The 449,261-nt window shown below is 29.4% G+C and overlaps 6 protein-coding genes and 1 long non-coding RNA gene across 41 annotated transcripts; 3 read left to right on the top strand and 4 right to left on the bottom strand.

The window, feature by feature from the left end:
• Nucleotides 1-6,453: 6,453 nt before the first annotated feature.
• On the bottom strand, nucleotides 6,454-19,806 carry LOC107436254 (uncharacterized). 2 transcript variants are annotated; one of them, XM_016047890.4, is made up of 7 exons: nucleotides 19,480-19,806; nucleotides 16,982-17,075; nucleotides 14,611-14,750; nucleotides 12,637-12,724; nucleotides 9,569-9,718; nucleotides 9,151-9,217; nucleotides 6,454-6,710 (listed from the first exon to the last, which is right to left on the bottom strand). In XM_016047890.4, exons 1-6 carry the CDS (start codon nucleotides 19,617-19,619, stop codon nucleotides 9,155-9,157), a joined length of 675 nt encoding a protein of 224 aa, XP_015903376.1. In that variant the 5' UTR covers nucleotides 19,620-19,806; the 3' UTR covers nucleotides 6,454-6,710; nucleotides 9,151-9,154. The 2 variants fall into 2 exon arrangements, with proteins under 2 accessions (XP_015903376.1, XP_071040175.1); XM_071184074.2 differs by having other exon boundaries at nucleotides 6,454-6,634; nucleotides 19,480-19,769.
• Nucleotides 19,807-28,953: 9,147 nt separating this feature from the next.
• On the bottom strand, nucleotides 28,954-46,856 carry LOC107436253 (cation-dependent mannose-6-phosphate receptor). Its single transcript, XM_043046777.3, has 7 exons — nucleotides 46,607-46,856; nucleotides 45,859-45,955; nucleotides 38,757-38,890; nucleotides 37,185-37,275; nucleotides 36,095-36,177; nucleotides 33,729-33,855; nucleotides 28,954-33,146 (listed from the first exon to the last, which is right to left on the bottom strand). Exons 1-7 carry the CDS (start codon nucleotides 46,804-46,806, stop codon nucleotides 33,087-33,089), a joined length of 792 nt encoding a protein of 263 aa, XP_042902711.2. The 5' UTR covers nucleotides 46,807-46,856; the 3' UTR covers nucleotides 28,954-33,086.
• A 212-nt stretch (nucleotides 46,857-47,068) lies between these two features.
• Nucleotides 47,069-70,934, top strand: LOC107436245 (polypeptide N-acetylgalactosaminyltransferase 1). Its single transcript, XM_087152664.1, has 10 exons — nucleotides 47,069-47,808; nucleotides 50,059-50,225; nucleotides 51,886-52,063; nucleotides 53,363-53,572; nucleotides 55,584-55,701; nucleotides 57,184-57,369; nucleotides 59,133-59,267; nucleotides 67,491-67,619; nucleotides 68,732-68,881; nucleotides 70,511-70,934. Exons 1-10 carry the CDS (start codon nucleotides 47,255-47,257, stop codon nucleotides 70,703-70,705), a joined length of 2,022 nt encoding a protein of 673 aa, XP_087008790.1. The 5' UTR covers nucleotides 47,069-47,254; the 3' UTR covers nucleotides 70,706-70,934.
• A 6,818-nt stretch (nucleotides 70,935-77,752) lies between these two features.
• On the bottom strand, nucleotides 77,753-84,838 carry LOC107436250 (uncharacterized). The gene is made up of 5 exons (XM_087152665.1): nucleotides 84,248-84,838; nucleotides 82,610-82,719; nucleotides 81,275-81,402; nucleotides 81,014-81,197; nucleotides 77,753-78,020 (listed from the first exon to the last, which is right to left on the bottom strand). The coding sequence occupies exons 1-5, from the start codon at nucleotides 84,552-84,554 to the stop codon at nucleotides 77,823-77,825; spliced, it is 927 nt and encodes a 308-aa protein (XP_087008791.1). The 5' UTR covers nucleotides 84,555-84,838; the 3' UTR covers nucleotides 77,753-77,822.
• Nucleotides 84,839-84,870: 32 nt separating this feature from the next.
• Nucleotides 84,871-109,749, top strand: LOC107436244 (nucleolar MIF4G domain-containing protein 1). Its single transcript, XM_087152663.1, has 15 exons — nucleotides 84,871-85,052; nucleotides 87,310-87,406; nucleotides 89,823-89,952; nucleotides 90,900-91,428; nucleotides 92,488-92,558; nucleotides 93,854-93,982; nucleotides 95,710-95,834; nucleotides 97,309-97,402; nucleotides 97,488-97,587; nucleotides 98,748-98,875; nucleotides 99,172-99,288; nucleotides 100,184-100,317; nucleotides 106,281-106,445; nucleotides 106,526-106,657; nucleotides 109,430-109,749. The coding sequence occupies exons 2-15, from the start codon at nucleotides 87,335-87,337 to the stop codon at nucleotides 109,709-109,711; spliced, it is 2,208 nt and encodes a 735-aa protein (XP_087008789.1). The 5' UTR covers nucleotides 84,871-85,052; nucleotides 87,310-87,334; the 3' UTR covers nucleotides 109,712-109,749.
• Nucleotides 109,750-110,216: 467 nt separating this feature from the next.
• Nucleotides 110,217-446,872, bottom strand: LOC107436243 (uncharacterized). 34 transcript variants are annotated; one of them, XM_087152632.1, is made up of 10 exons: nucleotides 416,389-416,680; nucleotides 221,373-221,597; nucleotides 137,193-137,415; nucleotides 133,823-134,051; nucleotides 128,926-129,032; nucleotides 125,856-126,786; nucleotides 123,743-124,045; nucleotides 120,473-120,598; nucleotides 114,751-117,479; nucleotides 110,217-111,354 (listed from the first exon to the last, which is right to left on the bottom strand). In XM_087152632.1, the coding sequence occupies exons 1-10, from the start codon at nucleotides 416,505-416,507 to the stop codon at nucleotides 111,292-111,294; spliced, it is 5,055 nt and encodes a 1,684-aa protein (XP_087008758.1). In that variant the 5' UTR covers nucleotides 416,508-416,680; the 3' UTR covers nucleotides 110,217-111,291. The 34 variants fall into 34 exon arrangements, with proteins under 34 accessions (XP_087008758.1, XP_087008760.1, XP_087008773.1 ...); XM_087152634.1 differs by lacking the exons at nucleotides 110,217-111,354; nucleotides 416,389-416,680 and adding exons at nucleotides 112,809-112,926; nucleotides 446,595-446,872; XM_087152647.1 differs by lacking the exons at nucleotides 110,217-111,354; nucleotides 416,389-416,680 and adding exons at nucleotides 112,809-112,926; nucleotides 446,595-446,872 and having other exon boundaries at nucleotides 120,485-120,598; nucleotides 123,905-124,045.
• On the top strand, nucleotides 294,102-298,692 carry LOC147803017 (uncharacterized). The gene is made up of 2 exons (XR_015429545.1): nucleotides 294,102-294,471; nucleotides 296,886-298,692. It is a non-coding gene; the product is annotated as an uncharacterized LOC147803017 (long non-coding RNA).
• Nucleotides 446,873-449,261: the final 2,389 nt, after the last annotated feature.

The raw sequence follows: 449,261 nt of genomic DNA, 5'->3' as shown, positions 1-449,261 counted from the left end.
TACTAATCGATTATGATAAGATAAATTAATTGAAGTTAAGATTATAGTGTTTTGAAGAAATAAAAACTTCTTCCGACAATAATTATTATGTTTAAATCAGTTTATTCCTTTAATATTTATAACATTTATATTCTAATTGACCCACATATTTTTATTTAATTTAGTATTTTAAAAATCAAATTTTCAATTTTCGTTTTAATTTCAAATTTTGTTATTTGCCTCTAAAATTTAAATTAAGATTTCATTTTGAATTTAACAAATTGTGCTTAAAGTTTTAGCAATTGTTCATTTTAAAATACCAAATAGCAGTTGATATTGATTAAGAAGAAAAGATTTGAGCTTCTGGGGGAAAAAAAGAACTTTTTCTTTGAGCACTCTTATAATATTCCAGAATGATTTGGATCACAAATCATATCACCCCTTAAATCTCATCAAAGAGAAAAAAAAACTTAATGTGAAAGATTTTAAATAGTAAAAAAAAAAAAAAAAAAAAAAAAAAAAAAAAAAAAATTGTAGCCGATTATAAAAGACGAAATAAGAAAGTGTTAACTTATAAGGTATTATTTTATCTAAATAGAATAAAAAGAAAGTCTATAATTTCATCGGAAGAAAAAGAACTGAAAGAATAGATAGTAAATATTTAAGTTATCCTTAAGAATATAAAAATATTAATCAATAAAAACTGATGTTTACGAATAGAAACTCCATATTCCTACGTTGTAAATTCAGGAAGAGAGTTGCGGTTTTCACCAAAATGGCATCGTGTTGCTACTTAAGCTACTCGCTCTATGGAAGTATTTGTTTTCATATTGACATAAGAATAACGAAGAATTATTTTTAATTTTCTTCATTATTATTACACGTATTTATGCCATTGTCCACCTGAATTTTTTGTTCTTTTTATAATCATATGAAATTTATTATAACTAATAAGCCTATAAATCATCGTTTTTTGTATGCTTTCTTTATTTCTTTACCAATTTAAATGTACAAGTAACTGCGCGCTTTTAAATATATACAAATGTAAAAGCATAAATAAATGCCATTACGTTTCTTATTTGCTTGTATAAATATTCTTTTTAAAACTGCAAGTTAATAGCGTACAAACAGATAGATGGTAAAGTTGATTTTCATTGATTATCATTTATCATCTTACTGATAAAATGTTTAATGATTTATAAACTTAACCATTTTAGTTGTTGAACTTGTGATTTTAATTAACCGAAAATGAAAACAATTGCTTTTGTCCTTCATACTTTTGAATCTGACAGATTAAGTATTTAACTACGTATATAATTACTTTACTTGCTGTTTTGTCAATTGATGTTACCTGATACGAAGTGCGTTATGTTTTTGTTTGATGTCTATTCGCGATCGGAACGCTCGAGTACGCCGTCTAGCGGGAGCCTGTAAATATCGGACATTAATTTATCACGTTTTCATTTAGTTCCATCAAAGTCATTGACTGAATCAGACGCCATTTTTTAGCAGCAAATAAGAAACAAAATTTCCCTAAGGAAAAGGCCGAAGAACTTGAAAAAAATCTCCAGAATATTAGTAAATCTTTCAGGAACAGAACACGCCAAACATTTGAAGAAACATTCCTCAATAATTTTTAATTTCTATTATCAAACTTGCAACTGATGACTTCCGATTTCGGATACTGTTACAGATGTGTGTATTAAGGTAAAATGCATTTCTTCTGTCTTCAATTCATTACGAGTTAAAGTGAAGTCAACATTGCTTTCGTCATTCCAGTGAATAAATATGAATTCAGAACATACAGAATTGTAATAGTTATAGCATATTCTTCTTCGTTATAGAATAATATATATTTCTGTATCCATATAATTCGGAAAACAACAATAAAAAATTATCCAAGTTACTTGAAATAGTGCCATTTGTGCTGATTCTTAATTAATTTAAATCGTTTTCTTGGTAAGTTTTTTTTAATTTTGAAAGAATAAGTTCAACTAGAATTCAGCTATTCTGTTTTTAGCTACATAATCAAATTCATATCAATTATAAAATTTTGCTGTGTAGTATGTTATCTAAAAGTAATGAAGGTATAAACTATGTATCTATTATTTGAGAATAAAGTTTTCAAACAAGGAACTTATCATTTTGGAATTCTCCGGGAATCATAAATCAGGTAAGTGCAATGATTTTTACAATAAAAAATTTGCTTGTAAATATTTTTTTTTCATTTGATGATGGTTCTCTACAGAATGGTTTTTTACGTCTGATTAAGAACTATAAGAATAATAAAAAAAGAAACAATATGAAAGTTTTTATTTCAATGTTAATAATTCTTAAAATCGTTTTTTTTATCCTAAGAATTCTTTATTTTCCGTTTTTTAGTTTATAATTTTTTGATAAAAATTGTTCTCAAAATACTTTTGAAAAATTAAATGGTATAACATTATGTGTTTATGCATACTTCTTGTATATTCCAATGTTTGAAATAATATGATTCAGAAAAGTATGAAATAAAAATTCGGTACTTACGACGTATTAACGCCACCGCCGCTACAGATTTGGCGGTTTTTAAGTGCCGCCAATCTACACTTAAAATTTTTGCGACAGTTCATAAAATAAAACACTTTATTTAAAATCAAAATAGTTAATTGGATTTCGGTGGAAAATGAGCCGATATAGAGTTTAGCATAGATTCAAAACAATCATATCGCCATATGAACTCTGATGAATAAGATTCCAAATGAAATAACATTTCCAAAACGTACGTTTGCCAAGATAAAGTTTTATGTTGTGGGAATTGGTACATTTTCGTTTTTTCGGTAAAATATTTCCCTCCTGAAAAAATAAAATTGCATCTTGTTTTGTTTTTGGCAAATCCCAAAGACGAATATTCGTAGCACTAAAAATGGCGACAAAAAAGAATTGTTTTTTTTTTTGTTTTTGTTTCGTCAGCATTCTTTATTTTACGTTTCTTAGTTTCTAAATAATGATTTTTATTGAAACTTGAAATTTTTTGATAAAAATTGTTGTCAAAAAACGTTGTTTACAAAATTAAATTTCATAAAATTATGAGGCTTATGTATACTTTTTGTTCATTTTAATTTTTGAACTAATATGATTCTTAAAACTATAGAATGTAAAGTTTAAATGGGCCTTTCGTGTTATATCATTACATTTAGTAATACTATTTCTCGGGCATTAGGTTTTAACTCTTATAAGAATATACATATTTTTTTCTGTTAATGTACAAATATTTTTCCGATGTGTTTTGGATATTCCTTCTCTAATAAAAAGAGATACCATTTTGTTTTCGGTTGTACAAGAAAGAAGATCAAGCATTTGTCTTTTTTAAATTTAATAAGCCACATTAAAGAAGGAACGTTGCAATGCTACACGCTACATTAACGACGTCTCCAGAGTAACTGAATGACGGTTCATATGGAAATCGCAGGTAAGCGTCTCATACAACAACGCCCCCTATAGTTCGTTGCGATCGCGAATATTCTATCATATTGCATTTACATAAAAAAAAACATTTAGATTGAAAACAAATTTTGTCAACAAGTTTCACTTCACATAAATAAAACATATTTGGCTATAAAAAGTGTCAAACTTTCCCTTTTTAAGAAGCAAAAATTAAAAAAAAATAGAAAAGCATTTACAGCCAGACATTATCTAAAAAAAATTCTTTAAAATAACATTGTTTATAAAATTGTCAATGCAGGTATACTTATCAATTTAAACTGGTTAACTAATTTATTTGTAATATAGATAATGCATTTAAATAAAACTTCATATTTTTTAAATATAGTTTGCTTGAAGAAATATATACTTGCAAGAGAAAGTCCTATAATTGGGTATCAGAAATCGGTAATTATACTCATAACTTTATTTTATCATTCCAAATATACTAAAACTAAATTTAATAATCACATGATCTTTTTTTGTGTGTGTTGTTTTATCTACCAATGTTATTTTATCGTTTGCTATAATCGCTATTTTAACTTAAAGAAAAATGCAAACGATTATCCAACTCAAAATTTTTTAATTGTTTTCACAAAATTTTAAAGAATGTTTTAAGCACATTTTTGTAACTTAGTAGCTGAATTCATCCATTCATATATATTTTAAAGTTGAAATAAATTTTGTTTGGTTATGTAAAGTGCTAAAAAATTCGTTTGTGAAAAATTGGAAAAAAGTCTTCAGTATATGGTGGAAACCTGTGATTGCAATTTTCAATCTTCTAGATCTTCCAATAATTATTCTATATATTTCTCAGGTAAGAAAATTTTTCATGTAGCATATAATGCATTTTATGCAAAATATTCTTTGATGTTATATTTACTTAAATATTTGTAGATCTCTTAATTATTTCTATAGTTTAATTATACAATTGAATAAAAAATTTTATTTCTTTAGAATAATTTGAGTTTATATATAAATGAACTCAGAAAGTAAGTTTTTAGTGTTTAAATATTATATTTGTCATGATAATGCCTACGGGAGAAACAGATTTCGAATGTCATATTTCCTAAAAATTATTTTAATATGATTAAAATAAGAATTTTCTGAGGTTTTAACATTTAAAAAACAAAGAGCTTTTTTTGTTGTAAGTGTGAATTCCTTAAAAAATTTTTAACAATTCATTTTAAAGCATTTTTTACTCTCTGAGAATTTATTTTTTCTATTCAAATTTATAATATTATTGTCTCGCATATATATTTTGAAAGATAGAAGGAAATTTAAAACAATTTAGTAATTTGTTAGAAATTCCACCCTTGTAAATTTATTTCTTATTGGATACTACGTTAATTTCTAGTGTCGATCCTTATAGAAACTTTTTAATATGGCTACTTAAATATTTTTGGAAAAATACCTAATAAAATGTTTGAAAGACATTATTTCATTTGTTTGCTAAATATTTGAAATTTTTAATAAAATTTCATGCTTTCGTTACACAATATATAACTTCTTACCTAAAAGTGTAACTAAATTCTGATAAACATTTATTACTTGTGGACAAAAATTGTTTTAAAAATTATTTGTCACAGTTTAATAAATCACAAAATTTACAAGAAAACCTCGACATTTATCCGAAATTTATGTATTCTCATTTCATTTCTTATCTTGTTGTGTTTTTATGTTATATATTTTATAACTGTGACAAAAAGTTTTCAATTTGCTCAAGTTCTCAATGCGTGTTAAGAGATGAAAACTTTGAATTGCTTTCCTGGCCAAGATATGGGAACCACATTTTCCAAATTGCGGTTAACCCTTATATTTTTAGGAAGAGATCCAAATCCGATTACGTGGAGGAAAAAAGTACGTTTTATTCAGAAAAAGTACGTTTTTGTGAGTGATTTCGTAACTTTAAATATCATCTATACTAATTAATTAGCACATTTGCAGTAATTCCTATGAACTAATAAGATCGAGTCTTAGAAAGTGAAGATCTAATAATTAGATCAAAATTTATTCAGATTAGTTTGTTTTACCCACAACCAGTACATCAGTATACATAATACTTAAAGGCTAAAGAAAAATTAGAAAAGGACTAAACTAAACTATGCAGCTAAACTATATATCGAATTGAAAAGATTTGCAGTAATATTTATCAATCCAAAAAGTAGACATATTTTTCCAAAATTTGATTAAAAACAACGGACATCCAACAAATGTAATTTATTTCCATACGTAACTATTGAGTTAATTGTGTATTAAAATTAATAAAATAATATATTTGCATAAAAATCTTTTAGATATCTATTCTGATACTTTTGCTGTATGCAAATCAAATTCGGACAAATCTGTAGCTAAAAGTTAGCAATTGACTTACATCCTCCTCCAATATTCAAATAATTAATATTATTCAATAAATGTTAATGATTTCTATAATCTACATTTAAATTTGACCTTCTATTAATTGTAAACTTTTAATTATCCAATATAATATATCATTATCTTGCACGAATTTAGTTTTCGTGCCAATAAAAGTTAACAGCCAAATCAAATGCTGTTCTTAACTTCAGCAGAATGAACTCGCATTGAAAATATATCTCCTTACACCCTTTATTTACGCTTTAATTTCATATTTTGTAATCTGGCAACTAAGTTATGGAAATATTTAAAAAAAATTCCTAAGTGCGTGTCATCTTTATGTTCTTCTCGATATATATATTTTCGTATTTGTTTCTTATTTTGAATTTTTGTGATATTTAGATAGTTTTACTTGATAAAATTTCGTTAATAAATCTGTCCTTGTTTTTTTTGCTCACACTATTGCATTGATATATTTTGCTTTGGCTACATTAATACGATATTGGAAAGCATTATTTTTGCGAATACAATCGTGCGAACTGATGAACACTCACTCATACTATAGTACACAAACATAAACATACAATATTCTTAAAAATAAATTCTGATATAAATTAAAATAAAATTTTTTTCAATAAACAACAAACATACATGGCGAAAGCTTAATTTCTAATTCTTTATTTGTAAACAAGTATAACATTATGAACATTATTTTATTATTTATTTCTCAAGAAGTATAATTTTCAGTTAAGAAGTTATAAAAATAGTTTGTATAATAGCATACTCAAATATAAATCTCCAAATAAGAAAATGTTTTTAAAATCCAGCTTTAACATATCTGAAAGAAAAAGTTTTTGCACTTCATATGCAATTTCTGCTTTGCGATCACTCAATCCAAGTATTCCATGACCATCCTGAAAAATATACTCAATTTATATCTAAAGATAGCAAAAATTATGAAACATTTGAAATTGCTTTGAAACAGGGTTCGAAATAAACGGCTGTTAGTCATCATTTGTGCCTAGAACACTTCCTCTGAGTATCGACAGGAGCGATTAAATATCAAAGTGGCCGGATCACGCTATTGGTCGAAAATTGATCTCATCACTACGTGCGGAAAGAGTGAAGGTATGTAATGGCTGGCGTTTAACAATAACAAGCTTCCTAAAACTGGAAGACATATAGAAGACTTCCGGTGCATCCTTCCGCATATGTTATGCTTATGAGGTGATGTGTGAACAGGTTTAATATTCTAGAGAAGTTTTATTATAGTGATTTGTGTTTAAATTGAAGCGTAATTTTAACATCCATAAAAGCTTTCTGTAATTTATAAATTCTAACTGGTTGAGGGCCTGAAACAAATTCTGATATACGATTCAAGTATTCCACAGCCATTTGAAATTGCTTAGAAGCAGGGTTTGAAGTAAACGGCCGTTAGTCGTAATTTGTGCCTGGAACATATCGTGACATCCTCTGTGTATCGGCAGGAGCGATTAAATATCAAAGTGGCCGGATCACGCTATTGGACGAAAATGTCATCACTACGTGTGGGAAAAGAGATGGTATGCATTGGCTGGCGTTTACTTAACTTCGGTTACAGATTTCATTTACACTTGTGCTCTGAACTTATCTTATTTATTTTCATGACTTTGATTCTAATAGAAATTATCACAAAATTGTGCGAATTGTATTTTCAGTTTGCTCAATTTCAATAATTAAAAAAAACGAAGATATATTTAGTCGTATATACGCTACAAACAAAGCAAATTGCTGTCTACAGTCACAATATTTATACATAAATTACCTATCAGGGGTAATAAAATCTTAACCCCAGTAGTACTGTTACTATTTTTCTTGCCATCTGTACCTTCTTAAAATTCAGTAAATTGCATTTTTGTTTTCTATTTAACGGCCATTTATTTTATAAATTTTTTTTCTGTTGCTTGAAATATTAGGCTAAAATATATATTCGAAAATCAATGTAGTTATGTATCTTGAGACTGCAATAAAATCAAACATAAGTTTATCAAATACGAGCAGAAATAAAAAAAATCATAAGCAATCTTTTTTAGAAGCAAAATGTTCGGCAATTCTCTAAAATCGCATCATCGCCAGTCAATACATACCATTTCTCATACAAGTAGTCATTTTCAACCATATTTATATATATATTTTTTTGGCCCTTATCAGATGGGTTTTCAAATTTTGATGTTTTTAATACAATATTACAACACGCAAATTTCGAATTAATTAACACTTTTTGAATCGCTCGATTCGTGAGGATTCCATCGTAGTTTCACGTCGTTTGATATTAGTTTTTTCAGAAGTTATATATCATTTTTTTCTGGTCTCTTTCACATGCCCAGATAGCAAAATAAAGTTTATTTTCACTCAGCCTTTTAATGTAAACCTACAAAGGTTTTTTATGCGGTTTAAGTTATAAACCTTTTATCCTTAAAACGAGATCCGTGCTCTATTCTGCGCACATTACCCTAATCCTAAACCTTGGAAAACAACCTTCTATAAAAACCCTAAATCGAGGTTGTCTTAGGGTTTTCAAGCTTGAAAAAATCCTTCAATAAAACTAGTCTTAAAGTGAAAATAATCTTAAATCTAGGTAATTATAAGGTTTCCTTTCGCAACGTCTTGTATGCTCAGCTACCTAAGTAACAATACTTTTCAAAAAGCCATAAAAATAATTTTTAACTCTCTTAAGACAAAAGGTTTGAAACTGCAATATTTTTGCTTTATTTAAATCTGGTTTTTAATTCGAACATTTTCGTGACAATAATAAAAAAATTCCGACCCAAGGTTACCGTAAGGTTACATGCTTTCTGGGATGTATTTTCAAATTTTGATATATATGTCATTATACCATAGCAACCTTGTAAAAACAACTGTATATTTAAAAGTCTCTTGAAAAAAGACTAATTTTATTAAATGTACAAAGTGATTTATGCAAATTGACGATATCAAATCGCAAATTTATTTGGATTCATTAGTTTATTCAATAAAAAAAAAAGATAAAATACTCATGCAAGAAATTTAAAAAACAGAATCAAATGTTATAGTTCATTTTTATAAACACATATTTTGAGCTATGTCTAATTTCCTAAACACGCAGTTTGAGCGATGTCTATTTTCGTAAACGCACATTTTGAGCTATGTCCAATTTTGTAAACACACATTTTGAACTGTGTCCATTTTCTTAAACACTCATTCCAATCTAAGTCCAGATTTAAAATCTCACCGACTATTTGTTTAACAAAAAACATAAAAAATTTCAATAGAAAATCGAAGAAAAAAAGTCCAGAAACATTTTAAACTGATACGAAAAAGTTAAAAATTACTTACAGGACTAGTTGTGAAAAATCAGTTCTAATATCATTGTAAGAGACATAATGACACAAATATGTAGAACCTGTGAAGAAAATAGCAGACATTAAAGAAAAATATGCAATAATTAAGATTATATAATTCAAGCATTGTCTAAATATTTTCAAAACGAATAGATCGAAAAAAAAAAACATTATTAAACACTTTAACCACGCAAAATCATTTAATTTACTTAAATACAAATATGAATTACCGGATATCAAAATAAATTGGGATATATAAATGGGAATGTTGGACAATAATAGTATTTAGTGAGATTAAAAGCATTTTGTACTATTCATACATGAGCAGAAGCACATAACCTTTAATTTACGAATTAAAAATAGTTCATAAACACCATCATCTAGAAAAACTTTCCATTGTTTTAAAAACTTACAAATTGATAAGGCAAAACAGGACTAGCGGAAACAGGACTAACGGAAACAGGACTAGTAGAAACAGGGCTAGCAGATTTAGGAGCAACATAGCAAAGATCACTAACTTGGCAAAGATCAGGACATGCACATCTGCTTGTTAAAGTCATTTCCTGGTATAAAAAGAATGAAAATCATTAATATTTCAAAATATTATACTTCTGTATGATGGAAGAGTTCAATTGTAACTTGAATAATAAGTGATCAGATTTTCACGTACTACAACTTACGCACAATTTTAACGTGCTATTTCTTCACGTACTAGTTTATGATACAATCATATTGTGAAATATCGTCTGCACTACAAAAGTTAGAGGCAAGAACCTTTTTCTCATGAGGGAAAATATATTTGTGTATACCTTCTTTCTCCAACTGATTCGGATTCTGAACTTATGTGCTTTGTCATATATAAAATTAAAAAGTTCTTGTAAAACCTAAGAGATTCTTAAGCATAAAGGACTCATGATTTTTCAATTAAAGAATTCGATGAATTCAGATAAAAAATAAATGCAAAATAAATAAAACATTTCTTTTGTAGTTTCTTAAAATTTACCATAGTTAAAAGTCTTCATAGCAATTACCAACATATGCAATATAATTATATGAAAGATATAATAAGTATATTTATTTATTTGAAAGAATTCTTTAATGACAAAAAAATAAAAAAAAATTTCTATCATCATTAGTTGAATGAATTCGACTCACTGATCTGAATCACTTGATTCAAAAAGTGATCCAAATCACTTGATTTGAATCAGTGATTTAAATCACTTGCTTCGTGTCAGCTATCCGAATCACATGATTTGAATCAGTAATCCGAATCACACGATTCGAATTATAGATTTGAATCATTTGATTCCAATATTTATCCAAATCATGTTTCGAAAAGTTATTCAAATTACTGATTTGACTCAAGTGATTCAGATCAGTAACTCAAATTAAGTGATTTAAATCGCTGATCCGAATCATGTTATTCAGATCAATGATTCGACTCAAGAGATTCAGATCACTGATTGCAATCATGCGATTCGGATCTCTCTTCCAATTATATGATTCGGATCAATATTCGAATCAAGTGATTCAGATCAGCGACTCAAATCAGTGATTTGAATCACTTGATTCAGAACACTGATTCGAATCATGTGATTCGGATTACTGATTCGAATCATGAGATTTGGATCAATATTCAAATCAAGTGGTTCAGATCAACGATTCAAATCATGTGATTTGCATCAATAATTTGAATCGTGTGTTTTGGATCAATATTCAAATTAAATGATTAATATCAGTGAATTAAATCCCGCGATTTAGGTCATCGTTCGAATCAAATGTATCAAATCAGGTGATTCAGATCTCATTTCAAATCTAGTGATTTGGATAACTGATTCGAATATCATGACTTAAACGACTTAGCTGCGAATCACATGATTCAAATCAAAGGCTTCAAAAAAATTCGAAATTGCAAAAAATTTGAAAGAAGTTTACTTACCTATCACTATTTTTCATTTAACTAATGTCGATAGAAAAAAAAATGTATTATTCTCTCTCATTAAGGAATTCTTTTAAGTAAATAAATATACCTATTATATCTTTCGTGTAATTATATTGTAAATTGTACATATATTTCCTAGTGGCGACGGTCTGAAAAACATCCCTTAGTATGATCCGAAGACATGCTATCACAATTCTGATCCTCTGCAGAGGGGATGGTTTCCCTGCTTTGGTAGCTGGATGACCTGTGCACAGAGTTGACAATCGAACAGTTTAACGAGGACCAATGCCGCGCAACCTCGCCGGATGATCAAAGTGGCCTACTGGGAATCCAGTCCACTGAGGGACAGCGATTTTTTAAGTTTCTCCTAAAAGAATTAGTACTATTTCTCCCCCGATTTTGCTTTTCAGTACACAATTTTTACTGTGTACTGTGTTTTATTGTTTGGTGTTTAAAAGAAGAATCGTTATCAGTATCGTCATTTGAAGATCTATTATTTCAAGGCGCAAGAATTATCATTTGAAAAAAAAAAGAATGGTTATAAAATACTTCTTATCTTCTTAACAATAGACCAACCTCGAAATCTAAACCTAAATTATAGTTTGTTAAATGATTAAAATGAACCTAATCCCGCTGCTCAAACAATATATTAACATTAACGTAGGATGGTGCACGGCTTTCCCCAAGAACAGATATTAATAAACAAGAAAAAAAGGCCAAATCAAAACTGCCAAAAGAGCAAGTTATTTCTAAATCTAGCAACCCTGTCATTTTTTTAACAATATATCTCTAACTAACTAAAACAAATTTTCACTTCAAACTCACTAGAATGACTTAATATTCAGATTTGATAGCTCTGAAACAATATAATTATTTATTTTATTAAAAACAAAATTATCTGTTTGAAAACATATCGCATATCAAAATTGTTTCGACTACTATTGATTAGTAAATATTTAGTTTTTACTGTAATGAAAAATAATAAATATTTACTCAAAATATTTTTTTTGCATGAAATCTTTAAATAAACGAATTTAATAATTATGTGCAAAAATGTTTCGATTCGCCTAAAAATTTCTCGAGATATGGTGAAATACGCAAAAAGTAAAATTAACATTAAAAGGTGCAAACTGTGGACTGATCTCCTGACCAAAGTATTGGGACCATAATTTGTCTATCCCCTACATTTTTGGGATCAGTAATCCAAATCCGTTTTAAAAATAAATAAATAATAGAGAAGGTACGTTTTTGTTCCAAATTTCGCAACTTAAAATATCGTCTGTGTGAATTAATTAGCATATTTGAAACCATCTCTAAACATTAAGATTAAGTCTTAGAACATAAAGATTTTGCTCACCGTACAAGATAAAATGAATTTCGCTTTTCCTTTTAAATAATAATAATAAAATTTTAAGAAATAAAAATGCACGAAAGGAGGGAACTGAGTATATTTAAATATAAAAACATGTAACTGAAAATGTAATATTTTCATCAATAACATTTTGATAAAGTAAAAATAATTAACGACAAAATACTTACATAAACCATGGTCTCAGGGAGCTCTTTTTCAAACTCTAAAATTGGTGTTATTGCTTCTTCGTCACATTTAAGGTTGACAATTGTTTTTCTGTAAAAAAAGAAAATAATTATAAGCATAAAATGAGGTAAAAAAAAATACGAGAACAGTAACATACAAGCTGTTTGAGTATCGGAGAATCCCGCAGTGGACTGATCGTCAAGACACGGTTCCCAGCAGATCACCGAAGTCAAGCATCACTGGCTGCGGTCAGTGTGCAGGTGGGTGACCACTTGGATCAGTCTGCGTAGGTACCGAGGGTATGCGGTATTGGTCCTCGTTAAACTGTTCTACCGTAAAGTGCTCGACTTTGCGTGCGGGTCGTCGGGCTACCGAAGCGGGGGTGCCATCCTCTCCGCAGAGGATCAAAATCGTGATGGCATGTATTCGGATTATCCTCAGGGATGTTTCCCAGATCGTCACCAATAGCCCATTGTGCAGCCCTAGTGCGACGCAAATGAACAACAACAACAACATTATCGGAGAAAACAAAGGAAGTGAATTGATCTTTTTTGAAAGACCAAGTCTCATCGGGCAATCAAACTGATTTTGATGTTTTCTGTCTTGACTTTCTCAATATTCATCATTATTATGATCTTAATAATTACTATTAATGATTATTGAGATCACTATTAGTCACAATTTTAGAACATTTTCTATGTGAAGCATATATGACCGAAATCCGGTCAATTTTCTAAATAATTTTTTTTCTTTATACATACGGATAATCTACACAGCCCTCTAAAAGTGATTCTCCGTAACCATCAAGATTATGGTACGAAGAAATAGAGGGCATTTTGAAGCCATGAAGAATTCCGTGACCATGACCATGCCTCATCGTCACTGACCCCAGAAATATTGCTCCTAAAAATAAAGGAATAACAATATATTGTGTATTTTTGAACGAAAAAGGGGAGATTCTGTGCAAGACTTGGAAATTTAAATTTTTTGTTATTAGCTAGTATACCTCATGTGGACAATAAATACACAGCCATCTTTACTATAGCAAGTTACTTAGAATTATTTTCACTTTCTTTTCAGTTAAACAAGCAAGGTGCTTGCTTTACAATATCAGTCACCCCAGAGACTCTATACAAACTGCTTATATTTTTTAATTTTACTGTAATTTCACGATGAATGGGATATGGGTCTTCTGCGCGGCCCAGGTACCCAGCTTTTGTTAAATAAAGTAAGTAAGCTATTAGCTAGTGGCCGATAAATTCTAATAACTTTAGAGACCACTTTTTACTCAAATCTATTGAATCATTGACCGATATCGATAGGCCATTTTTATTTAATTGCCTCCTTTTGCAAACGTTCTTTCTGGAATTGGATTAAATTATATTTAAAAAAAATCCTATTAGAAATAATTTACGGTCAACAAAAGTTAGTTCAGCAATAAAAATAATATAAATAAGTGTCAGAGTTGCTAAGTTAAACATACTGAATTGAAAGAACTTTGTTTAAAAGCATTTGGGGTGGCAAATAACGTTAAATGTATAAATTAGGTACAACTTTGAAATGCGTGAATTGTTAAAGAACTCACCTTTCACATGAATCTTTCCATCACAAATTGATGGAATCCATCATAAAAATGTTGAATTCCAGGATAAAAATTTTGAATGGATAAAAATTTAATGTAAGTTTTTTTTTTCACTCGACTTTCTGTACCTTGACTTTCAAGGTAAAAATCGATGGGAAAAGGTGACCAGTTGCTTCTTTAATTTAAGTCGCCTATTTTATTATTTGACTCGCCAAGTAGAAAGTGTTTTTTTCTTTCTTTTTTTTTGTCATCCCTTTTTTTAAATTTTTTTTTAGTCAAGCCTTTTGAATTAGCTAAATAAATGCTTTGGGAGGATTTAAAAAAAAAAAAAATTTGTGAGTAGAGAAAATTTTTTTTCTCCTTGCACAGAGGGGTGTTTGAATCTTTCCCTCACCTACGTGGGTGCTGACTGTGTGCTGTATACACTAAAGTAAACGTTTTGTGTGTTGTATTCCAAATAAATTCATTATTGCTGTTGCCGCAATCCCAGTTTTCAGCTTCATTGTTGGAGGAGGAGGGCCCAACTTGACAAACCTAGTTAAAATAAAAGAAACAGTTAAATTCCATCATGAGACTAAAACAAGAGTTACAAAACTTATTTTAATCTTAAGGTCACCGGCATTGCAACCCAAAGATACATTTACAAAAAAGTTAAATGGCACAAAATTGCGAAAAACCAAGTCAGAATCCCCCGTTATGTATAATCCATTCTGAAGTTCAGTATAGTTCATTCTGATTCATTCATTTTAACTTAAAACTACAAAAAATAGCACAGTATTTTTTATCACGAAAAAGCAGATTGCCTTCAAATTTATGAATGTGAGAAATTACGAAAACAAATATTTATTAGAATCGCAGAAAGAAGGGGAAAAAAACACTTCAGAACTATAATAAATAGTAAAACATTCCCGCAACAGCATGTTGTGGGCCAGGGGCGTCATGGAGGGTAAAATTCCATACGTTCATGACCAACGGCATGATTTTGGAAATGTGAGCAGCGCTGCGCGCGGGCCACCTTTACTTCACAGACATGGTGAAACTTATTAATCTGAAGCTGAGTGGGCTGCAAGTAGCCATTGGGGATCGAACCTTAGTTCTTCACAATGAATGACTAAAAAAAACCACTGAGCCCTCGCTGCTATATTAACTATAATACCGTTTAAAATTAATGTTCCCTTTGATACAAACCATTCAACCCAAATTTTATATAAGGATAACTATTGGAACATAACTAGGTATTTTTTTTTAAAAATTTAGTTAAGTTTAATTTGAAAATGACTGAAAGGGGAATATTATTTTATCTTTTTATAATTCTAAATACACTTATATAACATAACAGTATCGTTATAAATTCACAATAATGATTATAAATTTACAATAATAATTCAGAGGGTTAATGTTTTCATAAGATAAAAATCTTAACAAAATTGATTAAGTATTTAAATTTAATAAAAATGTATATATATATATATATATAATTGAAAAAATATTATTATGCACTGTGCCGCAAACGTTACGTCATACACATAAATTTTTTCTATAAATGTTAAAATATTGCGTACTTTTTTTTCAATAATATAACTATATGTGTTAATTGATATAAAAAGATAATCGTGAAAATAAAATAAATGCCTGAAAAATTAAAGTTGCAAATTACGATTATTCGCGTTTTATAAATTGTCACAAAAGGTTAAGCACTAAATCCATATCCGGATTTCGTATCGACCAGCCATCGCTGGGATTCGCACCCGGTTCACCTCATTGTAAGGCTCTATCTCCTGAGCCACCACTGCTCAGGTTATGCCAATTATAACTATTATCGTTAAGAGCACCTAAATTATACTTAAAAAAAATTGTCGAACAGCACATTAATTCAATCACAGCCGTATGACACGTCACGATTAAAGCTACAGTGCACTAGCGATTATCCGGGTTAATCACCGGGACAGGTCACACGGACAATCGAAAAACACGGATAATCCGAAAACTCCTTTTGTTAAAGAAAAATTAGATATCAGTACAAAAAATAAAAAAATTACTGACATTTGCATGCATAACATCAAACTAGGAATTTTCCTTTTTAAAAAATGCGTAATGCGTCTTCGCCATATATCGATACACATATTTTACCAACCGCAGTAATGTTACCGTAATCAAATCCTCCCATATAATCTAATAAAGCTTCCACAGAGCAGTAGAATGAGAAATAGTATTTCATTCATTTACTACATCTTCTGCATCAGTTACTATCATCACTATTTGATTTAACAACATAACGATGTCTTCATCAGTCAAATACTGGAAGCCAGGCTAACATGCATCATTTTGAAACCAATCTTCTCAATTTTCTTCATCAAGAATTTCGAAACCTTAGATTTCTTTTGCTTGTTCGAGAATACTGCTATCGTATTTTTCTTGAACATCTGAAGAGGATTGTTCATCAAGCGGTATGATCTTTCTCTAAGATCGTGATAACGTAGACGATTTTACCTTTGACCATGTTGCTGATATTCCATATACTGCAATCCAATAACGAATATTGCTTCCAAAAATTTGGTAGTGTTATAACTTCATGAATCAAATTTTTTAAATCTTGAAGATGTTTCTCTTTATATTTTTTGTGTGACTCCGGAATGAGCACGGTTAATCCGCAAACCGGATAATCCGCACACGGATAATCGAGAGTGCATATTCAAATTAGAAACTTTTTTAACGATGCATTTATTTGTAAAATAAAAGAATAAAACATACATTCATTTACTTACTGATACATCAATACATGCTCCGCCAAGAGTAAAAGGAAAGCAAGGATTGTAGTAGAATTTAAAATACGAATTTTTTCGTCCTATACGTTTAAACCTTAATAGAGAAAAAAAAGTTAGTAAACTATAACTAATATATTAAAGACAACAACAAAAACACTAACTCCGTTTATATGAAAAAGAGTGATATTAATTTGTTTCATCTTTACTAGAATTGATCTAAGTTTAGGATTACATTACAATTTTTTGGGTTTCTCCGAATACATAAAGTTTTTCTTAATTCAGAAATCTAAAAACTGGCAATTGTGTATTGTTTACTTACCTATCAGAAAGCGTTGATGGCAGAATTGTAATGGCATAATTTTGTAGCAAAAAATTAATAGCGAATTTAAATTACCGCGGTATTGTATTTTACATGTATCGAAAGATACTGTCAGATGGAGTAAACATACATCATCAGTTTGTTTGTGAACATTAAATGAAAACTATTAAAATAATATTTAGAGTTTTCCCTCCCCGTCTCCACCCTTTCGACAGTTGAGCTCTGTCGGAAGAGGAAATGCCTCTTAAGAATAAAATAATAAAGAAGTTTGTTAAATGAATTTGCTAAATTTAAGTACGCTACTTGTAAAATAATTTAAAATGTGATATGATGTGTAAATGATTTAAAGTGATAAATTCTACTTAGTCTTAAATTATAATAAATCCTACTTCAGCGTTAAATTATTGTTACTTATACCTTAAAGGGCTCTGTGCAGAACTACATTGAAAATTTTAGTACTCTAGCTAATCGAAAATTTGTCAAAATTTCAATTGCGAGATACATCCCTCACACGTTATAAAGCGAGTGGCAAAACGTGGTACATGAGTAATAGAGTTTTCTTATAGTGTAATAAAGAAAATGCCAAAATAAAAGAAATTTATGTTTGAAAACTACGTATCGCTATAAAAAGAGCGTAGTAGAACCCCGTAGAAATTAGTAATAATAATAACCAATTAAAGCAAATATTATTTTTAATGCATACCTGATTAATTTTAAGTTTAATTATTTCAAGTTTAATGCAGTACACATGAAAAAAATGATACTATTTCATAACGATCCTTAGGGGGGGGGAGTAAATTTCCAATAATTGGGTACTGGCAACTTTAACTGAAAACTATCTCTGAAATCATTATAACGTCCTAATCCTTTAGGTTATAGCTTTTAGGCTTGGAGTATAATCACGCTGAATTAATTTTCGGATCAGATTTAATTGGATATCCGCAAGTGACGTCACGTGTGTGTATCGAACCTGATTGGCTACTGAATCTCGACATAAACAAATGTCACGATTTACTCGCTTCCAGATATTCAATTTTCTTGAGATAGCTTTACTCTCGAGGAGGTCATTTGCAATAGAAATGAATCACTCTTACATATGGTGTGCTCTATAAGTACTACCCTTTAATGTTATTTTCATATGTATAATAATAAAAGGAATAATTTGTGTCTCCCTCATAACTCCACTATCGCCTGTGCTTACACACTGACATTTGGGCAGCGGATGCAAAGAGCAATTTTAGTCCAAAAAATTGTTCAAAAATTTCAATTAATTAAGAGAAAATTTCAAATTGACTGCAAATATATAAATCTTTTCACAATATCTTAAATCTAGCAATCTAAATTTTTTAAATATATAGATCTCTTCACTATATTATCGTAGGTGGAAGATTTATTATTGTTTAATATCATTTCATCTTTCGATACCATAGTGTGTCATGGAATTGTCATTTCTGAGAAAAATCTTAATAAAATATATTGAAATAAAATATATTGAATAAAATAAAATATATTTAAAGAAATTACTCTTTATTGCGTTTAATGGTGTTTAATACTTTATAGTTTTTGATATTTAATTACATTTGACTTGTCGTATATTTTTAAGATTCTTACAAAAAAAAAAGTTAAAACGTATTTACAGAATAGGTCCAAATTAATATTTAATTTAGGCAAAAAAAAAAAAAAGCGTTAATGAAATCTAATGAATTTCTGTTAATTATGGCGGGACTAAAAACATCAAACCCTGATCATGATTTCTCGTAGAAACAAAAATTGTATTCTTTATAAATACCTATCCAATGTTATTTGGGAAATCAAAAAACTTTTTTTTTTCCCGTTTATCCCATATTTCGCACTATATGAAATGATTTCACCCTATATGATGTGATTCAACAGATTTCGATACTGCATCTAGCACTGAAATATTAGTTTGCGACCCCCATTGTATTATACTTTTTGTATTCATATTCATCAAGGATTTTAAAGATATGCATACATTAAGGGCAGTGATTATGGAACACCCAGAGCATGTATTTGTCTTGTAAAGTAATATAAAATCGCTCTCTATTTATAATATTAAAATGCTTTCAAAAACTGTATAGAGTGTCTTATTTATTTTTTAAAAAAACTCAAAATGAGCTTAAAACAGTGTAATATGAAATTAATGAGTTTTAAATGTTACCTGGCTTCATTCTGATATCCCAAGCTGGTCAGATCTATGACACTACCATTCGTAAATTTACATATGCAATTACTAAGCTGAGTGCACTGTTCACCAATGACTACATTGATTGTAGATAATATAAAAACAATTAAATACATGATGCTTTTAATTTTGAGAAGGTTAGAAGTAGCGAGTGAGTATTAAATTTTTTTTAAATCACCTAACTTATTTCCGGGGAGGCTATTTCAAAAACGTTGCTCGGATTTTTCACTTTCACGAATGCGCAGAAGTGAATAGGCTGAACTTAAGTAATGTTTTAAACCACTGATCGTCGACTGTCAAATCAAAGAATAGTAACTTTACTTAAGGTAACGTAATTCTAGGAAGCTAGATACGGATTGCGTTAGTGCAATCGACAAAACGGAGGTCATGCTTACTATTTCCGCTTTTTTCTTTCCTTTCTTAAAGTCTGAAAATTATTCCATAGTTATATGTTAGGACATTATATAATTCTTGATATAATTTTTTTATATATATAAAGGGCAAATTTTCTTGTCCTGTCAAAAAGCAAATAAAAATAATGTGACTTAAAAGCGATAAAATTCATTTTGCACTAAAATTTAAGTCATCGTTTTATGACTTTGATCTATAACGTTTTGACACACTAGCAACACCGGTGTTCCTTTAATATATTTTTTTCTGAAACTTTAATTACAAGCAAAAATATGTTTCGGTTTTTTTTTTTAAATTTTAAAAAGCACTCTAATAGTCACTAAAAAAATCTGTTAGATAATCAGTGTCACATGCATTTTGATAATCACTTAGATTATCGCAATTTTTGTACTATTATAAAAATCAAAAGAAGTAGTTTGAAAGAAAATTTCATTCATTCATATTTATCAATAATTGATTATATTTATCGCTTATTTTTATCTAAACTAATACAAAATAATGAAAAAAGCATAAAAAATATGTTTAATAAAAAAAATCTGCATCAAAGAGTAAGAAACATTTATCTCATTAGGCTGACCTAGATCAATTGACTTTAAGTAATCCACCAGATGCATGTTTGCGTCATTGCAAATACATTGTTTAGAGGCATTTAATATAGGGAACAGAATCATTTTTACCATACATTTGATATGGAGATGCATGAATAACCATATAAGGCATGATTAAAGTTTAGGGATTAAGTACAATTACATCTCGTTGACTTGGATATCTCTACTCTAAAGTCCTCTTTTTACCCCTAAAACTGTAAAAAAGTTTTTTTTTGAATAAGCTAGCAAATAACACGCCTTTCTTATAAAGTTTACAATATACGCTGCGCTAAAAAAAAACAAAAAAAACAAGAGAACTTTTTAAGCGAATTGAAAATTTTTTGCACACAATCATAAAATTCGTTTATACAAAGATAATTCCACGCAAAAAAAAAAATTAGTAAATATTTGTTATTTTTATAAAATAATAGTAAGAAAATATTTGAGGTATATAATTTTTACATTATTTAAAATTAGGTATTTCAGAAGGGTGATGATAAAGGAAGACAAATTCAGAGGGGGGGATAATGGCATTGAGAGGATAAAATCTCACCATAGAACATAGGATCTTAAACAATGTTGAGGGGACAAAAATGGCGAAAAACTTATGCAGGGTTCGATTTTACGCTGTGAGATAGTAACAAAAAAAGCTGCGGTTTAACTACAAAAAAGATTTATTTAATTAATTATTGTAAGAGTTTTTTGAAGTGGCACTACTAACAGCGACGTAAAAATGATTCCTGGACACGCTCTAAAATGCCCGATGTGCATTTGATATTTTCAAAGAACAGCAAAACAACAAATGAGATTCTCCGATGTGGCTCCATTTGTAGCATAAACTGGTGGTTTTAAATAGACCTCATAGCAAAAAGTCACTTCGAAGCAAAATGTAAAAATTTCTCACCTCCACTTATCTTTTCCTCTTGATTCAGAATCTGTATGCGTTTTTTGAGATTTTCACTCTCTCAACGTGATTTGCAAGCCCATGGAAGGGTCGCAAGGGCTTCGGGGATTAAAACTTTTTTAAAACCAGCAATGAGTTTTTAAGCTCGAAATTACATTTTTAGGTAATCAATAAATCAGTATTTCTTTAATATTTTGGTTATTTTTATGAAATGAATCTAAAATTCCAGATAAAAAGAAATAACAATAATAAAAAATGAGTATGTTGAATAAACTATGTCAGAGACAGGCGTATATAGAACTCTGCATTACTATCCCACATGGAACTTTTCAATTCAAAGTAAAACAACTCATATAACTATTCTCCAGCATTTATAACAGTATTTTTTTGCGTTTTAACAACTTAATTTTAAAAATTTAATTTAAGGATGATAAAGCGATGAAAAAATTAAATTTAGTGAAATATTCTCAAAATAGTTGTTTTCATTTAAATAATTTATTCCGAAATGCGAATGAACATCAGAGTTCCACGAAAAGAAGATCAACTATTTAGTGTTCCATAACCGAAAAAAGAAAAAAAAATTGGGAACCGCTGTTCAAAGGCGAGTTTAAATACTTTTGTCACCTCCCCCCTAGATGGAATTTTGAAACACCCCGTAATGCAACGAATCAAAATGGCAACCAGCCAAATGTCAAATCCTTAGAGGAGAATTTTTTGCTTTAAATTTGAATAATTTACAATGTATGTCATGGTAGTAGTTACAATTGAATAATTAAATAAACAAATAATAAATTGAGTTTTTTACCACACCTTACATTTTTAATCGCCTGTGGCATCCATATGTACTGCAAAAATTTTCAAATCATTTTAGTTAATAATTTCAATTATATCAATGGTTACATATTTTTCAACTCAAGTCCAGAATGTAATATAAAACCAGCACAAAATAACTAATGAAACTAACCCTCCTATTAGTTCATCTTTGGTCAAGTTTTCGGAGTCTGAACAAAGAACTAGCAATCTCTACCTCCTTTAAGGTCAAAAGTCCATCGTTCTTTCATTCAAGTTAAAATTACGATCTGTGGATGAATGAATGGGGCCCGCCCTATAAACGGGCATGACGTATTGTGTGGCAGAAGTCGAATTCTTGGCCATAGATGGCGCCACAATGAAGTATTCGAAGCAATGATGCCAAGTTAGCTACGCCAGTGTATATCTTTCGAAGTGATGAGCTTGCGAAGGCGAACAATCTATTCCGATGGCGGATAGTTAATTATTAAAGAAATTAAAAATTAAATGATCTTCCTTTTTTTAGTACAGTATAACTTATCTTTGTTTAAACAAGAATCAAACATTCAAATTAAATATCCGTGTTGTTACATCCGTGTGCAAAGGATGCATAATTAGTTTTGGGCAATTAGTTTATTTCAAGGTCAACGATAAATAATTTCAACTAAAATTTCCTTCCCACTGATAAGAAATTCTAATTATGTTCACTCTTAGTCCAAACAGAAAATAAAACATTTATAACGCGAGAAACTAAATCAGTTATATTTTTCCCTATATTAATGTAACAAAAGATGAGAGTATACGAATAATAATAACAGAAACGATTTAAACATTTTTTATTTTGTTCTCTTAAACTGGATTTTATGTTTTTAATATTAATATAAACCGTAGATGGAATTTAATTTGGAGTGTATCGTACCATACACACAAGGGCATAATTTGAAATTTTTCGGAGGGAGTTCGCATCCGGGGAAAATATTCATAAATGTATCCATATATATTTTCAATAATTTAATTGAAAATGCTAAACTAACAATTTGTGACAAAAATTTGTATTTTTAACAAATAAAAAAAAATTGCGTTTTATTAAAATATTACGATATAATCTTATTGTTGTTGTTTCTTATGATACTTGGACTGGCTAAGCACGCCAGCCATTGCCTTTGCGAATTAAGACAGAAAGGAGGGCCGTTCGTTTGGCAAAAGAGCATTGCAAGGGTGAAAGCGTGTCTCAGCTCAGAACTCCCGGATAGACGGCATCACCACCTATTCGCGTGGTCACTTCCACAATTTTGACATAGATCTAATGAGGAAGGAAATTTTCTCCAGATTCCTGTTCTTATGGTACTGCTCAGTGACTGACTACAGGACTTTCGATTCCACAGATCTTACGAGCACTTTTATCGCTTGAATTTGATGGGTCTTAGCGGAGTCGTGGATTGAACCCCGGTCCCTCCGAACCGGAGTTCGATTCTTTAACCACTACAATGCTACTACGGTTTATAATAATATAAATATCACGCTTTAATCAAGTTAAGATCTTAGCACACAAAAGAGTGAGATCTGAAGTTCTAAATTTTTTTAATTTCCTATTCATTATTTTTGCCATGCTTTCTAATCAGTAAATAAAAAATAAATAAATAAAGCTTATTATAGCATCACTCTTAAAAAGGCAACATTACAGCTCAATTTTTTAATTTCCAGTTGGGGGGGGGATTGCACACTTGACCTCCGTTTTGCGGAAGCCCTTGCTTAGACACAAAAATGCAATTCTTTACGCTATTTTTTTTCTTCAAATTAAACATTTGTTTAATTTGGCATTGATATTTAAAATCTACAAGGTTAGTAACCGTTATATATTCTTCATATTCAGACGTTTTCGTTTAAAAGAGTGCGTAGCCAAATTTTTCAAAAAAAAAAAAAAAAAAAAAAAAAAAAAAAAAAAAAACACATTTTAAGAACTCAGAAAATATTTTAAACTTTTTTAAAAAATATAATTAGGATATGGGTACTAAAAATTCTTTTTTCTCAAAACAATTTTCAAAGAACCTTTTTCTTGATTAAATTAATCACCATAAAAACAATTTATACACAATTTTGAATATATTCAATATTGAGTGACTTATTCAATTTTTTAAATTAATAATTACTATATTTAACTATGTAAAAAAATTTAGTTTAAAATAATTTAACTATTATGTAAAAAGGTTATCGAGTGTAATTTTTAAATTTAAATAAAAGTTATTTATGAAAGCATATTCAACAAAACATTAACAAGATTATTATTGACCATATCGAATTTATAAAGATATGTAAAGAATTAAGCAAATTAAGGAAACTTTCTTCTTCTCATTGGCACGACAGCCCAGGATGGGCCTTGGCCTTCTCAACAAGCCTATGCCAAGACATTCTTCCCTTAGCCAAGGGTCTCCAGTTTATTATCTTTAAAACTTGTAGGTCCTTTTCAAGGCAGTCTAAAAATCTTAGGTTTGGCCGTCCTCTTTTTCTTGTACCTGTTGGCCTGGCACTGAAAACTTTTTTGGTTGTCCTGCTATCCCCCATTCTTATAATGTGGCCTGCCCATTTAATCCTTTGAATTTTGATAAATTTAATGACATCAGGTTCTTTATATGCTTTGTAAAGTTCCGTGTTTGATCTTCTAAACCAGGAACTGTTTTTACTTATTCCACGAAAAATGCTTCGCAGTATTTTCCTCTCCACAGGTCATTGTCCAGGTCTCACATACGTATGTAAGTGCTGATCGTATAAGACATTTATGGAGTAACACTTTTGTTTTTCTTTTTATTAGGCTTGACTTAAGATATTTTCTTAGACCATAAAAACACTTATTGGCCATCGTGATTCTCGTGTGTATTTCTTGTGTAGTGTCGTTTTTGTTGTTAATCTTAGACCCCAAATAGGTAAAGCTATCAACGACTTCGAATTTGTATGCCCCAATTTCAAACTGTATTTTTTCATAGCCAGCTTTTGTGCAGAGAGGCAAGAAAGGAGAAGAGAATTCATAAAACAAAAAAGAAGGCATTTCTCGAGGATCTTTTAAAAAATGTTGAACATTTAAGGGGATCTAATGGATCTTTCTTTCGGGAAATAAACCTAGGACGAAAGGAATTCAAACACAGAGCTACCTCATGTCGTGACAAGAATGGAGCAATCTTGACTAACAATTTGCAAGTATTGGAGAGATTGAATGAGCATTTTTATGAACTACTGAATGGAGTTGGAGATGAACATGAACCACCTACAGAAGACATTGGAATTTATAACCAACATATTGGGGAACCACCAATATTAGAAGAAGTTGATGACGGAATAAAAAAGTTAAAGGACAATAAAGCACCGGGGCCCGATGAAATCCCATCAGAATTCCTAAAAAATGGGGGAACAAGTGTCACGAAGAAAATATATGATCTGGTACGAGCTATAATGGGAGCAAGAATTAATCCCTGAAGAGTGGAAAACCAGCATGACCTGTGCGATACACAAGAAAGGAGATATACTGGATTGCTCAAACCAAACTACAGAAGAATTAGCTTGCTCTGTACAAGTTATGAAGTATTTTCTAACATCCTTTTCAAAAAAATCTCTCCCCACTTGTTGAGAATATAATTGGAGATTATCAGACCGGATTCAGGAAGGGGAGATCCACCTCAGCGCAAATTTTTAACATCCGGCAAATTTTGGAGAAGACAATAGAATTTGGTATTGACACGCCCCATCTGTTTATTAATTTCAAAACAGCCTACGATAGTGTTAGCCGAAAAACTCTAATATCAGCCTTAAGAGAATTTAATATACCGGAGAAACTAGTGAAGCTGATTAGCCTGACACTAAGTGAAACCAAAATCATGGTCAAGATACAGAATAGTCTTTCCCATCCAATAGAAATTAAAAATGGTGTACGACAGGGAGATGCCTTGGCATGTCTCCTCTTTAATCTAGCATTAGAAAAAATAGTAAGGGACTCAAACATCAACAGCCGAGGAAATATCTTCAACAAATCAATCCAAATATTGGCTTTTGTTGATGATTTAGATGTTATCGCTAGAACGCAGACAGCACTAACACAATCCTTTTTATGTCAGGAGAAGGAAGCCATTAAGATGGGATTAAGAATCAATGAAGGAAACTTTAATAAATTCATATTTCAAATGTAAATTAGAGAATGGTTCTTAATAAATTTTTATTAAAATTTGTTACTTGGTTCAGCATCTCTTTAATGAAATAATTAAAAAAAATTAAATAGTTTTAAAATGTAAACAAATGAGTATAGGAGCTAAACATTTTTGTTAGAAGTAAATTATTATATTACCTCTTGTTGTTGTTGCCAATTCCCATCTGGTCTGACGGGGTCAGACCAGATCAATGAATCCGTTGATATTAAGAAAATCCGAAACCAGAATGGGAGAGGAATGAATGTCGTTCCAGTCCAGCCCTAAACAGTTCAAGATGTGCTCAGGTGATGCCTGGTTTTGTTGGCATTTAGGGCAAAGAGGAAAGATCTTTTGATTTGCAGAAAATGTGAGACTTTTCAGGTGTCCACTGGCCAGTCGGGATAAGCAGGTGTTGGTTTGCCTGTCACCAGGAAGAGATAGAGAGAGTCCTGATCTTTTTGCTTTATACCAGTAGTGAATAGCAGCCACTTTTGTTTGTTCTGGGCCTTTTGCCTTGCAAAAAGTTCAAGGTATGTAAGCTCTGAGGTGGAGGGGACTGGATGGTCTAGTCCCTTCTTTGCAAGAGTGTCAGCCAACTCGTTGCCGTGGATATCGACGTGGAACGGGATCCATTGAAAGTGGACCTCATGCTGTTGGGAAATGAGCTTTACTTTTTGTAAGATCGAAAAACTGGTTTTATCTCCAATGAGGGCCCAATTTTTGAGGTGTTGAAATGAACTACGGCTGTCAGATAGTATCCAAGGTGCCCTTCACTCAAGATTTTCTCTAGTCCCCTGTCGATTGCAATTAGTTCGCTTCGAAAGACGGAGCAAAAATCGGGGTTTCGTATATTACCTCCTTATAATATTAAACGAAATCTGCGATAATTGAATTTTTTATTTCAATTGTTTTTAATAAATCATATCACTAAGATATGAATAGAAATTTATTGGAATGACAAATCTGAATAACATAAGATTTTTTGGCTGCATTTTAAATATTGAAAGTCCCGCACTTCATGCTTTTTTAAAAATCTTACCTCTAAATATTATTAAGTTATTTCATAAAATAAATTAAGAGCATTGAGAATTTTATAAGTAATATTACAATAATAAAAAGTAATAAGTTTAAAAAAAGTAATAAAGGTTTGAAAGTACTGAATCCAGCTCAGTATACGCACATGCGGACCCGCAAGTATATCACCCAGCATATAAAATAATTGGCTCTTTCATACGCAGCGGACTGACGGTATGCCGAAATGGATTGTGGTCGACAGATTGAACGTAAAAAGTAGAACAATTTGAAAACCCGGCTTTTTGCATAATTCGTGGTGAGAATCATCATGGTAAAGAAAGAAAAAATTCTCATTAGAAAAATAAAATTGAAGCACTTTTTAAAAACATCCAAAAGGCTTTTAAAAAACTGAAATATACACCTTTAAGCACTTTTTAAAAACGCGACACTCTCTGTTTTAAGAATTATTAATTTGAAGTGAGTGCCTCCTTGCTGCCTTGAGTTGATAACTAGTTTCAGTGCCGTAAAGAACATAAAAGAGACTTACAAACATAAGATTTTAAGTTGCTTAAATCAATCGAGAAATGCTTCGAGTCAACATTTTATAATTTAAGAACATTTAATAAATTGTGTAATGTTTTTTTCTTCAAATTTTAATAATTTGCAAGTTATTGTTTTGTATCTATTGAATCTTTATTTTGTTTTCCTTTTTGTTCGAGTTATTTTATTTAATTATTCCAAAAAGAATATCTGTTGTATTAGTAAATAGGAGAGAGTGGGGTAAGAACACGTAACCAAGATTCAAGTTTTTGTGGGTCCAGTATGGACACTCATCAAGGAAAGACCTGGTAGTATCCAGTCTTACCCTGAGAGCAGAGGTTATCAAAACGAAACAGAACTCTGCTACTATTGGACTAAATCTTTGGTAAACACATGATAAGTCCTGCTAAAAATAATTGTTATGACCAATAAATAAGGATCGTTTAAAAACAAAAGATTAGAGAGCTGACATAGTAAAATAAATTTATCCACACAGACGCTGTGTATTGATCAACAACACCAACATGGTACATCAATCTTCTCGACAAGTGAGTAACTCAGCCTGTCCGCTAGAAAACAGAACCAATTTCTAAACAATGGAGGTAACCCGTCTTATCCCACTACCTAGTCTAATCCTATTCTCCCCAACGTTATTATCTCCGGCCATTAAGGCAGATGGGGTGCGATTGTTGTTGTATTCCAGTGATGCCATCTATGGCCAAGAATGTGACTTCTACCACACTATATGTCATGCCGTTTATAGGGCGGACACAATAATTCATCCACAGATCATAATTTTGACCTGAACGAGAGAACAATAAATTTCCAATTCAGTACCCCAGAGGTATCGATTTGTTATGGGAACTTGGAGAACTTTGTGACCCAACAGATTTAACATGCACTAGCCACCATTTACTAAGTAGGGAGTCTTCAGGCGGCAGGGATGGAACTCACGACCTTTCGGGCACGGACTCAAACGTCCTACCAACCAGGCATTCTCCCCAATAATACTCATAAACAAACAGAACTTCACTTGTTCTTCTTCATGTTTTATTAATATCACAATGTTAGCATTTTTCAATAAAATACAAAAAGCAAAAACATTCATACATTGAAATATAACCTAAAAACTGATATTCACATTTATACAAATATACAGCTTTCAAAGTTAAATATTTCTTAAAATTTCGTAGTTAAGAATTCAGACTTAATGAAATATTATATATTTAATTGATTTGTAAAGCGTATGCACATCCTAATTTTTTAACAATCAAAAAGTAGAACAATAAAAATACAAAGTAACATATGCATGGATATCATTTGTTTGGGGAAGAACAGTGGTATATATATCCCTTAATAATTAGAAATCCCTAAAAATTCCCCTCAATCAAATAAAGAAATCTTTTATGAATCATCATTAATTTAAATTCAGCAGTTGCAAAAAAATAAGAAATAAAAACAATTAATTCTTTATCAGACATTTCACAGAGAAATTTTTTTTTCGTAGTGAAATTTAAAGAACTTTGTGACTGTTTATTTTAATATTGTCCCACTTTAAACAGGACTCCTTCGACGCCCTTGAAAATTTTGTAACATGAATTTGAAAAAATAATAATTGCGGTCTTAAACTCTGTAAACAAAAACTGGACAACAAAGAAACACACACCAACAAAAAATAAAGGCATTAAAGCAGTTTATACTTTGCTAAATTGGCGTTTGACAAATCCTAAGCAGTAATGAGACATAACTTAAAAACTCACGTAAGTTTAAAAAACAAATATCTTCTCCGAATTAAAAAAGAAGTTCATTTTTTAGTACAATGGCAAATTAAATGTTTATGCAACATATAAGACAAAATTTAGCAGCATAAATTTACTGTAATAAGTAAATATTTAGTTTAGTTAAAATATACAGTATGATTATGGCACTAACATTTAAAGACAAATATTTAATTCAATTAATTCAGGACAATTAACTTTAAAAAGCCTAATTTAGACCCTGGACTATTTATTCAAAGAGCTGTCCATGAATGTTGTCAATTTATTTATGAGGCAGATTCTTCTCATTTCTTTTCTCCCCTTTTTTCTTCTTCAAAGTAACCTTTGTTTAAACCAAATTAATAAAAGAACTTTTCTTATATTTTTAATTTTACTACTAAATTTTGAAATAAATATCAGTTCTGATAAAATTCAACGGTACCAATACTTAAATTTATAATACATTTTACATAGCTTTGAGAGCTTAGAGTTTGCACATATTGTTGTTACCGATTTCAGAAATGCCAAAATAACAAACTGTTAATAAGAAAGATAAACTAAGACTTATAACACAATATCAGGAGCATGATACAGTAAAGATGGTGGAAATAATTTTACCGATATCGAAAAAGCAATAAAAAAATATAACAAACAGAATGCAAATATCATTTTGACAAAACATACTATTCCATGAAGAAAAAAAAAAAACTAATGCCAAGAAAGTATTCACAAACTTTTAAGCCTTAATGTTCTACACTTGTTTTAAGCAATATGTAAAAATACAACAGCTAACATAACAGAGAAAAAACAAAAACAATTTCATACATAAATTATTTTTGCATTAAATTTTATTTATTTAATTACAACAACAATATCTGGAACAACAGAAAATTTAAAATTTAGAAAAATTTTCAAATGTTAGATATTTATTGTAACGTTTTTTAAAATTTTTTTTAAAGAAAATAAGTTTTTATATAAATATTGTAAGGATATAGGGAAAGTTACAGGATATAGGAAGTATGGATATAGGAAGGTCATTTGGTATTATTACTAACAATTGAAGAAATTTAACACACAATTTATTAAATGTAGTGGATTTTAACCTTAGCTGCCTTTAAATAGTAACTATTTTAGTGAAAAAAATTGAATGAGCTTATTAAATATTAAATTCTACAATATAACACAGTTTTTAATATTATACCTAGCACATAGCTTTTTTTTAAAATCATTTTTGTGCAATATTTTTCAAATTATCAACATTAAGATAAAATTAGACAAAAAGCTGTATTTTCTGGAAACTTGGAGAAAAAAGAAAAAAAAAACTATATATGAATTTTATTCTCTCTCCTCCCCCCCCCCCCAAAAAAAAGACAAAGAGAGAAAGAACTGTATTTTCTGGAGAAAAGATATCAAATCTGTTTAATATTAGCTTCCAAGTAAACAAGAGATCTTTATTTATTTATTTATGTTTTTACTTTAATCACTTAGTTTGTGTAATATGAATTATAAACATTTGCAAACGACATTAAACAAGTAACAAACTTAAAAAAAAGGGTACAAATTAAAAATAAGACTTAAATCTTTTTAAATCTGCATTCAAAGTTTTTATTTTAAAAAATATTTTCTATAATACAAAATACTATTACTCAATTAGGCATTTTTTGTAAATTCAGTCATAACCATACATAATTAGATATAATACATACATGAAGATTAAATTTTCAGATCTAAATGAAACTCACATAATCAATAAAGCACAGTAAAATGTACCATATATTTGAACACAGGCAGTATTAAAAAATAATAAAATTGAAAAACTAAATTTAATAAATTTTTGAGGAATACTGGCACTAAATATGAGTATAGTGCCTATTTTAGTATAATAAACAATGTGTAGGAAATCAAGTGCTTTAATTATTTAAAAATTATATGTTTAATTATTATAGAACTAAAAGTGCAACATAAACTTTTGTACTTTGTTCTGTGAGAGTGTTTATTGCAAATTTTTACTTGCACATTTGCAGCATAAAATTCAAAATAAGGAAGTTTTTTTCTGTAAAGTTTTTTTTCCTGGAAAACTGAAAAACAATAAGGTTTAATGAACACAGAGTATATGTGCTTCAGCCACATTATGAAACTATACAAAGGTTAAATGAAAAACTAAAGCGAGATCAAGGAAAAAAAAAACATGATATTCTCAGGTTTTCACAAAAGATTTATACACAAGTTAGAGAAGAACATTTATCGGGAGGAGAATGGATATACCAAGAGAAAAATAAATCAACAAATGTCAAAATTAAAATAAAATGAAAACAAGTGACTATTAAGTTAAATTAAAACAAATTATTAGATTTTATATGGCTTTACTAAACATATTTGTTTAAATTTGAAAAACAATAATAATTAAAATAGAATAATCTAATTTACAAATTTAAAAAAAAAATTTAACTCATAAATTCTGCGATATCGCTTTAAAAATTTTCAAAATCATAATTCATTCAAAATGTTTACTTATTAAATTAAATTTTTCCAATAGAAAGAATTGAAATAAAATTAAACTAATAGTTAGACATTTAAAATTATTAATCCTTAAATAGTTTATAATAAATAGCTTACATTATTATTTTTATTTTTAAATGAATTAGTGTTTTTAATTAAATAAAATAAGTAGAGAAAAGTATCAAACAATTATTGTAGGCAGTTATACAATATCAACTTGAGCATACATAAAAAAACAGATAATGCATATCTTATTTTATTTATCCTCTATCGTGTGAATTTATGGTTTTAAACAAGTATGAGAAGAAATTTAAGAAATTAATAGCTATTGAATGAAATATTAAAATATGTAACAATAAAAATGAGTGAAAAAGCTTTTGACAGAAAACTAGAAGGCAGAACTAATATCTGTGCCTTAGATAAGTCTTTTTAAACACCCTGCACTGGATAGGTTAAACATAAAAACTTACCTTACAACTATAAAGAATATAAAAATTAAACTAAATTAAAAGAATAAAGAAATTTTTTTTAACACAAACATTCAAATGCATGGCAATATAGTTTACATTAAGAAACACTACTACAATTACACAGAAAAAAATTAAAACCACAAACTTCCAGAGCCATCATAACTAATGCTAAAAAACATATTTTTAAAGAGCATTGAATACATTGCTTAAAATTAAATACTTTTTTGCAATGAGCACCAAACATAGCTGGAGATAAATCATATAAATATTGCCTTTAAAATGGTAATTATTTCTGAATGAGCGCAACTTTCTGTTCTTGAAAAGTTTAAAAAATACTTTGTGTAACAGAAGGTTTAAGTATAAACCTTAAAATCTCAAAATAGAAAATATTTATAAAAATCACTTTTCACATGCTTTTTATCTCTAAGATATAGTTGCTTTCATATTCTTTCATATGCCGTTTCTGCCTTGCAACCACTCATTACAAAGACACAGCCATCCTGAAAAATAAAAGTTATTAACCAAACTTAATTTAATTTATATTCATATTAATGAACAGTGCAAAAAAAAAAACACCCTGAATAACTTTACATTGAAAGATTAAACTTTCACATACTCAGAATCTAACTTACTGGTTCAGGTGCCTAACATTAAATATGCTAATAAATTACAGTACATGATAGTTAAAGTTACAAAATCGGTAAATGCAAGCAAAAATTTCTGAATTAAAAATGCAAAAAGTGAAATTTATGTGAAGGGGTCCAAACTTACGATGGCTCCCTTAACCAATTATTGGGACCATATTTTCCAGATGGTGACTACCCCCTATATTTTGAGGGGCAGGAATCGGAATTCATGGGGAAAAATAAAAAGCATGTTTGTTAAGAGCTTAACTTGAAATATCTTCTGCTCTGATTAATTAGTGTAGATAAAAATTATTAAGATTGGCACTTAGTATGGGAAAATCTGATCATTAGAGAAAAGTTATCCAAGGGTTGTTAATTTTTTTTTGTACACTATATAGTTTGAATTCCTCAATAATAATAAGCGATATGTATTTGATAATTTCAAAAATTGCTTACTCGGACTAAAAGTGGAAAATCCGCCCAAAATTCATAATGAGGGATCAACTCCCATCCGTGAGCACCACGTGTTAGACTTGAATGGATAATTCCCAGTACAAGATACAATAAAACAAATATTAAAAACCTGAAAAAGAAGACAGCATAAATTAGGAAGAAAAAAAAAATTAAATTTTCAAATTGCATACACTAAGCTTGAAAATTACAAGGTGAGATTAGTAATTCTCAGGATGGGTCTAATAATTTCTGAAATTAATAACTAAACTAGATAAAAATTAAATTTGTTTTAAGGTAGCCTCCACCTGCCATAACGAACTTCTGTATTCTGAAGGAAAAATTTCAGATACAATTCAGACTTTGTTGTAGCTGAATGCTGCTAAAAAAATTCAGCAATTGATGAATGCTGTTAAATTCTGACGTTGTTTTTTTTTTTAATAACTTTAACAACCTTAAACATTTTTTTTTTCTTTTTAACTTCTTGTTTTTAAAGTAGTGGAGATGAATCAGTTAAAATCTTTAGACAAATCTCTTGCAGATGCAAAACAAAGGAACTAGCTATAAGGATGCAACAATCATGAGTCATAAATTATAAGTATTCTTAAAGATTTGAAAATTTTACACTCAAGAGAGCAGCAGTGCATTACATCAAATCGAGGTTACTTTGATGCATATAAAATCGGCAAGTAATTTTACATAATATACCATGGAGTTATCATATAAGTCTTGGAAGTTAATAGTAACCCTAGTATTTAAAAAAGTAAAGCATATCTACAACAGCCCACTGTGGGCCAGAGGAATCATGGTGGTTACGGCTCCAGAATTTCATGACCAACAGCATGATGGTGACAATATGGTTAGCATTGAAACAACTTTATTTCAAGCTGGCATCTATTTATCTGAAGCTGGGTTGGTTTCAAGCCACCACAAGCAAAACCATCAGGTGTTTCAATGTTCAAAGAGTTTTTGTATACTAGCATATGACAGCTGACGGTTGCATATCACCCAAAGGTTTGTCCAAGTTACCAAACCAAATTTACTCACCAGTCAACTATTCGGCTGCCGACAGTAATCTGGCATTTGAAGAATTTATGCCCTGAGTTACTACTAGCAGGGTTCATACAGATATCAGAAGAAGAAATCCAAGGAGTCTAAAAGTTTTAAGGACTTATCAAAAATTTAAAAACTTTGCGTAAAAGATAACTAGAGTTTTTTTTTTAAAAAATTAAAAAGCAGTTATTATAAGGAACTATGTATTGCAAAGATGTATATTTTGCATATTTTTTCTCTAACCCTTTTGAAATAAATTTTGACTTTGTCAAACTTCATCAAGAAAAATAAATAAAGTTATCACTTTTACACATAAATACATTTTCAATTTCAAATATTGTGAGAAATCTTGTTAAAGAACATAGTACAGATGTTAAAGATTAACATAACAACCCAACAATCTTATATTTTTAAATTTGAATACACAAAAAAATCCAAGGCATTTTATACAAAAAAATAAGAATAAAAATCACAGTAAATTATTAAGTTTGCTTGTAACATGTAAAATTAAAATTATTTGCTGTTATTTTTTTCTTCTTGCAATTAAATTTTTTTTTCTTTTAAAGTTTTTTTCTTAAACTATTAGATTTTGACGGCTAAGTCACATCATTTCATTCCCCTGCTTGGACAGCAAATTCATCAGCGGACTTAGTAAGTTCATCTACGCAATACAATAATCTAAGGAGTTTCTAAGGACTAATTTGGAAATCTAAGTAGTTCCAAGTACTCCTTGGAAACATTTTTATTTCCAAGGAGTTTCTAAGGAGTCTGTACGACTCTGGTTACTACTGCACTGAATTTATAAAAAAAGCTTAGATCAACTTAGGATTCTACGCTTTTTTTAACAGACAATTGTTTTTCAATTTAGAGAATGAAATTGTTGAAAGTTTTGTTCTCTTCAAACAAAGAAGTTTTATGACTCATTGGCTATCACGACACTCCTTCCATAAAAATGTTTGAACACAATGACAGTTTTCTACTCCTGAATCACTTTTAATGCAGAAGTTCTTTCTGTAATGCAGCCAAAATTGATAGATCACATTGATAAAAAACAGATAGAAAAACTTTGTATAATCTACAGATTTCTTGATATTAAATATAGTGAAATACTAATAATGGATTAAATATGTAATCAACATATTTGGCACGGCATCTGAGTATTACTTAAATAAACATACAGAATATAAGTTAATTAATATCTAAGAATATTAACACAAAAAATTGGCAATTTCTTTTTAAAAGAATATTGGGAGATAAAATTTAAAAAGCAAGTTTATGACTGATGCAATAAATATGCAATAATGCAAAACATGACTCACAATATCACAAGAACAGAACCAGCAGAAAGATGATCTTCATGGCAGAGGTTAGGACATGCACATTTACTTGTTAAAGTCATTTCCTAAAACAAACAAGTTAAGATCATTCAACATATTGAGCTCATATTTTTTCATAACGAATTTAAATTCTTCGCTTTCTCACACCATGTCTATTCTAAAAGGTTAAAATTAAAAAATATTTTCATGTAGGTAAATATAAATGTTTTCAAAAATGAAAACAGCTATATTCAAGCTGAAATAAAACTTAGAATTAATAAGCAACTTTACATCAATTTTAATTAACTGGCATAATGAAAACTAAGATTTGCTTTCATTATTTATTGCTTATGTAAGATAATTATTACTTAATTGAAAGAATATTGCTTTTTAAAATATTGCTTTCACCGCCACACAGTTTTATTCTGAAGAGCCAATATTTCCGTTAAAACCCAGAGAAGTCTGCTTTATTAAATCTATTTAGAATATATTTTAGTAGTCACTATTGAAACTAAATTCAGAGCTTCTAGAACATTTATTTTTGCTTAGAAGAATAGAGTAGGTTAGGAATCAAGAAAAAAAAAAAAAAATCACCAAACCAGTAGTTTAGTGTAATATTTTTAAATGTGTAGACTAGGGATGTAACAAATAGTGATTGCGCTCAATGGCCAAATACTAAATATTCAGCCCAAAAAAAAAATTAAAAAAATGACTGAATAGCAACTTTTTTGTTTTAAAATTTTTTTTTTAATAAATATTGTTTTTTTTAATGAATAAGTTTAGTTATTATTGAAAAATTATCTTAAAAAAATCAAAACTTAGCTGTATGATTGGTTTGGGAGTAAATGAAATAAAAATTATAATGGTTATCCATTTGAAATATTTAAGATAAAGATAAATAAAAAACTGACTAACAGCTATTAAAAAAGAAAAGAAATAGAAAAAAATTCTCATAATTCCTTAAGTAAAACTTTAAAGCTAGTGGGAAAAATAATACTAGTCACTTTTCTGAGGCATGTTTTGCTCTTTTCTTGGCATATTCCGCCTTGAAACAAAGTAGCATACAAATAAATAAAAACAACCTAAAACTTACATAAATCATACTTCCAGATTTACTCTCGCCCGTAACTATTAATGTTGGTACTGTTGCTTCTTTGTTACAAACAAGAAAAACATTTGTTTTTCTGAAATGAATAAAGGAAAAATATTAATATATATGTATGTATATATACATATTTTAACATATATGTATAAACACATGCAAAAATAAAGAAATTAATATACCATAAACAAAAATAACATAAGACAAAATAAAATTAATAAAACAAATTTTTTTATTTTTATTATTCTAATTAATAGCAGAGAAAAGAAAAACTATATGTGTACTTGTTCTTCAAGTACAAAGTATACTTGTTCTTCATGATCAACAATATACTAACCAGAATTAATAATTAAACAACAATATATTCAAAATGCTATAAAAATGTGTAAATTTAGTTTGAGCCAGTTTGTTATTCTTTAATATTTTCTTAAAAAATTTGTTCAATTAACCTACAACTTTTTATACCTTTCTCGACAGCGAATATTTAAATTAAGAAATGCTAGGAAATTATCAAATGTTTGCAATTTTTTTAAGTGTTTAATTCTCTTTAATTTCTTATAAGAAATTAAGTACTATTTAAAATATGTTCCCCTTTTTTTAAATAACATCAATGTTTCATGAGTGTACTCTCATATATGAAAATGTGATCAAAGTGATAAATTATCTATCAGTCATTTTAGATATTAGTTAAACATGATTCTACACACACTACTCGCTCCACTACCATTGTAGTGACACTATTATAGTCTTCCAATATATAGTTAAACTATTATAGCCACTTCCTACTACTGCATTTAATAACAACAGAAGAATATTGTGACGTAATTTTTCAATCAATCAACAATATACAATCAAATTAGGTTTAATTTAACAAACTAGGTTTAACGAAGAGGGAAAATTATTTTTAATATAATAGATAATAGACACCCTGACGCCGGGTGGCCGAGCAGTAGCGCTTCGCGCTGTCGTGCCACAGGTCCCGGGTTCGATCCTCGAGCCGAGCAAGGTTGACTCAGCCTTTCATCCCTTCAGTGGGTCGATAAATGAGTACCAAGCATGCTTAGGGACTAAACACTGCGGGTTCCGCTAACCACCTGACCGGAACATCTGCTCCTGCACCCCAGAACCCAAGGTCAAGAAAACTGAGATGGGCACAGTAGGCCTTGGCCCTCTATGGGCTGTCGCACCGCTGAATTTAGTTTTAATAGACGCCCTAAAGTATTTCTTTCTTACATTGTGCCCTTTTTACATAAAAATATTACTTTTACAAAAATTTGACATTATTTAAACAAATCACTATAATTTTCTAAAAATTCCAAACTTTTTCCACAAATTTCTAAAAACAGGATCTTAATAGGAAGTCCTGAATAGGCTTCTGATGATATGCCAATCAGTCTGGTTGCTTTTCCGCAAATCAAACAAATTTTTCATTGTTATTCCATAAAGAAGCAGTGGATACCAGACATTTTTTTACAAGTTTTCTCTCGCAAATTTAAACTCATGTCAGCGAAAATTAAGTTTATAAACTGAGCAAAATTTTTTCAAATAAAGTAAAAATTTCACCTTGGATTATGATCATCACCTCCAACACTATACTGCAAATTTAATGAGTTGCGATCTGCACTCCAAACAAAGCCATTGCTTGTATTTCCACAATTCTGATATTCGTTTTTCTTGAATTTTGCAACTTGACAAACCTATTTGATAAAAAAATAAAAATACAATTATGTATCAAATGTAGATAAGAACTTACACATATATTCATGGCTGACACCGGCCCAACACTAAAATCACAGTTACAAAGAAAAAATTGATCACAAGAGGAGAATCAAAATAAGCTAAATTAATAAAATCAAAATAAGCTCATCATTCATGAATTAACTATTTGTGTTGCTCATGTTTTTTGGGTTTTTCATACATGAGTAAATTTCTTAAATTTTTGAAGATGGAGAAATCTTGAACTATATTTTTCAAGAGCAAGATATTTCTCTGATTGATATTTTGTTATATAATAACTTCCAACAAAGAATTGAATTTGTAATGAACAATGATATAATATTGAAAATAAATATAGGTCTAACTACTGCCAGTGTTTTCACTACAGCGCGAGAAAGCGAGAATCTCGCATATTTTTTCTTTTCTCGCATTAAAAAATGATTACCGCGAGAAATTCGCGCATTCTATAAATCAATTTCAAAATTTGCGAATTTCTCGCATTTTGGAAAAAGCTTTGAATTACGCCAATTAGAATAAAATCCACTTCACTTTTCTTCCTGGATCTTTCATTATTTTCAACATTTGCCCCGTTATCTAGCTTCCCTATTTACCAGTATTGTTCAGATCCGAACCACGGAACCCCTTTCAGAACACATTTCTCTGCAACCACGTGTTTACCGCAGGTCAGGTTTTTTCATGTAAGACGTTCAAATTTTTTATGCACTAATGTAAGATGGACAAATACCTAGTAAAGGCAAAATCTTCTATGATGATGCAGCAAGAATATTCAATGCTTTAAAAAATAGAAGACGTTAAAAATGTATTATAATGAAAGAAATTTTTTTTTTCAAGTCTATTTGTATTTTTTCAGTTTTTAGAAATCTTACTTAACTTTCTGAAATCTCACCCTGTTTTTGAGAAAGGGTGAGAAATTCTCACCCATTTTTTTTCTATGATGAAAACACTGACTGCAAATAATGTCTTTTATAGCCTGATGAAACTTTTTAAATTTCAAGCAGAGTAAAGAAAGACAAAAATTCTTTTATACAAATCCTTCATCAGTGATACGTTAGCATATGTTGTGGAAACATGAACTGTAGTCAAAAAAGTGGAAAATATGTTTTGTAAGATCTTGAGGGCTATATTTAAAGGAGTAAAGATTAGGGATGAGCCACACATCTTTATAAGGAGTCTGTCTAGGTTTTTCTCAGAGGCACCTATTTTGTGAAAATTTAGACATAATTTGTGAAATTTAAAAATTACATTAAGAAATCAACACAAAAAAATGGTTAAAATATGGATTTATCGTTTCTTACGAGACATGAAAATAAAGTTTTAAGAAAAAGTATTTTGTGAAACTACCGTTTTCCCTAAAGTTGAATTTGTGAAGGTACCGCTAAACTTTAGTAAATTTGGCTTGTACAGACCCCTGTTTATGTTCAATATGTGTGATTAAGTTATGCCAATTTAGAATCATATAAAATCTATTGAGATCAAGTTTATAAAAATAAGTGAACTTAAGTGGAATGCACATCATTTAGATGAAAGACAACTGCACTAAAATTGAACAATAGATTTGTATAGCTAGACCATTTGTGACAAAGAGGGAGACCTTGACGTGTTGATTAGGGCTGGACGATATAGAGATTTCTTAAATCGATATAATCAACCCTTTTATATCGCGATATTAGGTTATATCGATTTAACAATCTAAACGACAAAACTAAGAAATAAATCCACAGCACCCCTTCCTCTATTCAAATGTATTGTTTTTTTTTTTTAAATCACTTACAGTCAACTCCTAGTCCACAGAAATTTTGACAAAGTTGTTCTGATTATGAATAATTTTTTGCAGATATTCAAAAGCTTACTTAAATACTACAATTTACTAATTTTACTCTGTAACTTTTCACTAAAGGTATTGGAGAATATTGTTTACCTTTTTCTTTTGCATTTATTTTATTAGTAAAAAAAATTAAACTTTCACTTTCTCTGTACATATATAAATAACTATACATTAATATTTTTATTGAAAATATGCTTAAATGAACTAAGACTAGTTTAAAATTCATCATCATGCCTGCGCCCTAGTTTTTAGATTGCACCTGGAAATTTCCCATTCCTAACATAATTTTTTTACTTTAATAAAAAATATACTTTGTAAAAATTCACTTTTGAAGTATATCAGTAATAAGATGCAATTTCCTTTTATTCCAAATTTAATTTTTTAGTTGTTATTGTTGTTGTTAATTTACGTCGCACTAGAGCTGCATAATGGGCTATTGGCGACGGTCTGGGAAACATCCCGGAGGATGATCCGAAGACATGCCATCACAATTTTGACCCTCTGCGGAGGGGATGGCACCCCCGCTTCGGTAGCCCGACGACCTGCGCGCAAAGTCGAGCACTTTACGGTAGCACAGTTTAACGAGGACCAATACCGCACCCCCTCGGTCCCTATGCAGACTGATCCAATTGGTCACCCACCCGCACACTGACCGTAGACAGTGATGCTTGACTTTGGTGATCTGCTGGGAACCTTGTCTTAACGATCAGTCCTCTGCGGGACTTAATTTTTTAGTAAAATACGTTTAAGGTAAGATTTTCCATATCAGCACCAAAGTATTCGCTAAGCATCGGTGACTTCCGGCAGCAGCACGCAAGAAACTAAATAAAAACACCACCACAAAAAAAGGCTAATTTGAAAGTTAAAAATCGTTAACTTCCCCTTTCAATATTTTTTTACAATTTATTCCAAGTAAAACAAAACTGCAACTTCAGTTGACGCAAGAAAACAGGTACCGAACAATACGAAAATAGACCCGTAATGCACATGCCTTAAAAAGATAAATCTCTAAACTTAACATTATGCACGCGAGAAACTACAAAAAAAAATAATAATAAATTTAAAAAAAAAAAACATCACGATACACGTCTTATTCGAAAGGTGAAATCTTTTAACTGCGCATGCATTACGGGGCTATTTCCGAACGATACGGAAATATCCCCGTAATGCGCCATAAAAAGATAAATCTCCCAACATTTATAATAAACAAGCGAGAAATTAACGAAAAAGAATAATAATAAATAAAAAGATCACAAAAAAAGGCAGTTACAAAAGATAAAATTAGTAAATTTCCTAAACATTTTTTTACAATTTATTCCAATTAAAACAAAACACCAATTTTATTTAGCGACTTCAGTTAGCGCGAGCAAATAGAAACCGAACGGTACGGAAAGAATTAATGTAACATACACGCTGAAAGAAAACCCGGTAAGATATTTAAAGATATTACGGAAAGAAACTCCGCAATGCATGTGCCTTAAAAAAGACAAATCTCTAAATTTTATAATACACACGCGAGACACGGCAAAATGATAATAAATAAAAACATCACAAGAAGAGTTTAATTCGAAAGGTGAAACTCGTTAACTCCTTCCGGACAAGTTACTAAATATTTTTTAACAATTTATTTTAAGTAAATCAAAACACCAATTTTATTTTGCGTTTTCAGTTAGTGCGAGCCATAAAAGATAATGATTTCATGTGCCATAAAAGATAAATATCTCAATTAGATAATAAATATTTTTAATAAGGATTTTATATATAATATTTGAGAAATATTAATTTTTTAACGCTATATTTGAAAGAAATTTCTTTAAATAGTTTGAAATGATTAGTTTAAAAACAAAATTCTCAATACAAAAGAGGAGAAAAAATATAACAGTTACCTATTTCAGAAATCAGGATATGTAAAATTGAAGATGGGAATTTTCCCTCCTGCACGAGCAAGATATCCTAAAATCGGAATTCTAAAGAGAAGACAATCACATACACTTGGTGGTAAAAAATCCTCCGCAAATATCGATATAAACTTGAAATCTGAATGAGGAGATTCAACTGCACCGATCCCTGCTATATCGATCTGAATGAGGAGATTTAATTGCACCGATCCCTGCTATATCGGAGTTTTTTTTTCAACCGCCAAATATCGATATAACCTAGTGAATTAGTTTTGAATGAAGAGATTCAATGGCCCATTCCGATTTAACTATACCAACCCCTGCACCAGATGTGATTTTGGCAAATAGCCAAAGAAGTTGAGCGCACGTGTTACCAAGAGAATGAGTTGATAGTTGACCTTGAATCTTTCCCTTACGCTACGGCAGATCGGACTCTGTTCTGTACATTCCCGCAATGATTAAACCGGTGTTTCACTACATCGGAGAGAGCAACATCGATTTAGCGTTTGCTGTCATGAATAAATCGATTTAGTAGAGTCGAAATGCTCACTCCGGAATTTTGTTGAAGATGAAATGGATAAATCGGTATTACGATGTTGGAGTTAAATCGATATATTGTCTTACATCGGTATAAATCCCAGTCCTAGTGTTGATGATATTGCAAATAACTTCCTTATTCTACGTATTTAAAATTAGTGGACAGTTGCATCAAGAAGATATGGGTGTCACAGGGGTCAATTTTAAGGATTTAAATTAAAATACACAATCACAATAATTCTCTATCATTAAAAATTTTCTTATGCTAAATATTCAAAAGAAATTATATATTTTTATATTTTTCTTGTTTTTAACTTTGAAAATTTTTCTTGCTTGTTAGAAATATTTGGGGGGGGGGGGGGTTTAAAAATTTATATTTATTGAGGGGAAAACATGGCTATTTGCCCTGCCAAACAAGGCCATGCCTAAAGAGTTCTAATTAAGAAACACTTGGCCTAACCTAGGCTGTTGAGCCAGGGATAATGATTGCTAACTAATATTTATATTTCATGCCCCATGCCCATTCTGTTCTGTAGATTCCATTTTTTGTGAATTTTTCCCATATTTATGTAAACATAAACTTTAATTTCAAAATGATATCTGCTTGTTTTCTTTCCCCCCCCCCTCTCTGTTATTATCCTATAAAAAAATTCTTGAATATAAAGCAGGGTTCGTTGATTTAAATCAGCTTGATTTAAATCATGATTTAAATCAAATGATTTTTTTTAAAAAAATCATTGATTTAAATCAATTAATTTTTTTTATCGATATATATATTGATTTTAAAAGTTAAAAAACAGTGTTTTAAATTTTTGATACTTTTATTATTTTCTTTTCTTAGTATTAAAATTTAATTTAAATAAATTGCTGCATTAATTAATTTTAGTTAACGAAATTACTTTCTTTCTTGGTGTGTATTAAATTCCAACACATTTGAAATTACATTTTTAAAAATCTTTTGATTCTTGAGATTGAAAGCACAGATTAAAGTAAACATTTAATGCTGTCTTAATATAGACTTGCATAGCTGTAGAAAGTAATTAATAAACATGAATTTTTTTCAAAAAATAATCCAAATAATGTTAATAAAATTCTACCTTTTGAATGAAAAAGTGTGAATTAAAATCTACATCATATTTTATTGGTGGAAAATGTATATTTCTGAAGCTTGAGGTTATATTAAAAAGAAATTACCCTAATATGCCAAAAACAGAAAAAAAAAAAAAAAAAGGGCTGATGAATTCAGATGTTTTTTTCGTAATATAGTGTCATTCTTCCCTTTCAAACTCTTTCAAAGTCTAATTGATGCAGTAGGGTTATTAACTGGTATTTTCTCATAATATGTTTACAGTATCTTTGACATTATCTGATTTTCTATAAAGAAATTTTGTGAAAAAAAATTCCAATGAGTACATAGATTTTCTAATTTTTTTTTTTTAAGCTTAACTTATCTATTTTGATATAGAATTAAAAATGAATATTTTAATGTAAAAATATATAGATTAAATATTTATTTATTTTTTGATAAATGACTACATTTATGAACACAATCTGCTTCATTTATTTTGCCATTTTAAAAATCAAGAGAAAAAAAAAAGAAATCACAATTTTAAATTAAAGTTACGGTTTGCTAACTGAAACTTTGTTTTAATAGTTAAAGTAAAGGGGTCTGTCCAAGCCAAATTTACTACCGTTTAATGGTACCTTTACGAATTCACCTTTAGGAAAAATGATAGAATAATCACACAAAATACTTTTTCTTAAAATTTTATTTTTTTGTCTTGTAAGAAACGATAAATCCATATTTTTACTATATTTGTGTTGATTCTATAATATAATTTTTAATTTTCACAAAATAGGTACCTCTCAGAAAAACTCAGACAGACCCCTGAAGTATTCTTTAAATTCTTTATTTCATCTAGTCTTTAAATTTTAATCATGCATTTGTTTCAAAATGGTTGCTATGCATTCAAAGCCATGTATTATAATGAAAAATTATTTTAGTTAGAGCTTCTAAAATATTGTTACAATATAGTTTTAGTATTAAGTTAATTTGATTAAACATTAAAATTTTTTTTAATCATAAATTGAAGTTCTTACAGTGAATTTATTAAAAATCAAAAAAATCTGATTTAAATCAAAAAAATCCGATTTAAATCAAAAAAATCTGATTCTTTTGATTTTTTTTAAAAAAATCACGAGCCCTGATATAAAGTAGGTATTTAATTCTTATATTTAAATGTCCCCCCCCCTTCTTCTTTGGTCTGTAACTCTAATGCCCAAATTCACAATGTAAACTTACCCTAGGTCACAAATTAAAACATGTTTTACAAGAGCAACACAAGGCTAGATTCCAAAATTTCAACTCACTATGTAGGTAACTGCAAGTCATTTGGACCCAGAGTTCACTAACTTTAACCAGAAGATGTCCCCGGTTAGAGTAACCGCAGATGGGCAGTATGCAAGTTTTTATTTATTTACATTTTCAAAAATAACACTTTTCATGCTCGTCTGCTTTTGTTTTGGGTCCAATGGGGTCAATTCATCGATAGATATAACTATGATTAATTTATATCAAATAAGTGCCCATGAATCAAACTTCATTACAAAATTTTAAAATAAGTTCTGGGTAATAAAAGAAAGATAATAGCAAACTGGTTATACTTACAGCTACATTAGTACACGCACCGCCAAGAGTGAAAGGAAAACAGGGATTATAGTAATATGTATAATTTTTATCATTTACAGGCGTCATATTTTTAAACCTAAAACAGGAAACTATAGGTTAATAATCATATGCACTTGTTAGAAATTGGATATTTTGAACACACAAAAATCAGGACAAAAAGTTAAAAACCAAGAAAAATAAAAACACAACGTTTATCAGGAATATCAAGGCAACTATGAATTTCATTGGGATAAACCTTTTTAATAAGTTGCAGTAAGTCTGTAGTTGTGTTAAAGTTATTTCTTTCAATTTAGTTCTGATTGGTTAGTATATTCATCTTATCACTTGCGTGCATTAGTTAATAAAAGATTTGTAAAATGTTTAACTTTAAAGATAGTACTTTAGTAAACATTTTAATACAAAATTGCTTAAAATAACAAAAAAATAGACATGAATTTCCTTTTTATTTTACTTCTTAATCTTATTGTATTTTTAAAATTAAAAGTCAGTATTATTTCATATAGAACAGTTTGCGATAGTGAAAACTTTTTCTGCGAATATGTGTTTTTGTTAAGATGGGATTAGCAAAAAAAAAAAAAAAAAAAAAAAATTCGACTACTAAATATTTATCATTGAAACAACATTATTTTAAAATCCATTTAAAAAGGTATTATTTAGCTCACAAGCAAAAAATATAAGTTTATTTAAAAAAGTGTAATTAATTAGGTTAATTAGTTTCAAATATTACCGAGCTTCATGATGATAGCCTAAACTAGTCAGATCTATGACACTTCCGTTTGTAAATTTACATTTGCAATTACTCATTTGAGAACATTCTTGGCCAGCAACCACATTGAATAAAACAAAAATAATAATAACTGAATACATGATAATTGCTTTTGATGCGGTAATGAAATAGTAAGAATTAAATTTATTAAAAGTACTCATTCTGTTCACATTCTATTTGTTTACATTCAAAAGCGCAACTTTCGAAACAGGTGCGGTTAAACAGGTTTGGTAATAAACACGTGATTATTATTAATTTTTTCCTTTAATTTTTTAACGGCAATTTTTAAAACTCAAATATTTTTTATTCGACTTACTAATATTCACTATGAATTAAGTAATCTATATAAAACTAATATTTATGCAAAAAATAATTTTGATGATTCATTTCATTACGACTTTTTGATTGTAACCATGCTTGCTTACACAAACAACAACAAAACGAATTGTTGACGTTAGCAACGGCAGGTGAATAAATTGACATATGCAACACGTGTTGTGATTTAATAATTAGTGAACTAATTGATCAGAAACCTGTCATCACCTTATTAATTTATTGCATATAAAATGATATACGTTCTAAAAAATAATTCACGAATAATTTATTTAAATGGCTTTCACTAGACTAATGCGAAGACGACGAACCGCTATTTTAAAACTAATTGCACTTTTAGCGGCTATAAGTTGTGCATGTTATTGGCTTTATAAACTAAAAATTGAAAATATTACACAATCTCCAACGAATCATGAACATTCTAGTTATTATTCCACTTCTGTGAAATTCGTGCCAACATTTGGCAGACCTGTAAGACATACGCACAAAAATATCTCAACTTCTTCAGTAGTTTTACCGAAACTTACAACATCCAGTTTCCGAAATCCAGCTTTGCTTCATAAATTACAAGCCAAGGCGCCTATCCAAAATCGAAATAAAAAGAATAAATCGGCTAATTTTCAAGACCAAAATCAAAATGACGGGCATTTACGTTATAGTATACCTGAAATGAAAGTGACTCCTGGACTTGGGGAGAGGGGTGAACCCATTCACCTGTCCCCTGAAGAGGAAAAACTGGCTGATGCCCGTTTCTCAGAAGCTGCTTTTAACGTTTATTTAAGTGAAAGAATTGCATTAAATAGAAGTGTTCCTGATCCAAGGAATCCAAAGTAAAATTCATGCTCATAATAAATTGTAATATAAATGAGAAAGTTTCTGCGTTTGCCAAAAAAAGGTGACAACTGGGCAATGACAGAAAAGAAATTGAACAAAAATCGTAGAAAGGGACAAATCACTGTGTTTAACTCATATTTATACTAAACAGAGTATTGCTTATTATTAAATTTTTATTTTGTAAATGCAAAAATCTTTTGAAAAGGGTAGTTAGAGCAAACAGATACAGGTATGAAAGGACTCCAGAATATTAATATCACGTAGTTAAAAGCAGAGTTTAGGAAATTTCAATATCAAAACCTAAAGCCGATTGAAATTGTGGGGTTGCTTAGCTTGTAATAAATTAAATTAATGTTTCTCCCCTTTTTTTAGTTTCTTGTATGCCACTGCTTAGTTGGGGTGAAATCGTGGGGGCTCATTAGACACACAATTTGATTGAAATGTTGAATGTTTTTTTTTAAAGTTTCCCACACAATTATGTGGATCTTAGTAATATCTTGATGAAAGAGTTTCTTTCTTTTACGATTTTTTGTTATTAAGATGCGAAGTTGAACTCAGTGGCATGACAGTCTGTTGAGGGGAGGTCCAAGGTCTACCGTATCCATCCCAGTTTTCTCGACCTTGTGCTTGGGTACAGGCGCAGATGTTCTAGTTGGGTTGGGTGAAAAGAATGCGGAGCCCTTAGTGTTTAGTCTCCAAGCATACTTGGTACTCATTTTATCAACTCTCTGAGTCAATTTTGCATGCTCCAAGAATAGAACCCAGTACCTTTGATATGGGAACACGAAGCATTACCTATGTCACATGCTACAATTACTATCTGAATCTTTAAGTATAAAGCAGTCATGTCCAAGTAAAATTATAGTCTTACTGTAACTGTTGCAAGATATGCAGAAAATTTTACGAAAATTACTCAACGTACTTGAAACAGGCATTTTTTTTTTTTTTACGGAAGTTCATTAAGAACCCCTTAACGATCAGTTAATTTTCAAGAAAACAGTCATAAAAGTGCCTATTTTTCTTTATACACGTATTTGATTAGTGCTGACATCTATTTTAAAACGAACTTTTGTAAAAAAATATACAATTACCTTAAAAATATCTTGGTACTGCCATCTGGTGTGTAAAATGAGAAATAAAATGTTTTCGGGCAAAAGAAACAAATTAGTTTTTTTCTTATTGTCGCGCGCTAAACACTATCCCGGGAATGTCACGTGAGCGAGAAATAGAGGGCGAAACCTCACCCCATCATTTTCACGGGAGTGAGAAGAAAGGGGTTAAGTTATTCCATAAATAAATTATTTTCTGAAAAGTAGACATTTATAATTTTTATTATGTTTGCATCTTTCATAAATTATTTTTGCTGTGAATGCAATTTCATGTAGCCCTAATAGGCCTAATTTAAAATCTAATGTTGGTATCTCGAATTTTTTCTCCTCTCCCTTCAAGTTCGAGATATCGAGGTTTGACTGTATAAACATTAAAATTAAATCAACTGTATTATAAAGAGCCTTTAAAGCATTGCATGCAATTTTGCATTATATAAGTACAAACAGCATTTAAGGTATTTATATAACATACGTAAACAGAATCCAATTTAATATACAAAATATCTGAACAACATTAAAGTTTTAAAATATTAATATTGTTTATTTAACTTTGCATCTATCCAGCTTATTATTTGCCACAGAAAATTAATTTTTGCTGTTGAATTTTTTTTTAAATGATAATTAGTAAACGAAAAAGCTTATTATTTTAATCCAAAAGGAAGTTTCTTAAATAAAAAACAACTGATTTAATACACTTTTCTTTGAAAAATATACAAATAATTTCAATGAAAACTTTTAACATTTTACATCAGTGTTCTCTATATTTTTAGAGGGGTGACCCACTCTGCCTGCACTTTTATTTCTATAAATGTGTCCTTTTTGTAAAAATAAGCTGCCATCCCTTTAAAAATTATGGCCTTTTTTATTCATGTTCCATTAAAAAAAGTAATTCTGGGTTTAAATATAATAATTCTTCTTATTATTATTACAAATGTTTACTTTGTTTAGGTTATTCTGAACTGGTCAAATTTTTAGAAGTTTCTCTTTTCTCAGGAAAGGGGCACATTAAGGAATTTTCTACTTATTTTTAAAGTAAATTGTTAAAGTGCTTTATGAAATAGTTTCAGTTAAATTATTGTATTGCTGCAAAAATTCTGTGTTTTTAGGCTATTATATATTTATTTTTATCCTGCTTAGGTGCCAATATGAGACTTATGACAAAGTACTTCCTACTGCAAGTGTTGTAATAATTTTTACCAATGAGGTGTGGTCTGCTCTACTCAGAACAATTCACAGCGTCATTAATCGTTCTCCGCCCCATCTTTTACATGAAATTATTTTAGTTGATGACTTTAGTGATAAAGGTAATTCATGTTACATCATTTTTAATTTTTTTAAAATTTTTCCATATTAAAATAATACAAAAGCCATATATCAAGGATCAGGGCATAAAAAACTAGATGATAACATAAGGTCTAACAATCGCATAAAACTATTACTGTAAAAATATAGATTCTATTAGAAATTAATATGAGAGCCTTATTACATTTGAAACTAATTTTCTTTACTTGGGTACATATGATAAAAATGGAAATAAATAAAATTATTTAATGTAAATAAATACTTTTTATTTATTTCTGTTCCGGCCAGGTGATAGAGCGGTCAGTGTGCCTGACTGCAAAGCTAATGATTGCAGGTTTGAATTCCGCTCAGGGTTCACCCAATTCATGTGCGAATGGAGCCTGTGGCAATATGGATGTGTATCTGTGGCAGTATGGTGTGGGTAATGTTGATCTCCTCCGTGACTTAGGTTCACAGGTTGCCTACTAGGTAATGTTGAAAGAGCAACACTTACGGAATCTTCCCAGGGGAAGATGGGAAGTTCAGTGCTTGCTGTAAAAAAATTTATTTGTATGTAGTTACAGGGTATAGTTAGAAGAAGCGTGTAGTTACTAGATTAGTAAACGTTGTTACTTGTTATGTAAATTATAACAGCAAATTTATACAGAAGAAGAAAAGGTAGAAAATTAATTTTTTTTATTTACTACTAATTATTATTCAGACAGTTTTTTATTAATACTGTACTCGGCAAAAGTGGTGATGTGATTGGAATTTCTTTTAATCTAAAACTGAAGGCTGGGCTAGTTTTATTAATTACTGTTCAAAGGACTGTTCGGGGCAAATTTACTGCCGTTTAGCAATACTTTCACAAATTCAATTTTAGGAAAAATGGTAGTTTCGCAAAATATTTTTAATATATTTTCGAAAATATTTTCTTATTTTACCATATTTTTGTGTTGACTTTTTAATATAATTTTTAAATTTCACAAATAATGTCTAAATTTTCAACAAAAAAAAACCTTTCAAAAAAAACCTTGACAGACCCCTGCTGTTACAAGGTTGAAAAAAAAATTTTTAGCTTGTTTTTCTTTCACTTATATTTTTATCATTATTTAAGATAGTTTGTAGTCCACTCTTTGCTCGCAGGCTACCTGCATGCACACCTTCTCTTCCACTTGTGGATGATTCTAACCAAGTGTGATAATTTACTGTAACTGCCACAGAAATCTAATATCATACAGTAAAATTATAAATTTTGTTTAAAACTAAATTATTGCCCTTTTGTTAGTTTTTTATTGTTAGATTTTTATGCCAGGAGAAATCCTGGAATCAGAGAACTTAGCTTTGCAACCCAGTGCTCTGGTGTTATTTTTTGAAAAGTTAATTTGTTTATCCTTCACCTGTCTTGATGGTGATTTGTCATAATTTATTCAGTCATCATTTGATGGTGATTTGTTACTTCATTAAAATTGTTATAATGTTAAATTGTCTGCAATCAAGATGATAAATGTGAATTTACTAAAAAAATTAATTGTAGTTTTTATGTTTGTAAATAAACTTAAATATGAATTTATTGGTGAATAAGTTACTTATTTTTGTTAATTGTTTTCTAAATCAAAATAAGTATTTTATTTGAGTTCTTTCTAATCATTTATTACATGGCATTCTTTTTTACTCTTTCAGATGAATTGAAATATTCTTTACAAAAATACATTAGTAAAGAATTCAAGCCCAATTTAATAAAATTAATCCGCTTTAATGAACGAAAAGGCCTGATTCGTGCTAGACTGGCTGGTGCTAAGCTTGCAACTGGAGATGTGCTGATTTTTTTGGATTCTCACTGTGAAGCAAATGTACAATGGTAAGTTTGTATTCAAAAGCAAGTCATTTAAACTAAATTGAAGTCCGGTAAGAAATGTTTCTCCATTTTTCACAAAAATGAAGATTTGATAGTCATCTGTTACATTTTGAGGATCACAGCATTTTGCAAATAAATAGTGTAAAAAATTGGTTCTTCCTGAGAGTTATTACACATGAAAGATGGGCTGTGGTAGGAAAAAACCTTTCCATTACTTCTGCGAAATTGTTTTTCTCTAAATCAGCTTTTATCGACATAAAATATTTCTTTCCCCATGGTCTTCAATTAAGATAATAAAGTATATATAAATAAAAAAAGAATAAATTAAAATATAGTTAATTGAAAAGTTAACTTTAAAATTCTAAGGTATATGTGTATTCACTGTGAGAAGTTTGTTTTGCAAAAGTATTAGCTGTCTTCTGTATTCACTCATTTGATGGTTTCTCATGAATTTATGCAATTTTTTTATTATCAGTTAATGCAATATTTTTTATTATAAATATTTTGTCAAAGTGTTATTTAAAATAATGTTTTCACAAAATAAAAATATTTAATTTTTCAGAACAAGCTATCATTAATTTTTCTAATTTTTTTAGTTTTTCATAATGTTACTTAATTTTTCACAGCCAGGAATGCTTAAAACAAAACTGTATTCTGTTTTATTAACATTTTCAAACCATTTGTTTCCTAACTCTCGTAACGATTTTGAAATACTATATTTTGTTTTAATATTATTTTCTAACTATTTGTTTCTAAACTTTTGTAATGATTATAAAAACACAATCACTTTATGACCAGAATTGTTTGCCCTTTCAAAACGCTTCACTTCTGCTTAAAAAAAAGGTTTTATTAAGTTATGTGATCTGAATGAAGTGTGATTTAAAAATGACATACTTACTAGAAACACAGGTTTAAGAACCAATCATTTTAAGAGGTCCAATCTAATTACAATAAGAAGAGTAATGGATGTAAGTTGGCCACTTGTATGATAACAATTTGATGGTCCACTTAGTCTAGTGATCAACGTGTAAGAGGAAATGTAATTGATTTTACCTGTATTCTACTTTATTAATAAGGTCAACTTGGACAAATTATCAAAATACAGAAGTGGTCAACTCAACAGGTTACACTGTATTACTACTATGCTCCATATACGGGTTTTTCTTTTATAACATATTCAAAACTATAAAGATCTGGTTGATTTTGAAATAAAAATAATTATTGTTTTTAAGAAATATGTTTTCATCATTAAATATTGTTTCAACTTTCAAACATAAGTGGATTTGCTTTTAAAATGTGCAGGTTGGAGCCTCTCCTTCAAAGAATAAAAGATAAAAGAGATGCTGTTTTGTGTCCAATCATTGATGTGATTGATGATAAGACTTTTGAGTATTATGCAACAAATTTGGAGTATTTTCAAATAGGAGGTTTTACTTGGAATGGTCACTTCACATGGATTGAAATACCTGATAGAGAAGAGAGGCGTAAAAAGTCTGATGTTGAACCAACTAGGTCTGACACTTTTCTTTAGCTCTAGTTTTATATTTTAACTCCTTGCTGACTGATCGGGGAATCATCCCATTTTGTAAACTATCAGTATACAACCAAAGGGGAGATTGCTTTATTTGGCAAAAGTTAGTTGTTATGGTTGAAAAATGTGTGGTGTCTAGCTTATACCTACCTACCTATCCTCTTTGTGTCAACTGGCACATAAGGCCACAAGTCTCTTTTTCCCGGCACCCTTGCCTTGAGCCAGCTCTCATTCCTCCTCCCATTTAGTTTTGCACTGCTCATGGTGCATGTATCTTTGACAAGTAAATCTTGGCCTTCCTATATTGTGTTTTCCATCAAGTGCCTAAGTAAGTGCTATCCCATTTTGGACAGAGAGCATGTCTAGCTAAATTTTGGGTGCAATTCGGTTGGTCAGCAAAGTGTTATCATAAACCTATTTTATTATCCACCTGAGGGTTAACTTCGTTTTAATTTAAGGCATAAATTGAAAAGTATTGAAGGCATAAATTGAATTATAACTATAAGAAAATTTGAGATAATTTAATTTTAAGTCATTCATTCTTATTTGAAATCTTAATTTGAAAAGGGAGCCTAGGCCACCACTTTTCTTCATTTTTAGATACAGAGCCTCAAATTGTAATGAATGTTTTTCCTATTATTTTGCCTTATTTATGGGACTCCCAATTTATTTGTAAAATATAAGCATGAGTTGTACTAATTTGATAATAAGATAGAATTAATTCTTGTAAATGTGATAGTAATACTATACTCTGTTGCAAGTTGAGAAAAAAAACCATTATCCATATGGAGAGAGCCTGTTTGCATTCAAGTGCATGCCAAGCTCTCAGCACGAATGCATATCAACATCACCAACTCCTGAAAGGATGTTGCTCAGCTATCTATTTGCTTTCTTTCTTAAATCATCTAAAATAAGGAAAACAAAACTCGTTATTAAAAATTGTTTTGTTTCCCATAAAATTTGAGAGTTGTATTAAATAATACTTTCTGTTCGCATTTAGAGAAACTGATGAAAGAATAATAAATATTGTTTCTTACGGACAATTTTCTTCTGCAGCAAAACAAAAGTAAAAATTCTTTATCTCACATCTGATTTGCAGCATGAGATGCTCAACTTTTAGTTGTCCAATCAAATCCAATGCTCTTGCAATGTCATGTAGTTGTTTCTTTTTCAAGAACAAATGTTCTCCTTATTTATCAAAATATGTTGCCAAGTCTAGGATTCTAGACTAGCATTACAAAACTAGAACTGTTTTTTTAATAATTCTATGATATATATTATAAAAGATAGCAGGAATTAAATTTCTGACAGTGTGTTTAACTTTTAAAAGCATTTCTATTGCATATTTGTATTATTTATATATGATTGTGCTCCGAAAAAAGTCCGGAATTCCGGATTCTTTACTTACCGCAATCCAGAAGTTTCCGGAAATACAGACGGTTCAAGAAATCATCAATCTCATTAATATATAAAAATTCTTGTATATTTTATTTACAAATATTAGAACTAAAATTTATGCTTGGCATCTCTCATCATTTGTAAATATTTTTTCTGGTGGAATAATAAATGTGATTAGAGATAAAAGTAAACTTATGCATAATTATTCATTCAAATTATGCTGCATATAATTTATTTAGAATTTCATGTTTTGATATGTCAATGATTTAAACTTATAAAGACATTGATTTTTTGAAATGCATCATTAATGATTTTACCCTAGAAATTTTCAGGATTTTTGAGTTGGGCTCACAATCACACTTGATTATTTGATTACAGAATAAAACAGAATTGTGTATGCATTTGCGGAGGATTACTTAAATCCTATACTGCAATGATCTTTTCTGAACTTGCTGCAGAGTATAACTGTTTTTTCAATAAGAGGATTGATAAGTTTTTTTTTTTAAATTTAAAGTATGGTTTGGCAATCAGACCTATTTTTTTTAATAAATAAACAATAAAGCTCTAAAATATTGCCTTTATTAATTTATCTAGAACACCTACAATGGCTGGAGGTCTATTTGCAGTTGAACGCAATTATTTTTGGGAAATAGGAAGTTATGATCCAGGAATGGAAATTTGGGGAGGAGAAAATCTTGAAATGTCTTTTAGAGTAAGTATTTTCTCTTCCTTTCTTTTTTGTTTTGAGAGTTGTTTTTTTTCTTAAAATTTGTTTAGAGTCATTTCTTATTTTAAGAGTAAGATAGCTGTATCATTTGGCTTTGTATTGTAAAACATTTGAACCTCGATTCAGCATTCCTGCATCTTTCGTTTTCCTGTATATATTGTCTTGTTTTGACCGTCCTGTTACCAGTGCTATTCTTATGATGCTAATAATACCCATTTAGGTTGTTTTTTAAACTAGCAGATGCCTGTGTTTATTATCCAGAAATTCTACCTACACTTGAAAAAAAAAATTTGTTATTTCGTTTGGAGAAGAAAAAATATAACTCTTTATGCTAATGATCAAGAAGAAAATAAGAATTTGTAACAGTTTGGAGGAAACATGTCAATTTTCCACATTTGATGTGTATACATTAATTGATAAAAATGTTGAAACTTGTGGTGTTGTCAGTTTAAGAAATAATTGCAGAAGCTGAGGAAATTCAAAGTGATAAAGATGGAGGCAAGCACTTGTAAGGACAAGGAACTTCCTGTATTCACAAAAACTTTCAGAAAATAAACAGCAATCTGTTACAAATGTTGCAAATTGATAGTTTGCTCACAGAAGAAAAAGTGTGAACCAAAATTTCCAAATATATTAAATAAATAAATGTGTTTATTCACCTTCTTTTACATCTTGAATGTTTTACCACATGTATATAGTTTTTTCAAATTAAAATGTTTTATACTTTTTGCAAATTTACAAATTTTCAAGTCCATTACTTCTTTATTGTTTTCCATGCATTTAAAATTTATAGTTTGGTATTTTATGCTGATCAGCATTGAGGATTTACTGTATTTCCTGTATTTTCCTCCATCAATGGTTTGACTTGCAACCATTCATATTGAATGGTTGCAAGTCAAACCATTGATGGAGGTTCTACCATAACAGGATTATTTAAAGCAGTTGTTCAAATTAATGATTTAGTAGCTACAGCATCTTGATTATGTGTCATAGCATTTGAGAATTGTGTAACAATGTATAAAAAAAGGAAGAAGATGTAGTAACTGGATATGTTATAGTAATATTATATACTAACATGATAAAATGACACAGTCTAAAAAAAAAAAAATCCTTCTTCGATGATCCTATCTTTATAATGTATAATAGCTGTTTTTAATAAAATTCACAAATTTCACTGTAAAAATAATTTTGTTAGTCTTTCTATTGTTGAAATATATTAGTAAAGAAAAAGCAACACATTACATAACTAATAACTAACACTATTGACACCTTAATATGCCACAGTTTGTTTTTATTATTTTAATAATATTTGAAATTTAGCATTTTTTTATTCACCATTTTGAAATCAAACATATTAGTTAGAATTAGTCATATGTAACTGTTTTTAATTACAGACTTGACACTCTTCTTCTATTTCTTTTTTTGAAGTGGTTTAAAATAAATTTTTTCACAATTGTTGTTTTCTAGGTTTGGATGTGTGGGGGGACTCTTGAAATCGTGCCTTGTTCTCATGTTGGTCATATCTTTAGAGGTTTTCATCCTTACAAATTCCCAGGAAATAAAGATACTCATGGAATAAATACAGTTCGAACAGTTGAGGTTTGGATGGATGATTACAAGAAATATTTTTACTTCCATCGTCCAGATCTAAGAGTAAATATTCAATTCTTTGTATTTTTAGTTTTTCATTAAATTTTATTTTGTTCTTAATGTATTAATCTAAAATATTTTTATCTTTAATTTAAAATTTTTTATTGTTAAAACAATGATTTTACGAAGCTTATTGCCATATTTTTTTCAGCTAAGTTATTTATTGTTTATTAGTTTCCACTTTGATGTTTTTTTTTATTATTTCTGCTGCAAGAACGATGAATTGCTTCTCAGAATATAATGATAAGCATTCTCCATCTCATTTTACTTGCAATTTAAAAGGCTTATTAAAAGTTTCTAACTATGTTTGTTTTGCAAACAGAAATCAGCAACAGAACTCTTGCAACAGAAGCAGTTTGAAACAGAAATCAGCAGATAATCTTCTTTATTATATATTCTAATATAATTTTGTTATTGTTTTTCTAAAGTTTTAACTTAAAAAAATCTATCAGTAAATGTATTATAACAATTTTCTATTACTAAAGAGGCTCTATTACACTTTTATATTATCATTTTTGCTATGCTATATTAACTTATGTTATATCTAACATTCGTCCCACAGTAGACTACTCGTAAGACACGGTTCTCAGTAGATCACTGCAGTCAAGCATCACTGGCAGTGGTCAGTGAACAGGTGGGTGAGAACTTTGATGAGTCTACAAAGAGACTGAGTGTGCGTTTTATTGGTCCTCATGAAATTGTTCTATCGTAAAATGTTCAACTTTACACACTGATTGTCTGGCTACCAAAAACAGAGAGCCATCCTCTTGTCTTTGCAGAGAATCTAAATTGCAATGGCATCACAATTTTGATGCACAAAATTGTGATAGCAATTTAGGGATGTTTCCCAGACCATCACTAAGAACACATAGTGCAGCTGCATTCCTGCCAAGTCTGAAGACTCCTTTATTTTTCGACAATCTCCTGTTTACCTGTATTATCTCAAATTTCTCTGTGTATTTGTTAACGAAATTAATTTTTTTTTTTTTGTCAATAAAGTATCTGCTGATGGAAAAATATTTCTCGTATTCCTCTGCAAATAGTGCTATTGTCAGTATTGGAGTATTTTGAAGACTCTCAGTGTAATAAATGGTGACTGATGAACGTTAAATTTGTTGAGTCACAAAGTCCTCCATGTTCTCAATACAAATCGATTCCTCTGGGGGTACTGATCCAGGAGTTTCCTTGTCTTCTGGATTGGATCAAAATTACAAGGGTACAGAGTTGAACATTAGTAGTTGTAAACTCAAAATTAGGTCGGTTGTTTAACATCTATTATAAAATAAAATAGTTTAAGTATTATAAATAATTATTTAAAAAAATCTTCTTTAGATTAAGTTTTATATACATATTTCTTACTTCCCTAACTGTAAGTGCTTATATTATTTTCAGTTTTGAATTTCTCTTTTTGACTTACGTGATGTATCAAAACTTTACTCGTAGCCTAAAAAATTTCGCTATTAAAATCTCGTTATTTTATTTCTTCAATGTTAGCAGGTATGCAGCTGTAGTACAACATAAATAAAGTACTATTATATCACATATTTAAATATATCACCCTTTGTTTGTCCCTAATAAGCATACTTTATTGTGAGACTACTGTATTTTTTTGTTTAGGATAAAATAATTCTTACATTTCTATGGATATGTCTGCATTGTGTGATTTGTATTTATAATTTTCTCTACAAATAATTATTGTAATGAAAGACTAAAACTGTTTTAACTTATTTCTATTAATCTAAATTAAGTAATGTGTATTATCATAGGAGATTGACTATGGTGACATATCTCATAGAATGGAATTGAAAAAAAGGTTGCAGTGTAAGTCGTTTGATTGGTATTTAACAGAAATATATCCTGAAAAATTTATATTTGACAAGAATGTGTTAGCGTATGGATCTGTAAGTATAATTTTATGTAGAATCTTGATATAAATTACTTTTTTTATTACATATTTATAATGAATGCATATACTATATTATTTAAATAATTTTTTTTTACATATTACTTTTTAAGGTACTAAATCTCTTTTGGACAATGTGTACAGTCCGCAAAAAAAAAAGATATCACCCTGAATAACTTTCGTTCTAATCATCGGATTTTCACAAACTAAGTATCAATCTTAATGGTTTCTGGAGGTGATTTCAAATATGCTAATTAATTAGTGCTAACTATTAATTAAGTTATGAAATCAGACACAAAAACGTACTTTCTCTGAATAAACATATATTTCTTTTTACATATTTGTAATCTAGACACTTGAATTAGGGGGGGGGGGGGTAGACAAAATTTTAAAAAAATTGGGTAGCAATAAAGGTTTATATATTTGGCGATAGTTCAGAAAACCGCCAAAAAAAGTCGCCTGCGCAAATCAATATTTTAAGATAACCCTTTGACTAATTCAAAGGAGGAATGCTTAATTTTACTAGGTTGCTAGGCAACCAAAATCTGACCTTAAAAAAATTGAAATAAAGTTCTGTGATTGCTTTAAGAGGTTTTATTAATTATTAATAGAGAATATCTCGATAGACAATTGTTAAGCTGATTTCTGTCCAAAAAGCAAAAAAAAAAAAAACAATTTTTTTTAAATCCCCTTTGAAAAGAAAATTTGAATCGATTTATAAATTATTTATTACGTTCTGAGTTTTTAGTATTTAAACACATGAACTTTTCATCTGATATTATTTAGATTATGTTGTTTTTGCTATATTTATTCGAGGATTTCATACTAAAATCAAATTAACATAACTTATTATAGCTATATACAAAATTTTAGGGATTATCATTTTTGAAGGGAAAAAAAGTGCTTGAAAAATAAAATGTAGATTGTATAGTAATTCTAATGCACATTCACAGAGGTTTCTATAATTTTCGATATTTCTTTTTTCTATAACTCAAGGAATTGCTGAATGTTTAGTGGCATTTTAAAAACATTGAAATATGTTATGTTTAAGAATAAGATATTGAAATAATATGTTGCATATTGTATGATTAATTGTTTAAAAAATCACTTCATTCTGCTAGATATTTTGGTTGCATGGATTTCTTTGGATAAAGATGATTAGAAAACAGCATCCTCATGTTTCGATACATTCTGAAACTTACGTTCTCAAATTCACCATTAAGTGTTGCACAGCATATTCTTCAATTACGATAAGCTACATTTCCCACCAAATACTGCTCCTATGATTATTTTTGTTTCCCTTATGTATATCTGATACTCTCTTTCTAAACAGAGCTTGTAAGATATTTAAGATACTGAAATAGGGACACAAAAGCTTAAAAGATAAAATATTTAATTTCATTAACTGAAAATATCTGGTCACAAAATTTTAATCTTTAAGTTAAATATAACTTTTACAATATTGATGCTCTTACGTTTTTAAAGACCACATGAATCCTGTTAAAATATTAAAATGCATATGTTTACTTTAACAAGTGTAAAATCCTTATCAAAATAATGATCAAGACTCAACTGTAAAACAGTATAATTGACAATAAAAAGTCAACTGGCTTCAAAACATATGAAGAGGGTACTAAAAGTCGACAAGTTTCGAGCGTTCAAATATAATCGCCCATTCTCAAGACTTGTCAGGCTTGAATAACTTGTGAATTTATTATTCTACGCTCAAAACATGTCTATTTTTACTATTATCTATTATTTTTTTAAATCAATGAAGTTTTTATATTTTCGATTCAGTTTCTTGGGATTATCCATTAACAACAGTAGTTAATGGATAATCCCAAGTTATTATTATTACCAAGTTTATTAGTTAAACAACATATTAAATTATTTCACTCGATATTAAAATAAGTTTTACATAAGTTAGAGGCACAGGTTCTTAGATTGAACAAATTAATAATTCACTGCTATGTGAAAAAATCAATGCAGTACAATTTTTTTTGCTGCAAACCTTAACATTTTAATTCAAGGACATAAAAAAATTCCGTTTACAATTGAAATTTCAAAAGTCGAATGTGAAAATGGAATGTCCCCTAGCACTAGGAATCGAAATTAAATAGTTACAAGGACAACTATTTAAAACAAGTTAGCGTTCCTGTCCTACTCGAAGTTGTTTGAAAAGGTATTTTTTATATATCGATTTCAAAGTTTATTCTACAAATATTTTAGGGTATACATTCAGAATATTTCTATCGAGTTTATTTTTACACCTCTATTTGCTTAAAATTATTAAATAATTTGCTTGAAATAAATTATTCAAGCTACATGATTTAATGCATTTATAGTATAATAGTAAACGGGGCTTCCATCGCATATTCTTAACCTTAATACCGTTATAAATGGAATAAGCTTAGATAAATAATAAAAGTTAATTTTCAAGGAATAATATGTTTCGATCAAACAGATTTCATTCTGGAAATAGCGAAATTATTGAGTAGATCCCTTGGAGCAATATATGTCTTTAAAAAAAAACTTGACTATAATTTTGAAAGGAACTTTACTTTAAAGAAAACCTAAATTAAAGTACTAAAAAAATTGATTAGTATATTAATGAGGAAATAATAAACTTAAAAGGGTAAAGAATAAGATTTTTAAAAATGTTAAACTTTAATTAAATAGTTGGTAAAATAGTTCTGCGAAACACTTCCGGAAATTTCTTTTAAGATTAAGACGATATAGGGTAAACCAACAAGTGAAGGAACACATCCCAGTGAAGGAACATTTCATAGATATTTTTTAAAAATACGATTTTAATCGTTTTGATTTCGATTGATTGGTAACAGTAGCTTACTACCTAACAATAGGAAGTCATCTAACAATGCACTGAGTTACCTGGTCTTAGAGTCTTCTCTGGAAAAAGTTTTGAATCGGTTAGTATCTGTTCAATGCCTTGTTTCTTTGACAAATTATAAGGTCAGGGTTTGTAGTTATCCGTTTAAAGTACAATTAATTGCATATAATAATGTTTTTTTTTTCTCATTGTGAAAAAGAGAATTCAAAATATGGTTATTGAAGTTACGTTTTATTTATTTTAAGCATCATAACATAAGCAAGTACTTAGATTAGGGGGTGTTTATTAACTGGATTACAAAACGATGAAAAACCAATGAATAAACAAGTGTTCCTTAACTGGGATTTTTTCAAGTTAATGAAAATAAAAGAAAAATTTCAACTTTCTTGTACCTTTAGTCATATTATACATCAAAATTATGTTAAAAATACAAAAATCAACTTCTAACCAGTGAAGGAACACACATGTTTCTTCACTGGGAATAGATTTCCCAGTGAATGAACAGGATGTGTGAAATACGATTTTACATGGATAATAAGTAGTTTTGAGGTATAGAGGACATCCAAAATTCAGTTAAATGTTGTATGAATAGTTCCTATAACAATTTCATTTCAAAATGCAAATTTAATTACTAAATTTATTTAAAGAATTATAATAATAATTTATTTATTATTTATCTTTATAAATGTAGTGATTAGTTATTACATCATACCTTAGACACCTTGATAAACTATGTTTACTGACTAAATATAACAAATAAATATAATAATAAAAGCTTGAATCGAAAATTTCTTTGCAGGTTTTTGTGCCAATAATTAGCTAAATTATTATCTCATTGCGGTCCTTAATGTCCAGACGGGAACTGGCAGGAAAAATCCATTGAAAGACAATCATCCAGATGAAAAATGGGTGAAGTTTTTTTTAAGGCGACATCCACCGATAACTCAGTGCAATGCGAAGATAATTTCAAAAGGCAAAACTTCCCTTAGAGAATAGTATTCGAAATACTGGTTTTAAGAATTTTAGAAGAATCTTTAGGAGGGAAGTAGCCCTGGCACCCTTTTAGAAAGTGATTGCATTTACAATGCAAACGAAACAAGAGTTGAATACTGCCCTTAAACAGGAAAAATCTTTGGCCCAAAAAATTATAAGGATTTATATTCTAAAGTACCTAGGAAAGAAAAAAGTACCTCCATTGGTAGTTTTTCCTTACTGAAGAATTCTTTGAGATATTACAGAATCGGTAACTACTATATATTTCATTGGAAAAAGCGATTCATGAAATGAAACGATGACAGCAGCAACATTTTACAAATATATTGCGGATGTTTCTACTCATGGCTAATTAAAAATGTTATCAAATTCCCTATTTTGCTTCTTCTGGATTGATATAAATCTCATATCAATTTGAAACTGAGCAAGTTTTGTTCATCAAAACAAATTTTCTGGTTTAGTATCTAATTCATGGAACTCTCTCGTTAGATCTTGAAAACAAAAGAATTGTAAAACATATGCCGGGAAAATTTAACATCCATTTTTAAATAAGATTTTAAGGCATCAACTGATGAAGTTAAAATGCTTTTATGAAATGCGATATTTTTCCATTCGATGTAGAAAACGTTTACTTTAACAAATGCATGTGAGACAGACACCAAGAGTCAATGAGCAAGACAGCTTATTAACAAAACGCATGCTTCGAGAGTAACGATGTTCTATTTCTTCAGAAGCTTGAGAAGGAAATCTCACAAGTTATGTTGCAAATTCTTAAAGGACCATTGACAGAAAAATTTAATCTCCCAAATATCCAATAGCCTGTGCTTTTCTCAATATTGAAGAATTTATTTCAAAAAGAAAATTTGGTTAATCAAATTTTGGCACTGAAGCTGATGCAACTAACATTGATAATGAAAGTATCTTGAAAACTGATTTTGAGATAAGCCCTCTTGAGGCAATGTTAGTTGCAAAAAAAATTGGTTCCATAAGTAGATGGTAAGTACTGCTGAAGATCCAAATAAGTCAATGGGAGATGGATTTTACTCAAACTTCGAAACTCCTTTTTCTCATTTATTATCCAGTGAGGAATTCTAGAAATGGTACTGGAAAAATCAAAAGAAATTTCGAAGATACATTTACATTGGCCAAAAATTTGGAAAAAAGAGGAAGGTTAAATCACAAGAAAAAGAAATAAATTATTTTTTTGCATTAACTTCAGAAAAAGAACGAAAATTTAAAGAGGTTGAAAGAGCTGGAAAAAAAAGTTAAAGCAGAAAGTATGACGAAGAGAAGAAAAATACTTAAAAAGATTTTAAAAAAAGCTTAAAAAATATAGGGAAAAGAGTAAACAAAAAAGTGATCTAATTATAATAATAATAAAAACATCACCGGATTACACAATGATAAACGCTCAAAATTTAGAACGGACTACTAAACTGTAAGAAAAAAAAAAGAAAAACATTTTTTTAAATTATGTATTCAAACATATTTTACTTTCCATTCCATGCCTGAAAAAAGTAACATTTTCCACGTTAACTGTGGTTATATGTTGTAATTCCAAGAAAAATCTTGTTTTTAGGCATTTGTGTGGCCTATGGATTCCTAACGAGCATCAAACATTCTCAAAATTAAGTGTTCATTCACTGGAAAATTTAGTGTTTATTCACTGGTAGGAACTGTTCCTTCACTTGGTTATCTTACTACTTATTATTTAAGCCAACAAAAGCTTAAAACAATATTATGTAAGTTATCTAAATTTTTTTTACATAATTTGCATTTAATAACAAATACGTCGACACTATCATTTAGCTAAAATTACAAATTTTGAGATTTTTATGATTTTTTTTTAAAGGCAAGCTAAGCTTAAGTGTTCATTCACTGGTTAGTTTACCCTATAAGATGTTGAGAAATTTGCGATGCTGTGAGACATGCTTAAAAATGTTGACTATGCTTTTTTATTGATATTTATAAAATATATATTCAAGAAATTGATAAATATTTTATTCCAAATTTATTCATACGTATGTATATTATTGCAATTGTATCAGTTATTGAGTAAAAAAAAAACTGAAAAATAAAAAGTAATCACATTAAAGAAGCACAATCTGTTGTATAATCATATTCTATCAGAAGCATGCTTTTATAAAACTCGACATTCGTTGAATAAAATGTTTTTTATTCAATAAAATGTTTTATTCAAATTTCTTTACTAAATTGCAAATCGATTTTTAGAAGACTAAAAAGGAAACATTGTATTTTATAGTTTAAAAAAAATAAAAATAAAAAGATTAGCAAATGATTATTAGCGAAAAAAATATGAATGAAATTTTACGCGACGCGCACGAAGTCAAGTTCTCGCAAGTTTATCACATTTTAATATTAATCGCCCCATTTAATCATTTCTTTATTGTCGCCAAATTTATTTTTTTTAAATAATTAATTTTAATTTTTCTCAGCTTCTAATAAATAAAAACAGTTGAAACTTTAGATTTTTCAATTGAAAAATATGTAGATTAATATGGTATAAAAAAATTCATACCTTATAATTCAAAATTTTTTCATTTTCAATTTAATTAAATAATAAAAAATAATTAATTATTATTAAAAATTATTTTTTTCATGAAATTATCTTTGGGTAAGTGATTTTTATGACTGGTTGAAATTTTCTTTGAATTGCTTTATTAGTTTTAAAAATATGACTAAAAACGTAAAAAGTGAAATTAACATTAAGGGGTACGAACTTTGGATCGCTCTCCTGACCAAACTATGGGGACCATATTTCCCAGATTGTGGCTACCCCCTATATTTTGAAGGTTAAAAATCCAAATATGTAAAAAAAATTATATGTTTATTCAGAGAAAGTACGTTTTTGTGTCTGATTTCGTAACTTAATCAATAATTAGCATATTTGAGGTCACCCCCGGGAACCATTAAGATTGACTTTTAGTTCGTGAAAATCCGATCATTAGAACGAAAGTTATTCAGGGTGATATCTTTTTTTTTTTGCGGACTGTACATATCAATTAGTTTGTTTTTAGTTCCAATTTTATCTTTTATTATTATTTTTTTAAAACTATATTTCATACAGACATTATTTCAAACCTGTAGAATATGTTGTGTAACAGAAAATTGTTTTTCATTTGCAATTTAATTATCTCATCTAAAAAGAATATGTTAATATCTTTATTTGTGTAAACATATAATTTGTATATGTCTAGTAAAGATTAAATTGATAAATTAGATAAATTTTATTTAACTTCTGTGTATTTTAACGCAAGTAAAATATTTGCTTTTGAAGATGTCAACAAGGCAACTGTTTCAAAATAGTTCAAAAAATTATTGACTTACAAATGGTAATTAAAAGAATGTCAAACTAAATGGAATAATATAAAGTTAAAGTGATTATTGATTCACTTAATTTTATACTAATTAACAGTAGAATGTAGAAATCCTTAATTTCAAAAGAGTAGAGGGAGAAACAGATAAAGTTACTCCCTGCTATCTTTTTAATAACATTTGATTTGTTGATTTTAAAAATTGAAAGGAAAATGCATCAATAATAATTATACATGACTGGTTATAGTATTAAGAACTTTTAAGTTCTAAATGTTGAACCATACTATAAGTTGCAAACTAAAAATGAAAAGCTTTTATTGATTTCTTTTCATTATTTTATTAAGTAAAGAATTCAAAATTTTAAAGCAATTAGTAATAATACTTCCAATGGAAAAACACGCTTAGCAGCAGTGAATCCAAAAGGAAATGAGACAATAAAAAAATGAAAAAAATTGGATAAATATGACAACCAAAGCTGAGATCTTCAGGAGGTACCAACTCTGGAAGTCATAAAAGAAAAACCTTTTCTATCGAGAGAGCAAGACAAAAGTCTAAAATTGCCGTCTCTGTACCCCAAAGGTTTTGCCAAAGTCCAGAAAAAGAATAGTATTTTATATTGTATTCTTCTGTATTTTATATACAATATAAAATACAGAAGAATACAATATAAAATACAGAAGCAAATACAGAAGAATAAAAACTAGACAAATACATAAGAATGGTACAAACAAAAGCTTACTTGAATTAAAAATCCAATAACTAGATAACACAACTGACTGCAAGACGCAACTAAAATAAAATAAACATAAAAACAATGCCCCCTAGCCTGCACAGTTTAAAGAAAAAAGGACAGAAGTTATCTAAATGTTGTACCATACTATAAGTTACAAACTTAAAATGAAAAGCTTTTATTAATTTCTTTTCATTATCTTTCTTATAATTAAAACTTTATTTATTTGCTTAGTATATTTTTTTAAAGTGAAAATGTTAGATTAATTCGTACTCAGTTATTTAGATGATTTTTTTAAACTTGTTTTATAGGTAAAAAATCCTCTGTCTAAACTATGCCTTGATACTTTAAATCGTGATGAAGATAAGTCTGAGGCTCTTGGTTATTATGAGTGTTTAGGTAGTCAGCTACCAGAGCAAATGAATTTAATCACAAATCAAGTAAGATAATCATCTTTTTTTCATTTCTTTATTATTATTATTATTAAGTAAACATTTTTAATTAAATTGTCTTAAAATTTTATTCAACTAGAGTTGTTTCAGTTTAATATTTTTTCTGTGCATGATTACTTCTCATCAGATTTGTCTTGAATGTAAATACAAGTATAATAACGAAATGCAAATTTAATAATTTCACAATTATCTATAACCCTCTTTTAACGGAAAACAAATTGTGCCTTTTTATTTTGTTTCTCTTATATTCTTTCTCCTGTACTAATCTGATATATAATTTAATTTATAAAGTATCGTCTGACGAATAAAAATTTGAAAATGGAAAGAAAAAAAAATACCGTTGCATCAATTGCCATTAAAAGAATTCCTTTACCACAAATTTCCATAACAAAAGCCTTTTTCTGCTGATAATTGTCATAAAATAGTTCTGTTGCCATCAATTGCCATAAAAAAGAATATCGTTGCTAGAAGTTGAAAAAAAAGAAAGAAATTCCTTTACCACCAATTGGTATAAAAATGATTTTTCTGCCACCAATTTCAAAGATAGCTCTACCCAGATAATAACAAATGAATGAAATTCTCTCTCTTTTTTGTGTGTGATTAGTTAGTGATTAAGAGTCTTTCTTTATAACCTAATTAATAATTCCTCTAATGGTAAAATATTTGGTAATGATACTTTTTTTTTGATGGTTGATCACTGATGATGGCTCATCAAGGTACTTTTATGACTGATCAGTGTATATTGATCCCTTTTGATTCCAAAATTGTGAATAATCTATGGTTTAACTCTGATAGTGAATTTTAAGATTAAATAGTTTGGCAATAAATAATATGAGGTTATTTTATTAGACTATTGTTTCGAATAGAAATAAATTTCATTTTTATTTAATTTTATTAGACTTGTTTTGAATTGAAATAAATTTCATTTTATTTCATAGAAATATTATAAAGACATAACAGACATAAAGTATTTTAAAAATGAGTTTTATTTTTTCTGATCTTAATTCATTTTATCTTTAAATTTTGATATATCTAGTATAGTTTGGGCATAATATATTGTTTTTGTAAAATTGGCTTTATATATGTTTTCATTTTTGTAGTTATTATCTTTAACAAAGGATGGGGAACTACGGATTGAAGAAAATTGTGCTGAGTTAAATGATGATATAGATGAAGATAGTGAAGAACTTCCTGTGATTATGACAAAATGCCATGGAAAGGCAGGAAATCAAAAATGGGCCCATAAAATAGTAAGTAAAATAATAATTTCATGGATATATTTATTAATGACATAATGTAAGGGTGCAAATGAATTTATCGAATTTTTTTTGCCGATTCAATTTATGTATACAAACTATCAGAGAGTTTTAGCATTAAAAAAAGTATGATATTATTATAACTTTTCTGGTAATTCGATTCCTAAAATCTACCACAGTACTTTGTTATGAATAAAGCTAATACAGGAGCTCAATGTAACAATTGTGGACCAAACAAAAATGGGCATTGTAACATGAGGTCACTGTAGCATGAGTACACAAAACAATAGTGAACATTTACTCAAAACTAATAAATTCTGGGCTTTTGACAAAAACACTGTTATTCCTTCAGATTTTTTCATTTTTGTAAGTAAATGGTCCAAAGAAGGGCTGAACAAAATAAGTATGGCATATGAACGAAGAAAGGCTAAACAAAAATAAGATCATGAAAAATGTGATAACTTCCATCCTTCAAAATAAACTGCTTATTACAGAATATAAAAAGAGTGAGTAGTCTTCCAACAAGAAAATTATGAGAAATTTATTGAACCTTTTGTAAAAAAAATTTGCTAATGTATACAGGAGACTAAGATTTCCACCGAGGATGCAATATACACTGCAAATACTCTGTAATGAAAAGTAATCTATATTTTACTATCTTTTTATATCATAGAACGTGCCTAGGACCACCAAGGATAAGAATTAGTGGTCATATTTATCGATCTCCATCCATTAACAAAGAATTTAAGATATTTCATTTTTATTGAGTGGTAACGTCAAAAGAAATTGTGGTTTTAATTTGCAAAATGTTTAACACCTGTTTTTGGAGGGATTTGTTTTTCTTGATTAAAAAAAATGAAAAACATTTTTGGCGCCATAATTGAATGAACGGTTTAATTTGGACATTCTATTCTGATAGATTTTAAAATGACATTATGACTATGGAATAGCAAACGGGAGTATATATATTGTTCATTATAACAGAAGAGTCGCAGTGAGGATCTTGTACTAAAACAAATAATCTGTACTAATGCCATGCTTTGATTTTCAGCAAAATCACTTTTTTTTCTGATTTTATTATACATTGATCAAAATTAGTTTGTCTTTGTGGATAAACAACTTCATTGCAATCTTTTTTCCTCTCTCATTAAATTTGAATTACTTAAAATGTATCATGATATAAAAAAATATATTATTGATAATAGATATAGTGTTTTTTTTATTATTATAAATTAAACCTTTTTATTAACCAAAATACAAGAAAAATCTGGTATGGTCTTAAGTTGAATAGTGTAAGATTAATCAAGATAGAATCACTGTAACTTTCATTAAAAAATAAAGTCAGCAATTTTTTTTTCCATTTATATTTTTTGAGTTTTGTTATGAAGAATGGTATTAAAACTTAGTTTGTTCTTCAAAAGACTAACTAGATTGTGTTGTTGAGATCTCATTTAACTTAGTGTTATAATATTTTAACTAGTTTCTTCATTTGCTGTAGCGAGTTTATACTAATAATTATTTTTTTAAATAATTTTGAAAATGATTAAGAATATTTATTTTTTAAATATGAAAAATTTCATTCATTCAGTTTTTTTATAATCTATTATTTATTTTATTTCACAGGGTGGTCCTATCGTTCATGTAAAAACTGGGAGATGCATTGATGTTAGCCGCAAGAAGTCCAGTGAAGATGTGGTAGCTCGAATGTGCAATGGTGGACATTACCAAATTTGGTGGTTTGAGAATTATCTTAAAGAGCCACATATTCAAATAGAGTATAGTCCAATACATAAAGTATCAGTTGTACCATATTTGTGATGAATGTTATAGTTGATTTTATAAAATATTTATTTTTTGGGTCAGGATATAAAAACTACAAATATATGACATGGAAGCGTAATGCTTGTGCCTTTTTTTAATGTGATGTCAAAAAAAAAGTTTCTGAGCATGCAATTTTATTTTATTTATGTCCTTTTTTGTGGTGGTATTAAAATTATTTTTTAAAATATTTTATATGTTGCTTCAGTTTTTTTAAATGTCTTTTGTAATCAGTGAGATGATGAATTTTTTTGTTTGTTCTGTGAATTAATTGATAGATTTTCACGGATGATGCCACGAATTAATTTTTAATCTATCCAGTGTTTTATTTATTTATTTTATCTGTTTCTTAAAACGATAACTTTCATTTTTCTATTGTAAATAAAATTTCAGGGATACCACAAATGTAATTCATATCTTATCTTCTATTTAAAGCAGTTGTAAAACTCAGTGAATAAGCTGAATTAATTTTTAAGTCTTAAAAAATTCGATTTCTCAGATTTCTTTTGTTTATGGAGATTATTTTGAGTTTTGAAAGAATAATAGTCTGTGTAAATTCACAAAATAATCTACTTTTATCTCCATCTGTTTAGAGATAATATAAATTATCTGTTAAGCAATGTTTTGTAATTTGTTATAGTGTTTAAAAATTCTCGTGTCATTTTTGTTTTTCTGTCTTTATTATCTGTTATTACAGTAAAGAAAACATTTGCAACACATACATAAAATTTACAATTGCAATTTATCATTATGATGTACTTTTATTTGAAAACTTATTTATTAATAGTATTATGTTGCATTCATTAATATTTTGAATAAGCTAATATTTATTGTTGCATCAATTTGTTATTAATTTGAAGATTGGAATTAATAAGTACAATAGAGTATTATAATTATATAATAATGCAATCTCAAGCTTGAAAGATAAAATTTGCATGTTATTATGGTATTTTTTATTATTTCCCCCCCCAGCATTTAACTGTATTTAGTCTGTTAACTCTAAATATTAAAAAGGTATGTGGAAGTGTTTATTTAGTTGAGTTTTTGGATTGGATTTTAGCTATTGGATTTTAAAAACATTTGGAAGTTGTTTACAAAATAACTTTTAGGAAGTTGTTTACTAATGAATCTGTAAATTTGATTGTTTTTAAATCTGTAGTCATGTAGTTTTTTTTTACTAAAAAAGAGGAGGGTACGACTTATGAATGAAACTTGGTGTATTAAAAATATACCTTAAGAGTGTTAACCCCTAGAATAATGTGGCACACTGGCGAACTGATTCTGACTAAACAGCCTTCAAAAATTTCATATTGAAATTCACTATAATTTCATAAAGTTGTTTGTCATTGGCGCAGCAACCTAGATGGTAATGTACTTGCTTACCTTAGGTTTCTTACTGACAATCACATTTTTTAAAAATAAGTTTATCATTTTTTTATATAATTTTACAAACATTATTAATTTAAATTATTTTATTTAATAAAGTTTTTTTAGATGTTACTTGATGTTAAAATTACAGTGGAGGTAATTTTTTTCTAACAAAAAATAATGGGCATAATAATAAAAAATACAAAATTCCCAATGACTCTTATCATTAACAAATAGAAGTTTTAAAATATTCCACTTAATCTCTTATATTCCATTCCCTTATTATTAGCACTATATGTGTTTTTATTATACATTTAATTATTATATAGTTCTCTAGCATCTATTTTAAAGTTGGAATTAATATTCTAATTGCTTAGCTATTATCTGATAATTAAAAAAACAATAAATCAAGATAAATTGTTTAAATTGAAATCATTATTGATTATTAATTGGAGATTTAATTAAAAAAAATGAAATAAGGTGGTGACCTGCAGTAGTTAAGAGGGTTGCAATCTCGGCCATTGGCCCAGAATAAACATTAATTGGTTATGTTTTTTATTATAAGAAGTTGAACACCCTGCAGTGAATTTCTTAAGTTGTGCCGTTCCCATGTTATCTTTTTTTCTCATTTTTTTTGTTTGAATAGAATAAAGTGGCATTTCTGAAGTTTAAATTGCTTGGGTTTCTTGAAGGTTTTATTGAATTTAAGTAACCTGTAACAGTGGTTCTCAATTTTCTTTTATCATGCAGTTCCTTTGATATAGGAAATTCAATACAGAGCACTAAACTGTTATCTTGATAATTTTATCCATTACATTTAATGACATTATACCATTTATGATACAAGATAGTTTAATCATTTAATCTTGCATGAAATTAAATTAAATTTTTCTTCTACTCTTTTTTTTTAAATTTGAGTCATAAAATATACAGAAATGTATTCAAGACGTATATTGCAGTTTGATAATGTGTTATTTTAAAATTTCATTTTATTAAATGTATGTCAAATTTTTACTTAGTTTCATAAAACAGAGAATTAATGGAAAGTGTTTTTATTCGGCTGAATTTTAGAGAGTTGCAACTGATTATCTTGCTCTTCTATCTATTGAGTAGAAATCTGTATTTTGTTTTAGCATTGAGGTATGCTGACAGTTTTGTTTCTCACTAATAAGTGTTTAGGAAATGAAAAAGAATCACTTTTGCTTTATCTGATAAGATTTTAAATTTTCCTTTAGCTTACACAGGATATTTTAAATTGATTTCTCATTGGTTTAAAATTTTGATCTTAGTGTTGTATCTTTTTCAATGACTGGTAAACTTGAATGAGAAACTAGCACGTTGAATGCAGACTATCTTTTTATAAATTGCATCTTTCACTTGAGCTGTAAAAAAAAGTATATGTATTTTAATTTTTAACATCTTTTACTTTTTTTTTGGAGAATTCAAGTGCTACTCAGAGGACAGTTTGAGAACCTGTAATCTTGTTCAAAAACGCTGTTCCCCCGGAAAATAGTGATAAAAGAATCTTATTTTGATAATGTTTTCTGTATATTTATTAGTTTTCTTTTTGTTTTTAATTTTCTTGTGTAATGGTTATATTGTTTGAGATGCAATGTTTGTTTTAAGCATAAGCAGTATTTATACTTTCCTCAATTTTAACTTTTTGCATTTTTGTTGTTGTTATAGTTTAGCACTTATTCTTTATTTATAGCAGAATTCAGGAGTAAAGAATTTATTCAGTTAAATTTCTTTTATAATTTGTTTTGAATTCGTTTATACTTTTGTTATAAATACATTTTGTGTCAAGCAAATTATTTCCGAATTTAAAGAAAACATTGACAAATGTTAGAATGAAAATATGTTTATTATTATAAATTGCAAGTATATTTACATCTGAAAAATCTATTTCAAATCTAAGTTTACATTAATATTATACTAACTAGTAACTCATTTCATATCAAACTATGAACCTCTGGTGCAAAACTTAAAAAAATGCCAGTGTTTCTAAATTCAATTATTAAAAAAGTAATATCGTAATGGTGTTATTTATGTATTTGTCAGTAGACATTTTCCTTCGATGTATGAAATAAAGTGTCCTTAATATATTAACATATTTTAACTTAAATGTTTGTGAAACATATTTTTTTAATATTATTTTATTTTATATGAAAGCCTATTACTTGTATCAAATAACAGATGTGAGATATGGTCATTTTATGCCCAAATTAATAAAAATACCTGAATTTAAATTTAATAAGTTTTATGCAGAACTAGTTGCCATCAGAAGCAACAAGCAATTATTTACACTCTTTAGTATTGTTTTTGTATAATTCTGTGTTTAAAATTGTGATAGTTATTGAGAAACTTAAGTAAAATTTACATAAGAACATTCAGTAATGTTTTGACATTTCTTCTGAGATAAGTCATGGTTGCTTAGCAACCATGAAGAAAGTCAAAGAAAATTTAAATGTGAAAAATTAGGACGAAATTTCATCATAAGTGAGTCAGATTATGAACTCATCAACAGACTTAGATAAAATGAAAATCTTTCTGCAAGCACAAAATCTCCATTAAAAAAACTTTCTGCAAGCAATTATATATAATTCTTAAATATCACAATATTAATCTTGAATTTAATTTTAACCCTTTTGTCACCACTGGTTTTGGCTACATTTGTTTCAAACTCACCAAATTTTGTAACAAATGTTTATTTATAAAACTCTATATTAACTGTTATATATACCAGTCTGCCTGAAAGTCAAATTCAATGATGCAATTTCGAAAAAAGTGCTATTCTACAAAGCAAAGCAGAAAGAGACATTCTCATATCAATCTCTGTACGATTCACCTGTGGGTTAGAATTTAGAAATTATAACCCTTTTTACGCCTGGGAAATATTTCTCATGAGATAAGTTTATTGCTTAGCAACCATGGGAAAAAATCAAGTTAGACTAGGATTAGAAAAATGAAGATAAATTTTACTGCAAATGAAATTTTATCCCAATTTTTCTAATCCTAATGCAAATTATATTTACTCGTTATTTCTACATTCCAACAAAATTATAAATAGTTTTGTATTGGTAATCTTGTATTTATAGTTAGAAGTAGTGTATCAGGGTTAAGGGGACATTTTTTTCCCCAAGTACATTCCTTAGAAAGTAAGGGGAAAATGTTAGAAAAATTAGGACAAAATTTCCGTTTAGCACTGTTTAATATGTCATTGTAAGTCTAATTATGGTTTTTCTTTGTTGCAACAAAATTATGAGGAAATTTTTTATTGATGATCTTGTGTTTATATGCGAAAAATAGAGAACATTTAAACTAAACATTTTATTATTATATATTGACTGTGAGTTGGCAATCATGTCCTATCAAAATATACTTTATAAGAATTAAAAGAAATGTTTATTATTTATATATGTGTTTTCTGTGATTTTGCACAATATTTCTAGTTGGTGAGCAGGTCTCACTTAAATTGTCAATAATAATTTTTTTTTAAAAACTATTAGTGCTTAGCTTAGATTAGTTATTGTACGCAATGTAAACTCGTTTTTATCGGAAATGAAAAATGCATTTAAAATGAAACATTTTCAGAAATATTTCACTATCACTGTTGGAAACAACTTTTTGTCACTCTAACTTAAATGCATTGTAATGTAAAAATATTGATTTATAACACATCATACGTCTATTCAATTTTACCCAAATCCTTAGGAAAACTAACTATCGAAAATATTTTAATTTGTTTTTCCACTTTGCTCTTTTTTCAGAAATTTCACATATCAATTATTATTTAGTCAAAATACATATATTTGCTTAGAACTGATTTTTTTTATAAAAAAAAATAAATAATTGATTCAGTGATATTAAAGAAAATTAGATCCAGACATCAATTGGTTAGTAATTCTTGAAAACTTGTGATTCAAGAAAAATAAATAATTGATTCAGTGATATTAAAGAAAATTAGATCCAGACATCAATTGATTAATAATTCTTGAAAACTTGTGATTCAAGATCACAATGTAAGGTCACAACTCTGAATCATCCAAATATTGAACTAGTATAAATATGCATTGATTAGAAAACAGATATTATAGCACTGAACTGTATTTAACTAAAATAGTTTAAAAAGAAATAAACTTAAATTTGCCGTATTTTAAGGAGGATTAACAAGTTGGATAGCAAGCATAATAAATTAGAAACTCTTAAACATAGTATACACGTGGTACCTTATTCGCACACTATTTGGAATAATTTTAATTATTGCGTGGTATTGCTTTTGTAAATGGCTTAATTTTACCTATTTATAAAATTTTATTAGTTAAAATTAATTGGATAGTAAGGAAACTATAAAAATTTGTTTCTCCAGGATCAGACTTCTAAGTAACCAAAATTGTGGGTAAATTTCTGAGTGAGAGATCAAATTTTAACAATGGGATGAGTTGGAATTAATTCTAATGAAATTCCTACTAGAATAGTCAGGGTTCATTTTAGGTGAAATTTGGGTCCGTGGACCCTTCACAAATTTCCCCCTTTTAAAAACGGTGTCATTAATTTACAATTTCAACATTGCAATTGCTTGAAAGACATGCTTCTTGTATTTTTTATACTAAAGCATGATATTTTCCAATATTCAAATATACAAGAACTCGATTTCATAATTATATATTCAGAAGATTATAAGTAGATTTTTCGCAAAAACAGTACTTTATTATTAGGAATTCGTAAAATTGAGTAAAAATTTTCACAACTTTACAAAAACGTTATTTTTCATAAAAAGTCTGGAATAACTTCTGATAGTTCTAGAAAATTTTAATGGAATTAATGTTGCTGAATTAAAAAAAAAACAGTCCGTTGCATTGTTTGATTTAATGAAAACAAGCAGAATGATTCTTTTTAATACTGGTTTGATTAGTAACAAAAATTGATTCTGAATTTTATTGAGACGATAAGTTAGAAGAATAAGTTCAACTGTAAATCACTTTGTTTTGGTATTATGAAAATAATTTATTTAAATTGTAAGAATATAGATAAAAAATTACTACAAATAATGAATTTTATGAATGAATCACTCAAATTTTACTAAAATAAATTCTTCAGAAATTTTTTTTTTTATTTACAAGTAACTTTTATTAGTACAATTTTTAAAACTAAATATAGATGAAATTTTTTTTATTAACCACGAGAAAAAAATTTAACGAGTCCTAATTTGTTTTTCCTTTATATTATGGGTTGAAACTGTAAACAAAAAATAAACTAGTATATTTAGAATATTTCTTTAAATGTATTGTTAATAATTCCTAAATGTGTTTTTAAATTTTGTATTAGTAAAATGTATTCTGTTTATAAAAATTTATATGATTGAATTTGTCTATTATTGTTTCTGATCAAGTATAAGAATAAATTGCTATTTTTATTTTGTAATTTTGTTTCCTTTTACTAAATTATTTTAAAAGTTTTGAAAGAGAGAGAAAAAAAAAGGGAGAATGCAATAAAAATAATTTACTACAATCAATAAGAATATTTTTCAAAACTTATATAAATTTTGTTATTAACAGACATAATTCATCGAGAGTTGGTTAAGCAAATTTTCTTAAATTAATTGATTTTTGAAGTCTTTTAGCAGTGGTATAGTTTTGAATCTAACCTATGATGATAAACATAGCAAACAAAAAGAAATCAACAAAACAATGTTTATTGATACAAATCAATATTTTTCAAACCAATAAAAACCTTATTTAATGTAATTTTACTGTACATTTTCATATATTCTAATAACATCTGATAAATTTCCCATTTCTTCTAGAAACCCATCTACTAAGTTCATATCTTCATCATTTATCTGTACACTAGTAATGGGAATATAGGCTATATAGTTTTCTTGAACTTCATATAGCTTTTCCAATTCCTTTTTTACTTGATTAATATCATCAGGAGAGCATACAAACTAATTAAAAAAAATTTAAATCAAAAACTATACAGTTAATAATCTGCAGAAAATAGTTTAAATAATAATAAGTATCTTAAAAGCACTAATATACCATCCATTTTATATGTTTATGATAATAAAAATTTGTTACAAAACAAATGGTATTAAGTGATATTTAAAAATATAGGTTTGTTAAAATTTATACTTATATCACAATATAATTATTTAATAGAGCATATTAAATTCAGGAGCAACTACGAATGAATTAGATGAACAGAGGTGTCTGCACTATATCAAATGCATATAACCTTAAGTCAAAGTAAGTTGATGAAACTGCATTATTAACTATGCTTGACTTATAATAAGGAAAAATAACTAGATTATCACAAATTTGTAGGACTAGAGTTTTACTAAGCGAAGGCAAACCCCATAAGGAGAGAAATGTTTATGACTAATAGTAGAGGAATGAAATTTTGTCAATGTGACAAGTGGTAAAATGTAAAATAATATTCTTCTAGAGTGCTACAATCTGTTGAAGGGTAAGGCCGTCTCTCCAAGTATTTTTCACTTGATCCTCTTACTATAATTCTGTTTACTGAAGATCTCTTTCAACCAAGGTTGGCAAGTTTCTGCAGAGGTGGTTAAAACCACTGGTAGAAACCCTTTTTTGCCACATTTGCGGCAGAAACTGGCAGAAATTCAGAAAATGACATAAAAGTTAAGTACTGAGACATACAATGGATAATTCAAAGAAAAAACATTTAAATGTTAAACAAAGTGACAAGTGAACTTGCTATTTACATTTATGAATCAGTGAATCTAACCAATTATATTACCTCTTACATACAGCAAAGATTAAAACTGTTACTGTTATAATAATTGGATTATTGCCATACAAATTATGTCTTGAAAAGAAAAAAAACTATTTGAAAGTAGCTCTATTCAGTAATATTAAGAGCTAAAAGATAATAATTACTGAATTTCAGAGTTTAATGTAATAAACTAAAATCTAGTATTTATATTTATTATTACATTACTGTATTCTTTATTTAATATAAATATTTGATATACTGCACTGCACTCTTTATATTTAATCCAAACAAAATAATATATACAGTCGAACCTCGCTAACTCGAACCTCGATTTCACAAATTTTTCGATATCTCGAAAAAAAAATTCCCTTCGAATTTCCTATACACTCAATGTTAGAAAAACCTTGATTTCTCAATTTTTTTTTCTAATCCCTCGATAACTTGAATTTTTTTTCCATAAATAGTTTAGATTTTTTCTGAAAATAAAAAAATATTCCAAAACAATTTTTAAAAATAGAAAACTAATTCTCATAATCATAACAAGCACTTTCTGCAGTAGACACTGTAAGGAGATTTATTGAGAGACAGCCGAATATATTAGGAGACATTTAAAGCTATAGTCCACTTAGAAAGTGTTATAGACAAACTTTCTTACACATCTCTATAGCAAACAATTGAATCTTTTTAAGTGTAAAAAGTATTTTAGAATAAATATGGAATAGTAAATAAGGTATGTAAAGAGCATTTTACTTTATTCTAACATCGATAACATACGATTTTCGATACGTCGAATTTTTTCTCCTCTCCCTTCAAGTTCGAGATATCGAGGTTTGACTATATTTACAAACAATGAATTAAAAAGTTGTTACAGTTACATTTTTCAGTTAACTTGAACTAAATGTCATTAAGCAATTACCAGAATTAATATAGACATTTTTTTAGTTTCTGCCAGTTTTTGCCGGTTATAACCAGTTTCTGCCACTGGCATGGCAAAAACCAGTTTCTGCCGGAAAAAAGCCAACCCTGCTTTCAACATCATCCAGCTATCTAGTACAGTGGGTCACAAACAGGGAAGAATTTCATAATGTCAAGGGGGAACGAGGTCAGTCTGATATAGCTGCCAACTTATCTGTAATTTGAAGAGACTTTTTGAATTTACAAGCCTCAAATCTTCTATATTTTGGAAATACACATTAAAATTTTGTACCTTCTTTGAACTACTCATGTATACACTAGTTCTGGGAGATGTATCGTCACTCTTCACGTCGCGATGTTTCATTACGCTAATATTTTACATTTGGTATTGTATAATTTTGAATTCTTTCACTTTTTGATTGATTAGTTTAGACAGTTATCTTCTTGTAATAAACTCAATCCTCAGTTACCTTACAAAAATGTAATAACTTGTCCAGTTATCAACAATAAATTTTTTTTAAGAAAAAATCAATAAATCACAACAGTGACATGATACATTGAAAATAATAATAAAAAAACAGAATAACTTGTGCAGGAGGGGGAAGCTTGGGCAAAAATTAGTCCGCCCCTGCTTATGTCATTAAATAAATAATTATGAATATAAAAATCGAAATTAAAATGCACATTGAAATCAATTATAAAAATCTTCAAAAATAAAAATTTTGCTGATGAATTGAGAAAGATTGAAAACGTAGGAACAGCTGACGCTAAAATGTGCGCAACTTCTCAGTCACCCCGTCCCCCATCTTAAATTCTGTAACTTCCCAGTCACCCCTCATCTTAAATTTAGTTCATTACTATCAATAATAAAAAAGCTGTTTGCACTAGCTTGCAGTAATTGCATGGTCGGGAAAGGGGTCCATAGCGCGTATTGACATCAATGTCAACAATGCATTGGGAAACATTGCACATATCTTGGTAAATTGCAAGTTTTGCATTGTTCTTTCTTTTATTTTTTTAAAAAATTAACAGCAGGTCTTTTTCAATTTTACTGAATTCGATGAAAAATGCTAAGAAATTTTTTTTTTTCTTTTAAATTTAGTTATTAAAGTAAAATCCAAATATAAATTAGTATCAAGTATAATTGTGACATATAAATTAAAATTAAACCTAGAGATATGAATGAATAATTTAAATAAAATTGAACATTTTGTCAAACTTTAGGAAGAGAATCCAGACAGCATTTTAAGAACTAAATTAAAGAGTTTTATATCCTGATTATACCTCAAGAAAATTTTGTCCTTCCTCATTTTCTTTCATTTGCACTTCTTCTGCACCAGCTTCAATGGCTGAATCCAGGGCTTTACCTTCATTTAAAACTTCTCCATTTAGTTCTTTGACAGCAGTTATAATTCCCTTCTTTTCATAAACAGCCCGCCAACGACCTCCACCACTCAAAATATTCGCACTAGATGTAAAATTAATATGAGTCATAAATAAAAAATTTCTAAAAGCTTTAAAGAAATTTACTTCAGTTTTACATACCTATATTTTTTGCATATATATTTCATTTCATGCCTGGCAAGTGATTCATTAGCAGCTTCATATTCAACAATAATCATGCATCCACCTGGTCCCAAAATTTCTAGAGTTCCAAATTTCAAATTTTTACTCTGGAAAGAAAATTATCAGAAATTCAATGTTATTAAAATAATCTTATAGTTGAATATCATATTAACATAGGTCCATTGTTTATAATTGAATTTAAAAAAACTATTAAATTTTTTAATTGAATAAATTATTAGTTTGGAATTCCAAAATTTTTGAATGAGAGCTGTCTCTTTTGGTTCATAGTATGCCATTAAACTGTACAATGAAGACCAATTGTACAAATTTTTAAGTTTTCACAATAATTTTTTGGAAATTGCAGGTCTTCTGGATAAAAACTAGAAAATATCATGAAAAAGTTCTATACCTAGAAAATATTTGAAAATTAGAATACTTGAAAAATTCAAATATTTGAAAAGAAATTTATTATGGATTAGCTGACTTTGACTTTCAATTGAACAATTATTCAAGTAACACTTAATGCAAACATGAAAAAATGAATAAATAAAAGCCAAAATGCATAAAAATCACTTTAAAAAAAAGGTGGAAAATTAAAAAGAAACCAAACCATAGATACAAAGTGTGAGGGTAATATTCTAAAAGTAAGCATGAGGGTAATATTCTAGGAATTAAACAAAAATTTTGTTTAAGTCTTGGAACAATATTATTTAACATAAATAGTAAGTAGTATGCCTATTTCTTCATAGATTCTGTAATGCTTTTTCTTAAAAAATATCTATTTCTTCATCGTGTTAATTATTAGGTATCACTGAAACTAAAATATAACTTAATCATGCAAATGCATTGTAAATTAATTAGCATTAATTAAACAAAAATATAGCTATTTATTTGATGAATAGCTTGCTTTCGACTTCTTATTTCTGCATAACTTATAACTCAGTTTCTTGCTGCTCATGCGAGAAAAATAATATCCTTGGTTTCACGATAGCAAACATAATATGTCCTAATTATTAAAAGGGTTAAATATGTAGAAAAAAAGGTTATTTTATAAAAGTTAAATGCTTTTGCACTTACATAACTGTCTACCCAATCAACACTTATTTAATTTTCAACAATAAATTGAATATTTCCCAAAAATTCATTAATTTTTATAATATTGTAACTACTGCAAATAAAAAGTTGATTAATAAGTTTTTACCAACTATTGAAGAAATTTCGAAAACTTATGCTAGTAGATTAGAAAATTTATCTCTTATAGTTACAAAATATGTAAGTCATACAGCTAAAATAAATATTTATATGTTTACTTACACTTCCTTTTTTCATAGCATTTTCCAAAGTTTCTTTAGCAATATTCTTTTTCCTTGCTTCTTCTAGCAATGATGCCAGCTTGCTATTAGTTTTAGGGTCCGAACCACTTTCTGTAATTTGAAAGATATGCTAAATAAATGATTTATTAAGGGATTACATAGGTTTTGAAAAGGGGGAAAAAACACATTTGTTGCTTGCTAAATAGAATTCTTTTCTTCTCAAAGCATATAAAAGAATAAAATTTGATCAATATTCAAGAAAATTTTCAGTACAAAATTTTGAAAATTTAACCATTGAAAACTCATATTTTGAGACAGACCCTATTGTAGAGGTACTTTTTTGTTATACACAGTTTTTCAAAAACTAAAGGATCATTCTTGAAGAAGTTTTTCTTACTTTTTCTGCAGAAGAGCTGCATGAGAAAAAATATGATTTTCAGAAAATTGCCCTCAAAAAAATTCATTTTTGCACAGCTCTTCCAGATGAAACTGCCAAGATATTTAACAAAAGATTTTTTTTTTATTTTATGCTTTACTTATTTGGCGAGGTATATATTTTCTAGAAAACTACATTTGATCTAGGAGGAGAGAATGGAATTTCAAAAATATTGATGGATATGACTACAAAAAAGTTACAAAAAACTGCATTTTTCTTTTTTCAGTCCCAGTTAGTTGAGTCTTATGTAAAGAATTTTCAACTCTTGAAATATTCTCTTTCCTTAAGTTTCCCTCCATTTTAATTAAAATATTACAAAAATATTCATATTATATTTTAGTACTAATAAAAAAAAATTTTCTTCTTATGACAAATAGGTTACTTAAGATTTTAAATCCCATGTTATCTAAACTATCTCCATAGATTCATTCCAACATGCATATGTTTGTTATTAAATGTTACATACAACATTTGAGTTCAAATCATAATTAAGATTTGAAAAGCTAGCCTACATTAAACCCTATTGATGTTCAAATTCAATGTAATCAGGGATTCAAAAATCAACATCAAGGTAGATTTAGAAAATCACAGAATGAGACCAAGTAGAAAGGTATAAGTTGTAGCTACCCCTCGGCAAATCAGTACTACCGGTTTTAATTTTCAAAATCTGCGAATTTAAAATCTATTTGGCGTTTGGTATTTGCCGCAAACAGAAATATCCCATGCAAAACTTATTCAATATTTCAAAGATAAAATGTTGGAAATGGGGAATATGTGATAACAAACCTTATTACAAACTATGGGGATATTTCTGATCTGCATGAGTACTTGTTTGTGCCAATCACATAAGCCATGGATTTTTTAATTTGAAAAAAATTTAAAAAATAACAAGCCAGGTAGGTTGCGAGTTATACCCTTTCAGACAGTGGCCTTCAGTCATGTTTTTTTTTAGCTCGGGAAGCCACTGTTGTCAAATCTTCAATAACATAATTACAGGATTATGAAAATCATTCCTAAATTATATTAAATAGATTTTTTCATTAAAAAAAATTAAAACAGCAAGTTATGTGTTTATATTGAGGCTGCGAAAAAACTTGTTACAATGATATACATAATTTTTTATTTTCTATACAACGAGTCAATATTAATGACTAAGACAACTGCCTGATTCGAAAAAAATGGAGATTTCGGAATTTAACTCACCTCGAACAGCAAACTGTATAAGGCGAACATATTTACTACAAGTAATACTTTTTTCGCGATCTTTCGCTGCTTTGATGTGTTTAATGTTTTGCCACTTGGAATGGCCAGCCATATACCTTGTGCATGCTACACTAAATGGTAAAGATTCTCTTATAAGGAAGATGCAAGGAGGATGTTTAATGTCTTTATTGTGAAAAATTTGACGGCTAAAATTATATAATGTTTTACTATAATTTCTATGCGGAAAGAAATTTACTGATTTTAAGCAGAAAATATATTTTGGGCGAAAAATATTAATCAAAGTCATTGTGTCAAGTAAAATAGCATACAATTTAAAGATATAGATAACGCATTGTAATTTTTAATAGTTTGAAACAATCATACAAGAAATGAGGGATTTACGCTATTTACTAATAAAATAAAGCAACCGACAGACGATATGATTGATTCCCTCGGAAACGTGGTATTTTTCTAGTTCGCATTAGAATGTAAGAGAATAAACTTTTTCAGTATCTCTTCAAGAGAAAATAAACTCAAAAAACAATAAAAGATCATTATGAATTTAAAGTTTCTTTAAACGAACTAGACTTCTTTTTGGATTTCAATCAACACTTTAAACCTTTAGTGCTAAGATAAAATTCTTCTAGTAGTAGAGCCTTACCATTCATTTATGAAAATGACCTTTCTTAATATTTCTATTTCAAATTTGGCAATGTGTTATAAATCAAGTGTAAATAACATGGGTAAATAAACAATTACACGAGTTTTTATTGACGAAAACTACTTTTGAATAAGTTTTTTTCAGGTTATTCCCTATTTTTATTAAATAAAGAATATCTACAACATGTTTTTGTATCGATACCTTATGTTTATTTTTTTATTTGGCTATTTCTTATTTAGGTTGATTAGTTTTTGAAACGAAAATATCTTTCCTGCACTATTAGAAATTTCCGAGTTTTTCGAACTGCTGTGCATTTTAAGTGTTTAAATATGCGGTTCACTAACAGCGTATAACATTCAATTCTACATACTCATAAGTGTAAATTTATCATCAGTTTGCCTAAAGCATAAACTTAATTTCTTTTCTTCTATAAGCATGTTGTGTTTGTAGAACATTAATCAGATAAAGAAAAGCATTTTTATTATATATCATTTAACTCTATTTACTTATGTATTTTAAATGCATTTAAATAAGCATATAAAATAAATAAAATACAAAAGTGAGAAAATACACGCAGTTTTGTTGTCTATAATTTTCAGTCTTTCTTTGGTACTTACGTATTAACGCAACCAGGCCAAAATTCGCATAAATCGCCAAATTTGGCGACCCCACTTACGGCAACCCTACGTGTTATACGTGGTTTTTAACAAAATAATACGTGGTTTAAACAAAATAATATAAAAAACTGTATTTGTTATGAGAAATAATGCACTATGTGATGTCGAAATAATATGTAATCTAAAAGGTTATTAAAATATTTGCTTATAATTTTGTTTACAAAATACTTTGTTATATAAAAAAAAATTGATTAAAATTTTTTCTACTTACACCAAATTTGGCGATTTATGCGAATTTTGGCCTGGTTGCGTTAATACGTAAGTACCCTTTCTTTTCTTGTTAGCTATTATATTATGGGTGAAATTATCATAAGAGATATAAGGGTATATGGAAAGTTATCGATTAGCAGGCAAGATTCCATTAGAAATATATTTTTGTACTTTATTCTTTGCTTCTCTTATTTTATTATTGTTACTGCTTTTAATTAAAAATATATTAGTTTTTTTTTTGTTGGTAAATTTGACAAAGCGGGGATATTTCCGTATCGTGATCTGTCACACCAACTACAATTGCCAAGGTGCGAAATAGCTGTTAAACTTGCAAATTTAAAAAAACAAACAAGAAAACATGTAGATGTTTGCCTGGGTGTAGCTGCGAGTTATGCCTTTCGAGTTGGTCCCTTTCTGTGTTATTATTTTTAGTTTCTTGCTGGTCGCTGCCCGGAAGTTGCCAAGACTTGGCGATTATTCTTCCACAGATCACGCTAGGGAAATCTCCCCTATTGCAAAGCTGTTTTTAGCACAACTATTTATTATTAATTAATTTAACATTAAATAAACATTAGTCAATTAATATGACTTATTGTTAACATTTAATCATTAATTACTTATTATAATTAATTTTTTATTATTTCATTTTTTTTTCTTTTAATGAAATTTTTTTGATTTAAAATTTCAATATTGTACAGTGTATTCGTATAATTTTTAGCTTCGTTACTAAAATTCTAATTTCTGCATCTCATCTATCTTTATTTTATTATTATGTATGCGTTGTAGGCTAATTGAAAAATCTTGCTCTTTGAAAGCTACCAATATCACTTTGCAATCAGTCTGCAAGGTTCACTGTAATAAGCATTTTCAAATGATGCCAGCAGTTTGCAAAGAGTCACATTTTCCTATTAGCCTACTATATATATTGAGATAGACATAATATTTTAGACTTATCTGTAATTAAAATGTATTTTATCTTTTGAATGTATGGTTCAGTATAAGATAAATTTCCCCCCTAAGTCTGGATTTGTAATATGACAGTATTCTGAATTTTCACTGTTTTCCGTGTAAATTTTGTTTAAGAAGCCTAGGAAACTCTCATTTTATGTATTTATATTATTTGAAATTATAAAATTCTCTAATGTTCTTATATCAATATTTTATCTGTTATTAATCAAAAGTGTTGTTATTTTCAATAATGCTTATAATTTTAAAATTTTTTATGTATAAAAATATTGAACAAGTATAACAAATCAAAAAATTTAAAGAAATTATTTTAAATAGCTGTTAAAACTATATTACTTAATACTGTATGATTATTATCTTATCAATTCAAATAAATTGAACTTACATTTAAAATAAATATTGCAAACATGTTTTAAATTGTATTTAATTATGAAATTTTTTTTTGTCTTTTCAACATTAAATATTTACTTTTAGAATTTTTTTTTTTGGAAAACGATATTGTTGTAATAGTTAGAAATAAACTTATGGTTATTTCTTTTAAATTTTAGAGAATAAACCTGTTTTGTTGCTGAAATGGGTGGCAAAAGTCAAAAAAGAAAAGCTGAGACACAATTGAAAAATAAAAAGAAGAGGAACCAAAATACAGTAAGCTCTTTCATTATTTATTTTATTCCATTGTTTGTGAATAGTTACAAAATAAAGTAAAAAAGAATTATATTGCATGCTATTCTAAAGAAAAACACAAAGTTCACAGATTTTTTCCTTTATTATATGTGAGAATAATAAAAAAAAATTTTAGTTCATTTTTGTTAACTGAAACTTTTATTTTTGGCAGTTGTGGTTTATTGAGATTGACTCCTCTTCTTTTTTTTTACTCATTTTAAGCTAGTTCAGTTGTGCTGTAACTTTTCAGTAAAGGTCCTCTCATTTTGTGTCTTTCTTGTTTACAATAAAATTTGCAGCAGTTTGGTATAATCTAGATTTGGGTAATGGAAAAATATTTGTAATTCTATAATAAGCAATAAAGCTTTGAAAAAATGTGAAACCTAGTTAAATTTTATTTACACTTAACAGGGGTCATTTAAGAATAAATTTGGGTCGGTTAACGGACTCTTTACAAAATATCTTTTCTTAAAAGCGGACCCTTCACAAATTTATCTTCATTATTGTTTTGTTATTTGAATAAACCCTTCCTGGGGGTGAAAAAAAGAAGAAAGATGATTCGAAACAAACTAAGTTTTCCAAGTGTCCCTAAGTTTAAATTCCAAATGTAGTATTCTAAGAAAATATTTCTACTTTAACAAACATCGTGTGCACATTCTTATTGATATTAAATGATAATTTTTTTTGTAAATAAATAATTAATCAATTTATGATTCATAATCAATTAATTATTCATAAAATTAATAGATTATTATGTAATAAAAATTAATTTCTGGCAATTTTAAAAATAAAATATTATAAATTTACGAATTGTTTAAGTTTACTTAATGTGTAACACATTAAAAGTGATACATAACTAAGTTGTGTTATTTAAAATATGTCAATTGAAATTATTAAAAATATGAGTGATTTTGTTTCCATTATTCGTCCGAAATGAATATTCTGTGTTGAGCAGTATAGGCTAAATACCAAATATTTGAATGTGGCATCTCTAATTTAGTACCAGCTATTGTTGAGCAGAATCTTATATCTATTTGCAATTTAAAACTTCTTGAAAAGGTTTTCAGCAATTTTTGTAATAACAGGACCCTATTTACACAAATTCACAAAAGCAGGACCTTGGTTGAAAGAATACTTTAACGCTTATTTTATATTCACAAATTATGAGTAGTTTTTTCATTGTAGGACCTTTCACAAAATGTCTGGACAGACCCCTGCTTAATTTATTTATATTACACAGAAAGTTTAAATAATGTATATACATTTACACTGCAGAAATCTCTATAAAAATTTAAAAGAGCAGGGCAATTTTTCAAAAACTTGGACACCTTCAGTTTTGAAGCACACTCATCTTGCTGTTTATATCAATTATATCTAGCTAGATTCGTGCACTTTAAAACAGAATTAAAAATATATTGTGGCTGATGAATACATAGACTCTTCTCCCAGGCTTATTTGTTCATGAAAGTTAATCATTAAAGATCAATAAAAAGATCATTTGTTCATTAAAGATCAATAAAAAAAATATTTTTGTTGCTCTTTTTAGAATTGATTTTATTTTGAATATTATCATATAAGATAATTGATTTTCAATATTTTGTTAGTTTTTGCATTCTCTGTTTTCCTCATTTAGTTATTTATGTGGTCTCTGCATTTTAATCTCTATGTTAAATGTATTTACTAATATTATTTTAGCTTTTTTATCTTAATTTTAATGAATACTTATCTTCAATCTTTTTGGGATAGTGAACGTATTTTGTTTTAGTGTGTTAAAGATGACATTTAATAATTTTTTATGAGTACCATAAACATGAATTATGTAATTGTAAAGTTCTCGAGTTTGTCATATTAATTTTTTTCACCATTAAATGAATACCTAGGTGGTCCTATTGAACCTCTAAATTTTCATTGCTGATGTGAATCCTAATTGTTAATAAAAAGTTAGATGAAAATAACTAAATTCTGAAGAAAAATTCTACTTAAAAGGGCTCAACTTACCAATATTTAGAAAAAACAATCAAAAGCATTTTTTAAATGGAATATTTATTTTAAAATAATTGATATTTAAATTTATGGAGCAAACAAAAATTAATATTTGAAAATCCTGTGTTGCATTTAATTTCAGGAGGTTTAAATGTGTAATTAAAAATTATCCTATTTTTATGAACTATTAGCATTGTTTTTTAGACACAATCTTTACTTAACAAAGCATGTTAACTAAGATTGTGTTTCAAAAAATTAAATTATATTGCCTGAATAGTAAAATAAATTGAAACTTGAGTATATTATTGGAGCAGAAATGAAAAAATGAAATCTAAGTAAATGTATTTAGATTATTTTCATTTGATATTTAATATTATGTTATAAAAAATTACATATAAAGAACTGCATTTTCCAGTTTGAAAGTGTGAGAAAACTGCAACTATTAGAAGCTAATCAAGAAGAAGATGTAACTATAAAGAGATTAGGAAAACTGTTAAAATTAAATAAGAAAAAGACAGTTGTGTTACAAGATGATGGCTTGGACTGTATCCTTTATTTAACATATTTTTATTGATCTTATTATTTTACTGTTCAGAATTTTTCTTACGTTAAAAAGTATGACCTATAAGATTTTTTTTAATGTATGTTACCCTAGCCTACAAAGTTTATTGAAATAAAATTATCTTGATGCATGTGAAAAATGATTTTAAAATGTTGATATAGCTTTTAAAAAAACAAAAGATAGGCCAAATATTAATAAGAAATGTCTTCAGTAAACAAGCAAAATTGTTTTTCGAGTCTAAATCAGGAAGGAAATTATCCCATTAAGTTTCCCATTAAGTCATCCCATTAAGTTTTATGGTTATTTAAATATTTTAAGTGCTTTTAAAATGAAATTAAATATGTTGTTAGTGTTTACCAATATTGAAGAACGATTTGTTTTGCCCAAATATTTTTACTTACAATATTTTTTCTCTTTAATTTATTCTGATCTAAACTAATTTACTCCAAATTAGGTATCTAACTAACAAATTTCCTCCCTGTATTTAAAATTTTAAGATGTTTAGCTTGAACGAAAATAACAGTGATTTTATTGGTAATCATAAAAATATCTAATAAATCAGATTTAAATCAAATATCAATTTTTGTAAAAAAAAAAATCATGAATTTTGCATACAAGTACTAATAAGATTCAGATCATTTGGCTCAATTGAATGCTAATCATAGAAATCAAAATATGTAAGAAAAAGCACTTAAAAAATAGTTTTCGTTTTTAATTTTTTAAAAAATTTTATTATTATAATTGTTTTTACTAAAATTACTTTTTTGCCCATTTTTGGAAAAATTATGCATAAAATTAAATTAAAAATAACGCTCTTCAATGTCAACAAGTATATTATTAACATTTAAATAAAGCAAACTAACACAAAATAAAAATTTATGTTTGTATGCTTTAATTTTTTATTGTCATACTTCTTTAATTACTTGAAAGATATTCTTGGTGCTATTGATAGAAAAGACAAAGGAACAGTTTTGTCAGATGATTCAGATTGTTTAGAAGAAGATTTAGCTGCTGTTAAAGGTTCTTCGGTGCTTCAGAAAAAGCCAACCGAGAATACTTCTAAGCGACCTGAACGTAAAAACAGAACACTGACGGAGCTCATGAAAGAGAAGGGAATAAAAACAAAGGATGATAGTGCTTCTGAATCTCAAACTGACTCTGAAGAAGATGACCAGGAGTTTGAATCAGATGCTATGGATTCTGAAAATGATGCTAATGAAGATGAGGAAAGTGAAATGGAGATCGAAAAAGTAGACTCGAAAAACAAAAATATCCAAAAGCCAAAGGTCTGGGAAGATATATATGGACGTCTAAGAGATGAATCTGGCAATGTTATTCAAAAGACAAGTGATAGTTCTCAGTCATATGTTCCACCAAGTAGAAGAAAAGATGCCACAAGTGAAAAAAAGCAGGAAGACTGTCTTAGAATTAAAAAACAACTAAAAGGCCTTTTAAATAGGTATCATTAAAAAATTTTTGCTATTAAATTTTTATTTATTATTTTTTTATTTCTTTTTTTTAAATTATAAAATTATTAATTAAATTGCACTTTTGTTCAAACTGTACAACTTGAATAATACACACTATATTTATAGAATACTTTAATTATTTATTTTTCTTAAATATTGTTTTTATTTCATGATTTTGCATTAAGAATTAATTATAAATCTTCACTTTACCTTAAGTTGTACTAATGAAGCTGTTATTTAAATATTTTGTACTCTATTTTCTTGAAAAAAAAACAAAAAAAACACCAGCACTAATTGTTATTTATATTATGCTTTTTGTCTTTATATTTTAAAAGTAATTATAAATTTGGACTTCAGTTTAAATAACAATAATGAAACTGTTATTTGAATATTCTTCACTGTATTAAAAAATACTATATTAATTTTTTTAAAAACTATTATTAATTGGGATCGATCTTTACTTTACCCTTTTTCATTTTTGCATTACACAAGTATTTGTAAATTTGCACTTTTGTTTAAATAGCAATGATATAACAGTTATTTGTATATTTTGCACTAAATTTTAAAAAAAAAAAAAAAAATCAGAACAAACAGAAAGTTAATATATTTTATTAATTTCATGTTGAAAATATATTTGAGATATTTTATTCAAGATAAAAATTAGTGTTTTAATTTTAAGCACAATAAGTAAAAATTATTCTTCATTAAGTGCTAAATGATACACATCTTTGGATAGGCTGAACCATCAAGATAATGATGTGGTGCCAGTTGTTTGGTTCCTTTAAATCTGAAAAAGAATTTCACATTTGTCTTATTTTAACATCAACATAAAAGTTTATGTGTAATGTATAATAATATAAATTTAATTTTAACTACATGAGTTAAAAAAAAGTTTAGCGAATTAACTAAATAAATATAGATATTTTTTTTATATTCAAATGTAGAACATTGTAGCAGTGTCTGATCAGTGTTTATGCATTCAATGTCTGTGCATACTTATAAATGTTGTATAAAATATTTTTAATTAAAAATTAGGTTTCTTGTTTTAGATTAAGTGAAAGCAATTTACAGAATATATGCCACCAAATTGAAGAATTGTATATGAAATACAGCCGAAATGGTATTATAGTTTTAAAAATTGCAAATTGTCTTCTTTACTCTAACCAAAACTATATTTTTCTTATAAAAAAGTTCAAATATATGTTTAACAGAAATTTTATTATTTTTTTTAACTGGTATTGTACTTAAAATTTTTCACTCTAATAAATCTATCGCAAGTTTTTTTTCTGATTTTTTTTTTTTTTATGATTACTGTAAAAATATTTTTTCATTTGCAACCTTTGTCTTTTCATTGTTAACTTTTAATATTAATTGAAACATCTTCTAGTGTTTTATTCATCATTTTATAAATATTACATAAATTAAAAGTTTAAAATATTTTGATGCAATTTGGCTTGAAAGTATTGAAATATTTAATATATGTGTGCGTTGATTCTTTACTTGTATTGGAATAAGAATGTATACTCTTATATGGGCTTTAAATTTAGCAAAACAAACCTTGCTCTAAATGCATAAACAATTCAAGTTTTTTCTAAGACTCCTTAGTGTTTTATAAGTGAATTCTTGGTCATACTGCATTCATCACACACCACTCTACCATTATAAAGGATATAGCCCCTCCCTTTTTCAGAGCTCTATCTTTTAATAGCCAAGGCTGAATGGCACATAATTTTGGTCCTGGTCATATGACAAAGGCAGTGCCTAAGCTAGTACCTCTGTCTCTAAACTTCCTCATTTTTTCATGGTTTTTCCTCTCCATGTTACTGAAATGCAGGTTAGTTCCATCAAAAAGTCTTCCACGAAGTCAAATTTCTCACAATACTTGATCCAGGAATTCCCTTGTCTTCTGGATTGGATTCAAAATTACAAGGATACGGAGTTGATTATCAGTAATCGTAAACTCAAAATTGGGTTGGTTAGTAATATCTCCGTTATTTTATTTCTCCAATGTTGGCAGGTGTGTGTATGCAAGTAATCAAATACAAGATTTCATTTGCTAAAATACTCGACAAAGCAAAATGTAATTTAATGGATTGGTACATGAAATCGATCATTGTTTTATAATAAAGTGTATAGATCATTATTTAATAGAATAAACATTTAGAAATTTTTGTCAAAATAATCATTTTAATGTAAAAATAATTAAATAAGCTAACAGCTGATATTATTCAGTTATATTTAGATTCATCCTATTAAGAATATATACCACAGTTTCTGGCTTCTAGGAATCATCCTTAGAAATAAAATTATGCTATTGTTTTCTATAAGCTTTAATCACGTAAATGTAACATTTTAATATTTTCAATAATAAAGTTATAGTTCATTATGTTTACAATTTTTATTACTCTCTTTTAGATATGAATGAAGCTATTTTCAGCTTGATATCGGAAATGCTCTTTGCACCTGTACAGACCCCAGCTCGTATCATCATGGACCAGGCAATGCTAATTGCATTGTTGCATGCAAATGTGGGCTCAGAAATTGGTAAAGCAATTTTAGATATATAATACTTTGTTATGCTGTCTTACATGAATATTATGAATATGCCCATATTATGAATTTTGTTAGGCCATCTTATGAAATAACAAGTTATAAGTATGTTAGCAAATATGAGAGTTGTATTGTAAGTAAGGGCTGTTTTGTTGTGTACTCTTAAGAGGTGACGTGTGCATTCCAACGAATGTCTGCATCGCATCCCGGCATTCCTTTAGAACAACTGTGCTCAGTTGCAGTTGTGTAGGTAATCTGTACGGTCAGTTCGGTATATTTGAAATGTTCAAATTTAACAAATTGCCCGCCATGCACGAGATATGGTCAGTGGTGCGTTTTTACAGTGAGATAACAAAAAATTTTCAAGGTTATCCTGAACTTTTTTTATTCATTTATTCTTTTTATTTTAATGTCTTATAAATTTTTATTATAATTTTCTTTAATATCATGAAAATAATACATACAAAGTAATGAACTAATTTAGATGTAAGAAGAAAAGAATTTTATTGGTAAAAAATTTTCTTGCATTTTTAAATTTTTATTAGGTGTAATAATGTATGTAAATTTAAATGATTTTATGATTAGAATTCTTCTAATCTACTTTTTAAATTTTACCTTGGAAATTACTGGGAATTTCTTTTTTTGGAAAGTGACCTTCCTGTATTTAAAAAGATATGAAATGTCATTTTAAAATTCTGGAATTTTTAAGTTTTAGCTCATTTTGTAGTCAGCCATGAGTATAAAATACTCACTTTGCCAAGTTTTTAAATAAGGAAGTTTTCTAAGAAAAAATATTTGTTTTAATTTTTTTTTTGTTAATACAGGATAAAAGCATATTTTCTCAACATTACTGTGTTATTTAACTGACTGATCAGTTGTGAGGCCTGTACACATACTTTCACCTGATGTTTTTCCTGCTTAATCAGTTCACCTGTAGTGTATCTACCACTACAAAAATACAATTCCAGTTTCCTTGTATATAAGACATGTTAAGTCGATTTTATGTTGGGGTACCTTTACATAGAAGAAGGTTGACATTGTCAATAACAACTCACCCCACATTGGTGACCCGGACGTAATGTTAACACGCCTAACTTTGTAGAAACGCCCACTACGATTTGCACACGCCTACTTCGATGGATGGTCCACATTGATCAGTTGTTTTGCTACTTGTGACTGCAACATTATCCACCTCCTCGTGCTGTTGCTACTCAGTTTCGATCACACATAACGTACAATGTATTCACTCGACTGCTAATGGCAACACAGGAGCGACCACGACCATTAACTTAATACAGCTCTCACGATCAGCATTAAAATAGTATGGTGATCTTAATACAGCTTTCCTGGCTTCTCACAAAAACAGCAATGAATCAACTTGTGGTATCCGTTCATCGAATTCTATCACAGATATAATTCTGGTGGGGGACCACTGTAGTGTATCTACCACTACAAAAATACAATTCTAATTTCCTATTACATAAGACATGTTAACTCGATTCTATGGCGGGGTACCTTTTCATGGATGAAGGTTGACATAGTCGATAACTCCTCACTCCCACACACCCTATGTTAGTTAGAAAATAAAGTTATGTACTTGGGTGAAAGTTTTTTTATAAACTTGCCAAAATGCAAAATTATTTGTTAGTTTGCAATGAATTCAACTAGGTTGTTGCTATTTTTTATTTCATTCTAATAAACTTTTTTCCAAAATTTTTTAGGTGCCTTCTTTTTACAGAAGATTGTAGAGAGATTAGATGTTTTACTTAAATCTTCTGAGAATTATGGCGAAGGCAAAGAATGCAACAACCTCATAGTTTTTCTTTCCCATCTCTATAACTTCAAGGTTTGTTTTTTGTTTCTTTTCAAATAAAACAATGGTTTTAATTCTTATTTTGGAGAATATTTTTAATATATCCCTTCTTTGTAACTGTCTTTTATTTTTTTATGTACATTTAATTTAATTGTATTGTTTGTTCTTTTGCTTTTGAAATATAATAATGGTTTTAATTTTTATATAGGAGAATGTTTTTAATATTTTACTTTTTGTAACCGTCTTTAATTTTTTACGTAGATTTAATTTAATTGTATTGGTTTTTAAACCTCACAGCAAAGTTTTTCTCCTTAAAATGGAAAAAAAGAATTTTATAATATACTGCATTTGTTTTTATTAAAGTATTATATATAGTAGTATTTTTACTCTTGATAGTGATAAAAATGTTATTATAAATCGATGCTTGATTCAAAAAATTAAATGAAGACATTTTTCACTTAAAGTAAATATTAATTTACATTATCAATATCATGCAAGGTTCATAGTTGTCATGATATTAATAATTTTTCTGATAAAAAATATCTTGTCCTGATATTTCTGATTTTTCAGATTTCAGGACATCCCATTTTTTAAGAAAAGAATTAAAAGAAAATTCATTCACATTTTTATTTTTAATAACATTTGTAAAATTCCAATTAGGTATTGTCTGCTAATTATATACATGGTTCAGGCATACTGCCTTCGAATACTCGCAGGATTAATTGTTTAAACCTTTTTCGAACTTCAGCCATTCTATGAAGAAGGATCTTGATTAACAATTTAGGAAGAAACATTATAACATTAAGCAATTTTCATTTGTGTTCTGTTAAGAAAAAAGTAACAAAACTTATTATATCATTTTGTTGCATATAAGGTTTCACCTATAATCGACGTCTGTGAAATTAATATCTTACTCTTCATTTTAGAATAAAATTTAAATATAATATATGTCTGTTATGTCTAAAATATGAAATGATTTTACATTATGAGATTAATGTTTAGCTAATGTTAATATTTTAGGCATAAAATTTAATAATTAAGTTATACTCCAATTCTAGAAACCCACTGTAATGTTTTATTCAAGAAATATTGCATTATTGAAAAATATAGTTTAGAAATTAATGAAAACATCACAAAACTTTCAAAGTTTTTTGTAGTTTGCAAAATAAATTATATAAATTCTTTTTGTTCCCAGAGTTTTAATCTTGATTTATATTTTTATAAATTTAATTATTTCTGTGTAACCTTTGTTTTTTTTCTTAGTTTTTATAAATTTATTTTACTTCAAACTTCATTTAATTGTGATACTCAACTATCTGTATTGGTTACCACTTATACATAGTAATACTTCTTCATGTACAATTATCTATTTTGTGAATTTTTTTACTCTCTATATTTGTAAACTTTTAATTGTTCTTGTAAAAAACAGTGATATTATTTAAATTATATTCTTCAGATTTCAATTATTCTTTTTAAAAATAATAATGTATTATTATTACAATTTCAGGTTACTCATTCAACTTTAATTTTTGACATATTTGAGCTCTTTATTAAGTCATTTCAAAGTAAAGATATTGAACTGATACAGCTCTTTTTAAAAAGTAAGTATATTTTTTGAAAAAATACAGAGTGTTTCTTTTGATTAAAAAATAGTTTTAACCTTACTGAACATTAACCATTTTTCAGGCATAGGATTTGTTTTGCGAAAAGATGATCCATTGAAATTAAAAGAATTGATTTTATCAATCCAAGCCAAAGCAGCAACATTTATTGTTAAGGAAACTGAGTAATATAAGCTAAGCCTTTATTTATTTCTTTTCTTTTAAATTAAAATTTCAATAAATTGTGTATTTGTTATGTCAGGTTAAGTATTTAAATACATAGTTTTTGAAATTTTTTTTGGAGGGAATATGTTTGTTTAAACTTATAAAAACTGTTCAAAAATTTTGTACAATTTTTCTATTACTTACCGGAAAAATAAAAATAAGAGTAACTAATAAATACTTAATTTTATGTGTGAATTCTGGGCAGTGATGCTTCAAGATTTTCCCAGTCCAAGAATTGGTCTTCTTTGCATTTTTTTTTGAAAAGGAAAAATAAACTAGCTTGTCTCATAAAAATTTAAAAAGAAATTTGAAGATCTTTTTTTTATTTTTATTAAAGTTAAAAATTGAAGGGAAGGGATAGCCTACGAGACAAAAAGACTTCCTCTGCTGGCACCATTTTTGATTCATAAAATTAATTGTTGACTTTCAAGCCTAAACTCCAATAAAAATCATAAATTTTTAAAAACAGTTAAAAGATTTTATTGAGATCAGTTTAACAGGAGCTTTCCGTTATAAAATAGTTTTTGAAAAGTAACAAAAAGTATCACAGTTTGTTAAATTAAAATAGACTCAGCTGATTGCCAGAGAACAGAGAGGAGTTAAAAGGCGAATATTAGAAACTTCTCCAAGTTTTACACGGCAATTAAACTGCTTTTTATGTTTTTCATTCTATTTTCTCCACTAGTGATTTGATAGATTTCAATTTTTTTTCTTGTTTAAATATTAATCTTAATGGTTAAATATTAATGTTACAACCTAAAATGCGACACACTTTTTTTAACTTTCTTTTTGATAAGTTTTTGTATTATATGTATTTAAGGGGCCATTACAGAAATACCCTCTATATGTTATAATCATTTATACATTTATTAAAGTTAGGATTTTCAAATTTTTTTTCTAATACAAGTTAAAAATAAGTTTGGAAAAGAGTTCTGATTTATTATCTATATGTAGTATTCCGATTTACATTTAAACCTTCCATTTTAGCATATTGATCGTGATTTTACACAAAAGAAAATCTTTTTAAATTTGTCAAGTATTTTTTAGTATTGTATATCAATGTATAATTTTTGTATGATCTGTCCTTTTGTTTTTGTCTAAAAAGAAATATATTTTCCAGTTCTAGAGTTCAATTTATGTTGGATACTCTAACTGCCATAAAGAATAATAACATTTACAAAATTCCTGACTATGATCCATCTATAATTGAGCATAGTAAAAAACTTCTGAAGGGATATGTTCGTAAAGGTACACATTATAAATTTGTTTGCATGAAACTTTTCTTCTTCTTTTATTATCCATGAGTGCTGTTTTTGTGTGATTTACAATCTATCTTAAAACTTTTTACTTAAAGCCTTTAAAATTTTTACTACTATTTATAGCTCTGAAAGTTTTAAAGGTAATAAATTTTGAATAAAGTGACTTGTTACCGTTTTTTATGATTTGTGTTATATATATTTTTTGATCTTTTAGCAATAACAATTTTTAGTTATTAATCTGTTTATGAATAAGTAGCGTTTAAATTTATGTTTCATTGTCTTTAGGTAGTTCTATCCAGGAGCTAGTAATATCCTATGAAGATTTGCTAAAAGCTGATGAAAGAGGACGTTGGTGGATTGTTGGATCTGCTTGGGTAGATGGAAATAATAAAGAATCTAAAGGTGGACATAATGCGAAGTTCCATTTCATTCTATCACCCCCATTTAATTATTAATATTACATTTAATTATAACACATCTTAGCACGTGTAGCTGGTGTACGCTATTAATTCAGAAAAATGATTGTTTCAAAAATACTTATAGTGTTCATTAGTTAATACATTTCTCAAATCTAAAAAGTTATTACTAGAAAGACTGAAACTATTCAATTTTTGCAGGTTTTATGTACGTTTCGTAAATAGGAGGAGTGAGGCAGAAGATTACTGTTTCAAACTGCCGACTGTTACGCTTTTTGAAAATTATTTTATGAAATGGTAGACATTTAATTACCAAATCTTTCAGAATTTTTGGTAATTTTACCAGCATTTAAAAAACTTCACCATCAGAGAGCTGGAACAAAGTGGCATTGCATATGAACTTTTAAATCATTTATATTTTGTGGTGTGAAAAATAAGTTTAAATGAATAAAAAAAATAGTGCATTAAAACATAAACATAGCTACCACTAGAATAAAGTTTTACAAAAATCATAGAAAGTTGGCAGCCCTGCTGTTTTTGCATCCCTAATTTTTTCTCTTCTCCACTCCACTACAAATTTTAAAAACAACTGGTTCCAATATTAATTTTTTGCCAAACGAGATAGCATAGAGGAGGTATAGTCACAAGCCCGATACTTGGGACTATTTTAATGGAGCAGCTATGGAAGACAGTTTTTCAAGATAATTGATTGAATCATTGATTTTGATCATAAGAAAGATTTTTTGGCAGTGAACAATATTTTCAAATTTTAGGACTTTTTTTTAAATTTATTTTAAGAATAAAAAAAGTTGCATTTCATCTCATAACTTTTTTAAAAATTAGGGTTCAGCAGTTTTCTAACAGTATTGTTTTACTTATAGGTGAGAAAAGTGAGCAGCAAAGCTTCAACTTACCAAAAGCAGCAGTTAGTGAAAAGATACTAGAACTAGCACGAAAACAACATATGAATACTGAAATTAGAAAATCAGTATTTTGTATTATAATGACAGCAGAGGTATTCAACAATTGTTACATTTTTAATCTCAAATTGTGATATTCTCAATTTAATCTCAAGTTGTGATAATTTCACTTTCTTGAAATCCAATATCGTGATTCATATATATTCATGTGATTTATAGCAATTCTTGTGATAACTAAGTTTTTACATAAATTATTTAATAAGGTGTAATATTTTTCATTGGAAGGTCATTTAATTATAAATCTTAGTTTAAAAATATTATTTATACTATGTATAAAAACATGTATACTATGTGTCTTGATATTGAGTTTTCGCACATAAAATTTTCAGGGTTTTTCCCTCAGTGTTACAATTATCTCTGATAGACTTTTATACAGAAAATTTCCTCTTATAAACTTACAAATACTTCATTCCTATAACATTTTTCCCTTTATCAGTTTGATTGATTGAATAAAAGCTTCAGCACTGGGTAAAAGGAATATCCATATCACAACAGAGTATCATAAAACAATATTTTATTAATTGCACTCAAGCAGTGTTTAAAGTTTATTCATTTGTGTACTCACTAATAATTAGGGCTGCAAGTTTGTCGCGGGAAAAAGGACCCCAAATTCACGGGAAATTTTGAAAATTACACAAATTCTAAACATAAAGAAATTTCTTATATAAATGATGCAAAAGACAGAAATTGCGCAAATAATACAAAAAGATTAAAAATGCACAACAAACGTGTTTCTTTGAATTTCACGCAATATTAATATTTTTATTTAAATGAGCAGAATTTTGGTACAAAGTATTGTACATTGTCAGATTATTCTCATTTATCCTTCGTCTTTCATCACTTAATAAATTTTTATACTTAGAAAACGATCTTTCGACGACTTTTGCCAATTTTGGAGCGCTCGATCTTTAATTTCCAAATCTCGATCAATTTTCCTTCACCAACGCGCAATTCCTTGACCGTTGCTTTGTAAGAAGTAATTGCTGTGAAAACTCAAACATTCTACATTCAAACTACTAGTTACAAGTCCCTACTAACTACTAACCCCCCCTGCGTCTAAGAAACTGATCCATATTTAAGAAATCACAAGAAGCCGTCTAGGAAAAATTAACTGGATATGTAGAAAGGCAGTAGAAATTTCATTGCCCAGTGCAATAGCATGTATAACAATTTTTCTGTCAAAGATTTGATTTATAACATTTTCCTTTTTTTGTGATTCCAATTTCTTTTGTACTCTTACTGACTTCAGGAAGGTAATTACCCTCCCTAAGTGTAGAAAGACCACCTTAGTTGACAAGATTGTGATTATCTCTGAACTATTTTCATGTCATTTAGCTATTGATTCACTCCCCTAAATATCTAATCAATTTTACATGTTCAATTTAAGGTTCAGGAAAATAAAAAATTCTGCTTAATAGAAATAATAAATAAAAAATGAAAAAAAAAATCACATTTTAAGCAATTTTCGCAAAAGTCAAGACATATTGACAAATTTGCGGATTTTAGGGGAAAAAAATGACAATTTCGCGGAAATTCACGCCGCAACAAACCTGCAGCCCTACTAATAATTAAACAAATCTTAGGTTTTACGATTGAAAAAAATCAATTTGTTGAAACTCCTAAGCAAAAGTCTGAAGCAGTATTTTCAAATCAAGTACTTAAAAATTTAAGGAAAAATCTTTAACTAAACAGTTGTTTGTATGTGTTGTTTTTCAATGCTTTTTCCAATTCTGAAGCATTTGTATATACAGTGATCTCTCATTTATGCGCGGGGGCGAGGTGCCACAGGAAAAGCGCGTATAAGTGAGACACGCGTATAAGTGAAAAGCCATAATAAAGATCTTAAAAAGAGAACATTAATACATTTAACTATAAATAAATAAGTTAAAGAAAATTTAAATGCTTACATACCCAAATTTAATTTTTTATTCCAATTATGAATTTTTCACCAAATAATTTACAATCAAGGTTTGTTTTTGTTTTCGGGAGTTTTCAAAAAGAGTCTTTTCAAGTCCATCAAGACTTGAAAAAGTTCCTTCACTTCCAGAATGAAATTGAAAATAATCTCGTAGAGTTTCTAGTGCCTGTAAAGCGGCTGTGTGGGTTGGGGGAACTTTTGCGGTATCTTCTTCATCAATGTCGTCTATCTCTTCATCATTGTCGCCACCATTTATTTCAGCTGCAATTTCTCCAATATCTCGTATTTGAGCCGTAATTAAATGCTCATCGACGTCAACGAATTCGTTGAAAGTACCATTACCCATTCCACCAGACACAGTATTCCAATCCTCTTCACTAATGTCGTTTTCATTTTCGGGCTCTGGCTCTTCACAGCCAGATTCTTCTGGAAGCAGAAATCCCGCTTTTTTAAAGCAGTTTTGAATACACTTGTCTGTGATGCTTCTCCATGATGAGCACATCATGTGCATTGCATCAAGGACAGTGATTTGCTTTTGATCGTCTTTTGCCTGAAGTTTTGTTTCCATGGCAGACAAAAGACGACAAGTTAAAGTTTTTCTATAGTGAACTTTTACACAACGGATGATGCCTAGATCCAAGGGTTGAATTTTGCTAGTGCAATTTGCAGGAAAGAAAACAACTTTCGTGTTATTGAAATTCGGTAAGTCTTGTGGATGAGCAGGGCATTGATCCATGAATAAAAGAACTTTTCGTTTTTCTTTTTCCATTTTTCTATCAAACTTATGAAGGAAATCCAAAAAAATGTTCGATGTCATCCACGCCGTTTTATTGCTACTATAGTCGCAGGGGAGCTTTTTCACGTTCTTAAAACATCGCGGTTTGCTTGATCTTCCAATGACTAATGGTGTGAATTTTTCTGAGCCATCAGCGTTGCAACATAACAAGACAGTTAACCTTTCTTTACTTTTCTTCCCACCATGACATGATTCTCCTTTAAATGATAAAGTTTTGTCGGGCATCATTTTAAAAAAAAGTCCTGTTTCGTCACAATTGTAAATGTTTTTTAGTTCGTATCCTTTTATTAAAGTGGCCAATTGCTCTGTCCACTGTTGAACAGTTTCTTCATTTACACTTCCACTTTCTCCAGAAAGGACACGAGTTGCTAAGCCATGTCTGTTTTTGAATTTTTCAGTCCATCCGTGAGATGCTGAAAAGTTTTGCATATCAAAACTCTTGGACAACTCTACAGCTTTCTCTCTCAAGAGTTCAACATTAACGGGAATGTTTGAAGCACGAGCTTCTTTGAACCAGGTCAATAAAACTTTTTCAAATTCCTCGTTTCCCACCTTGAATCCTGCTTCTTTTCTTCGATTGCACACCACATTCTCGATTAGCTATTAAAATCGCTTCTCGATTTTTTAAAATCCCTCTTAACGTTGATTCGGAAATATTAAAAGACTCCGCCAAAGCTTTTTTCGAGGTGAAAGAATTTTCTTCGAATTTTTTTATAACATCCATTTTAAATGAAAGCGACAATTTTGTTCTCTTCGCCATGCTGAAAAGTAAGCATCTAACTAAACACCGACGATTCAGTTAGTCGACGATGTCACGTGGTTTTTGCACTAACATCTTTAATTGGCTGTCAGTTTTACCTACCTCGATCACAAGAGCGACTCCTCCTTGTACCCCTCTAAGGGAAATGTGTTCCTGGAATTTGAACAATAGGGGCAAGAGATAAAAGAGGAAAGCAGTAGGGGGGGTCATCTAAGACCTTAAAATGAGGGTTGTGACCACACAAAGATAAGAAAAACGAGAGCATTCCAAGAAAAACATGTCAAAAGGATGAAAATTCTTAAGATAAGCAATATGCTACAATTTTGAGACCTCTTATTTTCAAAGTGAGAAAATTTTTGCGCCGCGCATAAGTGAGAGGTGGTTCTTCAGAGCAGCGCATAAATGAAAAAGAGTTATCATTGTTTTTCTATATTCCCAGCCAGGACTGCTGGAAAAGCGCGCATAAGTGAGAAACGCGTATAAAAGAGAGCGCGCATAAGTGAGAGATCACTGTATTTAAAATCCTTGTTACATTCAATTTAAAAAAGAGGCTATCTTTCCAAATCAAGTATTTAAAAATTTAAAGAAAAATCTTCAACTGAACAGTTGTTTCTATGCATTGTTTTTCAATGCTTTTTCCTATTCTGCTGAAGCATTTGTATGCTTTTAGAATCCTTGTTACATTAAATTTAAATGGAAAACAATGCAAATCAAATATAAAAAATCTTTACTATTTAAGTTTGAAAAAAATTGAGACTCATTAAACTCATAAAAAATAATGTTAGTTTATTTTAAACCTGTGGAGTAGAAAGGTTTAATATTTGGTAAAAGCCACCTTTCTACTTTATTTGATCAATAAACTAGTTTTTAAAAAGTTTAAAACTTTCTTTGCCTTTGATAATGTTTTGTCAGAGTTTTATGAATTTTCTTTTCTTAATTGGTAGATTTTTATAACTTGATATATACTTTTAATTTCATACTTAGAAATAAAGAAGAGTGTGATTATTTATCATCCTGTATATTTTTGTAAAATTATCATCCTGCATATTTTGTTCACATCTAACAATGAGTCAGCAGTTAGCTATGCTAAAGGCAGAAAAGTGCAATAGCGAAAAAGTAAAAAAAAAAAGAAAGAAATGTGAAATTTTTTTTTTTTTTTTTTTTGATACTTCAATTTAGGAATTGAAGACAAATGCTACTTTTAGTTCCAAGTTTTATCTCCTTTAAAATTGTTTACGATTACAATCTGCATTGTTTTTTAAGTGCTGAAAATTTTTTTTCAGTTTCTGATATTTTAGCTGATTATAACATGCTGTTCCTTTTTCTTAACTTCGTACACAATATCAATTGTTGAATTGTTATTTTAGGAATCTTATGATATCTCACATTTATTTGCTCCCAATTGTTTTGATAGTTTCATTTATCAAGATTGAATTAGATGGAGAATAAAATCAAAACAGGAAAGTGTTTTAGGTTAATAAGACAATTGATAAGACAAAATATGAATAATACAGACAAATAATAAATTGATAAGACAGAAAAAAAAACTGATTGAAGCTGTTTATTTGTGTTATACTACTTGCAAAAATATATAAATGAAATATAAAATCATGAAGATAAAAATTTTGATTTATTGTTATATTTCATTGTTATATCAATTATGCGATTATATCAATTGCATTTATTAACTTAAAACACATTATTGATTATTGAATTGTAATTTTATGAAATCTTACATTTATTTACTTTAAATTTTGATGACATTTTTATTTATACAATTTGATTTATTATTTATACAATTTGGTTTAAAAACATAAATGCATTTAACTAGTAACTGAGTTTTAATAAAAATAAGACAAATTGAAAAATTTAAACCACATTAGTGTATATTTAAATAAAAAAGCAAATCTCTTTATCCTTTGACACAGTTAAGTCACCAGTGTCCTTTTTATATATTTTTTTCTGATGCTCTAATTACAAGAAAAAATATATTTTGGAGTTTTTTTATCATAAAAAATTGTCTAGTTACTAAAAACAATTGGTTAGGTTATCTGAATTACCTTTGTGCTAAAATTTAAAATCCAAAAAAGTAGTTCAAAAAATGTCATTCAAATTATAAAATTTATGAATAATTGATTTTTTAAATTAAAGAAATTTCAATGATGAATAACTGTTTCTCTTAGATCTAAATAACTGCTAGTAAATGCAAATTTTAAAAATTATTATTTGAAAGTGAGCCGTTTTTGGAAGATTTTATCTTGAACACAGAAAAAGACACAAAGGTGTTTAATGTTATCTTTCATAAGTCTAATTATTAAAATGCTAAATATAATATTTTCCCTTTATTTTGACCTAAATTAATACAAAATAGAGAAAAAAGTAATAAAATATATGTTATAAAAATTTTGCATCGAAGGGTTGAACAATTTTGATTGAACTTTCAGATTTGAACAATTGAATAAGTTTTTTTAAAAAAATTATTTGTTTTTTCTCCCGTGTTATAATTTCTGTATTTTTTTTATAGGACTATATGGATGCATTTGAAAAATTATTGAAACTTAATCTAAGAAATCAACAAAAACGAGAAATTATTCATGTCACTCTTCACTGTGTTTTAAAAGAAAAGAAGTTTAATCCATACTATGCATATCTAGCTGGGAAGTTTTGTAAATTTGCCAGAGACTATCGAGTAAGTTTGAGCCTAATTTATACATATAATTTAATTTTTTAAAGAAACTTAATTCAAACTTTTATTTGCTTGTTTGATAGATGTGTCTTCAGTTCTCACTATGGGATAAATTCAAAGATTTATCCTCAATGAAATCTTATCAGGTTAGCAACTTGGCTCATTTTCTAAGCCATATGTTTATTTCTGGAGATTTGCCGATATCAGTTTTAAAAGTAAGTTCAATGTGTTTTTTATTGTTAAGAGTAGTGCATATTAAATATATGATATGTGACATGACTTGTGAAATTTGATTATAATATACTCCTGAAACTTATATATTGGATATTATATTTGTTATTGGATCCAATATATTTGTTATTGACCCTTTGGTATAATTTTATTACTTAAAAAAATATTTTAAGATATTTTTTTCTGTTTTTATGACTTATCAAAGTGATTGTCTACTTAATATAATTAGTTCTACTCTTGTTGGTCAGAATTTTTAATAAGTAACAGTTACGAAAAAGGTAAAAAAAAAAAATTGATTCAAGTAACCTTTTGTACCGTTTAATGGTATATAAATACACCGGTCTGGGGAGTGTGCAGGCCATTGCATACGAACAACACCTTCTCTTTCTATTGTGTTCGATTCCTCAGCGTACTTGTATGACTGTGCATTGTTGTTTATGAACAGAAATTGTGCACCTACAGCACCCCTAAAAGACCAACATGATACAAAATAATCTCTCTGCGATACCTCTGGGATGTAGCGCTGTCTCTCTCAAATATTTGTAGCAGCCACTGTGCATGATGCCTGAACATATCAGAACGCGTGGACCACACCAATCATGTTTATGAACTTACTGTTATGTATGACGTGTTCCCCCTCTCTCCACGCTGTTGGTTAGAATAACTTGTCGCAGTAAAACGGTATTTGTCGTGGAACATCACTTTGGCCCATTACTGGTGACTCCGACCAATACTTTCCTTACACCAGCATAATCTTTCTTGACGATGGTGTGGTTGAAGAGAGATGCATACAAACCAACTTGATTGAATGGCCGTGAGTTTGTTCTGACAGAAACCTGCATACCAGTAGTGTTTGCTAGGTTTGCAGCTATTTTACTAGGAGTGACATTTCTGTTCCTTTTTGCCTCTAGGGATACATATAGATCCTCTTGAGGTATGGTGTTCCTACCAGGACCCTCTTGGCTTGCTTTAGCATAACATTTTCAACTTCAGCGACCTTTTTTAATCGCAAGATGGCACTTTTTGACACTCCCTGTGGCCACATTAGTGACCCTTTAACCTGCTTCCTGTTGACCAACTACTCATCCACGAACTTAAACACACAAATAATGTCTTACTGATATCTTGAATTTCACGGAAATAAGTTCAACAACCTATGGCACTATATTGTTTAAACGCCTAACAATATGAATTTTCGAATGAGTTAAGAGCTTATATACACTGCCCTTTTATACAGATAACAGGTTCTGTTCTACCATGCCCTTTGCTCTTGATATTAAATAATATTGACAGTAAAATGTTTTTTGATGGAGGTTGGTTGTTCTTGAGGTTACTTCCATTGACTTCAAAATCGTTATTAGTTACATAATTTTTATTTTTACACGTGCTAAACTTTAATTTTAGTCAATGTCATTTTTTTGGTGCAGAAATGCCACTTCTGTTGGCATCATGAAAATACGGATCGATGAATAAAATTTAGCATGTGTAAAAATAATCCCAACTGATATAATTTTGTGCAAAAACAAATTTACCAATTATGAATGATAAAGCTATTTTAAATAAATGAACAATTATGTTTTTTATTTAAATTTGCAATTAATTTTATATCATAAAAATTAGTTAGTAAGCTTTAAAAGATAAGAGGTTTGTTGATTTGAGATGCTTGTTTTTTCTAAAATAAATTTTTCTTCTAATTTAACTTTCAACTCTAAAAGTAAATCATTGATAGCATCGCCTTTAATGCTCTCTTACTGCTACATAAGGTTGGAGATCTCTTTCAGAGATCATAAAAAAGAGCTTTCTAAATGAGAGCCTCACACAAATATTTTAAATACATTTTAATCTACTTATTTTTTTGTTAAATTTATTGTAGCAATATGTCTTTGTGTTTCCTTATTTGACCTTTTCCGCGTTTGGTGCGAATGTTTTCCAAGTCACTAGGAGAGGTTTTAATTGTCTCTTCTAAACGTGTTCTGCAACACAAAGTCTATGAAAAAGTTCAGTGACTCCTAAAAGTAGTCATAAATAGAGATGGTCCTTCCTGGAGGTTTCACTGTACTTAGCCATATCTCTAGACCTTATCTTACTGTGTTGTTAGGTTACCGACAATGTCAGTCTTCATCTATCTAAAGGTACCTTCAGATACAATCTTGTTAACTTGTCTTATATACTAATGAATCGGAATTGAATAATTGTAGTGGTATATTACTTCTCCACCAGAATTTTATCTGTGATGGAATTCAATGAATGGATACCACTAGTTAACTCATTGCTGCTTTGCGGAAGAACAGTATTAAGATCACCAAACTTTTGAGAGCTGAATTAAGATCTCGGTTGTTGGCGTGGTCGCTCCTGTGTTGCTGTTAGCAGTCGAGTGTATGCAGACTCCGTTGTGTGTGATCGAGATTGAATAGCGACAATGTGGTAGTCACAAATAGTTCAACTGTTTCACCCATCAAACTAGGCATGTTCACATCAAGGTGGGAGTTTCTGCATTGTCATCAATGTGAGGCTAGACCTCAGACAATGTCATCAATCTAACCATCATCAATCAAACCGTCATCAATCTAAAGGTACCTCCAGATAGAATCTTGTTAACATGTCTTATATACTAGTGAACTGGAATTGAATAATTGTAGTGGTAGTGGTATTATTAGTAATTGCAGGATGTGCATTTGAATTTGTCTGTTAATCTCTAATTCAATTACATTCTATCAATCATATTTAGAGTAAAAGTGTTTTATTTCTCTTTTCAGACTATCCAATTTTCTGAAATGAATAAAACTCTGATTCGTTTCTTTCGTCAAATACTATTGGCAATATTATTACACGAATCAGAAGAAATCTGCCTCCAAGCATTTCAAAGAATATCGCTATCGCAAAACTTGAAGATGTTGAGAGAAAGTTTAAGACTTTTTATGCACCATTTTTTGCTCAGGAACCAAACAAAATTTACAGAAGATGTTGCAACCAAATTAGAAGAAAGAGTGAAATTAGTAGAAACTGTTCTAAAATCAAAAAATACTTTTAAATTATAGCAGATTGTAGGTAAATAAATTTTGTACATTTTTTTTAACAGTGTTTTTATTTGTTTCTCTCCATTAAAGCTGAATGAATGTTTATAAATTTCCTCTGAATGTTAAAAAGCTGTTCAGTCCATTCTAGAAGCAAGTGCATAATAAATTTGGTAAATCGAAAGAAAGCCCCTGAATTCATTACCATAAACATTGAATTCTTAGAAGGAGGTTATATGTACTTGAAACATGTATATTATTAGTTAGTGTTTCTTAAGTTTGCACTGTCAAGTTTTGTGAATTTTGATAGCATTATTTAAAAGTAAGATATTGAATCGGAAATCCAATTCCTTAGGTTCTTCTAATCGATTATTTTAATTTGAAGAAGTTCGGGATGTTAGAACACTCACAAATAGCTTAAAACGAGATCTGAAGAATTAGATCGGAAAGTTAGGATAATAAAACATTAATAAATCCCTTTCAGGAAAATAGACATTAATTAATGTAATGTAATAAGAAAAATTTCAACTTCAAAATAATAAATCTTTATTAAAAGATTCAAAACACAAATTTTAAAATAAAAGCAATATTTTTCAATAAAAATTTCAATAGAACTAATCAATGAAAAAAAAAAGAAATCAAACTTTAAATTAAAAAAAAAAATGCCTTTTTAAAACAGGAATAGTGATTCATAAATTATACTTCATATAACCGTAGCACATCATAGCACACAAATTGAAAACATTTATTTACTTTTCAAAAATACATTTTACATCTAAAACTTCAACATAGGTCGATAGATAGTATTTCTCATTTAGTAAACTCCATATTTTTATACACATTAGAACCGCCTCAAGGCAAACGTTTAACATGCGTTCATAATATCAACTGTTCCCATTGTAAAGAGGCACTCTTGTGGCTAAAAATTCCTGCTTCTCTTTTTAATGACTGAAAAAAGTGGTTGCTAAAAAACTCCCATTTTATTACAGAAAATTGATGATTCAATGGCAAAAATTAAAAAATATCAGGAATAGCAGATATGTATATATCGATTCCAATTCAATCTGCTATACACACACATACTTCCTTAAAAAAGAAATCAGTTTTTTTTTCACCACATAATTAAGTAGGGTTTACAATCAGATGAGAGAAAAATAAAGCTTTATATAATATATATATATATTTATATAATAATATAACTTTTTATAATTTGTCACACCAATTCACCCTCGTACAACTGTTTCAGAGAAATTAAAAGAGTCTTTGGTGTTTTGATATTGAGCTTTACTTGTGGCACTTAAAAACAGGCACTAACAGAAGTATTGCAACTCCAACTCGGCATAGAAAAAACAATTTCTCTTCAAGAATCAGTTTTTTAGCAACAGCAACTGCGTTAATTCTCTGTACTGGCACAATAGAAGCTCTATCACTGAGAGGGATGATATAAACTCTCTCTATTATTTAATTATAGACAATTACATATTTACATTTTGCGAATCACTCGGAAATTCAAGAGGTTCAGTCAATGACTATTTAGTTGATTATTTTTAGGCACCTTGACCAGATTTCTTCAGCAGTAGCGGGACTGAAGAGGAGAAAAAGTTTTAAGTATTCACAGTGGAAGCCGTACCAAACACTTTGAGGTTATAACTGGTCTTCCCTGGGACCTAAAAAGGAAAAGAAGAGGTTAAAAAATAAAATGTATTATAGAAGAATCACAACGAAATGTAAATAGATTTAAACTTCAATCATTTTGTAACGGCGTGTTGATTTTGGAATTTGGACGGCCAGGTAGCCGATCGGTTAGTGTGCCTGACTGCGAAGCCAATGGGTTTGAATCCCGTTCAGGGCATGGATGTTTCTCTGTTTGTTATCTTCTGTTGTGTATGAATTTGGCCCACACTATCTATGAACGGGTATTGGTGGCGTGTGTAATGTTACTCGCTTTCGTGACTTTGGTCACAAGGTGTTCACCAGGCAACGCAAAATGAGCGACACTTCCACGGCGAAGAACGATAAGTTCAGTGCCTGCCCTTAACAAAAAAACTTTGGAAATCGTGTTAAGAGATTTTTACAACAAAGGATTAGTTATATAAAAAAATATCAAATTATTCAAAAATATGCTGGTTTATATGATTATTAAAGTAACAACCAAAACCAATAAGCACGCATTTCAATACAAATTAAAGAACTGAATGTAATTTCAGTATTTTTGAGAAAATATACTAAAAAATTGCAAATCCATTTGTATATCCATCAGTATTCTTTCGTTTTGACCTACATTTAAAAGCTTTGAAGAATAAATGATAACCCCAGATCAAAACGATAATGAAAATCTTAATAAAATATCATTTGTCACATTCATCTATTTGGCTCTTCAAGAGGTAATTGAAAGAAAATATGCGACTTTTTGAAAGAACTAAAAAAAAAAAAAAAAGACATTTTAGACATTTTAAATCTGACTTTTTAAAGGAAACGAAGAGCTGAAAGCTTTTAGTTTTATGAGCAATCAAACTGGTTTTAATGTTGCCAGGTTCTCTCTTTCCTCAGTAGTGTTTTATTAGATTGTGTTAACGTTTTTGCTTGTTTCTAGCTAAACTATTAACTTGCGATCCCTATGCAATGTGTATACTTTTTTTTATTTTGGCAAGAATTTAAAAAAATTAAGGTCTAGGGCCATGATTATGATACACAGATACTCTAAAAAATAAAAAGTTGTAAAATAGGATTTTTATTTTTTTTAAAAAAATTACTTCATGCTTTGACACCATTTTTATGAGCGAATAATTTTTGGAAACAAGATTTCTAGTAATATTCTAATCTAATAAGAGTGGAAAAAATAAAATGAAGTATTACTTTTTTACTGATGAAACCAGGAGGAAAAAGCCAAATGCATGCAATAAAATTTAAATCAAATTGCACTATCATGCAAAACTAAAAAAGCGCCATCTTGTAATAAACAAAAAATTGCAGGCTTAGCAACTAAAGGGCAAAAGCTACATACTTAAAAAAATAGTAAACTTAAAAAATTTACAATTAAAGAAGCTTTTCTTGCTTATTATTTATTTTTCATGCTGTCATGGTTGTTTTATACTTGCGTTAATTTCCAAATAAATTTAGATTCGATTCCTAAAAAATAGAACTTTTTATCACTGCTGGTGAGAGGAGGTACCAGACTCTTGCTTCGTTTTCTTCTTTGGCGACTTTTTGAGGAATGTTAAACAGGATTTTTCATACAGCTAATAGGTTCAAAGAGACATTGTTATGATACCAAACTACAAAATACATTGCAAAACTATACAATTCAAATATATTTTTAAATATAGTTTTCTTATGTGTGGAAAAAGTGTTTTTGTACATTATTTAATGTGTGATTTTAACTTATGTTAAATTTATCTTTAGTATTGCTAAGTTAAAAAAAAAAATACCAATTAGAACTTATTTCTATGAAATGCATTGGTTAACATCAAAATAACTGGTTTACCGGTTTTTACTCTTTAACATAGAATTTTTATTAAACATATTTTTCATACTTTTTTTATTTATTAATTTAGGGCAAAATAAGCGAAAAATATATTTCACAGTTTAATAATTTATGGTTATGAAATACAGCATGAAACACTAGTGTTTTTTTTTTCAGCGTTAAAGAAAAAATCTTCCAAACACGGCTCACATCCGAACAATAATATTTCAAATTTGCACTTATTTAGATCTAAGATAAATAATTATTCATGATTAAAATTGCTTTAATTTACAATATCAATTATTGATAAATTTTCGAATATAAGTGAAAAAGAAACACAAACTACTTTTTTTTTGGATTTTATATTTTTTAGTACATTTATAAATCTGATAATCTTGAAGATTCTTTTTAGTTAGTAACTACTAGAGTGTTTTTTATAATTAAAAAATTTGCAAAATATATTGTTGCTTCTAATTAGAGCGTCAGGGAATATAATATATATAAAAGATACCGTCCCATCTGCATCAAAGGGTTAAAATGTAATACATAAGAATTCTCAATAACATTCTGTTTAAGTTTGTAATTAATAAGTCAAAACTTTGTAAAGAGAATTGTTGAAAATCATCTTAAAATCTGTTACTGTAATATGTTATTGAAATAATATTTTGGAATTAAATTTGATTATTATACTTAAAATATTAAATTTCTTATCTATTAATCAGAATAATAACTTTTAATAGTAGAGAAATTAATAACAATATTTATAACTATAAAAAATATAACTAAGTAATCTCAAAGTAACATTTGTATACACAGCAAATGATCGATTTGAAAATGTTAGAAATTGTAAAATTGATTGACAGTAAAATTGAAAATGTTGGAAATTGTAAAAGAAAGTGAGTTCTTAAAACTTTGTGTCATAGGAAATCCTACTAAATCTTAATCCTCATCTTATCTTAAAAGTGTTCGCAAAAGTAAAGTGTTACTTTTCAAAACTGGCATAAGTTTGCAGATCATTTGAGGAATTCCAAACTATCTTGAGGTTTATTAAAAAACAATTACATAAAAAATCTGTATGTAAATAATTTTATAATAATAGATAGTAAGTTTTTAATATCAAATTTTGCAATATTTCGTACCAAAAATATATGTGCAATTTTCCTTATGCAAAGGGGCCAACTATTACGTTTTGTAATTATTACGATTTCGTAGTACAGTGTTATGGTGAAGTAATAAAAATTAGTGTGTTTGGGAATTTTTTTAATAATCTGTTAAAAAATTTTTCTTCTTAACTACCTTTGAGTTATGATATTTGGTTGTTTGCTGCGAATATTCGAAAGAAAAAAGTGTTAATTTTATGTAATTTAACAGTAAATTCATCCATAATATTATTAACATTAGGTGTAAAATTATTATAGAATTACACTGTAAAACTATCTTAAAATTGCGCTAATTTGAATTTTGTTAACGTTACATGTATTATTGTAGTTCTGATTACTGATATCTAGTTAGAAAAGGTGACATTTTTGCTTTTAGTTGCAAGTCAACAATAAAAAAAAAAGTACAATAATTGACAGAATAAGGAGAATTGCATATTTACCGTGCGCAATGCCTGTTTTCCTCCAAAACCTCTAATTTCCAACATAAGCTCTTCTCTGGGATCAGAACTTTTCGTATTACGCTTAGTTGGACTCTTCTTAGAATCTTTTCTTCTAGCAGGTAATGTTTTTGAACTACCAGCCATAACAAGCTGACTGGATATGGGTATTTGTTCAGCTGGAGGTATTGTGGGCATGGTGGAATTTACAGTTTGTGGTAAGGATGGTGGAGGGGGTGGTGGTGGTGGAGGGGGAGAAGACTGCACTCCTCCGTTTACAGTCACGGCATTTGTTGTCACACCATTCAATTTGGCTTCCCGTAATGGTTGCACACCCGAGTCCTTAGAAGTCTTTCTAGAAAATACAGACATCAGTTCTGAATTTAGTGACTGCGATTTTGGAATAGTGTTTCTATTTTTATTATTTACAATATCACTAGTTGTTCTAATTTCTTTTACAGCAGTTACGTTAGAATCGGGAACAGTATTAGAATTTTTGATACTAATTTTACTGATATGTAATTTTGATGCGTCACCAACAGTTTCTTTTGGGGTGGTTAATGGCTCAGTCTTTGATGATTTGAGCTGAACGTTTGAAGCTGGAAGTTCTGATTTCACTGGTTTTGGCTTGCGCAAGTCTACTTCTGCTCTACGGATTTTTTCTTGAACAAAACCACCAGGTTTTTTGGAACTAGATTTCAAATCTTCCAATATGGATTGCTTGCCATCACCAGAGACTGGACTCTCGCTGATATTGGATAAAGGCCACTTTCTCAAGCCAACTATGGAAGTTTGATGAGGCTCATCCTTCATGCTCGATAACTTTACAAAAGGTTTGGCCTGTTTGAAAGTAGCAGTTGGCTCCCTCGATGACAGTTTTACTTCCATTTTTTGTTTCTGTGGAACTTTTTCAACTGTTTTTGGAGCAGTTTTTGTAACTTCACTAACATTGCCAATTGTAGCTGATTTCTCATACTCGTTTGTCTCTCTTTGTACAGAAGTCTTGGTTTTAGGCACTGTTTTTGGAACTGTAATAACATCTATATTGGGCTCTAAAGGATTAACAATAGATTTTGGCAATGTACTTACGTTTTCAGTAGGAACTGGTGGTAATTTTCTTTTTTCTATCGAAGATGGAATTGACTTACTAGTGTTTGGAGGAATGGTTTCTAAACTCTTAAATTTTGATCTCGAAGAGGCAATATTAGAAGTCTCTATTTCAGTAACTGCTGCTTGTCTCTGCTGCCATGAGCCAATAGTAACAGACACAGCTTGTAACTTTGACCTTGTATTTCTGTTTAAGGTCATAGTCTGTGAGGGTTGTTGTAAGGCACTTACAGGTTTTGATTTAGGTCTAGGAAGAGTTTGAGATTTGCTGTTATCACTGTCTGGAGAAGGTGCAGAATCAGAGATGCTGCTAACCTCTGGTGATGATACTTGAATTGTATCACTAGTCTGTGCAGAAGTTTCTTTACTAATTACATTTTCTGGAGAAGGTGCTTGTGTACCAGATGTTACTTTATCTTGCGGGGATGGCACCTGGACCACTTTGTCATCATGATCTATAGTTGCCTGTGTATCAACCGAACAGCCTTCTAATGTATCTGGTCTTTTTGGAGTCTCTTGTGGATTTATGTCAATTTCCACAACAGATGCTTTAATCACGGGTTGGGTCAGTGGTGATTGTTTTTGTTGACTTGATTCTTTCAGAGACAATGACTTTGTCTTTGGTCTCGGCAAAGACCTTGTTTTATATTCGCTAAAATTTACATTGTCATCGGGTTTATGGTTCACTACAATTTCACTAGGTGTCTTTTTAGTTAAAGTTTCTAAATTAGTTATACTTTCTAAAGAAGGAAAAGGCATCTGTGGCATCTGAGATACTATTTCTTCATTTTGCAGCAAGTTCTGATTACTGAGCAACTGCTTTTGCCAAGACATAAATTTCTCTTGCAACCTCAGATATTCCTCTTGCAAACGCTTTTGCTCTTGAATAAAACTAGCTTTAAGCTCATGAGGCTCTAATTCCTTAGCAATATTTTGATCTGATTGAGTCCGTTTCAGACCATCATCAGCAACTTCTGGCAAACTTTCAGTTTCTATAGTCCTAATTTGAACTTTCTGTTGCGGCATGAGATTAAATAGTGAGGATGATCTTCCTGTTAAAGGCAACGTACTCATACTACTCAGCTGCGAACATTTTTCCAAAACATTTCCTTTCGAAGTTTCTGAAACACCAGCCTGGTTTCGCTCTTTAAAAGAAGTTATTCGAACATCAGGTTGGAGCTTGCTTTTCCGCACAGGTTTAACAATTTCACGCGCAATCGAAGAGATTTCCGATTGGGTTTTATCCATTGTAACTTTTTGCTCTGCACCATGAGCACTATAGATATCGATGTCTGGTTGTTTTTTGTAACAACCCAAAGCGAAATTATCCAGCTTTCTCTGAACAGGAGGCGTATTAGAAACACTACCGTGAGCACTATCAGTGGAAATGGAACTGACGACGCTAATCTTATCACTGCAAATATTATCACACTTCGATTCTTTGGAATCTTCAAGGTCGGAGATAAGTTTTTGATCAGCTGTTGTTACCTCTGTAGTGAAAATTTTTTCGTCGCAGTTTGATAATTGATCATCGGAAACAAGAACTGTCCTTTCAGTTGCATTGTTTGCTTCTGAATTAGTGCTGTCGTCACTAGTGGCGGTGACTGTTCCAGGAGAATTTTCATCTGGAATTCGAAAATAATGAAATAAATTATCACATTATATTTAGGACGCATTAAGGTTTGACATACATGATAGAGAAATATTTGTTTGAAATTCAGGTGACAGGGATTTGAATGTATTTTGAAAAGTAACATTTTGAACATTGAATGCTTGTCTAAAATTTAAAAAATTACCATAACAGAAGAATTCCATTTAAAATGTAATGAGTAATCTAGAATTATTAGTTTTGAGAGAAATCACAATTGATTGCATTAAATGTAAAAACTTAAGTATATCATGAACATTTTGTGTGTTTTTTCTTTTTTCGTAGAATCTCGATTTTTGGATACTTACAGGTTAAGATGACAAATAGAAATTGTCATAACAGGGGACTTAGCTGAGTTAACTTCATAAATGTACATTAAACTATAACATAATAGGTAATCTGTAGCAGGTAACTAACATATAGGGTGCAGTTAACAATATTTAATGTAACTTTATTGAAAATAAATAAACAAAAAAATAATAATAATAAGAGTAGACTTTTGCAAAAATATAAATATAATTGGGATAAAAAAAAAAGGCCGCCTTTTGCAGCGATGCAAAGGCGCAAACTATCATTAAAATTTTCTGCAATGGGCCGCAAAACCTTTAATCCATCCCATTCCAGCCTAAATCATTGCTTTAAAGTCGAAAATTTAGTGCAAAAAGCAAACGAGCAATTTTACACTGTCGTTTTCTACTAAAATAGGAGATCTTTTGCTTGGCATTCTAAAAAAGCCGTAACTGCGCAAATGTTACGAATAAGTAAACAAAAAGATATTTGATAAGATATGACATAAAATATTTTACAGTTAAGGTAATAGACAAAATGTAATGAGCTGACAAATTAGAAAGAAATTAGTTAACTTCTATGACGCAATAACTTTGTGAGAGTTCGTCCAAAATTGATAAAACGATATTTTCTTAAATTCCGATCCAACATCGTATTACGAATCTGCGTGAATAGTGCGATTATATTTTTTAGCATTCATTCGAATCATTAATTTTACCCAAAGCAATTCATATAAATGTTAAGAATCAAATCATCGCGATTTGTATTCATATGATTTACATAGATCACGTATCAAGATTCGTTTTCAAGCTATTTGCATATCGTATAGGGATGGTATTATGGGAGATCTCAACTTATGGGTGGCAGGTTCTGCATCAATTCGTCCAAAATTGCAAAAACGATATTTTGTTAAATTTCAATGCAACATCGTATTACGAATGTGCGTGAATAGTGCGATTATATTTACTTAGAATTCATCCGAATTATTAATTTTACCCAAAGCAATTCATATAAATGTTAAGAATCAAATCATCGCGATTTGTATTCATATGATTTACATATATCACGTATCAAGATTCGTTTTCAAGCTATTTGCATATCGTATAGGGATGGTATTGTGGGAGATCTCAACTTATGGGTTGCAGGTTCTGCATCAATTCGTCCAAAATTGCAAAAACGATATTTTGTTAAATTTCAATGCAACATCGTATTACGAATGTGCATGAATAGTGCGATTATATTTACTTAGAATTCATCCGAATTATTAATTTTACCCAAAGCAATTCATATAAATGTTAAGAATCAAATCATCGCGATTTGTATTCATATGATTTACATATATCACGTATCAAGATTCGTTTTCAAGCTATTTGCATATCGTATAAGGATGGTATTATGGGAGAACTCAACTCATGGGTCGCAGGTTCTGCGTCAAATCGTCGCTCACAGTTTGTTGCGGGTCGATTCATCGCTCACAGTTTGACGTGGGAAATTGTCCCACGATGAATTGACGAAAGACCGTTTCGCAAATTGATGAATGATCAGCAGTGCGGATAAATTATAATATAGAGAGACTAATTTATGCTTCACTCAGTAAGTAATTAAGTTTTGAATTATGTACAGGTTAAATAAAAAAAATTATGCACAGTTCGTAAAATAAGAAAGATATCACTATAAATAACTTCTTTCTTTGTATAAGTATGCCTTTTCTTCGATTTATTTGGGGTTTTGGCTATCGAAATGCGGGGCTAACCACAATCTAGAAAATATGGTCCAGTCCGGTGGGAGGTCAAAAATTTGAGCTCTATACTGTTAATTTCACTTTTTGTGTATTTCGTTATACCCAAAAAGTCTTTAAACGAATCGGAAATTTTTTGCACCCCAATTATAAAATTCACTTATCTGAATATAATAACCATGCAAAAAATTAGATTTTATTTATTTATTATTATTAATAAGGTTCGAAAATTGTAAGGCATAAAAATTTTTGCTGCGTTTTGATCTGTAATTTTAAATGACTAAATTCAAAATTTGTACGAAATCGGTAGAATATTGAGTAATAAAAGTCGAAAAATATAGCTTTTTTTTCCCTTCTAATTTCCTAACTTGGAAACTATTTAACCGATTTCATTTTTTATTTTGCACGCTTCACTTGCTGACTAAAGGGAGTAAGTTAAGCACTGTATTGGATTTTTACAGTGCGAAAAATTTTAGTATGTCTCAGGTGATACAGAGTCCCTCTCAGGGTCAATTAGGTGACCCGTATACGAATTCCGCAACCGGCTCGCACCGAGCACAGTGTTGACATAAAATATCCTCATTGATAAACGAATCGTAAGTTAGAGTCCCCTTGCCGTCAGGCTTACCGTAGGAGGTTTTCCTCTCCATGTAGCGCAAATACGGATTAGTTCAAATTTCTCTCCCTACTTCATCCAGGAGTTTCCTTGTCTTCTGGATTGGGTTCAAAATTACAATTATACGGAGTTAAAACATTGGTAGCCGTAAACTCAATATTGAGTCGGTTGTTCAACGGCGGTTATAAAATCTATAATAGCAAATTTTAGTAGCCACCTTTTCAAATATGTTAACCCGATCATCAGATAACAGAGGTTACTGCTACCAAGTTCTGTTACATTATTATTAAGAATTGATATCTTTGTGAGAAATATGAATTTGGCTCACTTGAATATTCACCTTCAAAAATGTCAACATCCTGTTTCTTCATTGAAGTTTCCTCTTCTTTACTTATAATGCAATCCTGTACAGGAAATTCATCGCTAGAAGGCACTGATTTTGCATCTAAGGAATCTGCAACAAAAATGTTCATCAAATAAATTATAAATTAAATAAAACGTAGTTGTAATCTTTAATTCGATAATCCAAAGTTTAAATAAACTGACTTAAACAATTCCTATTCCATGCATTCAGGGTAATTTTTGGGGATAGTCTTGTCTAGGTGCCAGTTTTTATCTTCTAAATTTATGTAATATTTTTGTTTCGTAAAAATTCTCTCTTTTTGAAATCTCTAATGCCAGTGAACTGACGACTTCTTTTTTAAACTTCAAAAAAAAAAAAAAAAAGGTTAAATGGGGTACCTGCAAGTGACGTTGGGTGTGTATCTCGATCCTGATTGGTTGTTGAAACGTGGCATTTGTTTACGATTCTGTTTTATCCAGTCTATTTCGAGTAAGCCAAGACCGTCAAGTATCAATTCTCTTAAGTGACTCATTCTATATTCTTTCACAAAGATTTCAATTCTTTCACTATATTTATCTTACCTAACACAAACACAGGCACGAAGCCATTCAGGACATAATCTAATTATGTATCGATGTTGCCATGAACACAAAGCAAAAATATATTACTGTTACAATAAGCAAACAAAAAATCTAAGTTAAGTAAGAGAGTAGGCGAGAAACAATAAAATTTCAGCAAATTCGATGTGTGATACGGCGTTGTATTTAACTTCACGTTAATTAATATTCTAACGATTAACTGGTGCTGACGTCATAGGTTATGTGTGGGTATTTGTGATCTTCTTGAAGTGCAAGTACCAAATTGCATTAAATTCTTTGGACCTTGAACCATTTTAAAATTTTTACCATTTGAACCATTTTAAAAATAATAACAAATAATAAAAAAAAATGTACTCTTTCACTACCAATACCTTAAAGGTTTGTTTATTCTATTCTTTTTAGTACATTTTTATTATTGTTGAATTGTAAAAATTGCTTTGAATTCTATACAAATGTAATACTCATTGAAACAAAATCCTTGATATATACTTCTTCTCAATTAAAAAAAATTTAATGTTATTTCAATTCCAATAGTAGCTTTATTTGACTTCCAGAAAAGCTTTTTAAATGTATTAAGATTGCAGGACTGGTTCATTGCTTTGATTAATTTATTCATTCTATGAATCTCTTTTAGTAATGGGTGGAAGTTTTTGTCAAATAACTCAAGCATGTGAGGAAATGTTACATCCATCAAAATACGTTTCTGGGGATTTGAAATCTGTTTAAGTTACAGTTAACAGTTACAAAAATAAGTGGTTCTGTTTAAATAAGTTATTTGACTTTATATGATGTAAAAGCAGTCTAAAAATATATTTATCATGATGTGTTGGCTATTTTAATGCTATTATCAAGGCCCTACAAAAGGGTGGGGGATGATTGTTCCAAGGCTAGGCCTGGCAAAAAATCAATGCTTTTAATTTTTTTAAAAAAAAAAGTTTTTTTTTTTTTGAGAAATCATTTTTATATTTAATGCATTTATATTTTTACAATGTACAGAGCGCAAATAACGAAACGTTAAAAAATTTGAACTAAATCGTTCAAATTGTTTCTGAGCTATAAAATTTAAAAAAAATGTGAAGTCTATTTAATATCTCGAGAACTATTGGACCGATTTCATTCCAATTTTATAATTACATTTTTTAATGTGATATATATATATATACCTTACAATTCAAAGTGTTTTCAATTACTATTAAATAAAGCAATAAATACTTAGAAATTAATTTTTGATTAAATTTTCTTTTGAAAAACGAATCTTATTAATTTCGTTCAAAAGTTTTTAATTCGCTTAAAAAGTTCTCAAGGTATGGCGAAATACGCATAATGTAAAATTAACGTTAAGGGGCCGTTGTCCTAAACAAACTGTGACAACCATATTTCCCAGCTATGCAATTCTCTACATTAGGGGGGGTCAGTAATTTTAATCCGTCGAAAGAAAGGTATGTTTATTCAGAGAAAGTACATAAAATATCGTCTGTACTAATTAACTAACATATTTGAGGTCACCGCTGTGAACAATTAAGATTGAGTATTTGTATATGAAAACCCGACCATAAATATGAAAAAATTAGTCAAAATGTTTCTTTTTTTGCGCATTTGACCAAAATTTCAGTAAACACATTTTTCATGTTTAGTGCATATTAATAGAAATATAGGCTCAAAACATTTAGTTTTCAGTTGAGATAAGTACTTAACATCTTAATATAAAAATTAAACTTTTTTGCGTTTTGGGGAAGGAGCCCGTAAAAGCGGTGTTCAACCTTGGTTATTATAGGAGCGTCCTGTTAGTACCTATAATAAATCTTAGAAGTTTTAAAAAATGTGTAACAAAGGACAAAAAGAGTGGTACAAAAATAAACATTGTTGTTGTTGGCGTATGCCATTAAGGCAGAGGGGATGCGATTGTTCTTGTTTTCCAGTGGCGCCATCTATGGGCCAAGAATTCGACTTCTGCCACACCCATACGTCACACCCGTTTATATGGTGGACCCATTCATACATCCATTCATTCCTCCACAGATCGTAATTTTGACCTGAATCAGAGAACAATCAATCTCTAATTCAGTATCCCCAGAGGTATTGATTTGTTATGGGAACATGGTGGGCTTTGAGACTCGACAGATTTAACGTGCATCAGTCACCATTTACTACACGGCGAGTCTTCGGCCGACAGGGATCGAACCCACGACCACTTGGACATGGGCCCAGTGCCCTACCAACTAGGCTATCCCGGCCATAAACATAATTAATAATAAATTTGCACAAAAAAGTGACAATTATAATCTTGAGGATTAACCTTTAGTGGATCAATGCCGCCATAAATGCGGCTTCGCGCTCCGATCGAGTCCGATGCCGCTTATATAGTGGTATTGCCGTCAGATTTACAATTAATTTAATTATGTGTAAAATTCATAATATTAATTATTTTAATTATATCATTTGGGAAGTAAATCAGAAATTCTTCAGGTCCGTTAAGGGTAAAATAAAATTTTTCACACATTTCAAAAATGTAAAAAAAAAAAAAAAATCTATTGGCGATCTAGACAAGACCATTTCCCGTATAAGGAGTGAATCATGCTACATGAGGTTGTTTGGAGTGAAAAAAGAAACGAAAGCATGCTTCAGGCAGTAACCAATAAAGTGCGAACCAACCAACCAGAAGACGGATAAATGCTGGAATTTAGGGACTCCATAGATGTTAGAGCTTTTCGTTTAAGAGACATTCTAGGCAGAGGTATTGGTGCATTCGATTTAGATTCGACTCCAGGTCTTGGAGAAGAAATTACAGGAGTAGATAAAGAAGCAGAAATCACCCCACCTGTTACATTGCAATATATCTCTTCGTGGCATCCGGAATCGGACAGAGTCTTCAGGTCAGAATTGAGAGAAGGGACAGATGATTCGGCATCACTGTTCAGAGAGTGTGATATTCCACTGTCGTCGGCAGATGTATCTACAGCTAAAATAAATTGAGCTCTCTAAATGATTTATGCTCTAATAATGTCATATATATATATATACAATGGATTAGTTGAGGTTATGGTAAGCAAAAGCTGCAAGAAGATCATTCTACATTGCAAAAAAAGCTGTGGTTAGATGTTTGGCCTCACTAATTCTTAGCAGTGCAAAAGCCATTCTTTTTTTTTTTTAACTGTAACTGAGCTTGGTATCCTAAATGAATAGGAATGGCATTTAATTACCTAATAGTTCAGAAGAAATTAACGATCATCAAGATACTACATGACATGGAATTGTTATAAATACCTTTTCTATTGTCAAAGGAGTCAAAACTAGACGCACATTTTGCTTCCTATGAAATAAATTTTTAAATGTTGCAATGGTGATTATTAGTAACAAACACTCTCACAATTCTACCTCTATGGGGAATCTTTGTTCGGAAAATATTTGTTAAATGAAATGTGGACACAACTTAGATAGCTTTATGGAATTTTTCAAGTAACATTTAGCATGTATGCAATTAGACTCGGGGATCGGTAACAACAAAATGTTATGTGCGAAATAATTAGCTTACAAATAACGTATACAAGTTTAATTTTTTAAACTTTAAATTTTCAGTTTATGATAAGCTGATAATTGAAATTCTATGAAATGTTTCTTTTACACGATGTGTACTACAAACCAAACAAGAATATGCTTACTCTGAAAGCAGTGTTCTTTTTTCCTATTGCAACTCTATTTAAAATTCTCATTTTTTTTAAAATTATGTCATTTGGCATCATAATTTGATTAGTTTTTGTAGATAAAACTTTTTTTTTCAATAAATTTACGGTATAATAAGTTTTATTTTATTTTACAACTGGCGTTGAAAAGCCAACTCAATTAAGTTAAGGATCAATTCAATCTATCGATCAATCCTATCAATTCGATCTATCAATGCTCAATTCCGTAGCTTTGTAATTTTGAATCCAATCCTAAAGACAAGAGAATTCTTGGATCAAACAGTGAGACGAAGTTACCTTCGCGGAGGACTTTTTGATGGAACTAACCCGCATTTGTGTTACGTGGAGAAGTGACCACAAAAACGTGTCACGGTTAACCTGACGGCAAGGGGACTCAAACCCATGATCCGTCTAGCACTGAACCGAGAGCAGAATTCGTATAGCTGGGATTCGAACCTGTGTTCATTGGGAGGAGAGCGTTCTATCCCGGGCTAAGGATACATTAAGTTTGACATTAATTATTATCATAAATTTTTTAAAAAATTTCATATTGAGTGATATGTGAGACCAAATGTATACAAACGATCTAAATAATGTGTATTAATAAAGATACGGCCCAAGAATGTTGTGGTCATGAGAAAGATAATACTATATCTATAAGAACCATATTTTCTATTCATTTTATTTTTAACAATCGCGAAAAAAACAACTTAAGCACGTACGTAAAAGTGAGTAGTTAAGTAACAACGAAGAACACAACACATTATTATGAGCCAAACAGGTAGGAACTTTAAAATGTTAATCTTCTTTTATAATTTCAGTAACTTTATTTTCCTTCAAAAATTTACTAATGAGATATGAATTTAAATTCTACTGAGACAAATGGCTGTTGTTGAATATATTATTTGTGGGCTACGTATGAATTCGTGTTTATAATTATCAGTATGAAGTTAATATATAAAAGATCATAAAAAAAAGTAGACTTCAAAACGAAATCATGTCTTCGATAGAACATTTATATTCTCACAGCAATTCTCGATTTCAGGAGATTTTCCAATTTAATCAAGAACTGCTGTCGTGTTATCTCACCTTCGCATCCATCAGGTTGGGGATTAGGAGTTGGTTGAGAAGCTAGGCTAGGCAAAGCAGGGTCGGGGATGACTATAGTTTGAGGTTCAACTACGCTGTCCGAAGAATCCTGATCGTTCGCGTGCACTTCAGCCTGACACACAGAGATCACTTCCGTCTCGTCTCTCTGAGAATCAGTATCGCTGTCATCCAGCATGGTTTGCACGGCAAAGTTTTTGACGCCACTCTCCGATTCCTGAAGCACATCCTCCAAATACTTTATCGCTTCCGACTCCTGTTCCACAGAAGATATCTCACTACCATTTGGCGCTTTGGCATCCACTGTATCCACGCCAGAAGCAGCGTCGGCGAGTTCGATAGCGATAGAGTCGATTGGAGGCGCTTCAGGAGTAGACGGGGACTCAATAGCGGGCAAAGTTGAAACTGGAGGCTGAGGAGCTTTTCGTTTTCGAGAAGCACTCATAATGGAAGTACTGGAGCCTGACGGCACACTTTTTAAGTTAGTTTCTTTAGCAGTCATCGATGATCTCTTTATCTGAACGTTGTTGTCGATGTAGTCTTTCTGAGAGGGACTGCCTTGGCGTAGACCATCGTTCATGGACACTATAGAAGCTTCGGGTGATTTGTTTTCTGAGCAGTCACTAAAAACAGAAGGTTCATGGTAGCCACTAGAATCAGAACTATGTCTCGAATGGGAAACCGAGCTTTCGATTTCATCGACTGTTTTGACCGATATTTCAGACTCGGGGCGTGAGTTAATTGAGTTCGAACTTTGAGTTATGAGAGGAGGAGATGAGTTCCTGGGAGGTGGTGCTGGAGCTGGTTTTCTTTTGATGCTCTGCTTGGGTTGGTAGTTGTTTCGGTTCAGAGTGGAATGTTCACTCTGTGAAGATGTAAGACCATTTGTTCCTATTGGAGTTTCAACAGTAAACTGAAAAAACAAAATTAATATTAGATGTTAAAACTGGTAAAATAAATTGAAAGTAACAGGTTGGATCTAACACAAAATAAGGAGAACTTACTCTTAGCCATAAAGTTTAAGCAGGTGCAAAATCGGTTTTGAACAAAGGAAGGATGCAATTTAAAAATTGGTAAACTATCAATGCTCATTAAACCATAATAAAGTCCCTATTTATAGGTTGATAAAAGGAAATAAAGGATACGTTTGTTTCTTGTTCATTAACTTCCCATTGGCGAAGCTTATTAATCCATATGATTCATTTACACACTGTTCGCGTCTTACCGTTTGCATTCTATAAGATATAATTTGCTACCAAAACAGATGTTTTCTAAGATCTCTTCGACTGTTAGTTTTCAAAATAGCTTGCTGATTTCTTCCGTCTTCGAAAACACTGAAAAATTGTCGCTTTGTACTGTCATCCGCTGAAACCTGCGAACTTGGCGAGGCAAACAAATGTTTACAGTTAAATGAGACTGACAAAATTCTTTACCCAAGAAACAACAATTTTTCTTAAAAATGTCAATTAGGACTAAAATCTTCAATTTAAAATTCATTTTTTTATTACGTAGGGTGCCAAGCCTGCTGTTCACTGCCACTTGCCAACGATAATAATTTCTTCTCAATAATTACTGTTTTCAATAATTATGTTTTTTTTTCTACTAAAGTTGAAATATATTCAACGAAAAGAATTTTGCTTGCTTACGCTTTTTCCACGTCCATACATTTCCTTTATGATTCAACTGTAATTTAATGTTTTTCTTACTAAACAAGCGGATATATTAAATACAATTTGTGTATGCATCACATCGTGCATGAAGCTAATCTTCAAGTTCTTATTTATTTTACGAATCTCTCTAACTGTAATTCATAATAGGCTACCTGCCAGTGACGTAGTGTGGGTACCTCGATCTTGATTGGTTGTTGAAACGTGGCATTTGCTTACGTAAGCAAGTGTTCTTTCTATTCTATTTCGAATAAGCCAAGACCATCAAGTAACAATTCTCTTAAGTGATACATTCTATATTCTCTCACAAAGATTACAATTCTTTTACTATATATTTCTTACTTAGCATAATGTACCATGTAAAACAGAAACAAATTAATTATGCCAATAAGTACGCAAAGGAAAAATATGTTACGGTTACATTAAAATACATAAACAAATAAAAAATCTAAGTTAAGTAAAAGAAGTAGACTAGAAAGAATTACATTTCAATGAATTCGATGTGCGATACGGCGCTGTATTTAATTAATTTCACGTTAATTAACATTCTAACTTATGTGGAGAAACTTAGCTCAACTTTAACACGCCATTTTGCTTATAAACAATCAGCTGCAGCTGACGTCATATGTCACATGTGTGGGTATGATCTTATTCTTCTTGAAGTGCAAGTAACCAATTGTATAATAATGTAATTTGAACAAAAAAAAAATCTAAAACAGTAAATAAATTTAGACACCGATAGAAATAAATTTATTTTAAAATGTAGTAATCCAAGATATCATAGAATTACGTGAAAAATCATTCTCTTTTAGTTTTAAACTCTTAATTTAGAAAAACAAGTAAAGCAGTGTAAAATAAGAAATATAAATAATACAGGAAGATACTTTTAATTTAGAAATTCAAAAATATTTTATAGGAAAACTGACTATGACTTTTATATATGACTATATTTATGACTTTTATTTACTTTATGCTGATGACAACCAAAAAAAGCATGGAAATTAATGTGAGAAAACTGGACCCTATCATGTGATTTTTAGGCCTATAAAAACGTACCGACAGCAATGGAAGGCTGTTTTAGCCATTATGTTTTTATGTAATATAGTGATAAAAATAAATTATTAATAATGCTAATTTTAATGAAATAGCAGAAAGCATTTTGAAGTATAGTTAGGATAAACTTTACTAATGTAATTTTTATTACGTATCCTATTTAATCAACTACATCATCTTCTAGTTACCGATTTGTAAATTTTTCAGAAACTAGTAATTGTATTACTTATCGGGATATATGAGGCATTTAAAGTATCATTTATATTGCGGAGTAATAAAATCATTGAAGAAAGAATAAAATAAAATTAAAAAAAGAACAACATGTAACTTACGTCTTTTTTCTTTCTTGAAAACAATCGGAGAATGCCTTTCTTTTTCTTTTCTTCTTCTACTTTAGGATATGCAAATAGATTAGTATTTCGAATGCTATCTCTTAAACCTAAAATGAAGATAATATTTTTTTTTAAAAATAACTCTATCAGTGACAGTCAGAACTTAAAAGAACAAATGAATAAAACATTATTACATACGATTATAACTATGAGCGTCAGTCGGAAATTAAAGAAACAGTTGAATAAAATATTACATTCGATTAGTACTTTTTTAAATAACTATCTGTGTCAGTCAGAAATTAAAGAAACATTTGAATAGAACATTACATTCGGTTTGTACTTTTTTAAATAACTATTTGTGTCAGTCTATTTGTACTTTTTTAAATAACTATTTGTGTCAGTTGAATAAAGCATTACATTCGATTAGTACTTTTTAAAATAGTGATTGATTACTGGAACCTGTTTGATTACACTTAATATTCGAATCAGACAAGTTTTGTGGTGTTTTAACTCAACTTATTCTGATTTTGACGGCACTTTATTTTTACTGCAGCCCCTAACTTTCTGTCGTAATTATTTGCGACCCTTAATTTTATTTAATCTCTTAATTTTTTCGCAGTTTGAAATTACGTTCCATGATTTGTACACGATTCATGTGTGTACGATTTCATTTTCGATAGGGGTTTTGAAACATGAGTATTAATGGCTGCGATTACGGAACAAGTTGAATAAATTATATGACCTAAAATTTTGTTCACGAAGTTTCAAATTTAGATTTAGAAATAATGCAGATTTATATTTTGTAGCAGCTGAAGTTTTTTTTTTGGTGCAATACCCGATTAAAAACCGAGGGAACAAAATAAAGTAATGGTTAGAAAATAAAGTATGGATAAAAAAAGCTTTTTGCGCTCGCTTTTCCTTGAAGTAATGCTCCATATCCTGGAGGTTTTGTCCACATAGTATTGCATCCCCTCATGATAATGAGGCCTCAAAATTTTGTTTCCGGGGTTGCGTTGCTAACGCGTGCCATCACTGCAAAATTATGTCTTAATTGTGTCCCCACATTATTATGTCTCAATGGAAAAGTCCTACTTGATTATGTTTCAACGAAAAATGGCACAGCCTGATAATGTCTCTGCTACATTTTGTCCCAGCATGATTATCTCACTGCTACATTTTGTTCCAGCATTATTATCTCGCTGCTACATTTTGTTCCAGCATGATTATCTCGCTGCTACATTTTGTCCCAGCATGATTATCTCGCTGCTACATTTTGTCCCAGCATGATTATCTCTGCTACAGTCTGTCTCAAAATGATTATCTCGATTATCTCTCTGCTACAGTCTGTCTCAACATGATTATCTCTCCGCTACATCGCGTCCCAGCATGATTATCTCTCTGCGAGATTGCATCACTGTATGATTGTTTTTGCGACATTGAGTTCTTGCATGATTACCTCTCAGCGACATTGTGTCCAATATGATTATGACTTTGCGACATTGTGTCCCCGAAATTATGCCTCAAAGATTTATTGTCTAGAACATTTTAAAGTAAGTTTATTACTAGTTTCTGTGCTTTCATACACAAACTGCAATTTTTAACAATCTAGATATCAAAATTAATAAAAAAAATTAAATTAGAAATGTTGTAATCAATTCTCCTAATTAGCAGAATTACATTCTTTGCACTAAAGAAGCAATAAAAGTGTTTTTCAGTGATCTTTAATTAAAATCAATAAACACTGACATAAAAATATATATTTTAAACATCGCAAATGAGCAGGAAACCTTTTAATATTCACGTTTTCTTTCAGCTAAAATTAAAAAGCAGTTATAACCATTTTGTAATTGCTCATCGTTAATTGCATTAAAGAGTAGTTATATGAAGTTAATTGAAAAGATCCCGATCTCATTAAAGTCATTTTGCTATTCAGTCGAAAATAAATTGCATTTAATTAGTTAGAAGTCATCCTTTTCGCGCAATGAATCGGAGGAAATCGTTGATAATTGGAAATAAATATTCAAAAGAAAAGAGAAATATGCAAAAGAGCACGAAAACAATTACATTTTGAGCAAGGCAAGAATGCGTAAAACGACTATAAAGTATGCAATATTATGAAACTACGCATTTTATTCTATTCTTGGATACAATGAATTTTAAATAGATTTATAAAGACTTTATTTAGTTATTACTTTTTAAGGAGGTGTTATGGAATTGATAATTAAAAATGAAAAGCGATAAAATATTAAAGCTTTTCAAATTTGGAAAAAGTCCAAATGAAAAGTTCCTAGGGTTTTTACTCAAGAAATTATTTGTCAAGAAAAAATGAAAAATGCACCAGGAAATTCTTTAAAAAACAATCAACAAGTAGCAATTTTATTTAAATTAAAAAATAACTTTCATTTCGCAAAACAATTCGGCCGATTTCGTTCAAATTTTGTATTAAGCCATTTAAAATTTCAGATTAAAGCGCAGCAAAAATTTAAAAACATAGAAGGAATTTGAAGCATTATACGAAAAGACATATTTAGAAACACAATCTTCATTAAATAACATATAAGTGCCAATTTAAGGTTAGGCCGGTATAAGTGCAATTTCATTGCAGTAGTATGGAAATTAGGTTCAGGTATTGACCTCGTCATTTGACCGGTATTAGGGTTGCATTCTTACCAGAACCTACAAGTTTAGTTTGTTAACGTCACACTAGACAATGAACTAAAGGTGATAGTATGGGACTCTTTCTTAATGATAATCCGAAGACAGTACAGGTGTATGTGTACACTGCACTACCGTAATTTATCAACCAGCCTCCGCAACATTCTCACCAATCACACTTAGACTTCTCCGGCTCTAAAACCACCAAGTACATTAGAATGGATTTAGAACCACTTCAACACGATTGGTGAAAGAGCGATCAGACACCCAGTCTTTTACATAGGAAATCAAACCAAAGCCCAAGCCATGGTATTGTCTGTTTGTGGAAAGAACTCCCTCCGCCATTCGTCTACAACAAAAGTGGGGACTATGGTTATGAGTTTTAACTATTTCAAATAAGGGTGGTAGGTCAATATTTAATGTATATTTTTGCTTTTGTCGGCGAGAGAAAAGCAATCGGACAATAGAGAAGCTCCCCTCTTTGGAAGGCTCTGTTTCTTGTTTCCATAGCAACAGATGGCATTCGACTTCGTGGCGAGGGGAGTTCTCTCTATAGACCTATAGGCGAAAACTTTACAAACTACATCCATTGGGCCTCACAAGTATTTTAAGAGGACAATATACCTCGGAAGAAATTTTTCATGGCAAATTTTGTTTCAAATACATTGGAATTTTGAAGTTTATAGAAAAATCAGTTTACGTAAACCATGAAGTTTCGAGCGCTGAAAAGATGTTTTCAAAATGCAAACAAATTATTGGAACTTGAAACTGCGTAATCCTAAATAATCTTGCCATAACTTGTTTGTATTTTGATATTTTTCAGCATTTGAAACTTCAGGGTTTTACTCTACGGTTACCTAAATTCATATTTTGCATACTTTAAATTTTAAATCATTTATGCAGGTGAAAGATAATTTGCCATGAAGAATATCTCCCACGATATAGCATCTTCTTAAGAGATCCAAAAAAAGGGAGTAGTCGCTTAATTATGGATTCTCATATTGTTGTTGGTCTATTGTTCTTAAACTGGATTAACTGAACTTTTACGAAAGAAATGGTTTAAAAAAAATAACGGAATCTTGAATCATCAGGTAAAAACTTGAATCAAGTAAGTATTAATGACACAGAGCTTGCTATAAATTTTTGAATCAGGGTACAATTTTCATACTGAATGTTCCAAAAATTTGGAATAGTGCGAACACAACAATGTTTATTTGCAGCGCTTTTTTTTCTTTATAAAAAGGTTTATCTAATCACTGTGTTACAGTTCAACGAAGTTATACGAATAATTTACAGATCTGAAAAAAAGAAATGGTGTCTGAAAATATTTTGATTAAATTAATAGTCATTATTATCTATAGTTAATTTTTGAAAGTAAGTGCATTTGTTGATCTTCGAAAGAAGGCGCGGCACACTGTTGACTCACTTAACTTACCACAACTGGACTTAAAAATTCGATATTTCTTTTAGTTCTATGAAATAAAATGCTTAGAACTAAAGAAATATCGAATGCTGCTAAAATGCTTAAATTGCACAGATTCGATTTTCTGAATGACGCATACAAAGTTATTACTTAAATACCAAAATATATTACTACTAGGAGGCTTCGCCCCCTGCTCGCGAGCCCCTGGAACTGCTTTCGCAGTTCATTTCGGATTGCTCCGCAATCTGATGCTCGCGCATTGGATACGTTCTTAACGTCTAGCTTTTGTATACTTTTTTGAACACTGAAGTTCCGAAAACTTTAACTGTAGAAAATTCTAAACCTGTGCATTTCAATATTAATTTGAAATTGAAAACAGTTCACATATTTTTCTTAATCACACTATTCTAAATTTCAGTTGTTGAGAAAAGTAACTTTTGAAAGCTTTGTTTTAAAGTCTTTCCCACCAGAGGGCTAAAACCATGTGTTGTAAAACAATATGAAATAGTACTGAAAGCCGGATGTAAAGCATCAGCTTCGATGAAGATAATTTTGTGAGAATTTTTTTGATAATTCGGTGAGAATTCACCCGATTAGACATATGATATGCTCACTACGTGCTCTTGCTCGCCGAAGCCTATCAAATAAAAATGAAAACTGTTGCCAACGCGAGAAAAGAAATATCATCGTTTTTATTGATGCATACGTATTAGCGTTTTATATAATATAGATTCATCACTGCTTTTGTTGCATACAAAATGCGCAGCTAAGAGTCGACAATGGTAAAGTAACAGATCGATTTTAGATATGAGAACTCACCCGAATTGGACATCAAACTAATTTCGGCACAGCCATAGACTTCTAAAGTAGCGTTCAAATCCAAGACAGTGTCCGGCTGGGCAGGGTGGACGAGGTGATGCGATGAGTGATCGAGATCTTTCTCTGAACAAATCTGCTGTTTCAATTCGGCAAGTGTGATACGAGGACTGACCCTAAGAACCATTCGCTGATTGAGAGGTAAGTTCACCTGCAACCTAAACGTCTGCTGCTGAAAGAAACCACCACCTTGTTTTTATATACTACAGCTATAGTAAAATTTTGCTTAACATTAAACATATCAATAGTTAATCTATATCTATTTTTGCCATAGCCGGGTCAAATGAACGGACTTTATGTTTCTTGATTGAATGTATTAAATATGGATGTTAGGAAGGAAATAAACTAAAAAAAACTTTATTATAATTAAATAAAATTGTATATTGCCAATTTTTATGTATTACAAACACAAAGAATAAGAACTTTTAATTCCTTGCTCAACGCATTTTTTGAGTATACAGGGTATTTCCATTCTACATTTTCCGCAAACATATTTCTTCTAATTTTTATTATTTCTACAATTATTCTTATAAGAATATATAAGAACTATTCTTATAAGAATACATAGGAATTATTCTTATAAGAATATATAGGAATTATTCTTATAAGAATACATAGGAATTATTCTTATAAGAATACATAGGAATTATTCTTATAAGAATATATAGGAATTATTCTTATAAGAATACATAGGAATTATTCTTATAAGAATATATAGGAATTATTCTTATAAGAATGCATAAGAATTATTCTTATAAGAATATATAAGAATTATTCTTATAAGAATATATAAGAATTATTCTTATAAGAATATATAAGAATTATCATTATTCTTATAATTAATGTTATTTCTTCGAAGAATTTGTGCTGCCTTGATTGTTTCGACATTTTTCTGGGTAGAAACTAACAGTTTGTTAGAAATGAAGGAAAGCTATTAAAAAAAATATAAGCTACTCAGCAAAACATTTAGTTTTTGTCACTTTCTTTTTAATACAAAATGCCAATCAAAAATTTTAGGTATTTTCTTGAAATTTGAATTAACAGTTATTCTGATTGAACTAACTACGCAACAGTGTTTGCAGAAATGTGCAACTATAAGCGAATGCAATACGTTGAACACGCATTACATCGTAATTTCTGATCCGATAACCTTATAAAGTAATAAATTGTTATTACGGTCAAATGACCGGTTGTGGTAGAAATAGGTATACGACAAATATTATTCGAAACAAACGAAATGCAAAAAAAAAAAAAAAAAATAATAATAATAATAAGAATAACAATAATAGAATATTAACTGTATACAATTGTTAGAAAAAGTCATGAAGTCAAATGTGCAAAAACGATAAGATAAGTGCAATTTTGATGCAAAAGTTCTTAAACGGTCATTTGATCGGTTATGGTATGTTTAGCGTTTAAAAAAAATGTCCGATGAGAACACAACAGAAAAATTGATTATACATTGAACCACATTGAATTATACAGAAAAATCGGTTCAACCTTAATATCGATATTTTGAACCATAATATGGAGCAAATTTTCTGAGACCTTAGGATCCATATTTCTGACGTGCAATTGAAAAATCAACGTAAGCGACAAAAAATTCAAAACTGAGATTTTTATATACAGGGTGTTTATAAAGTCCCGGACCCATTTTGATGTTTAATAACTCATAAAATAATAAAGATAGATTAAAATTAATAACATAAATGGTTAGATAGAATCATCAAGTCGATAGTCAATTAATTACAAGCCAGGTAGCGGCAAGCATGTCGGCATCCACCATAAAATCTGTGCTGTGGTATATGAATTCTCCTTAATATCCGCTCGAATAAAACATTACATAGAAAAGTACTACATAGAACATCAAAAGTAAACATAACATTGCAATAGTTGCCAAAAACAAAAGAGAGAAAAATGCAATTAATAAGCAGACGATATTTAGAAAAGTACAGATATTTAGACTGGAAAATCAAATTATCTGAAATTAACCACACGCGCAGACGATATTTACAAAAGTAAAGATATTCAAACTTGAAAAGGAAAATATGAGTTATTCCATCAGTAAATGCCATAAGTTTGTTTATATCTTCATTATTTTATGAGTTATTAAACATCAAAATGGGTTATAAACACCCTGTATTTGGCATCTTTGTATGGTAAGCTACACATTGCAAAAAAAAAAAAAAAAAAATTTCTTTTCAAAAATAAATGAAAAAAATTATATTTTGTTTCATCAGTTTTTTTTACATTCTATTTTAGAATTTATAGCATTAGCATTGGAAGGAAAATAATTATCAAGACACTTATCTCGGAATCAATTGTGAAGCACTTACGTTGTTTTTTTAAATTACACGGTATATTTCCAGTTAAGTTGAACCATGGTTTCGTGTAATTAAGTTTAAGAAGTATAATATTATAAAAAAAAAACTTAAAACCATAGTAATATTGCAGATATTGTGAAAGAAATTGTTTATTATGGTTCAATATACTCAAAAATTTCAAATGGTGTAATATAGAATGATACCAGTTATAGAATGATTCAATTTCAACTTAAAATTCGGAAAATTGGCTTTTATCCTCGTTGATTCAATGATTTGGTTGAAATTTCCAATTCATACTCATTGTTTCAATTATCCGTCGAAACTCTCAATTTTCCTTTATCCTCGAAGATTAAAAAATAAATCGATATTTCGAATGAAATTTCTTAGAAAACGATTACACAGTATTCGTAAAATATTTAACAAAATACGAAATCTGTCATACAAAAGAAAAGCCAATGTAAGCGACAACACATTAAAAATTGAGATTTTTATATATTTGTCATTTCCGTATTATAAGCTACTTCTTCAACAAAAAAAATTTTTTTTTTCAATTTAATATAGTTTTATCAGTTTTTAGAAATTCTATTTATTGAGAAGGGAGATATTAGAAGAGAGTGTGGGAAGTAGAAGAGAGGTAGAGAGATAGTTGAACAGGAAGGAATGAAAAATATTAGAAATTAATAAAGTTAAAAGAATGTAAAAGAAGCATTAATAACGCAACACAAACAGGCATACGATGGTTTTGGTACTTAGAGAATCACACTTTTAAATGTCAAAATGGAAAAGAGAAACACACAGATGCAGGGGAAATTTCAAACAAGTTACAACAAAAAAAATAACTTTCCTCGTTGCATCGCGCGCATTCTCCTGCATTTGTGATTCTTTCATTTTGTGCTTTTGAAGGAGGTGCTTCACAAACCAAAATCATCGTATCGTGACAATATTTGCGTTCGTTTCTCGTTGTTTAGGAATTAAGAATGTATAGTAACCTCAAAAGGCTGGTTAGCAAGTTTTGGCATTCTTTTGACGGGTGCTTCTAGTGTAGATTTGGGGACTATGTACACTGTATTGGCATCTAGGGATCCGATGGGGGTATTCGGTTTATAGTTGACATTGCGCTCTTCTTCCCTCGAAATGACTTTAATCACGTGGCCACTCGGAGATATCTTGTTGGATGTGGCAGCCTGAACCAACAGGTCCATCATAGGAGTCCTGTTAAAAAATAAAGATATTTAGTACTACATACTAAAATATTTGATCAATCATATATTAAAATAAAATTCTCTCTATTCAATGTAGTTTCTCTAATCTCTGAGCATAATTTTTTGGAATTAATAGGGATACCTTGAAATAGGGATACCACCTTGAAATTAATAGGGATAGTCCCTAAAAAGATCAAAAATGAGTCAGCTATATTAAAATCTGATTCGTTGAAAGAATCACACGCTGCAGGTAATTCAGATATTGTGTAAGCAGGGGTCTGTTTAGAAGAAATTTGGGTCGTTAACGGACCCTTCACAAAATATCTTTTCATAAAAACGGACCCTTCACAAAATATTTTAACTTAAAAACGGACGCATCACAAAATGATTTTTCTTTTAATCGGACCCTTCACAAATTTGTTTATCTTCATTATTGTTTTGTTAATTGAATAAACTCTTCCCAGGGAAAAAAACAGGAAAGATGGATGTAAACGTCTTTGTCTTAGGCAGGCGCTTCTTCCTTTATTTGTCCGAAATGAGTATTCTGCGTTCAGCAGTATAGGCTAAATACCAAATATTTGTATGTTGCATCTCTAATTTAGAAGCAACAATTGCTGTTTATTTTTGAAAATTTAATTTTTATTATAATTTTACAGTGCTGAGTGCTACATAATCTTGTATCTATTTACAATTTAAAAACTCCTTGAAAATTTTTTTTTGTAATTACAGGACCCTATTTGCACAAATTTATAATAGCAGGACCCTGGTTGAAAGAATGTGAGTAATTTCCCCCCCCAATTTCACAAAAACCGGACCTTTCTCAAAATGTCTGGACAGACTCCTGGTAAGCATCCAAAGAGCAGAAGACTTGCGTTAATTCTAAATTCTAATCATTGGGAGAAACTCTTCAAAATGCGAAAATGAAACCAAAAAAAATTAAATTTGAAACCGCGATTTTGTGATCTACTTATTTTCGTTAACCAGGGGGAAGGAAACTCAAAACTCCTAAATCAGGTCAACCTATTACTTTATAATATTGTGCATATGTAATATTTAATATAACATATAGTATTTACGTCGTATTTGATACGCAATGCTTACGCAATACATGATATTCTGATAGGTAGTTCTTAAGGAATACATCGCTACGCAATGCTTACGTAAAATGTCGATGCGCAATATATTAGCAAATAACGCTTATGCAATATTTTAACAAATAATGCTTATGCAATATTTTAACAAATAATGCTTATGCAATATTTTAACAAATAATGCTTATGCAATATTTTAACAAATAATGCTTATGCAATATTTTAACAAATAATGCTTACGCAATATTTTAACAAATAATGACTACGAAATATTTTAACAAATAGTGCTTACGCAATATTTTAACATATAATGCTTACGCAATATTTAGATATATAATGCTTACTTTATATTTATAAATGTTTTCGTGATATTTGAACACCCCTTATAAGAAATAAAAAAATAATGAAAGCTACTTAATCTTTCGAATCAAATCAAAAGGCAATCCCATATATTTTTACTAGTTAGAATTAACAATTAATATCGTAAGAAGCTTATAATTTGTTCACATTAAATAAGAATTCTAAAACTCATATGTCAAAGGTAGTATTTAGAGAAAATCTTGTAATAATATCAATTTGTTAACAGATATAGTGACACAAGAAAAGCATAAATCAAAATAGATCCATATGTCACTTTAGGTACAAAAGAAATTCTTAATGTTAAAAACATAAAATTTTCGAATTTGGCCAATAGAAATTAAATGTCTGAAAGCTAAATATTAGATAAAAATAAAATCCTTAATATCATATCCGAGTTAAAACAGTTCTGAATTTCAGGGAGGATGAAGCTTGTCAATAAAATTCAAATATTTGTGTCTTCCTAATCATTAAAAAAATAAAATAAATAATCAATCTCAAAACAGGGTCAAAATCATTCTTAGTTTGACACTGGAGTAGTATAACATCCAAATATCAGTGCGTAAACTATGAGATCTAAAAGAAATCCTCAATCTCAAAATAGTTGAGAGTTAAAACATTTTTTTTATTTTGACACTATAGAGTCTTTAAATACCTGCTCCTGCCTAGGTATTAGTTAAGAAAGAAATCCTCATTCTCAAAATAATTTTTAAATTTTACGGCAGTTGTGAATCCTGCCAATAGACTTCAAATATTTGTATTTCTAAGCATTTTTATTTCTTCATTTGTTTTTCTAAAGTTTTATGTATTTATGAATAGGGCTCAAGTTTTAATGACATTTGCATGTTTTTGTATTGTTGAACATTTTTTCTCTTTAAGAGGATTTTAGACCTTCGGGGTACTTTTTTTAAAATAATAAAAAATTGGGGCATTTCTTTGCATTTTATAAGTTTCTGGTGTTTCTCAATTTTTTATTATTTCTTGACATCTTTAATATCATTAAGTATGCACCAATCACATCAGTAAATGTTGGAAAAAGCTTCTCCAGGCAACATGGAATTATGAGCGTCTCGCTCATTTAGCTGTCAAAATAACAAACACCAATTAACAATAATTTTTATATCTAATAACACTGGAAGTTTGAATGTTTATTAAAATAATTTGAATAAAAAATGAAAATTTTCAGGAGAAAATATCTTTTTTTATTATTTTAGCGTCTTTTTTTCTCTTTAGGGATATTTTTAAGACCTTTAGGTTATTTTTTTCATTTCAGAGTTTTTGTTAAATAATTGGTGTATTCTTCCTATTTTTTTGGTATTTCTTTGGTTTTTTTTTATAATCCTCAAGTATGCACGAATCCCATCAGGAATCGTTGAAAGAAGCTTCCCCCAGGTAAGAGACGATCATTTGCATTTAAAAATATCAAAAATTATTTCACAATCCAATGCAATTCTTATATTTAGTAACATTGGAAGTTTTAATATTTATTAAACTAATTTATATATAAAATAAAAACGTTCAGAAATCAATATATTTTCCTTTTTCTTTCATTTCCTGTTATTTTAGCATATACAGTACAGCACCCGTTATCCGGAAATCAGAAAACCGGAAAACCAAAAAACCGGAACGAAATTCAATGAATTTTCCCGCCATTTTTAAAAATAAAAAAAAAATTTTCCCTCATAAGATTTTAGGATTTTTCTTTCTTTTTTGAAAGATTTTTACCTTACCATCATTTTGGAAATAATCATTAATGTCATCGTTTTTTTTCCTTTAAGATTTCAAAAAAAATTTCTTTTAGTTGGGCTTAACAATAAAAAAAACGGCTTTTTGTAGCGATTCAGAAAACCGGAAAAATCAGTTATCCGGAATAGCATTCCGGATAACCGGTTCCCTTCTGTATTATGATATATTTCAAACTTCAATGAACCATACAACATGCATTACGTCGCTTCATACATTTTGACACGAATGAAAATATTTTAAAGGGAAAACATTGTTTTAGTTTAATAGTTTTTACTCAGATAATGGGGCAATTTTGAATTTTAAAGGCGAGTTTTTGTACTTTTTTATGGATATTTATAGGAATTTTTTAGGTCATCAAAATCCAGGCTCTACATATCACTCTATAAATATACAATTACAGACAAACCTAAACAAAACAGGTGAGATATTACCACTGCATTGTTTTATTATCGTAGGAATCCACAATTTCCGTTCTTTATCAGGGATATTCGAAAATAAATAGGTCTTAAAAATGCTTGAAAGTTTTTTTACGTTTATCAATAGAGTAGAGGTGGAGCACTTATCTTTCAAGGCAAAATATAAACACCTACACATTAAAAAAAAATCGGCACAATAAAATGCCAAAATAAAAGACAATTCTATAATTTTAAGCATATCATGCAGATTAATTATCGGAAAAAGGACAACAAAATACGGATGCATAACCTATCCCGCTGGTATGTATGACTATTGTTTAGAAGTACAAAAGGAGGATATATGCGTTTCAGTTTTGATCTTTCAACATTTTAAGAAGATGATTGGCTTACTTTTTTTCTCTCCCTTCTCAAGGTTAAGAGATAGAAAGAAAAAAAATCGTCAAAGAAATATAGCGCTAAGACATTTTTGGGAAGAAAATGACGAAATTTTTTATATCACGCTAGATAAGTTAGAATAATATGACAGAACAATATGCCAGTTTAAGAGAGACTGAACGCAAGTTTACGTGTCGCAAAATATAAATTTAAGATTTATTTTGTTATGAAAATGGCATACATGCATTTATACATTTATAAGATTAACGTCTAAGCAAAATTTTTCCCGATTTTTATTACTTGAACGAAGAAAAAATATCTAAAGTGAGCAGAACAGGGATATTTATCGATCTAAAAAAAATAAAGGAAAAGTCAGAGAATTTAATTAAAATATCTAAAAAGACAGAGAAAATGAATTGAATTTGAAGTACCGAAAAAGCCAATGTTTTTTTTTCCAAACAAAATTTTTTTTGCAATAATTTTTTTAAACAAAAATTATTTATTTTAAAATTTAATAACATGTATTAGTGTTTTGCAAGATATTATATCTTGCAAAACACCAATGGACATATTTATCTGGACATTCGGACATATTTTGAGTGTTTGTAACTGCTTTGACCTAGGGAAATATACTTTTAAACTAAAACTAAATTAAATTAAAGAATTGATGGACAATTGACCGGAAAATTGTACCAAAGTGCAAAAAAATGACAATATAATATGTAACTATATTTAACTTAAATGGATACTTTTTCAGTTAGTTATTTAAAACAGAAAAGAAAAACAAAAACCATTTACAAAATTTCATATTAAAATATACGGTTTAATATTTGCAATATATCAGACAGTATAGACACACTACATATTAAAGATAATGTCTGTCAAACTAGATTCCTTATAATATATATGTTACCGGAAATATATAAAACTTCAGCATTCTATAGAATACCAATTTATTTCATAGAATACCTGGAGTTTTTAAACGAAGAATAAAACATGACAATCGTTACATATAAAGAAAAATGCTCTTAAATGCATATAAAATTTTTTTTCAAAAAAGATATTTAAAAAATACTCATTCTTTCAAAAATACCAATGATTAAAGATAGCCATTAAGTAGGCATATTACGTATGTTAACGCAATGTACGAAACGCCGGCTTTTCATAGATATTTAGGCATTTGACAGAATGCATGATGTATTTCATACTTCGCAGTCATGTCATTTGACATTCTAGAGAAAGAATGAGCAATGTATGAAGTGTTTAATTGCTTCATATTTTATCGGTTAGTTTTCGTTATTCTAAAGATAAACATTTCATACATTGATCAGGCTATCTTTAGAATAACGAAAACTAACCGATAAAATATGAAGCAATTAAACAATTCATAGATTGCTCATGCTTTCTCTAGAATGTCAAAAACTGACCGGTGAAGTAGGAAACAATTAAACATTTCATACATTGATCAGGCTAATTGTTTCACCCGGTCAGTTTTTGACATTCTAGAGAAAGCATGAGCAATCTATGAATTGTTTAATTGGTTCATATTTTATCGGTTAGTTTTCGTTATTCTAAAGATAGCCTGATCAATGTATGAAATGTTTCATTGTTTCCTACTTCACCGATAAGTTTTCGGCACTCTAAAAATAGTCTGAGCTATAGATGAATTTTTTAATTGTTTCATACTTTTCGGCATTCAATAAAATGCCCAGATAGTTTCCGAATAAAGCCGGTTTTTTACTTCGCTGATAACATATATACTACATTATTTCTACCCATGAAGCCTTTTACATATCCATAAAAAAGTCATATTAAGAATGCGGAATTTCAATTATCAGCAAAATGTACAAGCAAAACACTTGAAGCACGTGTCATTTTTACACTTAAATTCAGCACTAGTAAGTATTCTATTTTAATTCATAAATATTAAGATCATAAATTTGGTTGTATATGAGATTTTAAAGCAAGCAGCTCAAACGCTACGGGACTGCGTTCGTGCAATTCTAATTAAAACAAGCTTTGCAGCGACAAAAGGTAATATCTCGCACTCAATGATTAATGTGCAGTAATAATAGAACTGGTATGACCACTTACAGTGAAAGCTGTAGAACAATAAGTCAGGGAAATTACAAATATATTATTAGCATTCGAAAATATTGTAAACTAATAAAATTTTATTTTATGCTTTTAACTTCTGCAAGTGAAATGAAGACATCAATCAAGACATGGATCAAGTATTGGGAGAAATTTGCCTTCGGGGAGGACTTTTTGATGGAACAAACCCACATTTTCGTTGCATGGAGAGGAAAACCACGAAAACCTCCCACGGTTAGCCTGACGTCAAGGGGAATCTAATCTATGATCCATCTACCACTGAGGCTATTTTACGACAGCACTGTGGTCGGTGCGAGCCGGGTGAGGAATTCGTATCGACCAGCCATCTCCTTGGATTCGAACCCGGTTCACCTCATTTGAAGGCGAATGCTCTATTCTCTGAGCCACCACGACTCAATCAATCCCATTGTAATTTAGCTTGCCTCATTTAGTTTATCAATCCAATTCTTACTAATCATATTTAGTTTCACAATCCTAGAGTGTAATTCAGCCTAAAAATCTTTTTCAGTTTGTCAATCCTATTGTAGCTTTAGAATGAAATACTATTAAATTAGAATAAAGCTTCTAATTTTATTTTAGCTTTTTTAACCTATTATAAACTAAGCTGATCTGTTTTACAGTTAAGCCTCTTACTTGATTATTTTTATTCGCATTGATTTTTTTTCATTAAATTTTATTTTATTGTACTTAATAATGAATGTATTTTATAATGAATGCATTTTATAATGAATGCATTTTATAATGAATGCATTTTATAATGAATGCATTTTATAATGAATGTATTTTATAATGAATGCATTTTGTAATGGATGCATTTTGTAATGAATGTATTTTATAATGAATGTATTTTGTAATGAATGTATTTTGTAATGAACGTATTTTGTAATGAATGTAATTTATAATAAATGCATTTTGTAATGAATGCATTTTGTAATGAATGTATTTTGTAATGAATGTATTTTGTAATGAATGTATTTTGTAATGAATGTATTTTGTAATGAATGTAATTAATAATGAATGCAAATTTTATAATGAATGTATTTTATAATGAATGTATTTTATAATGAATGTATTTTATAATGAATGCATTTTATAATGAATGTATTTTATATGTTATAATGAATACGTAATAAATAATGTTGCGAAGTTGATCTGACCGTTGACTTCGTTGAAAGTTGTGAACTCCTAATTTCTCATTATTACATTTGTTCGTAAGACACAATTTCATTCAAGAAGTACAAAAAAATATGCATTGCGTTTTTGTTTTTGCTAAATACGCAGATAAAACGCAAAAAAATACGGTAAAAAGGCGGGGGCGGAAAATGAAAGCCCCGGAGCGTGAATGAAAAGTGAGAAAAATTCCTAAAACATTAATAATATCTCGTGAAAACAATACGCCTTAACACCAATAAATAAATGAGAACAAAATAAAGAAAGTTTTCCCTATTTACGGAGAAATCAGGAGAAGAAAAAAAAACAAGGGGGGGGGGGTGACTAAAATATCGCCAAATCGTCGCCAAAAGCTTAAAAAATGCGATGATAGATAATATGGAAAAAAGTATTACGTATAACATAAGAGAGAGCGCGAATTCAGTTGCAATTCTACAAACACCACTTGGCTTTTTGCCCGCCAAAAATGGATCACAGGGAAAAGGGGGATGTACTTGAAAATAAGGAAAAAAAGGGGGTTAGGGGTGAAAGAGTTTCATTCGAAAAAAAAAAATCAGTAGGGGGCTTCCCATTTTTCATTTATCCTCTCTCGTTACCATTTTAGATGTACAATTGAAAAGGAAAAAAAAAAATTGCAAAAGAGAAAGAGATGAAAGCTAGATAAGGGAAATTTAAGAAGAAATTTTATGTCAACAATTTTCTATGAGATTGGCTAATTATGAAATTATCCTTTATAAAACAATAATGCTCTTTTTACTAGTATTTAGCGTAAAATGTTTTGAAAATGAAATGATTTTAAAAACATTGTTTTTTTCCCCCCGATTCAATTTGAATGATAAATTGCCACTTGGATTCTTAAATAATAATATTTCCCTACTTAAAAGAAAACATACGAAAAAACAGGCAGTATTTATTTTCTTCCATATTTTAAATTATATATAAGATAAATTTCTAAACATGACTTCTATATTATAGATTTAGCATTATGTGGTATAGTATTTCATGTAATAAAACTGAAAAATTACTTTTTTGCATTATTTAAAAAAAAAAAAAACTTTTTTTAAATTGCACGATTATGAATTTTTTTTCTAAATTAAAATTAGAATTACTCTTATTTGTTTAAATCGATCATAAAAGGAAATATATTTATTGTAACTATGAAATTTATTTCAGGCTACAAAGTACTTACGCTACAAAGTATAAAACGGAATAAAATAAAAACAGTACTATTTATTTGAATTTATAAATTCAGAGAGTAGCTACGAAATTCGAAAATCCTATTTTAATCTTATTTTTTTAAATAGTGTTCCACGTATATGAAAAGTAAGCAAGTGGTTAAAGATATTTTTTTCTTGAAAGTTTGAAAAATTTTTTTTTTTAATAAATTATTCAAAAATTTACATTTAAGTTTCGATAAAAATTAAACATATTATAAAATAGTTTAACAACACATCTCTATACATTTTGCGCACACAGTAAAAAAGATAAGTCTAAGATGAAGTAATATTGAAGCAGTTTTCCATTTTGTTGTGATTATTCATTTTTCATTGCTTCAGGGGATTGTGATTCTTTCAAAGGTTTCATATGTGATTCTCAGTTTTTCAAATTAATTTAAACCCTTATATCGACTTAAATTAACTTATTTTTTTTTTTTTTTTGCATTTTTGCGTTTGACGGGATAAAATAGGGGTTACATTAAGATGTGAAGATTTTATGATTAATTTAAACCTATGCCCTATCTGGTTAGGAATTAATGTATTTGCACTAAAGGAAAAAACAAAATACAGTAAAACCTTTTTTTGTGCGGTGGATAGGGACCGCATAAAAGAAATCGCACAAAAAAAAATTCGAAAATTTTATAAATTCTGACATGTAATAAACAAGTTTGTACCATATACCACCAAAAACTTTTTTTATGCGGTTGATAGGGACCGCATAAAAAAAGTCGGACTCAGAAAATACATCAATGATTTATGAAATAGATAAGAGAATGCTTTCAATAAAATTAAATAATTAAATTAGACCTAAAGAAATTTTAAAAATATTTAATTCTCCATTGTACATATACATGTAGAAGTTTTCAAATTATACATTAAATAGTTTGCTGCTACTCGTCCCTCATCTTCTTGGAATGAATTGGTTGAAAATCGCTTGAAGATAGGATTTCGATGATTTGTTTTTTGGTACCATAAAGTCAGTGATCAGATAAAATAAAATAAAAATCATAAAAACTACATATAAATAGAAACAAAAGTAATTAATTTTTTTACCTTTAATCTCACTATAAAATGAATCCTTAATCTAATGAATCGTGTATAAAACTCTGAATACGAAGCGTATAGTATTTGAGATACACGCAGACGAGAATTTACAAAATAAAAATAACGGTTTAATTTTAAAATACTAAGTATTTTAACACAGCAAACGATTTTTTACTGATTTACTTCAACTTGTTTAGGGCAGAATAAATTTTAAACAGAAGAGAAAATGGAGTTGACGATAATAAATGAACTAATGAAAGTAAATAAACAGAGCATCGCGAAGTTCAGATACATCGTTGTCAAGGAGACCACGTAATCAGAGTTCGTCCACAACATGCATATGCACATTGATAGGAAACATTAAACTGGTGCTAACGCCGTTAAGATTCATATACCGCATAAAAATAATTCGCACAAAAAAAATCGCACAAAAATAAAATCGCATAAAACCAATCGCACAAAAACAGAATCGCATAAAAAAGGACCGCACAAAAACAGGTCTCACTGTATATCCACAACTGCTTTCAAGAAACATTAATATCAAACTTTTTAAATTTATTTAAAATATTACTCGAATAGTTCTTGAGAAATTGAATTTTAAATCTATGATTTATCTTTAAGAATTGAATTCCACTAATTTCGCTCAAACTTTGTATTTTTTTTATGTAAATTTACATTCTTTAAAATGAATTAAAAAATGATATACTTCACAATTCTAAATGCTTTAGACCTTTATTAAATAAATAAAAAAATATTTACATAAAATTATAATTTTTATGGAATTATCTTTGGATAAACGAATTCTATAATACTATGCCAACTTAAAAAGATCTAGAGCTGGTGGTCAAAAGCTGGTGGTCTGGGAAAAAGCTGGTGGTCGAGCTGGTGGTCTGGGAAGGTACGTTTTTTGTGCCTGATTTCGTAACTTATATCGTCTGAACTAATTAATTAGTATATTTCAGGTCACCCCCTCGAATCATTAATTTTGAGTCCTAGAACGTGAAGATTCGATCATTAAGATCAAAAGAGATTCGGGATGATCCGTTTTTTAGTTTTATTTTGCGCACTATACATAATAAAAAGCTCACAGACTATATGCAAGTTTCAAAATTGATTGCAATAAATAATTATTACATAAATGAGAATTAAAACAGAACAAACATAAAAAAAAACATACCAAACTATGAACATAGATCTTTAAAAACATTGCAAACAATGATCCCTTAACGAAATAACAGCGAATTTTTTGAAATATTAATTTTAAAATTTGCATTTTAAAAATTTAAAAAAAAATTTGCTTTTGTAGTTATTATAAAAACACACACCTTAAACATATTTGAAAGTTGAAATTATTAATTTCTACTTCACTCTCAAATAAGAAGTATTTTCAATAAACTACTTTCACGGTTGGAAAAAAAAAGATTAATAAAATTTCTATTAAACTATGCACGGTAACAGCAGTAATATTGAAAGCTCATAAACAAAACACGCACAATTTAAAACAAAAACAACAAAAACAAATTCAAATAAGCATTTGCAGCAGCCATTTTACATGGGTTGGCAGGAAAGATTGTTTGCCAGGTTTTTCGAGAAAGAAAAAGAACAAAATAAAAATTGGTTTGTTAATGACCAAACATAGATTCCCTGCGGGCGGTTGCTATTTTTAGGAGAGAGCAATGAAAATAGCGGAAAAGATTTTTCGGTTATTAACGATTACCAAATCAGTTGTGCACAGAAACTAGCAGACTCCACGAAAAGCCCGTAATTACCATTAAAAAACACTGCCGAAAAAGTGTTAAACTGAGAATAAATGTTTATTTTTTTAAGCATAATTGTCTTTTATGAAAATAAATTTCCTGCGTGGTAAATAATCTTAAAACAGAATGATTTGAATTAGTTTTGAAGTATTTTAAGATCGTTTTAAATATTTTGCGCAATCATTGATTAGGGTTTCATTAATATTTGCCACTTTATGCATAAAGAATCTTTACATTTTTTTTATGAACGGTTTGTTAAATTTAATTCTAAATTAGTAAGTCCTTCATCTAAATTTTTCATTAAAATAATCTAATAGAAGGAAACTTTAAAAAGAGTGTCGGATAATATCTTAAATCAGGACGGATACATAAATTATGTTAAAAAAACAAACAAACTCGAGGCTATTGGATTAAAAAGCAAATTAATAATGCATTTAAAGCAACTATTGCGCTATATTTTACGAATAAAAACGATCAAACACTAACAATGTCTAATAACAAATAATCACAAACGATAGCGACTAGTGTCACTGGCTTCAATTGAAAATAGAAACATTCAATCTCAAACGAAAGCAACAAGTGAGACTATACATATATTTAAAAAAATCCCAAACATTTCCCAAACAAATCCCAAATAATCACAAACAAACATTTGCTTGGGAAACACTTATCTACTAAAATTTCAACAAAAATTTATAAACAAAACAAAATAATTTCATCCTATAAATTTTGTACAGCTAATAATATTTGCAGCTCTGTTTATTAAGATGTCTAATATTTCATATTGCTCAAGATTTTTCTATTTTTATGATTCAGTCTAAGACAGATTATGTATTTTGTGTTTCTTTAGAAAAGTAAAAAGTAAAATAAAAAATATATATATATCAAGGCCAATCCTAATGTATTTAAATGACGCATATGTCTAGAAAACAGTTACTAAATGAAAGAGTGAATCAAGAAACGTATTTATTAACTTATAATTAGAACAAATTTATTTAAACTAACACTATTTTGTTTCTGTTTATATTTCTTCTTCTTCTTCTTCTTAAGATATCTAGTTCAAGGTATGTTTATGATGCAGTCAAGATACTAAGAATATATTTAAGAAGGAATATAATACATAAAATGAGTATATATATTTGTTTACTTACCAAATATTTTTTTAAACAGATACTAAATAAGACCTTGTTATCTGTGTACATTTTTATAAAACAAAAAACGAAACATTTGATTTCAACACATAAATTTCGTCACCCGTACCCCAAACAAAACATACTATTTATACTTTTAAATACTTTATCGCGTGCTTTAATATATTATATGCCAATAAGATACACTATAGATCAGGGGTTTCCAACTTACATGAGGCCGGGGGTCACAATTAAAAACACAAATCAAATGGTGGGCCGCAACTTTATCAAAAATTTATGTAGGACTCTTTTATGTTTGAAGGAACATTAAATACTGTAAGATTTTTACCAAGTAGTACAAAACAAAAGTATTGAATTTCAAATTAAAATAAGTAGATTCTTAAAAATATTTAATTGCATATTAAAAAATTCGGGCTACAATAACTTTAATGTGCACCTATGTATTAAACGATTAATGTGCAACAGATATCTAGTTGTTAAGATATAAAACATTTAAAAAGGTTGGTATTAAAACTTACAAAGTAGCACACAAAACGTTCAATGCGAAAATTGAGGTTTGTCTGCTGCAACCACCAGAGAATAGATATTTAGATTTTAAATTTAAAATTTACAAATGTGTGTATAAATATTTTCGTCCAAAATGAGTGGTTTCAAAAAGTTGAATCGGAAAATTGCTTCGAGAAAATTTCTGATACACACATGCTAAATTATATTTACAAAATACAAAAAAATGAAATAAAAAAGAGCAACATATACGATTATTTCTGTATTTGAAAAAATAATTTCTTGGATGCAAAACCTGAGAAATAAATTCTTTTGCATCGCTGGTATGTTAAATTTCACATAAATGAAGAAATTAGGTTTTTATTAACGAGAAAAGTATTTTAAACCTACACAGAGTTTCTACGAAAATTGTCCGCAAAAAAATGACAACTAATATATTTCAGTTCGTGGGCCACAAAAAAAGCTTCGAGGGCCGGATGCGACCCCCGGGCCGCCAGTTGGAAACCATTGCTATAGATTGACCATAACTCACTTTTAAATACAATGATTTAAAATTAAAAATATATAAAAAAAAATTTATATCAAAAAGTACATCTAGCTAATTTACGTAAATTTTTTTAAATACACAATAAAATATATTTAGTTACTGAATATAGACAAATTAATTGCGTGTAGCAAAACAGGTAGAGCTTTATGTGAATATTCTTTATTGTTTAGCTTTAAACCATCAACACTAAAGGAAGGTCAGGTATAGGAAGGCCAAGGTTTCGCATTAGCATACCAGCCTTGATTTAACAACAATTACAATACAAAACAGGTGTGTCATTTGTATATACTATATACAGCAGTCACACTTCTACTCTAATCAATTAGAAAATGCTATATCATTGCACTACAATCCCACTTAACAGTTGATTGTTGGATGAAGTTAAAAGTTACCGCTGAAATTTTAAGTCCATCAGGACATTACTTAACAAATCTACTGATTAACTGATTACTCCGTTAAAGGAATCGAAATTTAAAAAAAAGTTAATTTAAGAGCACAGAAACATTGCTGTTTCAGCAAAGATCTTATTTTTACTTTAATGCATGCCTAGTAGGTGATGTACAGAATACCTAGTCAGGGTGCGTAGTCAAATCTTTCAACAAAAAATAAGCACTTTTTAAGCACTCAAAAAATATTTTTGAGCACTATATACATTAACAAAATGCAAAATAATTTTCAAAGACTCTACATGATGATGTTAAAATAACTAGTTTCTGACAAAGAACTTTTTTCTTGATTACATTAGCCACCGTATGAAGATCGAGAGATTTTACGGTTCGATTTCAGAGGATGGAAAATGAAGCCTGAAATTGAGAATATATTGCAAAATGCAGCAGAGTTGCACACGCGAGTGCAAGAATCTCCTCAAATCCAGCTTACAAGGGAAACTAGGGAAGTGTGACTCGCCAATTTTGAAATAAACTAGTGGGATGTATGCCTTATGAAGAATAATTTTAGGGGGCAACATTCGTTTCGGCCCATAGAGGGTCCTACGAGAGATAAAAAATAATTAAGTATGTAAAAAAATCGGTATTTCATTACTTCAATGCAGACTATTAGTTATTGTAATTATCTCATACTCCAATTAATTTTATGGTACTTTCACGTACTATATAATGCATATTTATTGTCAAAATTGATTTCGAAAATTTTATATATCTGTAGTTTTTCAGAAAAAAATTAAAAAAAATTGGCATTTTTAAAAAAAAAAAAATTGGCATCAAATTTTTTAAATTTTTTTTTCAAAAAATTTTCCAATATTAAAACAGTAATAAATTTCATTTGAATGAGAGTTGAAATATAATACGCATTTTCCCAAACTGATGGAATTTTTTCATATTTAATGTGTATCCAAAAATGTGATTTATAAAAAAAAAATTTTTTTTCATATTGTTAGATCTTGCAAAAAAATCTGAAATAATTTATGTGATTGCATAAAATTAAATTGCATTTATAAAAATGTTTTCAGATTTGTTTGGCGGGAAATTTGAACTTAAAAAAATATTTCAGTTTTCAATGATTTTCTTTTTTTCTTGAAGGTCAACCGTAGCATATAAAAAAAATTTGTAAGTATTTGTCGCTTTAATAGACACATTTTTTTTCTTAATTTTTTTTATTGCACAACTGGTAAAAAAATGAAAAAAAAGTTTCAAAAAAATTTTAATTTTTTGCCAAAAAATTAAAATATTATTAAAAAAATTGTCTTGTGAATTGTTCAATATTTTGTCAAAACATTGCTATTTTTGAAATACTATTTATACAATTATCTTTATACCTGATATCCTAGCTAATGCCAACTTTTAAAGTTAAATATTTCAAAAATTAGCTAGGATATCAGATATAAAAATAATATTATAAAGATAGCAATGTCTTGACAAAATATTGAACAATTCACAGGACATAGATATCAACGGATTTTCCACTTAAAGTGACATATCACTTCAAATTTAGTGTATACAGTACAGTTGATCTTTTATAAACAAAATCGAATTCAAATATTAAACATTTTTTAAGTTCAAATTTCCCGCCAAACAAATTTGAAAATATTTTTATAAATGCAATTTAATTTTATGCAATCACATAAATTATTTCAGATATTTTGCAAGATCTAACAATATAAAAAAAAAAGTTTTTTTATAAATCACATTTTTGGATACACATTAAATATGAAAAAATTCCATCAGTTTCGGAAAATGCGTATTATATTTCGACTCTCATATAAATGAAATTTATTACTGTTTACTAGTTTTAATATTAGAAAATTTTTTGAAAAAAAAAAATTTAAAAAATTTGATGCCAAATTTTTTTTTTAAAAAATGCCAATTTTTTTATTATTTTTTTTTCTGAAAAACTACAGATATATAAAATTTTCGAAATCAATTTTGACAATAAATATGCATTATATAGCACGTGAAAGTAGCACAAAATTAATTGGAGTATGAGATAATTACAATAACTAATAGTCTGCATTGAAGTAATGAAATACCGATTTTTTTACATACTTAATTATTTTTTATCTCTCGTAGGACCCTCTATGGGCCGAAACGAATGTTGCCCCCTAAAATTATTCTTCATAAGGCATACATCCTACTAGTTTATTTCAAAATTGACGAGTCACACTTCCCTAGTTTCCCTTCTTAGTGAACGGACACGCAAGTATTTCATTAAACTTGTAAAATGATTGGAGATTTCATATGTTATGGCCCGTTAGTATGCCGAAATAGACAGTGGTTGAATAAATTGTGAAAAAGTTGAATAGAACAATGTGGAAAGCACGGTTTTGTATAATACGGGGCGAAAATTGACATGGTAAAGAAAAAAAGTATCACTTTCAAAAAGGGAAAATTAAGCACTTTTTAAAAACTCCTCGGGGAAAAAAGCACTTTTACTTTCAAAAAATCGAAAATAAGCACTTTTAAGAGCTTTTTAAAATCCCAATGCACCCTGCTAGTTAATGAAAAATGAAACAAATTTCATGCACTTTGAACGGATAGTTAATCTGCCTATTAACTAGATAATATGCAGAATAATTAATTTCTGCACTTTAGGGGTAACATAATATATAAATAGAACTTTGTATATCAATACTATTTCATTTATATAGCACCAAGTGTTAATAGTTATAACTTAATAAATAAGTTAAATAGCGATGAGTGGGAGTTTTCTATTATTAGCTACCACTTTCGTTGAAAAAAAGAAAACCAAAAACAAATGCTAACAGTCAAATAATTATGCTACCAGATTTTTATTTTTTAAAAAGAATGTCTAATATTAATAAGAGTTAATCTACACAAATCGCAATCGATGTAACTTTAATGCAACTTGTTTAAAGAAGTTTCAAATGGAAAATACTTAATAGGATTAATAAAAAAGTAATGTATGCTAATTATAAAATTGATGACATGGAAACGTAAAGATATACAAAGAATATGCAACTACAGGAAAGATTTTAAATTTGCAAGTAATGTATAGTGCAGGGGTGATTATGAGCCCAACTAAAAAATCCTGAGTAAAATCATTAATGACGCATTTCAAAAAAATTATGTCTTTATAAGTTAAAATCATTGATATTACCAAAACATGAAATTCTAAATAAATTATGCATAAAAATGCAGCATAATTTAAATGAATAGTTATGTATAAGTTTACTTACATCTCTAATCACATTTATTATTCTATCAGAAAAAATATTTACAAATGAAAGAGATGCCAAGTATAAATTCTAGTTCTAATATTTTTAAATGAAATATACAAGAATTTGTATACAGAAATGTGATCGATGATTTCTTGAAACTTCTGGACCTCGGCTTTCCGAAAACTTCGGGATCGCGGTTAGCGAAAAATCCGGACATTTTCCGGGGAACTATCTATGATAGTGATTATAAAATTGGTGACAAGTAAACGAAAGAGTAACCTTATGTAAATTATACGTAACTATAAAGTTTTAAATTTGGAAGTAATTAGTGATTATAAAATTGGTGACAAAGAGTAAACATATGACTCGTAACTGTTAAAAAAGGTTTTAAATTTAGAAGTAATGTATAGTGATTATAAAACTGGCGATATGAAAAAGCAAATCTATCATTCGTAACTGTAAGAAAAGGTTTTAAATTTGGAAGTAATATATAGTAATTATAAAATTGGCGTCATGAAATCGTTAAGATAAGTAAATGCTACGTAACAAAAAAGAAAGGTTTTTAAATTTGTGAGTAATGTATAGTGATTAGAAAATCGGCGACAAAGAGTAAACATATGACTCGTAACTGTTAGATAAGGTTTTAAATTTAAAAGTAATGTATAGTGATTATAAAATTGGCGATATGAAAAATCAAACATATCACTCGTAACTGTAAGAAAAGGTTTTAAATTTGGAAGCAATGTATAAAAGTTATAAAATTGGTGACATGAAAACGTAAAGATAAACAAATGATACGTAACTAAATGAAACAATTTAAATTTGCAAGCAATGTCTAGTGATTAGAAAATTGGTGATTTGAAAGAGTAAACACATGACTCCATAACTCTAAGGAAACGTTTTAAATTTAGAAGTAATGTATAATGTTCATAAAATTGGTGACATGAAAGCGTAATTATATACAGATAAGAAACTACATAATTGGTTTTAAATTTGGCAATAATATACAGCGATTATAAACTGGGTATAAGTTGATGAAACAGTAATGATTTGCGTTTTTAACAATTGTATATCTATTTACCTTAGAGTGTATTATCCAATTCATTTTTTCTTTTTCCAATAGTGCAAAAGCGGATTTGTTATCCAATAACGCGGAAGATTAATTCCTCACTTTCGTGACACCGATTCGTCAAAACCACATAAACACAGCATCACTTTATTTCCCACACGTTTTCTTTTTCCAACTAATTTTTCACTTGTCATTCTTTAAAAATGTGAACAGGCAGACGCATTTTTAAAAAAGCAGGTGTTGCCCACACAGTCTGTTAGACAAAGATGAAACACTGTGACATCCTCCAAAAAGATCCGGTTCGCAAATATTATCGGAATATAACTTTTCGATAGCCGATGCCGCAAGGTAATCACGTGTCAGCAAAATATGCAACGCATGGAGTTGCGAGGGGAAAAAAATATCGAGACATGATAGTTGAGTTAGAAATCAGTGTTTTTTAGAGTACAAAGTCCTGAGCAGACCACAGGCGAGATGCTATTTTTCAACGATGATGAGTCGACGAAAGGAAGAAAAAAAAAATGTTTATTATTGATACAGATTTTGAGTGAGATAAATCTGGATGTGAAGATGGATTTTAGTTATCTTAAGAAATAAAATGATAAGAGTTTTGTAAATATTAACCCATTAATTTTAAAGTCTTAATTTTCTTTAAAATTTTTTATATATTATATAAAATGAAAAATTAACTTGAAAATTACAAAATAATGTTATACCTAGTATTCAAATTTATAGATTAAAAATATATTACTAATCAAACATCTATAAACAAAAATGTGCCTTAGTGAACCAAAGCTTATAAATTAAAAAGTGAATTCATACACCAACATTTATGAACTAAAAAGATTTAAAAAAAACTAATTTATAAAAGAAAACATATGTTTAATGAACTAATATTTATTAGTTAAACAGTGCAAAAATAACTGTAAATTAAAAAATACAATAAATTGAGATCTTTATTACTAAAACGTACATTTGAAATATAATACTCAAACTAAAAGGTAAATTAATAAATTAATATTTTTAAAGAAAATATATATATTTTTAAAGAATATTAACCCATTAATGCTAAAATCTTATTTTTTTAAAATTTTTTTTATATACTATATAAATAGAAATTGACTTGAAAATTACAAAATAATGTTAGATCTAGTTGTAAGATTTATAAACTAAAAATATATTATTAATCAAACATTTATCAACAAAAATATGCATTAGTAAACCAAAGTTTGTTAACTAAAAAGAAAATTCACGCTCTAACATTTATGGACTTATAAAGTTTTTAAAAAAAATTCGTTTATAAACTGAAACACACTTTAAATGAACTGATATTTATTAACTAAACAGTGCAAAAATAATTGCAAATTAAAAAATACAATAAACTGAGATTTCTATTACTAAAACGTACATTTGAAAGATAACACTCAAAGTAAAAAGTACATTGATAAACAAATATTTTTTAAGAAAAGAATTGCATTAAGAATCTGTATCATAATCTAGAAAGTATAAAAAAAACTACCATATAAAATGATTAGTATATTGATGAACTAATATTAAGTTAAACGATTCATTAGAAAACTAATATTCATAAACTATAAAAAAGGCTTTAACTATAACGTACATTTAAAAGTTAACATTAAAAACTAAAAAGGCAAATGAATAATATAAACTAAAAATTGCATTAAAAAACGTAATTATATTGTATAGAAAAAAACATACCTTTAAAATTATGAGGACATTAATAAATACTTTTAAGCTAATCAATTTATTAGATTAGTAACATTAAAAGCTAAAAAATAAATAATTAACTAATATTTAGAAACTAAAACTTACATTTAAAAATATTTAAACGAAAAAAAAACGCACATTAATAAACAGATATTTATAAAATAACATTTGTAAACTAAGGTACGGTTGTTTAAACTTGCATTTATGAATTAAAAATACATTAATAAGCATGGAGTATATCTACCATGGGAGAATTTATCTTAAAATCTATATAACACAAAAGTAATGAATCTGTTCACACAAAAAGTAATTGAGCGGAAAAACCAGAAATTTTTAATTAAAAATTGCGGTAATTTTTGTTTCACAAAATATACATAGGGTTATTTAAGGAACATATCTGGTAAACAGCGACTATACGCACTTCATTGTAGAATTTTCAACGAACATTTTGCATGAATTAGCTTAATTTCCCTGATAAAACGTTAAATTTTCTTCACTCAAAGGGTGGGTATAGTTATGGGCTTGTTAGCATAAACCTTAGATTTGAAAAAGGTCCCTCTGAGTTTAGTTGAATGATCCTGGATCACCAAGATGAATAGCACGGTTAGGGAATAACTCAACAAATGAAAACGTCTAGTTCTTTCACGTAGTGCTACAATTTTTAGAAACCCTGTACCTCTCAGTTTTTATATAATCTCAAGACCCAAACTTCAAATAATGGCAAAAAACACTATTTTTTCTTACTATCCAGCTTTGAAGAAAGTAAAATCCTATATGCGTTAAAAAATACTATAAAAAATATTTTAATTACATGATTTCATAATTATTGCATTAAAATCATAACTCCAAATATTTAGCACGTTTAGATACGGTAGGATATTTTTTCATAGACTATTTCATGATATTTGAGTCATGTAACAAAATACACAAGACTGAAATAGTAAGATACTTTTATGTGTCATAAAACTACCTAAAAAGTTACTTAAATCAAATTTCTAATTTTTCATTGTAATTAAAAGTTTCGATAAACGACTGTAAAATCAATTATACTTTAACACAGACAATCGGTGTTAAAAAAAAATCTTAATATGTTTTTTAAGTGACAAATTCATACCGAATATTGCCCAATATTTTGAACAGTATCTCAGACAGAAATACGACAGCAAGTATAATATGCGAGTACTAAGGTAGTACAAAGCACGTTTTAAACAAGCATTTGTTTTATACAAGTCAAAATAAGCATGGCTGTTATGAAAAAACAAAACACTAACAACAGAACAAGCAATCAAAAGTTCCCATCTCGCAAATACCGATGAGAGAGTAGATAATTCTTTTAACTTGTAAAGTGCTTATTTTAGAAAAAAAGTTATGAAACAGTTTAGGTAGGTGCTTATTTGATAAGGCACTGGATAAGTCAATTATTTAGCCAAGCACTTAGAAGGAAAAATAGTAAACTGATTAAAGACAAGCACTAAATAACTACCAACCTTTTTACACCATGGAGAAATTTGCTCGCTATTTTTACTTAAATATTTTGTTCTTTACTTCTTAGTTACAATAACGTTTTAATGAAAATGTGTGGAAAAAATTATTACAGTATTATATCAGAAGGAATAAGCCACGAAAGCTTATTAACATTGTGTTTTTTAAACCTATGCTTTTCAATTTACTTAAAGTGAAAGCTTCATGAAGGAATTATAGAGCAGAAATTTTATCTCTATTCTAAAAAAAAGTTTTTGCAGTTAATTTTGTCCCCTGAAAAACTTTTTAACTACGTGATGAAAATCTAAGATTAAGGAATCAATTCATTCAGAATCTTTCAGGGAAGACATTTAGGGCATTCAAATCTTTTACATAATTTTAAATTTTTATTTATTTTAGTTTTAAAGCACGATTTTGCAGTTAATAATGAAGAATAACCGCCGTTCACAACAGCCAATCACATGTCTGAAAACGGCAAGCTTAAAAAAGCGATTTACAAGTCTGAATTTTCTTTTTCAGAGATGCAACCAATCACAGTTAGAATTTCATTCTTCAGTTTTACAACATCTCAACTTATTTCGTATTGATATATTGATTAATCTGATTATTTGTTTTCTAAAACGTTAATTCGTAAGTTTAATCTGGTTTTAAATCTTAATTCGATTTGTTTATTTACAAGTAATGCCTAAAAAGAAAAGACCTAACATTACTAAAATGTCGCAACTCAATGCGAAAGCTAATCGAAAGCGGGAAAAACGTAAACTTCATAGTATAGAAGAAAATAATGCTCTTTTGCTTATACAACCTAATGATGATTCAACTAACAAAAAAAAAGTTAAACTAACAAAGGTTGAGCTAAAAGAGAATGTGTGTAATTGCTACACAGTCGCAACAACATCGACTTTCATTTGCCCACATCAAACCAGACCTGTAAATACAGAAAATGTGGTTGGAATGCACACTGTACCAATTCGCTTTCGCAATGTTGACAATGATATGGACCAAAATCCTAATCCACCTATTTTAAAATCAAAACAACATGAGTTTGCTGGTGATTTATCGAAATTGTTACCTATCAAAGTGGCAAAACATAGTCTTGGCAAAATGTTTTCAAAATGCAGTTATTGTGGAGCTTTGAGATTTGCTTCTGCAAAAGGGCGCTCTGTTAATTCTTGCTGCCATAATGATAACATACATATACCTCCGCTGCATGAATATCCTTTATTTTTGAAAAACTTACTTCTTTCTGATGAGCAAGAAGCAAAATTATTTAGGCAAAATATCCGTGTATACAATTCATCATTTGCGTTTGCCACTTATAGTGCATATTAAGATTATATCTGCACATTGATGTTAATTTCTGACAATTTTGGCTCATTTAGAGAACAAATAGGACATAGAAGGAACTGTAGTCAACGAAAAAAAGTGACATTGATATTGACACACTGCTTATTTTGCATTTAAGAAAATTAATTCTTTTCGATGATAACAGTTAATATTCAGTTTAATATTGAAATATATGAAATCAAAGCATTCTTGGTTTTGCGAAGCAATTCTCCGGGGGTTGGCGAGCGTCAGCGAGCAGGGGGCGGAGCCCTCTAGTAGATAAAAAAGTTATTTATTTTAACTCCAGATACTGTATGACTGTATATTAATTTTATTTATTTACATGATAAACTATCATTACATGATTGTTGTTGTATGGTAATTTTTTACGTTAAAGGAAGGTTCCATTAACATGATTGAGAGGCTAATGATATTTTTTTGTGACAATATTAGTTATGTAAGAGAATATTAGTTTTGGGGTAGTATTCATAAATATTAGGTAATTTTGTTTTTGTCTGCTATGTATGGGTATATAATATTCGTTAATATGAGATAATTGTATTATACAGTGGAACCCCAGTTTTATGTTGTCGGTTTCGTATGTCATCCCACTAAAACGATGAAGATGAACAAAAAATACAAGAGTATAACATCTAATATCTGCAATATCTGACATCTACAATATCTGCTAATATCTACAGCTGATCGAAAGTTTGAAAGCATAAGAACTCCGAAACATTTGCGAATGTAAACCATAAAGCAAATTTGCAAACAATAGTAAATATTGAGAGATATGGTTAAGATTGGATTATTACATTGTATGGTTATGAGATATTTATATATTATGAGTGATATTGTATCTAAAAACAAAAACCATGTAAAGATTGCACGTTTTTTTAGAAAATAATCTGCTAATTTTCAAAATATATAGTTATATTTCTTTTACCCCGATTTTACATTTTCAACTTTCGTGTGTTTTTCAACGCTAGTCTGACGGAAAACGTATCTATTAAAGAAAAAAAAGTTATAAAAATTCAATTTCTCAACGAAAAGAAAAATCAAATATTTCGAGTAAACGTCATTTCTCTAACAAAGTTAGTACAGGTACAAAAAAGTGCTTACGTAAACACGAAAAAATAACCTATCGTATGCTTTATTTTATTCACAAACGGTAATATATCGAATATAAAACGGATATTTAGCGCTTTTAAGAGTCGGGCAATAACAGCACCTCCGAACAAAAGGCGAGAACTATTTTGAAGCAATGGGTCGGGGGTAGCGATAAACACAATGAAAGAAAAAGTAAATAAAATTCTAGAAGGATCGAACAATGAACCTGGTTAGGTTATATTTGAATATTTAAAGTGCATAATATTATTTCGTCATTTTTGACAATGCAAGGTCGCATTACGAGAGAAAATATTTGCTAAGAACGTAATATTTTCTCTCCCGGGACTAGAAAGTGAGATCAAAGCGACAGACGAAACGAATTTTGTTCTTAAAGCTTTTAAGTGACAGTGAAAGAGAGAAATGCGTATTAATAAAACGGAATTTATTCACGTGTTTAAAAAACTTATTGAATAACAATTGAAGGAGTGGTAATTTGAAAAAAAAATCAATTTTGCAGTTAAAACAACTATTTTAGATTTTGTTTTATTGATATTCCACACAGAAATTTGCTAACATAAAAAATGATTTTCAAATTTGGTTATGAAATATATTTGATTCAGAATCACTAGGACAGATGATGTCGATACGCTTGATATTGTTGATATGTTTGACAAAGATAGATGGTGTTGATGTATAAAGTAACATGTTGATACGTTTGATTCAAAGTTACAAGCACAAATGATGTTGACATGGTTGAGTCAGAGTTACAAGAATGGTTGGTATTGACTTGTCAAACAATATGTTGATGTGTGAGTTATGCGTTAGTGAAGAGTTAATATGCTTGGCCGATTCAAATGGTGTTTTGGGGTTAAAAAATATGATGAAATGCTTGGATTCAGAGTTAGTAGGACAGACAGTGTTGATGATTCAAACAGTATAATGAAATGTTTGATCGAGTGTTAGTAGAATAGACAGTGTTGATGATTCAAACAATATAATGAAATGTTTGATAGAGTGTTAGTAGAATAGACAGTGTTGATGATTCAAACAATATAATGAAATGTTTGATCGAGTGTTAGTAGAATAGACAGTGTTGATGATTCAAACAATATAATGAAATGTTTGATCGAGTGTTAGTAGAATAGACAGTGTTGATGATACAAACAATATAATGAAATGTTTGATCGAGAGTTAGTAGAACAGACAGTGTTGATGATTCAAACAGTATAATGAAATGTGTGATCGAGTGTTAGTAGAATAGACAGTGCTGATGATACAAACAATATAATGAAATGTTTGATCGAGTGTTAGTAGAATAGACAGTGTTGATGATTCAAACAATATAATGAAATGTTTGATAGAGTGTTAGTAGAATAGACAGTGTTGATGATTCAAACAGTATAATGAAATGTTTGATCGAGTGTTAGTAGAATAGACAGTGTTGATGATTCAAACAATATAATGAAATGTTTGATCGAGTGTTAGTAGAATAGACAGTGTTGATGATTCAAACAATATAATGAAATGTTTGATCCAGAGTTAGCAGAATAGACAAAGTTGATGATACAAACAATATAATGAAATGTTTGATCGAGTGTTAGTAGAATAGACAGCGTTGATGAATCAAACAATATAATGAAATGTTTGATTCAGAGTTACTAGAATATATGGTGTTTATGGTTTGAAACATACGTTAATTTAAGACTTATTAGAACATTAAGAGTTACTAAAACAGATGGTTAAGAGTTATTAGAGCAGTGGGGTATTCAAATTTATGTTGATATATTTGATAAAGACAGGCGTGGTTGAAGATTAAAACAATGTGCAGATATCGTTGATGAAGGTTTAATCGAACAGATGTTTATAGATTTATGCTGATATATTTGATCGAAACAAATTATGTTTATAAAATTATGTTGATACATTTGATTGACATAGATGATGTTGATATTGAAAACAATATGCTCTTTGACTAAGAGTTACTACAATAGGGGATGGCAATACGTCCGATTATGTTTATATGCTTTTTCAAAACAATTTGTTTGTTAGTTAAAGAAATATTACGCTAAATTTCATACAGAGTTAATAGAGCAAATGATTGGTCAGAAAAAATTCAACCTAACAACATTACAAAATAAAATAGCTATTTGATAAAAAAGTTAAAATATTTTTCATTAATCATCAAATTTCTTGTTTTCAAATTATGCATGTATACTTATGCTAAGTTTGGAAGCTAATTTTGGCATAACTATGGTTAAAAAAATTACAAAAAGCTTTCTTCTAATTAAAATTCAGATTGCAACATCTTGAAATTAAACAATTTATCTATTTAATTGAAAAAATGTTAGGTAGTTACAAAAATGATAAAAAAGAAAAAAACACAAATAGAATACATTTGTGCGCTGTAAATCTGAGCGACGAAAAAGCTTTGAATTGAAATACGTATTTATCGCCTAACAGCACGGCAAGCATGGATTTTGTGCAAGTTATTCAACCAAAGACAAAAATACGAAATTGAATACACAAGAATGAGTTTGGCGGAAAAATACTACACATGTGTGGATTTTCTTCTGTAAAATGCAAAGTAGTTTTCATCCGGCTGCGTGCCGGTGCAAAATTAAAAGCTGCATACTTGACTGAATTCGAAAAAGTTAAAATTCCGAATGAGTAATCTTTTACATTTGGTATTAGAATGTACTAAAAATATATTTATCTCTTACGTAATAGTATGAAGTCGCTTAAAAGATTTATGATCAAATTTTAAATAGGCTGAACTTTAAAAAAATCGAACTAAATGTGAAAATACTTAAACTATTTTGAATTCAGAATGAAAATAAAAAGATTTTATACTAATCATTTTTCTATACATATAACATGAAAACTTTATGGTATAACACAGCTTTCTATTGTGGTCGGTGCATTTTTATTGGCCGGAAAATAATATCGTAGGATCAGTTTTTTCACATTAATTTCCATATATTTTTTAGTTATCAGCATAAAATTATAATAAAAGACATACAAGTACTGTTTTATTATAAAATATTTTTAAATCCCGGATTTAAAGGTATACATGTAATACTTTTCTTATTCTAGTTTGCTTTTTTTTAAGATTTTGATTGTTTTCTAAATTAAGAGTTAAAAATTAAAAAGACCCGTTTCCTTATTGTAACGTAATTCTATGATATCACCTTATTACGCTAGATTAAGATTAACTTATTTAAATCTGAGTCTAAACGTATTAATCTTCTTACAATTATTTTTCTATGCAAATTGCATTAATAACACCAATAAAGAGATTCGTAAAATGATTAAAAATTTACCGATCAGTCTCATGTACAATGTAATGCATACACTAATTGTATTTAATATATCAACCTGTTTGGTAAACGAAAATATTAAATGAAGGCTGTGAACTCAAATTTGTTAAAGCAATGTACCTTTATTTTTAAAAAAATGATTACTAAGCGAAACTATTTATATTTACTAATAGATCTTATTAAAATCACAAGAGAAATATTAGGGCTCTGGAGGTGGAGGCCCAAGCGTAAGCAAATAGAATTCTTTTTTGTATATATACCATTTTACGTAAATTTCAATTTGCTTAGAAAAAAAATCTATTTTATGCCAGGAAATAACAATTACTGCAAAGCAATTCATGAGGGTGGGCGAGCGGTAGCGAACAGGGTGCTTAGTCCCAAGTAAATAAAATAATTATTAAACGTTAGTAAATAACGGTTGATTATTAAGAGACCGTAACTCCAATATAAATACTAACAATTTTGAAAAAAAAAAATATAAATAAGTTTGAGAAGAGAAAATTAATAAAAAGTTATCGTTGGAAAATGAAATAGACATTTGCTTCATGCGGCAAAAACTGTTATACACAAAAGGAATTGCATAAAATTTAAGGAGGAGCTATTTAATAATAATTTTGCCAATGTTTAAGATTTCAATAAAATCAACATAGTTAAGCATTTCACTATTTGATTTCATTTTTATTTCATCACAGGCTTTGAGCAGCCGATCCAATTTCGAGTTTACGACTATCAACTTACAACTCCGTAGCCCTGTAATTTTGATCCTCAACCCAGAAGACAAGGGAACTCCTGGATCAAGCATTGTAATAAACTAGCTTTCGCGGAGGACTGATGGAACTAATCCGTATTTGCGCTACATGGAGAAGTAAACCACTAAAACCTCCTACGGTTATCCCGACGGCAAAGGAATTCTAACCCATGATCCATCTACGACAGAGGGCATTTTAAGTCAGTTCTGAAATCGGTGCGAGCCAGGAGTAGATTCGAGCCTGGGTCGCCTCATTGGGAAACGAACGATCTATCTCCCCTGAGCCACTGTTGCTCTAACTATGTAATTGTAACTATACAAATTTTTTCCCCGTATGTATCGCATTAATACTGACCGTCGACTCAGCCGCGGTGGTTCAGGGGATAGAGCGTAGAATCCCAGTCGATACGAATTCCGCATCTGGCTTGCACCGACCACAGTGCTCACGTGAAATATCCTCAGTGGCAGGCGGATCATGGGTTAGAGTCCCTTTGCAGTCAGGTTAATCGTGGGAGCTTTTCGTGGTCTTCCTCTCCATGTAACGCAAATGCGAGTTAGCTCCATCCAAAAGTCCTCCACGAAGGCAAATTTCTCCCAATACTCGATCCAGGAGTTCCCTTGTCTTCTGAATTGGGTTCAAAATTTCAAGGCTACAGAGTTGAACATTAGTAGTCGTAAACCCATAAAATAAGGTCGGCTGTACAACGACGGTTATAAAATACCGACCATCATTTTATTAAAAAACATTTTTAATCAAGTGTGAATATCTCTGCAGACCAAAACAATGATCCAAAGGCAATAAGAATAAAAAGTACTTATCATCTTATCATGAAATTTCTCCACATGTGTCAAATGTTGTTTTTAAATGTAATTAAAACTATCGCATTCATCCTGGACACTGCTCAAGTTTCGCTTTATCCAAAAGAATGATGAACATTTTTAACAATGTTTGCATATCTTTGTACTCTAAAACAACGATGAGGGTAAACAAGGAGAAAAGTACTCATTATCATCGTATCATGCAAATTCTTCACAGAGACCGGAAATCGCAGGAAGACAAATGGTCAGTGCTCCTTGTTCCTTATCGGCATCCGTAATTCCCCGTGCAACAGAGGACGATCTAAGATAATAATGGAATACTATTCATTTCAATACGAAATCTAAGATCTTTCCTGAATTTATTGGAAATGATCGAATAAACGTTACTTTGAGCTTTATTAGAGGACAAGACATTAAGGATATTACAAGCAAGCGAGTTTGGAGGAAAATTAATTATATCGTCATCAATGTTTAACAACTTGCAACTTATGGAGATATTATCAATAAACAATGAATTTAAATATTTTGTAACAGGTTTTAGAAATATTGATAACAAATTGTAATTCAAAGCATTATTAATCCTTTGAATATTTTTATTAAACAAATTTCTAATATTTTGTTTTATTATTTTGCATTAATTTAAGTCAAAATAGGTGAAAAATATTTCATTTAGCATTTTACTAATTTATGGTTATGATATACAGCATGAAATACCGGTATCTTTTTCCAAGTTAAAGGTAAAATATTCTAAACACTGTCTAAAATCTTCCAGAAATTTTTATTGATAAACAAGAAAACATACTAAGATGTTTCTCAAAAGTAATAATTTATCAGCAATAAAGTAAAAAAATTTAACAGATTTTAATAAATCTTTTTAGTGCTTTTTTCTTCCCTTTAATAAGCTTAATAGTTGTATTCATATAAAAACGTTGAAAATTTCGGTTAAAGAAAACTTGCCAGTTATTCCTGTATCCTAATGAAGTGAAGTAACAAATTTTATTTAAAATAGAATATTATTCCAATGAAATGAATATTCCTAAGGAAATAGGATTTTAATACAATTGAAAAATAGACTAAAAAAGCAGAATATATTTATTATGCTGAAACGAAATTCTGAACACAGAATATTTAATAAATATATTCTTTCACGTGAGAATATTCAAAAATCACGTAAATATATTCAGAATTACATCGAAAATTCTAATTTCTTAGAAATAAAAATTATCGTCTGCATGCATGATGAAAAAGAAAGAAACTGATGGAAAATCTAACAGAAAAATGGTTAGAGCTAGATGAACCGTTAAGTTATTCGTTTGTCAAAACTAGTTTCCTAGAATTCTGGCAAATAAACATTAAAATTTTATCTTACATACTATGTTTCGCAATAACATAAATGAAGAAGTATATTTTTCTAGACAGTTTATTCAAATTAAATACAAAGAAAACTCATATTCGGAACGAGGCAAAGCTTTTTTACGTAGCTAGTAAAAATTCATAAGCTTGAGTTTATGAAATGCCAAAAACATTTCTTTTTGATTAATTACGATTGCAACAACTCAACACAGTCATACGACTTGAGGTCAGTTGCTTAGCAACAGTAGATCTGAAAAAAAAGCATAAAACTAATCGTTTGCAGACTTCTTTGGAAAAAGAATTTTACCAAGTTCCTGAAGTAAATTTGATTAATTTAATTTTATCACACCTTGCTCTTTGGTAAGGCGATGATTCTTAAAAATTTCCACCAGATTTAAAAAGGTAATAATTGTAGGTAATTTTTAATTATTATTAGTTTCCGAGACACTACATTATTTGTATCACTTTATAATTATCTTTAACAAACTAAGGTCTCGATGCATTTTGAGTAACATATTAAGATAAAAGAATAGTTTGTAACGTGTACAATATTTGCAAAATAACTTAAACAAAATTATTGTAAAACAGTAAATTAAGTGTTCCTCCATAATTTATAATTACCGAAAACCAAATCTTAAAATTCATAATTATATAATCACAATTCTTTTATGCTTTGTTTTTCACATCTCAAATTTTTGAAGATTTCAAATATTTCAAAAATTTGAACTAAGAAAATTCCTTACAAACTTGAAATTTACTACTAGGTAACTACTAAATAGTATCTTTATCGAACACATCTCAATAAATAAAATGAAACAGTTTCTTCACCAAAATATTAGTTGCTTAATAACAAAGGAATTACCGAAAACGCGTTTATATAACATTCCGTATGTTAAAACGGAGAAAGTATATTTCTTTTTCTCTTTAATGAAAAATCCTTAAATCCATGAAATACATTTAAATTACGAATAATCTATATGGATGTTCTATTACTGTGCAAATATATCTTAATATAATTAACCCTTTAACGCAGATAGGACTTCGGTGGCCCTTTTATATATTTTTGTTTCTGACTCTCTAATGGGATACCTGCAAGTGACGTAATGTAGGCATCTCGATGCTGATTGGAGAAATTTAGTTCAACTGTAACACGCCATTTTGCTAATAAATGATCAGCTGCCACTGACATCATGGGTCGCATGTGTGGGTATTTGTGATCTTCTTGAAGTGAAAGTTTCAAATTCCAAGTAAAATTATTAACAATAAAAACAGTTTAATAGTTACCAAAAAAATCTGTTAGATTATCGGAATTATAATACTTGTACTAAAATATAAAATAGTTTAAAAACATTTATTTTTATTCGTATTCAAAACTATATCAATAATTTTGAATTGAAGAAATTTCAATGACGAATATTTGTTTTTCTTAGATCTAAAAAAGCGCAAGTTTAATAAATTACTGTTTGGAAGTGAGCTGTTTTTGGGAGATTTTACTTTAAACGCAGAGAAAAAAAACCACGGGTGTTTCATACTATATTTCATAACATAAATTATTAAAATACTAAATATAATATTTTTTACTTATTTGGAGCTAAATTAACACGAAATAGTGAAGAAAGTGTGGAAAATATTTTTAACAAAAATTCTGCGCCAAAAGGATAAAGAGAGGCAATATGCTTTTTAATAAAGAATTGTATATCATCGAAATCTTTCTAATAAATATTATTTGATACATTACAAATTAGGAATAAAAGTGGCAGAAAAACATAGAAAAATATTAAATTTGAATAAAATGATTGAAATAAAATGAATTGGACTTGGAAATTTTTTTTTTAACTTTGTATAATAAAGCTTGCCCCCAGAGATCCAATCCTTCGATAAAAAAATAAGCCTGATAATTACTTAGCTGTTAAAAATATGGGACACATTAAAAAGCGCATCCTTTTAATCGGGAATACTCTTACAATTTTTTGCTAAACCTTATAAGAGTCGCGATTAAGATTATCATTATAGGAAAAAGAACAATTGAAAAATTAATTATTTTAAACACACATTAAAACTACTTAATTGTTCCTAAGTTCATAATTACAAAAATTCATAAAAATTAATAATGTAAATTTTTTTTCCATCAACGCATGATTGTTAATCTACTTTTAATTCATATTGAAGTCTAAACTTGAATGACAAAACTAAAATTTATTTTGTCAGTATGATTTATAATATCAGTAAATGCATTATTTTTATTTTCTGTTTAATAATTAAAAATGATTGTGTTTTTCATCTACTATAATTACTACTACTAATCTTTACTATAAATTTGAAATTTATTTTATAAATATCACTTTTAATTAAAAACTGCTTAAGTTATTGTTTAAAACTTTTGAAAAAAATGTAATTTTCTTACGATTTTATAGTTTTACTAGGATTACAAAAAAAACAGCATTCCTTTTCTCCACACTTTCAAAGGTATCCTTTTTTTTTCTTCATATTTTCAAAAACAAATACAAAATTTCAATTCTAAAGTCTTAAAATATATTTTATGCATTTTTGAAATTTTCAAAGTACAGTAGAGTCCCGATTATCCGAACCCCGGTTATCCGAGTTTCCGCTTTAACCGAGCTATCAAATATTTCAAGGAGTTTTTTTTGTTCTAGTTTATTTTTTTAAAAAAAACCGCTGAAAAATAAATCTGAATTTTATCTTCCAAACACTCAGAAAAACAAAATCCAACAACTTGGTCTGATGAAATTATCGTTAATATCGTCAATAATGATAATGAATCTAGCGAAGATGATGAAGACAGTGACTATTAAAATTAACATATAAAAATCTCTCATACAGATGGACTAAAAGCCATCGAATGTACTATTGAATATATAGAACAACAAAAAGAGGCGACACCAGCCTTCCTGTTATCCCTAAAAAAGGCGAAACATTACTACAGAAAAGCGCCAAAGTTACGTAGAACGAAAAACGATGAAGGACTTTTTTTAAGTAAAAACATTTTAATTCTCGTAAAGTATGCTTTTTAAATGTTTTTAAGTAAGCTTTTCAATTATAATATGAATTGTATGTGGTATACTCGTATACATTTTGTATTTCTATATTAATATATTATATATTAATTTATTCTATATTAATATATTATATATTAATTTATTCTATATTAATATATTACATTTATACCTTCTCTTTTTCTTTCGGTTTTTATACTCTTCGCTTTAACCGAGTTTTTCAGTTATCCGAGTTTGCTGCGGTCCCCATTAACTCGGATAATCGGGACTCTACTGTCTGTATTAAAATAAACTTTAACAAATTTTTGTTGCAAAATAGTGGGCATAATTTACTTGCTAAGGATTGGGTTAAATATTCATAGTAACAAGAAAAAATAGTACTAAGTAGAGTAGATTAAAGTATTGTTTTACAGATACATTTTGTGATAAGATGTGTATCAGAAATTCATATGTAAACCTTCAATTAAGAATCCTAAAATAAGTACACCAATTTTGATTAGTTTTCTTTTAGATTTGCATTTTTTATTAATTCAAGGGATTTAATTTGAACGAAAAATATTACCTTTCCATTTTTCAAAATAATTCTGATGAATAAAAAATAAATTCCATTTTCTAAATAACTGTCAAAACAAATCAAACTAAAAATGAATAGGAAAAAAAAAATTACCACTGCATAAATCAAAATTGCATAGAAAAAAAAGTAGCACTAAGTGATTGAAAACAAGATTAATATAACTTCAAATGATAAATCATAGGACTGTATAATGCAAAGGAACAAAGGGTAAAAAATAATTTTCAGCCATTTCTTTTATTGGAAATACTTAACCAATCACGATTCTCAGAAAATGATAGTTTTTCTAAATTGGCTATTTAATTTAAGCAGATCGCCAGTAAAAATAAGCAACGTGACTTTGAAAATTACTTGAAGTTTCTAAGGAATGTCGTTCCTTCCCAAACTGGTTCTTTCGAACATTTCTTCCTAAGATTTGCAAGATTGGGTACGATAAACTCACCATCGCATCCCTAGGCTGTTGACAAGAAGGCATTAACTTGCCCAGAACACTCGCCAAAAATTTAGACGATTAGAGAATTCGTGCATAAAACGAACTTTTTAACAACAGTCCGTCAACCAAACGTAACCATTAGAATTTTATTTTTATTCATGACATCTTTCGAATTTATTTTCGCACAATTGGAAATTGTATCGATTTTTGATTTGATAATTGCGAAACAAAGATTAATGTTCGATACATGAGTCAATAAGAATGTTTAAATTCCTCGTGAGAACATGAACAGATTTTCAAGTAAAAGTATAATCTGTTTTTTGACTAAGAATAAGATTAACTTCTTATCGATTTTTTTCGCGTATTATATTTTTCGCCGATAATTTCCGAGACTGATAACGCAAAGAAGCTTCAGTTAATTAGTTTTAAAGAAAAAAAACAAAGGTTTTATGATATAAAAGTGGACAAATAATATTTGCAAGAAATTATTAAATTAAATTTGAAAAAAAGAAAACTAAGAGACGAAACGACATTTGAAAACTTTATAGCAGATTTAATTAAAATTTTAGTAATGTTACCTTATGAATACGAGTTTTCGTTTCTCAAATTATGTTTTCTATATAAACAACGTGAAATGAAATAGAAATTTTCTTTAAAAAAATTGCTTAAATTTAAAAAGAAAACTTTATTAAAAAATTGCTTGTTTATTAAAAAATTGCTTTATTCAAACACCCTTCAAATTATAAAAATATTTAAATATCAAAACGCTTAAAATATGTTAAACTTTTTCCTTCTTAAAAAAAAAAAAATAAAAATAAAAAAAACAGCAGCTCGATTCTTAAAACAATTTCTTATGAAGAAAACCTTTACACCCACACTTTAATAAAATTAATTCGTAAGACGCACTTTAATAAAATTAATTTGTAAGACACACTTTAATAAAATAAATTCGTAAATCACATAACTCAAATAATTTAGATTTCACAAAGCAAACTGATATCGTAACATTTACTCATATTACAAATCATAATTTACACAGTCCCAAATCAATATGTATTGCATTAAATTTTTAGCGATAATAGCATTATATTTGAACAAAATATCGTATTAGCATAAATAAAAATAGTTGAAAGTACAAAAAAAGTATAGAATTTATTTCAGAGATGAAATAGCGACGATGCTTGTTAATTACTTTAACATAATTTAGAATATTTCTTCATTGCTTCAAAATATTTAAATGACTGTTTCAAAGTAACAACGTTGTTTCATTGGGCTGTTTCAAAAAGAAATAAGTATCTAGAAATGAGCTATAAAAAAAGCCAGTCAAAAATATAGGAATGTGAGAATAGGAAAATAAGAAAAGTGTAGGAAGTTTAGAAAATAAAAGTTAATAGTTTTATAAGAATAGGTTAATAATTGCGTGGGAATAAGTTGATAGTTATATAAGAAAAAACACAAAATGACAAAAGAACAACGCCAAAGGAAATAAAGTTACTTCATAGAAGAATAAGTTATCTAAGAATGAGCTTTTAAGAATAATAAATTATAAAAATATAAGAATAGGACATGTAAGGAACACTAGAATATGAATATATGATTAATTATATAAGAATAAATTAATAACTATTTAGAGATAAGTAAATAACTACATAGGAATAAGTAAATAACTTCATAGGAATAAGTAAATAACTTCATAGGAATAAGTAAATAACTTCATAGGAATAAGTAAATAACTTCATAGGAATAAGTAAATAACTACATAGGAATAAATTAATAACTATTTAGAGATAAGTAAATAACTACATAGGAATAAGTTAATAACTACATAGGAATAAGTAAATAACTACATAGGAATAAGTTAATAACTACAAAGGAATAAGTAAATAATTCAATAATAATAAGTTAATTAGAATTTTAAGATTAAATTTTTTAAATGTATTTTCTACAATGTAAAATTTTTCAAGTCTTGGAATCTGATGTTCCCAATCTACAGTTAATTTAATTTAATCAAATATTTTTCAAGTTTAAAGACATTTATGCCTGATATTTGATAGATATGAGCGTTAAGTACTTCTAAAATTTTAAAATTGCGGTCAGGATTAAATGAGGAAAACACATTGTAAAATATTTGAGTTTTTTTAAACTGTGGTGTTCATACAAACTATTATTTTTAATTTCAATATTGAATTTACTATTTTCTTGCAAAAATAACTTTACACTTTTTTAAAAATATTATAAAAATCAGATTTTATATGTTTTATAAAATTGAGATAAAATATTTATGTGTTTTAGAGATTTAACATTATTTAAAAAAGGTTGAAATTTCGTGACAGAGGGGGGGGGGGGGGAGTCGGGCCAAGACTCATACATTTCGTTCTTAGGTGTAAATTAGGGTGTAGTAGTGTCTTATGTTTTGTAATTAGAAATTTGATGCATTTCTATATGTTTACCACGGTGAAATAATAAAAGTAGGTCAAACTGCACCAGTTTAAGCAAAGTAACCATAAATAAGCAATTAAAGCTAATTTTAGACCGAAGAAGGAATGAAAAAAAAACTTAATTTCGCTTTTAGTCCTGTAATCATTAAACAAATTTTCTGTTTTTAAATTTTTTTTAGACTTAGAAAAAAAAAGAATATAGTTTTAAAATAAAGAATCATAATACATAAAAAAGGACACTATTTAGTAAATTATAGTAATCCACTAAACATTTATTGGAAAATATGAAAATTGTAAATGTAAAAATATATTTCGAATTAATTTTACATATCTCTACCCTAAATAATAATTTTCTTCGGCTATATTATCCTCTTTTTGGTTACGCTCCATCCAACACATTCTAACACAGTTTATGTAACATAAAATAAATTTTTGACTTAGAAAGACTGAAAGTAATAACTAATTAAATGTACGTTTTCGTTACCCCCTAATAATCACATTACCAGTCTATACCCGCTATTAAGCAACGTTCCATTAAAATTTTCTGATACTATTATGTTTACGCATTGAAAGTGATTTAACTAAAAATAAAAAAATATTCTATAACTTACTATGTAATAAAATAGTATTCATTTATAAATTTATAATATTTATTTACGATTTATCTAGTACTATAACAACAGAGCTCTCATTTTTTTTTATTTGTGTAGCTTTACTGTGAGTTTAACAAAACTAATCCCACTTTTTTTTAAATCAAAATATCAAGTTTTTTTAATACTTTTAAGAGACTTACAAAATTTTTATGCCAGCATAGACCAAATTCTTTTATTCATAACGCTCTAAAACAATAATTGATATTCAATCATTGATATGAAAATCATTGATATTAAACACGAAGTATTTGGAATCAGCTACAACTACATGAATCATTCTTTTCTTGATGAAAGCAACTTTTTCTTATAAGTTTTTTTCTCTCCAAAAAGGAAAGAACATGCTTATTTTTGCAAACAATAATTTCATAATGAAACTAAAGGCTCCAAATTCCATAAATAATGTCAATTACTGTAAATTTTGTCATCTATAAAACAAATTAGCCATTGCAATTATTTTCTGTAAAATTATATATTTGAATCAAGTCATTTGGTGCTTAATATTTGGGTTCTTTTAACTTTTTATTTAAAATATAAGAATTAGGAGTATTTAAAATCCGTAACTGTGATAAATTCTTCCTTAAAATGGATATAAAAATAAATCAAGTGAACGTTATCATTTTGCTTTACGAATCTTTTCTAACTATTTAAAAAAAACTTAATAGAAATATATATTGTGAAAGTATCTTTTTTATGCTAGAGAAATCCAATGAAGAGAATATGTTAAATCGACTTTATCAGAGCCAACTATATATATATATATAAAAAAAAGAAACGAAATATTTAGTTTGAAAATTCTAAAAAGCTATTCTTGGAAAAAGAAATGGAATATATAATTCATTCATCAACAAAGCATATATTTTCAGCCTCTTATGAACTGTTTCTTCATAAATTAGGGCGGATGTTCATCTATAAATGTAGTTTACTTTATCTATGAATGTCGTCACTTTAAAATTTAGGAAACTTAATAAGGAGTAGCTTCACCGGTTTGTAGTTAGGAAAATACGGCTTAATTTAGAGAATACAATAGCACTATAAAAAATCTTGGAAATATCCGATTGAATTGCTTAAATCATGTGCATGATTCGCTTTCAACTTTTTTCCCTTCATTTTCCCCAGAAAATAAAACTAATGAAAGCTACTCAAAGAGTGATAGTTGTAAATGAGTGCCTTTGGATTATTCAAGAAAAATAAATATATCTAAACATTATATCTTTCAAATTGTTAAATATTAGGAAGTTTATTATTTCAAAAGCCATTTATAAAATATACATAGTGTGTTATGTATTTTTATGAGATAAATATTACGTATCTTATACATAAACATATCTGCCTTATAAATAACGAATAGTTTGTTCGAAATTAATTCGAATCTTAATATAATCACAGCAATAACTCATGGTAAGTTTTTTTCTTGAATTACTAAACGAAAAAAAAATAGTAATGGATAAAAGCCGCAGCTCAAATTATTTATAAATGTTTATAAACTAATCATTTATAAAACGAACTATATTATAGTTAAATTAAAACGCAAAATAATTTACTTGAAATTAAAGTTCTAGTTTAAATTCAAAATAAATTATAAGATACTGATGAAATAAACAACGATACATAATTTACAGGGAAAAAAAGAACTAAAATCTGAAGAACAGAAATACTAAATCGGAAATATTTGTATTGTTGTTTATCGAGATTGTATATTGTTGCAAATATTTGTAATGCTTATGGAGCTAATCATCATTCATTTATTTAAAATGTAATTTCAGCTGAAATTTAAACGTGGATTTATAAGTTAAATTTAAATTATAACGCGCAACTTTGATGAAATAAGCGACGACCTAGCATTTTCAAAAATTTTAAAAAAAAAAAATATCAACACCTGATAAATACACTAAATTGAAAATATTTGCAATACAAATATTTATAAAGATAGCCACATAACATTTAAATAATATGCAATGGCTTAATATTTAAATGTAAATTTGCAGTTTAAAGTTTAAAGTATGAAGTCGACCGACAAAATAAACAACGCCACTCCAGAATTAAAATTTTGTAATTAAACCCCTCCAGGAAGCAAATCGAATAATTCTGACACACGCTGCACATGTCACGCTTCCAACAACAGTGGCTAAAGGCATGATGAAAACCCATGCACAACCCCTATACTCTTACAACTACACTCCAACACAAGAACAACGTGCGATTTATCCCATCGATTGGTCAAGTAAAAATGGAAAAACCGGCATGGATGTAGAATGGTAGAGTGGGCCGCACCATCTGATAGAGGATGTGCATAAACACCCCTTACCTGAAAACCCAAGAGGCCACAGGACTCCGAGGCCATCGTACAAGTGCTGCTGGTGTTGAGAGATGGAACACACGGAGCGGGAATCCATGGTAACTCCTCGGGAAGAAGGTAGGAGAAACAACTGATGGGAAGAAAGGGATGTAGTGGGACAGAGGCGATCGCAGCGACTCCTGCTTTAATTATTTTTCTCCACCAACTTCTTCTTCGGCAGTGAAACCCTACTCGTAGGGGTTGGGTTTTCCGGAGAAAAATGGATTGTCTCTTTCCTTTGAACAAAGGAGTGGGTTTGAATGACTGTTTTCGGGTTGTTGAAGTATTAAGTGGGTGTTTTCTTCTACAGGGATGAGTTTAAATTTTTTATTTCGAGGAATGTTTCTCATTTCATTCGTTTCTTGCGTATGGTCAGAATTTTTTTTGTTTTGTTTTAACAGTGATTTCTAAACTATGTAAAAAAAAAAATAAGAGTTAAAACGCATTAGCATATTTTTAATTAACAGAACATATTATAAAACGGGTGATTGTGAGCCCAAGTCAAAATTCCGGAAAATTTCATGAGTTAAAAAAGAAAGAAAAAAACAGTTTAATATGAAAAATTAGGAAAAAAAATTTAAACAAGGTTTTTTTTCCTTTTTCTCAATATTTCTTAGTTTACTTAAAATATATTTAAAATTTTATACATACCTATACCAGTTACACATACCTATGATGACCTGGAGAAGTAATTAAAATTTACAAATATGTCTTTCCTTCTTGAGTCTATGATTATAACAATTTACTGATAAAAATGAATATTAATCATGAATATAAGCCTATAAAGTATCTCTCTGGCTCTCCCTTACAAACAAATAAAATAAACTGTACTTTTAAGTTCCACCTTTGAAAATTTGATCTCCGGAAACTTCTGGATCACTGTTAGTGAAAATTCCAGAAATCCGGATTTTTTCCGGAGCACAATCAGCCCTGGACTATACAAATAATTGATATTTGTTTGCGTAATATTAATTTAAAAAGGTTCGGAATCGGCTATACTGAGCCAAACGTAAAGCACATTACATAATTACATATTCTAGGAAAGCTATACAAATAATACTCGGAAAAATAAGAAAATAAGACAGCGATACCTCTGGGTCATAGGGCCCGTATTTAACTTAAAAAAATAAACACATCGAGGGGAAAGAGTTAGAAATAAAACATATTATAAGGAACATTTCTATGGTTTTGAGAAATTGCCTCACTTAAATATTTAATAAAATAAGTTAATATTTCGAGAAACAGTAGCTAACATAGCAAATAACATGCTCAGAAACTCGAATTAATCAAAATACATTCCGAGATTAGGAAATTTCAGAGATTTTAAAATGGCGTCCACATGTTCGCCTATTTAGCTTTTAAGTTATTTATAGCATGAACTATTATTAAAGATAAGTAATTAACAGAGCCAAAAACATAACAGAGAAAGACGAGGAAATGCTCCCTTTTATTATTTGAATGAGAAATTAAAAAACTGTTTGTGGAAAAAAATTGATTGAAAGCACTTTGGAAAGAACTCAGAAATTTATATATAAACAATTTAAAATACACCGGACATTATCTAATTTATATAAATTATATAAAAGTCTCAACTAGTCTAATTTTTTTAAATGGAACAGTTTTTAACTAAATCAAGGATTTTAACTAAGTTACTTTTTACTTTTCACAAAAAGCAAGGAGTTTTCAACAAAACTATTGTTTAACCACATAAAAGAGGAGGCCAAATATTAGACAGTGTGACTACCTGAAATCTGAAAACATATCAAATGTGTGACATTAGGTCACAGCCTAATTTATAAATATCCTTTTTTAATCAATAATACTAATTCTTTTAATTTTGTAATACATTCTTTTATTTCATCATCTTTCTTTAGCCCCTTAAGCGGTAGCGCATTTTGGACATTCTCCCCCTAAAATTCCTTACAGCTCCTTAAAAGAGCCCCTTTTATTTCGAGAAATTTCCACCCTTTTTTTTCTGAGAATTCCACTGGTCGTCGGCATTCTTTCATCTCCGCGTGTTTGTTGTGTTTCTCAACCGTAACTTTTAACGCATAATCAATTTTTCGTCTCAACTCGTGATTTTTAGGTAATTTAACTTTAACTTTTACAACATGCACTACAACTTCAATTTTAAGTTTTTGTATCTTATAAAAAGGATGAGCGCGAAAGACGATTAGCTTTCGATAATTTGATGTCATACAATTTGCTGCCCTCCGCTTAACGGAGTTTTTAACATTTTTGCTCCCACCCCCCTAAGGTGGAGAAGCGTTTTTTTTCGAAGGATGGCCTCTCTGCGCCATCTTCTTTTGTGGGGCTTTGTTCACTGAAAATAACTCCCCGATCGCCATGATGTCCTTTTTCATTACCTCTGATGAATTGCTTACTAAAGAATTTTCCTTTTCCTGACAAATTGGATTAATGTTTCATAAAGAATTTTCCTGACAAATTGGATTAATGTTTCATAAAGAATTTTCCTGACAAATTGGATTAATGTTTTCATAAAGAATTTTCCTGACAAATTGGATTAATGCTTCATAAAGAATTTTCCTGATAAATCGGTTTTAAATGCTTACTAAAGAACTCTCCAGATAAAATCTCCAGTTTTGTTTTGAAGGATGATCCGCTGACCAACTACCGTCCGGGATGGAAATCCCCCACAGTCCGTTTGAACTCCTGTTTTCCAGTCATCACTAATTCCACATCCTTGGCATGAGCCATTCCTAAAATGATGTAGTGCCTCAACCTAATGATTTGTCTAGTTTGTTTTTTTCTCCAATAAAACAATAGTGCTTTTTTCCAAAAAAGAACTGGACTGAGTCCTTTTTCACTAGCCAAAAACTTTTTTGTTTGTCTCACCCTAAACTCATCTCCGATCCAGGACTGGATATCTTTTTATGGATAAAAAAAGGTACGTGCTTTAAATATACTTGGTATCTTCTAGAACTGTTTTTGAAGAAGAAGAATTGCTATTCTTCTGGGTTAGCCAAACTTCGTAAAATGTACAACTAACTATGTTTCACCCGGCCATTATTTTTTAGTTTTTTTTTCTCTTTTCTAAATTGTTATTTTTTGCAACTTTTTCATTCTTTCTATACCCAACCTTAATAGGGCATCTGGTGCCGTTCCGCTTTTCGGTTGGTGTATATAGTTTTTAATTATATTTATTTTGACCAGGGAATGTGTATTATTTCAAATTAAATTTTTTTTACTATGAGTAATGTAAGATATTATTATTCAATGTTTAATACATTTAATTTCAATAAATTTCTTTAAGTTTGGAGTAGGAAATGAATTGTTTATTTCAATAGCTTTTGATAATAGCCAAATAAACAATAATAAATTATGCAATGTAATCAAATTTTTTTAATAGACTTTATGTTTTGATTAGTTCATTAATATCTTGTTTTGGTTATTTACTAATTTGTTTCATACAATAACCAAATAGATAATTTTTAAGTTGAGTTGATAATAATTATTTGTCATAATTTCTGTAATTGAATATTACAATTGTTTTATAATAGTGATTAAAAATAACGATTTTGATTAGGATGATTAATATAAATATTTTTGATTAAATAGTAAGTAGTAATTGGATAAGATTTGGTAAATAATTTTTCATATAACAATTTAAAAATAAGAATCCTTTTAATTTATAAAATTGATGTTTACATAAATTATTGAAAATTTTTTTTTCACAGCAATTGGTTAATATAATAATTATTATTTAATATTTGGTAAATTTTCTGTGAACTAAATAGTTTGCTTATTATGCTTTTGAAATAGGTCAGGTTTAAAAAAATTTAATTGATTATTTTGTTGAAAGGTTATTGAATTGATTTTAATGGGTATTGCCAATGTCTTACTCTCCTATATTGCTAAATTATTAGTGTTCTAATATATTATACTACAATTGATTGGTTTTTGAAAATGTTTGGGTATTTATTTGCACTTTGAAATAATTAATGACAATATTGTTTTTGTTCTAATGGTTGATATTTCTTGTTTATGCAAGCATATCGTTTTTGATTAACTGTAATTTGAAGGGTTACCTAATTTTTTAATTGTGTTTTTCTTGATATTTAAATTTATTATATTTTAATGTGTACTTTATTTTCATGAGGTTACCAAATGGTTACAATTAGTAATAATACTTGTTTAATTGATACTATCATTACTTAATATTTTTCATTAGATGACCCCAATTCAAACCCGTAATAGAACTTATTCTAATCCAATAATTATGCCTGACAACGTAAATAACATAGAGGCCAATAGGCAAACCCCTAAATTCAATTTCAATAGTCCAGAATTTTCTGGAAACTCTCAGAATGTAGAGTGGTTCCTGAACCAAATTAAAGATCTAGTAAAATTAAATCAATTTGATAATTCGGCTGCTTTATACTTATTAAAATCAAAATTGTCTGGGGCTGCTCTCACTTTTTTTCAGAATTCACCGGAATGTAGGGTGGTCACAAAGTTCGAGGATGCATGTCAGCTGCTTCAAAATTTTTTCAAACAAGAAGATTCTTCCTCGGCTGATTTGGCAAAATTTCAGGCAATCAGCCTTTTGCCCTCTGAAACTATCAAAAATTTAGAATATAGGATAGATTCTCTTGCCCATAAGGCATATAACTTTATAAATGACCAAACTGCTTTGTCTCGGATAAAAGCCATGCAGTTCTTATCTGCAATCCCTTTGCACCTTAAGGAGACTATTCTCATTGAGGGAATACAAGATTACCGCGAGATGGTCAAAAGGGCCAATCATATTGTGACAATTCAACAATCATTAGCTGGATCGGCTACTCCTTTAGTCGCAGCTCACGCGGTGACTCAGTGTGCTTCTGCTGCACCTGATCAGCTCACCTTAATTTCAAAACAACTTGAAATGTTGACAACAAAAATTGAGACTATGCAGTCTAATTGTAATATATGTTCGAAACCCCACAGCACTAAATTATGTCCCCTTTTACTTCACCCTGTACAGAACCAGGATCGGGTTGGACATGAACAACCTCGACCAACTCCAAACCTTCACTGTGTTTTCTGTAATAGGTCTGGGCATATCATGAGTGTGTGTCGAACGTATCTCAGACATTTAAGACAAAATTCATTCGGGCCATTGGCGATGCATTCTTTTCCGCCACAGTTCCCCATGGTTTCTCCCAGGTTCACTGCACCGCAGTATCCACCACCACCGATTCCTAGTCAAAATGAACAATTTAGACCGAGGGTTAATAATAATACTAATTATAGAGGTAACAATCCTTTAAAACTCTCGCAGGAGGCAGTAGGGGATGGCCCTGTCTTCTCATCCACCAAACCATCCAAAATCTTTGATATAAATGAGTTTATGTCAGAATCTATGTATAATTCAAATGTTACTATTAGGGAGTTTTTGACTAACTGTAAATATAAAGAAAATATTGAACACATAAATATTGTTTCACATGAAATTAATCTTCCTACAATTGCTTCTAGCTTTAAAAATGTTAATGTAAATTTTCTACTCGATAGTGGGTCGTCAGTCTCATTATTGACATTAGATACTTTCAATGCAATTAGGGCTCATAATAAAGTAAAATTCTTATCAAGAAAAGTCCAAATAAGAACAGTTAATTCTCAGCTTCAATTTTCGGCGTGTGCTGAAATTTCCTTTAAAATCCATAATAATTTTTTTCGACATCAATTTTTTATTGCAGATATTAAGAGTGATACTTTTCAGGGAATTCCAGGTTTTGATTTTCTAAGAACACATAATGTTCTTATTAAATTCCAAGACGAGTTGGTGCAATTTAGTAATTTTTGTATTCCTTTAAATAATTTTGATAAGTTAGCTTCTAATCATACCAATAATGAACAGATTGATGTAGTTTTAAAAAATAAACTCACAATTGAGCCAGGCGAGACTGCCATTGCCCATTTAAGGATTAATTCTTTTGCTAATCAAACAAATAAAGAAGTGTATTTCACACCTACTTATAATTCAAAAATTAATATTCATCCTTCTCTTAATGTTGTTGACAATAATGTGTTTAATACAATAATCCAAAATAATTCTGATAACACTGTTCATTTAAATAAAGGCTTGAATATAGGTTATATTATTGGTAATTTTGTTGTCCAAAATAGTAATGATGGTAATAATGTAGATGTAAATGATTGTACTAATCTAGAACAGTGTAATTTAATTACTGCTTCTCAGGATATTTTAAATTTAAGAAAAGATGAACTAAAATCTACTGATTTTGATTTAGCACATTTAGACACTGATCAAAAATTAATTCTTCAAAACATTTTATTGGAAAATTTTGCTGCATTTTCTAAAACCATAAAAACTTTAGGATGTACTGATCGTGTGGTTCCCTCTTTAACATTGAAAAATGACAATGCTATAAAAACCTTACCATTTGAAATTCCATATGCTTTAAGGGATGACATTAAACAAGAATTAGATGAATTAGTGGAAGCCGGGATTATTCATAGGCATGTTAGCCATTGGGCTGCTCCACTAGTCCTTGTCAAAAAGAAAAACTCAGAGAATAGTCAGGGAAAACCTAAGTATCGTTTAGCTTTGGACTTAAGATTACTTAATGCAGTGGTAGAAAGCTCCACTTACCCTTTGCCTAAAATAAGCACGATAATTAATGAAATTTCTGCTTATAAATTTTTCACTAAGTGTGATATTCGAGAAGCCTATAGGCAGGTTATGCTTCCTGAACACCTACAGGACATACTAACATTTACTACTCCTTTTGGATCCTTCGCTAATAGACGACTTGTTTTTGGCCTCAAAACGGCAGCGAGTACTTTCCAGGCTTTAGTAGACCTAATTATTGAGGAATTAAATACTGAGGGTATTAAAGGTATACATGCTTATCAAGACGATTTCCTAATCGGAGCAAATTCCTTTGAAGAAATGACTAATAGAATATCAGCGTTACTTAAAATTTTAACTAAATATAATTTAACTTTAGCTCCTAATAAATGTTCTTTCTTTAAAGATTCTGTTGAATATCTCGGTTTTGTAATTTCCCATAAGTGTATAACCCCTACTTCATCCAATATAGCCAAAATTACTTCATTTGCTACCCCTCGTAATGCCAAACAGGTTAAAAAGTTTATAGGTGTGTGTGGCTTTTATCGCCATTTAATTCCAAATTTCGCCCAATTAATTGCTGTGTTGACTAAAGTTGCTACAAAGCAATCTAAATTTAAATGGAGTGACGAACAACAGCGGGCATTTGATGCATTACAGAATGCATTTTTTTCGAAACCTTCTGTTCAGTTACCCGATTTCAGTAAACCGTTTTTCCTAAATACTGATGCGAGCAAATTAGGCATTTCAGCAGTTTTGATGCAGGAGCATGAAGGATCTCTTCGCCCTGTCTCTTTTTTTAGTAAGGCTTTGTCCAAGTCTGAGAAAAACTATCCCGCCATCAAATTGGAGCTTTATGCAATTTTTAAGGGTGTTACAGCATTTAAATCTTACCTCTATAATAGAAATTTTACAATTCTGAGTGATAGTAAACCCCTAAAACATTATCGCAAGGTTACATCACCTGCTGATATTATCACACGTTGGTTGCTTGCTTTAAGTGAATATACTTTTGAGTTTATACATATACCTGGTCATGAGAATGTGTTAGCCGACTGGTTTAGTCGTTCTCCTGATCCTAATTTTTGTCAACCTGCTTTAAATAGCAATGATTCTGAACTAATTTTACCTTTCACTGATATAAATGAAGACCATGTAATTCATGCTTTAACTAATAATGACTCCCCTCTTGAAATTTCTTTAGACACATTTAAATCTGAACAATGTAAAGATCAAAATATTCAGGAAATTATTTCTCTTTTAAACAATCCCACGTTAATTAATCAATCTAAGACTGAGCATTTCTTTTTAAATGATGGTATATTAATGTATGCCACTGAGGTTTTTCCTCATAAACACAGAATTGTAGTCCCAAATTCATTAAAATCTAAAGTGTTAAATATTTGTCATGTTTCCCATTCTGGTATTCAAAAGACGTATGAGCTTGTGTCTAAAAGATATTATTGGAAAAATTGTTACAGTGATACCTGTAATTATGTTAAGTCTTGTGAATTATGTATTAAACATAAACAGTCTGCGAGCAAGCCTGCTCCTTTAAAATCAATGTGGCTACCTCAGAGGCCTGGACAATTTGTCTCAATGGACATTGTAGGACCCATTAAGAATTGTGGATATATTTTAACTTTCATAGATCATTTCTCTAGACATTTAATTTTAAACCAACTAGTCAATTTAACCACTGAGACTGTTTCTAAACATTTAATGAATTATATTACTCAGTATGGTAGAATGTTATACCTATTAACAGATCTAGGCACTCAGTTTAAAGCTGAGGTTTTTGAATTAATCAATAAAAAGTTAGGCATAAAATTAGCCCATAGCAGTGCTGCTCATCCTCAAAGTAATGGAATGAGTGAACGCATTAATCAAGCTATTAAGTCTTCTGTTTTAACCTTACATGAGAAAGGTGTGTCATTTGCAACCAGCTTATTAATTCACCAAAATATATACAATGGTTCAATTCACTCTTCAACTAAATTCACCCCTAACTTACTTCATTTTGGTCGTAATTTGGCCTTAATTTTTGATTGTTTTGAAACTAGTGTTGAACCAATACATTTGGATAAATCTCACTATTTATTGGAGACCTTAAATGAGCTCAATATTGCATATGAAAATGCTTACCATAATTCTGAACGAGCTCAAGTCAAACAAAATTCGAGACAAGGTGCGAAAGCAAAATTAAGATCACTAAATATTGGTGATATTGTCTATTTAAAACATACTAATGTGTTTAAACCTAAATTTGATGGTCCGTTTACTATTTTGTCAAAATTTAATGATGTGGATTATGTAATCCAACTTTTGGACAATACGAAGGCACCTAAATTAACTGTTCATATAGACCGTTTACGTCTATGTCCTCATAGGAGGCAAAATTTGCTTTTTCATCCCTCTTTGGATACCTCCCCTAGTGTAATAGATAGTGATATGACTCTCCCTAAGGCTTGTCCTTACAATTTAAGAAGTAAATAATTTTTTTCTCATAAATTTTGGTTAAATGTAACATTGATATGTGTGATGGGTGTTATTTGGGCATCGGTGTATATGATGCTGGCCGTCATATCCGCGGAACATCGGGATCGTGTAGTACTTGTCAGGCAATACCAGTGATTTTTTTGGTTAAATTTTTTTGATATACAGTTCCTGTAACTAATTTTGTCAATAATTCTAACATTTTTTTAATTGAATGAGGTATTCAAATTGTGATATGGTTTCTTATGGTGGATGATGGGCAGTGTCCTCCTTTTTGCGACTCTACAAACTTTTAAGTATGGGTTCGTGTTTGTGGTTGTTCATGTCTAACTGATTGCAATTTTTTTAACAAATATTTCATGGTAATATTTGTATTTTTTTAAATTACTTAAACACATAATTGTAATTAATTAATGACGTCTGATTATCGAATGCCAATTTTTTTGTTTTTCGACCCTGTAGTTCTGTACAGTATATTTTTTTCCTTTTCTAGTATGTCATAAGTCACTATTATTACATACAAATTTTTTTTGGATTTTTGCAGAGTGTGAATTCTCTTTGCATTAGTAATGTATACAAGTACACCTCATTGTACATCTCAAGGTGTCACAACGGTTGTTATGATTTTTTTATTGTTTTGTGTTATGTTGTTTTATACAAAATTGTTGATGCTGAGTTTGTTCATTGTATATTGTTCAGCAATTTTTGTTAGGTAATGCTTTTTGTAAGCAATGTGTCAAGGCCTTGTTTTGTGTTTGTTTTGTTTTTAGCAGTTTTTTTTGGTCAAAGTTCTGTGAGTCAATTTGTTGTTTTTAAGTGTTAAAATTCCTTGCAGTTTTTGTTAAGTTTAATGTTTTGCCTAGGCTTTTCCTGTTACAACTAGTAAATTTAATTGCAATTTTTTTTAAAATTTTTTTTCAAGTCTAAAATGAATAATTTTTAATGCACTTATTGCTCTCACTAATGACTTTGATTTGTTTCAGGTATACATTTTGATGTGTACTAATTTTTTGTCGTTTTAACTCGGATTACTACTTATCAATCTTGTTTGATTGGTTTCAATTTTTTTCTCAAAATTCACTTAATGGATTGATGTACAAAATGTTGTACAAAGTTTTTTTTTTCGTTTAAGCTCGGAGTATTGTCAGTCTACAATGGTAGCCTGATTTTTTTCGTTTGTTTGCAATTTCTCAATTTTTTTGTTCATACTAATTTCCAGCAAACAAATCAATTTCTTTTCAATTCCTTCTTACAAGGAATAATTTGAGTTAATGTCCTTTACCTCAAAACATTTGCTTTTCCACTATTACTAAGTGAGATTTTTTTTTTGAATAATCAATTATTCATTTTACCTCCTTAATGTTATTTTATTTGAGGAAGATTTTCTCAGTCTACTTAATGTAGCCTGAATTTTTTTATACGGGTGTTATTGCACGTATAGGCATTCACATGCATCAAGGCATATGTTGTTTAAGTTTAATTTATAGTACATGTGTTGACGATTCTGTGTCAAAATGTTTGTTTTCATTTAGCAAACAATTAAGATTGTTTGCCTTTTCACTAATCAAGATGCAGCCATGTAAAGCTGCTTATATGTATGTGTTGTTATGTGTTACTAATTTTTGTATGTCTTATGTTTGAGGCACAGCTTTTCTCATTTCAGGCTCTTACTATCAAAAGTTTTGATATAGATTGTTATGTAAACATCTGACTATTTGTAAGTGGAGTAGTGGTGAACTGGAGTTGCAGGCTGTTAGAACTTAATTTCATTTATAAATTTGTTTGGATTAATATTTTTTGGCAAAAACAAAAAAAAAATTTCTTCAAAATTTTTTTCTGCAGTGGGGGGTATAATGTGACATTAGGTCACAGCCTAATTTATAAATATCCTTTTTTAATCAATAATACTAATTCTTTTAATTTTGTAATACATTCTTTTATTTCATCATCTTTCTTTAGCCCCTTAAGCGGTAGCGCATTTTGGACATTCTCCCCCTAAAATTCCTTACAGCTCCTTAAAAGAGCCCCTTTTATTTCGAGAAATTTCCACCCTTTTTTTTCTGAGAATTCCACTGGTCGTCGGCATTCTTTCATCTCCGCGTGTTTGTTGTGTTTCTCAACCGTAACTTTTAACGCATAATCAATTTTTCGTCTCAACTCGTGATTTTTAGGTAATTTAACTTTAACTTTTACAACATGCACTACAACTTCAATTTTAAGTTTTTGTATCTTATAAAAAGGATGAGCGCGAAAGACGATTAGCTTTCGATAATTTGATGTCATACAATTTGCTGCCCTCCGCTTAACGGAGTTTTTAACATTTTTGCTCCCACCCCCCTAAGGTGGAGAAGCGTTTTTTTTCGAAGGATGGCCTCTCTGCGCCATCTTCTTTTGTGGGGCTTTGTTCACTGAAAATAACTCCCCGATCGCCATGATGTCCTTTTTCATTACCTCTGATGAATTGCTTACTAAAGAATTTTCCTTTTCCTGACAAATTGGATTAATGTTTCATAAAGAATTTTCCTGACAAATTGGATTAATGTTTCATAAAGAATTTTCCTGACAAATTGGATTAATGTTTTCATAAAGAATTTTCCTGACAAATTGGATTAATGCTTCATAAAGAATTTTCCTGATAAATCGGTTTTAAATGCTTACTAAAGAACTCTCCAGATAAAATCTCCAGTTTTGTTTTGAAGGATGATCCGCTGACCAACTACCGTCCGGGATGGAAATCCCCCACAGTCCGTTTGAACTCCTGTTTTCCAGTCATCACTAATTCCACATCCTTGGCATGAGCCATTCCTAAAATGATGTAGTGCCTCAACCTAATGATTTGTCTAGTTTGTTTTTTTCTCCAATAAAACAATAGTGCTTTTTTCCAAAAAAGAACTGGACTGAGTCCTTTTTCACTAGCCAAAAACTTTTTTGTTTGTCTCACCCTAAACTCATCTCCGATCCAGGACTGGATATCTTTTTATGGATAAAAAAAGGTACGTGCTTTAAATATACTTGGTATCTTCTAGAACTGTTTTTGAAGAAGAAGAATTGCTATTCTTCTGGGTTAGCCAAACTTCGTAAAATGTACAACTAACTATGTTTCACCCGGCCATTATTTTTTAGTTTTTTTTTCTCTTTTCTAAATTGTTATTTTTTGCAACTTTTTCATTCTTTCTATACCCAACCTTAATAGGGCAAAATGCTAGAATGATAGTTGTAAATACTTGTCCAAAATAAGTACAAGAAAAATTCAAAAAGAAGAGGAAAGAGACAATACAAAACTATGCAAGTAAGGGAGAAATACACGATAAATGTCACAGAATCTCTCTTTATATTAAAAAAAAAAATCTCGAGAATCTCCTTTGTTTCGAGTGTTCAGCTTAGAGTTACAATTCCTTTAGTTGAGCAGAAAATATAAAACTTAGAAACTTGAAATTATGAAAGTGTATAGAAAAATACTCAGGGATTATAATGGATAAAAGAAATTAACCATTCGATATTTAGTTTAAGAATTATTAACTGTCAAACTTGTTGAAAAAAATACCATACGGGTCACTCAACAGCCCGCTTTAACACTAGATTGCCCAAGGAAGTCATTTTTACTGCTTTTTAATTTCAGTTAGAAAAACGATGTATACAATGACACAATTTCTTAGAATTTTGTGACTTTCATAATTATTTTTCTTGTTGATATTTACTAATAACTTGTTATCTAACTGAAAATAATATCAACAATATTAAAAATTTTAAACTTTCTTTATACATTAATTATTCTCTCACAATGCAGTCATTTTGACTGCTTTTGAGCAATGCAGGTATTTCAGTCTTTCTAGTGTTAATTCTACTTCATAGTTGACTTTGGTTAGCTGAAAGGGTTATTTGTGAATGAATTTAACAGTTTCTTTTTTATTTAAAATTTCGATTTGTTTGAAAGTTATTGCAACTTTAAGTATTTATTTTGCGAGTTTTTTCATCCTGCTTTAAGTTAGATTTTGCTCCACTTCAAAAAATCTATAACACTTAAAAATCTTAAACCACGAATGCATACAAAACAAAGCACTAGGAGTTTGATGTAATAAAACAATTTAAGATTCGACAAATAGTTTGAGAATTATTAACCGTTAAACATGAAGGGAAAACATTTTATGTTTGGACGATCTATCTATAGCCCTTACAAACGCAACTAATGAGTTAAAATTTGACGTGCTGAAATACACATTTTTATGTGTGAACTCAAAGTAAATTTTATTTTGAAATTCTAATTTCTTAGAAAGCAATTGCAAATTTAAGAGATTTTTCATGATTTTACTCAGCTTTTTTGCTTTATTATCTAAAGAAAAACGAGAGATTATATATTACCAGATATAAAACTTAGCATTTATAATGGGAGTACAAATTAGTTCGGTCCGTTTTTTTTTGTGGTTCAAAAATGCATTTATTTCAGAACAAAATGAATGAACAGATTAATCAAAGTATTGTCCATCGCTGGCCACTGCTTTTTCCCACCTCTTAGGCAATTCTCGAATTCCATTTCGAAAAAATGGAGCGCCTCAAAAGACGAGACAAGTTAGGAGAAATTTAAAATTATTAAAAAATATAGTGTCAATATGGTGTAATTCCTTTTATCTTATATAAATTTAATAAGATATTTTCAAGAAAATTCAATAGCAAATACAGTCGAACCCCGCCTTAGTGAACACGGTTTATAGTGAACTCCCGGATATAGTGAACGAAATGTTCGGTCCCGTGCCTTTCTATACACGTATAATGTTATTTTTTGTGGATATAGTGAACCAAAAAAGTGAAGAAGTTGAACATAATGAACTTTTTTCTGTCTTCGACTGATTTTTTTTGTAATAATTTTGAAATTTCTACTTCAAAATAAATACATACATTTTTAAAACCATCTATAGAGGGGAATGCAGCGATAAGCATTTTTTCTTGCTGGCTTCTTCTATCTCACCTTCCCATCCCTAAACAAACCAAGCAAATGTTTCCAACCCAGGCAGATGATGTAGTACCTGTAAGGAGTCAGTGGGATCAATACGCATTTTCTGTCAGAGGGAATGAGTAATTATTCATTATTGGTCAAAGGGTTGGACACCATGTGTTGATAAGGCCCTCATTTCAATTCCTTTTTGCTCTTAGTTCAGTTAAAAAAATCCTGCAAACAACTGAGATTTGGGAAGTGTTTCCATATCTGATGTTGAGAAATGCTCATCAGCTAAAGATTAATAACTTTTTTTGTACGCAAGACGAAGAGTAACACATTTTTTGAAATAACATAAAATAACACATTTTTTGCTACAGCATAATATTTTTCAGTCATTTATTTGAATAATGTGCAATAAAAGGGAGGAGTTTGGGAATCATTAGTTAAATTGCCTACGCAGCGGATATAGTGAACTCCCGGTTATAGTGAACCGTAATTTCGGTCCCTTGAAGGTTCACTATAGCAAGGTTTCACTGTATTATAAATGCAACGGTTAATATGATTAACCTATTATTAATGAAAACCAAGTATGCCAGATAAAGTGGTTTAGTTATGCCAACTTCACCCCACTGACCGGCTAGTTATATCGGTAATTGCCAACAAACTGTGATAAATCTAACAAATTTCAAAGTGCTTATGTGATCTATGTTAATTTTTTTTTTATGGAATTTAACAAAAGACGTAGTGGTTATAAATTATTATCGAATTTATAAATTTGTCCTTAACTTATATATTCATTTAATTTAAAAACCAATACAAATTTTGTACTTGGAATTTTCACCAAATAGATAATTTTTTTCTAAATTTAATATCTAATACACAGTTAAACGAGCTAAAACTTCTAACAAAAACACAGCTGACCTTTCGAAACACACAAGTATACATCAACAGAGTTTTAATAAACGAGTCATTTTGAAAGGTAGTTAATATCTCCAAAGATGAAAGTAAACAGTGTTTTCAGAACTTTTTGATATTCTCCGTGTCAATATCTCAAGTTGACTTTTTTCCAAAAGGAACAATGTATTTAATGTCCATAAAACTTTTTAATTGCTTTCTTATAAGACATTGTCAAGTATATCTAACAATTTATATATTCAATTAATTAAATTGGCGCTTGAAATTTCCTCCAACTTGCAAGAACAAAACAATAGCTAAAACGGAAATACAGCTGACCTCTAGAAACCTATAAGAATATATTACAAATAGAGCTTTAATAAACGAGGCCTTTGGGGAGGTAAGCTAATATCCCCAAAAGATACAAGAACAGTGTTTCAGAACTTTTCGATATTCTCCATGTCAACATCTTAAGTTTACTCTTTCCAAAGGGAACAATAGAGCATACATTTTAGCAAAGGAGCACCATTACAAAGACAGTTTTAGCACGCGCCCTCCCTCAAATAAAGAGTACTTCAGAACTCAAATAACCATTCTAGAGTAGAACATTTAAGATTCCAAGAGAATATTTTCTCGAGAGAGGAAAATCTTTTCAACGTCCTCCATAAGGTCACACAGGCACACATTCGATTGTGGAATCCTTACATACACAAGTCTTGCCGCGGGCAAAGCCAGGCTGGTAAAAAGAAGACCTACGAATGAAAACAGGGAGGGTAGGCAGCTAAAATGAGAATTAAAAATGTGAGGCGAGACTTTCCCCTTTAAGCTTATTAAAGTATAGTGAATAAATGAGCGAGATTCCATAAAACCGTGCGTCCAACAATTACTGGCATTCTTTTCCTTTGAGGTTGCAACTCCTAAATGGGATTACATTCTCAAGTTGTTGTGGAGGCTGAGCTGTAAATGTAATGAAGTGTAAGGTAATTAATCGTGGCACACTTTGACGAAATAAAAGTTCTACTCATAATTTAGAGTTCCAGTTCGTGTAAATACTGGTTTCATTTAAATTTGAGCGACTACTAGTTTTTTCAAAGGATTTCGTTGAAGTTTGTTTTGAAAGGTATATGAAATCACTTCTACTAATTGGATTTCGAAACCCTAACGTCTATTTCGTGAATTTGTGAATAAAATACTGGAAGGCAGATAAAAATCAATTCCGCGTCTTATTTAATCTTCTGTATGGTGTTTTGTGGGTTGTATATTTTAATTATCATATTTACAATTATTTTCAAACTTATTTTGAATGCGCATTATAGCTAGTTTGTAGTTCTAAATAATACACCTGAACGAAAATTGAAAATTTTCAATCATAAGTTGGTTAAACATTTAACAACTACGTCACTGTTACTGCCACCTACAAACGTTGGATAAATTAATATTTACGTTAAAGAGCCCAGTGAGATAAAATATTAAGTGATATTTTGAAAGTTTAACACGTTAAAAGAACATGTCAACGATCAACATATTACCAGAATTTTAAAATATATATTTTAAGATGTTTTAGAATATGTTTTATACAAAAAAAAAATCAATCATTATTCGCGTCAACCAAGAAAACTATTTTTAAAATATTAATTAATTTAGAATATAGATCATTATTCAGTTTCCTCAATCTAAAATTTTAAGAACTACGTTATTTTTTTTCACTTCTCAGCTCGTGTTATTCCTTGAGATCTTCAGAGCTTGATACACTAATTAACAAGATATTTTCGACATAAATTCTTTGATAGATTTTACTCTCCTCAATCTAAAATTTTAGGAATTATGATTTGTTGCTCACTATTTGGCTGGTGTTATTCTTTGGGATCATCAAAACTTGATACACTAATTAACTAAATAAGTTAATTAGTGTGGCGTTAATTTTCGAAATCTTCCAGAGGGTGCTTAATTAAAACCTAGCAATAGAAAATAGTCATATTACAAATTGTACCAAAACGTGCCACTAATATTTTTTTACCAATAATAATATATATAGGACTGCTTTTTTTACCGCAAGTTAAAGAAAATAGTCATGATTAGTTAATAATTAAAAAGAACTAGTCTCTTGTTGCGAATGCCCATCTCTTCGAAAGATAAAATATTTATCAGTTTTGTTAGAAATATAAAGGAAACATGTCACCAAATAATATTCGCATTGTATTTTATTGGAATTTCGAGTTTTGAAAGCCAACGAAAGTTTTTTTATTTTATACCACGCGTATACACATCATACGCACTTAACTGGTTAACAACATACTCTTGATAAAAAAAATTTGACAGATTGAGCTTCAACTCCTCAATCTAAAATTTTATGATCTACGTTACATCGCTTACTGTTTGGCTCGTGTTATTCTTCGCGATTATCAAAGTTTGCTACACTAATTAACAAGATATTAATATAAATTCTTTAATAAATTGCAAAATCCCTCTCTGCAAAGTTTTGAGAATTATAACACCCAGAGTGCCAAGCTCAATTCTTAAAATTTCATATTGAAATGTTAAAAATCAATTAGCGTATCAAGCTTAATAATTTGCACTAGCATTTAGCATGCTAAATAATGAAATAATTTTAGACTCCACAGCTACAATTCTATTAAGAAAATTTATTCTGAAACTATTACGTTAATCAGTATATCAAGTTTAGCACCAGCTGAATAATAACCACGAGCAAAATAGAATGCAATGTAAGTCTTAAAACTTGTAATTAAAAAGTTAAAAATCATTAATTTATATGAAAAATATTATTTCAACTAATGTATTAAGTTTAACATGACGTGGAATAACATTCAGCCAAATAGTGCTCAGCATAACGTAATTCAAAACATTTTATATAAAGGAGTTAATACTCAAAAATATTGACGAGGAATATCACGAAAAATATCACGTTAATTATTGTATCAAGCTTAGTAGGAAAAAAGAAAAACACGAAGAATAACTAGAGCCAATTACCTTTAGTTCCATGGCCCGGTAAAGTTTCAAATTAAGGAGTAAAACTCAATAATTTATATCTAAAATATCACGCTAATTAGTGTATAGTTATGGTGTGTAACAACAGTCTTCAGTGTAACAAATAACTCAACTTTCACGCTGAGAATTTATATTTATAATAATTTTAATAATTTTTTAATAATTAATAAGTTTTATTTATAATTTTTATTTATAATATTTTTCATCAAAAATATAGCATTAATTAGTGTGTGAAACGAGCATTTGATGTGCCGAAAAAGTTGAAACTCAAAAAAATTTTACACAAAGAAAATAAAAACTCATTTCTTTAAATTTTAAAACAGTAATTATATGAATAAATCTTGAAAGTTTGATAATGAGATCTCATTTAATTTTCAAAACGGTATTCCATAGCAGATATTAAAATAGCATTTAGCATCGTAAAAAATCAAAGACAGGATTATGAAAAAAAAAAAAGCAAAGGGCGCATAGAATGGAATTTTACATCTCAATAAATACTAGAAAAAACAATAACCAGCGTGAGTCAGCTTTCGGATTATTGGAGAGCATTACCTGTACGCATTCTTTTATTTCTTCTTTTTTTATATTTTTATTTCTGATATCAAAATGAAGGGAAAAAGACAAGCAAGGACACATCTGTTTAAATGTGAGTCAGATTTTCCTCTCCCGCTGAAGCTTTAAAAATGCACCAAAGGAAAATATCATCAATAAACTAAAGTTGTTCTATACTGTCATGAAAATAAATTTTGATTTTTATCTTATTCAAAATAATAATAAATAAAAAGATAAAAATTAAAAATGCTTTTTTTCGCCTAAAATAATGAATATTTTCGAAGGATAAGAATCAGACTTTAATATAATTTTAAAAATGCTGCAATTAAATTCTGTTATTAATATTTTAACTTCCCTATCTAAAAATTTTGTGTTTAAATTCCTCTTAAAATTTTAAGAGCCACGTTACTTAGCACAGTAAATGCTTTTGTAACGTCTTAAGCATTAAGTAACTTAATATTTTTGATAGAAATTATTATTAAATTTTTGATCAAAAGCTTCAGAACACTAACATATGAATGTTTGCTGAAAGGTTGCCAGATGCATTCAAAATACGAGACTTGCTAACTGAAGTAAAAAGTAATTCGATGATTATCGTCTGATTCGATAAATCAATTTCAAATCGATTGTAAAAACTGTGCGAAACGATTAATTAATTTGATGCAGACAATAAATAAAACTAATACTATTGTTTTTCCAGTGTGAAAAGGTTTTTTTTTCTAGGAAAAAGTTGTTACAGATGGATAAAAATGTAAATATGTAATAGTTTTTTTTTATTGACAGTAATATATTTTTAAATAGAATTTTTTATTGCATTTAAAAATTGAGAAATTTTACTGCATTTTTTTTTACTAATTATTTTCCGTATTATTTATGAAAAACTGGAAAATATTTGGTGGTAAATTTTAATGGTGTTATTTTTTTATTTTTCTTCAGGGTTTTTTAAAATTACCTGTAATAAAAAATTTCTTGAATATGTTTGTAATATTGTTGCTAATATAAGGTACAAAGAAAAAGTCAAATTACATTATATTTGAAACATGTGAACACATTTGTAAAAGAAAATTTAATAAGCGCTTTCTTCTAAAAAAAAAGAGAGAATTTTTTTCAGAGAGAAAGCAAATTCACTGTTATTTGAACCTTACGTCGATTAAAAAGGGAAAAAAATCCAGATGCCGAACCGTCCACAAAAAAAAAAAAAAAAAAAAAAAAAAAACCCGCTTAAAATGACAAGTACTCTAAAAATGTATAGTTATGAGATAAGTAAATACTGAAAATAATTGGACTTATTTTCATCGAATAATATGCCTTACCCAGTTGTTAAAATTATGCAAATTAAGTTCTCCTTCATATTTGTTCAAACTAGTTTATTTAAATTATTTATAGGAATTTTATTCAGCGGACTATTTGGCGGTACACACCAAGACAGCTTTCAGAATTATTTAATTGTATACCAATATTAATCTCGCCTAAAACATTCGAATATTTTTAGTTATTTTTGAGTGAAATCTATCTAAAAATGAGTTCTCTATGCTTAAAATGCTGTTCGTAAATTAATAATAATCCGTTCTCACCGTACTTAATAAAAATTAGTAAGAACACCAGGATTGAAAAGTCGCAACTTCGATCACTAAAATCTTTAACATGGGTTTCAAAGACATGGCATGGGTTTAGCATGGGTTTCAAAGACATGGCATGGGTTTAACATGGGTTTCAAAGACATTTTAAAACATGGGTTGCTGAATACGGATTGAAGAATAGTCTAAGCATGTGCTTATACACTAATTAACGTGATTTTTGGATATATTTACTATATTCTATTTACTCATAGCTTGATACACTAATTAACGTGATTTTTGGATCTATTTACTACATTCTATTTACTATCTATTATTATATTATTATTTGCATGTATACAACTGTAGAAAAAAATGTAAAAAAGAAAAAAACTTCGAGCATGTTTAAATATTTTGAAAAACAAAACATAAAATAAGGAATTTAATCTTTAATATTTTATTTCTGATATCAAGCTATATAAAAAATAGAAACAAGGACACATCTGTTCAAATGTCTGTTTTCTCCTTCCCGACGCAGCTTTAAAATGCGTCCAAGGAAAATTCCATCAATAAACAGAAGTTGTTCTATATAGTCATAAAAATAAAATTTGATTTTCTCCTACACGAAAAATAAATAAATAAAAATGTTTCTTTTTTTCAGCCCAAACTATTGAATTTTCTAGAAGAAAAAGAATCACACTTTGCTATAAAATTCGGAAATTCTACGGGCTGATTACATAAAATGTTGAAAGAGCTTGGATGATTCAGATGTGAATTGAAATAAGTTTTATAAGTGGCTTTTTGAATAGTTTCACATAAGATGTATTCAAACAGAATGAGCTATTTTTTGTTTAAAATGCATTTTCTTTTGCTTCGTATTTATAATGCTTTTAAACAAATTTAACAAATGAGTTTTAATAAATACAGCAAACAAAGATGTAACAAAATATCCCAGGAATAGAATTATGTATATCGAATATTCTTAAAAAGAAAAAGACTTAAATACAAATAATCCGCGGATATTTTTAAAAATAGATTACTTTCACTAATTGAAGCGGTTCCATTTTTTAAAATGACGAATTATTCCCATGAAAAAAGAACTCAGCATCATATCATAGAATCAGAATCACCAACATAATGTATGTTTTTAATGCAAGTTGTTCCGAGAAGTGCGTTGCGGTTTTGAATACTTTCTGATTTCGAGAAAATTACCTGAAACTTTTCTTGGTTTCCTTTTTGATTTTAACGTACAATAACTACCTAAAATGATTTACTAAAAATAGTATGGTCTAGGTTTATTTGTCTTAAAACTTCAATAGTTAAGCAAAAACAGCTAATTCTCTAATACCAAAATTTCATATCTGAAGTACAGAGATGTCTAAGCTGGAAATCCATCAATACCACTGGAAATCCATGAATAATCAATCAGATAGGAATACGAATTGGCCAATTGGAATAATGCAAATGGAAATTGATTGAATGATAGTGAAACACTGATCTAGTTCTGCCTCTGACTTAGAAATCTCTATTGTCTAATTATAACCATTTCCCCAAACTGGACTTCACTAAACTATACTCTAGCATAGCATCCATCATTTAAGGTTTATAGAAAATATGATTTCTAGTGGTATCCCTAAGAAGTAGACCATAAGTAGACCATATTTTGAAAATATATGGTCTATCCTAAATCATATATTTTCAAAACAAATTGATGCTTTATTAAACTTTTATCGGGGTTAAAGAACATGATTATTTGTATATCTGACCTTTTATATATCTGTTCTAATTATATATCGCGGTAAAGATGATTATATTTTATTCTTAAATTATTAAAATATTAGTACATTACTTTTGTAACAACATAGAAAAATAGTTTTTGAAACTACAAAAATTGTGTAGTAGTTGGGGATTACGCTCCAGTTGTCATAGTAACCGTAAAACAATAGAAGAAATGCATCAAATATATTTCTAGATGGTAGTAAAAGGAATAGTAAAGAGATGGTAGTAAAGGGAAGTTTTCTAGATGGTAAGGGGAAATGATATATTATTATAATAAGCTTCTTCTTCGTCAGCACTACAGCCTAGTGCAGGCCAAGGCTTTCTCAATTAGTTGCCTCCAGGCTAGATTGACTTTGAGCTAGATTTTTCCACCTGTTTATTCCCAACAATTTTAAGTCCTTCTCAGCACTGTCTAACCATCTTGTAGCTGGTCTTCCTCTTCTTCTAGTTCCTTCAATTTTCGAAAAAGTAAGTTTTTTTTAACTAGGTCCAAATCTTCACGCCGAAAAACGTACCCCAGCCATCTGATCCTGTAGGTCTTAATAACCCTTAAAATATTAGGTAATCTATATCTATTGTATATCTCATGATTATATAAACTTCCCCAAATATTATTTTCATTAACTGCTCCGAAAATTGATCGAAGGATCTTTCTTTCAAAAATGAGTAGTCTATTTTTCTCTGTTTTATTAATTGCCCAGGTTTCGCTATCATATAGAATAATTGGTCTCTTTAAGGTTTTGAATAGATTTACTTTTGTACCAATGGAGAGGAATTTCGATTTTAATTGGTTCCTCAGACCAAAGTAGCACTTATTGGCCATCAAAAGTCTGTTCCTAACTTCAACATTATAATAAGCTATATATTATAAATAAGCTATAAGCCATTATAATAAGCTTTAATTTAGATGAGATCTTATGAATTTATATAACTTCACAAAATAATTAACAAACCATTTATATCAAAAATAGCTTTTAAAATTCCAAGTACTCAAATAGGTGATAAAATAGTAAAAAAATAAAATCCTTTTCCATCCACACGTTTCTATGTATTAAATAAATTTATTCTTTGTAGAAACCATGTTAAACTACAAGTTCTATAGTTATTAAACTGACAGGCAGCACAACTAATCTTCGATGACAATGAAACTATTAATAAAATTCGAAACATTTCATGACTTCCACTAAAACATTGTAATACAATTTAGGCCTAATAATATTCACGGCCATTCATAATTATTTTCCAATTGAAAATCACTTTTTAAGTAAGAAGAAAACATACTTTATGATATTTTCATATGAAAGAAATTAGTTAATGATACATTTTATTAAAAGCAACGAGATTCGAAGAAAAACCAATATTTTCCAGATCATCAGTCAAATGCAAAATATTTGAGGAATAAATGCAATTCTACTTCGCTTTGTGCTCTTTATACCAAGCTTATAGAAAAAAAACATTAATATAAAAAAAGAAAGTTTGAAAAATAATTTAAATTCAATTATTTAGCTTTGACAGATACTCTATGACATACTCTAATGTGCTTTTTATTTCTTATCAAAGTTTTTCCAAAATGGTGCTGCTTAAACAATTTATGGTTTTATAATGGGCCGGGATAACCTGGTCAGTAGGGCACTTGACTCTCGTTCCTGAGAACGGGAGTTCGAATCTAGACGGCCGTAATAGCTCGTGTAATAAATAGTAACTGGTGCACGTCAAATCTGTCGGGTCTCAGAGTCCTCCATGTTCCCATAATAAATCAATACCTCTGGGGCTACTAAATTGGAGATTGATCATTCCCTGGTTAAAGTCAAAATTAAAATTTGTGGATGAATGGGTTCGCCTTACAAACGGGTTGTGGCGTGTGTGTGACTGAAGTCTTATTCTTAGTCCTAGGTGGCGCCACTGAAAAGCAAGAAACGCACCCTCTGCCTTAAATACGGTTAGTTTCACCAAGCAGGCTATCTGGATTGGAAAGTGACATTAGAAACGACAACAACAACGTGAGTAGCATCATGGAATAAAACTTTTTTCTTCAGAAAACGAGTAAGTATGATTGGGTCAATTTAAAGTTCATGCTAAACTCTGAATTGCGTTAAAGAAAATAAATTATTTTTGTGTGTGTCAGTAGGATTACTGAAGAATGTGAACTGCGAATAAATGTGAAAAGTATTAAATTGTAACTGGTGCACGTTAAATCTGTCGGGTCACAGAGTCCTCCATGTTTCCATTACAAATTATACCTCTGTGGGTACTGGAAAGGAGATTTATAGTTCTCTGGTTCAGTTCAAAATTACGATCTGTGGATGAAAGAATGGATGTATGAATGAGTCGGTAATGTATGCGTGTGGCAGAAGTCGAATTCTTGGCCATGGATGGCGGCCACTAGAAAACAAGAGTAATCACACCCCCAGTGACTTAATGGCAGGCGACATCAACAATATCTAGGTTTTATAATGCAATAAAGTTGGAATTGTGGTGACAAATTGATTTAAAATCAAAACATATTAGTTTAACTTTTAAAACACCATTAATAAATAAATAAAATATCTTATTTATATTCACATTTTCTGAGATAGTAATGTAAGATTTTTGTTTGCTTTCTTCTGTAAACATATAAGCGATTGGTTAGTGTTATAAACTAAATTGAAGAAAAAAGCATTACAGGGTAAAAGAGAAAAGCTAAATCACTTTGATGTCGTGGAACTAACATACTAACTCAATGGTAAAAACAGAATATTTTTGAAGAATCACGAATTAAAATTATTTAAAAATGAGTGGTCATTCATTACAATAATAAATACATAATAATTTTTACTTAACTCCAGAGGATTAGGTACCAGTTTGTCTAGCAAGTACATGCGGCCGGGACGCAATGCAGACGAAATTTACATACTCATACCGTTGGTCTCATAAATTGTGAATTCCTTAGCATCATAAACTCCTTGATTGAAAATTTGCTGCTGCAGGAGTTCTTTATTTTGAGTTATATTAAATTAAAAACAATAGCTAAAGGCTATCACCAGTTTGTATTCAACTCTCAATTTACATTATTAGATTAAGCAATTATTTTTTTACACGAAACATTTCCGTAAATTTACTTCTCATTGTGTTTATTATTCAATTCTGAATGCCACTTTCCTCCGTAATCTCCTCTCTTGAAAAGCTAACAATTCGCCTTTTTTCATTCCTCGCATTTTTTATTCCATGCAAAGAGAAAAATAACACTCAAGAGTGTAATACGCAACGTGCATACTCATTTATAACATGGGAGACATATGCAAATGTGCACATACACATTACGCTGCATTCACCATCTGCATTTCAAAGTTCTTTGTTTATTCCGACGCAATATTTATTCCTAAGATTTTCGCAATATTTTTTTTTTCTTTCTTAGTCATGGGAAATTTCTTATCGAAGAACAGTAGAGCTTTTACTTTTTGAGCTACTACAATATATTAACATAAATAAATCTCCTCGCGTGAAAGTTGAGGTTAGCTATAAAAAGGTAAAGAAAAAAGAATTTAAGATCCAGACGTCATGTAAGAAAACGTATAATGGCTGACATTACTGTAAAAAACTGCTCGCCGTGAGTTTTAAATGGGTGTTTTAAAACTAAAGGGCGTAAAATCTCAAAACTGATTAAAAAAGGAAGAAAAAAAGCATTTTTTTAAGACTTTCCTTTTTCTGCTTAAAAAAACCACCCTATAATCTAATTTTCTGTATTTTTAAATGCTTTTGGTGTCTTTTAATTTAGCTTTAAATCTTAGCGAAACCTTTTAAATGAAAATTTGAGTAAAAGTTTTTGCTGATTTTTTTTCCAACTCTGATTGGGCCAGTAATTTTTAGATAAATGAGGGGTAAGTTGCTAAAATAATTATAAGTATTCAAAAAGAAGGTGAAGTTGCCAATACAAGTTTATCAGATAAAAGGAATTTTGATGAAAAATTATTATAATTAGAATCTAATAAGAATTTTAAATTACACGATAAATCAGCCTCTTTGCACCATTTATAAAGCCCTATATATAATATTTGTTTCTTAAAAGTAATTGGATTGGATCAGACTAGTTTCAACAACTTTTTTTTAAATACTAATATAAAATTTTTAAAAAAAATTGTTGTTTTATTATATGTACAAACTTATAAAACTAGCAAAGAAAAACTTTTTTTTAAATGCCCATTTTTTGATTTAAAAAAAAAAGGCATTTTTTAGCATATACGCTAAACACTGAAGAAAAATTTCTATCGCCTAAAACAAAAAATCATTTGAGGATTTTATTTAGAAGGCTATCAACTATGTTTTGAAGTATTATTTTAAAAGCAAGTGCATACTATGGGAGAAATTTGCCTTCGTGGAGGACTTTTTGATGGAGCTTACCCGCATTTGCGTAACATAGAGAGGAAGACCACGAAAACCTCCCACGGTTAGCCTGACGGCAAGGGGACTCTAATCCATGATCCGTCTACCACTGAGGATATTTCACGTCAGCACTGTGATCGGTGCAAGCCGTATGCGGAATTCGTATCGACTGGGATTCTAACTCGGTTTGCCGCATTGGAAGGCGAACGTTCTATCCCCTGAGCCATCATGACTCAGGGATCATTATAGTTAAAAATTTACGTTTTCAAAAATTTCGGCACTTGTCTTTGCGAAAAAACATACATAAAAATGAATTTCTACTTTTCTCTCTTCGCCTGCAGTTCAAAACATGTGTGCTATAATCATAGACACTCATGAAAAATTGTAGACTATTATTTAAAAAACAACTTGAGATATCCTGTTTAAGATGGCGTTCAATGTGAAAAAAATCAAATTTAGAGATAAACGCATTTAAATCATTAGTCTATCCACTTTTATCACCTTGCATAAAAACTACTATAACTTTTTAAATAATTGGAGTACAAACAAAAGATTTTTTTTTTTTTTTTTTTTTTTTTTTTTTTTGGAAAGCTAAGACTACAGTGGATTCTAAATTTATAATAAACGCAATTTCGAAAATTTTGACCAAAACAATGTTTTTTCGATTCAAGACCCACGATCAAAATTAAACGATATTAAGTTCTCATTACTTAGATTGCTTAAAGTCACGAATCACTGCGTTAAAAACCAAATATAACTTTAAAAAATAAATAGAATCAAAGAAACATAAAATACAAACGAAGATGGATTACTACCGTGCTGTGCTATGGTTGGATCCGTTTTTACCTGACACAGAACGGCACAAAATCTCAGTTCAGGACGCAAAATGTTCCTAATTATATTTCAAAAATATTTTTTTTATCATATTTATCATCATAAAAAATCTTCAAACACGTTTTTATTTAATTTCTATAAAGTCGAAATAACTGGTTGCAATCTTTGCAATTGTTTCTAAAAAATAAAAACTTAAGATTGCGCAAACGATTAAAAAAAAACATTTAAAAAATTTAGATGTTCGTAATGTCAAATTTAGTTAGAATAATATAGGTTAGTATAGTTTAATTTGTGCAAAAGTTAAATTTTTATGAACTTAGGACACGCTATGACGTCAAGAATTTTTTTTTTATTGTTTCAGAAATGTAAATGCAAGGATAAAATAATGATAGCACAAAGCAAAAACTATAGTTATTACTGTCCTTTTACAACGATTTTTGAAACCTGATACTCCTTTCTGAGAATTTCGACATAAAAGCACTTAAGATCTTGCTTGGAGTTTTTTACGTATAAGTTATAAAAATTTTAAAAAATTAGTTTAATTTCCTGAAAAATGGTAGGCTATCTGTCAGCAAAACAACGTTCAAAATTTAAAACTGGATTTTAATCATTTACTCTTTTATTTAAAATACATCTAAAAATAATGTTTCAGAGGTAGTTTTTCCACTCCACCAGTATGTAAAAACTAATAAGTGTAGTAAAGAAATTAAATTTAAAAAAAAAACAAATCAAACAATTAACATAATGATGTCAAAAATTAAGAAAAAATTAGAAAAAAAATTTAAAGATTTATTAATTTAAAAAATGAACTAAAATAAAAAATTACCTTCATATTTTTGCTTTTTTCTAAAGATTTGACAAAATTACGAGATACAAAATACAATATTTTTGTGAAATTTTCTCGATTTTATAGGATATAATAATTTTATACTTCGTGCTAAAACGATAAAAAAGGAAATGAAAACTAAAATTATTCATAGCACGTAAAATTCAAATTTGAGCATCGTTATATTATGAATTATGCAACGTGATGAAAGTCAAGAAAATAGAATTTTTTGGCCGAGGCAAAGTCCCTTGTAGCTGCAGTATTTGAAATATACAAAACTTCAACAAACAATACATAATAAAAAAACAGATAATTAGTTTAGAAAAACAAAAATTACATTTATGAATAAAAAATTTTGATTTTAGGATTCGCAGAATTTGAGATTTATAATTCACCACAGCGAATATAAAAAAGAGCCGAGCTTTAAATTTAAAGAAAAATATTTCAGCTTTTTTAAATATCAACTTTTTAAGATACCTAGTTTCCCAAACATTTTTTTGAACTTTTAGAAACATAATTCGTACTTGTAATTGTGAACAAAACCAGATATCGAAATGGACAATTAGAAACAAATTAATGTTGGTAATTAAATTAACGTAAAATCAATAATTTCTTAGATTTTCGACAAAATCATTTCTAACGATTTCAAGTGATATGAAGCTGGAAATTTCGTGCTGCTATCTATTCTCAATCTTACTATCTCTCAAACTAATCTATTAGAAAGCAAAAGCTTAAAGAAAAAATGCACAAGAAAATAGCCAAAATTAAACATTGTTTAGCTAAGTTCAACTCATAATTTGTTATCAAAATATCTCACTTCTTACTTGACTTCACATATCATGTCGAGATTTGGGCCTAGATTTCTCAAAACCTGGAATTGTCAGGGAATTTTATTTTAACTCTAAAAATCAGGGAATAATCAGGCAAAATTGCATGTTTTTTTTACAAAAATCTAGAAAATAACCAGTATTAGAATTGTGAGTAACAGTAATCAGTTATTGAGATTAGAGTGAAATAATTCTAACACATCTATTACAATTATTTTATAAAATTCCACTTTTTAGTGAAACTTTTCCATGTTTCTACTTTAATTCTAATAAATGGTTTTTCTAATTCAAATTCTAATATTTGAAATTACAAATAAAATAAAAATTAAGTTTCCTGATGAAAAATTGCATGGTATATATAAAATATGGTATAGATTTTAATTGAAATTTACCTGATATATCTGAAGAAATCATGGAAATTTTTTTTTTCTGAAATTGAGTGGGAACCCAGCCTATAACGACTCGCACTATTTTTCGAACGTTTTTCTCTTGGCTGTAATTGGCTACAATTACAATGTAAACTTATTTCTTTTAAAATTTGTTACATGAACTAAAAAAAGTAAAGAATCAAGTTTTTTTTTTTTAATTTAAGAAAATGCCTCACAGAAGAGTGGGTCGTTAAAAGCCACTGGATTGGAAAATCTCGTTTTGGTAAGGCTAGTGTTTACTTAAATTCCCTGAAAAAAAAACACGAAAACAAGGTTGCGTATTCTGCACGAAAATTTTGTATTTTTGACAGTTCATTATCTGTACTTATAACAAAAAAAACTTACATTATTCTTATTATCTGTATCATAAGGAGAATGTAAGTTTAAATCAGAAGTTTCCTCAATTGTCCATTTTTTTTAATAAGAAAACTCTGCCTTAAGTGCTTAAAATTTTTACGATAAATGTAATTTAACATTTATAAATTGTATTTTTCTTGGAATTATTTTCTATAATTTTAAACAAATAAATTATTCAACCAAACCGAACTGACAAAAAGTTATATTCAATCTCTCCATCTCAGAAAAGTTTATGTTTTACATCTTATGAAAACAGAAAAGAACAACTAAGTCAACGATATTTATGGCAAGTTTATATTTCAATATTCAATCGAAAAAAGAGGATTCCGAGAAAAACAGATACAGGATAAAATATACTTATACGACTGTGTCGTAAGACCACTTGATATTATTAAAAAATTGTTTACGGATATAAAACTTCGAGATAGACATAAATATGGAGAGAGAGACTCATATTTTTTTAGAGCATGCTGTTTTATTCGTAAAATGAATTAAATTAAATTTTGATCCAGTGCTTTGAGATTTAACGCATGTGAAAATTATTCCTGTTGATGAATACTTATAAATTGAAGGAAATGCTACAATAAGGGAAAAATAAATTTAAAATATTGCTTGCTTATCTTTATTTTTACATAATTAATAAATGACGAAGTATTAGTAATAAATCAATCATTCTTTTAAAACAAAAACTTGTACAGTTCGCAAAAGAAAAAAAAATCGGAAACACTGAATTTATTTAATAATCTTATATTCAGGTACTAGGACTCATTCTTAATGATTCACGGGGGTGACCTCAAATATGCTTATTAATTAGTGCAGACGACATTTTAAGTTACGAAATTAGCAAGAAAAAGATGCATATTTTTCTTCAACGGATTTGGATTTCTGTCCCTCAAAATATGGGGACGGGGGAAGCTAATCTCGATATATGGCCTCAATAGTTTGGTCAGAAAAGTGGTTCGAAGTTCAGACCCCTTAGAGTAATTTTTTTTTTTTTGGGGGGGGGGGCTGTTAATTGCTATGTCTCGAAAATTTTTATGGAATTACAATTAAATAATTAATGTTTACCCTTTAACTACTGTCCGCAATTATAAAAGTCGTGTGTCCAAAAATAATTCTACGTAAGAAACAATTTTTAATAATTATTTTATTTAATAACACTCAACAAATTTTGAACTGGAGTTATGCACCATTTTTAAGGATTAATTTTATATGGTAAAAAACATAATTCCGGCGAATCGAATCGTCCCAGAGATATCAAACTTTAAGAAAGTTGTACGCTTCGTTTGATTTCTCACAAACCTCGATCGATTTTGGCCGTTACGTTATGTTCATTTGTGTTACACTTTTTTTCCGCACTGTACACACAAAAACAAATTAAAATAAAAAGTTACACATGCTAGAATATATAACCTAAAGTGTGGTTATTAATATCCAGAATTAATTTATTAATATACAGAATTAAATTATCTTGGATATTAAAAGGTACAGAAACAACTTTTAAAGTCCTTAGTCGGAATGTTCTTTAATTCTGACGTTGGGACTTTAATTTTTCGATATTGATAAACTTTGTTCTTTTAGCAATAATGAGCCAATATTTTGGTGTTGAATTATTCAGCATACTCGTTGAATAAATATTTTGCAAACATTAGACTATCTACAATAATACTGCAGTGAAATTTATTCTGTAAATCTATTGCTATATTTTTATAATTACTCTGTTAAACTTTATGATTAATAAAAAAGTTTAAGAAAACACATTTCTTTAAACTTTTAAAATATATTTTTCTTTAAATAACATTATTTTAAAATTATACAAATATTTAAAAAAAAACAAGAATAACTTGATGTTTCTTCATGACTATCTTAATGGTACGAGAGGGTGAACTATATACTAATTAATAAGTGCATACGATATTTTTTAAGTTGCGAAATAGGACACAAAAACGTACTTTTTTTGCATAAACATACCTTTTTCCAATGGATTCGTATGGATTCTGGTCTTCAAAATATAGAGGGTATAGTTGCAATCTGGGAAATATGGTCCCCATAGTTTTAGTCTGGAAACCGATTCAAAGTTTGGACCCCTTAATGTTAATTTTATTTTTTGCGTATTTTGTAATGTCCCGAGCACTTCTTCAGCGAATTAAAACAATTAGCACGCAATTATAAAATTTGTTGGTACTAAGAAAATTCAGCGCAAAAAATAAATTTAATAATTATTATTTTTTATTATTTTATTTAACAATAGTCGAAAAAAAAGTCGATAGTCGTTTTTTTGTCTGATTTCGTAACTTAACATATCGTCTGCACTAACTTTAGCCTAGTTGAAATCACCCCTTCGAACCATTAGGATTGATGTATAGAACGTTAAAATCCAAATTAAATCAAAAGTTATTCAGGATAGTCAGTTTCTTTTTTCTTTTCCTTTTATGCGCATTGTACAACATTTTTATATTAGACAATCGAAAACATGTCTCGATAGAACGTACAATGACGATATTTTTGACTCGTTAATTTTTAAGATAATGAAAAATAAAAATATTTTAGAATGTTAAATAGGGCAAAAAATAACATCGTTTAAAGATTGGACAATTTTTTTAGCATTGAACTATCAAAATATATAAATATTTCGATAAGTCAAACATATATAGATTTTCTGAAAATATATCGAGATATTGATTTGAACCACATTAACAAATGGCAATACTTAGTAAACATCACACATATAAGTATAAAGTTTTACTCTGGCTGAATAAGAAAAAAAGTTAAAAAACTATTAACATTTAATGTTAAGCACATAAAATAAGAAATCTAATTTCCACAAAGAAACCAAAGGAGCATTTATTTTGACTAAAATGAATTTACATGCACAGAATACGTAAAAAATCAAAACTAAACAAGTTTTCCAAGGTCGCATATCTATTCAACATAATCTACCATTTGTAAGCAAAACATTTGCTTCCCTTAAACAAATGTTTCCAACCCGACAACAGTAAAATTCTCTTCATATTATGCACTGAAATGCGTACGTTGGCAATTTCGAATATAGAATTTACGGAGCAAGCAAAACCGAATATTACGCCTGTGCGACAGTCTCCCTCTAGATTTGGAATGAGGATTGGAAAGAATAAATATCCCGCAGGCGTTAGCATTTGCAAAATTTTTCTCATCTTTGGAAAAAGTAAAACGATCAAAATAAAGAGTCATAAAATTCCACGTAGAACTTTTTATCGCCCTTATAAAAGAAGACCAATTTTGTGTTTAGAGTTTTCTTCCTCGGTCAATCGGAGATAAAAATCACCGATATATTTATTTATACTCATATCGATTCCAACTTACTTCAAATGTAAATATCTCCCAGGTACTTGAGAAGGAAAAAAAACGAACTAAAAATAGAGATTTTACGGGGGAGTTTCAAATGTCGAAAGATCAAAAATTTCTCCAGGGAGTCGGAAACAGTCAAAGTATTCTATTTCGCAAATGGTAAATTTTTGTAAAATCAAAGAAAGTATTTCTAACGAAAGTTATAAATTATAATCAATAAAGAGAATGCAGGAATATAAATGTATCGGAGGCTTTTAACCATATATTCTAATAAAAATACAAACAAAATACCATTAAATGAAAAATGCCTCACTTAAAGCAAAATTTTGTGCACAATCTTGGTAACGTAGAGATTAAAAGGTGACATTACGAATTAAAAAGAAACAAACGACAAAAAATATTGAAAGAAGTTTGCAAAACAGTAAAAGTGTGTTTTAAATATCTTTAGATCAAACGATTTTACAAGTTCAATGTAGTCAACATTATAAAACTAGCAATTAAATTCAAGTGAAAATAATTATCCATGGCGGTATTATTCTTCCTCGACATTTTGTTCATAATTTTGAAGTAATTACAAATTACAAATTTTACACAAATTATAAATTTTAAACAGTCCATTCTGATAAATAGTTTTATCAGATGATACTTTATTCCAAAGCAAGAGTTTCAAATTAAAAATCAGAAAACGATTTTAAAAATGCTTTACTTTATTTTTAAGAGAGTTTTTTTTTTTTTTTTTTTTTTTTTTTAAAGTTTCTCTCCCATTTTTGAATATTTTTTTGTTCTTTAAGGATAAATCAAGGTTTCAAAAAGTAGCAATATAGATAAAAATAAAGGTACCAAATAATTTTAAAAATCGCTAGTTTTCAAGTTTCTTAACACCATTAATAAATAATGTTACTCCAGAATAAAGTGAAATTAAGGCATTCAGATATTTTTTCGACTAAGGGGGAAGTTTAAAAAATAAACACTATTGAACCTGTAACACACTTAGAAATGCTTGTGAAAGATTATTATCACAATTTTTAATGCAAAAGAATTTTCAGAAAATACTAAATTGGGATTAAAAAAATAAAGTAAGCCATTTGTTTGTTTTTCTCCTCTAATGTTATGGTACACATTTATTTATTTGAATTTATTAGTTTGAGGTTTAAAAACAGAAGAGCTGAAATCGACTATGCTTAGCAAAAATCATCGTTTGAATTTGTGGGAAGTGTTATTTAGCACTACTGTCTGTTCGGCTAATTACCCCCTAAAAAGCCCCCAACAAATACAAAATATTGAAAGAAAAAACTTTAGTTTTTCTGTTTATCGCATCAAAAATGCCTGTCCAAGTTTATGATTACTATTTTTGTAAAAACGGGTTACTTTGCTTTACCGTCAATTTAAATAATTATACTAATTTCAAAATAATTTAGTGGTTACAAAATAAATCGTTAATAAAACACTTATTAGCTTCTTACGAAACACTTTTTATTTAGCTTTATTCTAATTTTACGAGAAGTGAAATATTATTAATAGCTGAGTCTGTGAATGAGTTAATAAGGACTTTCTCTTTTATGTGCATAGATGAAACACAAGTTTGAAGCGGCTGTACTGCGCCAAGCAGAAGGGGAAAAAATCTTTAGAAATAACGTTGACAAGATCACAAATTTAATCAATACTGGAAGCCGCCTGATAATACTGGAAACTATGTCTGCCTCAAAATTCAAGAAAATGACATGAACGAAAAAATAAAAGCACACTTGAATAGTAATTATTTATGGGAAGATAAGACTCATAAAAGGTAAAATTTTCAGAAGATTTTCAACATTCACTCAAAAAATATCTTTCTGATATTTGTTGAACTATACATTTCCGATAATTGTTAACATAAATGCAATTTCCAGGAAGATAAAACAATTAACTACAATACCAATAAGTAAACTCTTTCCTACAATGAACCAGTAAAGAAGTAATGAAAATCGCCAAAAGAATTCTTGAATGGCTACTTATGTGCCCTAACTAGCCAAGAATAATAAATAGAGCGGCAATAAAATACATCCCAAACATGATCGGGTAATGGATTCCAAAGAAAAGATCTTCTGGAAGAGATGAAATTAAGCGCAAAACTGGACTGCCTTGGCGAATAAGAGAAGTCCTTTCCCTTCTCATTTCTGAGAATATAGCCTTTGTGAGAAGTAGCCCCCTTCAGAACTTTTATTTCCTGCTATGTAAGCTGCCTGATAAGAAATAATCCTGATAATACAGTAGTCAATAAATTCAAGTAAAGAGACGAGAGAGTTAGAAAAAGACAATTTTTGGGAGCAAACGATTCTATAATTGGAGCTGAGTGTTCTCATAATCATAAATATTCATGTTTATGAATGATACTTTTAACACATTTTTTAAAAGGAATACATTGAAAATATTGAGCATTAACGGGAAAACTAGAGATACACAGTAAAAGATTCCGAATAAAAAGTATGGTAAAAAGTACCCGCAGCATCCGTAAAATCCATTTTTACCGTGTCGTTATTTTTACAGTACCGTTTATTTAATTAGCGACTTTGCAATAAATAATACTGTGTGATACTATGCTGTAGTATTACTGTTCCAGTTAAAATTACTGTAAAAAGTATTGGTACTCAGGGTGCCAGTACTTTTTACCATCATTTTTTTCCGGAATTTTTTCAGTGTAGCAATATTTTATATAAAATCTGTATTTTGTCACTTGGTTTGAATTTTCCGATTTTAATTTATTTGTATACTATATTAAAATATCAGCTTTATGCTATAAAACTATCTGTTAAGCTTCAGTACCTTAAACTATCTAGATAAACGAATCATTTTAATTACCTAAATGCATTTTTATCAGAGAACGTATCATGCTTATTATTAACGACTTATGATATATTTACACAGCCATAATACAGATTAATCTTACAGATTCGACAATATGGAATACATTTTATTACTATATTAATTATAAACTAACAAAATTTATTATATTATTGACTAAATCTATATATTAATTAAAGCCGAGAATCAATTTTCTCATACAATTTCAATTATAATCACTATATTTGTCTCAAAATTATGAGCATTAAGTAATATAATTTTAATGTTAGTGCATTTTAATAAATATTCATTAATTATTAGAATTTGTTTACAATTAAATATCAGTGAATCCCACAGTGAAGACATCTGAAATAAGATGCTTGTGTATAAATAAGACAGCTTATTAGCGTTACAGCTATTGAGCTCTGTTTACAACCATAAAGCATCAATTTTCAGATCAGATTTAATTGGATACCAGTAAGTGACATCATACGTGGGTGCCGAGCCGGATTGACTGTTGAATGGTGGCATAAAAAATTTCACGATTCAGCAGCCAATCAGGTTCGAAACCCACACGTGACGTCGCTTACGGGTACCTAATTATATTTATAGTTGAATCGGCGAAGTGAATATGAGTAGTGGACACAGGGCCGGATTACCCATAGGCCAGACTAGGCCATGGCCTGGGGGCCCCAATGATTAGGGGGCCCCTTAAAAACAATTTTTTAAATAAATTAAAAAAATTAAGAGCAACGATTTAAAAAAAATCAATTTCAAATATATATTAATAAAATACGATAATTTTTTTAGTTCTAATTTAACAAAATAGAGTAAAATTTAATTTATTTTTATTTTAAGTATGCTTTCTTAAATGAAAAGATATATACTTTTATATTGGAATTAAAAAAATAGGCGAGAAAAAAAAATTTAATCTAAGGGCTCCAAAAAAGTGAATGGCCTAGGGCCCCCGAGTTCGCTTAATCCGGCCCTGAGTGGACGAACTAATCATGTTAGCAAAGCCACGACGATGAGTTTTAGACATTTTCTTTTAAATTAATAAAAAAATTTAAAAAAATACTTTTAATTAAAAAAATTTTTTATGTTCTACTAGTAATTTGGAATAATGCTCATTATAAAAATGCCTCGTTACGATCCTGCATCAATATAAATAGAATCTTATTTCGAATGAAAATACAACACACCTACAAAAACCTATTTGATAAAATAAAAAAAAATACTTCTACCTAATTACCTATTTGATAAAATAAATAAAGCAACGCATCCTGTACAAGAACACATACATTGCTTCATTCGTAAATTTAAACTAAATCTAAATTTTTCATTGCAAAAATTTTCCTGTCTGGAAAGCTGTTATTATATTCAGAAAAAGCAATCACTTTCCTTTTCAGAAATGTGAAAAATACATACCCATGACAGAGAGATTTTTAGAGGAAACCACCTGCTCAGACAACAAACAACAAAATTGCGAAACTCAAGGCAGAAATACTGACGTATATTTATTGCTGCTACATTAGTCAACTGAAGCAGCAGTCTACATTCAAGCTATATTCACACTTTCTCATCAATTTCTTTATCAATAGAAATGCATGTCAGAAGGGGGGGAAAAAATCTCTTTTTAACGGTATTTTTCCCCATTGGGAGATAAAAAGGGGAATTTAATTCTTATCGAAAGCACAGGAGAAATTTTCAAGTGGGAATTTTTTTTACATTTGTAGTGGCACTTAAAAGAATTAAAATATAATGGAGACAGTAAATTTTAAGTAGCCCATAAAAAAATAGAATTTTTTGGATAGCTTTTAACATTTTTTTTTCGTTATACACTTTTAAAAAAATATCATTATAAGATTAGGGAAATTGACAGCTCCTTATTAAGAGTGTAATTCAAACTTTCAATATTTTAAATTGGCAAAAACTGATAAACTATTTGCGAACAAATAAATATTATCTTATGAATAAAAGTTTTCTTTTTTTAGGGGGCAGGGGGGGAGGGAGTTCTTTTTCATCATGGGCAACTAAATGTTAATATTTATGCTATAAAAAAAGCAGAAAAAAGTCAAAAATATCAATACTTGAATTAAAAAAGCAGAAAAAAATTGGTATGAAAAAATTTAAGGTCGAGAAGTATGCATTTTTCTTATTCATATAAATATTTTATCATTAATTAATTATTTAATCATTAATTTATTATTTTATCATTAATTTATTATTTTATCATTAATTTATTATTTTATCATTAATTTATTATTTTATCATTAATTTATTAATTTATTATTTATTTATTATACTATCACATATATTATATTATTTTATAATAAAAAAAACACAGCTTTTAATTTTAAGTCTAATTTTGAATAAAAACCAAAATCAAAAGCGTAATGATAGTAGAGAATATTAAGAAAGAGTGATAAATATTACAACTAAATACCTTTAAATTAGGTATGAAGAAATGTTTTACAGACAGACGATATCTCTGTATTAATGCAATGCTAATGATAATTTTTTAAAAATCTGGATCTTCACGTAAGAAAACCATGTGATTTTTTCAACCTATTAGGATAAGATAATATTCAATGCAAATTTTCATGCAACGATAACTAGATGCGGCTAAGATGCGCCAAATATGAGATAAATATAAACGTGCGTTAATACATGTATTCAAGATAATGAAATCAAACTGTTTTAGAGACTATGGCACCAAAACACAAGCGAAGAAAATTCCACTAAGGAATTTCGAAGTCTTGGATCCCCTATACTATTTTATTTTCACATTGTACAGCAATTAAGGCTATTCAATACGAAAATTAAAAAAAATATCTTATCATTTTGAAACTTAATCTGATTCAGAATCCTACTGAAAATCGATATTATTCAAATTAACGTAAAATCTGAATAATATTTATTTAATGCAGACATTTAATATTGATAAATACAATTTCTTATTGTAAGTTGTTTATCCATTCAAAAAACAAAATTCAAAGGAACATAAAAGTTGATCATTAGTTTCTTTCCAGCTAATGGCTGATATTATTGGAGCAAACGAGAATAAAGAAGAGTACTCATCAAGCCTACACAGACCGGTAATTGAATAGCAGATCTGATAAAACGCTTGTAGTCTCTAACTCTTTGGATAAATCATGTGATAAAATGAAGGTCATTAAGGTCTTGATTACTACTAAGTATTCAAGAAGAAAATGAGATAAATGCTTCAATATTGTTTATTTTTATCTTTTCAAATCGTTACAGATGAGTTACTGGAATTAAATAACAGATCGAATTTGTTTATCGAATTTCACAGAAGAATTCTAAAAAACGAAAATAGCATTGCCATTTTCAATCAAGAACACTTAATTACGAACTATTTTGAAGTGATGAATATAACGAAATTAATTTCTCCGAATTAAAGTTATGTTTTTATTTATAAGAATTCAGAATTCATTAACAGAGCTTTTTTAACATTTACTATTCGGAATTACATTTCAGACAACTAGTTAAGAATTATTCAGACAATTGGTTATTACTTCATAATTGAATGCGTGCATTTATGCAATAATTTATTTATGGAAGTTATAATGAAATTATTATTTTCAAATTGAAGTTATGTTCTTATTTCTGTGAATTCAGAACATTATAATCTCAAAACTTAGTGAACATTTCCTATTTGGAATTCCTCTTTCAGCGAAGTGTATTTATTAGAAACCAGGTATATAACTGTCTGTATTAGTATTTTGTAAACTCCGATTATATAATAAAGTTCTGTATCATTAACTGTTCACTTATCTTTACTTTTTTTTTACATTTTACAATTAAATAATATAATAGACAACTAAACTTGTAATTTAGCAATTGATCATAATTATTCTATGATTCAGCTTGGATTTAGAAAAGGTTGGTTCTGGGGTAACCAGAACTTCCAAATTTCTAGGTTTTTTAAAAAAAACCAAAAGCGGGTCTTTAATAAAAATAAGTTAAACCTCGGTAAAGCGGACGCTTTTTGGACCAAAAATCGTTCGCTTACGTGAGTTATCCGTTTACGGGTAGCGTATTGACAAAACATACCGTAGACTGTAAACGTGGCGATTGCAGGTGGAGTTGGCGATGGATTACGCGTAAATGTGGTGGGAGAACGAAATTACATTAACCTAAGCAGTGTAATTCGATATTTTCTTCTTCTCCTCGACTAGCCATTATGAATAAAAATAACTCATTAATTCCTTTTAGCAGAGAAAATAAAAAATAAAATAACACCTTTTTATTGTCAGGATCACTTTACAAATACACTGTCTTCATATTTTATTAAGCGCTATAATTTATATTTTATAAAACGATCTAGTTTTTTGATAAAACAGATTCAATTTTTTAATTTTTTTTACAAGAATTGTGTTTGTGAAGAAATAAAAATAATTTATTAATGAACCAATCACAAAAAATAACGTAACATTTTAATACTATGTTTTATTGAAACGCTATTTTGAAGAATTAATTCTATTTAACTTTTATTGTAAGAAAACATAACCTGTTTTATTTTAGTGATATTTTCTATGAAATCAATATTCTCTATAAAAGAATAATGTAAGCTTTTTTATAAAGATTATTTTTTTAGAAATTAACAAAGACATATTATTTACTAGAAAAAAAATAGAGTATTCAAAAATGTTATCACTCTTTAAAGTAATAGTTTCTTGTAAACGAAATAATCAATATTTTTAAAATAAAGTTTGAAAGTGTTTGTTTCATTACTAGAAGCATTCATTATAAAAAAAATATATATTAAATTACTTTTTTGCATAATTTTATGAAATAACTTTTTTTTGGAATGAGATGAGATTTTAAACTTTGTGAAAAATTGATTCAATTCCTTAATATATATAAAAGTCGGTAAATACTTCATTCATTATGGAGGTCATAGATAACTTGATACCTTTTCAATATAAGAATAATAAATGCAATTAATAGAAAATTCACAATTTTAAAAATATATTTTATTTACACGCATTGCATACAGGTTATAATGCAACTATCATACGTAACATAAATTTATAGATTCCTAAATACTGTTATATGAGTTTGGTAATTAAAAATATAATTAAAAAATAACATAATTAAAAAATAACTTAATTAAAAAAAATTTCAACCTTCAATTAAAAACTTCCTGTTGTCATATATTAATAATAATCATAATTTTTAGCAACTTTTTTGGGCACAAATTTTTAATTCTCGAACTTAATACTATCCTTTATATGAAAATATCAGAAAATTTATAAAAGAAAAACTATATTTTAAAATTGAGACATTGGCGACCACAGAGGTTAGATGTATGTGCTGAGTTTAAATAAATTATATGTTATAAAACTCACATTTAAGATTTAGATCAATTTATTATCAGGTCATAAGAGTGTTTTTTAATAAATAAATGTAGTGATTGTTTGATTTACAATTGTAATTTCCTGGGTGTTTAATGTTAAGTTATACATTTCTTTAGAGATAATATTTGAAATATGCAAAGCAGGGCGGCATTCATTTCAACTTAAAAATCATCAACTTAACTTTCAATAACTATAGATAAATAAAAAACAAAAGTTTGATAAAAACTTTAAAAGAAATACTTTTAGAAAAATTCTTTCTAAATAATATTTAAATAAAACACAATCACTTCGTCTGAGTGATTTTGTAAGAAATTCTAAACTTTACAATTTTACAAGTTAGGTGAAAAGTAAATATCTACAATAGTGGTAGGGAATTAGGGAAATTCTAAATCTAAAGTTTGAGTCCTAGAACGTAAAGATCTGATCATTAGATCAAAAGTTAGTTTTAGATTTTTCGTTTATTGCTCACTGTACACTAAAAGGTGATTTTTTTTTCTTTTGAAATTTTGATTTTAATGCCCTTACTTCAACCTTCTTCGAGTTATGCTTACTTTATAAATTTAATCTCAACTTTATTTTTCTTTTCACTTTTAAACTGTAAAAGACTTTTTCTCCATTTGTAAATTATGAAAAAAGTTATTAATCTGATTGCGTAAACAGTTAATTTATTAAAATTGAACATTCTCAATTAATTCCTTTTAATAGTCATTTATATTATTAATAATAATTATTTGCACAAAATTATAATAGAGGAAAGTTTGATTAGAAATTTAAAAGTTCTTGCTACAATAATTAAGGAATTTCTATTGACAAATTCAAGTAATTTTTTTTTCCGGAGCAAAATGCATTTTTATTTAAAATGGAACAGTACTGACTTAACATTTATACGATAAAACACTCTCTAATCGCTAACACCGATGACAGGAAAAAAATTTCGTTTTTTTTTTTCTTTTCCACAAAAAGTTTAGAACTTAAAATGTTGTTCTTTCATTATAAAGCAATAGCATAATATTCTCGTATCATGTAAAACTTGATAACGAAGTTACTTATCTACCGCTTTACAGTTATAAAATGAAATGATTATTGAATTCTACTTGCATTTTAAAATGTCAATGTCTCCATCGTTCAATAAATTTTACGATTATTTTTATAAAACTGTGTATAATGAACATTTCAACTAAAATAATTAGTACAAAATAGCTTCTAATAATTCTCTTAACATTTATAAATATTATACATTTATAAATTTCAGCTTTTCGCATTATTGCTAAATAACCTCTACGTCGAAAAATATTTAAGGAATTCCATAATAACTGAAAATTAAATAAAACTTTAAAAAAATTGTAAATGGTTATCGAGCAGAACCATTAAGTTTAATTAATGAATATAGAATTAGTAGTAAAGTCACTGCTGAACAATAATTTTTTTTTTAATCTTTTAAGTAAACAAATTTTTTTGTAATAATCGTTTCATTATTAAGGATTAGAGGTTATTGTGAAATTATTAATTTTAATAAGTGGATGAGTAGGTAAAGAAGTTCACTACTCGAAATACGCGTATACATTTAATGAAAGTTATGAAAATACAGAAGGGGGCTATGGAGGTAATAATATATAATTTTTTTTATCTTAGTTTTATTACGATCTTCTAAAAAACGCTAATAAACACAATTATGTTAACAAATACAAACGATTATGTCGGAGCTATAACAAAAAAATACGCTTTATATTTCATTTAATGCAGAAGAATCTAATGAAGATCAGCTTATTTGAAACTCTGAAATGTGACACCCATATATAACTTGGTGAATGATAGATACATGATACCGAAAACAAAAGAAAAACATAAGCACACAGCTGTTTGGCGGTTTGCAAGACGCTCCTTCAACGCCGATTGATATTTTCGCCAACCCCTTTACAATCTACGGTATGTTTTGTCAATACGCTTACGGGTAGGGTACACTAATAACAAAGTGCAACACTATATATTGTTTTTAGAATACTTGCCATGATACAGAAATGATTAAATAATCTATAATAACTATTTACATTGATATTTATTTAAAGTTTAAAAACTATTTTTTTTCGACGTGACCATTTTATAAGAGTGTCCGTAACGTGAGGTTTCACTGTAATATAAATCTGTTTTTTACAGATATTCATGAAAAGTAAATTATTTGTGTGCAAAATATTGGTATAATTTTGCTTACAAAGACCAAGATTAATCTGTGGTGATTGCCTCAAATTTTTCTTTATTACTTATTACTTTAATTATTTTTTATATTTATTATTTTTATCCCAATGAAGAGTTACGCGTTTCAGGAAAGTCTTAATAACTGTTTATACGCGTCAGTGATGTCTTTCATTTTCTCTAGAAGACAGCAGACTTTTAGACTTGGAAGTAATGTGCTACTATATTTGCCTTCTCAGAAAAGAGAGACCAACGTTGAATTATAATATCGGTACCTTTACAATACGGAGCAAATTCACAGCAATTTTAAGGTGATATATGAACCACGATTCCCATCAAGTTAAACCATCTAAGCAAGTTTTAGAAGTATGGTAGGATTAAACTTTGAACCATATTAAGGTTGCAGCAAATTTGAACGATGACACGTCGCTATAAACTTTCCGGCGATCAATCCATAATTTCATGATCTTAAGTTTGAAAAGCAGAGTATTTTCAAAATGGCTACATAACATGCTTTTCCGCTTCATTTATTGGTTCGGTATTGATCATAAGGGAATCAAATTCATATTTATTTAATTAATATTACTACAATCAGTTCACTTTTGTTTTAAAAAGTAGTATAACATTAGTCACGTGACTCGATAGACGACCCATGTCTGTCCAAGTTAGCATGCAAACGAAACTTAACATGTGCACTTAGGCTTGCTACAAAAAATTTAAAATTGCAATATAAAACAAGATGGTGAAGAGATATTCGGGAATTTATAATCGTTACTTTTATTTTGATTTTCGATTACGAAAATCGCAATTGTGATGAAAAAAACTTACCGCATTGAAAAGGAAAATTACTCACTATCTTGCAGTAATTATACCCAAAGTTATTACTATTTAGAAAATTGAAAAAAATGTCCTATGAATAAAAAAAAAGCATTTTTATTTTACCTTATAGTGTTCTTTTTTCTAGAGCTCCGGCCCCCCACCCGCCAATGAGATTGCTGGTGTGCTTTACGCCAGTGCCTGTATACAAGGACATAAGTTTTTTTTTGCTTTCGTAAATTAGGGAAAAATTACATAAATTTACAGGATGCATTTTCAAGATCTCTGTTCCTGTCCCTCAACTGCAAGCTGCCTGCCTGCTACTTTGCTGGATAGATAAACGAACTTTAAAAAACCACCTTGTTCTCATACATGTTAGTACACCAATACAAAGCTTAACGTATTCAGTTCATTCACAATATTTGAACATTTTCTAATCTATGAGAATAATTAATAGGAACTGACCTGCGATCAACAGTCATCTTTACCACCTTGAGGTCTGGAAGGACGACTTGCAAATCCATGCGTCCTTCCAGAAGTTCATCAATGGCGCAATCTTCACCAGGAGTGGTGGTCATAGGTGGAGGAGCACTACTACTCCGAATGTTGCCATTGGAAAGGGGTGGTTGTTTAGCCACCACTGGTGGAGGAGGAGGTGGTGGTGGAGGAGCCACTTTTTTCATTCGGGTACTGTAATTGAAAAAAAAAATTACTAATTAACCGCTACCCTTATAAAATTTTTGAAAAAAATGCAAAATATTTTTTATTTCATTAAATAGCAAAACATAATACACAAGTTTTAAGATTAATTTACATTTTTTTATGCTTAAAAAACATTTAATTTACCATCAATTTACTATCCCGAGTTATTTCGGGCAAATGAAAAAAGTTAAATATTGGTCTTTGTATGATAGTTTATGAAACATGGAACACCACCAAGCGATATTCTTTTTTTAAATTTTTCTACGTAAATTCAGCAACCATCGTATATACAATGGCACAAAACGCGTGTGCAGTCCCACAATGCAACAGGAAAACTCACAAACAGAACTTTGCAAACTTCCAATCACAGCAGATGCAGGGTTGCCACATTAAAAAATAAACAAAATGGTGCTTTTAGTAGCCTAAAACATGAAAATAGTAGTCAAAAACAGGAAAATAGTTGCCTAAATAAGAAGAAAAATTCATCAAAAATATGACTCAAATTTTGTTAATGACTTAATTGTCATATAACATCCATTCAGTCACGTTGGTGGCAAATATGATAATTTTTATTAAAACGTAAATGTTTATATTTATATATATATTTATGAAAAGTGATTTATCAAATTCGAAATTCACGCATCGTAATATCGTATTAGTTTTTTTTTTCTTTTTTTTTTTTTTAAAAAAAATCATTTGGAATTTCGTAGCAATAATCATTGAACAGGCGATCGGGAAATGAAATAGACTTACAATGAAGTCTGTGCAGATTGAACGAATTGACTCAAATTTGCAATTCAAAATTTTCAAAATTTCTTATTTTTTAAGAAAAAAAAAAGTTCAGTGTGTTCAGAAACCATCTTATGCTTACCACAAAAAAAAAAAAAAAGAACATCGCTATGAGTTTAGAAAAGTCTCCCAATAGTCTCCTTTTCCTGAAAATAATTGTTTTTTTAGTCTTTTCAGGCAAAAAAAAGTTGCCGTAGTCGCCTCATGTCAAAAATAGTTGCGAATAGTTGCATTTTAGTCGCCTGTAACAACCCTGCAGATTATTATTATTTTGCTTTCGGTTGAGTAAATAAGAGATAAAACAAAACGTACTGACAAATTCTGCTAAGCCCGAGTTTTCTCGGGGTGATAAATATTTGCAATTTATACATATCCGAGTTAACTCGGGATAATCAGGGAAGCGATTAAAATTGAAAATAAAAAAGGAATTTAACATTTGAAAATAGTTCATTAGATAATTCCCCAGTTAAAAGAAAGACAACTATTTAAGACTTTGAAGACATGGTGACACCGAACTCAACTTTCATTCATTGTACCGGTGCGTAATTTAATTATTAGTCATTAAGATTGGACTCTTAGCAGTCATAGTGATACCAAATGCAGTTTCATTCAAGGTTTGAGTGTACTGGTGCAGAATATCCTAGATCAATAAGCCATGAAAACTAAAGCCACAGCAGTCATGGCTACGCCATTAATTTCCATTCATATTACTAGCGTATCAGATCTTATTCTAAAACTTAGTATGTTGTTAAGAAGACTTAATTTATATGTTCTGAGGTGCACTTCTTTTGAGCGGTCTCATAATAATTCCACTTCTTAAAATAAAATAAAAAATTATAAATAACGTGGGAAAAGGTAAATCAATAGAAAATGCACTAATAATTTTTTTATGCTTTTATTTTTGATGATTTTTCGTAAAGTTGCTGTAATAATATTCTTCGGGTTATTATAAATCCCATTCACAAATCGTACTTTCCATTATACTGATTGTTTTTTTCCCCAACCTATTCATTAGTATTTTTTCATTTTCTTGACAAAATCATTGCTTGATAAATATAATTCTCATTAAAATAAACCTCTCTATTAAATTGTTATGTATCCACAAAATAAATGCTTAGTTGACAGTACCTCTTCAATAATTGTTCATCAACCAATCCTATTATTTATCGACTAATTTAATTTTAATCAATAAATAATTTTAATCATAATAATTCATTTTCTTAACTTTTTTGTAAATTTATTGCCCATAACCATCATATTTGCTATATATTTCCTAATATAATAATAATTTAATATGGCACAAAAATGCACGATGTATTGTAACGTATTAAGAAAAAATGCTTTTAAAGGTTTATTTAGCGGATTGATTAAGAAAAAACTAACTCTAGAAGGTCTTAAGTTACTTTTTTGAAGGGGAAAAAATCGAAATTTCTTGTTTAACGATCTTTTTTTTAAAATTTAACTTCACAACATTAATTTTTTTTTGTTACTAATCTTCGAGTATCATAAAAAATAAAGGTACTAATTACAATATCAAAGTGCTTTTTAAGTGGAAACGTGTATTTGGCAACAAACAGTCTTCCTTGTGTATTTGGCAACAAACAATCTTCCTCGTGTATTTGGCAACAAACAGTCTTCCTTGTGTATTTGGCAACAAACAGTCTTCCTTGTGTATTTGGCAACAAACAGTCTTCCTTGTGTATTTGGCAACAAACAGTCTTCCTTGTGTATTTGGCAACAAACAGTCTTCCTTGTGTATTTGGCAACAAACAGTCTTCCTTGTGTATTTGGCAACAAACAGTCTTCCTTGTGTATTTGGCAACAAACAGTCTTCCTTGTGTATTTGGCAACAAACAGTCTTCCTTGTGTATTTGGTAACAAGCAGTTTTCCTGATGTATTTGGCAACAAACAGCCTTCCAGGTGTATATGGAAAAAATCGTCCAAATGTATTGGACAATAACAGTAAAAAGCCTCTATTTTAGCAGTTCTTTAATAAGCCGATATAGCGATCTCCATGACACAAACTGTTAAAATGACTGAGAGATTTATAGATTATACGAAATGAAAGCTTGCGGACAATCTGTTTTTTCACACCCAAAAACAGCAAAGCATTAATTTTGAAACTATTTTATTGAAACTCACAGCTATGTCACTTAGTCTCAAACCACACTGCGCTTCAGTTATAAAAATGTAACTTAATGCAAATTATAAAACATGTTTGTAAACTATTACAAAAAATTCTTTTTTTAAATCTTGTAGAAATAATTTTTAAGGAAACAATGTTTACAAACAAGATTGTAATGAAATAAAATAAAAATTTCAAAGCTTTTTTTTAAAAATTTCGAAAATCTTAAAACATATGACATACTTTCTATTTTTTGAGAAAAATTACGTTAGCGACTGAGCGTCTTTAAACTCAATAACTCGATTTAAAAAAAAAAGATAAAACCTGAGTCACGCAAAAAGAAAATTTTATTGATTGAATGATAGAGACACTTTCAATTCAATGCCATTACATCTATTTTCCTGAATTGTGGTAAAATAAGTTTGGGGTATTGTTTCCAAATCCCAACTGTCGAATTCATCTTCATCTAACGCTGCTCACTTCTATTTACTGAGCGTCATAGTAGTTGACGAGATTTGACACCTGGAATTGTCTAGATATCTAAGTCGCAGTACAGTACAACAATACAGGACACTTTTTTTTCATTATTTTTTTAGTTTCATTCCTTATTTCTTCCTTTCGTAATAAGAATATGTCAAAGTTAAGGAAAAAGAAATTATAATTATCTTTATAATATAGAAGCAAATATACACCGAAGAGCCATTACATTATGACCACCCTCCATCTGTAACAATGGGCTCGCCCAGGCTTTCATGGTTTCTCGCCCAGGAACAATGTTTTCATGGGGCGCATTAGGACCCATAATCCTCATAGAACAATCCCTGACGTCTTGAAACATAGTTGCAGACCAGGTTCACCCATTCATGACAACAGTTTCTCTTGCGGGGGATGGTGTTTACCAACAGGATAATACACCATGTCATAAGGGTCGAATCGTCATGGATTGGTTCGAGGAACATTCCAGTGACTTTCAAGTCATGTCTTGGCTCCCAAATCCACCTGACCTTAATCCAATAGAGCATTTGTGGTCCTACTTGGAAAACCAAATTCGTGCTGCCACGCTACCCCCTCGCAATGTGAGGGAATTGCAGGACCAGTTGGTGAGCACTTGGTACCAGATACCTCAGACTACCTATCAGCACCTTGTGGAATCAATGCCACGGCGGGGGCTAGCAGTTTTTAGGGCTAAAGGTGGTCCTACATGTTATTAGCAGGGTGGTTATAATGTAATGGCTCTTCGGTGTATACCTCACACATAAAAACAATCTCGCAATACCGAGAGGGGTCATAGATTAAGATTCCCCAATTTCGGGACTAACGGTATGATTGTGACAATGTAGTCAGCACTGCGCATAGGCCGCCTTTACTTCTCAGACAAGCTGGTACCCATCGATCTGAAGCTGTGTGACCTTATGGCTGTCAATGAATATCGAACCCCAGTTCAAAAAAACAGTTCAGTGCTTTAACCATTGAACCATCGTAAACATAAATTATATTAAAATGTTTTTCGAATTACAAAAGGTTAAGGGTAAAAAATAAACTTAAATGAGAAACTATGAACTCAAATATGATTATAATATTCATAAAATTTCTACCAGCAAAGAATATTCCGGAAGTATAACTAGCCAGTCGGTCTGATTTTTTTTAATAGACAATTTTTTAGATACTGAAATCATATGTAACATTTATTTTGTCTTTCGAAGTAAGGTTTAAGCTACAAATTATCAGAAATTTAAATTTTTAACTTTATTACATTCGATAAGTTAAATTTATTTCTCAGATGAAAAGCGTTCTTGGCTATACAAGGTTACTTTTATCTAAGACTATTTCCTTAATCAAAAACTTTACTTAACCTATAAAACGAAAACAATTATGCTTATACATTTTCTCATCATCATATCTGGCTAGACAGCCCAGGGTGGGCCAGTGCCTTCCTTTGAATTCGAATCCACTTCTCTCTACTTTTGCACTTGTTCGCCAGTTTTTCTCCTTTAGAGTAAGGAAATCAGTCTCAACTAAATCCAACCATCTCAGCCAGGGTCTACCTCTTTTCCTGTTCGTTAGGGGTTTGTGTAACAGGATTTTTTTTAAATTTGAGTCATCATTCCTTCTGAAAATGTGAGCTGCCCAGTTCATTCGATGTATTTTAATGAATGTCACAATATCTGGCTCTCTGTAGATTTTATACAGTTCAGTATTATATCGTCTTCTCCAGGAATTATTTATTTTAATCCCACCAAGGATGGCCCTCAAAACTTTTCTCTCAAAAATGGCAATTTTATTTTCACCAGCTTGAGTTAGGTTCCAGGTCTCAGATTCATAGGTAAGTATTGGCCTAATTAATGTTTTATAGAGTAAAAGTTTTGTATTTTTTGATAAAAGAGAGGATTTGATAAAACGTTTTAAACCATAAAAAGCTTTATTTGAACAAATTAGACGACTCCGAATCTCATTGTCTATGTTATTGTCGGCAGTAACTATTGAACCAAGGTAAGTAAAATTCTGAACAGTCTGAAACCTGTGGGAACCAATCTCCAGATAGGATTCAGTAAAATTTAATTTAGCAATTATACATTTTCTACAAATAGATTAAATACGATTTATGTAACTTTTTATTTACTTTTATAATAGTAAATAGAATATACAGTACTACTCATCATAATATTATCAATAACACAAACCAATTGCTCAATAAGCTTAATTGTTAGTTACTTAAAAGAAACAACATTGCTTGGCACTTAGATAAAAAGTTATTGCTTTAAATTAGGAAAAACATATTGAAAATTGGAAATAAAACAAATTAAAAAACGCACTTACTATAAACCATTTTTTTAAATAAAATTAGTATTTACCATCTGGGAATAAAAATTTAATTCTAAACATAAATCTAAGATTTGTAACAGCTATTTAAATAATTCTGCCAAGAGAGAAGATTTATTTTTTTATAATTTAAAAGAATTGAAAAACGTTAATACTTAAATTTGCTATAAAGCTGCTCCAGGATTTAACTGAATGTGTGAATAAAACTTTTTATCAACGAAATAAATGCAAATCCCCAATTTAAGAACGATAACTCAAAATAAGCAGAAAATAAATGCTACACAATAAAAGATTTTCAAATTCTCATAAATATTTATTTCTTATTTTGAATGGAAAATGATTCAAAAGCCCAAATCTCCGCTGTGCGCGTTCGTAAATGATAATTGAATAACTGAAAGAGGCGAAATCCTTTTCATTACTTTTGTTTAAAAGGAAATGCAATTTTACTTGCGATAGAGGAAGTTTTTCAAGATGAATTTTGTTTACGGACGGATTTCAAATAAACTTGGTCTTCCAAATAAATTTACAATTCAAACACAAACGGAAAATAACAGAGAAATGAATATAAATTGGGATGAAGATTATGACAAAGGAGGTTATTATTTATTGTTTAAGTAATTATTCAAGTTTTTTTCCGGAATAAAAAGAATGTGATTATAATAGTATAAGAAGAGCAAAAAACAATCAAATTCTGAGAGTTATTTCTGTTGTTGATGAAAAACATTAATTACGATTAAAGCATAGGAAAAAAATCCTGTTTTTTAGAAGATATAAAATTGAAGAGAATATGTGGAATTTTTTTCATACAAGAGTGAGAAAAATCTAATGCAACTGAAATAGTTTATAATGATAGAGCGAAACATATAATTTAGGTTAAATAAAAAATATCCTAATAAAACTTTCAACGAAAATTAAAACTTAAAACTGTAACTTGGGAAATTCCCTTTCACATTTGGTGTATTAGTTGCATATGCAAACTGGAGTTTCTGAGTTTGAGTTTATTTTATAACTGGAGTTAAACAGCCGACCCAATTCTGAGTTAACGACTATCATCGCTCAATCCAGAAGATAATTCCTGGAACAAGTATTGGGAGCATACATTTATAAGAGTCGAGAACAAGTATTTTGAAGAAAAAAAAACTTCAGTTTAATGACTATGTAGGGCTATAATCAAGCAAGTAAATTATTTTCTTAGCTACTTCATTATAAAATATAGAGCATTAGATACTTACTAAAGTTAACCCAAAAGTAAAATAATATACCTATCATACAACACTTAACTAAGTCTAACTATGTACCCACTTTAACCCACCTCAGAAAACAATTCATAATAAATAAAATTTTGAAGTTACTTCTCAAATTTCTTCGTAGATCTGTTCTTTAGATACCGATTTAACTAAAATTAATAGTTTTTGCCAGTCGTTAGTGATATTAGATGAAAGTTCGTCAACAGATTAAACTAACATATTGTATAAGTTGATCATTAGCAGATAGTTTGTAAGCATTACATTTTTTATAAGTTCCTAGAACTGAAACAAAAATGCTTGCCGCAATCCCAGTGAATGTTTCAAAAAATATTAAACAAATTATCTCAGTTTAAAAGGAGAAAATAGATAGATCCACTTTACCCTACGTGACCCTCGAAATACATGCGATTATTTAATCAGGGTCACTTTAAAGGCCCTGCTACTGATATATATCAGTGATATAATTTTAAAAAAATGATCCAAAATTAGAAAAGGAAATTAGATAAAAATAATAAATAAAAATAAATAGAAAATAAATGATAAATATAAATAATAGAATATAAATAATAAAAATCATAAATAAAAAGAATATATATAATAAATATATTATAAATAATAAATATAATCTAAATAAAAATCATAAACATAAAGAATATAAATAATAAATATAATATAAATAATAAAAATCATAAATATAAAAAACATAAATAATAAATATAATATAAATAATAAAAATCATAAATATAAAAAACATAATAAATATAACAGTATAAATAATAAAAATCATAAATATAAAAAACATAATAAATATAAATAATATAATATAAATAATAAAAATCATAAATATAAAAAACATAATAAATATAAATAATAGAATATAAATAATAAAAATCATAAATATAAAAAACGTAATAAATATAAATAATAGAATATAAATAATAAAAATCATAAATATAAAGAAAATAAATAATAAATATAAATACAATAAAAATGTAATATAAATAATAGAAAAATAATTCTTTAATTAAACTGTCCTAATTTATGACTAAAATTCGAAAAAAAAATTATTGATTTTAAAAAAATTACGCGAAAATTTAATGGAATTCTGAATTATCCATTTTTATAACCTTCGCAAAAAGAGAAGAATTTAAAAGGACCCCCACAAGCCTAAGATCGTCTATTAAACTGATAAAACCCAATTCTTAGATAAATATCATTCCTTGGTGTGAGAGACATTTTTGAATCAAATCTGATTAAGACATTACAGCCATGGTGGAGAAACCAAATAACATACTAATTAAACCACCCAATATACAATAAAGTTCTTTCTCCGAATCGCATGCCGCATAATTTGCACAATGCCACCCGCCTATATACCTCATTAACGAAATTTCATAAGAACCATATGTAGTGGCAATAAAACTAACATGAAGAAATCCATTCATTTCCAGAGAAATCAAACCAAGTATCAATTTATTAAAAAAAAAAAAAAAACTTCATGTAGAAGAATGCAAATCTACACGGTGAGGTGGGCATTCCAAACAAGCCGGTTTCCCCCGCCCAACTTCTTACGTTTTTTCGTAGTTTTTCAAGTTTACTACGAAAGATAGCGCGTGAACTTTAAGAAAAGGTGAAGGTTGCACTTTCACTGTCTATAAACTTTTGACTCAATTCACGACCCCCTCCCCTCAATTTTCCACCGAACATTCTTGGCCAACCCTTTTACCTGGAAGCTAGGAGTGCAAATAGGCGGATGTTATGATAAAAGCCATCTAAGAATAATAGAATTTTAAGGATTTCATGCGTAATGAATAAAAATATCTCGTAGAATTTAATGATTTTAAATATTTTTTCGAAATTTTGTATTTTTTTTTTCTTTCTAGTTTTGAAATGCAAGATATTTTAAGGTATAATTTGATTTAATAAAGCACGCCTTTAAAACTGTTTGATAAAAAATAATTGACAGTTTTTTGGAACGCAGTTTAGAATAGAAAATATAATTAAATTCTGTTTTTTTATAGATTAAATATTCATAGTTTGAGATTAAAAATAATATTTTAAAAATTCCAATTTGCAGGTGAAATTTTAATTTGAAATTTAATTTTTATTTCCAAATTTTTATGATATCTGTATCGTATATTTATCGTAGGATACTAAAAATTCTGAATATAATCTGCTAACATTTATATTATATTATTATTAATTAATTTATTTTTAATTAATTAATTTATTTTTAATTAATTAATTTATTTATTTTTAATTAATTTATTTGCTTAATAATGAAATAACCATTATTCTGAAATGCTAAAATAATAAGATTTCATGATTTTTACATTGTCATATCTATATTAAGATGAAATTCACTTCTTTCACCAAAATTTACAGTAAAAATATTTCAGAGCAAAGTAGTATATTGTAGGTTTAAATAATAAACTTACATACAAAAAATATGTGCGCAAACTTCAATCATGAGCATAAAAAATATAGTTTTGAAAAAAATCAATTAAAATTTAAATATTTCTAAAAAGTTAACTTATTTGAAATTTATATATTTCGCTCCCAAGATAAAGCTGTGTTTTTTTTTATTTGTAAAATGTCAAAAGTATAAAATATTTTATATTCTAAATTATGTGTGGAAAAATAGTCCATTTTTCTTTTAAAAACAACTGTTTTAAAGATACGCGGCCTCCATTTCATTTACATAAAAAAAACAGATCTTTAAGATTGAGAATTACATGAATATAATTAACCCACTATGGTTTACATGATCTAGGAGTTCCTTTGTCTTCTGGATTGGATTCAAAATTACAAGGACATGAAGTTGAACATTGGTAGTCGCAAACTGAAATTTCGGATGGCTGTTCAACGAAGGATATAAAATAAAATTGTAATTCCATATTGGGTAAAAGGGAAAAATAAACATAGGGCTCACAGAAGACAGCTGCATATAAATCTATATAGTTCAATAATAAACTATCGAACATAAAATTTATCGCTAGTTTTTTTTTTTTTTTTTTTTTAAATTAAAAGACACTTGTTTATGACGGTCCAAGCAGGAAAGGTAAATAAAATTATTATGTTTACCTATGTTGGGCATTAAAAGAAATTCCATTTATAGGTGACACCAGGAATGGACATTCATCCTTTACAATTATAAATTAGTACTTTTGCTAACCATAAAATAAAAGTTCGGAGACTAAATTTGAAGTAATAACTAAAATCTTTTTGATGTAATGAATGAAATCTTTAAACTGAAAGTAGCTTCTTGATCTATAAATACCCACGATTTACCTACAATAATGTCACTTGTAACTTGTAAGAATCCAATTATCGCATGAAAATACAAATGTTTGAACTAAAAGCAGTTTTGACTTTTCTGCATCAAATTATCTGCATATTTTTTAATGAAATAACCATTGATTTTTAAGAAACTAATATTTTCGTTAAAATTACAATGATGTGCAATTCAGAGGCTGAACTATATGACTTGATTATTATCATTCAATTGCCGTAATAGTGCTGCTGTTAACCAGTTGTTTATATAAACCAGTTGTTTACACTATTTTGCTGTAAAATGAAATGTATTCCAATAGGTTGTAACGAATTAATCATTGATGCCTTTCCAGTAGTGAAAACTTCAGATAAGTGAAGTGATGTCAGCTTAGACATCTCTATTAACCCTTTTGAAGGCCGTGGTAAGTATACTTACCGCCACGTTTTACCACTTTTAATTTAGGTTACCATTTTACAATAACTTCAGCTTTCTTACAGTAAGTTTGAATAAAATTGCTAACCATTTGTCACTTTTAAAAAAACGTATAAAAGTTATAAAATACATAATTCCTTTTGAAGTTTGTAGCATTTAAGGAATTTATAAAGAAAAATAATAAGGAATAAATAAAGAAAAATAAAAGTCAGTAAGTTCCTAATAGGTTATGTTAAATATATTTACCACCAAAAAAATGGCATTTTTATAAACTAAATCAGTTTTTTTATATATATATCAATTACTGTTCTTAAAACAATTTCAATTCCAAAAATACTTTAATTTACCTTTACTAGAAATAAAGGGCCCGTTAAAGGGTGAAGTGCTTGAATGTATATAATATTCGTCGATGATCGATAATAAGTTATTGACACTTTTTTGAGTGACAATATTAAACAGAAACTATGGCAAGTCACCGGTTATTATTAAATGAATATGGATGGAAACATCCCGGAAGATGATCCGAAGACATGCCATCATAATTTTGATCCGGTTTGATTACGGTAGCACAGTTTAACGAGGACCAATACCGCACACCCTCGATCCCTACGCAGACTGATCCAAATGGTCACCCACCCGCACACTGACGGCAACCAGTGATGCTTGACTTCTGTGATCTGCTGGGAACCGTGTCTTAATGATCAGTCCACTGCAGGACAATAGTTTATTGCACACACTTAAATATTTAATTATTTTATATTCGCTGTGTCAGATAAATTCAATGAAGAACATTACGTGGTAGCACGTGTGGTTCACGTCATCAAATTTATACTTTTATAGTTGTTTGATGCCACGCTCCTTTTTCTCCCGAATTCCAACTATTAAATTAATTAAATTTATATTAATTAATTTTAGTTTTATACGGGAGAAATTTTTTTAAATTATTTAATAAAAAGTAACTAAAATAAAAATTTTCTTCATTGTAAATTCTCTTCAAGTAGTAATTGACTTTAAATAAGTAATATAAAAAAAAATTCTTTAATGACTCAGTTGAAAATGACACTCAAACACACTTTAAAAAAGGTTGACAAATGTTGAAGAGATAATTGTTTGATTTTGTACACACAGGAGATAAAGCTTATTAAGTCTTTTGAAATACAGACAAAACGCGTTTGTTAATCATAAGTTTTGAATTGTTATTGTAAGAAAAGAAAATAATCATTATGACAGAGACATAATTACGCTCAAACGAAAAACAGATTTTGATATAACGCAGAGATTGACGAAATAATAACATACCAGCAGCTTATTATTCTGATACTACAACACTTGATTGTATCAGTAATCAAAACTAAATAAATAGGTTTTCAACTCGGAATGATGCGAAAGAACCGTCGAATATTATGAAACTTTGCTTAATTAAATAAGACTAATTTTCCAGTATTTGTTGGTTATTTGTTGTAAAATGTGCAAAAAATCATTTTCAAAATTCGATTTTTCAGAAACTATTCGACTGCTTTCGCTCAAATTTTTGTATTGCTATGTTCTTTCTACGTTCTATCATATCATATATCATATTATTTTTAACATAGAGAGCGTTGGCTACAGGTAGTACATTATGAAGTAGTAAACAATGCATAAAATAATATATAGCGCATAAAATAGTATGAAGTGTATGAAATAGTATATATAGTATATAAAATATCAGGCTAATGACTTCAAATTATTAGGCAGTAAATTAAAAGTATTAGCCAAATTTCGAAATTTTTAGTCAAATTTTCATGACTGATTTTTCGCCGTAGTCAAAATCAATCATATCAATCAATCTTCAAATCAAAATGCAAATTTACTGAAAATTGGTTCAAATCACTGAAAGACGAACGCGTTATCCCTTTTACCACCATGGCTCTCGTGAAAATATCGATAAAGTTTCAATATGATCTATTATCGATAAGCAAAGTCATGAAAAATACAAATTTCAGTAAACAGAAAAGCACTCAGAAAGCATGCTTTATAGTGTAGACATTTATACTAAAATTTTTCAGAACAAATGAAAAAAAATTCCTTCAATTTTTACTTTATTGTAGCAAAAAGAAATAGAATTAGAGAAGATCTTAATACGATTCAGAGAAAATTCGCATAGAAAAAAGCTGAAGTTTAGTTCCATTATACAAGACAGACATGCCATTGCGTTCCATTTCACAGACATTATATATTCCACAATACACAAACACTTAATAAGCAAAAAAAAAAAGTTATTTTGTATAAATTCATAAGAAATTATTCCTTCCGTATTTATTTCTCCTGTAGTTAGGTACTTAATATTCTAAGAAAAGAATCAAGCTTGAACGGAATAGATAATTTTATTGATCTTAAGGTGGAAAATCATTTTTCAAATGTCCAAGCTGCTGCTCGATTTGGCTATCAAAAAACGATATACAAAATGTACTAACGCAAGAAAACATTAGATTTTTCTTAGCGATAATCGTGTTTATATTTTTCCTCCAACCTACCGGCTTTTAAGAAGAATATATTAACGTTCGACGAAGCGGAACGAAAGCAAACGATTTCTGCTGAAATTGTAGTCGGGCGTGAAATATGATCATTCCTTAAGGTAAGCATTAACTGGAGAAAGTTTTATAGAGAAAAATTTTATTATAATAAATATTATGTATATTAAATGTAATTGGAATTATGGGAAATTAGTTACTAGGAATTTAACTTAGCAAAGTAAAAATGTGTTCAAGAAATTTTCTGCTATACTTATTTGAAATTGCTTCATGGAACTAAAATTGTTAAATGGAATTTAAACTGTTATATTGAAATGAAACCTATGATAGGGAATAATTCCTATAATCATTTTTATTATTATCATCATAAGGATACTGAAATTAATGTATGAAATTGATAAGTAATAATTTCTGTTATATAGAATTGAAGTTATTGGAATGAAACTGGAATAAATGGAATTAAAACTGTTACACTGAAACGAAACTATTGTTATAGGAAATAATTCCCATAATCCTTCGTATTATTATGATTATTATTATTATTATAAGGTTATATTATTAATATTATTATTGTGAAATTAATGTATGAAATTTATAATATTAAATTACCATTACATAGAATTGAAGTTATTGAATTATTGCTGTGCGAGGCGAAAATTTCTGTTATATTGATTTAAAATTATCTTATAGAACTAAAATTTTTAAATGGAATGAATTGTTATATTAAAATGAAACCTACTATTGTGGGGAATAATTCCTATAACCATTATTATTATTATAGTGATTGTGAAATTACTGTATGAAATTGATAATAGTAATAATTTCTGTTACATAGAAATGAAGTTATAGAATCATTGTAGCATAAAATTGAAATTTTCGTTATACCGATTTATAATTATTTTATGGAAATAAAATTGTCAAATAGAATTGAAACTGTTACGTTGAAAAGAAAGTACTATTATAAGGAAAAAAATTATTATAATCCTTATTATTATTACCCGGATTGTAAAATTGATGTGTGGAAATGAGAATATTAAATTACCATTTCATGGAATTGAAGTTATTGAATTATTGTTGTACGAGATGAAAATTTCTGCTATATTGATTTAAAATTGTTTTATAGATTTAAAATTTTTTAATGGAATTGAAGCTGTCATATTGAAATGAAACCTACTATTGTAGGGAATAATTCCTAAAACAATTATTATTATAGGTATTGGGAAATTAATGTATGAAATTGATAATAGTAATAATTTCTGTTGCATAGAAAGAATTGAAGCTATCGAATCATTGTAGTATAAAATTTAAATTTCTGTTATATTGATTTATAATTTTCTCATCGAAATAAAATTGTTAAATGGAATTGAAACTGTTACGTTTAAACGAAATTATTATTATAGGAAATAGTTTTTACAGCCATGCCTATTATTATTATTATAGGGATTGTGAAATTAATGTATGGAATTGAGAATATTGACTTAGCATTAAATTATTATTGTATTATTATTGAATTATAGTATGAGATGAAAATTTCTATTATACTGATTTAAAATTGTTTTATAGAACTAATATTTAATGGAATCAAAACATATTGAAAAGAAAATTATAGGGAATAATTCTTATAAACCTTATTAATATTATAGGAATAGTAAAATTAACGTACGGAATTGAGATTATCAAGTTACTGTTACATAGAGTTGAAGTTCTTGAATTATTGTTGAACGGTGTCGAGATTGTTAAACTATTCTTATATGGCACTGCTAAGCGAAACTGAAAGTGATACATAGAAAGGAAATTATTGATGCAAGGAATGTAGTAAAATTCGAGAACTTAGTTTTGCGTATCCTGCACGCCCTCGTACTTAGGTTTTGAAGTAACTGCACAGACTGTTAACTATTTTTTTTTAGCGTTAATTGTGCACACTTCACTTACACTAGCACATGCGCAGTTACTTCTAAACTTATGTACGGGAGCCGGTGGGGTGATAAAGTTGAACTGCAAAATCTCTCAATTTATTAAATTATTATATGGAATAATTAGATGGAACTGAAATTTCTACAAGGAAATAAAATGAGCTCTACAATAGTATATTTTTTTAATATTAAAAAAAAAAAACACAGCTCAAAATATTACAAAGCATTTTTTCTGAGAAATCTTGAGTGTTTGATGAAAATTTGATATTCAAACCAACACTAAAACTTTAAATATTAATCTAATATTTCTTACAAAGCTTTAAAAAAGAGCCACAATTTAATGCAGCGCATTAGAGTTCAATAAATAAAACATAGAAATACTATGCTCAGAAGAACCTATTCCAAAATAGGTAACTTTAAAAAAAAAAAAAAAAAAATAACTAAAATTGCTTTGTTTAAGAAAGAAAACCTTTGAACATGGTTTTCTCCTTATTATTCGTTGAATTAATGCTAACCGAACACTAACATCGATGAATGAGCCAAAATTTCAAATTGTTAGAATTTCAATAAAGTCTTAAAAGCGCCACTTGGCAAGAAATGTGAATATAAATATTGAAAATGAATGAAATTGCATATTGCATTACAAGATTCAAGGAAGAAGAAGACAGTATTTAATGCATAAACATTCAGTAGAACTATCTCTGTATAAGTTTAACAAAAGCTTTGAATTTTGAGCATAGCATGATAGTGTTGAATCAAATGTGAAATTTCAATATTTCATGCACAATTTATCTAATTTTACATTCCGTATTTCAGAGGCATGACGAATTTTTATGTCTGACGGTGCTGGCCTTGTTAGATTGGTCATATAATTTTGCCCCTCTCCCTTTCTTTTCTTTAAAAAAAGTTACGTTGAGGAGCTATGTAATTTTCAGTTTCTTTGTTTCTGGTTTCTCAAGACTGGTTACTTAATTTCAAATTTTCTTAAGATAACTTCCAAGACAAGTCACTTAAATTTGCATTATCATTTTGCATTACATTAAGTAAATTAGTCATTTTATGGAAGTTGCTTTTTCTCTTTTTTTATCGTAATATTACACATGTTAGAAACACTAATTATTTAAATAAACAAATTTGTTTATTTTTAAAACCCAAAATAGATAATAGAATAAGGTTTATTTAGTGTCTTTAAGGCCAGGTTTTTAAACAATTAAATAAAATAAAAAAACTTCGTTTTACCAGAAAAAATTAAAGCTAATATAAAAGTTTAAAAAAATACCATTTTCAAAATGCTTAGTATTTGAAAAAGAACTGGTATTATTTCACACATTTTTACAATGAAATCAAAATTTTAATGGGAAGCACACAGAATTTTAATAAGATTTCTAACGTTTTTTTTCCGTCTACGTTGGCGATAAATTCTTCTCTGAAAATGATTGAAACTTAAATTGCCAACAAACATAAAGCCTTAGTAGAGATTTAACAGGGGGATATTTTGATTCTAATATCCCCCCCCCCCTTCATTGATACGAAATCGAGTTAATATAAATGTAGTAAAATAGAACTATATTTACAAATAAGCAAAAAAAATAAATAAAATATATATCTATACTCTGTTGCAAGTAAAGAAAAAACCACTAGCCCTAAGGAGAGAGCCTGTTTGCATTTAAGTGCACACTAAATGGATGGCAAGCTCTAAGCGCGAACGAATATCAACATCGCCAACTCTTGAAACGACGTAACACGGCCTTCTTTTTGCTTATAAGGAACAAGAATTAAATTTCAATTGAAAGCATAATTATGTAATTTGATAGATAAATAAAACGGAACTATATGCAGTGGTGGATGATTACTTAAATCTTCAACTGCAATGGTCTTTTCTTAATTTGCAACGAAGTATAGCGCACAGATACTATCAGCGCATGTTTACGAAACTAGCCAATATGAAAGAAAATCCGCCAACATAACGCAAATAAACAAGCGTTAAATTTCAATAACTATTAAGCACAACTTCACGCTAAAGGAGGTTATTGCCAACCTAAGTGGTTATGTGAGGGACGCAGCGATGGAAGGTAAAAGAAAAAACCTTAACCATTTCAGTTCATTGCCGGTTGCGCGCGCGTGTTAGTTGGCGACCGCCCATCCCCTATCCAGCCGGCATTGAAACCTACTTTTGCAACTATTTTCATAGAAATATTAAAAGGTAATTCTGTGAGAGGTTAAACAATCCAATCTCACGTCTGCCTGGAAGGAGAATCTTCCTGACCTTGATCTGTCATTCAATCTGTTCCATCATTCAACCACCAAAAAACGTTCTACATTTGAATTCATGATCACGAGCCTTTTTCATTCAAACTATTAAAAGATAAAATTAAAAAGAAAATTCTAATTATCAATTGGGATGCCTTTTCCTGTAGTTGAAAGCTAAAAGCTTAGCTCTGCTCTCGATATATCCTACAATAAAATAGAACTTTGGGCATATTCAATATTTTGGGTATAAAGTCAAATATTGGGTATATTTGACACTATGTCACCGTATACCTAATGTGTTGTGTACTACACTGCATGTCAACAGTTGGAACACTGCATACCTAAAGTGTTATTTACTGTATGTCTACAGTTAGAACAACACTGCATACCTAAAGTGTTATTTACTGCATGTCTACAGTTAGAACAACACTGTATACCTAAAGTGTTGTATACTACACTGCATGTCTACAGTTAGAACAACACTGTATACCTAAAGTGTTATTTACTGCATGTCTACAGTTAGAACAACACTGTAACTACAGTGTTGCTTACTACACTGCATGTCTACAGTTAGAACACTGTATACCTAAAGTGTTGTATACTACACTGTATGTCTACAGTTAGAACAACACTGTATACCTAAAGTGTTGCTTACTACACTGCATGTCTACAGTTAGAACAACACTGTGTAACTAAAGTGTTGCTTACTACACTGCATGCCTACAGTTAGAACACTGTATGCCTAAAGTGTTGCTTACTACACTACATGTCTACAGTTAGAACAACACTGAATACTTAAAGTGTTTACCACACTATATGTCTACATTTAGAACAGCACTGTATATCTAAAGTGTTGTTTACGACACTACATGCCTACAGTTAGAACAACACAGCATATCTACAGTGCTAAGATCAGATGCCAAACACACGCAAGAGGGTTAAAAGAAAAGTTACTTAAAATCATTTGAATAATTATTTCTAATATAACTTTAAGACCATTTAGTTAATAAAGTTTTGGTTTTCCATTGCTCAGGCTTGTTTTAAAACTAAAATTAGAAATTTTGAATCAATTTGAACCATCTATTGCTCCAATTATTTTAACTTATTAACCAATTATTAACTTATTAACCAATTATTTTATTTTAATATCAAATTTAACGATATATCGTAAGAAAAATCTTACTAAAATGAAGGAATGACATTAAAAAGTTAATTATAAATGACTAAATAAAACAAAGTAGGCAAAAACCTTTCCAGAAAAAATAAAACAAAAAGGCAGTGTTTTGAAAGGATGGTGGTTTATATTTACAAAAAGGGCAAGGTCATTTATAGGGATCGAAGGCCGGCAGGGCGGGCCGCCCTTCTAAAAATTCTTAGAACTATGTTATAACTAAAAAAATATCAAAAGGAATTTTAAACATATTTGAAACAATAAAATTGTTATGATCTTACTCAAAACTAAAAATCTACTATTCATTAAAAAGCTAAAATTTAAAAAAAAATATTAAACTAACTTCTCAAAATATCAAATTACTCCAAAATATTTCTCGCATTTTCAATTATGGAAAGCGCTATAATTACACAACGTTCAAATAACATATTTAAAAATAACAAAAGAAGCTTATTTATAAATAAAACGTGACATACTTTGAAAGTTAAATGAATGGCACCTTCGGCGAACGAATTAATCTCTAGAACAAATTTCAGAAGACGCCCCTATCTCGTAACATTGACCCTACTCCCAAAGAATATTTTTCTTAAACGAAAAAAAAATTGATTTCGATAGGGAAACTGCATTAAAAGTTTCCCACCTCCTCAACTACTAACCTCATTTTTTACACACATTTCCCAGTTAACAACAAGGGTTTTTGTTGATTTTTCGAACGCCCGTGAATTGTTATCATCACTTATCCTTTCTCTCACTCTCGCTTCTTATCTTCCAATTCTGTCCCATTTCTCTTTTGCATCACTTTTAAGTAGGACATTTAGAGATAAAAAGGATGGACCGACATTCGACTAAGGTTGGGGAACTGATTATGGGTAATTAATACATCTTTTCTCTCGTTTCTTTTCTTCGGAGATGAAAAGTAGGAAAATTGGTGATGCTTTTGTTCGATGGAGACGAGAATTATCTGTATATCTGCTCAGAAGTGCTATAAATTTTATTATTATTTTTATTAGATAATGAGAAATACTCTTGACTGAGATTAGTAGCCTTCCCGGCATCTTATGTAATGATAATTACGCAGAAAATTTATCGATTGGCTTGAATGTTGAGTTCAATAACACACGTGATTATACTACTTCAAACGCAAGACATTACGCATTGAAGTAAGGAGATCAAACGTTAAAAACTAAGTGCGCTATTAAAATAATAACAAACGCATAGTAAAAGGCATCACATGGAATTGTTGACCTCGTATCTATCTTAAAAAGGTACACCCCTGAGGAGGACATGGAAGTTATGATTTTTTTGAAGTTATATGAAGAAATAAAAGTTCTTTCAGGAAATAAGTTTTAAGTAACTGGTGAGCAACGTTTTCCAGTGACTGTTAAGGAAAACGCTCCAGTGACTGTTAAGGAAAACGTTCCAGTGACTGTTAAGGAAAACGTTCCAGTGACTGTTAAGGAAAACGTTCCAGTGACTTAAGGAAAACGTTCCAGTGACTTAAGGAAAACGTTCCAGTGACTTAAGGAAAACGTTCCAGTGACTTAAGGAAAACGTTCCAGTGACTTAAGGAAAACGTTCCAGTGACTGTTAAGGAAAACGTTCCAGTGACTGTTAAGGAAAACGTTCCAGTGACTGTTAAGGAAAACGTTCCAGTGACTGTTAAGGAAAACGTTCCAGTGACTGTTAAGGAAAACGTTCCAGTGACTGTTATGGAAAACGTTCCCGTGACTGTTATGGAAAACGTTCCAGTGACTGTTAAGGAAAACGTTCCAGTGACTGTTAAAGAAAACGTGTTCTTGTAACGGTCTAGTAACTTGTAACGGTCTAGGAACGTGTTTCAGTAACTGTAGAGGAGCATTTTCCAGTAAATGTAAAGGAACATTTTCCAGAAAATGTTAAGGAACATGTTCCAGTAACTATAAAGGAACGTTTTTCAGTAAATGTTAAAGAACATGTTTCAGTAATTGTTAAAAGTACATGTTGCAACTGTTGAAGGAGATTCCCATGTAGCTGCTAAGGTTCATGTTCCACCAACTGTTAAAGTATATATTTCAATAACTGTTAAGAAACATGTTCCAAAAAATGTTAAGGAACATGTTCCAGCAACTGATTAGATTAATATTTCAACAACTATTGAGAGACCTAGAAACTGTTAAAGGACGCCTCACACAAGTGGTATATGTTCCAGAGACTGTTTCAAATCATCTACTCTAGCATATTTTGTGACAGAATAATAATTTAGGAATGAGATAGTTGACAATTGGTAAAAAAGAGCGCAACAGAAAAGATTCGGAATACAGCCTGCTATTGATCGTTCTATAATGGTTCTAAATTGGGTTTTGCAAAATGGCAACACTTTTTCCAATGATATCATATTTGATCAACAAAACGATAAATGTAAATTCGAAACTATAAAAATAACTTACTTTTACCATAAACAGAATTATTTTATTTATATAAGTTTAGATTTTAATTTTATTGGAGACAAAGAGTAATAAAATAAAACCCCTCACTTCTGCGCATTTTCGTTTAAAAGTAAAATCTCTACAGATGCGTAGAGTGAAACATTAAATGCAACACTTCAATAAAGGAATTAAATTAAATCTACTGAGAGGTGAATTTAATTTGACTTTTCCAATAAACGTTTCGACATCGCGGTCTTTTATAACTATGCAACTCAGATGCATTTAATTACGTCTACCCCCGATCTTTTACTACCATGCTTCGCTTTTTCATTAGCTATTAGGGAGCTTTTTTCTTGACTTTCTATGGCAGTAATAACTTTTTTGTAAGCACGGTGATATTAAAAAAGGAAATGAATCCGTTTGGGGACAACAGCTTGTAAAGTTCAACTACGCAATCTTTTTTTTTTATATTATTAAATTTATAAATAATGTTTATTCAAATGTTTGTAAAATTAAAGTTCCCAAAGGAAGTTCTGTAGTTCAGCTATTTCGGGAATGTGGGAAGATTGCTCTTTATTTATTCACAAGTTCTTTATTGGAACATCGTTCATGAATATTCTGTAGACATATTTTAATTTCACGCGATAATATATATCGCTATGTTGCAAAAATAAAGAATGTTCCATAATGCATACCCTTTCACAAACTCCGGAATTTTGGTAGTTTCAGAAAACATTTTCCCCTGTGGTATATAAAAACATATAAATATTTTAAACTGATATATACAGTGTTGACAACTTTCTACGCCTTTTTGTAAAATTTTATTCAACTAAGTTTGTGTTTAACCAATAATACTATTCGACACAAAATCATCGACATTTCGCCATGCAGCTAAACTCTGTATATGTTTGTTATAACTATTATATTCTGTTGCAAGTTCAATACAGGCCATTGTGGTATAGGATTTAAGTAATCTTCTGCGACTGCATATATTTCCGTTTTATTTAGTTGACAAATTTTGAAAATATGCTTTCAAAACAATGAAAAAGATTTTAAAAGTTAAACACGTCAGATGAAAATTTAATTTTTGCTATCGCTTACAATATATATTATTGAATCATTAAAAAGGGGTTATAGTTTCGTAGTCTTACTGGAATCCTAGACTTGACGACATATCTCGATAAATGAGAACATTTGCTCTTGAAAAACAAAACTAGATGGCGTTGGAAGAGCATTAAATTTGATTGGACCACTAAAAATGGCGCGTCTTATGCTGACATGCCCTTAACAAATCAAATGCGAGATAAGGAGTTTTTACTTTTGTTTCGCTGTTAAAAAAAAAAAAATCGTCAGCAAGAAACATTTTTTCATCAGTTTCTTTAAATGTGAACAGAAAGACGTATATTTGTTATGATTTTTAGAAATCATTTTTATTATTTTTACTAACAAAACAATAGTCCTTATTCAATAATATTTATTTTTCTTATTTCTCATTATTTCAGAAAGAAAGTAAAAAGGCTGAGCAACGTCGTTTCAAGAGTTGGCGATGTTATTATACGTTCTTGTTGGAAGCTTGTCATCCAATTTGGCGTGCTCTTAGATGCAAACAAGCTCTCTCCATAAGGGTAATGGTTTTTTTTTAACTTGAAAGAGAGTATGATAAAAATCTATCAATCCAGTCAATTTTAATAATGGCAAATTGAAATTATGTTGTGTGTTTCAATTGGATTCGGGGGAAAAGTTGCATTGTATACCAATGATTGCTACTAGACATTATATACACAAAACAATCTATATGTGGTCATGCTGCTTAGCTTAGTATATATCTGCAACAAAATATTAATAAAAATCTATACAATAAATTTTATTTTTGGAGAAAATATTTTGGGTTTTAGCCAGGGTTTGAAAAAACCCGGGGTAAATTGAGTTTTACTTGAAAAAACCCGGAGAAAATTAGGGTTTTTCACTTAGTGCTCAAAAACTTTAAGTTTTTCTGTGTAAATATTTTTATTAAAAAGTGTTATATAAGCTTAAAAATAGAAATAAATTCAAAAAGTAATTTTAAGTTTGTTATATATATTTTATATTAAGTTTAAATAACGCATTATCACTAATACATATTTGAATCTTCTTTATTGTTAAGTACATAACGTTTCACAATTTATAACTCAAGCATTATAAAATATAAATGCAGTAATAAAAAAGGAACAAGTTTATTAATCTTTTTGTTTTCACACACGTTTACTATATTTATTAAACATATATAAATACATATTACCTATTATAAAATTATAATCAGTAAAAACTAAAATTTCATCTGATTTTTGACTTTAATAAAAAACTGAAATATTTAATGGTCTTCCATGTTTTTATTATAAGATTAAGAGAAAGTGAAATTAAAGTTATGTATAATTATAAAGAGTATCAGTTACTTGTCTCATTTTTTTTCAAATAATTAACCCTAGGAAAATGATTTTATTTTTAGATAAATAATTTTAAAAAGTTCTCTTATAAAAAGTTAACTTATTTTTTTAAGGCCAGAAAAATAAAACTGTTTAAGTTTGTTAATGTATCACTCAGTAAAAAATAAAAATTTAAATTTTCCTTTCAATTTTTTTAAACATAGGAATTAATAATAATAACCTGTTTATTAATATATAAAGCAATGAACTATATTTAAAAAATTGATATTTTCAGACTATGTTGTTTAAATTTCTATTTGATTTAATTTCATTAAAATATTGCCTTTTGAAAAAACCCACTTAAAGTTTTCAATAGTACTATAAAATTATAGATTCGAGTTTCCTTTACTTTACAAATATTAAAAACTTAATTGCAACTCTATTTGACAAATTTTTGCTGCACAATAAATTATATAAAATTAAATGTGCATCAATAAATTTTAATAAAAACTTTTTTTTTTTTAAAACCCACTTATCGTTCGAAGTGGGTTTTTTCAAAGTGGGCCCACCCAATAAAACCTGGGCGGGTTTTTTCAAAGTGGGCCCATTTGGCAGTTGGATTAGAAAGAAAAGTTAACCAATAATGCTAGTCGACACAAAACCATCGATATTTGGTCACGCTGCTTAACTTAGTATATATGTGTAACAACTATTAATAAAAATCTATCCAATCAATTTTATTTGTGGAGAAAATCATGTTTTGTGTTTCAGCAGGATTAGAGTGAAAAGACCTGGTCATCCTCCAATGTCACCCACCTTCCCAGAAGCAATATCTGATCGCCCTTGACCCTTCGATTCCCAATACATCTCATACGACCACAAAAACATACTTCTATTGCCTCTCACTAATGGTGAATTTATTGGTGAATCGTGACGGAACAAAAACGTGACGCTTTCTTTCTCTTTATCCCGGAAAGGAAAAAAAAGTTTTTCCACTTCTCTGGAAGGGTAGTTATTCCCTATCCTGTCTCCTGATAATCACGATTTAGATTCTATTCGAGTAAACAATAGATGAAAGTGTTCTTACAAGCAATTCCTAGATTGGCAAGTAGTCCTGAAGAAGCACAATTAAAGAAATAACAGATAAGTGTTTAGGATATAAGTTTTGGAAGATAGTAAATACTCATCAACAGTTGCTATTTTGAGAGAGAATTGCTGGAAGTTTGAGAATTCGGAATGGAATTTTTCACGGGAACGCTAGAGTCTCAGGGCAAAGTGGCAACAAATATTCAATGAAGTTTAGAACTCCTGTTTTGAGGCATCGGAAAGGAAACTTTTAGGAGTAATAAATTTGAAATTCAAGAGAGAATATCGCTAGGGATTCTTTTCTTTTAAAAGATAGTTTGAAATAAGAGGAATGAAACAACATTATGTAGTTTAAATTCGAAACATTTCTAAAGATTAGTTTAAGAAGGCTCGATTGGATTCAAGATTTTTCCAAAAATTCCAAAAACCAGGTAACATCTACGAAAGTCATAATTTTGAGGAAATAGGGATCTGATTTTTTAAAAAAAAAAATTAAGAACCAGTGGTCTGTTCAGACTGAATTCGTGTAAATATGTGAAAACAGGCTTTTGAATTTGATAAAAGTTATAAAAATTAAAGTTCTATTCAGACATTTTGTGAAATTAAAAAAAAAAAAATCTCGAGAATTTGAAAATAGGGATCAGATTTTGAGAAAGATTATAAAACCTAGCAGTCTGATCAAGCTTAAAACATTGTGATGGACCTATTTTAAATGTTTTGAATATGTGAAGATGAGATCCAGTTTTTCTGCGAAAAAATAAAATACCAAAACCTTGCAACAAATTTAGGGCAAATTGGCAACAAATATTCAATGAAATTTAAAACTCCTTCTGTAGAGCCTCGAAAAGGAAAAGTAACTTTAAAGAATAGTAACACATTTGAAATTCAAGAGAGAATATCTCTAGGGATTTTTTCTTTTATAAGATAGTTTGAAATAAGATAAGTGTAACAGCATTACCAATTTTAAATTCGAAACATTTAAAATGATTAGTTTAAGAGGGTTCGACTGGATTCTAGATCTTTCCTAATAATTGCGTAAATGAAAAAACTTGGATAACTACTGAAATTTTTTGTGGGAGTTTTTTTTCCCCTCTTTTTTTCTTTTTTTGAAAAATTGTAAAAGTGATAATTTTGAAGAAATAGGGATCTGATTTTGAGAAAAATTACAAAACTAGTGGTCCGTTCGGTTTTTATGTTGAGAAAAACTGCAAAAACCAACGGTCTCTTTAGAATTTGTGAGAAATTTAAAGCGATCTGCTTATAATATTGTAAACATGTGACAACTGGTTTCTGATTTTGAAAAATATTACAAAAATCTGTGGTCTGTTCAAATTTTTTACGATGTTGATACGAATATACTTTAATTTTTTGATTATATGAAAATAAGATAAAATGTTTGTGCGGAAACAAAATACAAAAACCATGACTTAAGGGCTTTTAGTTTCAAAGTTACGAATCTAAGACATCGTAGACTCCTTTTTTGAAAAGAAAAATGTTTTGTGAAGGGCTGAAGGGTCCGTTTTAATTATAAACACTTTTGTAAGAAGCTAGACTATGAGGCGGGAGATTAAAATATTTCCGTGATAAAATGCATCTGTCCCCGAAATATGAAAGACATTTTCATAAATGTGTTATTTTAAGTACTAAAATCCTGCTATTAATGAAACATAACTAAATAGAAGCATTCGGAATGTTAGAAAAATATAAGAAAGCTAAATTCCTCACACCTCAGTAACTTTGAACGAATTGTAATAATGGGGAAAATCGAAGAAAAAAAAATACTTTAAAGAGTATCATCCTTAATTAATAAAATAAGCAATGGTAGGTAAAACAACAGGTAATAAATAACAGCAGGTAAATAAATATGAACATTTACCTTCAGTGGAAAACAATAGGAAATAAAAGAGTATTAAAAAAAAGAAAGTTTTAAGTCACCAATTACATAATTAAAAAACTACAAGGAAGATTTAATTGTTTTAATTTATTCTTATTTAGTTTGTAAATTTATTAAATGATTGACACAATGAAAGCAAAATAAAGAAGTAAAAAAACTAAAATTGTGGTAGTTGTAACTTAAAATGGCGTTAAGATTCTTTACTTCGCATTCAATATCCAGAGATCTTTTAAATTTTCAAGTTAGCTTAAGTTCGGAAAAATAAAAGCTGCAATAAAACAACACACAAAGAACATATTTTTAATTTCAAATTTACAACTTATCCCTTTTTCGAACCTTTAACTGGAAGAAGGAAGAAAAAAAAACGATAACGACCAAATTTTCCAAGCTATTAAAGCCCAGAAGCTTCCAGCCAGCAATAAACTCAAGACAGTAAATTTAAATTACCCGGTGGCATCATCGAATCCATTCCCAGCTTTTTATCTCCAAAATCTCTTTCACTTAAAACAGACTTTCGCTAAATTAAACTTTTTCTTTCAATTCCAGAAGGAAAAATAAAACGCCAGAATCGCGCCAAAACCCTTTGTAATAATCATAATTCAAAAAAATAAAATTCATTCCACTTAAATCGATATCCTTAATTGCCATTTAGGCACTTTCATTCCCACGGAATAAATCAGCCACACATTCCCTACTTTATTACTTCCCAAGGAGATTAACTCATTTATTTGTATCTGGATACGGATAAAAGGAAATTCGAAATCTCAGATCTCGGCTTGTCTAAATAAATCTGACCCTAACTGGAGTCTTAGACCCAGTTTAGGGCTGAATGGCTACTGACATACCATTTGGCCAATGGAATGTATTCCAGATTTGGTCGATCGTTCAAATATAATGTCCTCCTTTGACAAGAGGATTTCTTGGAGGGGGGTTTGGAGTCTTTCAAGGGCTATTGCGCCTTGGAACGTTTCCCGAAAACGTGTCTCCTGGCACTTCGAATTGCGTAAAGGATTTGGTTGCGAACAAAATGCATTCGAACAATTTCTCTCATAGCTTGGGAAAAAAAGAGGGGTATAAAGCTAAGCTGGCACAGTTGTTGTTAAAAAAAATGACAATTTTTGTAAAAAGATTTTTACTAAGTTAGTTTTTTCGGTGTTTGCTATTTAAATTTGAGGCATTCTAAGACAGGGTCCCCACTCAATTTCAGAAGGAAAAAGAATTCCCTGACTTTTTCCAGGTATATCAGGTAAATTTCAATGTAAATCCATACCATATTTTATACCTATCATGAAATTTTTCATCAAAAAACTGACTTTTTATTTTATTTGTAATGTCAAACATTAGATTTTGTGAGCAAAAACATAGATTAGAATGAGGGTGGAAACACGGAAAATTTTATAAAATAATTGTAATAGATGTAAAGAATAATTTAACTCAAATCCCAATAACTGATTACTGTTACAGTTCTCAGACTGGCTATTTTACAGGTAAAATATAGGAATTTTCCAGGTTTTTCGGTAAAAAATTACAACTTTCCATGTCTTTTAGAGATAAAATAAAATTTCCTGACACTTCCAGATTTTCATAATTAAGTACCTAATTTATCCCAGAGGACTGCTTGAATCAGTAGAGAACTTCTGGATTGAGTACTGGAACAAACTGGAACAAACAGTAAAGGATTGTTTTGAATGAAACTAAGCCGCATTTACGTTACAAGTAGTGGAAAACCACAAAAACTATTTATAGATAGTCCGACAATTAAAGGCATTCAGACTATGATCTGTTTACTATTAGTGTTATTTTTCTTCAGCATTGAAGTCTCTAAGAGTCGGAAACTATGTATGAACTGACAGGCTATTGCCCGTATCATATTGGCACCTTACAGATAAGCGAGAGCTTAAGCCATACCTACTTTAATAATTTAGTTATTAAAGACTATACTATTAAATGCTAAAATGGATTAGGAACTAAAAATACAGCCAGTGTATATTAAAGTGGTTGGTAATAGCTAAAGCTAAAGCGATACATACAGGGCACTGTGGGCCAGAAGACCGTGATCTTTGGCCAAAAGTCAAAAATTAAATTTTCAACTAAAATATGTGTGGGCAGTTTTAATTTAGCCCAATTCAAGTATTCATAATCATTCCAAACATTATAATTTACTTTTTTGACCGACAAGAGTACAATGTAAGGAAAAATATGTTAAAAATTTTTTTTTTAATTGTTACTTTTAAAGTTTTATTTCAGAAATATATAATAGGAATTTCACCTAACTGTTACATTTTTATCAGTGTAATTAGTCTGAAATTATAGTACAATTTTTCAATTTGTTGGATTAGTTTGACAAACTTCTAGTTTGTATCTTATCATTTGACATTTTACAACGCTTGAATGACTTTCGAAACTTAGTTCCAAAATATTCCACGAGGTAATTAGCTAAACTTTTTGTTGTTGTTGTCTTCTTTGATGTTTCTTCTTCTGAAAAAAACCTGCCCCATTCTGCCCGTATTGCAAAGGTGGACTAAATGTAACGAAATCCAAAAATTATGTTTTTTTTTTCATGTTTTCGCGTTATTTTGTAATTAATTCGCGTTATTTTGTAATATTGCTTCGGAAATATAATTTGCTTTTCATTTTTCATATAAAATTACGAAAATTATTATACTTTCATTGCTATATTTAATTATTTAAACGTACTATATTATTTTTTTTATTTTTGCTCGACATATTTCAGCCGCGATTTTTTTTTTAGGGAGGAGGGGTATTTTTAGTGTATTTCAAAATTTCAACTATGAATTCAATTTACCTGTACATAAAAACCCCAAAATAAAAAACCCCAAATTTTGAAGCAAATTTTATCGAAATACTAATTTTGGCCACGAAACCTTGGATGCTGGCCCACTGTGCAGAGTGATGAGATGTGAGTGGATTTCCTTTTCTTATGCATGGTTTCGTTATTAAGAAAAATATAAATAACATTAAGACAGGGCACAAAATTTCTACTCGCCGGTTCGCCATTGGCTAGTTTAGTATTGGCCACTAGTAATTCACCAAGTATAAAGTAAAAAAGATTAAAAGTACTTAAATTTAGTAAATCAAGATGAAAATCCTTTTCCCCAGTAACGTCCACATAGTGTTTCACTTTTAGGAGGAGAAATGCTAACGATTTCATTCCATGACGATCCCTTTGGGGAACAATTCTCCGAATTCCAGAGTTTCTTCGAATTGCAATCAAGCCGACAGAATAAAGATATCGATTCATAGGTTATCGCAATAAATAAAAACACCGAAAGATTTATCTGGTTTTTTTAGACAGTGTAAATGTTTGCCTTTTCTCTGTCATCGAAAAGCAATAATTCATAAAAAAGATAAAAACTGAGATGGCGACTTCCTATTGTGTAGGATAAAATGAGGTATGCTAAATATTTTAAGTGGTTCTTTTATCACTTCATTTTTCAGGTAGCACTTCCTTAGCAATATTTTTTTTTGATAAGAAAGGTTAACAAATAGTACTCAACTAAATCAGAAGCAGAAATATATGCTGCTTTCTTCTTCGTAAAATGACATTCGAATTTCGATAGAAAACTAATAAGAAAATTCAAAGCGCTGACGTAATTTCGTTTAATTATTGAATTTAGAATTGTATACTTATTGAACACTGAAAATAGGCAATGCGTGTAATAAACAGTAGGTCATTTTTCATGTGAAGGCATTCTTAGAAAGAATGTATTCCATGACACAGAGTTGCCAACTTAATACAAAGTTGCCAACTGTTGAAATTACAGAATTCCAAGGTTTTTAGTAGTTTAAAAAAGGTTTCTTTCAAAAAATTGCTTTAAACGTAATTTTACAGCTCTCACGGTTACAGTCAGAGAGATTTTTAAAATTTTTAAATGGCAACACCTGCTTTCTTTCAATGAAACGGAAAAAGCACAATAAATATACTTAAAATGAAGTTTGGACTAGTAAACTGTTTGCTTCTTTACTTTGAAAATCACAATTCAATGAGAAAAATTAGACATTATCGTTTGAAAATTTTGAAATTCTGTCAAATTAACTGTAAAATGGATACTAATATAAAATAGAAACTCAAATTTCACGAAACTTTCTCAGTTTTTGGCGAAACAGTGTACATACTCCGAGCAAACATTTCCTCAAAGTGACGAAATAGCAATCGTCAACTTCTTCGAGGAAACGAATTACGTCTAAAGAATAGAAACATTTCGTAATTCTTGTTTCGATCGTCTAATCTTCATTCTAGTTAACAATTACCCACAATGCAAGGGGGTATGAAGTTCCGAGTGGAGGAAACATTTTCGTCATATATTTGAGAGTTCGCGCTTTGTCACAAATCGCGTGATTAAGTGACGAAATGATTCACAAAATTAACGAAATACAGCTCAAGGATCGCTGAATTATCAAAAGTGAGCGTTTTATTTCTCAGAGTGGAGCATTCGTATTTAAAGTAAATCTGCGATGGAACTGCAAAGCATTTAAAAACATGCCTAAGCTTTTTTTAAGATCGAAAACTTAATTTTGCTATAAAAACAACACCGGTGTTGATACAATCTATTTTTTTTTTTTTTTTTGCAGGAGAAAAAAAGAAAGAAAATTTATGTGATAAAATATGTCGAAAGATAAAATATTACTAAAAATGAGAAGAAAACGCACAAAAAATATTATTCGAAAATTTTTGAAATCTATAGCACAGAAAATATACCCCATAAATGTGAAGACACGATTCATAGGGGAGAGTTTAACACAAAATGAAAAAGCCACGAAATTATATGTTTACCTCTTTGAGTTATGGAACCATACATTAACGGCTTGTTTCAAAACTATTCGAAATTGAGTCATTACAACGAACATTCCTGGTAACCTACGATGACTATGGAATAATAAATTAGAAGAGAAGATAGTATTTATTTCCAACCCCATACATTTTCATACCTCGATTATAGAATATATGCCAGCAGCAGAAAATAAATTTAAAGGAATTGATACAAAACGGTGCCATACATAACCACCAATGCGTGATACGCTTGCCAACTCTCCAAGGGTCTTTTTTCAGAAAATTTTAGACTTTATTTTTGTTCGAAGTTCGATACTAGAGTATGAATTATTGTTTTCGTTTTTTTCTCTTTGCGGTCAATTTCATGTGGGAGCAGGTGGAAATAAATTCGAGGGTTTTTCAATTTATGGATAAATAAAATAGAAACCGTTCCAGAGATAAAGTTCTAGACTTTTTTTTGACGTATGATCTTTGTTATATATAAGACTATACTTTTCTTTTCACTTTGCTTTTATGGAAGATTGAAGTGTTTTTTATATCCCCTTATCTTGCGGTGTTTTCGATTACGTTATCTCCCTCTGCACAATAACCATTTTTGGAACGTTTTAGAAAATTGCGTTGGGCAGTTTCTATTCAATGGAATTACGAACTACGATAAACAGCTAACATTATTTTTTAAGCCGAATAAAAAATAACCACTACAAATCGGGTCCTTCTTTATCGGGTAAGTTTCAAAGTTTAAAAGGAAAAGTCTTGCAATAATACAAGGGTCAGTTATACTGAAAATACATAGAAATACACATAAAAATTGCATTTTATTTGAGATTTTGATGATTATTGAGATTTTGATTGAGATCAACATTTTGGTAAACTTCAAAATGCTTTATCAATTTACTTAGAATATAAGAAAAACTTAACTGAATTAAGGTATTCCTATTAAAGCGAAAATAAATTTGCAAAAATAACTAATTTTTCAAAATAATAAATTATAACCACAGTAAATTGGCTCTCGTATGCCGAATAAGTTTCCAGAAAGTATAAAAAATCAAAATTTTGTAAAAGTATACAAACTCCAATTATACTGAAATGTACAGTTTTAATTATTAAATGGCTTTTAAATTTACTTGATTTAGAAAATTCAAAAGCAATAATTACTTCTATTTACGTAGAAAGCAAAAAAAATATTTAATTTGAGTTTGATCGATAAAATTCATTAGAAATACGAATTATAAACAACAGTGAGAAATTTTCAAACAACTGAATAAAAAAAAAATAACCGCTTCGAATCGGGTTTTTTTTATTTTAAGTTTGAGTTTCATAAATAAAGAAGTTTGTGAAGTTCATAATAATAACCATACTTTATACTGAAACGAAGAGTTTTTATTTTTGATAAGAATTAAAAATTTACATTTTTAATGAAATTTAAAAAATAAAATATCAAAAATTAAGGAATTTTTTTAAAAACTGGAAAGTTTAAAACGAAGAGTTTGCATTTATGCAAGAGTTACTTATACTAAAATATACATTTTTACTTTTTTTTAAAAAACATTAAAATTTAAATTTCTATTCATTTTTATACATAACTGACATTGAGAAAAATTTGCAAGTAATAATTGTGGCTAATTGTTTCACCAATTTAAACAAAGATAAAAAGTTACCTATGCTAATCTGACCCGTTCCTAAACCTCAGAAATATAAACTACAAAAAATAGTGAGATATTTAAACTAAATAAAAAATAAATGCCTAAAATCGTTCCTTCTTTGCTTTTGCATAAATAGTAGAACTTGTATTTTATTGAATTTTTAGATATATTGGACATTTGGAAATTTGAGAATAATTTGTTTCCCAAATTTACGTATAATGTCAAATAATATTTTAATTAAACTTGACAATTAATATTCGACATAATTGCAAAAAAAAATAGTGAGATGAATTTATATAGCACTATAATTAATAAGCATATTAATATTGTGTTCTGCGAAACGTAATAAATCTTACAGCCTAGAAAGTACTATCAATAAAAAGTTATTTTAAGAGACGATTCGTTGTCTTTTCCTTTTTCGCATTTCCATATAATTTATGCATGAAAACCAGGATACACTTTCTAATCAGTCTAACAATGAGTTAAAAAATAGAGCTGAAGTTCGGGATCGAAAAATTGCACACAACAAAAATAGAATGACACTTTGGGATTAAAAAATTGCAGTCTACATCTGGGATATAAAATAAAATTTAGAATTAAAAATCGAACCAATTATGGGATTACAACAAACGGAGTTAACATATGGTCATAAAAATGGAACTGAAGTGAGAGATTCAAAATATGCTGTCTACATTTAGGATAAAAAAAGTAGAAACGACATTTTGAACTAAGATATATGTAGTCTATATTTAGGATTAAAAAAAATTGAAATTTGAAAAATATCTGGTCAATTTGAATTAAAAAATGGTCTCCTCGCCGAATGTCAAAAAGAATTTTCATTTCAAAATTCTTAAAAGTGCCTTCTATTTTATTATTTTAAAAATCTCCAAGCACACAAAGTATGGAAAATATATTAACGCTGTTTTTTGAAGCTCTGTTGCCAAGCAAAATGAGAAAAAAAAGCCCTAGTTTAAGTGCCTTACACTTGACACAATGCGATGATTTTAAACCATATATATAATATCTCCGCACAGAATTATCTGGGCTTTAGAACAGACAAATAGCATAACCATTTTAAAAGTTTTTAAACCTTTCAAAAAAAATCGCCGATTTGGCGACATTTTTCCACCTAGATGAAAAATAACAAAATCGCTGCTTTATCCTCGGTTTTTGCAAATTTTTATCAGCCTAAGTAATGCAGGATTGGAGTAAGTTTTTAAGTATTAAAAAATTAGACCACAAACGCTTTTCATTTTCACATAACTGTGGCCTTTCTCCATATTGAAGTTTTGCGCCATTTTCAAAATAAACGTAAGACTGCGCTGGCTTTAGTTTAGGGTAAACTTGACCTAATTGCCATGAGCAACAGTTGCAAACTCACAGCAATAGCATATTATTCGCAAAAAAGCATCATTTTTCATTACGACGGAGTCTTTGAATAAACAGCCTTAAAAATATTAATGTTCAAGCAAAAACAATGAATAAAATAACTGTCAAAATTCACCTTGAAATGCAGCCCGCAAACGATCTGCTTGTGTCGAACTAGATCTTGAAGCACCTGCCGATTTCTTCACGGCAAATCTTCATTTCCATTTCTAGATTCTCAATGGATTTTAAATGTCGCAGTCGCTTTTTCTGTGTGTCACGAACAAATTGTTATTTCAAGGGCCGACACCTGTTCCATCAGTAACAGTAGAAAAACATCCGGAGAAATTGGTTAAATACCGAAATACGTTCGAAAATGCGTAAGCACGCGTGGAAAAAAAATTATGAGTTTTTTTATGGTTGCAATTAGATCCATCATTCATAATATATTCTTGTAGTGTTCTAATGGAATGTTTGCAAGATTTCGTCTCCCACGCCAAACCTATTCCCGTTTGCAGTTAATACAAGTTTAGGTATTATTACAAAATTGGGCAAGTAAAAAAATCGTATTTAAACATAGCGAACAAAAGCGGTTTTAAAAAAATAAAAACTTAGTTACGAAGTAATTACTCATTTTTTATCCTCTCTAAAATGATGGCTGTAGAAATTTTAAGCATAAACGGTGAGAGCCGTGTTGGCTCATAGGATAGAGCGCTCGCCTTCCAATGAGGTGAACCGGTTTCGAATCCCAGCCATGGCAGCTCGGTACGAATTCCACACCTGGCTCACACCGACCACAGTTCTGACGTAAAATATCCTCAGCAGTAGACGGATCGTGAATAAGAGACCCCTTGTCATCAGGCTAACGATGGGAGGATTTGATGGTTTTCCAATCCATGTAACGGTTTCGTTCCCTCAAAAAAGCCTCCACGAAAGCTAATTTCTCCCAATACTTGATCCGGGGGTTCTCTTGTCTTCTGGATTTGGTTCAAAATAACAAGGCTACTGAGTTGAATATTAGTAGTCGTAAATTCCCCGGATGCTCCCTGACGGGGAGGGACAATCCTCTTGCCTTCTTGACAGGGGCAGGTTAGAGTCCTCTTGCAGTCAGGCTAACCATGAGAGGTTTTCCTCTCTATGTAACGCAAATACGGGTTATCTCCATCAAAAAGTCCACTACAAAGGCAAATTTCTCCCAATACTCGATCCAGGAGTTCTCTTGTCTTCTGGATTGGGTTCAAAATTACATGGCTACGGAGTTTAACATTAGTAGTCATAAACCTAATTAATTTCGTCGGTTCTTCAACGACGTTTATAAGATTAAATATAGTAAATAAAATAATCATACACCGAATTTAGTCTTCAAATGGGACTCAGCATGCGTAAAGCTTGCAAAAATGCGAACTAAAATATGGTTTACAAATTAACAAGGACAAACAGCGCAGTCTATCGTAAGGTTAAAAAGACCAGACGGCCATTATCGCTTATAAAAAAAATGCCAGGATTTTTATGGTGCACTTCTTTTAAAAATTTTCATTTGATAACTTTACTAAAGTTTAAAATTGAAGTGATCATACATCTTGAAATAAAGTATTTAATGTAGAAAATACTAGATAAAAAGTAGTGTGGTAAATGAAAAAAAAACTATTTTTATATCAGATAAAAAACTAGCTGTAACTTTTGATAGAATTCATTCACAACTTTCTTTTAATGCACAGTAATCTACAGAATATTCAACGGAAAAGTAAAAAAAAATCGAGAGAATTTTGAGTTGGATCATAAAAAGAATTTAAAACGGAAACTCGAGAAATAATTTAAATTGGTATTCAGTGGAATAATACTATTTTAAGTTGAGTTTTTTTTCCTAAAGTCTACTTGAGAGTTCCCCCCCCCCCAACATTTTTTCATTAACTTTATCATCTTATTTTATGAAACTAATCTTTCAAATTTAAATGCTGTTTTTAATAAGAGCACTTTTCCATCTTTTTACGTTGGCAGATGAAAAACATTTTAGATCTTCATTTTTTATTGTAGGAGCCATTGAGCCAGTTTTTAAATATCTTGGGCTACATTTTATTTAATAAGCTACATTTTATTTTATTTCAATCTTTCAACAAGAAGATGGAATTTTTATGGAATGAAAATTTGCGAATTGTCTTATGTTGAATCTCAATGTTATAGACGTTAAATTTGTTTTCTCCTGATATTAAATCACGTCAAACATTACATAAACATCTTCTAAAAGAAATGATTTAAAATAATTTCTTAAATTTTATAAAATTTGAAAAATAATGGTCATAAAGCGCATTGATGCGTCTTATTTTGTGAAAATAATTGAAAGGATTGAAAATAACTATTTTGTGCTTTTTGAAACGATAACTATTTTGAACTTTTTGAAACGATAACTATTTTGTGCTTTTTGAAACGATAACTATTTTGAGCTTTTTGAAACGATAACTATTTTGTGCTTTTTGAAACAATAACTATTTTGTGCTTTTTGAAACAATAACTATTTTGTGCCTTTTGAAACGATAACTATTTTGAGCTTTTTGAAACAATAACTATTTTGTGCCTTTTGAAACGATAACTATTTTGAGCTTTTTGAAACAATAACTATTTTGTGCTTTTTGAAACAATAACTATTTTGTGCTTTTTGAAACAATAACTATTTTGTGCTTTTTGAAACAATAACTATTTTGTGCTTTTTGAAACAATAACTATTTTGTTTTTTGAAACGATAACTATTTTATATTTTTTGAAACGATAACTATTTTATATTTTTTGAAACGATAACTATTTTATATTTTTTGAAACGATAACTATTTTATATTTTTTGAAACGATAACTATTTTATATTTTTTGAAACGATAACTATTTTGTGTTTTTTGAAACGATAACTATTTTATATTTTTTGAAACGATAACTATTTTATATTTTTTGAAACGATAACTATTTTATATTTTTTGAAACGATAACTATTTTATATTTTTTGAAACGATAACTATTTTATATTTTTTGAAACGATAACTATTTTATATTTTTTGAAACTATAACTATTTTATATTTTTTGAAACGATAACTATTTTGTGTTTTTTGAAACGATAATTTTGTGCTTTTTGAACCGATAACTATTTCGTGTACAGTTCTTAGAATGAATGTATTGGGTTGTTTGGAAAGTATTTACGTTTTTTCCAAACAAAGAACTTAATTCATATTTAGCCCATATAATCATTATATATATTAATAGCTGTATAGGGAGGCTTGTTTGTGAAAAGTCTGATTGCTTCTACGTAGTAGTTTTTGGAAAGTACCCTTTAAAATATAGAAAGTGAAAAACAGAATTTTTGACATATTTTAATTTTTCATGATAGGAAAAATTAAAATGCAGTTCAAGCACGAAAATAATTATCCCATGCTTATGGAGAAAATGTATAGGCAGTATTCCTGTACCGAAACTGGTTAGCAAAGTTTCGATCCGGCAAAATTTAGATTAAGTTGCTCCACGTTAATTTAACCCTAGAGACACAATAAGGGCATTAATTGATGAAAACCGATAATTCGCGAGAACGCTGGGAGAATAAAGTTATCGAATTCAACCGCTCATCAATTTTATTTAATTTCATAAAAATTTTTAAGCAGCCGACACAATTTTGAGTTTACGTCTAACAATATTCAACGCCGTAGCCTCGCAATTTTGAACCCAATCCAGAAGACAAGGGAACTCTAGGATCAAGAATTGAGAAAAATATTGCCTTCGTGGAGGACTTTTAGATGGAACTAACTCGCATTTCCGTTACACGGAGAAAAACCACGGAAACCTCCCACGGTTAGTCTGACGGCAAAGGAACTTGAACCCCTTGATCCATCTACCACTGAGGATATTTTACGTCATCACTGTGGGCGGTGCAAATCGAATGCGGAATTTGTATCGACCAGCCATCGCTGGGATTCGAACCCAGTTCACCTCATTGGAAGGCGAGCACCCTATCCTCTGGGCCACCACGGCATATGGTTTCCATATGTTCTTACAGAAGGAAATTTGCGTCGTTGCGTAGACGTCAGTGATTTGCTTCTCAAGCGTCAAGAAAATTATTCTTTTTTGAAGAACATCATCACTGGGAAAGAAAAATGGGTTGTCTACAGCAATGTTCTGGTTTCTAGAAGATTTTTTAGACGATAAAACCTTTACTTCAAATGAGGAGGTCAAAAATTACTGGGCTCAGTATTTTTGCTAGCAGAGAATAAAAATTTTATGCGGGTGCGATCATGCTACAGCTAAAAAAAAATGGCAAAAAATATCGGACTAGAATACGCTCTATTTTTTTCTCAAAGGCACCATAGTAGGTGGGCCTGCTCCCGCCGTAAGGACAGATGGAACAGAGAAAGAACATCCATGCCTTGTCCGGGATCCGAACCCAGAACCCTTCGGATGCAGGGCCAGTTCCTTGACCCCCATCACAGTCCGGTCAGCTGAATGGACAATAAAATATTAGAAAATTGACATTAAAATGTTAAAAAATATTAGAAATTATTTAAAATATTAGAAAATTAACATTCATTTCCACACGGGAAAAAAAACGAAATGAACTAAATACTTTCGAATTTCTCAATAAATACCTATCAACTAAAATAAAAAAAATAGAAATAAATTAAGACTTATACATACATTTATATATTTTCAAACCAAATTATTAAACTTCAATGAACACAACTCAATTAGCATCCAGTTTCAAAAACTTCTCAAACCAAAATAATTACTGGAGAAAACATATTTCACACTTAATAAACACCGGATCCCTTTTTAAACTAATTATTCCAATTATTTTTTGAACCAAGTCCCATTTTTAAAACGATTATTTGACAGCAATTTACGCAGAGAAGAGGAAGAAGAACTTTCGAACATAATTTTCCATAAATATGTCCGGTTTCGGGGAACATCTCAGAGAAAGAAATGCCTCATTTTCTGTCTTAATACTATCATTACTGGAAACAATTAACGGGGTTTTACAGCTCCCGTTTAGTTTTTCCTTCCATGCGTTATTCTAAAAGGTGGTCATTAAACGGAGCCACCAACTAATAGCTCCAAACCAACCTTAATTTTAACATTTAATAACGGGGAATCGATCAAGTTAAAGGGTTTAATGGGCGGTAGCTTTTGTTGCTAAAGAGACCCCATTAACTTATTATACTCAGTAAAGTTCAATTTTTCTCATTATTATGTAAGTTTTCAGTACAGATAGAGAAGAAATTTTTCGCTTCCTTGAATAAATGACCATTGCCATTCATCGAAATTTGAGCTTGAACTTGAACAAGGTTTTTTTAAAATTCTATCAAATGGAACAGAGGAAAGTGCCATTTTATTCAATACCCTTTACAATGATTTTTTAAAACATTTTCTTTTGTTTAGTAGATATTAAAGAAAAATATTCATTTATTTGAGAGTGAACTAAAAACTATGACTATATGACGAATTCGTTGCAGTATGAGGAGATTTCAATTACTGTGAGTTTAACCAACACCTCCTAGAAGAGAGAAGGCCTCTGCACGGATCAATTTAGTTGTCGGACGGAGACTGCGCAGTGGAGGAAAATAAGATGTCACTTTGTTTGTGCCGGAGTGGTATATTACTCCCGGAGTGGCATATTGAATTAACAGAATTAAGGTGACAACAGGAATATTTTCGCTTAAAGATAACGTAAGTGACGTCATTCTGTGTGCATGTCATTGCTGAATTTGTATAAAAGGCATGTAATGCTAGAAGTAGTTGTCACCTCACTGTGTCACCTAACTAATTGGCGCTTTCTTGTCGTTGTGACTGGGTGATGTTACCCTTAAATGTTTCTGCTTTATCTGCTTTACTTGCTTATGTTTCTGCTGTATAAGTGATAATTTTTTCAGTTGTTTGCTATATCAAAACCGCAATTAATAAAAATATTTAAACCTAGAAGTTTCAGGATATGAATTACCACATTCACAAACTATCCACTGTGAGTGCTTTGAGAACAGTTCGGGCTGGTAAACTGCGCAGTGGCGGAAATACGAAAGATGTCACCACGTTCGGACTACTAAAGGATTGGATTTCTCATTTATGGTAACCCGTGCGGAGGTCTTCTCTCCTCTAGGAAGAGTTGGTTTAACCCTTTCAGGACTGCAATCATACGTGATAGTGCTATTCTCCCTTCACTGCCCACAGTTCTGATCCTAGCGACCCAATATCATAAAGACTTGATTTTAATTCGGAACTCTCGTATTACATCTCGCTTTAGTACGCATACGAACTGTTTAGCACGTATAATCTCGGAAAATGTGGGTTTAGGGATAGTTTCTTCCTCCGTCCCCAGGTCCAGAAGGAGTTTAAATAATAATTTTTTTTTTCACAAAGAGTTAAAAAAAAAATTATTCTTTAAACTCCTAGTAAAAACACCCAATAAAAAAAAACATTACCTGTAAAGAGATTACAGGTAATGTTTTTCTCTGATGTAGTATTTCAGTTGTTTTGCGTATATCTTACGTAGTATTACTGTTAAGCTTCACAACTTTGATCGAATCCTCTATCTCCTTTTTCAGTTATACTGTTTTTCCGTTAGCTACCTTTTTATTTATTGTGAATTTTGTGCTTACTTGTCAATAAACAATCCCATTTTCGTTAAAATTGCAGTTAAGACCCCATGGGGGAATTATTCCGATGGGAAATGAAATTTGTCTATGAAGAAAAATCAATCAGAATAAAGATTTAATAAATAAATAACTTTAAATAATTGTTTTCTTAGTTAGTTTCGGTCTAAACTTATTTTTGGCCCTAAAAAAGGGTAAAACTGGAGGGATCTTTTTTAAGAAAACGAAAAGAAAAAATTCATTCCAATAGAAAATGAGACTTGAATGAAAAAAGGAAGGAAAGCTAAAATATATAAAATTAGTTAAACATAATGTTTTTTTATATTTTGGTCTAAACATTTTTGTGTAAAAAAAAGGCTTGATCCTCCTTTCTGTCAAAACAAAAGGAAAAATTGCTCCAATGTAAAATTCGGATATTTATGAATAAATAGAATTGAATGGAAATTCAAATTTTAAATAAAAAATTTTTCTGATGCTATTTTTAGTTCAAACAAAATAAGAAATTAAAGTTCCTTTTTTAACAAATTTACAAAGCAATTCTCTGTCCTAGTAAAAGAGAGAAAAGAGCAGGGAAATTAGAAAATAGAGAAACTGAAAGCTAGAATTCTTAAGTGAGGTTATAACAAAAGAAGAAAATTGTTAGGATCAGAGAAATTACATTCAAGGCAAGTTAGGAAGATTATTGGTAGTGCTTCCAGTGAATTATTTCAGTTTTACAGATTTTTAAAATGCCCCCCCCCCTGCTAGAGTATACCTAATTTTCAAATTAAAAAAAAACTTTAAAATTATTTTTTTTTATTCGGCGCACTTTTTACAAAGTAGGGCATTTGGTGATACAGAAGTTTAATTTAGCTGCAAAAAACCCAGCAAGAAATAAATGAATTACAAATAGATCATGACTAAGGAAATATTTTTTCTAAGAAAATATTTAGGTAATATTTAGGGTATCCTCTTATCAAAGCCTCAGAATCTCGCTCAAAATTTGCAAGACATGGCTTAATTGCCTCATTAAACGCTCATTACTCTAATTCTTAACGAGGAGGACGACTTTTCATCAAGGAACAAAACATTCACAGTTTTTAGACGTCGATATAAAAAACACCTCGCACATGGAATCAACATGTGATTCATCCAAGAAGTATTTAATTCGTGACTCAGTAAAAAAACACTTATTTCGAATAAATCTGCAATAAAAAAATATAAGTATGAATCCGCTAGAGAGCCGCATGAATGATGTAACCAACTAAAAAAACGATGAACGAAAAGGAACAAAAACAAGCGTTGCAACACACTCATGTTTAGGTAATTATATTCGAAAATAAATAATCGGGGTGTTTACGAAGTGGAATGTTTAACGCCATTTAGTCGTGTACTCGTGGATAGGATTAAATAATTAAGGATAGAGGAAATTTTATTCTTTGGTGAACTTAAAGGAAACCTTTTTGTTGCCCTATTCGAATTATTGAAGGCCGCCATCGCGTGATTTTGAAGATGTCTAATTTATACGCACGTGAACGAGAATATGGTTTCTGATGTCACGGTTATGTATTTCAGAAAAAGTGTTTTGTCTAAAATGCCGAATCAGAAGTTTTATAATATCCGTCTACAATTGTGTGTCACGAATTATTCGTATGTACAGCTCAAGCAAAAATATATTCACTACAAAACTGAATTAATAATTTGCTCAGTGTTTTACACTTGAACATTTAGGTTAAGGCATTGATGGTTATAATATACATTATCACCAATGATCGATTATCATTATTAGCTTAGTGTTTATTTTTGTACCTTGAAGTTAAGGCCTTGTTGGATATTATACACGTAATAATCAATGATCATATCCGATTGTTATTGGCTTAGTGCTTATTTTTGTACCTTGAAGTTAAGTCCTTGTTAGTTATTATACACGTAATAATCAATGATCATATCCGATTATCATTATTCGCTTAGGGTTTATTTTTGTACCTTAAAGTTAAGTCCTTGTTAGATATTATACACGTATTAATCAATGATCACATCCGATTATCATTATTCGCTTAGTGTTTATTTTTGTACATTGATAGTTATAAATACTAAGCAAATAAGGATGATTGATTAATTATTGATGATATGTGAATATCAATGATTAATCAATTATCCTTATTTACTTAGTATTTATTCTTATACATAGAAAAGCGATGAAGGTTATGATATACATGATCGTCAATGGTCATTATAATCGATTATCCTTATTTCTTCGGTGTTTATTCTTAAACATTGATGGTTATAACATACATGATAATCAATAACCATAATAATCGATTATCATTATTTATAAATCTTAAACTAATCATCGATATAAGAATGAAAAGAAAGTCATTTTAGAATTTTATTGTCTGATTTTGTTTAGAGATTCAAAAGAAATACCGCCATTCAAAGGAGATTTAAAGATATATTATAAAACAAATCTTCAACAAAAACAAAATTTGAGGTTTGTAACAAATAGAAATAGTTAAGGTGAAGGAAATATAATGGCTATAGAATTTGAGAAATTATTCATGACTAAAAAATACATCTTTAAAACAGACCAGTGATAATGTCAATTATGGTCACATTTATCACTAACCTATCATAAAACAAACTTTTTGCCTTTTTTTAAAAATCTTTTTTACCTGTCATTGAACGATTGACTCTACATACCAAGCATTTAGAAGATTTAAATTATTTATGTGGATCTAGTTTCTTAATAGCTTTATTTCGTTAAAATAATTAAATGAAATAAATTTTTTTATACAATTCATTTTTAAAAAAGTTACTTTTATAATTTATACTTTGAAGCACTGTAGTTTTCAACTTAACTGTAATTTTACTTTATTACAAATGTTAAACGTTTTAAGTAAGAAAGATTGTACCTAAAGAAGGCGGGACATTTAATATTTTTTTATAAAAAAAAGTGCACATTTAAAATATCGTCAAAGTGACCACAAACTTCGTCCCGAAAGCACGTTTAATAATTCTTTTTATAAAATAATTACGTTTCATATATTTTCAACGTGGCAGGTATTTCTACGACGTCCCTAAAGCATATTTAATATTCTTTTAAAAATATACGTTTAAAATATCTTTAACGTGAAAACAATCTTCGTGACGTCCCTGACATTTAATATATTTGTTTTTAAATATATACGTCTAAATATTTCAATGTGACAGCAATCTTTGTGACATCACTAAAGCACATTTAATATTTTTTTTAAAAAAATGCATGCATTTAATATATTTGCAAGTTGACAACAATCTTCGTTACGTCTCTAAAGCGCATTTAATATATATATATTCTTAAAATATATACGTTTAAAATATCCGCAACGGGACAACATATTTCGTGACGTCCCTAAAACACATTTAATATATTTGTTTTTAAATATATACGTTTAAATATTTCAATGTGACAACAATCTTCGTGGCATCCCTAAAGCACATTTAATATATATATTCTTAAAATATATACGTTTAAAATATCCGCAACGGGACAACATATTTCGTGACGTCCCTAAAACACATTTAATATATTTGTTTTTAAATAAATACGTTTAAATATTTCAATGTGACAACAATCTTCGTGACATCCCTAAAACACATTTAATATATTTGTTTTTAAATAAATACGTTTAAATATTTCAATGTGACAACAATCTTCGTGACATCTCTAAAACACATTTAATATATATATTCTTAAAATATATACGTTTAAAATATCTTCAACGTGACAACATATTTCGTGACGTCCCTAAAACACATTTAATATATTTGTTTTTAAATAAATACGTTTAAATATTTCAATGTGACAACAATCTTCGTGACATCCCTAAAGCACATTTAATATATATATTCTTAAAATATATATACGTTTAAAATATCTTCAACGTGACAACATATTTCGTGACGTCCCTAAAACACATTTAATATATTTGTTTTTAAATAAATACGTTTAAATATTTCAATGTGACAACAATCTTCGTGACATCCCTAAAACACATTTAATATATATATTCTTAAAATATATACGTTTAAAATATCTTCAACGTGACAACATATTTCGTGACGTCCCTAAAACACATTTAATATATTTGTTTTTAAATAAATACGTTTAAATATTTCAATGTGACAACAATCTTCGTGACATCCCTAAAGCACAATTAATATATATATTCTTAAAATATATACGCTTAAAATATCTTTAACTGGACAGCATGTTTCATGACGTCACTAAAGCTCATTTAATAATTTTTAAGAAAATATAGATACGTTTAAAAAATATTAAAAATATATATATACGTATAAAAAAATATTTTTAAAAAAAATATATACGTTTAAAATATTTTCAACAAATCAGCAACAAAAAGTTTATTTTTATTCACTAGTTTCTTTGTTTTTACTCCACAATACGTACGATACATTATTTGCATATCTTAAACCACCACAACAAAGTAAGAATATAAATAAAAAGCATAGTTTCCAATTTTACAGTCTAATTTCGCTTTAAAATTCAAAAAGAATACCACCATTCAATGGAGATTGGAAGATACATCATAAAACAAATCTTCAACAAAAATCTACGACTTGTAACGAAAAAAATATATATATCTATAAATATGAAGAAAATCTTTGGAATTTGAGGGAAATTCTGCTAGAGCTGCAGTTTACTTGAGATGGGATGAGAAATTATCCATGAATAAAAAATGCGTTTTTAAAACATCCCAGGGATTATGTCGAGCATGGTTACATTTATCACTAATCTACCATAAAACGAAATATGCATTTTTTTAAAAAGAAACTTCTTTTATTTATCATCAAATAAAAAAAAACATTTAAAGACTACTAAACATTAGGAAGATTTCGAATGATTTCTGAGGCACTTATCTTTTAGTCTAATTGCTGTTATTTTTTGTTAAAAGTATCTAAGAGCACATTAAATTAGTTTTTTTAAAGTATAGTATTTTTTTTATTTCTGCATTCTGAAAACATTGTCAATTTACTTTTCAAAACATATTTCTTACGTTGAATGAACATTTTAAAGTAAAATTAAATTTTTTTAAATATTTAGTTTTAATCAATCGTTTTATTATAAATATTTAAAAATTATTTAGAATTTTCATAACATTATCATTTTAAACATTATAATTTAAAGTAAACAAATTATTTATATTTTTTAAGAAATTCATTTAAAAATGCTAAAAATGCATTTTTGAAATGTTCCTTGAAATACATTTTTAATACATTGCATTTTTCTACAATAGTTTGTATAGAAAATTTAAATGTGTATTTAATAAAAACTGCAATAGAATTTTTGACAAAAATTACTAGAAGTTTTCGTTATAATTCAAGAACGTTTTCCTTCATAGAAATGCATTTGAGTTATATCAAATTCTTGAATAAAAAAAAAAGCAATTTAGTCTGTTTTCCTAAAGGCACTCAATAGTTATGCTATTTAAATGCACATTCTTAATGAGTTTTTACAGCATTGTTTTTGCTACTGTTTTCAAAATGTAAATTTAAAATATATTAATATATATATTTTGTATTCGGCAAAAAGTTTCGTAAATATAAATTTAAAAACACTTTCTCACTTAGAATATTAAATAATTGTTGACTCGCTTAGTCATTTTTCATAGCAAAATTCAACAAAGAAAATAAAGTTTTTAAGATTTTTCTACATTTTTTTTGGTTGATTACAATAATTTTTAGAATTAACACACAGAATAAAAAGATTAAAATCATAAATATGCATCTATAATTTAATAGCAGAAGGCATTAAACCAGTATACATTTATCAATTTTATAATCTCTAGTCCATATCTAAAAAATTTTAAACTGCTCAGCTTAACGATAACAGGGAAACTTATTCAGTAAGATTTGCTACAAATTGAATGAAAAAAGATAGGGCAGATAATACAGCCTATTTTCGATACAATGGCCAAGATAAGCTCATTGTCTGAGCCTATTTCTAAGTTTAAACAATCTAAAAAATAATCACTTATCACAATTTTTCTTACACGCGCTTACATTTTTTAGAAGAAAATTACAACTTCTCATTAATTGGTATATTATCAAAAGGAAATAAAAATGCTCTAATTTGTACTATTGAGTTGTCACTGAAATATTTTTGGTTTAATATCAGTTTTAAAATGCGTACCAAATCAACATTTACATTTTTAGAAAGTTAATTGTTCATTCAGAAATTTACTTTTTATTTTAATTAAGTTTGAAATACCTCCTTTTGCTTCGATCTATTCTTTTACTCGAATCAATTTGTTTAATCAAATACGCAGTACCCTACAATAAAAAAGAGACGCTTAAGATTTTGAAATTTTTTTCAAATTTCAGAAAAAATACTTATTTTATAACTTTAGAGGCGTTTAGGTCATGCAATTTTCTCATATTTATTAAAATTTTTTAAAACTTTCAGAGGTCTTAGAGACTTGAAATAAATAACGAACGAAAAAAAAAATTTTTTTTTTGTAACATCCTATACCAGAAAACTTAGCAATTTGTTACTTTTATCTATTACTTTGAGTCCCGCAGTGGACTGATAGTAAAGACACGGTTCCCAGAAGAACACCGAAGTCAAGCATCACTGGATGCGGTCAGTAAGTGGGTGGGTGACTACTTTGATCAGCCTGCGTAAGGACCAAGGGTGTGCAGTATCGGTCCTCGTTAAAATGTTCTACCGCGAAGTGCTCGACTTCGCGCGCAGGTTGTCGGGCTATCAAAGCAGGGGAGCCACCCCTTCTGAAGAGGATCAAAATTGCGATGCCATGTTTTTGGATCTTCCTCGGGGATGTTTCCCAGAAAGTCACCAATAAAGCCCATTTTGCAACTCTAGTGCGACGTAAATTAAGTACTTAACTACTTATTACTTTAATTATTATAAGCAATAAAGCCATAAAATTTCGTAAATCCTGTTTAAATATACATGCAGGGGTCTGTCCAGACATTTTGAGAAAGGTCCGTTTTTCGTGAAATTGTGAAAAAATTACTCACATTCTTTCAACCAGGGTCCGCTTTTATGAATTTGTGCAAATAGGGTCCGTTATTGCAAAAAAAAAAAAAAATTTTTTTTCAAGGAGTTTTTAAATTGTAAAGACATACAAGATTATGCTCAACACTGAAAAATTATAATTAAAAAAATTAAAGTTTCAAAGATAAACAACAATTGCTGCTTCTAAATTAGAAATGCAACATACAAATATTTGGTATTTAGCCTATACTGCTGAACGCAGACAGAATATTCATTTTGGACGAATAATGGAAGAATCGTCTGCCGAAGCCAAAACTTAATTCGTTTACATCCATCTTTCTTGTTTTCTGCCCTGGAAAGGGTTTATTCGATTAACAAAATAATAATGAAGATAAACAAACTTGTGAAAGGTCCGATTAAAAGAAAAATCATTTTGTGAAGGGTCCGTTTTTATAAAAAGATATTTTGTGAAGGGTCCGTTAACGGACCCAAATTTCTTCCAAACAGACCCCTGACATGGGAATTTAAAATACAACAAATTTAAATTAGTTTAACATGTTAATTGACAGTGTATATTTTTACCATTTTGCGGTAACTAATATCACATTTTGGCTACATAACATGATCCTTGTAGCTTAAAATTATTTTCTATGAAACACTCATGCTTTCATAATTAAAATTTTTAATAAATTTTAAAATTTAATTTTGCATTTTTAGAATTTTTTCATTAAAATAATAATTAAGTTTTATGTAAGAATCCTGGAATCAAAATTATAAAATCCATCGTGCTCATGTTTGTTAAATGAGTTTTAATTTAACAAAAACTGTTTAAATTAAAAAGATAGGCATTTTAAGCAAAAAGTTAAAGATTATACAACATTAATATCCAGTTTTTTGTTTTTAAAAGAAATTTCTTTTTTTTTTGTTTGTAATTTTCATGGATGAAGCATAAAGGTTATTATAAGGAAATAAATAAATTTGAAGAAATTAAACTATCATACCTTTAATTCTTCACAAAAAGTTGAATTAAAACAAAATTCACTTACCTAGAATGAGAAAAAGAAAATTAATATTCAAATACTGTATTTAAAAAACAAAGAAACATTGCTTAGGTATAAAAAAAGGAGTAATTTTAAAATTATAATGCAGTTAATGAAGAAAAAATAGCAAACCTGGAGTTGACTAAATTATGTTGTTTATTAAATTATACTTGTTTCAAATTAGTCAAGCAAAATTTTGTCAGGTATTATAGTTTTCACAATACAATATGATCGAAATAAAACTCAGTTGTTTTGTTACCACCACATGTATGTTTTTAGAAAATAAACATTTTAGGATTAAATAAATAAATATTAAGATTAAATATAAATATTAAAAAAAATTTCTAATATTTAGGAAAAAATTAAAACATTATAGAAATATGACAATTGAGGAAGACGGGATTAAAACTATGAAAAACAGTTTGAAAACCCAATGAAAATTAGAGGCAAGTCTAATAATTGCCTTTTATTTCCTCCAGATATCCCCAGACAATCAATCAGATTTTGGATCCTTCAAATTTCTTTTTACTCGTTAATGATTCGTCAGGTTTCGATAACGTTTCCTTTTTCTCTCGCGACACTAAATATGCACAGCCATTTTCTTTTTAACAGATTTCTAAAAATATATATCAAGAGGGCGATTACTAAACACCTTGAATATTCCCTCATTTTAGAAATACAAGCGTGAATACTATTTCAAATGTACCTAAATGAAATATTTACGGTATAACTGCAGGTAAAAAAATTTACAGGCTATTCGGAAAATTTACATATTAGCGCCAAATGAATAGCTCTAATTTGGGAGCGTTCAGAAAAAACTCACTTTACGATTCAGGGGTCTGTCCAGACATTTTGTGAAAGGTCCGTTTTTGTAAAATTGTGAAAAAATTGCTCGTAGTTTGTGAATATAAAATAAACGTTAAGTCACATTCTTTCAACCAGGGTCCGCTTTTGTAAATTTGTGCAAATAGGGTCTGTTATTGCAAAAAAACTTTTTCAAGGAGTTGTAAAATTGTAAAGACATACAAGATTATGCTCAACACTGTAAAATTATAATTAAAAAAATTAAATTTTAAAAAATAAACAGCAATTGCAAGTACTAAATTAGGGATGCAACATATAAATATTTGGTATTTGGCCTATACTGCTGAACATTCATTTCGGACGAATAAAGGAAGAAGCGCCTGCCGAAGACAAAATTTAGTTCGTTTACATCTGTCCTTCTTCCCCCCCCCCTTCCTGAGAAGGATTTATTCGATTAACAAAACAATAATGAAGAAATTTGTGAAGGGTCCGATTAAAAGAAAAATCATTTTGTGAAGGGTCCGTTTCTAAGTTAAAATATTTTGTGAAGGGTCCGTTAACGGACCCAAATTTCTTCTAAACAGACCCCTGTGCTTGATATAGTTTTTTTTTGTTGTTGCTTTTTTATGAACCATTTTTTTCTCAGTTATGAACCCTTTTGTGTTTAAGCCAGTCCAAAAGCATAATTGAATATGAAAATGATTTGATAATTAGAAATTGTTTTAAAAGTTGCGGCCTAAAATGTATGTCTAATGATTGTCCTCCCTCCCTAAAGCCACCATCTTGAATTCACAGATAGAAAAGAGAAAAAATGGCAAGAAATATCTACATATGTTAGATATTTTTCCTATGAAATTTCTTACAACCAAATAAAACTAAAACAAATCAGATAGTTTAGAAATTATAAGTATTTCAATGTATATAAGGTATAAAAAGTAAAATTTTTTACTTATACCTAATTGCGTGCCAGCCATTTTTACCAAGATAAATAAGGTATTGTTTCTTACGAATTTTTTGAAGCTAAATTAAAGAAACTCTATTAAACTTTAAAGGAAACTAAAATTTAAATATTAAAATTGAACGATGTAAAAAAAATTAAAAAATAAGATAGTGAAACTTACTATATTAATGCTACAACAAATTCAAAAGGTATTATAGTTCAACATTCTCTACGATTTCTATGAATATCGAATATGGAACAGTCGGATTTTGTGACGAGAATTTAAAAATTCGAGTGCATATGTTGGGATTAAAATACATAGATATTCATGATTGCCCCGTAGCAAAATTAACCAATATCAATTAGCAATATTACTCAAACAACCCAGTCCTTTTATAACAATTCCATTTCATATTTAGCATATAATAGGTTATCTAATCACTCTTTTAATTTCAAATACCTAGCATTATTTTTATTTAGACCGTCGCATAGTTAGCGTGATCAGGCAACAAGTGTTCCTGCAGATAGGCAGGGACAATACATCGGGATCATTTCAAACAAATGAGTTTCGATGTTTTCTAAATGGCGAGGAATGAATAATTACAATGGAAAAGTTCTTTTTGAACAAAGAGAAGCCGAAAGGCACTTACAAAAGAGAGAGAAAGTAGTGTACGTCAATTAAGTGAATGAAATGAAGCAGAAAAACTAAACCGTTTCACGAATCAAGTTTTTATCTTTGAGTTAGAAATGGTACTAAGCTGTTATGAGAATTTAAATAAAATTTTGATAGAAGATTGTTTGCTTAACTAAACATTATATTGATTAATTCATTTAAAAAAAAAATTTAAATAAACCGTAAAAGCATACTTTATTTTAGAAAACTAAAACAAATCTGTCATATTATGAAGAAAAAAAAAGAGCCCCCAATTTTCAAATAAATAAAATAACTTGGGTATTTTTGACAAGAATATGGGTTAAGAATGTTAAGTTCAAAGACACATAACAGTCAACAGTACAGAATGTCCGCAGAAATGTGAATAACAGATGTCGACAGAAATGTGAATAACAGAATGTCCGCAGAAATGTGAACAGAATGTCCGCAGAAATGTGAACAGAATGTCCGCAGAAATGTGAACAGAATGTCCGCAGAAATGTGAACAGAATGTCCGCAGAAATGTGAACAGAATGTCCGCAGAAATGTGAACAGAATGTCCGCAGAAATGTGAACAGAATGTCCGCAGAAATGTGAACAGAATGTCCGCAGAAATGTGCATAACAGATGTCGACAGAAATGTGCATAACAGATGTCGACAGAAATGTGAATAACAGATGTCGACAGAAATGTGAATAACAGATGTCGACAGAAATGTGAATAACAGATGTCGACAGAAATGTGAATAACAGATGTCGACAGAAATGTGAATAACAGATGTCGACAGAAATAATAAGTAACAGGCGTAAGCAGAAATTTGAATAACAGGCATCAACCGATATTACTCCTGTTTTTTAAATGAACTGAGGCTAATGCTTCATTGCTTGAATTAGACTTTCTACGATAATAAATCTAGGACAAAGATTTTGCTTATCATTAAATACCATTTTTAACATCTTTGTAAATTCATCTTTGTTTTCAATTAACATACAATAAATGTTTTCAATTAACATATATATACACTGCTCAAAAGAATTAGGGAAGCACATGGCTCCCCTAATTTTTTTGAGCAGTGTATATCAAATAATATAAAAAAAGCATCGAAGCATTACAAATGTGCGATTTGCGATTAAATGCATTTAAAAAATCGGAACATTTTATTCCAGATCAACATAGAAAGTTTTACATTTTGCACGATATTATAAAGCAGTGGTTTCCAACTGGCTCTGTTTGTTTTAGCTTTTCGTTGTCTATGCGAAAAAAGAATTTTCAATCAGAAATTTGTGAACACGAACATTTACGCTTTCATGCTCGTGACAGCGCACACGCTTGATATTTAAATTTTTTTGTTCTCCATACGAAAGAGAAATGGAGAGTGTTTGTCGCCGTGTAAGAGAAATACATATATACATAGATTTCAATTAAGCAAACACCTCTGAGGCTTTATCAGTTTCCCAACTTCCCCAAAATTGAGACGCAAACTATAACACAAAAGATCAGACATACTCACCAAAATTTCCAGCTGCTGTCTACAGAATTCTCCATCTTTTCGAAATCACTTTACTAGATTTTTCCACAATTTAACTAAGTGCTCTAATCAAAACACTTGTACAATATATGATGTGTAATTTCCTTTATTTAGCGTTGGCAATAAAAAATTACGCCATAATAAACAGCAATTCTTGAACACCTCTAAAATACGATTACTGACAGTTTAATAAGAATTTTTCATATCTCACTTTCCAGCAATTCCAAAAGTCAATAGTTGAAGTAACTCAGTAAACTAACTACAATAACAGTACCAATAAACTATAGTAACAGCACCCATAATTCGGTCAACAGAAGAAGCAAAACCAATAAATTAACTATGGTTACAGCATCAATAATTTTGATAATCAGTAAACTGTAGCAGCAATACCAATAGTGCAAACGATTATTTATTAATTATTCCAACTGATCTTTTCTTCCAAACTTCTTCAAAACTATAGTAACAGCACCCATAATTCGGTCAAAAGAAAAAACAAAACCAATAATTCAATAAATTAACTATGGTTACAGCATCAATAATTTTGATAATCAGTAAACGGTAACAACAATACCAACAGTGCAAAACTACTATTTATTAATTATTCCAACTGATCTTTTCTCCAAACTTTTTCAAAACTATAGTAACAGCACCCATAATTCGGTCAACAAAAGCAAAATCAATAAATTAACTATGGTTACAGCATCAATAATTTCGATAATTAGTAAACTGTAGCAACAATACCAACAGTGCAAAACTACTATTTATTAATTATTCCAACTGATCTTTTCTCCAAACTTCTTCAAAACTATAGTAACAGCACCCATAATTCGGTCAACAGAAGAAACAAAACCAATAATCCAATAAATTAACTATGGCTACAGTATCAATAATTTCGATAATCAGTAAACTGTAGCAACAATACCGATAGTACAAAAACGATTATTTATTAATTATTCCAACTGATCTTTTCTCCAAACTTCTTCAAAACTATAGTAACACCACCCATAATTCTGTCAACAGAAGAAACAATACCAATAATTCAATAAATTAACTATGGTTACAGCATCAATAATTTTGATAATCAGTAAACTGTAGCAACAAATACCAATAGTGCAAACGATTATTTAATTATTATTCCAACTGATCTTTTCTTCCAAACTTCTTCAAAACTATAGTAACAGATCCATAATTCGGTCAACAGAAGAAGCAAAACCAATAAATTAACTATGTTTACAGTATCAATAATTTTGATAATCAGTAAACAGTAGCAACAATACCGATAGTACAAAAACGATTGATTAATTATTCCAACTGATCTTTTCTTCCAAACTTCTTCAAAACTATAGTAACAGCACCCATAATTCGGTCAACAGAAAAAACAAAACCAATAATTCAATAAATTAACTATGGTAACAGCATCAATAATTTTGATAATCAGTAAACTGTAGCAACAAATACCAATAGTGCAAACGATTATTTAATTATTATTCCAACCGATCTATTCTCCCAACTTCTTCGAAACTGAGATACATAATGACATACTCACCAAGAATTCCAGCTGCTGGCGACAGAATTATTCTCCATCTTTCCGAAATCGTTTTACTGGATCTTCCCACAATTTAACCAGGTGTTCTAATCAAAACACCTGTATCATCTCTGTATGATGAGTGAAGTTCTTTTCTTCACATTAAGGTTTGACATTCAAAAACTACGCAATAAAAATCGACAAATCGTGAGCGCAACCAAGAAACGAATATCTGCCTACTGACAATTTCATCACAGATCTTTCCCTATTTCACTTTCCTTTAATTTTTTTTCTTTTTACACCTTTGCTATCAATTTTTCTTCTCCCCCCTGCATTGATTCTTTTTACAGAATGAAGATAACACGCGAGGCAGGTATCAGCGTGTGTGACCTTTGCTCTGCGTGAACGAGGTATTGCCAGATTAGGTAATTTTTTTTCTATAAATGAAATCGATATTTGAATGCGGTATGTTGCACAGGGTGGGGCAGACGAATAGTGTACATTGAATAAGTGCACCTTACAACAGTTAAAACAACGTGTTGTATCGGTGATGGCATAGCTACGCACAATATGAGTAAGCATCATCGATTTCTTTATCTTAAACATCCAGTTTTAACGAAAAGAATTTACCTATGACGACAATGATTAGCTGATTTTGAATAATCACACTATCAGATTTTTTTTTTTAAAAAAAAGAAATAATCATGAAATGTATTCAGTTTCAGTTTGAATATTTTTATTATTTTAACATATGTTGTCATTTCCATTTTTGAATAACTAATATACTGTTTTTTTTTTATTTTGAGAAAATTTACGTTCATAAAATAAAGAACGGCTCACGCTGAATAACTTTTGATCTAATGATCTTCACATTCTAGTACTCAGCCTTAAAGGTTCCAATGAGTAACCTCAACTATGCTAATTACTTAGTACCTGTGGTGGCTGTTTGCCTTCCAAAGAGGTGAACCGGGTTCGAATCCCAGCGATAGCTAGTCAATACGAATTCCGCACCCGGCTTGCACAGACCACAGAGGTGACTTAAAATATCCTCATAGGTAGACGGATCATGTGCTATATAGTCCCCTTGCCGTAAGGCTAACTGTGGGAGGCTTTCGTTGTTTTCTTTTCCGTGTAACGCAAATGCAGGTTAGTTCCATCGAAAAGTTCTCCACGAAGGCCGATTTCTTCCAATGCTTGATCCAGGTGTTCCCTTGTCTTCTGGATTGGGTTCAAAATTACAAGGCTACCGAGTTGAATACTAGTTGTCATAAACCCAAAATTGGGTCGGCTGTTCAACGACGGTTATAAAATAAAATTCATTAGTGCAGACGATGTTTTAAGTTACAAAATCAGACTCATAAACGTACCCCTTTTTTGATAGATTCGAACTTCTGACCCCCAAAATATAGGGGATCATTAGTTTGGTCAGGAGAACGGTTTAAAGATTGCACTCCTTAGTGCTAATTTTACTTTTTACGTATTTCACCATATCTCGATAATTTTTTAAAAGAATTGAAAACATTTTTGCACTCAATTATTAAAATCGTTTATCAAAAGATGCAAAAAGTAATTTTTAGTAAATAGTTATTTTTTTTTATTATTTTGAATTATTTTTTAAATTATTACATTTTTGGATTTTGAATTTTATTTTATTATTATTTTTATTCTGAAATCCGAATCTGTAAAAAAAAGTGCCTTAAATAATTAGCGTATTTGACGTCATCCCTTTGAACCATTAAGATTCAGTCCTGGAACATGAAGATCCTATCATTAGATCAAAAATTATTCAGGGTGGTCCGTTTTTTTTTTTTTTTTTTTTTTTTTTTTTGCGCAGTATTCGTTAGAATTACCGATAACAGTAAAAGATAAATCGTTATTGTCACATATACACTTAATGTAATGTGACAATTTTAATTTCTAATTTTACTTAACCTTCAATTTTTTCTTTAAACATTATTCCTCTTTTTTTTATTTTAGCAATCTTTTTAACTTTCTTGGTGACCTTTCTCATGGTCGTTGCGGTCATCGCACTTCCTGTGGGGAAAGTCAACCAACCCCTCTACTCACGCCTTTCTTTTTCTTCCTTTAATTTTAGGGGGGCTAACTAGCCAATCTCTTTCTTTTAAACTTCAAACTCTCCGCCTCTTTAAATTTAATTGGCCGTAATTTTTCTGGTCTACCCCAGTTAAGGAATTTTTAATTTTTTTTTGAGGGTCATTCTCTTTCTCTCGAGCCTTCTGGCTGGTTCCTTTTTCTCCGAGATGTGGACTTCGGTCCGTATCGAGGAATTTCTTTTACATTTTTTTTCTTATTCTTTATTTTAAATTAAAACCTTATTCGTAATCAATTTCTGTAAAATTTAAAATCAACATTTTATACCTTTAATTTTTCTTTAACATTAAAAGTCCTCTCAAATTTAAGTTTTCTTTTCATATTTATTTTAACGATTAAATTACTCGTTCTTTTATATTTTACTTTTATGTATGACGCCTTCATTGGTTTAATTCTCTTATCACCCATTTCTAATAATCGCCATTCATGTGTAGTTAATGAAACGATCGATATTTGTTACTAAATAAAAATAATTTGTTAATAATTGATTGTAGTGCTGATGTGCTTATTTCCCCGTCTTCTTTTGATGTCTGTTTGTTTAATATGTCCTCATGTATGGTGAGTACCCTTTTATTATTGTTTTGGGCATTGTATTCTTGATAATATTGGAAACATCAATTTACCCCATTTATCTTAAATACTTATATCTGGATATAGCATGATCTTGTTTCTTTATCTTTTTACCTTTAATATTTTTTAGTTCCACCCTTATTCTAAATTCGGTGATACCAATTTATCCAATTTGTTCAAACCTCACACTTTGTGACCCTTTGGACCTATTGGGTTATTGTTATCCCACATTAACATTGTACTACCACTTTCCTTAACGATCACACCCCCCCCCCCTTTTAATTCAATTTAATTACCTATACATATTTTCGGCCTTAATTATATTTATAACGACGTTTCAATCATTTAACTGTTTTTTAATCATGACTATATCCAAATACAAGTACTATACCAAATATTTATTTCAATCTATTAATTATAATACATAAACAAATTTACCTTATCTTATACGCACCAAAATAATTCTTATTTAACTCTTACAAATGGTGCCGTATATTTTTTGTTGTGAGGTCCTAGGTTTTATTATGGTGTAATGAATTAAATGTAACAATACATTTGTTCTTATTTGAATTTTTCTCTACGTGTTTTGCTATTTGATTTGGTAGTGATAAAATTGATATATATATTTATAATAATGTCATAAAATATACTCTAATTGTTTATTGAACTATATCTAACTGTGTATCTAACTATTTAAATAGGCATATTAATATAATTTTACAATGGTGAATTATTTTGTATTTATGTTTAACCTTAAAAAAAAAAAAATTGGCTACTATCAACTATAATGTATATTTATTAATATTGCTAATCTTATTAAAAGAGGCACTTTGGTTTTAATTTATTTACGCAATTTAATAAATTTTGTGTTTTGTTCCATTATTCTACTTGAAAAATATTTAATTTTGAACTAAATTAATCAATGTTTCTATATTGATGGACTGAGTCCCAATTTTTTATAAATTTTATTGTATGCTGGCCATACAAAACTGAAAAGTCGACTTCAGTAAGTTTTCAAAATTGCTACTTTACCCATCATTTGGATCTTTTTTTTAAAATAATTCAAAGTTTTTTTTTTCAAACTATTCTAATTGCTTTCCTATCTCAACGTTAATTTGTTTTTTTTTTAGAAAAAAAAAAAAAAAAAAGAAATAATTATAAATAAATATACTTACCATAATTGTATTTATACGTGATCTTATGTATATTAAGAATTAAATAATTTCCTGATTAGGTTATTTTGGTTCTACTATCTACGGGCTAAACTATTCTCTTGGTCAATTTTCTTTCTTACAATCAAACAAAAAAAAAAAAAAAAAAAAAAAAAATTTTTTTTTCGTCTTTCCCAATTTTTATTATTTAATGTTATCAATTTTTGTGAATTTATGTTTTGATATAAGATTTGGAGGCTTATTTGATTGGTTTTGTTACCATTTCCCTAATGGTGTATCTGATAATTTAGTGTTTATTTGAATTATTACAAAAAAAAAAAAAATATTTGGGATAGTGAATTTCCTGAATCGTGTCTGGTAATACAGATGCCTCAAAAATTTATTTGGGATTACTTTATTAATATAATTGGGATAAAATATGTCCTGATTGCTCTGGGTAATACCTGAGCTCAACGATTTTTCGGGAATGATATTTTTTTTTAAGAGGTTCTTCCTGATGTTTAACGTTGGTTAATACGATAGTATAAATGAAGTACATTGCGTCATTGCAAAAGTCCAGGTTCAAACCCTGGTCCACTGTTAATTAAGGTTTTATTCATTACGGAATTTTCTTCTTACTTTTTACTTTTTTTTGCTGGTTAATTAAGCCAGAAATTTTTTTTTTTGAATTCTCCCTGGTCAAAATAGAACCAGAAGTTAATTTTTATTTTTATTTTCCTGATCAAAAATGAATCAGAAGGTTATTCCTGGTCAAAGAAACCAGATGATAAATTATGATTTCCTGGTTAAAGAAACCAGATGATATATATATATAAAAAAAAAAAAAATAATGATTCAAGTGAATTATTAAATAAATTGAATTGTGTTGATGCTCTATGGGAAAAATCATCTGCGTAACCTGTTGAATAATTTAAATATACTTACTAATGTAAATGATTTTAATAATTTACCTTCATTATTTTAGAATAATAATAATTAAGTACCTTTTGAGGTAAAACTACTATTTTTTTTGCTTTGTTTTAGAACATTATTTCATTTGTTAAGTGTATTTAAAAAAAAAAAAATTTTTTTTTAATTATATGAATATTTTCTTTCGTAAAACAATTTTGTTTGTTACCATCATTTTTTTAAAAATTGTTGTTATAATAGTACGTTATTTACAAAATCTTTTATAATTAACGATGCTTTAATTATTTAATGACAATTTGTATAAACGAATAAATATACAAAAGATCATTTGTTTAACCATAAAAAAAGAAAATAATTATACAAGATTCTTTGTATACATTTTCCTAACCAATTAATATACAAATTGTGTAAACTAAATATTTAATATTAATTTAAATAAATGTCACTACCAATCATTTTTTTTAACTGTGTTTATCATGAATCTTGCGAACTCTTTGTAAATGTGATCACTATGAATAATATTTAATGTACGTAACCATACACGCTGTCTTTATTTTTAATTTTTTTAGTATACTTTCAAATCAATTTCTAATTTTTTTTAATCTTATGTTGTATTGAATTTAAGTGACTGGACATTTTATATTTTTCTTCATTCGTTCGATTATGCTCAATAATATAGTTTTAACATAAATTGCAATAATTTTGTGTTTATAGTGTATATCTTAAGTGCTATTTATCAAATAGATATTTCTTCAAATATCTCAAATTTGTAATTGTACTGATATTTTATTGTATCGCAATTCCTGATCATGATACAAAGTTTTTTCTTATTAAGCACATTTGTGTGAAAATAGACATTTTCCTATTTTTATTCCTCATCATTCCATGCTCTGAGAATTTCAAGAAGAAGAATCTCCCCTCTAATGAATAACTTTTGAACCCTCATTTTCAACTACCGTTTTTGTCTCATGGATGTATGTTCTAGGACGTGGTCTCTTATCTTTAAAGCCCGGAATTTCAGGCAATAAAAAATGCAAAAATAGGCAGGCAAAAAGGCATTTAAAAAGCTTGAAATAGGCACTTAAAAAAGGCACTTAAAATTGGAGCAAAATGGTAGTTGGTAATGCCTAAAAGCCTATATAGGTATCCAAGGTATAAAAAAAGTTGCTAGAAGTATCCGGTATACCTACATATTCATTTCACTCGACTGCCGTAGCAATAGTACAAAAGAAGTGGACATAATTGCACAAAAAAAAAAACCTCAACTGCGTAGGTGCGAAATAAAAATTTAAAACTCGTACTTACAATAATATTGTATGCAAATTTATTCTGATGATTGGTTGTTGTTGCACATCACAACTAGATGCTTTTTCAAATTTTCGAAAGAGAAATTTTGTCTCCTGTCAGTCAATATAGTTTTAAACAAAGAGAAGGATCTTTCTACTTCGACAGAAGTTATGGGCGCGTACCTAAAACAACTTGCCATGGTAGGAGATATGGTTAATTCAACTGTAGTATCACCAGAAAGTACTTTTGCAATGTCCTTGATGCATTCAAAGTCTGTATTTGCAGAGATGACGCTTTCACATTTCTTCCTTATTATGTCACCAAATGGTCCAGGCACAGACATTAGTTCTTCAATAATATTATCGAAAATCTTTAGTGACTCGGACAAAGACATATTTCTTTTTTCCATGTGCTCAATAGCTCCAGGGAGCTTCCCAAAATAAGTTGAAATAAAAGTCAGTTCATTTTTAATTTTAGAACTGCTAAGCAGATTTTTACTTTTTCTTATGGATATTGCCTCTTCATCCGAAAAGCTGGTAAGGACTCGAGTAACTTCCTCAAAATTTGTGCAGTAGTATGAGACTGCTGAAATCCATGTTCCCCATCTCGTAAGGATCGGTTTAGGAGGTAATTGAATGTCTGGTGCAATTTCTTTGAACACTTGAACTCTTGAAGGGGCTTTCACAAATACTTTTTTCACACTAGAAACAAGCGAGTCTACCTCAGGATAGAGACCTCTTATTTCCTCTGCTATCCTGTGCAATGCATGAGCAAGGCACGTTAGATGGATCATATTAGGAAATAAAACTTTTAAGGCATTTCCAGCTTTTTTCATGTAGGAGGCTGCATCTGTAAGAAATAATAGCACTCTTTCATGCTCAGTACCATTTGGCCAAAGTAAAGCCAGTGCATTAGTGAACAACTGTGCAATTGTAGTACTGTTAGTCTTTTGCAACTGTTCAGATGTCAACAAAAAGATTTTATGTTTTTCAAATGGGTCCATAACACCAACAATAACATTCGCAACATATCGTCCAGTTACATCTGTCGTTTCATCTATAGATAGCCATATGCTTTTCGTTCCGATTTCATTTTGAATAGTTTTAAGAACTTCGGTATAACAGTCATCTAAATAAGTTTTCCTTAAAGTTGATTCACAGGGCACACTTTGATTCGTATATTTTTGCAAAAAAGCTCGTATACTTTTATTTTCAAGTTTCCACAGCGGAATGCCGGCATCTACAAATGATCTGCATAAATCCATTGCAAATTCCGATTTGCGAGAAGATGATTGAAAACAAGTGGGAATCAGAGTTGGTGTTTTCCCATCTTTTTTATCTTTTGCTGTTTTATGCTTAGATGTCTCCAAGTGCTGAGATATAAAATACTTCTTCTCAAAATTTACTGACTTCTCGCATGCCTTACAAAACAGAATGCTCCCATCAGTAGAAAACACATCCGACCCAAATTCTTTCACAAAACTGTCCAGTTTTTTGCTTGTGTAGGCTTTTACTTTAGGCATTTTAGAAATAACTAGTAGTACTAGAAAACTTTTTCGCGCTCCTGCTACAATGTGCTCAACCAGCTTGGTGAATTCGTTTTGCAGATAAGAGAGCATACGAGTTATTCAATGGTGTAGGCTATATGGGCCGTAAGTAAGAATAAATTCTATTGACTGTAAGTAAAAATAACTCCAATCTTTTCACTCCCTTTCTCTCTCTCCTTGCAAAGCGCATCGGGCGAAGGTGACGCCACGTTTTCTGACGCCACGACGAAGGTGACGCCATCACGAAGAGACGGAGAGAAAATATTAATAAGACAAAAGGAATAAAGTCCTAATCTCTATAAATGCATTACAATACGTCGGATGACAGTCAATCATTTCTATACTTCAAAATTTCTTCATTTTGCGTTTAAGCTCGGTCAAAAGCACAAAAAGCTTTGCAGAAAAATTTTAAATTAGACTGAAATAGGCATTTATGAACAAAAGGAACAAAAAAGGCATTTTCAGAAGAAAACGTTTAAAAAAGGCAGAAAAGGGCATTTATGGCATTTTGCCTGAACTTCCGGGCTCTACTTATCTTATATAGCAAGGATGGTCATGGGGTGAAGGAGAAAGCGCTGTCCAGTTGAAATCCCACACAGCATGAATTTTACTACTTACTTTCTCTGGAGTGCTTAGACAGATTTTTATGGCCTCTTCCACGACAGGATGTTGTAAAACCCCTGGTCGATTCCTGTTTCATCAATTTCGTTAATTGGGGAAAACACCTGCAGAAGGGAACCCTTCCCCACAATGTCCAAGGTTGAAGGGAGAGTCCTGTGGAGAAAAGGATCAAATGACCAGATAAGATTGTCCTTCTGTGGGGCAACCTCAAGGAATGACCATCAGAACCCTGCTTGTTGACTTCAATAAAACTGTGTCAAGTAAAACCCACCCCCCACTTCCTCAAAAAAGTGAAAGATATTTCTCTCATCTTCCATTTTCAAGCTGAGTCATTTTTTTTGGAAAAAATAGACTTATCAATCACACAATAAACTTTGAGTCTTTAATGTACAATACTTGTCATTCTCAACTTGCAATTTAATTAATTGCGATCAATTTTTTTATCAGTAAATGAGATGTTTCTTAGATAAGATGTTCTTTATATTATTATTTGTTAAACCTTATATTCATGAATATGAGAATAACTCTTAATTTATTTTATTCATTTTAAGTACTTAGTTTTGTGTCAGCAATTTGAAAGTTACATTGCTTGTTTATGAACAATTTTTCTCTTCAATCCTTTTATCACAATGTCTTATAAATTTTTTTTTATTAGAGTGTATGGTTAACATTAATTCTGTTTAGCGTATTTTTGGTTCACATATTTTATGTTCAATGAATTCAATGTATGATTATCTCAAACAAAGTGCGTTCTAAACGACGTTTCCAATCGAAATTTCATAATTATGTTGATATTACTAATTGACAAATTGTTTATTTATTGCAAAATGCAATCGAATTTACTTTTGATTCCAATTTAATGTTATTATTCCTTTTATGTCATTTTAATTGACATTTATTAGTAATTGTATTTACATATTTTTTTGTTTTATTTGGCCTTATTCGTTTTTCTTCCTCGCTTTAGTTGCGTCACAATATGTTTGAGATCCATGTATTAAAATTTTTTTTAAACTTTTACTGATGTTTCCAAGTTGTTGCCCTTAACAATATTTGCTCACCATATAATCATTTGTTATTAGTGTTGATTTAAATTGTTTATTTTTTGTGCTTATACGAACTATTACTGCTGTTTCTGTGTTTTTCTTTCCAGTGTTCATGAAAGAGTTATGCGAACATGGATTTTCCGCCTGTAACAATTGTTGTTAGCTATGTACAGAAATTCAGAGCTGTGTACAGAAATGGGTGACTCTTTTTTTTTTCTTTCCAATTTTATCTTTTTCTACTTTTACCTTTTATGCTAAGTTTTGAATTTTATTTTATGGTATCTATTTTTATTAAAAATTTTTTATTTTTTTCGTTTTTTTTGAATTTTAGGCAAATTTTTTGTTTCAAACTTTTTGGAACATTTTTTGTATTGGGGAAAATTCTTATATTTTGATTTTTACTTATTTTTGTTTGAATTAAAATTTTCTTACGGCTTCGAAAATTTTATAAAAATTTCCGATCTGTCCGGGTATTGTCACATATACACTTAATGTAATGTGACAATTTTAATTTCTAATTTTACTTAACCTTCAATTTTTTCTTTAAACATTATTCCTCTTTTTTTTATTTTAGCAATCTTTTTAACTTTCTTGGTGACCTTTCTCATGGTCGTTGCGGTCATCGCACTTCCTGTGGGGAAAGTCAACCAACCCCTCTACTCACGCCTTTCTTTTTCTTCCTTTAATTTTAGGGGGGCTAACTAGCCAATCTCTTTCTTTTAAACTTCAAACTCTCCGCCTCTTTAAATTTAATTGGCCGTAATTTTTCTGGTCTACCCCAGTTAAGGAATTTTTAATTTTTTTTTGAGGGTCATTCTCTTTCTCTCGAGCCTTCTGGCTGGTTCCTTTTTCTCCGAGATGTGGACTTCGGTCCGTATCGAGGAATTTCTTTTACATTTTTTTTCTTATTCTTTATTTTAAATTAAAACCTTATTCGTAATCAATTTCTGTAAAATTTAAAATCAACATTTTATACCTTTAATTTTTCTTTAACATTAAAAGTCCTCTCAAATTTAAGTTTTCTTTTCATATTTATTTTAACGATTAAATTACTCGTTCTTTTATATTTTACTTTTATGTATGACGCCTTCATTGGTTTAATTCTCTTATCACCCATTTCTAATAATCGCCATTCATGTGTAGTTAATGAAACGATCGATATTTGTTACTAAATAAAAATAATTTGTTAATAATTGATTGTAGTGCTGATGTGCTTATTTCCCCGTCTTCTTTTGATGTCTGTTTGTTTAATATGTCCTCATGTATGGTGAGTACCCTTTTATTATTGTTTTGGGCATTGTATTCTTGATAATATTGGAAACATCAATTTACCCCATTTATCTTAAATACTTATATCTGGATATAGCATGATCTTGTTTCTTTATCTTTTTACCTTTAATATTTTTTAGTTCCACCCTTATTCTAAATTCGGTGATACCAATTTATCCAATTTGTTCAAACCTCACACTTTGTGACCCTTTGGACCTATTGGGTTATTGTTATCCCACATTAACATTGTACTACCACTTTCCTTAACGATCACACCCCCCCCCCTTTTAATTCAATTTAATTACCTATACATATTTTCGGCCTTAATTATATTTATAACGACGTTTCAATCATTTAACTGTTTTTTAATCATGACTATATCCAAATACAAGTACTATACCAAATATTTATTTCAATCTATTAATTATAATACATAAACAAATTTACCTTATCTTATACGCACCAAACTAATTCTTATTTAACTCTTACAGTTATTAACTGAGATTCTTAATAGAAATAATACACGAACTATCAATTAAATTATTCAGTAACAATTTAAAATATTTGGAAGGATAGCGTGTAGTTTGTAAGACAATGTACCAGCTCTCCAAAAACAAACCTCTCATCTCTTTTGTAACTAGTCTCCACGCAGTCTCAGATGGGCGCCAAATTTTTGATTGGCGAGATTTTTGAATATTTTTTAAAAGAATGAATTTTTTAATCAATTGTAAGAGATACTGCATAACAGTTTTATGAATTGAAAAATAAACCTATAACAGATATTGGATTATAATCATAAGGTATAAAACTATAACAGAAATTTGAAAAAGGCGTTTTGAGGCTTGATAGGGGCAATCACTTAACACCGTAAAAATTTAACGAAATGTCTAATATTATGTAATAACTTAGTTTAATCCTCAACTGTTTTTAAATTGCTTACTTACAGTATTTTAAGTGCGCATTTCAAAAAGTAATTCTCGCTCTTTATCAAAATAAGAAAAAATTAGTAATTTAAAAAAAAATTAAAGGAATTCCAAAAGATAATCTCAGTGCATAATTTTTTTAAAAAAAGTAAACTGACAAAAAAGCATTAATTGATAAACAATTTGAAAGATTTTTCTCTATAATTTAAAGTAAAAGTTATAAGAAAATTAACCATTTAAAGGTGCATTTTTTTTCTAAAAAAGTTATTTAATTAAAAAAAATAGTTTTAAAATGCACAATTATTTAAAAAATTAATTATTACCTCGCTTTCCCCGAAAAAAGATACTTATAAAAATTTAACCAGTTTAGAATAATCCTAACAAAGTAAATATTTGTAATAGAAATCAGAATTAAACCTATAAACACAGATAATTATAACAGTATGTAATTATTATTTAAACATTGAATTAATTTCTTTTAAAATGGAATATAAATAAAAATTCAGTATTTTAAAGGAATGGTGGCATATTTTTACAAAAAAGGCAAAGAAGGCGTATTTATTGGGATCAAAGCGCAAGCAGGGCGGGAGGCCCTTCTAAAAACGCTTAGAGAAAATACTGTGTTTATGTTGTAATGTTTCATTTAAATTCGCTATATTAACATTTATTTTTGAAAAAAAACTAAATAAAAGCATACGAAGACTAGGGACTCAATTGATAATTATACCCCTGTATATAATAGAAATTTGATAATAATACAACTATAATAGTAATTTCTTAGGAATATAATAATTAGATTATGACAATATAACCATTAAAGAAATTTGATAGGCATGAAAACGGAATATAATTGTTAAATCTATAATAAAAACTTATGTAAAACCACATTCTAGTTTTACATATTTCGCTTATTTATATTAACACACTCCAAATACACTTCAATTGCATACTATTTCAAGACATATTTTTCAGTTAACGTCTATATTTTTTCTCAAAATAGCCTATGGGGGGGAAAAGAACATATTTCCCCCTTTAGATTTATGGAAAGTATATCATAACTAATGGCATTTCTTTGTTTAAACTTCAACGCGGCTAAAAAACAAAGTTCGAATATATCATAAAAAATAAAGCAGTTTCCATACCAACGGCACGGACTCAATTTCGACTAATTTATTCACTTGAGAAATATTATTATTATTTTTTTTAAGTTCACCAATTTATACTTTCCTTTGACAAATCAGAAAATGTCGTTTAACATTAAAAACATCATCATATATAACACTAAACATTATCACATTAGTAATTTTTATTGCAATAAAATATTACATGCTTTTAATTCATTTTACTAAAATACTGTTACTAATTATAAAAAAAATTTTAAGAAGTACTGAAGAAAACTGTAAAAAAATCTTTACTTAAAATACTTTCTTCAATTAACAATTTTAAGTAGAAACTGGTTTTGCAGATTTGCTGTGTATTAGTAAAATAACATGATGAACAGCAGGCTTGCATTTGCATATGTATAAGTAATGAATAAGCTATACATGAATTGCATACTATATAATACATTTTGAACATTCTAGGCTCAAGAATTGGGACAAACTAGCCTTCGTGAAAGACTTTTTTGATGGAATTAACCCTCATTTGTGTTATGGAAAGGAAAACCACGAAAACGTCTCACAATTAGCCCGACATCAAAGGGATCCCATCCCATGAGCCATCTACCACTGAGAATATTTTACGTAAGCACTGAGGTTGGTGCGAGCCGGGATCAGAATGCGTACCACCCGGATTTGAACCGGGGTTACTTCATTGAGGGACGAATGCTCCATCCCTTTAACTCCCATGGCCCTGAAAAGTATTGCCATATTAAGAGTAAAAGCAAAATTTGCCATATCATGGGAAAAGTGTAGAGAATGGGGAAATCCTGCAAAAATGCTACGCATATTATATTTACGAATAGCATAGAAGCGCTGATTAAAGTTAGACAAAACTTAACCTAATAGACATGATAGACTGTTGTAAACTCTCAAATGGTTATATATTTGCTAATTATATACTCACAATACTGTATACTAATGGTTATATACTCGCAATAGCACATTATTCGCTAATTAGCGCGTTATTTTATACAACGGTAGTACTTTTAAAAAGTAACCTTAATAAAGATTTAAAATATTTAGATTTGTGTTTCAAACAAATGTGTTGCAATGATGCAAACCAATGTATTAACTACTTCGAAAAAGTTTTAAAAAATATATCGGCAATTTAATTAAAAGTTTGTAAAAAAACATTTTGGGAGGATTTGCGTTAAATTTAGAGAAAAAAAATAAAATGAAAAATTAGATTCGTTTATTAATGTCAACCAATTCCGGGAACATTTTTCCTCTTATTTGTTTTAAGTTCGACCTTCGTAATCAATCAAAATATTATGAAAAGCACAAAACAAATAGATGGATAATATTTACTTTAGAAATATTTCTTTGTTTTGAAAGCATATTGATAAGAAATTCCATTTCTTTACTTCGCAAAAAAGGAAAATTGATTGTTTTCTTTTATGATAGGTAGTTTTGAAATATTAAGAGCAATGCTAAATATTTTATTCTCAACACAGAGAAAAGAAAGTATGGCCAAAACTACAAGAATATGGTAAAATTTACCATGTTTTTGGCTCTATGAATACGCCATAAACTTGGCAATTTTTACCCAAGCACTTTAGAAATGAATTTAGTAAAATTGACGTCTTAGAAACAGATTGTTCAAAAATTATTTTATTGTAAAAATTGACTCTTCACTAGATATTTTATTCTAGAAATAGGTCCTTCACAAGTAATTTTATTGTAAGAACGAACTCTTAACTAGACATACTTTCCTCAAAATATTTATCATTCACAACAAATTTTATTGTGAAAACAAATTATTTACTAGTTTATTGTAAAAATTGATTATCCAGTTATTTTGTCTTAGAAAAAGATCCTTCAAAAATTATTTCATTGTAAAAACGGACTCTTCGCTAGTTAATTTATCTTAGAAACAGACCCTTCACAGAATATTTTATCTTAAAAACATACCTTTAACAATATGCTTCATTTCAAAATAGACATTTTACATAATTCGTGAAAAATTTAGTTTATAACTCATAAATTTGCGCCTTTGAAAACATGGGTTTTGGTACATTTTTTTTCTCTGACAAAAATTTATATTTATAGATTTTATATTCAGAAAATTAAGAGTACAATTTTTTTTCACAAAAAAAAAGGATTTTAAATTAAAAGTCTGGCTCGACCACTCATGAAATCTTTGAAGCAGAACTTTCAAACATATTTTTCATAATTTCATATGAATTTACGTCAAAATAAATGAAAAATATTATATATAGCATTTTAATAATATTTGGTTATGAAATATAGCATCGGGCACCGTTGTCCCTAAGAGTGAAATTAAGAGTAAAATTTTCCAAACGTGGTTTTCTTCCAAATAATAATTTTTCAAATTTGCTCTTATTTAGATCTAATAGAAACAGTTATTCCTCATTGAGATTGACAAATTTTTGAATCTGAATGGAGAAAAAAAAAGGAAAACTTTTTTTGGATTTTATATTTTAGCGCAAATATAATTAATAGATTTTTTAGTAACTATCAAACTGCATTTTATAATTAAAAAGCACCAAAAAAATATTTTTACATGTAATTAGAGCATCAAAAAAATATATATATGTATAAAAGTGACACCGCCCCCTGCGCCAAAAGATTAAAAAGCAATAATCATATAGTTTTCTTGCTGCAAATAAGTTTATTGTATTAAAATTTGCCTTAATATTTATTTGCACAAACTATCGATACACTAGAAAATTACATTTTGCTTCTTCAGTAAGAACTTTTCAAAAATTTGTTCAGAACTTCGAAGAAACCCTTTGAGACAATTGAAAAACGGCACTTATTTAGTTATGTCCCAAGAAAAACTGAAAGATCAGATGGGACCCCACTAAACAAGTTAAGGGAAGAAGAAAAAAACCATGGGTTTCTTCCAAAATATATATATTCTTTGGGAGTTCCACGGCGGTCATGGATCAATAACTGTTATTGCACATCGCACAATATCCCGCAATAAAACTAAACAAGGCTTAGTCCAAGAGATAGAAGGGGAAGAAAAAAAAGTTCCAGGAAAAAAAAATTACTAGGTTGCCATGGCAATCGCTAAGCCCAGCGGCTTAGTCTAAGATACGACGCCTGACGTTGGGCGATGTTATTTAACCAATACCTGAATAAAATGGAAAGGGTAGAAAATAGAAAAGTTTCTGCAGAAAATAAAAGTAAAAAAATACTGAAAATGAAAAAAAAAATGGCGCAAAGTAAGGAACGAATGTGAGTGAGAAGATAAATTTTTATATTGATTCGTTTAGATAAAATGAATCGAGTTGCAGTATTGAGAAATTCCATTGAATTCCAATGCTACATTAAAAAGAATGCTGTTAAAAAGTTATTTAGAGACGGTCAATTTTTGTTATTTGAGTTTGATTTATGACTAGTGATTTTTCATTCTTTTTTTAATGTCTAATAATGGAAGATTCAGCGTTTGGGGAAGTTTGATTTGTTTTAATAGGGTGCTCATTTCAGTTTAAATTCTCGCGAGTTGTTAACTTTTTTAACTTACTTTTTACTGCTAAGCTTAGTTCTGTATTTCACGAAGAAAAACTAAAAAAATTACACTAAACTAAATAGATATTTTAAAAGATTTAAAAACTAACTAAATAATTAAAATGGCTAATTTAATTTCGGAAACATTACCGTAATTTCGATGTCGCAATTCGAACATAATTTCAACATACTTCTGTTATTTATTTGAATGCCTACAAACGACGTCATTGTGGGTAAATCATGGTATTCGTTTATGTCACGATTTAGAAGCCGATCAGATTCGGCACCCACGCGTGACGTCGCTTACAAGTATCCAGTTAAGTCTGAACCCAAAATTTATTCTTAATGATAAACGAAGATTAATTGGGTACTAACAATTCAGAAAGAAGAAAGATACTTATTTTATAGACATGTGACGTCTCGGATGCTTTGCGCATGTTCAGACGAAATTATAAACAATTCTATTTATACTTTCATCCGAGAGCATGCGCAAAACATCAGATATACACACTACGTCACTTGAAGGTATCCAATTGCTGTAACGTTATAACCCGCCAAGCACAGCCACGTAATTAGGCCCAACCCTGTGATTTAACTGACACGTATTATTCTTCGTATTCTTTGCAAATTTACGGAATTTTTACAAGAACATTCCATTGCTTACATGAAAATTGTGTTTGTTTTTTCTTTATTAAATTTCCGGACACTAACTTATCATTGCATCCCATTTTATACAATTTAAATGAATGTATCTCAAATTTAAAGGTATCCCCTTATTTTCCTTTTACGACATAACTAATCAAAATGTAAGGCATGGAGATTCAAGAGAAACAAATACATTACTGTAAAAAGAGAAGTTTAAAAAATGCCGCTCTATAAATTATGGACATTCAATGTTCATTATGTTTTGTGAAATTGTGTTTTTTTATTACAACGCTTTAGAACAATGCAAGTCAACACTGTATTCCAATTTATACAAATTAACTTCAAAAACCTGAGAGTATTTTTTAAAAAATTTAAATTGATCCCGTATTGTCCTATTATGACATAACTAATCAAAATTTAAAGCGTGAAAATCAAACAGAAACAGATAAAGAGTATCAAACAAATTTTTTTTACTTCTTTTTAGAGAGATATAAAAAAATAAAACGGTGATTCCAGGAAATTGAGTTTGACTTGGTGTTGATAACACATCCAAAAAAGATTGCGTTCATTTTCCAAAATACGAACGTGATCAGAAATACCTCTTAAAGGTTAAGAGAGGAAGAAAGAAAAAAAAAAGCCGTTCTATAAATCATTATGGACATTCAATGTCTAGTTGTACGTGAAAACATAGCTTTTCGAATTTTCTTTTCCTCCGGTAGTCCAGCTATCATTGAGACATAAAAGGAGCTTGCGCAGAAAAAGAATGCAATACGTGTCGCTGTCAAACATCGCCGATCACTAAAAAGAAAAGTATATACTATAAATCCTGACTTACGATCACGACGAACGTGCAGGATTTATTACGCCGTTTTTATTACTCCAGAAGACAGAATAATCCGTCATACACGTTTATTTTGGTAGAATCTAAATGTAAAGTATGACGCTACGAAAATCCCATCTACACATTGAGATTATAAAAAAAAAAGATCATTGATAACAAGATTACTTGATTTCTAGTTTCTTTTTGATGAATAGGAATATGGAATACAGTAAACAACTAGAGGAATCTTAAAACAATTTACATGTTTTTAAAATAAAGTTTAAATAGGGCGCATATTTCAAAGATATATTGTATTATCTACAGTATTTTGCGATATAATTTTCTTCAACTGCACTGCTACCTACTATAATAGACCAGCCAGGTCGGTAGGGTGCTGGGCCTTTGTCCGAGAGTTCGTGGGTTCGAACCCCGTGACCGAAGACGATTAAATGGTGACTGATGCATGTTAAATCTGCCGAGTCGCAAAGTCCTCCATGTTCCCACAACAAATCAATACTTCTGGTGGTACTGGATTGGAGATCGATCGTTCTCTGATTCAGGTCAAAATTGCGATCTGTGGATGAATGAATGGATGTGGGAATGGGTCCACCTTGTAAATCGGGCTGTGACGTGGTGGCTGAAGACGAATTCTTGACCACAAAATGGCGCCAATGAAAAACAAGAAACGCACACTCTGCCTTAAATTTCCTCGGTTTCACCAAGCAGGCTTGCCCGTGTGGCAAGTACACTCTAAAAACTGTACCTCTGATTTCAGAGGCACAAGCTAAATGTACCGTGTATTTTCTCGCGTAAGAGGCACATAACTAATGTGCCTTTAAAAATGAGAGGCACCACGAGAAATTGAAGGCACCAAAGCAAACGCCAGTCAATGCGCGGTACGAAAAGACTTTTGTGCCTTTCATTTCTTTTTCTTCGGTACGATCATGTAACGGAGAACAAGCGCATGCGCACATCAGTGAAAAATTTTATGACGAAATACGTTTTCTGTCCCTTCCCATCCACGCTACCGATGGAAGAAGTTTGTCTACAAATGTGTTCTATCGATGTTATAAAAATGCTTGAATTTGGTAAGTTTAATACTTATATCTTATTTTTATATTTATTCCTAAGTAACGACGGCATCTTTTTTATTAATACATTTAAATTTTTATTACTGAATTATTAATGCTACAAATCTTATAAAAATGTTTAAGCGAGAGAGCTAACCCTAGTTATGTTTACATTTCTGTTGTAGTTGTATTATTTATGTTTTATCATTATAATATTAAGAGGAATGTTTTTAAAGTGCCCTATATTTGTTCTGTAGTGTTTGATTATAATTTTGTATGAGGTTTTCAATGTGGCGATAGCTATGAATAAGAAATCATTTTTATTTGAAATACCAATTTGCTTTTTTGTTTATCTTAGTTTACATTCGAGAGCTATCACAGAAATTCTCTCACAGAATGATTGAATAATTTAAAAAACAACGAAGAATGTTTTCGAATTTTTATTATAATTATGAAAAGTATACTTTCAATTATTAGCTATTTTAGAAAACAATTGACATTGATATCTAATTATAATTATTTCAAACTGTTACTAAACTTACAGTTGATATAAACCTGAAGAAAAAAATAAGATTATGCTTTATTTATATTTTAAATATGGTGTAAGCATGGGAGAAAAAGGCAATCTTCTAATGATTTATAAATTTTTAATTAGTTATTATTTTTTTTGAAAAAGTAATGTTTAAAAATGTTTTATTCTAACATCACAGCTTTCAGTGTATAATTTCAAATTTTAGTTTTGAATTTATGACTCAAAATAGATAACATGGGATATATAATTATTTACGACTGTGAAACTCCTTTTAAAAATTGTAACATTTCAAATTGAAATTTAATTTATTTGATTTTTAAAAAGGATTAATAGCTTGCTCCAGGGTGCTCTTGTGGCACAGCTGGTTAAATTATCTTTCACACTGCTTATTAGAGAACTAGGGTAATGAGTTAGATCCTGGCAATGTATAAAACAACTGGAGTGTATACTTTGCATATAAATTCCACCACAACTGAAAGTTCTCTCATTGGTTATCGTGCAGAAGATTCAAACGAGCTAGCTCAAGCGGAGTCCACTTTATCTGACCAGTATCAAAATTACATGGCATTTTAACCATGGCCGTTAAAAAGTAAAGCCCTAGAAATAGGATTTTTGGTCATGGTTGAGTGATGGGCGGTGATGAGTACCTTGCTCTTTGTTTAAAATAATATAATGCCAAGTACTTAACAGCTTGAACTTTTTGAAAAATATTAAAGTATTGCTAACTAGAGCAGTTTAATTTACATAATTTTGATATCAATAACTATATATAAAAAATAAAAAAATTATTTGCATAACATTCATTGGATCACAAATGGATTAGATATGCAGAATCGCTGTTGTGTCACTGGCACTTTCCAAGATAAATTCTTAATGCTTTATCGATATATACTGAATACTTTATTTAAAAAATATTTGGTACTTCATATTCAATGCTCAACACTTTATACTCCATGTTTTCTTGCTACGAAAAGCTACCTAGTAAAACTTTCTAATTCAGCATCAGTGATAATAATTTTTAAGAAACTTTTATTTTTTTTTATTGTTATTGCTACCTTACCTGTGTTACTTAGAATAACATTATCAAAAAACTTTTATTAATCTATAACTAATGCTTTTCCTGAACTGTAGTAAAAAAAATATGAAGCGAAGCAATTTTGATAACAATATTTAGAAAGAAAATATATTGATTGTAAGGATTGATATGTGTATAAACTTGATACAGTGAAATTTTTTTTTTTTTTTTTGCTCTCTGAAAGACAATTTAATGTTTGTGTAATCTAAATTTATATTATTAGTATAACTAAATGATTAATAGTTTTTTTTGCTGTTACTTTTTGTCTCGACTGTGTTCCAGTAAATGCAAAAAAAAATGTTTTTAATTATTAAATATTTTTATAAATAATAAATAATTACTTTTCGATTTACATTTGAATTTTCTTTGTTGACTCCAATTTTGTTTTGTGTTAAGAACAATCCTTGCACTTTCTTATGTATTTAAGCTTAGATAGATTTACACTTTTTTTTTCTTTAACATGTTGAATGCCACACTAATTTTACATGGCTTGTCCGTCTGGCCAAAATGATTTTTTCAGTATATATTACAATTATTTCTTCAAACCATTTTAGTAATAATAATATTAAAAAAAATTAGAGCATTAAAAATTTATTCGAGTTATGTGTTTCGAATAATCTAGGCACCAGTCACCGGTGACCCCTATGGCATTCAACGTGTTAAATTAGTTCAATAATATTATATATAAAAATTATTTTAGCTAAACCTATTCTTAATGTAATAAAATCTTCATGAATGTATTTGTGTACATTGTGATAGAAACTTTTAACAACTTATTCAAATAAAATACTCTTACATTGATAAGTCCTGTTTTAAATGTTCTAGCCGAGATGAATGCATGACAAAACACTGACATGGAGAGGAAAACCACTAAGTCTGCTACAGTTAGTCTGGCGTCCAGGGGACTCAAACCCATGATCCAACTACCTTGGAGGGTATTTTACATCAGCACTGTGGTCAATGCTAAACTATAAATAATGTGGATGCTGTGGGAAGGATTTGATCAGGCCTCCTCTGCAAATGCTTTGCCCATGTACCTCCCCCGGCAAAGTGTTGAGCATTTTTTCTTCCGGATACAACCTTTAAATGTCCGTTGCTATTTCTCTGAATTATTGTGATTCTGTATTAATAACAAGTGAAAACTAAAAAAAAGAAAAATGTGTGTCATTTGATTTTTTTCAAAATTTGGAAAATGTTTTAATAAAAGTTCTCTGCGAAACATGTGGACTTTTTTTATAAGGGTCTGCATTAAACGAATCTTACCATTTCCAAGTAAAATTGACTTACAGTTGTTCCACTCTGTAAAGCAAATTTATCTATATGTTATCACCTTTTACTATGATATTTTATTTTCTCATTATAGTGCTAATTTTTTTAATTTTGTTTTATTTTAAATTATTATAATTTTTGTAAATTTGGTTTTGGCTATTCTCACTGGTTAAATTACTCATTGTATTAAGTGTGTTTACCATTATAATTTTGCTTCCGGTGTTGTGTTTTCTTTTTTTACCTGCACTTTTTCTTTATTGACCTTTAATTATGATATTACTATATATATATACATAGCCTATACTAAGTATTTCAAATTATTTGCCAGATTTTAAAATTCTTAGCCAAAGGAAAATGTTAGAAATTTTTTATGATAGATTTTTTCTGTAGGAAACTTTTAAACATAATACAAATTTATTATAAATTAATTATTTTATAAAAATGCAAATAGAAATTTAGAGTCATTTTGCTGTTGGGGAGGAGTAAATGTGCAATGAATGGGGGAGAGATTGAAAAATGCAGATGTTTTATCGTGTTTGAGGGGAGGAAATAAACATAGATTGAGGTTTATTTTTGGCAACGTATTAGATTAGTGTAGTAATATAAAGATAAACCTGAATCGACGCTATGTTCTGCGTTATTAAATTAGTGCATATATTATTGTCATGAAAAAATATTTTTTTCTGCTAAAATAATCTGCATCTTGTTTTTCGTTTGAAAACAGCTTTCGCCAATACTTTCCCTCAAAAGGGAACAAGGTCTTTTTTCTTCAATTGTAAACTAGCCATTGTACATTTTCTCTATGGGCTAATTTTATTTAGTACATTAGATTGTTGTAATCAAGTTTAAGTTAAAATAATTTTTATTTTAATAATATTTATAAAACAAATGCATGTTTAATGATTGGGGATAAAAATGCGGAATTTCACGATTTTTAAAATACTATAAAAAATAAAAATTCTGAAACAAGCTTTCAAAAAAAATTGCAAAATTCTTTTCATATATTCAGAGCTCAAATAAAATTGTCAATTAAGTAATATTAAGTACAGTTAGTTCTAAAAAAATTGAAAGCTAATGTTCCCAAAATGGGAATGATGGCGCCTAATGGGTTAATATGCTTCGCCAAAATCAGGCTTTTAAAAAAAAATTCATTTCAATAGAAAGAAATCTTTGATTTTACACTTGTAAAGTCATTTGATTAAACATATTTGATGTTATAAAACATACAAATTGTTCAAAATCTACATCTATAATTTTAAAATATTGTGAAAGTTCTATATTTTTCCATATTTGTGTGCAACTGTTACTAAATTATGTAATATTGTTCTTTATGTGTGAAAATAAAAGATATTAGATTTCATGATATTTAGTGTTTAATTTTGATTCTTATAAAGCTATTTTATTGAATCTCTAAATATTTAAAAAATATCTAAATTTATAAGAAATTTCCATTTTGAGGATACTTTTTGGAAAAAAAATCCATGAATTATATTGACTTGGTTTAACAGAAATAAATATTTTTTATACCTATATCTGATTAGAAAAACATCATTGTAATTGTTGAAGTATCATTAAACGCTACATAATTAAAGAAATTGTATAAATTTACATATTTTATAATTGCCTATGAAAAAGCATTAGATGGAATCCCTTGAGATGATCACCTCAAGTGGCCAATATTCAAAGAATTGGGAAATATTTTTCATTAAGAATTATTATAATTAATATCTTGGTAATAGTGTAAACCCCTTTTTATATGAAGTGCAAGCAAATTACGAATGGGTAAAAAAAAAAGTGTGTTCAAATCTGGTAAATAACAGGTTTTGGTTCCACTAAATGCTTATTTCAATGAGTGGTTCATAAAAGCAAAATCTAAGGTACAATGTACCTTTCAAGCTAAGAGGTACATCTGATTTTGCCTCTGAAATCAGAGGTACATTGTGCCTTTCATTTTTAAAGGTACGTTGTGCCCTTAAAATTCAGAGGCACAAACGATCCAAATGTGCCTCTGAAATCAGAGGTACATTGTGCCTTTCATTTTTAAAGGCACGTTGTGCCCTTAAAATTCAGAGGCACAAGCGATCCAAATGTGCCTCTGAAATCAGAGGTACATTGTGCCTTTCATTTTTAAAGGCACGTTGTGCCCTTAAAATTCAGAGGCACAAACGATCCAAATGTGCCTCTGAAATCAGCGGTACAGTTTTTAGAGTGTAGCATTAGGAACAACAACAACCAATTGACTAATGATGAACCGTGGGTAACTGAAAGGACGTTCGCTTCCCGATGAGGAGACCCAAGTTAGAATCCCATCAGTCACTAGTTTATACGAATTCTGCTCCCGGCTCGCACCGACCACAATGCTGATGTAAAATATTCTCCGTGGTGAAATCTCCTTAACGTAGGGTTAACCGTGGAAGGTCAGTAAAATTATAAGCAAGATCTAACTTTTCAGTAAATATTTATTATTTTTTATTATTTTATTTAAAAACAGTCAAAAAATTTTTTGAATTGTAAGCTATGCATTTCTTACACGATTTTAAAAATTGCTAAATGGCGAAATACAAAATTTGAGAGAAATCGGTTGAATAGTTCGTAAGAAATCGAATTTTAAAAAAAAGCGTATTTTTTAAATTCGATATCTCAGGAACTATTCGGCCGATTTAACATAAAGGGAATAGAACTTTGAACCGCTCTCCTAACCAAACTATTAGGATCAAATTTCCCTGATTGCAGCTACCCCTATAATTTGAGGGTCAGAAAGTCAAAAATTCAGAATCTGTTATTCAGAGAACGTACGTTTTTGATTCTGATTTCGTAGCCTAAAATATCGTCTGCACTAATTATTTAGCATATTTGAGGTCACCTCTTCGAACTATCAAGAAGGAGTCCTAGAACGTGAAAATCCGATCATTAGATCAAAAGCTATTCAGGGTGGTCCATTTTTTTTATTTTGCGCACTGTACAGTAAATGCAGACTTACGATCACAATGAATTTACTGGATTTTTATTGATTTTTGAAGACAGAATAATCCGTCATTTATTTTTAAAGAACCTAAATGTAAATGATATAACGCTTCGAAATCTAATCTACGCGTATAAAAAAAAAAGGTCATAAATAAGATGATAGTTTGATTTCTAGTTTATATGATTAGTAATGCAGTAAAAAAATTTATAAAGCTTAAAATAAATTAAAGTTGTTGTTTTTTTTAATCAATTTAGTCATAGAACAGTTCAACGAGTTCAAAGAGACCGACGATGTAAGATGTTATTTGTCATACGAGATTAATTAAAGAACTAAATGAAGTGAAAGATTTGTTTTGCGCGAAGCAACTGGATTTTGTATAGAATTATTATTTTAGAGTCATCTTACGCCTTCAAATCAATTAAAGAGGCGTGATTTTAAAATTACATTTCCACTATCATTTATTACGGGCAAAGGAAAATAGTAATTATCAATTGATTTACTAAGAGTTTACCACTTGTATTAAATTTATTACAAGTGAGTCATTTTTCTTTAAGCTCAATAACACTGAAATTTTAATCATTTAAAAAAAATATTGTAATCTAAAGAATTATGTTTATGTACTTGCTACTGAACTAGGGAAATAATAATGTGTAGGCTCTTTTCTTATAATGAATGGGTTTTGCACAATTTCAAGCAAGATTTCCGTACCATGATTTGAGGCAGAACAATCGCCTAGTTTTACCAACTTCTCGGAAGCTGCCCGCAAAGATTTATAAAAAATATCAAAAAATGTAACCAACTCGAAGGGTACTCTGATTTTTTTTTTTTTTTTTTAATTTTTTAATTGCAAGTTAAAAATCCATTTGGCGTCTTGGCGATTGTAGTTGGCGCAGCAGATAAGGATACGTATATATGCCCGAATTTCAATATATTGTACTAATCTATAAGTCGAAAGTTTCTTCTTCTAGGACATGTCTTGAATTCAGGGATATTGATCGTCAATTTTGAAAACTTGCTTAAATGGATATTATTGGTATTTATTAAGCAGCACATCATTTACACCACATCAGAGCCGTACAATGGGCTATTGGCGACGGTTTGAGAAACATCCCTGAGGATGATCCGAAGACATGCCATCCCAATTTTGATCCTCTGCAGAAGGGAAACGTGTTTTGGTAATCACGCGACCTGCGCCTGAAGTCAATACCGCACACAATCGGTTCCTTCGCAGTTTGATCAAAGTGGTCACTCACCCGCTCACTAACAGTTACATGACTTGGCTGATCTACTCGAAGCCGTATCTTACGATCAGTCTCTGCCGTGGAACTGGTTATTTATTAAATTTAAATAGGTCGAATTTAATGTTTTGAGTAAGAAATATTAAATTTAAATAGGTCGAATTTAATGTTTTGAGTAAGAAATATTAAATTTAAATAGGTCGAATTTAATGTTTTGAGTAAGAAATATTAAATTTAAATAGGTCGAATTTAATGTTTTGAGTAAGAAATATTAAATTTAAATAGGTCAAATTTAATGTTTTGAGTAAGAAATATTAAATTTAAATAGGTCGAATTTAATGTTTTGAGTAAGAAATATTAAATTTAAATAGGTCGAATTTAATGTTTTGAGTAAGAAATATTAAATTTAAATAGGTCGAATTTAATGTTTTGAGTAAGAAATATTAAATTTAAATAGGTCGAATTTAATGTTTTGAGTAAGAAATAGTAAATTTAAATAGGTCAAATTTAATGTTTTGAGTAAGAAATATTAAATTTAAATGGGTCAAGTTTAATGTTTGAGTAAGGAATATAATTTTTTTTTTTGTAATATTAACACGTCAGTTTAACGATAGCTGCTGTTAGCAAGTTAGTAAACTGAATTTTTGAGCAATTATTTTTATTATCTTTATTATTGTTTTTATTAAAGAAAATCAGCAAAAAGTTCTGAAGATAACATTTCAGCTAAGTAAAAAGTTCTGAATAAAAACAATGGAACACTCAGAAACATACGATTGCATATTATGTAACTTTCTGTGCCCCGTGTCAAAGATTTTTTTTTCTTTCTTTTTTTAAAAAAAATTGCATTTCTTTTATGTTATATAAAAAACAATAAATTCTAATCGCAAAAAAATTAACTTGAAATCAAGGTCTACTCAATACCAGTTTGTATGTACTGATTGTAATGTACCAATACTTCGATTCGGTGAAGCAACTAATAGAGTACGAGTCTAACTTAGAGTCAAACATTTCAATTACAGACTCAACATCTTTGAAACTACAGTTTCATAAATTTAAGAACACTAAAACTAAATGTTAGGATTAGTTTATCCCAGTAACATTTTCGTAAAAACGTATTTTGAAATACTTCTGTCTTCTTTAATGCGTATTTCGAAATGTGTCCATTTTCGCAAAAGAATATTTTGAGCTGTGTCCATTTCCTTTAACACGCTATTTGAGCTGTGTTCACTTTCTAAAACACGCTATTTGAGCTGTGTTCATTTTCTAAAACACGCTATTTGAGCTGTGTTCATTTTCTAAAACACGCTATTTGGATTGCTTCCATTTCCGAAAACATGCTATTTGAGCTGTGTGCATTTTCTAAAACACGCTATTTGAGCTGTGTTCATTTTCTAAAACACGCTATTTGGGTTGCTTCCATTTCCGAAAACATGCTATTTGAGCTGTGTGCATTTTCTAAAACACGCTATTTGAGCTGTGTGTATTTTCTAAAACACGCTATTTGAGCTGTGTGTATTTTCTAAAACACGCTATTTGAGCTGTGTGTATTTTCTAAAACACGCTATTTGAGCTGTGTGCATTTTATGAAACACACTATTTGAGCTGTGTGCATTTCCTAAAACATGATATTTGAGTTGCTTCCATTTCCGAAAACATGCTATTTGAGCTGTGTCCATTTCCGAAAACATGCTATTTGAGCTGTGTCCATTTTCTTTAACACGCTTTTTGAGCGGTGTCCAGAATAAAAATCTCAACGATGGAAAAAAAAATTTACGTTAGAACTACAGGATTCCGAAAAGATTTTTGTAACTGAAGCAATCATGATTAATGGCAGAAATAATTTCCTACTAAAAAACAATTAATGACAATATTCAAGGCTAAAATTGAGTGGGTGGCTATAGCATAAACAGCAAGGAATGAGGAAAAACATCCATAGGAGGTTTTAAAAACAAGCACGTTTCATTACAAGGCCGTTTTTATTAGTTTTTTTTTTCTTTATTATCAAAGAATTTTAGTTATATTTCAGAAGTTTCAGACAAACTTAAAGTTTGAACATTTTCCAAGGAAACTTAAAAGCTGGAAAAAAATCAAAACGGCATAAAACATTCTCTCTGATTCATAAAATTAACATAATGGTAAATAAGCTTTTAAAAATTATAGAAATTATAGCTAGTATATCAAAAAATTAAAAAAAATTTCAGCTACAAACATACGAAAAGTTTTTTTTAAATATACACTGTTTGAAATCTCTTTGAAAAAATAATTAATTTATTTAATTGTCAGTCCTATTCTTATAGTCTAATTTTTAGTCCTAAGTTGAGTTTTTATGATTAAGCTAAAGTACTGAAAAAAGAATTTTAACAAAGTTATGACATTTTGAAAAGTGTCTACATTTGGTCTTTTTTTTAAATCTATTTTCAACTTTTATGTATATTTATATATTTTTTTCAATCTATTTTCTTATTTATTTTTTTTTTACTAATTTCATATTTTTTAAATGCATAACGTTTTTTAGTGTATAATACATAAATTCAGATAAAAAATATTGCGAAATGAAAAAATTCAAAATGTTTGTCTTTAAAGGTTATCTTAAAATGCTTTGCTGAACAAAACATAAAAAGGTGGGGTTAGGTATAAAAATTTATTTTTGTCATACAAAATAATCCCTTGAAATTCCCCCCACTCCTTTTCGGAATTGATTCAATTATTAATTATTCAGCTACACTGAACAAAATGTAGGAAGGTGTGTTAATTTATAAAAATTAGCTATCTTAATGTAAAATGATCCCATGAACTTTTTCCCTTATTTTGGAATTGAATCGATTATTAATTATTCCGTTAAGATACTTTACTGAACACAGGAAGGTTAGGATAATCATTTAAAAATTAGTCCACTTACTTTATCCTATAATAATTATTTTTTCAGATTTAAAACACGACCCATTATTAAACAGCTATTCAGCTGAAACTGCTTAATGAATAAAACATGGCAATATAGTAAAAATTCATTCTCTTTAACAGATGAAGGATGAAATATAATAAAAACTTTATTTTATCAGCTAGTTAATGCATTGACTAGCTCTTCAAATCAGACGTCATCATTTCTTTACTTCATTCCTGAAAATTGAAAAGCCGACGTCATGGGGTCGTAAAAAATAATTTTCTCTTGTCAAAGATCAGAAGTGTGACAAAAATAAAATGGCGCTCCATTCAGGACTTTTTCCAATTTTTTTTCTTCCTCTTCTAACATCAAATTCACACTCTCCAATGGCCTGTAGTGGACGAAGAAAGTATAAAAAATCATCTCTTATTATTAATTTTTCTTTCTTTTTTTTGGAGTAAGGCCAAGAGACATTTTTTTTTCATTTTTGTTCTGACATTGTCTGATAGTCGCGAATAAAATTCTTGACAGTGTTTGTCACCTGAGGCGTTACGTCGAAAATATTTTTTTAGCTTTGTTTTCATGTTACGTCAGCTGGAAAAAAAATGTGTTACAAATGTAATAATGCTGTACATTTTCAACTGGAAAGAAAACTTTAAATGGTCGATTTTTTTTAAAAAAAAATTTTAATAACTTGTGCGTTAAAAAAGATAATCCCATCAAACGAAAGCGGTAAGATATTACCTGATTAGAAACTTCTTCCGCTTCAAAAATGTAGCAAATAACAGTCGACATGCTTCAAGCGCTCAGAAACAGGCGCCCATTTCAAAGACTTGCCAGACGTGAATGAGAAAAAACAAAAGTGATTTGAAATATAAAATGTAAAGTTGCCAACTAAAATAGAAAAGAAAAGGTACTCGAAAAACTGCAGTAGCCGAGAGAGAAAAAATATTAAAAACAGAACAAGAAAACCCACAGTGACGGAGAGGGGAAAATCAGAGCAAAATGCATTTCCGCGCGCTTCAGAGAGGTGGTGAGGAACTAATGTTGTTAACAAGGGAATCAGTATTGATATGAATTAAACACTATTCCAGGGCATCAAATGAGCTGATGCGGCATGGGTAAAAAAAATTTAGTATTCCCAGCATTTACCTATATTATCACCTGCATTAGTACACACATAATATTTCAGCCATATTTTCGTCGAAAGTACAATGGACAATTTAACTTTTTTTTTCTCCATGTAAGCACATTAGTTTCATGTAAAACGTTTTCAACTAAGATTCAACTAAGATGTGTTTCGCAAATGAGTTCCATTGTCTTCTGAGTTGGACTCGAATCTAGAAGGCAACGGAGTTCAACATGAAAAAGCTAAGTGGATCATCAGTTCAACCTCAAATCAGTGGTGGATCCTAAGTGGATCATCATCAGTCAGTTTACAAAAGAAAGTTATTTTTAACTTGTTTATAAGTCTCTGAAAGCAATATTTTTGGCCCAATGTTAGGTCGCCAAAAAGGAATAGTCCAGCTATCATATAAAGTGGAATGTGCGAAGTTACAAGACTTATACAACATTACATATCCGTTTTCTCTAAACAGTGAAACGCTATTTAGTTGCATTATAACAAGCTCAACTATTATATTATTCTATATATAAGATATCTTGTATAACCTTGCTGGTATAAAGAATATGGAGCTTTGTACTAAGATTATTAAAAATATATTCTTAACAGTTTTTTTAAATGAAAAATTAAATGCCTTAAACGGTCTTAAAATTAATTTAACAGTGAAATAACCGTCATATAAGTAAAAAAAATCAACAGACAACATCAACATTTTCATAATTAATTCTGACGATTTTATTGTTTTATTTGGTGTTAAGAACAACGCAAAAACCCCGGAATATTACGAATTAGTTGACAAACGGTCATAAAAAATCCTACTGAGAGTAAGACTTTTATGCATATTTTATTAAAACCGTGAGTTGAAAAACAAAATAGAAAATTCTACATTTTTCTAATAAAAAATAAATAATAAAAAACCTCGCAATCAAAATGAAATCACAACAACTTCCTTTGTTTTATTACCCTTTGACTGCTTTGGTACTATTTTGAAATAAAGATATAAAATATACACAACAGCTTTTGTTTCCCGAAGAAAATAAAAAGAACACGAAGAGAATTGTTTTTTATTTCATTCGTCATCCTAAGTTTTTCACGGTAATTTTAACCTCATCGTTTTCGTAGAAGTTAACGTGTATGTGGTAAATATGAAACAAATAAAATTAAGAACACTTGCCAAGGGTTTTTTAGAGTTTTTTTTATATAAAAAAAGCTACTAAATTTTAGAAAAATTCAAGTTCAGAAAACTATTGAAAGTACAATAAATAAGCATAAAAATTATGCATCTTCCGATTACTTTTAATTTATTAATTTAATGTTTTAATTTCCGATAAGTTTTAATTTCATTATTAAATTTTAATTAAAGAAATTTACAAAAATTGTACGCTTAAGTTAACGTAATTTATTTTTCGATATTTAAAGAATCAAGTTTAGGCAATCAAAGAATAAAATAGTTGACAGAATCAATCATCAATTCAAACTTAAATACAAACATATCTAATACACATTTTTCATACTTTTTTCATTATTTTACATTAATTTGCGTCAAAATAAGCGAAAAATATTATTTAGTATTTTAGTAATTTATAATTATGAAATATCACATGGAACACCGGTGTCTTTTTCTGCGTTAAAGATAAAATCTTCCAAGCACAGTTTACTTCGAAATAATAATTTTTCAAATTTGCCCTTATTTGCAGAGATCTAAGAGAAACATCTATTCATCTTTGAAATTTCTTACAAAACCAATAGTTACAAAACCAATTAATGATACCTTTTTGAGTATTAATAAAAAATATTTTTTTCACACAATTTTTTTGGATTTTATATTTTAGTACTAATATACTAGCACTTCAAGAAGAGGACCTGATATACCCACACGTGACCTATAACAGGGGTGTCCAACTCCGGCCCGAGGAGCCTTTCTTTGTGGCCCGCGAACTAAAATATATTAGTTGTAATTTTTTGCGGACAATTTTCGTAAAAAATCTGTATGGGTTTAAAATACTTTTCTCGTTAATAAAAACCTAATTTCTTCGTTTCTGTGAAATTTAACATACCAACGGTGCAAAAAATTTGTTAATCTGCAAATTAGTTAGGTAATGCGCAAACTAACCGTTTTTGAGCTGTTAATCTTCAGATCAGCTAGGTAATGTGCAAACTAACGGTTTTTGAGCTGTTAATCTGCAGATCAGCTAGGTAATGTGCAAACTAACGGTTTTTGAGTTTTAGCGATATCATATCGATAAAAAAACTTGTCATATTGTTTACCAACATCAGTTGTAACGGGTACGGCATATAAACAATAAACTTTTAATGGATTTTTATTTGATCGAACATTGTTCATTAATCTCTTATTTTTACGACACTAAAAAAAATGTTTCTTCGTCCGAAAGCTTTATAATTGATTATACCGCCATTCGAGTGGAGTAATAATATTTGCTTAGATGTTTTCGAGTTCATTCACACCAAATTCTAAAAAAAGTAGTTTAGGAACCAGCACTTCGACTTCGTTATCTATAACGAATTGAACGAAACTAGAAAAAAATATATCAGAAAACGTAAAAAGAAAAAAAAAAACTAGTGAGTCGTGTGAGTTACTATGGGCGAGGCTAAGACAAACATTAAAAGTGAGAGAAAAAAATGGCGAAATCAAGTATACCTTAGTTCATGTGAAGAAAAAGATAAAGTTACAAAGCTGCGAAAAAGGATTATAGAAAGCGATCAACGTTTTAAAAAAATAGACCTTCTTGCGATCTCTAATATATACATTTGTATTTACTTTTCCATCTGAAATAAGCCTAAGGAAAAGAAGTTCAAAAAAACCATTAACATATTTGGAAAAAGTTCGAAGCACGGTTCGCGATTCGGCGTGAAAAAGTTCTTTAGAAGTCTTCGAAAACTGATCTTATTTGAAAATTGCTATCTTCTGCAAAAATGAAAGTTGTCGAAGAACTTTGACATTATTTTTAAAGTGAAATACTGATTTATGAGTTTTGAAGTTTCAAAGGATATTATAGGGTAGTTTCAATAAAATATACGGAAAACTAAAAGTTTCAGCAAATAGGGGAACATGAACTTTTGTCAAGATGTTAAATAAATCTTGCGAAATCCGTTCCCATTTTATTTCTCTGTCTTGTGCTCTTAGAATTAAAGTTCCTTTAGACCATTTTCAAAGGTCATTTCACTGCATTTACGTAAGGAGAAAATTGTTGGAAAGCATTGGTAAATGGAAAGAAAACTAAGCAATTAATGGAATATTGAGAAAGCCTTGTTTTACACTGGTCTGTTCTGCTGCTTAAAAAGAATATATTTTATATTATTTTTAATTTTATAACCGCCGTTGAACAACCTACCTAATTCTGGGTTTACAACTACCAATGTTCAACTCGGTATCCTTGTAATTTTGATCCCAAACCAGAAGACAAGGGAGCTCCTGGATCAGTACCCCAGAGGTATTGATTTGTTATGGTAACATGGAAGACTTTGTGTCTAGACAGATTTAACGTGCATCAGCCCCCATTTATTACACAGGGGGTCTTCGGCCAGTGGGGATCGAACCCACGATCTCTTCGACATGGGCCCAGTGCCCTACCAACCGGCTCATAAAAAGAATATATTGCAAAAGTTCAGAAGAATATGTATCATAACACTTTAAAATTTAAAAAACACACGAGTTAAGAGATTTGAGAAAATTTTATTGTTTGCTGTAATTACAGAACCAATACTAAACCTAAAGTCGTTTAAGTACCATAGCATTTTAATATTATAACACAATTTTGAGTTTTTCATACTTCACACGATGTTTATAATAATTCTGCCCATTTGTTAAATAAAGTCTTACTTAAAACTTGAAAGTTCTGTAATCACTCAATCGTTGATTCTTTTTGAATTCATAAAATGATTCCTTGAATTCATAAAATGATTCCTTGAATTCATAAAATGATTCCTTGAATTCATAAAATGATTCCTTGAATTCATAAAATGATTCCTTGAATTCATAAAATGAATCTTTTCAATTCATTCAATGAATCTTTTCAATTCATTCAATGAATCTTTTCAATTCATTCAATGAATCTTTTCAATTCATTCGATGAATCTTTTCTATTCATTCAATGAATCTTTTCAATTCATTCAATGAATCTTTTCAATTCATTCAATGAATCTTTTCAATTCATTCAATGAATCTTTTCAATTCATTCAATGAATCTTTTCAATTCATTCAATGAATCTTTTCAATTCATTCAATGAATCCTTTTAATTCATTCGATGAATCTTTTCAATTCATTCAATGAATCCTTTCAATTCATTCGATGAATATTTTAAATTCACTCAATGAATATTTTAAATTCATTCAATGAATCTTTTAATTGAATGGATGAATAATTTTAATTGCTAACATTTTCTATTCAATCGCTAAATCTTTTCAATTCATCAATAATTAAATCTCTCAATTACTTAGTAAATAATAGCGAAATAAATGGAAATTTTTTTTCGATATAATTGCCATAATCCACAATCTCTTAAAAAAACAATAAATCATTTCCAAAAATTGAATTCAATCTTTCTTAAAAGAAGTTACTTTAAAATCAAAACGCTGTACCAAATTCAAACAAAAAGCATTCTCCATGCATTCCGCTTTGTTTTTAATCTACCCCATCCTCTTCAGACGATAAATATTTAAAAACATTTTCGAAATTTGTATTCACTTTACAGAAAAAGTTTCTCGTCTGCTTGAATTCTAAAATCAAAAATAAAAGCCCCTCGATCTTTTGCTTTCTATCTCTCTTAACCGTCAGGGAAAGGGAATTGAAGTGATGCCATTTCAAATTGGTATTCCAAGGAATTCCTCCGGAGAAGAAAAAAAAAAAGTTCTTTTTTTTCTAGCCATTTCTTTTCCTATGACCATCTGAGTCCCCCACACAAGTTCTGGAGTTCTAAATGAGCCCGCTCCAGCTTGAAAGCCATTCCCAAATAGGCATAAGAAATACCATAGTTGGTATTATTCTGTTCTAGGGAAAAAGTGTTCCTTCATTCTAATGCTAATCGAAACGAGATATATACCCTTTTCTGAATATGAGAAAAACGCTTTTGTATGTGCCGCACTACTTGATTTATCCTCCGGCATTTATCATCACAAGCTATTATATTTTAGATCTTGGCTATTTCTTGAGGTATATTTCGAAATCTTTTTACAGATGACGCCAATATTTTAGATTTTCTTGAAAACATCGAAAGTGCTGTCATGGTTTTGATATTGAGGCAATTTATATGATTTCGAATTTTTTTTTTCCTTTTAAAGTTGGAACCGAAGATGTTTCTTTTCCGAATTTATTATAAGAAAGAATTTGGAATTCTTGCGTGGAAAACGTATTCCACTATTTGTAAGTGCTACAATACCTTAGAACATAATAAACTTCAAATAGTTGAATGTAAACTTTAAAAAAAACTCATACAGAAATATTTATAATGCACCACACTCAATCATTGCGTACTCAAAATAGCGATGGATTGATTTAAATAGTTTTATGACAATTGAGCAGTTTGCGGTTTCACTACGCCAAATCGAGATTAAAGCTCATCAATATTGCATACTGGTAGCATTAGTTGTAAAACAGAAAAAAAAAATGAGCTATGGAAAGCTAGATAAGCTATACATTGATATGGAAACAAGTAACATATTTAAGGCTGTTTTTCGAAGCAAATATGCTACTTTTATAACTGCTGTGAGTTTGCAATAGTTACTCATGGCTGTTTGGTCAAGTTTCGCCTATCTTTAGCCAGCACTTTCTGTGTTTATTCTGAAAATGGCGCAAAACGTCAATATGGAGAACAGCCCACAGTTTTGAGAAATGAAAAGCATTTGTGGTAACTTACTCCAATGCTGCATTTTCTGGGCTCGAAAAAAATTTCAAAAAATAAGGCATTGATTTTGATAAATTTCATCTCTTTGGGAAAATGTCGCCAAATTGGCGATTTTTAAAGAAAGTTCAATAACTTTTGAAGTACTTAAGTTATTTGTCTTTTCTAAAACCTAGACAATTCTTTACGGCAAGATTGTACATGTAATTTAAAATTATAGCTTTGGTTCGAGTGTAAAGCACTTCCATGGCTTTTTTATTTCCTTTGGAGACAGAGAAAACGGCGTAAACGCATTTAAAAGAGGGGAGCTTCTTTCTCAGATTCATTTTTTCTCGCCAACCTGAGTCCAAATATGTCTTAAATACTGACCCAACACCCCTGTTTGAAATAGTTGAATATTTTTATAGCTAATAAGTAATATTAAATACAATAATAAAGTGTTTGAGCCGCGATGGCTCAGGGGATAGAGCGTTCGCCTTCCAATGAGGTGTACCGGGTTTGAATCCCGGCGATGTCTGGGATACGAATTCCGCATCCGGCTTGCACCGACCGCAGTGCTGACGTGAAATGTTCTCAGTGGTAGACGGATCATGGATTAGAGGACCCTTGCCGTCAGGGTAACCGTGAGAGGTTTTCGTGGTCTTCCTTTGCATGTAACGCAAATGAGGGTTAGCTCCATTAAAAAGTCCTCCACGAAGGCAGATTTCTCCCAATACTCGATCCAGGAGTTCCCTTGTCTTCTGGATTGGGTTCAAAATTACAAGGTTACGAGTTGAACATCAGCAGTGGTAAACCTATAAAATTGGGTCGGCTGCTTAACGACGGTTATAAAATGAAGTGTTTATGAGTAAGCTAATATAAAAATGATTGGGTTTTTTTTCAGGGTCAATTTAAAGTCTTAGGGATAAAAAAAAAACAAAATGAATATTATAAGGTTGAAATACAACTGACATTTGTTTGATAAATGACTATTTAACGCCCACATTGAGAATAATACATAAATCATGCGTGTATTTAAAAAGAAAAGTGAAACTATTAATGGAGACAAACAAAAATGCAAATTTATCGCATCCTTAACTCCTTGACATAGATGGGACAGCGGTGTACCCGTTATATATTTTTTTATAACGCTCTAGTTACAAGCAAAAATATATTTTGCTTTTCTTTAATTATAAAAGAGTCTAATAATTAGTAAAAAAAATATGTTAGATTATCGGAATTATATTTGTACTGAAACATAAAATCTAAAAACTGTTTGAATATTTTTTTCTTCCTCATTCAAAAATTCATCAATAATTTACTTTTTTAATTAAAAAAAAAATTCAGTGATGAAGAACTGATTCTATTAGATATAAATAACTGCCAAATAAGTGCGAAATTGAAATATTGTTCGGAAATGAGTTGTTTTTTTTAGAGATTTTACCTTTAAGGCAAAAAAAGAAAAGTTTCACACTGTATTTCATATCCATAAATTTTTTAAATGCTAAATATATTTCTCAATTATCTAGGCTGAAATTATTACAAAAACGTCAAGAAAAGGTTTGAAAAATTATGTTTAATAAAAATTCTGCGTCAAAGGGTGAAATTAAATTTTAAACTCAGTGTCGTCATATTTTATGAGAACCAATGTCTAAAATAAACTATAATTAACAAGATGTCCGTTATAAACATATTCTTATAGCTTAATGTAAATCGAAATCAAAATAACAAATGCACAAGTTGAATAAAGAATTAAGCCATAAAAACAGACTTAGCAAATCTATCAATGATCATAATTTTCCCGCCCTTTTTAATTATTTCAACAAATTAAAGTATTGGGATTAGCTATTAAGTTTGATTCGTTTAAAAAAAAATATTTTAATTCACTATTCTGCTTCTAAACTCAATACATTTGTGAATACAAAAAAAAAAGTGATTTTGTGTTTAAATAATATTATCCGTAATAATAGTTCTTTGTATAGATATTAGATTCCTTGTCTAATGAGCAATCAAATATGCATACACATAGGGATATTTGCAAAGAGACACCTTTTTGCGCCAACTACAATCGCCAAAGCACCAAATAAATTTGTATTTGCAATAATTAAAAAAAATAATAAATACGCCCGAATCAGGGTACAGTAAAATTCTTCAACTTTGTCCTCTTATAATTTTTTATTTTTATTTTCTTCCGTCTACTGCTCATTTGTTGCCTAAATTTGGCGAAAAGTTTGGCGCAGATATTTATAAAATTTGGAAAAATTTTGAGGAAGAAAGGATTGAAAACATAAAGTCCTATTTGAATAGAGGATATTTGAAGGCGTTCCTAATATTCGCCTTTAGACTAATATGTCTTTCCGTTGGCAATCAAACAGGTTTTGATGTTTTTAATCTCAACTTACTTCAATTGCAATTTGTCAGGTTTCAATATCCATTTTTTTCTTTCTACCTTTATTATATGTTATTCTACGACTATTGACGTGTTTGCGTTTTTATTTTTCCTTTGACAAGGATTCTAAAAACGTACATTGAAAGCAGTCTTTACAGAACATCTTATATATGAATTAACAGCTGGTTGTTGCTGTTGTTAATTTACGTCGCATTAGAGCTGCACAATGGGCTATTGGCGACGGTCTGGGAAACATCCCTGAGGATGATCCGAAGACATGCCATCACAATTTTGATCCTCTGCGGAGGGGATGGTACCCCCGCTTTGGTAGCCCGACGACCTGCGCGCGAAGTCGAGCACTTTACGGTAGCGCAGTTTAACGAGGACCAATACCGCACACCCTCGGTCCCTAAGCAGACTGATCCAAGTGGTCACCCACCCGCACACTGACCGCAGCCAGCGATGCTTGACTTCGGTGATCTGCTGGGAACCGTGTCTTAACGATCAGTCCACTGCGGGACGAATTAACAGCTGGAATGTTGTTAATTTTATAATTTAATTAACAATCGGACTTGAAGTTTGATATATTTTTTTACTATAAAAATTCCAATTAGTTCACATCACATATAACGAGTGATACAACGTGTGTTTTGCCCTACTCCATTCTTTTTTTCTTTTTTTTTCTGCAATAAATTATTCAAAACCTTACATTTTTAAATTCATTTCGATTTTTTTTCTCAAAAAAAGAATCCAATTAGCGATAAAGATTTTAAATTGCAAGACAAAAAAAAATTTCCTTTTAGAAAATGGATAGATATTGAGACACAGATAGGACGAACATTTTAATGAGGCTACAGTGTTCCATTACCTCAAATTTATTACAGTTGAATCAAGAATACTGGAAGTTATCGTTGCTTTTCTTATTATGTTTTATTTATTCTAACGTTTTTATTCAACTCTCTAAGATTTTATGTTTCTTTAAGAACGTTTCTCTCTAATGTGTTACAATTATTTTTCTGAGTTTAATGAGGGGGAAAAAATTGTCTAGAGTTCTTTAAATAAGAATAAATAAGATAAGACGTGATTTATTTTTTTCTTAATTGTCATTCCAAAAGTTTAGAAAAGATGCTAATTTAGAAGTCTGGGCCCCTTAATGTAAGTTACTAAATTTTTATGTAATTTGATACAAAAGCGGTGTTCCGTAATTGCATCCCTTAATACATAATTTCAATATACGTACATGTTAAAAATAAAGACAAAGTACAGGCATTAGGAATCACGAATCGATATTTAAGCGGATAAAAAACGTTTATTGAAGTCTGTCGAATAACAATTAATGAAAATATTATTTAAAACAAACCAGTTTGATTGCCTAGGAGAAATAGTTTTTTTTTTATCCTTTTACTCATCTCTGTATGCTCTGGTACTCAAATAGGTTTAGAGATTTTTCAGTCTCACCTTCCACAGTAATAATTCTTTGGAATTTAATAAAAAATTGTTTTGCTTAAATACTAATTTGTAAATCGTAATAGGCATTTATTTTGACAATTTTCTTTCAAAAAAATAGAAATTAGGGCCAGACTTTACGGTGCATCTTGTATATATTAATTTAATTGAGTAAAATTCTCTGCATCTATTTATAAAATTCCATTCACGCAATGATAATTTCAAATAAAAAATTGATTTTAAAAATTTATTGTACGCAATTACCATAGACATAAACTCACTAATATGGCTCTGTTCCTGATAATGATCAATCGATTCCAGACTCCAACAAGCAGAATTTATCGCTTAATAACAAATTTACTGAGAATCAAAATTCCGAATAGTTAGGCGCTACAGCTTTCGGATTTTAACAGGAGCTCTGTTTCTGATGACCCTTACAAAAAATTTTAGAGATAAAGTATTTTTGAAGTTTATTTGAGGTTGTTTCGAGTTCAGGTAGATTTGAGGTTTATTCGAAGTTGACTTTAAAAATTCAACCTCCCGAGATTTATAATCAAGGGCATATATGGCAACGTTACTTTTAAAAAGTAACGAGTAAAAGTACAAGTATTTTTAAAAAAAGTAACGAGTAAAAAGTAAAAAGTTCTCATTTTAAAAAGTAGCGAGTAAAAAGTACAAGTAAAAGTACAAGTACTAAACAAAAAAAGTAACGATTTAAAAGTACATTTCTAGAAAATCGAAAATTCAAAGTAACCTAAAATTTTATTGAATAATATTCTTATGTTCTTTAATGTTTTTTCAAAATTGTTGTTATTTATTTAATTATTTTTAATTTTGAAAGTTATGGATATCAATTTATTTTTAAATTCGGAAGAATATTATATAATTTTATAATATAATCGTATAATATAATTTTAAAATTAAATATAATTTTAATATCAAACTTTTTATGGATTTGCACGAAAAAGAAATTTTATCTACTGATTTTAATTTTTAGTTTATTATTTTCATTTATTTAAATTACCATTGATTTAAAATTGTTTTACTCTTTAGAAACGCGTTTTAAAAGCACAAACATAAACAAAGCAAACACGGGGTTTCAGATAGCTTTGAGCTAGTGATCTTTGAGCTAGTAAGAAATAATTGAATGTGCAGTATAAGTTGAAACAGAAGGTATTTAAACACGAAGTTAGCTATGAATGCATATATATTGCTCATTAATTTTATAAATTAAAAAAACATAAGGAGATTTTTAATTTAAGTTTTTTTTTAGAAAGCTTACCGAGTTTTAGAAAAAAGTAACGATTTCATTCGATATTTCCGTTACAAATACTTGTACTTTTTCTCTAAAAAAGTAACGAAAGTACAAGTAAAAGTACTAAATTTAAAAAGTAACGAAGTACAAGTAAAAGTACGTACTTTCTACTTGTACCGGCGGTACAAGTAATGAAAGTAAAAGTACTGCCATATATGATCAAGGGGTATGAAATTGTTTTGTTCACACTTGAAGTTTTTCAGAAGTTGAAAGAAATCTACCCTAGAGCAGCCAACTTAGTGAGGTTGTTTTTGAGGTGTGCATTCTTTTTTCCCCTACACTTCAAGCAAATAAATGTATTTCAAATGTTAATAATTTCACCCGATTCCAACTAAAATTAATGCTGAGCTATATAGGTGTAATTAATGTGAAGTTAGGTGTAAATTAGGTTGAAATTGAGGTTAAAAGATTAGATTAATTTTGGTGAAAAACATTTTTCTCCTTAGGGGATATTTTTTTACAACTGTTAACCTCAAAGCAATCTCAAAAACACCTTATTTTTCGTAAGGAGATGATCAATCGATTCCAGACTCCCACAAGCAGAATTTCTATCGCATTTTTTATCGGACTGGAATTATTTAAGATGACTTAAGTTTTAATTGTTTCCTGAGCATTTCAACCAGAATTTATAGTAGAATCCATGGTCAATCGAAATTTTAAGAAATGTGACTGCTAGAGTGGTCAACTGGAGCTCTGTGCTTGATGACAAATAAAGTAATAATTACTACCTAAATGTTCACAGCGAAATACATCTCTTTTTTTTTTCATCTCCTATGTAATTTTTAAATATTTTTCCAAATAAATTAACAGACACAGAACTTAAAAAAGAAAATATAATGTTAATGTTTTTTAAAAAAATTTTTCATGCCGTCAGAAAGAGGATCAAATAATTCTATATTTGTCCCAAAAACCGTGCATCAATTTCGTAATATACTTTTATAATTGCTAAAATCTCCTTTCGCTTCTTCCAAACGTAACGGGTCTTAAGTTTTCCATTATTAGGCTTAACAGTAATAGAACGTTCCGTTTTAGTGCAAACCTAAAACTCAGTTTCTACATTTTTTTTTTTGTTTAATAAATTAGAGTATAATTAGGTTATTTAGAACTTTAAAAAATCACGATGCTCTTTGTAAAAAATAAATTTCCATTAAAAATATTTCTTATATAAAAACTCGACAAAAAATGAATGCTTTTGTTTAAGACCAAGCAGAAATCTAAAAAAGAAGAGAATTCTCAAAAAGCTATTTTAATGCTGTGTGTCTGCCCAGAGAATAAACTCATAATACCTAATTTGAAAATTCAGCTCACATCTATAAAACACATTACGAGACAAAATCACACGAACTTTAAAAAACAAAACAGCATTCTAATTGCCGGACTTATATTTAGAACAAATTAAGTGACAACAGCCCGGCTATTTTAAATCCCATAAATGACAATGACAAGGCGATCAGTCATTTAAGCACTTACTGAAAATAGCGCCCGGCATTATTGAGTCAACACTTTGCAGAAGTCCAATTCCAGGAGGTCAGGGGAGATGACTTCTGAAACCTGTCAAGCGGTTAATCTTTTGACGAATAGAATGGAGACGTGGAATAAATTGAGAATCGAGAGTCTTTGGAGGGATTCTCAGTTCCGAGTCGATGACTGCTTCAGCTCTCTATTATGGAACATTCTATATTCCAAAAGATCTTTTTTTAAAAACGATTTTGTTCTATATAAAAGAAAGCGACAATAGTTTCCCTTTGAGATTTGTAATTGTGTGCAAATAACCAGATAGAAATTGTCGTTCGGTAAAAATTGATTTAATATTAGACTGTGGGGTGGTTTAAATATTTGCGTAAGAAAATTCTAAAAATTATCTGTAAGCAAATACTTGAAAGCAAAATTTTATTTTACAAAAAGAAAACGGCACCAGTTTCCTTTTGAGAAGTGTAATTGTGAGCAAATAACCCGATAAAATGTTATTTAGTAAAAAATTGAATTCCTGCTACACTATGGGACTGTTTAAGCATTTATGTAAGCATAAATTTTTGGAAATTTTGAAATCCAACCCCACTAGTCAGCAAAAATGAGATAATCGTGGACTCGCCTTCTGTGCTTACGTAAGAAAGTGAGAACACTTGTTTTTTTTATTTACAACACTTGTTCTTACTATAGCAATTTAGTTTTTGGATAAAATTTAAGTAAAAGATCTAACTTCGCACAAAACAAAATTTACATTTTAATTTATTTTATAAAATTTTGAATAAAACAATGCTTTAGAAATCTGTGTTTTCCTTCTGGAGTCAAAACCCCTGACCTCTGAAACTTTCAGAGGAAATTTTGTTTCCAACTTTTTCTTTCCCCGAATTCAATTTTTTATTCAAATGTAAATTTCTTTCCAAATTTTAATTTAATTTTTATTCATTTATCTATTAATTTATTTTTTAAAACAAGGAAATTATTTTAAATCCTTACTATAATTCAAAGTAAGAAGATATTACGGTCTTACGTAAGCACTGCTCAAGACACTGACAACAAAAATTAGCCCGCGTTAGGTGCCTACGTAGCATTTGAAGAGCTCTGTAAGAAATTTCAGGGCTAGTTAAACCATAATATTTTAATATTCAGCCACCTTAATATAATGTTAAATTAAAGGACATCGTCTAAAACTTAACTACGTAATACTTATCTGGTCGAAGGGGAGCATATGATTCAATTTAACACAGACATTACGGTTAAACATTTAACTGATTTTTCTCAGTGAGTGATTTAATTGCATTGAATATATCGTAAAGTTAGAGATTGGCGCAGTAAATCTACATCAGCCATTGAATTTCAAACAGCAAATTTGTCCCCTATTATAATTCAACTTTGAACCAATTTTTAAGAGTATCACAGATGGAATGGTGCAAATTCTTAAGAAATATTATTTGTGTTCAGATTAAGGTTACACTCGTATAATTGTAATTAAAAAATTTTTATCTTTTAATGTCTCAAATATTGTCATAGATTTTAGGAATTTACAATCTCTAAAGAAAGTCTTTGGAAAAGAAAAAAAAAGGTAAATTTTCCAGAAAACAGGATTCTAGAATACCAAGTCCGAAATGAAACTATTACAATCTAGAGGATTACATAAAAATAAAAAAAACGAGTAAATAAAAAGCTATCCATTATTATACAAACAAAAGGTGCGTGCTTACAACTTCCTCCGCAGTAACTAATAAAAAGATACAAAACATAAGCTTTTAGCTAAGAAAAATATGGCAACGCGTCGTCCATGCACAAAAGATCCCCATAAATTCTTAATGGTATGAAGTTAAATTGAAATTGTCTAGTACGGACACCAGCTTTTAAAGGTCATCAACGAAAAGTTTATGATCCTTCCGCACTTAACATAGTTTTGGTACAGAAGATTAAAAAAGAAAAATATGTGTATTAAAAGAATAATGTTACCTGCCATATGTTGACACGACTTGAGAAATATTTAGTTTTATTCTATCTTAATGTTTTAAAACTTCTCGATTAAAATACACACAGAAAGGAATAAAATTTGTTCAAGTATGTTCGAAGATGGAACAGTATAACTTCTGCTGCTGTCTCTGTCATACTAAATTTGGTTAAACATCTGCGATGTTTCAAAAATCTTAAGCCTAACTCAAAAATGCCATGGTTTTCATCTCATTAACATATTTATGTCTTTTAATGAGGAACTCGTCTGGGCCTGATGTTTAAAAGCCATTACAGAAATGAATTTATTATTTATATTAAAATATTAATGTTGAAGATATTGTTAGGATAGCAAAACTGTTTCTTTATTGAACGCTTCCTTTTTAAAAGGTGGAAGAGGTCATAGAAGGAATCCATTTACAATAAAAATGGGCTGGTGTTTCTTTTTCAAGATTATGGTAGATCAAATGGTAGATTAAATTTAATATGGAGAGCGACTCCATATTAAATTTAATCTACCATTTGCAATAAATTCCCATTAACTCTAAACTTGTTGAAGTTACATTAACATAAAATTTCATGAGCCACTTTGCTCAGGGGTCTGTCCAGACATTTTGTGAAAGGTCCGTTTTTCGTGAAATTGTGAAAAAATTACTCACATTCTTTCAACCAGGGTCCGCTTTTATGAATTTGTGCAAATAGGGTCCGTTATTGCAAAAAAAAAAAAACTTTTTCAAGGAGTTTTTAAATTGTAAAGACATACAAGATTATGCTCAACACTGTAAAGTTATAATTAAAAAAATTAAATTTTGAAAAATAAACAACAATTGCTGCTTCTAAATTAGAGATGCAACATACAAATATTTGGTATTTAGCCTATACTGCTGAACGCAGAATATTAATTTCGGACGAATAATGGAAGAATCGTCTGCCGAAGACAAAACTTGTTCGTTTACATCCATCTTTCTTGTTTTCGCCCTGGAAAGGGTTTATTCGATTAACAAAATAATAATGAAGATAAACAAATTTGTGAAGGGTCCGATTAAAAGAAAAATCATTTTGTGAAGGGTCCGTTTTTAAGTTAAAATATTTTGTGAAGGGTCCGTTTTTAAGTTAAAATATTTTGTGAAGGGTCCGTTTTCATGAAAAGATATTTTGTGAAGGGTCCGTTAACGGACCCAAATTTCTTCTAAACAGACCCCTGTTGCTTCATTATGAAATTTGAAATTGAAGCTGGTAAGAAATGTCTTCTTACAAACACATATTAAGCGCATTCTGAACACAATTTTATTAGTATTAATCTAATATGGGTCAATGGAATATTAACTATAATCTGTTGCAAGTTAAGAAAAAACCATTATCTCTATGGAAAGAGCCTGTTTGCATCTAGGTGCACGACAAATGGATTGCTCAACTCCCAGTGCGAACGTATATCAATATCGCCAACTCTTGAAACGTCGTTGAACCGCCACCTTTTTGCTTGCTTTCTTAGTAATAAAAGTTATTTACAATAATAATCAATTAACAAGAAATAAGAATGAAAATAATATCTAAAAATCGTAAAAAAATATACGTCTTTCTGTTCGCATTTCAAGAAACTGATGAAAGAATAATAAAAAATGTTTCTTGCAGTCGATTTTCTTCTGCAACGATACAAAAGCAAAAATTCTTTATCGCGCATTTGATTCGTTAAGAGCATGTCAGCATAAGACGCGCCATTTTAAGTGGTTCAATATAACCCCATGCTCTTGGAACTTGTTTCTTTTGTTATATTTGCTTCTTTTTCAAGAACGAATGATATTATTTTTTGAAATATTTTGCCAAGTCTAGAATTTCATGTCGTAAAAGACAGCGCGAATTAAAGTTCTGACTGACGTGTTTAACTTTTTCAGCTTTTATATTGTTTTGAAAGCATATTTGTATAATTTGATAATGAAATAAAACGGAACTACATGCGGTCGCGCATGATTACTTAAATCCTATACCGCAATGGTCTTTTCTTAACTTGCGACGGAGAATAGAGGCAGTAATAAGCAGACTTCACCGATTATCAAACGGTATTCCTTCGACACCGGCAAAATACGTCACTGGTATATGGTATATCCCTCGTATATTTATGGCATCGCGTGGATGCCGGTCAAATACGGCGCTCGTAACGAAAGGGTTAGCATTATCGTATTGTATACCGCAATCTTTGAAAATAGATTTGATGACGATGTTCATTAAAAAAAAATTGAGAACTTACCATTCCATGCGAGTTCGATAACAAATTGCAACACGAACATGATGGATACAAAACTTCAACACATCAAGAAAGATTTGCCACCTTACCGAAACACGTCTACCAACGCGAAACCTTTCGAAAAATTAAATCAGAAAGCACAACTTCATGGCCTGAACAAATTCATCCAAGACAGAACAAATATTCCATTTTTTTACTCTAATCCAAGTCTCATAATTCAGAAACACTTTTACATCAAGTCACAATTAACTCATTCTAAATCCACTTCCAGAAAATAAAACTGGATTTGTTTAACATCGTCTGCGAGGAAATGCTCTAAAAGATATTTTCTCTCTTTCGGAAAAGGAATTAAAGAATGTTTTTGTGGAAGCGGAAAGGGATCCCACCTGATTAATGGGATGGAGGACGTAGTTTTGAATTTGGGGGATACAGTAGCAGGGGTCTGACGGTGGCAGTTGGCCAAGAAGCCACTGACACTGTCGTCGTGCTCTTGTAAAAAGGGACAAGGTCATCTTCGACTGCCACGAAATTTAGAATTTTTGTTACCAAGAATACATTCGAAATTATTATTTTTTAAGAAAACAGTAGAAAATTGTAATTTTTACGTGAAAATAAGGTAGTCATAGAAATTTTTGAAATGATCCACTGCTGTTGAAATTATTTAAAAGCGTTTTTGAAAGGCTCGCAAACTACAGATTTTTTTTAACAGAATATATTTAAAAAAATTTCTTATAAAAAAAAACAACAAAAGCATTTTTTTTTAAAAATTATAACGAGAAAATGAGGTGGATTATAAAATTAAACTTTTTAGCGATATCGAATGAAATTTTGAGAAAAATATCTTTAAAACAACTTTGATGAACGTACCAAACCCAGTATATTTTTTTTTAATTTTTATATGAAAAGGTGTTGTTGTAGTTCATTTACGTCGCACTAGAGCTGCACAATGAGCTATTGGCGACTGTCTGGGAAACATCCCTGAAGACATGCCATCACAATTTTGATCCTCTGCAGAGGGGATGGCACCCCGCTTCGGTAGCCTGGCGACCTGCACGCGAAGTCGAACACTTGACGGTAGAACAGTTTAACGAGGACCACTACCGCACACCCTTGGTCCCTACGCAGACTGATCCAAATGGTCATCCACCAGCACACTGACCGCAGCCAGTGATGCTTGACTTCGGTGATCTGCTGGGAACCGTGTCTTAACGATCAGTCCACTGCGGGACATATGAAAATGTGATAGCATTAGAAATTTCTACATAAGATTAAACTTTTCAGTAAAAGATAATAAAATTTAAAAAAAAAAAAGATGCCGAAATTTTTATTTTAAGATGAGATAGCCCAAAACTTTCTACTTACAAAATTAAACTGTTTATATAAGGAAAAAATATAACGCTCAATAAAATGCATTTTTTTTTCTGCTAAACAAATGTCATTTAATCTACTCTACTACGTCTGTCGATAATGTATCATTCATTCAAACAATTCTGCAGGTGCATGAACAATCCACAACCTCAATATCCTTCAATTGTTTTGAGCAGTGTAGGTATCAGAATGTTTATTAAAACCACGTAAACATGGAAATGCGTAGCTATAACTGCCGAAAAAGTAACATGGGTTTACGGTGAAATCGGCAATAATAAAGAGCGGCAAAATGTGGTAATTAAAATGCGATATTTAAAGCTTCGTCTCCTAATGGTATCGGAATTTTCGAAAAAACGTGTAAACTAAGAAATACGTATCAATAAAAAAGTAACTTGACAAGTCCTTTTTAGCAGTAACTGAACTAGACAAGTCAGTTAAAGTACATAAAATTATAACTGAAATAACTAGACAAGTCAGTTAAAGTGCGTAAAATTATAACTGAAATAACTAGACTAGTCATTTAAAGTACATAAAATCATTGAATCATTTGATTAAACTAGGCATTCTATAGAACATGGGTTTCCAACTTACATGAGGCCGGGTGCCGCAATTAAAAGCACAAATCAAATGGCGAGCCGCAACTTTATAAAAAATTTATATAGGACTCTTTTATGTTTGAAGGAACATTTAATATTACTGTCAGATTTTTATTAAGTTGTACAAAAGTATTAAACTACAGATTAAAATAAGTAGATTTTTACCTAAAAAAAAATTTTTTTTTGCACCGTTGGTATGTTAAATTTCACAGAAACGAAGAAATTAGTTTTTTTTTTTCCTTTCTTTAACAAACGAAAAGTAATTTTAAATCCATATTCGCGATCGCAACGCTCGAGTACGCCGTCTAGCGGGAGCCTGTAAATATCGGACATTAATTTATCACGTTTTCATTTAGTTCTATCAAAGTCATTGACTGAATCAGACGCCATTTTTTAGCAGCAAATAAGAAACAAAATTTCCCTAAGGAAAAGGCCGAAGAACTTGAAAAAAATCTCCAGAATATTAGTAAATCTTTCAGGAACAGAACACGCCAAACATTTGAAGAAAAATTCCTCAATAATATTTAATTTCTATTATCAACAAACTTGCAACTGATGACTTCCGATTTCGGATACTGTTACAGATGTGTGTATTAAGGTAAAATGCATTTCTTCTGTCTTCAATTCATTACGAATTAAAGTGAAGTCAACATTGCTTTCGTCATTCCAGTGAATAAATATGTATTCAGAACATACAGAATTGTAATAGTTATAGCATATTCTTCTTCGTTATAGAATAGTATATATTTCTGTATCCATATAATTCGGAAAACAAAAATAAAAAATTATCCAAGTTACTTGAAATAGTGCCATTTGTGCTGATTCTTAATTAATTTAAATCGTTTTCTTGGTAAGTTTTTTTTAATTTTGTAAGAATAAGTTCAACTAGAATTCAGCTATTCTGTTTTTAGCTACATATTCAAATTCATATCAATTATAAAATTTTGCTGTGTAGTATGTTATCTAAAAGTAATGAAGGTATAAACTATGTATCTATTATTTGAGAATAAAGTTTTCAAACAAGGAACTTATCATTTTGGAATTCTCCGGGAATCATAAATCAGGTAAGTGCAATGATTTTTACAATAAAAAATTTGCTTGTAAATATTTTTTTTTCATTTGATGATGGTTCTCTACAGAATGGTTTTTTACGTCTGATTAAGAACTATAAGAATAATAAAAAAAGAAACAATATGAAAGTTTTTATTTCAATGTTAATAATTCTTAAAATCGTTTTTTTTTATCCTAAGAATTCTTTATTTTCCGTTTTTTAGTTTATAATTTTTTGATAAAAATTGTTCTCAAAATACTTTTGAAAAATTAAATGGTATAGCATTATGTGTTTATGTATACTTCTTGTATATTCCAATGTTTGAAATAATATGATTCAGAAAAGTATGGAATAAAAATTCGGTACTTACGACGTATTAACGCCACCGCCGCTACAGATTTGGCGGTTTTTAAGTGCCGCCAATCTACACTTAAAATTTTTGCGACAGTTCATAAAATAAAACACTTTATTTAAAATCAAAATAGTTAGTTGGATTTCGGTGGAAAATGAGCCGATATAGAGTTTAGCATAGATTCAAAACAATCATATCGCCATATGAACTCTGATGAATAAGATTCCAAATGAAATAACATTTCCAAAACGTACGTTTGTCAAGATAAAGTTTTATGTTGTGGGAATTGGTACATTTTCGTTTTTTCGGTAAAATATTTCCCTCCTGAAAAAATAAAATTGCATCTTGTTTTGTTTTTGGCAAATCCCAAAGACGAATATTCGTAGCACTAAAAATGGCGACAAAAAAGAATTGTTTTTTGTTTTTGTTTCGTCAGCATTATTTATTTTACGTTTCTTAGTTTCTAAATAATGATTTTTATTGAAACTTGAAATTTTTTGATAAAAATTGTTGTCAAAAAACGTTGTTTACAAAATTAAATTTCATAAAATTATGAGGCTTATGTATACTTTTTGTTCATTTTAATTTTTGAACTAATATGATTCTTAAAACTATAGAATGTAAAGTTTAAATGGGCCTTTCATGTTATATCATTAAATTTAGTAATACTATTTCTCGGGCATTAGGTTTTAACTCTTATAAGAATATACATATTTTTTTCTGTTAATGTACAAATATTTTTCCGGTGTGTTTTGGATATTCCTTCTCTAATAAAAAGAGATACCATTTTGTTTTCGTTTGCATAAGAAAGAATGTCAAGCATTTTTCTTTTTTAAATTTAATTAGCCACAATAAAGAAGGAACGTTGCAATGCTACGTGCTGCATTAACGACGTCTCTAGAGTAACTGAATGACTATTCATATAGAAATCGCAGGTATTAGTCTCAAACAACAACGCCCCCTATAGTTCGTTGCGATCGCGAATAATATTTATAGGATTGCAATACCTTTATAACTTACGTCAGTTTTATGCTGATGACAACCAAACCAATAAGAAAATTAATGAGGGAAAACTGGATCCTACCACGTGATTTTCAACCAGTAAAAATGCACCGACAACAATGGAAAACTGCGATCAATTAAGCCTAACGGCTATTTTTAAACTTGAATAAATGTTTCATTACCACACTAATTTATAATGTTTAAGAAGGGGATGAGAGCATTAGAAATTGCAATTCATTTTAGCGTATTTGGATTCCATAAATTCAAAATGACTGTTTTTATGAGAATGACCTGTAGGCAGCAAATGGTACAAATATTTTTCCGATGTGTTTTGGATATTCCTTCTCTAATAAAAAGAGATACCATTTTGTTTTCGGTTGTACAAGAAAGAAGATCAAGCATTTTTCTTTTTTAAATTTAATAAGCCACATTAAAGAAGGAACGTTGCAATGCTACACGCTACATTAACGACGTCTCCAGAGTAACTGAATGACGGTTCATATGGAAATCGCAGGTAAGCGTCTCATACAACAACGCCCCCTATAGTTCGTTGCGATCGCGAATAGATTTTTTACGAAAATTGCCCGCAAAAAAAATGACAACTAATATATTTTAGTTCACGGGCCAAAAGGAAGGCTTAGCGGGCCGGATGTGGTGCACGGGCCGCCAGTTGGTAACCACTGCCATAGAATAACGATAATTTGATCGTTTAAGCATGTACAGTTTACTCTGTAGCTTTTAGACGTAGAATTTGCGTATTCTTTTTTTATCTTTCTGTTTAACAAATGTTAGCAATATAAGCAATAATAAATTATATCATCCGCTTTTCCTTATTATTTATCAATTAATCATCCGCAATAGAGATAAAATGCATTTTGCGAGGGATTTTAGCTATTTATGATCTATTAACTAATAAATTAACTTTTAAATTGTTTATTTTTCACTTTAACGATCTATCATTAGTTATTTCATAGAATAACTAGTTATTTCGGGAATAACTAGTTATTTCATAGAACTAGTTATTCTACGAAATAACTGAATTATATACTTTAAAGGTAACATATACATAATTTATACTAAAAATGCAATGTATTTACACATAAACTGAGACATTAAAAACATTTCAAGCTGCAAAATAAAATTATTCGTCATTTTAAAAAATGGTAGTGATTTAACGTGTGAAAGCTGTTTTTTTTTTTTTTTTTTTTTGTCTTTCAATACCTGAGAACGTTAGTAATTTTCAAAATATGCAATTTACTTACTGCAGAACATTCTAATCACATAATTAAACACGCAATGACTCAATATTGCACTTATTTTTCAAAGTATTTAGCAATGTCTAAAAACGCAACCACCGCTAAGATTCCTAATTAAAATGCAACTTAACAAATCAAGTTGTAGTAGCATGTAGATTAATTACTAACAGGAAAAGTTTTAAACTAAAACAGAATCGTACATTTATGAAACTGATTAGCCTAAATTCGTGGTTTTCTTAGAACATTTCGTAGCGGCGTAACGTTGAAGAAACGATTCATTATTCATAGATCGTTAAATTATTAATGATTTGTTACTACATACAAACAAAAACATTTTCTCTATGCGGTCAAGCCAGTCACGAAAATTTTTCTTCTAGTTAAATTTATTACCCAAGTTGGATAAGTTCGTTGGGCTAAATAGGGGCCAATTAAGTTGTTGTAAAGAGTAATTGATACTATTTTATACATTTTTCGAGTAAATGTCGTGTAGAGCGATTAATTTTAAGTGTGTTTTTACTTTTTGATTTTGGTGCGAGTATTTTCAATTCATAAATCTCGAGCAAATCGAATGGTAGGCCTCTGTATTATAGATAATTTAAGCACAAGATACTGAAACTAGTATCAGCCGCCACGCCAAATTGGCGACCTTATCAGTTTAGAGATCCTAAGATAAGATTTCTGAAAATGAAAATGGGGTTTAATTATTTAATTTGTAAATTTGAACAAAACAAGTGAGTATTTTAAATTTATTTTTTAAAAAAAAAAACTTGTGTCAAAAAATCCACTTTGTTTTTCGATCATTCGTTTTCGACTAATTCTCACTCTTCAATTTTCACTTCATATCTACAGACTCTAATGATTCTAAACATTTTAGTTTTAATTTTTATTGGAGATACATCAAAAAAATTTCATTTTTATTTTTTAATATCTCTATCGCTGTTTTATAAAAAAAATTGCCTGTCAATCTATGAAAATTAAACCAATAAAAATTACCTATTTTATATATTGCTACCTGTTACTTTTACCGGTTATCTTTCAAAACTGAAAAAAATTCTCGAAAAAAAAAAGAATAATTTAATTTTGTTTCAAAAGAACCAAATTTTTTTTATAAATATGTACATCCTTTTTATCATTTAGATAAAGATAACTCTCGAGAAGGCATTTAAAGAAAAGAAAGTAATAAAATTTCTTTCAAATAATTTTTAAAAAATTGTGACGTCCTTATTCTTAAATTTAAAAAAAAAAATTCTTTTCAGAAATGCACAAAGCTCAAACTAAAGTGATCGCGTCTACAACTTTTGATCTAATGACTGTCATGTCTCATCTAGAATATGCTAATTAATTTGTGTATATGACATTAGACCAAAAACGGCGAATTTAGACACAAAAACATACTTTTACTGAATAAATATCTTTTTTTTCTTTCTTTTTTTTTTGGCAGATTTGGATTTTTGGCCCTCGAAATATGGGGTAGCCACAATCTAGAAAAATATGATCTCAACAGTTTGGGCAAAGCTGTGGTTTAAAATTTGGATTCCTTAATGTTATTTGAACTTGTTGTGTATTTCGCCATAGCTCATGAGCTAAAAGCGAATTCGAAGATTTTAACACATAATTGTTCAACTTCGCGAAAGTCAAAGATAAATCCGTGAAATTGATTATTTTTTATACTTCATCATTTAATTTATTGATAGTGTTAAACATTTCGAATTGTAAGATCTACACATTTCCTACCATTTTAATCTACGTAGATTTAAATTGAATTGAAAATTAGAAAAATAATCGGTCCACTAGTACTTGAGAAATTATATAATTTAAAAATATGATCTCTTTGAGAAAACGAAATACACAAAAAGTGAAATTAGCATTAGGGGTCAAAACTTGCAACCACTTTTCTAAACAAACGATTAGGAAGACTAAACTTAGCGGATTGCGGCTACTCCCCCCAAACCATAGATATTGAGTTTAACAGGACGCCATAACACGGGAGAAACTTTTCATTGCAAATTCTCTTCCATCTTCATAACTAATTTTAAATTAACTAATTTATTTTCCAAGTTCTTATTTCTTTAAAAATATGAAATTATACTAAATAAATACTTAATGTATAACTATACAAAATTTCTTAAACTATTACTGACAACGTAACAAAATGAATAATATCTATAGTGTTGTCAATATATATAGAAATATCCGAACTTATAGTCGTGCCACATAAGAGAAATATATATGATATATATAATATCTTCCATTTACTATACTGCTATACACGAATACACTAAATAAAAAATCATCAAACCGCAAATATCTTCAGATTTTTTTTACTCTCTGTAATTAAAAATTTATTCAATTGTTTTTCATTTACAGCCCTTTTAACACAATATAAAAATTCAAATTTAGTATATCGCAATGCAATATTAAAACTAAAATTTGCTTTATTTTGCTCATTTGTGTAAAAAGTAACTTGACGGCATTAAATAAACATTTTCCATAATACCGTAATGAAATCTATTCTTAAGAGCCTAAAGAACTTATTCCAGAAAATAAAAGTATAAATATTTGACATTATTGCCCGTAAAATCAAAACTTAGTAAATTTTGCCACTAAAATAATTATTAAAATATTCCGTAAGACTGAGAATTGCAAAGAGAGGAAGACACCTGCTGCCATCTATACGCGAGATGGGAAGTATTGGCTACTTCCTAATCTGAAGGCCATCCAAACGTCTTTTTCTACCGGTCCTTTTTCTGTAAATAGGTCTTTATTAGCACGTGGCCTTGCTTGCGGCCTACCGCTCGACCGTTGATAATTTTAAGCTACTAGAACTCGAGCAGATTAAGAACTTTTACAAGTGTATTTCCTAGAAGATTGAATATTGTTTGAAAAATAAAATCATTTCTTCAAAATGTTTGTTTACTTAATGTTTAGAAGTAGTGGCTTATATTTAAGTATAAGGTACAATGGACTATTCGCAGAGGTAGGTATTCAAGCATGCGGAAAATCACATATTTTAGGGCAATATTAAAATAAGCATAAACCGATTATAGTATATTTTTATAAAAGAAAAAAAAGAGTTTTAAACTTAAAAAAAAAAAAAAAAAAAAAGGTGCAAGGTTATTTTTACGTTGTTCAAGGCCAGGCGTGTTATAGTCTCCTAGAGAAAACAAAACTTTAAAAAAAAAAATAGATAAATAAAAATTAAAATTTGTAAGCTTTAGCCTTTCTCAACAAAAGTTTTGAAATTTTGGCTTTCAAAATTTCAATTTTCATAAATATACTAAAATATTAATTTCTAACTGATCTATCAGAACTTTAATTCCAACGAATAGGGGCAATTGTCTCCTCAATTCCTGCCTCCTTGAACACGACCTTGCATTGTTAAAATAAAACATGATTCTAAACGAAATATGGCTCAAAAACTCAAAAATTCGTTACCATAAAAACAAAACCTGGATCCAGATAGCATGAAGAATTTCAAATTTTTTTCTTCAAATTTCTACATTCATGAGTTAATTAAAGATAATAGGCATAATAAATACATTTCTAATTTTACAACAGAAAAGTATTAAATGGAAGCTCTTCCTCTTTTTTAACAAAAGTTAAATTAAATTTTGATAAAATTACTCCTAGAGGGCATAGAAACTGGAAACTGTTCGCCAAAGCTTATTAAAAATCATCTTTTGAAATAAACTTGGTAGAATAAATTCACATTCTTTACAAATCAACCATAAGAGCCGTGGAGGCTCAGGGGATAGTGTTCGCCTTCTAATGAGATGAACTGGGTTCAAATCCCGGCGATGGTTGGTCGATTTCGAATTCCGCAACCGGCTAGCACCGACCACAGTGCTGACGTAAAATATCCTCAGTGGTAAACGGATCATGGGTTAGAATCTCCTGCCGGCAGGCTAACCGTGGGAGGTTTTCTTCTCCGTATAACGCAAACGCATGTTAGTTCCATCAAAAACGACCTCAACGAAAGCAAAATTTATCTTGATTCAGGAGTTCCCTTGTCTTCTGGATTGAGTTCAAAATTACAAGGATACTGAGTAGAACTTTTGTAGTCGTAAACCCGAAAACGGATCGGCAGTTCGACGTTTATAAAATATTTAAAAAAAAAAAACAATTAACCATAAACTTGAAAATTTAAACGTTTTCAAAATTTTATTAAACCTGTTATAGTACGCTCTTACAACAGAGCACATTCATTTTAGATAATTTTTTTTAAATTCATGTCCTTAAATTTAAAAAAAATAATAATAAAATTGCTTTTTTAGCTTCGCTTAAATGTGAGTTTCCCAATTCGGAAGAAAGGGTTTCACCGTGAATTTTAGAAAAGTAGGTTGTGTATTTAGAATCACATGAAAAAAGCACCGAAAAAAAAAACTCATTAACTATTATATAAATTTAATGTCCAATTCGACTTGAGCCACTAAACCGGCCAGAGTCGAATTGAACCAGATTGAACCCAATTTAATAATTATTCGAACTTGATTTGATACATTTTTTAAAAAAACTTAATATACAATATTTAAGTTGAATGGAAAGGAACTTTTAATAATAATATTTATAATGCATTTATCTTATATATATAATAGCATTATTATAAACAATGTATCAGTTAAATCAATCAACAATAGTATCTGGGGTGTTTAACCTTTTGAAAAGTTGCAACAAATATATTTTAGATAACCGATTTTTTTTTTAAAATAAATAGTTAAAAAAGTATTGTTTGTATATTATTCTATCACAATACATAAGTGTGATTATTGAAATTTAAAGAAATTTCGAAACTGCTGGAGAGAATCATTTTGTTAAATAGTTTGAAGAAATTAAGTTCCTTACGTAAACTTTAAATTAGTGCTAAACATAATTTTTTTTTAAATAAAATATCAAATTTCATTCGCATAAATGCTTAACGACATTAAATTCGAGCTAAAAAGCCTAAATTGAATCGGTTGTTTAACTCATACAATTACTAACGAAGTGTTCGTTTCTTTTTTACGATTATTAGTACTGCATTTTGTTCTTACCTACCTTTTTACCGGTGCTGTTTTTTCTGAACATCAATTGTTTATAATCTGTTAAAAGTTTTTTTATTTTTTATTTTTTAAGAGGACCCATTTGTTTTGCACTAACAGTTCGTAATGCAAACTTTAAATTTAATGTTCGTAATGTTCCAAGTTGAACCATAATATTGTGTAATCCAGTTTAAGAAAATACGATATGGTAAACTTTGATTCATATTAAGTTTGCGGAAAATTCGAACTATATTTTGGTTCGAATTTTTTTTAAACAGATTCCGGTCATGATAAATGTAACTTATTTTAAAGGATAGAAAAGGGACATTAAAATTTTATTTATTATCTTGTGTTTACGCCTAACATTATGAAATAAATGTATATGTATAAACAATAACGTAATAAATGATAACGAAGTTAAACAAATGATATAAAATCCCAGATTTTGTGAAATTTTATAATTCTTAAAACTTGTTCTTATTATGAAAAATGCAAAATAAGTAATTACTAGTTCAAAAATATTAATAGCAGTTAAACATTAAAAGAATCAGAAATCATTAAAGCTTTTTTAAATTTTTAAACATTTCGCCCTATATCTAACATTAAAAGAAATACTCTCATTATATGAGCAAAATGTGAAACGAATATGCTGACTACGCATGTTCAAATATAGAAAAACTGCATTGATATTTTTTATCAGCAATACAGCAGAAATTTGTAAGTCTTGTAGTCTATGGATAAAGAATAATGTGTAATTTAAAAATTAGCTAGACAAATGTGTCTTTTACTTCTATTCAAAAATAATAAAAAGAAAGAAAAAAAACCAAATGATTCAATAAATGTAAAATTTTTATAATAGTTTTCTATTTTTAATCTTAAACTTTGTTTCAGAATGAAAAACTCATTCAGCAATAATTTCAATTTCATGAAAATAAATAATCATAAAGTAAAAAACGTCATTGATATTTTCTATAAGTGAACACATTAAAATTTGCAAACTTTTTTTTAATTATTATTTCTATAGAATAACTTGCAATTCAAAAAAATATCCTAATAGACATGCCCCTTTTTTAATCATTAGAGTTAAAAGCTAAAAGACCTACTTTTTCTTTTTTAACCACGGGATTCAATAAATGCAAACTTTTCATAACAGTTTTTTTAATTTTCTGTCTTTTCTTTTCTTTTTTCTTTGTAAAAAAAAAGGCACCTCAACGTATTTATGAGTAATTTTTTTTTTTTTGCAGTGGAATGGATAAATAAATTGGTAGCGAAAATATTTTTAATAGAAAACAAATACGGAGCTAAGCCAAAATATTAGAATAAACAGTGCCCTTAGTAAGGGTGAGTTAATTAGGCTAATTTGACTAATCAACTAGCCTACCGGACACGTGAATTGGGCTATAAATTGGCTAGTATGGTAAACAAAATATTATGAACATGTCAGTTAAAAATTTATAGTTTGAGTCTCAATAGCTCAACGAATAAATAAATTCAATATGCAGCTTGCAGTTACTCATAATTTTTCATACAAATTTTCTCATAACTTGTTTTACATACAGAAACACAAGCTTTAAGTACTATAATTGCACCATTTTAAAAAAAAAATTTTAAGAATCTTTATAATGCATTAATACTGACTTTTTGGATATGGTTAAATAGTTGTGTTTATTACCTCAAAGAACACTATAATAATTTTACACTTATGTGCCAAGAAATGTTTTTAAACAAATGTTTTGAGAAAAATATGATTCTCACTGTGAAAGAAATATATCTACAATTGGCGAGGAAATTTAATTTTCAATCCCAATATTATAAACGAAATTTATAAATTTTAAAACTTAAAAATAAATAAAGAAATTTCGGAGAAACTGCAAAATGCAATTATTGTGTAAAGAAACAGTTTTCTTTACACAATTATAATTGCATTGTGCAGTGTATTCTTTAAAAACAAAAAAAATTGGTTATTTTATTCGCCTAATAATGCAAACACAACAGCTAAAACTTGTTTAATTCATTTTTTGCATTAATAAACATTTTCTTTCTTCGCTTACATAATAGAAACAAAATGAATACATTAGTTACAATTCGTAATTTAATTAATGACCCCCAGATTCTAGTAGAAACTATTACTTGGTAAACTGGGCATTTCGCAGAAAAATTGCATAAATATTGTTATTGAAATTGATATGTTAATATATAAGACAAATATTTTAATAACAATAAACTACAGGCACAATATTTTATGCTTTAGTCTATAACTAATTGCTAGTTTTAAATATAAATGGAACACAACGCTTCAATTTATGTGACATTTTTAAGTTCTGCATATTACAGCATTTACTTAAAAATTGGTACTTATATGTAAACAAAAAACTGAATTAATCATTGAAAATATAAAATTAAAATATATATATGTATATAAAATAATAAACTCACTGATATTTCGTCATGTCACACGCTGTAGGGGTTTCAACACTTTTCAATTTCATGATAGACAGCGACATGGGTTTTAGTTAAACATTCGATTATTGACACAGCACAAAACACATGTTCTAAAACTCGAAATAAAATAACAACAACAAGCGAACACCTGCCAATGTCATAAAAGACTGGAAAACATTGAAAAACTCACGTCGTATCCTGTAAATTGTTACGGAATTTTAAATATAAATCCTTTAAATAAGTGCTGTAAATTAATAATCCAAGCCGAAGTTAAATATCCAAGGCAAGACAATCAAAACACTCCACTATAAAGTTTACAACCGACTTCGTTTTTTTGATTTGCAAAACTCGACCAGCATTCAACAGTCTGCGCTAACAACTCTAGACCAATCAACAACGTCTTGCCCTCGACCAATAAGAGGGCAGGGAACTATACGACACGCGAACAGCGTCTGCTCTAAAAGAAGTTTTCTTTTCTTTTTTTGAATGGAAAGTTTTTTGTTATATGTTTTGCCAGGTGATTTAGGCTTCCCTTTAACTTTGTAGGAAAGAAGTGTTGGACGATTAAAAAAAGGAGCTGATAAAAAATAATTCTATATTCCTGATTATAATCTCATCCTAGATCTCCAAACTCGCTTTATAAATTTTTCCCCCCGGTATAAAAAAACTTGAAAATAAAAGGGAAAAAGAATGCAATTGTTTAATGTGATGGTTAACTAAAATAACAGTTAATCGAAAGCTATAATTTATTTCATCGCTTAAATTAATAGTTAAACAAGTATTAAACTGGAGAAACTGGATTTGAACAGGGTGAATGCATCACAAAATATTTTTAAATAACGATGCCATAAAATTAATTTTTTAAACGTGATTTACCGACAGTTTAAAAAGAATTTATACGTAAACATAAGTAGGGAAATTTAACCAACAATAATTTGAAAAAGAATATCAGGTTATTTCGAGAAAAAAGGAGAGAGGAAAAAAGAAATGTAATTCCACAAATAATAGTGCTAAAAATGTAAACTGCAATCGTTTGCATTGTTGTAGTTTGCAAACGATATTTGGAAAATGCAATTGTTTAATGTGTTAAAATTATCAAAGATAATTTTTGATCAACAAATTTAAAAATCATCTAAAGTTATCACAGTTCCTTTTTTTTTTTTTTTTTTCTCTCTTATCTTATTTTTACAACAGCGCCCACATTTTTTCTCTCAACGATTTTTCTGAACAACGATTTTAAATATTTTTATTCAGATATTCAGTCTCACTTAATCTTTTTTAAAAATGAATTTTTTATATCGATAGAAACCTACAGATTAATTAATTTTTTTTGTTAAGACTTTAAACTGCTTTTATTAAAAAAAAATTTAGTACTGAGTTATCATTTTCCGTTTAATTAACCATTAATGCTAGAAACAGCTATAAGGGAATGAAATATCTAAATGTCTTAATTTAGTAAAATCGCCTTTAAACTTTGCTCATTATCGTAAAGTTAGTCTTCAAGTAGTTACGATTATGAGCAGATTTTATTTTATATTTTATAATATTGTTGAACAGTCGACCCAATTATGAGTTCACAACTATCCGTGTTCGACTACGTGACCTTGTAATTTTATACCCAATACAGAAGACAAGGGAACTCCAACTCCTTAATCAAGCATTGGGACAAACTAGCCTGTCATAGAGGAATTTTTGATGTCACTAACCTGCATTTGAGTTACATAGAGAGGAAAATCTCCCATGGTTAGCCTGACCGCAAGGGGTCTCTAATCCATGATCAGTCTACCACTGGGGATATTTTATATCAGCACTGTGGTTGGTGCGCGCCGGAAACAGAGTTCGTATCAACCAGCCACAGCTGGGATACGAACCAAGGACATCTCATAGTGAGGCGAACTCTCTATACCCCGAGCCACAAACAAACAAAAATAAAATAAAATAATAACAATAAAATCATTAAATTAAGAGTAGTAATTTGCTCATTTAAGTTCCAGACTCAAGTTCTGCCTACTAAAAAGTACAGGAGCGTCGTACAGGTCTGTTCCAACCCTACTGCACCCCAGCAAATAACTTTTAATTTAATGGATTAACCTTCTGACTTCGAAACTCTCTAATAGAGGCTCCACAAGCATATTCCAAATTTAAATTGCTTAAAATACTCATCATATTTTACTGACATAAAATCATATTTGAATGATTTTAACTGCATATATTACTTAATTTTCTGCGCAGTAAAGCATGTAAAGTCAAATAAAAAAGTTTAGAAAAAGAAAAAAGGTTTTCTGTGCAATTATTTCGTTAAATACTTGAAATATGATCATTTTATTTCATTTTATTACCGTCGTTGAACAGCCGACCCAATTTTGGGTTTACGACTACTAAAGTTCAACTCCGTAGCCTTGTAATTTTGAACCCAATCCAAAAAACAAGGAAACTCCTGGATCAAGTATTGGGAGAAATTCGTTTTCGTGAAGGACTTTTTGATAGAACTAATCCGCATTTGTGTTACACAGAGAGGAAAACCACGAAAAAAAACCCACTGTTAGCCTGACGACCAGCAGTCTCTAACCCATGATCCGTATACCACTGAGGATAATTTACGTCAGCATTGTAGTCGGTGCGAAACAGGTGCGGATCGACCAGTCCTCGCTGGGATTCGAACCCAGTTCACCCCAATGGAAGGTGAACGCTTTATCCCCTGAGCCACCACGACTCTGGAATATTATGATTTGATGAATATAAACAGTATGATTTACGCATTTGTTAAAACAAAAACAAGCACAAAATCCAATTTAAGAATTCGGAATGTCATCATTAGGCCTATTACTTCGAGTGTCTCACATTAGCCATATTATTTAGCGTGACATCAGCCCCATTAATTTAAGTGTCTCACACGAGCCCAGTTGTATTTGATCTCCTAATTTGAAGTAAAAGTTTTACTATCTAAACAATTTACTATTTACTACAGATGGAAAGAAATATTGTGATAAACCAATTTCTAAATCCCCATTGATGATGTGCTTCAAAAATTAATAATTTTATTGACGTTTGAGAAGTAGATCTACGCAAAAGCGCAAATTTTATTCCTTAAGAGCAAGCGAGGAAACAATATGTCGAGGTTTGATATTAAATCTAGGCGAATATAACGAGGTTTTATATTAAATCTAGGCATGTCGAGGTTTGATATTAAATCTAGGCGAATGTAACGAGGTTTGATGTTAAATATAGGCATGTAGAGGTTTGATATTAAATCTAGGCGAATGTAACGAGGTTTGATGTTAAATATAGGCGAATATGTAGAGGTTTGATATTAAATCTAGGCGAATATAACGAGATTTGATATTAAATCTAGGCATGTCGAGGTTTGATATTTAATCTAGGCGAATGTAACGAGGTTTGATGTTAAATATAGGCATGTAGAGGTTTGATATTAAATCTAGGCGAATGTAACGAGGTTTGATGTTAAATATAGGCGAATATGTAGAGGTTTGATATTAAATCAAGGCGAAATATGTCGAGATCCGATATTAAATCTAGGCGAATCGAATTCGATAAATTTAATTTCTCAGTGATCTCACTAGTTATTTGCTGATTTGCAACAATTATCGCCATTATCGTGTCTTCATCAGCTTCAACTAGCCTGGATTAATTTAAATCAAAATGAGCGGAAATTATAATATTTGAATAATTTATGGTTATGAAATACATCTTGAAACACCGGTGTTTTTTACCGCGTTAAAACAATAATTTTTCCGATTTCCAATTATTTGCAGTTATTTAGATCTAAGAAAAACAGTTATCCATCGTTGAAATTTCATTAATTTACAAAAATCAAATTATAAAAAAAATGTCTGACTACTTTTTTTTTTTTTGGATTTTATACTTTGGTACAAGTATAATTCCGCTAATCTAAGAAATTTTTTTAATCACTATTAGACTCTTGATTATAATTAAGAAATACAAAAATATGTATAATTAGAGTGTCAGGAAAAAAATATATAAAAAGGACACAGCTGTCCCATCTGCGTCAAAGAGTTAAGCATGGGATAAATTTAAATTTTTGTTTGTCTCCATTAGTAGTCTCATTTTTTTTAAAAAAATATGAATGATTTATGTATTATTCTTAGCATGTGCATTAAATAGCTATTTATCAAACAAACGTCAGTTTCTTTCAACCTAATGATATTCATTTGCTGCTTTTTTTTATGCCTAAGACTTTAAATTCCCCCTGAATAAAAAAAACAATCGATTTTATAATAGCATACTCATTAACAATTTATTATTGTGTTAGCGGATAATTGTTAGGCAGCACTCCATGTATTTCTAAATTAACTCGGTACACTATTTTCAAATTTTTTAATAAATCCTATACTCTAATTTTCTAGAATAGTTCCTTACAAAAAAGAATCTTACTACGCTTTATTTTTATTTATTTATTTCTACTTTACTCATTTTCTTTTACTTTACTTTAAAAAGTTTGTTTAAATATTTTAATCTAATACGGCTATATATATATATAGCATAAGAAATAGACCGATATAGACTGATGGATAGGACGTTAAACGCATGTTTGTGAGATCCCGAGTTCGAATCCCCTAGGCCGAAGAATACCATGTATTAAATGGTGACGGGCGGACGTTAAATCTGTCGGGGTTACTAAGTTCCCATAATAAATCGATACCTCTGGGGGTTCTGAATTAGAGATTGACCGTTCAGGTCAAAATTACGAACTGTGGATGAATGGGTCCTCCCTGTTAAACGGGCTGCGACGTGTGTGTGTGACGTATTCTTGGCTATAGATGGTGCTACTGAAATAAAACAAGCAATGCGCCCTTTGCCTCAAAATCGTTTGGATTCCCATAGTAGACTTGCTGAGCAAGTGGAATTAGGAACAAAAACATTAAAAAAACACTTTTTAGTTAGTTTTTTTTTTCAAATAAAAAATTTTTTTTTTTGGTTATTTACAGTATTTTAGAGAATTATACAACTATAAGACATAAAGCTTTCTCGCAACAGCCCATTGTGAGCCAGGGGGGTAAAAGCTCAAAGGTTGGACCTTAAATAGAGTAATTAATTAGTGTAGACGATATTTTAAGTTTCGAAATCAGACACAAGAATTTGTTTTCAGTGGAAAAAAGTGACAGTTTCAAAAAGATTTGAATTCTTGTGGCTCTCAAAATATTGAGGATATCAACAATCTGGAGAAAGATGGTTCCAATAGTTTAGACAGAAAAGTAGATTAAAGTTGCGTACTTCGCCATATCAAAAAAAAAAAAAAAGCGTAGTTTTAAATTTGGCAAACATGACAGAATACAAAATTTAAGCGAAATTAGTCGAGTAATTTCTGAGAAATAGAATTTCAAAAAAGTCATATACATAAAATTCGATTTCTTAGGAACTGTTCCGCTAATTTAGCTCAAATTTTGTATTTTGCATATAAAACTACGGGATTTAAAATAATTCAAACAACTTTGTACACCTTATTTATCTTATAGAACTAGTATACCTTATTATCAATTCAAAATGTTTTCGACCATTCTTAAAAATATAATAAAAAATAGTAAATATTTAATAAAAGTTATACTTTGCATAAAATTATCTTTGGATAAACGAATTTTATAATTGTGTGTAAAAATTTTTCAATTCACTTAAAAAGTTCTCGAGATATAGCGAAATACTTAAATTTAATTTGCAGTGCACCAAAAAAAAAAAAAAAAAAAGACCACTCTGAACAACTCTTGATCGAATCTTCACTTTCCAGCACTCAATCTTAATGGTTCGAGAGGGTGACCTTAAATATGCTAATTAATGAGTGCAAACGATTTTAATTTACGAAATTAGACCCCAAAACCAGGGCTAGAGAGGATAGAAGGGCTGGTTCACTCCTTTGAAGTAGCTCTCGCCGAGCCAATTCTCCGATTTTCTCTAGTGACGTCAGTTTGGCGCAAAGCTCGCACTTTTACTTCAAGAACGGAGCGTTCGGCCTTACTAGCTCTAACTAATATTGAAGCATTTCCTTTTGCGAGATATTCTAAGACATTTGTTATTTTCTATAATGACTTTCCTCAGTTTTTGCTGTGAATTTACAAGATTTTAAAACTATTGTCGAAATGCCAGTTTGCGCGATTGCTACTTGAAAAAATTTTGATAGAAAAACAAAAGGAAAAAATATAATTTTCCGCGTGTTCCCTAAAGTAAATGAACAACTATGTAAAAAATGGATTCCGAAATGACACAGCTAATATAAAACAGCAATACGTTCGTTCTGTCGTTAAGAACTTTTATAAAAATTCATTATCTAAATAGAAACCGCCTCATTACTTCAAAAAGAAAGGCAGGTGAAAAAAATTAAAAAATGGATTAAGTCAAAGAAAATTAAAATGTAAATAAAAAGTATAAATAAAATATATAGTAAATAGTTGGAATTCTCCTAATTTCATAACATATTTTTTAATGTAGTTATTCTAAATATTTATGATTTTTTTTTAAAAATTATATTCTCTTCAATTTAAATCTCTATAAATTATATCATCGTAAATTTAAATGTCTATAAACAATTGTAAAATTTCTAATGTCATTATGAACCTAAATTATTATTTTGTTTCAGTAATTAGCGTTTAAGGTTGATGTTTCCTAATGATTAATTGTTATTAACGGCATGAACAAATTGCTATTAAAGGCATATTTTAATATCAGGGATTCTAAATTTAACTCAACTTATTGTTATAAAAGAATATGTAGATAAAAAAAAGTGTCGATATATGCTTTCATTTTTTTAATAATTAAAGTTAAAACTGAACTTTTTAAAATAAAGTATTTATAGTGTCATTTTTGCCAACTAGTAAAACATTTTTATAAGTTTAAAATGGTATTTTTTTTAAATATAATGGCCACGAAAGTTTTTTTTGAACTATGTTTATGAACGGAAATAATGTGTTAATTACGTAAAGTTTGAAAGCTAATAACCAGAAAAAGTCTAACTTATTTTAACAAAGAGAAAGATGCGAAGTTAGAATAATATCTTTGCTTGCGATCTCCGAGAACTGTGGACACAGTGACGTCATGAGGAGGGAAATCGTAGCTTCAGCTCTAAGAGCGGAGTGAACTAGCCCTTCTATTCTCTTTAGCCCTGCCCCAAAACGCACTTTCTCTGAATAAACAAATCTTTTTAACGTATTCGGATCTCTGATCTCAAAAATTGACGGGTAGTCGAAATTTGGGAAATAGGATCCCCATAGTTAGGATCAGGAGATTCGATCCAGAATTTGGATCCCTTGATGCTAATTTTACTTTTTGCGTATTTCGCCATATCTCGAGAACTTTTTAAACGAATTGAAAATTTCTTGCATAGAATCATAAAATTTGCTTATCTTTACCATATTTCCGAGATTGCGGCTACCCCCGTATGTTTTGGCGGCAAGGAATCCGCATCCGTCGAAGAATAAAAAAGGTATGTTTATTTAGAGAAAGTAAGTTTTTTCTGTCTGATTTTGTAACTTAAAATATCGTCTTCACTTATTAGTATCGCAAAATATCGTATTCATTTTCAGCTCACCCCACCGAGTCAATGGGATTGAGTTCTAGAACATGAAGATCCGACCAAAAGTTATTCAGGGTAGTCCGTTTTTTTCTTTTTTCTTTTCTTTTTTTACTGCGCTGTACATGTGTCGCTTTGGTTGCTAACGTCACACTAGAGCTACTCTAATGGCTATTCTAATAAACTAAAGGCTATTCCAATAGCCCAAGGCTAAATTAATAGTTATTAATAGGCATGGAGCTACACTAATGGCTATATTCTAATAGACTGGTGCTACACTAATGACTATTATATTAGCCTTACAGCTACACGAATGGTTATTCTAATAAACAAACGGCTATTCTAATAACCTATGGCTGCACTAATGGCTATTTTAATAGCCTTAGAGCTACACTAATAGCTATTCTAATAAACTAATGACTATTCTAATAGCCTAGGGCTACACTAATAGCTATTATAATGGCCTTAGACACTCTGGCCTCATACACTAATGGCTATTATAATAAATTAATGACTCGGATGTGGTTATCCTAAATGTTTTTACGAAGACAACACGCCCACTAAATTTTAACAATTTAACTGGTATTCATCCGGCCTTCGTACCGAGCTCCCGAACCCCCAATTTGTGTGCGGACTTTTCCAGTAGTGAAATCACCGAGAGTTTTATATTGTAGTAATTTTCAAGCCACTGAGACAGGTATGGGAGAAAGTGTAAACCTATTAGACAACCAGTCGATGAATCAGATTCGCGCAGATTCTTCACCACCCTACACTGATTTTAACCGTGTACAGATATTCTGTTTTTAGATACTTTAACATAAACCAAATACTGTACACTAAGAACTTATTCACGCGCATTTGCAATTTGTTAATTTCAACTCTCGTATATAAACCATTTAAAACACAAATGGGAACAAAAAAAAAATTATATTCATAAGAAGAAGAAAAAACTAAATAATGTGTTTGGATAATGACACACTTCCGCCAGAATGATGAATGCAGATCAACTTACCGTGAATTAACAATAATTATAACGTATAATGAAGCAGTTTCACACCTTGATGATTTTTTGTTGTTTTCTACACAGAGGCGAAATACTTACGGTTTAAAAAAACAAATACGTAATTTAACGATCATTTTTTGCATCTCTATCACCACGCATGGTTGTTCCCGCACGCAAAATTAAAAGCTTAGAAAATAACTTAACTTATGCGTTGTGGAGATCGGCGCTCACGCACATTTTTAATAAACTTTACGAACAATTTAAAAACAATATCTAGTGTATAAATGTAACCTTAATAATTAGTGAACAATTTATTCAACGAATCTTTAATTTCACATCATTTAAAACTAGAGGTCCTGATATCTAATTTAATTTGAGAGTTACGACAATTGCTTCAAAATTGGGAGAGTTTTAGAAATCGTTACCACCACACTTGGGGACACTTCTTTCCTATCTCACATTCTTTCCGCACTGAGAGCTTTCAGCTTGCATTGATTTTTATTGTACCTTTGATTTTTTTTCAAAATTTTATTTATTTATTTTTAAGTATGATGCTATGTTTGAGTTAAGGATATGTTAAGAGTGATACTTAAATGAGTATCATTTTAATTAAGAGAGTAAATAATTGATAACTTTAAAAAAATTACATTGGTAAATTTCTTTTTTAAATTTAATAATTCTGTCCTTCTTTTACGGATTTCTTAAAATTTATTTTTACTAATTTATTTAACAAATGAAATTGCCTACCTTGAATTTGTGGGGAAAAAATACATTTAGAAAAAGAACTGAATTTATAAGAGTATTTGAAATTTTTCTTGCTGATAGCTGAATTTTTATTAAAACAATGATGCAAACCTGAATGATTGTTTACAAATCGGTAATAAAATAACAGTTATACTAGGTAGAATTTTCTAATATCTCCTCAGTATTCCTTTACGTAAAAGCGTAGCTGCCTCAGCAATATATCTTTTATGTATGCGTTTTAATTATTAATTTGGAGCGGTTGGAAAAAGCTTTTTTTTTTGTTAAAATTTTAAAAATCAAGATTGATACATTAGCCATATTCTTAAGCTATAGGCACTCCACTGATGCCTATAGCGATTGACATCAATGAAAAATCCAAAGGCACCACTTTGAAATTTTTATATTTCGTTACCACATTATTTAATGATTATTATTTGCTATATAGTAAAATAGCATCATATATTTTAAATAAATTAGTATTTACATTACAGAATTCAAAATGTTCCATAACCATTTAGTATAGTCCATAGGCATTTTATATGTCCTCTAACCAGTTAATATACAATATAAAATTTCTTTCCATTGAAATTGAAAACTTTGACCATCGAAGGATCTTTTATTTACTTACCAATTATTTATGATCACGCTCTACCGGATTTAAATCGGTTCAATGGTCGAAGCTGATTTTTTTCAATAAATCCAGAACAAGTGTTATGATAGCGGAGTTTTAAAAATAAAGCTGCATCAAAGCTACTAACTATATAATAGCTTTAGGCTAAAATATAGTTAATACAACTCAATATAAATGAATAAATAAATACGTGCAAGTCATAACAATAATTGAGAATGCAAAGGAAAAAACTAATAGTTTAATGATTGTAAAAAAGTGTTGCCACTAATTTCTTTTTGAAGTCGGGGGAAAAATCGTTTGCTTTTTTTTCTTCACGTCATTGGAATAACTTCTATTTAATGATCCATCGTTATCGTCTGCGTTATCGAAGAAGAGAAACAAACAAAATGAATATTAGACGATAGGAAAGGGGAGAAAAAACCTGTAAAATTCTTTCTGAATGTATAGCTGTTTAAAACAATCGTCACAGTCTATTTGTAAGGCTTGTAAAAAAAACTAATAATTGTTTGTTGTTGATGAAAGGATACCATATTAAAGTATTCTTTTAAGAAGAATAACTAGGGCGCTATTGTTAACCCCAGATCAAAATCGAACTTAGATGACTTTTTTATGCTCTGCTCGATTTCTTTTCTTAAAAACGTTTGGTTGTTTGTATGAAGGGGAACATCACTCTTTCTTTAATAATAAGAAGAAAAAAAGCTTTTTTTTTTAAAGTTTGATCATATAAAAGATAAAAAAATATATATTTATATTTACATTATGCATTGGCTTACATTTAAATGAGTCATTTTAACGAATTTTGTGAAACTAAAGCAAAACGTTGCAATGATGTAAGAACTTTTTGGAGACATTTACTTACGTTTGTTTCGATAACTTCTTCACTTTTTATCAGCTTTACTTAAAATTTTTGTTTTATGTATTATTTATGTAGTTATAATTAACCATGGGATTTTTTTCCAATATTTTTCAATCAAAATGTTGTAGAGCAAACGGAAAAAGCTTTAAGGATAAGAATGAAGTTTGCCATTAGTATAATGGCCCGAATGCCGAGGCCGTCTCACCTCTAACGATCTTGCGTTCATGCTCAAGAATTAATTTTAAGAATTATATGGTTTATGTTGGCTGCGGCATATTTCAACGGGAACCAAAATTTCGGTACTGCGCACAAACGTGCGCACTACCGCATTCAGTCAAAAATAATTTTTTTCTAAAACTTCTAAACTTTGATAAAGAATGGATATTATTTTCATTTCTGATGGCTTTAAGCAACGTTATTTTTCTATGGCAGTTTTTTTTAATCTATGAGAGTGTTTTGGTAGTTTCATAAGAAATGCAAATTAATCAGGCGTTTCAATGTTTAAAAATACTCGATGAAGAAGTATGGCGATAAATGAAATTTTTCCTGCATTTTGTCTAAAACCCTCCTTCAGTATTTTCCTTAATCTTGTATATATAGCTTAATAATATGTAGTTAAGGCGATGGGAAAGTTTGTATACTATAATAAGATGAAAATAGCATTTTATCGTTTTAAGTTCTTAATTGTTAATATTAGAATGATTATTTGTTCTAAAAAGATAATCTTTTCTGTGTCTTATTTCCTGTTTCATTAATTTAATTTTTGATACAAAAGAAAATATTTTTTTTCTAAGGTATGGTAGACAATAAAAAATTCAGGAAAATTTTGGGATAAGTTCATTTTTGAGTTTCGTTATAATCGTTCATTTTTGCTGAAACCTTAATATGGTGCTAAGATCGAACTTATTTACGTTCTTCTTAAATTTGATTATCCGATGGTAGTGCAAATTTGAAAAAAAAGGACAAAACAAAACAAAAACATTTTTTTATTGAATACTTTATTAAGGTTTCATCTCATTATGGTTCAAAATATTAAACTGATTTTTCTGAAAGTGTAGAATAAAAAAATACAAATATATTTGTTTCTGTTTATAATTCTTCACTTGCAACTCGAAAAGAAGTGAAGTGATTATGCCTAACCGTGTGGTATGAATCAGATTTAATTGGATATCTGTAAGTGACGTCGCACATGTGTGTCGGATGTGATTGGCTGCTAAATCGACTAATCCCATGATTTACCTACAATGACGTCACTTCCAGGCATTCGGTTGTTTTATTATTTCTGCAGAGAGTAGAAACTTTGTCGAATAACGTAGAAATAAATATGGTTGTTTTTATTTACCATTTTTATGTGTATAGGTGTGATTAATAAATATACCAAAATGAAACCTCACCTTTTTTAGGCAATAACGAAGAATTATAGAATAAATTAATTTTTTTAAATAAAAAAAAACATGCAATTTTTGATGTTTTTTTTTCCAATATGGATTTATAAGGATATTTAAGAACAACTGATTTAATTTATATTATTCACTTTATTGCAATATTCTTAATATCGCATTTTTGATTCTAGCATCTAAATTGTTTAGATTATAATAATATACTTAATAGAAACATAGATTATTTTGTATACAGATTATTTTAGGCATTCTGATATATCTACAAAGTAAAATATGTTTGTTTAACCCCTTCAAATATATATAAATTGTTATGAGTATGTAAATAATTTAAAAGAGTATGTTAATTTATATATATATATAGTTTATTGTGTGAAGAAAGAATATTTAATGGAATATAAAGATTATTATATGTATGTAGATTCTTAAATACAATATGTAGTTAAATTTGTAAAGGCATATTATTTTATAAAATAAGTAAATAGAATTTATAGAAATAATAAATATGTGTTTCAAGATTTACATTTAAATAGGTTAATAATTTTTGTAAGGATTCTAAAAAAGCGAGATTTACATTTCAAAGCAGCAATTCCACATTTTTGTAACATTTTTCTTAAAGTTCTGTTTGAACCTCCTTTTCTTCCCCTTACAAAAATCATTAGAAAATCGCGTTTTAATTTTACAACTTTTTTATGGCTTTACAAATTTTAAAGATGAAAAGAAAGCAAACGCGTATTTAAGAATTATTTTCTCTTTCTTTTTAATTTTCCTCAAATGCAAACGATTTTAGAAACCTTACCAGGAAAAGAAGTAAGGTGAAAATCATTAAAAAAAAAAAAAAATCGAATGAGTAGCCATCAAAGCGAAACGTATTAGCGGCAGATTTTGGAAAATAGTATGAGAAGTAGATTGATTGTAATTATAAAGAAGTAAAACTTTTCCAGATAAGATGGAAAAAATGTTTTCAAGTAAAGAAGTCTTTTAAAGCACCTTGAACTGAAAGAAATCTTGTTTTTGGCCGACCTTCTGACGGTCGGTCTTTTTCTTTTTTACAATTCGAAGCTCGTTATGCATATTTCACTTGATTAATATTGTTCGAAAGTCGTGATTTAAATTTAGGATGAGCCGTTCTACGTGATTTAAGTTATTAATAACAGTTTTCAGGAAGTTAAATAATGTAATATATTAAACTACAGAAGATATGAGATTAAAAATAGGAAAAAAGGAAGTTGCGTGGAAATATAGTAGTATTTTTTCACTTAAAAAACAAGCTTTCATTTTAATTTTGAGCGAAACTTTCAACGAGAACATGAATAAGAACGACCATTTTTAAATAGGCATGAACAAGATCGAATTAAAATAAAATGAGCAAACTAAAAAGAATGAATGCTTTAATCTCAAATGCTTATTTAATTATTTTATGTATTTTCAATTAAAAACATTTCAAAACGATTTTGAAAAATCGTAGATTAAAATTTTTCTAAATTAGAATAAATTCTTTTATAGGAACAAAATTGCGATTTTCACGAAGCTTATAATATAATATTCTTGACTCAGCGGAAAATACGAAGCTACAAAAAGGGAAATAATCCTAATGAGGAGAAAAAGTACATTTTATGCTATGCATAAATTAACCAAAATAGCATGAATTAAGCACAAATACAAGCACAAAAATAAACGTAATATAGTTTCGGCTCTAATACACGAATTTTCTTCAGTGTCTAAGCACAACATGACAGAAGAAATTAACAAGACAAAAACGCTACACTAGACAAAAAATAAAAAAAGCGATTTATTTAATAAAAACAGAAGGAACTTGAACAAGATATTAAAAGGAATGAATGAGAAACGGGTGTGAGTGGGGGGGGGGTGGAACCACAGGTTAAAATTTAGAAATTAAATTTGACTATTTTTTCAAACAATAATTTTAAAAGAGACGCTATAGATATTATTAACTAAGCCATTAGAATTTTTCAAAACATGAAATGATTCCCAGAAGTCGAGATCGATAAATGAAGAGCAGTGTTGAATGATTTTTGTAAGATAACTACGTAGTGCGATGGAAGATCGCTAAATATCCTGGTTTTTAAAACATCTTTCAATTTCTTTAATTCGAAGTTAAAGGGTTCAATTAGCTTGTCTAATATACGCAAGACTACATTGTCAAGAAATTTAATAAATATCCCAGTTATTAATATCAACTGTAGGGTATTTACGTTTGTTGAAATTTGGTTTGCTTATAGAACATAGTTCTTTTATAGTTTTTTTTTTTATTTATTGTTTTTTTTTATTTGTCAAAATAATAGAGTTTGTTAAAATAACAGTACTTATCTGCTTAAAAATACCGGCTTCCGTTTTTAAATAACAACATATTTCTATGAAGTAAACGATTTTACACTGGTACACCAGCTGTCAGTTTTTATCTGTAAATTTAGCAGATTCTTTTTACAGCTTAGTTTTCTTAATTGTTTCATTTTTAATCAATGCACCTTTTAATATCATACTTTACTTCTAAAATCAATTTCGCAATCAATGCAACTGACTGATAGAATGAACAGTTAATGTTTAAATTAAAATTTGTGTTTTGAAATCAAAAACATCAGGAGCGCACGCTACAAATCATTTAATAAAATACTTGTGTGAAAAAAATGTAGACAGAATCGCGCTGAAATAAATGACTTCACGTTCGATTTACAGCAATTAATATTGCACGGTGAATAGTTCTTAAATTATCGTTTGCTTGCAAGAAATGTGTTTTAGAAAGGTATATTAAAGATGAACCAATATGCTTATGACTGTTTCTTTATGTCGACTTCAACACCATGAAATTGAATTATTTATTCATCGCCAAGTCTAGTTTTCATGCATGAGCTGTTGCCAGATCACCGGTAATCGCAACATCCATCAGGATGTAATTATAAAATGTATCGATAAAACCATTTGCAAAATCGATTCTATCCCATTTTATTTTTCTAAGATTCCGTGATTAGATATGCATAATGGCAATATTTCTATAAGTTAAGGCGTTTCTTTTTAAGTGTGAACAAGATATTACGAATTCAATTTTGAAGTAATCAATATTTAAATTTTCAATCATAAATGTATTGAAAGTTTAATATAATTTATGTATTTTTTTTTCTTTTGAAAGAATTGTTTTTATTATAAGTCTATTATAACTAAAAATCTGTTTAACTGTACATGAGGGCTCCTCCCTGCTAGCTCCGTTCACCTACCTGTATAATTAATTGCTCCTTATCCATCATTGTTTTTTTCCGTCAAAAATCAATATTTTCCTCAAAATTAAAATGATTGCGCTTTTCGGGAAAATTTTCTTCTAGTGGTAGCAAAGTTTATATTTTAACACTTGAAAGACGTGTGTGGCCAATTTGGCCTCTCTCATGTTTTGTTGCTCTGTAATTCACAAAATAACTTACAGAATGTATTGAGTATTTCTGACTTTTCATAATTTGATCCAATTTAAGTGCTTATTTAAGGATTTATGTGCTAGCCTTATGGAAAATGTATGCATAGAGCCTTATACTTGGAATTACGGGAGAGGACAAGGTGGCTCCTTAGGTATTTTGGTAAATATTCTATAACCCTAGATAAATTTGGGTATAAAGTACCCTTTAGTACTTAGTATAAGGTACTCCAGTTTCATTAAAAAAGAATAAGATTATTCCAACATATTTATAATTATTATTTACAGAGAAAAGGAAACTTTTGGTGCTTTTATTTACGTCATACTAGACCTACACATTGGGCTACTGGCGACGGTCTGAGAAACATTCCTGAGGATGATCCGTAGACAACATACATACGTCTCATCCCGTTTCACAGGGAGGGCGTATTCACACACCATCCATCCATCCTCAGATCGTAATTTAGACTTGAACCAGAGTATGATCGATCTCCGATCCAGCACCCCCAGAGGTATTTATTTGTTATGGGAGATTGAAGGACTTTGTAACCCCGACAGATTTAGAGTGTATCAGTCGCCATTTTGTACACGGAGAGTCCTCAACCGGCGGGGATCGAGCTCACGACTTCTCTGACATGGGCCCAAAGCCCTACCAGCCAGCCTTCAATTGTCTAGGAAACCAACGCAAACGTATAATTGAAAAATGAAAAATCAGTGTTCCGTTTAATCAAATATTTTCGTAAAACAAATCAAATGAAATACCATAGAAGCAAGTACATAATATGTTTTTATATATTTATTTATGAGTATATTTCAAGATGTCTAACTGATCTACTCATAAACCATCTAGGAAGGTTCAAATTGCTCCCTCCAGTCTTTTCAAACAATGTTCAGTCTTTCTATCTTTGCCTAATGTTCAGTCTTTCTATCTTTGCCTAATGTTCAATCTTTCTATCTTTGCCTAATGTTCAATCTTTGCCTAATGTTCAATCTTTGCCTAATGCTCAGTCTTTCTATCTTTGCTTAATTTTTAATCTTACCTAAATTTCTGAAAGCTTTAGTTTTTAATTGTTTACCACTCTATAAAACATTTTGCAAAAATCGTAGTAGCTGGCAGCCTGATATACTCAGTGTTCCCCAACCTTTTGATCACTGCGGACCTGTTAACGTTTTATAATTTTACCGCGGCCCGCTGGGGGGGGGGGGGAGCATTGATTGTTTATATTTTAGATTATTTTGATTTATTAATTTTAATTTAATTGTATTTAAACATGACTTCAAAATAAATTACAATTACACCAAAAATCAAACATTTAGTGATTTAACAATTCAACTTACTAGAACGTTAAATCAATGAGAACCCTGAGCTTGTTTCTTTGCAATGAGATGGTTCCATCTGGGGGTAATCGGGGACAATGATACATTAAAAACATTAAAAAAATTATGTCACTACCTTCGGAGGCCTTTTTTTTAAATAAATAAAATTTTAATGGAACACAGATATTTTTAATTTGGGGTATAAACTTAGGAATTTCAATTTAGTTTCGATGAAATGTGCGGCCCGGTACCACGGACCATGGGCTTTTGTATTACGAATGTATTGTAACGATATGGGCTTTTGTATTTTATCAAAGCCAGGAAACTTATTTACAAATAAACAACAGATTATCGTTAATTTTAAAATTTTACAAGCCATTATTCTTGAAACAATGAACGTAGATTTTAACTTTTTTTTGAGATAAAAAGATATGTCCCCACCACTAAAGTCAGTGATTGTACTTTTTTTTTACAGTACAAGTAAATAAGTTTATTGCCAATAACATCGTGTGGGCCCAAGGCCAAACAAATTCTTAAGGTGTATTAAAATAAATGGTTTAGAGCAAAAAAATATATATTCTTTCCTTTCAAAGCAAATACGTCTCTTTTTCCGGTTTTAAGTAGACGGTTATGGATAATTTGCGTGACGTTTTCATGTTCGTTTATCACGACGGGAAAGTTTCAAAACGCTTACGACACAGAAAGGCATCTTTAAAATGCGTCTTGAACTTAGTGAGCTGTCTGCTGAAATATTTACTTACAGGAAAGATGCCACTTTTATTTTCTACTTCAAGGTTAAAGATAAGTCAGAAAACTATGGGAATATAAATGCGTGGATTTCGTGATTGATCGGTTTTTCGAGAACTTAATGCCAGGTGAAAACAAATTCGAATGTGTCTGGCAGTTTCATAAACATGCAATTGAAATGCGCATTTACCTGCATGGAAATGCGCATTTACCTGCATGGAAATGCAAACTGCCCATTACTGAAAACTTCCCGAATTGAAAAGTATGTGCATCCATTGCTGCATTATTGTTCATGAAGTATAAATGTCCATTATACACATTATGTCCATTATGTATAGCTCTCCAAAATGAACGTCATAAATGCTTTTGTAACTGTTCATTATTGTAAAAATATCTGTACTGAAAACTATAATTGTCGATTGTTGTGAAATTGTTTATATTGGAGAGCTAAACTATCCTTAATTGCAAAACAATTCATATTGTAAAGTATAACAGTTCTTAGCTTAAATTCCACTCATATTGAAAAGTATGCATGTCTGTTATTATAAAACTATCCCAATTGAAAAGTGCAAAATCATAGAACAGCCTAGATGAAAAGTTCCTCAATCCATTGTCACAGCTATAATGTGACAATGGGCAGTATTTTTGCTGCAATTGTATCTCACTCGTTTAGAAACGATATTTTCTGCCCTGGATGGGTGCTATTGTGTCTATTCTAATCGATTTATGTCTGGAGATCTGCCTGGTCTATCCATACGATAAATAGCTTCCACAATCCAAAACATCTTCGTCAAAATGAGATCTACCATGTGCTGATGTCCTTTATAATGAAATTGAAGGCCAACTGTACCCCTAAGGAAGCGAGCATAGGCTTCAAAAACGCATCTCTATACCCATATAAGTAGCATGGTGGGGTCGTGCAAGCAAATCTAACATTGACCCCTGCCCTGAGCATTGAACCTTCGCTTTGATCATGGTAAATTCATAAGACATTATAGAACAGGTAGCGTGTTTATGGCCCATATTTTTATATCACTAGGCATTTGCAATTAAGTTTCGAATGTTCGAGAAATTGACCATCATGGAAGCGAAAGTAAAGTTTGTTCGGTCTGGGATGACCACGCTGTCCAGGTCTTTGAGAAAGGCATTATGATTAGTATAAGCTGGGGTTTGGGGGCCCTATGTTTACTTTTTAGGACTGTGGTTGACTCTTATCTAATTTTAATGGAAAGTGCATGGCAACTTAGAACTCCACATGTGGAGGGTTCTCTGAAATGTGCAGTTGCAACTCAATATACTATCTGACAAGCATCCAGGGCCTGAAAACAGCACTCCTTCTGTCATAGGTTTCAAGTTGTGATTTTTACCACGAAATCATTGGGTAAAGCTTGCTTGTTATTAAAAATCCCCCCCTAAAAAACATGCTCACTATTAAAGTATAGTTTTTGGTTAAGGTATAGAATCCGTGGTCCCTTGATTTGGCGATAACTTTCGTTCAGTTTTGCTGAAACTCCGTTTCTGATTACCAAGATATCTATATATATATATTTCTCTTACACGGCACCAAAAAAAAGCCTCATTACAACTTCCCGAATGGCAACGTTAGAAAATTGACCAATGATTGCTGCTAAAAATGCCACATGGCAAATGTCACATGAGTGAGCATTATCAGGTTGTTCAATTCAGATTCATGCCCTAAAAACATGATAATATTTAATTTAAACTCAATTAGGAATTAATTAATTGATTGAAGTGAGAATGCTTTAAAAAGCCGCTGTTGAATTGATATTTTTCTACTGGGAGCTACCCAAACGTCTAAAAAACGTCTAAGTGTTTGTATTGAATGCATTAAATTTTTTTATATTTCGCGTTTATTTATGCATTGGATTTTCACGCTTTAAAATGCAGAATATTAGTGAAGCTGCTAGGGCTTTTAAACGTAATGAAACGTGTTCGAAGAGCCCAAGAAAGTGTTGAGGAATGTTATTTAAGACATAGATTGCAGAGATCAAGTGCAATATTCAGTATTGGCAGTAGTCAAGGGGAAGTGCCAAAATCAAAACTCCCCGATTAGAAATGCAGCATGGCGACCTCCACATGGTATTTCTCGGGTAATGCTAACAGCCATGCATTTTAATTTATTGTATGTAAGACATCCTTATTTTGTTCTAAAATGTTAAGTACTTTATCACAAATGCTAATTAATATAGAAACTGATTTCAATAATGCTGATCACCAAAAAATATTTCATTTGGCGATAAAACAAATTTTTGTGTTCTTGAAAATGAAAGACTTCTTGAGGGTTATTATCTCACAAGGAAAAGTTAGGGTTTAAAGTTTATATTTTTAAATAATAATTTTTTTTTTCTAAAACTTGCAGAATTTCTAGCATTAACTAATTTATTATACACATTTAGTTGAATTTAGGTGAGTAACTGCAATATTTGATAATTTATTTCGCTAATATGTTTCTCATTTAGCTAACGTTTTGATTTTTTCACCATGTACAATCTAAATAGCTAATCTACTTTTTTAAAAGCCAATAAGAACATTGATAGAATTCTTCTACATAAGTACAATGCTATGTCTTTGATGATAAAATACTATGTCTTTGATGATAATATATTATGTCTTTGTGCTAGAACATTGTGTTCATTGGCGAGCGAGCGCAGCGAGCCATGGTTCACGGCGTGAACCACATAGGATTGCGTAGCAATTCTCGGGGGTTGGCGAGCGTTAGCGAGCAGGAGGCAGAGCCTCCTAGTTATTTAATATTTTTGCTTTTAATAACATCACCCTCGGGCAATCGCTACTTTTGCTTACCATTATGTGTTTGGTTCTTAATTACTTTTCATACGTATATCGGTATATTTTCAAATCACAAATTAGAAAAAGTGCCCCTGTTTGTAAACTATTGCCAAGTTTCTTTTTTCATTGGATTCCATAGTCATTTTCTTATACTTTCCAACTGCGAGTGTTACAAGCAATCACGCGTGTGCGTAGTAACTTTTGTTTTATTTTAAAATTTATAAATCATAAGGTTGAGCATCCTATCAACCTTTGCTCAAAACGAATTTCATTAAAGTCCGTTCAGTAGTTCCGAAAATAATCAACTAAATCTGAAAATTCAATTCTGAATTTTGAATGCCAGCGTACATTTGTTTATATTTATGTTTATCTTCATACGAATTGAAACACTGTATAATTGTATTAGTTAAGTATCTTTTAACGGTTCTTTATTTTTAACTTACACTATACTGTATAAAAGGAAAGTTGAAGCACTTTTAAATATAAATAGCGCTCTTCCTTGCATAATTCGCTTTTTGCAAGTTTTTATCTGTACTCTCATTTACAACTCTTTTATTACGAAAAAATAAACAGGAAAGCTGTCTAGCAACCAGATTTTCTCCTTATCACAAGAACGTAGCTTTTTTTTTAATTTACATGGAATGAATTATGAAGACAGATGGTGAAAGGGTGTAATGAATGGACTGAAACTTGTCTTGTCTCGTGTTTTTAAATGTGACTATGGTGCTTAAAGAAAAGAATGCATGACTTTGCTTTTATATGCATTTTATAAGAAAATTTACTGCAAAAGACGAAAGATGAGATTGAAAGGCAAGATTTCAACAATCAGAACTAGTCATTACAAATTATTGAAACGAGTGCACCACAAACTTTTTAAATTAAATATTCTATAAAAGTTTGACTTTAGAGGGCATTCCAATGAAAAAAAAATTTAAAAACTTCGATATAAAAAATTTCCGCCAAAACATTTGAGGGTATCACAAATCAATCTGTACCTTTAAAGTATAAAAATACAGTTTATATCCTCAGTGCCAATATGAATCCTTCATTATCTCCAGATCGATAGGTGTCAGCTTACCTGGGAAGTAAAGGCGTCCAGTGTGCAATGCTTATATTCCTACACTGTTAAAAATTTCTCAACAAAAATGGTTAAATAACACTTTATTTAATTGTTATTTTACCATATTCAAACAAAACAGTCAAATTACCGTAAATTAGATGGCAATCACACTGGATAACTGTGAGAAAAACCGTTTATTAACTGTTTTCAGCTAATATGGTTAAACAACTAGAATTTTATCGCACCAACTTAGTCCACCTGATGAAGCCACTTAGTTACTTATCAGGTGATACTATATAGCTGTTATTGCTTTTATACGGCAGAAACCGATTTGAATTAGTTTACTTTCGTGTATTAATTAGTTAACATTGTAACGCAATGCGTTAAAAATAAATACAAATAGGAAGTATATGAAAAATCTCATGAATAAAAACCCATTACATGTATGCTTAAATATAAACGCATTGCATACAAACTCGTTTGAATCATGCAATTATTAAAAAACTACAATGCGTCTAGTAATTAGGTCTAATTATTATGATATACTAATAGAATATATGATATAATAAATATTCTATATTTATATAATATCTCATCTAATTTAACCAATCGCCAAATTTATATTATATATCGTCAAATTAAACCAATTAATACACGAACGTAAACAAGTGCAAACTGGTTTTAGTCACGCAAAAACAATAAACCTGTCACCGGATAATTGAGATTTTTTATATAGAATCTTATAGCGCGTCTAAGAATTTGGCCAGGGACAAGACACACACATATATATGAATATAGATCATAGATAGTATATAAATATAACTAGATAGTATATAAATATATCTAGATTGGATAAACTAGATTGAATAGATATAACAAGATTGTTATAGATTGGATATAAATGTGACTAAGAGTTTAAAAAGTTATTTCTGATTTAAAAAGGAGCTCAAACACCCGGAACCCTTGAGACCCTTCAACAGAACTCTGGTGTTCCGTGGAAAAGCATTTGGGAACTGCTGGCATAGAGGTCATACCTTGATGGTCAACAGACATGTTAGTGGTCAATTTACAGCACGACACAGGTACAGGTTACAATATTGTAAGTAAAGATCATCCGCCATATTTTATCAATCATAGAAATAAGCTTTTACATCGTAAGCACAAAATGTATGAAATCAACTGAAATTCGCATTAAAAATTTCTGCATTATGTGCCGATTAAGTAGTTATTAAGGAAGATTTCCTTGACAAGAAAATGCATTCAATATATAAATAAACTGAGTTAAGATCACTGAACAAAAATAACTAAATCAGCTTCGTAATCATCCATTCATTTGTTTGGTAATGAGATCATTCCACAAACAAATTAAATGAATTAACGAACCGAATTCCCCACAAAAACTGTTTTAAAGTTTTTAACGCGATTGGACATTATCCCTAATCTTTAAAAATATCCACCATTTTCTAATGTTGAACTTTAGATAATTTTAAAGAGAAAACGTACCAAAATAAGGTGAGAGATTACTTTTTTAGTTATCTATGTATAAAAGACAGAGAAGGGATCATCATCATCAACATCGTTATTCAGAACTCGTGAAATGGTTATTCTATTTGGATCAAACGATAATGCGAGCAAAACGTTCCAAAACAGATATATCGTCTCATTTCTATTGTCAATTCGAGTTACACGCTTTACTTAAGGTAGAATTTTACTGACACGATCGCCGTAGCGAAATAACTAGTTTCGTTTCATTGATTGCATAGGCGATGATAATGGTCAAAAAGTAATGCAAATAGAAATCGTTTTCAAGACGAAAACTATGCTGGTATTTTGCCACGATTCTTTACTTTCTTTGATTCTAAACTATTCTTTTTGTTTGTTATAATCTCCAGAGAGGGTTTGGCGTTCATGGACTATAATGCGTGCTTCTGAAAATGATTCTTGCAATAACAACTGGGTCATCGAGACTCTGGACTTAACATTCCAGAATTGGGCGGAATTCGAAGAAGAACTTTATAATTTTTTTGTTCTGTTCGGCTCCGTGGAACATTTGGCGCTATAGCTAGTTAAGAATATTATCAAGTGTGAAAGCAGGAGCAGCGATGGCTCAGGGGATAGAGCGTTCGCTTTCCAATGAGGCGAGCCGGGTTCGAATTCCAGTTGAAACGAATTCCGCATCCGGCTCGCACCGATCACAGTGCTGACGTGAAATATCCTCAGTGGTAGACGGATCATGGGTTAGAGTCCCCTTGCTGTCAGGCTAACCGTGGGAGGTTCTCATGGTCTTCCTCTCCATGTAACGCAAATATGGGCTAGCTCCATCAAAAAAGAAATTTCTCCCAATACTCGATCCAGCAGTTCCCTTGTCTTCTAGATTGGGTTCAAAATTACAAGGCTACGATGTTGAACATTAGCAGTCGTAAACCCATAAAATTGGGTCGGCTGTTCAACGACACTTATAAAGTGTGAAAGCAGAGAGTCGTGGTGGCTCAGGGGATATAGCATTCCCATTCTATTGAGGTGAACCGGGTTCAAATTTCAGCGATGGCTGGTCGGTACGAATTCCGCACCCGGCTCGCACCGACCACAGTGCTGACGTAAAATATTCTCTGTGGTAGACGGATTATGGGTCAGAGTTCCCTTGCCGTCAGGTTAGCCGTGGGAGGTTTTCGTAGTTTTACTCTTTATGTAACGCAAGTTTGGGTTAGTTCAAGTAAACCATCAAAAAGTCTTCAATGCAAGCTTGTTTGACCCTTATCCAGTTTCTTTATCCCCTGGATTGGGTTCAAAATTACAAGGCTACGGAATTGAACAATTATAGTCGACTAATAGAATAAATCTCGACTAAAAGAAATAGGTCGACTAAAAGAAATAGAATATAATTGAACAGAATTGAACAAATGAAATTGAATAGAATTGAACAAAAATAGTCGACTAAAAGAAAAGAAATAGTCGACAAGGTCGACTAAAAGAAATAGAATAAATAGAAATAAGATATAGAATAAATCTGGTCGACTGCTCAAAGCTAGTTAATTAAATAAAATGTGGAAACAGAAAAATGATGAGGTTCAAGAAAAATAATCTCTTTGTCGTTTTATAATATGGAAAGCGCAGAAAATTATTTAGAACTCTTTCGATGTAATTTTTTTTAATTACTATTGTAAGGACTCTAGATAATACTGCATTACTCCAAAGAAGAATTATAAATCTTATTCGCATCTTATTATATGCGTGTATGCTATTCTAGAAGTTCAGAAATACGTGTTATAGATAATGTTTTAAATTTTGTTTTTAAATTTTAACTTTAAATGATATTTGCGAGCATAACAATATTGATTGTTATACGTAGACTTATTTTGATGTAAGATATTTAAAAAAATGTAATGTAAATATTTGATAGAATATTTAATATAAACTGATTTTAAATATTTTTAGGCAAAATGCGTATTGTCCAACGTATTTATTACTCCTTTCTCCCAATTTCACAAACCCTTACTTTCCCTACAAGAATAGGTGGGCAACTCCTTTATAGAAATTTAATGGAAATTTCCTTGGGTGATAATTATTTTAAAAATTGATTCTTACACATAGGATTAATTAGTGATCAGAAATAACTAATTACCAATAACAAGTGATCAGAATAAACTACCAATTATGAAACTACTGTAGTTACTATTTTTTTCTACTTTGTAGAGAAGCGTAAAAAAGCCATTTGTGGTGTAGTTTCGTAGTTTGTAGTGTAGTTTTTTTTTTTTTTAATTTAAGTTGCGTAGTGAGTAAAGCGATAGAAAAAAAGAGCAGTAATTTGTTGCGATTTCTGGCAACTACTTTTTAACATTAGTTTAGTAAAAAACAAGTTTCAAACACAAATAATATTTTCGACTAAGATTGGTACAATTCTTTGCGAATTCGTGAATGGACGAAATGAGAATGCCCTTGTAGTCGAGCGTTAATAAGAATTACGTACACTGATATTCAAATTAGCCATTACGAATAATAGCCAATTTATCATTTGGCCACACCTTTATATGCAAATGGATTGAAACATTGATGTTATTTCAAAGGAAGAGAACATATTTTCTCTGTAATTTTTGATGTACTTTAATCTTCTCAGAAAATAAAAAAAAAGCATGCTAGTGATAATATCCTAGCATTTCTTAAATTAAATATTCGTTGTCGAGAAGGGAATATGGCTTTAATAGTTGAAGGTAAAAAGAACAAATTCGTTGAAAATAATTTAGAATAATAAAATGGCTCATTTAAACGTAAATATATATTTCTAAGTAAATCTTCAAAATTAAATAAAACGATTTTTTATTTAAAGACATTTTAGTTTGTCTCCTAAAAGTTGTGACTTTATTTTAAAAGCAGATTGTAGTCACTTAAATAGTTGTAATTAACTTCATTTGTAATAAAATAGTTATAGTTAACTACAAAAAATTCAGTTTTTCCGATCACTGGATTAAACACTTTTATTCAGACGATCTTTATCAATTTCTGAGAATTATAATTCAAAAGAAAAATTAATAAAAACTGATTAATGGTTCAGAGTTTAAGATTTTTCAAAGCAACATTTAGCAACAAAGAAGCAAATCTGTTTAATAACATCTTGCGTTGTTCATTAATTATATGCCGATTTCTAGTTTGCGAATGACCTTGGTGAACTGACGAAATGTACTCTAATTTGCAAACGGAACAGGTTTTATCAAAAAACTTCATCTAGTTTTATTTTTACCTTGCAATCATATTTTTCCTAATCTGTTAACCCTGACTGAATTTTCAAATATCACTTTGTAAATTGTCAAGAATAAGAAAGTATGGTTTAGTTTTTGAGAGAAGCAAAATTTCTTAATATTACTCTGTTCGTATTTTATAACAAGAATTACATTTCATTAGTTGTGATATTATAAAATTGATTTTAGAAAAATGCTATTAAATTCGCTGTTCAAATGTTTGCTAAAACTAAGATGTTCATATTTTTATAACAAGAATTTCTCCAATTTCGTCTGTTGCTATATTACAAAAATAAATTAAGAAAAATATCATTACATTTTTTAAAATTAATTTTTGACAGGATTATGAAAATATTTAAAACTCTTTTTTAAAAGCGCTTCACTTTCCATAAAATGTTGAACATATCTTATAGGTTTTATTGATAAACATTCTACATATTAGTAAACAACTTATGGTATTATATTTAACATAATTTCGTCACGTATTTAAATTAATATCATAAGATAGTTAAATAATAAGTCAACAGAACACTAGACAGCTGTGAGAAATGTCTATGTTTCATGATATGGCAAAAAAAGAAAGTTTAAACACATAATAAAAATATGGTGATTTGCGGAAACTTTCGACTGAAATAAAAGTATGGGGAAAATAATGAAGGGAAATAAAAAAAATCACTTCACATTAATTTTCTTCTTTTTTTTTAATTAAGTTAATACGAAGCTTTACAAAATCGTTTTCAATGTCTGTATTTAATTATTTGATAATCTTTTTTTTTTCCAGATCATTTAAATATATTGTTTTACTTTTTTCCATCTTCATTTCACTAGTTCTCACCCACATTAAGCCTACTAGAAATTATTTCATTTCACTTCATTTTTTAGACTTAGTCACGGAAGATTGAATTTCAATATAATCTTTTTTTAAATGAAATTTACTGCCCACGATGGCAATGCGTGACAGAAGTGAAATGAAGATAATCCTTTTTTTTCCCGAATTTTCGTGGAACAAAAAATCGTTCTAATTTCTTTTCTAGTGTTAGTGATGCTGACTCTGAAGAATTTAGTTCTTTTGTTCGCTGCAGGCGATTATTTCTTTAGTGTTTCTTAGATTAGAAACCTTTTATTCTTTGCGATAGAACAAATTTTTACGATTCAATTGAGGGAGAAAGTATACAGTGTAGGGATTCTTTTGTTCGTCTACGTAGCTCTTGTAAGAGTATATGACGTGGAAAATCTTTTTTTAATAGTTGACCAGCAAAAATGACCAACTATTAATAGAGATCGATAGAAATAAAAATTTCCTTGCACACATTAACTGATACAAAATCACTTTCAATAGTTTTCTTCATTACTCTCTACTTAATTTAAATAAAAATATTTATTCAATTATAATAAAAGTATTCATGTAATTCTAAAAGAAATAGTCATGTAAATCTAATAAAAACGCTATGTAATTACAATCAAGATTTAATTACGGTCTTAATGACAACATGAATATAAGTATTCTAAGTGTAATAAAAATATTTATGTAATTCTAACTAAAATATCATGAAGTTTCAAAAAGCATTAATGTAATTCTAGTATAAATATTAATATTATTCTGATGAAATATATCAGATTATTCAAACGAAAATATTTATAAGATTCTAATGATTGTTCCAATGAATATATTTATATTATTCTAATAAAATTCTCGATATGTTTCCAATGAAATACATCGGATCGTTCCAATGAATATATTTATATTATTCTAATTAAAATCTCTATATGATTCTAATGAAATACATCGGATCGTTCCAATGAATATATTTATATTATTCTAATAAAAATCTCTATATGATTCTAATGAAATACATCGGATCGTTCTAAAGAATATATTTATATTATTCTAATAAAAATATCTATATGATTCTAAGGAAATACATCGGATCGCTCCAATGAATGCATTTACATTATTCTAATAAAAATATTCATAGAAGATTTATGCAAATATTCATAGAATTTTTTAAAAAAATATTCATATTTAATATTAAGTTTATAATATTATTTGTTATATTTAAGTTTGAAATTATTGTATAAATGGATCTTTTTCAGATAAATAGTCACTTTCAAGTGCTTTAATGTACTTTTATCGTGTTATATGACTTATTCACATTTTTGTGTTGAAAAGTAGGTCTTAAAATGAATTAGCAATTGCCCTGTTACGGTTGGGTATAGAATAAAAATGAAAAGTTGCAAAAATGATAACAATTTAGAAAGAAAAAAAACTAAAAAAAATTAATGGCCGGGTGAAACATATAGTTAGTACATTTTTTGAAGTGGTATCGCAACACTTTTATAACCCATAAGGGATAGTAAATTTTCTTCTTCAAAAATAAGTTCCAGAAGATAACAAGTATATTCAAAAAACATACCTCCTTCTCCATAGAAGCTACCTGAGTCTAGGAAGAAACAAACAGAAAAAAACTTTGGCTAGTGAAAATGAATTAGTCCAGTTCTTTTTTTTGAAAAAAATCTTTGTTGTTTTATTGGATAAGAACATGTTAAAAATCATCCTATTGAGGCACATCATGTAAGGAATCATCAATGGCACATCCTAAAAATGTGGTAACTAGTGATAACTGGAACAGGAGACCGGACTTATTCTTGAAAACGGAAAAGCTGCCGACATTCTTTTTGAGATTTTTTTGAAGAGATTTGGCAAGCAGGAGACATCCCGATCATGAAGTTAGAAAATGACTGTGAAGGATTTCCATCACTGGCGGTGGCTGAGTTAGTTACAGAGAACAAAACAACAAATAAAGATGGCGCAAGGAAGCCATTCTTCCAAAAAGCTTCTCCACCTCAGGGGGGTGGGAGCAAAAAATATCAAAACTCCGTTAAGCGGAGGGCAGCAAATTACTTGACCATCAAAATATCGAAAGCATCTCGTCTTTTGCGCTCTTCCTTTTTATAAGATACAAAAACTTAAAGTTGAAGTTGTAGTGCATGTTGTGCAAGTTAAAGTTAAATTATCTAAAAATCACGAGTTGAAAAATTGATTATACGTTAAAAGTTACGGTTGAGAAACACAACATACACGCGGAGATGAAAGATGCCGACAACCAGTGGAATTCTCAGAAAAAAAAAGGGTGGAAAGTTCTCGAAAGAAAGGGGCTCTTCAAGGAGCTGGTAAGGAATTTTAGGGGGAGAATGTCCAAATTGCGCTACCGCTTAAGGGGCTAAAGAAAGATGATGAAATAAAAATGTATTACAAAATTATAAATTAAGTCAAAAAAAATTAGTATTATTGATTAAAAAAAACAGGATATTTAGAAAATTAGGTTGTGACCTAATGTCACAGCAATATTTCTTTTTCAATTTCTATTTGTTTTATGTAACTAAATCCAACTGTATGTCATTTCCTCCCTTGCCTTCAGCGTTGAAAGAGAAGAAATAAATTGTTTCTCACAAAGTAAGCAATAAGATATTCTAAAATGCAAGACACAGTGCAAATTTCTAAAATGCAAACAATGCAAATTTGTATTCTTCATTTGATAATTAAACAAAATTTAGAATTCACAGACTAGGACAACATTGCAACATGTTATCTTCATCGGATAATTTACCTCTAGTATACATTTGAATCCATTAAATCAGGTAATATTGTTTCACATAAATCATTTCTTAACGTTTTCATTGAAATAATTTAGTACCTAAAAAGCGAATCATTATAAGCTTTTCTTGTTTACTAGGGGGCTGCGCCCCCTTTTCGCTAATTCTCACTAATCCCGATGATTGTTTCGCAATAATTGCTGCTTCTAGGCATGAAACAGTTGACATTATTCAACTAAAAACATATGTGCTACAAAAACACTTGTCCCACCACTCCCCTCCATTATGATACTATTTAAATCTATTAGTAAAAATAAAACATTTTTCTAAGTAATTATTCGTTGAAAAACATTCAAAATTAAAATTTTATTGTTATAATAAATTTGGCGAGATCACAACTGTAATTCGCATGAAGCTGAAAGTTAGGTTCCAAATCATTTATCGAATCTCTTATACAGTAATTCGTACTAGTATATTAATGTAATTGAGCTTCAGAATAATAATTGTAAAACGGTTAATAAGATCAGACACCGATTTAAGTAACTTTATCTTAAAAATGCATCGTAGAATTCCGTTATTCTAACAATAATAAAAACAATCCTGTTAAATTCTCAATTTAGAAAACAAACAAAATAAAAAACGTAATAATAACAGTACCGGTAAATATCTTCATATTAGGGACGCAAAAATATTTATAGGAAAACAATGCCTTTGTAACTTAAGTCAATTTTATGCTGATGACAACCAAACCAATAAGAAAATTAATGAGGGAAAACTGGATCCTACCATGTGATTTTCGACCAGTAAAAATGCACCGAGGACAATGGAAAACTGCGATCAATTAAGCCTAACGGCTATTTTTAGACTTGAATAAATGTCTCATTCCCACACTAATTTATAATGTTTAAGTAGGGGATGAGAGCATTAGAAATTACAACTCATTTTAACATATTTGGATTCCATAAATTCAAAATTACTGTTTTTATGAGAATGACCTTAGTAATGATACTGTGGGCGCAAATGGTCTTCGGAACGCTTACAAATGGTTCGAATATTCTTCGAAACTTAGTTCGAAAATGCTTTAGGGTAAGAAAACAACGAATAAAGAATGCTGTCCTTAAAATATGTAGAGAGAATTTAGTATGCAAATTTAATGCTAAAATTTACCTATTAGCAAAAGACTAATAATTGTGTAGATTAGTTATAGAATTCGTAGAAAATAATAGGGCATCCATTATGATAATAAGTTTAAAAAAGTTCAAGGTAAATTGACCACAAATAATTCGTGGTTTTTCTGAAGACAATTGGTTTTTATTTTAATTTTTATTTTGTACTATATTCTAATTATATTTTCATGAAATGAATTAATGCTGTTTTTCGAAGGTTTTTTGACAAGCCATAGTTTAAGTGCCTTACACTTGAAGCAATGCGGTAATTTTAAACTTTATATATTATCTTGCCATGAAGAATTATCTGGACTTTAGAACAGACAAATAACTGAAATATTTTAAAAGTTTTGAAACTTTTTCAAAGAATCGCTAATTTGGCTACATTTTTCCACCTAGATGAAAATTATCAAAATCGCTGCGTTATTTTCAGTCTTTGCCAATTTTTATGAGCCCAAGTAATGCAGCATTAGAGTAATTTTTTAAATATGTTTAAAAAAATGGACCACAAACGTTTTTCATTTTCAAAAAACTGTGACTTTTCACCAAAGCGACGTTTTACGCCATTTTCGAAATCGGCACAGGATTTAGATAGGTTAAACCTGACCTAACAGTCTTGAGTAACAGTTGTAAACTCACAGCAGTTATAAAAATAGCATATTATTCGCAAAAAAGCATAATTTCACATTACGACAGAACTTTTAAAAAAACGGCCTAAAAGCGCAAATTTCATTCTAAGTTAAGTTTTTTTTAAGATATTAATTCTAAAGTAAGAACACTACAGTGAAAGTCAAAATTAAGAAGAAAAAAAAGAGGAGGTGAGTGTTGCGATTTTTTTTTTTAATTTTCGATTCGTAGGTAAAGGATTCAAAATTGCTGTGGAAAAAAAAATTGGGGGGAGAGATGCCGTTGCGATATTACTGCGTCATTTAATATTTTGTCATTATGATGATGATTTTTTTATTAAGATATTTCATGGGAAGCTCTTTTCCAAATTGCTTCAAATGTTAGTTTAATTAGTTAATTTTACACTTACACAAATTGCTTATAATATTAGAAGTGTATTTTTCGCATTCAACCTTAACAGCATTTATTTTCAAGTATTGGCTGATATTTAAGCTCTCCTATTGTGTAAAACTATCACCTTACATGCTTAGAAAAACTCGCACAAATTCAATTCGCCATGATTGCTGTTCACCTCGATTTTTTTATTTTTTACATTACTGTGAAGACCGTTCTTCCTATTTATTTTTCTTCTTCTTTTAATAGGCGATATCTTTAAATGATTCTAGACGTAGCAAGTGAATGAATTATGGAGGTAGTGTATAAATAAACGAGGAAAGGAAGAACATTATGATTGAAAAAAATAGGGCCAGCATAGCCTGACTGGTAGGGCACTTAGTCCATATCGTGGGTTCGATCCTCGCTCGCCAAAGTGGTGGTAAATGGTGGCTCATGCATGCTAAATCTGTCTGATCACAAAGTCCTCCATGTTTCCATAGCAAATCATACCTCTAGGAGTACTGATCCAGGAGTTTCCTTATCTTCTGGATTGGGTTTGAAATTTCAGGGCTACGGATTTAGGGCTACGGAGCTGGGCATTAGAGTTCGTAAACCTAAAATTGGGTCGGTTGTTCAACGACGGTTATAAAATAAAATAAAATTGAATAAAAGGAGCTGTGATGGCTCAGGGGATAGAGTGCCCGCTTTCTAATGAGGTGAAGCGGGTTCGAATTTCAGCGATGGCTGGTTGATACGAATTCCTCATCCGGGTCTCACCGACCACAGTGCTGACATGAAATATCCTTAGTAATAGACGGATCATGGGTTAGAGTCCCTTTGCCGTAAGGCTAACCGGGGGAACTTCTCGTGGTTTTCCTCTCCATGTAACGCAAATGCGGGTTACTACCATCAAAAAGTTGAACGAAGGCAAAATTTCTCCCAATACTTGATCTAGGAGTTCCCTTGTCTTCTGGATTGGGTTCAAAATTACAAGGCTACGGATTTGAACATTAGTATTCGTTAATCCAAAAAAACTGGGTTAGCTGTTCAACGACGCGTTTATAAAGTAATATAAAATTGAATAAAAAGAATAAGTGAATGGGTGAATTAGCGAAAACGTTAATTGGTTAATTATTGATAGACATATCACTGAAAATGCAAATCAGCTTCTAAATAAATAGAGAAACTTAAATCTTATAAAATGCCGTACTGTAAACGACGTCTACATTTTAATTATTTTTTTTTTATCTCGGCTAGAAAAATATAATCTTTTAAAAATTAATTTAAAGATTTTGCTCAAAATTTAAGAAAAAAATTAGAATTTTTATTTAATGAGCGGTAAAATGAGATATTTTGTAGATTTGGTCGAATTAGTTATAAGATATATCAAAATTGAGTATTAATTATTTTAATGAAGCAATTAACACTTTTTCTTAGTTTTTATCAATTTTAAAAGCTATTTAATTTTATTTTGACGATCTTACAGCAAAAAAAAAAATATTTGCTGTAGTGTACAGTGAGAAAAAAGAAAGCCATTGCAACAGTTTAAAATGTATCCATATATATATATTTTTAAAAACATCAAAATTATTAAAATTATCAAGGTTTTTGGCAAATCAAATTGAAAATGTATAATGAAAATTTTTTATACAAAATTATGTTTCCCAAACAAACTTACAAATAATTTTTAATTTCGTTTATTGTGACTTTTTATAAAAGTATGAATCATTTTTAAAATATTACGAGCAATCAAATCCTATTTTTTTCGATTTTTATCAAAAAACAAGACAAATCTCTAATGATGGAATTCTAAATCATGGAACATCAAAAATATTTTGTAATTCAAAAACAGAAACATCATGAGGATATGACAAAGAAAAAATTTGCCTTATAATCTTTGAATCCCAAATTTTTTCTGAAGTATAATTAAATCTGCATTAAAATAGTAATTCAGTGGGCGCCTTTGTTTTTCTCCCTTTAAAATTTGAGGTTTTTCAATTTTTAAATAAAATATGTCATTTAAAAACATTTTATAACTCGAAAACTGCATTATAAAAAATAATTTGCAAGTTAAGAAACAAAAACTGTTTGAATAAAAAAAAATTATATATTTCTCTCCAAAACCAAATAAGTTAAAAATTAATAAGAGTTAAATAAGTTATTGTAAAAAATAAGTTTTGAAAAATAAGTACTTCTATTAAACAACCTCTCGTAGCCAAGAGTGCGCTTTGCTTGCCGGCAAATAAAAAACTGCGCCATACTTGGGAAATTTTTTTTAATTTAGAATAATCTACAACATCTTTAAAAGGAAGAAGAAAATTACGCATCACTTTCCGTTAATAAATTTTGTTGCTACGAACTTACAGCGCAAATAGCATGCAAATTCTTTGTTCGTTTCTTAGTTAAATAAATTAGTTATTAGTAAAGCGACAAAAAATAAAAATGGAAGAAAAATTTTAATGAAGGATTTTGAACATTGCGTTTTTAGTTTCTGTGTCATCTTTAATTAACTAATATTTATCTTCAACATAAATATTTCTTCATATTATTTAAGATTCATTTCTAGCACCTAAGCAAAAATAAATTTTTGAAAATAATTTTAAAATTATGAAACTTGTTTTTTTTTTTAAATTTTTATATTTAATAAGTTTGAATTAAATTTTAAATAAAAAGAATTTAAGCAATTTAGAGGACAATGGGCTCATGTTCGTGAGATAGCGAGTTCAAATCCAGCCGACATAAGAATCCCCGTGTATTAAAGGGTGACTGGTGCACGTTAAATCTGTACGGGTCACAAAGTCCTCTAAGTTCTCATGACAAATAAATTCCTCTGGGGACACTAAATTGGAGATTGATCGTTCTCTGGTTCAGACCAAATTACGATCGCTGGACGAATGAATGAAGTATGAACAGGTCCTCCCTGCGAAACGGGCTGTGACGTGTGTGTGGCCATAGATTGAGCCACTAAAAAGCAAGAAACGCCCTCTCATGCCTCAAAATTACTTGGATTCCAATAGCGGGTTTGCTGATATTGGCAAGTAGCATTAGTAACAACAACAACACTTCAGATGATGTAAATGCAAACCGAAAATTAAAGACTCAGAAATTATAATATTATTGCATTTGTAAATTCTAAAAATTACACTAAAAAATAGTAAAAAACAGCCTACCCAATTTTTTGGGTTCACGACTACTAACGTTCAACTCCGGTGCCTGTTTTCTTTGTTTTAATAACTCTCGTTGAACAGCCGACCAATTTAGGGATTACGATTGCTAATGTTCATTTCCGTAGCATTGTAATTTTGAACCAATCCAGAAGACAAGGAAACTCCTGGATCAGTACCCCCAGAGCTTTGATTTGTTATGGGAACATGGAGGATTTTGAGACTCGACTGATTTAACGTGCATCAGTCACCATTTACTACACGGGGAATCTTCGGCCGACTGGAATCGAACCCACGACCTCGTGGACATGGGCCCAGTGCCCTACCAACCAGGTGTAATTTTGAACCCAATGCAGAAGACAAGGGAACTCCTGAATCAAGTATTAAGAGAAATTTAGTTTCATGGAGGAGTTTTTGATGGCACTAACCTGCATTAGGGTTACACGGAGAAGAAAACCACGAAAATCTCCCATGGTTAGCCGGACGGAAGGGGACAAGCCGGATGCGGAATTCGTATCTGCCAGTCATCGCTGGAATTCGAACCTGGTTCACCTCATTGGAAGGCTCTATCCCCTGGGTCATCCCGGCTCATGTAATAAAATTTAAAATTTTTAAAATATGATATATATGATTTTTTTGTGTCAAAATATACTTATAATCAACTCTATATTAGAAAATCATTAGATAAGATCACCGACGCTGCCTCTTTTTTGGGTAATCAACTAAACATTGCTTTTCTGCTCAAAATAAAAAAAAATAAAATTTTTAAAAATTAAAAATTGAAATTACGAAGGTGTGTAGAAAAATGTACAGGGAATACAATAGAGTAAAAAAATTAACATTTGATAATTAGTTCGAGAATAAGTGTTTTACTTGTAGGAAAAAATACTATACGGTCCGCTCTACAGCCCGCAGATATACAACTACAGAGTTGAAATTCGATATGCTGAAAATGCCATATTTATTTATAAACTTAAAGCAGAGTTTTTGTTTCGAAATTTCGATTCATTCAAAAGTTTTTGAAATTTTAACTGCTTTTTTGTGAAATGTCTCTCTTTTTCTGTTTTATGTTAAATTTTGCTTTACTGCATAAGATCTACTTGACATTACGAAGTCGTTCCGCCAAGAAGCAAAATTTCTTCTCAATTATTTCAACTTTTTGAGTCCAATCAATTACTTAAGTTAATTTTTGTTTCAAATTCAGACGATTATTTTTCAAATCTAGATCGTCTGTTTCATTACGATTACATATTAACTGAATGCGAAAAAATATCGATATTTAAGAAAATAAACATGATGAATGAGAAGAAAATACAAGGGTTGATGAGCGGAGTGAGCAGGGGCCGCATCCTCCTGGTACTATATATATATAGCGTATTCATATCGATAAAAATATATTATCGTTTGAGCGCATTAGATATCGATGAAACGTATTACGGATTGATAAATGCTTTCAAATCAAAGTCAAACGACAAACGAAATCTTCGAAACGTGTCATTTTGTTGAAAGCATCTAGCGGAAAGACGTCTTGATTTTTCCTTTCCACTGTCTGTCTTTCCTATTCTTTAACAATAGGTGTCGTGATATCATACAACTTGTAACTTTTCGTCAACTGATTACGCTGTCAAAAGAGAGGAAGACTCTGGCAAGCGTTTTAAAATAACCACCCGTTCTGTCTGTTTTTTTTTTTATTTCAATTATTTAATATAAATGATTAACACGACAAGAAGTGGTGTTTGCTGTCATGTTAAGTCAATTCTACAAAAGTCAACTCGTTTAATTTCGCATTAACAGATAAATTCTTGAATAAATTATGCAAACTTTTTATGCAGAGTTACAGTAAATGAATTAAAGGTTAAATCGGGGGAAAGAATCCTTTCTATCTTACTATCAAGTTCTAAATGATTATTCATAATGCAAACTTGCATTGTTAGAATTTTCCTTTTAAAATTACGGTTAAATAGCCAGCAGACTAAAGTTACGGTTAAATAACCAGCAGACTAAAATTACGGTTAAATAACCAGCAGACTAAAATTACGGTTAAATAGCCTGCAGACTAAAATTACGGTTAAATAGCCAGCAGACTAAAATTAAGGTTAAATAGCCAACCGACTAAAATTAATGTTAAATAGCCAGCCGACTGAAATTACGGTTAAATAGCCAGCAGACTAAAATTACGGTTAAATAGCCAGCAGCAGTCTGTCCATCCAATTAACCGTAAAGTTTACAGTAAAGAACATTACTTTTATAGTTTTGAAACCGTTTACAGCTAGTATAATTTAAAAAAAATACATGAGTACAAAACTATACAGATTTTCAACCATTTACAATTGGAATGGAAAACCACGAAAACCTCCCATGGTTAGCCTGACGGCAAGGGGACTCTAACCCATGATCCGTCTACCACTGAGGATATTTTAAGTCAGCACTTTGGTCTGTGCAAGCCGGATTCGGAATTCGTATCGACCAGCCATCGCTAGGATTCGAACCCGGTTCACCTCATTGGAAGGCGAACGCTCTATCCTCCGAGCCATCATGGTTCAAATTAAAAATATAGTGAAAATAGTTAACGGATTGACACAAATTATGCAGAAAAGATTAATGTTGACGACAACAGAAAAATAAAGTAATAAAAAATTACTCTAACAGGTATAAGTTTTTCTTACTCTTGTTTAAATTCTAATTATCTAATGAAACCTGAATTGTGCGGCAGAAAAAAAAGTAAAATACCGCACTTCATAAAGCGTTCGGAACGCGGAAATTTAATTTAAATAAGATATTCATTTTAATCAGATCCAATTAATTTTACTCACTGTATAATTATATGAATAAATTACATATGAAGGCGAATTAAGTTGGATGTTTTAGGAATGTAAGGAATTTTAAAATAATTCTAAACTCATTCACTACGAGTTCTGATTTAAAGAAATCTGGGGTTTATTGAGAGAATTTTTAACAAATGCTCGGTTTAACGTTAAAATACCAATATGAACTCCCGTTATTACAAACCCTTATTTGACGAAGAATTTTCTTTAATTTCTTGGGAATTATTATTTATCTTGAAGCTATCATGTAAAAGTATAAGAATCTTCGAGAAAATGTTAGAAGAGAAAGAAGAAGTTTCAACCCTTTGACACTGTTGTAACTTTTATATATTGTTTTGTGACGCTCTAATTACAAATAAAACATATTTTGGTAAATTTTAATAAAAAAAAAACTGTGTTATAGTCACTCAAAAATTTCCGTTAAATTATTAGAATTACATTTGTACTAAAATGTTTAATCCGAAAAAAAGTAGTTAGAATTTTTTTTTTCATTCAGATTCAAAAATTGATTTTGTACATGAAAGAAATTTCAATGATAAGTAACTGTATCCCTTAGATCTAAATAAGTGCAAATTTGAAAAATTATTGTTTCGGAGTGAGCCTTGTTTGGACGATTTTACCTTCAATGCAAAAAGAGACATCGGTCTTTTATGCTGTATTTCATATCAATAAATTATTGAAATGCTAAATATAATATTTCTATGTTTAATTTTCTAATGCTAAATATAATATTTCTATACTGAATTTTCTAATGCTAAATATTATATTTCCATGCTAAATTTTCTAATGCTAAATATAATTCTATGCTAAATTTTCTAATGCTAAATATAATATACTAATTTAATACAGAATATTGCAGAAAAAAGTATAAAAGATGTGTTTAATAAAAGTTTTGCGTCAAAGGGTTAAAAAAATCCTCCTGTTCAACTTCCTTAACTATTGCATGTACGGATTGGTGTTCAAAATTAAGATAATCTTCATATTTTGTCGCTAACTCCTGAACAAGTGGTTTAATTTAAATGAAATTTAATTTGAAAATAGCTTAATATAGTACAAACAAAATTACCATTCAATTTTTATACACTCATGCTCATGCGTAACACCCATATGCAAAATATACAGTACAATAAAAATAATTCTGATGCATAATTATTATTTTAATTTTTAATTTAAACTACATTCTTTTGTAGCAAATTAATTTTAAAAAGCTAGGCATTATATCATTACAAAAAAATCATTTAAATATAATCCCTAAATAAATATAAATTATAGAGCAATATTTTTTTTTTAATGAATTGACCTTTTTAAAGTGTTTTCTTGAAGTCAGTTCTGTCGAAAAATATTTCTAGTCAAAATTCATTCCGTCGAAGAATAACATTTTTATGCATAAACGACATTATTGGATTCCGCTTTAATTAGAAAAAGTATATTACCTTAGATGTCAATTCGATAAGTGAAAAAAAGCTATTAAATTTTGACTTGAAAAGCAATTATTATTATATTCTGTTTTGATTTAGAGAACGAATAATATTGCCTCACGTTTTGATATGGAAAATGAACATCATTACATTCAATTTTAACTTGGAAAACGTTAGATATTTTATTGATAAACAAGCATTCTCGGATTTACGTTTAAGCTTGGAAAACAAATATAGTTACAAGTTACAATTCATTTTAATTTCGGAATAATATTGCACTTCGGAGTAATATTGAAGTTAATTTTAATTTAGAAAACGAACAATATTTCAGTTCATTTTAATTTGGAGAACGAGCATTTTTACACGCTATTTTAATTTAGGAAACAAGCATTATTATGTTACATTTTCGTTTGGAAAACGAGCAATATTAAAATGTAAACAAGGAACTAGATTAAAATGTAAACAAGAATTATTATACAAATAGTCTGGAAAACGATTACAATTGCACTCCACTTAAAATTGAAAAACAAAAATTATTGTAGAACGCTTTAATTTGGAAAACGATTATAATTTCAATCCATTTATAATAGGAAGACAAAAATTCTTCCATTACGTTTCAATTTGGAAAACGATTATTATGGAACAATTATTTAGAAAACGATTATTGTGGAACAATTATTTAGAAAACGATTATTATGGAAAACGATTGTTATTGGATACCACTTAAAATTGATAGAGAAAAATTATTGCATTATGCTTTTATTTCGGAAGCGATTATTATTGGATTCTACTTAAAATTGGAAAACAAAAATTATTGTAGGACGCTTCAAACTGCAAAATGATTAATATGGCATTCCATTTAAAATCGGGAAACGAAAATTATTGTATTACGTTTTAGTTTAGAGAATTATCATTACGTTTTAATTCAGAGAATTATCATTACATTCCATTTAAAATTGGAAAACAAAAATTATTGCATTACGTTCCAATTTAGAAAACGATTTTTATGGAACAATTATTTAGAAAACGATTATTATGGAAAACGATTGTTATTGGGTTCCACTTAAAATTGATAGAGAAAAATTATTGCATTATGTTTTTATTTGGGAAACGATTATTATTGGATTTAACTTAAAATTGGAAAACAAAAATTATTGTAGAACGTTTCAAACTGCAAAACGATTAATATGGCATTCCATTTAAAATCGGGAAACGAAAATTATTGTATTACGTTTTAATTTAGAGAATTATTATTACATTCCATTTAAAATTGGAGAACAAAAATTATTGCATTACGTTTCCATTTGTAAAAGGAATTATGTGTTTTAATCTGGAGATTAAAATTCTACCGCTACACTCGACAGTTATTCATACTTTTTAATCTCTCGCTTCAATGTGTTTCACTATATAGTTTCTTTGTTCGAAAACTTAAAAGAGAGCAATGGCCATTTCTTCTCAGCATCATTAACAAGCGACGCCTTCTTCGCCAAACGAAAGTCAAAATCCGGAGCATTCCATCCGAGGTGTTGTTACAGAAGGTTGGAATTCCATCTGCTGTCATCGGCCATATAACGAGGAATGTTATAGAACAAAGCGTTTGTTCCATCACGACATTTCGCGTGATGGGAAATTCTCTTTCCACCCACCGAAAAAGACATCATCTGTTCCGACTCAAAAAACTGAGAATTCGTCATCTCAACAAATGAAGCAGTGATTTATGCCTTTAAAATGTATTGTGGGAATTTAAAATTTTGTGTTTCGTTGGAGTTCGAGTTAATTATGTTGTTGTTTTTTTTAGGTGTGAATCTTCACACGTCATCACTCACTGCACTCTGAATTTTGCTATGTTTATTTGTGACGTTTCGTGCTCAATATGGTACTGACTTCATAACGGCTAAACTAAAGACTAAAGCTTTAAAATTAGCAAACCAAGATTTATGATGAGGCTTTAGCACTATGCAAAACATATATATGTGTATATATGTACCTTTTTACGGTTATAATTGTGTGAGCTGATGAAAAGATTACATCTTTTATTTTCCGGATTTTTATTAATTTTTTTCTTCCTTTTTTTCGGATTTTTTTTTTCTTTCGGTTTTTTATTATTTTAATTATTATTTTTCTCCCCCCCCCCTTTTTTTCCCCTCATTGTACTGTAATTTTTTCCATTCTTTCTCTACATTTTGAATCTATACATAGATATATAATATTAATTATTTTAAGTGTATACATATGTATATGTATACACTTAAAATAATTTTGGTAAAGAAAAATATTGAAGCAGTTCGAAAAATTTGTCATTTCCTTAAGTTTTTTAGAACTTTTAATTTTGAATCTGGCACTTTGGGCTACGCAACATCTCAGATTCTCAACACACGATTTAATGAAAAACGTGCCGGGAAAATAACTTCATTTTTATCGAAGAGATCAAAGATCAAGTCAATCGAAGTAACATTCTTAAAATGTTGCTTTTTTTCAATGTTTTGTGAAATAGATGTCACTCACCTGTCTACTTCAGTTTGTAAATTGTGTAAAAATTAATAAATTTTAATAAATTGAAGATAAGATTGTAACGATTCTGCTTAATTATATTACGGAGTGTTTCTTTTAACCAAGGTATAGAGATACCGAAACTAATATTTTTCCCTTTACCTTTTCATTTATAGTTTCTGTCTTTATTTCGTGTTTGTGAAAACTGCCTTTCTTAATTACCAGTTTTATGATCATGCTATTTGAAAAAGCTCCAGACGGTGGGCAATTCAGCACAAGTCTTCTTTTCATTGTCAAAAATCTTATTCGATTTTACGCTTTATCATTTTGAAATTAGCTATTTTCTCTTGAGGGACGAGAACTTAAATTCCCTTGCCCGAGAGTGTTTTTAAAGTACCACCTAGGAATTGTCTTCATGAAAGTATTTGATACAATTCTAAGATAAGATACAAACTGCAAGACAGAGAGAGAGAGAGAGAGTACGATACATCATACAGAATTATTCTATTAAATACTTAAATATTACTTATCTTTTGCAGTGTGTCCCACTTAAATGAAGCTTTGTATTATAATTTGACGGAAAGGAAACAAATGTGAACCAAACATGTATATTAAGTAAGTAGATATCTAAAAGCATATTTACTAAGAATAACTAATTCCTTGCACCACCTGGTGAGGAAAAAAAATCGAGTAATTAAAAAGGAGGGGGGAAAGTATCCCATCGAAATAAAGCCACTTCTTATTATAGCCAAATAACCGCCACTTTTATATAATAAAGTGAAACCTCTCGAGAGCGACCACTCTTCGTTAAACAGTAAAATGGTCGTTATAAGAGGTTGGTCGTTCTTAGGGGTTAGTTCCATTGACTTCAAAATGTTATCGAAGGTATATGATTTTTCACGAACGATTTTAATTTTAGTAGTGTCATTTTCATGGCGTAGAAATGCTACTTGCGTTGTCATCATGGAAGCCGGATTGATTAATAAAATTTAGTGTTAATAAAAATTGTACTTTCTGATATAATTATGTGTAAAAACAAATTTACCTATTCTGAATGATATATCTTTTTTAAATGAAAAAACAATTATGTTTTTTGTTTAAATTTGCATTTAATTTAATATCATGAAAATTAGTTAGCTATGAAAAATAAGATGAGGTTTGTTTGTTTGAGATGCTTAGTTTTTTTTCTTTCCAGAATAACTTTTTTTTCCTAATTTAACTTTCAACTGTTAAATAAGTCATTGAAAGCACCGTCTTCAGTGCACTATGACAGCAACAAGAGATCTCTTTCACAGTTTGTAAAAAGAGCTCTCTAAATTCGAGCTTAACACAAATATTTTAAATATATATTAATCTACTTATTTGCTTTGTTAATAATTTTTGTTTTGATATTTTTTCGTGTTTCCTTATTTAATCTTTTCCTAATTTGGTGCAGAAGTTCGGCCGATGGGAGAGGTTTTGGTTGTCTCCCCTAAAGGTTTTCTTCAGTACAAATTCAAAGGAAAAATTTCCGTTCTTCCCAAAAGTGGTCGTAAATAGAGGTGATTTTCTCAAGAGAATAGAAGGGCTGGTTCACTCCTTTGAAGTAACTCTAGCCGCGCCAATCCTCCGATTTTCTCTAGTAAGTACTTTCGCCATCGGTACTAGTAAGTACCGATTTTCTCTAGTAACAGCACTTTGGCGTAAAGCTGGCACTTTAGTAGTGGAAAATTGGGGCTCAAGTCGCAGTCATTGACCCCGAGTCGATGTGGCAGTATACTCATGGGGCTCATGTCGCAGTCATTGACCCCGAGTCGATGTGGCTGTATACTCATGGGGCTCCTGTCGCACTTGGACATTTTTCTGAAATGGAGTGAGATTACGAGATCCCCTCTTTAGATAAAGTTTTATCAAAAGGAAGATTTTTATTATCTCTTCTTTGGAAAGTGGAAGAATTATTTTTATTTTCGGGACTTAGAAATTTTTCGCAAACTAGTATATTTTATTTTGCTTTCAATATTTAAATTAATTTGTGAATTATTATTTTCTTAATTAAGCATTATAATTTCAATGATTTAATTTTAAAAATGAGCCTTCAAAGATTACATTTTTATTAATTTTATACCATATAACTAAAAATTCTAAACTAATTAAATAGTTTCATAATCAGAATGTTTATATTTAATTCGTTTTCTTCAGTGAGTTGATCGCTAATGTGATGAGGAGCGTTTTTTTTTTCTTTTCTTTTCCAGGGACTTAGAAATTTTTCACAAGCTAGTATATTTTTCTTATGTTTCTATTATTTAAATTTATATGTGAATTATTATTTTCCCATTAAAGCATTATAAAAACATTAATTTAATTTCTAAATGAACCCTACTTTAGAGATTAAATTTTTACCAATCTTAAATGATATGTCCAATAATTCTAAACTGATGAAATAGTTTATTAGTCAGAATGTTTGTATTTAATTAGCTGAGATAGTATATATATAATAATCATTCTAAGAGATAACTATACATATTCAGTTGAATAAAAAGGTTTATGTTTTCATTACTTAAATTAATGTTCGAATTATTATTTTCCCCATAAAGCATTATAATAACATAGGTTTAATTTCTAAATGAACCCTTCCTTAGAGATTACATTTTTACCAATTTAAAATTATATGTCTAATAATTCTAAACTGATGAAATAGTTTATTAGTCGGAATGTTTGTATTTAATTAGTCGAGATATAATAAATATGTAATAATCATTCTAGATAATATGTAATAGTAAATATGTAATAATCATCGAGATAACTATATATAATCAGTAGAAGAAAATGGTTTATGAGTTCGAAAAAACTTGATGAATTTGTCTACTCATTATCAGTTATATAGTGTAATTATTATTAATTAATATTTTAATGAAAACTCGTTAATTAAGTCACTAAAACTCGTAATTTATATTTTAATGAAAATCCGTTAAAACTCGTTTGATTAAGGTAGTTCTTGGAAATATCGATGAAATACTAGTTTCTTTATCATTAACCTAAGAAAGTTAAGTAAACTCATATCGTCACTCTGTAACTGAAGTTTCCGATAACTATGTCTCGTTTTTAATCATCTGCGTTCCAAAACACTTCAGATTGGTTGTTAATTTGAAGTTAAAAAAATATTCAAAATGTTTGTATTTTGAAAATTTCCAATGTTATTGGTACTTAGAAAATTTCTGAAGTTCATTGTACTTTGCATAACTTTCAAATTGTTTTGAGTTAGAAAAATTTACAATTTTTTGTACTTAGAAATACCCCGAAGCTGTGTGAACATATAAAATTATTTTAGTTGATTAATACGGTACCCTGATAGTTATAAATTTTTTTTAAGCTTGATTGGAATTTGAAAAACTTTAAATTCGGATGTATTGTTGGTAGAAAATTTCCGAAGTTGGTTGAACTTTTAATTATTTTTAAATTGTTTTAGCTTTAAAATATTTTCGAAATTTTTGTGCTTAGAAATATTTTGAAATTTTATAAACATGTAAATTTTTGAAGTTGGCAAAAATGTATTTAAGAAGCAGCAGAAGTTTATATTTTAAGTAATTTTTCACTTGCTCCGGCTCAGAAAAATTTTACAATTATATGTAATTGGAAAAATCCTGAAGTTCTTTGAACATACAAAAGTATTTTAGTAGAAAAGAAACGCGTTTATATAAAATCACAGAAATTTAGTCACGGAAAAAATTCGAAACTGTTTCGGATTTGTAAAATCTTCTAATAATCTGTAGTTTGAAAAACTCAGAATAGGTTTGTTTTCGAAAAATTCTGATAATGCTTAGAATTAGGAATATTCTGAAGTTGTTGGCCTTTTGAAAAATTCCGAAGTTCTTAAAAACGGATGAATAAAGAATCGCAGAAGTTTGAAGTTAGAAAGATTTAAGAACTATTACGGTTTTGAAAAATTTTCAAATAATTTGTACTTTGAAAGAGTTCCGAATCAGTTTGTTTTCAAAAATTCTGAAAAAACATAAAATTAGGAAAATTCTGAAGTTTTTAAAAACGGGCACGTAAAGAATCGCAGAAGTTCGAAAAATTTTAAAACTGTTTGTACTTAGAAAATTTCTGATGTTATTGGTACTTAGAAAATTTCTTAATTTGTATGTACTTTGAGCAGCTTTCAAATCGTTCTGACTTTGAAAAATTTTCCAAATTTTTCTACTTAGAAATATTTTAAAGCTTTGCAGTTGGGAAAAAATAAATCATTCGCAGTTGGGAAAAAATAAAATTATTTAAGAAAGTTGTAAAAGTTTGGTGTTAGAAAAATGTTAGATTTGTTTCGACTTAAAAAATTTTTCAAATAATTTGCACTTCGAAAAAATTCCGAAGTTGTTTAAACATAGAAAATTATTTTAGTTGGAAAAAACAAGTATACAAGAAGTAACAGAATATGTTTTTTTTTTTTCAAATTGTTTTGACTTTGAAATTTTTTAAAATTATTTATACTTTGAAAAAATTTTGAATCTGTTTGTGTTAGAAATATTCTGGAGTTGCATGTACATAAAATTGTTTTTAGTTTGTAAAAAATGACTATATATCTAGCAGCAGGTGTTTGGTCGTGGAAAAGTTTTTGTAATTTGGAAAATTTTTAATTTCTTGGTTTTAAAAAAGTTCTGAAGTTGTTGGTATTTCTAAATTTCGAAGTTTTTTAAAAACAGGTATATTAAGAATCGCAGATGTTGTAAGTAATACTGTTGTACTGTTTGTAAAAACTGTTTGTACTTTGAAGAATTCTGATGTTGTTGGAACTTAGAAAATTTCTCAAGTTGTTTGCTCTTTAAAAAATTTTAAAATTGTCTTGACTTTGAAAAATGTAAAAATTTTTCAAAGTACGAAAAATTTATTATCAAAAATTTATTAAATTATCAAAGTACGAAACTTCAGAAATTTAGAAATACCAACAACTTCAGAACTTTTTTAAAACCAAGAAATTAAAAATTTTCCAAATTACAAAAACTTTTCCACGACCAAACACCTGCTGCTAGATATATAGTCATTTTTTACAAACTAAAAACAATTTTATGTACATGCAACTCCAGAATATTTCTAACACAAACAGATTCAAAATTTTTTCAAAGTATAAATAATTTTAAAAAATTTCAAAGTCAAAACAATTTGAAAAAAAAAAAACATATTCTGTTACTTCTTGTATACTTGTTTTTTCCAACTAAAATAATTTTCTATGTTTAAACAACTTCGGAATTTTTTCGAAGTGCAAATTATTTGAAAAATTTTTTAAGTCGAAACAAATCTAACATTTTTCTAACACCAAACTTTTACAACTTTCTTAAATAATTTTATTTTTTCCCAACTGCGAATGATTTATTTTTTCCCAACTGCAAAGCTTTAAAATATTTCTAAGTAGAAAAATTTGGAAAATTTTTCAAAGTCAGAACGATTTGAAAGCTGCTCAAAGTACATACAAATTAAGAAATTTTCTAAGTACCAATAACATCAGAAATTTTCTAAGTACAAACAGTTTTAAAATTTTTCGAACTTCTGCGATTCTTTACGTGCCCGTTTTTAAAAACTTCAGAATTTTCCTAATTTTATGTTTTTTCAGAATTTTTGAAAACAAACTGATTCGGAACTCTTTCAAAGTACAAATTATTTGAAAATTTTTCAAAACCGTAATAGTTCTTAAATCTTTCTAACTTCAAACTTCTGCGATTCTTTATTCATCCGTTTTTAAGAACTTCGGAATTTTTCAAAAGGCCAACAACTTCAGAATATTCCTAATTCTAAGCATTATCAGAATTTTTCGAAAACAAACCTATTCTGAGTTTTTCAAACTACAGATTATTAGAAGATTTTACAAATCCGAAACAGTTTCGAATTTTTTCCGTGACTAAATTTCTGTGATTTTATATAAACGCGTTTCTTTTCTACTAAAATACTTTTGTATGTTCAAAGAACTTCAGGATTTTTCCAATTACATATAATTGTAAAATTTTTCTGAGCCGGAGCAAGTGAAAAATTACTTAAAATATAAACTTCTGCTGCTTCTTAAATACATTTTTGCCAACTTCAAAAATTTACATGTTTATAAAATTTCAAAATATTTCTAAGCACAAAAATTTCGAAAATATTTTAAAGCTAAAACAATTTAAAAATAATTAAAAGTTCAACCAACTTCGGAAATTTTCTACCAACAATACATCCGAATTTAAAGTTTTTCAAATTCCAATCAAGCTTAAAAAAAATTTATAACTATCAGGGTACCGTATTAATCAACTAAAATAATTTTATATGTTCACACAGCTTCGGGGTATTTCTAAGTACAAAAAATTGTAAATTTTTCTAACTCAAAACAATTTGAAAGTTATGCAAAGTACAATGAACTTCAGAAATTTTCTAAGTACCAATAACATTGGAAATTTTCAAAATACAAACATTTTGAATATTTTTTTAACTTCAAATTAACAACCAATCTGAAGTGTTTTGGAACGCAGATGATTAAAAACGAGACATAGTTATCGGAAACTTCAGTTACAGAGTGACGATATGAGTTTACTTAACTTTCTTAGGTTAATGATAAAGAAACTAGTATTTCATCGATATTTCCAAGAACTACCTTAATCAAACGAGTTTTAACGGATTTTCATTAAAATATAAATTACGAGTTTTAGTGACTTAATTAACGAGTTTTCATTAAAATATTAATTAATAATAATTACACTATATAACTGATAATGAGTAGACAAATTCATCAAGTTTTTTCGAACTCATAAACCATTTTCTTCTACTGATTATATATAGTTATCTCGATGATTATTACATATTTACTATTACATATTATCTAGAATGATTATTACATATTTATTATATCTCGACTAATTAAATACAAACATTCCGACTAATAAACTATTTCATCAGTTTAGAATTATTAGACATATAATTTTAAATTGGTAAAAATGTAATCTCTAAGGAAGGGTTCATTTAGAAATTAAACCTATGTTATTATAATGCTTTATGGGGAAAATAATAATTCGAACATTAATTTAAGTAATGAAAACATAAACCTTTTTATTCAACTGAATATGTATAGTTATCTCTTAGAATGATTATTATATATATACTATCTCAGCTAATTAAATACAAACATTCTGACTAATAAACTATTTCATCAGTTTAGAATTATTGGACATATCATTTAAGATTGGTAAAAATTTAATCTCTAAAGTAGGGTTCATTTAGAAATTAAATTAATGTTTTTATAATGCTTTAATGGGAAAATAATAATTCACATATAAATTTAAATAATAGAAACATAAGAAAAATATACTAGCTTGTGAAAAATTTCTAAGTCCCTGGAAAAGAAAAGAAAAAAAAAACGCTCCTCATCACATTAGCGATCAACTCACTGAAGAAAACGAATTAAATATAAACATTCTGATTATGAAACTATTTAATTAGTTTAGAATTTTTAGTTATATGGTATAAAATTAATAAAAATGTAATCTTTGAAGGCTCATTTTTAAAATTAAATCATTGAAATTATAATGCTTAATTAAGAAAATAATAATTCACAAATTAATTTAAATATTGAAAGCAAAATAAAATATACTAGTTTGCGAAAAATTTCTAAGTCCCGAAAATAAAAATAATTCTTCCACTTTCCAAAGAAGAGATAATAAAAATCTTCCTTTTGATAAAACTTTATCTAAAGAGGGGATCTCGTAATCTCACTCCATTTCAGAAAAATGTCCAAGTGCGACAGGAGCCCCATGAGTATACAGCCACATCGACTCGGGGTCAATGACTGCGACATGAGCCCCATGAGTATACTGCCACATCGACTCGGGGTCAATGACTGCGACTTGAGCCCCAATTTTCCACTACTCACTTTTACTTCAAGAACGGAGCGTTCGGCCTTACTAGCTCTAACTAATATTAGATCATTTCTTTTTGCGAGATATTCTAAGACATTTAATATTTTCTATAATAATTTTCCTCAGTTTTTGCAGTGAATATACAAGAATTTAAAACTATCATCGAAATGCCAGTTTGCGCGATTGCAACTTGCAAAAATTCTGATACAAAAACAAAAGAAAAAATATATAATTTTCCGCGTCTTCCCTAAAGTAAATGAACAACTATGTAAAGAATGGATTCCGAAATGACACAGTTAATATTAAACAGCAATACGTTTATTCTGTCGTTAAGAACTTTTATAAAAATTCATTATCTAAATAGAAACCGCCTCGTTACTTCGAAAAGAAAGGCAAGTGAAAAGAATTAAAATATGGATAAAGTCAAAGAAAATTAAAATGTAAATAAAAAGTTTTAATAAAATATATAGTATATAGAAATTCTCTTAATTTCTTAACATATTTTTTAATATAGTTATTCTAAATATTTATGATTTTTTTTAAAATTTATATTCTCTTCAATTTAAATATCTATAAATTATATCATCATAAATTTAAATGTCTATAAACAATTGTAAATTTTTTAATGTCATTATGAACCTAAATTATTATTTTGTTTCAGTAATTAGCGCTTAAGGTTGATGTTTCCTAATGATTAAGTATGAACAAATTGCTATTAACGCCATATTTTAAAATCACGTATTCTAAATTTAACTTAACTTATCGTTATAAAAGAATGTGTAGATAAAAAAAGTGTCGATATATGTTTTCATTTTTCTTAATAATTAAAGTTAAAACTGAACTTTTTAAAATTAAGTATTTATAGTGTCATTTTCGCCAACTAGTAAAACATTTTTATAAGTTTAAAATGGTTTTTTTTTTTTTTTTAATATAATAACCAAGAAAGTTTTTTTAAAACTATGTTTATGAACGGAAATAATGTGTTAATTACGTAAAGTTTGAAAGCTAATAACCAGAAAAAGTCTAATTAATTTTTACAAAGAGAAAGATGCTAAGTTATCATATCTTTGCTTGCGTTCTCCGAGATCTGTGGACACAGTGACGTCATGAGGAGGGAAATCGTAGCTTCAGCTCTAAGAGCGGAGTGAACTAGCCCTTCTATTCTCTTTAGCCCTGGTCTTTTCTAGAGATTTCACTGTACTTGAAATATGCAATGTTGTTTACTATTTACCAGTAGCTGAAAGACATCAATATCGATATTATTCCATGATTTAATGATGTTAGCCTCGGGATTTATTAATTTAATTCTGCCATAGATTGAAACTGTCTATTTTAGGTATAAACTGACCGATTGATGATTCCCACGTTTTCTTGGGGATTAAAGTAGATAAGCCATTCACTTGCAAGCATCCTTTCATCCAAAAACCACCATTGTGAAGATTTTCAACGTAAATTGAGACTTTTTCCTGTTATAAAATCAGGCTGGTGCCACCAATTCTCTCTGCAACTGGAAATAAATGGGTTTCTATAATTTTTTTGGAAATTAGTAGCCTTTCAGTAACCTAGGAATTTAACACCATAGCCAAAGGCTTCCCACATCATTAAAGAGCCTCCACCTTAATATCCATTGAAAAAGATTTCTTCATTTTTTTTCTTATTTAGTGTTTCATTTTATATATCGTACAAACAGTTTACGATATAAAAGAATGTAAGCATAAGCAGTATCTTAAGTTGAAAACTATTATTGAATTTCGATGATTCAGACAGTATTGATAACAATTGGCATGACCAGATGAGGATTTTTTTTCCTATTATACGGCATAATATTCCATCATTTATTATGTTCCATCCATCAAAATAAGTGTTTGTTCGAAAGTCATTGCAAATTTTAGTACTTTCTCGCAATTTTTTTTTTTGGATTTTTCACTTTAAATATTGACAATTTAACTATTGCTGCAGAAAATTAATTCTTCCCGCACGAGATGTATATTTATTTATTTTTTAAGCAGACTCTCGAGGTGTCAATGAGATACCTGCAAGTGACTTAGTGGGGGTATCTCGTTCCTGATTGGTTGTTGAAACGTGACTTTTGCTTACGTTAGCAACCGTTTTTTCCATTCTGTTTCGAGTACAACAAGCCTTTCAAGTATCACATTTCTTAGGTGACACATTTTATATTCTTTCACAAAGATTTAAATTCCTTCATTATATATTTCTCATTTAACACAAAGAGAGGCACGAAGCTATGTCTATCATAAACAAACTAATCAATCCAATATATATTATGCATCGAAGTTGCCAGGTACACAAAGCAAAAATGTATCACGGCTACAATCTAATGCTTGAATAAAAAATAAATCTAAGTTAAATAAAAGACGTTGACGTGAAAAAATTATATTTCAACAAATTCCATGTCTGATATGGAGCTGTTTTTAATTATCTTCACGTTAATTAACATTCTAATTTATGCGGCGAAACTTAGCTCAACTTTAACCCACCATTTTGCTGATAAACGATCAGCTGGCACTGACGTCATATGTCACATGAGCGGGTATTTGTGGTCTTCTTCTTGAAGTGTAAATACCCGATTGCAAGAACAGTTAAATCAAATGTATTACTTTTAAACTGTAATCGCAATAATTATTTTACTTTAGTACTATGGCAAGAAGGATTTGAATTTTCTGTGAGGCACCCATACATTTTTCAATAAGCCTACTTAAATGGTCATCGTTTACTAGAGAGTGTAAAATAACAGTTTCACTCAATTCTAAATTGGAAAATAAAATTTACTTTTCATTGACTACAAAGAGTTCATTCAAGCGTTTTCGAAGGCGTTTATTTCCTGTGTTTACGAACGGCATTTGAAAAAGACTTTTTAAAAAAAATCAAACATCCTTCAATATTACTCGACAAAGAGAGACTTTAAAAAATCTCTTTTTAGTGTTTGAGAATATGACCTTAACGGAGACGACATTCAAGACCCTAAGCTCATCTTTTGGTTGAAGAAGTTGTGACGTCATCGTTCTGATGCAGGGATCCGGAACTTGACAGTTGTTGAAGAATGAGTAGTGACCTTGTAATTGGTAATTATAAGAATATGAATGGAGAGACCGTAAAAAAGAGTAAATGCTAAGCCCTAAGTAATTGCAGGAAAGCTATTCATGTCTTCGTAAGACAATTGTAGGCGTTCTTAAAGATGAGCAGATATATTTTTTTTATACAAGAAGTTTAGGTTTTTATTGGGTAGTTATATTTTTTAATTACACACATAACTAAACACGGAAATTGTTTATATTAATAAAAAAAAATATTTTGTTGTTCAATTTCGCCTTGAATTTCAAAGATATTAATTGCGTAATAAAATGCGCTATTGTTTCAGTGGTTAGAACAGTTTGATAATGGTAAAAGATAAAATTTGTTTTTAGATGTAAACTTTCTATTAGAGTTGGGTTTTATTTGTAAGAATTTTAAAAAAATTCTAACCTTCGGTTCAACTTAAGAAATATCGTAAATGTTGTTTTTTTTTATTATAGAAAAGTTGTTGAAAAAGTATTGACCTACGTGAATATGCACTAGCTTACAAGATTTATTAGTTAAAGTGTATCTGATCAAAAAATAGTGTTTAATTTTATTGAAATAAAACGCTAGGTGCAAGTGCAAAATTTCCAGTTTATTAAAATGCAGTTTTGATTGTGGACAATAGAGCTGATTCGGTTAATGCAGAGAAACAAAAAAAAAAAGATTGTTTTCCCTGTGTGGTAATTCCTATTAGGAAAAAAAGTTCTACACCTCCCGCTATTTATAATTTTATTTGGCTCTGAATAGCGTTATCCAAAAAATAATAATAATAATAATATGTTAAGAGTAATTTCACTCCTTTATTACTTTTTGAAAAGAGATTTTTTTTTAAGGAAAGAAGAGTAAAACACTTATTAACGTACTAGAATAAAAGTTCATTTATTGGAAACTGATTAATAGGCTTTGATTGCCATAAAAATTTGAACCTTCAGTTCAACTTAAGAAATATCGTAAATTTCGTTTTTTATTATTATAAAAAAGATGTTGAAAAAGTATTGACGCGAATCTGTACTAGCTTATAAGTTTTATTAGTTAAAGTGTATCTCTGATTAAATAATAATGTTTAATTTTATTGAAATAAAGCGCATTGTGCAATTTCCTATTTATTTAAATGCATTTTTGATTGCGGACAATAGAGCTGTTTTGATTGATGCAGAGAACCAGAAAAAACGGCAGTTTTCCCTGTGTGGTAATTCCTGTTAGAAAAAAAAAATCCTACACCTCCTGCTTTTTATAATTTTATTTGGCTCTCAATAGCGTTATCCAAAAAAAGATAATAATAATAATAATTTAAGAGTAATTTCACTCATTTATTAATTTTTGAAAAGAGATTTTTTTTTTAAAGAAAGAGGAGTAAAACACTTATTGACGTACTAGAATAAAAGTTCATTTATTAGAAACTGATAAATAGACTTTGATTGTCATAAAACATAGATCATTCCAAATATCTATTATTATTATCGATACATTCCTAGTGAAAAAATGAATGACGTTACCATGCTGTTTATGAATTATCCCGAAATGATTGCGTGAATTCTAAAGAAGAATATAAATAATGCTATCATTTAGTTTAAAAAAAATTTTCTCTATATAATTTGAAGAATTCTTAAGAAATTTATAAATTACAGTATCCTTCTATTGCTTATGAATTGTTTTTAAATATGCTTGCTTGAATTCTAAAGAAGGATATAAATAATGTTACCATTTAGTTTAAAAAATTTCTCTATATGATTTGTAAGAATTCTAAAGAAAGTTATAAATTACAATATCATTCGATTGTTTATGAATTCTCTATAAAAATTCGTGTTTGATTTTTTTTTAAAGAAAAAAGATATAAATAATGTTAGCATTTAGCTTAAAAAAATTTTCTACATTATTTGTAACATTTCAAAAGGAAGGTACAAAAAAATGAGCAAAAATATCTCAAAATTGCTCCAAAATATAGTTGAGTTGAGTTTGAAAACGCTTGTAGTCATTTAGTATAGAGGCATGCTCAAAATTAAATAGTCTCAAGAAGGACATATCATGACAAAATGACACATCAACCTTAAATGTGATGAAGTTCTTACTTTATTAGTTTATAACGATCAAATATTCGAAAAGAAATTTCGAATTAGCTTCAATTTTACTGCACTTAAATTCATTACAAATTTATTTCACAAGTAAAGAAAGTTTTCAGATTGGTAATTAACACTTTTCTATATTGCCGCCATGTTTATTTACAAATTAAGAATGTTTTCAGATTGGTAATCAACACTTTTCTACATTGCCGCCATGTTTACTTACAAATAAAGAATGTTTTCAGATTGGTAATCAACACTTTTCTGCATTGCCGCCATGTTTATTTACAAATAAAGAATGTTTTCAGATTGGTAATCAACGCTTTTCTGCATTGCCGCCATATTTATTTACAAATAAAGAATGTTTTCAGATTGGTAATCAACACTTTTCTACATTGCCGCCATGTTTATTTACAAATAAAGAATGTTTTCAGATTGGTAATCAACACTTTTCTATATTGCCGCCATGTTTATTTACAAATAAAGACAAATTTTCAAGCTGTTTCAATTTTGAGCCGGTCAATATACTCAATAATGAATCATAGGGTTTTGAAATTCGATTATTATTTGTTTTGAAGCTATATTTTAAAATATTTTTGCTCAATTTTGAAGAAAAAAAAATTTTTTTTTTGCAGCGTGTGAATTGTAATACCATTCGATTGTTTATGAATTCTCTTCAAATCTGATTGTTTGTATTCTAGAAAAAGAATAATAATTATGTAACCATTCGGCTGTTTGTAGATTTTCTCGAAATGATTTAGATGAATTTCAATGAAAGATATGGTTATGTTAATATTATAAATTCTTCAAAAATAATTGCTAGGATAATAAAGAAAATTTAAATTATGTTGCCTTCAAATTATATCATTAAAACAGTGAGTTTTAAAGAATTCTATATGAATTCTAACCATTTGTAACCATAATCAAATGGTAGCACAACCTATATTACCATTTGATTATGAATTCTTCAAAAAATAATTGCTTGAATAATGAAGAAAATTTTTAATTATTTTACCTTTCAGTTACTTTCAAATTATATCGTTAAAACAGTGAGTTTTAAAGAATTCTATGTGAATTATAAGGAATAATCAAAGTTACTTTTCTGTTATTTGCGAATTTAAAATATTTACATGAATTCCAAAGAAGTAAATTATTTTACTATTCAGTAATTTACGAATTTCTAAATTCATCATGAATTATAAAAAGTATTTCTTTTTCATTATTCATGAATAATTTCTTTTTAATTTAACCGCCAATAAGTTTATCTGCAAAAGTTATATTCAGCTGCAGATTCAAAGTAGACATTGAATAATGGTTTTTAAAAAAGCTTAAACAATGTTTTAATTACATTTAACCACGACCTAAATTTTGACTAGAAAATACTTTCATTAACTAATTCTAAGAGCCCTCGGAGGAGTCAAATTTAAACAGAATAAAATAGAACGCACTGAATAAACATGAAGAGCCCACTCTTGATGGAAGGCTGTTATTATAACAGTTAATTTAAGTTAGCTATTAGGAAGTATAACAGGAAATAAGCCAGAACGATTTCTGGACCTTTGGCAACAATGTTTGGCGTTCACCTTGACAGATGTAGCGTGAAAGATGAAGGGGACAAAAATAAAATTCTGGCGACAACTATGCATCCTAACTCGATGATAGTTAATTATGCAAGTTAAATGAAGTCCATCTTGTTTTTCATCAGACACTCTAGTGACCTGTTGCTCTGGTGAAAGAAGATACTGATATCCGGACCATGCTCGTTTTTCCGCATTCGTTTAATTATTTACGGGTAATTTATTCAGAAAGGAGTTTTTTCTTGTTGTTTTGTTTATTAAAATACAGGATGCGATAAACAAATAATAAAAAAATTTAAATTTAGAGGGCAAAGAATATGAATAAATAAAAAAAAACGTGCATAATCGCTACTTGCAGATCAAGGTTTGATTACTAATTTTTCTCTAAAATATATTTAAATTAAAACTTTATACTAATACATTAAATTTATAGAAATTATCTTTTGTTCAAACACCAAGAATTAGATTTGAAAAAAAAAATTCGCCCCATCATCGAGAGTAATTCATTAATTGAATCCATTATGGAAAAGTCGAATTTGCGTTCAACTCTATATTAATTTTAGCTCAGCCAATTATCAGCGATTCACAAATATAGCTGCCGGGTTCTTTTTCGATAATGATGTGGTGAATTTTCAGTGGTCGTAAGCACACAAATTAGTGGTATTTCTTAATAAAATAAGACGAAAGAATACTGAGCAAAAAAAATACGTATTAAGAGAAAAACATTTCTTAGAACAACATTCTTCGTTCGTATCATAACATCGCTAACAAGTGCGCGCTGTTGGTCTATGCGAGCTTGTTCTGCGCAGAGGGGGGTTGCTATAGAAACCTACCAAAAGACATATTTATTAAGTGTTTTTAAGTAATATAAACGCGTTTGTGAAGTAATACTGTAACCTAAAAATTCAGTAAAAATCATTTATTAAATTAACAAATTTTTAAAATTTTTTTAAAAATATTGTTAAAGCAATTTATTAATTATTATTAAAAGTTTATTAAATAACAAATTTGAGAGAGAGATTTTTGTACAATTCAGATCTTTTTTCGAAAGTTTTATATTTTTTCTGTTGATTTTGTATCATAAATAACACTAACGAACAATTTATATATTTTTTTTCAGTTTTTCCGTTGTATGATATTTTTTGACTGATCTTGTCACTGTTTATGTCACTGAATCAGCAATCAGTTTCTTTCTCTTAAACTTCACTTTTTCTTTAAATGACATTTTTAGTTCCTCTTTTGTCGAAATATACTAGTTTAAAAATGATATATATGATAGGGGGTCGAATAAATGTTGGGAAAAAATTTTAGGGGAGTTCAGGCAAGTTATTGGGACTAAAATTGTATAGGAGCCAAATGTCGTCATAAGCCGCTAGGGGTGCTTCTCCCCATTATGAACTGTTTCTTCGATAATTTTTAAACAGGTCATAATAAGGAAACGATCTCAACGCTTACGATGTCATTTCCGGTCAAAGGTCCAAATGCAATTTTAATCCTGATGGTGTGTCGTAACTCCCTCAGAAATTTGTCACAAAATTTACACGACCCCCTGGTACATATTTTTAAACTTGTACATTCTGGCAAAAAAAAAAATAGATTAAAAATAACATTTAAAGAAAAATCTGTAGCTTTAGGAACAAGACTAATTTCAAATTTGAAATATCCACGCTCTAATAAGGAAAGATCAAGTACTATTTGTATAAATGCGATTAACAATTTGTACCCTAGTGTAATTTTTTTAATATGCGTGTTAAAATTTATAAAAGCAGATATTTTTGGAGTCAACTTGTTGGAAATTCATGATCGCTTCAATCAAAAACTGATTTAAATGTTTTTTTTTTTTTTTTTTTTGACAAACATACCTGTAAATGGTATGTATTCTACATTTTATAATTCTTTTTATACATTTCTTAAGTATTTATTTATGTCCTTTTAAATGTCAATTATCAGTTGAAATGATCCTGTATATTTTTTTCTTAACCATCTTGAGTAAATTGACACCGCTTTTTTTTTAACCAAAACATTCCATGTTCGTAAATTTGATGTAAAATTAAGTAAACTATATGCTAAAACCATGTTCTGTGATAACGATAAATCATTTGAAGGAATTTTTAAACTGTAACCCTGATTTAAGCAATCATTTCATCGTTAGCCCATTTTGAGAAAAAAAGAAAAAAAACTCACAACCACATTAGAATGACATTAATGTGAGTACAGTACGATCAAATACACTATTTTTTTTTAAACTTTAAAGACACTGAATAAGTTGATGAGTTGGAAAAATGCAACTTAACATGCGTTGGCGCAAAGTGGGTCAGCTGGTCCTGCGTTTCCTTTTGTTATGAGAGGCCAATGGCGAATGTATCATCGCCAAATCATCAAGGAATTGTTTAACTTGTTCTATGACTTCCCTGCAAGGTCAAGGAAAGGTCGTTCAAGGACGCATACTTGAGGCATACTTCTGATATAATTTTTTTCTCTTTCTTTTTTATGTTTTCGACTGTCGGTCTTTGAACTTCGAAAAGAAGATTCTGATAGAAACTAGTTTTTTTTTTAGAGACAGAATTTTTGAAGTTGTCAATCAAAAATGAAGTAAAAGAAGTCATTTGAAAAGTAATTTACGTATCTCTGGAATTGCTAAGTAAATTTAAGTGAAGCCTAAGGCAGACAATTTAAACTTCAAAGCCGACATTGCTATTAAGGACATCTGATGCAAATTGCTAGCAGTTGCATTTTTGTGTCAGTGTCTTTTATCCATTTTTTTTTTCAAACGAAAATTTCTGTTTTGGGTACAAGTTAAATGGAATCAAGCAACATTAAAGTTTAACCGTGAAATAGACCTCTCACTGTGTAATTTTTTTTCCCCTTCAAAATCGACTCAAAAATGCGTATTTTTTCATTATATATTCAGGGCCCACAATAAAGATTTCAAATTATTAGCCAGTAAATTAGCCAAATAAGAAAAGAATTCGCCAATTCTTGAAAGCCTTCGTCAAATGCAAATCCAAAGACTTTTTATGATAAATTTTTTCCCCCATAGAATTATTTAATGGGCTTTAATCTGTATTTTGTGGTAGTTTGTTGCAGTACATTATTTGGACCCAATTCTAATTGGTTAAGCGTTGCATCTACCGAAAATTATTGTAAACTAATAAAAAAATAATGATTTGTTCAGAAAAAATCATTTTGATATAACTTCAAGGATCAAATTAATTATAAATTTTTCTTTCCAGCAGAAAAAATCATTGGTCAATACTTCCGCCAAAACACAATTTTATTCGCCAAATTTGCGACTTCATCGCTTTTAGCGAGGTAGCGAATACTCAGTGCGGGCCCAGCGTATTTCAAATCTACAATTATTTTAGCGTTAAAATGTACAAAATTTTTATTTTGTAAAAAAGTCTTCGTTTTTTCAATATAGAACTATATCATAAAGGAAGGTTGTCGGAAAACTGAAATTGAAAAATAATCATATAAACAAAATTTCAAAAATTTATCTTAGTTAAATTAAAATTTATTTAATTATACACAAACGTAAAACGTACTAATGAAAATTTGCAAAATAATTAGAAATGACGTGGCACTAAATTCGCGCATTTCTATCTTAGCACCAAACGTGAATTTTTTTTTTTTTTTTTTTTGTAGCAAATAACACAGCATACGGTTTATACGCAAAATGTTGCGCGTTGAGAAAAGCACGCGAAAAATCATGTATGTATATTTCGCAGGACAGTTATAACCAGCTATTACACCCAGATTTAAATAAACAATTAAACATCTTGAAAAAGCCGAAATGAAACCTAAAACAGAAAAAGAGCGGGTTGCACACTTAAGCAGACAGGAGACAAAATCACGGGATATAGTGGAAAAGAAAATTTTAAAATTCTTAAATAATTAACTATATGATACAATTCTAACTAATATGATTAGACATTTAAATAAGACATTTCTTGTAAAAAAAAATACATAATTCTGTTTAATAAACGTAAATTATACTGTATTTTAACCATCCATTTGGTAATTTTTCCTTTCATATGGTAAAGGTTTACCGGAGATTCTGGTTTTTAAAATTATATTTCTTATTACCACATATTTAGTAAAAAATACAAAACTAAAAAGAATTAAGTGAATTTTATATCATGCTCTAAAGTACTAATGTAAAATTACCACATTTACCAAATTTTATCACATATTATAAGCCCATATTTCATCAATAGTTTTACCAAAGCGCTTAGGTAAAAATTATCGAGTTTTTCAGTGTTACCATAGTGTCCTGTAAATGTTACCATATTCTGGTGGCTATGACCTAACTTTTTTTATTAGTTAAATTACGTCGATTTAAAAAAAAAAAACTCCTCTAATTCTAATGTTAGCTTGCATTGCTATTATTATTACTTTATTAATACATCATTATTATAATAATATTGTTGATATTATTATTACATTATTATTACTACTTTATTAATATCACATTATTATTATTATTAGTTTATTAATATTACATAATTATTATTACTATATTAATATTACATTATTATTATTAATATTTTAAAGATTCAGTGCAAAATGGATAGTTTCAGAATTAAACATACTGTTCTAAAATGAATTTCTAAAAGAATACAAATGTCAAAAATCAAATGTATATGAATGTAATAAAAATTGAGTTTATGAAGAATTTAATTCCTTTTACTTATTGTGAGGGTAAGATAGTCGGAATTTTTTATTTTACTTACTTTTTGTCAAAATAAATTTAACGAAAAAAAAATGAATGATCATTTAATTTCATTTTAAGAAGATAAAAGAGCCACAACAGAAATTAGTTATAACTAAGTCCATAAATCACTCCGGAAAAAAAAAAAATTATAAGACATCATATGAAACGTAAAACTTTTCGTAAAGAATTCTTTAAGCGCCGCGCACAGCAATTCCCTATTGAAATTACTGCTAACCTTGCATTGTTCAAAACATCAATCAAACAATTGACGTTCTCCATTGATCAAAGTCAGAGCCTCGGTCAATAAAAGCGCTACTTAATATGCATCAGGCCAGATATAGATTTATTGTAAATTTAATTTAATAATAAATATCTGTCTAACTTTCAATAAATTAATGACATCAATAGCGATTTTAGTTGTTTATTTCTGAATTAGTCAATACTTTTCATTCAGAACAACAAATTAAAGTTAGGTTAATAAATTAAGCAGATGGGCAGAATACAAAATTATAACCATTGCTACGCCATTTAAAGTTGGTGGTATAAATGAAAAAAATTTATTGAAGATCATGTTGTGTGATAAGTAAACTTCTGGATATTAATTGGAAGCAATAAATCTACTGTAAAAAATTCCGGGTCAAATTACAGTAAAAAGTACTAACACTCAGGGTGGTGATACTTTTTTCCGTAAAATCAATTCTTATCGGATTATGATACAGAACAAAAAATCTGATTTACAGTATAATTTTTAAAGTAATAATTACCGTAAAAAAAACGAATCAAATGACATTTTGAGAAGCTATTAATTTTCTAGATTTTAAAACATGTTAGGTGAAATTGAAAGCAGTGAATATGTTGGGTTAAAAATTTGTTATGTGATATTTTGGGAAGCAATCAGTTTCCAGGTTTCAAAATATGCTAAGTGGCATCATCGACAATTATTTTCCAGATATAAGGACATATTAAATGATATTTTTGAAAGTAATTTATATTTTGGGATTAAAAACATGTCAAGTTTGATTGTAAATATAGAAACTGTATTCTTTTAAGGTGATTTTTCAATTAAAAATATAATATATTTCAACGTAATATGCAAACAGCTTCTTAATATTTCCTAAAAGCTGATGATCCTAATGTTCAAAAAAAGCTGATTATTCTATAGCTAATTAAATTCCGGCGACGACTAGTTAATTCATATACTACTACCAGCTCTCACCGATTACCGTGCTTACGTAAGAGCCCAGTGGTAAACGGGTCATGGGTTTGAGTCCCAATGCCGTAGGGTAGGACTAACCGGAGGAATTTTTAAATTTAGGTTCATTCCACTCTCCTCACCAAAAATGAGTTTGACTCATTAGTTCCTCTGTCTTCTGTGTTGAGTTTAAAGTTGAAAGGATTTGATAAAGCCATAAATCCCATATGGGCAGAGCCTGACTAAGGTAGGGGTATACGGGGCAGTTGCCCCGGTCCCACACATTAGAGGGGGCCCCCAAATCGATTATTTTGCGTTACATTCCTTAAGAAACTTATTTAAAGCAAAATATCAGTACAGTGTGAAATCCGTCAGTTTTATGTTAGCTTCTTCGTTTATCTATTGCATGAGCACAATCTATGTTTAGTAAATCCATGACTTTCTAAGACGGAATATCAGCTAAACTTTCGCAATTAAGATTGACAAATTTGGCCAATCAAAAGCCTGTATTTTTTCACATAGCAAAATGCGATATGTTTACAAAAATACAGGCTTCTGATTGACTTTATCGAGCCATCGTAATTTCGTAAATTTAGCCCTAATGTCAGCAAGGATATGAATTTTTCGCTGCTAGATGACAAAGTCAACAATCAGAAAACTGCATTTGGCATGATGGACATAGAATTATCAGAAAATCAATCAAATGGATAGAACGATATTTTTTCTGACCACTGGAGGGGGTGGGACTTCATAGCTATTTTAGGTTCCGGTCAATTTTCTTATCTATAATGAGGTGAAAAATTTAAATACCTCAAAATTAAATATCTTTAATCCATCCATATTAAATACCTTCATTACTGAAATAGTGAAGCAGAGTGGGGCCCCAAAGAATATTTGCCCCGGGCCCCAATTACTCTAAGTCGGGCCCTGCATATGGGTCGGCTGTTTAACACCGGATATAAAATAAAATAAGGTTCAATTGATTTACAGTCCGGTAAGATCGGATTGTGGAATGAAACCGGGTATCTTGATTTTGTCGAGAATTAGTTCTGTTGTCTGCCGACCAGGTGGCCGAGTGGTTAACGTGCCTGCGGAGCCGATGGCCATGGGTTCGAATCCTGCTCAGGGCATGGAGGTTTCTTCGTCTCGCTCTCTCTCTGTTTTATGTCCTTTCTCCTTTGTGTGCATGATTGTGTGAATGTGACCCGCCCTATAAACGGGTTTGTGGTTGTGTGTGACTTTTATTATCCTTATTTAACTATCCTTATTTATTACAGTGATAAAAATTATATTTAGTCCAGACGTTTATATACGTTTAGACATTATTATACGTTTTCTAAAATTGTTTACCTAAATAGGCAATAAAGATTTTGCTCAATAATAGCACTGTTCTGTTACGTTTCGATAACCTCTACTCCCGGGTTACTACTCGGTTTTGCCCCTAACCCCTTAATGGAGGTCGATGCTGGGTTCACGAAAGCTGCAGTGCAGCAGAAGAAGAAGATGACTACACCCAAGTCAAAAATATTTTGCAAAATTTATTATAGGCTCCTTCCTCAACGCGCAAAAAGGTCGTTTTTTTATTTATTTTGTAGAATTTTAGGGAGACTTTTTATACAAAATTGTAGTTGTTATATAAATTTAAAGAAACTCTATTCAATTTTTCTTTAAAAAAAGAAGCTAATTAATAAACACTATATTTTTTGTAAAAACACAAATTGTCCCCGATCCACGGACAACTGACCTATTCTTCCCCTTCTTGAGTACTGCTTTGACTACATCACATTTAAATTACACGCATAATTTTCTTAGATTGTCAAATGAAATCAAAATGGTCCTACTCTTTAGCAGAAATTCTAAGAATTTCTCAATTATTCCATAGAGTTAACATACGTACTCGGTCTTACCATACTAGTGGGCCAAGACCGGGAAGACTAGTATTGTATATAAATAAACAATGAATATCTTGGTTTAATCTGGCAGTTTCTAAATCGAACAATTTAACTCCAACAGGCTTTCGAATCTATGCTACCCGGTTTTCCTTGTTGTTCATCGAACAAACTCGAGAAATATAAACAATTATTTATTTGAAAAGTTCGAACGGGTTCAGGAAAATTAAAATAAATAATACTTTTAAATAATTATAAAAACAAATGTGTAGAATATACGAAATGAGACCGTGAAATTTAAAAAAAAAAACAATAAATGTATTATTATTTTTACAATTGAAGCGAAAATGTTTTAAAAAAATTTAACCAAGTTTTTTTCCTAACTTTAGTTTCATATTAAATTATATTTAAAAGAAATTTATGTCTAAATAATTATAACTTCCTTTTGCTTCAGATAAAGCATTTAAAATCTAATCTTGTACACAAGAAAAAATCTTTCAATACCACTGTTTTTTTTGTTTTTTTTTAAATGTAAATTATTTTAAAATAATTGTTTAACTTAGCTTGCATTTTTAAACAATAGTTTTTTATCTTCAAAAACTGTTTAACGAATCGCAAAAATAAACTCAATATAAGAAAAATAAATAAAATTAAAATAAATAAACAATAAAATCTTGTTCGCAAGTTGTTCCTAAAGCAAACAAAATTTTTGTTCGTCTGCTTGACATGAATGTATCAAATCATAAAAAAGGAGAAAAAAGAAAAAACCCTCTCGATGACGTCACTTTGGGGGAATGACCAATGAGGGAGAAGTCACACCATCAATTTCTATTCTGCCGTCTGCCTTCCCGTGGTCAAGATGACTTTATTTATTTATTTATTTTTAACTGTTCCAAACATTTGCTCGTGTTTTTAAAAGAAATCGTTTTTAAAAGAAATCAATGAAATATTAATTTGGAGAATGAATCGTTTGGTTTAAAAACAGACTCTAAACTCAATAAATTTTTTAAAACTATTCAGGAGATTAAAAAAAAGTGATTTTTAGCATTTAAATTAATGTTTTCGGAAATGATTGGAGTTCATAATTGCTACAATGAATTCAAGTTTAATGAGGAAAATTAAACTTTGAATTCTTAAATGTAAACTTTTAATGTTTTTACAATTTCACAATTTGCTATAGATGCTAAAAACAAAATTATTTATTTGTTCATTTATTTATTATTTTTTTGTGAACTATATAGTAAAAGATAGCTTATGTCCGAAAACACTAAAAATTTAGTGATATGTTAATCAAGACAACTTTTTAACATCCAACGCAAAAAATTTTTAGTAAATAATTTCAATTTTTAAAATTTTTGGTCATATATAAAATTTCAAACAAATGTTAGTGAGACGAATTCAAGATATATAATTTAGAAATCCATTTTTTTATATAAATTATAAAATTATTCTCTTTATTTTTTCTTTCCTTTTTTTATTTTTTATTTTACTTATTTTAACATTCGTCTTTTATAGAATTTCAAGCAATATTTGTGGCGAAAATTTGTTAAAAATCGAAATATTTTTTTTTTTAAAAAATTAAAGCGTTTGAATATTTATACAAATTTAAAAAAAAAAAGCCGTTCAGTGTGAACGCTTGAAAACGGATATGGTTCGTAAGTTTACAGCTTTTATGAGGAGTTGAATTTTTTTCTTCAAAATATTAGAGAGCCTGTAAAAAAAAAAAAAAAAAAAAAAAAAAAGACATACTATTTTTAAAAATCGAAAAAAGCATTTCATTCAGGTGTTTTATATTAATTTTTAACTTCTGACGCCTTTTTTTTAGCTTTGCATTTATTTTGTCACCATATAATGATGTTGTAGTTGATTTGATATATAGGTTAGTTTTCAGTATATGCGGATATAATTTAGAGTATAAACAAAACAGTTAGCTAAAATGATAAATACACGCAATTCCATACGCCATTAAACTGGTTTACCTTTTTTATTAGTTTAAGTGAATAGCGTTCGTTATCTTGTTGCTTTGTACAATATCCAACACGAAACTACTACGATAAGAATTCTCGCATTTATTATTTTAAATTGTTTTTACATAAAATAAGTGGTTATAATTTATTTAAAGAAATTTATTACCTTCATTATGTTTGCTGTGAATTTAATATTTTATATCCTTCGTTGAACAGCCTAGATTTCGGGTTTACGACTACTAATGTTCAACTCCGTAGCCTTGTAATTTTCAACCAATCCAGAAGACAAGGAAACTCCTGGATCAGTACCCCCAGAGGTATTGATTTGTTGTGGGAACATGGAGGACTTTGTGACTCTACAGATTTAACGTGCATCAGTCACCATTTAATACACAAGGAGTCTTCCGCCGGCGGGGATCGAACCCACAAACTCTTAGACAAGGTGAATTTAATATTTATAATATTTATGTTTTAGCTAGATGTTGTAATGCACACTATAAAAAAGGATTTTTATTTTTATTTCATAACCAACGTTGAACCTCTGATCCAATTTACGGGTTTACGACTATTAATGTTCAACTCCGTAGCCTGGTAGTTTTGAACCCAATCCAAAAGACAATGGAACTCATGGATAAAGTATTAAGAGACATTTGTCTTCGTGGAGGATTTTCTGTAAGAACTAACCCGTATTTGCGTTACATGAAAAGATAAACCACGAAAGCCTTACAGGATTAGCCTGATTAGCCAATTTTGAATATTTTACTTACAGTGTCCATAATGACTACCCTTACTACATTTATTTTATTTTGAGGATCCACGACAAGAATTTTTTAAAAAAATGCTCATAAGAGAGTGCAAATTAGTATTTAAGCAATATGAAACAAAAACGTAATTAAAAACTGTCGTATCACTAATGACGAAGACGGGATTAAAAATATCGAAATTAATTTAGCCGCTTGGTGAAACGAGGTGATGTTTCTGACAATCGCGTATCCCCATAAAAGTGGTTGGCGGATCATTAATTAGATTCTACCATCGGGCTAACCGTGGGAAGTTTTCGCTGTTTTCCCCCTCACGTAACGCAAATGCAGATTAGTACCTTCAAAAAGTCCTCCCGGCAGGCTATTTCGATCCAATGCTTGATTCAATTCCCTCGTCTTCTGGATTGGGTTCAAAATTACAAGGCTACGGAGATAAACATTGATAGTCATAAATATAGAATTGGTTCACCTGATCATCGCCTGTCATAAAATGAAACAACACACTGATTCATTATACTTCGTTATAGTCTGTGTTTTTTTTCCCTCGTATAAATACTTATATGAATACTTTACAAGGGTTTTAAAAATGTACTTTCAGGGTGGTTATAACGGAGCACCCTGCATAGCACAAAACTTGTAGATAGCTTGCGATGTATAACTAACTTGTAGACTTGTGCATGGACATAAATATGTTTTCATGCGATAAGTTTATTTTAAGAAGTACTCTGCGTTTTAAAGACAACTATATAATTTTCTAAGTTTAACTATATAACAACTATATAATTTTCCAAGTTTTTCTAAGTAGTAGTTTTAACAAAGGATGAAACTACATTTCTCTATCCATATCCTATATTTTTATTACTATTTTATAACAGTCTTTTCCTTAAAAATCTGACTAAAATAGTTAATTTTACTAATCTAATAGTTTAACGGAACGTTATAAATTAATAGATTCATCACTAATTTTATATGAATAAAGGCAGATTATTCAAAATAACTATCGCTTTATTGAGATGAATATATTTATGAAACATATATATATATAATCCCATAAACGATCATGTCTAGAATTTATGAGAATAATATATTGTGATTTAGTATCTTGGTTGGGAATATCTCACCTCTGAAGCTAAGCTCCATTAATAATTGCGATGACCATTTCCACCTATATGTCTTCTGATAATACGAAGATCGTGTTTAATTGGATTTCGAAGTGATGAATTTATAGGAGATTATAAACACCATTTCTAACACCCATATTTGTTGCCGTTAGGTTCGTAAAGTCTACTTTTTTCATAAAGAATAACTGTTTAAATGTCTGTTTTTCAGTAAATTTGATGATGTTCCTTTTTTAAAACTTTCAAAACCGATTTCATTCAAATTTTTGTTTTGGTTACTTAAATAATGCAGTATGCAAAATTGAAGTGTTGTAAATAGTGGTTTGTTTACCCTGAAACTAACCTGAGCTAATGAGTTTTAAATTTTAGCAAAAGGTTTTTGTTTTTGCTTATTTGTTTAGGGGAACCATAAAAACTCGCCATACTTTTATTTTAATTTTTATAACTATCGTTGAACAACCGACCCATTTTTTTAGGTTTTACAACTACTAATGTTCAACTCCGTATCAATGTAATTTATCCCCATTAAGACAAGAAAACTCTTGGACTCAGTATTGGGAGAAATGTGCCTTCGTGGAGGACTTTTTAATGGAACTAATCCGCATTTGCATTACATAGAGAGGAAAACCATGAAAACCTCCCATGATTAGTCTGACGGCAAGGGGACTCTAACCCATGATTCGTCTACCACTGAGGGTATTTCACGTCAGCACTGTGGTCGGTGCAAGCTGGATGCGGAATTCGTATCGACCAGCCATCGTTGAGATTCGTTCCCGGTTTACCTAGTTGGAAGACGTTTGCTTATTCATCCACAGATCGTATTCTCCAACTCAATACCCTCAGAGGTATTTTATTTCATTTTGTAACCGTCGTTGAACAGCCGGCACAATTTTGGGTTTACGACAACTAATGTTCAACTCCGCAGCCTTATAATTTTGGACCAATCCAGAAGACAAGGAAACTTCTTGATCAGTACCCCCAGAGGTATGAATTGTTATGGGAACATGGAGAACTTTGTAGCCCGACCAATTTAACGTGCACCAGTCATCATTTATTACACGGGGATTCTTCGGCCGGCGAGATTTGAACTCATTATCTCGGGAACACTAGCCCAACGTCCTACCAACCAGACTATCCCTTCCCAGGTGCTGTTTAATAGGTATTTATTAAGATACCTACAACAGATACATAGGAAATATGTTTTTTACAATCTTTCTGAAAATGATAAATATCGGAGAAAATTGCTTGATTATGGTAAGTTTTGAGTATTACATTAAATTATACTGAAAATGGTATTTTTTATTTTGATAGCATTGTTTTGAAAAGTGTTTTGCTCAATCTAATAGCGGAAAGTCTCCGTGAAGGAAAATTTATGATTATAAAAAAATTTTGAATTTAATTTAGATTTTTTTTAAATTGAGCCGCCATAAAACTTTATGTTTTGTTCAGGATTGCGTATGTTGATTATTACTGGTTTATTGATTATTAACTTTTTTTAAACCCGTATGAGGCATGGGTACTAAAATCTGGATCATTAGGTTAAAAGTTTCTGTGTTCTTTTATTTATTACGCATTGTTACATTTAAGTTTAAAACAATTTTCTTTAAGTTAGTAATATTGAAATTTATTAAAATATTAAACACATTTTGCACGTAGTAAAAAAGTTCCTAAACAGTAATTTAAAAGAACCTTGACATCTTAAAATTTAAAATCTCTTTAGCATAATAAAACTGAAATTATTCTTCCTTTAAGTACATTGTTTGAGCTCCATTTTTATCGAAAAAAGTTCATCAATTAGAACTGAAGGGCGACAAGCTGCCGGAATTCTTTCATACATTTTTTTTTACTCACTGTCAATTTGAATTGCATTAAGAAATATATGAATAAGAATTACAAAGAGACAAAAATAACTTTCTTTTAAACCATCTTATTTAATTACCATTTTAAAGATTCTAGAACCATTTACGTAAAAGAACAACGGTCTCTGAAGGCAATTAGAACCATTTAAGAATAAAATATTGTCGTGGAACAAAGAACATTAAGAAAATAGTTGTTCGTTTTATTAGGTATTATAGTATAATGTTTCTAGTTATGTGTTTCGAGCAAAAGTTTTCAGAATAAAGCTAAAGTTAATTATTACTTGAAACGTGAGACTTTAAATCTCAAGTGCGCGAAAAATAATTAAATTTTAACATCAAATCATCTTATTTGCTTGTAATAAAAGTTAATGAATAAGTATTACAGAACAGATGGTCTGTTTTCTCATTTTCAGTATACCAAATCCAGTTTACCTCCAAACAACGATAATATTCTGTGTAATGCTTTACTATTTGGAGATCATGCGGATACAGACAATGTACTACCATCAATGAGTATTACAGTTACTGAAAAAGTATTACAGTGCTGCTACAACAAGTACCACCATGAATGCAAATCGTTTCAGTGCTTATGTGTGCTAATACATAGAATAATCATAATTTGAAGGTACACTGCAGAAAACATTCTATGTATTTCACTGCAGAAGTTGCTGTGGCCGCTATCATCAGTTACAAAATGTACAAAGTTGCTGTTTTAAATAGTGCTGTAAATAATACAACAAACTCGTATACATTTCACAAGGTACTGTTACTGACAGTGCACCACGCTTTGTGAACAGCACCATGTTTACAGCTTTATTCAAAACAGCAACATTCTAAATTTTACATCTGCAGATAACATTCGTGATGACAGTAACTTTTGCTGTAAAATACATCGGATCTTTTTACAGTGTACATCCAAATAACGATTGTTCTATATATTTGCACTGATTATGATACTTGCCATAGTCCTGAAATAATCGTCTGTCTCTGTATACCTCCAAATAACAATTATATTCTACTTATTAGCACTGATTATGATGCCTACTATAGTCCTGAAATGATCGTCTGTCTCTGTATACCTCCAAATAAAAATTATTTTCTACTTATTAGCACTGATTATGATGCCTACTACAGCTCTGAAATGATCGTATGCCTCTGTAAACCTCCAAATAACAATTATATTCTACTTATTAGCACTGATTATGATGCCTACTATACTCTTGAATTGATCGTCTGTCTCTGTATACCTCCAAATAACAATTACATTCTGCTTATTAACATTGATTATGATGCCAACTATAGTCCTGAAATAATCGTCTGTCCTTGTATACAAATAACAATTATATTCTACTTATTAGCACTGATTATGATGCCAACTATAGTTCTGAAATGATCGTCTGTCTCTGTATACCTCCAAATAACAATTATTTTCTACTTATTAGCACTGATTATGATGCCTACTACAGCTCTGAAATGATCGTATGCCTCTGTAAACCTCCAAATAACAATTATATTCTACTTATTAGCACTGATTATGATGTCTACTATACTCTTGAATTGATCGTCTGTCTCTGTATACCACCAAATAACAATTATATTATATTTATTAACAGTGATTATGATGCTCGCTTTAGTCCTGAAATGATCGCCTGTCTCTGTATACCTCCAAATAACAATTACATTCTGCTTATTAACATTGATTATGATGCCAACTATAGTCCTGAAATAATCGTCTGTCCTTGTATACAAATAACAATTATATTCTACTTATTAGCACTGATTATGATGCCAACTATAGTTCTGAAATGATCGTCTGTCTCTGTATACCTCCAAATAACAATTATTTTCTACTTATTAGCACTTATTATGATGCCTACTACAGCTCTGAAATGATCGTATGCCTCTGTAAACCTCCAAATAACAATTATATTCTACTTATTAGCACTGATTATGATGTCTACTATACTCTTGAATTGATCGTCTGTCTCTGTATACCACCAAATAACAATTATATTATATTTATTAACAGTGATTATGATGCTCGCTTTAGTCCTGAAATGATCGCCTGTCTCTCTATACCTCCAAATAACAATTACATTCTGCTTATTAACATTGATTATGATGCCAACTATAGTCCTGAAATAATCGTCTGTCCTTGTATACAAATAACAATTATATTCTACTTATTAGCACTGATTATGATGCCAACTATAGTTCTGAAATGATCGTCTGTCTCTGTATACCTCCAAATAACAATTATTTTCTACTTATTAGCACTGATTATGATGCCTACTACAGCTCTGAAATGATCGTATGCCTCTGTAAACCTCCAAATAACAATTATATTCTACTTATTAGCACTGATTATGATGCCTACTACAGCTCTGAAATGATCGTATGCCTCTGTAAACCTCCAAATAACAATTATATTCTACTTATTAGCACTGATTATGATGCCAACTATAGTCCTGAAATGATCGTCTGGCTCTGTATACCTCCAAATAACAATTATATCCTACTTATTAGCACTGATTATGATGCCTACTACAGCTCTGAAATGATCGTATGCCTCTGTAAACCTCCAAATAACAATTATATTCTACTTATTAGCACTGATTATGATGCCTACTATACTCTTGAATTGATCGTCTGTCTCTGTATACCTCCAAATAACAATTACATTCTGCTTATTAACATTGATTATGATGCCAACTATAGTCCTGAAATAATCGTCTGTCCTTGTATACAAATAACAATTATATTCTACTTATTAGCACTGATTATGATGCCAACTATAGTTCTGAAATGATCGTCTGTCTCTGTATACCTCCAAATAACAATTATTTTCTACTTATTAGCACTGATTATGATGCCTACTACAGCTCTGAAATGATCGTATGCCTCTGTAAACCTCCAAATAACAATTATATTCTACTTATTAGCACTGATTATGATGTCTACTATACTCTTGAATTGATCGTCTGTCTCTGTATACCACCAAATAACAATTATATTATATTTATTAACAGTGATTATGATGCTCGCTTTAGTCCTGAAATGATCGCCTGTCTCTGTATACCTCCAAATAACAATTACATTCTGCTTATTAACATTGATTATGATGCCAACTATAGTCCTGAAATAATCGTCTGTCCTTGTATACAAATAACAATTATATTCTACTTATTAGCACTGATTATGATGCCAACTATAGTTCTGAAATGATCGTCTGTCTCTGTATACCTCCAAATAACAATTATTTTCTACTTATTAGCACTGATTATGATGCCTACTACAGCTCTGAAATGATCGTATGCCTCTGTAAACCTCCAAATAACAATTATATTCTACTTATTAGCACTGATTATGATGCCTACTATACTCTTGAATTGATCGTCTGTCTCTGTATACCACCAAATAACAATTATATTATATTTATTAACAGTGATTATGATGCTCGCTATAGTCCTGAAATGATCGCCTGTCTCTGTATACCTCCAAATAACAATTACATTCTGCTTATTAACATTGATTATGATGCCAACTATAGTCCTGAAATAATCGTCTGTCCTTGTATACAAATAACAATTATATTCTACTTATTAGCACTGATTATGATGCCAACTATAGTTCTGAAATGATCGTCTGTCTCTGTATACCTCCAAATAACAATTATTTTCTACTTATTAGCACTGATTATGATGCCTACTACAGCTCTGAAATGATCGTATGCCTCTGTAAACCTCCAAATAACAATTATATTCTACTTATTAGCACTGATTATGATGCCTACTACAGCTCTGAAATGATCGTATGCCTCTGTAAACCTCCAAATAACAATTATATTCTACTTATTAGCACTGATTATGATGCCAACTATAGTCCTGAAATGATCGTCTGGCTCTGTATACCTCCAAATAACAATTATATCCTACTTATTAGCACTGATTATGATACTTGCTATAGTCCTGAAGTGATCGTCTGTTTCTGTATACCTCCAAATAACAATTATATTCTACTTATTAGCACTGATTATAATGCCTACTATAGTCCTGAAATGATCGTCTGTCTCTGTATACCTCCAAATAACAAATATATTCTACTTATTAGTGCTGATTATGATACCTACTATAAACTTGAAACTGTCGTTTGCATATGTATATCGCCAAATAATGAATTTTCAGTGTATTGGCACTATTTTTGATACTTGTTATAATACTGAAGCGATCATCTGTCTCAGTAGATTTCTAATTCACGAGTATTATGTAAATTGACTGACACTAAATAATAACATTCGTTATGGATTCGAAACAAGCGTCTATCTGTGTTAACTATACCTCATTCGGTCGCACATAAGTTGTGTTTTATTTCATTTTACCGTTTTGTATGAACGTAGTTATATTAAATTTCGGAAATTTTTAAATTAATAAAATAATAACAGATTAGCTTTCCAAAAAATGGTTTATTAACGTTCTACGTAATTTATAGCAAAGTATCTTCTTTGCGTGTGTGTATAATTATTTATATATTTGTGAAAATTAATTAGAGTTACTCGATAGATTTTCTTTTAAAAATAAGCTCTTACGTCTTATTTTATATACATTTATTTGATCAGATTATTAAGTAAGAAAGATTTTATTCAAATCATTATGTTAGAAATTGGTTTGCTTTTTATTCGTGTCAGAAAAATTAGATTTTAGCTTAGTAAAGAAGTTTTAAAAATTATAATGCATTCCACATTAAGTAGGATTTTTTTTTTTGAAACTAAAGAAACAATTGAAATCTCAGAAAAATCTGACAACGAACAATCATAGCACTGCGCGATCCAGTTTAAAACGAATGATTTTACGAAATAAATTTATTAATAATTATCGATTTTAAACGTTGTTTTTTATAAAAATTTATGATTATTATAGGGTTCACATTAAAAAAAATCAGCAAATTTAAACAATATTGTTCCAACAGTGTCTAAAACTCTCTGAACTAATTATTAACATATTTTAAAAAGCTTTTGAATGGTACGTTTTCGCAAAAATGTTAAAATGATATTTTAAAACCCCGATTCAAATTCTGAAAATTAATTCGAAATATGTTACGCAAAAAAGGTGGATATTAGGTATTATTTGCAATAGTGTAATTTATTTTAATATAGATCTGACAATAGAATAAAATAAGTATGCCTAATAAAAAGAAAATATTGCGGAAATAAATCCGGAATATTTATTTAAGGAAGAAGATAATTGCATCTTTAAATAATATGACTATTTTAGTATTTATTCAGTTGATAAGCATAAATAATTTATTTTTTCACTCGTGTAATCTTCATCTTAAAAGAACGATGACAAAATATTTACCTATAATTCCCTCCCCCACAACAAACTACGCATATATGAGTTGATATACTACGCATATATGAGTTGATACTACGCATATACTGAGAAAAAAATATGGTCAAATCAATCATAATATAATAAAAATTACCCTGTTTCTGGCTCTATGAGAACACCAAAAGCTCGGTAATTTTTACCGAAGCGATTCGGTCATGATTTGGTAAAATTAACAATTAAATGTAGTTTTACAAAATGTGACAAAATTTTTTTAAATGTGGTAACATTTTATAATTATTATCATGATGCGTCAGAGCATGGTATAAAAACCATTTATTCTCTTAACTTTACTTCTCAGTTTGGTATTTTTTACTAAACGTTTGATAATAAAAGCTATAATTTTGAAAACCAGAATTTCCAGCTAAACCGTTACCCTGTGAATGGAAAAATTACCACATGAATGTTTTTTTTTTTTTTGTCGTATGCCTGTTTAGGCAGTGGGGGTGCGAGTGTTTCTGTTTTTCAGTGGCGCCATCTACAGCTAGGAATTCGACTTCTGCCACGCCATTCACACAACCACAACCCGTTTATAGGACGGGTCACATTCACACACAAAGGAGAAAGGACATAGAACACACAGAGAGAAAAAGAAACATCCATGCCTTGCCCGGGATTCGAAACCAGGACCTTTCTGATGCAAGGACAGTTCCCTGCCCCCTACACAGGCCGGTCGGCTTATGAATGGTTTAAATATCATATATTTAATTTTTATTACCATATTTATGCTTTTTTTAAACCATGCTGTTGTTGACGTATGCCATTTAGGCAGAGAGGGTGCGATTGTTCTTGTTTTCCAGTGGCGCCATCTGTGGCGAAGAATTCGACTTCTGCCACACTCATACGTCACACCCGTTTACAGGGCAGCCCCATTCATACATCGATTCATTCATTCACAGATCGTAATTTTGATCTCAATCAGAGAACGCTCAATCTCCAATTCAGTACCCCCAGAGGTATTGATTTTGTCATTATTATACAATGATGTCATTATTATGAAATAAAGTAATTTTACCAGAATTATTTTCTCTGTGTATATTGTTTTCGAAGCAAATAAAAAGTTTATAATGATTTTATTCATAGAGAATTGTTATGAAAATGATTATTAATTAATTTCAGGCATATTGATATTTTTCATAATAGAAAATGAGAAATTAAACTATTTTATAAAGTTGAGTCTAATTTCTTTTAAAAAAAGTTAAATATTCAACTAGAAAAACTGAATCAGTTCATCTTAGCACATAATTTTTTCATTATATGAAATAGAGGTACGTTAATGTTGTAAGTTGGAAAAAAAATTGTATAACAATCTGTATTATCTCATTTTCAATCGAAATTGCATCTAGTTGTTTGCATCTGGTTTGCATTTCAATAGTTAATTTCATTTTATTTTAGCACTCAGAATTAATCATAACAGATAATTCATTTAAATGAGCATTAATAATTTAAAATTGCATGTTTTTACTCAAACATGAACATCATAAATTATATCCAGGGCCATATAGAGAGATATGGTATAACAGATCTAAGAACAGTTCAGATTGCTTCTTCTCTTCTAAACTGAACAACCTGTTAAACGCCATCTAGTGACAATACTGTCAGTCTATCTCCTGCCGCATAATTGTGTCCATGTCCGTAATACCAGTAAAAGTTTCATTTCATTTTAATAATAATTATTATTTCTATTAGTATATTTCTATGTGACTGTTTTACGCTCTATTTTATGTGTTTTAATAAATTCAATAGGAGATCACCGATATCTTAATTTCTATAGCACGAACAGTTACAGTATTTGATTACAGTTTACGATTACAGTTTAGTGATGTTATTCTAACTGATTAACTTTTAAAATTGAAAACAAAATGTTAATATCTATATATATATCTATACATATTTTAAATTTTTAGGTAAATATGTAGTTTAATACGTAATTATGTAATTTAATAATTTATAATGGTTTTTCTGTGCGGAATTTTTGTAAATCTTTGTTATCTTTCAGATTATTAAAAGCAATTTTCATCACTTTCTATTTCAAGCATTCAGTGTGTTTTAGAGCAAGAAATGTGAAAAGGAAATATGCAATATATTCTCTAAGACTAATTATAAAACGAAAATATAACTTAGAGCTGTAAAAAAGTTTGTACTAAATGCTTCTTTAATTAAAATTTGTCGAGTCGATAGTTGAAATGCTCGACTCAGATCTTTTCGAGAACTCGGACTTTAACATTCCGACTTAATTAAAAAACTTTTAGTATCCTCTAAATGTTTTTACTATTTAAATGTGAATCTCAAATTATGTACTTTTTGTTTTACATGTAAAATTAGAATTATAGGTTGTTGTTGACGTATGTCATTTAGGAAGGGGGGGGGGGGGTGCGATTGTTATTGTTGTCCAGAGGCGCCATCTACGGCCAAGAATTCAACTTCTGCCACACCCATACGTTACACCCGATTATAGGGCAGACCATTCATACATCTATTCATTCATCCACAGATCGTAATTTTGACCTGAATCAGAGAACGATCAATCAGTATCAGTCAATTCAGTACCCCCAGAGGTTTTAATTTGTTATTTGAACATGGAGGATTTTGAGACTCGACAGATTTAGCGTGCATCAATCAGGCAGGGATCGAACCCACGGCCGACAGGGATCGTACCCACGACCTCTTGAACATGGGCGGGCTGCCCTACTAACCAGGCTAACCCGGCCTACAATTATAGGTATTTTATTTAAAACTATGTCTTATAATAAACCATAGCAATTGAAGAAATATGTTTTGATAAACATTTTTACACAAAGCTGTAATTGTGCAAAGGAAAGAGTTAAATATCAACATCACAGTCATACATCACACAAAAGAATTTTTAGATAAATCAGATTTTTTTTATTAAATAGCCATAAACGAGGTAACTATTACACCGAGAGAAAAATCCTGGTAAAATTACCGTACTGAATGGTAATGAAATTTAAGTAAAAAACAATTCTGGTAATAAAAATCAAACATTACAGCATTTAAACAATTCATTTGGTAATTTTTCAGTTCATATGGTAACGATTTACCGGATTTTCAAAATTATAGTACTGGTTGTTATTGTTATCGTCGGCCATTAAGGCATAGGGGGTGTGATCCAATCAGTACCCCCAGAGGTATAATTTGTTATGGGAACATGGAGGACTTTTTGATCCGAAAGATTAAACGTGCACCAGTCACCATTTACAAGACGGAGAGTCTTCGGCTGGCTTAAATTCATGGATTCGAACTCCCGTTCTTCACGAACGCGAGTCCAGCGCCCTACCAACCAGGCCATCTTGGCCCATAGTACTGATTAAAAATATTTAGTACAAAATACAAATCTGAAAAGTAAACTTAACCGAATAAATAGTTTTCATGCTATGCTACAAGGTACTATGATAAAAATACCAAATTTTATCAAACATTATTATAGAATATTTTATTATTAATTTTACCAAAATCATTGTCAAAGTACTTCGGTAAAAATAATCGATCTTTCCTGTGTTCCCATAGAGCCAGACACACTGATTTTACCATATTCTGGTTGTTATCATACTTTTTTTTTCTCAGTGTATAAATGATACAATATACACTGAGGTTATAAATTTATTTAAAAAAAGTTATAAATATAGTTTTCGAATTTATACTCAGCTATATTTCGTCAGACACACGGTAAATTTTACCATATTCTGGTAGTTACCCTATTTTTTTTTCTCAGCGTATAAATGACATTATACATTGAGGTTATAAATTTATTTAAAAAGTTATAAATATAGCTTTCGAATTTATCTATCAAAAATTGCATATATTTTATAAAGTAACATAATTGAATATTGTTTGTTGAAAAATGCAAGTTCTAAGCTATTCTAGAGTCTAAGTCAAGCAAATCTTCTATAAAATTGCCTTCGAATTATACTCAACATCTCTGGCTAAAAACCTTAAGCGAAGTTTTTGGTTATTTCTCTCTTTAATACAAAAAGCTAAATAATAAATGCATAAATTTAATTCTTTTGATTCCTCCGCAATAGTATAACTGCTCTCATTATAACAATAATACTCTTTATAGTAACATTCAACCTATGGTCAACGAATTGCTTTATCCAAAGTGAATGAGAATATCGTATTTTCCAGGGTCACAATTTGGTGAGTGTGGGACGCTGGAAACTCTCTGTGTGGTGAAATGGAAAACATATTGTGCAGTCAACGCTGGGACTCGAAACCCCGTCCTGTCAGTCACGAGAGTGACAGATTAACCCTCTCAGCTATAACATTTTCCCGTCTGCAAGGGACTAAGTGACTTCTTTAGCTGAGCCCAGTTAGTGCGATAAAATTCTGGTTATTTAATAGTTTTAGGTTGCTGTTGTCGGCCACAATATTAGGTGAAAGCAGTTAATAAACGTTTTTTTCACAGTTAGCAATTTGAATACCATCTTTTTTTATGATTGTACGCTCTATTTTGTTTTAACTTCGGTCAAAATGAGTGGGAAATATTATATTCAGCCCTTTAATAAATTATGGTTATGAAATACAGCATGGAACACCAGTCTCTTTTTTCTGCGCTGAAAGTAAAATTTTTTAAACACGGCTCACTATATATTGAACAAAGCGAGAGATTAAAAAGTATGAATAACTGTCGAGTGTAGAGGTAGAATTTTAATCTCCAGATTAAAACACATAATTCGTTTTTCAAATTCAAACGTAATGCAATAATTTTTTTTCTCCAATTTTAAATGGAATGCAATAATATTTTTCTAAATTAAAACGTAATACAATAATTTTCGTTTCCCGATTTTAAATGGAATGACATAATAATCGTTTTGTAGCTTGAAACGTCCTACAATAATTTTTGTTTTCCAATTTTAAATGGAATGCCATAATAATCGTTTCCCAAAGAAAAACATAATGCAATAATTTTTGTTTTTCAATTTTAAGTGAAATCTAATAACAATCGTTTTCCATAATAATCGTTTTTTAAATAATTGTTCCATAATAATCGTTTTCCAAATAATTGTTCCATAATAATCGTTTTCCAAATTGAAACGTAATGCAATAATTTTTGTTTTCCAATTTTAAATGGAATGCAATAATATTTTTTCTAAATTAAAACGTAATACAATAATTTTCGTTTCCCGATTTTAAATGGAATGCCATAATAATCGTTTTGTAGTTTGAAACGTCCTACAATAATTTTCGTTTTCCAATTTTAAGTGGAATCCACTAATAATCGTTTCAAAAAAATAAAAACATAATGCCATAATTTTTGTTATTCAATTTTAAGTGGAATCCAATAACAATCGTTTTCCATAATAACCGTTTTCCAAATAATTGTTCCATAATAATCGTTTTCCAAATTGAAACGTAATGCAAGAATTTTTGCTTTCCTATTATAAGTGGATTGAAATTATAATCGTTTTCCAAATTAAAGTGTTCTACAATAATTTTTGTTTTTCAATTTTAAGTGGAGCGCAATTATTTAGATTCATCATTAAAATTTCTTTAATTTGCGAAATCTATCATTGGTAAATTCTGGAATATGAATGGGGAAAAAAATTTCAAATTACTCTTTTTTTTGGATTTTATATTTTAGTACAAATATAATTCCAATAATCTAACAGATTTTTTTTAGTAACTATTAGACTGTTTTTTACGACTGAAAAAAATTATATAAAAGGGACACTGGTGCCCCATCTGCGTCAAAGGGTTAATAGGTTATAAAAATTAATCCTACCTCATTCCAAGGGACTGTCTACTCCCACTACGTTGCAGGGCTTCGGACGAATCACACAAACTCATCCTCTTGTCCATCCTCCTACCATGTCCACCATAATAACTACGTCTCTTGTCCATTTTGCCCTCTTTGGACACTGGCTATTTTCTCACCCTTCAAAATATTCTTAGAGAGCTTCGATTAACGTAAACAGCTTGCCCGCTGGCTGACGTCTCAGCTGACAGTCGGACATCAGACGAAAAGGTTCTTCCAACTCAATTACTTAATCAAGGCGATGGAGATGAACAATAGTGGAGGTTGCTGCGATCGTTTTTTTATTTTATTTTCATTTGAGATCTCTTTTTTTTTGTCATTTGCGTTGGCTGCATTTGGAGAATTACCCAGTGATGCTATGAATAAACACTCTTCTAATAAGTGGAGGGAGTCGATAGTTCATTGGAGAATTTCGGAGAATGCGAGGTGGTCGATAAAACTTTCTCTCGATTGGTAGTTTTAAGAGGTTGTAGTTAGTTGCCTTTTTAGTTTTGTTTATAGTTATTTTGATTTAAAAAATGTACTCGTCATAAATGCGCAAGATCAATCAAGAACATATTTTCATCTTTAACGCGCAATAACTCATCAATTTAGATTTAAAAAAAGTAATCAATTAAATTGATATATAGTCAAACAAATAGGATAGGTAAACTTATTTTTATTTCATAATTGTCGATGAACAGCCGACCCAATTTTTGGGTTTACGGCTACCAATGTTAAACTCACTCCGTTGCCTTGCAATTTTGAACTCAATCCAGAAGACAAGAAAACTTCTAGATCAAGTATTGGAAGAAATTTGTCTTCGTGGAGGAATTTTTGGTGGAACTAACCCGCATTCGCGTTACAAGCCGAAACCTCCCATGGTTAGCCTGACGGCAAGGGGATTGTAACCCGTGATCCGTCTACCATTGAGGATATTTTACGTCAGCTCGGTGGCCGGTGCGAGCCGGGTGCGGAATTCGTATCGCCCAACCATGACTGGGATTCAAACTTGGTTCACCTCTTTGGGAGGTAATTGAATTAGCAACAGATGACGTGGACGTGAGTAATTCAACAGCTATTCCTGTCATATTGGCTTGCAGACTGATACGATACGAAAATTACGATTTTACGATTAATTACGGTCAATTAATTAATTAAAATTACAATCGATATATGGGTGATTCTCGCGAAATATGACAATTCGGACCAAAACATTTCTTCAAATTTAAAGTCGTCAAAATAATTTAAAAAAATTTTTTATATTTCCTTAGTTACACTTATTAATATTTTACAGACAGCAGTGTACTTTATTGACTTTTGCTCGGGAAAAAAATAAAATAGAAATTCACCAAATATTGAAAGCCAGGAAAATGACATATTAGCTTAGAAGTTTAAAAAACAGTAATTTTAAGTTAGTAGTAAGTAACTCAACTTAAGTCTTTATGTTAGATGGACCATACATTTCTTAAATTAATTCTTTTTATCCACTGTAGAAAGAATCAAAAAAAATTTGTTGCTGATATGTACAGAATAAAATTGTGGATAATAATCAATCATTAAATAAATAAGTAACTTTGATTGCATCCAAGCATATTACAATCATACATAAACTTGGTAGTGAATTCGCGATAACTCGAATCTGATAGGACTGACGAAAAACTTCGACATATCGGAAGTTCGACTTACCGTTAGTTTCGGTTTTGGACTTTCAATATATTGCCGGATTATTTAATTAATGCTTATTAATTACAAATCTTCTAAATGCTTACAATATTTAAGATCATTTTTCTGACAAGCCTTTTACGATAAGACTGTTTGAAGCACTTTATGATACCCTGGTCCATCGGCTGCAACTTTGCTGTTGTGTTTGGTGGGACAAGTTTACTGCTTACAAATTAGGTAGATAACTATGCGTTGTGCATTTGTCCATAAAAAAATATCACTTTTCTTTTTTAAGCGAAGAATTTCCGATCCATTTCTCTTACATAGTCTTCAAATAAAACTGATGTCATCCAAAACTTTTTGTTAGACTTCTAATCCAAAGAATACGTTTTTACATTCTTGAAACATCGGGGATTTCGGTATTTTCCTCCAACTAGGACAGTCAAACGATCCTTGCTCATTTTACTCCCCGAGTAGTTTTCATCCTTAAACATAGTCTTATTTGGAAGTAAAATAAACCCATTTCATCAATATTGATAAAACATCATTTTAACTGTATCCTTGAAGTAAATTTGGTAATGTTTCATTTAACCACTGTTCACATACTTCAAGAGGGACAGCTTTAGCTTCTCCATGAAGAGTGCGAAAGACATTGTGTGTGTGTTGCAAAAGAAGGGGCAAGATATCAGCTCCTAGGTTTTTCTTTTTGCCTTAAAAGATCCAAAAAAATCGAGTTAAAGGAAGTAAAATTCGAGTAATCGAGAATAATTAACATGAAATTGAAGATAAAAGGGTCGGGACTTCATAAAAAAATCGAGTTATAGTAATATTCGAGTTATCGTACTTCGAGTTATAGCGAATTGACTGTATTAGGTTAATATTTGCTTTCCTTCCTTACTGTATTAGCAGTTAAAAAAAATTCTGGTAACACTTCAATGTCCTGGTATGCTTAAGCCAGGAAAATGACAGCCAGGATAATGACAAATTCGCCATTTTATAGCATATAACTTTACTCTAATTAAATATTTTGGTCTAAGACGTTTATATTCTGTAGAAAACAACAGGATTTCTTAAAATAACTCAGATAAATCTATGTAGTTTGTGTTATTAATGGTTTCAAGAAGCCAGGAAAATGAGAGCACATAAATCTACTCACCTTGAAAAACTTTTTTGAAGTAGATTTTGAACCAGAAAATGGGTTCTTTATTCATGCAACAAGACATGTTGCATCTCTATCCATTTTGGTTGTGAACCACTAAATAAAAGTAGCCAGGAAAATGACAGATTTTCTTGGGACAAACAAATTATTGACAGAAAAAATTAATTCAAACGGAGTTTTTGTAAATAATTCCCTCTGCGTATATTCTAGAAATGCTTACAACGGTTGAGATAAAAAAAATTAGATATTGAAAAAATTATAGGAAGTTTTGAAGCTAGTTATTATTGGAAACATTGTTTGAGACATGCCAGGAAAATGACATTTTGAAGTGCAATAAAATTTTTTAACTATGCAAAACAGTCAATGCTAGTGCAAAGTTATTTTAGAATGCTAAGAGCAATTCTATTTATTAATTTTTTAAAAAAAAGTTCTTTCAGTATTATAGTATTAGATCTTGGAGCAAAGAACAGTGAATTGTCATATTTCTGGAGAATCACCCATATACGTGCGAGATGATAACGATATAATAGCCATATATGTGTGAAAGACGGGTACATCAAGTGCTTTGAATGTTAAAAATTGGCACCTGATTTGTCTAGTCTTCATTCTAGTTTCGTCATTCTAGCTAACAATCTTCCTCAATGCACTGCGATGAGATTTCGAGTTGAGGAAACATTTTCGTCATAGAGTTGAGAGTTCGCGTTTCGTCCTAAATAGCGTGATTTCGTGACGAAATCATTATCAAAGTTAACCAAATACAACTCAAAGATTGCGAGATCATTTCAGGTGAAAATTTTATTTCTACATTAATCTTGATCCCGTTCTGCACACCTTTTAAACAACTCTTCTGTTAAAAAATTTTATAAAATTTTATTAAAAATAATGTTGATTTAACAAACCTGCTTGCTAAAATCATACACCAACGGCACTTAAAGAGTCCGTTAAGTTTTGTTAAGAACGAAGCAGTCCATTAAAATATTTATATTAATAATTATTTCACATATTAGAGAAAAAAAAATTATCTACCCTAACTCTGGAATGAACGAGTAATATTGAAGAGGATAATAATAACAAAAAGGAACTGTTTCTTAAAGCATAATGGAGGATCATCAGAAAGTAATGTTTTTTGAAGACTCGTCTAAGAAGCACTGGCAAAGAGCCATAACAAGGACATTTTCAATTTTAAAATACGCGTTTTTCAAGAAAAATAACAAAAAACTGCAAATGATGTTGTGTAAAAGTAGCTTTCAAAAAGTATATTATACAAAAGAAACTTCTTTTTTTCTCTTTTCTCTATTAAATTGAAGGAAACTTTAAGATATTGAGGAGAGTTCTTGATTTAAATGCTGCTTCCAAAGTCAGAAAGAAGGTCTTCTGAATTAACTTTTCAATGAATGGTATTTTTATGAGAAACATATTCTATTAACATATTATCAAAAGAAAGCATCGGTACATAACATCATTATTTTTGAGAGAAAAACATCAATACTATCCATAATACGATACTCTCAATAGATCGATACTATCAATTCATCGATACTATATAGCAATATTATGAATTGTGGAAAGTATTGATTGACTACCTAAATCTTCAGAATTGTGTTTTAAAAATACCTTATTTATTAAGAATAATAGATTTAAAAAACATCGCTATTATATTTTTAGAGGTCTCACGAAAAAGTAAAACCTATTGTTTTTATCTGTAAATAGTATAAAAAGTATCATTATCAGTACCAATACATAGAATATTATTATTTTAAGGTTCACAGAGACAGGCGACCGTTTCAAGACTGTAGCAAGTTTCATCATCAATGCTATTACATAGAATAATCACTATTCGGTGGTATACAGAATCAGATGACCATCTCAGGATAATAGCAGAATCGACCATCAGTACCAGTACGTAGAATAAACGTTATTGTGAGTTTTACAGAGGCCGATTATCGATACAGGGCTATAGCAAGTACCGTTACCAGTGCTAATGTATAGAATAACCACTATTTGAAAGTATACAGAGGCTGATAAATGTTTTTCGTTGCATAGAAAGTATTACTACCAGTGCCAATACATAGAATAATTGTTATTTTGAGGTTTGCGGAGAGCGATGACCGTTTCAGGAGTCAGGACTATAACAAGTATTAATATCACTGCCAATACATAGAATAGAATAATTGTTATTTGGTGGTATACAGAGACAGATGACCTTTTCAGGACTGTAGCGAGTATCGTCCTTAGTGCTATTACATAGAATAATCGCTATTCGGAGGTATACAGAATCAGATGATCATCTCAGGATAATAGCAAATTCCACCATCAGTACCAGTACATAGAATAAACGTTATTGTGAGTTTTACAGAGGCCAGTTATCGTTACAGGGCTATACCAAGTACCATTATCAGTGCTAATGAATAGAATAACCGTTATTTGAAAGTATACAGAGGGTGATAATTATTTTTGGTTCTATAGAAAGTTCTATTACAAGTGCCAAAGCAAAGAATAATTGTTGTTCTAAGGCTTGCAATGAGCAACAACCGTTTCAGGAGTCAGGACTATAACAAGTATTAATATCACTGTCAATACATAGAACATAATAATCATTATTTGGAGGTATACAGAGACAGATGACAGTTTCAGGACAATAGCGAGTACTAACATCTTTAACTGGATTAGGTATGCAGAGAAACGTGAAAAATTTGTTTTGTAATACATACTTATTTAACGAAATTTGGCTTTATTATTGTGCTTAGTATTGTTTATCTCTTATTGTCTTTTGCAACTAGAAATTATTTGATACAACTAGGCATATTAAAAAAATGGCATACTGAAAAATAAGTTAAAATTGTGTTAGGTTAATATGATTGATTTATCACATATTGCTTTTTTTTAAATTTTTTTTTTTTAAAGTTAGTGTAAGAGCGTGTAAAATAGAATTTTGAAAATACGTGCATTTCCGTGTTTAACAATATGCTACTGTCAGCTGTAAATACAAAACATTACTTTATAGAGTAATTTTTTTATTAATATAAGGAAGTTTTCCCCACAAAACGACATTTGTTTACAGCTTCCAATTCCTTAAATTTATTCAAAGGCTGCTTTTTCAACTTGTTAAAATTACACTTAACATGTGGCGTCATTTAGGTGTTCATTTGTTAAATTATCTGTACTCAAATTTCCATCCTATACGTTCCATAAAGTAAAATACAGATTTCAATAATCTAAAGAAAAATAAATCTCAGAGTTAAGATTCTATATGAAAAGAGAAAATTTTGGATTATGATCTATGCTTGAATTTTGTATTTGTTAATTATGTATATTTCAGAATTTATTATATCTATGCATATTTGTTAATTATGCATATTTCAGAAAGTGAAATCTAGATTCCAATAATCTTAAGAATAAGAAATAAGTCTCATAATTCAGATTCTTTACAGAAAGTGAATTTGAGATTTCAATAATTTTAAGAAAAATAAGTCTCATTATCCAGATTCTTTATTGAAAAGAATAAAATTTTACACTAGGATGTATGCTTAAATTTTGTATCCATCTATTTGAGATACATTTCAGAAAGTGAAATTGAGATTTCAACAATCTTAAGAAAAATAAGTCTCATAATCCAGATTCTTTGTTGAAAAGAGTAAATTTTACACTAGGATGTATGCTTAAATTTTGCATCCATCTATGCATTTCAGAAAGTGAAATTGAGATTTTAATAATCTAAAGAAAAATAAGTCTCATAATTCAGATTCTTTATCGAAAAGATTAAATTTTACACTAGGATCTATGCTTAAATTTTGCACCTATCTATACATTTCAGAAAGTGAAATTGAGATTTTAATAATCTGAAGAAAAATAAGTCTCATAATTCAGATTCTTTATCGAAAAGAGTAAATTTTACACTGGGATCTATGCTTAAATTTTGCACCCATCCATACATTTCAGAAATTGAGATTTCAATAATCTAAAGAAAAATAAGTCGCATAATTCAGATTCTTTATCGAAAAGAGTAAATTTTACACTAGGATCTATGCTTAAATTTTGCACCCATCCATACATTTCAGAAATTGAGATTTCAATAATCTAAAGAAAAATAAGTCGCATAATTCAGATTCTTTATTGAAAAGAGTAAATTTTACACTAGGATCTATTATAAATTTTGCACCCATCTATACATTTCAGAAAGTGAAATACAGATTTCAATAATCTAAAGAAAAATAAGTTTAAGATTTTAGATTCTTTAAGAAGAGAGTAGACCACATTTTGACAGAAAACGTATTTTAACACATATTTTTGTGACATTAAGTATGCGGCCGTTGATATACATCATTGATATGTTTCTGGTGAATTTGAATTTATAGAACGTGGCATTTTTCCAGATTGTGGACGATTTATTTATTTAGAATTTTATTTATGCGTCAACGTATGGTTTATCCCAGCTGTTTATGATTCCGCTGGTCAAATGCCAGATTTTCATACACGTTTTGTTAAATCGATTCATAAATGATTACTCATATTTAACATATTTTCCTAGTTTAAAGTTCATTAACAACATTGATTAAAACTGTCGTTTACAACAATGAATGCAAAGAATAACTTTTAGTAAATTTTTATAATTTTTTATTATTTTATTTAAGAATGGTCGGAAGGATTTTGAATTGTTAAGGTATGCAATTTTTTGTATCATTTAAAAGAATGTAATTTTACATGGTAAAATACAAAATTTGTGAGAAATCGGTCGAATAGTTCCTGAGAAATTGAATTTCAAAAAGGTCAGATACTTAAACTTCGATTTCTCATAAACTATTCAATTGATTTTGTTCAAAATTCACGTTTAACCATATAAAATTATATTCTTTAAGAGGATGTAAAAAACTGTATACCTTGCAATTCAAAACTTTTTCCATCATTCTTAAATAAAATAGTGAAAAATAATAAATACTTACTAAAAGTTACTTTTTGCATGGAATTATCTTTGGATAAATGAATTTTGTAATTTTGTGTGAAGAATTTTCAATTCGCTTAAGTTCTCGAAATATAATGAAATATGCAAAAAGTTAAGTTAAAATTAAGGGGTCCAAACTTAGAAGTGCTCTTCTGATAAAAGTACTGGAACCCTGTTTCCCAGATTGCTGCTATCCATTATATTTTGGAGGTCAGAAATCCTAATCCGTTAAAAAAGAAAAGGGTATGTTTATGTATGTTTATTGAGAGAAAGTGTGCTTTTTCTTGCGTCTGGTGGGTTTTGCGTACGTTTTTGCGCAGATGGGACGCAGGTGCCCCTCTTATATATATATATATATATATATATATATATATATATATATATATATATATATAATATATATATATATATATATATATATATATATATATATATATATATATATATATATATATATATATATATATATATATATATATATATATATATATATATATATATATATATATATATATATATATATAATCACAATCTCTAATCACAAGTAAAAATAAATTTTGATATTTTTTAATTATAAAAGGCAGTCTAATAGCTACTAAAAAATCTTTAAGATCATCTGAATTATATTTGTACTAAAATATAAAATCCAAAAAACAGCAGTTTAAAAAATTCCGTTTTCATTCCTTTAAAAATGTATCAATGGTTGATTTTACAAATTCAAGAAATTTCAATGATGAATAACTGCTTCATCTAAATAACAGCAAGTAAGTGCGAATTGGAAAATTATTGTTTGAAAGTGTGCCGTGTTTGGGGGAGTTTACCTTTAATGCCAAAAAAAAAAAAAAGACACCGGTGTTTTTTGGCATTGCTCTATTTCATAACCATAAATTCCTAAAATGTTAAACAGAATATTTTTCACTTATTTTGATCTAAATTAATACAAAATAATGAAAAAGTATGAAAAATATATTTAATAAAATTTCTGCGTAAAGGAGTTAAAAGCATTTTTTTTATTTATTTCTTTTCCGATATGATATTGAAACTAAATATTGGATCAAATATTGCCTTATATACCAAAATATATAAAACGATAACATCACAACTAACTTTCACATCATTCCATTTCTTGAAAATAAGTTACTCGCACGATTTAAGCGCAGTTGGACATATTTGGCGTTCTTTTTTATCCCACAGAATTCTAATAGAGCTCAAGTCAGGGGGGTAATAAAAACAATAAAAGGGTAGAAGGGTCTACATAGCATTTGTTTTGCGACTATACTAACTGCCGAAAATCACTGCGGGTGGTAATAATTTAATCCTTCATAATTTGCCCGCCTTCTTTCTTGGCGATCTTGGAACAAATCCAGACGCCATCCATCAAAAAGGGAAAAACCCTCCAGCCAAACAATGTGCGTACAGACAAAAGGGAATTTTAAGTTCTTAGTTGAAAATGGTTGGATAATATTATCTATCATTTCTAAATCACAGTATTAAGTTTCTTCGTCTTGAATGTCGTCAGAGGATATAAAAGTATAGAATGATTTAGAAGTTAACAAATGAGTTCGAAATTCAAGATTTGGGTGAAAATTTATTTTTTTTCCTGCGAATGACTGGTTAAAATGTTATATATTTGGATTATTTTAAATCCGGAAATTTAAATAAGGGGTATCACGAGTTTGTATTTTTGAAAGAGAGGACAGTTCTTTATTTATCGAATGAAATTCAAATTTCACCGTATCATGTTATATATTTATTTATTTTTGCATAAAATAAATATTAAGTTTTTCTTCTTCTATAATTGAACTAATTGCGCTTTGTACATTGAAAGAAAACTTGGTTATTTTTTCCTTATTGCAGTTTATTTGCTAAAACCAAATTTTCCTAATTTTTTTTAATGTTTTCGAAACTTTAACTTAAATTTTCTTTTCGTAACTGGAGTTAGAAAAAGGATTTATAGTTCCATTTTCAACGCATTCGTCATAAAAATGACATCAAAATTTTAGTTATAATTTGCCTAACTGTGAAAATTTTTTTGAGGCTGCCTAGTAACCTGGTATCCTAGGGTTCGTAGAGCACTTTTTAATGGAGCTAATCTACATTTGCGTTACATATTGAGGAAAACCACGAAAATGCCCATGGTTAGCCTGACAACAAGGGGGCTCTAACCCCTTATTTGTCTACCACCAAAGACATTTTACGTCAGCACTGTGGTCCTTATGAGCTGGTGCTCATAAGTTCAGATCGACCAGTCATCGCTGGGATTCGAACCCGGTTCACCTCATTTTGAGGCGAGCGCTCTATCCCCTGAGTCACACGGCTCCAACCTGCTTATTAATTAAATCAAACATATGATTTGGTGAAACTACTTGTATAATTCATAGGCAATATTAATGCATTTCATTATTAATTGTTCATTAGTATAAATTCATAGTTTTGAATTTTAATATAAACTTTTGGTAACATATAGTGTAAAAAATAATTCTAGGGTCAGAATATTATTTATGATAGGTTATTTAAATATATGGCACTTTCGCACCATATTTAAATTAAAGTCAATGTGCCCTATATTATGGTTTAATACTCTCTAAAGTTTCTCTAAGCGCACTCTAAGTTAACTGAAAACGAGGAACAAGAAAACACAAAGATAGAAAAAGAACATAAATAATTTTATTTCTTAGATTTGTTACTTAACAATTATAGCAGTTCAAATATTTGTAACCTTTATTTCCTAACATAAATTCAGAAAAAAAGTTACTTCGTTGATTTTTTTTAAAACTTACTTAAAAAAAAAGTTTTAAACTTAACAAAATCAAATAAAGTAAACTTTTGGATGTCTACATAATTGGCTACAGAATTTGTATGGAATTAAATAGGCTTATAGAAATTGTACATTAAAGATGATTATCAGAAATGTCAAGTTTTGTGCAAGTTTCAATTTGTTCTATAATGAAAAGAAACACTGACGATGAACTAGCGAAAAATTTGAAGATGATTATCAGAAATGTCAGATTTTGTCCAAGTTTAAATTTATTCTATAATAAAAAGAAACACTGACGATGAACTAGCGGAGAATTTGAAGATGATTATCAGAAATGTCAGATTTTGTCCAAGTTTAAATTTATTCTATAATAAAAAGAAACACTGACGATGAACTAGCGGAGAATTTGAAGATGATTATCAGAAATGTCAGATTTTGTCCAAGTTTAAATTTATTCTATAATAAAAAGAAACACTGACGATGAACTAGCGGAGAATTTGAAGATGATTATCAGAAATGTCAGATTTTGTGCAAGTTTAAATTTATTCTATAATAAAAAGAAACACTGACGATGAACTAGCGGGGAATTTGAAGATGATTATCAGATATGTCAGGTTTCGTACAAAAATTTAAATTTTAGTCTGAATTTTTTTTTTGTAATCTGAAAAGTAGGACGGCTGCGTAAGACTTGTAAAAATGTCACTGGCATGAAATTAATAAAAATTTTAATAGGGGTTGGTAAGAAGTAGCGAGTAGGGGTCGAAATCCTTTACATAAAAGTTAAAAGTGGATATGCAAAATAACTTTGAGAAAACATTTTCTTCATTACACGATACACAGAAAACAAATTTTTAAATTAGTTTTTAATGGAAAAAAATTAAGCTCCTTGCGTTTTGAATTTCCCAAGTGAATATAGATTAAAGTATTTTTGAATGAATGATAATATGAATGATTATTGATGATATGATAATTGATGAAATTGATGATATTGATGAAATTGATGATATGATGATATAATTCTTAAATTAATCATTCAATAAATGATATAATGAAATAAATAAACTTTTACAAGAAATGTTCTTATTAGGCAGGGGCATAAAGTAAATTTGGTTAGATTTTCTTAAACTAACCTATTACTTTTTTTATGATTGAGCGGGTTTTTGAAAAAAAAAAAAAAAAAAAAAAATGGAAATTTTGAAAAAAAATGATAGTTTATAAAATAGCAATTTAAGAGTTCGTAAAATATCGAGCAACTGGTAGTGATTTGGGTAATTTTTATTTAGTAAAAATCTTGAATAATCGATAATTTACACAAGTTAGTTATATAAGTCCCTTCGCTAAGCTGATAAATCTTGATCAATATAAAATTGCACTTATTGATGTTGTACAATGTTGAATAGAACTTTTTTCTGCTACAAAACAAAATCAGTGTACAAAATTTTTTACGTTTTAAGCATTTATTTTGTTGTTCCAAATCAAGCAATCTTTGATACAAATTACGAAAACAATGATACATATAAATACATATTTTGTTATACATTGAAGATATAGATGATCGTTTTTATAAATATTCCTTACAAATTTCATTTGCATTGAATGTTGTACAATGTTAATAGAACTTTTTTCAGCCTAATTCCCTGAAGAATTTTTTAAAGACTACTTAGTTTACAAAATTGCTTATGTTTTAAATGTTTATTTTATTGTTCCAAATCAAGTAATCTTTGATACTGATTAAGGAAACAATGATACAAAAGAATCCTAATTATTTCTGTTGTATACTGCAGGTAAAGATGATCATTTTTATAAATATTCCTTGCAAGCTTCATTTGTATGGATTCTCCTTCATCTTTTATTGGCAGGCTGCCAGAATTTAGTCATGGAAGATAAGAAAGAATGACTGCCCGCCTCATCAACCAAACAAATGTACAGAGACAAAAAGATTTCAAGCCCTGCCATCTGAAATAGTAGAATAATGTTATCTTTGCGGATATTTTTTTGTATTGTAATAAGCTCTCCTGTTCTCTGAATGTATCTCAAGGATTAAGTTGCTGTCAGAAATTGTAAATTGCTACCAATGATACAAAGAAGATTTCAATGATAAAGTTGTGACTGTACACAGAGTTATTGAGGCGGCGTTGTAATGAAACTTAGTAGGATGACCTTTAGACCATCTATCATACATCTAGTAATTTAACAGTTTGAATAAAAAAACAAGCATTAATCATTACTTCAAAAAAAAAAAAGCTTAAAATGCTCATGCTGATAAAAGCAAAAATTAACTTCATTAAAATTTAATTTAAGTTAAAATATTATTTAAACTATATTAAAATATAAATGCGTAATCATAACTTTATTAAATGTAAATGCGTAATCATAATTTTATTAAATATAAATGCGTAATCATAACTTTATTAAATGTAAATGCGTAATCATAACTTTACTAATGTTTGACAGCAAGAGTGTTAGCAATAATTCGACTGGAAGATCAAAATTTCATGACAAGAGAGCATAATAGAATCTAATACGAACGAGAAAATTTTACACAATTCTTACAAAAAGAAATAAAGTAAAGCGATCCCGCAACAGCCCGTTGTGGGCCAGGGAGATGAAGGCTCCACAGTTACGTGACAAACAGCATGATTTTCACAAAGTGATCGGCCCTGCGCACAGGCCGCTTTTACTTCCCAGACAAGTTGGTACCATCGATCTGAGCTTCAAGGCGCCACTGGAGATCGAACCCCAGTCCTTCACAATGATAATTCAGTGCCTTAACCGCTGAGCCATTGCAGCTTCTCTTAAGATTAAAGCAATAACAATGATCATAAATAAATAAATAAAAGGCTCCGATCTCTGCTCGCTCCACTCACCAATCCCAGTGATTACTTCTAATGCATCATTGCTTTCCGCTTCTTGAAAGTCGATATTGTCCATAAAAACAACGAACATTTTGTTGATAAAATATATAATTATTATAATTTAATGTAAGATTATTTTGTTTAGTTATTAAATGTTGCGAAATGAACCATTTCCTGAATTTGAAAAATAATCAGCTATACTTGGAATGAAAATTTAAACTTAGAAATACGAATTTTGTAACTCAATAAGGAAATATATGTTATAGGTAATTTAGCTCACAAACGAGACTTATATTATTACAACAGTTTAAACAGCAAATGTTTTTTTTTTATCTCTATGCAATTAAGTTATCTATATTATTAAAACTTTCAAAATAAATATTATGATTTATTTTTGGCAACATCAAATATCTATGTCTCTCACTTTTTTCTTTCGATATCAACTTAAATTCGAACTTACAAAGCAAAAAATCTAGGGAGATGTTAATAAATTTTTTGTAGCAATGAATAAAGGCTGATTGTTTAAAGGAAATAAAATTAAGAAAAAAATTCTAAAATGTCCTTAAAATTGCAATAACTTTCGAATAAATTTTAACTTAGAAAAAAAAAAAACTTAAGTCACATATAAAATTGTCCTTTTCAGGACATCAAATTTCTAATCTGTAGTTGCCTCTTTGCGTGCTGCACAGCGACTCGTTTAGTATTGTTTACTGTACTGTTTCAATTTTTAGTACTGTTTTAATTTTTTTATTCCCTCCTGCTCCCTGTATGTTTTTCACACCACTGCGAAATTTCAAGTTTTAAGTCTCATAATTTTTGTACGCTGAAACAAAAGGTAACATAAGTTAAACACCCCAAAACAGCTGAGGCATCATTACTTACGATTTTTTTTAATATAATGAGAAAAGCCGCGATGGCTCAGGGGATAGAGCGTTCACCTTCTAATGAGGCGGACAGGGTTCGAATCCCAGTCGATACGAATTCCGCATCCGGCTTGCACCGACCACCTTTCGTGAAATATCCTCAGTGGTAGACGGATCATGGGTTAGAGTCCCCTTGCAGTCAGGTTAACCTTGGGAGGTTCTCGTGGTCTTCTTCTCCATGTAACGCAAATGCGGGTTAGCTCCATCAAAATGTCCTCCACGAAGGCAAATTTCTCCCAATACTTAATCCAGGAGTTCCCTTGTTTTCTGGATTGGGATCAAAATTACAAGGCTACGGAGTTAAACATTAGTAGTCATAAACCCATAAAAGTGGGTTGGCTGTTCAACGACGGTTATTAAATAAAATCAATAAGAGCTTGTGAGCATTTTCAGAAAATATCCTTCTTTTTGAACAAAAGGAAAAAAATGAAAAATAAAGTTGAAAAAAAAAACCTATTCCAATTTTGTATGCTATTTACATGCTATGTTTTAGAACAATTATGTTTCAAAGAATTAAGTATAAAAAAAAGTATGATTTTGAACATAGCCTTTTGTTTTTAAAAAGAAATTTTTATGTAAACGAGTAGATCTATATCGATCCAAAAACGGGAAAAAGTATTGCACACATTTCTCCTATATGGTACCATGATCTCGGGTATTTCTCTATCTTTTGGCAACACTATAGTAATTATTCAAATTGTTGGGTTGTCTCAAATAATAATTTAAGCAATATTAAAAATTTATCTTAAGTATTTATTCAGAATAATTTTGTATTTTTATAGAAATAAAAGCTTAGTGACGAAGTAATTATTCAGATTTAATTTTCAATCCTTTCTAAAATGACAATAGAAATTTCAAACATAAGCGGTGCAATCGTGTCGCATACTGTCATACCAATTATTGGTGACGGAAATTACATTTTCGAGTAATAGCGTATACATATTATACGATACTCAAGTTATGGCTCGAGAGGTGCGTGAGGAAGTAGTACAGCGCGTAAAAAAGCATTGGGAAAAGTTTTCTGTTAAGCGAGAAAGATGGAAAGAATTTAATATTCTCGCTGTTTACTATGCTGAAATGTTCTAAGCACACACTTATGGAGGTTTGGCTGCTGTGTTGATTTTGAATTATCCCTAAAATTCAATACATAAAGGCAATATCGCGCACATCTCTTGAAGGTACATAAAATTGAAATCGAAGTACTTCAAAAAATCAATAAAGGCGACAGCTGGATGGTGAAATGAATTCGATTAATATATAGTTGAGAACTAATTAAGATACTAGGATTGGAGAATTACAATATTATAATACAGTTGCGCTGTGCATTCGATTTGGTAATCATTAAAGTTTATTTGCTGAACAAGGTAATTTTGAAAGGTGACCAAGCTGCTCACCAATAGCTGCTAGTCTTTTATTTAAAAAAAAAAAAAAAAAAAAAAAAAAAAAAAAAACACATTTTATATCTGGAATATGGATCCGAGTTAGTTTATTGATTAAATTCTGAAAAGACTGAGATCAATAATTGTTTAAAAATAATATTTTCCTTTAATTTGAAACTCTTATTTTTGCGTAAAATCACAAATTACTTAACAAAAAAGGCAAAAAAAATATAAATTTTCCTTAAATTTTAAAATAATTAAGATTTAAATAAGTTTTAAACACGTTTTTGCTTTAAAATGAATTTTTTCTTTTTTAGCAAAATAAAAATTACAGCAAATAGAGAAGGAAATTTACTCTGAGCTAATTGAGAGGGAGATTGCTTAGTTTTTATTCATTTCATTAGACAAAATAACCAATCACACTTATTTTAATACAACTGTACTTCTAGAAAAAAAAAAATAAAAAGCATTAAAAAAAGTTTAAAAAAAGATTAAATTAAAATTAATTAGTATACAAATCAAATTTGTTATTATAAATTTTTCTAATTCACATGTTGTTCCGTTTTAAAGATTTTTTTATTATTATTTATATCATCATCATCATAGTTGGCCAGACAGCCCAATGTGAGCCAATGCCTTCCTCTGAAGATTTCTCCATGACGACTTCCGATTATTATTTATATAGAATATTTATTTATGCTTTCATAACATTTATGCAAAATATTTATTTCTAATTTTACATCATTTAAATAGGAAATATATCAACTGGAAAATTATGAACATGATATAGGCAAAACATAAATTTATATAAAATCTAAAATTATATGAATTAAAATATTATATAAATCTAATCTATATTTTCATAAAATCTAAAAATTAAAGATAGTAAGGTAGGTTTATTTCTTAAAAAATGACACTTTCACAAATATTCTTACTTGTTATTTTTTCCATAATAAAAACTAAAATTATTTATTTATCCATTTTATTGAACTGTTTTATCTATTTTATTGAGTTTTTTATCGAACCTTTTTCAGTTTTTATTTATTTAAATGATAATTCTTATTTGACCTCCTTATTCAAACATCATTTGTTTGCTTGTAGCAATTTAAATTACGCTTGTTTTTTTTTTCTTGTGCTATAAGAATAATCCTTTTGTTTACGTAAAAAAATGCTTTAAATTACATAAACATGTTGGTCACTTAAAATCGCTATTTACCACTTAATAACAGTGAAGTAAAAGATAAATATCGGTTGGAGACAAGCAATTCCTCTCTGAAACAATTAGATATACCTCTAATTAGTTCCATAATTCACTTGATATCCCACAATTACAGTTATCAAACGGACGTAATTCATATTTACTGATCTCAAATGGCACTGTAACTAATCAGAAAACATGGTACTTAACTTCAAATACAAGATAACTGATTGTTTTCTTTCATTTTAAATTCACTTCCTTCATATCTGATGCATAATTAAATTAAAAGATATGAACATAGCGATGCATCTATAAATAGCGCATCTTCTTATTGTTTTTCATTCTTGCAATAAAAAACACGCGGTGTGCTGTGACTGCTGAAAGATTCGATTGTTTTTCATTTTTTTTATGAGAGCACATCCCTCGTAAACAGATCGTGAAGAGTTTATTTTAATTATTTATTGACATCTGATTGAACCGGCTATTGTTCTTTTTTCAACAGAATGCCAAGCGATAAAACGACGCTTACTTTCTAGTGTTGCCACTCAGTGAAAAGAAATTTATCTGATCGTTTTCTCGATGAACCGTAGGAAGACGGAATTTTTGATACGTCACGACGGATTTGTCTTCATCTATGCCATTGATATATTTTTACTCGATGCTGATTTTAGATGTTTTTGTATCTATTATATCCCACTTCTATATCAGATTACAAATAGATTTATTGCATGAATGTGATAAAAAAGATTGACACAAAACACTTTTCCATGAAATCGTTCTGATTTTTTAATATCTTATCCTTAAAATCTTACGATTCATTGTAAAAGAACTTCTTTTGGTTTTGTATTAAAGTATCAATAATATAATGAAAATTGAGTTTGTCTTTAATATTTGGGGTCACAAAAAATAAGCACGTATTTCGTTCATGTTGCATATATTACACTGCAAGAAAACCTATGCACTTGTATACTTTCAGAAGAATTGATTATAAGTTGAACAAACATAATACTGCGCAAATTTCCGTTAGCTCTAATTGTATATAATCAGAATATTAAAAAATTTAATTTATTAAGGGGGTCTAGGTAGTTTTTCTTTTGCCTAAGAAACATCAATGTGCAACTTTTTTGCTGTTCTCTATAACTTATTTGGAATTCAACTTAGGGTTCCAAATTTTTTACTGGAGTTAAGTATTAACTCCGACAATCTTATTTTAATGCAAACACTTTTTTGAAACAACGCAAAGAACTTTATATAGTTTAATTTTCTTAAGAGCTAAAATTTGATGGAAAAGTAAGATAACTGTAACTTTGGAAGTTTCGAGTATTATCTTATAATTGGTGTAAAATTGCTCTGAATAATTATAATTTCTTCAACAAAACAAAACAAAAAATCGAAAACTTTGTCAAGAAAAATTCTTGAGATCCCTTAAATTGTAGCGTAAGAGGTTTATTTTTATTGCAGACAATTAAAAATGCTTAACTATAATATATCCACAAACTTTCAGTACTTTTTTAAAAAGTTAGAACGTTTAGTGTCTTGTATTTGGGCACAGCTGGCAACGAAAAGAAAATAGATTATCAGAAATAAAAAATTTGTTATTACGATCCACTGTCCCTCAACATTTTAAAGACAAAAAATTACGTTGTGTTATTTTTTAATTATTGTAATTCAAAACTTTTATTTGTTAGATAGAAGATATATTGCATCACAAATTAATTCACAGTATTGAGCTGTGTAAAAACAATATCTTCACATTTACCCGATCAAGATTTGTTTGATATCAGAACATCGTAATAATTATTTTATAAACGATGTTTCGTGAATTAAACGGAAGTAATAAAATTTAAAATATCGTTTGACTCACGGCGAAATCATAATATTTGATAAACATCTCAAATATGTATTTTTCAACAATATAACGATACAAGACGAATTACAACAAAAACATAAAGACAGGGAAGTTTAGTGCTAAGCTACCGTATCCCTATACGGTTCGCCTTTTCTTCAAATGAGCGCAGTGCTAATTAGAACTAATACATGTTCTGCGTAGTGCGGGTTGCTATGGAAACCGAACGTAGACTATTACAAATCTATTTCTATTAAAGTGCTTCTTTATTCAATTTTGTTCTGTTAAGGCTGTTTTTTGAAAGTCCGACGTCTTAGGAAATGCAAAAAATGCGCTTTTTTCATAACTGCTGTGAGTTTGCAATAGGTCAATTTTAGCTTAACCAGCGGCTTTTTTTCATTCTAAAAATAGCACAAAACTGGTGAAATGGTGAAAATCATCAAGCATCAATTTAAGCTTCCAAATGGTGAAAAGCATCAATTTTGATAAAATTGATGATTTAATTTTGCTTTTGCGGTCTAATTTTTTAAGGTTAAAAAACTTACTCCACTGCTGCATTTTCGGGGTCCCGCAGTGGACTGATCGTTAAGACACGGTTCCCAGCAGATCACCGAAGTCAAGCATCACTGGCTGCGGTCAGTGTGCGGGTGGGTTGGATTAGTCTGCGTAGGGATCGAGGGTGTGAGGTCAATACCGCCCACCCTCATTAAGCTGTTCTACCGTAAAGTGCTCGACTTCGCTTGCAGGTCGTCGGACTACCGAAGCGGGTGGTGTCATCCCCTCTGCAGAGGATCAAAATTGTGATGGCATGTCTTCGCATCATCCTCAGGGATGTTTCCCAGACCGTCGCCAATAACCCACTGAGCAACTCTAGTGCGACGTAAATGAACTACAACCACTGCATTTTCGGGGCTCATAAAAATTTGCAAACAGAATAAGACATTGATTTTGATAATTTCTTCTAGGTTGAAAAATGACGCCAAAATTGGCGATTTTTAAAATTTTTTAAAAACTTTTAAAATATTAAAGTTTTTTGTCCGTTCTAACGCCCAGGCAATTCTTAACGGTAAGATGTATATAGTTTAAAATCATTGCTTCGATTGTAAGATACTTAAACTGTGTTTTTTCTTCTTTTTTTTTTCTTCTTCTTTTTTTTGTTTCCCTTGGCGACAGATTTCCGAAACACCATGTTAATGGAAGTGCTAGTATAATATTTTAAACTTGCAAAAATAGTACTATATAGTTTCGTCTATGGATGCTAAAACTTCAGAAAACAACAAAAAAGCATATTAATTTTCAATCCAGAAGTATTCCTTAATTCTTAATATAACCCAGAATTATGTTATGTGGTAAATTATTGCCCAATATATACAATTCAATATATAATTCGGTTTTTAATCATATCATTCATTTGTGAACCAATTACATTTAATGAGTATTTGTGGAAACTAGCAATTAGGTTGATAGTTGGCTATTGGACACACCTTAGGTACAATCCAATGATACTAGAAAACGCTCTTTTTAGAAATCGAATATTTTTGTTACTCTATCCTTGAAAACCAATTACGTCATTTATTATTATTACTTAGACATCAAACATTAATTCCTTACATATTATTTAGAATGTATTAAGAAGAACTTTTTCCCGAAATGGAAAGTTTCAAGCGTAAAACATATATGATATGATAACATATTCACCAATAAAGTTCCCCCCCCCCCCTAAAAGTGAAGTTCTTCTTTTTGTCAAATTAGGGCCTATTCCAGAAGACAAAGTATATGTCTGCGCAAAATGAGCCCTAATTGTATTATGTTTTTTTCTTTTTTTCTGTGTGTTAAAAACGTAAACTTTAAGTTTTCTTTTTAGCTTTTCTTTTCAGCTTTCCTTAAGTTTTTCTTTTTTCTTTTAATCTATATAAAGATTATTTTGATTTTCAAGTTGAATAATTTATAGTTTGGAGAGTATGAAGTAAAAGTGAAAAAGTAAATAAAAGAATTAAGAAATAAATAATATTTATAAAATAAAACATTTAGGTCAAACTTCTTATTCTACATGCTTAACTTCGCATTTAACTTGAAAGCTAAAATTTGTGTCATACTTTATGTTTTAAAAAAAAGTAAATTAACGTTTTTGATCCGCCTCCTCCCCAAAAAATTATCCAAACTCATTTTGTAAGACATTTCACATTTTCCAATTTGACTGTAAAATTGTTTGATAAATGTCACCTTTTTAAGAATCTGAAGTTTCGAAAACAGTAAAACAAATTCGTAATATATATAATTTTACACACGGATAACTGAAACATTAATCCCTAAATATATGCCATTTTTTTAATATATCCGAAAAATATCTTACAAATGTATTACAGTACAAAATAAATTTTCGCAGTTATAATGGATAGAAACATATATTAATAATTATTTTGTGAAATTTACAACTTTTTCATTTTAAATTAATATAAAAGTTATTGAAATCTTATGAATGAAATCCAAAATATAAGTTAAACAAACTAAAAAATATCAACTAATTTTTCTTGATTTTATACTATTTTAAACTAGATATAGGAGATATAGAAGGTCCAGGACCCAATTTTAAAATTTTTCAAATCCGCATACGTGTATTCTCTTTTATTTATTTATTTATTCGTTTATTTTGTTAAAGCATCATGTAATCAGTATACAAAAAGTTCACTAATCTTCCATTAAACATTTTCGAAAAAATTTAAAAAACAATTTTGATGTAACTCAAAAGATAATGCGTCAGTATTAATCTATTTTGCCTCTTTTTGTAAAAAATCTATTTTGTCTCATTTTGTGTGTTTTTGACTTTTGCCCCTCCCCCGCAAAAAAAAAAAATTAAGCTTCATAAAAATAATTTAAATTTTTTTTTAAAGAAGCTTTCTGAAAACAAATTAAAGTAACTATTAAGTAACATTCCAAATTTCCTACAGTTATCTTAAATGAGTTAAACACTTTTGAAAATTTTAACCTAACCTAATTTAAAATATAACCTAAATTTTTGGTTTATTTAAAGCCATCTCACGTTCTTTTCTAATTAGAACAAAAACATAATTTGTCTCATTTTTTTGAAATAAAATTTAATTAATTTTTTTTTTTTAAACATTCAAAATTTTTGGGATTTTCCACCAAATTAATTAAACTCTTTCTATCAAGTCGAATGGCACACTCTGCAGCTATAGTAGATATAATAGTTTCCTGAGATTGACGTGACTCAATAAAATGACCTATAACTTTTTAAAAATACTTTTCAAAATGTTTAATGTAACTTTTTTTAAATTTTGCACCACTTTCGAAAAAAGGAGGGGGATTTTTGGTGGTTATAGAAGTTCATTACGTAAGTTATGCGATTCTAATGCTACATTCTGTTTAGCGTCAAGAATTGTGGGGGTTGGTGAACAAAGCGAGCTAGGGGTGGAGCCTTTTAGTCTTCTCCAAGTATTCTACGAAAATACGATGTCCGAAAACTCGGTAAGATTAGAATTATTCATTTTTCTTCCATCAATATACTGAGAGCGGTGGTGGCTCAGGGGATAGAGAGTTCGAATTTCAATGAGCTGAACCGGGTTCGAGTTCCAGAGAGGGGTGGTCGATACGAATTCCGCATCTGGCTCGCACCGACCACAGTGCTGACTTAAAATATTCTCAGTGGTAGACGGATCATAGGTTAAAGTCCTCTTGCTGTCAGGCTAACCGTAGGAGGTTTTCGTGGTTTTCCTCTCCATGTAGAACAAAAGCTGGTTAGTTCCATCAATAAATCCTCCACGTTGACAAATTCCTCCCAATACTTGATACAGAAGTTCCCTTGTCTTCTACACTGGGTTCAAAATTACAAGTTTACGGATCTGAATATTAGTAGTCGTAAACCTAAAATTGAGTCAATTGTTCAACTACGATTATAAAATAAAATCAATATACTGAGCTTTTTTTAAAATTATTTTCGAAACAGGATAATACGGATGGAGAAAAGAAATAATACTCTTTTCGCATTTCTTAGAAAATTAATGCAATTTTTTATTAAAATCTTGATAGAAGACATAAAATGAAATGTTTTCAATGGCTTATAAAATTAAATAGCGCTCTGCAAAAGCTAGAAACGCGAAGAAAGTTCAATTCTGCTTAACATTGAATAAGGGTAATAGTTTTAGCTAACGGCATTAACACTTTATTTCTGAAGTTAAATGATGTGAATTATAGGACTGAAATATTTAATAGTCCGTAACTTACTAGTGTAATTTAGTTTTACGACTTAAAGTTTTCGCTTAAAACTCATTTTAAGTTTCATGTGTTTATGAAATTTAAATTGTTTAGAGTTAGATTAAACTACCGTACTTTCTTAAAATGTCGGTATATTACATGAAATTAAACTTAATTATATTTTTCTTAAATAATTAAAAAAAATTCTTATTGATATTTCATAAAATTTTCTACTATTTTTCTTTGATGCTCATGCAAATTGAAGACAAACACTGCAATGATATTTTACATTACCTTTTAAATAAAATAAATTTCAGTGCCTGAAAATCTACGCAAAATTTGCATTTAAAACTATCTATAAAAAAAATCTAAAAAAAGAATATATATAAAAAGAATATCCATCGAAAGAATATCTATAATATAATCTTGTTGAAAATAATTAAATAATAATTTTGAATGTTTAAAAAATATGAATCATTTATTTAAAAAGCACCATTTTAGTGAGAAGTTAAAAATTATTAAAATAAACCTCAATTTAATTAAAAATTAATTATTAAACTTCAACTTAATTAATAATTAATCAATAAACCTCAACTTAATTAATACTCAATTATTAAACCTCAATTTAATCAATATTTAATAAAACCTTAACTTTCGCACATTTTTATAAGTCCAAACAATGAATGTTGGAATTTTGCTTTCCAATATTTTATTTTATTATCTTCGTAGAATAGCCGACCTAATTTTTGGGTTTACGACTACTAATGCTCAACTTCGTGGCCTTGTAATTTTGAACCCATTCCAGAAGACAAGGGAACTCCATTTCAAGTATTGGGAGAAATTTGCCTTTGTGGAGGACTTATTGAGGAAACTAATCGGCATTTGCGTTACATGAGCATTTGCATTTGGTGGGATTTTCCATTCCAGTTCAAAATTATTAAAATAAACCTCAACGAATTAAAATAATTAAGAATCAAAGAATTAAAATAATTAATAAACCTTAATTTTACAAATTTTTATGAGCCAGTGATTCCCGAAATATTTTTTATGAAACAATGATTCCTGAAATAATTTTTCAAGTATTGAAAAATCAGAAACTAAATACTTTTAATTCTGAAGGCGTTATGTTATTATATAGACATAAATTATTTTTAGCCATTTTTCAGTTTTTTTAGCCATTTTTCAGTTTTTTTAGCCATTTTTGGCTCAATGTGTCGACATGATGCTTAAAAACAGTTTTCTTAATATTTCACGAGCAACGAAACGTACAGAAATAATGCCCCTAAAAACTATAAAACAAATTAGGTTTAAATTCGAAAAATCGTTAAGCCTTCCTTCATAAGAATTAAATCATACGTCATTGATTTTTTTCTGTTTATTTTTACAGAGTTTCTTTCATTACCTATTATTTTATATATAGATCAAAGTATGTAAAAATAAGTACACAAATGTCGCCATTTATAAATTGGTAAGAGTATTAAGAAATTAAAGAATATGAATGAAATTGATTTGTTATGTAATGTAAAGTTGCTGTTTTGCTAGTCCTTAAAAAGTTTTTTCGACCACAAACGCATAAAAGTAAAAAGGAAAACTCACAATCATATCTTCTTTTATTTACTATAGAAAAAAAAGTTGTAAAAGAGTATAATTTATTACTGCTTGTATCAATAATTTTATGATCTACTGTCGCCAAATTTAAGAACATAAACTCGATTACTAACGCCAATTTTCTCGTGTCAATGAATTCATTTTCTCTTTAATTATTTCCGAAGTTAACAAGAATCACCAAACCCATGTAAAAGGAATAGTAAAATTTTTCTCACACACAGACATAAAAGCACTTCACTTTATAGGAAGTAGTAAATGTAGTAAAAATAAGTTTTATGATTTCATTGAATTTGTGAGATAAAACATTGTCTAACACTGATAAGACAGTTTAGGTATGTTAGTTCAGTTCAGCGTGTAAATGAATAGTGAGAAAAGTTTAGTTGTTTTATCAGTAGTGAATTTTATATCTTCGCCGTGAAACATCAACTTGGTCGGAAATATTTGAAGCTAGAGATAACATATCACTAAGTTTAGCTTTATGGTTTTACTTAAGAATGGTATAATATTCGAGGTGAACTACTTTTTAGATTTACGTACTTTTTAGAACTACGTACAAATTTATTTTGATGAATTATATTTTAAAAATATCTTTTAACAGTCTTTTGGAAAATATGATCCCAAAAGTTTAGTCATGAGCACGGTTCAGAGTTTGGACCCTTTAACGTAAATTTTACTTTTTGCGAATTTCATCATGCTTTGTAAACTTTTTAAGAAAACTAAAAAAAATTTGCACACAATTATTAAATTCATTAAGCCAAAGGTAATTCGCAAAAAATAACTTTTAGTAAATATTTATAATTTTTTATTTTTTTATTTATTTACAGGGCGAAACATTTTTGTATTGTAAGGCATACAACTTTTTGCATCATTTTAAGAAGTATAATTTTACATGGCTAAATATACAAAATATAAACGAATCAGTCGAATTGTTTTTGCGAAATTAAATTTTATAAGTGCGATTTTTTTTTCAAATTTAACTTTTCATAAAATATTCGGACCATTTAATTTAAATTTCGTATTTCGTCATGTAAAATAACATACTTTAAAATGTAAGAAATTTGTATACCATGCAATTCAAAAAAAATTCGACAATTATTAAATAAAATATTAAAAAATAATAAATATTTATTGAAAGTTATTCTTTGTATGGAATTATCCTTGGAGAAACGAATTTTATAATTGTCTGCAAAAATTTTTCAATTCGTTTAAAAAAGTTCTCGAGATATGACGCAATACGCAAAAACTAAAATGAACATTAAATAGTCCAAACTTTGGATCGCTGTCCTGCCCAAAATATTGGGAAAATATAAAATATATTAATTTGGAAAAATATAGGGGTAGCAGCAATTTGGGAGTTGCTGCTACCCCCTATATTTTGGGAGTCAGAAATCTGAATCTGTTGTAAAATGGTATGTTTATTCAGAGAAGGTACGTTTTTGTGCTTCATTTCATAACTTAAAATATCGTGTGTACTAATTAATTAGTATATCTTGAGGTTATCCTCTGAAACCATTAAGATTGAGTTTTAGAACGGGAAGATCCGATCATTAGACCAAAAGTTATTCAGGGTGGTCCGTTTATTTATTTATTTTTTTTGCTCACTCCACATGTTATGATGCATTTCTTTTAGAATACTTTAAACGTCAAAGTTATTTACAACACAGATTAATGTTATCTAAATTTGCGCAAATCAAATAGAATGTAGAATATTGCATTATGTTTTATATTTTTTATTATCTTGACCAGAATTTCTTAAACTGTGAGTCGCGTCCCAAATTGGGGTCGCAGTACCCTCAGCAGAGGTTGCCAAAAAGCTAACCAATTTTGATATTTCTATGACGTATTATAAAAATTTTACAATGACCAAGTATTTTTATATAACGTATCTGAAAATAGGTAAATGTGTGCGACCATACTTAAATGTACAAATCGTAATTAAATTTTAATATAACCCAGTAATTGAATTTATTTCTATTATAGTATTACGTTTTCAAGTTTATTGCTTAATTAAGTTTTTCGCATTGTTCTACGTCTTAAAATTAAAAATTAAAGTTAAGGACCTAAAACTACGAGATAGTATACAGAACAAGTATAGAAACTGACACATATTAGCTCGCACATGTGTTGGATTTACGCAATACTTATGGGGTTTCACAAAATTTCAGTAAATATTAAGGGGTCTCCACTCCAAAATGTTTAAAAAACCTTGTTCTAGTCTAATAAAAAAGATTAAGGGTCGAAATAGCCTGGTTGGTAGGGCGTTGGATTCGCGTTCGTGAGAACGGGAGTTTGAATCCAGCCGGCTGAAGAATCCCTGTGTATTAAATGGTGACTGGTGCACATAAATCTGTCGGGGTCATAAAGTCCTATAACAAATAATCCCATAACAAATTAATACCTTTGGAGGTACTGATCCAGGAGTTCCCTTGTCCTCTGGATTAGGTTCAAAATTACAAGGCTACGGAGTTGGACATTGATAGTCGTAAACTTAAATTTGGATTAGCTGTTCAACGATGACTACAAAAAAAAGAAAAATAAAAGATTAAGAACTTTCTTGAAAAGGTTCCAGATTTTTAAGTTTTGGAAAGTTGGCAGGACCATCGAGAAAGTGGACTCCATTTGCTTCCAATAAACATCCTCAACAACAGCATTATTGGTTGATCTTTAAAGAGAAATTAATGGAGTGTCCCATTCTGAGTTTGATGGATGGCACCGGAGTCAGATATCATCCACCTTTCGAATGTTCCATCTCTTGGCGGAGATCAAGGTGGTCTTCCGTAAATGGGTTTTTGGAAGAATGATGATAAGAACTTTCGAATCTTTTCAAGGAGAATCAATTAGTGCTAAGGGTCATGCCAATCATGCTTCCGGATGGCTTCTTCTGAATGTAAATTGATCAATTGTGTGAAAATAGGATCAGGATGTTCAACCCTGACATACTCTCGTATGTGGATTATCTGTACATGATTTTAATTTATTTAAGGAAATAGATTTAATTTCAAAAAATTACATATTGAATTGTAATTTCAAAATGAATAAATGTATAAATTAAGCTTTGTTTTGCTCGCTTCTTTCACAGAAAAACAATTGAAGAATTTGTGCTTCTTCTTAGTAATAAGAAGAAATTTTCACGGATTGGATTTAATGAATTGTTAATTATGTTAGAGCCGGAAACGGTTCTGCTTGCGGTAAAATCTAAACTCCAGAAGTAACAGTGTCACGATAAAATAAAACAGGTGTTGTAAACTATGTCTACGAAAAAACAAAACAAAAAGTTGGAAACATCACTAAGGTCATCGGAATCCGTATTTACCTGAAAAAGACAAATTCGTCGAGTAGAAGTTTGTTCGAGCACAAAAAGGAAGTATGCGCATGATATCAGAAGAAATATATTTGTATATGATGTGAGAATGGGGCTGGGCAACCTTTTGTAAACACCGATAGAAATTTCTCGGAAAAAAGGGTTAAATAACAATTTATATAATTGTTATTTCACCATATTCAAACAAAATAGTCAAATAACCGTAAATAAAATGGTATTCAAACTGTTAACTGTGAGAAAAAATGTTTATTAACTGTTTTCACCTAATACGGTTAAACAACCAAAATTTTATTGCACCACTTAGTTCCATGCAATGAAACCACTTAGCTCCATTCAACTGCCTATATGCTATATCCGAGACGGCTAATCTGTCAGTTTCATGAACTGGAGTCTAAGTCCTAACAATCACACCACAATATTACCCCCCTTTTCTTGCAACACCAGAAAAGTTTCCAATGTACTGCACTCTCCAATGCTCATTACCTAACGGAAAGCCTATGTCTAGTTAAATTTCTTTTTTACAGTTTTGAAACCATAATAGTTGTAAATGGTTAAAAAAAACGTAAAATTTTGCATTTAATAAAATTTGTATAAAAAATTTTGTAATTAATATTTTGTATTAATAATGTATAATTTTTGTATTTCATAGTTTAATAAACATACTTGTTTGAAACGGTTTGAAAACCGTAAACGCAAAAAAAATGTTTTTACAATAAACTTTACCGTTAATTGGACGGACAGATTGCAGATAAGAAAGAATAATGTGTAGAGAAATCAGCTAATACAGTCCATTAAGCAACTTAGTATATTTTTGAGAAAAAAAACCATTTCAATTGAAAATCCTATAGGACGAAACGTATTCTGATTCCAAAAGAAATGTATTCCTATTGGTTGCCATCTAACTGATTGATCATTGATGGATTGCTAGTGGACAAGTAAGTGAAGTGACGTCAGTTTAGACTTCTCTATAGCTTACATTTAATTTTAGGCTTAAGAAAGAATAATGTTTAGAGAAATTTAATGCAATAATCAAGCAACTTAGCATATTTTGAAACGAAACCCATTCCAATTAAAATTGATAGTAAAAATATTTCCACTTAATTAATGAATTATGTTTTAAGAAATCAAAGAAAATATTTTTAGATTTTAAGTATTGACACACTTCTAATTAAAACATAAAGTTTACAAGAAAAATAATGAGAAAAATAGAGTAATTTATTTGGAAAAAAAATTTGATGGTTGATTAATGCTGAAGGATTATGTAAAAGAGCAACAACTAAATTAATATTAAATTATTTATACTAAAAGTGAATGCCGATGAAGACAAGCAGCTTTTTAAAGCTATCGCGAAGTGTAAAAAATAAAACATAATTAATTTAACCGAAGTCTTACATTTTCTAGGCGGTAATAAAAAGAAAATAATGGCAGAGGCGAGCTAGAAAATATTTAAAAACACTTTAAAAAATTTTCAGCAGGTAAAGAAAAAATATTAATTAATTAGGAGTCAAAGTAATTATTTTTTTAAAATATGTCCAAGATTTAAATATTCTTTGAAACATAAATTTTCAGGATTATATTTTAACTTGCATTATTATTTTTAAACTTTGTAAGATAACTTTGCTGACGTATGTACCTTAGACGAGCGTATGAACTAAACCCTGATAGACTTACCGTTTAAAAAAAGTTTTATATTTAAACTTGTGGGCTCCCCCCCCCCCCCCGTTTGTTGATACTCTCCAATTCTATGCAATTTCTATGCAATCTTACATGGTTTACTTTAAAATTTCAGAAATTTGCATCAATTATTAAAATTTTCAAAATTCATTTCTCTTTAAAAAATTTAAATAAGGTTAAAAGCCATTGCATGGTATATACTTGCCCGGTATTCCCTACACAGATGTTTAATGAAGGTTAAAAGCCATTACCTTGTATATACTTGCACGGTATTCCCCACAATGATGATTTATTAAGGTTAAAAGCTATTGCCCGTTACGCACTTGCCGGGCATTCCTTATTGTGATGTCTTACAAAAGGTTAATAGCAACTACCCAGTAAATCCTACACGTATGTTTTTTATGTTCCACCCAATCGAATGTTATTAATATCAAATAAATATTAAATTGTAAACTATATTAATATCAAAGAGGATACGACAAGTATTTCGGACATACCAAAGCGGCTTTGTGAATGTAGATTCTGGGGACATTCACTTAAGAAAAGGATTAAGACACCGGACTAAGTTGACCATCGCTAACTACATTTCGGACAATTACACAAATTACTTCCATGGTGCACAAATAATTTTATAAAAAAAAAAATAACTGAATTACCTGTAGCATCTGTAAACGAAATATTCCGGATTTATCGCAACTTTCTCTTTGAAACAAGCACAACCCATGATTTCGTAATTATTATTTTCCCAAACAACTTACACAATAATTCTCCTTTTCTACCCAACTAGACACTATTCAATACACATGTCGTGTAACAAATAAAACAACCAGCTGCTAAACAAAGATAGAAGTTTAGTTCTTTTTTTCGAAAAATTTCACTAACCATAGCAGCAACAGGTGATTCGTTTACATAGACTGATGTAAGAGCTGTTGTCATAGAAACGGCGCATGCGTCTTTTAAATAACATTAAATTTTGTGAATTATATGCTTTGTTGGTTTTCTTTTCCTGAATCGCTTTCTGAAAAAAATATCGTTTTATCTATTGCCGGACGGGCAGAATAATTTGCATGTTCTTTTTTTATCTAGTGTTACTCAAAAGCAAATTTCAAGGTTGCGAGTAAATATTAATGAGTATTTTGTTTTCAAATATATATAATTTCCACACTTTATTATACACAATCACGTAATATCATTGATATGTGTATTCCTGTAATTAATACTTGAAGTTCAGATTCGATTTATCACTGGGACTTGTTGTTGCGTTTGCTAAAGAGATTTTTTAGCAAAAAAAAAAGTTACTATTAAAAAAGACTATTACAATTTAAAAGATTTATCATTTTAACATATTTCTATTTTTTTTTTTTTCTTTTTTTTTTGTTTTTGTAGTTAACGCTTCAATAATGTATGCAATATTATACCTTAGGCCATCTTAATGTTAACTTAATCTCTTTGCTATTAAGTAATAATTTTATTCTAATAATCATATTTCAAGTTTCCTAAAGTTTTCGTTCTCCATTTTTATTTTGTCTGATTTTAACACATCCTTCAGATAAAAATAAAAATTCCAATTACAGAGCGGTACAGTAAAAAAAAAAGAAAGTCATTGCAGCAATAAAAAATTTAGGCATAAATTATTATCACCTTCCTTCTCACTCCCGTGAAAATGACTTTCGATCGCTATTTCTCGCTCCCGTGATATTGACGGGCTGGAGTGTTCAGTAGTAATTGACCGATAGGAATAAAACTAATTCATTTTTTCCCCCGGAAAACATTTTATTTCTCATTTTACACACCATATAGCAGTACCAGGATATTTTTAAGGTAATTGTAAATAGTTAGTTTATTTTAAACTAGATACAAGCATTAATCAAATGCGTGTATTTGGCAAAATAGACACTTTTATGACCGTTTTCTTGAAAATTAACCGATCGTTAAGGGGTTAAAAGACAATATAAATATAAGTCCATTAAAAATTTATAAATTTAAATCCATTTTATTTACATATAAGTCCATTATATTCCAAAAGTAAATATAAGTCCATTATATTCCATAAGATATATAAATATAAGTCCATCAAAAATGCTGTAACATCTTTGTAAATAAAATATTTTTACTCAATTAAATTTAAAAAATAAGCCAACAAATAGTTTTTATTTTAATTTATTGTGACTTTTTGCAAAAAATATTGAGTCATGCTAAATATCAGAGTAATCAATCGTATTATTTAGAATTTTATAGAAAAATAATAAACAAGACAAATCTTTATGACATCCTATTGATCAAAAGAACGAAATATTTTAGCCTAATTATTATATACCATCACTATACATTAGTCACTAATGCATTAAATTAAATTGTTATCTTTTGTGGTAAACAACAAACGATGATGGAAGTTAAATTTAATTCACTATCATTTGAGAAGCTGACATTTTTAAAATATGCAATTACAAAAGATTTTTAAAATATGCAATTGCAAAAGATTTTTAAAATATGCAATTGCAAAAGATTTTATGCTTCGGGCAATGCTCAAAGAATAAGACATAAATCGAAAATCAAAGTTATAATTTCTATTTTTCTTTCTATCTCCTCGTGTGATCAGAAAAGATTTAGATCAGTGATTCCCAAAGTGGTCAATATCGACCCCCAGGGGTCGACCACAACCTGCAAGAGGTCCATGTCGAGTGAAAAAACAATTGGGGATCCATGAAATGAAAATGGGGGTGAACGATAGTGGATCTCTCATATAAGCAGGTTGTAACTTTTAATTTTGGCATTTCATGAATGGAATAATCAACATACACTGATAATACATATTTACTTATATTATACTACCTTATAAAGACGTATACCTATCTACATAATTTATAAAAGTAGCTATGAACTGAAAATTTTATTGAAATTTAAGTTATTAGTAGTAATTTTTGATATATGAAACTGAATTATTATAAACTAGCAGTTGCCTGCAGCTCCGCCCGCATACGTTTTTATTTTCTCTGCGTGTAAGGTTTTATTTCGTAACAAAAAAGTTTTTTTCCGCGGTAAATTGTAACCTAGCCTGTGTCAACTCTTTAGCTAGCTAGACCTCCAACTTTATTTGTGTACAAGATCACGAAGATTTGTTGCTTAGTTTTTACGTGAAAACGTAATAAACAGACCGACAATACACTACTACGGTTTTTGCATCCAAACTTATTTCCGCAATTATAATATTAGTTGCGGAGTACGGATACTATAGTGCACTATTTTGTTCCCTTTACATACTAATTACATTAAATTAGCAATTAAATTAGTTTGAATTTAATTAATAAGTGTATAAAATTAGC

The sequence above is a fragment of the Parasteatoda tepidariorum genome, chromosome 10, assembly GCF_982258835.1.
Source record: "Parasteatoda tepidariorum strain Cologne lab strain chromosome 10, Ptep-v5.0, whole genome shotgun sequence".
NCBI lineage: Eukaryota > Metazoa > Arthropoda > Arachnida > Araneae > Theridiidae > Parasteatoda > Parasteatoda tepidariorum.
This window is presented reverse-complemented; position numbering and strand designations above follow the sequence as displayed.

Excerpts from the sequence above, each read along its gene's own strand:
- LOC107436254 (XM_016047890.4), bottom strand. The coding sequence starts at position 19,619 with ATGTATTTAATTGTTTTTATATTATCTACAATCAATGTAGTCATTGGT. Across the intron at positions 9,719-12,636 it reads TCCCTGAGACCATGGTTTAT|GAAATGACTTTAACAAGCAG; the intron begins GTAAGTATTTTG and ends TTTTTATACCAG. Across the intron at positions 9,218-9,568 it reads CTGTTTTGCCTTATCAATTT|GTTCTACATATTTGTGTCAT; the intron begins GTAAGTTTTTAA and ends TTTTCTTCACAG.
- LOC107436253 (XM_043046777.3), bottom strand. The coding sequence starts at position 46,806 with ATGAGTACTTTTAATAAATTTAATTCTTACTATTTCATTACCGCATCA. Across the intron at positions 36,178-37,184 it reads AATCTGGAAGTATGATTTAT|GAAATGACTTTAACAAGTAA; the intron begins GTAAGTTTTAGG and ends TGTTTGTTTTAG. Across the intron at positions 33,147-33,728 it reads ATTTTCCACTTTTAGTCCGA|GATGGCTGTGTCTTTGTAAT; the intron begins GTAAGCAATTTT and ends TTTATTTTTCAG.
- LOC107436245 (XM_087152664.1), top strand. The coding sequence starts at position 47,255 with ATGGCTTTCACTAGACTAATGCGAAGACGACGAACCGCTATTTTAAAA. Across the intron at positions 52,064-53,362 it reads TGTGAAGCAAATGTACAATG|GTTGGAGCCTCTCCTTCAAA; the intron begins GTAAGTTTGTAT and ends TAAAATGTGCAG. Across the intron at positions 59,268-67,490 it reads ATGTGTTAGCGTATGGATCT|GTAAAAAATCCTCTGTCTAA; the intron begins GTAAGTATAATT and ends CTTGTTTTATAG.
- LOC107436250 (XM_087152665.1), bottom strand. The coding sequence starts at position 84,554 with ATGACTTTGATTAATATTTTTCGCCCAAAATATATTTTCTGCTTAAAA. Across the intron at positions 81,403-82,609 it reads ATGCTATGAAAAAAGGAAGT|AGTAAAAATTTGAAATTTGG; the intron begins GTAAGTAAACAT and ends TTTTCTTTCCAG. Across the intron at positions 81,198-81,274 it reads TATATATGCAAAAAATATAG|TGCGAATATTTTGAGTGGTG; the intron begins GTATGTAAAACT and ends TTTTACATCTAG.
- LOC107436244 (XM_087152663.1), top strand. The coding sequence starts at position 87,335 with ATGGGTGGCAAAAGTCAAAAAAGAAAAGCTGAGACACAATTGAAAAAT. Across the intron at positions 87,407-89,822 it reads AGAAGAGGAACCAAAATACA|TTTGAAAGTGTGAGAAAACT; the intron begins GTAAGCTCTTTC and ends TGCATTTTCCAG. Across the intron at positions 89,953-90,899 it reads ACAAGATGATGGCTTGGACT|ATATTCTTGGTGCTATTGAT; the intron begins GTATCCTTTATT and ends ATTACTTGAAAG.
- LOC107436243 (XM_087152628.1), bottom strand. The coding sequence starts at position 416,507 with ATGGACAAGAGACGTAGTTATTATGGTGGACATGGTAGGAGGATGGAC. Across the intron at positions 221,598-416,388 it reads AGACAGTCCCTTGGAATGAG|TACCCGAATGAAAAAAGTGG; the intron begins GTAGGATTAATT and ends TTTCAATTACAG. Across the intron at positions 112,927-114,750 it reads GAAAACAGGCATTGCGCACG|CTGTATGAAAAATCCTGTTT; the intron begins GTAAATATGCAA and ends TGAACCTATTAG.